The 487,587-nt window shown below is 37.1% G+C and overlaps 2 protein-coding genes, 2 long non-coding RNA genes and 2 pseudogenes across 14 annotated transcripts; 3 read left to right on the top strand and 3 right to left on the bottom strand.

Annotated features, from left to right (window-relative positions):
* Positions 1-1,117: 1,117 nt before the first annotated feature.
* Dpp4 (dipeptidyl peptidase 4) lies at positions 1,118-88,375 on the top strand. 2 transcript variants are annotated; one of them, XM_076928820.1, is made up of 26 exons: positions 1,118-1,301; positions 1,789-1,873; positions 27,816-27,911; positions 28,473-28,564; positions 29,766-29,840; positions 37,127-37,179; positions 37,287-37,359; positions 38,107-38,227; positions 42,183-42,343; positions 43,844-43,956; positions 53,093-53,228; positions 55,426-55,470; positions 57,420-57,527; positions 57,782-57,849; positions 58,812-58,865; positions 59,352-59,473; positions 60,995-61,042; positions 61,284-61,382; positions 63,853-63,922; positions 66,003-66,197; positions 69,679-69,733; positions 70,323-70,422; positions 73,181-73,245; positions 83,087-83,159; positions 83,425-83,498; positions 88,027-88,375. In XM_076928820.1, the coding sequence occupies exons 1-26, from the start codon at positions 1,296-1,298 to the stop codon at positions 88,090-88,092; spliced, it is 2,253 nt and encodes a 750-aa protein (XP_076784935.1). In that variant the 5' UTR covers positions 1,118-1,295; the 3' UTR covers positions 88,093-88,375. The 2 variants fall into 2 exon arrangements, with proteins under 2 accessions (XP_076784935.1, XP_034350536.1); XM_034494645.2 differs by lacking the exon at positions 88,027-88,375 and adding an exon at positions 85,041-87,687 and having other exon boundaries at positions 1,125-1,301.
* LOC143441144 (uncharacterized) lies at positions 10,652-13,683 on the bottom strand. Its single transcript, XR_013108369.1, has 4 exons — positions 13,519-13,683; positions 13,163-13,282; positions 12,246-12,295; positions 10,652-10,842 (listed from the first exon to the last, which is right to left on the bottom strand). It is a non-coding gene; the product is annotated as an uncharacterized LOC143441144 (long non-coding RNA).
* LOC143441321 (uncharacterized) lies at positions 43,968-51,887 on the bottom strand. Its single transcript, XR_013108617.1, has 3 exons — positions 47,835-51,887; positions 45,831-45,970; positions 43,968-44,156 (listed from the first exon to the last, which is right to left on the bottom strand). It is a non-coding gene; the product is annotated as an uncharacterized LOC143441321 (long non-coding RNA).
* A 2,674-nt stretch (positions 88,376-91,049) lies between the features above and the next one.
* On the bottom strand, positions 91,050-352,146 carry Slc4a10 (solute carrier family 4 member 10). 10 transcript variants are annotated; one of them, XM_034496618.2, is made up of 27 exons: positions 351,879-352,144; positions 245,586-245,667; positions 220,513-220,659; positions 207,495-207,633; positions 185,575-185,735; positions 179,742-179,930; positions 170,655-170,746; positions 169,647-169,736; positions 164,469-164,626; positions 160,889-160,976; positions 159,828-159,974; positions 154,327-154,427; positions 151,074-151,248; positions 150,377-150,510; positions 149,741-149,986; positions 137,526-137,631; positions 131,907-132,068; positions 130,058-130,171; positions 128,809-128,970; positions 121,907-122,158; positions 120,675-120,743; positions 114,795-114,968; positions 113,952-114,074; positions 104,619-104,686; positions 101,253-101,369; positions 100,441-100,479; positions 91,050-93,093 (listed from the first exon to the last, which is right to left on the bottom strand). In XM_034496618.2, the coding sequence occupies exons 1-26, from the start codon at positions 351,924-351,926 to the stop codon at positions 100,467-100,469; spliced, it is 3,357 nt and encodes a 1,118-aa protein (XP_034352509.1). In that variant the 5' UTR covers positions 351,927-352,144; the 3' UTR covers positions 91,050-93,093; positions 100,441-100,466. The 10 variants fall into 10 exon arrangements, with proteins under 10 accessions (XP_034352509.1, XP_034352513.1, XP_034352511.1 ...); XM_034496622.2 differs by having other exon boundaries at positions 91,076-93,093; positions 170,655-170,743; positions 351,879-352,145; XM_034496620.2 differs by lacking the exon at positions 351,879-352,144 and adding an exon at positions 253,124-253,473 and having other exon boundaries at positions 91,182-93,093.
* A 62,646-nt stretch (positions 352,147-414,792) lies between these two features.
* On the top strand, positions 414,793-415,188 carry LOC117704269 (activated RNA polymerase II transcriptional coactivator p15 pseudogene; annotated as a pseudogene).
* A 4,411-nt stretch (positions 415,189-419,599) lies between these two features.
* LOC117703134 (uncharacterized) lies at positions 419,600-420,215 on the top strand (annotated as a pseudogene).
* Positions 420,216-487,587: the final 67,372 nt, after the last annotated feature.

Raw genomic sequence — 487,587 nt, 5'->3', positions numbered from 1 at the left:
ATTCTGTGTGGGAAAAGAAGTGATGGGAGCCGGTATCTATGCCAACTCAAGTGGTAGCTAATATATTGACTAGCTGAATCATTAAGGATTTATTTAAAACACCATCAAAAGGCCAATACATGAAAACTCACACACTTGCACACTGTGGAAATAGCTGTATAAATGAAAGACTTATCCCAGAGAACAAGATGATCTGTTCTATAGATGCATTCAATGACCCTTGCTGTGGTTATTATTTTTGTTGAGAGCCCCGATGGCTGAAAGCACTGGGTAGCAATGAGCCTTCTGATACAATGTTTCCTATAGGTCTTTTTAGACTGGCTCTTTAGCTCTGGCTCAAGACTCTGTCTTGAATCAGGGAGGACGTGTGTGTGTGTGTGTGTGTGTGTGTGTGTGTGTGTGTGTGGTGTTTGTGCTTTAGTCTATCTGTGTGCCATGCCACAGATGATTTATAAAGAAATACACTTCCTTAAATTGTGGAGACATGAAAGACTAAAGTTCAGTGGCTTCAGTATTCTAGTAGTGTCCTGCACTCTTAATTTAAGCTCCATAGTGTTATGGGTGACTGAGATGGTGGAGTGACTTGATGTCCCTCCGCATAATCTTCCTCCCTGTGAAATAACACAATAATCGCGTAGAACAGTGCTTCCCTCTTAAGAAGTTACTTTTTTTTTTTCTTTCTTTTTTTGATGTGAAGAGATGCCCACAAAATAAGTGGAAATTCCCTGGGGAGGATTAATATGGATACTCAACCTGAAGTGTCATTCAAAAGTGAACAATCACCTTTCTCTTTCTTTGTCAGCCAGATAACATGGGACACTCAATCCCTTCTCTCAGCCTGACAGACCTCTCAGGGAAAGAGACAAGAGAACTAACTGGCAGTTAGTCTCTACAGTGAGCTGTGAATCTGCCAAACTCCATGCCCTCTTGGACCTCAGCTGCCTCGCTTATCCACGCAAGGGAGCAACAGTTAAACCTCAATATGCAATGTCCCTTTTGGCAAAGGGGGTTCGCTGTCCCCCGTGCCCGCCACTCACGGGGGTGGGGTGGGGGTGGGGGACCTGCGTGCCACTCCCTGACTCTCCTAGTGGTCCTTCTGTGCTGGGTTGGCTGACCCGCGCCCACACTGCGCACCGAAGCCCGCCTGGCGCTAACTAATGTTTAACTCGGGCCGAAACTTGGCGGCGAGCTCAGGGTGACTGCGTGCAGAGCAGCGGCGCGCAGGACGTCAGTCTCCGCGGTGACTTCTGTCTGCGCTCAAGCTTCAGAGTTCAGTTTCAAGGAGCCGCCCGACCATGAAGGTGAGTGCACCCCGCGTCGCAACTCCCTGGACCCGGGGTTGGGTTGTGGGTGGTGTTTCGACAGATTCTCCCCCAAACTGCCATAGCTTTCCTGGAGGCAACAAGGAGCTGCCATTAGGCGGAAGCCACGGGGCCACCCTAACAGGTGAAGGAACGTTTGTCCCATGCACTAGCTTAGATCTGTGGCATGTCTTACTGGGACCCAGGCACTGAGCCTTGGAAGTCGGGGACAGCCATCCGTGGAACGCACGCAGCACTCTCATTTGGCTTCAGACGGGTGGGTGGGAGGAGAGAAGCCAACAAGATCATAAGATCTTGCTCAGGGCCAAAATTCACGGGCTTCTGCTGGAGTGAGCCGCCAAACCCCGCCAGTCTACTCGTGCACCTGCAAACCCCTCTGCCTCTGAAAGGGCCTAGGTCCCAACCCTTTTTGCAGAGGGGGGACAAAGGCGTCCCTCTAATTGTTTGTAATCTGACCTGCTTGCAGACACCATGGAAGGTTCTTCTGGGACTGCTTGGTGTCGCTGCGCTTGTCACCATCATCACCGTGCCAGTGGTTCTGCTGAACAAAGGTAGAACTTTGCAACATCTTAAAAAGAGAGGGTGGTTGGAGATGGGGTCAGGTGGCATTGTGAACTCTCAAAATGGGCTCAGTTTATTGGGGGCCTTGTCCCCTGTGCTGGGCTATGGCTGAAGAGACTGATAAATCTGTAAATGTATTGCTGCTTCTGGGGGCTCCAGTGTTTAGGCCTTGAGGTTTCCTTGTTTTGTTGTGTATAACAAATACACACTTCCTGAAAGTGGGAGAGAGGCGCGGATTCTTTTTCATTAAATGCAATGGAAAGTATCTTAACTTCAAATTGATTTTAGAAGATTGTGATTGTAGAGCTTCCAAGGAAGTAAGGCAGCTTTTGAAGATTCAAAACATAGCAATGAGGCAATGAGAATGTCTTAAGTGGAGTGGGAAATGAGAAAGAAAGAAAACAAACAACAAACAAACAAATCCAGGAAATCCAGAGATTTCTCCTTCAGGCATGGTGAGAATTCACCAGTTGGAAGATTCAGTTGTAGAGAAGTAATTATTTGACCATTTTTGAAATATGATATCACTAAATTGCCTCTCTGCATAACACAGTGACCTAGAATCAGTCAGCTTCTACTGGGTTGTTTCCTTGAAAGTCACCAGCATGCGTTTTCAGCTTGCCGGAATGTTCCAGTTTAACCCCAGCTTTTGGTACAAAACAGAGAACGGAATGGCACTATTGGATGCAAGCAAATGAGAACAGCTAATCTGGGTCTTCCTCCACTCCTCTTCTCATGTGAACCACTATGAATTACACACTACTCATTGAGCACATTCTAAATCAGTCATCACCCGAACCAGTCTCTCCGGGTGGAGATGTAGTCAGATAGCCTTAGCCAAACATTGAGGCAACAACTGAGAATTAGCATATAGATCTATGAAAATCATTCAGTTTCATGATGGAGCCAAGGTACCAGAGGTTAATCACTGAACCCTCTGCTGCTGTTTAATTAAGACACCAGTGATTATTACTGCTTTAGGCAAACTTAGTTCTGTTGTTCAGGATCTAAGGAAGGTCAGAAGTTCAAGGCCATTCTTAGCTATGGAAGAAACTGAGGCCAGCCTGGAAGACACAAGAGCCCCTTTCTCGAAGTACATGGGGAAAAAAAGGAAAATTAAATAACATTAAAAAATCTGGGTGAGGAAAAGATAAGCCCTATCTAGACTCAAACAATCTCAAAGTATAGCCTAGATAGACTAGTTTTTCTCTACAAAGCCACAGAGACATCACAGATTCCCAGAAAAAAAAAAATTGTAACCACAGAACTTCCCTAAGGGAAGCTTGTGGGATCATAGCCTGTGAATAAACCCACTTGAGATAGACAAAGACTAAACTTGGGACCCAAGTCATAATCTTGTTTTCCAAGGGGCTTGCTCAAATTATTGTTAACTGTAAGGATTCTATTTTACTGCATAGAGCATGCAGACTCTGGAGGACTTATTCTGTCCTTTCTCAGAAATAGCACCTACTCTCTTTCTAAACAAACAAACAAACAAAAAAAAATCAAGGATGTTTCTCTTCATTGAACTTCCTGAGAGACTCCTCTCACTGACTCTTAAAATTTAACCTAGAGGAACTTGAGCTCACTGCTCTGAAGTCAAGAGGATCCCATAAGAAGTCTGGAAAAGCTTGAAGAGTTAGAAAACATCAGTGCCTTGTGTGGCAATATACACAATGATTATATTCTGTGTTCTGGGATTGTAAAGGTCTCAGAGCCAGAGAAGAATGTGGGTAGTGGGAGCAAGGAGTAGTCTTTAACCCATAGATGATGTGAAGTTATGGAAAATGATATACATTTAGATTTATATATTTTGCTTTGTGTGTGTGTGTGTGTGTGTGTGTGTGTGTGTGTGTGTGTGTGTGTGTATTTGCCTACTCCAGGCACTACTTGGAATATCTGGTGCCCATGGAAGTCAGAAGACAGTAGTAGTCCCCTGGAACTGGAGTTACAGATGCTTGTCAGCCATCCTGTGGGTGCTGGGAATTAAACTCTCATCCTCTCCAAGAGCAACAAGCACTCTTATCCACTACATACCGCGCCGCCTCCTTTAAAATACATGGATGGGAGAATTTTGAGCACACCTGGGCACTTGGGGTTTGTAGCGGGAAGGAGGGTAGACTGGAAGGAAAGTGGCCCCAAACAAGGTGCAGTTTCACAATTTGGAAGCTGGAAGCTACTCAGATGTGAATGGCTGTACTTTTGTGACTGGTTAATCTTAAAAAGGTGTTGGGGGAGGGTAGCAGAGACTGCCTCCTGAGAGCAGGTAGAAACTGAGAGCTGGTAGAAATCGGTTTCCTGGTAGCTTGCTTATACTTACATTGCTCTTTCTTTTTTACTTCTGAATTCTGTGTGTTTAGATAGGAAATGAAAGTTATCTTGCTTCATCTCTTACCTTATCGTAAGGGGAATAGAGGACAGCCTGGTCATGCAGCATTCCCACTATGTCAGCAATACCTTTCCAGGGCTGTGCCACACCAGAAGGGATTCTTACAAGGACCCTGCTTCATCCTGAGGAGATGAGGAGATGCTCCCCTGCCCAACCCCCGAGGCGCCCAAGGTTTAACATCAATCAGCTCAGGCAAGGAAGAAGTGGAAAGAGCTAGGTAAAGGACAGGAGACAGGAGAATTAAAGGGGAGGTGAAGAAAAGAGGAGAGGGGAGGTTTCACTGAAAACAAAAGAGACCTAGAATTAAAGTCTCTGCAAAGCAAAGAGTTGAAGAGCTAAAAGGGACCTGGAAGAAAAGAATAAGCCAAGTTCTTACCCTGAAAGGCTAGTTTTAAGGCGAGGTCAACAGTTTCCAAATGAAATGCTGATGTCAACAGAACCAGATGCAGTAAACACAAAACAGGACAGGGAGGCGTCTTCAGCATTGTCTTTTTTAGTTGTAAAGATAAAAAGCTTTTGGAAGCCAGAAGTCAGCTGAGAAGTTTGCCCTTCCCTAGCAAAAAAAATTAAAATCTCCCTGCTTGCTGTATGTGCAGAGTGTATGCTACCCTTTACACTTCCCCTTGCCTTGTTAGAGACAGGTTGCATTTCACTTCCCAGAGAACCATCAGTGAAACACATCAACACATGTTACCTGTCAGAAAAGCCAATGGCCAAATGGAGATGAAGCTTTCGCATTCAGTTTGTGTTTACTTTCTGGTATGATATTTGAAATACTTAGTGGTCAGATGGTTTTATTATTCGGCTTAATTATGGAATAGAAGAAGTATCCTTCTTCTTTTGTTCCTCGCTCCACGGTGAATTTCCTCAAGACCTTCCCTCTAGTTTATAAGAAACATGACTTCTCATCCACCCTCAGTACTAAAGAAACCCAAATATGAGGAGAAAGAATCACCAGGAAGAGGAAAGATAGCATCTGTAAAGTTTGCCTGAGAAAGTCTAGGATCCATTCCCAGTTGAAAGAACAGAGAGGAGCCTGAATGAAAGCTTTGTGTATGTCAGAGGACAGTTTCTCAATGGCTTGTCCTGTAAGAGCTCAGTTGACTCTTGTCAACCCCAGCTCATTGGCTCATTGGTCTTATTTGGGCCAGCAATTTGAGCTTTCTTTTCCCTCCCTATAACACTTAACTTTCTTTGCCTTGCAAATCTTTTCCTTGCCTCTCAAAAGGGACCAGAGACCAGAAAGGAAGGTTGTTTGCCTGGTTAATAGTCAAAGAGTAACAACCTAAAGGAACTGACTGGACTGGCTGGGTGCGCTCTCACTGATAAGTACTGAGGCCCCAGGGGAAGGTGGCTTGTGAATAACACAGAAGCAGCTTGCCTTGTGTGGGAGTACATGCCTCAAGGATGAAAGAATAGACTGCTAGTGTTTACTCTGTGCCTTGTATTGGGCTTAGGTATTCCTCATTTAATCCTTAAGACAACTTTTGGAAAAAGTACTATTGTCATTTCCGTCTGAGAAAAGGAACCGGTACTGTTGCAGAAGGAATTTCTCCAAAGCTTGAGGAAACAGACATTATCTCCTAGACAATGGGTGAGGAATTTGGGTGTAGATTACCTTGGGATTCTGTTCTGGTTTAGGATCTCTCCTGAGGTGGTCACCTAACCGGTTAACTGAAGGCAGAGGAGCCTGTGTAAGGTCATTCATCTAGTGTTTAGCTACAGACCTAAGTTTCCCTGATGTGAGCCTCTTAAGTCAGCAAGGCGGATGCAAGAAGGCCTGGTGCCTGCTATAATTTAGCTTCAGAAGTGGCCATCACAGCATTAATTCTGGTGTTTGGTATTAGCGGTACCGAACAACCCACTATAACACTGGGGGCTGAAAACACCAGAAGCTGCATATCACTGAACTATCTTGGAGGATGGATGCCAAAGAAACTGAGAAACTTTCTCAGTGTTCTATAGAGTAGGTATTCACACACAGAACGCATGACCCCAGCTGATTCTTGATACTGTTAAACACCACTGTCATTTTTTTCCCTAACTTGTGATCAAATGTACACTTATTAGCAAAATTGTTACAGCTTCTAATTTACATAGTTATAGCATAATGCCATGACTGCTAATCTCTATATTATAAATGTTTTAAGGAAACGAGCCTGTTCCAGAGACTTCTACTGCTATCTAATGCTATATGCTGGCAATAGCTTTGAAAATCTATGTTCCAGGCTTCCCTACCTCCTCCCCCTGTGTCATGCTGGAGAATCCTGGGGATTAGGTTGAAGGATTCATGAGTACTGGACACTTGCTGTAACCACTGGGCCACCCCTGGGCCACCCCTGGGCCACCCCTGGGCCACCCCAGGGCCACCCCTACGACACCCCCAGGCCAGTATCTATCTGTGTTTTTCAACGGTCTTATTGACAGTGGGAGTAGGCAAGAGCCAAGAGTCACAGTTCCACCTACAATAATCTGAGATGTTCCTTAGAAAGCCTCCACTCACTAAGGGGAAGCTGGGATTCTTGATTTCACCACAGAAAAGAATTTTAGGGCAACCCTAAGCCAGAATCTCAAGGTGATCCACATCCAGATTCCTCACCCACAGTCCAAAAGACAATGCCTGTAGTTCAAGCTGTGGAGACATTTGTTCAAGCTTTTTAGATATTTGTTCTAGAACAATGAAGAAGTAACTTTTTTTTTTCTCAAATGGACATAATAAGAACACTTTCTAGAGTTGTCTTAGGGATTATATAAAGAATGCATGAAAACTCTCAACCCAATCCAAGAAAAAGAGTTCTAGCTTATTACCAAGAGATTTTTAAATTAAAGGTTAATGGAAAGAGACAAACAGGGAAGAGAACAAGCACCTAAACGCCTAAACATAGGTATGAACTTCTCAAGAGAGAGTTGGACTTACATGTCCTGACAGTAGCCTTAAAATTTGATGTTGGTGCCTCCCCAAGTTACATCTCAAAGAGTCACTAAGGAACTCAGTGAGATCACAGGGCTGTTTCTGGATGCCCTGGACAGGATTAGAGCTGATAAGATAAAACCCAATACAAAAGGTTGCACAGGGAGTTAAAACCTTTATAAGCTCAGTTGAAAAAAAAAATCCAGAAATTTGTAGGTTCTCACAAAAGCTAAGGTCAGTTTGAAAGATGTATATGCTCAGGACTTGAACGTGGTTTGTGGCTATCTAAATTTTCTTATTTGAAAAGAGGTCTATGTAAAATGAATATGAGATACAGTCAAACTTTTTGGTAGCCTTTGTTAACTGTCTTTTTGACTCTCAGCTGGTGAGTCTTCAAGCAGAGTCTAGTATTGGGGCTGTGGAAGTGAGTGTGTGTGTGGGGGGGGGGATGGTTTTTTTTTCTTCTCATGTCTCTTTACTTGTCTCTGTTTTTCAGCTTCTGCCTCATTAAGTAGTATTAGTAGTAACAGCTCATTCCAATTTATCACCAACACAATACTTGCTTTGTTTCTGATACAAGTTATATTATTCCATCTAAACCTCACAGAATAGTAGATTTCAGAGAGATTCTTATATTTTTTTTTTAACTTATGGTCATTATGATATGGAAGCTCAAGGTCTTGCAAGTAAGTTGTAGATGTTGGGAGCCCAAATCCTTTGCCTTATAGCCTCCCCTGAGCCTGCCTGTTGGCTCTCAAAAATAACTGATTTGAAGAAGTGCTTGACTAGTTTTTCCAGTCAATGTTTAACCATTGCTTTATGGCTGAATGCTAATCTTTTCGCTGTTGTAAATCACTATCTTGTAAAGATTTCCACCTTTAATCTTCACAGTTCCAGCCTGACCTCTGTAAGAAGGTGGCCTTTCAATTTGAGAATAACCTGAAACCACAAAATTACCACTTCTGAGCCATTTGATTAGTTTCTAAGTATAGGGTTTCCAGTTTTACGTTGTAATTCAAAAGTATAGTTTCATGTGAAGCTTTCTGTAGCTTATAGACCCGAGTGAACAGACACACTGGTGTACGCATCTCTTTAATATTTGGTTCACTGTGTGAAAAAAAAATAGATCCGTGGGGATATATTATACAATTTACCCATTTTAGGCCTGAAAAAAAATGTGAGGCTGGACAAAAGCCTGAAGTCATCTTGTTTGTAGTTTTCTGGAAACTCTGGTGGCTCAGGATGTATAGAACAGAGTGTAATTGTGGGAATACAACGCATGCCTTCCCTGAGTTCACATTTCCCAATCTGAGTTAGATGGTCCTCTATTCATACCCACCTTACTTAAGCTCAGTACCATGTCTCATGGGTGAGTCTTACTTTTTTTTATTTGTTTATTCTTTTCTTCCATATAATATAATTACTCAGTCACGAGAGAATTAGCATCTCTTTAGAGACAAAGTTCCCAGAGTAACTACAGCATTATTTGTCAACTCACCCCCCCCCACTTTTTTTTTGATGTCAAGAATTATTGTGAGTGTGGAGACCTGAGGAACACGCACGAGGACCACCTCCCCTGGGCCTCAATGGTCTACTGCAGGCACATTAGAAGAAAGTGCAGAACTGTGGCAAAAGTAAAATGGAAGACAATGTATCCAGAAGGGAGCTGCTCTTTTAGTCCAAGTATAATTTTTAATAATTGGAGGGTTTAATTACAGTACAGCATGATATTAGGTACACTGAAAAGTATGTCTCTGACTCCTCCTATGTGGACAGCGTTTTTGGGGCAGGGGCTAGTTTGTACCAGTGGGAGGGGAGATGTCGGTGTCCTGGGGATGAAATAAATTTGTTTGCTTTAGTGAGTCGTATTTCAGAGGTAAGACAGTGAAACATGTGAGGAATGAGGGAGGAGAGTAGAGGATTCCTAGAGACACCACCCTCATAGCCCAAGTGGAGATGTCTGCTAATCTGCAGAGATGTCTCTGACCAGCTCCCTTCCCAGAGCCAGGCTCTGGGCTTCCTCTGCAATATTCTCCCTGCCCAGCTTTGTAATTCTCCTGTTCAGCAAGTATCGTTGTTGGAGCATATTGTAAATGGTGGCACTTTGTACTAAGGAATGGAAGATGATAGCTACGACCTCTGTCCTCAAATGGGTCACAATATTAAAGGAAACCTGAACATTAACCACAACAAGAGACCTAAGAGCTCTTCTTGTAAATGATCAAAGTGCTATGGGAGTATCCAAAAGCCAAAGTCAAGTACTATCCAGGGAAGTTTGTATAGAAACTAGCCGAGCATGAAAGATTAATGATTACTGGGCCTGAATATAATCCTTCTAGTTCCCCAGGCCCTATGCTGACTCCAGACATGCAGGTCACACTACTGTGTTCCATTCCCAGCAATTTACAGCCCCAGGATTTGGTATAGAGATCATATTCAATGAGATATTTTTTTTTGTCTGCAAGAAATTGGAGTACCTAGCCAGAATTGTTTAAAATGCAGAGTCTCTTCATTGTGTTATCACCAGCATCTTGTATAACTGGGAGTCTAGAAGTAAGGCAGCATTTTAGTTCCTTGGTGTCATGACCAGAGATCATTCTCAGGGCCCAAAGTCCTTTTGCCTTTCAGATCTGTCACCCTCACACTACATGGCAGTTTTCCCCAAGCGTGTCCTCTACAGTATCTCCCACATCCTTTATCATTGTTGAACATAACTCCTTCAGTTTAGAGCATCACACAGGGCTCTTTCAGGAAGGGAGAGGAGGCTGGTCCTATCTATGGCCTAGTGTATCAGAGGAAAACTATTTCTAGAAATCCCCTAACCTGGAGTGAACTTTCCTTAAATTGTATTGTCTAAAATGTTATCTCTTCTCTATTTCTAAATTAATTATTAGCAAGGAAAACAGATCATCATTATTGGACTAGACTAGGAATGAAGAGGAATATCCTTCTTTAGTGCTTAGAAGAGGGACCATTTATGTTGAATTGAGAATTCTGAAAGTCAGAAGAGAGAGAGGCTGTGCAGTTGCCATGTACCTTGCTATTGCTCCCTTTCTTTGTATTAAGGAGATGTAAATTCCCAGCAAAATACAAGATTCAATCTAGCTCTGCTCTTGTAAGTTACAAGAGAATTGGCTCTTATAACTCTCTTATGGTTTTCTTTCCTAACTCCCTGGGCCTACTGTAAGTCTATATTTTGATGTTTTTTTTTTTTTTCTCCAAGGGTACATTGACTCATCTTGGCCTCCAAAGAAACCATAAGCAGGAAAAAACTGAATTTATAACACTTTAGATACAAATTTGAGACAATAGAAGAAGTCAGAAACATTTAAAGAAAACTGCTATACAGTTCCTCATATGACTATACAGAAACTATCACATTTTATCCAATTTGCAGCCATAAACCATGACAAAAAGAGTCAATATAAACTGAGAAATTAATTTTTATATTTATTTTCTTTCTCTGTGTATGGATGTTTTACCTTTATGTGTATTTTTGTACTATGTGCATTCTGTGCTCAGAGAAGTCAGAAGAGGGCATCAGATCCCCTGGGACTGGAGTTAGAGACAGTTGGGAGCTGCCTTGTGGGTGCTGAGAGTAGAGCATGGTCCTCTGAACGAGCAGCCAGTGATTGCAACTGCATAGCTGTCAGCAGCCCCTAAAAGAGCAAATTTTTAAAAGAGATGGTAAAAATTAGATCGACAAAAATTACCAGAGGAAAAGTAAGACTCCAAATAATAAATGGCCACAAAAAAGCCCTATAAAATAAACAAATGAAAAGCAAATAAAATAACCTCATATCCCTAGAAACTGACAATTTAACATGGACAAAAGAATCTTGCTGATGTCTCAAATCCTTTAAGTTTTAAGTGTCTCTCTGTGTGGGGGATTAACAGACATAGCAATAATTTTGTCTAAATGGAAGTAGCTTGATCACACCAAAGAGAATATGTAGAACCTAAGAGTGGCCCCTTGTTCCTGATTCGTAACTCACTTGTGGTCTATTGTGTCAGTGGGGAAAACAGTTCTAGAAATCCCCTGATTTGCCTACTCCCTTAATGGAGGACTCCTTGCATAGCCCACCCCTCAAGCCTCTACTTGCTCATTCTCAGGTTAAGACCCTCTCTGGTATTTTAATGAGAAGCCAAAACCACGTGAAGATAACTCAGTTCTTACAAGTTTATCCATGTATTTATTCATGGTGGTGGACCAAGTCTCCAGTTCCTATCTAAGGCCAAGCCCTTCATTTCGACATGTATCCCATCCCTTCTGCTTATCCCAAGACAAAGTTTCAACTATTCCTTTGTCATTGTCTTGTTCATTTTTATTCAATTACAAACATGCTATAATCTCTCACATCCTCAAAAGAAAACCTCCCACCCCCTGACCCTTGACTACCAAACCCCATAGTTTTTTGTTAACACTATCTGATTTTTCACAGAGTAGGAAGTTAGAAATCCTAGTTACAGAGAGATGTCTGTCTGCTGTTGCTGACTTGGACAAGGAAGAGTCCAAGTAGTTAGGACGTGTGCATTCTCTAAAAGGGGAGAGGAACACTGGCTTGGCAGCAGTCAAGAAATAAAAATTCCAGTCTCACAATCCCAAAGAAATGAGCCTGATAACATTGTGATAGACTTGAGAGCAAATTTCTCCCCAGAGCTTCCAAATTCAAACCCAGTCCAGCCAAATTTTGATTCCACACCCATTGTACTCTGAGGAGAAGAGCCATCTGTGTTAAGCTGGACTTGGAGAACTACAGCATCTGAGCTAATAAGCTGGGATTGGATTGGGAGGTGGGGCTGGTTATTAATCCACTGAGATTGAGGTAATTTGTTAAATGGCGATAGAAAATAAATGCAGTGGTCATATTTGCACACAGGCAATTCATGTCCATCTCTCCTTAGAACCACTCAGAGGCTTCCCATTGCCTAAAATGAAAGCAGAGCTATTGGCCAGAGAAGCTGGCCATGAAGTCTGAGCCCCACTGGTCCCAGCTCCCTACTGTCGCTCTGTAGCTCCTCCCACTTGTTCCCTGAGTCTGTATGGTGCCCACTTGCTCACCTTCAGATCTTGTCTCAAATGTTTCTTACCCATCAGCCTCTCGAGTTCCCCTGGTAAAAACAGAAACAAAACGAACAATCCTCTTACCTCCCTGGCTGTTTTCCTTCATGGTACTCACTACCATCTAATTGGCACCGTTGCTGACTTCTTTGCTCCCCAGTCCCTCCTTTTGGGATATAAGCTTCCAGAGAACCAGATTTTCATGTTGTCCTCAGGTATATCTCTGTTGCCCAGAACACTGAATAGTTGAACAGTACTGTGTGTGGTAAATCCGTACTCATTGAGTTAAAGCAGAGTGAGCAAAAGAAAGATTCTTTTACTTTTAACACTTGTTTGTGTGTGTGTATGTGTGTGTGTGTGTGTGTGTGTCTGTGTGTGTGTGTGAATGTTTATGCTACAGCCTGTACATAGAAGGCAGAGGACAACAGGAGTTAGCCGGTTCTTTCTTTCTATAATATGTTCATAAATACAAGTTCAAATCATCCTATACTAGATCATCTAAAACTACTAGGTGTACAGTGCTCGTTGGTTTGACAAAGGCACATCTACTCTCTCGGTGTATTTATAGTCTGATGAAGAAAGAGACTTCAGATTTTGTGTTCAACTAATGATATAAAATGTCCCGATCAATTGGCCAAATATCAGGCACAGAACAAGAAGCCTAAGAGAAGATGAGGACGAAGAGGTTTGTTTGGGCTGAGCAGTATTGGACTGATGAAGAGGCAGGGGGAGGGTTGGTGAAAGAAAGGACTGAGGCTATCGATGCAGACTGTGTAGTTGTGAAGTTATTTTAGCACAATCGAACAGGCAGATGACTCAAAGAGGTAGCAAGGTCTGGAGAGCACTTCCTCATGGGTGACCTTTCTCATGCACACTTAGACAAGAAAGAGCTAAGTAGTGAAGAGAAACTGAAATACCTGAAAGACAGAGATGAGACGAAGACCAGACCATGTCCTTTGCAAGTCAGGGAACCAAGGATGTGAGGCACAGGATGGCCAGGAGTTGTCAGAGAGGAAGGCTCCCCATCCCTCTGAGCTCTAAGAAAAGGATTAAACAAACAGGAGGGTCAGACACACAACAGTGGTGAGCAAGGTACAAAATGAGTCACCGTGTGACTTTGGTGCAGAAGTTATAGAATTTTTAGTAGGTAATTTTATCTTCTTTAAAGTGTATTATCACAGGGCATGCATTATTTAGAATTTTGTAGTTTCAAAATCTTAGAAACTAAAACAAACAAACAAACAAACAAACAAACATTCTCATTGAGCCTTACCTGACTAGTTTTTGATGACAATCACATAGAAAAGAGAAGCAGCTATTTCAATTAGCTGCAGGCATTAGATTCACATCTCCATGAGGCCTAATGCAACCTCCACTAGTTCATGACATCTGTTCTCAGAGCATCTACCATGTGCAAAGGTTTAGGGAAGTTTTAAAGGAAGTCACATCCAACCACAGCCCTTGGAGCCGATTGCCTGTTCGGGTGTGGCTTGGGTGTTTATTAGTCATGGCACTTTGGTCACAACTATCTGTATCTTGGTCTGCTTATCTAGAGCATGAAGATAGTTTGGTCACAACTATCTGTATTGGGAGCTATTTAAATCTTCAACCCAAATATGACCGATCAATGAAAACACAACTCAGTAATTATGAATATATTCTGTAAGCCTAGATTGGACAGATTTCCCTCACTACTCTGTTCCCCAGGTAACCCTTATAACTTGAGGATTTTCCAGACCCTGCATCTGTCCTTCTACCTCCTGCTTCCCAGTCGTCCTCTCCTTCATCGTCTTCCTCCTCCATTGTCTTCCTCCAGTCCCCTTCCCACTCTCTTCCACCAGCCTTTATTTCTCCATCTCCCCTTCCTCCACCTCCCAATCACTGGCTCCAGCCTTGATTTTACAAATTAAGATGGGCAGAAGGTTCACCAGAATTCACCTATGTAATGACTCGTACCTCTTCTTCAGCCCTTCACAGGAAAGGTGAATTAGTATCAAAATACAAGGCCAGGGCTATCCACAACAAGGTGTGGCCTGGGTGTTTATTAGTCATGGCACTTTGGTCACAACTATTTGTCTCTTGGTCTGCTTATCTAGAGCATGAAGAAAGACTGATAGATAAGTGAGTTAATGAGACACTCGTGCCTAGAACTAGCCAGCTCACCAAAGGAATGTTAGAAGGCTTATAAATGTGGTTTTAGTTACATTTTCAAAATGTTTTTGTTTTTTTAACACTCTCAGAGGCTAGAGACATAATAACATTTACCATGTGCCCCATGGTGCTAAGAATTTTGCCTGGTAAATACTGAAAAAGGGACCATTTCTATGAGACATTTTCCAATGATTGTTTTTCCTTGTACCCTGGATTAGGAACATCTGTCCCAAAGAGCAACTTTGTTAATTATGCTTATAAATGTTTCTGGAAAGTTCTTCAGTGCGTCAATATTAGAGTTTTTCAGCTTTCTTAAATGATTATATCCTTCCAAATACCAGATGATCGTTCTCAGCTTGAACGCTAACACCCTTCATCAATGTCTCTCCACAATTATTTTCAGCTATTTGTCATCAGAGAAACTACCCCCTAGGCTGGAGTACTTTGATATGGTCTGTGGGTCATTTATCCCTATATTATCTCCATCACTGGGTCCATATCTCTTCATATTACACTGGCCCCCACTGTCAGGCAGCTTAGCAAGGCATCAACACACCCATTATATTAGTTTAGGCCTTTTGTTTTTATGTATTGTTTGTTCCCAAGAGAGTTCTGTCAAGGGGTGAGAGAGTAGCTATAATTAGAATAAAGGTTATTTTTGCTTCCAAAAGCAAGCCTGTGTTCGTTCCTCTGTAGCATCCTGAACTCTCCCTTGTAGCAGTTAACACGGCTGGCTCATAGTTCCACACCAATGACAGTGTTGTTTCATCTTGGCCCAAATACAGGACCCATTTGCCCTCTGCTGCTCTGTGGGATCAAGTTCTTATTGCTTTCTGGCCATCCACATGTCAATCTTAGTGTCTGCTTGTTAAACTTAATCTTGAGAATTGTGTGCTTTTTATTTAATTGCTCACAGTTTTTTTTTTTGTTGTTGTTGTTGTTGGTGGTGGTTTTTGTTTTTTTTGTTTTGGTTTGGTTTTTTTGTTTTTTTGTTTGTTTTGGGGGGGGGGTTCGAGACAGGGTTTCTCTGTGTAGTCCTGGCTGTCCTGGAACTTAGTCTGTAGACCAGGCTGGCCTCAAACTCAGAAATCCGCCTGTCTCTGCCTCCCAAGTGCTGGGATTAAAGGCGTGCACCACCAGCGCCCGGCAATTACTCACAGTTTTAAGAGATGTCTATGTACTTATTTAATACTCCACATTGACCACCTGCTTTTGTAAATAAAGTTTGATGGAAACATAACATTATTCATTCATTAAGTTATAAAGGCTGACTTTGAATAGCTACAACCAAGGCCAGACAACCTTTGAGTCACAAAACCCAAAATAATTTCCACTCAGTCACCCAAGAGAAATTATGCAATTCCAGATCTAATTGTTGCAATGTTACAACTGGTGTAGACGCTACTTCTAGGCAAGAAGAGTAAGTTTCTACTAAGGGTTCTTGACAACCTAGAATCATAATTGGTGTTTAGGCAGAGAGATTTAGTATAAAATGTCGGTTGTACAGATGAAGTAAGGAGGAGAAAGTCTAAGGAAATCCTGAGTGTAGGGAAGAACTGGGTCTAAGATTTGGGAGCACAGACACTCTGAACTCAAAATTCTGAGGCAAGTATTGAGCCTAACTGTTCCGGTTCTTCTGGAAAGCAAGCCAAGACAAATCAAATTGGTACTGTAAAGGAGACTGGCTGCTGGGTGGGTGTGACTATTGGCAAGGATCAGCAAGGACTAAGTGAGTACTTCCTGACACACGGTAGGCACTCAGTACACAGATGTTAGATGACAGGAGAGAGACAGATAATACCAAGCCAAGAAGCAGGAGCCATAAACACCAATCAAGGCTTCTTCCGGGTGCCTGGCCTTTCTCTAAGTTTTCCTATTAGTAGAAGCTAACAGGAGTCCTGTAGACACCTAGATCTTGGAAATACAGTGTAAATCTTCTCATCACTACAAAGCAAAGAAGGCTAAATCTGGAAGAGGACAACAATACATAAGACTGAGAAACTGGAGCAAGCTTAGAGAAATGGGCCTATTGGAGACAAGGGACAGGCTGGACCCGGATCTCTTACTGACTCTACTTAGAGCCTGTTTTGTTCTCTATCTCACTGCCTCTTGGAAGCCCTGCGTTGGTGTTTATGACTCTTGACTCTTGACTTGATATTATCTGTCTCTTTTCTGTTATCCAACATCTGTATATTAAGTGCCTACTGTGTGCCAGGTATTGTCCAAGTATAATGGTGTGATCAAGAATAAATGAAGTGAAACCCAATGAGTGCCCCCATTGCGATTTCCAGTCAACCAAGTGAGGCAGACAGCAAACAAGAGGGTAAGAGACACACATGGTGTTAGATACTGTTAGGGCTAAGGAATAGTAGGAAGGAACACCCAACCACATATGGCATCTTATTTTATCTAGACTCTAGTAAATATCCATTACGACTTTGTTTACTTCTCAAATTGAACATTTAAAATGTACAGAATGGTAACATTTTTATTTTTTTTAAGTGTTTGGTATCAAACATGGGGTCTTAGATAAACCAGGCACGTGATTTACCACTGAGCTAGATCCCCAGGGAGATGGCTACATTCCTTATAAAAGTTTGTTCATCCAACTCTCTGATCCTGGGGTAGATATTTAGAGCACTTGGTTCCATAATTTCAGAGGGCCTGGTTAAATGTCAACACCCCTATCAGATGCTGCTTGCTGCTCCTGGGATGGTTCCTTGGTTGAGAAGGAAGTCTACTGATTGTGTAACTATCTTCCAGCCTCTTGTATAACCAGAAAAACATCATTCTTTACTTATCCTTTCATTCCATTAACTATTGGGTTTCCTTTCCTTCTCCTTACTCTTGGCCTGTGTTATGGATTCCTCAACAAAGGAAGCCAATGATGAGCTTGCATATATCCTATGTGTTTTCTCAATGTCATGGACTCCGACTATCATACTATCATTAATTGGGATTATGTTACCCATTGTCAATATCTAATCCAGGTGTCTCCATGGCCTTGATGTCTTTTTTTATGCTTAAAGTTTTATGTCCTACTAAAAGAAGTGGGCAGAAGAGGCACACACAGAGATTACAAATTGGCAAACAAAACAAAACAAAACAAACAAACAAAAAAAACCAAACAAACCCCTTTAGGCTTCCTAGAAAGATAACTGGCCTCCTAAGTGAGAGGATGCTCTAGAGCCCTGCTTACTGTTTGGGGTATCTTTTCATGGCATTTAAAAGAAGGGGCTCACTACTAGGGATTAGGGAAAATGGTTTTATATTTTGATAGACAGATTTAGGTTATATAACTTTTTGACTGCTGAGCTTGCTTCTTCCTCTGTTTCTGATTTTAATCATGTGCACATCTAATCGTGGATAGGCAGAAGGTACTAATAGAGCCTTTTTTCTAAAAGTTCACTAAGAGGATATAATGTTTATTTCACATGCCCCAGACCAGTCAGATCTGAGGTCAGCTTTCTCAGTCCCATAAAGATATACAATAGCATAGAAACTGTCCATAAAAGGAGCACTGCTGATGGCTGTTTTAGACATAAAAATTTATTCCATTGTTTGGAGTGGGGTGTGCAACTCAGCATAGGTTCTAGAGTTGCTAGGTGCACTGCTTGAAGTAGGGTGGATATATATTTCAAACCAAATATGGTTGCAGGTTTCTTAGTTGTTCTTTATTATTGCATACCCGTTATGAACACAGGGGAATTTAATTGGTTGCTAATTTTTTGATGTTGAATTATTGGTGTCAGCATCACTGCTAGGTGTTCCAGAGACGACATTTTTGTTTGTTTCTTTTTTTAGTTTGTATCCTGACTTTCTATAGCATGCTTCAAGCAATACAATAACACATACTGTAGCATATCTATAGAGTTCCAAGATTTTGATTCTAGGTCTTGAATAAAGCACATTAGATATGTTACCTCATCTCATATTGAGAACTTTCCCTAGGCCTTACAATGCTATTATGTTAATTTTGTGGGTTAAACATTAAAGTCTTTAAGTATCTGTCTTAGCCATTTTGTGTTGCTATAACAAAACAGCAAAGATTGGGTAATTAGTAAAAAAAAATTAATTTTCTTATAGGTATAAAAGATGAGAAGTCTAGGACCATGGTACTAAGTAGAATTTAGTGTCTGATGAGGGACCTTGTGATGTCTCCTCAATAGCAGAAAGGCAGAAGGACAGACAGACATATTAATTTATTTAAACTCTTTTATACAGTCCTGGTCCCCCATGAAAACAGAGTACTCATGCCTCAATCTCTCTCCTGCAAGCCTGTCTCTTACTTCTTTATTTTTCTTTTATTAAAAAAATAGATTCCTTTTTTATACAATATATCCTGACTATAGTTTCTACTGTCTCTACTCCCCCCAGTTTTTCCCCACCTCCCCTTGTCTCCAGATCCACTCCCTTTTTGTCTCTTATTAGAAAAGAACAGGCTTCTAAGAGAAAACAAGCAAACATGAGAAAATAAAATATAAGATGAAACAAAACCCATCACCTCCAGGCAGGACAAGGCAAACCAACAAATAAAAAAGAGTCCTAAGAGGAGGCACAAGAATCTGAGAGCCACATGTTTAACATACACAGGAGTCCCATTAAAGTGTTAAGCTGAGCCTAGCCTCACAGAGAATTGAAGTGCCAGGGTAGTGGATATCTGAAAAGCCTGTCTTTTACCACTACAACAGAGAGCATGATTTTTTAAGGACAATCAGACTAAAGCATTCCACCCACCACCCTAAAATTTATGACCTTTTCACATACCAGATACATTCAGTACCTCTCTGTTAGTACCTGAAGATAATTCTAACACCCACTCATAAGTACCAACTGAAAAGCCCCATTTAAATCAGAAGTGAGCACAACTCAAGAGAATACACATCCTGAGGGAGGTTTTCTCCAGCTGTGAAACTGAAAACAAGTTTATCATGTGCTTTAAACTGCATTAGTGAAAGCTGTTCCTATTTCAAAAAAGAGAGAAGTGTAAAGAAGGAATAAGAGGTCTTTTGTGAGCCCCAAACCCAACAGGAAAAGCCTTATTAATTCTTTTGTGTCTTAAGAAAACATTTAACTCAAATGTTTTCCCGTCTTGGCCCAGTTCTAGAATCTCATGAGCAGACATGACCCCTTTGCTCTACTGAACTTTATCCATTTGGGGCTTTCTAGAACTTCACCAAGGTAGTAGTTCTCTGTATCAGCTCTACGGCTTGCTGAAATAACCTTGAGGCTAGGTGATAAGTAGTTACTATATCTCCAAAATGACCAGTGGCCACCTAGACACCCCTTGGCCCTACTAGAGCTGCACATAAGGCAACAGAAGAACACCACACCAGAATTTAGGGCATGTAGATTGAAGGCAACTCTGAGATTCAAGGCAGTGAATATGGAGTTTGCCCACACGTAGTGCTTTTATTTTGGTATGGTTCCTTGTCTTGACTTGCCCACATCTCTCTAACATGCATTTAAAGTCATTCTTCCAGTCTCTTTGTGAGTAATGCAATGGTTTGTAATCTCTGAACATTATGTGTTGAGATTTTAACTCTTAGTGTGGAAGTGTTAGAAATGGGCCTTAAAGCAGATGTGAGGTGATGAGGGCTCCACTCTTTAGAGTGGACTATTGTCGTGTTTGCAGAAGTGGGTACATTATAAAAGCATGTTACACCCAGCCTTGCCGTTTCATACAGATTTTGTTGCCATGTGATGCCTTTCTATAACTCAGCAGCAGCATTCCTACAAGACATGAACTAATGATCTTGGACTTTCCAGTGTACAGAATTATAAGCCAGATAAATTTTCACTGCTCATGTCTTACCTAGTCTGTGGTATTCATCTGGAGCACAATAAAACAGAGCAGAGCTCAGGTCTGTGCTCCTTATGTATTGACCTACATATCAAATAATTACTTGTCTATACGGATATGTTTTGTAAAGCCAAGGATATGTTTTGTAGAGTGCAGTATGGTGTGGCAGGAGGGGGTGCCTCAGAGGGCCCATGTTGAAGTAATCCTCCCTGTCGAGGTACCAGCCGTATACTAGACCTATACTGAGGTTGAGAAAGGAGTAGAGACAGAGAAAGCGGGAGAGGTAGGGGAAAGGAGAGAGAGAGAGAAAGAGAGAGAGAGAAAGAGAGAGAGGGGGAGAGGGAGGGGGAGAGAGAGGGGGAGGGGTGGGGAGAGAAAGGGGTGGGGGAGGAGCAGGGGGAGGGGGAGGGAGAGGGAGAGGGAGAGAGAGAGAGGTCAGAGAGAAAAAAGAGTCAGAGTGTTCAAAGAAGACAGACCAAACTATTCTATAGTAAGCCAGGCCTACCTGGCTGTTGCTAGGTAACTTTTGGGCAGAGCCTAGAAAGAATGCTAACATGCTAACACATATCCTTAGCATTATTTCCAAATATGCCATTTCATCTTTATGACCTAGTCAAACTGATTTTTTTCCAAGTATTTAAGTTCTGTTTGCCGTTTGATTGTCAACTCTGTCAGTATTTCATGTCTTTATTCTTACATTTTACTATAGGCAGTCGAGAGAACCAACAAAATCCTGTAATCAGTTTGTTCAGAAAATTCTTCTACCAAATTAAGATCATGGCTTCTATATTGTCCTTTCTAGAAAGCCTTAGAGCATAGACACCAAGTTCTTTGCCACTCTAAGAAAGGATGGCCTTTCCTCCAGTTTTCAAAAAAAATGGTCCTCATTTCTGTCTAGGACCTCATGAGCGGGATCTGCGCCATCTTTTTCTCTCCCTTCATTCTTGACATGATCACTTAGAATAATTTCAAAGACGACTGAACCTTTCTCTGAAGTCCTATTCCTTGGACCCTTTGCTAACGTTGGCTGCAGTGCTGCATTCACAGAAACAGTATGAAACACATTTCCACAGTCGCTTCCAAGCAGTTCCAGGTTCTATCCATTACCCACTTCCAATGCTGCTTAGCAACTCTTTACTTGTCCAGTACCACTTTCTGTACTGGCCATTTTCTGCTGCTATAACAAATTATCTAAGGCTGGGTGATTATAAGGGACAGAAAGTTATTTCTCACAGTTCTAGAACCCAGGAAAGCCAAGGTCAAGGAGCCAGCTGGTTCAGCATGACAGAAGAGATTGCTTCCCTGATGACATCTTCTGCCAGCAGCATCCTCACATGGTGGTCCATGGTGGGGGACACTCACTCCTCCCACACGTTTCACAAGGCACTAATTCATTCCTGAGAATGTGAGAATGGAACCTCCAGGACTTAGTCACCTCTCTCCAAGCCTGCACCTCTTAAAACTACTGCAATGGATTAGATCTGAACCTTAGCAAGGATTCAGTAGTTCCCCAAAGCAAGTCTGTGCTCACAGCTAGGTCCTTGGCTTTCAAAACCACCTGCAACTCCCTTTTTCTTATTTGGTGATTGAGCAGAGATAGGAGGTGACTGAGATCCAGCCTCAGGGACCCGGAAGCCTATGTGTTAATTGTTACTTCCTTCTTATTAAATATGTTTTCTTTGTCTGTCAAGGCTGCTATTTTACAAGAGTGAATTCTGAAGTAACACCTGTTTTATTTCTTTGTACTCATTGTAGAAAGAAAAATTAGTGTGGAACGTTGACTGTTTGCCATATGGCACCCACAAACTTCAACCAGATACCTCTTTTGCCTGTTTTTTTTTTTTTTTTTTTAAAACAACTTTATGCATTTGTGAGCCTTAAGAAACATGTTTCTTTTTAGAAATATTTTATTAGCTACTCAATTTCCAAAGCAGTTTATCTTTGGAAAGTAGAAATGTTACAAAGTGTTTAAGAGTTGAAAGATAAATGATGAATGAGTTGATGAAATATACTTTATGTAGACAGTGGCATTGGTCAAAATCAATACTACTCTGGAAGACTATATAGTCCCTCTTATCTGGATTTTATTATCTTGGGATTATGGTTGATCTACAAATTATTATGACCTTGAAGCTAGGATTTGTTATACCATAACCTTTGGTGAGAGTTCATTACCAGGCTGAACCATTTTGAATGCTGCTCTTCTGATGTTTATGACTGACAAGTGTCATTTTTACATGGTTCATCCTAGTTCTTTAAGCCAAGGAAATAAAGCAGAATACAGCTAATGTCTTCCCTAAGATTCTAAATTCAAGAGATTGCATTTGTTTATGAGCTGATGGGTACCATATGATGAACTGCTTTCCTTGGCTGGTACAATGCTTTGAACCAATAAGTCAAATGAACGGCATGTCCCAGGTCGCACCATGAAAACCACAGAAACAGCCAAGGACCTGCATCTGTTGCTGCAGCAGTGCCCTGTCAGGGAGCAAGGAGATGAGGAAGAAGAAGCACAAGCACAAACATGAGGGTGCCTTGTAAGAGTTGGACGGGTGTACCTTGGCAGCAAACTGTGAAGCTAATAAAGGTCAAAACCTGGACTTGGCACTCGAATCTCACAGAACTTGCTTATCTGGATGTTTCCAAACTGTCTTCCAATGTGTCCTGCTTATCAAATGGCAAGACAAAAAAAAAAAAAAAAACAAAAAAAACCACAGGGAACATTTGTTGTTCTACTTGTTCTAGTGTGGCCAGGCTCTGGGACTTTTTATGAACATATAGAAAGTGATTTGCATTCAATTTGCTGAGCACCGAAATGAACCTAACACAAGGCAAGGCAGGTTGTAGGCCCTGTGGGTGTTTAGGAGCATTGAGTCATCTTCTTTGATCTGCATGGAGATCCACAAGGAATATGAGGAGCTGAAGGGAGCTGGAGTAAGGCACAGATGAGGGGCTTAGCAAAGCTATGTGCTTGTAAGAGACCAGACTGAGCAGCACCAGAGGGGAGCTAAGAGGTAAGCGTTTAGTGGGGAAGGCAGCATGAAGGGAATAATAGCCCACTGGAGGATACAAGGTAACCTCAAGGGGGTTTGGACTCGATCATTAATTTTAATTAATCACCAATTAAAATTATTAGAATTTTAAATGAGAAAACCTGGGTAAACAAATGTCCATACAATATCGTTTAAGTAAAATAGAGCCCGGTGACCTATTAACTTGATTTATCCACATTCCTTCATACAAAACCAAGAGCCAATGGTCTATGCTCTACTATGATGTCTCTTCTATGATAGAACCATGTGTGCACGTATACAAATACATTTTCTTCCTTTTTATGGGTACATTCCGACTCTATGCCAGAAGAGAATAAGACTGTGAATGTCTATACTTAGTATATTTCAGTTTCTATAAATTTGTTGGGTGTGTTTTGTGCTGCTAGTAGACGAGTAGCTTTGGATTAGCTGAATTTATGTCCTCAGTAGTATTTACCAAATAAAACTTCCTTCTTAACTATTTGAGGTAGGACAGAATAGCTGGGTGGACTCAAACAATTGATAACATTAGTGAGCAAATCCAGTTGTGTTGTTCGTTCCTGCTGTAGGAGTTTCAAAAAAATACTTTCCGTAGCATAATACTTAGCTTCTTGTCTAAAGGAAACTCGAGTAGATTTTGCTCCTTTGCTTTCTTTCTGCTCATAAACATCATTATCTTAACAACTTACAGGGACACAGGAGACACTGAACTGAAAAACCATGGGCTTTGTACATCTCTCTACCTATCTAATGCACTGGGTTTAAACAACGTCTATGAGTTAACAAGGAGAAGGTAGCAATTTTGTCTATGGAGGCAGAAGGTTCAATAGACAGATATTATCAGGTTAGCTCAGAAGGAACTACGGTTAAAAACTTCGTTTGAAAGGACAGTTTCTATAAAAGAATCACTTTCTCATGGGCTTTGAAACAAGTAACAGGAAAGTGAAGTTTTACTGACACGCTTGTGTTGTGGCTGGGCTGTGGTGAGGTGTTTCCATGCACATGGAAACGTTTGCAAACTTGGAGAAAGACGTTAGGCTCTGTGTGATTAGTCTCTGGGGTCAGGGGAATGAGTAACTTAACAAAACTTCTGCCTCTCTTTCTCTCTCTTTCTCTCTCTCTCTGTCTCTCTGTCTCTCTCTCTGTCTCTCTGTCTCTCTCTCTCTCTCTGTCTCTGTCTCTCTCTCTCTCTCTCTCTCTCTCTCTCTCTCTCTGTGTGTGTGTGTGTGTGTGTTCTACTATCTCACTGAGCTGTGCCAACCAGAGTTGAGGCAAAACAAAAACAAAACTACAACCCTCCAGTCCTATTCTTTAAAAAGTACATGTCCTGGCTGAGAAGACTGCACAGTGAACATGGAGGTTGTTCTCACTGCAACGATGATTCCTTTTACAGAGACGCCTCCCTTGTGAAGGATAAGAGTGGGATTCGTGAGTCGACTGATTATATCTGCTTAGACAGAGTAATCAGCCCTTAATAATCCAGCATCACTAAGGTCTGTCAGATGGCTCTGGGCCAGAAGGCTGAAGATTTGATGCTAGAATGTTCAGTAGTATAGGGGCTTTTCAGGTGTTCAGCGGTCTCTATAAATTGGCTAAGTTTTAGAAGCTACGTTTAGTGCTTCCCATAGCTTCAGTTAACTCAGTCATTCTGGATTTCTGACGGGGTTGAAGACCCATAGTCTCATAGCCAATCCTGGCTATTTACTTTGAGAGAAAAGATCTGAGTATATAGTTTTCAGCTGACATTCACTCTAAAGCAAAAAAAAAAAAAAAAAAGCCAGGATCAAAAATTAAGTGTTTTAGTTAGAAGAGATGACAGAGGTTCTGGTTAGTCAACAAAATGATGGACTGGGTATTAGGACTATCTTGTACCTCACTGGTACAATTAGGAATAAGTATGCTCTAACTGTATTTTGAGAGAAAAGTTTTACTTTAACAGGAAGAGTGATATGTAGGAGGAGCTAAGTGGGAAGGAGTATTGAGAGGAAGAGATGGAGTAAGGAGAGAAGATGAAGGAGAGGAGAAGCTAGGTGATGAGAGAGAGAAAGAGAGAGGGGACATGGAGGCACATGTTCACAGGTCTCCACCAGTCAAAGATAGTTTTTATATCTAGGTTGCGTATTGGGTTATGCTTCTGATTGAGCATTACCAAACTTATAAATCCTTTGATTAACATTTTAAAAAATTATATAAAAGCAAAAAGGAAAGGGGGGGCATGGGACAGGGGTTTTCTAGGGAGGGGAAATGGGGAAAGGGGAAGGCATCTTAAATGTAAATAAAATATTAAATAAAAAATATTTTTAAAAAAAGAGTGGGATTCGTGGCTATGTGTATAAGAACAGGCATTTAGAAGGCAGTTTTCCCTCATGTCAGTTGAAGTAAACAACAATAGTATGTTACCCAATAGGGTCTGTGACCGTCTCAGCTATAGGATTTACCAGTATCAAACATGAATTCCTTCCTGTGGACTGGTTTTTGAATTAGACAGAATTTAGTTAACCCCCGTAACAAATAACTGTGCCACAGTGGTGAATTCAGGGACTACTGACAGCTCAAAATGCTAAGAATAAGGAATTTTTGGGTCTTCACTATTAAACACAACATCTGTGCCATCTCTTTGAAGGCCTAGGAAATATTGTGAAGAGACAGAAGATAGGGAGATGGGTTGCATAATATGGTGACACAGCTATTCTAAGATTGAACTCACCGTAACTTCAGCTGTCTACACAAGACTGGACCTGCCAACAGTCAGTTCATGGATGAGAAAAAAATTCATGGGGCCCTACCCACCCTGGCTACTGGCGGATTCTGAGAGAGAAGAATCATTATATTGAGCTGTGCATTCACTGGTTTACCCACCAGCCTCCAGCAGAGAGTTTCATACTCATGTTCACTCAGATGGCTCTCCTTAAGTTCAGTGGTTCACAAAACAAAAGACATGAACTTGGAATAAAAACTCATAGGGAAGAGTAGGAATTGACAGGGGTGGGTGCACTGCACACATATATAAAATTTTTAAGGAATACATTTAATTAAAAAAAAAGCTTTCAATGCAAGTCATAAGGTGATATGAAGAGCAAATTAGAGAGGGCAGAATGGAAGCCATTACAAAACAGTTGAGAGACAGAGAACAAAAGCAGGTGAAGTCTTTACAGGGAAACAGGAGAGATGAGGAGCAGAGATGGGAAAGGCAGTTCACATGGCAAGCTGAGACCACAACTAGGGGCAGTGGACATGAGCTGGGAAGAGAATGCTGTATCCAACACTGGGGGCCTGCTAGTGCCACAAAAAGGCTTCAAAATGCTCCTGAAAGTAAAATTTGAAAACAATATCAGCAGGCTGAACGGCATTTTGTTGGTGGTATGGAGGAGGGACAGCAACTGAGAACTTGAAGTCACAACATCTAGAAAACAAGTACCAACAAGTACTTGTTTTTATTTATATGGCAGTGGAAGAAAATAAAAGAGATTATAAAAAATGATTCCAGGGACCAGCAAGATGGTTCAGTGGGTAAAGGTGCTTACTACCAAGTCAGAAGACCTGTGGTTAGATCACAGATGCAGTGTAGAAGAAGGCAAGGAGGAAGACGACCAGTTCTTGCAAAATATACCCTTACTTCCACTCATATTTAATGACATGTGTGTGGTTTTTCTGAAGCAAACACACAAATATGCACACACACACACACACACACACACACACACACACACACACACACACAGTATAACAAAAACCATGTTTTTGTTGTGGTGGTTGTTATTGTTGTCGTTTGTCAAGGTAGACTTTTTCTGTGTAGCCCTGGCTGTTCTAGAACTTACTCTGTAGACTCAGAGATTTGCTTGCCTCTGTCTCCAGAGTGCTGGGATTAAAGACATGTGCCACCATTGCCCTGGTGGTGGTGTGGATTTTTAAAAAATTATTTGAATTTGGGTCCCTACTAGCAGAATATAGAGCTCCACTGATTCCACCAAGTACAAGAATAGTGATAGAAACCAAGATCTGAATATGCCAAAGGTCTCTGAAGAACAACAGAACTTAGGGTGTCCTGAACGCCTCAGCAAAAAGTGATATGGTCCTGCACCATCTCCTACAGTAGTCACTGGCCTCATGTACTTATGGACTTGAAATGAACATAGTTAAAATGAAATGAGCTTTAAGTCAAATTTAGGCACCAGATTTTAAAGAATTAGTACAAAAATGATTATGGAAAAACTCATTAATAACATTTAAATATTGGTTACAGGCTGAAATGATAATATTTTTGCATGTTGTGCTAAATGCAATATGCCATATAATTAAATTTTCTTTGTCTTCAACTATGGCTGCTAGAAAATGCACTGATTACATTTCTGTTAATATTGCTGCCCTAGATATTCTCAAGGAAACTTGCTTCTAAAACATTAAACACATAATCGATTTATACTTAAAGAAATTCTTACTCCACTGACCAACCTGAAATCTTCCAAGACATATTTTGCATTCTGTGAGCTTATTTTAACATTTATGAACATTATATTATTTTATCTAGAACTGAACTACTTTATCTTACTGAATATTTTCCTCTTTTTATTTTCCTATCAATAGATGAAGCGGCGGCTGATAGCCGCAGAACTTATTCACTAACTGACTATTTAAAGAATACCTTTTGGATCAAGTCCTACTCCTTGCGGTGGGTTTCAGGTAAGGCTCGTGTCTCGCCGGATGGGAATGTTATGTCTGCACTCAATCTAGAGAGCTTGGGTTACTATGGGCTTTGGTCAATGAGAAGATACAATCCTTACTTTTAAAACTGTGCAGTACCTGTTTTTGCTTAGAAGTGTAAAAGGGAGCCTGGTGGAGATGGTATGTACCTTTAATCCCAGCACTTAGGAGGCAGAGGCAGGCAGATCTCTGAGTTCCAAGTCAGTCTGGTCTACAGAATGAGTTCCAGGACAGGCAGGACTACACAGAGAAACCCTGACTTGGGGGACTGGGGGTAGAGGGGTAGTTAGTGTAAAGGAGAAAACAGGAGGAAACTGAAGTGTTTCTTTGCTATATACTGTAAAGAGTTAAATGTGAATTGCAAGTTTGGCATTAATGGTGGGCATATAGATAAGTTTAGTATGATGTTCTTTGTTTCTGTTGGCACATAATATGTTTATGTGCCCTGTGTGAACTTAATTTTTTTTTAAAAAATGTAGCTTATGCAAGTGTTTGATAGCAACTTTTAATATTGATATGGCCATTTTTTTTTCTCTTTAGATTTTGAATACCTCTACAAACAAGACAACAATATCTTGCTATTCAATGCTGAACATGGAAACAGTTCCATTCTCTTGGAGAACAGTACCCTCGTATGTTTAGTCACACACTTAGTTCACATATGGAATTCTGGGGACTGTTTTCATTTCTTTTCCAATCATGAGGACTCATTTCTCATCCTGTTGGACTCTGCAACCCACGGTCCAGTGGATCTTTCTCTCCTTCTTGAAACGCTGTCCAGCTCTCCACCTTGGCTACTTTTTAGTCTCCTTTGATGATTCCTCCTCTAGCTGTGTGTTTGAATGTAAGTGTTCCTCTGGCTTTATCTTCACTCAACTGGCTCCTTTCCACACTTGGGTAAACCACACACACACACTTCCATGGCTCTGGTGTTTGTCCTTCACGGCCTTGATTCTCATACATCCATTACCACTGATCTCTCAAGATCCAAACTTGACTTTCCAAGAGTCTACTGGCTCCTCTACAGCTCCCGTGGGCACGTGCAATGCAGCTCAGCATCCCAAACTCAACTAGAGATTTTTTTTTTCCTCTTCAGTGCCCTAGTGTCTCAAGCTATCACATTTTTCTGGCTCAATTCCTAGTCTTGGAAATGACCACTCGGATCTCCAAGTCACTCTACAGCCTTTCACTTTCCCTGTATTTAGCTATGCAGGTTTCTATTGACTTCCTTCCTCCTCTTCACAGATTTCCATCCTGTGTCTCTGTTTCTATTCTAGAGACCAGGCTGAGACAACATCCCCTCTCTTCCTTCTGGTTTCAGGCATATGTCACCAGGGTGTCTTGGGAAAACATAAATAATTAAACACAGTACTTTGACCTTCATGTACAAAAACAAAACAAAACCACCAACAACAAACAACAAAAACAACAACAAAAATCCTTAGTTCATGACCTGTTTGGGGGATTTAATGTCCTCCCATGTTCTACCATGTTGGCCTAGCTATGCTGTATTAGGGTTACAGGCAACCTTCAAACATTCTATATATGCACATTCTCTCCCATACTGGCTTTCCTCTCGTGCTCCTCCTCCTGTGGGCAGAGTTCTCTCTCTGTCCCTGAACCATGCCTCTTCGACTGATCCTTTCCTCTCTGGCTTTCTAACTGTCATGGATGCCCACCTTATACCACTATCATTTGTGTGGGTGACTGAGCTTTCTCTTAGTGACTAGACATCCCTAAGGCACAATCCATATGTGTAGGGTTCTCTCTACCCTGCGAATGATCAAGAATAGTTTGAACCATCCAGTTTTCTTTCTTCCACTTGACCAACAGGAAAATTTTGGAGTAACTGATTACTCAGTGTCACCCGATCAACAGTACATTCTCTTAGAATACAACTTTGTGAAGGTAAAGAAAATGCTTTCTTCTGTGATATTTTAAAATTCAGTGAATATGTTATTTTCTAACTGACTTCAAGTATATGCATACTTAAGGATAATATCTAGTAATGGCACCAACAGAAAAAATTTAGTCTATACCAAATATATGTTTCCTTTTATATGTGACAAATTTCCTGCATATATTCAAAGAAATACATTTGAATGATTTTCAGTACTAAAAGGCATAATTAATACATTGGAATAGTGATTACATAGCTTAATAAAATTTATCATGGGAGTTTATGATATAATTTTAAAGTAACTTTGTGTCTGACCTGTACATACAGGGTCCAGTCCTGTGTCTCTCTCTTCTCAGCCTATGTTTATAGTTTGACCTTCAATAAGTACTTGCTCTTAAGATGTTATCACCCTCATCTTCCAGAAGACCATCTGAACAAAGCCCAAGTCTACATCCCAACCTCATTCAAGCCAATCCTGATTGGAGCTTAGCTCTAATCACAAGGTTCTACTGAGATCATTCAGCGTCTTCCAGTCACCTGTGGAACATAGAATTCTCAGACATTTTTAAAAAGAGTTATCATCTAATTATATATCTTCTTCATGGTCACCAGGAGGCACTTTTTTTTTGAGTTTATAACAGCTGTCAACTATAGACACATTTTTATTTCAAATTTTGTCTGCCTTTCCAGTCTCCCCTCTACAATCTCCCATCTCATTCCCCCTCTCCTTTGCCTCTAAGATGGTGCTCCCCCACCCACTCACTCCCACCTCACCCCTCTACCATCCTCCTTCTCTGGAGCATCAAGCGTTTCCCCTCCCACTGATGCCAGATAAGACAATCCTCTGCTACATATGTATTGGGAGCCATGGACCAGTAGGCCCATGGTTGGTGGTTTAGTCCCTGGGAGCTCTGGACGGTCCAGTTAATTGATATTGTTGTTCTTCCTATAGGGTTGCAACCCCTTCAACTCCTTCAGTCTTTCCCCTAACTCTTCCATTGGGTCCCCTGACTCAGTCCAATGCTTGGTTGTGAGTATCTGCATCTGTCTTAGTTGGGTGCTGGCAGAACCTCTCAGAGGGCAGCCATACCAGGCTCTCATCTTGGCATCAGCAATAGTGTTAGGGTTTGGTGTCTGCAGATGGCATGGATCTAGACATTACCCCCCCCCCTTGGGATCCATCCTAACCATATAGAGAATTTTAAAGTGGATTGAAAGGACTGAAACCCTTTAGAGATACTCAGTATTGAACACAGAATACAAAGATGGTGATTGCTACTTTTGAATTTTTTTTTCTACTGGAATAAATAATGTTGAGTGAGCTTATCTCATAAACCAACCTAGCTGGACTCTGGCCAAACCAAACACTCCCTCCTTCCTTTGACTCCGTGGAATGGTGCCGCCCCATCATAGTGTTTACCTTGGATCCACCACGTGGTCTTTATTTTCACGTTCTGCTAAACCCATCAACTCTAAGCAAATTAGATATCTGTGTCACGTTTACACATCTCTTCTCAGTTATTGCAGTTGTGTGCATAACACAGAGCTTCTTATTACAATCCCCAAAAACATATTTAATTGAGAAAAAAATTAAAGTCCTGTTGCCCAGCTTTAATCTTGCCACCAATCAATTTGAGTTTCTGGGATTAACCTGCTATCAGAATTTTCTATTGGTCTAGATTATTCTAACAAACAACTGGGGGTGCAAACTGGTGGATGACAGTTACGAATGTTAAAAGCTAGTCATGTACGAAGGTAAAGCTGAAACAAGGTGAGAGAACCAGGTCAGTTCACTGTTCGCTCTTGATTGACAGGTCTGGTGTGGTGCAGTGTTAGGTGCAGCTCCCTGGCAGAGCCATGGACATCAGCACCAGGGGTGTATGTTGTCATCCTTGATATCATGTGCTTTCTAGACCCTTCTACTCACTCCAGGGAGTAGTCAACGTATTTCCTTTACATTCTAATTTAGGTTAAGTCACATCTATGGAAAACAATACCCTCCAGTGGCGTCTCTTACACAGAATGAGGCAGCATCACCTCACGGCACTGTAGAGCCGTTGTACACGGATCTCATTGTGGATCTCAGTCTGTGAGCTGACAGAGCACTCTGTCCCACACTCTCTGGTGGTTGATGATCACGTCTCTTCCCCTCCTCACTTCAGAGTGACATGGCTCTTTGGTTTTCTCAAGCATCACTCACACTCCCACCAAGAGCCAACACACTTGCTCTCTCTCTCTCTCTCTGCTGGAACCTTCTTTCCCAGCATCTTCTGATTTCTGTCTTTTTGCTTGTTTCCTGGCTTGTCTTGGATCATGTTAATATGGCTTCCCATCCTTCTGGCCATCCTACAACCTTCACATCATTCCGACACATCACCTTTTATTTTCTTCCTAACATTTATGCATTTTTGATATTTTTTGCTTATTCATTGCCTGCCATATTTCTTGAGAGTTTCCCTATGTTTTAGTCTCTACTGTACTGGACCACAGAGGTACATGCATGCTTTGTTGCAGAACATTAAATTATTAAGTAGCTGCAAACAGGGACTGTATCTTCTGTCTCTGTCTCTCTGTCTCTGTCTCTCTGTCTTTGTCTCTGTCTCTCTGTCTCTCTATATATAATATATACTATATATATGTAGATAGAAATACACACACACACACACACACACACACACACACACACACATATATATATATATATATATATATATATATATATATATATATGCTTCTGAGAGCATCTAATTTCAGGGCAATAGCATTAACACCTTCGAAAAATAGAAAAAGTTAGTTTTATTGCATCTTCTTCTCCCAGTGTCTTCAGATCCTCTTCAATCACATCTGCAATCACTATTGCTAAGTTGTAATGACTAGGCATCCTGCCATCGTAGATGCTCTCCTAGTATCTCTGCTCCCTGCCACACACTCTGGAGATGGGACTGTGTTCTCTGTCCCATGCTGATCATGCATGATGGTCTGGAAGTACTTCACATGTAAAACTGAAGTTAGGAAAGCAGCTTCTCTGACCTTGTAGAGTAGAGACTTTCATTTCTAGGCTGGGGGATGCCAGAGCTTATGATCTTAAGCATGGCCTTTCTTGTCTTTGCTTTTCAGCTTTTATTTAATAGCCCTTCCTTTCCAGTTCTTCATTGCACTCATGCACTAAGAACTCAGCCCTAGACCCTTCTTTCCCACAGCTTTCTATCCTGCTCTAGAGCTAATTCAGGACGGCACACTTGCCTTGCCTGTCTCCATCATAGCTCTTGGTACATTTGATTGTGCTTTCTGTGTTGTAGTCCATGTTCCCATGTGCTCTGTTTAGTTAACAGACCTTCAGTGGAAGCAGGTGGGGGCACCACTGTTTATAGACAAAGGCAGTTGATAAACCTAATTTATTTTATACCTCATGAGAGTTTTGTCACGATCCCAAGATGATCTCAGTCTTTCTTAGTATTTCTAGATTTTACCACACCTTTTGGCTTTGGAAAAATATTATGTTCAAGGTTGCCAAGAAACAAACATGGGGTGTGTTCAGCAATCCAGGATCCAGAAAAGGAATGTATGACATACGAGAAACGGGAATTTAATAAGTACTTGTTGACATGAGGGTGTAGGAGGCTGAGAAGTGGTAAGTAGGTAACTTTAGGAGTCCTGACTTCCCCTCAGCTGCACTACCAGACAGCCAATCTCCTCCTCATTGACAAAGCTTGAATTTTATTGTAGTTTGTTTTCTGAAACAGTACTGCATTGTTTGTACTAAACCCCAGCTATCGAGTAATAAGACTTGCTATGTTTTTAATCTTATTTAATTTTTTTTTTTACACTCCAGATTTTATCCCCTTCCTGGTCCACCCACTAACTGTTCCACATCCCACACCTCCTCCTCCTCTTCTCCATGAGGATGTCCGTACCCCCCACCCCACACGCTACCAGACCTCCCCACCTCCTGGGGCCTCCAGTCTCTTGAGGATTAGATACATCTTGTCTGACTGAACCTAGACACGGCAGTCCTCTGCTATATATGTTTTGGGGGGCCTCATATAAGCTGGTATATGCTACCTGGTTGGTGGTTCAGTGTTTGAGAGATCTCAGGGGTCCAGGTGAATTGGTCCTCCTACAGGGTTGCCTTCCACCTCTGCTTCTTCAAGCTTTTTCCTAATTCAACCACAGGGGTCAACAGCTTCTGTCCATTGGTTGGGTGTAAATATCTGCATCTGACTCTTCCAGCTGCTTGTTGGGTCTTTTGGAGGGCAGTCATGATAGGTCTTTTTTTTTTTTTTTTTTTTTTTTTTTTTTTTTTTTGTGAGCATTCCATAGCCTCAGTAACAGTGTCAGGCCTCCAGGCCTCTCCTAGAGCTGAATCCCACTTTAGGCCTGTGGCTTAGACCTCCTTTTCCACAGGCTCTTCTCCATTTTTTGTCCCTGTAGATCTTTCAGACAGGAACAATTATGGGTCAGAGTTCTTGACTGTGGGATGGCAATCCCCTGTCTCACTTGATGCCCTATCTTTCTGCTGGAGGTGGGCTTACAAGTTAAGTTCCTGCTCCCCACTGTAGGGCATTTCATCTAGGGTCCCTCCGTTTGAGTCCTGTGAGTCTCTCACCTCCCAGGTTTCTAGTACATTCTAGAGGGTCCCCCCACTTCCTACCTCCCACCACCCTCGAGGTTGCCTGTTTCCATTCTTTCTGCTGGCCCTTGGGGCTTCAGTCCTTTTCCCCTACCCAATACCTAATCAGGTTCCCCCTTTTCCCTTCCCCTTTCCCACACAGGTCCTTCCCTCCCCACTTCCAAGTGATTGTTTTCTTCTCCCTCCCACGTGGGATTGAGGTATCTTCACTTCGGCTCTTCGGCTTGTTAACCTTTGAGTTATATGGACTGTATCCTGGCTATTCTGTATTCTTTTTTTCAGCTAATATCCACTTATCAATGAGTGCATACCATGCATGTCATTTTGGGTCTGAGTTACCTCACTCAGAATGATATTTTCTAGTTCCATCCATTTGCCTGCGAAACTCAGGATGTCCTCATTCTTAATATTAAGTAGTATTCCATTGTGTAAATGAACCACATTTTCTATATCCATTCTTCTGTTTTAGGACATCTGGATTGTTTCCAGCTTCTAGCTATTACAAACAAGGCTGTTATGAACATAGTGGAACACATGCCCCTGTGGCATGGTAGGGCATCTTTTAGGTATACACTCAAGAGTAGTATATCTGGGTCTTCAAGTAGATCTATTTACAGTTTTCTGAGGAAACTCCAGATTGATTTCCAGAGTGGTTGTACCAGTTTGCAACCCTAGTAGCAATGGTCGAGTGTTCCTCTTTCTCCACATCCTCACCAACATGTTCTGTCACCTGAGCTTTTGATCTTAGCCATTCTGAATGGTGTAAGGTGGAATCTCAAGGTCATTTTAATTTGCATTTCCCTGATCGCTAAGGACTTTGAACATTTTCTTAAGTGCTTCTCAGCCATTGAGATTCCTCTATTGTGAATTCTCTCTTTAGTTCTATACTCCATTTTTCGATTGGGATGTTTGGTGTTTTGGTGGTTAGTGTCTTGAGTTTTTGTCTTGCTTTCTTACTTTCCCATGCAACTATTCGAGAATACAAATGTACACCCAATGAATATCAAAAGCTTTTTAAATTTTATTTACATGCACACATAGAAGCAGTTTTACACAACTGTAAGAGTGTGCTTATACACACCACAAATCTCCTCTGTTTTTTCTTAGTTCTCTAAAGTCTAGCATATTTCTCTCTGTATTTTCTATTAATTCATATGATTCTATAGAAATATATAGGGATCCTTTCCAGTTACTGCTTACTCTATTGAAATGGAATGTGATACCACAGAACTCCTCCTTCTAAGGCATTGCTCTAATGCATTTCAAAACCGGTAGATATTGTGTTTTGGGGCAGCCTTAGTTTGCTGAAAGTAAGCAAAACATTCCTAAATACTCCCTTGTTTTCCTTCCTGGGTCTTCTCTATAAACATCCTATATTGAGGATGGTACATCTGTGACAATGCAGGAGCCAACACTGACGCATTATTAACTCAAATCTACAGTTTTACACTGTGGTTGACAATGTGTAGAATATTCATTGAAGAACCCTCGAGAGTTCCTATTGTGGGAAGTCCCTTATGTTCTGTTTGTTCTTCCCTCCCTGCAGCCAAGCACCACTGACTGCACAGTTTTGCCTTTTCCAGGAAGCCATGTATTTATTTCAGTATATAACCTTTCTGATTGCTTGATAGTTTACTTTAAAAAAAAAAAACAACCACTCTGAATAGTATCCTATCGCATCCTCTATCATGATTTGGTAATCCATTTACCCATTATTAAAGGATGGTTTAGCTGCCTCCTTGTTTGGACAATCCAGAGTAAAGCTGTTGTAATCATTTGACTGTAGGTTTGAAATACTAAGGGATTTGCTGATCAAGTCATTTGGATATGGAATTTCCTTACTCTTACTCGTTGATGCCATGTGTTTATTAGCTATAGGACTATTTCAAGAAAATTTCCTTGTTTCTATGTTTTATGATTTATTGGAAAAGTATGTTTATAATGGTCTCAATCTTTTGATGATTGTAAGGTCTGTTGTGGTGTCTCAATTTTCATTTTGGATAGTAGTTTCTTATTTCTCTGTTATGTTAAGTAGGTAGCAGTTTTAAGTGTCTTATAGAACCAGCATTTAGCCATTCATTTTCACCACTATATGCTTTTATTTCATATTGGTTTTTACTGTATTCTTCTTTTTTTTCTCACTACCCTGGATTTAGTTTGATGTTCATTTTCAACTGCTCAGTTGCTTAGTATTGAAGACACACATATATTAATTTTTAAATATATTTCAGATAGCTTTAAAAATTCCAGCACTAGATATTTATATTAAGTAAGTATTCTTTCTCATCTCTACCACCAACAAACTAAGAAATATTCTAAATATCTTAGAAGCGATGTGGGTGAAAAGTGAAATTTTGAGTATTTTTTTCTAAACAGGTACCCTTGCTGTACTATGCAAGCAATAATATTGCTCAATATCTAAACTGACTCTTGGGCCCACAGTGATCCTATGAAATGTTCTTGAAGGAGGTGATGCAAAAGAAAATAAACTCTTTATGACCTTTTATTAGGTGATTTCAAATACCTTTTCAATTCAAAAATTCTAAGAATTCAAGGAATGATACTGTTTGTTGAAATTTGAAATTTATGCCATGCCTGTAATCTTGAGTGAATGGCCAGCCAATTGGAGTCCCAGAAGCCTGAGATGTCTGTTTTCTTTTGCAGCAATGGAGGCACTCCTACACAGCTTCATACATTGTTTACGACTTGCGTAAAAGGTCAGCGACTTCCCCATCAAGACCACTAGGCTTTTCAAATGTAATTTTAAAGGCTATCCCACACCAGGTTGTTATTTTGGAAATGTAGCCTCTTATCTTTTCTATAGACAGTTGATCACCGAAGAGAAGATTCCAAACAATACACAGTGGATTGCATGGTCACAAGAAGGTCATAAATTGGTAAGTACTTTTCTCCAGCTGTCAGAAAGGAAGTGTCAGACTGGCTGGAGTCTTTTCTAGGCAGATGATACTGACTCTAGTAGAAAGTGCACATTTTGAAAGCCCTTTCGTTCACTATATTAGTAATTAGGGTCATTGCTCCCAACAATATTTAATTAGCCTAGAAAGAATTATCAAAAGTGTCAAACATCGATTATTTTGTGGCTTATTCACTGGGGAAAGTGCTTCTTAAACTCTTAAGGTCTCTTTGTTTGCTGTGCTTGAATATTTTTGAGTCTCTCTTCAAAATCACTGAAGTTATACCTCTTTTTTTATGGTGCTGGAAGAATGATAGAAGCCCAAAAGAATTTAAATAACAAGATGGGATGTTTTTCTGCAGTTGCTCTACATTCCCCCAATAATGTCCCAGACAGGAAACACAAGCCTAGAGGAACCTGCGTAGATGGTCTGTAGACTAGGTCGTCACACACACACACACACACACACACACACACACACACACACACATTTCCCCCATAGTAACAGCTGAAAACTTCCTTGTTTCAACAACATATTAAAACCTTTTTATTATTATTTTGAGATGATTGATCATATACCTGTAATTTAAGAATGAGTTTCTTACTTAGGCAGATTATGGTTATCGTCTTCTTTGAATAGTATTTTAAGATCCCACTATAAAACACACACACACAAAAAACCACATTGTAACGTGATTACTGATATCAATATGTTTTTTGATCTTTTTAGGCATATGTCTGGAAGAATGATATTTACGTTAAAACTGAACCACGTTCACCTAGTCTTAGGGTCACAGCAACAGGAGAAGAAAATGTGATATATAACGGAATAAATGACTGGGTTTATGAAGGTAAAGGCTAAATCTTTAATCAGAAAGTCTATAGCTTTTAACTTCACTTCAACATAGCTGTGCCAAAAACTGGGGGAGTCAGTAAGACCCAAAATGAGTTGTGTACGTCAACATTTCATGAGATAGCTTTTAGACCTCACAGTGACATAGAACCCTTATCTGATCCTGGAGCAGCTTCTGCCGCCCCCCCCTCCCCCCACCTGGTGTCTCACAGTCCTCTGCTAGTCTTTGGTTTCCTATCACAAAGGGCCTTTCTGTGTGTGGCACTCCTCTAGGCTTACCAGGGCATGACAGCATCTAGATTAGCATCAGATATTCCTCCAAGGAGGCCTACTTAGCCCAGAAGTTGCCAAGGGAAGTGAAATCTTCCACAATATGAAAGAGAGAGAGAGAGAGAGAGAGAGAGAGAGAGAGAGAGAGAGAGAGAGAGAGAGAGAGAGAGAGATTGCCTACAGGCCTACAGTTGCCAAGTGGAAGGAAAGAAATTGCTTGTTTTAGAAAGAATATGTGTTCATTTGAACTAACCTGGGACAGACTGTGATTTCCTGTTTTTAACGAAAACAAAAAATGATTAGGAAAGTTTAGTCAGAATAAGTAGAAAACAATACTCAAAACCTTCAAAGGGAATATTCTGGCTTTTAGAATAAAGAGATTTAGGAGCTATTAGGAAAGCATTTTCCATGTGTTGGTTGCCAAGATAAAAGCCATTTTGAGGCCATTCCAAATAATTCACAAGGGTGCCTCATATTTGTTAGAAAAACTCATCCTTACTTCATCTTGTTATTTCTTAGCTTCCTGCTTAAATTTTAATTCTTAGGAGAGTCAAGTTAGTGTAATGGTAACACATGACAACAAGCAGAGATAATGTCAAGAGAAAGATGAGTTTCCATTTCCATAAGTGTTTGATTAAAACCAACAATGGAATGACAAGTTCATTAGGAGCTGGGCATCTTAGCATTGAGGGTCTTTCAGGGCCTTCAAGATGGAGCAGAAACAGCCTCCTCCCAGACCTGTGGCTCTTCCTGGAAACAGTTGGGTGTTACTACAATAAGAATTTTACCAACTCAGGCTATCTCCTCTACATAACTGTGACTGGAGGGATTTCATTTGTCATGTTCACATCTGTGTGACTGGATGCAGGAAATACCCTCATGGCTTTCAAAGGGCATTCATCTAAAGATGGGCTCAGCGCCTAGAGAGAAATAACTATATCGTTAATTAGAGGAAATATGCTCTGTCTAACAAATAGGTACAAATTGAAACATGGCCCCAACTATACCCCTTATCAGTGTTTGAAAGTAATTTTAAAAACGAAAACCCTTATCCTAATTATAGCATATATATATTTGATATGTGTGTGACATGATATATCATATATAATATATGTGATATGATATAACATATAAATTACATGCATGTAATATGGTATATCATATGTATGTGATATGGTATAGCATATATTATATATATATATCAATGTATATGATATAATATATAATTTATATGTACATACATACATACATACATACAGCCTTGAAAGTGTATTGTAGACAAGACTCAGTGAGTCAAAATTCTAAGAAATGAGATCTAGACTCAGCATTTGAGGGACGTCTATATGGAAAGTTTTGAGTTAATGTATGAAGGCCTGAGTTATAGTTCCTGGCTAAAACTTTTCACTTAATCTACTTCAGTTTTCCTCTCTGTAAAATGGTCTATGAATAGATTAACTTAGGGCTGTCTCTAAGGACCAAATTGAATGTGGTTTATAAATTATATGACATAAATATAACTTCACAATTCAGGGTTTTTTTATGTATTTATTTTATGTATATGAGTACACTGTAGTTGTCTTCAGACACACCAGGAGGGTGTCAGATCACTTTGCAGATGGTTATGAGCCACCATGTGGTTGCTGGGAATTGAATCAGGACCTTTGGAAGAACAGTCAGTGTTCTTCCCCACTGAGCCATCTCTCCAGACCCACAATTCAGGTTTAAAGCAGTCTAAGTGATAGCAGGCTGCCATACCAAGGGATGGGTGTTCTGAAATGAAATGGCTGAAAAAGAGGCAAGTGTGAGCCATGTAATGTAAGATGCCAAGCACACTCTCCAAACTGACAGGTTAATTCTTGATTCTACTAATTATTAGCCTTGTGACTTAAGGTGATATCTTTACATTCTTTTAGCCCTGTTCTGTTTGGGTTACCTATAAAATGGGTTATAATGAAGACTGCCTGGCATAATAAATGCCAACCATTACCAATTCCTGGCACATGGCACTCAACAAATATCAGCAACTCATAAAATTAAATGTTACATATCATTACTGCTATTATTCTTATTTCTGCAACCAGTATTGCTGTTATTAAAAATGTATTTTTGGAGAGGTGGAGAGATGGCTCAGTGGTTTTTTTTTTTTTTTTTTTTTTTTTTTTTGTGATGTTTGCAAAGCACCTGAATTCTATTCCCAGCATCCATACCAGCTCCCTCATAACTGTTTATAACTCTAGTTCTAAAAGGACCAACACCACTGGCCTCCTTGGCCACCTTCACTCAGGTATATACATACCCAAATACACACATATTCATAATTTAAAACAAAAGTAAATGTATTTTCCAGCCATTTTCAAAGAGCCTTTAGTGATCCAAAAACTGATTGGCATACATAGTTTCCTAATCTTAAAATTCCAGAGTCTGTGCTTTGGTTCTTATGCTGACACTATCAAATGAAATGTCAATTTGAGCTTTCTTCCATCTACCTACATGTTTATCAGTTTTCTATCATCATAAAAAACGCACAAGAAAACATTTTAAAGGAAGAAAGATTTATTTTAACTCATGGTTTCAGAGACTCAGTTCCGGCTCACTTAGCCACTTGGCCACATTGTTTTGTCTCTAGCAGCCCAGTACAGCTTGGAAGGACATCCTGTACAAGAGGTTTTTATTTCACAGATATAAGGAAGCAAAAAGAAAGGGCCTGAGGTCCCAATATCCCTTTCATGGTCACAATCCCAGTGACCCAAGTTCCTTTTAAGAAGATCCAAAACATTAACTCATCACCACTCCCTAGTCTCACCACAGGCTGGAGGCCAATACTTTAATTCCATGAGTCTCTGGAGTGAGTCCAGACCCACACCACCACAATCTGGATCTTAAGTCCCCCTTGACAAGACCGATCTGCGTATTTTAGAAGCCTGAGATCCAACATCCTGTGGACAGGGCCCCTGGTAATCATAGTGAGGAACTGCCTTTGTCAGAGCTTGAAAAGGAGTCCTTCAATATACTTGAAGGCCATCCCTGTCTCTCCATTGCGTCTACCTTTCATCCTCTTTCTCTATATATCAGGGGAGGGGTTTAAGTCAGGGAACTTTCAGTTTCTAGGCTGGGCAAAAGACATGTTTCCCTGTAAGGGTCTGAGGAATTCTCTCCATTTGAAATGCATTCTTTCCCCACCTTATTTGTGCCAGAATAGTAAACTTTGGGCACCATATTGGTTTGATAGCCTAGAGCTAGGCACCACCCACCAGTACCTCATGGACTGGGTGAAAACTCTGCCCAGTCAGGGAGAGCATGCTGGCATGTTGACTGTTTGAAAATTAGAAAGGAAAATCAGCCTCCTGTGCGAAATTTACTTTTAGTATGTTTTGAGGCATAAATTTAGAGGATTATAAGATAAAGAAAAAAATAGAGAGCTTATATCCAATATTGCATACTGAAATATCCTAAAATGGTCCAATGGGTGACTTATTTTTACAATCTAGATATAGCCTTGAAGATTTTATTTTTATTCATTTGTATTACTTCGATTTTGGAATCCCAGCAAATGTGAAGCGGTTCATTAGCTGAACTCTACTATAATTACTAAAGCTAATGAGAACAATATTTTCAATGCCAAAGCCAATTTATCAGCTCTCTTGTAGCAGAACAATTTATGTCTTTTTTTTTTTTTTTTCCAGAGGAAATCTTCGGTGCCTACTCGGCACTGTGGTGGTCTCCAAACAGCACTTTTCTAGCTTATGCCCAGTTCAATGACACAGGAGTGCCACTCATTGAATACTCCTTCTATTCTGATGAGTCACTGCAGTACCCCAAGACAGTGTGGATTCCATATCCAAAGGTCTGTGCTCCCCGCTCAGATTGTGATTCTTCGATTTGATGGGGGGTGGGGGGGAAGAGAATGGTTGCATTTAATCCTTTCTTGCTAATGAAAATATTGTCAGTCTCTCTTCAACAGCTTTCTGTGATTTCTCTTGCTGAAGTCAACAGCATCTGGGCAATTTTAAAGTATTTTTATTATCCCAGGAAAGAGTGTGATTTAAGGTTTTGTAATTTCTCCAAAAACTCTAAGAAATGACAAGCAGAAAAAGATGGTGAAAATGATTTTGAAAGAGGTAGGGGAGGGGTAGGAAATGCTTGAATGAAGGCAAAGGGAGGCTGTAATTGAATCAGAAGCTCAGCTCATTTGTAGAAGTTGGAATGAGCCCGAACTGAAGTTGAAAAGCCTGGTTATATATCAGATTGTATTACTAATTAACAGGATACAGTGCGTGACGAGTTTCAGTGGCTCTGTTACAGGTTTGGCACCGACGTGAGTTTTGCACGTCCTACATTTGAGATAGTCGTGTCGCATCCTGGGTTTCAAGATTGTTCCCTGCTATCCACGCTGTGTGTATTAAAATCAAGGATCTTTGTCAAGCAGTATAAGCCAGGAGAGGGCTTTAGAAGGGAGCCAGGAATTCTTCAGCACCATAACAAAAAACGGCCATAGCATCTTCGTTGTCGTCTACAGGAAAAGCCAACAACGTATTTCTGCCGTAAATGATTTGGAAAAAAAAGGAGTTTTTATTTTTACCAACTCACGTAATTTGCCTTATGAAGATCTGCCATTTTAGGAAGGGAGAGGAAGTTAAAAGGAAAAAAGATCCTAAATTAAATATGGAGATGTGTTTTCAGAGAATGTTATTTTTTGATGAGTGAAACTGAAGGGGAAAAAAAGCTCCATAAAACAGTCTCTAAAAATTGTATTATTTCTAACTAATCTGTCGATAGAAGATCCATGTATATGTTTTTAAAAGGCTTAGAGACTTCTGTCGTAATATTGACTGTTGAGCCCCACAACAGGTCAACCTGGACTTGACATGAAGATTACACCCAGCCATCAGCACTATTGGCTCTGGCCTCAGGCTTATCTTTCTGATGTAACAAGCCTTTGATGCTATACAAGTGATATTCACAGTGAAGCCACCAAAAACTTTTGTCCTATAGAATCAGAATATATTGGCAAATGCTTTTTAAAAAAGACGTTTGTCCTCTCCTGGCACAAAGCACACAGATTATGAGCAAGCAAACATGCATGATTTCAATATGAGTGTTTGGACCTTCACGTTTTATATATACACACACATGCACGCACAAATATTTTTTACCTGAACACGTAAAGGATTTTCTTTATGTTCATTTAATTTCTATTAGATTGTTTGACAGTGTCCAATTGTTATAATTCTATAGCCATAATTCAGACATTTTAATGCAGTTTAAATTTGTGTAATGATGAGACTGTTTTTTTTTTATTTTTTTTTAAAAACTCATTATCAATTCTGTGGTTTTTTTTCCCTAGGCAGGAGCTGTGAATCCAACTGTAAAGTTCTTTATTGTAAATACAGACTCTCTCAGCTCAGCCACAAGTACGGCTCCCATCCAAATCATTGCTCCTGAATCTGTGGCAACAGGGTAAGATGTTCCACCTGAATGCTTGGGTGTAGACCGTTTCTTGCTTGCTGGGTAGGGCATTTTAGACACAGATGGCAACATCAATCATAGCATCTTCTTGTATCATTTATTCATTTATTCAGTCTTTTGTCCGGGGACTTCCTGTTGATGCAGTTCTAATGATGGGCATGCACAGAGAATAGGGCAGCCGGGCATCATGTCTGGAGGAAACAGACAATAACCAGATAAAAAGACAAGTATCAGTCTAAATGCCAGGTGGTAAGAAATGTGAATAAGATTACAGGAAAAGGGTAAAAGTGGCTAGGGAGGGGGTTCCAGTGAGAACACCCAAAGCTAGAGGAAAACCTCTTCATGGGATGCCTTGTGGGGCTGCTACAGGCAGAGAAAATCCAGAATTCTATAGAAGGTATGTTCTGGAATCTTAAAATGAAATCAGTGAGGGAGAAAAGCGATAGTGCAGGCTAAGGACCATGCAGGCTTCTCTGAGTATGGCAATAAGCTGTCCACAGCATAATGTGTCCACCACAGTTGGTGGGCCCTGCTATGACCTGTTAGTCTGTAGCCAACACATTTTTATTGTAAAGCTCCTGGGTGCCTCTAGGAAAACAATGTCCAGATCTGAGACTAGCTTTAGACCTCAACAGTGGTTTAAAAACCATTTTTTACAAAGGACTGAATACCCTCATTTTGGATGAGCTGTACTTATTCTGTGCAGATCCAGAGAAATTCAGAGAAACTGTGGGTCACTTTTGGAAACCCCAGCAGTTGATTAACTCTCAAGATGTCACTTGCTTAAATAATCTCAGATGGTTGAAATCCTGCCTTGAGAGCACTGTAAGAGCGAGTAAAAAGTCAGAGCATGTGTAATTTTCTATATAGCTTTTTATGTCACTCTATTATTTATGCTGGTTTGTTTTAAGTAACAGCTATCATGTGCTGAGCATCCACTGAGTGCCAAACATGGGCTTTAACACATGATCGATCTCACTACTTATGTTATCTTAAGTAGCTGTCTTCCCAACTGCTACTATGACTCGTCTTTCGTACAGATAAGAGAATGCGGTCTAGAGGTTAAGAAAAAGACCTTAACCTTGGGAGGGCCTGTTCAGTTAGGCTCTCTCAATAGAAAGGGGGATTATGAGAAACTTTCTCTGTGACTAGAGCTGGTGCCCTCAGGGAGCCAGAGACGGCATCAGAGTAATGGTAAAGCATTATAATGGTAAAGCATTATAATGTTTTTCTTCTCAGTTGACACCATCAAGCTTGGTGCAAACTCTGTACTATGCTGAAATTCACTAGCTTGGTTAGAAAGAACTGTACTAATATGCTTATTCAGGCAAGGAATCTTACCAGTAAGAATTTTAAATTCATCAATTTGTTCATTAGGTTTTTTTTTCCCCCAAGATATAAAACTATACCCAAAAGTTTTAAAGCCTGTTGTTTCAACCCAGAAACCTCTTAAGTCAACACTGATTTACAAATTCAAGGTGTGTAAAAGGGGGTGGGTATGGACCCCTCTAGCATTTCTAATCAGGGAAGAGATACCAAACTTTCATATAAATGGCTAGGAGGATAAAGTGACCACATCAGGTTGGAGGTATTCCAAGTTGGTAGGCGTGATGGGTTTTCTATGGCCGGAGGGATCAAAGAAGTCTTCCTGCAGAATGTGCAACGAAAAGGGTGGCTTGGAGCAGGGAAGAGGAGAGGGAAGCATTAAGGTGGAGCATGGGAAAGGCTGCCCTGGGAAAGCCTGGACCTCTCAAACTGTAGCCAACAGCTGTCGATAGAGAGGTGCAGCCCAGAAAACAGTGCAAACTAGAACTACTGTAGACCTCAAAAGGGGTTACCAAGCTTTTTTTTTTTTTTTTAATGACCTGAAAGTCTTTATTTCCATGTGACAACAATACTATGCACGCTTCTGGAGAATAGATGGAAGATTGCTGCGTGTGTTGGGTCAGCCTCAGTCTTGCACCCACTCTTTCTCTTAAGTTCCTGAAAAAAAAGTAGAGAGGACCTGTGGAGGTCCTCAGAACTGTCAGAACTCCACTTCGAGTGAGCTGGGGAATCACAGAGAGAAAACAATCTGTTTCAATCCCACAGCAAGTTAACATGGGAAATAGGGATAAGGAGGACAGACACCTTTGCTTACTGAATGAAAATGAGGACATTGACATTTCCACGGCATGGCTGAGGAGAAGGATTTTAATTGTAGATAGGAGAAAGCTACAGGCATCAGGCGGGGTCCAGAATGAAGTGAAACAGTCTGAACATGGCCAGCAGACTGAACCGGCCATGAAAGGAGAGAGAAAAACGGGAGAGCGAGTGAGGAAGAAAGAGAGGAGGAGAGAGGAGTTGTGGACCAATAGGACAAGAGCTGAAGACCAAGAGATCTCCTGGCCTAGAAGCTGGGAGAAAGGAAGTGAAGCTCAGTGCTGCACTCCTTGAGTCCCCCATCCCCACCCCTACATAAGTTTAGGACAGGGGATGGGATTAGAAGTGTTGGGAGGAACTACAGGTACTAAGTGACACTTGGCACTTACTAGAATAAAATGATTGACTAGCTAGATTTAACATCGAGCGCTCTCTGTGGCCTGGGCTAGTGTGATCTGCCCTTGGTTTCTCACTCAGTTGGCAAAACGTTCTACGATATTGTTTTCCACATCACCTCACACATGACGAAAATGCATCTTCCCTGCCAAGAAAAGCTCCATTCAAAGCACAGTGGTAAAGTGCCACGCTCAGAAGAGGTACCCAAGTCTTAAGGACTTAGTGTTTGCTCTTTGTGAATTAGTCACCTTACTTCTTTGCTCTTCCATACTTCCTTAAGCTAAAGTTTTGGGGTGAGGGCTGCCTAATTGGCTGGCACTAGCTATTTAGAACATATTACCAAAGAGATGTCTGTCTTAGGAAATGCCACAGAGGAAGTGTTCCAGGGAGAATCTAAGATACAGCTGTGATCTCTGTTAGTACTGCTGAGATCGTAGCTTTTCTACCATGAGACCTTAGGTCCATCTGGGGAAAATATTCTTTCACTTGATGAGACAACATTTCAGGCTTTTAGTAAAAGACCCCCAGGACCAAGGCAGTCCTGACCAGGCATACTTAGTGAGTGTCTCACTGCCTTGCGCTTCCCATAATGACTCGCTAGATCCTTGAATTGACTACCAACAAGCTCAGCAACACTCTTCCAGACTCTTCCCAGGTCTCCTCACTCATTTTGTTTGTCCACTCCTTCCATAGAGCTTCCAGCAAGTGGAGTCCTGTTAGCGGCTGAGTCTGGTCTGTGCCTCCGTTAGGAATTGGAATGTGAATAAGATGAACCTCTCTACCACCCTCAGAGACTGAGTCTTGAGGCTGGTCAGGTTATTTAAGCTGCTGGTTTGCACTGACTGCTCCAAATGGGAATCGGAGAGCTCAAAATGTTTGAGAGGAAATACTATACAATAGAGATGTTATGGAATTCTTAACTTTTCTTTACAGTTGTGTTTCCAGGGCCAACTGAAGCAAGACAAGATCTGCCAGAGAGGGGACAGTAACTGGTGTCCAGCAGGGTGACTGAGACACAGTGTCTGATACTGTAGAATTATTGAGGTGGCCAAATGGATGGGTTGGTAGATGACTGGATGGGTAGATAAGAAAGTTGGGCTTTCCGTGTGTTTCTGTATTGTGTGTGGCACCAGAATGAATCTCCACAGCCAGCTTCAAGGATGGCTTTCAAAATCATCCTGTGTACCAAATCCTCTTTTCTCTCTCTGACTAGCTATCTGCAAATTCTGCAGGCTAGAACTACAGGACTGGAGGTGTCTCTAAGTGAGGTGACTCCTCCCAACATCCGGTGAACAGCCTCAGGGGCCCATCACACCCAACTGATGATTTACCCTGTGCTTGTTCTCCCGGACTTTAAGGGACACAGTAGATAAAGACTCCCTCTATCGCTCTGAACACCAGATGACCCTTGGTCTACACACTAGACTCATCAAAGCTTGAGATTGCCAGGCAAGAGGTAAACATCCCTTCAGCCAGCATGCAGGTGATGATGCCTATAAGAAAGCAGACAGATTAGGCTTGTGTGCTACACAATGCTGTTTCCCTCAACCCTCCTGCATCCCACCCCACCCATCCCTCTTCTCAGCAATCTGTCAGTGGACCCAGGAGGGTTGGCATCCCTATCAGAGCAAAGGGTGGCATGGAGCCCACGGCCAGCACTGGCAGTACGCCTGCTTCCTCTGGTGACTCACTGAATTAATCAGTCCCAGGCTGCAGTGGCTCTGGGTAGCATTTTTTTCCCCTTCGTTATTCCTTCCAGTTAGCAAAGCATAAACATCATTAATGTATGGTTGAAACATTTACACAAATTAAGGCAGCAATGTCGCCTAAAAGCCTTTTATGAAATGCTTCCTCTTTGCAAGGACAAGAAGTCACTTTGCAAGATTTGCCACGGCAAGATGTCCTATGAGTGTAGCCAGCTGACTTTCTTCATAAAATTTAGCTTATACATAGTTCTCAAGGAATAAGTAGATTTCATTGAGAAAGGAATTGTACACTTAAGGATCCATAAGAGTAGAATGAACTAGTAGGACTTTCCAGTGGGACAGGTAAATATTTACAGGAGAGGTAAAGAGGGACGGGGGAATCTGAAGCCATCTGCTTGATTTGAAGCCTGGCTCCAGAGGTTTCTGATTGGTTGGTCTTGGGAAAGTTACTTAACATCTCTACACTTGTGTTTCCTCATCTGCTGGACAGGAACCACAATGGTACCTGCCTCACAGAGTAGTCTTGAGTCTTATGGAAAGTAGCCAGTTTCTTGCAGAGTCAAGTTCATGTGGGTATAAACTCTCATAAATCCAGAAATTCACTGCTTTGACATGAAAACCAAGCAGGCTCTCCTGGTGGCTGATATATTTCTAAAGCTTTGAAGCCTTTGTTGGGTCCATCTGCCCAACTTAGGACATGAGATCCAGGTTCAGAAGGAGGCTTGGCTGTAGGTGTGGGAATCCCCCAGCATTTCCCACTCACTACAAGAGAGGAAGTTGTTCAGGAATTAGCCTCCTCCTCAGTCAGCAATGTTGTAGTTGTCCTACAAAAGATAGTTAGTTGGTAATCTTGCTGGTGGCATGTTCTTTTGATTTACAGTAGGGACTTAAACCTTTGAGTCAAGAGTTGAGGTAAGGCATCCATCCTTTTACATCTTTTTCATGACTCTAATGTGTCATCTTGGTATAATGTTGGCTCAGGGCTGTGATTAGAAGAAAGTATAGTTGTAAAAGTGTTTTAAAACAGACTGTCTTATTTATATCTTGGTGAAAGGCCTCCACTGAGCCCTCTTGGAGTGCAGAGTACATTCTGACCCGCTGACAGTGACTAAGGTATCCGACCCAGGTTCATTAAACTTTATCTAGAAACAGACAGGGAAAGTGGCCAGGTCACATAAGGACCAATGCACACGAGTTCCCTGGCTGCTCTCCCACATTCCATTACTCAGTGTTTTCAAACGGCAAACAGTGGCTTTATAGTGTGGATGGCCAAGCCTGAGGTACAACACAGCTTTCGTAGATAAAGCTACCTACCATGGGTGACATGGGACATGAAAGGGTTCTCTTCCTCTCATCTGCTTCTCTGCAACCAGAACACTTTTCAAAAGAGGAAGAGTGTTTCTGGTTGCCGGCATGCGTTTGTGAGCTAAAAAGCTTTCTCCCCATAACAGATGGGTTCACAAATCTCATCAGATTTTCCATAGGGTTTTCTTTTGGGTTTTTGAGACATGGTCTTATTTTGTGGCCTCGGCTGGCTTTGAACTTCCAACAATCTGCCTGCTTCAGCTTCCAAATAGTTTGTTGTGGTGGTGGTGTTTGTTTGCTGAACCTAGATGGACAAGAATGAGTGCATAGGACCAGGGCTAACAGAAGAGAATCCATGATTCAAATCTATCCTGACTGGCATTCATTATCATACCACTCACAGCTATACATGGTTTTACATTGAAAAAGGGACAAGAACCACAAAAAAATTCATGACATTGAATTGAACCTATATATTGAAACATAGCCGTTCTTATTAATGTCAGCATTGTTTCTAACTGCTTCTATACTGTGGTAATGTGACAGACAACATGTAGTCCACAAACAGTAAAAAAAAAAAAATACTATCTAGGTGTTCAACTAAAATGTTTCCTAATCTTTGGTGTAGAATATTAATTTTTGAAAAAATTCATTTTCCGGTGTCTTAGTTTTGATTTTTCCCAGTTCTTTGCAAGGGTACATTACCCATTCTGAGTAAGAGTTTACTCTTGTCTGCTCACTTGACTCTCCTGCTTTGCGTGAGGACAGAGAGCAGGAGGTGGAGAAGCACTCTCAGACACTGCACTTTGATGAGCTCCTGGATGCTAATAGCACTGATTTGTAGGTTATACCACAAACATGGGGATGCTTCAGCTAAGAACTAGAGTAAGGGCATTCCATAATAAAGGTCAAAGTGGAAGAAAAAGGTGAACTGGGAAAACTATTTTGGATGTTCAGGAGAACATGACGGCCAAGACAGCAGAGCATGAGGGACCCTGAAATGGGAAGGTAGCATCATGTGAGTTAACGTGGCGCCTGGTTGCTGCATAGGCCCTCTGCACCTGAAAACCCCCAGTGAAATAACAGAGACCCAAAGGCTTTCCAGCACAACAACATATGAGACATCCATGCCTTAAAAGGGGAATTGTGAAGCACTGAGTATTTGATCTTGGGTGCTCAATAATACCTTCTGTAGGACTCAGAGCCCAAGAAAGGAGGGGAGACAAATACAGATGGAAGTTTTGAGGAAGGATGGCAGTGTGTCCTAAGAACTCAGAGCACCAATTTTGCCTTTGTTGAGAGCTGCATTCCTAGAAAACATACCAAGCACCTGTTTTATAAACAAGACCCATGTTGCCCCTGCCTCACAGCTTCTGACAGCCAAGCCAGGAGAACAGGATGACCCCGGGAGAGGAGAGCTGCTGCCAGCAGAAGCCAAATAAGGGGAGTATTTAGAGTGGCCGGGTGGAAGCAACCGAGGCTGTGGGCCCAGAAGAAAAAAAAATAAGATGAAAGACCCACTGTGAACTTACTCCTGACAGAGGGGAGCCAGGCCTTGATCAGACACCAGAGAGAAGTGATGTATAAATAGTTACCAAAATCGCCCCCTCAGGAGGGGCAAAATGTCCAAGAAAAAAAGAACCACCCAGAAGAAAAAAATGTTAGGGAGGCTAGCAAAAGAGTAAGTTATAAATTGCACACATGTGGCTATAACTCACAATACAGTTCTAAAGTACTTTAAGGTATGTACTGGGGAGGACAGCCTGCTGGAACTGGTTCTATAAATTTGTGTTGAAATACTGCAGAGTATTCACAGGGGCCATCTTTTGACTCATGAGGATGGTGTTTTGGAGTCATAGTTCTTGGTTGTGAAAACTTGGTGGAGTCTACTTTTTCTCTCAATCTGAAGTGAAGTTGATAAAAGGGTCGAGTATAGTTTCTTCTTAATAGCAAGGACACATAGACCATAAAGACTAAAAATATTTACTATCCAGGCCCTCAACTAATGTTTCTTAATCTTTCCTTTGTCTTATTTTTGATTCTTCCCAGTTCTTTGCAAGGATATATTACTCATCCTGGGTAAGAGTTCACTCTCCTTCTGCTCACTTGACTCTCCTGCTTTGCAGTGAAGACAGAAGAGCTGGGCTCAGTTAGGGGCCCTGGCTCCTTCTCAGGAGGTGGAGAAGCACTCTCAGACACTGCACACTGATTGGCTCCTGAATGCTAGCGACACTGATTTAGCAGCAGAAACTTAGCAGGAAACACACTGACGGGAGTATGTTAAATTACTAGAAAATTATAGCATCTCTGCAAGTGTCCCTGACCTTACTAAATTACTCTCAGGCAGCAGAGAGGAGTTGGGAAAGTGTCACCCTTGACTCCCTGGTTCCAGGGATTAAGACAGGGACTTCACTGTCTTAAACATATGGTTTCAGTCACGTATGTTAAGCCACTTTAGTCTGCTGCTTTTTCTGTTAGATATACTTTAACGTCTTACAGAAATTAAGTTACATTTTAAGCTAAAGGGAGGAAAAAGTGTTATGTGATTAAATGGCGCTCCTAATGATGTAAAATTCTACTTCTCATTAGTCTTAGGGCTTTATTGTTGTGAAGAGACACCATGACCACAGCGACTCTTATAAAGAAAAACATTAAATTGGGGCTGGCTTACAGTTCAGACAGAGGTGTAGTCTGTTATCACCATGTTGGCAAGCATGGCAGCAAACAGGCACACATGGAACTGAGAGCTCTACATCTTGATCTGAAGGCAACAGAAGGAGACTGTGTACCACTCTGGGCATAGCATGAACATAGGAGACCGCAAAGCCCACCCTACAGTGACACACTTCCTCCAACACACCTAAGAGCGCCATTCCATCTGGGCCAAGCAATTCAAACACATGAGTCTATGGGGGGGGGGGCGTACATATTCAAACCATGGCAAACTAGATTCATCTTTACCAAGTAAAATGTTCATTTGCGACAAGATCTGAAAAAAACTCCTATTTCTTTTACATGTGTGTGTGTACTAGCATGTGTGTGGGCACTTATGTGCTTATGCTCGTGGAGACCTGAAGTTGACATGGGACATCTTTATGGATTGTTCTTTACTCTTATTTATTGAGCGGGGTTTCTGACTAAACCCTGAACTTACTAGTTCAATCATGTCTAGCTACAAGCTCCACCTGGGGATTCCCTGTGTCTCTCAAGTGCTGGTATTATATGTGGCTGCCTGGTTTGTACCTGGACTGTGGGAGTCGGAATTTTAATCTTTATACTTGTAAGGAATTTTCATCCTTTTTTTTTTTTTTTTTTTTTTTTTTTTTTTTTTTTTTTTTTTTTTTTTTTTGGTTTTTTGAGACAGGGTTTCTCTGTATAGCCTTGGCTGTCCTGGAACTCACTCGGTAGACCAGGCTGGCCTTGAACTCAGAAATCCGCCTGCCTCTGCCTCCCAAGTGCTGGGATTAAAGGCGTGCACCACCACTGCCTGGCAGGAATTTTCATCTTTATACCTTATCCACTGTGCCATCTCCCTGACCACATAATTTCTGAAACTCCTCCCTTTTCCTTGTCTCCAGGGATCACTACTTATGTGATGTGGTGTGGGTTACAGAAGAAAGAATTTCCTTGCAGTGGCTCAGGAGGATTCAGAACTATTCTGTGATGGCTATCTGTGACTATGATAAGGCCAACCAAACCTGGAACTGTCCATCGGTAAGATTTTAACAACACTGGGATTCTCTGCTATTCCAACAGCATGTGCCATGAGAGATCTTTGTCACCCGAGTGAGTGAAGGTTGAGATTTAGTAAATGTTTTAGTTTCTCTTCTCCCTGAGTCCATATCCAGCTCTGAAGCAGGAGGTCAGTCTTGCCTGTCAGATACTTGATATCCGATGGGGCTTCCATTTCTCTTTTGCACACTAGTCATGGTGTGGTAGGTGTGAATGTAATCATTTGGGAGGGGGAAAAGGAGTGACTAGAAACCCAGATGACAGATGTTGATGTCTATATTCAAAATCAGGATGAGGTTGCGAGCAAAATGAAGGTTACTTTAACGGGTAAAATATAAAAGATGAAAACTAGCTAGCTAAGCATGTGCATAACAAAACAAATATCAGGAAGGCACAGATCCATTACTAGATGTTAACCATGTCTAAGCATAAAACCAACTTAGAACCTAAACACAGAACCATCAGTCTGAGAGGGTGGCAGTGCTGAGGGGAACCGAGTGCTGATCCAATTGTGAGGTGCTGAGGTTCCCAGACAGGACACCTTGAAGTCCTTTGTGGCTGAGGATTTCAGCAAAACTGCCTTGAGAGTCAGAAGCCACAGGAGAGGCTGGAGGTGAAGTCTAAAAGATATATGTCACGACCACTCTGTGCCTCTTTTTTCTTTCTGGTCATGAACCCTGCATTATACACACCTACCTGCTAGCATCCCAAATGGGCACGGGGCAGAGAAGTGGAGGGATGCTCCGTATTTTCGACACACTCATTTGTTTATGCAAGAAACATTACATTGCTTAAAATGGCCCCACCTCGTTGCTAAGCTATGGGATTGTTTTTTAAAAATTAACTAAACAGCCTGCATTTTCTCAAAAAAAAAAATGTTTTTGTTCTGGTAGGGAGAGCAGTTGTAAAGATATTCCTTTAGACTTTCTCTGCAGTCAACATCTACAATATGGCAGGTACACTGAAGCCTGAGGCTCAGTGTGGTTAAAAAGTGTCTACGTCATAGGACATACCTGAACTCACACCAGGAAACTGGAAGCTCTTTGCTTTCTGCTTCCTGACTCATCAACAATATCAGGACATTGTGCCATGAGAGGCTTTAAGATAGATACAGAGGGTAATAACAGATACTCTGTTGGAGTCAGGTGAACAAGACCAGGAAATGGCTTGCAGGAAGATAGAGAGCCATCCAGGATAAGATGTCCTATGTGAACAGATAAGAAAGAAAGTTTCCTCTAAGCTGAGGATTGTCCGAGGACATCCATAGTGAGCAGCTTAGAGCACAGAGGGACTAAATGTGCTTACCACCTAAGCTGGAAGTGCGGAACTGGACGGGAAATGAAGCCAGTGATTGAAATTTGGGCTCATCGGCCATGATGAGGTGTTTGAATTTATCTTGTAAGGGATGGAAAGCTATTTCCGGATTCTAAAGTGAAGAGAGTTTAATGGGAATAGAGTTGGCCATTGCCAAATAAAATCAGCTAGGAGCTGAGCAAGGAGGATGATGGACCAGAGGAATAAATGATTAACTGAACATCCAACTAGGAGACCATGGCAGCAGCCCACTAGGAACATCCAGAAGATGTGAATGATGGGAGTGTCTGTAGGCAAGGAGAGAGGGCTGAAGAAATGGGGCTAAGAGAGGTTTGCATGAGAAGAGAGTGAGAAGAGCAGGAATATAGACTGAGCGACTAAGAAAAGGTCTGAGAACAGGCTGCTGGGCTACAGGAAAGCGAAGGACAACATTGAGTTCTGTGCATACCAGGTTTAAAATGCCAGTTGGAGTTTCAGGCCAGCACCAAGCTACAGAGATAAATGATCAAATGCAATCACATGAGAAATACTCACATAAACAGACTTACAGGATGAGAGATGGTTTTCATTTCTTTTGTCATACGTGTAATTTCATTTGTAGTGTATTGTGTGGGGCTAGGGATGTACCTGAGTTGCTAGATTGCTGGCTTAGCCTGCCTGAAGGCCTTGGTCCAATACTATGGAAACTTGGATATGATGGTGGACCCATGTAGCCCTAGTGCTTAGGAAACAGACACAGGATCAGAAGTTGAAGGTTTTGGTCATATTGGCAGTTTGAGATACATGAGATATCCATCTTTTAAAGAAAGGAAAATCAAAAGAGGATTTCACCATCTTCTCTGAAACATTGTTCTTTTCTCCCCAGGAGCAGCAGCATGTTGAAATGAGTACCACAGGCTGGGTTGGAAGAGTAAGTGCTCTGAGTTTTGGATTTCATGTATATCTCAACTGCTACTCAGAGCTGGTTAATGTGTGGCTGTCCTATACTAAGGCACTGTGTTGTCACTGATAGAAACGTGAGTCGGCCCATGTCTCAGTGTTAGCTGTGCTTCTTACAATAAATGCACTGTATACCCAAGAAGGCAAAAAGACAAGTCAAACACCAAAGTCATGAGCAGAATTGATGAGCAAAGCGTGTTCTCCAGGCAACTGGAGTTTCCAGTGAGTTGCAAGGCTGCCAGGATGCAGAACATACTTGTTTGACCTGTTGTTTGAGTTCTACACTTTGGAGGCAGAAAAAGGTTTTCAGTCCAGCCTGGATGGCAGCCCTCAGGAACAGTACCAATCCAATAATGTCCATTGCACACCTCTCTGGTGAAAACCACACATTGGTAGGCACTCTGAGGATGCTCTTTATCTGGGAAAGCAAGGTGACCCTCAGAGACTCACTCCTCTGCTCACTACCAACTGACACGTACAGCACCCGGGGCTCAAGTCTGAGACTGTGGAAGAAAGCACAGGGTTGCGGGGTGGGGGGCAGAGGGACTCCAGCCACCATGACACCTTACACGGAAGGTGAAAGCTGAACGACACCTAGCTTTTTAAAAAGGGGTGACTGAAGTGAAGCAAAGACTGTAACCATTTCACATCTCCTGGGTGAGAGAGGTGAGGCTTCAGTTCAGGAAGACGACGGCCCCTCTCTGCTGGGCTGGGAGCTGCCACAACATTCCCATGTCCTTTTCTTCCAGGCACTGATTGGGCAGAGGAGAGAGGTTTGCCAACAAGAAAAGTGGTTTCCTCCATGGCAAGAGACACGCTACACTTCCTCACGACTCTCTGAAAAAAATATGTTTTTTCCTCTCTGTATTTAACCAGACAGATGCCACTTTTCACACATTTCTACTAGGCACAACTCCATCCAGGGGAAACAGGGAAATGTATTAAAAAGATAAGGCTGTGAACATGGGTCTGGAGAGGGGAATGTGCCTGAGAACTCTGTAATGAGAACACAAAGTGTACTGCACGCCTCAGCTTGCTTCATAAATGAATTCACTTTGAATCACTAAATAGAAGAGGCAAGCATTTCCCTTCCTTCCCCAGACGGGAATGGATGAGAGAGGAAACACTCAGGGCGAAGTGAACCAACAATTTTAAAAGACCATCCCCTACCTGCTCGCAACATAACCAGGAAATAGAAATTAAAACGCAACATGGTCCTTCCAGGCTGGAAAGAGACCCTCTTCTATTTAAACATGATTTTCTGAGAGCTATTTTCTATTGAACTTTTTAAAATAAATAAATAAATAAATTTTTTGTTCTCCATTTCCACATGACCATTTTTTTTTAATTTGTTGATCATCTTTAGCAAAATGAAAAGGCTTAGGATAAAAATAACTGTATGAATACTTCCATGGGAAATCTATGGCAGAGATCCCTGATAGCACTTGGTCCAGGAGTGGTTAAACACTAAGTCTGACTTTCAAACTGAATTGTGTGAAAAAACGGGAATGAAAATTTCCACTTCCAACCTGAAACAGTAAGATAATTAGATGCCTTCTAGAAAGTGCACTTGCAATATCAAGGAAGTTCCTTCCAACAGAGAGAGTGTTAGGTTGTATGCCCATATGGTTGGGAGTCTCCATTATTCTTGCAAGGCACGTTCTGGAACAATGGAATCATGTCTGTGTGTCCAGTATCTGCTGTGAGCATCTTTATGTGCGTTCTCCCATTTACCCTGGCCAAAGTAGCCTGTGAGTTTGTTCTCTGCTCCACATTTTCTACTTAGGAAGGCGGTCATTTTGAGGTCTTTGTTTCACCTGACAAAGCAAAGGATGCAGGGATTGGAGAGGAGATCCAGAAACTGGGGTTAACCCTGAGGTGAGATTGACACTGACATTTCTTTGCTCTGTCATTGTCTAGTTCAGGCCTGCAGAACCCCACTTCACCTCTGATGGAGGCAGCTTCTACAAGATCACCAGCGACAAAGATGGCTACAAACACATCTGCCACATCCCGAAAGATAAGAAAGTGAGTGTGTTCATGCAGGAGATCCCAAGCTGACCTCCTTCCCTAGCTGCAATAGAAATCATTTCAGGCATTGAGCAGTGTGTATAAATAGACTAATTCAGATTCTTCAGTGGTATATGGGATGAAGCAGAATAGGACATTGATGGCCCCCAAAGCAATCTCAAGTTTATTTGACTTTCTGATATAAATGATTAAATCATCTGCTTAACTTTGCTAGGGGAGTCTAATATGTCTCATATTTAAAACCCCACCAGGAGTGTACATTTATTACAAAAGGAGCCTGGGAAGTCATTAGTATCAAAGCTCTGACCAGTGATTATCTGTGAGTATATTCTAATAACCAGTAAAGTAGGCTGTAAACCCGTGCATTATACTCAGGCCCTCTCACAGAAGCGCAGGAAAATCTCCCACAAAGAATCGTTGATTTGGAATATGTTCAACCCTTTTTTTCTTTTTAACATACGGAAGCCTTAATGATTTTCACATACGCTCAGCAGATTTGACACCATGCCACCGAGCAGTTCTACCTCTCGGGTTTACCTGCTTTGCACTGGAGGGGCTGCAGTCTTTGATGAATGTCCTGGGCTGCTGCGGGGGCTCTCTGCCTCCTGTTCACTTCAGACTGACGTGGGCTTTCTGAAAGACTGAGAAAGGCAATTTTATCTGCAGTGCCTTGACCTTCCTCTTTGGATTGTGGAAAGCTTTGCTTTAAGCGCCTACTAACAGCCTATGTGAGCTGTCAGCAAAAGGCATTTTTTTACTTTCCATTAGGATCTTGGGCTCTTCCTTCACTGGCCTCGTCACAGAGGAATTTTGCCATTGCCCAGAGTAGTTTCTGAAGACCTTACAGAAAGAGCTCAGCCACTTTCTGGAATATACAGTCCCTACTGCCATGCAGATTATGTAATAAAACAGAAAAGACAGAAATCAGGATTGGTACTTGGGGTGGGGGCGGGGTTCTCAGTTTCAAGCTAGCTGTCCAAGCATATTTTTCTTATAAAAGCTCTGTTTTGTGTTTTTTACTTACCATTTCAATTCAGGACGAATGCCCTGGATTCATACATTTCAGACAGTTTAAAGAAAGTCTCCTGGGTAGAGACGGTGGAGGGAGATAGCTTCTGGATGGGATGGATTCTGGATGGGATGGAGGGGCAGAACAGCAAGCATGAAGAGGGGCACACACTCATGCAGTACGACCGTGTGTGCCTGGGTTGGAGATCAGGGGATATATTTAACATTTTTGTAAAACATATTTAATATATATTGTCTTTGTTTTTTTCTCAGATACTACATTAGTAATGAATATAAAGAAATGCCAGGAGGAAGAAATCTTTATAAGTAAGAGTGCTGCTGGGACATTGACATCAGGGGTTTTCAGTGACAGATTATTCCTTGTCCTCGTGTCTCTCTCTCTCTCTCTCTCTCTCTCTCTCTCTCTCTCTCTCTCTCTCTCTCTCTCTTTCCCTCCCTCCCTCCCTCCCTCCCTCCCTCCCTCCCTCCCTCCCTGTCTGTCTGTCTGTCTTTCTGTCTTTCTGTTTTGTCCTAATTAATATTACACTGGAATTGTTCTAAGTACTTAAATTACTTCACTTATCGTTCATAGATAACCAAAACAATGATTTTATTAGGTGTTTACTGGCATCTCCTAATTATGGGAGACTGAGGTTATCATAAATTTAAACATGCATTTTATGGCGAAGAGAAAGCCCCTGGAGGGTTGCTATGGTGGTCTGAGTCCACTGAGACCGGAGCATGACATTAATCAGTTTCTTCCTCTCATATACATTTTGATGAAGTACTTAATCCCCACTGTTGGCTTTACAGAATCCAACTTACTGACCACACCAATGTGAAGTGTCTTAGTTGTGACCTGAATCCAGAAAGATGTCAGTATTATGCGGTGTCATTTAGTAAAGACGCAACATACTATCAGCTGCAATGTTGGGGTAAGTTTGCATTGATGCAAGGAAGAAGAAGAGCCAATGCCTGGCCTGTGAAAGCTCCCATCCCTACAGTCCCAGGGACAGGAGACCCTGAGGGTTTCCTCCAGGGACCTATTTTCAATTCTCTGTTCAGCCCTTTTCTCTTTGGCAACCTAGGAGCCCTTGAAGACACCTGAGTCCTTTTCTCCACTCATGACAGTGTGATGTGGACACTTTACTTTCTTCCCTGAGTTCGTTCTTTCATACCCACGTGTTCTAGGTTTTAAATAATTATTTTATGCATTTGTCCTTAAGTTAATAAAACACTGTGGAGGTACCTACTACCCAGAATCCTCACTGCCCTGTCCTCTGTTGATATTGCCGCTGTTAATTTTTATTCTAAGTCTAGAAGCCTGTGCAAAGGAAGCCACAGTGACATATTCAAGTCATACAGTAAGATCAAAGAGGCTTCTCTGAGTCCTCTTTTCCAATGCTGTACCAGGCTTCTTCTTAAAATGAGAAAACGAGTCTTGATATTCTAAAGAAGCAAAGGGGACTTCAAAGGACTTACCCTGTTCTTCGATCCCTGATGTATTTTGCTCTCTCTGATGCATTTCCTTAGTGTTCTTTAGTATGGCTGAGTGCTGCCATCATTTCTTGGGTATGTGCTTTATACTAGGAACTGTGCTAAAAGCTTAATATTTGTGATCTTATTTAAACCTTAATAAAACTCTCCAAAGTACATATTATCCTCACTTTGTATGAAAAGATATTGGCACCTAGACACACTGACCTAACCTATCCAGCAAGTCAGCCAGGATTCAAACCCATGTCTAGCCGTGCCTTCACTGTGGTTTTTTTTTTTTTTTTTTTTTTCAAGCAAATATAAAAATTAAATATATCATTTAAACGCATCAAAATTAAATAGATCACAAGATAGCTTTGCTATACGTTACCTTGCACTCCACAGCTACCACAGTTGGGATAAATAGTGAGGATATGGGCTGGTGAGAAAAACACGTTTCCATGCCAGAAAGAAACTGCTTATCCAAGTTAGGCACTGCAGATGTGTCTCCTGGCTCCCAGACTCTCCTGAGTAGGGGCCCGCGAGCGGACTTGCCTCCTCCAGGTGAAGCTGGTTCCAGAGTTCTGCCCACTCACCCTCCAAGAATCACAGTGCCTCAGTGGTAGTATGGTCAACATGTGGTCACAGAGAATGGGGAAGGTTAAGCTGTAATTTCAGCTCACTGATGAGGAAACTGGTCATGGAGATGTTAGCCTGTCCAGGATGTCCATGCGAGCAGAGGTCCATTTCCTACCCCCTTTTACTTGAGCCCTGTGCCTTTGTAGGACTGCATCCTTCACTTAATTGCAGTTATTTGTAAGAAAAAAAGTGGGGGTGGGGAGGAGAGAGCTAAGCTTCTTACTGCAGGAGTGCAGTAGCTGCTTTGTGTTATGTCAGACAGTAATTGCTGGTATGTCTGAAAGCTCACACATGCATGCTATCCTCATCTAAAACCTGTTTTTCTCTGGTTACATTCACAGGCCCTGGTCTGCCCCTCTACACTCTGCATCGCAGCACTGATCATAAAGGTATTTTGTCATACTCCCCCCCCCCACCGGCTTGTAGGAAAGCATGCACATGATGAATAGGACTAGCATGGGATTTTTCCCTTGGCATTAGTATCTTACCCAGGTGTTGGACACAAGCCTTCCTACCTGAAGTGTGCAAGCAAGCCCCACCTGCCACAGTACACGCTTGCTCACTGTTGTCTCATGTGACCTAACCTCTTTGTGCTGTTATGAATTATGGCTGTTTCATATATTTGTTTAGAGATACGAGTCCTGGAAGACAATTCAGCTTTGGATAAAATGCTACAGGATGTCCAAATGCCTTCAAAAAAAATGGACTTCATTGTTTTGAATGGAACAAGTAAGTTACAGGTCTTTTGGAATAGTGTTTTTCATGGAAACAATAATAAAATACAAATAGTGAGACAGTTTGGTCTGAGAATACGTGCTTTGTGTTGTGTGAATCTGATTTAAAAGTTTTTTTTTTTTTTCCATGAAACGTCCTATTACAACAACTACTACTTTTGCTTTGTGATTGTGTGTGTGTCTGTGTGTGTGTGTGTGTGTGTGTGTGTGTGTTAAAACAGGTCTCTACATAAAACGTATTTTGTCAAGAGTGTTTGGGGGAAATGCATTATAGCTGGGTCAGTTCATCAAGTTAGTAACTCTGTCCTACCAGTCAGCATTAATTGTAAAAACATAATGGCTAAGCTAAATTCCACCTGATATATTTTATCTCTGAACTGTAGAGTTAGAAAACACCTAAGATGATGATGTTAAAATTTTGAGGTTGTTTCTAAAATGTTTAAACTTCATGCTTTTTTGGGGGGGAGGGGGCAGGGGTTGTTATTTCCTAATGAGCTCAGGTGGGGTGTGTTGTAAGCATGGATTGCTCTCAGACACCACTAAGAACAATAGGTTTACTTGAGTTAGAAATGCTTGGTTTTTTTTTTTTTGTTTTGTTTTTAGTTTCTTTTTCCACTCAAGAATAATGACTTATGGGACCTCATGATTGATGGGTTTAGATTTTAAATTTAGCATAATGGGAAATATGGAGCTGGAGAGATGGCTCAACCATTGGGAGCTGATACAGCTCCTGCAGGGGCCCTGAGTTCCTTTCCCAGCACCCATACCTGGTGGTTTACAAACTATGTAACCCCACCTCCAAGAATTCCAATACCCTCTTCCGGATTCCCAGGGCATCTGCTCTTACTTGTGCAAACCCACACAGAGAGATACATATACACATAATCTAAACTAATATTACTTTTTAAAAGGAAATGAATAAAGTATTCAACCCTTGTCATTGTAAAGGGTAGGACAGGCCCTGGAAAGCAGGGCCCACTTTGGCAGAATAACTTAGCACGCTGCTCAAAGGGAATGTGTGTGTCACCAGGGTCCTCGCTAACAAACACCTTCAGACCCAGCAGGGGTGCCACTGCTCCCGTCCCTGAGACATCTTGAATGTAAAGTGCTCATTTTGACAGTCTGGTGCAGAGTTCTGCAGTGCATATGGAGACGCCATTCTATTTCAGCGGCACACAGTGGGAGTCCTTAGGTTTTAGGGCTGGGGAGGGCACGTGGTTAAAAGGAAATTTTCATAGAGCAAAGGAGGGGACCAACATAACAGGGGGGGGAGGGACCCACTAGGCTCTAGCCGATCTCACTACAGGAGACAGGGGTTGGCCTAAGGACTTGAGACCTTGGAACCTTCAAAACCCCTGTCCTCACAGAAAAACTGCTCATTTACAAAAAGATGGAGTTAAAACCCCTTCTAATCAACTAGTGCAGGCCAGAGAAGATGGAGACTGAATCGTGATGGGTGCATGCATTAAAAATATCAGTCTGGCGAATAGTTTGATATTTGATTAAAATTATAATAGAAAATTATATTTTATATATATATTTTTTCATCGAATGAAAAGTACAAAACAATTAGGAAACACAAATAGAAGATAAGCCCATCTATATAAATATTTGACTATTGAATCCTTGTTTTTTCTTTAACCAAAGTCATTACGAAAATCAATCAAGAGACAAAAGGGAAAGTAAATGTAAGAGATACCTCTAGAGATAAGGGTTTTTTTTTTTTTTGAGCCTATAGTTTATATCTTCCTGAGTATGTGAAACTCTCATTTAGGTTTATTAGACTTATTTATTCTGAGAGCAAAGAAGACTGACTCATTATTTTGAGTTTTTTTTTTTTTTTTTTTTTTTTTTTTTTATTAAACTGATGTTAAATCAAGCACAAGAATTTAAACGGATCCAAGGAAGAGCCCACAGAACAGGAAAGCAGTTTATTCCACAGAAGCCGACTTCATTCTGTGAAAAGCTGAGCTGAAAACAGGACTCTGCTTTGCGGTCTAGGATGGCAATAGGAATTATAAAATCGCTATTAAATCCAGATTTTTAAAAGAGAGTTACGGCCGACTGCAAACTCTAAACAGCTTCAAGGAAATTCGAGAAGAGGAAAACATTTGGGAGGAAAATTTAGAACATAAACAAGCTAGATAAGTGGATTGGGTGCCAAAGAACAGAAGCACAAAAACAAAACATTAGGAATCCTAAAATGCACTTGTATTTTAGAAGGCATCGATGGATTTCACGGCTGTATTAGGAACAGTTTAATTGTCTTACCACCACAGTAACTTGCATTTCTGAACCAAACAGCTGGGTTTTTAACGTCTTTAAAATGTGATCCTGAGCTGATCCTTCTCTTTCTCTCTCTAACTTAACAAATTGGTGAACTCTGAGGAATGGCGGAGAAATGAGGAATGAGGTCTCACTAATAACTATTTTTAACTCACCAATTAATCTTTCTGCTTGTTTAGGGTTTTGGTATCAAATGATCTTGCCTCCTCATTTTGATAAATCCAAGAAGTATCCTCTACTGTTAGAAGTGTAAGTATTCAGGGGAGAATAATTCAGATGCCGCAGTTTTCTGGGGGTACAGATTAGTGACATATAAAGCCAGTACTTCTCTTCTTTCCTGCAGCATTGATCACTATCCCCCTCCCATCTATTCCACCTACAAATCCCATCTGTGTTTTCTCTTAACTTAATAAGTGAGATCTACACTTCTCTCTGTCATAATCATACGCTTTGCTCTGCTTCCCTAGAGTTTAAGAGAGTCCCACTGGCCTTTTCTGGTTCTCATCCGCATCCTTTCTTCCTGACAAGCAAGAAAAGGGCACTTTTAATCTACCAAGTTTTCTGTCATGGACAGGGCCAAAAAATTTCATGTTACAAAAAAATATTTACTCATATATGAATGCATGAATATGTTCGCCTGTTTAAATTTAGAATGCTACAATATCTACTTTTAAATTAAAACAATGTGATATTTTGCTTAAATGAAAGTTCTTTTAACTTTCATCTCTAAAGAAGAGGCAAGAATGTGTTAGTAGAGGCATCCATGCAGGACTTGGTTGTTCACTGTGGGGTTGCAAGAGCCAATGAATAGGAAAAATAATGAACGAGAGGGAACTATTATTAGAGAAGATATGTATGTACCCAGAAGTCATGTAGACTGCGCAGAGAGGCCATTGAAATAAGAAGCAATGAGCTTATTGGGTTTATTTTTTGATACACAGGGGATTTGATAAAAGCTGTACATATGGCTATATGTGTGGTAGATTTTAGACTATAAAGGTTGCAAATACAGCAATGTTCAAATTCTTGCACCGATAAATAATATACTTATTTCAAGTTTATATTTCTTTGTCCTTGATGTTTTAAGTAATAGCATTTTTTTTTTTTTTTATATAGTATGGTCCTTTCTATCATGGTATAGAGTCTCAGAGTGAGCAACACTATGTAAGAGCCTTGAGGGAATGAAAAGCATGTGATGCTCTAGTCGAAGTCCTTAAGGAAATCCCAACCTAGGAAATAAATGTACAGACCGAGATGGAAAACTACACTAGGCATTATTGTTATTTTTATAAAACAATTTTCCCTATCCCTAGTATTTGATAATTTTTTTTTTATTTCTAAGATTGCACAGTACTTAAAACATAAAATGTGTTTGACAATAGTGTTTTCAAATACAAATCTTAGGGATGTATTTAAAGGAAACACACAGCCATAATGGTCCTGTTGCCAAATTAAAAGAATGCAATTGTCATCTCAGAGACTTACTACTGAATAAACTTACCATTATCTAGTTCTTTTTGAACTGGCAGGTTCAATTCAGCAGTTCTGGCCTAAACTACTCTCCAAGCTGACTGATTCAATTTGGCTTCTCTCCTCACTAAATTGCTCTGCTTGACCTCAAACTAACTCTGGAAATTTGTTTTAATCTTCTGGCTCCTTCTTTTCTCTGGCTCTTGCCTTCACCTGCAACTTGTCTCTGTAAAATTGTCCCAGTGAAAATCAATCTCTCTGTCTCTCTGTCTCTCTGTCTCTCTGTCTCTCTGTCTCTCTGTCTCTCTGTCTCTCTGTCTCTCTCTGTCTCTCTGTCTCTCTCTGTCTCTCTGTCTCTCTCTGTCTCTCTGTCTCTGTCTCTCTCTCTCTCTCTCTCTCTCTCTCTCTCTCCCACTCCTGCTCTCTCTCTTTACCTTTTCCCCAACCCCTCCTCCCCTCTCTGCTATTTTCCTGTGAGTTAGGTGTATATTATCTCTGATCATTTTGTCTGTCCCTCAATTAGACGCCGCTTTCAAACATGGCTGCTTCCTTCTACAAACAACCCTTGCTTTCATTGTAGGATTAAGCACATGTACTAAGGGCCTACCTGTATTCCAACTAGAGGGATTAATGGTGTGGTCTACGTTTCAGCCAGATCACACAGACATAGAAGATCTTTGGACGTGATCCTTGTCAGAGCAGCCTTGTTGCTGGATTAAAATTCCTCTATAAATGAACTTATTCTTGATAATTCAGTGCCTGCTATGATTTTAGGGCTCATGATTGAGAAGGATGCAAATACCTGGTCCATAGGAGAAAAATGGTAGTGTTCTTTATTTAAAGGTGGAACTTTTCACAGTTATGCAGGTCCCTGTAGTCAAAAAGTAGAGGCTTCTTTCAGACTGAACTGGGCCACTTACCTTGCAAGTACAGAAAACATCATAGTAGCTAGCTTTGACGGCAGAGGAAGTGGTTACCAAGGAGATAAGATCATGCATGCAATCAACAGAAGACTGGGAACGTTGGAAGTTGAAGATCAAATTGAAGCAGCCAGGTAAGCAACTCAGAGATGAACTCAGATATTGTTGACTTCTTTCTTTCTTTCTTTCTTTCTTTCTTTCTTTCTTTCTTTCTTTTTTCTTTCTTTCTTTCTTTCTTTCTTTCTTTCTTTCTCTCTTTCTGTCTGTCTGTCTCTCTGTCTGTCTCTTTCCTGTTTTCTTTTCTTCCTACCTTTTTTCCTTCATTCTTTCTCTTTCTTTCTAAAATAAGAATGATTTGAAGGTATTGGAGGGTGAATTTATAATTTCTCACCCGTGTTAGTTTTTAGTGCATATATATATTTCCATATGACTTGAGAAAGGGAGTTGGCATATACACTACTGTCATCCAAGAGTGGAGGGTGAGCTCCATGAAACCCGGAGATAAACTGAGGAAGGAGTGACTTTGTTATTGAGACTTCCGGGTACTTGGACAAGATGTCTGGCGGAAGAAACTTTCAAGAGGAAGGATTCATTTGGAATCCTGGTTTGAGAGATGTCAATCCGTTATTCTTGGCTCAGTTGGATAAGGACAAACCACAGTGTTTTCAGCCCTTTCTTCTGTGCACTTTGATGACAATTTTCACTTTAAAGTTGGCGGGAAAGCAACCAGCAATTATCATGCCAAGCACTGAATGCTAGGCAGTGCTGACTTTTCCTCTCTCAAATAAATTGGTCTTTCACCATGAAACCCAGCCTCTCACAAAGTCTTAGGGCATGGGACAAAGGTAGACAGGTCCTTTACTACAGTAAAACAATGACCTTTGGTCCAATTGTTAGTTAATTCCCTCTGCCTCCTCCTACCCGCATGTGATTCCTAGTGAGTAGGATTTGCTGCTGGTTACATCCATACAGGCACTCTGGCTCCCGAGCTCCCACCGTGACCACCCACTAACCTTTGCTGACAACATTCTAGCCAGCTTCTTCAAAGCATTTTTTTCTGAATTTCTATTCCACACAAATCCCAAATGTTTCTGAATTATGAAATCTAATGAGTCACAGCAATGACCCTATCTCTTGGTACCAATGATCAATGTCAGTGAGATTTTTGTTGCAAATATAAAATATAGGATTTAACAACTTAAAAGGAGAAATTACTTATTCTGCACCATGGTTTCAGAGATTTCAGTCCACGGTCCTTGGCTCTGTTGCTTCCAGGCCTATGGTGAGGTAGAAAATTATAGCAGCAAAACTTGTGATGAGCCTACTTGCCTCATGGGATAGTAGAGTGGGCTATTTATTTATTTATTTATTTATGCCCTCACTGATGGAAAGGTACTATTCACATTCAGGGTGGATCTTCTGTTAGTTGTTTACCCATAGATATATGCAAGGCTGCTCTTAGTAATGTTTAAGCCATTTCTCAGTACAATCAAATTGAAAATTAAATTTAACTATCACACTAGGTAAACATTTGGTTAAATAGTTGAGCCTTTCCCTTATAGTCAGAACTACATGGTGGAGAAGTTGAATGTATATTCAACCTTGTAGAGAGTGATAGCAATGAGGTTCAAGAATTGGCTCCTACTCCCTGGATAAGGGTGACTCTTCTATTTTTGGAAAGTTTTGGGGCACAACTGTCATGAATCACAATTATGAGAGCTTTGTTAAGTATGTACTGGCCATCTCATTCTGCCATTCCCACATACAAGTACAAACTGATGTGTTTTGGGTTAAAAGAGAGAATCATACCATGGTAAGCACATAGCTTAAAGCTGCAGAGCATCCCTGGGAGGAGGGGGTGGGATATTCTTATCATGTATTTCAAGTAAAGAAACAGAATTTGTTGGGGAGAACTAGGATTAGAATCCAGTCCATTCCAACTCTTCTGTTCAACTGGATCCAGCTGGTGAATTGAATACGTAACCTTTGGGTTCCTAAGCAATTTGTTAGGTGTTTAAAGAAATCTAATAAATCAGTGGTTTGAGACTGTGTTGTAAATTAGAGACTGAGGGATGCAGAATCATCAGTGGATGATCATTGTATGGAGAAAAAGAACTTTAAAGAGGAATAATAAATGAAAATAAAAGATGTTAGACAAGTTTCTCTAAGTGAATGAAGTTCCTTATGCCAAAGTTAATTACTGGCCATTTTTTTTTTTTAAATGTAAAAGGAATTTTAGATTAATGAAAGGATAAATTAAAGGTTTTGTTGTAAAAATAAGCTTTTATCCAGTAAGAATGGTCACCTTTTTATCAGAGGAAGCTACGGTTTCAGCAACCCCATGAATCTGAGTTCTAAAAGTGCTAAAATCACTGAGTTCAATATTTATAAAATACAGTCCCAGTTTAAGACAATAATGATATTCAGTACTACTTACACAATGGACACTGTTACAGCAACTAAAAGGAACTGAATACAGGGGCACAGACGACTCCCCAAATAACACTGAAAGAAAGAAGTCAGGTATGAGGTTCAAAATCAAGTACAAACTCAGGTCTATATTTATGGAATACAGAAAAAGAAACATTTTAATTTATTTTCACTTTTCAGACAGGAAAATGACCAGGAATGACCTTGTGATAGCATACATGTTTACTTTGTAAAGGTGTATCACCCTGTGCAATCTTGATTCAGATCCTCTCTGTATTTAAGGAGACTGACAAGGAGAAAAGTTGAAAAGAACTCTTAATTTGTTTTGGTACCACTTGTCTCCGCAGCCTTGGACACGTCTCACCAATTGAAAGCCAAGTCCACTGTCCATCAATGGAAAGACTTCCACACCTCCTACAACACCACAAAATTACACATTATATTTGCCAGACTTTCTTAAAAAAACAAACAAATAAAAAAACAAAACAAAACAAAACAAAAACAACTGGCTTATGATTTAAGGATAAGATTAAAAAAATAGGAACATAAAACAAAGTTCATTTTTTTTTTTACCTGCATTTCAACTCCTGACACAGTTGGGTGGCAAAGATGTTTCTTAATCCATCAAAGAAAATACATTTTCATTTAATGGTGCTGAGCTAGCTGATCAACACTCAGCCCAGGATGGGATTTAGACGTTTGTGTTTAAATTCTCAGGTAAGAGTACAGAGACAGTTCTAAACCTTCTCAGTTGTTCTCCATGCCCTTGTCTTTTTCTATTGCAGGGGGTAACCACTTTCAAACTGAAAAACATCTGGAGAGATTTAAATTCAATTATGTAAAGAAAAGTGCATCTGGGCTGCAAATTTTTATATAAAGCTGTGAAAAAAACTGCCAGGATTTGTTTTCTGTGAATCATGCAGACACACACACACACACACACACACACACACACACACACACACACACACAGAATTTTTATGGACTCAACCCTTCTTCATGTCTTTCTGATGTTAGCATGGTAGATACTGCTCTCAGGTGTTTTTGACTACTGGTTCGGTTGCTCTTAATTTGTAATAGAATGAAGGAGATAAAAAAGGGACAGGCTTTTCACATTTATGTGGTTAGCTTACTTCTCTATACAGAGTGGAAAACTGATTTGCAAACTTCTTTCATGTGTTTTAGGCAATTTGTAAAAATGGGATTTGTGGACAGCAAGCGAGTTGCCATTTGGGGCTGGGTGAGTAGCTGTCTTGACTCATGGATTTGTATGCACTCCTTAGTGAATGTAACAGAGTGGAGGTTAATTTATCTTTTGCATGTAAATCTTTGGAGATGGAAATCATGTCTGTCAGGTCATGTCTTGGGCCTCTGAGCAGCAGGTTTCCTAAACATCTACTGAGCTAGACATGTAACTCTGTTTATTGTGATGAGATACAGAGGCCAGAGCAAGAGTGGGGAGGGAGGAAGGAAGGTGGGTGGAGAAGGCAAAAAGAAAATGAAGAAGGCAAGAAAAAAATAGCTTATTAATCAGCAAAAGTTCTTTGCTTATTGTTTTTATTTATTATTTTCTTTAATTTTTCTATGGTCACTGGGGTCCACTAGTGTCCCATGCTTGTCCTCCTGTTGTCTATGAAAAGGGACCAGGACTCTGAAAGTGTATACTTTAGATACTGGCCAATTAAAGCCAATTTAAGCCTCGTATACCATGCTTTCTATCTCTAAAGAGGCACAGTATATAAAGATGTGAGAAATGTGGAAACCGCAACTCGCTTACCATATGTCCTTATTCCCTTACCTCCATAAAAATAACTGTTTCCATTCCCCAGTCATATGGAGGGTACGTAACCTCAATGGTCCTGGGATCGGGAAGTGGCGTGTTCAAGTGTGGAATAGCCGTGGCACCCGTGGCACGGTGGGAGTACTATGGTATGTAACTGCTGTTGTATGCACTGAGCTATTAAGTGTCGACCTTAACATTCTAGTGAGAACGCCATTCCTATTTTAGTTTTCTGTGTTTCTATGGAAAATAAAAGGCTGGGTTCTTTCTGCGGCTGTTTACAGAGTCGGATAAGATGTTCTCGTTTGTTCTGCTGTTACACAAGCCTTGTGCTGTTGTGTGTTATCTACACATTTAATTTCTCATCAACAAGTCCTGTTTCCAGAATTTTAAAACAGTGTCAGTGCTACATTTCTCAAATTAATGTTTCCTTATTGTTGATTACAGTTTGATTTGCGACTTCACATAGTAATAGAGAATAGAATAGAATAGAATAGAATAGAATAGAATAGAATAGAATAGAAGTGTCTACCTCTTTGCCTTTGAATGAAGGTCAAATATTAGTTAGGTGTTAGAGGAAGAGGAGACAGGAACAGTTGAGTTTCCAGGAGGATTTGCTTTCCTACCATATTCTAGTTCTAGAATATCGTCATCATCGTGAGATAGACCATACTGCATCATTTATCTGAGACGACAATGCCCAGGGCAAGACTAGGCAGAGGTGAACATCCAGGGTCAGGAAGGGGATGCAGTGTTTTCTCACGCCTTCTCTGAGCTCACTTAGGTTCTTTATGTAGCAGTGTAAGAACGGAATTGTTGATAAAGAGTATGCTTGTTAATATCTATACCCTGATAGATGGCAGCTCAAATCCTGCAAACATTTATCTTCGAAACTCTCGAAGTCAAGAGAAGCCAATGTGCAAAATCACCGTCTTTCCGCTGAAAACTTGGCAGGCGCAGATATAATTTAATTTGCACACAATGGAGTTGTTTTTCCTTGTGATACTTTTGTTTCTAATTAATTGTTTTGCTGGATGGTTTGCTTCTGGAGACCTCTGGTGGTCAATTAAATAATAAAATAGCCTTTGTGAGGTTGCAGACATGTAAGAGAAGTTTATTAAATGTATGTGGCCTAATACACAGCAACGGAAGAGAGCTTTGAATATATGTGTAATTTTAAGCAATTTTATTCAAAATTGAAAACAATGAATATGTAAGTGATGTTTGAAGACATTGCTCTAAAATTTCACAACTATAGTAGGTAGCTATGCTTATTTTTTAAAAAATATAGTTTTACAAAATTTCAGATCTTAATATACATGTAAACATGGTTAATATAGATTTTAAAAGTGGCATGTCCTGAGACAAGCAGATTGAGGGCTGTAGAATAGATGCTGAAAAAAAATTGTTATATTGCTCTCAAAGACTCTTTTTTCCCTATTAAATATATAAGCAATATTGTTAATATTTGATTTTTTAATTAAAAAAAATACATGAAAAGACCATTATCTTTTACTTTTAAGTGTCCTTTAAGATACTATATTTTTTTTATAGGAGTGTTCTGTAGATACATAAAATTACACATAGTCCATACTGGCTTTAAGTAAAATAATAGATATCACTAATTTAGGAGGAGGGGGTAGCAGTGGAAGACCAAACACTCTTCAACCATGTTTTTAATCTAAGCCTCAGTCACTGCAAAGCATCACAGTATTGACTTTAAGTAATAAAAGGTTTTAAAGAATTCATAGAATGGGTGTGGAGATGCTTGTCCAGTCCAGGGACAGCCAAGCATAGAGGCAACACATGGTTTTCATTCTCATTCACTGCAGTCTGGCCATTTAAGGAGGCAGCTTTTACAACATCACATAAAGCAAAAGAAATCAGACTCAGAAAGACAAATGTCACATATCTTCCTTCACATGTGAAACCTAGAATTGATATTAAAATATAAAGGACTGTAAGTCTGACATGAGAGTAGAAGGTTTTTCCAGACTGTCTGGGAAAACCAAGGAGACAAGCATGTAATATGAAGGGATCAGGAGGGGGATGGGCTGAAAGTAGGCACAGCAGCATGTCCTTGAATGGGATCTCTTTATTAAACTCACACTTTGTACAATGAACAAACACTAATAAGTTATAAAATAACAACAACAAAATTCCATCAGTGATATTTTAGAGTACTATATAATATAGGATTTCAGTTTTTTAAAATTGAGTAAAGTTATGTTTAATTACCCAAAATAACTAAACCAATTGTGCAACCTGTTATTCTACCATATTTATATATAAAAGAGCTTATGTCAGTTCAGCAGACAGATATTAATGTAATCTGTTCGCAGTGCTCAAGTGTTACAGCACAAAACTTGAGACCTCCCCATAACGTGAGGGAAAACAAATGTTTAACTTGAATTACGATGAAGCAGCTGTGTCAATATGGACTGTTAATTCTTTCTTTTCACCATAGTGGATCTCAACCTGCCCCAAAGCTAAGGTTTAAGTAAGTCACTTGTAATTGATCAATGTTAGGTATTCCCAAAAAAGACAGATTATTGTAGCATGAGGGATGTGTTTGTCTCTGTGCCACAACGAGACAACAGAGGCACTAGATGACGTCGCTTGAGTGGGCCTCTCTGCAGGTCAATTGCTGGTTGTGTTTTAGGTTGTCTAGTCTTTACATCCAGCGCCCTGATCCTGAGGGCTGAGTGTAGATGTGTCGATGCTACAGAGGAGTCCTCAGTCTGAGAGTGTGGCCTGGCCATCGGCATCTCTGGCCGCATTAGCAGGGGTTGGTGGAGGGGATACTTTCCTGAGTTAAGGCACAGGAAGATAGGTAAAGTGATGTGATAAATGTAAAAAATACTGTTATTAATGAAGTTGGACCTCTTTTCTCTTCTCCTATCCCAGACTCAGTGTACACAGAGCGTTACATGGGTCTCCCAACTCCAGAAGACAACCTTGACCATTACAGGGTAAGAGCTATGTCAATCTTATAATTGTGTATAAGGAACTTTGTAATTGTATCTATTTTAGAAAAAAATATTATTTCCAACAAAATTCTTGTTAAAAAGAAATAACACAGGTGGTTTAGAGATACTCCAATAGCTTCCCCTACTATATTTTGCATAATTACAGTCTTTATCATATGCTATATAGGTCACAATATGCATTCATTTGGAAATACAAAGCAACATCAGATAATTACTTTAATTATAAAAATTTCAGTTTAGAAAACATGTCAAATTCAACATATTCTTTTTAGGACCCGGAAGATTCTTTAAGCCTTTAGCAAGATATTAAAGTTTTTATGTTATTATAATAGTTAAAAGGTAAATGCATGTCTATAATTCTCTTACTCACAGCCAGCTATGTAGATTTTTAAGACAGGATTTGCATAAAGCAGGCGAGGTGGCAGGTGCGGTTGGGGAGTACCCTGAAGAGCCCTGTCCATGAATTACCAAATAGCTTTCAATAGTGGGAGAGGCAGTGGGCAGCTGGCTCTCCAGAGAAGCTGACACATTTGAAAGGTGACCTGACTGTCGCTGTACTTGCCATCGCTAGTGTGGAGGCCACAGCCAAGCCAGAACATGCTCTGCATCCTCCTGATGCAGCTGTAGGAACCAGCACCACGTTGACATTTTCAAAACTTTCCTGGGTCTGTTGGCACTATTAGTTGAGGAAAAAAAAAACCTTGTAAACTAAATTAAAGCTTTTCGATAACAACTAAAATCATCTCTGACATTTCCATTCTCCAAAGATGTCCAAAAACTCTCCGCAGGAGAATGAATTAAAAAGAGAGAAAAACAAGAATAATGTCAACACAGAATTTTCTCTGTTGTGACTCTTAATACATAGGCCTAAGAGTAATATTCCTCTGAGCAGTATATATACATTTTTGGAAGATGCCATCATTATTATAGAGGAATCTGAAACCATCTGATCAAAACACAATGAGTTTCAACTTTGCAAGATGTGTGTGTGTGTGTGTGTGTGTGTGTGTGTGTGTGTATGTGTGTGTGTATAATTTTACTTTTATTTGCTCTTTAACTAGCAAGCTTGCATGTGCAGGGGGGGCATGTTATATTAGTACCTGCATGTTTTTATGTTTCTGAGACATTATAGAAAAGTAACAACCTACAAATTAAGATGACACACTAGACATCTCTACCTTCAAAGAAGCCTCCTGATCAGGCTATTCCCATTTCTGTCAGAACTCTCCATTCTTCTCACCCTTTTTATTCCATATCCTATAATTTGCTTTAAGTATTGTTTATCCCATTTGTAACTACAATGGTCCTAGCAAATGCCCTAGCTCCCTGTATAATAGTGGCCCAGTGTGTCAACTTCTGCTGTGTTTTCTACAATACACTCTATTTTACACCTTGCTAGTGCTTTAACTACACATACAGACACACACACACACACACACACACACACACACACACACACAGACACACCAAAAGACAGACATACACATACACACATATACATACACAGACACATGCACACATACATACACACAAATATACACAGACACACACATATACACAGATAGACATACACACAGACACACATATATACACAGACACACACACATATATACACACACACAGACAGACAGACACACAGACACACACACACCCCCACACCCACACACAAACACACACACTGCCTTAATGGCACTTTCCTTTGTACCTGGCCTGGTTTAAATGTCAGATTCTGTATTTCTGTAGCTGTCATTTATGACATTGCTATGGGTCCCTTATATCTGGCCTGTCTTTTGCCCCCATTCCCATGTATTAGGAAGCTTCCACTGTCCTCTCTGAAGAACATCTCTCTCTCTTTCTCTCTCTCTCTCTCTCTCTCTCTCTCTCTCTCTCTCTCTCTCACAACACTGTTGCTTTCCTTATGACTCTTAAATCTCACTTTATTCCACCTTGAGTTAGCAATTACTCTGTACCAGATTACCACCCCCTCCCCTCACCTCCCCCCCCCCCCCCCCCCCCCCCCCCCCCCCCCCCCCCCCGCACTGTTACTCAACATCACTTGACTTCAGCACTTCCTTCATTGGGTGTCCTTCCAGGAAGCATCTTATCTTGACTTAATTATTTTAAAAAACTGGTTTTAAGGAAAATACTGTGATACAAGTTGTGTCTTTCCATCACTTTTCTCATTTTGATGCTTGATTTTTTTTTCTTAATTTTGCAACCTGAAAGATGGTTTTATTGGCTATATCCAAGCACGGAAACCCCCTGTAAACTCAGAGATATACTGCCCAGTATTCTAACGCCTGCCTCTGGAGAATGGTGAATGAGAAGCCGAAGCCTTCTGTGTCCAAACTCTGACACCAAAATTCATCGGGATGCTTGCCTTGCAACCTAAGAACGCATACCATCATTTCTGTTTTCTGAGTCGTCTCTCTCTATAAGCTATAGCATAGCAGTCTGAATCTGCCATTTCATGTTTTTTTTCCCAGCCTTTTCTATAGGGTCCTTTTTCTGACATCAATCCTCCCTTCTCTGGCTCTACCCCCCACAGTAGTGGCCATTCTCATTTCTCCCCTTAGGTGTTCCCTGTATGAGGTAGTCATGTAAATAGAAGTCACTTCCTCCTGCCAATGGCAACACACGCACACTGGGTGCACAAAGTCAGTCTTCCTCTTCGCTGCACAGATGGCACCCGAGGACTGTTTAATCCTTCCACGCCAGGAGTCGGGTTTTCTTGGCATGAAATGCCTTGCTGGCAATGGACACATTAAAACTGCCAGTACCATGGAGCTAAAGGTTCCCAATGTGTTACTCAGAGGAATTATCTGGGAGGGTAATAGCTAAGGTGGGCAGGAGAAAGTGAGGTGAATGCTTTAAGGGAATTGTCTCCACCGAGCTCCCTGTTGGTTGCTTCCTCTGAGCATTGAGGACTGAATCTGTGTGGGGATCTGAATCTGAGTGGAGCACTGAATCTAAGTGCCTATTTTTGGTGCACAGCAGGCTTTAGAATAAAGCTGCCCTCCTTTGTTTTTTAAATGAGCCTGTGCTTTTGTCTCTGGCAAGAATATATTCAAACATTCTATTTTCCTCCAAGGCCCCAGCTGCCCCTCTGGACCCATCATCTTCTACTTCTTTTCTTTCCCAGGTTTGAGCTCTCTCTCTCTCTCTCTCTCTCTCTCTCTCTCTCTCTCTCTCTCTTTCTCTCCCTCCCTCCCTCCCTCCCTCCCTCTCTCTCCTGTCCTATTCCTTGATAAGATAGAGAGCTAATTCAACAATTCCTGAAAGGTTTCTGTCACTCTTTACACTTCTGTGGGTCGAGAAAAAAATATTTTGAAAAAAAAATCCCATTTAGTCAGGACTCTCTTACTCTCTTAGCACATCCAGAGTTAAGAATGCACAAAATGTTTGGTTGTGCAGTAACCAAATAAGTAATTTTATATTCTGAGCTAAGAAGCCATTGACACATAGTTTGGAAGAGCATATAAATTTCAATACAACCTGATGAGATCATTCAGTACCAGGGGATAAAGACCTAGACTTTAGAGGAATCCAAATCTCCAAGAGAAAATACCTGTGAATTTGGGCCTTTTTACTACTGACAAAACAGATGCCACCAGATGAATTGTCAGTGTGTGCTTTGGTCAAAGCTAGTACACCATCTGTGAAGGCATTCACCTGTTTGGTGGACTTCCTCCCAGCGGGTATATTATTTCCTATACTTTAAAAGCAACTATGAAGATTTGGAGATCCTGAGACATAGGCTTAGACTCTACAGCAACCCACCAGTGACCCCATAAGACTTTTTGAAGATCACCACCCACTATGTACAAATGACAGAGCAAGAACTTTTTTAAAGACTACAAGAACCCCAAAGAGGAACCCCAGAAGAACCTGGTTCCAGAGAGGTGACAAGTCTGAGCTATAGAGCAATGTAATTCTATGGACAGATCTTCTCTACCTCCAGTCTACAAGCATAACAGACAGAAATGGGACAACCAAGGAGGCAACTCTGCAATCAGTAGCCACAAGCATGCCGCCGTGTAGCCACATCTTAAGGAGTGGGATACTGACCAATAGATGATCGATTTCTCAAAGCCCATCTGCAATCAGAGCTGCAAGACACTAACACATAAGAGCCTTTCATTCATTTATTCAAAGTGTCTGGCATTTGATTTGTTCAAAAGTTTATTCCTTATAGATAAGACAAAAGTAAAAACACTGGAGAGATAAACTTTTTAACTGGTAACAGAACATGACCTTGAACATCACACAGTATCCAATCTGTATGGGAAAGACTAGAGACTTCCAAACTGTGGTCATAGGACCTGGTAATCTATATCAGAAACCTGAAAGGAGTTCAAGGAAAAGGAGGAGCCAAAAATATAGGATTTCAACTCCCTGCCCACACCCAGGTTCACTCACCCATTCATTATTGTGTTAGTATAACTAGACTGTATTCTAAGAGCTTTACAGGAATTATCAGTTTCAAGTCTCCATGATTCTCACCATTGTACTGACAGGGAAACCGAGGCACTAAAATATCAAGTAACATGGATGTTGAGGGTTTGAAAAGGAAGAGGACACTGTATGAACTAGGAAAGAAGGAGAAGGGGCAGAGAAAGGGGGAGGATATAGGGAAGATCAGAGAGGGTCCCAACAGGTTACAATGGGGGGGGCAGCAGGGGAGAGAGAGACAGTGACAGAGAGAAGGGTTTTTCCTGGGATCTCTGAGACAGCTCTATTGAACTGAGGGATAGCTTTGGGAAGAGCAGACCAAATGGTGACCAATACATATGACAGGGCGTAGACTGGAGAAGGGATTGTGAATAAGCAGAGAAGTAGGAGACGGAGGGCAGGAGGAGTGGGGCCCCAGTCCTGAGCCTTGCTGCCAAGAGGAGAGGGCAGCCTGGAACACACAGAAGGGCTGATTTAACTTGTAGAGGAGATTTATTTTGCATTTTGCTCAAAATTTGATAGGCTTTTGGCAAGTGTATGAAACAGTCATGGATTTGGCAGTCTTCTGCTAGCAGATTTGAAACGTTCAATCCTTAAGAACTGCTGCATCGTTAGGTTATGCAAAACAGGGTGCAATTTTGTAAATATGCCATCTTGCACTGATTTGACATTTGTTCTATTATCCCAGAATATGCCAAAGGGAGAGAGACCTTCAGATTTAAGCCAAACCTTAACTTGTTTGTGGAGTGCTGATAAAATGTTGACTGCTGTGTGATCTTTAAAGCAGCCAGTGTTGCTTCTGAGGCCTGAGGTAGAGCCCCCTGTCTGGGGTGGATGGAAGCTCTTTCCTTGGCAGCTCATGGGTGCAGTTGTTGAGTAGATGTAAACAAGTGAAACATCTTATTTAGTTGGTTGGATTCAGTTTCTCTTAAATGTTTTCTGTGCCCTCTGCTTGGTATTAATGACGATTCTCCAAATGACACCTTTTTAATATTCTTCATGCAGCATTGATTTCAGGAGAAGAATCTATAGAGTGAGCTAGTAAGCCCAAGGCTAGAGCTTACTGAGTTGTTAAGTTGTTATCTCTCAGACCCAGCGGCGGTTTGGTCCTCTACAGGAGCCTGTGGGTGGTAATGAGTAGGTTGGCTGTGATATCAAATGATTATAGAATATATCGGTGAGGGACCTTGGTTTTGGAATTCAAACAGCCTGCATCGAAAGTTTCCATTACTTCTAGAAGTTTAAACTTGAGATCACATTCCTTCCCTGAACCCTAATTTCCTCCTTTACATAATGGGAGTAACCAGATATGCCTCCCAGAGTCACAGAAGTGATTGTAGGAGACCCCCACACCCGCCATGATGTAAGCTTCAAAAGCATGGCAGCTATCACCAGCCTTATCTTCAGGGAGCAAATTGTCCTGGTTCGTGGATGGCACAAAGGGTAGTGTGAAAATTGTCACACCTTCTGTTTCTCACAGCATTTCCCTACTCTCATCAGCTCCTTCCTTTATTTCAAAAATACAAAGATTTATTTGTTGGAAGGTAGCTGAGGAACCAGCATGATCCAACAAGCAGCTACAGATGGTTCTTCTTGGGGATTGAAGGAAAAGCTCCTCACAGAGACGCTGTGGAATCGGCATTGCCGCTGGACCAATCCTTTCCACTTCTCTCTGCCAGACTGTTGCTGGCAGCAGGGCTCTCCGGAAGTTTCTAGCCTCAGGAGAGTGCCAACTGCACCACCATTGCATCCCTGCCCATTTATCACTCCGAGCTTCCGTTTTTGTCATTGGTGATAGACTATCCGGCTTGTAACTTAGTCATCCATTTCATTTCTCTCATTCCTGTTGCCATGGATAGGCAATGGGGGATCATCTAATTTGGGTGAGTGAAAATAGTACAATTAATATCTTCCCAACCATTAATCATATATTGGAGAAATACATTCATTGCCTATACACTCGCTTTGCATGTTTCCTTCACGGCTTGAAGTGTGCCACACAGCGAGCAATAGCGTCTTACCAGAGAAGCCAGGACACATAGTCCAGTAATGAACTGCACACCGGTGGTTCCCGAGGCAAAGTGACATCACTGAATTTGGGGGAAGGTTGTTTCCTGCACGGAGAGCTCCTAAGAGGGTGTGCTTTTGGCAGCTGCCTGTCTCTCTTGTTGAAAAGTCCCTCGGGAGGCTTCTCCCAACAAGCAGGGAATCATGTACTGAAATGGCACACTTATCTTGCAACTGCAGGGGAAGCTTTTGTTTTATTTTTCTCTTGCTGCATTAAAGTATTTGTCTTTCTTTCTTTGTAGTGTAATATTGTTAATGTAAAACAATTTGCATCATGACACTTTTATCACAGTTTTCGTCTTTTTCTCAGTATGTTGCGTTTCTCACCATGTCTAGTTCATCACAGCTACAGTGTGTACATCACAACATTTATCTTAGGCTCAGGGTTTTACTTGTTTATAAAAATTGTCTTCTTTCAGCCTGTATTCACTCCATTTAAGAAAAAAAAGGCAGCCAGAAACTGTTTTGGTCCAAACTCCAGTAGTTATCACATTCCTTGCTAACTGTCCTGTGTATTTATATGTCTCTAACTATTACTCTATGTTTCAATGACATTTCTCCATCTCATGGCACTGGGAGGTGGTTGGAGCAGCTTTCCTGGTCGTGCTGCCAAGCCAGGCAGACCCATGGGGCTGCTAGAGGTGAGGCGAGGTGACACTGTTGTGCATCTGGGTCAGGGTGTTAAAGTCTGTTATTATCTGTGAGTAAAGGGTGGAATTGAACTTGTGAAGGAACATGGTGGCAGAAAGTCAGCACAGGCTGGGTGCTTGGCTGGTTAGAGGAGACCATTGGGAAGGGCCCTTAAGGGGCCTTGGCCCCGTAACTAAGAATGAGTCATAAGTCTTACCTTCCTGACTCTAGCCTTGTCTAGTGTATTACAATGCGTTTTAGGAGAGTTTGATTTGATATTTGGAGGGCCGGGAATACAGTTTTGTGCTATCACCTGGGGATGGGAAAGACATCCTTCCCAACCTTCAGGGTTGTTCAGACCAATCTCACATCTAGTTATCTCACCGTGAGAAGGCAATGCAGCTCAGAATCAGAGAATCCACTATTATAATGCACTTCAAGTTCCTGGACAGTTCATTAAAATTTTATTTCACAGGGTTCCTTTGCTGGAAGACAGTCACAAGCCCTCTGGAATTTTTAGAAGACATGACAGAGAAACAGAAAATGAAGGAGGTTTTCTCAGACTTGGTCTAGTTTTGACATATCCTAAGATGGATTGTGGTGCAACTTACTTCCTGAATCTGTCTCTTCATAGACAGAGCAGGGTTGGCATAGACCTACTTCACACAGGTGTGAGAATTTGATTCACTTTCACGGCTCCTTCAAGACAGTTAATTAGCACAGTGAAAGGCACAGAGGAAATGTTAGTACCTAGGATTACAACTACTGTGGTGTAGTACTTAGACGTGGGCATAATGACTTACTAAATTGCAGAATGAAACTATTTAATACTGCCTACTTTATTTCCACTTAATTATGCAAAAGTAGGATCAATTATAGTAGATAATGCTGGATAATTACACCTGCTCATTTAGTTGATAAATATTTAGCTCTGTATTAGATGTTATAATAAACATGTTATTGTTTAAGGATAATAAATAATATAAGCAAGTCACTTTTCTTATGAACTATTTAGTTGGATACAAATGAATGCTATTTGACTAGATGAAAAAAAATGAATGGATACACAAATAACATTGGCAGTTTTGTGATGGATAGGGGCATCCTTGCAAAGATGCCAGCTGCGTGGAATCGTACATAGATAGATGAATGTGGGACATTCCATCAAATGGGAAGTTTTTCTAAAATTAAACTAAAGAAGAACTTTTAATGAGTTACAATGCTTATTTGAAAAGTTTATGAATAAAAGTCTCAATTTGGGTCAGAAATTTAATATAATGAATTAGGACCTAGTCTGCCTAAACAGGATAGGTCATTTACCTTGAGCTAACCAGGACGATCTTAGGAGTCTTGGTTGATAGAAACTTTTGCATAACTGCACTGAATTTTGTAGAAAGCATGTCACTTTCCAGAAGCACTGCGGCACTGAGTTTCAAGTCAGCCTCAACACTTTAAACAATGCTTCCACCATGTCTCTTGACTCCTAAGTTCAATTATTCTTATTCCTATTTTGCAGAAATTGGGACTTAGAGTGCAGCATGTACAGCTCCAGTTGCAAAGCTCAGTAGTATTGAAACTAAAGACTAGACGTGAACACGAAACTGAAGCCCCCATACCTTTGTAGCCAGACCACTAGGACTCCCAGCAGAAATATTAAGTATGCCTTAACTCTGTAGATGGGGATGTCACTGAAATGAAGACCTTGACAAATGATGGGCTAGGTGGCTGCTTTTGAGTCTGTAGAGATGTCACTGTTTCTTCCTATCCAATGCACTCCAGGACAAGCAAAGCAGGCTCCAGCTTCCCAGGATCTATCTGGCATTTTCCCTTCACCTTAACATTGTAACTAGTCCTAAATTGAAATAATCTGACCTATGCTTTTAAAGATTTGTTTTCCATCCAAGACCTCTGACCCATATTGTAGAAGCCCCTAGGTCACTCAGACCAAAAGTACACCTGCTAACCCTTCATCCTGTCTCTCTGACTGGCTTGGAAATAGCATTTAACAGAAGTATTTTTCTCCAATATTAAAAAATGAGGATGTATCAAACACCCACTGATTTTCTGAGGGCACCCTTGATCTCCTTCACCCGTTCCCCTCCCATATGTTACACGTGCTTAGGTTTTAAACATCTGTTTACAGGGAGGTAGTGTTTGCTTTTCATTCAGAACCTAGCAATGTGGACCAAAGTTCACATGACATATTGCAGAGTATGTTTAGTTGCAAATGCTATGTACAGGCTCCTTGAAATGTAGCATGTATGGCACCATGTGACACATGGTTGCTATGGTAATACACTTTTTGGCTGAACTACAGCAGAAGCCCATGGAACATACATTGCTAATATGAGACTCTGCCCTGTGATAATACATAGGACACAGCAATCTGTGATCTGGGACTGTAAGGGTTTTGCATGCAGCCCAGGGGACAGGTGCCCTCTTCCTACATGTGCAGGGAAGATGTGGCATTCTTCCTTTCCAGTCCCGTCTCCCAGGCACAGGGCATGCTGTGCATTCTGCCATGCATGGAGACAGCATTTGCTTGAATATCGGTTTGCTATATTTTGTATCAAAGGGGGCCCCAGCTGAAAACATTTTATTTTGTAAACTGAAGTGAAAAATCAGTTATGGCAGATCCTTTTTTGAATAATGACATTCTTTTTCCCAATTTCAGAACTCAACAGTCATGAGCAGAGCTGAAAATTTTAAACAAGTTGAGTACCTCCTTATTCACGGAACGGCAGATGGTGAGCTTCAGTTAATTAGACTTTTTAGTATCACAGACAGGTTTGCAATTTCACTACTGACAAAACAAAAGCATGAGGGGCAAGACTGTTACATTTACTTCAATAAAACAGTGTTGCTTTCCACAACTCACTTGTCTTGGGCTAAATGGGATGCTGAGTCCTAGAACTTCAGTCACTTTCTTCTTGTGCCTCCCCCCTCCGTATCTGAAAACTCCAGAGGCTATTAGCTACTTGTTTACGGCTGTTTGTTCGCTCTTTCCCACAGATAATGTTCACTTTCAGCAGTCGGCTCAGATCTCCAAAGCCCTGGTGGATGCTGGCGTGGATTTCCAAGCAATGGTATATTAAGACTTTGTTGGGGGCGGGGGGGGGGAGGGACAAAGTATCTGGTGGGTCTAGTTTCCTCTTTGGGGGTTACTTTTTCCCAAGGAAGTCTCAGAAGACAGGAAGAGGAGAGAGGCCCCTTATCATTCCACTGTGAAGCTGAAGACGTGATATCCTTGAGTTGTACACAGAGTAAATATTAGACAGTTTGAGGTTGAGAAACACAGTATTACATATCCTGGGAGTGTCAAAACACCATTCTCCTATTCCTGTGATGGTTCAGTCTCTCCCTGTTTTGATTCGAAAGTAATCACTTATTCTGTAAATGTGTGGCAGAGTAATTCTAAAGTGAAACCAGCATGATAATAGCTGAAATGTAAACTCCATTCTGTTATTATGATTACTAGCCATCTTAGCAACAGTGGGGTATTAATAACCAGCATGCTTCACTTCTTGCAGTTGCTACATTATCTTTTGTTGAACAACTGCAGGCAGCAAACAATTAGACTTGCATATAAAGTCAGAAATGGCTGGGGCTGGTTTTGCCTGTATAGAAGAGGTTTGGGGTATTTAGTCTAACTCATCTTCTTCATTAGAATTCTTCATCAGATTAATATATATATATATGTATATATAATATATATTGGATATATATATACACACACACACACACACACATATATGCATCTTGCACTAATAATACAATAGTATAAAACACAACTTTCTTAACTGTTTTGGCTAGAAAACACTGCCCCCCCCCCACACACACACACTTCTAACACATAATTTGTTGTGTGCAGTTTCAATAGTGCCCACTATGTAGGAGTGGGTTTTCTATTTTGTACTGAGAAAACTGCCATATCTTTTGGGCCAGGTTCTCTGTGTTTTCCCTGCTTAAAGCAAAGTCAGATAGTACTTGAGGAGGCATGATTAAAGTTAACTTATGTCTCAGGAATATGTACCTGCCTGACAGAAATGTCAGGTATACAGAGTTTTTAATTTCCAGTATAAAATTTAAGTGTTGGTAAATAAAACATTTGACATTTGACTTCACTTATGTTACAGATATAAAACTTTAATATTGAAATTGATTTTTCTAGTTATTAGAAGCTTATATTGGAGATTTTCTCTTAAAACCTATTTATTTGAATAAATACTCAAGTGTAGAGAGATTTGACGCTTGCTAGCACCTATTAAAATAGTCTACCTGCTGGCATAAACATTCCCATTCAGAGGATAGTTTTTAAGTGACCTTTGAGTCACATTTAAAGGTTGATTTGGATATTTTAATTAGAATACACCTATGTTTAAAGTCTTATGCAGTAAGTCCAAATGCATAGTGGATTTTCTCAGTACCCCCCACCCCCCAAAGAGGACCAGAGACTTCTTCAGGACTGAGTATGTCTTGAAAAGCTCTGGGGAAGAACTAGACACCCTCTTTGATGACACTTCAGTTTATAAACAATTTCTGTTTTTACCCCATGCAAGAGCTCATTTGAATTTTTCCTTTTTAAAGACAGCTGGCCTCCTTATTTTGACCCCTCTCTCTCTCCCCAGTGGTACACGGACGAAGACCACGGGATCGCTAGCAACACAGCCCATCAGCACATCTATTCCCACATGAGCCATTTCCTCCAGCAGTGCTTCTCCTTGCACTAGCACGGCCCAGCTAGCCACAGCTTACTTAAGATCACCTTTGTTCTCCTTATCTCAAAGCTGCACTGTTAAGATGACGATCTTAATAAGGTGGCACTGAGAAATTTCAGGCTACTTTCCAGTTTTATACCTGCCGTCTTCACTAAGGATGCCTGTCTCCAGAACAGATTATTACCTTACAGCAATTTGGATTTTCCCCTCTGTTTTGTTTATCATTTAAAATCATTTCCACATCAGCTGCTGAAACAACAAATATAAATTAGTTTTGCAAGAGCTATGCATAGATTTCCTGAGCAGAATTTCAATTTTTCTCCTTACTAGACTAGTCCAAATCTTGTTCCCTTATTTAAGGGGGTGACAAGATGCGGGTAATGATGTCATTAGGGCAGCAACAAGAGAAGAGAGAACAGGGAATATGGCTAGAAACCCAGGTCCAGGCATACAAACCCAACCAGGCTACTGTCAGCTCGCCTCAAGAAGAGCTGTTCACTGCCAGACTGGCACAGTTTTCTGAGAAAGACTATTCAAACAGTCTCAGGAAATCATATATGCAAAGCACTGACTTCTAAGTAAAACCACAGCAGTTGAATAGACTCCAAAGAAATGCAAGGGAAGCTGCCAGCAATGTAAGGGCCCCAGGTGCCAGTTATGGCTATAGGTGCTACAAAAACACAGCAAGGGTGAGGGGAAAGCATTGTAAATGTGCTTTTAGAAATTACCCATGTCTCCTAGTGAGAAGAGGCAGCTTGGAACATATCGACTTGCCCTGTTAAAAGTTGAAAATATTTGTGTCACAAATTCTAACATGAAGGAATACTTGCGTCAGTTTTTCTTGACTTCATTTCTTTGAAAATTTTAATTAAAATAGTTTAACTTCATTAGCTTTTTTAATGGAAAATTAAATGAGAATGTTTTGTGTTATTATTCTATTGTACACACCAGAATTTTGCCTGGTCATTTAGTAAATATGCGTCTATTTTTCAGAGGTAATGGGTTCTATCTTGAATCGAACTTAAACTGCATTGACATATGGACACATTTGTTCAAAGGTTCTTGTTTAACTTGTTAGAAATCCAAGACTGTCTTGTAAACATGGAAAGAGTTCAGCTTCAAAAAAAAAAATTAGATACATAAAACTGTTTAAAGTTAAATGATTCATAAAAGTTTATCTAATACCTCCTGAAATTTCTATTCTCACACTTATCACATAGCTTTGGAAAAACCAATTAACGATAATTTGGTCATTTACATACTATGAAATTCATAGTATAATTTAACCTGGGGGGGGGCACGTGAGGGTCACGGCATGAGATGGGATACTATCAGCAGAGTCATTTTGGTAGACATGTCCTTCCAGGGTTTTGTGTTTTGTTTTGTCTCTGGCATAATGGAAAACATACATTCTGATACTGAACTTGATTTAGCAATGTTTGGATAACTTTAAAAAATACTGCATTTTGTTTCAATTATTTATAGCATGGCTGCAGTTTTTAAATGGACTTCACACATTTAAGTGTAGTTTCAGACCAATTTGCTAGATACAGTTATCATAGACAGGTGAGCCACAGCATAAATTCCAAAGGTGGCAGAAATGGAAACTACCCATCAGATAAGAATAAGATTAAATATTCATGAGCCCGATGCCATTTCCCAGACACTCCACTGATTCATTTCACTTAAGTAACTCTCGAGTCCTACCCTTCCACTGCAAGCATAGCTGCTACTTAAACCTGTAGGTTTCTGGCTCTAATCCTGGGTTTGAACACAGCTCTTTTTCCGCGTGCAGCAGCAGCATCTGCAAAGTTCTAGATCAAGGAACAGACATAACACATGTTCCCAACTGTGAAAACATAAAAGCAAATTAAATAGAAATGATCCTTTTTTGAATTCATTTATCTAAACCCTATCATACAATCATCTAGGTTTTTATTAATACATCTTTATGAAGCACCATACAATATTTATATAATAGCCAAACCATGCATTTTTCTGTTCCTTTTGTTTCTAAATACGTTGTTTCCGGAGCCTGAATTATTAAAAAGATCACAACACACATTTTTCAGGCAATGAGGGTTTCAAATGGTGATAATGTGAATAAATTCTTTTTTATTTGACTCTTTTAGGACAAGTTTTACTGTTCATTAAGAGTTGTAAATTAGATTAAGAACCTGATGCATAAGTTGTAGATAAACTTAATTTGAGATTAAGTTTGAAAAGCACAAGAGCTAGTTACATCATTAAAGTATATAGATCTGCCTCTTATGGGCATATGCAGCCTCTGGAAGTGCATGGATCAAGCTTACTCCTGAGCTCGCCGGAACCAGGGGCGCATGCACTAATGGAAGGGTGCCCCAATGCTTCAGGATCCGGGTGCCATTGCTTCACGATTCAGTCTGTGCCATTCTGGGCATTGTGGTTCTCAGAGTATTAGCCGTTACACCTCTTGGCACTTACTGCTTTTGCTCTAAGCTGGAGTGAGAATACTGATTCATAAGATTACTAGATTTGTACAATATTTAAGATTCAATAAATTCTAAGTGAAAAAACATACCAAAACACAAGCATGTTTTTTTTTCCTAAAATAAGATAATTTTGTTGTGCCAACTTTATGACAGTTATTTCAGCAGCATTTTCACATATATCCTGAGTGACCTGAAGCATGCATTTGGGATGTTTTGGGGGACACAGATGGCTGAGAATGAAACACAAGTGGGGGTTATAAAGCATGACATCCCTAGCTACCCCATAAGAAAATCTCAGAGGCTGGGTTAATAAGACCACCATGAAGCTCAGCATAGCCGATCATATCTCTGCATTCATATTTCTCCAGTAATATTATAATTTAAGCCCAGGAATTTGAATTAATAGAAAGATTTTTTTTTTACAGATATTGAAAAAGGTATGTCTTTCAAGGCATATAAGCCAATGGTTCTCAACCATCCTGATGCTGTGACCCTTCAATACAGTTCCTCTTGTGGTGGTGACCCCCAACCACAAAAGTATTTTCATTGCTACTTCGTAACTGTAATTTTGCTGCTTTGAATCATAATGTAAATATCTGTGTTTTCCAATAGTCCTAGGTGACCCTTGTGAAAGCATTGTAAGACCATCCAAAGGGGTTGTGACCTCTGTTATCAATGGGAGAGGAGGCCCTTGGTCCTGTGGAGGTTTGATGCTCCAGTGTAGGGGGATGCTGGAGCGGTGAGGTGGGAGAGAGTGGGTGGGTGGAGGAGTACCCTCCTGGAGGCAAAAGGGGAAGGGGAAAGGGTGGATGTAGGACGGGGGGTTTGTGGAGGGGTGACTGGAAAGTGGAATATCGTATGAGATGTAAATGAATGTAATGATTAATTTAAAAAAAGGACTGCTAATATAAACTATAAATGTCAACAAACTTAATAGTCTTTGCTTTGTATGACCTTTTTGAATTGATTCTCTAAGCATGTGAAGTTACTTAAAACACATGGATCATGATAGTGGAATTGTATGACCATTCAACAAACAAATCTTTATCTTCATCTCTCTGTATGTACAGAGACTGGTTCTAGATCCTCCTGTGGATATAGGCACCAAAATCCAATGATCCTCAAGTATCTCCTCTGAAATGAGTCTATAAAGAAATGGAAGCTTGTCCCCATCTATACTTCAGTTACCAGATTCTTATCATATATAGCAATGTAAATGCTGTATTGAAATAAATAATTATAAAGGGGAAACATAAATTCATGCCAAGTACAAACATAGTTGTTTCAGAAATACTTTTGATCAGGAAATGTTTGAATCCTCAGATGCAATGTACATGAAGACTAGGGACACTGGAGGTACATGAAGGTATTTCTTTAAGTTGCTTCTGTACAAAATCACAACTTTGTGAATTGTGAGCAACAAAGTGGACTTCCCTGTCTAGTTTTTGTTCTGCTGTCAATCACAGAGAAATGAGCAATGGGGAAAGTATAGTATATGAAGTACATACTCTATCTAATTATGGTTCTAAGCATCAAAGTGAATGCCCTATTAAAGATGAGCAGAAGCATCTCGCCTCCTGCTTGAGATACTGCTCTTCAGCTAAGTCAGACACATGGGACAAGATAGTCAACAGTTGTAATAAACATCGTATTATTTAAGGAACATTATCCAGCCTCTTCCAATTCAGCCTCACAGGGGCTTAAAAGAAGAAGTATAAACCATCCTACCTCAGAACTGTTGAATAGCTGAGATTTGCATATATGCAACATCCAGCATCTTCCTTTTCTTTTTCTTTCCTGCTAGCCACAGTATTTTGCAGTTTTCCCTACCTTGGTGGCTGCATATATTTCATAAATCGTTCCCATAAACTTTGATGTTTTCAAGTGCCCCATCTGTGTAGTGTCCAATACGCACTATTGGTGTTCTCGACTGTAATGGTCTAAAAACTCTTTTCATATCCCTTATTGATCTTAATAGACTGAACAAGAGGACTTTCTGGAGCATCTTAATTATGCTTCTGCAATAGCTTCTGCTTTTAGAGGCGTATAGAGTTAACAGGGAGGGTTAAGAGACCACCACTACCATCAAAGGGCTTAGAAACAAGCAGAGGAAAAGAGTTGCCTGGTAGAAGTCTATTATTCCCCACACTAAAGGATATAAACTCAGTCCACAGTAAGAAATGAGGACAACAGGACTGAAGAGAAGCAGAACATGTAAATATGCCCAGTGAAGAGTCAGAACTTATCTCTGATTGCTGACCATAATCACACTCTCAAAATACTTAACAGACTAAAAGCTTTCAGAAGGTTGCCACCTCAGTCTTGCTATATTTTCGCCATTCTGACTATGAGCTAGCTAGCCTCAAAATGTTGGCAGTCCTGTTAGCTCAGCCTCCCAAGTACTGATATTATAGATGTTTGCCATCCAGATTGTATCTAATTTTGTTTTCTTAACTGGATATACAAGATAGACATACTAAAACGTTAGAAATCAATCTGTCAATGATAGAAAAGCAACTCAGGAGAAAACTGGCTTTAGTGGGACAGAAACAGGAAAGATCAGGGCAGATAGGACCTCACTCCTAAGGACTGAGAGATGGTCTGAAAGTCATCATTGAAATGTCTTTCTCAGATTATATGTCTGAGTCACCTCCAGAATAAAAACAATCCTGACCTAAAGACCTGCTGGAGATCTTACCATTCCCGACTTCAGGTGGTACTACAGAGCTATAGTAATAAATACAGCATGGTATTGGCCTAGAAATAGGCACCTTGGTCAACAGAATCAAACTGAAGGTCCAGACATAAATCTACACACCTATGGACACCCGACGTTTGATAAAGAAGCCAGAGATACACACTGAAAATAAAAAAGAACATCTTCAACAATTGGTCCCTGTCAAACTAGATGTCTGCATGTAGAAGCCCGAATCACCCAAGATGTTTCAATACAATATGTGTACCATTAAGTAGGAGCAATTACAAGAGAACCTACTAGTCAGGAGAATTATTAACCAGCAAGAAGAGTTCTAAATATCGTCTTCATAACACTCTACTAGATTACTGCAGAAGAATTGCGGTCTCAATGTGACATTCTGAAGCAAACAGAAGGGATATATTTAGGGATTGCTTTTCCTATGCAGGTTGAAAATTGGGCATTCATGAGGTTCTAATAATACAGATCCTATATCATGGGGCTTTCACCACCACAGGGGCAATGCCGTTGTACCGTGTTCTATGGGGGAGGGGCGTGTACATCCTTACAAACTTCTCATTATTTTCTCCTCATGAGGTTAGAGTTGTTTGAATCCTCCTGAAATGCTTATGTCACAAATGTATCTCAACTGTGTGGATGTCTTAATTTAAATATTATGTTTAGATGATTAAAATGCTTGACCTGATTTAATGTCTACTATGAAGGAAAAATAAAGACAAGACACATTGTACACACTTTAAAATAAGCATGAAAATTAGGTAGGATAAATATTTATTTCCACATAACATTTTTTTAGTTTTGAAAAACACAATATCCTAGTCACATTTACACAGTTCTTAAACATTGCAATAAATTACATTCAAGATATTCGGTAATTTTGACCAGGAATCTGAAATTAGGAGTAAATATAGAATACTACATTTTCTTATATTTTATGTGATTTCAAAATATTAAGATAGAGATAGCATTAAAATTCACACAAGAACAAAATTACTATAAAAATACTCAGAAATACAGAATTTCATAGGCTGATTGCTTGTTTAAACCAGTGATCACGTGAAGTTTCACTGGTCATTTCAACAGAACAGATATTACTCTATAGAGACACTAGGAGAGTGCTTTTGGGATTGGCCTGATAAGTCATAGACAGTGTGAATGTTTAGATGGAGTGTCACTATTACAACATACACAAAGGTAGCACATTTGGAACAGACAGTTTCGCATTTTTCTTTACCATTTATAAATACAGACTTTACTAACTGCAAATTCTTCTCACAATTTTGGCTCATATTTCATTAAAAATGGCTCTGGGAAAAATTGTGAGGAAATTTTTTGTTCAAAAAATATCAAAATATTAAGGTTATGTAGGCTTTGTTGCCTCTCACCTTCATTAGCTAAATAGCAAAGAGGATTTTTCCAATTATGTGCATTTATATGGAGTACACAGAATTTATAAAACCCAGAAGGCTCTGGATTTTTCTAAACCTGGACATTGAAAGATTATTATAAGGTTGTCAATCACTGATAATTTTTAGGAACTAAGAACTCTGATTTTTTTTATTAAATTATATTTATCTAAAATTAAATGAAAATTTTATTTAGTAATATTCCAAAATCTATAACTTCCTTTCTGTTTCAATAAGCTTAGTAAAGTTGGACTGTTTCATATGAAGTGAAATATTTACATAACCTTCTCTAACAGAATCTGAAATTTTAGTTCAAAGACTATTTTTCCACAACATGCATTTAGTTAAAATGTGGAAAAGAGCTTGGCAAAAAAAAAAAAAAAAAAAAAATACAGTTGGAGACCTGTTGGTCTAACACGACAACGTGATACGAACCAAAACCTAGCAGCACATGACCATGATCAGCGGAACAGCTGTCAGGCTGGCATCTCATGTACAACGTTGCACCATGTGGCATTCCATAAGTATGTATGTCATAGGTATATTTGGGAAGCAACTCTTGTCGTTGGGAGAGAAATTCAGTAGAACATTTCTGGTAAAGATTTAAAATGAAAACCCTCACAAAACTCTTCAAATATCCCTAAAGTATTTAATACAAGCCTAGTACTTAGCTGTGTGGTTGCAACTTGAATTCTAAGTAAACACTACTTGACTCTTTGCAGTATGTCTTTTAAGAAGGTATGAACAGGTCTCTTTCCTCAGATGACTTGAAGTAACAGATATTAAGTATTAAATATATCATATTAAAGTTAAGGAAATACATAAATACAATTATTAAAAATGCTTTCAGAGTAACTTTTTGATTTGGGTCTTTCAAAACCAGTCACGAATGCTAAGCCATAAAAAATAAAAAGTAAGACTACCCTTCAAAATTCTTCTGAATAAAATTATCAGGCATCTTCAGGTTACTAAGGTAGGAAAATACAAACTAGGCAAATATGACTTATCTTTTAAAGAAAGCTTTGTTCTCATAATGCCGACAATGAGAATCCCGTGTTGGCGAATGTCTTACGGCAGTAACACTGGAGACTCTTGCGTTAGCTATTGGATCTGCTTACAAGGGTGTCGACCGGCTTAGAGCTGAACACAGAGATAGAAAGAAGAGTTGCACTACTTACAGTATGAAGGGGGATTTCGGATGGGAGACAGGAATTACAATTACATGATCAAAGCAGTTTTATTAATAATTGTGACACTCTTCTCATATATATATATATATGTAAAAAATAAATTGAAGATCAAGTCATAGACAAGTCTCCCTGTCAACGCCTTTCCCTGAGTCAGCTTTCTTCTCCTTTCGGCTTTCAATGCTAAGGAGAGAGACAAAAAGGGGGGAGATATTTACTACCACACTCCAGCTTGGTTACTATGAGATTTGTTTGTTTGTTTGTTTCCCAGATGTTAACCACCCACCAGGCCCAAAGGAATACAGGAGCTCTCAGGCATTGCTCTCTCGAGCTGCAATGCAGATAGATACACAGCAGCAATTAAATCCTCTGCACTCTGTGAGCTAGAAATCAAGAACTGCAGAGAGGGGGAAATTTAAAAAAAAAAAAAAAAAAACAGACACGGAGAAACAAAAAGGACACTTCCAAAGAGTTCTACAAGCATGCGAGATTAATACATGGTCCTCATCTGGGCAAACGAATATTTGAGAGTTGGTGAAATGTCAGCCATGCTCCACATTAAGGTAGACTAGAAAATGACAGAACAAGGTGCTGTGTGGGGTTGGGGTGGGGATTTCCTAGCTCTGCTAAAAATAGCTTTTCCTTTGTTCCTGGACTGGACCTTGCTCTCTGGTAAGGACAATGTTATCTTTCCATCTGAGAGAATGGCTCGATGTTCTCCACATACCTGTGTGGTGTTTACAGAAAAACCCTCAGACTACATATCAGAGAGATGTTTCATTCCCTTCTAGAATAAACTCACACCCGAAAAGCTTCTGTTTAATCTCATCTTCCAGTTAACTTCTCCAGTGACTGTGTCGATAACATGACTACCATTTTTGTTGAATTATCAAACTGTATCTATCTCTATGTGCTTCTACTCTCACAGGGAATTTTTCATGGAGAGTTCAAATATAGCCTTCAAACCAAAGAAGCTTGGTTTGAACTTGGACTTAAAAGGGCATGCTTCCAGGAGAGCAACACGCTCCTTCCCCCAGTACTTCTGGTGTCTGGCAAAGTCTCATGGCCTGGAGGTCTCTCTGTTCTCCTTCACATTCATGGCACAAAGAGCAACTACAGGCAGCCCCTGAGACCCTGAAATAGACGAATCGACACACTTTTTACTGTTAGCTTCAGCCCTTAATATACATTTATGAAATACTTGAAGGTAGTAGTACTCTTAGTTTTATGACTGTTCCCTGGGTGATAAAGGAACCAAGTTATGTTTTCTATGGCTTTTCCTGTGCATCTTTCTTAGTGGTCAATAACTTAAACACATTCTGAGAGTGTGTTTTGAAAATTGTTTTTTTCTCCAATTCAAGCTAGAAACAGCCCTTCTCAGTTGTCACCACCACCCGGCGCCATCAGGTAAGAAGTGCTGGAGCTTCTGCCATCTGTGGCACGCTGCCAGCTCTGAGAGCTGGTGTGAGCGGGTGTCTATGGCACCCGGGTGTGTGCCTGCTACACTTCTCAGCACATACTCCTTACAGGTCAGAGCGAAGCAACTTTCTTCCCTTTTCTTTTCTCCTTCCTTGAGAAGAGATGACAGTGTGCACATGATGTGTTGAGCGCCTTAATTCTGTATTTTTAACTTCTCTATCTGTATGACTCACTTTTCTCTACTTGATGTTCCTTTTATAAGACAAATGTCTGCTACTGTGCTTTCCAAATTAACTTGTCCTTGGACTTCACCTGTACTCGCCTCGTCTGTCAAACAGAGCCAATAAAACCCAGCAGAGTGGGGTGGAGATACAGGTACTCACTTTTGCCTCCCAAGGTGTGCAACCTACAACCAGTGACTTAATCTCTCCGAGACTGGGTTTTTTCAACACTAAATTGAGCATTAGACCATATGGCCTCTGAGTCTTCTTGTAGCTTACTTCCAGAATACTGATTTTGGCATTCCTGTTTCTAATGTACTGTCTTTTGTAAAATGGAATGTTGTATCCTATCTTAGGAGACGGAGGGGATAGATACAGTGGCCTCTACTCAAGTAAATTGCTTTGTGCACAATACTTTGAAACTTAGGTATCATATAACTTCTTGATAAATACATGATTTCTTAACGGCCACTGACATCATGTGTCACTAAGCAGTGAGGGGAGGGAAGGGGAAAGAGGAGAAGAAGGAAGAGGAAGAGGAGGAGAGAGAAAAAGAGAGAGACGTAGACATCAACTTGATCCATAGATAAACTTTTTCCTGATCTGCTTTATTATATTGGTGTTTATATTATAGAATAATGACTTTGTGTTATAACCATTAAATTTATAATGGTTTAATTTATAATCACTAAAATTAATTTGGGGAGGTAGAAGTATTATCAGCTCAAAGAACTCTATGAAAATATTTTCTGACTATATGATTCTCTCTCTCTGTGTGTGTGTGTTTCTTATTACATCTATTTTCTAGATGCTAATCAACTTTAAGCTTTCATTTAAACAAATATATATCACGTATGTGTCATTTCTTATTGTAATAAACATATGTTGTCAGACATTCTGGGAAGATATAGGAATACGCAATAGATAAAACTACCCTTGTTGGTCAGCTATGAAAACATACACACAATTAACATTATACAGATTGATCAGGTTGCATTTTATGTGTGAATATATATATATATATATATATATATATATATATATATATATCTCCATAGATTTAAAAGAGAGTGGGAAGAGATACACGAGGTTTGCAAAGAAGGATAGGGATGGGGAAATGATATAATTATATTATAATGTCAAAAAATAAAATAACTAAAAACATAAAGAGAAGAAAGTGACATTTCAAGAGTAAAGAAAAAGAACCACTGAGAAATCCACGGTGACGCTTCTTCCATGGCACTCAAATATTGTTCTGACAAGTATTTGCCAAGAAGTTGGGGAAAGGCTCAAGCCTAAGAAATCACAGCAAAGGAGACTCCCGAATAGGAGGAGGATGTAGGAAGTACAGAGGTGAGAGGTAAAAAGAAGCAGAAGCAGGAGCCTGGCCTGATAGGCCAGCCATGTTCCAGTGGATAAGCCTACACAAAAGGATTTTATTCACAGCATAAACAGGAGTCTATGGCTTAATAAACAAAAGAGGAGACACAGTTCAGGGTAGTGATCTGGGAGGGTATCAGAAAGGAGTTGGGGGAAGGTTGCGTATGAGCGTGATTAAAAGACATTGTATGACACCTCAAAGAGTTAATAAAAATATTTTTAACATCACTGAAAAATGCTTCTTTTCTCAGCACTGATAGGTGCCACTGCAAGAAATATACTTAGGGATCCATTTTATAAAGCATTGCAGTTATTCACTAATTGTGAACTAGATGCAGTTTTTGAGAGAACTGTTTCTATCAAACTGTATAGGAAGCTGTGGAGGCAACCTCAAGCTGGTGCCTACACGGAGCGGAGCCCCTACATTCTAGTGTCTTTGGTACGGGAAGATTCTCTGCAAGCTACCAAAGGAGAAACAGGAACACCAATCCGGCCAAAACTTTTTAATCTACAATGTTGTGCCTGCAAGATAGGCTAGGGAATGGTGGCCCAAAGCCTGGGGAAGTAACCAGCCAATATGGAACCTCTACTCAACACTGCTTGGGTGACCAAGAACCTGTGGCTAAATACCCTAGTGTCCTAGTCTAAAATGGAACACTGCTGTTCCAAAATAAGTCAAAGAAACAAACAAAGCAAATTAAAACAAAACTATGTTGCAATAAAATGACTCCTGATGACTGTGCTCATAGATCAGTACTTTGTTAAGCCATCTTCAGAAAAGCTATAACCAGCAGCAGATAGGAAAAGATACAGAGATCCACAATCAGACACTATGCAGAGAGAGACCTCTGGAACACTCAGTCCAAAATCCCTCTCCTCAGGGCTCTGGAAACCCTGCAGAAGAGGCAGAAAGGGTATAAGAACCAGAAGGGATGAAGGACACTAAGAAAACAAAGCCCTCTAAATAAATTATGACCAAAGCTCACATGCACTCACAGAGATGGAAGAACCATGTACAGGGCCTGTATGGGTCTGCACCAGGTCCTCTGAGTAAACATCATGGCTTCCAGGTTAGTGTTTGTAATGGGATTGCTGAGTGTGCAATCAAATGGAACTCTGATTCCTGTGCCTTCTCTGGGCTCCTTCCCTTATGTTTGTTTGTTTGTTTGTTTTTTACAATTCCAATGTGTTAGTTTTTGTTTTATCTTATTGAAATTAATTATTATAATATATAAGTATAAAAAGAAAACAAGGTGCTGGAGAGTTGGCTCTGCAGTTAAGAGCATTAGAGAACATGCTATTCTCGCAGAGTACCCAAGTTGAGTTGCCAGTACCCATGTAAATTGGCTCAGAATCACCTCTAACTCTAGTATGCCCTCTCTGACCTCCTTGGACACCTGTACTCATACCTACACACAGACACATATATATAATTTAAAATAAAATAGATTGAGCCAGGCATAATAGCACATACCTTTCAGCCCAGAACTCAAGAGTCAAAGGCAGATAGATCTCTCCAAGTTCTAGGCTAGCCTGGTCTACATATCAGTTCCAGGCCAGTGAGAACTACATAGTAAGACACTATATTGATGATAATGATGATGATGAGGAGGAGGAGGAAGAGGAGGAAGAGAAAGAGTAGGTAAAGGAGAAAGAAGAAGAGGAGGAGGAGCGGTAGGGGGAGGAGGAGGAGGAAAAAGATGATGAGGATTATAACAATAAATCTTTTAAAAACTCAAAACAAACAAAAATTGGAAGCAGTCTAAATGTGTAACAGTAGGAAACTAGAAAAATATGTCACAGCTAGATGGCATATAATTTTATAAAATTAAATATGGCTTGGAAAATATTAATCCATACTATTAATAAAAAAATATGAAATAACAAGTATTCCATGGTATCAACTTCACACATTTAAAATACATATAAGTAGAGGTAATGCTTTGAATTACTGACAGCAGTTGACACACGGGAATCACACACAAGCAACATAAAGCAAGGCTGAGCAGTCACAGGAGAGCCAGGCTACCTACTGCTAAACTGCTTAGAGCAAAGGTCCAGATTCTAATCACCGCCTGCTGAATGTTCAACAGTGGCAGCTTTTGCAGAATACAAATGGATGCACAGAGTACTTAGTGTGATTATAAACATATCTTACTGGATTTGTGATTTTAAAAATATTATTATTACACAGAATGCTTAGCAAATAGGAAAAGAATTCTCTTAATGCTTTTAGTTTAGGCCACGTAAGTCTTTGTCATATCAGGAGAAGCTGGGCCACTCTTTTGGAGTGACTGACTAGGAGCGTCTTATCACTTCTAACTTGCTTGAAAGAGTTCTTACAAGGGCGACATATAAACTATTTGTGATGCTTAGAGCCTGATCCAGTTTTTATCTTATGTTTTTCCTGGAATTTCAGTGTTGAGTTTAAATGTTAGTTCATAGAACGTCATAATTTACAGTTTATATTTCGTGTTGGTTACGCAGTAAGGCAGTCAAAATGTGACACTAAAATTTAAATCCATAAAATAAGAGGCTGTAGAGGAACGTCCAGCACGTCTGCATCACACTGCTCTACCAGGATCAAAGCAGGCATCCTCAAGATGAGCAGGAATCGCAGCTAGCTCCTAGCCTCTACTCCCAGTCAAACCACACATGATATTTCTAAAAACAAAATGTAAGCAGAACAAATGATAAGATACTGCTGTTCTAAATGTCATCTGCACAGGTAATTAAGCTTCTGAGATACACCATGGAAAGGAACAAAATGGAAAATAACTGGGGGAAGGGGTGGATCAAAGTCTGTGTGGAGCCAGCCTGGGTCACAAGAGATAGGGGTCTCAGGAACCTCATCTGTAGGTCTTTTTTGGTTTTGACAAGTGGGTTATCTGCCACCCAGCATATGTGCAGAGTTCCCTTGTCATATTTCACTGTCTTCAGCAGACGTTGGGACGGCAGTTGCCTTGGAAGGGTATCATTGCTATTAATATCGATGGGTTTAAAATTTCTCAAAGCCACTTCCTTTCTTTCAGTGTTTGTACTGTTGAGCAGTGGGAGACACTACCAACCAACAGATGTAAATGAGATCACATCAAAGAGTGAAGAAAAGTGCTCTGCAGAGCAGCACATTGAGGAACATCACAGGTTCAAGGCAAACCTGGGCTACACACACACACACACACACACACACACACACACTCACACACACATACAGAGATTTAACTTTCATTTTATAATTGAAGTTATATCAGAATAAATATGTGTTTTTTAAAAAGAAAACAAGAAATACATGACTACACTTCTATGAATAATGGTCTCCTTAGAACTAGACTTTTAAAACAACTAGGTTTTCAAGTAAATGGCACTATTTGACCTTAATATTGACTTTAAGAAGCACATACAGTATCATGTTATAAAACATTAGCTCAATACAAAGAAAAGCCAAGAAGAGTTTGGACTATGGGCCCCCATAGTTCACGATGAAAAGCATCTGTAAGTTTGTCTCAAATTCTCCACTTAGTTCCCATGCCTGGCATTTTATTTTGAGTTCACCAACCTAGATTTCATATTTTAAAATAAATGGAAGAAATGCTAATTTTTACTGTCCATGGGCTCAAATTGCTCTCTTCTTATTCTAATTTTCTTTTAAGAGTTCTGACAAAACACAAATGACTCCGAGGATGACTCTAAGGGGCTCTAACTAGGATTTTGAACAAAGAATGCTAAATCATGTTTTAGAATGAACATTACTGCTGCTCAATCCAAGTAAGGGAATACATGCTGGTTTTGAAGGCCTGTTCAAAGACATCATTCAAAAGTATTAGAAATAGCCTGTTAAGAAGCTTGTATCAGCCTCTTTTGGTCTAAGTTTTAAAGAAATTTAGAGAAAGCAGTCAGCGGGATTTATAGTCAAGCAATGGAAGAGGGAAATGAGGGAGAGAGGAAGGAAAGACCACCCCAGCTTCTGGGGTGACAATGGTTGCTGTCTTGTTTACTCTGCTTGCTACAGAGATGACATTGAAGCAGCATGCCATTTTGGGGTGACAAAAACTTGTAATAAGAGGCCCCTCTCCCCCAAGACTAATGTAGTCTATCTAGCCCATAGCTCCAACTGTGTTTCATGAAGTTTAAAAGTTTAGACATACCACAGCAACGTGAATGGAAGTGCCCAGTTTTGCAGTTTTCAAAATTAAAGGGACAAATTTTCCCAATCTAGCAATTTGCTACCATTACTTGCCGAGTATGGTTCTGTAAGATCTGTTGTTTTATATGTAATACACTTGCACATGTTAAGGGAAAAATGTTTCCTTATCTTTCAGAGCCCCTTAAAGAACTGTGTAAATATAAACCACCACATATATTAGTCTGGCATTGGATTGGAGTCCAAGTCTCCAGGCCTTTTGCCTCCCCAAAACTCACACAGATGACACAGGCTGACCAGGTTTCCAGAAGACACCACTTAACATAAGGAAATGCAACCAGGAAATAGGTTTGAGGGAAAAGATCTTACCTTTGGGGAATCAGCTTCTAGAGTGATTAAGAAGGGGAGCTTATGACAAAAGAATGTAATATAAAAATTAAGTAGAAAAGTTAATGTGAGGTTATAAAAATAAATAAATTAACTCATTATCATACCATCCCCAAATATCCACCACTTTCTTATGAGAAGCAAAACTAGTGTAACACAGGAATTTCCTCCTCTTCTGCTCAGCGTCTAAGATGGTTGCCTGGTGTGGTCCAAACTCATTTATATTTCAACTGAAATACAAGGATTTTCTTACTACTTAAAAACATTTCCTCTTTCAGCATGCACAGCTTCAGGACTGCTCACATGTCAACAGACAGATGAGAACGGATGGATGTTCAGGGTAAGGTTAGGGGAACCTGTCGGGAACTTGAAAATTGGGAACCGGAAATCAACTAAATGTAGAATGACCGTTACAAGTGCCAAATCATTGCCACAAAGGAATAGGAAGTGGAGAATGTGGTCTGGGACCTACAGTAGTCCTGGGAGTGTGTGATGAAGAGATCCATGAAACCACACAAAGAAAGAGTGGGTCAGAATGAATGTTCAAAACCATCATGCACTGGGGTCATTAATAGCTCCATTTCCCCCCCACTGTCGTTTTGGAGTGAGCTTTAATTTGAAAGGAAGACACTGAGAAGCATAATGCTTGTGAAAATTATCATTCTCCTTTTAGAAAAAATTTCTGAAATATTTTAACTTTAAATGATTAAAATCAATAATATCTACTGAATCAATCTGGTGAATTTATGCCACAAAACATTAACATTAATATAACATTATTTCAAAATTCCAACCTTTTAGAAAGAAAGCGTGACTCCTTTTCTTTCGAGTTGTCAGCAGTAACTAGAAGGTTCCCCCACATGGCAGTCTTTGACATTTCATCAGAAATATTGATCACAGATGGGTCATCTCTAGATAGGAGTTTACCCAAAATGAAATATGGGGCATTCAGTTAGGAAAGATGAATATAGGACAATTTTATAAGTATGTAAAATTTTTTTATCAAACTTTTAATAGTAAAGCACATAAAACAAAGTTTTCATCTTAAATATTTTAAAACGTACAATGAAAAGTTATAAAAGACATTTACAACTTACAGTCTACAGCTAGCATCTGTCTCCGAATTCTTTCATCTTATCAAGCTGAATTTTGTGTCTATTCAACAACTCTCCTCTTCCTCCTTTTCCTGGCCCCTGGCAACCTGCACTGCATGTTCTGTGCCTACTGTTTTGAGAATTTTAAGTGTCCCAGGGAAAATGGATCACACAATGGTGTGTGTGTGTGTGTGTGTGTGTGTGTGTGTGTGTGTGTGTGTGACTGGCTTACTTCATTTGGAAGTGTCCTTCTAGTTCAAGATATCTAAACATATGCCTAAATTTCTCTTCTTTTAAGGTTGAATAATATTCCATTTTGTTTATTATAATATCACATTTTCATAATTAAAATAGAGAGTTGTATAGATACAGCTTTGGCCTACAGTTCTCTTAATCCATCCCAGATCACAGCGATCAGTTCCCACGTGTCTACTGCTCAATCACTTGCTCCTATTCTTCACAGTGTGGCAGATTCCTCTTTTCATCTCCTCCAACCTCTGCAGCAGCTGCCACTGTCTCAGATGCCTACAATACTCTGTGCCTTCCTCTCTTTCTGGCCTCACCTCCTGTTATCTTATATCTGCTTACTGTTCTGTCCCTACATTCTAATAGCCCCCAGACTGTTCTCGAACAGTCTAGAGAAGCTCAGTGTTCCTAATGCTGAGATCCTTTAATATAGTTCATGTGGTGACCCACAACCATAAAATGATTTAATTGCTACTTCATGTAATTTTGTTACTGGTATGAATCATAATGTAAATATGTGATATGCAGGACATCTGATATCTAACATCAAAGGAGTAACAACCCACGTAAGGCAACTAACTCCCTCAATTTAAGAAAAGTATCTGAAAAATCTAAAGAAAATATTCTAATGTATAGATAGATTTGGGCTACTGTTTTCTTAATCCATCCCAGATCTCAGACTTTTGTTTCCAATGCTGTCCTAATTTCACCTGCTCAGGCATGTACATGCTTCGAGTATTTTAAATTGCCATTCTGCCCCTCCCCTCCAGTTGTTTGCTTTGTTTTTCCATCCTTCTTTTTGCCACTCACAACTCTGTATTAGCTGTTCATATTTTTGTGCTCTACTTCTATCTTTTATTTTACTTAGATATACTGTATGTGACCGCAGGAGTCTAGAACACTGGCTAACAGCTGCTTTCTCAAAAGTCAGCCAGAGCTGGACACATGATGGTGTGTACTCAGTAAATATTTGCTTGGATATGAATGCAGCCTACTTACTCAGTAAGTATTTGTGAGAGTGACTGCAGCCTGTGCCTTTGACAGAGCACCTCCCATGTAGATGGGGACATACAGTATTGGGTTCTATGTTGGTGTTTAGTGGTTTTTTTTAGTTTTGTTCTGTTTTCATGCTTTAAATTTACAACAATTATAGAAAACATTTATGATGCTTTAAAACTTCCCAAGAGTTAAAAACATAACCAAATGGCAGCATAAACTAATCACAGACCAAGTGACAACTTTTATTAACTAAGAAAATAAGCATAGTACATATAGTTAGTACATAGTATATACATTTTACTATGAAAAAAAAATCATATTAATAAAACTCCTGAGCTAGCCTCATGTCACCTCCATTGATGGCTATTCACAAGAGGACAAAAAAATCCACCAGTTACTGAAAAAAAAAAAAAAAAAAAAAAAAACCACCAGGACTCAGCCTTGTTCTGTCTGAAAATACATATTTATTTCCTCCAGCCTCTTGAAAATGGAACTTCCTAGAATCTCAGAATAGGAGATCAACCAATTTCCAAGAAAGTATTACATGAGAAACAAGTATCTCATGATATTAGGGGATCGTCTTATGGGGAAAAGGGTCTAGAAAATTCTGATTTAAGCAAAATTAAGCTTTAAGAGGGGTAGTACTATTTTTATTATCTTGCATGTAAAGATTATTTCTGAATTTCAAGCTAGCATTCAGTTTGGACCACTTTCAATTTAACTACTGAGTCCTTATGGAATGACATATCATAAAACTAGTTCTCGGAGAATTCACTTGAGAATATACTGACCCTCCTCAATAAAGGGTATTTTAAGTGTGTGTGTGTGTGTGTGTGTGTGTGTGTGTGTGTGTGTGTGTGTGAGAGAGAGAGAGAGAGAGAGAGAGAGAGAGAGAGAGAGAGAGAGAGAGAGAGGAGCTAAATTGCAGGTACTTTCAAGTCCCACGTGATTACATCTAACCGGGGAGGGTACAGTGTTGAAGTGAGACTCTGAGATCCAATAAATTCTTTGTCACTCTGTGTTTTAAATATCATGGCAAATTTCTCCCCCTACATGATTTCATATTTATTTATTTACTGGCATAGCCTAAGAATTTAGGACCATACCCTTGGTTATCAAATAGCACTTAAAATAGACTTTAGGAGAGAATTATTGAAACTAAACTTTTTGAAAGAGGAAGGAAGTTAGAGAATGAAGCAGTGAGAGGCAAGGAGCAGAAGAGAAAGGGAAGGAGGGGTTAATGAGGGGGAGGAGGGGCCAAATGTTTGTGGAAGTTTTCATTGAGACTAAGAAAACTTTGTTTTCATATCTTTGTATATAAAAGTAGTTTTCACAACTACATTAATATTTTCCCAAAAGACAGACATGACTGATTTCTTTAACTAAAAAATTGGGTTATCTTTTTGGAAGTGACTTTTGTTTAAAAACAAATTCTCAGAATAAAAGTATTTTCCCATGATCACCTTACAGATACTGGCCTCGCTTATGCTGAAAGTGAACAATGACCTGCCTTGTGGTCATTTCTGAGAACATGAAAGTGAGAAAGTGATCTTTAATATATTTTATAAAATTTGAGAGAGAGAGAGAGAGAGAGAGAGAGAGAGAGAGAGAGAGAGAGAGAACTCTCACGGCCCCATGATTCACTGCACATTGATTGCTGGCAGAACATACTGGAACCCAGAATTTATTTTTTGGTCTTTGGTTGTTGTTGTTTTAACACAACCTGAATAACTTCCATTTCCATGTGGTATGAAATTCTTAAGCTGAGTATAACCAGCACATTCTAGGACTCTACCTGTGGTGTTTTAAACATCTGTTTACCTGTAGTGTCCCTCCAGTGGGAGTTGTACTGTGCCCTCGTCCTCCATGGCGAGCATACTTTGTTCTTCCTGGAATGACAAATGTAACGTAGATAAAGTGAACCCAACGGGTCTCTATTTTACATTAAAGAAGAAACACAGATTAATGTTTTATTATCTCATTAACCTCAGGACCTTCCACTTTGTTTGCACTTATTAATGCTAGCACAGGTCCTTTCAATAAAGCCTCAGCGACTAAGAACACAGTAATTAAGGAAAGTCTCATAACATGAGGTAATTTAAATGCTAATGACAATCTCCTCCATGTCACTCAAGGCAAAACATGGTTCATTCCCAAGCACATTAAAGAAGCAGCCTGAATTGTACAGGATCGAGAGTATGGGTGATGCACTGAGACTTTGGGTTTATAAGTTGAATTTACATACCCCAAATCCTCTGCTAGGAAGGGGTGAGGGTCACATATTCAGAGCACTGATTCTCAAACTCTAGAGTTGTCTGCATGCAGTGCTAAAAATATCACAGGCCCTACCTCTAGAGGTTCTGATTCTGTAGGTCTGAAATAGAGAGGGCACACAAATGTATATTTCTCCTTCTTCACTACCTGTAGCACACATAGCCTCTCTCTGCTACCTCCACTCTGCTCCAGGCTTTCCTTTGAAGTAACCTTGTGGTTCTGCTACCTTCCACATGAGCCATTCTTCATAAGCTAATCTTCAACTTCACAGCCTCATAGATTTCTTTCTTGGGGCCTCATTTGCAGGGATTCCAACTCTGTGATACATTTCTTGGCCTTAGTAGTCTTCAGAAATCTTGGCAAAAGTTTTATTGGGTCTCTTATTCTTGCATCTCCCATGCTTATACAACTATGAAAACAGTGCTGCCAAGTCCTCCAACCAGTTCAAGATGAAGTTGTATCAGCTTTGCATACTGACCCTATGGAAACACTTACAGAGACCGTTGTTTCTGCGGCGCAATACCTTCAGTAGTATTCTCAGTTTAGACTATAGTCTTAAAAGTGAATTTCCATTTTCATAGGGTGGAGCCTACTATGGGTGGAGTGTCACCTTTAGGTTACCTTTTCTCTTGCCTCTGTACACAGCACAAGATTTTTTCTTAACAGTGCTAATCTCTAATGATTATACTCTCCATATCAGTCACAGCCTTGCATATAATTGTAAGCTCACACATTCCCCCCAAACTACACAATTTTCATAACTTTCTGTTCTACTAGCTGCTAGACTATAGACCTGGATGAGAGCAATAAATAATAACCATAACATAGTCTAAATACCACACAATTTTAACATTTTTTACCTCAAACAGTTCAGTTTATTACTTTCAAATTCAGATTTTCTGAAGTTCTCAGGACATAGGAAGGCTGAGTTCAACCATGTTCTTTGGAAGAATATGACATACGTTGTCTCTGGCCTAACTCAATGGAATCCTTGCTCCCCTCTGAGTCCCCAAAAGTTAGTTGGCTCTCCACTGTCCACATTTCTTTCAGCATTCTGGTCTTCTCAACTCCAAACCGATGAGCCAGTAAAGGCCTGTTTACACTATTAACATCTTTCTATTCCTATTCCAGATTCCTGCACTTTCTTCCCAGAAACCTGTTCTGTAGGCCAGCAGCTGTGTGGTCAGGCCTTACTCTTCTGTAACAAATCTCTGAGTTAGTTACTTTCCTCATGGTTGTGAACAGAAACCTGATGGGAATCAGGAATGACCAAGGGACACAGTCTAATACGGCAGGGAAGGCATGCTGGCAGGTGTGTGAGGGACCTGGCTGCACTCTGCTCTATCAGTATTAAGGAAGCTGAGAGCAGCAAGAAGTGGGACTTGACTCTAAACCCTCAAAGTTCACCACCAGTAAACATTTTGCTCTAGAAGTTTCACCTCCTAAAAGTTCCATAATCTTCTAGAAAAGTGCCATCATCTGGGGGCTAAGCATAGAAATACACAAGCTTATGGAAAACAATTTATACTCAATTTACAACAAGGAGACCATTAATTAAAATGACTCATTTAAGAATAAGAAGAGCTACTCTGCAGCTTGGAAGGAGGTGTTGCTTACAACTTAGTTTATCAAGGCAAATGAGCATCCTCACACCATGGAGTCTGAGTCAGAATGTAACTATCCATTCAGGTAGAAAACATTCCTTTTATTCTTTTTATATTGTTGTACATGGAGGGACATAAAGAGACCCTCAGTAATCCCAAAAGCTATGTATCTCAAACCAAGATGTAAACAAAGCATATAGCCACCGTTGGTTGTTCACAGAAGACAATACATAACCTCTCTTCTGGACAAACCAGAAAGATTTAATGAAGTCTAAAATGCAAAACAAATGGAAGAGAATGAACGTGTGATCAGCACTGGTGACACCTGGCAGCATCAGCAGCAACATCCACCACCACCACCACCACCACCACCACCACCACCACCACCACCACCACCACAGGCATTAGCAGCAAGGATTGGGGTTAAAGCTTTGTGGATAATGTTTTTCCTGATGCTTTTCTGCTTTTCTCTAAAACTGCTTCCAATAATTATTGGAACTCTGAGGCTCGCTAGTATGTGTGGGCTTTATACTAGTCATCATTCTATCCAAACAAAAACTCATCACCTCTAAAGATAGCATTTCCCAGCCATGCTTATCTGAAGTGAAGGTGGCTGAGCCATCACTGTTGCTGTCTTCAGTGCCAGAAGGGAGCTGGGTGGGCCTAGGCGTGGTGCTGGAGGGACAGCTGCACCCCAAGCGGCACTGTTGGGGAGGTAAAAATGGTGGCTTTTCATAGAAGAGCCATTAAGCCAGGCACAGTTTCCATTATCTTCACAGCCCAGGCTATCTTGTCATGCAAGAAGATATAGAGTTGAATGAAACTAATCAGATAACTACGATAACAGTGCTTAACATGGTTTCCATTTAGCACGTCATTGACACAGGACCCATCAATGGTCCAACAAGGATCCATCCAAACCCAAAGAAAGGGTCTGGCCAGCAAGACCTTAGAAATCTTTTACACTATAATTTTAAGACAATATTTTGATTAAGATGGTTACCAAAATGGTTTCCAGATACAAAATAAGGGGGAAACAAGTAATTCTGTTTCCAACAAAGAGCAGGAAAATTGACACATTATAAATGGAATCTACTCAATTGCACACACTGATGGAGTTGCATTATGTTCTAGGAAAATCTCAAAGATTAATAGACATTACTAATCAGTTCTCTTAATGAATGTATATTTACATGATCTACATGACACTTGGCCTGTAAGCTACTGAAACACAAAAATAAAAAAAAAAATGATATGACCCATACTCTCAAAGGAAATAAAAGATTAGCACAGAGAGTACAGAACTGTACTGTGAAGAGGAAACTTTAGGGAGGAAGATGAAAATGCAAGACAGGAATAAAAGATAGAACTAAGGTGTTTTCATGGCAGTGAGTGACTAGCTTCATTAAACCCAAAGGCCCATGCTGAGTTGACATGGGAATTATAACCCACTAGATTCTAGCGTTTGATAAACTGAATAATATTACATCCTCAGTCTGAACTTTATTTTGTGATAGCCGAAAATTAAAATTGTTATATTACAGTACCTGACTTGTGCTCTGTCTTTTACCTTCAGTAAAATAGGTAACTTCAGCTATATATCCACTTTGGGGACAAGGTCTGTATCTATTTGGTAGCCATTTTAAAAAATCTCAAACTATAAACAAGAGCAGAGTCAGTGCTCACAAAGATACTTAAGTTATTATAGGGAGCAAACACTTGGCGATGCTGCAATTTATGCTTTTTAAGGACTGGGAGGAGAGTCAGTGCTCATGTCCAACACTCTGTTTTATTGAGGAGGCAAATGAGACCTGCAGAACTTAGGAAGCAACTACCATTTCATTTTCTCAACGAATAGTTGCAGATAGTGCATATGTATAAAATTAAAAAATAATAAATGACCATGTTCATAGCAGACTTAATAAACAGAATCTGGAAACAATCCAGATGTCCCTCAACTGAAGGATACAGATAATGTGGTTCAATTACAAAATGGAATACTATTCAAACTATTCAGCTATTAAAAACGAGGACATCGTGAATTTGGCAGGCAAATAGATGAAACTAGAAAATACCATCCTAAGTGTGGTAACGTAGACTCAAAAGGACATGTATGGTAATTACTCACTGATAAGTGGATATTGGCTAAAAAGTACAGAAGTGTAACAAGTAGTAAGGCCCAAGTGAGGATGTTTCAATTCCAGTTAGAAGGGGGAAGGAAATAATCACAGGAGGCAAAGGAAGGGAGAGAGGGGGAAAGGGGAAAGGGGGGGCAGGATAAGGTATGTGGGGGGAGGATAGGAGAGAAGACCAGAGGGCCAAGAGAATAAATGGAGATAAGCAGCTTTAGGGGTGGGAGGTGGGGGGACCATCTAGAATGTACCAGAGACCCAGGAGATGAGAGACTCTAAGTACTCAATGGGGGTGACCTTAGCCAAAATGCTCAACATTGAGGAGAGGGTACTTGAAGAGTCCACCTCCAACAGATATACAGGGCTTCAAGCAGAGATAGATGGTTACTAACACATAGTCAAAATTTCTGACCCAGAACTGTTCTTTTCTAAAAGAACTGCAGGGACAAAAATGGAGACAAGACTGAAGGAAAGGCTGTCCAACAACTGGCCCAACTTGGAATCCATCTCATGGTGGGGAGTTTGCGCCAAGGCCTGACACTATTACTGATGCTATGATGTGCTTACAGATGGGAGCCTAGCATGGCTGTCTTCTGAGAGGCCCGATAAGCAGCAGACCAAGACAGACAGGCCCAATAAGCAGTTGACTGAGACAGATGCAGATACTTATGCCCAGCCATTGGACTAAAGTTGGGGACATCCATGTTTAAACTACAGGAAGAATTGAAGACGCTGAAGGTGACTCCATAGGAAGACCAGCTGTCTCAACTTACCCAGGGAGCTCCCAGAGACTGAGCCACCAACCAGGAGCATATACAGGCCAATCTGAGGCCCTGGCACAAATATAGCAGAGGTCTGCCTGGTCGGGCCTTAGTGGGAGATGATGCACTTAATCTGTGAGAGGCTTGAGGTCCCAGGGAAAGGAAGGTTTGGTGATGTGTAGCACTCGCAGAGGCAAGGGGGAGGAGGAATGGGATGAGGAACTGTGGGAGAGGGGACCGAGGTGGGGGGGGTCAGCAACTGGAATGTAAGTTAATTAATTAATTAATCGAAGTATTATATATGGTTTCCAAAAGATTAAAGAGTTGGTAGAATAAAACAATAAAACCTTAAAAGGTAAAAATAGAGCGGGACATACAGAATTCTGGAAGTTCACAGATGCATCAGAACTTGACTCAGCAACTTATTGAAGTGTGTGTGTGTGAGAGAGAGGGGGGGGGCTTGTGGTGGTAGTCAGAAGACAGTTTGCAGCACTTTGTTTTCTCATTCTACATGTGGGTGGACAGCTTGATGGGCAGCGCCTGTAACTGCTGACACCCCCCACTCTCTCTGGACCTGATTCAGCATTTTTAAGTCATCGCCTAAACTGCTCCAAGAGCAAAAATTCTGACACCATCATCTTGTATTAAGGACTTAGCTATACTAGAGAGACTGAGAGTCCGTGAATCTAATAAAAGGCTCATCTCCGATGTCAAAATCACCTGGAGATTTTCTGAAAACGGATTGCTGGCTCTACCATCAGCAGGCACTTGGACAAAACAGGCCTATGAATTTGCATTCTTAAAATACTGCAAGGTGCTGGCTGGAGCAGCAGAGCTCCTGGAGCCACAATTTGGGAAAGTGCTGCTTCAGGAGATAGAACATACTTACCCCACTCTATAACTGAATTATAAAAAAAAAACAAACTGCTTATCTGTGTCAGTAATGAGGACTTGTTTCCTAAACCTACAGCCAATTCTTACCTTTCTAAGAAGAAGAGCATTTGCTGTAATTTGTTTAATTGTGCTTATTTTTAGATTGTACTTTCTTGGAATTTTTCATGATCACAAGGCTCCACTTGCCTTCTTTTTGTTTGCTTCTATACTGTATGTGTTAGAGTGACCCCTTGGTAATGAAGAAGGTCTAGATACAAACACTTCTACAGAGTTGCATTCCCAGCCCCTATCTAATGACTCCACCCTTGCTTTCCACCCCAGAGAAAACGTTCTGCTGGGGTTGTCTGCATTTAGTGGCAGTCTTTCTGTCCTGTGTGCAATGTCCTGGAGGATGCTGAGGAAGGAAGGAAGGCATGTTGGTACTCTGAGCACATTTGGACATCCAGAATTGATTCTGCAGTCTTCCCTTTACACAGAGCAATGTGCAAAATGTCAGGGTTCCAATATTCATTTCTACCCTGATTATAATCCTTTCTTTCTAAAAACCGAAGCATATGCATATGCATATGCATGAAGTACATGAAAATTTGGAACAGAAGCTCTGCGACCTTGGACTGGCCTGTGTAGCTATTTATTCTGCTTAACTCATTATTGAATTTTAAGGTCAAATGAATGTTTTCTCAGAGCCATAAGTCCAGAAATGGGCTACTGATAGGAAAACCCTGGAGGATAAAGGTACAAACTTGTAACTATCATCAAAAGGACAAGAGGTGAGCTCACTTTAAATTCAAGTCTCGGGATGCTGAGACATTTCTGCCGTTTATCATCTTGCCAGATCACAATCAGAGTTCCTCAATTAATGTGAACATTTCGGAACAACTTGTCCATTATCCACTCTATGGCACACGCTCTTGGAGCACTAAGCATTGGTACAAGATGCTATAGAACAATCATATCTTTCATGGGAATTCATAGGCTCCAGAAAAGAAAATACCCACATTTGGGCCCTCAAGTAGAAAGTGAACCTTGGATTTGAGCTTTGGTGTCGTCCCCCGCATGTCCTCCTCCATGCCTCACCAATTCTACTTTTCCAGTGCTAACTCCAAACAGAACATAAGCGTCTCCACATGCCCTTTCCTTCCTCTTTCCACTTTGTTGGAGTAATGTCTTCTTTGCACTCCTTAGAATTATATTTTAATGTTTGAGTATAGGTTATTTTTTGAATGAAAGACTGGGTCTCCTATTTATTTCTATGCAATTAGGATCATGTGAAAGTATCTTTGTCATAATCTACCTAAGATTTTCAGGATCTCTAAACCATTCCCATAAATATATGGTATACTCAACTACAAAATTGCCCCCATAAGTCTTATTCTAGTCATATATCCTTGTTGAAAGTATAAGTTCTGGGAAATTTAGTGGTATTCAGTTGCTCTTAAAATCTTTACTTTCAAATTAAAAAAAAAAAACAGTAAATATAAGCAGAGCACAGTAAGGCAGAATGTGAAATGATGAAAAACTCTATACAAGATCTCAGTGAGGTTTAGTAAGTTTCCCAAATGCATCCATGACTCTCTCTCACACACACATGTATAAGTGCCAAATAAACATTGTCAGTACTTATGGGCAACAGAAATGGCTAATTCTATTAGCAATAATCATATCTCAGCTAAACCTTTTGGCTGGGTACCACTGTGCAAAGTTTCAGTGGCGAGTTCTAATACATTTGTGATCACTGTCAACTTGTTTTCTACAATGCCATGAACAAAAAGGAGAATCCTACAGTGTCTTTTTATAATACTAAAGAGGAATAATAAAGATAGCATGGGAGATTACACAGCATTTTCCTGCAGTGCTTTCCAAATACTAAGAGAAATGAAATTCTAAGAAGCTTTCACGCTGAGAATGGCCTCAGGAATATACTGTGTGAGAGATGGTAGTCTGTGGAAGAGGGTGCTTCTACCATAGTCTATATGTTCTACTTGTACCAGATACAGCAAAGATATTTGATAGGAAATAAAAGCAAGACAATAAAAAAAAAACCCAGAATGTGTCTATTACCAGATGAGTAAGCTTGGGCTATAATTACGTAGAAGATGGGGAAAAGTCATAGGCAATCGATTTTTTACTTCAAAATTACTTCCCTTCAAACTTTTAACCTTGGAAAAAAATTTCAGGTGTAATAAGTTTTAATACGCCATGTATGGATTGCTAAAGTGTTATTTTAAGAAGATGTCTATTGGCTTAGATGACTATAGTAAACATAAAAGTAAAAAAAATAATAGTTTCACAATATATTAACATTATTAGAAGCATGATTCTTTATATCCCTTATACAACATTTGGAAAATTGAAACATTCATATAAAAAAGATAGAGCATTGTGCTGCTGTTGTGCATGTGGACACCATGAAGAAAGGAACCATCAACCACATGCTGTTTTGTAGAATATTTTTAGCTAAAACTTCACCAGGATTTATGGTCCATTCTGGCCTATCTAAATGACTGAGCAAAGCCAAAACTCTTCATATATATAAATAAAGCTACCTGCAGAAGAAAAGAAATAAATATATGATCGAAAAATATCCTATAGAAATAGGCTGAATCCTTTTAGGAAACACCCATGAAAACAAAACTGAAAAAAAAAAAAAAAACAATGCACATTTCTAAAATGTTTCTTTCCTTTTCATTTATACACCAAAATTTTGGTTTTGTGTTTTGTGATCTCTGGGCTCAGTTACTCTGCTAACCAGTGTTGAATGCCTCATTATTTTCATTTAAATTCCTTGTGGGTTTTATGACTTTAATAATGGTATGATTAGTCTTTTAAAGACCCAGGTGGACATACGAGCTCTGTATATTTCATAAAACTAACATATCGTCTTTTTATCTTCTGAACAGAATAAGCTAAATCTTTGAAGATAACTAAAACCCACATCTCATCCTTTTCTCTTATGAACAGAATAGGCTATAGTCTTTGAAGATAACTAAAACTTAAAGCACACTCAAACACTTTTTGAAAGCTGGATCATTTTAGAAGCAAATCAGGTCAATTTTTTCCTCTGAAATATTTTGTCTGTCTTAAGGATAACAATTTTATTTTAATCTACTGATTGACATCTGTTAACATGCAAAACACGAATGGTGAGGTATCACTGCTTCCATTTCAAAATCAAAAAGTAATAGTTACATGACTGTAACTCAGAAAAAGTTACACATCAGTAATTTTCTCCCATCCATGGTCATGAACTCTGAAAAATAGCCTTATAATTTGGAGAATAACTAAATACTGACATTTGCATAATTTTTATATGGTTGACTTACTCAGGTAAGATCCCCCCCAGCTATATTTTTAAACATTAAACTTCCAAATCTTTCTTCCTGTTGTATTTAGTAATCACCATTTAATGAAAAATGCAAAAAGTTAGTTCCGCAAAGGCTACTATTGGTCTTCTCTCTTGAATAGTGTACTGATTTTATTCTGACTTACTTCTTTCTCGGCATCTTCAAGTTTCTTCTTTTTACTCTCAGGCATTAAATCATCGAGCCAGCTGAGTTCCCGTTTGGTAAACAAGAAGTCCATCAATTTTCTCACAAACACAAGTGCCAATACCTGAAGAAAACAGTAAAGTAGTTTAAAATACAAAGCAAAACAACAAAAAACAAAGAAAGAAGATGTAGATACAAATGAGTCTGTATTAGGGCTGATACAAAACTAAGAATTGAAAACGCACGTGTGTAAAGCATGGCCTGGTCTTTCATTCCCTTCTCAAAGCACCAGAGTAAAATGTAATATTTTATTCATTGAAGGCATTTGAAAGAAACTTTTTAAGCTATAAAATATATTTGATTATGCTTCCCTAAATATATAATTAAAAGCTTGAACCATGATAAGTGAACATTAGAAGATTCTTATTATGCTAATAGTTTTTGAATTATGTATAGTCATTCAAATTCATCATACTTTTCAATATATTTGAAATTTGCTTGAAACATTCGATTAAACTTAATTTTAACAATGGCCCTTATTTTTCATGTCTGTTAGTATACCTTAAGCTAATTTTTAAAAAAATATACAATTTCCAGCCTGCTTTCAACTATTACATTATGGATGGTCAAACAACAACAATAACAACAACAACATCAACAAAAACAAACAAACAAAAAACTTTAGATAAAACCAGAGGCATGCAAATACTTCTTTTAGTGCTCAAGTTTATACTAGCATTTCTAGTAACAAAGTGAGTCTAGGCCTCCCTACTCTTGCAGTTTTAGTTCATGTGTTTCCCCAAAATCAACAAAAAAAGAAAAACAGTTGAAGGATGTTTCATACCATCATAGGAAAGACAATGGCAGCTCTCGACACTTTGATTATCCATAGAAGGCCAAGACAACTCATCTGAATGACTGTGAAGAGATGGACTTTTCGGAGTGGCACGTGCCTTAGATAGATGAAATCTGGCTGGTGTTTGGCTGGCATCCAGAAGAGCTTTATTCTATCAAATAACTAAAAGATTAAACAGACGGTAGATTGCATATGACAACAAGACAACAGTAACTGTAGGCCAATTAGATATTTAGTATTTCCCAAAATATTAGGTTCAGATGACATAGTTGTGAAAATTGCATGATAGTTTGAGCTACTATTTATTGAATATTACGCTGTACTTTTCGAAATATTACAACAGGGTGTTGTTTGAAAGGGAAAGCCAATGCTACATTTTGCCACCTTGAGAACCAGTAACCTGACAGGCAAAACAAAATCACCCTCTTTCTATGTATAACATAATCTCTCCCTTTTGCCCCAAATATTAACCTTCTGGCCTCCCATGATTGGTGTGCTTCTTTCTGTCCTGGAAAGAGCTTTAGCTTTCCCAGGCTAAGTACTCCCAGACCCAGTCACGTCCTAAGTACTCCCATACTCGCTCATGTGCTAAGTACTACCAGGCTCCTTCTCTGTCAAAACCTCTTCCAAGCTCCAAACAAACACTGCAGCCTGGTACTGTGCCTTGAATTCCTTACTGAGCCCTGCCTGCAGTTTTGACTTTGCCACTTTGATCCCCAACAAAGATTTGATGCTGTCTTTAGAAACATATGTATCATTACCATAAACATTTGGCCTACCTATATTTTTGTTACCAAATTGTTTTATTATAATTTATTGAAGTTATTTTACTCGGGGACTGAAGAGATAGTTTACTAAGCAAAGCCCTTAGTGCAAGTCCGAGGGTCTGATTTCAGATCTCCAGCAACCAAGTAAAAGATAGACACAGTCAGTCTAGCAAATCTGTGAGCTCTAGTTTCACTAAGAGATCTTGTCTCAGAAAATAAGGCAGCACTTGACTGGGGAAGAGTCCCAAATGCTGAAGTATGACACACACATATGCATGTGAACCTGTGCATACATAGGCATATGCACCTGCACAAATGCATACATACATACAACACATATCAATGCAGCTACATACATGAATGCAAATTATCTTATTTGGATCAATTTAATATACAGCCTGATCCAATGTGATCAATGTATTATCTCTATTTCAATTTTGTCATAGTGGTAGATAAAATAACTATATTTATTTTATAAACTACATTTCCATAGAATTTTACTTCAACACATTTTATTGAATAACTAATTTTACTATACATTAGTTTTATTTTGTGTGAATCACTTGCTTAATCTTTAGGTCATTTTTTGTTGTTTACAATACTTCCAACAAGAAGTGATTATTTAGAAAACAACAGTCTTGGTCACTGCCAGTCACTACTCTGTCTCATGAAGTTCTTTATGATAAAATAATCTATGTTCAAAGAACAATATTTCTTAGTTACCATAAGAAAAGTGCCAGCTACTATCATCAAATATTTCAGAATTTACTATGCAGATAAACAAGTGTCCTGTGTCAGGGTTAGAGCATCCTGCTTTGTAAAAACCCAGTTTTATATGGGATAAGTGTGCTAGGACATCAAACAACACAAATCTATCTTGGTATTGGTGCTCTCTGCCTTATGTGTGGCAAACTGCTCTTCAGTTATCTAAATTATAATCATATGCTCATTACTCCATCCATCAATATTCATTCATAACTTCCCAAAGTTATTTTCTGAAAGTCTTTTTTTTTTTTTTTTCGAGACAGGGTTTCTCTGTGTATCTCTGATTGTCCTGGAACTCACTCTGTAGACCAGGCTGGCCTCGAACTCAGAAATCTGCCTGCCTCTGCCTCCCAAGTGCTGGGATTAAAGGCGTGCGCCACCACCGCCCAGCTTTCTGAAAGTCTTGACAGCACTAACTTCTATCTTCATTCCTGGCTCACTTCTCTCTCTCTCTCTCTCTCTCTCTCTCTCTCTCCATGCCTTTTCTACTTTATAAGTATCTCTAAATTTTAGGAGCCATTAAATAGATACAATTTGTGCACAGTGGAAGTAATGATAGGGAAGAAATAAAATCGTCTAACTTACAACTGAGTGTTTCTACAGAATTTCCCCACCTATCCTTCTGTGCAGGGAGTTGTGTGTTGCATAAGTGTGCTGCAGCGAGTGGGTGCTTCAATTGTTATTGTTTAAGTGGCACATTTGCTTCACTTTGGATCCCTGAAATGTTGGAATGAATATAGATGTGGTTATATATTTGAATACAGAAACAGCATTCATGAGAACATTGTGATCTGTTTTTTCTGCCATATTTCACAGTGAGAAGCCTACATAGTAAGTTCCTATATAGTGTCAAAAAGCCAGGTGCCATAAAGATTCCTCCAATGTGCTTGGTAACAAAGTAGCATGCTCCTTGAAATATCTAACATAGATGGCTAACATGCTTGCTTTGTTTATCATTTCTACAGGAATAACGGTTGTGATAAATATATTCTAAGATTTGTATTTGGCTTTCATCGTGTCCAAATAGCAACATGCAATATCTTCCCATTCTGTTAGCTTCAGTTCTCAATAGGAATTTCAACTGTTCACTTTAAATTTTTACCAGTTCTGTTTCTCAGTGTGAGACCTGTCAAAGTGTGCCTTGGCTTTCTCTTTTGTTATTGTGGTTAATACACATTAAACTTGACTTGAGAACTTTTGATGCTCTCGTAATTCCATTTGAAAGAATCACATCCTAAATAATTCTAAAACTTGACATTTTTGGTTTAATTCTAAACTATGTGGATAAAAATATCATTTGAGCAGAATTAGAAGAAAATCTGTTGTAATCTACCCACAATTATTTCATTTTGTTTTTAAAATTCCTGGTTATATTTATGTGAGCCTGAGGCTTAATAATAAATGCTTTCCACTTGTAGATGAAATCACTACTCATTGAAACTTTTGCCAAAGGCAAAAAAACTCAAAAACAAAACAAAATAAAAAAAAAACAGAACAAATAAATAAAAACTTTTACTAAACTAATTCTACTGAAATGCATTTTATATATGATACTTTACATGAACACATTAAATCTTTTTTGAGCAAAATTTTAAAACACAACAGTTCTCTATCATCTTCTCCCCTCCTAGAGGCATAGAGTCCCTACAGTTTGTATATTTCAGTGTCTACAACAGCTTCTTGTTGATATTTTGCCTCAGTTCTGACAACTAACACTATCCCTAGGTCTGGATGCTGCTTCTCTCAAAGTCAAAAGGCAGCTGGTCAATTTCTTCAGACACAGACTTGGTACTTCTTATTCTTCAGCCAGCATCTAATTCCTCTCTATTTTCTGATCAGCAGAAATATCAGCAGCTAGAATAGCCACACTATAGTAAACAATACACTTCCTATTATTTTTAGTTTAAAAAGATCTGTACAGTAAATAACTCAACATAGTTTCTTCTAAAGAGAATGAAGTGTTTTGGTTGAATGGTATTGTTATAAACAAAGCCAATTCAAAGGTACATTTAAGTAGAAATCTGTATTCATTTCTGAAGGTTGTATAACAAATTACTAAAGCATTTTGGTTTAATGAAATAAAAAATGCATTGTCCAGTTGTAGAGGTCAGAAGTCCAAAATCGAGATTTTGGCAGGACTCTGATCCTTCTGGCCAAGGAGAGAACATTTTTCACTTCTTTCAGCTTTTGACCGCTTCCTATATTCTTACCGTGTGGTAACAGAACTCCAATCTCTACCTCCATGCTAACAGGACTCTCTTAGCATGTCTTATGTCTGAGTCCTGTCAGATGTGATTTGAGTCTTAGGTGTTCCCAGCAGGCTCATGTTGAGAACACTTGATCTCCAGTGGTGGCACTACTTTGGGAAGTTATGAAACCTTTAGTATGTGGTGGTGGGTATCAAAAGGATCCTGGGAGCCAGGCCTTTCAAAGTTATATCCAGCCAATAGTTCAAGTACCACACTCTCTGATTTCTGGTTTGCTGCTTTGCGACCGACCATTACCAAATATTTCTACTGGTGGGACAGAACTATTCTACCAGAGCTTCCTGCTACGGTGGCCTGAAATCTCCTGAAACCATGAGCCAAATTAATTTTTCCACTCTTAAATTTTCAAGTATTTTAATTATAGAAATACAATAAAACTTCTTGGTTCATAAAGACTCTGGTTATTAATTTGGTGGGACATGACTTTGAGGGACCACTCATTGGTCAAACTGTAACAGCATCCTAAACGAAATCAGCAGAAAGAATATGCCAATAGCTCTCCAAAGATTCAGAGTGCACCCAGGAGGTTTATACATATTTCTACACATTCTTTGACTCTCTTCAATAAGCGAAGTTTGATTTCCTTCCTCTTGTACAAAATGGACTTGATGGCTTTGAGCCAACAGAAAAACCTGAAAGACTGACCACGTGTAATTTTGAAGAGTAAACCAAAAAGCATTCTCTCTACCTCTATCTCTGTCTGTCTCCCTTCCTGTCCCCCACCCTACAATACTTTTGTATTTCTCACTCCAAAGAAGAAGTCTCTAATGTGAGCATTTGTAAAAATAGGGGACTACTGATAAGAAAAGGAGAGGAGCCAGTAATGCCTCGTGTGCTCAGCCATGTTTTAAGGCATCTTGAAGATGATCTTACAACCCTATCAAATCTCCAGATGCTGGCAACCCTCGTCAATCAGGAGACACAGCTAAGCTTCCAGATTCATGACTTGAAAATATTGAGATAATAGATATTTCTTTATTTACCTACTAAATTACATAGTAACATCTTAGCCAGAAAAAATACAACTAACACAACACCTAAAATATTATTCAAATAATATTTAAATTATACTTTCCCTAACATTTAAATGTTCCTTGTGTTATGCCTGAATTATAGCTTAATTTTCAAAATAATTTTATTATGAAATTTTAATAGAAAATAAACAAACATCAAAGAAAAAGAAGAGTAGAGAGTATATTACCCTGTTGGCAAATTAGTTTTATGTTTCTACCTTGAGTGTTTGATCCAACCCCAGCTCAGAGCTTTGTAAACACACGGCAGGTTTTCCTTTCCTTTGTATTATAATCGTTTTGCCATGTTTCTTTTGTTATCATTTTTCAGCAAATGAATGTGTATGAATTTTCAGCAAATGTGCTTTTCTTCATTGATGTTGGATAATTGCCTGTTTCCAACATTTAACAGTATATGTTGCATGCAACAAGCACATTCTTTTGAAGAAATTATTTGTCTTTTGCATGAGGTATTTTTCTTTTGTTATGGGTAGGTCCCATAAACATGGCTTGCTAGAGTATCAAAAATAGCATTTGTGTATATTTTGAAATGAACTTAATTCATTTTCTAAAAGGTGATTAAACCAAAATTTTCAGTATTAATATATTTATGGTAAACAGTAGCTCAACTGGCAAAGTGCTTGCCATATAAGCATGAAGACCAAGGTCAGGTCCTCAGAGCTCACATAATAAAGCCTGTCGTGGTGGTACTTGATTCTGACTCTAAGGTAGTGAATTCCACTGGTATCCTCTGGACTCCACTCATACATGCATTCTCCCTTTAAGCACGCACACGTGGGCGCATGAGTGCGCACAGACACACAAACATACACACATGCACATAGTAATTTAAGATGACTCATGTTCGGGGGGTATTGCACATAAATGAGAGAATGTTCACTTAGCAGAGCTTCCTCTTCAGCATCTACAATTCTGGCCATTTTCATAAAATTTACATGTGGTTGGAAAGCCTGTCTTCAGGTAAGCCTTGCTGTCACGTGACTTGGCATCTATACTTTAAGTTACAGCAGACATATCTATAAGAGTAAAGTAATTTACCTGAATTCCCTTTAGAGATGAAGCACCCATATAAAGAAATACTCCATATAACACTGGCATTGGGATAAACTGTAAAAGAAAAAAAATTAGAAAAGTGCTGGGCATTATTTTCCAGCACATGGTCATTCAGTTTTGCAATTATCAGAGAGGGGAAAGGACAGTTGAAAGCATGCTGGGATCAAGTATGGTTCAGAATCAGAAGACATAACTTCAAACTGTACCTTTGCATGTTTATGTTTTAAGCACTAAGCAGTCACTTATGCTGCCTGCACCTTAGTTACTCAAATCGGGGAGATGATAATGATAGAGTAGCTATAAGAACTAACTTTACTCTAAAACTTGCGTGAGTCCTAAGAAACGGCACTGTGGGCTCTACTGAGTCACAGTAAGCATTGGCTAATAGCCAGTGTAAAGACAACTCACATTCTCTTTTAAATGGGTAAGATATTTGGATTAAAGGTAAGAAGTGAAATTTTACTTTTACAATTTGGTCTTTCATTGTGGCAAATATTTGTCACCAGGTGGATTGTTCAAAGTTTCCTTATTGGATTAGCTCATTTTATCCTCTATTCTAGTACTTATATAAGTTTTCAATGATTAAATACAAACTACTGTGTAAATTAAACAATTCGATTAATATTTAATATTTTCAGCAATCAAAATGAATGATAATATATAATGCAGCTAACATGCTTCCAGAATTATATGACAAAATGATCAGTCTTTACTGTTGTTCAAAATTAATTTAATAATTTTAAATATAGAAATTACCAATGCTGTGTTTGTGTGAGGCCTTCAAAATATAAAGCTCTCTGTGTGAGCATGGCATGGTCATTGTCCTGCTCTGTCTACACCACTGACTTACAATAATATTCAATCTACAGATTAATAATATTTAATATACAGATTGACAAAGCAATATAAACTTTAACTTGAACAGAATTGCAGTGAGTTCAGTCATTAGCTACTCAAAAAATGTGTCCTTTCCCGTGTCACGAAAATTACAAATCAAAATTGTTACTGCCAGAAAGCTTAACAAAATTATTCTTTCAAGTACTTCAGGATTCTGAAACACAGGACAAATTTTCATTTCTCATTGGTGAAGGAGAATTACGTAAACATTTTAAAAAATCATCTCATGCCATGTGATATTCACATAGTGATGTTTATATTAAAGTCATATCTTACACATATGAATTCTTTCTCTCACTCATAAGGGATGATTTTGTTACCTTCAGAATGCTGGTCATGAAAACAGATGAACCCATAAGAATAAAAATCATGAGCCCAGTCACCCTCTGTTCCCGAATGCCGAGAAATTTAGGTTGTTCTCCTGGGGCAGAGCACTCTGATTCCAGTTTGAGGCTGTTGACATGAGTGATGGAGAGGACTGTGGCAGCCACAAACCATGGCAGGCCCATAATGGAGCACACCCCGAGCATGACTGCCACCATTAACAGATCCAGGTGATAGCCACAACCTTTCTGATAGAGACACAAAAGAAAGAGAAAGCAATGGTGTCACCAACACAGCTACTGGGCTTGGCTGAGAATAGAAACCACTTCCTGACAATACTGAGAGGCCCTTCCTAGAAGATGTTCCACGGCTAAGTTCTAAGATACTGTTTTCAAGAGCCTGCTCTTGTTTCAGGGGTGACATTTTATTGGAAAATATAATATCACAGAGCCCAACTTCCCTTCTCTGATCTCACTTTTATCTTGGTGCCTGTGACCTTATTCTTATTTTGTTTTCTTCTCAACAGCCAGAGACTCCAGCTATCCCTTGAAATAACAGCATTTGTGTTTCTGCCTCCTCTGTCATTCCGCTCCACTATCACTATCCTGCACTCAATGCAGAAGGAAAATTAAGGAAATAAAGTGGGTGCCAGGGTGCTCAGAGACTGCTCTCTTGATTGGCTGATTGGGTAGATCTCTGAGGAGACAGCTCAAAGATGCTGAAGCACACTGCTATCCACAGAGGTGACAAAAATCTTGACTTATATTGTGACTTGGCTCTTACTTTTCTTTTTCAATACTACTTCATGACAGTCCATGCAATATGATGACTAAGAGTGTATGTTCTGGAAGTTCATTGCTGGATTCAAATGATAGCAAGCACAGGACCTGAGTGGCTCTGCACCAGGTCTTCTGTGTATATGTTATGGCTGTTAGCTTAGTGTTTTGGTAGGACTCCTAACAGTGGGAGCAGGTCTATCTTTGACTCATTCGCCTGCTTTTTGGAGCTCTTTTTGTTCTACTGGGTTGCCTTGTCCAGCCTCAATATAAGTGCTTTTGCCTTGTCTTATTGTATTTTGTTTTGTCCGTTTGGGTCTGTTGTCTCTTGGAAGCTTGCTCTTTTCTGAAGAGGAAATGGTGGTAGAGGATGGATCTGAGAGGAGTGGAGGGAAGAAAAAGTGTGGTCAGATATATTATATAAAAGAAGAATCTATATTCAATTTAAAAAAATGGAAATTTAAAGACAAAAATATAAGTGAAAGGTCAACAATGGCCTTAGGTCAATCATTTAATCTCTTGGATCTTTTCCTAGCTGAGAGAAGTTGATAATGCCAATTAAAGGTATCTCATTAGGTTGTGATAATTAAATTACTTAATTCAAAAATGATTGAGAGTAATGTGTGCTCTATCATAAATACTAAGTGCATGTTAGGCTCTACTATAATAAATTCAAGTTTATTAAGGACAGATAACATCAACTCATTTCTCAGTATTTTCTATAGTTTCTTAGTATACTTATTAACACACAAGAGACAATCAATAGATGTCACAGATTGATAGTGTTTTTTCTCTTTCTTTCTCTCCCTTTCCTTTTTTCTTTTTATACAGGTTCTCATTATGTAGCCTAATTGTCCTGCAATTCATCATATACACAAGCCTGGTCTTGAACTCATGGACAATCCTCTTACCTCTGCCTCCTGAGTAGAATGACTTTTTTAAAACAAGGAAACATATATTCTTGAAGCACATCTTAAAATCCAGTGTAATAGTTGTAATTATAGAATAAATAGAGCAGTTACATTTGGCCTGGTAGTGAGAATAAAATACCCAGGGAGACCTAGAAAATGAGATGCCATCCTGGCATCAATATAATCAAGAATGTGTAAGAAAAAGGCTTCAGCAAAACATCTTGTAAGCTATAGGTTAATAGCATAAAACTCAAGCCCTTACAGAGCTGTACCTGAAGCAGTTACAAGAGTGCTTTGTTCTAGGGAGAGCCAATCAGAATGTGAATTAGAATCTACCCAAATTCCTGCAAGGGGGTCGGGGGGGATTCAGGGCAATTGTGCCTCTGGAATTGTTTTAAAATTGTGGTACTAGCAAAAGTGAATTTGTATTTATGAGAAGTGCTGGGGGACAAATGACAAAGCCCCTCTCCCCTTTCAATATTGTCATTTAAGCACATCCTTACTTTCTAAGCATCTATATTCTCTAAATTTAATAATATGGGGAGAAGAAAGTCTTCCTCATACAATAGTTTCCTATAGCTATTATTGTTTTTTTAAATTATATATAAATGTAAGCAGTGGAATTTTGGATTTTTGGAAGTAGGCAAGATAATTGTTTTAGAGAGAACAATTCTCTCTTTAAAATGAATACAACATTTCCCTTAATTATCTGCACAATAAGAAAAATTTGACTTGAAAAACCAAAGGAGATAAAGCAGTTCTGACATTTCTATTCATTAATCAGCATCCTTCTTGCCTTTCTTTTAAAATGCTTTTTAAAACTTGTTAGCTGCAAACAAATTATTAGCTGATTAGGCATGCCAGCCAAAGGGAAGTATCCTTTGTCAGAGAGAGACCTCTGCACCTTGTAACATATTTCTGTAGGTTTTTTTTTTTCAAAATAAAGACAGAACTGTAGCTTTTATTCTCACATTCATCCTTGAATCATGGGAAATGGACATATGGGAGGAAGAGGGAGCATAGCAACAGGTGATGCTACACCAGACCCCACTAAAACCAACATGCAGCAAGACAAGAGGCCAGCCAAGAGGACCATCTGATACCCAGATGCCACTGCTGAAAAAAATCATTTCAAAGCTTGGCAGCAATTTCCTGCATCTGTCAAGTTAACCACATAAAAGACTATAGATTGACATGAGGAACCAGGCTGACAAAGAGGGCAAAAAAGAACATATCAAATGCCATAGTCATCAAGGAAGAGTGGTGCCAAACGAACGCTGAGAATGCATTCATTTGCTCCAGTGATCTGGGATTGTATTGCTGTTTATTAAAAATGATGTCAAAAGAAGCCTGAACTGTCTACAGAAACATGCAGAAAATCCCAGCACTGTATCTTAACAGAAACTTTCTTTTCTACAAAATAATGTCTCTCTTTATTTCCACGTTTACAGAGTATGCGCCAAACAAAACCAAGCTTTTGTTTTTAACGCCTTTAGAAAGAATTTAGTTAATTTTTGCCTACCCCTGCCTTAGGCAATTTTAAAGGGAAAACATAAATTCTAGAAAGACTATGGATTTGTTTGTGCGTCTATATGATATATAATAACTTTCCTGGTCAGATTTTTATTTTTGTGGCTGCTTTAATGTTTGCATGACACAAAGGCCAGTGGGGTGATTTGGAGTTTTGCTAATCTATGCTCCCTCGTTCTTGGGTATAGTAAGTTACTTAATCAATCAGTTGGGTAGTCTCTGTGGCTCAACACTTTATTGTGTATTTACTACTACAAAATTATAAAAACATTTTCTGGATGTCATGAAAAATATCACGTAAATGAAAACGACTAGTTCTGGCAACAAGGTGCCGAAAAATCAAAAGCTGTATAATCCTTTTAGAAGAGATCTAAGATGACATGAACTCTGAGATGACGAAGAGACAGTGTGCACTTGCATACATGTTGCATCGACTACCATGTGCTTGCACAGAAATGGAAGAACACTGTTCCACCCAAGGTGAAGAGGAACTGTCAATTAAGACATTAGTAAAGGCTGGAAGTGAAGTTAGCTTGTGATTTGGGGATATACTTAGGGAACATATTTTCATGAACATGAAATTCATGCCAAAGCTGGGAAACTCTGAAAGAATTTCAGTGTAGCAACAGGCGGGGAGAACAGCCATGGCACAAACTGCTATTCTTGATCAATAGTATTGTAAGAAGTACTATTTTTGTTTTTGTCAAAAGGGAAATCAGCAACAATAGAGTACATCATAGTGGAACATAAAGGAGAAAATGGCTATGAGCAAATAATAATAATAATAATAATAATAATAATAATAATAATAATGTTTTATTGTTGTTGAATTATAACTAGACTGGAGGGACCCTGTTTTAAGAACTGTCTAGCATGAGTGTAGAGTGCTCACAACGCTTTGGCCAAGGACAGACTGACTACTGTGGAGTACAAACAGTGTGATGAAGCCAGTCTGTTGTTCACTAAATCCATGCTGATTTAAAATTTATATTTAAAAAGTTAAATGCATGCTGATTTATTCGTGTAACAAAAGAGATAATGTAATATAGCCTGTGCTTATTTCAGGGCCCGGATATTAAAAGAGGTACTTCTTTTTTCCATGCTACCCATTCGAGTACTTTGAAGAAACACTTGAAGAATGTTCTACTGTATGCTAGTAACACCGTACTCGGTGTCAGGGAGGAAATGAATGTATTGATTTGGAACGTTGAAGCAGCTGTAAATGTCAAGGACATACTCATTTCTATGGAGACTGAGGAGCAAGAGCATTGTGATTCAGACCGAGTCACTGATAATGGAGGGCATGGTAACCACCTCAACAAGTCTTTACGTCTAGCCTTCTAAATACGATTCTGCTAATGGCTGGAAATAGCTCTACCTAGAGTAGTTTAACGACAGCCTGTAGGGGACAGTCGAGCTTCAGCAAGGTCAGTGGCATTTCTGCCTGTTATTACATAGGCCAAGCTACTCTTCAAAAGGCAAACAGTGACTTTATTTTTCCTAAATATCAGTCTTTAGTTCAATCTTAAGCATGAATATAATGAAATACAGTTATTTAAAATGATAATTCAAATTTATGTAGTTGGAATGGTCTTTAAGGTAATGGTCTTATGTGGGAAAAAGCAAGCAGTAGATACACCCTATAAATACTCGCTTTGAGCTGGGCATGCCACACTTAAGACTCTGAGTTGTATACACCCCTAGCACCAAAGAAAAGCTTCCTATGTTGTATGAAAAGGATAAGCAATGTCACTTTCAGATTAATGGAATACAGAACTTTCACTTTTCCCTTTAACTCTTCATATTCTCTGTTTTTAAAACTCATACAAAAACAGAAGGTAATTTTTTTTTTTTAAAAAAAAAGGAAAAACAAGATGTATTCATTAAAGATTCCTAGGTCGTAGAGTGTAGCAGGTAATACACTTTGTAGCACTGTGCTGTACTGACTACAGAGCTGTGCTGTTTCAATAATGTAGTTTCACTGTGCAGTCAGGCTGGCCTGGAACTCATGATGATCCTCCTGACTAAGTCTCCCAAATGCAGGAACTTCAAGAGTTAGTCACATTATCTGGAATTAAGAATTTTTGAAAATGTAAATTATATATTTTCAAAAATTAAACATTTTATTTAACAAAAACCACAGGCGAATTGAATTACTTTTAAAAGAAGTTTCATCTTAAATTTTTTTCAATATAATGAGGAATGCTCATTCTTTCTAATATGTACTGCAAACTCCTTAATATAATTTATTACACATAATTGTACATTCTTATAACTATGCTTATTGTTATATCAATGAAATAATTTACACAGACATTTTAATTATCCTAATATATTTATAAAATTGTACATAGCCCAAGAGTTGTTACTTTAGAAATAAAAGATGTGCAGAGGTAGCTGGCAATTTCTTCAGTATCAGAACAGAATAAGATTATTTATGTCCTATTTTACAAGTTTTGATTTTGATTTAAAAAAATAATTAAATATAATTACTTCATTTCCTGCCTCCCTCCCCTACTTCCTTTTTCAACTTCTGCCACATCTCCAACCTACTTCTTAAACTTAAGGCCTCTTCTTTACTATTGATAAATACGTCAAACACACATACACACACACACACACACACACACACACACACACGCACGCGCATGCACACACACACACGCACACACACACATACATGCACATACACATGAATATAATTCATTGATTCCATTTAGTGTTGCTTGTGTGTATATGACTTCAGAGCTGATCACTTGGTTCCTGCTAGTCAAGTAGGGCTCAGTCCTAGGAAGACTGGTTCTCCCTCTCTCAGCAGTCATTGGCTCCCTGTAGTTCCGGGTCTACTAAAGGGTCTGGTGAGGTTCCCCTCGTTCACGTTAGCTTGTCTCTTAGTGTTGTCCTTGCTGCGGTTCATAGGTATACATCTCCTATCTCACACACCTCCTGTTCCTCTGACTCTTTCAGTACTTCTGCATCTTCTTCCTGTATTGATTCTGATTATTTTTAACCATTCAATATTTTGTGAACTTAGTTAACATATATATATATATATACATATATATATAACATACATATATATATGTGTGTATGTTATTTATATACAAATAAATGATGGTGAAAATCTTTAATTACAGTTGCAAAACAGCAGGCCAGATTATATTAAATAAAATATTTTTACTAAATATCAACAATAATGCTCAAAGATGTCATTTATAAACTATAGTATTTATGGTCAAAGTTTCCCTTTGTTTTATGCATTACAAATAATAATTTTAAATGATACAATTCAGTGAAACATTGATGAAATATGTTCCCTTATAATAATAAACATACTTGCCATTAAATAAAGAACTAGAGCAATTCCAGACATAATTCAAGTTGGTAAGTATTTACTTACCAGAATTGAATATTCCATTAAATTAATGTTAAGCATGCTAAAGTTAGAACCAGTTTCCCTTTACAAGAAATATTTCAGACTCTAGAGAATAGACAAATGCTGCAATTAAATTTTCATATCACTTTAAGACAAAATGTCCTAGAAAACAATAAAAACTACAAACCTGAAAACAGTATTTTATACTGAACAAATGAAGTCATAATAAAGAGGAAACCTTTGGCCATCAATTACTATCAGCTGAATAAGAATTATTTATATTATAATGGCTGTTAAATACATACCTTTAGCTTGTGCTCTTTTCTGTTGATGATGACAGCTGTAATCTGCTGGTCCATGAAAATCAGAATGGTACAGAGTAAAGCTGGGATAATGGCGGCTATGATTGTCCACCATGGGTTTGGACCTAAAGGTGTAACAAACCAACCACGGTCGTCTCTGGTAGGCTGAGAAAAAAAATTAAGCATATATATCAGTAGCAAGATTGATGAATACCTAATCAAACTAAGTCATACAGATATAAATGTGGAATTCTTAATTATGAAATGATGGGCTGAGATTCAATAAATAATGAACTCATGGAGCATTTACACCATTGAAGACCCCATTCTATGTGTGTTATCTTTTAACCCATTTTCTCTTCACAGCACTGTAAGGATAAAATTGAGGCACAGAGTGCCATGATAAGTTGTCCTTAGGTTCCAGGACTAGTAATTAATTGAGGTTGAATTTTAACTCCAGCAGACTAATTAAAAAGTCATTCTCAATCAATACCTGTATTAAATAACATCAATACTTACTATTTACTGTAGGCAAATTTGTCTACATTTAAAATTGCACACTGCATACTATGCTAGGAACAAGACAGAACTTCCTTTTAGTTTAGAATCACAAGCAGACATATAAACAAAAGGTTTTGGTGTAATACAGTAACTTATTTTAGGTGTGTGCACAGGCTACTATATGAAAAAGTTAAACAAACAAACAAACAAAAATCTAGAAACTTAGTCACGTCAGAAGCCCAGCGAAAGGCTCTAGGCCGATGCTGGAAGTGAGTCCCAGAGGAATTCATTATGACAGCAAATGATCGACAATTAAGTCCCTAGCTTTGTTTGACAGATGAGAAAGCAGGCTGAGGCAGTAAGTTTGCTGGCAACAAGGGTTGTCCTGCCTTTAGAATGTGGTTGGTATACTCATCCCAAGCCTAGTTTTTATGTTTTCCAACCCCTTTCACTCGGCAGTTCTGCCTCACAGTAATGCATGTTCCTTAGCTTCAGAATGCTCCCTTTTTAGGCACGTTGTTGTATTGTGTGTATATATTCCAACTATAATAGATGACAGGAAACATTTAAGCAGTCTTCAAGTTTTATTTTTATGATCCTTTTTAATACTAGACAACCATTTATTTCTTAATCTCTTAGTGCTTGTTATTCATCCTCTCATGAAAATCTCTTGTACTGGGGTCACAGATATCATCTATCAGACACAGAGAAATAGAACAATAGATTGATGTTACACACTAAATAAATTCACCTTGAAGACACTTGGTACTTGTAGTTTTGGCGATGGGATCCCAATGGCATAGTCAATTAAAACCATACACAGAATTGTAAGGAAAACCGCAAAATCACTCACTATGGATCGAACCTAAAAATAATGAAAAGGTTTTTACTTTGAGGGAGCTATAAATAACTAGAAATATTCAGAAGCAATCTTGAATCTCCTTTATGACCGCTGTGACATAGTATTATGATGTTATGTTATATGCACATTATAAAGTGTTACCATTAGCTATGCTATGTTACAGTCTGAATACGTATTTATGTCTTTCATCCACGTTATTCAGAATAAAGATTTATTATAATGGTGGACATTTTCTTTGTAATATTTACTTAAAGTATCTATTATAGACCCAAGTAGGTGAAAATTTAGAACACAGAATAAAGTTGTCTGGCCTGTATCAGATGAATTTTAGGACTCTTTCGTACAAGTTATATTTTAACATTATGAATCCAAAGTACCATTAAAATGAAGTTACCTGTTTTTATTAAAGAAGCATGTTTTAATTACTTTACTAAGGTATGACAATTAGTAATACACACAACGGTGTGGGCAAATTTTTAAATTTCTTTGATTTAAAGTGAACTTTATATAAGCCAATTTTCAAACTGTTTCTTATTGTAGAAAGTCATTGTGCAGTGGTGCACAGTTCATCACACACATGTACAAGTCAGAGAAAAACCTCCTGAGATGCTGTTCCCCAGACAGTGTTTCTTGTTGGCATAGAACCTCATCAAGCAGCTCAGGCAAAGGCACACGGAGGCTGCACCTCTCTCCCACTGCAGTCTCAGCATCTCTGGGATTACAGGTGTGCACCGATACTCCCAGCTTTCTTTTCTTTAACACAAGTTCTGGGGCTCTGGGTTTAGAGTCTTAGGCTTGTAGGGCAAGCACTTCACAGACGGAACCATCTCCCAAGCCCAAGGACATTTTTGAGTAGTTATTCTTAAACAACTATCAACAATATTTGTTTTCTATTTGTATGCCTTTGCAACCTATGGACAAAGTCCTTTAGGTTCCAACATACAGAGAATAGTTCAGTATTGATCAAGTTAAGCTGAAAGGTAGAGGAGACAAATCTGTCATCTTTCGCAAAGAAGACAGTGACAGAAAAAGAAGCCGTTTCTGGAAGAAACTCTTATTTTTTTTTTCTTGTAATTGTTTTGAGATATGTCTCTCAATCTGAAAACATTTGTTTCCTTTGTGTGTGTGTGTGTGTGTGTGTGTGTGTGTGTGTGTGTGTGTGTGTGTTAAATCTCATCCTGGTCCTTTTCATGTGGAATCAGACCTCACAGATTTTACTTTGTAGTGTTAAATAGTGAACTCGTTTGATTCTCTGTTTACTTTCTCAAATATGCAGATACAAGCATGGTGGCCTAGGGAAAAGGACTGGTGCATTTAAAACAAGAAAAGAATATCGTGTTCTAGTGCACTTGCAAGGCTTCTCCATTTAGAAAGTGTTAACACTGGCTCCACTGAGATTCCTGTCAGGCTTGTATAGGCCCCACCGCTGCTTGTGAAGAAAATGACAATCACTAATATGGTGTGTGCTTTGACTTTCCAAAACTGTTCGAGGGAAGGGAAGTGTTGACCTTTCAGGTTGAAGGAAAACCAGAAGGGTTTGTGACACCTCTGGTATCTGTCACAAAGGGCTTCCTCCTCAGCCTTGATCCAGGGCCTCGTCTAGCTTGCCAGTTCCCTCATGACATTTCTATGGTTCATTTCATTCCACCAGTAACTCTCTCTTAACCTTGAGCAAGTAGGATTACTGAACAATTATATTTAGTTTATATTTGGATCAGAAATATTCTAACCCAAGTACCTTGGTTGGGAAATACCGGCTGGTCTTGAACTGCTTCAGGGTGGCTGACATGGTAACTGTGGAGAAGAACAGGATCACTGACCAGAAGAGAACGTCCGGCACGTACGGGTGGCCATGGCCACAGGCTCGCCCGACATACTCCCCGTGCAGTGATCTGCACTCCTGAGAGGAAGGGAAGCACAGCTGGTGAAGAATGTTCAGTCCATTTCTTTCAGAAAACTAACACCTGAACACCCGCCGCTGAGACCCCAAGACTGCCCACCCACGGTTCCCACAGGGAATGGATGTGATACTTGCTTTCAAGTTCTTCTTGGATAGGTTTTAAATCTGACATCAATTAAGTTCAAGATAACAGTTAGATTCTAAATGTGATAACGTTTGATAATATATTGTTTGTACTAACATCAGACACATGGCAAAGCACTTAAATATATCATTTTAGTTTATTTTCACACCAACACTATAGATAGATGTTTTCATTTATATTTGATATCAGAGAAAGCTGAGAGAGAAATGGAGAAACTAAGCACACTTTCCAGCCTCACCAATGTTATGTGGTAGAGCCGGGTACACGCACTGCTCTTGTGGTAGGAATTATAAATAGTACAGAACAATAATTATTTTAAAAAACTAGTTCAAAAATACCAAGAAGGCTATGAAAAGTAACAAAAAAAAATGATGGTACATAATTTAAAAAATGGAAATTTGAATCATATATGTAACTATTGAATTCAAATAACAAATGGTAAAAAATTACTACATGACCAAGGCAAATTTCATGTTTGCTCTGCATGCCCTTGGCATTTTTTTCTGCTTTTATGTTTGTTTGTTACAGTTTGATTTAAAAAAAAAAAAAAGAAAGAAATTTAATTACAGTCTCAGCCATTAGGTGGCAGCAAAGTCAAAAAGAACTTCAAGGGGGGAAAACGGCATTTTTATATAAGCATTAAATATTTTGAAAAGAAAAAAATACTTCTAAATCTTCTTAGAAAACTTTTGCATTCTAAAAATTATATTACTATCTTCAAAATAAATAGAAAATGTCAGCTTAAAGAAGCCATGGAGATCTTTATTTTTCTAGGTATTGTGACCCTGAACAAAGCTTGCTTTGTGGAATAGTACAAAGAAAATTTAGAGATGCAGTATTTTCACCGAAACAAACTTCAAGCCCCTAAGTTCACTATTGCATAAAACAAACTCCTCTGAAATATTTAAAATAAATAAGTGGCCACATTGTCATCTGAAAACAACCAACCAACTTCTCCTTGACCTAGGTACCCAATCTAAAGGCTCTTGAGAAATCCTATCAGGATAACTTACAGACCCCACACTGTCTTTATTGTTAGCTAAATTTCAATTATTCATATTAAGTTGGTTCAGAGCACAGAAACTTTGTTACTGAAGATCTACAGAATAAAGCTGTAGGCCTTATTTATAGCTTCAATTTTCTTTCTTAAAACTGCATAAATAAAATTTGAAAAACATCTTTGAAATTTTCAATCTCTTTGTGTGTGTGTGTGTGTGTGTGTGTGTGTGTGTGTGTGTGTGTGTGTGGGCATATGTAGAAGTGCTTGAAATAATTGCTAAGCAGGGTTATGTGCACCAGGATGTCTAAGCAGAGGAAGTGGGAGTCCTCACATCACATGTGATTTGTGAGCACCTGCAGTCTTTTGTGCATCCTTTGGATGTAGGTGGGTCAGATCCTCTACTCCGAAGAAGGCAGATGCTAGGAAAGATCATTGCACTGCCGAGCTATAACAACTGCCAATGCCAAAGCCTAGTTATCTCAACTCTAAGAAAATTGTAAAGTATTTTTTTCTTCTTCTTTTTCAGGGGATGGAAATTTTTTACCTGCAGAATTCAACATTTATTTTCAGTTTTATACTGTCTACATGTTCAATACACATACACTCATACATGAGGTGGGGAGGGATAGAAACAGAGTCAGAGACAAAGTCATAGAGAGACAGAATGACAGGAGAAGAAGTCCTTTGGATGTGCAAACCAAGTTCAAAGCCTTTCTTTAATTTTAGTCTAACATGGTTTACCATATGATAAGTACCCAGAAGACACTTAGTGACAAATACATTCTAATTACTCTTTGAAACATTCTATTTCAATAATTCTGTAAGTTGGTAAAAATTAGAATTGAAATTATTAGTATGTTTTGAAAATGGGAATTTAAAATTGTGAATGTCTTTTCATATATATATTGTATGCAATAAAAACATTGAAACAATTTCAAGCAACTGATAATCACTTTTTCTTTTTTTAAAAAGATTTTTGAAATTATAATGTGAGTATAATTATATAATAACAATAATTATTAAATAATTACATTTGCCCCAACACTCTCCTTCCTCCAGATGTTTCCGTATATCTTTCCTTGATTTGAGTTTTTGCTGACTATACTGTCTATATGTCTACAGAGACAGAAACCTAAGTCTGTTAGCTTGCCATAAAGTTAAATTAAATAGTAAATATGCGAAGTGAACATAGTTCAACATAATCATTTGGTGTTTATCAAACATTTAACACTTTGATTTTGATTTTTTACCCTTCCTGAGTTATCAAGGTATAAGTTAGTAATCATAAGATATATTAAGATGAAATAAAATAATGTGACATTCTAATTATATAATATGTCAATTAAATGTTACATCACTATTTTGTAAAACTAGTTATAGCAGTCATCAATATAGGGCTTTATTAATGATAAGCATTTGATAATAATTATGTTTATGTTGCAAAAACTGTATAAGATAAATTTATTAATTTGCATTGTCTCAGGAATCAGTTTTTTCTTATATAACATCAATTCTGGTAAGTGATATTATCTATTGAAAATTCTGCTGTTACTAATGAAAAATAATATGAAATTTCTTCCATAACATTAACCCATTTTAAATTAAAATAAATCACAAAATGTTAAGTTTGCTTTGCATCTAAACTATTTTTTGCAACCCACTAGTTGAACTAAAACTTCTATTGTTAAAAGGTGGGCAGGTAGGGAGGTGAGAGGCTCTGGTAGGAAGTGGAGAGAGGAAGACACTGTTAATGGATGTAACTAGAAAGTATCATCCTGCCTGAGTGAGGTAACTCAGATCCAAAAGGACATGCATGATATGTACTCACTAATAAGTGGATATTAGCATATATATATATATATATATATATATATATATATATATATATATCCCAATAAGATACAGTCCACAGAACTCAAAAGGTCAGCAAGCTGAAGGGCCCAAATGAGGATGCCTCAGTTCTACTTGGGATGGAGAAGATAGAAATCACAAGGGGGAGGGAGGGAAAGTGGAAAGGGGGAGGGGGAGAGAGAGGAACCTGATCTGGTATTCTTGAGGGAAAAGGACTGAACCCCTGAGGGCCAGCAGAAATAATGGAAACAGGCAACCCAGAAGGCAAGAAGTTGGGGGACCCTTCAGAATGCTCCAGACACCTGGGAGGTGAGAGACTCTCAGGACTCAAAAGCCGGGACCTTAGATAAAATGCTTGACAGTAGGGAGAGGAAACTTATAGAGCCCACCTTCAGTAGGAAGACAGGGCATCAAATAAGGGAGGGGGTTGCCACCCCACAGCCAAAACTCTGACTCATAGTTGTCCCTGTTTGAAAGAACTACAGAGATGGAAATTGAGAGGAGCCTGAGGAAAAGAAGGTCCAGTGACCGGCCCAAAGTGGGATGGTTCCAGATCAAGGGGAGGTTTCAAGGCCTGACACTATTACTGAGGCTATGGAGTGTTGATAAAAAGGGACCTATCATGATCGAACTCCGGAAGACCCAACAAGCAGCTGAAAGAGTCAGATGCAGATATTTGCACCCAACCAATGGACAGAAGCTGCTGACCCTGGGGAGGAAATATGGGATGAGGAACAGTTGGAGGGTGGACCAGGAGAGGAATAAAATCTGGAATGTAAATAAATAAATAAATAAATAAATAAATAAATAAAACAATTCTTAAGTAAAAAAAATTGAAAATAATTCACTTATGGCTAACATCATTAATTGTGTAATATCTGTCTTTTAGAAGATCATTATTCAGGATTGGCTAATATCTAGAATAAATTTTACTATTTTGGATCAAATGATTTAGAAAATACATAACACATGACTTATTTTGTTGAATAATTCAAGCTGGATTATTTTGCATTTGTGATCATGATGAAATAGAGATACATGACACAAAGTGAAGCTTTGCAGATTAATTACAATTTACAAACAGGAAGTCTAGAAACAATGTTCACTGCTGATACACCCACCATTACCCCACCATGACCCCACTATGACCCCAGATCTAAATTCTCAGTAAACCTTCATTGTTCTTTCTTGTTCACATCATTACTTCCTTTATCGATCACTTTAAATGGTTTTCTGGGCACAAGAACCCTGGTTGCATTACTTTTATAGGGAAATATAGGTGGAAAAGAATAAATGTTAACCACAACAAGAGTAGTTGAAGGTTTATTCTAATGAAATGGCAAGAGACTCTGCTGTTTTCAAGATGCCTAGATTTAAAAAGTAAAATTTGTAACCTACAAAATTTAATATTAATGTCTGCTCTCTCTCTGTCTCTGTCTCTCTCTGTCTCTGTCTCTCTCTCTGTCTCTCTGTCTCTCTGTCTCTCTCTCTCTCTCTCTCTCTCTGTCTCTCTGTGTGTGTGTGTCTCTCTCTCTGTATGTGTGACACAGAGAGACAGGAGAAAATAAAGGCCAAAAAATATAGGGCAAGATTAATTGTAAACCAAGAATAAGTAAATTGATTTTTAATTCTGAAAGAACAATATAGCAAAATACACCTCAGGAAGAGGAAAGAACCAAAATAATTTAATCAAAGGGTTAAATGTTTGGTAAACACCAAATGATTATGTTGAACTTTGTTTACCTCACAGGTTTACTATTTAATTCAACCTTATGGCATCCTATTATACTTAGATTTCTATCTCAGTGAACATATCTCAGTGGTAAAAGCTGTGGATAGTAATGTTTATAATTGGAAGGAAGAGAAAGAAGGTGGGGATACTCGGGGATTTTTATACTTATGAGGCAGAACACTTGTTTTTTCCCCAAATTTCATGTTTTCATAGGACAGGAAGGAGTGAAGCTTGTGAATACAGAGTCTAAGTGATGCTCACACATGAAGTAAGGGGTGAGAACACAGAAATGTTCCTATAAGAAAACATTTACAAATAAAGGCCTAAAAAAATAAAAAGGTACAGAATTTAACCACTATACATAAAAATGTGTGTCTAGCCCTTTCTTTTTTTGAGTAGACTATAGAATAAAAATGGAAGTTAGAAATCTGTTGAGAAACAAAGACAGTTTTTCCTTTTAGTTCATATTTAATGTTTTCAGTTGACTTGTCCCCTTCTTTGTGTAAACTTTCAGAGTGGCTCACATCTATGAAAAGCAAGGAATGAAAAGCCCTAGTTCTGGATGGATAAAACAAAGCTATCACTTGTGTAAGCTCGTATTTTCAAAATTCTCATCTTAGTTGCAATAACTGATTAAAAATGTTAATAAAGGTCTTTACAGTAGATGGCTCAAGATGTGAGGTTTTGTTTTTTTTTTTTTTTTTTTTTTTTTTGCCATGTTTTACTTACTGACACAGTTAGGTTCCCCCAAATTATGTCAGAGGCAGAAAGGTTGGACTCCCGCCATTCCTTCAGTGTGTCATTGCTGGGACTATGTGGCTCCATACAGTTACATCTGAAAAAGCAAGATAATTCCTTTTCTGAAAGAAGTGGATTATTAAAAATTGTATCCAAAACATATACCTGAGGATTCATTTTCCTTAGATAAAGCATTCATCCATCTATGGGCCAGTAGCTGGGTCATTTAAACCACTTTTGGAAGACTATTTCAGCAGATTGTTGGGATACGAGAGCTTTGCAGCATTTCTCAGAATGAGGGATCATTCCAACATCTACCTGCCTGTTAGATATAAGTCACCTGGAAAAATTATAAATATCCAGTGGATTGTAAGAAGATTATCTACCTTATTTCTATAATTTCATTAATTAAAAATGAAAGTGACATTTAATTCATGCTCTAAAGGTCACATATAGTTTGCCATACAATTCTCATTTAGCGCTTGATTGAAGTGAAAGGCCTAGATATCTAGAATAATACTTTCCTTGATGAGTGACAATTCTACTAAAGATCAAACCATTCATGTACATTTTTAGGACACACTTAGGAGGTTCTGGGATAGGTACTGAATTCACTCATGATCCTTTTACTTTGTCTGTTGGGAAGTGTTTTCCTATACACACTGCAAATGGCTCCAAGATAACCCCTATAGGCCACACAACTGTAAAGTGCACTAGACTGTTGCTTTAGCTATGTTAATAGTACTGTAGAACATGACAACTGCTGTGATAATTTCTATAGGAAAGTATCTCTCTGCCCAAGAAACACTCTTGCCTCTGTTTTTACTACAGGAACTTGCTTTGCTCATTACTGCGAGTCTTCCATTCCTCATGGAGTTATACATCCATTGTTATAAGAAATCCTAATTGAGATGAACTGTAAGAACAGCATGGTTTGGCTCTCACTAAAGGAAGGCACACTTTCTCCAGCTGAGCCTCAGTCAGGGAGAGTTTTGGCAAGATAGAGACATGTGTTTTAAGGGAATGGGTAATGGAAGCATTAGTTATCATGGGCAGCTAGTTCAGTGACCTCAGTGTAGCAGAGAACACTAGCCAAAAGGAACAAGGCACCAGGGTGATTCCTAAGTTCCTGACAAGTGATACACTGTGATAGGATGCAAGCTTTTGTGTCAGAAAGCTCAATCATCTGACTGTATAACCATGGGCAAATGACTTAGTAACTCTAAATCTGTTTCCTTTTATGGAAAATGGGACTGAAAATGCTTACCCATTAGAACCAATATGAAGAGATTAACATTACTCACACAGGGGTGTGTGTGTCCTCATCTCTCTCTCTCTCTCTCTCTCTCTCTCTCTCTCTCTCTCTCTCTCTCTTCCTGTATGTCTATATGTCTCTGTCTCTCTGTCCTCCTCTGTCTGTGATATTTAGTACACACTTGGCCCCCTTTGAAACTGTGGCTGTTCTCATCATGAGTATCATCATTTTCTAGTTCCTTCTTCAGTCGTTCATGATCTATAACAAACATTAAATTTTCACCCTAACATAACATGAAAGCATCATTGCTTTCTCTACCATGTGGGTTTTCTTCATTCAATTTCCAAGTAAACTTGTATGCCATCAGTTCTACTCATCCAGATCCACACTCACAGCTTCAATCAAGTGTGGCTTAAAAATATTCAGAGAAAAGGGACATCTTTGCTGAACTCATGTGGGTGTATTCCTTGCTGTCATATCCTAAAGAATTCAGGGTAACAACCATTTACATTGCACCACATATCATAAGACATCAAGATGATGTCTTACAAGAGAGTGTATGTTAAGTCCCATGAAAATACTACACTATTGTATAGGAGGGCTAGCATAGGCCAGCCAGACCAACAGAATTAGATTTGAATCCTTGCTTGCCCCTGAAAGTCTTGTTGTTTCAGCTGTAATATGCTGATTCTAGATAGAAGTTGGTGCTCTTTCGATCAGGATACCAAGAACAGCGGGAAGCGCCAGATAAAATCAAGTGATCTACATTTCCCTATGCCTTCCCAAGTTCAGTTTCCAGGACATGTCTCCTTTAAGATACCAACTCCATATGCCCTGCACTCTTGCCCATTATTATGACAGCTACCTATACCACCTTTACTTCTGCTGGTTGGTGTCTTGTTTCTCATAGTCCCATCTATACCTGGTGATGTGGCTTCTCCATTCACTTTGCTCACCGTGTGTGATTTCCTTGGGGCAGTGATCTCTGCTACCTGGAGTAGCTGCATTATGTTAGTGACGAGCATGAAGTGAAGAAAGGCATAAGGTGCTGCTGCAGTCGTGGTATTCTGCTTTTCTTTACATATCAACAATGACTTTCTGAATGTGTTAAGCTAGAAGCCTGATATAAAAGTGGGAAACTCAAAGGAGAGACGTGTTTTGAAGAACATTAGTTACTCGTGCCTCCATGGCAGGGCTCTGTGGCAAACCACTTTTCTAAAATCAATTCCAAGCTGGAAAAATAGTTTAGTCTAAAATATTTATTTTATAATGAAGACATCTTGAGTAGCCAAGAAAACCAGTGCTCTTTTTAGAGTTTACACATGAACTATCTGAACTCTCAGCAGTCAGGTCTCACAGTGTACATGCTTACATAGAAAGTTTAAGTTCTCTCTGAAACTCAGCATGCTGCCATCAGTAAAATGTCTGTCTAGCAGTGTGAGACCTGGGGTGAAGCCCTAGTACAGAACCAGGGTTTTTGAGAAAGGAAGTGATCTCTTGTCAAGCCCTGAAGGCTCAAAGGGGACTTCAGAATGCTGGGCACCCATGCTCTTAAATATGAACCAAGAATTAAATTAGCAAAAATTCATATCTTCCCTTGATATGAGCTGAATCCATATTGTTTTGAGCCAACCTAAAATCTAAAGCAAAGAAACAAAGTAACAACAACAACAAACCCAGAAATAACGCTCTGAGGGGATAAAGCCTGAGTGAAGAGCAAATTCTCTGATAAATTTCACACAAACTAACTTCTAGGGACTCCAGCTACACAGTAGAAGTATTAATAAAAGACATTGTTTGGTGTTATCATCACAATATTGGATTTTCCAGACAAGTTGATTATTCAAGGCAAGCATTCAGCTGGGTGATCGTAGACATTTAGTCAATCTATTTTACCATGTCTTCACTTATGAAATAGCTGTGACAGTCATCAAGTTTACAGGTTATGGTGAGAGCAAACTAATGAACATCAACAGAGCCCCAAGACAGGAAGCTATCACAAGTAAATTCAACTTAGGTATTCTGTATCCTCAATATGATCATTATTACTTTTGTGACTACCACATGCCCCTGGAAAAGAAAGTAAAAAAGTAAGGCAGATGAAAGGACCACACCTCTGCTACATGATTGTTTTTCTCTATATTGATACTAAAGCTCTGCAGCTATGAACATAATTCAGGAATACCAGTACCCTACCCTCCACTAGTTCTTTCACTATTCAATATGGCTCTCTCTCTCTCTCTCTCTCTCTCTCTCTCTCTCTCTCTCTCTCTCTCTCTCTCTGTGTGTGTGTGTGTGTGTGTGTGTGTATGTGTGTGTGTTTGTAGTATGGTCATTTCACAACATTATTCCTATCAATCCATGAGCATGGGAGGTTTCTTGTATCTTCTTCAATTACGTTCTTTGATGTCTTAAAGGTTTTGTTTTATATATGTTTCACTTCCTTAGTTAGATTTATTTAAAGATATTGTTATAGTTTCTGTGAATGAGATAATTTGCCTAATTTCTTTCTCTGTATGATTGTCGATAGTCTGCAGGTGAGTTACTGATTTTTACGTATTTACTTTGTACTCCACTACTTTGCTGAATTCATTGATCAACTGTAGAAGTTTGATGAAGCACATAGGTACTTTTACAGAGAGAATTGTGTCCTCTACACATAGGGGTAATTTGACTTCTTCTTTCTCTATTTGTTCCTCTTAATATCTCACTCATCTTGTTGTTCCAGATAATACTTAAACAATAAACTGAACAGGATGAGAAAGAGAAAAAGAGAGAGAGAGAGAGAGAGAGAGAGAGAGAGAGAGAGAACACTCTTCTCTATTGCAGAAGCACTTCTTCTCGATTGCAGTAGCAATGCTTTGAGTCTTTCTCCATTTAACACGATTTTGGCGGTGGGTTTGCCGTGTACTGGATTTATTATGTTGCAACTTGGCCCCTGTGTACCTAGATTCACTAGGATGTTTATCATACAAGGATGTTAGATTTTTGTCAAAAAGCCTTTTAATGCATCTAATGAGATGACGGTGTGATTTCTGAATAAATGAATTGAATGCCTTGTAGTAATGAATCAGTTGGTTTAAAATGCACTTTTCATAGAGCATGCTCTCTGCTTTCCTTTGATTTCCACAGAAAGCCAGTTCTTTGAGCAGTCCTGCTTATGAAAATGGCCATGTATGATTAGGTCAACAGAGTGGCCAAATGCTGTCTTGCAGCAGCACTTGCTTTGGTTTCAAGGCTAATGGAGGTGACCGGCCTTCCTTCTGCAAGTGCCTATGGCCGTCTTCTGGGAAGCATCATTTGGTAGAACTCCCTTCAGCATTATCCCTAATTTTAGTTCCTGGGCTATGGATGCTGTCCCTTTGCCTCAGCAGTTATTAATAGTGCTCTCCTTTGTGCATTAAATAGGAAGGGTTTGTGATTTCTTTGTTTCTTCAAGCATTTTTATTAACTAAATTAGCCCCCAAGAGTGCTCCATCGCAATTATATGTTAATACAGGATATAAAATTACAGAATCACATATACATATATATGTAGTAGCAGCTAAACACATTTATTTTTATTTAAATAGTATTCCAATTTAGAATAAATAAAGCCATACCACGGAATATTTTAAATAAAAATGTTTTTTCTCCTTCATGCACACACACACTTTCCACTTGATGTTTTCTACATGCTAACTAATAAATGTAAACTGTATAAGCAGGGCACCTTGTATTACCAAGAAAGGCATTTACAAATAGGAAAATATGCTGAGTTCACCAAATTTGGCCAGCTCAATAAATATCTTACAAGTGTCTTGTTCAGAGCAATTAGCATGTTAATTTCCATGGTTAAAAATTTTTTTCTTTCACTAACACAAGTTATTAGAAAAGCTTCTAACGATGACTAATGCTGCAGAGTAAGTAGCTGTGACGCTTCTAGCATCCAGAAATAGTGAGTGAATGAACAGTGCGTTGCATGGTACATGAACCAAAACAATTCGTGAACATTTCACAACACAAATGGCAGATACCTTGATTAAAAGCATCAAATCATGTCCACAGCATCAATAGTGGCATTATATTAGTTCTGTATGGAACCCGAGGCAATGTTTTTAATAGGAAAGACAAAGCTGAATGTTACAGAAAGATCACAACATCAATTAGAAAAAGCACTACATCAGAAAATGAGCTCTACCCCACTGTGCCTTGTTAGATATTGGTAAATTATAAATTGTTAACTTATTTCTAAAGCAAATATTATCTGCTTCAAAAAGTTGAGTAACCATAAAATTATAGAAAAACAAAAATTCAGAGGAACTTTAGAAAGTTTGTGGAGGCTTTTCTAGACTATAACTTCTCTGATTTGATGTTAGCTGGATTCTAGGTCAGGATATCAGCTTTTAGAAGCAGAAAATGCATTGTCTCAATATCAGTGTTAGGGTATTTTAATGTAAACTGAAACACCATTAAATTTCACTTTAAATACTTTGGAATACATTCTTAAATTTAGGTCAGCTCAGAAACAAAGAGAAATTGGGTCAGTACTTCATAGTCTGTAAACTCTCTAAGAATAGTTATTCAATCTCACCAAAATCTGGTTTATAACATGTGGCTATTTGGTTCATTTTTTAGGAGAGAATTCTCTTTTAAATGTTGAGTAATGATATAATTTTATGCCTTCTCACTGTCCTTGAAAAGAAACTATGGAAGATAATTTTATTTAGGGCATATGAATTGAACTATAGTTCCAGCAGAGTATAAGAGCTGACAGTGTACACAAAGAATAAATTGTTGACACACACTGTTAAGAAGATGCATTGGCATCTACAGAGCTCCCAGCGTTTCAGGAGGTAAACAGATGAAGATACATCAACTCTGTTCCTGAAACTTTTGTAGCTTACTAGAGGGACAGTAAGACTGAAACAGATCAATAATGAACTGTTTTTAATAGTAGTGTTCTGTTAATAGCACCTAGCATTAGAATAAGTTAGGTCAATACATGATCGAATACTAAACCCCAACTTCTTCAAAGGATAGAACAAAATAGATTAAAGGCCTAAATATTTTAGAACCTAAACCCATGAAAGTTGTGTTAGGAAGCAGAGAAGAGCTTTAGGACATCAGAATGAGTGAGGGGTTAGGGAGCATGACTCTAAAGCACAGAAAATAATAGCAAAATTAGGAAACCACAAGGCTTTGGCAAACCTCAGGAAACAGTAGAGGGAAGAAACAGCCAGCAGGACAGGACAAGTCATTTGAAAATCATATTCCTAACGAGGTATTAATAACCAAAATATAGTAATGATAAAATAATCCAACTTAGAAGTAGATGACAACTCTAAACTGTTTTTCCCGACCGCTCTGAGGAAGATATACAAATGTCTTCCAGCCAGTGTATGAACAAAATGCTCTGCGGAACAGGCAGGCACACATAAATTCAAACTAGGATGAGAAGTCACCTGACTATAGACAGCATGAGTATCATCAAAAGGATAAAAATGCTGGTCACAATGTGTAGAAAAAGGAACCCTCATATGATGGGAATGTAAATTAATACAATTATTATGGAAAAGCAAATGGAATTATCTCAAAGATTTAAAATCAGAACCATCATATGATCCATCAATAATGGTTTCATATGCAAAGAAAATAAAATTCTTCTGTCAAAGGCACAGCTGCATGCTCATGTTTATTGTATAGCTAGTCTTGAGAGGCATGGAGCAAAACCAATTTAAGTGCATAGCCACCGTATGAGCGTGGATGGTCACTGGGTTAAGTAAAAGAAGACAGGAACAAAAAGGAAACCAGAACATGATTTTAGTCATATGTGGGATTAAAACTGTTAATCTCATACAGGCTGAAAGCAGAATGTTGGTTACCAAAGTCTGAGGAAAAGAGAAGATCAGGGGATAGAGAAAAGCTTCATGAATAGTCATTAACCATTGTTATATAGGAGCAAGAAGTCACGCTGCTCTGCTGTGCAATGGAGTGACTGGAGATGATAATAACATACTGTTCTTTTTCAAAAAGCTAGAAATATCTGTTTGAATGTTTCCACCATAAAGAAACAGTAATGCGGAGTAGATAATTTTACACAGATCCGAACACTATACAATGTAGATATGTATTCAAACATTAAAAAGTATGTGTGTGAGTTTTAAAAAGAATTTAGTTCAAAATCAAGAACAGAATGGTAAGTGCTTAACAAGAATCAATAGTTAATATTTTAAATTGTTATTTTATTTGTGTATATAAGTATTTTGGCTGCATATATCTATCTACCTGCACTACGTGCATCCCTGGTGCTCATGGGAGTCAGAAGCAGATATTGAATCCCTTGGAATGGGAGATATATTTTTGGTTGTGAGCCATGTGGATGGTAGAAGAACAAGTGCTTTTAACCACTGAGCCAACTCTCCAATGACAGATGACTCATTTATTGATCGCTCATATGTTGATAAATATTTTATGGAATGTCTTCATATGTAATTGTTTCATTATAAGATGACACACAATACACGATTTAGAGGGAAAAAAATCTTATGCCAAAATTACATAACAGCTTTTAAAAGTAGCACTAATTAGATTCAGTGCATTGTTAAAAGTGAAGGACATGAAATTGGGAAAAGGAGGTGTTGGGGAGGCCTGGGGGAATTGTATGAGATAAAGTAGACTTTATATGAAAAGATATTTATATGACATATGTCAAGTTCTTTGCAGACATAGTGGCAGCAAAAGGGTACTCAACTGTCCTGGCCTTACCACTATAGAAATCAGTATAGTGGAGGTATACAGGGACTATTCAACCAAGCACATAAAAATAGAACAAAAATTATGTTGTTATTAATTCTTGATAGATACATTCAGTGCTACATAGAAAAAAGTGGTCATAAAAGTCAGAATACAGTTTTCTTAACCCTGTCTCATTCTTTATTTTTTGACTAGTGAGTTCTAATTAGTGAACAAACTATGAAACCTTTTTTTAAATCTTCTTCCTGTATTTCTAGTCAACATCTAGAGTTCTGTGGTAGACTGATGTCCTACTTCACCAACTTCCTCCAGAAGATTCCTTCACCAGTCAATATCCTGACTAAATTTTCAATCACAACTGATTTTTTGATCTCTATATATTAATTATATAGGTATATATATATAATTATATGTATTCATTTCATGTTAAGATTCTTATAGTATGTCAATTTATTCAAAAATTGTAGATTCAATTATTTTTTAAAAAATTGAATACTACGTTTCTGTTACTAGACTTTAAAAAATAAAATATCCAAGGCAGGCTAACTATAAACCCTGGCAGCTACTTAGGGGAGAAGTGGGGTCAGCCATGCCATTGAAGCAAGCAGAGAAGGCATAGAGGTCAGGCATGCGATGAGCAAGCAGTCACATGGCAGGGTGGACAGATTCGGAGAAAGAATAAGGAAGTTCAAAGTACCAGGGAAAGCATTCTTGGAACAGAGATACAAATAAAAGAAAAAGTTAAGTTATTAAGAGTAATTCAATAAAGCAGGCAGTCTTACAGAGCAATATTATCTTTAAAAATAATCAGACCATAAAATAAAATAATCTTCAGAGAAATAATGAAGCTAGAAAGGCAGATAACTGGAAAAAAAAAAAAGAAAACACATGTTATCTTACAAAGGAGCTGGTTTCAGGTCCAATCATTCACAAAAGGTTTGAACTCTAGTTTCAGGGCATCCAACACCATTTTATGGGGACCTAAGCACCGTTCAGTCTCTCTCTCTCTCTCTCTCTCTCTCCCCCCCCTCTCTCTCTTATATACAGAGAGAGAGGGGGAGGAGAGAGAGGGAGAGAGGGGGAGAGAGAGAGAGAGAGAGAGAGAGAGAGAGAGAGAGAGAGAGAGAGAGAGGAGAGGGAGGGAGGGAGGGAGGGAGAGAGAGAGAGAGAGAGAGAGAGAGAGAGAGAGAGAGAGACTTGAAATGGGATAACAATTATTTTGAATATGTTTAGTTGACCAAAGTGCATCAAGTCCATGACTTGATGATTTCTATAGCTTTGTGATAGGACTATGGAGAAGAAAATTGTATTTAAGTTTTAAACCTTAAAAGAGACTCAAACCTTGTTGAGAAACTAAGAGAAAGGACATTGAGTATAATACTAATTAGAAGCATTTATTCAAAACAAATCATGACCTTTTGTTATGTAAAGGAGCATAAAACAAGTATTTGAATGGACAAAAATGAGACAGTCGATAAAGGCAAGAGAAAAAAGTATCGGTCATCACTTAGTAGTCAGAACTCTCCTTTAGAACCTTGGGAAGTATTTTTTTAAATTTAACTTTAATCTACACATATATGAGAAATTCCAGTAACAGATCCTGAATTTTGCTTTAACTCATATATTTACAAAGAATAATGCATACTTTTTTAAATTAGTTTTTTAGGTTAGTATACAAAGTAATTGATTCAACTATGGAATTTTCATAATATGTGTCATACACTCTACACTCTCCTCATGTAGTCCCCCTGCCCCCAGCTGGCACCCTCGGGCTAAGAAAGGGACTCCCTTCCTTCCCCTTTTTCTTTCTCCTTTCTTGTCACATCTATGCTTTTTTTTTTTAACTTTCTTTTATTAGTCATCTGAAAACCTTATTATTATGTACTGAAGAAACGTTTCATCTGACACAAGCAGAACATTTTATTTTTGCCATTCCTTAAAAATCGATGCAACCAGGGAAAATGATTCCCTCAAACTCATTACTTATTGCTAATGTGACAAATTCAGTTTGATCATCTGCTGTAGAATATACTCAAAATGAAATAGATTATCTTGGCACTAGCTCTTGGCATAATAAAAGATAAGTGTGTATTTTGAAGTGTAAGGTCTACATATTACTGCATTGTGAGGTTAGGATGCTGAAAAGCTAGGAAAAATTTGCTGCTATTTTTATTTAAATCAAGGCTCACAGAGTTAACCAAATAGGGGTTACAGAGACTGCATAGGTCTGCAGAGGGTGTATAGGTCCGAGCACAGACTGATTCTTTTCCCTCACGACTTACCATTCTCGCGGGCTCGGTGTCCTCAGTGCATTATCCGTAGTCCCACAGAGTTCCAAGGCTCATTCCATCCCCTTAGACACCCGACTGGCCTAGGTTTACACTCTCCATTCATTTGCCACCGTCTAGTTTCTCAACTTTTGGCTAAATGGCTTTTTATTCTAACACCTCTCAATCTAATACTGTGTCTTAAGGTAATAGCAATCTTTTGAAAAGCCCACTCCTTCATTTTGTTGGATCTCCTTCTCTGCAGAGCCTTATACACCCTTACCTCTGGCCTTCTACAGCTGTCAGCACATTTGAATCAACTTTTATGCCTGAAATAGTCTTCATTACTCTAACTTTAAACTAGCTACATTATCCAGGGCTCAATCCTTACTTCTTAAGACTTTTCTCTCTTCAATGTCCAAAGCACACATGGCAGGAGAGAAAAAACTCCTTCAGGTTTTCCTTTCATTGCCACACATGCATCGTAGTATATGTAACCCAATCAATCATCAGTAAATTTTGTTTGTTTGTTTTTAGTTTCTTTTTTGTTTTTTATTTTAATTTTTATTGGATATTTTATTTACATTTCAGATGCCATCCCCTTTCTCCATTTCCCCTCCCTAGAAGCCCCCTATCCCATCCCCCCTCCTCCTTTTTGCTTTTATATACCATTTTAATTATATGCAAGTATTAAGGTCGGTTCTAGGTTGAGGAACTAGCAATACAATCGATGCAGCTAGGCAAGGAACAAGTAAGACGATAAACACAAGTGGTCAAAGAACAAGCAAGGCAATAAACAAAGTCCTGCGATCACTATTTCTAAGGGCTTATCAGGATGACTAAAATATCTGATCCAACTTTCCTGTCCTTAGCATGTGACTGTGTAACCTATGATTCTGATCAAATTACTGTTACTATCTGACTCTTCCTGATTGTCTGTGACATGCACCTATTTCCTCAATGCATTTATATTACCAATATCTATTTTATTTGGGGGAAGCTATTTTGCATATAAATCTTGAGTCTTCTTGTTTCCAAAATACAGGCACTTTATTTTAAGCTTTCTCCAAAATCAAAGAAAATGTTAAATACCAAGAACTACATTGTCTTAAAAATGCATCATTCTCTCACATTTTAAGAGTTACAACACTATACTATTATTATGTAATTTTGACATTGAATTTCAGGCAGTAAAGAAATATTTAAAATATTTGAGTTATATCTAAGGGATGTTGGAAGCTGGAACAAAAGTTACAAGCACCCGCTAAGGAGTGCATCCCTTCAAACATTTGTTCTGTGAAACTGCACACATAACTGGAACAAAGACTGCAAAATTAAATGACCATACCAACTAATGACCACATATATGCTCTACAGGTGCAGTGCCTGATTTCTAGTTTACCAAAATTAGAAAGATCCAACGCCTTCAGTCTTGAACTGCAAAATCTTCTTCAGCAACTAATACTTAAATATTTTTTACCACAAACCTCCAAAAGCAAAATTAGACTTAAGTTTTGCTAGTTTTCATCTGTTTTTAACCACAATTTCGAACATCAAGTAAATACAATTTAAACTCTTTAAGAGTTTCTTTTACTTAGTTTCTTTAAATCTGAACTTAAAAAGCATAGTAAAATGATACCATTTGGAAAACAGAACCAATCTGTATTTATATTGACTTGGTTAATTATGTGTTTATTTTATGAAACACTTGACAAACAGCTCTTTAGAAGGATGTTTTTGGCAGGGATAATGTGGTGAGAACACAAGAATCTGATGTGGGGCTGACTAGATGACTTAAAATTCTATTCGGCTCTAAAAGACCAGGATGTAGGCCATGGGTCAATTCAAGGCCCACTCTCTGATGAGTGAGGTTTTCATATTTCTTAAACAATAGCAATATTTGTGAAAAGAGGAGCCTGGAAGCCAGGAGCGGAAATCAGACTACTTACGAGTATTGTGTCAGCAGTTCCAAATCATTGTGCATATTGATTGGATAGGCTTCACTGAGCTCAAACAGCTTCTCCAGGGCTTCATAGATAAAGATGATGCAAATGAGAGAAGCAAAAGCTTCTTCAGTAAACCGGGTGATATAGCAGACAAGGGAACTTGCATCGGTGGCCACAAGTATGATGCATAGTGTTGCAGTCCAGAGCCCAATGCTGGCCCGTAAGGACAAGTACGACAGCCCATATTCTCTAGGAGAAATAGGAGAGTGTGGGAAGAAGGTCATTTGACAGGTTGATACCATTTAAACAAGAGGAAACAAGCCTAAATCAGGAAGTGAAAGTAAGCAACTTCATATCCCTTGGCTCTCTGAGTTCTGTAGAGAAAATCTAAGGGGACAAACTAATGGGGGTTTCCTCAGCGCTTAAAAATGAATCTTGGTTAGTATAAATATTACATGCACAGTATGTGGACAGATATTTTAACTTTTCCTGTATTCCCATAGAGACTAAAAATGACAAACTGGATGAATTCACTTGTCCCTGAAGACCTCCAACAGTGATGATGTTGGATGAAGGAAAAAAAAAAAAAAAAGCACAGCAATGAACAGGCATACAGTAGCTAAGAGTCTCAATACTTACTTGCAAAACTTAAACAAGATCTTTTCAAACACCAAAACAGGTCCTGTACTGCCTAATATGGTCAGAGGCTGTCCACCGAAAAGAGAATAGGCAATCCCGGTCATAGATGCTCCAAAGAGTGATTCGATCGCGCTCTGAAAAAAAAAATATGAATGGATCCATTACCGCAGATGCACAGGCAGCAGTTGTAACAGGTATAAACATTTCAGATATGTTGGTTCACCTGTCTATCCTCCACTGTGTTATCCCTAGAAACCTGAACAGAATATGGGAACAAGGCTGAGAAAATGGCCAGTGGGGGTGGGGCATCAAAAATTTGCTAACAGTAACTGGGAAGTATAATCTATACCTTCCTCCATTTTTTACTGCTTTACAAATATTTGAATATTTTCAGAATGAGTGTCTGAACAGAAGCATGACTCAGATTTTTAAAAAATGGACTCCACCTAAAACTGACCTAGAATTGTATATCAAGGGGCATGGCATCGGGCCATAGCCTTGCACAACACTCAAAATAAATATTTACAAGACATTCTGTTCTGAGATAACCAGCTCCACTAGCCATCCATGAAATTCATAGAAAGTTAATCTTCTGGACCACGAATCAAATCTCTCCAGAAATCCATAATCCAGTGCTCACTAACATAACAACAAATAAGAAGTCAGATTAAAGTTCAAAGAAAAGAATAATACATACTATGCGACCTTCAGTTGCTTCTCCCAACAGTCCTCCAAATGTGATGACAGGAGACATGCATGCACAGTAGAGAAACAGGAACGATGCTAGGCACTGCAGGCTGACAGCATCCCTGAAGTCACTCCAGAAGAATGGAGCCTTTCTTTTGATATCTAATATAAGTCCCCCAAAAATCCTAAGACATGGGGTGGGGGGGACACAAGAGTGAAACCCAAAGATAAAAAGCTTGTCAGTTAGGAGGTTCACTTGCCCTGCTGCCTGGTCACAGTAACATTTTCCATCAGCAGAGATGAGACCCACATTAGACTACCACGGTTCATTATGATGACCTATGGAAGCAGCTTCGCATTACTACACTACCCAAAGTATTGTTCCTAAAATCAGGCTTTCTCAAGCATTCACCAGGGATCCATCAATCAAATTTCAAATAATGAGAGATTCCAATCTCTGTGTCATTCCTTTATTAACAAAGGGCCTTCACTGTCAATCTTGGAAGTATTTTTGTTGTTTTTTAATATTTTGCATTTAATCAAGCATAGCCGAAAAAGGAGAGACAGAGAGACAACTGATCTTTGTGATGATACCCTTAAACATCACCCTAATGAAAAATAAAACTGTGCTTAATCATACCTCCAGTCACCTAGCCTCTCTACCAATAAAAAGGACCCTGTGAGAAGATAACTAAATGAACATGTGGATAACAACATTCAATAGAGACAGATAGACTCTGAGGTTGTTTTTAGTTTCAGGAAACTAAAGAGGTAACCTAATATAATCAAACTAGATAAATGTTATTTTGATCCACTACTGCTGACACATATTTCAACTCCTATTACATGATAATGATAACTTTTTCTGAAAATAATCCACTTACTCCAAATATGACAAAAGGAAACACCCTGAACTCTTCAGAGGGCTTTGTATTTGGGTCAGGAGTTTTCGATTGTAAATTGATGCTTAAGATCTGAGCATTAATGTTCTTTATCATGTTAGGAATGAAAACACTAATAAGTAGGTTTTCTCGTTATTTGAATATTTGATGACAGCATTCAGATTTAACATTTGATATTGAAAGTTCATTTCATTCTATGGAATAAAGACGTGATCTTAGTGAGACTACAATATGGCTCCTGCAGGAATGTTGATGGTTAAAAAATATTTTAACGCTGGACAGGGTGGCACATGCCGATAAGCCCAGCGCTCCAGGGGCAGGAGGCAGGATGTCAGTTTGAGGCCAATCTGAAATATACAGCAAGACCATGTCTCAAAAAAGTGATAAATCAAAAACTGTAAAGTTTCCAAATGCAAATGCTATGTTCAATATTCTTGGATCATAAAAATTAAACTTTTGTTATTTTGTGAAAAGTGTTCATTTTTAGTGTTATCTCGAAATGATTCTTTTCTTGTGAATCAAGTTCTATTTGACTGTGAAATTATGCTCAGAATAACTACTTTTTTTTCATCTATTTATTTTCTGTGTGTGTGTGTTTGTGGGGCTTGTCAGAGGACAATTTGAGAGAGTCAGTGCTCTCCTTCTGCCATGTGGGCTCTAGGGATAACTCATGTGACCAAGCTTGGCACTGAGCCATCTCACTAGCCCTTAATTCTGTTGATTGGATAGAGACATACTAGTTGTATATTAGTAACTAATGGTATATGAATGTAAAATCACTGTTTGTCTAGTGATCTCTTCAAGTAGAAATGATTGAGAAGAAATTTCCGAGACAATGGGACATTTGAAACTCAGAGATACTTCCAGAGAACACGTGGGATGCACACATATACAAACCTCCCATAAGGTCTTTCTAACTGCGTTTGGCAAAACATATGTGTGTAAATGCTGTATAGTTTCTATTTCTGAATAATATGTTACCTTGTCAAAGTCACAGTTCAAAGTTGATTCATTCCACTAAGCTAAGCATTTGTTTATGATTTATATCCTATTTCTAAAAACAATTTGAGATAGTTATAAACTATTAATTAGTAATTAATATTTATAGTTTTGATAGCATTTCATTAGCCCGCTGCTGTGTAATTAATCACTTATTCAAGCATACATCAGTTTGAATAGTTGTTAGATAGCTGTGTTGTAAATGTGCTTTTATCGGGAAAGATCTAAATCCGGAAGTGGGAGTTCATTACAGAAGAACAGTGCAAGAGCAGCCCGGATGTACACCAGCAATTCCAGGAGAGCAGATGAGTAATGGAAACTTCAAGTCATGTCAGCCACAGAGTCTGTGGAAGAACTCTGGAGAAGCGAAGATACCGGATATTGGTGACCTGGGAGGATTTAGGAAGCAGTAAGGAAAAGTGAACTCGAAAAAAAATCTAAGCTATGTGGCACGTTACACCTGAGAGGAAAAGAAAAAGTATATCCATCAAAAATAAAAAAAAGACAGTATTTGAAAGTATGAAAGCAAACGGAAGGAGTATAAAGTTTCCAGGAAGGGAAAAGGGAGACACCTGACCACTTAAAAATCAGTATGAAGCCAAGGAAGACGCTTAAAGGACATTTCTTCAGAGACAAACAGCAGTAAAGGGAAACACAGGAGAATCGAAATGCAGGGTTGTCAGGAACTGGGAAGTCAGCAGTGGGCACACTGCAAGCAGTACAGAAAATGGCCCAAGGGAGGGCCACCAATCGTACAAAGGCTTGGCAATTGTCTTTAATTATAGGGAGGCTGTCCACACAAGCTCCCTGAAGAGACATCCACCCAAGGGTTCTGATTTTCTCCTCACACATTGCTTGCAGAAAGACAAGCTGTCAAAAACCCATAAAAAAACATTTTATGAAATAAATTGAAGCTTTCATCTCTTCAAAGGTGTATGATTAGAAAAATAAATCATATAGCTCTTTCAAATCACAGGCATAGTAATAAAAAATACCATTATATACACCATACTAGCATTTAATGAGGTAAGGTCTACAGAACTTAATTCTTGGTATTTGGTTTTATTTCCATCTTGAACTTAAAGCTTTCAACAAGCTGTTTTGGATGCATCAACTGACAGTTATCTAAGACTCTGTGAATGTATTTTATGCCTCATAAAATGAAAGACTAGAATAAGATAGAATGGTGTGGCCACTGTTCTGTTTTAACAGTAGTGACAATCATTACTCACTTCAGAGAAATCAAATTAATTGGCATTTCACTCTCAAAAAGTAGATATTAAAAGTATAAAAAATTAGATCTTGAAACAATTTCTGACAAATAAGACAGCATTTAAGCCCCCCAACATGGCTGCCACTAACCTCCCAGTTCGCTCGAGTTCAGGTCCGCTGTGTCCTCCGTGTGGTTCAGCTTCGCCATGAGCTGCTGTTCCATTTGGTACAGCAGGAATCTTCCTCTTCTCCTGCAGAGAATTTTTGTTGGTGTATATTTGTTGCAATGCTGGGGATTAATTACAAAAACGACATTTTCCCGTTTTATATATGTGAGTTCAGACACACCAGAAGAAGGCATCAGGTCCCATTACAGATGGTTGTGAGCCACCATGTGGTTGCTGGGAACTGAACTCAGGACCTCTGGAAGAGGAGTCAGTGTTATTAACCACTGAGCCATCTCTCCAGCCCGACATTGTGTTTGTTTGTTTGTTTGTTTGTTTGTTTTGACATATGTAGAATGGTTAAGAGCACAGATTCTATGCTTAGTGACTGCTTAACCTTTGGAAATGCATCCAATCTTCTAAGGCTCTCATTCTTGCCTTATCACTGGGGATGACAACAGTACCTATTTTATAGTGTGGATGAACTAGATGCGTAATGGACATTCTTTTAAATCTTATCAGTCAAACCTAACAGTCTTGGGGGGCCCTAATTTGTGCCATACATTGATATAAATGCTATAGATACAAAGGTAAACAGAAAATATCAGTGTTCTTGGGCTGGAATATACACAGCTCACTAGAAAGGTGCTTGTCTGTTGTGTCCAAGGCCTAAATTCAATTTCTATCAGAAAAGAAAGAGGAGAAAATATATTCTCTACCATTTCACTATTTTTGAACATCATTCCCTCTATTTCTCCAGAGCACGTCTTCCTAGAAAGGGACAATTTATGCTCCAGTCTTCATGCCTCACGAACACAATACTATTACAAAAGGAAGTCTCTGCTTGAACCAATGGAAAATTAACTGAGGTTTGTGTATCATTTTCCTCAGATTTATTCCACTTACTTTTGCTAGTGACAGACATATCTGAGAGAAAATTAAATCATAAAGTCCTCCCTAAATCCCTTCTTTAGTCATCTTATATTTTATCAATGTATTTAAAAGTATTTAAAAGAATGAAACTTGTACTCGATTGTCATTCCAAACTAGAATTAGAATAAATATGAAGCACAGATTGATAAAATAGTTTATCTTATGTGCAATAGGACACTTAGAGAGACTGATACATGTTTCACACATGATGAAATGATTTTGTATTAAGCATGATATAGAAAAGTTCATGAGTTAGCATTTCTACAATTCCTACAGGTATATGGAAATATGAACTAGAGTAAGGATTAAAAATAAGACAGAAGATTTATTTCAACTGATGAAGGGCTTATTTTCACAGTAAATATAAAATAAGAGTAAATATAAAAGATTTAAGAGTGGCCATCATTACTTCCTTCCAATTACCTAGGGAAACAAGTCATAGCTCTCAGAAAACACGTGATAATATATGGTCTTTTGTGGAAATAATTCCCTTTGGATAATTTAAATTTTGCTTTATACATTTAAAAAGTTGCATGTTGATAAAATAGATGATAAATTATTAAGATATTAACCATTCTAAAACATATGTTTATTCAAGTAGAAAAGCATTGAAAAATTTAATGCTCATAATATCAATAAACATTCTAAAGAAATAGAATCTATTTTAAGTTCTGAAACAAACACATGTATTTGGAATGTTTTTATATGTAGAATACCCTTAAAGTAGACCAGTAGATACATAAGAATTGTAGAGCATATATTCTCATAGAAAATACAGAAAAAATAAATTTAAATATTTAATTCCACAGTAGATTAGAAAAAATGAGATTATGGAAAAGAAGAAAAATCTCCCCAGAGCACAAGGTATCTGAGAACTGGATGGGGAGGAAGGAGCAGCAATTATGAACTGAGTTTTTAAACAGGCTTTGTAGAAAGCACCATGGGGGAAAACGTGATGGAGGTGAGAGAATAAGGCATGCTAAATAACGTGAGGATGTCAAGGAAGCCAGTGCCAAGTCTTAAGGAGCAGAATGGTTGGAAGATTTGAACGACACCAGGACAAAGGAAAGTAGAAGAACTAGATGAACAGAAAAGGGGGATGTGATGTAGAGGCTTAAGCAGCTACTGGCTTTCTCTCCATCAAATGAGAAATGTTTACAAAGGCTTGAGGGTAGGAATAATATAACAGAACTTGGAATTAGTTTGACTATAAGGTTGAAAAGAGATTCTAGGGCATTGAATGAAACAACAAGTTAAGGACCTATTTCAGAACCCCAGGGGAAAGGTGGTGGAAAGTTGAATCAGGGTGGTCACAGTGAGAAATAGTATAATTACGGATACAGACAGAAGGCAAAGCCATCAGAATTCTCTGGAAGAATACGCATAAGGTATAAAATTTGAAATAATGGATTGTTGGGTCCAACCAATTACAAGAATATATTTAACTGTTAACTAAGATAGGAAGATTCAAAAATAATAGATTTTGGGAAAACTCAGAGATTCTTATATACTCCTAGAAATATATGTTGCTTAACTTAAAGTTATAATTATAAGAAAAGAGATATAAAGAAATGAAACTATATTCAATTTGGCTTAAACCATCAAATACTCAAGTAGACACAGAATAGGCAGATGAATAATGAGTTCAGTTTAGAAAATAAATTTGGAAAAAAGTTTAGCATTCTAAGATTGGATGATATTACCAAGAACATGAGCATAGATAGAGGGACATATGGATAGAGAGAACATGGTGATGGTCTAAGTGTTAGTCTTAACAAAAAAAAAATCAGAGAGAAGAAGAAGACTGGAAAACTGACCTATGAGACTGTAGAAACACCATGAGTCTGTGGTGTTTAGGAACTAAGCAAAGAGAATACACTCAGGATAAGGGCATTATCAATTCTATCAAATGTTGCCATCCATGTGTGAGTTGGAATATAGACAAATAAGTTGCCACAGTTTTTATCCTTGTGGATGGCACTGGTGGCAATAATTGGTTTATTGAAGTAAAGGGTGATGCCAACTGATAGAGGTATTTATAGAGAGGTGTAGGAAAGGTAGTGGAGGTATATATCACAGAGAAGTCCTTTATAACATTCTATTACACACGAAAGCAAAAATGTGTAACTGACTGACAATAGCAATGATATCAAAGCAGTTACTTTGTAAAATTTTATGGCAACCATATTTTATTACAGTGACAACACAGGAGGAAGGACCGATGCAATGATGAGAGAGAGTGTTTTCGCAGAGCAAAATCCTTGAGTAGATGCATAGAGCTGGGATCTGGTGCAAAACTGGAAAGCTTACGTTCATCACAAGCGATGTAGGAAAGACTGGTCTCAAATTTTTCATGAAACTGAGAAACAGTAAACATGTAGCAGCAAGGGTCACAGAGCGTATGCTGAAATGTTGAGAGACAGCAAGGGTGAGAAAAAAAAAAAAAAAAAAACGGCTGGACTTGGGAAGGATGTGATGGTCAATACGGAGCCTTAAGGGTTCACTTGAGCCATGTGGTCATTAAGTGATGGGAAGCTAGTCAATAAAACCACAGGCTTCCCTTCTGCTTTGGCAATGACAGTGTGCCAAACAGCAAAAAGTAGGATTCTTATAGAGCTATGGTTGTGACAGTCAAGCAACATACATGAAAATAGCAAAGATGAGAAAGGAACATGTAAGACAGTGTCTGCAGTGACTGACATGAGAGCACACAGGAGAAATTCAGGCACATTGCTTGAGATGACAGGTTGGGTTTTTTGTCTAAAAGGAAAATATATTAAAAATGCTGCCATCTGCACATTTCAGAAGAATAAGAATAAAACCCACAAAATTTGATGAGGGTAACATTATTTTCTTTAAATGAGTGTGAATTCAAGGTGATTAATATATGCTAATTCATAAACATAGCTCATATTATCTAGTATTTAAATATAGCATCGAGTTTAAAAATATTAATATTATAATGAAGTTTAGAGCATATCTAAATTCATTCTCATTGTATAATATCTTGCTATCTAATATAATAGCATTTATCTAAGTATCCATACAAATTTAATTAAAATAAAAAATAAATTTGTTAATTGCAGTAGCCATAACAGTAACTTGGTGATTAGAGACCATAACTATAGAATGCTTTCTTTACTGGACAATTTCTGTTGAACCATTCTGAAACAAAGCATCAATTCAGACAAATACTCATTGGCAAAACCTAGATAATATAATTCCTAATTCAGTGTTCTTTGTATTACCATTTCCTAATACCTGGAATGTGCTAATTCTTATTTTCTCTGAAAAAAATAAAAAATACAGATTTCATTCACCTTGCCTCAAAAACCAGAATATGTTAAAAAATTATTTAACATTTGAAGATTAATTGATGGTACAGCGAATTACAAACTTTTACTCTCAACATCTTAATATTTTCACTACATTTATCCAAATGCCATTAATAAAAGGCTTATTCACATTATTTAGAAAGCATCACATTGGCATTTCTAATATCATTAGTGCAGACATGTCTGAGTAGAGAAAGCCTTTACAATCACTCTCCATGCCACGGCTTTTGCTTTAGTAGTAAAGGAACTGAAGTTACATGGTTTCAGTTACACATCTACAAAATGGTAATTGTTAAGAGAGTAAATAGATTTTAAAAATGGTAAAATGACTTCAAAATAAAAACACAGACCTGAGATATTAATATTATACTTTTAAGCTGACAGAGGAGTTGGCATGACCATTTTTACATACCCATGGTTTATTAATATACTTGCCAGTTTGCCCACTTCTAACAGACCTGAAAATCTAAGGACAGGATTGGGTGGGTAGGCCCACTTCTCACTTTAGTCAGCACATCAGAGTGAGATAAGGCTGGATTTTGTGGGAACAAGGCCCAAAGACACTGACTGGAAGAATGTGGGAGAGAGATTTCAGAGGAAACACGAGGCAATATGAAGAGAGGGCTTTGCAGACATTTGGTCACCACTTTCAACAGTCATGCTCAAGATAAGAAAATGGCCTAAGCATTAACAATGAATGCTCTTTATTCTTTCTGTAATATAGGATAGGTAAAATACGCATTTGATTTTCATTTGCAGAATTTTTACAAAAATGTATATCATGCATAAAAGGATAAAAAAAATAAAAATCAGGATAAAAACTTCTCTTAGTTTTCACTGTGATTAGCAGTAATAGAGTTTTACAAAACATGATTAATCCTCCTTTGAGTTTTTTCAAATCCTTGTCAACTTTGAGAACAGTAAAAATAATGGGATTTATCTTAGGCCATATTTTATGCTGTTATAAAATTTAATATCTCTTGTGTTGGCACTGAAATATTTCCAGGCACATGAAACTTATTTAGTGGCTCATGATCAAAATGCCAAATTTCTCACTACATTAGATTGTATCAAGAACATTTTCCAAATTAATGTTTTAGTCTTATTGGAATAAATTAAATCATTTGATACTTTAGAGTACATTGCCTAATTTTAGGGACATGAATTTAAAGAAAAACAAACTGTTAGAATTGTGAAGAGTGTTTTCAAACATACCCACCTGGGAAGGGACATTTTTGGGAGGTTCTATTCTTATGCTTGGGTCCCATTCTCCAGGTGGAAGAACTGTAACCTGATCCAGAAACTCATCAATTCCTGACACCAAGTCATTGCGGTCTTTAGCTTTGTAAGCAACATCATGAAACACCTACAGAAAAAAAAAGCAGTGGTGACTTTTAATAAGCTATTAAAAAGATTGGTAGAGTTAATATAATAAAACCGGCCATCCTACCAAAAGTAATATATAGATTCAGTGTAATTGTCATCAAAACTACAGTTCTTCACAGACGTTGAAAGAAAAACTTTAGCATCATATGGGAAATACAAAAAAACCCAGATAGCCTAAATAATCCTGACTAATCAAAGAACTGTAGGAGATCTCATCATCCATCCTGATTTCAAGTTGTACTACAGAGTCATCATAATAAAAAACACCATGGTACTGGCATGAAAACAGACATGTTGATCAATGAAATGATGAAGAAGATATAAATCCACACACCTGTGGAGATGTGGGTTTTTTTTTTTAATATATAAAGAAGCTATAAATACACACTGGGGAAAAGATACCATCTTCAACCAATGGTGCTAGTCAAAGTGCATGGCTGCATGGAGAAGAATCCAAATAGATACATACTTATCACCATGCACTCAACTCCAAATGGACCAAAGACCTCAACACAAAACAAGATACACTGAACCTGACGGAAGAAAAAGTGGATAACAGCCTTGAACTCATTAGCACTGGAAAAGACTTTCTGAACAAAGAACCATTAGCACAAACACTAAGATAAAAGTTAATTAATGAGACTTCATGAAACTGAAAAGCTTCTATATGACAAAGGACACTGCCAGTCAGACAGAGTGGTAGCCTACAGAACTGGAAAAGATTTTCACCAACTCTGCATCTTATAGAAGGGAATTACCCAAAATATATAAAGAGCTAAAACAAACAAACAAACAAAACAAAACAAAAAACAAAAACTGGATATCAAAACTGGATAACCCAATTTAAAACTGAGTTTAAGCAAGAAAATATTCCTTAGGATCATGAACAAATACCTCATCAGTCATTAAGGTTGCAATCGATCTGCCAATTTCATGGTACTGTTGACCCTTTCCCAGGGGTCCCAGAAGGATGAACAGAAACCTGTAATTAAAGGGAAAAAATTCAAGGTAGAAATGTAACAATAACCTCCTTAGAACAGAACCGCCCCCCCATAGGAATCAGTCAAAATGAAGATTTTAATACAAAACTATTTTTTTTTACAGTTCATTATGATTTCAAAACGTTTTACAATTGAGACTTCAGTATAAGATTCTCATGGAATGGGAAGCCTGGGTTGTTTTTAACCCTAGGGTTTCTGTTTTTAGCTTCTTACATAGGCTATGAATTTGTGATCAGGAATTTTAAAGATTATAAGTCCTTAGAAGAGGATGATAGGAAAATTAAATTCCTCTGAATAGGAAGCAGAAAAGTTCACTAGTACATAAAATGAAGACCAAGAAGAAGAAAGGCAACATATACATATAGTATTATACATTAAGAGATAACACATTATTAACATCTAGTCACTGTACACACATTTTTATTGAACTTAAAACCTTCTAGGACTTAAAAATTAGTAAGGCAGAAGAAAAATGTATAACTTAGACATAAGAAAAAAGTTTGAAAATTAAAGTGTTCCATTTATGTTGCCATACTATTCTGTGGTGTTCATTTGTTAAATGGTTTCTATTAGTAAGAATAACTCTATCTGGTACAATTTGTAGTTAGTATAATTCTATGCTTTCTTTAGCTGTAAATAGTGTTATTATACATGTTTTATATGAAGCATCTATTAGACAACCTTAGAGGTCATATATGACATTAATTTTCTCTCGGTTATAATTGAACCCATCAAATTCTGCTCTCTCCATTAGCTGAAATACCCACAAAGGGGAGGGAGGACCTGGCAAGACCATATCCAGAGGTTAGGCATGGTCCCCAGTTGAGGGATAGGGCCACCTACCCATCTCCAAAAATTTAACCCAGAACTGGTCCTGTCTAAAGGAAATACAGGGACAAATACAGGGAAAGAGACTGAAGGAAAGGCCATCCAGAGACTGTCCTACCTGGGGATCCATCCCACATGCAGACACCAGACCCAGACACTATTGCAGATACCAAGAAGTGCTTGCTGACAGAAGTCTGATACAGCTGTCTCTTGAGAGGCTCTGCCAGATCCTGACCAATACAGATGTGGATGCTCACATCAAACAACAGACTGAGTACAGGGACCCCAATGGAGGAGTTAAAGGAAGGACTGAAGCAGCTGAAGGGGCCTTATCTGGCATCAATGGGAGGAGAGGCCTTTGGTCCTGTGAAGGCTTCATGCCCCAGTGTAGAGGAATACTAGGGTGGTGAGGCAGGAATGGGTAGGTGGGTGGAGGAAGCATCCTTGTAGAAGCAGGGTAAGTGGGGGAAACAATAGGGGGTATACAGAGGGGAAACTAGAAAAGGGGATAATGTTTGAAATGTAAATAAATAAAGTATCATAATAAAAAATAAATAAAAAAATAAAAATAAAATCTTCAATTAAAAAAAATCTGCTTTCTTTCAGTATGTGTGTGTGTGTGTTCTTGTGCCTGTGTGCCTGTGTGCATGTGTGTCCATGTGCATGTTTGTACATGTGTGCCTGTATGTAAATGTGTGTGTATGCATTTATGTGAGTGATTGTGTCCATGTTAGAGGTGTGTGTGCATGTGTGTCTATATGTGTATGTGCATGTGTGTGTTTCTTGTGTATGTGTGTATATGTGTGCATGTGTTCATATGAGTGTGCGCATATGTGTAATATATAAAAAACAAAAGGAGTTGAATGTGGTGTCAGAGGTTTTATCAATTATAATACTTCTGAAAAATTTCTAACCTGTGAGTATCTTGCTATTTTTAAAGTTTCTACTGCATGTGCTATTTATAAAGTCCTAAAACATATTTTCTGACATTTATTGTATGTTGCCTTTATAATCATGCCATGCCTTTTTAACCTCCTATGAAAGGATAACTGGGGTTCACAGATGGTTTTTTTTATTCTTTGTTCTTTATTCTAATCTTCTTTCATTTTTCACCATTCCTAATTAAATAGCCCCCTACACAGTGCTCCCCCTACACAGTGGCTCGAGAGTATCCCAAATTTTTCTTCTTTGTCTCTACACATACTTTGCTGAATCAGTATGAATGAGGTCACCTAAGTCTGAGACTTTTCAAAGTGAGGGTATATGACCTTATTATGGCTAGAGTCCAGTCCTGGGAATTTTTCTTTTCTTTGAAATACAGAAACCATGAGTGTGATAAACAGACCGCATTGACTCATATTTATCCATACACCTTTGTTAGTGGGGAAATGGGAGTATCCAAGTGACTGGAAATTTTATACTACCATAGTGTCTCTGCAATTATTAAACCTGACACATGAAATCAGAATCCCAGATTTCTAGAAACTCTTAATAGCCTGTCATTTACATGTAGAAATATATAACCTTAGTCACACAATTATATCCTCTTTTAATATACTCAGTTTATCTTCCCAGTTTTTAATTAAAAGTTGGCATGTATATCAGTAAGCTTGAAATGGGATAAATAGAAATTTACTTCTATAACCTTAATGACAACTAGGTGTCTCATGCAGACCAAGGCAAACGGGTGCTACAACTGAATGCCACTCTAGTCAACAGGGTCCGCGAATGTCAACAGAATAAGGCTTCTCCTGCTTCTGCTATTCCCTATGTCTTGGATAATTTATCCATAACCAAACTGTGGTATAATATGAGTTATGTTTTGAGTTATAGTCAAAGGTTCATAGAAGAAAATTATTTTCCAAACCCACTTGATGCAAACAGGCCTTGCTGTGGTTAGACAAAGTCAGGTGTGCATAAGAATCAGGTGAAATGGCAGCAGGAGAAAAGGAAAGACAATTCCCAGATAAAACAGTAAGAACTTAACATGACAAAGTCAATATTCTATTTTTTTCTTTTCTTGCAGTTTTATTCACAAGTACTCTTATATCTAGAAAACATGAATCAATAATATGAGAATTCAGCTTATTATTACCATAACTTATTAGTTTCAATGCATAATTAAATAAGAAAAAGTTCAGATAAACAAATGAATCTTGACCTTTTAACCAGAATCAAGCATTTTCATCATATGACTGACTACCAACGATTCTTCAGATCCTGGGAATTAAAGACCAACTGTCCTAGGGCTGAAGCATGAAACATTTGATCCCATATAAGCTATACCAAAGAAATGAAGGCCTAATCAAACAAAGCCAAGCCCTAGAAACCATAATCCTCTTGATTGGAACCACACACATATAAGATTCTCTTCCTTGAACACAGTTCAATATAATCTTTGAAAAACTATAAAGTTGACCTGTACAGATGAGGAGCAAGCCTAAAATGAAGCATGAATTCTTAGAACAATGAGGAAGGACAGACTTGTTTTTAGAGCACTCCTCATGCTTACAAGCAAGATACAGTAGGTTTATGGATAATACACTCAGTTCTAGTCAAGAATCTATCAGAAAATTGTATTAAAATATTACCATTGCCTAAAATAAATAATTCTGTAAACATGAGAAATGTTTGAATACTTTTACCTGCTTGGGATTGGAACTTCAGCTAGTCCTTGGAGCAAGACAGCTGGAGACAACCTGACAAAGGCAACCACTGTTCTGTCTAGAAACTCCAGTTCTCCTACCAAGATGTTTGAGGCCTCAGCACCCGGAGGAATCTTTTTCATAAAATGCAGATCAACCTGAGAGCATCACAAGTAAATATTTTAATCATAAAAAATTATGTCAATAAATTTAATCTTTTATAATAGATGAATTTCATACACTTCAACTAATATTCAGTGTATGTCTACTTTAAAATAAATATATTTTTATAGTATAGTATGGCTTTAGCATTTGTTTTTATTTAATTGTATTATGTTCTTCATATAGTACAGTTGGTCTGACAAATTCCTCAGTTAACGTAATTTTCCACACAACTGAAACATAACAGAATAGAGAAAAAAATAGGTTAAAAGCATTTAGAATTACTGCAGAGCTATAGGTGAATTTCTACTATGAAATGCCTGAGATTTAAATGAATGAAAATAAAATAAAAAGGACGACTAAAAGGAGGAAATGCTGAGACTAAAGAGTGATGTCTGAAAATGCATGGAGAATAGTCTTTAAATACAAATCGTTTTTATGCACAGAGCATCCATGAAGTTGAAGCAGTGACTTTAAAGTAAAACTTGAACGGCCTAATTCTGTGTTTAACTCATCTGAGTTGCTTTTTATGGGACACTGTTTTTAGGGGACTAGGAGTTTATCTGCCCTAGTAATTTTTATGACATTATGTTAATGAAATCGGGACCAAGGATCAAAGTGGGAATAAGCGAGTGAGCAAGAGAGAGAGAGAGACAGAGATAGATGATAGACAGACAGACAGCTAGATAGATAGATAGATAGATAGATAGATAGATAGATAGATAGATAGATAGATAGATAGATAGAGTGTTCTGTTGTGTATCAGTGAGGCCAAGATGTTTTTAGACCAGTTAATTCTTTTGAAGTCTTAAAAATTAGAAGCTAGTATTCCAAGAAGTTTTAAATTAATAAAATCTTTAAGTGTAGCTCTTATGGACATAAGTAACATTATACAGATCAAGCTGGTTATATTTAAGAATATATGTACATATATATGCTTTTAATAATAAAAAAAGAGAAAATGAATTTGAAATGCAGCAAGATGGAGTATAATGGAGGTCTTGGAGGGAGGAAGGAAATGGGAAATTATATATATTATTATCATAATATTTATTATATTATATATAATATATATTATAATCTCAGAAGAATTGAATTTCTAAAATTAAGGCATTAGTACAGCTATTTAAAGATATGTATTAAACTATATGTAAGATATGGCTGTTAATAAAACAGTACATGTAGTTGTATTTCATTAAAAGAATTAAATATAGTAGTTTATGTAGCTGTAATAGTAGAACAGTTGCCTAGCATGTAGCCAGCTCTAGATACCATTTCTAATACTGAAAAATAACACAACTTAAAAAATACATTATTCCATCAATAGTGTAGACGTATTTTTATCTTAAAGGAAAGAATCCTGTATGAAACTAAATTGTATGTAGATAAAATATTTCACAAATATTATAAGTTGCAAGCTCCATCATTTATACTCTTCAGATATACGAATATGAGTTCTTAAAATATGTGTGATGATATTACATTCCACGTACTTTGTTTTTTCCAGAATCTAACCTTTTATATCATAGATAAACAAAGTTGTAATCTTAAAATGTTTAAATTAGTAATGTTTACACTTTTGTTATAATTGCCTGTAAAATATTCCAGGAAACGGATAAAAGACTTTCTATATTCTGTGAGTGTTGGGATATTCATTGTTGTTGTAAATATGCATGTGTGTGGTAAATGCACGTTTACATGTGTGTAGATGTATGCCTGTGTGAATGCCAGAAGTTAATGTCATATATCTGGCTTCGTCCAGCTTGTAAAATGAAGGTCTCTCAAGCCAAGAGCTCACTGGTTCCTTTGGTCTACCTGCTCAGTTTGATTCAGGGATTTGTTGCCTCTGCTTCTTGAGCTTTAGGTTTACAGGGACTTGACCCATGCCTGGCATGTATGTGGGTGCTAGTGTTCTGAACACAACTCCTCATACTTGAGCAGTCCCTCTCACCATGGCTCTTATTACTGCCCAATCCGTAATAATGTTTTACAAAATGTGCTAACCTCAAAAGAAACAAATAATTTTATCAAGCATTAGAAAAATTATGACATAATGTTAATACAATTGAATAAAAGTTAAATTTAAATAGAGGCCTGGGAGATGGCTCAGGCATTTGCTGCCAAGTCCTTAGTCCTGAGTCTGAGCCCTAGAACCCAAATACTTTAAGAAGATAACTGACCCCTGCATCCTGTCCTCTGACCTTCACGTACACACTACAGCATACAAACGCCCCACACACAGGTGTAATAAAATTTTAATTTGAAAATAAAATTATATAATTTGTAATTAAAATAAAATTTATTGGTAATGCTTGAAGTATAAATTCCACCTAGAATACTTTGATGAAATTCATTTATTATTCAAAAACTGTTAGTCTTTGCTATTAAAATCTTTACCTCAGAGAAGGTGCAAATACAGAATTAACTGCTTTAAATTGATATCAGGTTGGATCAAGGATTGCATAGCATATGAAAGAATTTAATTTACAGAAAACCCTGTGACTATTATCAATGATTTTTAAAAGTATATTAAACCAAATATATAATTGATAATCTATTACCTAGAAAAGGCTATGCAGAATTTTAAGATCAGCAACTTTATCTTTACATTTTAAATATAATAAATTATACTCATGTATTTGTGGTCAATCATTATATCGCATTCATTATATTATTCTTGAATGAGATACGGATTTTGAGAAGGTGGTGGATTTTCGCTTTTATATTTTCAGATTAAATTTTACCTGGAATAGTCTTACAGTTTATAAAGAATATCAATTACCAATATCCCCACTTTTTATTAAAACAGAAAATTACATTTAAGAATCAAAAATTTGATCTTGTATAAATTTATAGCTACTTAAAGATTACTTGAGGGTCTAGGTTATAATGTTTTGCTTTTTTTTTTGTTTTTAAATCCTGCTAAAGCTGAGCACCAGTGAGAGGATGACCCAGGATGAGCTCTAGCTGGTGAAGAATACAGCCATTGCTGGAACCGTGCACAAGTTGGAAAAGGTGGAAAAATGCCACGCCATCGCTCTCTCTCCTGCCTTCCCAGACTGCACCAGGACCCCAACTGGCTCACCCAATGGGCAAAAGGGAAGGTGAGGGCCACAGAGAACGCTGCAGCTTACAGAGAAGAGCATCTGGGAGCAGAGAGAAAAATTTGCACAGGGAGTGGAGTGGCAAATAATAACTAGCCCCAGAAGCCCTATGTTTTTATTAATTTAACAATTTAAGTAGTAGATAGTTGTAGTAGAGCCAGACCAATGACTCCTTGCGTCCCAAGTAAAGCTGTTTGGGCAAACGGGTATCCTGTGCGACCACCAGACACATCGAATCTTCCACAGGTAGACGATCTATACCCAGTTTTGGTTTTTTTTTTTTTTATTTTTCCTTTTTTTTTTTTTTTTTAATTTTTACTTTTTGTTGTTTTTGTTTGTTTTCTTTGCGGGTTGCAAGGGCAGAGGTCATATATGGAGGGACAGGAAGATGAGTAGGATCAGGGTGCATGAGGTGAAATTCACAACGAATCAATAAAATTTTTGTAAACAACTTAGGTAGATGGGGCTGGAGAGATGGCTCAGAGGTTAAGAGCACTGACTGCTCTTCCAGAGGTCCTGAGTTCAATTCCCAGTAATCACATGGTGGCTCACAACCATCTGTAATAATATCTGATGCCCTCTTCTGGTGCGTCTGAAGACAGCTACAGTGTATTCATATAAAATAAATAAATAAATCTTTACAAAAGAAAAAGAAAAAAATCCTTTAATGGAGTCAAACTCTTGAAGTGAAAATAGAGAAATCATGGAAGTTTCTAGTGCTTTGTAGAACACCTTGAAAGAGTCAAGGTACATTTTGGGAGTTCTGGATTTATACCATATTTCTAGGCTTCTATGGGTCCCACTGTTATGCCAAGAAGGGAAAGATGCCTAATTCTAGCTACTTGGGACTTAAGATGCTGGTGAAAATAGTTCATCTCTAGGCAACAAGATGACAGAGGAGACCACAGTGGAGCTGCAACTGCCTGCCCAAGACACACTCTTAACGCCGAAAGAAAAGGACGTGGAAATTTGAGGATAAAGTTCAAATCTTAAGGCTATTAACAAAAGCCTGGCAATTAATAGAGGTTCTTTCTAGGCAAATAGTGTCCAACACTGGGATCTACAGCAGGCAGCATTTTTAAGTTCCACAGGATTCATTTATTTTTGCCTAGATGAGACAACTAAGGTTTCTTACTTCTAATGTGCTTCATACACAGCAGATAGATGTAAAAATGCAAAAGATGGTGGGGGGTAACTGTGGAAGACTTCTTAGGAGCTTCTGAGATAAAAGAGTCTCTGTTGACATACAACAGCCATTTTTACTATGTTTTTCCAGTGAATAAAACTATGAAGAAAATACAGAGGGATGCAGATGGCAGGTGCAAGCTTCTCCATTAAATGGCCCAGAAAATGAAAATGCAGCAATAAAGGAAAAATTAAAAGACAGAAAATTTATTTTCACATATATGTAGTTGTAATTGTTAGGGGCCTAGGGATGATACCACTGTTTTTAATTAGCAACCTTTATTTCTTTTTAATGACGATCAATTCATTTTGAAGGCCATGAAGATAGGTCAACAAAAACATCAAAATGAAATGGAAATATAGAATTCAATGTATAAAAGATTTTTTTAAGCTTAAAGGTAATTTATTCAAATAATGATCTACATAATTTAAAAATCAAAGTTCTTAGAAATGCCAAATATTCCATTGTTATAAGATAGTCAATTTTTTTAATGTCATCACTTTTAAGATATTGTTTTGAATTAAGAACAGCAGAAATTAAAATTTATGGCAGTTTGTGACAGATTTATTATAACTTGCAGATGAATGATGATGTAATGCTTTAAAAATATAACTCTTAGAGTGGCAGATGGAACACATTTAAACGGGTTTAATATTTGAATTACATGCCTTCATACAGTGAAATGAGCTTTGAACTACTGTAGAAGTATAGCCCGAGTACCCTCACCTCTCTCTCCTGCTGATGTGGAGGTCCTTTGTCAAGCCTTTGTTTCATCCCACATGGACTAGTATGCCCCTTTTGTTGGCCTCCCAGTCCCTGCACGCATAATTAACAGACTTAAGCTTGTACATCATGCTCCCAGAGACTCTTCCAGGCACCAGAGGGGAAAGCATGCACATAACTGGGTCTATCCTGGGTATATAGTCTCCCTGGGAAGCTAAAACAGGTCTAAGAAGCAGACTACCATTCATCCTTTCAGAATTTTGATTTAGAGTACTTCCTCAGGTTGAAGACCATTCCCAGTTTCTCCCACTATTGCTAGTGCTAAGGGCTTTATCAAAATAGTACTTCTTTATTCAGATAAAATTGCTAAACACACTTATTTTTGACCAATATTGAAACCTCTCTGTTGTATTTAATGGTTACTATGCCGCAGCTACTGTAATGCATATATAAAAAGTCTGGAATATATTAACCAAAATCCCTTCATTTTTGATAATATCATTTTCTTAGTATAAATTCAAACAAATTATAAATGAATTATAAATTCATTTAGATCATATACAGCTAGAAATAGCTTTCACCACAATAAGCTCTTTTATATGTTTTTATTCAAAATTCTGCTATTTTACCTACTTAGGGTTTTCTTTACTGACTCTCCCCAAATACAATAATGGTAGCGATTGATATCATATAGCTCGTTTTTCTACAAATAACAGGAAGATTATTTTGATGGAGGAAATCTAGTACATACTTTTAAACAACAAAGTAAGCTCCTTACAGTCTTCACTTGTTCTTTCTACTACAAGTGTTACTCCAAGTGGCTGAATCCAAGAGATGATTCTTAAAATTTACACATCTGTTTTCTCAGATGGTCAAAGTCCTGCATGTAGACTGAACTCTTGTCTCTAACAATTTCAAACTTCAGTAAGAAACTATGCAAATGTGCCTACAGTTAGCAAGTTTCTACAAGTGATTTAGCAGCTTTCTTAGACAGAAGAAAAGAGAGCTTACCTTGCTAAAGTCTACAGTGCTGTTTTCCCTGCTAACATCATTTTTATTCTCAGCACAGGCTGGAGCAGACTGAGGAGAAACAACCTGACCTGCTAAAAGAGATTGTTATTGCAGAATACAGATAGTTACTTATACTGGGTGAAATATGAACTTCAGTTTAACCAAACTAAGTAGAATTTTAAATAAGCTTATGATGTAAGCATGAACGTTCAATTAAATGGAACTATATCAATACAAAGTTTATCAGTTACAGATAGAAATGGGAGAAATCAATCAAGAACATTTAAGCCAATTATCAATTTAAAACACCAAATGGTTCATCTCTTTGAAGAAAAGATGCCTACAAAATTTACCCATTAATTTCTAAATATTAATCAAAACTAATTGTATATATTTTTAAAAAAACATAACTTTCAAGCTCTGACAGAAGAATTTTTGACAGTATATAAAAGGATGAATATTGGTAATGGCTCAGAATATTTTTCAGTTCTATTACATTTAAAAATCCAAATCACTATGTTCTTTAGCAATAACATTTAGAAATGGAGCTTATTAGAAACATATGTGATTTTGTGTCTATAACTATTCAGTTACATAAGTTCTGCTATTCATCTATTATGCAAGAAAAGGTCACTAAACTAGAGTTGCATTGGTTTTCCATGAGCATTATTGAAAATGTAATTATGATGTAGGTCTCTCCCTTGTATGAAAGGTGAGGTTAGTTAGAGAGATCACAGAGCTGGGAGTGTGACGATGACAAGAAGACATTAAGTTCCATCATATACTATGCAACAGCCTTTGCAAGCACAGACCATCTGAAATATGCCACAGTTAGCAACAAATTATAATTAACCCAGTTTGCTTAATTTCCTCAGCCCACCCTTGCCCATCTTTTTGCTTTTGTTGTGAAATGGGTAATGTCAATTCAATGTTGAAGCCATGACTGTATATATATATATATATATATATATATATATATACATTTTAAACTCAGTGGCTTCCAAACCCCTCTTTTACTTTCATGGATCTCAAAAGTGGGAACTACTCCCTATGCCTACCTTTTCTCTCTACATGCTGCCATCTCAGTTTTATTCAGATATTCAGCTTTATTCTCGTTTCCCCTCAATTACTGCCAGTTCTGAACTTCTCTAACTCTCTTAAATGGTTACGGATTTTTTTTTCTTCCATTTTCGCACTGATCATCAAAGATGACTAAATCAAAATTATTTATTTTACATACTCATGTAATTTTACTGCTTAGACTAGTGAGGCTGACAGTCAGAGATCATCTGTAAATAGACAACATTTTCTGGATTAAAATCACTTTGTCAAATATTAATATTCTTTTAGAATTTACATATTTTTCTGTTTCTATCAAAAACAGAAAAATAATATATTTTGTAAAGGTAAAGATCCAATGACTTTTTAAAATGTGTTTACCTCAAACTATGGACACAGATTCTCATTTTTGAATACATAATTCAAGGCAATAAATACCCTTCAAGGGAAGTCAGACAAACTTTACATTCTCCCATCTCTACCTGCAATGCACAGCTATAACTGAATTGTTCATCAGCAGCCATTCAATTTACCGATCTCAAAATAATAACTGTTATTTTTAAAAAGCCTTTACAGAATGCATTTGTGCTACTAACAGATGTCTTCAATCACCAGTTTCACAACATTTCTCCATAATTGCATGAGTTGGAACATTAGATATATTTAAAGCTAAATTTATTAGATGTTCTGTAAAATTAAGTGGTAAGACTCATGGAAAAAAATTGAACATATATATGTTTTTTTTATAATAATTTATGTCATGTAGTCAAAAATACATTAAATATTATTTACATAATGCTGTACAAAAACACATAGAAAAAGGGTCAACCCAATACAAAACCAACTTTGATGAGATTGAATCAGATAGCAAATATACTACACCTTATAACTTGAAAAATCTGGTTTTACTGCTCTTGATATATATCAGGAACAGCATTTAATAAGCTATATTCAGGTTATAAACTATAGTTAAATATTGGCACTTACATTTCATATGGTAAATATTTATGATCACTAATATGTTGCTATTTTGTGATAATTGTAATAAATATATTTGGAAATTTACTCTTTTATGCTACTCCTGTTTTAAGAATTAAAAATATAAAATATTACCTTATAAAATTGATAATCAGAAAGTTAATTAGGAACTACAATATTTGAATATCTTAAGTGATATTAATAATGACCTAGTTCTGAATATCAAATAAGAAGTACACTAGATGACAGGGAGAGCTATGTATTTCTAGAGTTCAGACAAGTCTAGAGAACTTGTACTATAGTACAGAGAGGAAAGCATGTATACTATAATACCACCATCCTCTGGATAGGTATAAAACCACAAGTATTTGTATCTTCTGTACTTTAGAATAATACATGAATATATTTTCACATCTAAAGTCCTTCAAAGTTTAAATAGCATTTAAAATCTGAATTTAGAATCATTTAGATGTGTTACTTCTAAAACTATACATTAACTTATTAAACTAAAACAATATAAATAAAGAGATTTGAAGGGCACTGAAAATTTGTAGGTATAATTTAAGAATTATGTTTAAAATGTTAGCTTATGTTATTTAGAGAAAATTACAATACTTTAAATAAAACATATTTTTTTGTTATATACACAAAGCTAAAATACATGCACTGTAATAGTCTATAGAACTACTAGATTCCTCAAACCATAGAATAGCTGTCATAATTTGTTGTCCATTATAACTCCTTGCTTAAAACCTTACTTAATTCAAGTGCCACCACTTGCAAGAAGGTGATGGCCTTAGATTCCAAAATGCACTGTATGAACTCAAAGACTGTTACATAAAACAAGTGGACAAATACAGGGAAGGATGTTTCTAATACAATTGCTTATTTCTATGATAAGAAATAATTGTCATTCATAAAATGACAACTTTTAGGTGCAGTGACTATTTTCTAACAGAATGGAAAAGAGTTTGCAAGGATATTTTCCTCTCCAGGGGAAAATAGTCAAAAGTTAGAAATAAATACTTACATATTTAGAAACTTTGCAAGTATACTATTAGTTTATAATAAATTTTATAATTACTTTAGCATGATGTTTGAAAACAAGTAGTTTTGCCATTTCTTTCTAATTCCTACACCATGAGCACTGATAATTGCTCAAAGTTCATGTAATAAAATGGCACTGTAAACTTAGATCACCTTAACTATATGTAAATCTTAAGGCATGAAAATGCCATGAAAAAAATATTAAACTGAGTAATCTTATTATATATCATGAAATTTATTCAAAACAGGATAAAAGTCTATAACTATTTAAATGTAAATATTTGAGAAATCTAACACATCCTTTCTATTTAACATTTAAGTTTATTTTATACTATTACTTTATCTGTTAAATATATGGTTCTTTATTATAACAAAAATTAATTTGTTTTATTATATATGAATTAAAGTGTAGAGTATATAGCATATATGTTAGCACTTGTTTGATTTTCTTTGAATCATATTTTAGTCTTTACATATAGCCCTTTCCTATATGTAAACTGTGTGACTGAGTGATATAAAATAGCAATTTTACATTCTTTATCTATCCTAAATCAAATGATTAGATAATTCATTTCCTACATTTATCATTATTTGCTACTGGTTAATCCGGTATAAATCACATGTAGTAGAAGGAAACTGGGATGAAGACATGGAGGTACAGTACTATTATCCTAGAGTCCAAGCTGGATTACACTACCTCAGAACCTTCAACGCATTTAGAGTACCCAAAGGGTAGGAGATGAGGGAGGTACAGAGATGAGATGAGCCTGTTAGAGACAGACACAAGACAGAGCAAAATGAAGAAATATAGAGATGAATGACAAAGTTACATATATGTGCAACAATACATTTTTTATGGAAATAGAGAATATGAAGAAAGAGATAAATTTTTAGAAAATTATGATTAGGTGAGCTACACTTCAAAAACAGAAAGAGTATTCATGCCATTAATTGTTGAAAGTTGGTATGCCTGAAGATTCTTAGTTTCAAATAAGAAAGTAAAACCTTAAACATGTTATCTTAAAAATGTTAGTTTTTAAAATGTAGTCAGTTTTCCATAGCTTAATGACAATTCAGCCTCTAAACAGATACATCAACTGTATTAATAATTAACATAATTTTAATTTTTCTTTAACAGTAGAAATGTTTGCATTTTTCATATATAGGAATCTCTTAATGTGCTTTCTCTCAAGCAACACGAAGAAGTAATATTCTAGCTTTCTCCTTCAAAGTAGATCATTATAAGGAATAAATACTACATGCCATCTTATTTATAATAACAGTGTTTTAAAAAGAAAATGAGTTTCTAAACACATAAAGACATCATGCATCTGGGAATAAAAGTGCAGCATTATAAAGAAAGGTAAATTTAAGGCAGTAAAACAGTTCAAAACCCACAAAGAAACACCATTAACAATACATCTGTGTATTCTGCTGGAAGGGCTTCAACATACCCAGGTCAGAATACTCAACGCATTTCCCATCCTAAAGCTAAGTGTTCTCCACTTAAGACTCTGAACAGTAAATCAGAGGAAACAGGTGCTAAATAAAAAGGCAACTGGAAATTACTGACTAGGAGGGAGAAAAGGCATGGAAGCAGGAGAAGAGTTAGAAATTAGTAGTAATGGATGGGGTGTGTGTGGAGATGAAGTAGCCTATGCTACAGAAGCAATGAGTCCCAAGAATTATCAAAAACATGTACTCAGGAAATTAACATCGTTTTACAACAGAATTGCAATACAAATCTCTCCATGTGTAAGTGAATGTGTGACAGAAATAATAAATAGAAGCATTAATGTATTTTGGTTTCTTGATCATCTAACACAAGTCACATTTGTGTTTGAAATGTGTTTCTAGATTCAAGAAATGACTTGAATAGTCTTGATTTTTTTTTTCATTTCAGTATTCTTTTCAGGGTTTTAATGTCAACGTAAATACTATTTTCTATTATTTTTTACCATTGTTTGCCAAATGTAACTGTCACTTTCTATTGAAACATCAGAATCAGTCATTTAATTCTCACAGTTTTGATGCTTAATGAAAAGTGAAAGTTAAACACAGCATGGTGGCATTAAAAATGCACGGTGAATCCATAGCATCCTGCATCTTAACCCTGAGGATAATGTGCAGAATACCAAAAAAATTTACATTTTTATGTAACATATACATATATACATCAGAGTATTTGTAGGTGAGATTGAAAAAAAATATTATAAATCAGTAAGGAAAAGTAACAGACAGAAAACGTGGGCCAGGAAAAGAAAGGGGAAAATACACTTTTTTTTTTAATGTAACGTATAAAACGAAGAAAACCTGCATTTGAAATGCAGTATCTGGATGGTTAACCCTTGAGAGAACAACCAAGGTAACACTCCCAAAAGCATTCAATTAAGAAAACAGAAATTTCATTCTAAATGTTTCTTAGACTTCTTTATGTAAATATCACTTCATTTTTGAGGACATTTCAAATTTTTGATCCTAAAACAAAAACACGTTAGACAGGGGGTACATAACTTGTTTCTATATCTTTGCTTCTTTTAAAGAAAACTTGTTCTATTGTCAAGTTTTTTTTTTTTTTTTTTTTAGAAAACCCTCTATCAATTTTAACTTTATAGTGTTAAAAAAGTAAAATGTTTTGCTCAAGAGTGTTTTTTAAATAAAAAGAATATTACATTTATGCCTTTGGATGATAGGAGTCCATTGCATCCCTTTTTACTATTGCACCATAAAAATTAAGTCTCTAATCCATGTTTTGAAACAGAATGTCAATTCTATATTTATGCTTTGAGTTCCAATTTCTTTGTTTATCTCAAGTTTGTCAGTTTATAGAGTCCATAAGTAGATTGAGAACCTTAGTAGTAAAGGTCTTTCACACTTTTTTCACTTGTGGGTAGGAGACTTACTTCTAAATTGCTGAAATCTATACATATTTTCAGACTTCTCAGAACACATAATTATGTAAAGTGTGTGAGGAAGCAAAACAGAGTCATGAGGAGGTGTTAGAAGCCTAGGCTTAGAAACCACCGCTGACAGAATGCCGCACAACAATACTTAATTGGATATATGAATCCTATTATAAGTGCTTCCAAGTTTCTATTACCCTAGCACATGCCCTGGAAAGATTTGTATGTGTTCATATAAAGGTTGACTGTACAGGTGGCAACAGAATTACTCAGAAATTTTTGAAAAACTAAGCTGTTTCACAGATAAAACAAAAGTACTCTGGAAACACTGTCTCTACATGCATCTGCATATAGATTTAAGTGATTCACAGCTGTAAGTCTGTCTTCTCTCCTTAAATGTAATGGAAGTTTCAAACATCAGCTGTGAGTATAGGCTGCACACGACCACACAGGGTCAAGTCAGTAAATTCCACACCTCTTTCCTTTCCCTAAAATGTATCAAAAATGTCAAATACAAACATTATTTTCAGAGAAAACTGAAGTAAAAAATATAGAAATTGCATCATGTATGATGATTAACTGTTTTAAGAAACACATTTTGGTCTATATGTTATTGTCTGAGTTCCAAAAAGTAATGAAATTGAGACAGTTTATTTGACCAAAAATTTTCCAAAATTCTTGAGAAATTAAAACATGGGTTATTTTAATAAGATTTTTAAGAATCAAGCAAAATTAAATCTCCCATAAAAATGACTAAATATCTAGATTGGTTTTCTTAACCTTGGCCAACAAAAAAGCATTAGCACCATGAAAGCAAGAATAACTTCACAGAAGAGCTTTCCCTTCTCTTCTATTCTCTGGCTCTAGGCAGCTGCCAGAGGTACCATTTATCCGCCCAGGGGTTTTTCTCTTAAAATCTATTAAAACTGTTCTCAAGTTTCCCTTTAAAAAATGAACCACTACATTTATATCTTGAATTATAAAATCTTCAATTTCACATTCATATGTATATGTTTTAAATAAAATTATAATTTTGAATATGAATTAATTTAAATATATATTTAAATTTATATTTATTATAGAAATTTATATTAAATTTAAATATATATTTGTCTCAACATTAGCGCCACATCTTTAGAATAGTCGGTAGGATCTACTAAGTGGATATAAGCCATGGCATGCATGTGACCCTTTCAATGAACATTTTATATATATATATATATCCATAAACATGGTTCTGTGTAATATCGATGCTTTATTCAAGGACAGCTTCTATGTTTCATTTTTGTGCCTTTAAATTATTAAAAATTACAAACAAAACTCTCAGCTGCCTTTGTTGGCTTTATAGTATGTAATAAATAGATAATACATTCTCATACAGACATATAATCAATATAAAAACATGAAGCAACAGCAGAAAAGATTACAGAATATCAAAGGGTAACAGAGTAGGGACCCAAGTAATAAGTAAATGAAAAGGGAGAACTCTGTATACAAAGTCACAGGGATTTTTAATTCAAGATTCACTTCTTTCCTAGTACCTAAATAGAAAACAAACACTTCAAACACAACTTATTAATTAGAAATATATCATTCATTACTATTCAACATTAAATCCTGAGACTTAATGTACTTAATAACTTTAAGATACTCTAAAACAATTAAAATATTCATTGAAGTATTTCTTTTGCTTGTGTACATTTGACTCAGTAGTATGAAAACTCCCTCACAATACAAAGTCTAAAGAAAACTTACCTTCATATATTTGTAAAGTATGTCTGAAACTTTTGAAAAGGGAAGAAAAATCACAGAAATATTCTGTTCTGTCAATTCATGTTACTGTGCTCAATTTGTGAAGGTCAGGTTTTCTAATAAATCATTTGAAAATATTTTCATCTTTTATTTAATTTTTAAAATCAATATCTTATTCCTAGGTTGATCATGAACATTCTATGTACTTGAGGTTGACCTTAACTGTCTGCAACTTCTACCTAAATTCTGGAATTAAAAGTATGACCGTATCACAATGTCCCATTTCCTTGGTGCTGCAGATAAAACAAGGAACACTGAGAATACTAGGCAACATTTTACTGACTGGGCTATATTCCAGCCAGTAATTTTCGTCTTTTGGAATTGAAAAGTACTTACAGCAGATACAAGACTAAGAAATTCATATTATCTTTATGGTAACTTCATTTTCCTTTATGAAGCTATGACAAAATTTGAAGCAACTTTTTAATGTAAATGGTGAAAGACATTCAAGGAGAAAGCAAAAAAGCAGGGTTACTAGACAATAATATTGCTCAAGTGTGCTGTTGTGTGAAGATGATGATGAGGCTCCCTGTACACTGAAATGCTGCAGTGTAAAGAGCACTGTGCTCAGGAGCTGGAGAGATGGCTCAGTGGTTAAGAACACTGACTGCTCTTCCAGAGGTGCTGAGTTCAATTCCCAGCAACCACATGATAGCTCACTACCATCTGTAATGGGAGACAGCATCCGTGTAATCATATACATAAAATTAAAAAAGTAAATCTCTGCTCAGGGGCAGAAAGGAGGCTTCAGATGGGCAGGGCCACATTAGCCACTGCTGCATCATTTTATTGTTGGTAATGAAATCTGTTGACCATGACCAAGATGGGAAAAACTTTTTCTACAAAAAATAGATGATTTAATTAAAGGCCACCACAACATAAACTATCTCATTACTCTTCTCAACTGTGAGAAAGAAGAGGCTTAGACTTTTGGGTCAAGGTACAAGATATGTTCCATTTAGGATTGATGTTTGGATCCGTAAGTTGGAATTAGAAATGGATTATTGTACTCTTTTTATGAGCCTTTCTAAAAACAATTTTTGATAAGATGTCTACAATTTGATGATAAAATAAGACCAATACACACACACACACACATATATATGTATACACACACACATATATATGTATACACACACACACACACATATATATATACACACACACAATGAAATAATTCTATTAAGACAATATTAATTTCAATAAACAGTTTCAAATAAAAGGTTTAAGTATTTAGAAAGAATGTAATACTTCATGGTCCTAATAGTAAATACAAGGGAGCACTTACCATTTTTATCCATGGAATTTGGTTCTGATTGTTTCTTGCCAATATCAGCAAAAGATCGGACGATAGGAATCCTGTTAGTGAGTTTTTTCTGATTCTGGTGGTGATGCTGCTTCATCAGTGCCTCATGGACCCTGTGGCGTACATCTTCATTCAGCTGGCCTGAGCTGACCTGCTGGTCAAGGACCATATCTGAAGACAGGAAAAAGATAAGGAGCACAGCTTTTCTGTTTAAAATGGAGACTCTGAGTATTAATCATATTAAAACAGGAAGCAATTCCTTTGACAAATTCAATGGAAGATGTTTTAAATAAAAGTTTATCTTTTATAGGACTGCTACAAGGAAATGTGAATTTTTATTATAAATCACTTAATTTTAACAATAACTTATTTTTCTAAACATATTCAATGTATTAAGCAAAAACTTATGTTATTTATCAAATGGATTCATATGATCATAATAAAGTTGCATTATAGTCTGTATCCCTGTCTCTGTCTGTCTTTGTCTCTCTGTGTCTATCTCTGTCTCTGTCTCTCTCTCTCTCTCTCTCTCTCTCACATACACACACACACCATTTCCATTATATAGAGCATAGGTTTTTTTTTTTTTTTTTTTTTTAAATTTGTGGAATCTTCTTACACTCAAAGTTTATAACAGTATCAACTAGTTACAAAGTTCGGTTTACACTTTTCAGTAACAGAAAATGCAAATCACCCTAACTAAACTGAGTCCCTCTTTGCAACCCAGGTGAACTTCAAACTTACATTACAAATTTCTCAACCACCCAAGAACACAAATTATAGATGTGCACGAGCCACACACTTGACATTATACATTATATTTTAAGGTGTTTTTTAATGACTTTCTGGTGAAGAATAATTTTTTTTTGATGTTCTAAGTGGTGCTAGGAGCTATCCAGCTCTCTATCCCCCACCATTTACAGAGTAAACAAGCATTTCAGTTGTTACAAATTCATCTCTTTCTCCAACAGTACCCTTAGAACTTTTTTGATAACAAAGAACTATAACTTTTAAATGTAGAAGGAAAGATTTCAGAAAATTAAACTGAGTACACCGATATTTGTCATTCATAGTATCAAGCGTGCCAGTCAATTAAATAACAGGTAAGGGCCATTGAAGTTTCTTAATAATATAATATCACTGCACCGAGCATCAGTATTACTAGTCTGCTTTCAGAATGTCAAACATTAACTTTGTTTTGGGGGAGTACAAATTATATAAGGCAGATCCCAGTGAACTGTCTCCTGATGACATATTCAGTACACTGCAGGCATCAGCATTAGCAAACTTCCCCCTTATAAAACTCAGTGTTCTGTTTGCACGAAAAGGAAATGGACGATGGAGATGAGCTTGGATCACTTGGTAACATTCTAGCTGTGTGACCTTGCAAAGCTAAGTGCAGTATTATCACTTGAATGGTGGGAATAACAATGTAAGCATTGTATTTGCAGCTGGAATAATAATCTAAGACCCTTAAAGCACTGATGAGCAAGCTGAGGCCAATCAGCAAGTAGCTTCCCAGTAGATGGTTTTCTTTGCAATTTTCATTAAGTAGATTTCTCTGAAATCTGTGAAGTCTTCAATATTCTGCAGTTTATAGTTATAACAGTATCAACTAGATATTAAGTTGGGTTTGTCAATAACAGAAAGTGCAAATCAACTTAGTTAAACTGACTCATATGACTGGCTTGCAGAGGAGAAAACTCAAAATGAGGCTGCTCTTCATTCCATTTCTCTGTGATGCTCTATGCTTCCTCTTGAGAAGGTGCACTTTGGGCACAGTCTCGTTTCCTTTATATAATGTGGCTGCCAGGAGTAACAGGAAATATCTTTGTTCTTATCCAGTAGGTAATAAATTAGCTTTTGTCACTTTCTTTTATAAGAGGTTCATTTTTCACCTGGCATCGAAAAATTCTACTTGTGACTGACATGAACCAATCACTGTCAGCAGAGATGGGATTCCTACAGCTTTTTGGACAGAACAAAAATTGAATTAATTAGCCTCAATTTTCCTGCCATGAGCCAGATAATAAATGATTTCTGTCACAACTTACCCAACTCTGCCTTTGAACTACATTAAAGCTTCCTAAAGATTACTGAAATTTGAGTTTGATACAATTTTTATACTATAAAAGCTTTTTCTTTTTTCATTTTCAGTCATGTGAAGTGTCCCAAATCACAGCTTAAAAGGCCTACAAGACTAGGCAGCGGGCCATAGTTAAAACAAGGAATATAATTTGCTCTGTCACTTTCTGTTCACAATGAGAAAGAGTTAAAAATGAGTATTTGGGAGTTGGCAACGATGCATGCAGAGTACTTAGAAGTCATCCATTGCATTGAACGATGAAATGTAAATTCATATTTCAGTTCTTTGGAGATCAGTAATTATGACATCTTTGAATTAAAAAAATAAAGGAACTGAAGAACTGTCATCCTATTATGCTACTTTGAAAATTTGCTGTGACCACAAATGTATATAAAGTATGTATTTACATAAAATAGACATTATAAGAAAGTTATTAAAACACTAATATAAGAAAATTTCAAGGAAGATACAGAAATAGGATATTAAGACTCCCCTATTCAGTATGCTAAACAGAACCTAAACTGATCATATAAAAACCATATATTTAATATTATTACTAAAATTCTCCTGAGCCACAATCACAGAAGCACTACAAATTCCCCTAATGTCTACCTTTATACTTACATAGAGATAAGACATGTATTTCAGACAAATACATAGAGAAAGTAAATAGGGTTTAAAAAGTACTCATCTGCACAGTAGCCACAGAAACACAGTCCACACATCTAAGGCACGAGCACATTACAGACTGCATTAGTGAACAAGGAAGGCTAATCTTCTTGTTTAAGAATAAAGCATACTGGTGTGAAGCTTAAGCACCGAAGGTACGGACATGACTCAGTCATCACCCACATTGTTCTCTTCACCACAATCACACTTATCAGTATTAACTAGAAACGTAGAAAGGAATAATGAGCCATGGTGGCTTTAGGCCCAAAGTCGAGCCTTCACAACTCAGCAGGCAATGGTGCCTAACATAGTGAGCTTGCCAAAGCCCTATGCCAAGATCTTGTTAAGAAAAGAAGCAAGAAGGAAAAAGATAAATAGAGCACATTGTTCTGACTTCAAGCACTCTACAAAGCCTATCAGTGCTGTGTAAAAAGGCTTGAAGACGGAAGAGTCATTTTTTTCATCATACTTAGGTAATTGCTTTAGTATAATCAACTCATCATGATCACAAACTATCCTAAGAAGCCATACGTTTTGCAAAAACTATATAAATCTCTGCCTTCTTCAAATTTCCCATGCAAATGCTCTAAAAACTCATGGCCTTAACTTTCAAAGAGAAGATGCAGGAGTAAAAAAATATGAAGTGATAGGTTCTTCTTGGCTGCCAACACTAACTGCATACAAAGCAGAACACTTAATCTTGTACACTAAGGGTTACCATAATATTAACCTGGTTTTATGGCTTTGTTTTGTTTTTAACAGGGTATCAGCATGCATCTCTGGCTGGCCTGGAACTTACTGTGTAGGCCAGGTTGGCCTCAAACTCACAGAAACCTGACTGCCTACACTTAGATTAAAGGTGGATGCCATCACCCCTGGCATGAACCTGATTTCAAATAATGCATTCTCATACCAGTCTTAAGTTTGTATTCTGTGAAACAGGCTATTAAATTTATTCTTCAGTAAAAAAGTTAAAGTGACAAAAGTTGCTTCAATGAGTTGTGAACTATGATTGATTATTTGTCCATGATACTAACTTTAGCTTGATTTTAATTTCTTTCTAACTTTCATTGACAGAATCAGGGTAAAGTATTCACACTTCAAAGAGAATATTTCCATTTTTAATCTCTATAATGCTGAGTTTTAAAGAGATTAGCACAGACCATAAATTGTCTACAATGTATATGAATGTAAGTAGGAAACACTTTCAACATAATTAATCTCTGCATTAGAATAAATCATGGTAAGAAATTTTATACCTAGAGATTTGTGGATTTGAAAAGGTTAAGTAATATTCTGAGGGATAGAGATTAGATTTATTGAGTTCCCTAAAACATGGGGAAATAGATATGTTTTAAATTAACTTCATCCAAAAGAAAATCCTACTTTAATTATACCAGAAATTCTTGACAGACCTGCCAGATACAAATGGGATTTTCTGCTACTAAATCTAACAAAATCTCTTTAAGGAATTATGAGAGTCTGTTAAAAAAAATATCAAAAATCTGATGAAAAAAAAACAAAACAGAAAAATAATGACATAAAATATTTTACCACTCCAAAACAATATCTGGCTCCTTTACAAAGAAATGTCCAGAAAGCACTAATTCTACAGATTTTATACATTCCAGAAATGTCAGCTTTGGAATCCTTAAGAACAAACAAATATTTTTTTTTTTTTTTTTTTTTTTAGAAAACAGGCACTAGCTATTACATATGTACCTAGCTTTTGATTTCCTAAAATAGAGAAATAATTGATGATTGGAAAAATTACTAGTCTTTAAAACATCATAATCATGAGCAAAACCGACTTTATGATTACAGGTTAATTCAAAGAAATTATTTTCTTATCTGCAAATATCACCTTTAAGACATTAGTTCTATACATCTGTTTTTAATAGGAGAAAATAGCCTCCATCTTACAGTTAAATACTGCTATAACAATAAGATAAAATGGTAGATAAGAACAAACTGCAAAGTTTAGAAGACTTAAATATATAAAGCATATATAGTTATCAAATATAATAAATTACATGATCATAACATGAATAAACAGAAAAGAAAATAAGGTATTTTAATGAAATTTTAATGAAGGCTGAAGTAAGTATCTTTTATATTAAACTCAAGTTGCAATTAATAAATCTTTTATTTACAACTAAAAAGGAAATGAGGCAAAAGTAGTCAACACAATTATGTCCAGAACCTGTAATTTCTGTATACTATTAGCTCTAAACTACTGTTATATCCTGAATGATACTGTACAAGCTGGTCTACACTGAAAATAGAACATTCAAGTGGGACTACTTTGAGTCAAACAAAAGACACAGACTGACCAGAGAATCACAAAGAAGAATAAAAAGCTATTTGGGGTATTGGGCCTACTGAACTATGTTCATTGAAAGAATAGATTCAGAAAGCATAATTGTGAAAAACTAGATTGAACACAGCTTGCTGTCCCTTAGTCTACTGAGCTGAGCAAAAGAAAGGCACCAGAGATAGGAAAATAGGCAATTAAATCTATAAAAAGTTAACTTACTAGACATTTCCTGCTCAGAGTAACTTCCTAATGAAAACATTAGAAATCACATTCTTTAAGAAAGGGAAATGAAATGATTAAAGGTGTGTTTTGGGGTCAGTGTTGTATGCCTGCGAAACTTGGCATAGAGCAACTACAAAACTTACTCTAACTAATCAATTATCAAAGCTAATTCAGTCACTTAATTCAGATAAACAAATTCCTTAGGGGAAATCTTTAACTATGTAAAGATTAGTTTCTATGTGTGTGGTCTAAATATGCTCATGAAAATAGTAAATATTCTTGGAGATTTGACTATTCTCCTGTTACAGATCATTATTTAGGAGTGAGATGAGGTTTATTTCATATTCAATTTATTTTATTTAAAATAAAGCGATAGAAGAAAATTATTTTAATGTTCCTTACACAGACCATGAGAACTTGTTTTTCACTGTTCATACATATATGGAATTGTCAGGAAAAAGAATAATAAAAGTCAAATGAACTTGTCAGTATTAAATAGACCAAGTTAACAAATGGCTTACCTGCAATTTCTTCTAAAGTGTTGGCATGCATGTCCAGTAGCACAGTTCCATTCAGAATGCAGCTTCTTAACTCAAACAAGCTATGTAATGAAAGCGTGGCCACGTAGGGTTTACTCCATCTTTCTCCTCCGTCTTCCACATCTTCTTCAAATTTCAACCACCTATATAAATAGATACTCTTGTAAATATATTAAGTACTCCAATGTTGAAGAATTATTCCATATCATAAAAAAGTTATAAAAAGAAAAGTCTCCAAATTGATACTTGTTTCCATGGGTTTGGGGAAATAAGAAAAAGGTAATCCATTTTACTCAGTTACTTTCTCTTTAAATTCTATTAAATAAGCATTTTTAGTGTAATAGATTAGTAAAAACAAAGATTTAGTTTTCATTAATTTATCTAGCCTTGCAGAAATGTTTTTAATGAAAATTTGCCAGTGGTCACTATTGTAGTACTAATTAAAAAAAAAAATTTTCCTTTGTGGAAAAACATTTGTAGCTGGATAAAAAAAATGGTGAAAGAATATTTAATTTTTTCTTTGTAGTTGAAACTCTTAAATTTCAGATTTTAGATGACAATTTCTCCAATACATCTTTAGGATACTTATGCAATTTGGCACTTATTTTGTAGGGAAAATTCTTGTTATTTTTGCATGGAAGAAAGCTATTCATGACAGTCAGTGGTAAGACCTGGATACACAAAAATTGGTCTTGGACATGATTCCATGGGTAGTCTGGCCAAGAATGAAACAAGAACTCTGAATCCAAGTGGAAACCACTGCCTTCTTAGTGTAAAGAAACACTCAGCAATGTGTGCAACCTTTTGTAATTAAGACAAATAGGAAAGATAAGGAAAGTCAATGATTTTACTACTCTGGCATCAACCATTCAATGATTTAGGGGCTTGATCTCTAGTCTTAACAGAGGACCTGTTTAATTCCAGCACTTTGATGAACTATAACCTAAATAGCCTTTCCTACTCTATTTCTCAAAACTCTGTCCTTATCACTTTTGGCCATATTTCCTCTTTCCAAATGGAAATACACACACACAGAGAGAGAGAGAGAGAGAGAGAGAGAGAGAGAGAGAGAGAGCCCCCTATCTGGTATTGCTGTTTATGTAATAAAAGACTCAACTTCAATGGAAGTAAACCCATGTGAGAAACTAGACAAAGAATCAAATGTATTAGCAGATAGTAACCAAGAGTTTGTTAGAAAGTACAGAGTCAAAATGAGTGTCAAGAAAGTCATGGATCTGTTCTAATGTTCAAGAAGCAAAATACTCTTCAGGGTATCATTATACACAGTGGGGAAAGTTATGCTTATAGAGATCTCACAAGGAATCAAAGCTCACATTTCATCACCAAATCAATCATTGACAATATCTCTTCAAAGAATGCTTTGTCAACATGGTTTTTCTATTTCCTTGTTTAATTGTATTTTTTTTTAATTCTATGATGTTGACCCTTGGTTTGCTTTGATGCTTATTGTAGCTGGCAGAGAAGGCTGTGGGAGTTATAGCAGAAGAAAGGGTTCCAAAATGCAGCCCACGATAGCCTTCCTTCCCGCTACTTCCCAAGTGCTGAAACTTTAGGTGTAGACAAACCCACCCAGCTAAAGAGTTCTTTCTATTAGTGTATGTGCATGTGTGTGTGTGTGTGTGTGTATGTATTGATATGCACAGAATCTCACATTTGGATTTGGTATTCACTGATGGGGCTAAACTGCCAGGCCTGTAAGTCTAAGGGATTCTCCCGTTTCTGCCTGTCCAGAGCTGGAATTATAGGCACATACTAGTCTGTCTAGCTTTTTATTTGAGTGTTGGGGATTGAACTCAGACGGTCTTAATGTTACTTGGCAAGTGCTTTACCAGCTGTGCTATATCCCAAACTCTTCTTTAATTTTTTTTATATGAGTGATTCTTAAAATTTTTTTGCCCTTTACAGATCCTTAATACCTCATACCCAACTGATGATTATTAGGGTTGGTTGTTTGGGGAGAATGGGACATTAGTAGTTGGTATCCTTTAAATTATATGAGTCCATGTGAATATAACTTATTCTAGTCCATGAGTTCATAGAATACATTATGTGTATCACTCCCAGGACTTGGCAGCACTTAACTGCCAAAATGTGACTACCCTGATCATTCTTTTTCTATGAGATAGGAACCAATAATTTCCAAGACAAAGACTGTTCTTGTACCAAAGTCTATAACAACAAACATATGGACCAGGTCAAGTAAAAATGAATATGATGATTTTTAGACACTTAATTATTATTTCTTGATATATATATATATATATATATATATATATATATATATATATATATATATATAGCAAGAAATATATATATTATATATATAGCAAGAAATAATATGTATTATATATATATGACATATACTATATAATCAGTGTGTGTGTGTGTGTGTGTACACATGCCCACACAAGTGAAAAGCCACAATCACACTAAGTGGTAAAATCACAAAAATTGCTTCCTTAGTAGTCTATGTGAGACAGATTCTATTAAAGAATGTCCCTTGACATAGTTGAGAATAAGAAATCTGAACTTTATTTGCAACATACACATAAACTAAAGTGTTACCAAGGTAAAGTCTATACAAATGCTCTTGGTGTTTTTCATATGAGTAAACATGAAACAAATCAGCATGTTAATAAATTGATGAGACCTCCTGGCCAACAGTCTTTTTAAATCCAACTTGCTTTAACTTCATTTTCTCTGCTTAGCACTGTAAATCTCCCCAGTTTCATTTTGGCCAATTTTCAGCCTGAAATTTATATGTTAATATAAACCTATAGCAGAAAATTCAAAGCAACAACAAAAATTGATATGTTTAATTTTCAACCATGACTAAAAACAATCTCATCATGAAAAATGCTCTGATCCCTTTCCTTTTTATACTATTTATATGTTTTTAAACTGTCAATTGTGCAAGATAAAAATGATTCTTAGTAACAAAACAGCTTTTATTAAATCTCATGTTATTTTGTATGCTACTCACATTTAATGTGGTTTTCAAACAATAGGAGAAAGAAGGAAGGGGAGAGAGGAGGAAGGAAGTAACAAAGAAAGGACTGGAGAAGAAAGAAGAGGGGGAAGGAGAAGAGGAAGACTATGACAACTTCAGCAATACATGGGCTGGCACAATTTTCATGTTAGATTTAAAGACATTGGATTATACGGAGGTTTAATAGTTTCTGTGGGAAAACGGATGTTTCTTCCACATAAAATATTGTGACTTATGGTTTTGGAAGCTGTAGTTTTTTTTTTCTATCACACATACAGTTTTTTAATTACTTGATTATAACTGTACTAATTAAACAATAAAAAGTTTATAAAGTATAACTCAAATTCATTTTTAAAATAGAGGTTGTTATTTCTATATAATATAATCAAACTCCATTTAAAACAATACTTAGTACTGAAAGAAGAGACTTAGGCTTTAAGCAAAAGCAAAAGGGTAGTGGGCTTGATTATGGCTGGTATAAAAGCTTTAATTACATTAATTGCTAGCACCATTGCTTCTGTAATTGCTTTGACACAAAAAGGTAAGACAACTACTTTTGTTAATCATTTAGCCAAAAAAAAAAAAAGGTTACTAATGTGTTGAGTATTCAAGAGGATTTAGATAGGCATTTGGAACATCAAATTGATGCTCTTTATCCTATTCAAATTATTGGAAGAAGGTTCAGAGTTTAAGAGTAAGGAACCATCTTGAGTGTCATGCAAAATATCAATCGAGTTGTGTTCTAAAATTTACAATGATAGTCATTATAATTAGGAAAAAGTTTAAAGACACTTGCAGGGTGTCTGGCATAAGTCTAACACCTTTCTGGATGTTTTAACTTTGCATAGTGAGATTATGAATTTAAAGAATGCTGCTCTGCTGAGCTTTGATGCTATAGATAATGCTGATAAAATTACCCATGGCTTGAGGTCTGTATTTCCATTTTTGTCAAGCTTCAAGAATAGCATATATAGCTTGATCAAGCTAGCCTCTTTGTCCTGGGAATACATTTATTCCTGCCCATTGTGTGAAAGCCTGGCTTTAACAACATCAACATGTTGACAGCCAAAGTACATGACTTGAAACTGAGTTATTAATTTAACAGGGTGGCAATCTAAAGACTGGTAAGATTCTGCACAGAGCCTTACCAACCTAAGACATAAGTGCACTGCTTTTGATAATGCAAATTTCATAACAGGTAAGGAAGGCATTCTTGTCAGAATGACCAAAGACATGCTCAGTTTTGTATATAAAAATAAAAAAGGGGGAAATGTGGAGAGCTTTGGGGGCTGCTTGCCAGGAATCTGACATGGGTCAAGGACAAGGAAATGGGCTACTTGGCAGGAATCTGACATTGGCCAAGGACAAGGAAATGGGCTTCAGGCAGGAATCTAAATCTTAGGCTAGAACAAAGAAGTAATTTCAGGCAGGAATCTGACCTTAGGCTAGAACAAAGAAGTAACTTCAGGCAGGAATCTAAATCTTAGGCTAAAACAAGGAAATAGGCTTCAGACATGAAAATGTCTTTGGGCTAGAAAAGGGAACTAGGCTCAGATATATTGGTCATCCTGATAAGCCCTTAGAAACAGTGATCATGGGAGTGATCACAGGCCTTTGTTTATTGTCTTGCTTGTTTTTTGACTATTTGTGTTTATTGTCTGGCTTGTTCTTTGATTATTTGCATCTATTGTATGGCTAGTTCCTCAACCTACAACTGACCTTTAATATTTGCATGCAATTAAAATGGTACAAAAGCAAAAAGGGGGAGGGGAGATGGGATGGGGGCTTTGGGGTGGGGAAATGGGTAAAGGGATGACATTTGAAATGTAAATAAACAAAATATCCAACAAAAATACTTATAGATACCAGTGAAAATAGGTGACTATGCTTGTATATTATTGGGTCATTTTTTAAAGTAAAATTTTTAATTAATGTTTTTTTATTCTTTTGAGATAATAAAGTTACATAATTTTCTCCTTCCCTTCTCTTTCTCTTACAATCCACAGTTCCCCCCCCCCTTTTTTTTATGGTGTGTAAGTGTGTATGCCTGTGTGTGTGCCTGTGTGTGTGACATGTTTGAGAATACTGGTAAAATATATGATTTGTGTGTTTTTATCCTTCCTGTGGATTCATGTCATTTCTGTCACAGAAAAGGTTCAGACCTGCTCCAGAATCACAGAATGAATCCCTGTGCCACATTTTTATATTCTCAACCTTCGCTTAGTCTCTGTGCTCTGACAATCACTAGACTGCTGTTGTGTCATTTCAAGAATACATAACAATGAAGTTGGAAAGTTTTTACACTTGGCTGGTTTTCACTTGAGACTCATCAACATTGTTGCATGTTTCAATACTTTATTCCATTTTTCTGCTGAGTAATATTCTTTGTATGGATGAATAAACAGTGTTTATTTAAGGGACTGTACTGTTCATATGGTTTTTGATTACAAACAAACCTTCTATGTAGAATTCATGTAGAAATTTAGGTGCAAACAAGAGTTTTCATTTATATGTAACAAAATGCCTAAGAGTACAACCGCTGTGTTAAATATTAAATATGAGCTTAATTGTATAAAAACTACCACAGTGTTTTACAGTGTTTTTCTAGCAATTACACTCACAGGTGGAAAGTATGAGAAGTCTAGTTGCTCTATATTTTTAACAGCATCTTTTATTTGCCAATGTTTTATGTTAACTGTTTTAGTGGTTATATAGTGACATGTCACTGAATATTTAATTTACCTTTCCCTAAGTATTAATGATGGTGAATATTTTTAAGCCATTTGCCACGCATCTGTCACACACACACACACACACACTCACAGAGAGAGAGAGAGAGAGAGAGAGAGAGAGAGAGAAATATATATGTATATATATTTCTGTGCGTGTGCATGTGAGATAGAGATAGAGATGGATATATTTTTGTGTTCGTGTGTGTGTGTGTGTGTGTGTGTGTGTGTCTATGTCCTCTATCTCCTACCATAACATTTACAGAAACCATGATTGACTCAAGCCATCCATGCATGTAATAGAACCTGGTGTGTTCTGAGACCTCCCGATTTTTATATTTTAATTTTTAAATGTAATCATTAAATATAAATTTGTAGCCGGGTGGTGGTGGCACATGCCTTTAATCCCAGCACTTGGGAGGCAGAGGCAGGCGGATTTCTGAGTTTGAGACCAGTCTGTTCTACAGAGTGCGTTCCAGGATAGCCAGGACTACACAGAGAAACCCTGTCTCGAAAAAAAAATAATAAATTTGTATGAATGTTTATATAATGCACACACATATATATGTATACTATTTTGCATATATATGCCATACAAATTCTTTGTGAAAAAATTTGTTGTGACTTCTACACATTTTTTTAATTTATTTTTATGTTTTTGAGCATCAATAGTTCCTTCTTTCATTTTATAACTTTTGCATATTTTCAAAAACCAGCTAGCCACACGTAAGTCTGTTTTTTAGTTCTTGATTATGATCCACATATCTATGTACTATATAAAATGACATTTTAAATACAAATCCACATGATACATTTTTTTCATTTATAATAAGTACTTCAAGTTGAGTGCTTGTTTCTGTTAGAAAAGAATGGAGTCTTGAAAGTTCTAAGCAGTTTAATAGCTAAAAATGATCAAATGTAAGATACATGCATGGATGGTTTGATGTACCTATAGGTTTTTTGAAAATTGTGGGAAAAGAAATAAGGTACTTTCCATAAAAGAAGGCTACAAGTTACAAATACCAAGTTACTAAGAATACCACACATTTTAAGATCCAGTGCTTTATGCCAACTCCAGAATTATGCCAAAAGCATTAAGATGCACTTAAGAGAATTTTTAAGAAGACTGTATTAAAAAAATAATACATATCATGTAAGTATTACTTTGTTTTTTGTGTTTCAATCCAATTTCATCATTTAAATATATAAATAAAGAGGTTTATAACATTGTACATCCTGTTAAACAACTTTTAGCCATGAGTATATGGTTAAGTTACAAAATGTTTCATTACAGTTAATGATCTACTGGGCCACAATTTGTTTCAGTTTTCAAATAAACTCTGTTGACATTTATTATAATAGTAAACCTAAGCAAATAAGTGTCTTAAATCATGAAGTCCATCTGATGGATAATACAAAAAATAAAATATATAATCCATAGGCCAAATAGATGAAATTTTGTATATGGTTACCCTCTGAGCAGATTGTTTTCATCCCCTCAGTCTGTCTGGATCTGTTTTGACCCATGATTAGCACATTGAATTCTCTTTTTACTAAATAACATTAAATAGGTGTTTCATGAATTCTTTGAGGATTAAGATGATGAAAATGTACCTTACTTGTATTAAAATACGTGGAGCAATTTTTTTTTTTTTGCCATTTAACAACAGATATTTTCTACAGAAACTAACACTGCATATATTATTTAACACTAACTCAGCTTAACATTTTTTAGGAAGTTTTACTCTTTGATTTTGTCAAATACAAAGAATCTCCATAGCTCCACAATTATGGTTTTGAAGAAGGCAAGATACCCCCCAGGTCAAGCTTCTGCTTTTAAGAGAGTTGAAACAGAACTAGGAAATATCTTCTGTAAAGCAATTCTTAAGGGAGAAAGAAACTATCAAACCCAATGTCTAATGGCTCTAATTATTTTTTTCTCTCAACACTTTCTTTGATTTTTGAGATTATAATATAATTGCCTCATTTTCCTATTGAAATTCGTGGTCTGTTTATTCTCCATATATATATATATATATATATATATCTTCTATATCTAAAACTTTGCTCAAGTTTTACTTGTCAAAAATAATAAAAATTTCATTTTTATTTTTACTATTAGAGTAGAAAGTTACTACTCCCACATAAATACTAACAAGAGAAAGAAGCAGTGAAAAGTATATGCCAATTATTTATTAGAATTAAATTGCATTTGAAAAATTGGATAGATTAATTAATTAACCCAAATTACTGTTAGATGAACAATGGCAAGAAAACCAAAGCCACTTGTGTCACTTTAAAACTCACTAAAATTTAAATCTCCAATAACTGCATTCTGTTTTCTGTGAAATATTGCATCTCAGTTAAAATGTACCTACCTTTCTCTTAAATGTTTATTTTGATTGTTCATCAAATGTCTCTATAAACTTCAAACAGCTGTGCCATGCTTAAGACTCTAAAAGTATAGCAATAAATATGAGTCCTAGCTAGCATTAACAGAAGATGCTAATAATTAACCAGATAATATCTTTTATTCTTTATGGATGAACAGAGCAACACATTCTGGTCATTTAGAGTGAGCACATTATTCAAGTCATTTTATTAGAGCATGTTGACATTCTATGTGCTTAACTCTGACAGAGTGAAAGATGTTCCTAATATTCCTTCTGCCACTTCTTAGCTCTCTGAGACTTGGAAATTTATATTTCTAAATCGAAGGATCATTATATGATCTACAAAGTGGAAAATTCTAAGAATGATGTGGTACTCAAGACAAAAAATAGATTTAAATTTCAATTCTCATTTCTATTATAAAGGTTGAAAGCAATGATTCTAATAGACAATAACCCTACAAGTGTACTAGTGTCATGCATACATTGGCAGTAACCAAGAGCTTTTGAATTAGAATTAAGACTTTCTCAAAAGGAGAAAAACTGTGCTTGGTACTGGAAACTTAGCCAACTAATCAGTACTAGTGGAGTGAAATCATAGCTCTTGGAGGGGAACCTACACCCACTATTTAGTAAACAACCACTTCTTACAAACAGTTGAAGCATTTGTCCTTAGATCCACAGATAAGTATAATTTTCATGCCTCATTTGAGGAAACTTTTCTTTGGAACAGAGGGAAGCCACTACAGAAAGTCACAACCACTCAAAATGCAAAGCTGTGGAGTCCAGTCCTAATGGATCCATCTACAAACACTCATGCACCTAAGGCTCAGGGAACATTGTTGGATAGAAGGGGGTAAGATCATAAAAGACAAAATCTGTGAGATTATGTCTACTAATGACATCAGAAACTATTCATACAGTCTTACTAACGTGACTAGCAAAACATGAACAGATGCCACCAATGAATATGCAACATGGAAGGGGGAAAGTCCATGAGGCCTCAAACCTACACAAAGAACTACAGGCAGCTAAGAAATGCTAAGAGAGAGAGAAATAACAGTAGTTTCCAAGTATAAATAAGTGGTTATCCAATAACAAATGGAATCCCTGAAAACATATATATATATATATATATATATATATATATATATATATATTCAGTGTATTGTATTTAAGAATATATGTGCATATGCATATACATGTGCAATAACATTAAATGGAGAAAAATGAGGTCCTGAATTTGAAAGAGAGCAAGGAGGTATATATAAAAAGGTTTAGAGCAGTGGTTCTTAACTTGATGTTTACATTATGATTCAAAACAGAAGCGTACAAAGTAGCAATGAAACAATTTTATGGTTGGGGGTCAACACAATGTGGGGAATTGTATTAAGAGTTTGCAGCATTAGGAAGGTGCAGAACCACTGATTTAGAGGGAGGAAAGTGAATGAAGAAATGTTATAATTATATTATAATCTTATAACTAAAACCCAATCTCACAAAGGAGTGCTTCTTGGCAGTAAATGAAAGAGATTTATTTCAAGTAATTCAGTAATTCACAGCACAGTTACCTCATCTACCAGTCCTCCCTTCATGCCAACCAGGAACATGTCTCCTGTAACCTAGAGAGGACAGAAGATTCTGCCACTTAAAAGGGATGTGTGCACTTTTATTCCATTATCAGAGTTATAAACATAAAAGAGCAAAAGTCATGCCACAGTCTTGTGGAGATGGTCTTATAATACTTTTCTGCTGCTAAATAAAGATGATCACATGTAATTTTGAAAACTCTGAGGTGGATAGCCCTGGTGCTGTTTGTATTTTGATGCTAATTCAGCTTCCCCAAGAGGGGCTGTCTGGGATAAGGAGTGAATCATGTACTCAGGACTTCATGTGACCTTTCTAGTGAATAAAGAAACCAATCACTGGGGGAGTATGTGGGACTTCTGGGTTGGACACAAGGATGGCTGAAAAATAGAGAAGAGCAGGCTGGAGGATGGGAGCATGGAGGCAAAAATGTAGGTAGTCGGAGACCCTGCTTTAGGTGGTAGATCCATCCACCTGAATCTGCTACTAGAAGATTTAAATTAGAATGGCTTATAAATTAGGATGTTAGTTGGTGTGCCTAACAATTGAGTAACCATTGATTCTGAACTAAGGTTGTGTGGTTTTCCTTCATGCAGTGGCTCAATTGGGTTTCAGAGAAAAAAGTACAGTGGCAAAGTGTGGGTTTGCAAGAAGTGCATCCCAAAAAGCCATGGAAATTTGAAAGCATGAGGCTGGTGTGGCAGTGACCTGTAGTGGGAATTTAGTAAGTCAGGTGTCAAGATTTCAGAGCTTCAGGAGAGAAAACTACGGAGATGGGCAAGAAATAATCTTAATAACTCAGGGCTGAAATCAACCAAGTAGAAACAGAAAAAACTATACAAAATATCAACCAAGCCAGGAGCTGGTTCTTTGAGAAAATCAACAAGATATATAAACCCTTAGCCAGACTAACAGAGGGCACAGAGACCAAATCAAAATTAATAAAATCAGAACTAAAAGGGAGACAGAACAACAGAAACTGAGGAAATTAAAAAATTTACCAGATCCTACTACAAAAGCCTATACTCAACAAAACTGGAAAAATCTGCATGAAATGGACAATTTTCTAAACAGATACCAGTTACCAAAGTTAAATCAGGCTCAGATAAACCATCTAAACAGTCCCATAACCTCGAAAGAAATAGAAGCAGTCATAAAAGTCTACCCACCAAAAAAGCCCAGGATCAGATGGTCTTAGTGCAGAATTCTATCAGATGTTCAAAGAAGATGTAATACCAATTCTCTTTCAATTATATTCCACAAAATAAAAACAGAAGGAACACTACATAATTCATTCTATGAAGCCACAATTACACTCAAACCCAAACCACACAAAGACCCAACAAAGAAAGAGAACTTCAGACCAATCTCTTTTTATGAATATCGATGCAAAAATTCTCAATAAAATTCTTACAAACTGAATCCAAGAACACATCAAACCAATCATCCATCATGATCAAATAGGCTTTCTCCCAGGAATGCAGGAATGATTCAATATGAGAAAATCTGTCAACGTAATCCACTATATAAACAAACTCAAAAGAAAAAGAAAAATATCATCATCTCACTTGATGCTGAGAAAGCATTTGACAAAATTCAACACCCCTTCATGGTAAAAGTCTTGCAAAGATCAGAAATCCAAGTCCTATACCTAAACATAGTAAAAAGCAATATATAGCATACCAGTAGCCAACATCAAACTAAATGGAGAGAAACTTGACGTATCCCACTAAAATCTGGGACTAGACAAGGCTGCCCACTCTCTCCCTACCTACTCAAGTAGAAGTCCTAGCCAGAGCAATTAGGCAACAAAAAGAGGTCAAAGGGATACAAATTGGAAAGGAAGAAGTCAAATTTCACTATCTGCAGTTGATATGATAGTGACTCCCAAAACTTCAGCCAAAGAGCTCGTAAACTTGATAAACAACTTCATTAAAGTGGCTGAACATAAAATCAACTCAATAGCCTTTCAAAAATCAAATCAGTAGCCTTTCTTTACTCAAAGGATAAACAGGCTGAGAAAGAAATTAGGGAAATGATACCCTCCACAATAGTCACAAATAATATAAAATACCTTGGTGTGAATCTAACCAAGCAAGTGATAGATCTGTATGACAAGAACTTCAAATCCCTTAAGAAAGAAGTCAAAGAAGGTCTCAGAAGATAGAAAGATTTTTCCATGCTCATGTGTTGGCAATGTTAATATAGTAAAAATGGCCATCTTGCTGAAAGCAATCTACAGATTCAATGCAATACTCATAAAAATTCCAACTCAATTCCTTAAGAGTTAGAAAGAGCAATTTGAAAATTCATTTGGAATAACAACAACAAAAAACAGGATAGTGAAAACTCTTCTCAACAATAAAAGAACTTCTGGAGAAATCACTATCCTCGATCTCAAGCTGTACTACAGAGCAATAGTGATAAAAACTTCATGGTATTGGTACAGAGACAGGCAGGAAGATCAATAGAATAGAATTGAAGACCCAGAAATGAAACCACACACTTATGGTCATTTGATCTTTGACAAAGGAGCTAAAACCATCCAGTGGGGAAAAAAAGACAGCATTTTCAACATATGGTGCTGTTTCAACTGGAGGTCAGCATGTTGAAGAAGGCAAATCAATCCATTGTTACCTCCTTGTACAAAGCTCAAGTCCAAGTGGATCAAGGACCTCTGTATAAAACCAGATACACTGAAACTAATCGAAGAGAAAGTGGGGAAAAGCCTCGAACACATGGGCACAGGAAAAAAGTTCCTGAACAGAACACCAATGGCTTATGCTCTAAGCTCAAGAATTGACAAATAGGACCTCATAAAATTGCAAAGCTTCTGTAAGGCAAAGGACACTGTCAATAGGACAAAATGGCAACCAACAAATTGGGAAAAGATCGTTACCAATCCTACATCTGATAGAGGGCTAATATTCAATGTATAAAAAAAACACAAGGAATTCAACTTCAGACCATCAAATAACCCTATTTAAAATGTGACACAGAGCTAAAGAAAGAATTCTCAACTGAGGAAACTTGAATGTTTGAAAAGCACCTGAAGAAATGTTCAACATCCTTAATCATCAGGGAAATGATAATCAAAACAACCCTGAGATTCCACCTTACACCAGTCAGAATGGCTAAGAAGGTAATAGCAGATGCTGGCAAGGATGTGGAGAAAGAGGAACACTCCTCCATTGTTGGTGGGATTATAAGCTGGTACAACCACTCTGGAAAGCAGTCTTTCCAGAGTAGTTCCTCTGAAAATTGGACATAGTATTACCTAAGGACCCAGCTACACCACTCCTGGGCATATACCCAAAAGATAACAAGGACACATGCTCCACTATGTTCACAGCCGCCTTATTTATAGTAGGCAGAAGCTGGAAATAAAACAGATGTCCTTCAACAGAGAAATGAATACAGAAAATGTGGTATATTTACACAATGGAATACTATTCTGCTATTAAAAACAAGGACTTCCTGAATTCTTAGGCAAATGGATGGAACTAGAAAATACAATCCTGAGTGAGGCAAACCAACCACAAAAGAACACACATGGTCTGCACTCATTGATAAGTGGATATTAGCCCCAAATCTCACAAAACCCAAGATACAACTCACAGACTACATGAAGCTCAAGAAGAAGGAAGACCAAAGTGTAGATTCTTCAGTCCTTCTTAGAAGGGGTAACAAAATACTCATGGGAGCAAGCAAGGAGACAAAATGTGAAGCAGAGACTGGAGGAGGGACTCTCTGGAGAATGCCCCACCTGCAGATCTATTCCATGTACAGTCACCAAATGCAAACACTGTTGTAGATGCCAAGAAGTGCATGCTGACAAGTGGATGATATACCTGTCTCCTGAGATGCTATGCCAGAGCCTGAGATATACAGAAACAGATGCTCACGGCTAACTATTGAACTGATCATGGGGCCCCAAACGGAGGAGTTATAAGAAGACTGAAGGATTTGAAGGGGCTGCGACCCCATAAGGAGAGATAGAATACCAACCAACCAGAGCTCCCAGGGTCTAAACCACCCTGGGAACACTCATGGAGGGACCCTTGGATCCAGCTGTATATGTAGTTGTGGATGGCCTTGTTGTTGGGCATCAGTGGGAGAGGAGGGCCTTGGTCTCGTGAAGCCTTGATGCCCCATTGTAGAGTAATTAGGGAGTGGAGAGACGGGAATGGGTAGGGGTACAACCTCATAGAAGTAAGAGGAGGGGGGATAGGATAAGGGGTTTCTTGGGGGGATGGTGAAAGGGGATAATATCTGAAATGTAAATCTATAAAATATCCAATAATTAAATAAAAAATCAGATAATAAAACTGGCTATTGCAGTCAAGCATTTGAGAATTTTTATCAACAATTTAATGGAACTTTAAAACAATATTTTCATAAGATAAAAAAGGGGAGGTATATCCCCGTACACAACAAATTTATTTAAATCATGTTCTTTTTATTTTAAATTTTTAAAAATATTTGGGTGCCCAGGGTCTTTCTGCTAAGTGTCTATGGTATCCTACAACTAGGCATAATTATGTCTAGGTGAAAAGAAATGATCCATTTCCTGGCATATGTCATGATCCCGATCAGGTATCTAATATTGGGAAGAGGACATGTTTGTGTTTTTTCTGCAGGATGCTGAAGGAGCATGGTGACTGCCAGAGAGATTTGTGAGACATGCTGGTACTGGGACAAGGAATGATGCTGACATGTGAGCTTGCTGAGTGCCCTGACAATGGTGACTGGTAAGCTGCATTGGACATATGTTCCTGACCCTCCTTTGCTTTCCTATATCTCAGATAGGACAAGCTGCCTTGCTTCAAGTTTTTAGACCTTGTGGGACAGAGAATCAAAAAAAGAAGTTATAATGACTCTTATTTTTCTTAAATTTGTCCAGTTATTTGGATTCAATCATATACTGGTCTAGAAATCAATCCAATATTGGAAATAACAGTCTTCATTAGGAAGACTGAATCTGGACATTTTCAGAGACATATTTGGAAGTTAGCTGAAGTTCAGTTCTCTATGATATTATGTTAGCAAGAAATAAAGTTGGGGACAGGATCTGGATTTCAAACAAGTATTAGTCCATGTAATAAGGCTCTTTTAATTGTCCAGTTAAAATTACTTTTGTTTCTTCTACAGTATTTATTGTAAGTTGCATTGATTATACACTTTTTAATTGTGTTAGTATGTTGAAAGCTGGCTTGTCTGTTATGGGGGGGTCTATCAACCAGCTGTTGTTTTATTGCCCTAAGTATTAAAGAACCTTGGTTTTCTGAAAAAAAGCTTACAAGTACTGAAAGAAGGGAATCGGGCTTTAAGTAGAAGCAAGAGGGCAGTGGGCTTGATTATTGCTAGTATAACAGTTTTAATTACATTAATGAAGCACCACTGCTTCTGCAATTGCTGTGACATAAGAAGGAAAGGCAGTTACTTTTGTTAATGATTTAGCAAAAAAATAAGTGTTACTAATATGTTGAGCATACAAGAGAATTTAAATTGGCACTTGGAACATCGGATTGATGCTCTTTATCCTATTCAAATTATTGGAAAGAAGTTCAGAGTTTTGGAGTAAGGAGCCATCTTGAGTGTCATGCCAAATTCCAATGGAGTTGTGTTACATCTAAAATTTTCAATGATAGTCATTATAATTAGGAAAAAGTTTAGACACTTGCAGGGTATTTGTCATAATTCTAACACCTCTCTGGATGTTTTAACTTTGCATAGTGAGATTATGAATTCAACGAATGCTGCTTTGCTGAGCTTTGATGCTGCAGATAATGCTGATAAAATTATCCATGGCTTGAGGTCTGTATTCCCATTTTTGTCAAGCTTCAAGAATGGTATACATAGCTTGATCAGGCTAGCCCTTTTTGTCCTGTGAATACTTTTATTCTTGTCCATCATGTGAAAGCTTGTGTTTAACAACATCAACATGTCGGTAGCCAGAGTACATGATTTGGAACTGGAAACAGACCCCCAGACAGAGTTATTAAATTAACAGGCTAGAAAGCCAAGGATTGGTAAGATTCTGCACAGAGGCTTACCAACCTAAGACATAAGTGCACTGCTTTTGATAATGCATATTTCATGACAGGTAAGGAAGGCATTCTTGTCAGAATGACCTAAGATAGGCTCAATCTTGTATATAAAATAAAAAAGGGGGCAATGTGGAGAGCTTTGGGGGCTGCTTGGCAGGAATCTGACATTGGCCAAGGACAAGGAAATGAGCTTCAGGCAGGAATCTAAATCTTAGGCTAGAACAAAGAAGTAATTACAGGCAGGAATCTAAATCTTAGGCTAGAACAAAGAAGTAGGCTTCAGGCATGAAAATGACTTGGGCTAGGATAGGGAAGTAGGCTCAGATATTTTGGTCATCCCGATAAGCCCTTAGAAACAGTCATCACGGGAGTGATCACCAAACTTTGTTTATTGTCTTGCTTGTTCTTTGACTATTTGTGTTTATTGTCTTGCTTTTTCCTTGACTATTTACATCTATTGTATTACTAGTTCCTCAACCTAGAACTAACCTTAACACTTGCATGTAATTAAAATGGTATAAAGGCAGAAAGGAGGAGAGGAAATGGGATGGGGTTTCAGGGGAGGAATTGGGAAAGGGGATGACATTGGAAATGTCAATAAATAAAATATCTAATAAAAATTTTGCATGGCTAATAGCGAAAAATATAAGTATATAAAGTGAAAAACAAGGTAAATAATATAAAATATAAACTAAAAGGAAAAATAATTTGTATTAAATTTGGTGGGGGTCAAAGATTCATAACTCTTAATAGTGATACCCCTTAAAGAAGGAAGTATAAATCAAGATAGAAAAATGATTTTGTCTACCATTTCATACTTTTTGAATTTTCCAATATTATTAGCAGGTTTTGGTTTTTGCCTTGTTGCTTATTTATTTGTTATGTTAACAAGAATTACCTAGAAATTTTTTTCCTTTAAATTAATTCATTATAGCCATGTGTGTTGATACACACCTTTAAACTCAGACTTTGGAGGGACAGTCAGGTGAATCTCTGAGTTTGAGGCCAGCTTGGCCTACAAAATGTATTCCATGACAGTCACAGAGAAACCCTGCCTCAAAAAATAAATTAGTTCAGTATTTTAATGTAGCTGAATATTTTACAATAAACTCTGTAATGTGGGAGGAGTTGGGAGAAGCGAAGAAAGGAAGGAGAAGGAGGAGGTGGAGCTAAGAGTCAGAGATGTTGGAGCCATGGAGGTCCACCTATGTACTGGGAGCAGTCATGGGTAACAACTTATATCATAAGGTTAGATATTGGAAACACCTCTAATTGTGTGAGCATCTTGTTAATTGAGCATTACCAAACATATAAAGCCTTTGGATAATCTTTAAGCATTAGAGTCTAATTTTTACTGGGTACCGCATAGATAACGGGATCATCTGGGCTCAGCCCAACCTTGTGGAGACAGCATAGGAGATTTGCAGAGTCAATCTCTTATGCCAGCATCTCGTGGGTGCCAGGGCTGGTGATTCTGGTTGGCTGTCTCTAGCTATGCCGCATGTGGCACAAAACATGGCGGCAGAGCTAAGCAGAGCCCGTCACTTAGACAGTCAGCCCAAGAAAACACTGTTTTAAATGTTAACTGTAACATTTTAAAATAAAATTATCTACATAGGCTACTCAAAAATATTCAATAAGCGAGACTGGTCTGAAGTTCTCTTTCTTTGTATGGGTTTTGTGATGTTTAGGCATCAGAGTAACTGTGAATGTGTTTCAGGCTTCCATGTGAGCTTCTAAACACAGACCTCTAACAACACAGAGTTCTGATGATAATGAATACCCACATGGTTATAAATCCATGCTTGGTCACCAATACCTGTTAGGAAAAAGGGAACACAACAATATGAATGATATTCGTAGGTTTCAATGTATAGCAGCTCTGTGGTTAAAATAAATCAGGCAACCTTGCATCCCTGGGATGAAGCCCACTTGGTTGTGGTAAATGATGGTTTTGATGTGTTCTTGGATTCGGTTTTTGAAAACTTTGTAGAGTATTTTTGCATTGATATTCATAAGGGAAATTGGACTGAAGTCTCCTTGTTTTGGATCCTTGTGTAGTTTAAGTATCAGAGTAAGTGTGGCTTCATAGAATGAATTAGGTAGTGTTCCTTCTGTTTCTATGGAATTGTTTGAGGTGTATTGGTATTAGTGCTTCTTTGAAGGTCTGGTAGAATTCAGCAGTAAAGCCATCTGGGCTTTCTCTTTTTCTCTTTCTTTCTTTTGGTTGGGGCTTTTAAATGACTTCTTCTAGTTCCTTGGGGGATATGGGCTTGTTTAAATAGTTTATCTGCTCTTGGTTTAACTTTGGTACATTGTATCTCTCAGGAAAATCATCCATCTCATTTAGATTTTCCAGTTTTATAGAGTATAGGTTTTTGTAGTAGGCTCTGGTGATTATTTTTAATTTTCTCAGTTTCTGTTGTTATGTTTCCCTGTTCATTTCTGATTTTGTTAATTTTGATACTGTCTCTGTGCCCTTTAGTTAGTTTGGCTAAGGGTTTATCTATATTGTTGATTTTCTCAAAGAACCAGCTCTTGGTTTTGTTAATTCTTTATATAGTTCTCTTTGTTTTTAACTGGTTGGTTTCAGCCATGAGTTTGACCCTTTCCCGCCTTCTACTCTTCTTAGGTGTATTTGCTTTTTTCTGTTCTAGAGTTTTCAGGTGTGCTGTAAAGTTGCTTGTATGGGATCTCTCCAATATCATCCTGAGTGAGGTAACTCAAGCCCAAAAGGACATGCATGGTATGCACTCTCTGATAAGTGGATATTAGACAAAGAGTACAGAATACCTAGGTTAGAACCTACAGACCATAAGAAGTGTAACAAGCAGAAATGCCCAAGTGATAAGGCTTCAATCTCACTTAGAAGGGGGAAAGAAATAATCATGGGAGGCAGAGAGAGGGAGGGACCTGGATAGGAGAGGAGAGGGTGAAAGTAAAAGGGGAACAGGATCAGATATGGGTGGAAGGGGACAGGAAAACAGCCTAGAGGGCCAAGAGAATGAATGAAAATAAGTAGTCTGGGGGACTGGAAAGTTGGGGAACCCTCTAGAAAGTACCAGAGACCCAGGAGATGAGACACTCTCAGGACTCATTGGGGGTGACCTTAGCCAGAATTCCCAACATTGGGGAGAGGGAACTCAAACAGTCCACCTCTAGTAGATAGACAAGGACTCAAGTGGAAGTACTAACTCACAGTCAAAATTCCTGACCTAGAATTCTTCCTGTCTAAAAGAACTGCAGGGACAAAAATGGAGAAGTGATAGATAGATAGATAGATAGATAGATAGATAGAAAGAAAGGAGGTCCAATGACCGGCCCAGCTTGGGATCCATCTCATGGGGGGGACACCAAATGTTGGCACTACTATGCTCTGATGTGCTTACAGACAGGAGCCTGGCATGGCTGTACTCTGAGAGCTCCTACCAGCAGTTGAGTGAGACAAAAGCAAATACACCCAATCGTTAGACTGAAGTACTCCTTTGGTGAATTAGAGGAAGGATTGAAACTAAAAGGGAGAATGAACCCATAGGAAGACCAATAGTCTCAACTAAACCAGATAGCAGGAATCCCAGAGACTGAGCCACCAACCAGGAGCATACATGGGCTGTTCCCAGGCCCCTGGCACATAAGTACCAGATGTCTGCCTGGTCTGGCCTCAGTGAGAGAAGATGTAAATAATCCTCTAGAGACATGAGGCCCCAGGGAAGGGGGAGGACTGATTGGGGAGAGTACAGTCTCAGAGATAAAGAGGAGGAATAGGATGAGGAACTATTGGTGGGAGGACTGAGGGGAGGCAACAACTGGAATGTAAATAAATAAACCAATTTTTTAAAAATATCCAATAAGCATTAAATGGACCAGTATTGCTCCTTTACCATTCATTCATCAATAACATGGTTAAACATTTAACACTAACTCTGTTAGATAGAATTAAGACAAACTACTACAGCCTTAAGTTTAATATTCAATTAAGTGTTATGGGTCTCAGAATTCTGTTTCACCATGAGGCCCCAAAGGAGTATCTCAACATCAAAAGCAATCTGACTAGAGCTGTCTTACTATGTGAAATACAAAGATTAACAAAATGGTAATCTCTGAATTGTATACTTCAGCACATCCTCTCCCTCTACTGAGCATACTAAGCCCTCTACTTTTGTGTTTGACTAACTCCCAACTCAATTATCAAGAGTCAGCTCAGAAGCATACAGCTCAGCTTTATGGAAATCTATTTTCATTTAAAAATCATGACTTTTTTGAGATATATATATATATTTCTCCTTATTCCCTTTTGTCTTAGTTACTATTCTATTGCTGTGAAAAAAAAAAAAAAAAAACATGACCAAGACCACTCTTATAGAAGAAAGCATTTAATTAGAGGCTAAACAAGAGTTTTAGAGGCTTAGTCCATGATCATCATGGTGGGAATCGGCAACATGCCACTAGAGCTGTAGCTGAGAGCATTATGTCCTGTTGCAGAGGCAACAAGCAGAGAGTGAACCACTAGGCCTGGTGTGAGCTTTTGAAAGCTCAAAACCCACCCACAGTGACACATCTCCTCCAATAAAGCCACACCTCTTAACCCCTTTCACACAGTTCCACTAACTGAGAACCTAACATACATGAGCCTATTGGGGAATAATTTTCATCCAAACTACCACACTTTTCCTCCCTCTGGAGCCTCTGAAATACCCTCTTTGTTCTCTGTCCAATTCATGGATTCTTTCATATTGTTGTTATATACATTATAATTAACATTATACAGACTGATCAGCTTGTACATATATATATATATATATATATATATATATATATATATTATATATATGAATATACTGTAGTGTGTGGGGTGGTATGATTCTGAGAGAGAGGAGAAGACAAGGGAAAAACTGGAAAGGAAAGAGGGGTGATAATAATATAAATACAAGACCCATGTATGAAAATCTCAAAATATATTAAATTAAAAGTAAAAAAAAAAAAAAAAAAAAAAGAATCAGATCAGAAATCACTTGTCCAGAAATCACTGACCCTTGTGGAAATTTTTCTTGCTATTGAGAATGTGGCCCTCAAATTAGAAGTCTTTGACATACCATCAAATGGAAGCTGGATTTAAAAACTGATCATTATAGCACTTTTTATTGGAGAAGAACCCTGGATTTTGATCAAGATTGGCTAAATAAAGTTGTTATATAGCAATTATGTAATTTAAATGATTGCATAAATTTATGTTGCTGATACAAAAATACAAAACTTAAGACTGTATGACTAATATATACTAAATCTACATTTTTAGATAGATCCCAGGTAAGTCATATTCATATAAAAATTTGAATCACAGTAGACCAAGGACAACCCTAGGTCATTACAATTACTCTACATACCGTAGTCATAGTAGTCATTATACAACATTTACGACTATGTGGTTTTGTCTAGACTATAGATTATTGAAGGCAAGATCTAATGATTTTGCTGCTGCTGTTTCTACGTATCATTTAATTGGTACTGCATAAATGATTATTAAATCAATGAATAAATGTAAATAAGCACAAATCAGTGAAAGGTAAAATTTAATTTACTTTATAGTAATTTATATTTATATGGCACAACTAAAATATTAATTATAAATGATAGAATATATTTGTAAAAGATATTTTTAAAACACCCAACTTAATGAATTCTTATGCTAGAAAAACAACATAAAATATTTTTATTCCTTACCAAACACTAAATTAAATTGAGAACTATAGCAAAATTCTCTTTCTGTTTTTTCTTTTTTCAAAAAAGCCCACAGTAAAATTACCACATGATAACACCAATCTGGGTATATGTCAGCAGCTGAAAAGATAGAAACAAATTACTTTTGATTTCCATTGTTTTGTTGCTGGTACACAAATCATGTTACTGTTTCTCTTTAAGGCTGCAGCTGTAGCTGGCTCTGCATCACTGTTTAATTACTGCCTTCAGATTTCATTCTGACCTATATACCATTATAGGATCTACCCAGGCCGGATGAGCAAATTCAGAAAGCTGAGAAAACCCTAGATGTTTGCAGAATCGATGCACTGGGACTCTATTCTTCTAATGACCTAGATAAAATAAAACTATTCTTTCACCCTTCAGCCCGAATTTTTACCTGGCTGTTTCTCTCCACTCGGCATCTTCCCCTTCCCGCCAGCAAATCTCATCCAGTTCTGTGAAAAGGTCGTGGGGAATGTGCTCCTCGTCATCATCCTCAGTTCCAAGAATAAACTGCACCCTCTGTGATGGGGTATCTGTAGAAATCATATAGAAGGACATCTGTTTATCATAGCTACAGGCTTTAGATGTCCCAGCCAATGCTTTGGCACAATGCCAATAACACATTCCTTGTGTTCTTCACCTGAGCATCCAACCAATCTTAGCATAATACTGTCTAATATAACTTTGAACCATATATATATATATATACCTGCGTAGGAAGAAAAATTATATAATAGATGACATGATTTATCTACAAAGAAAATATCCCATAATACCCAAAAAGAAAGAAAAGAACTAGAGACATATTATCGCCAGGTTACAGGGTATAAGTTTATACTCAGATCATTGTTATACACTATAATATATAATTTCACAATAAGAAAAACCACAATGACTCCAACATATTGAATAATGAGACATAAATTTATGGACACAAATGAAGGCATGTATAAAATCTCACAAAACAAATGATACAAACTAAATAAGTGTTAAAGCTCCATTTCCAAAGCCTTGGAACCCATGGTGAAAATAAGAAGGTAAGGAGGAAGAGAGCAAAGCCAAATTGATAAACCTGCATATAGAAGTCTTAAGATGGGATCAGCGGATCATTACATGAAACTACAGTAAACAAGAAATAACCAGTATGTGATTGCTTGAATTAGAAAAGACCATAAAAGAGGAATGAAAGACTGATCACCGCAAAGCTCATGAGGACTGGTGCAGAGGAAGCAAGCAGCTGAGCAAACCAACTAACTAGCCATTCCTCCTGGAAACAAAGGCTGCCTTACTCGAGGCAAAGTGAGGGGCAGCATTCTTTGATATAGTGGCTCATACAAGCCATTAAGGACACTTGTTTATCTCCTTCTGAAACCCCTATGAACAGCCACCATATGATAAAATACAAACATTACTGAGAGACACTAGGCGTTGGGAGACGGTGTTGCTGCCTGGTTCAAGAGAAAAGGCAAATATTACTGAATAAAACAAATATGATTGAGGCAATGTTTGATGACCATTTCAAGAGCAAAGAAAGGCATTACTGAGAAAACTAGGTATGCAAAGGCTGTGTCTGAATCAATAGGCCATATAAGACTGGATTCACAAGAGAGTTAAGAAAAAGGTTGATCCATCAGCGATGTTGGAACTAATACGGAACTTTAGTGGCTTTGCTGAGCCCTGTGGAGGGACATGATCTCTATGTAAGAAAGGCTTTGACAGACTAGCACCACAAAAATGGTGCAGAAGTTCTAAAGCATATGCCTAATGTTAACAAAAGAAAAGAGCAGACACAGCAGACTATCCAGCCTGCAAGGAAGAAAATGTGACAAGATCTGTGCTCAGTAGTTCTCAAGAACAATAACAGAAAGGCTAAACATTCCATTAGTGAGTTTTTGGAAGGCTTTAAACCCTGAGCAAAAAGTTGGTAGAAGAAAAGGTGAAGAGGTGAAGAGCTAATCCCCTAGCATACATAGTGGGAACTGTACTGAGGATGACATGTTTTGTTTGGCCTACAACCCTTTCAGAATCCAGCTGCAGCTGATGGGAAAACAAACACCACAGTGCTGATCAAACGTCTACTATAGTTAAGATCCTAGCAGCAGCCATGGAGGACTAAAGTGAGTCCTTGGATCCCAAGACAAGCCAAGAGCAGTAGCCAGCCCTCCCAAGACTTCATAGGGAAATGCTGAGGAGTACCCCAGAATGAAACTGTTTGCTCATGGGAAATGTCAATGAATATACCTGCTGTATTGTTCTTTTGTTTAACTATGTAATTATATAGGGGCTCCTAAACATTCCTTAACTGGCACTGTAATACTTATAATGGATGTCAGAGGCATTCGGGGGGTCTTTTCCATCCTTGGTAAAAAGTTGCCAATCTATAGTGTAAACCCTAAGCATCTTACATGTTTGTAAAAGCCTTTGGAAGAACAATAAAAACCACAGTGAAACAATGTATACAAAGGCATCTTGCAAGATCGAAAAGGGCATAAGATGTTGTTGAATGGAAACCCTATACCTCCCTCTGATTCTAGAAAAGTGAGGCGGGCTAGAAATAGAGACATTGGTGGCTCTTAACTAGTGAAGTTCTATTACAGTGGTTGTGTAGTGATTTAAATGAGAAATGTCTCCCATAGGCTCATATATTTGAAAACTTGGTCCCTGGTTGGTGGCACTATTTGGAGAGGTTATAAACTTTTAGGAGGTGGAGTCTTAATGGAAGAAGCACTTCACTGTAGGTGGGTTTTGAGAGTTTACAGCCTTGCCCACTCACTTCCAGACTGCACTGTGGGTTTTATTTGCCTTTGAGGATGTGAATGTTCAACCTCCTGCTCTGATCATCTGCTGCCACCTCACTCATACCATTATGAAGACAAGATACAATTTACTCTAGCAAGGCACTTTCAGCCATGGTGCTTTAACACAGCAAAAAAGTAACTAATGCAGGGTTGATAATTCAAAAATCGAAGAATGGAGACAGAAGACATTTTAACATTGGGAGAATGAACAGAGAAAAGGAATAATTTGGGAGCAAAAAAGGGAATTTTTAAAAAATTTGATGGACATTAGATAGTAGAATTGATGTTGAGCAAATACATAATGAGTGTCTTTCTCTTTATAGATCCCATTCTATACAGTAAATTAGAGAAATAGAAGAGAAAAATCTCTGCCTTCTTACAGTTTCCATCTAGTAGGAAAAATGGTATAATGGAATAAAGCAGAAGAGAATTCAGAAACAAGTGAGACATCAGAAATGCAGATGGCTGAATGGTCAATGGTTAGGGTATACATAGCTTCTAATTGTAAGACAGGGATCTAAAAAGGTAGATGTTACTTTTTATAATGATAACTAATCAAATAACCTCTCTCCACTTGTAATATAAACTGAATTTTCAGAAAAATGATTAGCTGTAAAAAGTCAATTTAGATAATTTCACCATTTAAATCATAACTAGAAATTTTATTAGCAAACTCATAACTAGATTATTTCCCGTGCTCTTCCTGTTTCCTTATCATTCATATACTAGTTAGACAGCTTCTTACAAACATTGGTTCTAAACCTCAGTGAACATATTCTTGTTTGTATACCCAATGATCATTCTGTATTTTTGGGCCCTTTCTGAAGAGTTGTCAAAAATATATTGATAAACATATTTCTTGTGTCAGCATAGCAAGTGTAACAGTACAGGTGAGTTGGTAATTTACCATTTTAATGTGTAATTTTATTGCTAAGAAGTATATACTTTACTGACTAGAGTAGTTGATGATTTAAGGAAGAGATCCACAAACAGTTTATTTACCATGATGAATCTCAGTATTACAGAAATTTTCATCTTCTTTCTCCTTGCCATGCATAAAAGTTGTCAATATTCAGATAATCCATCTTTTGATGTAATAAAATAATAAGATTGACAATTATTCTTCAAATTCATGTCTTCAGGCTCCCCCAGACTTAACAATATTTTTATTTTGGTTGAATCTTAACAGTTTCTCATATTATTTGAGTATAATACAACTGAACAAGAAAGATTACTTACTACTAATGTTAATTCATAATTATGGGTAATAAGGTGATACAATGAATTTTCAACTAAACCACCAAAAACTGACAGATATTTCTCACCAAGCAAGTTGTAAGAGAATATTAAGGATTTACAAACTGTGTCCCTGAAAATTTAGTTAAGAATTGCTGCTGAAGCAGATTGATGATTCAACCTTTAGAAAGAATTTGGATAGGCATTGCTAATAAAGTTAAGTTATGATGTTTTGTTAGTGGCTTTGATGTAGAAGTTCTTGGGGAACAATTTAAAATTCAGAAAGGCACACTCTTCATAGTTGAGAGAGGGATTTTCTAAGGTCTGGGAACAATAACAATAGCAGCCCAACTAGCACTAGCTGATTTGCCTTTCTTGTTAAAGCTGAGTTGATGATTAATTTCTTGTGCTCATTTTTACTCTTGGTTTCCTGATATGATTTAATAAAAAATTGTTAATGAGTAGGTGTGTGCCCAGAGGATTTAAAGTAGAAATGAGGAGGTTTTTTACATAAAATTTTAGATTTGTTATTCTTTTAAGATTTTCTTTTTAAGATTACCTTTTAAGATAAATAATAAAACAATTGATCCTTTCTTTGTAACTGCAAATTTTTAAGCTTGCCAGTAAGATACCTAGCTGAGAAAACTACATTGCTTGCTTATACTTTGTTAATCTATAACAAGTTACTTAAACACATATTTACCTTAATCCTTGGGTATAATTTGCTTTTTCATCTATTATACATAAATTGTTTAATCATGTAAAGGAATTGAGGAAAATGCTGTTTTTCACTTGTAATTATTGTAATTATTCACTTAAAAATATAATGTAATCACATTCTAATTTTTAAACTGTTTGAGAGGTTTTGCTGGGAGATATAAGCTATGGAAGGAAAATAAAGGTGTTAGAGCCTTGCTCGATCCACCAAGTGTGTGTGTGTGTGTGTGTGTGTGTGTGTGTGTGTGTGTGTGTGTGTGTGTATGTTCACCCCTTTTCACTGTTCCCAGAGAATTAAGTTTTGCTCCCTCAGATTAAATTCTGCTGAGTGATTAGCTGCCAATAGCATACATCCCCCTCAGTACATGATCTGTCGAAGTTGGCCTTTTGTAAATTATGGTGACATATTCTCTAAGAAAGAATGCACAATCTCAGTTTTTTTCTTTTACCTAAACCTAGAAAATGTGGCATCATTTTATAACAATTCAGTTTAGAAAGAACATCACTGCTACTTCGTTCCCATGGACTGGATTCATTTCATACCCTACAAATCTACGGGAATCAAAAACTGGTGGGAAGATGATAGAGTATTTGAAGTAAGCAAAGGTTGTTCAAGGTAGGGAAATTATAAAGCATCTTCTCTTTCTTCAACTTTAATAGGCTCTTACCTACACAAACTCTAGCTATAGAAAGGGAGACAACTTCACAGTCAAACCAAGTTCAGACTATACTTTCTGATTCTGTTACATGAGACTAGACTTTCTGATTCCTACGTTAGTCTTCCAGGCATTGGAATTATAGATGTTACCATTACATGTAGCTCAGGGTTCCCCCATATTCATGAAACATTAGTCTTTAAACTTTTTATATTTCATTGAATATAGTAGTTGCTTATACTAATTCTATAAAGTGAAAAGAGATAAAACTGATTTGAATGTATAAATTTCTGTGGGTCACATATATTCAAATTCTATCTCTTATATGAGTCATAGTATAGTCAATAAAGCACTGATATTAATTGGTGTTAAACAACGCAGATCACAAGAATACTACAAAAGATTCATATCTTTTTTAAGTGCTCATTATTCTCAGGAAGATTCAGCAATATGTCATATACAATATTACATGTTCAATATATTACAAGTTAGAAAAAGAAATTACATTTACATTACATTTTAGTTTTGAACATTGGACAGGTATTTTATTTTTAGAAATCAATAATACTGCTAAATATTACTAGCAAATATTTTTTTTGGAATCTGGTTGGTTGGTATTGTTGCCCTCCTCATGGGGCCACAAACCCTTTCAGCTCCTTCAGTCTTCTCTCTAATTCCTCCATTGGGAACCCCTTGATCAGTTCAATGGTTAGCTGTGAGCATCCACCTCTGAATATGTCAGACTCTGGCAGACTTCTAAGGAGACAGCTGTATCAGGCTCCTGTCAGCATGCACTTCCTGACATCCACATCAGCATATACCTTTGGTGAATGCACATGGGATGGATACTCAGGTGGAATGGTCTCCAGACGGCCCCTCCTTCAGTTTCTGTCCCAAACTTTGTCTCCATATTTGCTCCCTTAGAAGGAATATTTTGTTACTCCTAAGTAGGACCGAGGCACCCACACTTGTTCTTCCTTCTTCATGAGCTTCATGTGGTCTATGAAAAAGTTTGGGCTAACATCCAGTTATCAGTGAGTGCATACCATGTGTGTTCTTTTATGTTGTACTAGCAAATATTTTTAAACAATCTGTCAAACTACATTATAAGTAAGATGAGCAATGATTGAGTCAATGGCTAAATCTCATGATTCGCTACTTCAAAAGAAGATGCTAACTTAGTCAATAAAGCATGTTTCTAAAAAACAAGACTGACAAATTCCTTTTAAAAAGAAAAAAAAGGAAAGATAATGGTGTGCCACATGAATATCTTAACTACTTTATCTGAGATAAGGACCTGGTGCTATCTTATCCTTGAAGCATACTATCTCAGAGATAGTTATCTTATATTTTCAAACCTGATCTCACCAAGTACATTATTTCTAGTTGGTTTTCTACTTCTTGTTGCTTTAGAATAAACAATATAGTGAGTAACTATAAATATAACATAAATTGTAATTCCATGGTTATACTGAGAAATGAGGCCAAGACTTCCATGGGATATGTGTAAGTATGTGACACAGCTGGTTTTGTTTGTATAGAGGAGCCTGTTCAACCTTCCAGTTAGTTGCTTGTCATGCACCATACCTCACAGCAGGCATACCTTAAACTGCCACAATCCCAATAACTTTAAACCTTTTTCCTTTAGTATTTTTTATCCCAGCATACTATTTATCTACAATTTGGGTAGATTAATAATATGCATGTATCTACAGTTAAAAATTCAATTTGCTGAATACATGAGACTTGAACTTGAGAATTCTTCATGTTTCCCCTTATAAAGCATCAAAATGAGCCATACACATCCAAAGTACAAATCACAAAATAACAAAATAGAAATAAAAACCTCATATGATTGAATAAAGAGGATTTTCGAGTATAAAATAGTAGATCAGGTATTCAAAAGACTTGTCTAAGATACAATAAAAATAACAATAGCATAAAATATCAATATATAATCTATTTTATTAATAGAGCATTTACTTGGGTTCAAAATAACATATGCCTTCTTGTCTCTGCTTTTAATTCTAAAACATGAAAATGGGTATCATGTGCTATTCATCAAAGTCATTTCATGAATACCCAGCAATATTATAACATCTTTAAAAGAATTTAGATTAAGTTCCAATAGAAATTCTAACTGTATTGTACAATGCGTGTTAGTATCTGCTGAAACTATATACTTTAAAATAGCATACTATACATTATATAAATCATACTACTATCAGAAAAAGAAAAAAATCTCAATTGATATAAATATTTTTCCTTAAATGATTGGTATTTTTTTCATTTTTTGGTAGCCTCTCATGTCATAGGCTACTAAAATATAAACTGCAGCCACAAATATAGCATAAATAAGATATAAAATACAGTATAAATAAGATTAAAAATCTGTGTTTATATTGACTAAAACATGCAGTGAAAGTAAACAAGATAACACAGAGAAATCTGTCTAAAAAATAAGATTTTATCCTCTGAGTAGTCTTTCACGGAATCTGGAGACAAGTCATTAAGAGAATTAAAATAGGCAACCAAGGTACCCCTGGCCCCTTCATTGCTGTCTCTTCAAATGCATTCTTTGTCTTACTGTAGCTTGCCTGTAGGACCCCTCCTCCCATCCTACTTTCATTTCTTTGGGACTCAGTATCTTGCTAGAGACCCAATGTAGCTCTTTCCAAAGACCTCATCAGCCTTCTCTTCTAGTCCATCTCTATTCCTTTGTGTCAGCCACCAATATGAAGAAACACTTTCTGCAAGAGACACCCCACCCCCAAATGGTTGCACTGGACAGGGAGTCAAAAAAGCTCTCTACCAGGGACCCAACAGCCACCACATTTTTCTAGAATCCAGAGACTGGCAACAGAAAGCAAAGAAGGGAAAACACATCCACCTTACAGGAAAAAAGAACAGATAAATATACAAAGACACACCTTAAACATTCTAACTCCAGATGTCAGACAGCAGTGCAAAAACAAGAATGTAAAAAGCAAGACAATATCCCTCCATTAGAAGTCTTTTGAATACCTGATCTACTATTTTATACTTGAAAATCCTCTTTATTCAATCATATGAGGTTTTTATTTCTCAGTTATTTTGTGATTTGTACTTTGGATGTGTATGGCTCATTTTGATGCTTTATAAGGGGAAACATGAAGAATTCTCAAGTTCAAGTCTCATGGGCCTGAGAAGTTTAATATAGGTAAAATCACAAGACAAGGACTTCAAGACTGAAATTATGAATATGTTAAAGGACACCAAATAAATGCCTTAATGTATGAAATAATGAAAACAATTCAAGATACAAAAGTAGAACTTAACAATAAATAGAATCACTAAAGAAAATCCAAACTGAAATAAAACTAGACACAAAAATCTTAGAATTTCAAACATAAGAGGCAAGAGGCTTACTCTGAGGGAAGCCTCACAAACACATAAAAAGAAATAGAAGAGAAAAATCTCTGTTATTGAAAAAAAACATATAAGAAATGGATAGCTCAATCAAACATAATGTTAAATCTAAAAAAATCTGGGCACAAAGCATCTATATAGACATCTATACACAAATCTATAACATCATGAAAAATAAATAAACCTACAAACAATAGGGATAGAAGAAAAAGCCTGAGAAAAGCACATATATTTTTAACAAAATCCTAGAATAAAACCTCACCAATCTGAAGGAATTGCCTATCAAATTACAGTAATCACAGAAAGCACAAAGTAAACAGGACCAGAAAATATATTTCCTATGACATAAAACAATCAAATCACTAAATGTTCAGAACAAAGAAACAGTATTAAAAGCTGCAAGAGAAAAGCCATGCAACATATAAACATAGACCCTTTGGGATAATACATATTTTCTCAGTGGGGACAGAAAGCCAGAGGGCCTGGATGGATGAATGTTATATAAGCTTTGAGAAACCACAGATGCCAGACCAGAATACTACACTCAGCAAATCTATCAATCACAATCAACAGGGAAAGAAAATTCCACAAGAAAACCAATTTTATGCAACTTCTATCTAGTAATCCAACTCTACAGGAGGTGCTAAAAGGAAACTTTCAGTCAGAAGAGGTGAGGCACATACAAGAAGACACAAACAATAGATAACCTCTCCCAAAACTGTAAATCAAAAAATGGTGCAAAGCCACAATATAGCAAGAAAGTAACAGACATCAATACACACTACTTGCCAATAATTCTCTATACTAAAAGTTTTAATTCCCCAATGAAGAGACATAGACTAATAGACTGGATTTGAAAACAGGATCCATCTTTCTGCTGCATCCATGAAACACATTTCACTATCAAGGCTACATATCAACTCAGGATAAAAGAATGGAGAAAGATATTCTAAAGATATTCTAAGCAAATAGACCTAAAAAAAACAAGCAGGTGAGGCCATTCTAATATGTGATTAAATAGACTTCAAGCCAAAACTAATCAGAAGTGATAGAGGACATTATATACTTATAAAAAGTCCACCAAGAGAATAATTCAATTCTCATCATTTATGAACAAAACACAATAGCATCCAAATTCATAAAACAAACAAGCAAAACAACAAAGACCACTAGCACAGCTAAACTCACATGTTGACTCTCACATAGTGATAGGGAATTACTTCAATAACCCACTCACCAATAGACAGATCATTTAGACAAAAACTAAACAGAGAACTGCTATAGTTAAATACATCTTTCATAAATTAAATAGAACTTCAGACATCTAGTTCATCCAAACACCCAAGAATATAAATTCTTCTTAGCAGTTACTGGAATGCTCTCCAAAATTGACCACATTCTTGGACACAAAGCAAATCACTTATGAAATAACCCTTTCCGTCCTCTTTGACCAAGGATTAGAGTTGGATATTAACAACAATAGAAACAACAGCAAGTTTACAAACTCATGAAAACTGAACAATTCACAATTGAAAGAAAGGAAGATCAAGACAGAAATAAAGAACTTTTTAGAACTTTTTAGAACTGGATGAAAATGAAAACAACATACCCAAACCTATGGGGCATAATGAAGGCAGTTCTCAGATGCAAGTTCATAGCACTAATGTCTGCATAAAATTGGAGCGAGCTCATTAGAACTATAAGAAATAACACCCAAAAGAGAAATAATCAAAAAAACAAGCAAGAAATAAAACTGACAAATGAAATCAGTGAAAGAGACACAAACAGAACAAAAAACAAAAAAGCAAGTAAATAGTTAATTAAATAAAGAGTTGGTTCTTCAAAAACTCAACAGGAAAAACACTCCATTTAGGAAGACAGGCCATCACACCTTCATAGAAGAATAAGGATAGTGAACTTGCAAAGGCAGAGGGGATTTTGGGATTAGGTCAGATGGCTGATGAATTCAGCTAAGCCTAGAAAAGTCCTCTATCTAATTTTAAGGTCATGCTAATATATACAATATCTTTGTGTACTATATTTTAAATAACTAATAGGGTTTTTATATTTATTTCTACTGCTTATAAATTAGACAGTGTTGCGGCCCCAGCTGCCCCACACTTGGGCATCAAAAATGTTGAGAATTGCTCTAGCCCACGCTTGGGGGACCAAAATGTCTCGGATCGCTCTGTCAGTGTTTGAACCCGCGCTGCCAAAAGCCTTGGGGACTAACTTGTGAGCCCGCACTGCCCCAAGCAGCTCTGGTCTGTGGGTTGGGGTTCAGCAAGAGAGAAAGTGAGGACGGATGCGAGGAATGGAGACCAGACAGAGTGTGATTCAATCCCGTTTATTCTTCAGTCTCTCTTCCTAGTCCAAGTCCCAAGTCTTGAGTTCCTAGTCCCTAGTGCCTCCAAGTTCCAAGTTATTTCTTCCAAGTGCTAAGTGCCTAATGTCTACTACCTAATGCCTAATAAGTAACCAAGTTGTACTGTAAGTTGTACTCCAAGTTGTACTCTAAGTTGTACTCCAAGTTGTACTCTAAGTTGTACTCCTCCGAGTGTCTAATGTCTACTCCTACTCCAAGTGGTACTCTCTGAAGTGTCTGATTCTCAGTTCCTCCAAATTGTTCTGAACTCTCCTGTCTGCCTCTCGCCTTTTATATGTCTCACTTCTAAGCCACGCCTCTAAGTCACACTTTTAATCATGCCCTTAGGTCTTGTCTCTAAATCTGATCTCTAAGTCACACCCTTAAGTCACACACCCAAGGGAAGATCCTGGGTATCTAAAGCAAGATGTTATCAGAGTGTGCTCAGCTGTTGTAGGCTATTGTAATCAAATCTCTTATCAGGGTATATGGCTCAAGATGGCTGCAAGGATGATATCTGCCTTCTGTCGGCTCCCCACAAGCCAGTAGTAACTAACATAATTCTTGTCATATTTCTTGTAACATTCTTTGAGAGGCTGAAGTGGAAAAATCAATTTTTCTGAATTTCTCTCACTGTCATTCATATTTTCACTGACTATAAGTTCATGCTTCGAACTGGTCATTCTAAAATACTCGTTACTATTCCCACTTAAAGATAAAAGTTTAAAGTCTACAAAGTGAGCAAAGGATGATAGTCAACATAGTGAGGCACAAAACTGTGCAGCTTCCATTCATTACAGTAGAGAGAAGGATTAAATGTGATTACAGCTTCAGGAAAACTACTGTATTTGTTGATTATAATATCAGACATAAGGGGGAAAGGAATTTGGTAGTCAGTAAGCTGTCCGTTGAGCAAGCACAGAAACCGAAATTCAAATCCCTAGCAGCTCCATAGAGCTGGCAACACATGTCTGAAGCCTAGCACCTTAGGAAAGTAGAGAGAAGAGGGTCCCTGGTGCTTACTAGCCAGCCAGTCAACTGACTCAGCGAAGCTCCCTAGGAGGCCCTGACAAGAAAGAAAAAAGAAAGAAAGAAAGAAGGAAGGAAGGAAGGAAGGAAAGAAAGAAAGAAAGAAAGAAAGAAAGAAAGAAAGAAAGAGGAAGGGAGGGATGGATGGATGAAGGTGATAGCAACTAAGGAAAGTATCTGATGTCAACTTCTGGCCCCAACATATACACACATACATGTATATGTACCCATATGGATTCACATACAAACATGTACATACACACATAAAACTTAAAGTAATTAAAGTAATGTAACATCATTTGTTTTTATAAAAGATCTTTATATAGTCAAATATCCTCACTGCAACCACTATACAAGCAAACCAAATCACATTCCAATGTCTAGCTCTGGTGAACTGAAGCCAGTCGTCACTTCCTTGTGACACAAGCATAATCACCTTTAGCTATATAGAAGGCTTTTCCTTTTAGAACAGTTAGGATCTTAAAACCCATATTACATAATATGTAGCATCATGTCTGATAGTGTGGACCATATACTGGAGTGAGAGAATTCTTAAGAGTATTAAACATCAAATGCTTCTCCATGCTGACATAGAAATTTTAGCTTAAATTATTCCAGGTTTCACTGACCTGTATCCCACTATAATGATGTGAAATACCCATATTCCCAGCAGACAAACCTCCTGTTCCTTAGAATTTTTCTTGATTTATTCTACACATCTTTGGAAAGTATATTCTGAACAATTTTGAAGCACTTGCAATAATGTCTTATAATATATTCATTGAACTTCTTCCAAGCAAGAAAAATATTTAAGTCATTGGGATATTTCTTTGACGCTTTCCTTCAGCATAGAAATACCACATATCTTCACGATACAGAATATCAAATCTCAAATTGAGTATGATGACGTTTAGAAAATGACATAAATTTCAGCATGTGACTGAGTATTTAATTTGAGCCATTGTAGAATGAAATTAAAAGTAAAGGATTGGTCCGACTAAAGAAACAGACAAAATGATGTATGGGAAATTACATCACTTAGAGACTGCCCAGGAACCAATGTGGTCCCCAGTGATGTATACCTTAGGTTTACACATCAGTAAAGATACTCAAAGAATATCTTTATATTTATAAGAAGGGAGTAGGTGGCATCAAATCAGTGGTTGATGCATTGAGGGAATAATCTATTTAAAACATGCTTACCAAAAGAAGGTGACTCTCTTCCATCCTCTAGTCCCGAATCTCTCTCTCTGTCCCTCTTTCTGTGCTTATGACCACGATGCCTGTGACGACGATGGCTTTTTCTTCCACCCAGGGGAACATGAACACCAATAAATAATGTTCGATGACCTTCATTAAAAAAAATGCACAAAAACTCTCATTTAGTCCAGAAGGCAGGAAATGATGATTTATATGTTAAAAGAATCTCAGTTTAATTCAACTCAGTAAATTGTTTTTGAATGTTTATGGTGCATAAAGCTTAGGGTTTGATATTGTATTTTAGCATCGTAGTTTTAAAAATATACTTAGTTAAATGTACCACAGATGTAAAATCAAATACTATTAATGTTAGATTTTTTGCTGTATTTTTACAACTATCTTTATTAGTAACTCTCTTAATAATTTCTCTGTTATTACCACATTACAATTACAATTATACTCTTCATTAAAAATTCTGCCTTCTCCCTACACATAATTGTTTTATTTAACAAAATATCTACTACTATTTATAAATAAAAGATTACAATGAAGTCCCTACTCATGGTTGTTTTTTGTTTGTTTTTTGTCATTTTCTTTTTTTGTGCTTAATTTCATTCATATTATTGTCTTTGTTGATTAGTCTTTTATTTACTCATGAAAGTTGTCCATGTCATTGTTAATTCTTGCTACACACACGTGCGCGTGCGCAAACACACACACACACACACACACACTAGGCTCTAAAATATACACTTTGATGTCAGACTTCTCTCTTGAACTGACAATCTACATGTTGTCTTATCTACCAGACATATTCACCTAAAGAACCTTCTTAGAGGCATGTCAATTTCGACAAGTTTATAAAACTCATATTGTTCTTTTGCTTCAAGTATGAACTATCTAGCATCTATATTAGTGAATATACCACCTATTGTTTCATCTCTTACTGCCCTCAGTGACCAACCACTACTGTCTTGGATTGGACTCTCATTGACTTTCCTCACGATTATCAGAACATCTTTATGTTTACATGTAGGTCTACAGACCATCTTAAGGTAATTTTATAGAAAGTTTAAATTCTTGTTCTAGATGACATTAAAATAACCATTGTATCTATACTCTAACCTCAATATCCTAAAGATCTAAAATTTACTTTGAATATCAAATTAACTCATTGCATTTTACCTAAATTCTTTGATATTTATATACAAAGAAAAAGTTGCACATAAATATCTATAGTAACTTCAGTCACAGCTACACATGTCATTTAATAGTAAGTAATAAAGATATGTATTATTAGAAAATAAAATATAAGAAATTAAGAGGATATTTGTGATAAGCAAGTAAAGTACAGCTTTTAAAAGGTGCAATTGTATGACTGCCTTAGGAAAATATTAATATTTTAACCCTAAAAACTTTCACAAATCAATATAGTGCATATGCCATAATACCAATACCTGGGGCTGTTTGTATCTCTCCAAACTTCATATATTAAATATTCAGTCCTGATTGTGACTATTTAGGAAGCTGGGCATTCCATTCATCCATTAAGTTAAATAATGATATAAAGTAACCCAGATCCGATTAGTATTATGAAAAGAAGACATTAAGGACTCATCAAGTAAACACAGAGACAGAAAGAAGCGATTTTAGAATATAGCAAGAAACTACTGCCTAGAGGCCAAACATAGAGGCCTCACTTCCAACCTACCCATGCCATAGGCTCCCTGTCTCTAGAACTGTAAGAAAATTAAATACTGTTGTTTAACCCAGCCTGTGGCATCTTGTGATGGCATTCCTAACACAGGAAAAAAAAACCCTAACTGAAGCTTTTATTATATATTATTATATATTATTTTATTATATATTTTATTATTTATATATATATTATATATTTTTATATATTTTATTTTATATATTTATATTTATATTTATATTTATAATATATTTATATTTATACAATATATTTATAATATATATTTATATTTATTTTATGTATTTATATATTTATATATTTTATTATATATTATATATTATATATTCTTTTATATAATATTAAATTTCAGAAGAGATTTTGTTAAATTGTAAGATTTCTTAGATATTCAATGCATATTATTTAGGCTAACAGTGTTTCTTTTAAAGGAACAAATGAACTATAAAGTTTTAGTGGCTATGATTGTACTAAAATTGTGGGGGTTTAATTAAAAAAAACACATAAAAAGTATTTTTGAGACAAAATCAAAATACCTCCAAGTTCTAGGATTAGAGCCAAGATTGGCATTCTTCTAACCCTGAAAGAAATCTGATATAATGTTTATACATTAATAAGGAAGATTAATAGTATAAATCCGAGGTAATTATAGAGCAACCCTCTGAAAAACGTCAAGCTAAAAATAAGTTCTGCATTTGTTTTATTGTGTGTGTCCTGATTGAACCACTCAGGGAAGTGAAAAGTAGTAACTATTCCAACTAACTCACTTCAGGATGCTTAAACGTACAGCTTCTACTCTGCATGAAGTTTATAGGGAGACTTAAATAAAAGTAATTCACATCTGCATCTCATCTGTTTATCATTTTATTCATTGTGGCATTGCTCTGGGATGCAGTACGCTACAAAGCAGTAATTGAGTTTGGGTCAAATACTTCCTTATATTCAAATCTTGCCTCTGCCAAATATTTACACAAGCCTTGTGTTTTGTTGTTGTTGTTCTGAATTGTAAACATAGAGCAAACACAACTAACTTGGACTTCACTGTAGTAATTGCTTCTAATCCAAAAATCTAATGTTGAACTAAATGAAGAATATAAACATCTAGATTTAACTGACATATTTAGGAGATTTTCTACAACTGCACATCACATAACAGACAAACCGAGATGATGTATATGTAGTATCTACAAACATACAGGTAATATACAGTTAATATAATGGATAATATAAGAGAAAATGTTGAATACAGTATCTGTTACAGAGTAGACACTGACATCTGTCAGTTTGCTTTTCTGTTCACATTGCCAACCTCACAGGCTTCGTGGAACAAGAGGAGAGAACAAAATGTCTCAGGCACATGTCATTGTCTTCCTGCTTGCTTATATATTACCAACATTTCTATATTAACCATGACTTAAGAAAAAAATCTAATCATCTTAGAATGTATGTACTATAATACTATATCCACTTCATTTTGCATCTGACACATCATCTAACAAGAAAAAAAACTCAAGAAACTAACAATGGCCTTATTCTGTGATGAGCTGCAAATTATTGATCCTGATACACATCCAAAAGGATCAGACAGCAGGAAATGATCACTTTTAGGGCTGAAATCAATGAAATAGAAGCAAAGAGGAAAAACAAAGAATCTATGAGAGAAAGAATTGCTTCTTTGAGAAAACCAACATGATAGACAAACCCTTTGCCAATTAACTAAAAGGCAGAGAGAGAATATCCAAGATAACAAAATCAGAAGTGAAAAAGGGGACATAACAACAGACACTGAGGAAATCCAAAAAATTATTAAGTATTACTTCAAAAACCTGTACTCCACAAGATTGGAAAATGTAAAAGAAATGTACAGTTTTACCAATGGATACCATTTATGAAAGTTAAATCAATTTTATATCTATTCTTTCTTGTGAAGGTTATGAACAATATATTTTGTTGTTGTTTTAATACCCAGGTTCCACCTGCATGCTTTCTCATATAAACAACCAACTTTTCTTTTTATTATTGGATATTTTATTTACATTTCAGATACCATCCCCTTTCCCCAATTCTCATCTCTAGAAAACCCTTATCCCATGCCCCCTTTTCTTTTTGCTTTTTTACAATTTTTAAAAAAATGTTAATCAAAGGCTTTATAAGTTTGGTAATGCTCAATCAGAAGTGTAACCCAATACCCAACCTAGATATATCAACTATTTTTGACTGGTGGAGACACATGAACATCTGCCTCCATGTCTCCTCCTCTCTTTCTCTCTCTTTCTCTCTCTCATCACCTAGCTCCTCCTCTCCTTCTTCTCCTCCTCTCCTTACTTCTTCTCTTCCTCTCACCTTAGCTCCTCCTACATATCACCCTTACTGTTAAAATAAAACTTTTCTCTCAAAATACTATTAAAGCATAATTATACCAATTTGTACCAATGAGCAATTCCATTAAAATGATAGACAAGGCTGCCCACTCTCTTTCTATCTATTCAATATAATATTTGAAGATTTATCTTGAGCAATAAGACAACTAAAGGATATCAAGGGGATAAATATCACTATCTGCAGATGATATGATAGTGTATATAATTTTGTATACATACTATACAAAAATCTGACCAGGAAACTCCCACAGCTAATAAACACCTTTAGCAAAGTGTCTGCATACAAAATTAACTAAACTAAAAGACAAAAAAAAAAGAAACAAAAATATAAAACAAAAAACAAAAACAAGCTAACAACAACAAAAGAGTATCACTCCTTTTAACAAATAATAAATGAGGCTAAGGAAAAAAACTAGGGAAATAACACCTTTTACAATAGCCACAATTAATATAAAATATCTTTGTGTAACTCTAAACAAGCAAGTTAAAGATTTGTATGAGAAGAACTTCAAGTCTCTAAAAAATAATATCAGAAGGTGGGAAAATCTGCTATGCTCATGGATTGATAGGGTTAACATAGTGAAAATTGCTCTTACCAAAAGGAATCTATATATTCAATGTAATTCTCATTAAAACACCAACACGATTCTTTACTGACCTTGAAAGAACAATACCAACTTCATATGAAAGAACAAAAAACCCAGGATACAGGGAAAACTACTACAAAATAAAAGAACTGCTGGAGGTATCACCTTCCTTGATCTCAAACAGAGCAATAGTAATAAAAAATGCATGTTTTAAACATAAAATCAGGTTGATCAATGCAATAGAACCAAAGACCCACAAGCAAATCCACACACATATGCACACCTGATTTTTTATAAAGAAGCCAGAAATATACAATGAAAAAAAGAAAGCATCTTCAACAAATGATGCTGCTCTAACTGGATGTCTGCATACAGAAGAACGCAAATAGATCTGTATCTATCACCCTGTCCAAAACTCAAGTCCAAGTGAAGGAAAGAACTCAACATAAAATCAGATACCCTGATAAAAGAGGAAGCAGGAAACAGTCGTGAATGAATTGGTAGTGAAGACAATTTCCTGAACAGAACAACAGCTTAGAACTAAGATCAACAAGTAATAAATTGGACCTCATAAAAATGAAAAGCTTCTGTAAGGCAAAGGACACCATCAAAAGGACAAAACAGCAGTCTACAGAATGGGAAAGTATCTCCATCAACCCTACAACTGACTGAAGGCTGATATCCAAAATATATAAAGAACTCAAGAAACCAGAACTGAACAAACCAAATAATCCTATTTAAAGAATAGAGTACAGATCAAAAAAGAGAATTTCCAATAAAGAAACCTCTTTAGTAAAAAATATTTGTAACATCCTGTTTGTTTATCCATCCACCTCATTCCAAGAAATAACAATTCCATGAATAATATTTATAAATAAATGTTTAGGCCAATAGATTTAGCTCTATTCCCCAATCTAGCTCATATCTTAATTACCCATGTCATGTGGCTGGTTACCTGGTACTCAGTTTCAGACATTCCTCTTCGTTTATGTCTTGGGTAAATTACTAGCACCTGACTATGTTCCCAGAATTCCTTTCTCTCTACCAGATGTTCCACTTTCTATTCTTGCCTCAGCTCACTGGTCAGCCTTTTATTGACAGATGATGCTTCCATTTACCACAAGAGATTATCTCTACAAATCTCTAATGGCTGAGAAGCACTTAAAGAAATGTTCAACATACTTAACCATCAGGGAAAATCATATCAAAACAACTCTAAAATTTCATCTTATACCTGTCAGAATGGCTAAAATCAAAGACACAAGTGACAGCTCATGCTGGTAAGCATGTGGAGCAATGAGAACACTCCTTCATTGCTGGAGGGAGAGAAAACTTGTACAGTCATTTTGTAAATCCATACAGTGCTATCTCAGAATATTGGAAATTGATCTACCTCAAATCCCAACTACACCATTCCTGGCCATATACCCAAAGAACACTTCATCCTACCACAAGAACACTTGATCAACTTTGTTCACAATAGCTGTATTTATAAAATCCAGAAACTGGAAACAACTGAGATGTTCCCCAACCAAAGAATGCATAAAGAAAATGTGATACATTTACACAATGGAGTATTACTCAGCTACTTAGAAACAATGACATCATGGAATTTATAGCCAAAGGATGGAACTAGGAATGATAATCCTTAAGAGGAATAACCCAGACCCAGAAAGACAAACATGGTATGTGTTCACTTCTAAGTGGATATTAGTTATAAAGTAAAAGATAGGACAGTGGTTGTAGGTGTGAATGGGTACAGGAGGAATCAGGTGAGTGGAAGAGAGTACTGGGAGAGACAAATGCAATTAGTGATCATCTCTAGAATAAGCTAGAAACCTGGGGCAATGGAAACTCCCAGGAAGAGATGAAGGTAACCCTAGTTAAGACTCCCTAACAATAGGGAATATGGAGCCTGAACTGGCCATCGCCTCTAACCAGGCAAGAGTTCCAGTGGAGAGACTGGGACACTAACCCAGCTATAAAATCTTCACCCTACAATTTATTCTGCCTACAAGATGTGCTGGAGTAAAGATGACACAAAAATTGTGGGAGTACCCAACCAATGACTTATCGAGCTTGTGACCCATGCCATGAGGGTAAGCCTGCCCTTGACACTGCCCAGAGAGCCAGGAACCAGAGGCTGGATAGCCCAGAGACCCAAGATAAAACCAAAAACAAATAGAAAAAAAAGTCAATGAAATGATTCCTAATGACATTCTTCTATACCCAAAGATAGGCATCTAGTCAAATTATCAACAGAGAGACTTTATGATCAACTGATGGAAAGAGAAACAGAAACCCATAGCTAAACATTAGATGGAACTTGTAGAATCCCACAAAAAAAGGAGAGAGCATTGTAGGAGCTAGAAGGGTAGAAGATACCACATGAAAATCGACAGAATCAACAGACCTGAGCTCATAGTGACACACGAGACTGATGCACCATCCAAGGAGCCTGTATGGGACTGACCTGGGCCCTCCACACATATGTTATATAAGTGTATAGTGTGATCTTCTTGTGGGATTCCTAACACTGGTAGCAGGCTCTATCTCTGACTTTGTTGCCTGACTTTGGGATCCTGTGCCTCTACTGGGTTGTCTGGTCTATCCTTCATAGAAGAGGAGGTGTCTACACTTACTGCAACTTATCACACCAAGGCTGGTTAAGGTCCATTGAGGCTGGCACTTTTTTGAAGAGAAATTGAGGAGCAGTGGAAGAAGAAAAGAAAGAAGGAAGTAGGAGAAATGGGAAACAGGTGGGGGGAGGAGGAAGGGGAAATTCTTCTCAGAATTTAAAATTAGTAAAGTTAAAACAAATTACCAATAACTAGAAAAAATAAAAAGCTCCTATACAATATTATGAGACAAGGAATCTCCAAAGATGAAGTCGAGTTTGTTTTCTGTTCATCATCTACTGCTGGGTATGCAGCCACCCTTAAAAGTAATTTGTTGATTCTCTCGCCATCACTCCACCCACCTTGATCAGATCTGCTGACTATAACTATACAGGTGGTTCCCTTCCTGAATCCATCTTTCTTGCTTGCTGAGTCTTCTGGTGGATGCCCAGCTGTCCTGAGCAGGCTGCAATTCCCACCAAATTTCCATTATCCTCTATTTCTCCTCCCATGTTCAGCAGACCTTCTGATCTTGAACCATACAGCCCAAGGATACTTACCAGAGGCCTGCCACATCAGGATCATCAAGAATAGGCCCGATCCTGATACTTACTACAACAGGAACATCCAGGACTAAAGCCATCTAGATAGTGATAAAAAAGAAAAACTGCATAGCATTGGTACAGAGATAGGCAGGAAGAACAATGGAATAGAATTGAAGACCCAGAAATGAACCCACATACCTATGGTCACTTGATCTTTGACAAAGGAGCTAAAACTGTCCAGTGAAAAAAGGACAGCATTTTTAACAAATGGTGCTGGTTCAACTGGAGGACAACATGTAGAAGAATGCAAATTGATCCATTCTTATCTCATTGTACAAAGCTCAAGTCCAAGAGGATAAAGGACCTTCACATAATACCAGATACACAGAAACTACTAGAAGAGAAGGTGAGGAAGAAACTTGAATACTTGGGCACAGGGGAAAAGTTGCTGTTCAGAACACCAATGGCTTATGCTCTAAGATCAAGAATTGACAAATGGGACCTCATCAAATTCCAAAGCTTCTGTAAGGCAAAGGACACTGTCAATAAGACAAAACGGCAACCAACAGATTGGGAAAAGATCTTTACCAATCCCACATCTGATAGAGGGCTAATATCCAAGATATACAAAGAACTCAAGAAATTAGACTCCAGACAACCAAATAACCCTATTAAAAATGTGGTACAGAGCTACACAAAGAATTCTCAACTGAGGAAACTCAAATGGCCAAGAAGCACCTAAAGAAGTGTTCAACATCAGTCATCAGGGAAATGCAAATCAAAACAATACTGAGATTCCACCTCACACCAGTCAGAATGGCTAAGATCAAAATCTCAGGTGATAGCAGATGCTGGCAAGGACGTGGAGAAAGAGGAACACTCCTCCATTGTTGGTGGGATTGAAAGATGGTGCAACCACTCCGAAAAGCAGTTTGGCCGTTCCTCAGAAAATTGAAGATAGCATTGCCTGAGGAACCAGGTATACCACTCCTATACCACTCCTGGGCATATAGAAGATGTATAGAAGATGTTCCAACATATAACAAGAACATATTCTCCACTATGTTCATAGCAGCCTTATTTCTAATAGCCAGAAGCTGGAAAACAACCCAAATGTCCTTCAACAGAGGAATGGATAAAAAAAATGTGGTACATTTACACAATGGAGTATTACTCAGTTATTAAAAACAATGAATTCAAAAAATTCTTAGGTAAATGGATGGAACTAGAAAATAGCATCCTGAGTGAGGTAACACAATCACAAAAGTACACACATGGTATTCACTCACTGATAATTTGATATTAGCCCAGAAGATTGCAATACCCAAGATTCAACTCACAGACCACATGAAGTTCATGAAGAATAAGACAAAGTGTGGGTGCTTCTGTTCTTCTTAGAAGGAGTATCAAAATACTCAAGGGAACAAATATGGAGACAAAGTGTGAGACCGAAACTGAAGGAGGTGCCTTCTGGAGACCATTCCACTTGGGTATCCATCCCATGTGCAGTCACCAAAGGTAGACACTGATGTGGATGTCAGGAAGTGCATGCTGACAGGAGCCTGATAAGGCTGTCTCCTTAGAGGTCTGCCAGAGTCTGACATATTCAGAAGCGGATGCTCACAGCTAACCATTGAACTGATCAAGGGGTTCCCAATGGGGGAGTTAGAGAGAAGGAGCTGAAGGAGCTGAAAGGGTTTGTGGCCCCATGAGGATAGCAACAATATCAACCAACCAGAGCTCTCTGGGTCTAAACAAGCAGCCTGAAAGCACATAGGGAGGGACCCATGGCTCCAGCTGTATATGTAGGGGAGGATGGCTTTGTTGGACATAGGTAGGAGAGGAGATCCTTGGTCCCATGAATTCTGGACACCAAGTGTGGGGGAATTCGAGGATGGGGAGGTGGGAGTGGGGGGTAGTTGGGGGCACATCCTCATAGAAGCAGAAGGAGGTGGGATGGGATAGGAGGTTCCTGAGCAGGGGAGGAAATGGGGTAATTGGATAACATCTGAAATGTAAATAAAATATCCAATAAAAAAGAGAAATTAGGCATCATGTTTCTAGTTGACCTGATATAAAGAAAGAAATAGACAGCCAAAATTAAAGATACATTTTAAGCAAAGAAGAAGAAGAAGAAGAAGAAGAAGAAGAAGAAGAAGAAGAAGAAGAAGAAGAAGAAGAAGAAGAAGAAGAAGAAGAAGAAGGAAAGAAAGAAAAAAGAAAAAAAGAAAAAGAAGAAAGAAAAGAAACAGACCTCAGCAATAAAGATAGACATTACCTCAGAGTAAAGGACTAGTAAAATTTTTTCCAAGCAAACAGACCCAAGAAACAAGCTGGAGTAGCCATTCTAATACCTAATAAATTAGTCTTTCAATCAAAATTAATCAAAAGAGACAGAGAAAGACAATTCATACTCATCAAAGAAAAATTTACCAAGATGATATCTAAATTCTTAACATCTATGCCCCCAAACACAAGAGAACCCACACTTGTAAAAGAAACATTGCTAAACCTTAAATTGAACCCTACCCAATAATTGTGGGAGACTTCAACATTTCACAGGTTATCAACACAAGAACTAAAGAAAGAAATAATGAAACTAACAGATGTAAATCAAATGGACTTAACAGACATCTACAGAATACTTCACCCAAACACAAAAGAATATGCCCTTTTCTTGGCACCTCATGGACCCTTCTCCAAAATTGGCTATATAGTCTTTCATAAACCAAACCTCAGAGGTTTCATAAAGAAAGCTCTTATATCTTGATAGGATACAAGAAAATTGAAATAACACCTTGTAAAAATTGAAATAACATCTTATCAGACCACCATGGATTAAAGCTTGACTTTAACAACAGAAACACCTGAATGCATACATACTCATCAAAACTGAGTAACTCTCTGCTCAATGATCTCTGGGTTAGAGGAAAAAAAGAAATTAAAGACTTTCCTGAAGTCAATGAAAATGAAGGCAAACATACCCAAAATTATGGGACACAATGAAAGCAGTGCTAAGAGGCAGGTTTATAGCACTAAGTGCCTCCATAATGAAATTAGAAAGTTCTCATATTAGAGATTTGAAAGAACATCTAAAAGCTCTGGAAATAAAGAGGCAACATGCCAAAGAGGAGGAAAAGGCAGGAAATAATAAAAATAAGGCTGAAATGTTCCAATATTTCACATGAAATATACTCAAACTTTTCCACAAATAGAAACAAAAGGAATACTGCCAAACTCATTCTATGAGACCACAGTCACCCTGATACCTAAACCTCATAAGAACTAAACAAAGAAAGAGAGTTTCAAACCAATTTCTCTTATGAACATTGATGCAAAATACTCAATAAAATACTTCAAACTGAATCCAGGAATACAATTTAAAAAAAACAAACATCAATGTAATCCACCATATAAATAAACCAAAAGAAAAAAATCACATGGTCATCTTATTAGATGCTAAAAATCCTTCGGCAAGGGCAACACTCCTCCATTGCTGGTGAGAGTGCAAACTTGTACAACCACTTTGGAAATCAACTTGGCAATTTCTCAGAAAATTGGAAATAGTTCTACTTTAAGACCCAGCTATACTACTCCTGGACATATAATCAAAATATACACACTATAGCACAAGGACACTTGCTATGTTCATAACAGCTTTATTCATTAATAGCCAGAAACTAGAAACAATCTAGATGTCCCTCAACTAAATAATAGACAAAGAAAATGTAGTACATCCATACAGTAGAATACTATTCAGCCTTAAAAATCAAAGACATCATGAATTTTGAAGGCAAATTGGATGGAACTTGAGAAATATCATCCTGAGTGTGGTAATGTAGACCCAAAAGGACACACATGGTATGTACTCATTTGTACATGGATATTAGCCATAAAGTACAGGATACTCATGCTACACTCCATAGACGTAAAGAAGCTGAACAAGAAGGAAGGCTTGATTCTAACTTAAAAAGGGGAGTAAAATAGTCACAGGAGGTAGATTGAAGAAGAGGGACAGTGTTAGTGTTCAGGATCAGGTGTGGGGAGAGACAGGAGAGAAGGCCAGAGAGCCAGGATAATGAATAGAAATCTACAGCATAGAAATAGCATTGGGGGGTATTTGCATCTTGAGGACATGCCAGGGACATAAGGTGACCTTAGCTGACACTCACAGCAATAGGGATATGAAACCTGAAGAGGTCGCTTCCTGTAGCCAGGCAGGAACCCCACCCACAAATCTTTTGACGCCCAAATTCATCCTATAAAAGAAATGCAGGGACTGGGATGGAGTAGAGACTGAGGGGGGGGGGCAATCAATTACCAACCAAACTTCAGACCCTTCCCATGTTTAAGCACCAATCCCTGACATTAATGGTACTCTGTTATGCTTGCAGACAGAAGCCTAGCATAACTGTCCTCTGAGAGGCTCCACCGGAAGCTTACTCAGGCAGATGCACATACCTACAGCCAAACAGTGGATGGAGCTGAGGACTCTTATGGGAGAGTTGATGGAAGAGTTGAAGGCCCTGAAGTAGATAGGAACTCTACAGGAAGACCCACAGAGTCAACTAACCTGGACCCTTGGGGGCTCTCAGACACTGAACCACCAACCAAAGAGTATACACAGGCTAGACCTACTACCCTCACCCCTGTGGCATATATGTAACAGATGTGTAGCAGTCTTCATGTGGGTTCCCCAACAACTGAAGCAGGGGCTGTCCTTAAAGCTGTTGCCTGTATGTGGAATATGTTCCCCTAACTGGGCTGCCTTGTCTGGCCTCAGTGGTAAAGGATGCACCTATCCCTGCAGAGACTTAATGAACCAGGGTTGGAAAATATTTCGGGGGGGGGGGGAGGTATCACTGTCCTCTCAGAGGAGAAAGGGAGGGGAATAGCAGGACAGATTGTGTGAGGGGAGACCAGGAGCGGGGTCAGTGATCCGGATATAAAGTGAATTTTTTTTTAATGTTTTAAAAAGAAAAAAGCTTTTAAAAAGAGAGTAGTTTGTTTCCTTAATGAAATCCCCTAGGCTGAAACTAAATTTTCATTTGCAAATGGTTATCAATTGGTGACAGCTGGGTTAGAGATGGGGGCAAGTATCAACTTGTCAACTTATCCTTTCAGCTCTAGGGCACCTTGCAGAGTACAGCCATGCAGGACCTGTGCACCATGCTACTTCAGTCTCTACGAATTTTTTATGTACTTAGCATTTTAATTTAGAGGACCTTGTTTTCTTAGAGTCCTCTTATACTCATTCTGTCTCCTCTTCCAGACGTTTTCCTGAGCCCTGAGAAGAAGGATTTGATGGAGATATCACCATTCTGTTTGGGGCTGAGTGTACAAAGGTGTCTCACTCTCCATAAAGTCTGACTGTAGGTCTCTGCACTTCCTCCATGTGCTGTAGGAGGAAGCTTCTCTGGAAATGGCAGAGCAAGGCACTGATTTATGAGTACAGCAGAATGTCGTTTTATTGCTTCATCAAGACCTGACACTATTACTGATGTTATGGTGTGCTTACAGACAGGAGCCTAGCATGGCTGTTCTTCGGAGAGCCCCACAAGCAGCTGACTGAGACAGATGCAGATACTTACAAAGGACTGAAGTCTGGGACCCCTGTGGTTGAATAAGAGAAAGGTTGAAAGAGTTGAGGAGGAGGTCAATCCCATAGGAAGACCAGCAGTCTCAACTATCCTGGATCCCCAAGATCTCTCAGACACTGAACCACCAACCAGGCAGCATACACCAGCTGGTATGAGGCCCAACACATATACAACAGAGGACTACCTAGGCTGATCTCAGAAGAGAAGACAATCTTAATCCTGAAGAGACTTGAGAACCCAGGAAGTGAGAAGGAGGCCTGGCGGGGTTAGGGTGAGGACATCCTCTTGGAGATGGGGACGAGGAATGGGATGAGGAACTGTGGGAAGGCAAACCAGAAGGGGAATAACCATTGGACTACAAAAATGATTAAAAAATAATTTTTCCAAAAGAAGAAGGAGGAGAAGGAGGAGGAAAGAAGAGGAGGAGAAGGAGGAGGAAGAAGAGGAGGAGAAAGAGAAGAAGAAGGAGAAAGAGAAAGAAAAAGAAAAGATGGATAATCAGAAAAAAATGTAGCAGTTGGTTTAACTCTGGGCCCCTGCGCTAAGCCTCAGGTTCTTGATCACCCAAGCAATGTTGAATATGGGTTTTAGTTACTGGATTGAGCCTTAAGTTAAAGGAGATATTGGTTGGTTACTCCCACAAGTTGTGTACCCACATTATATTAACATATCTTGCAGACAGGATACCACTGTATATCAAAGGGTTTGTGGCTGTGTTGGTATTTGGATTTCACCTTTGGTATCATGCACAGTAAATTTTTGTAGAGCTCAGTCTCTCTATGTTGAATGAGTTGTGTGATATTGACTTCAACAATGGGGCCTTGCAGTTAGTTTGTGGCGAACAACCTGTCCTGACAAAAGCCTGGGTTATTTGAGGATTCTCATGGGACCATTTTAGCCAATTAGATGTAACCCAATCTCTATACTGAAAGCTTCATTTGGTAACAAGAAATGGCCAGGTGGGAGGCTCTCTATCCCCCATTATTTGGCAGTTTCATTTAGATTGCCAATGTACATATGTATGTGTATGTGTATGTATATGGATATGATGTATATGTATATATGTATATGTATATGATGTATGTGTATGATGTGTATGTGTATATATATGTATATATGTATGTATATATGAATGAAATTTCTGCTGTATTATGTTTCTATACTATCCCTCAAATGGCCATTAATTTCAGATGTCTCTCCTGATATTCTCTCCCTTGTCCCCTTCTTCCCCCTCTTCTCAATCCCATGATTCCAGCCCCCCTCAACTATTTTCTTTTCCTAAAGAGCTCTCTCTGCCACTCCCACTCCTAGTCCCCTAATCTATATCTAACCTGTATGGTTCTACAGCTAGTAACTTGTTATCATTGACTTAGTAGTAAATATCCACATATAAGCAAATATATAGCATATTTGTCATTCTCACTCTGGGTTACCTCACTCAGGAAGATTTTTCTTCTAGTTCCATGCAATTGCCTAAAAATTTCTTGCATTTTAATGGCTGAGTAAGACTGCATGTATAAATGTACCACAATATCTTTGCAGGCATAAATGTATCACAATTTCTTCATCTATTCTTCTGTTGAGAGACATCTAGATTATTTCAGATTTGTGTCTATTGTGAATAGAGGAGCAATGAGCATGCCTGAGATAGTGTCTTTGTCATAGGATGAATCCTTCTTTGTATATACAGCTATAGAATATTTTGTTGTTTTGTTTTGTTTTATTGATGCAGGTGTAAAATGAAATCTCAAAGTAGTTTTAATTTGCATTTTCCTGATGGATAACGATGTTAAACCTTTCTTTATTTTTCAGTCATTTGCTGTTCTTCTTGAAAATCCTGTTTAAACCAGTACCCCATTTTTAAATTGGGTTATTTGTTTTCTTGATATTTAGTTCTTTGAGTTGTTTTTATATTTCAAATATTAGCCCTCTATTTATGTGAAATTAATGAAATTCTTTTCAAGTTATGTAAGCTACTACTTTGTCTGATTGATGGATCCTTTGCCTTATAAAAGATTTTCAGTTTGATAAGGTCCTATTAATTTTTAATCTTAGAGTCTGTGCTAATACTATTCTGTTCAAAAAGTCATTTCTGTGCCAATGAACTCAAGATTATTTCCTATTCTTCTTTTATCAGGTACAGTATATCTGGTTTTATGCTGGCTTATTTAAAGTTGAGTTTGGGTACTGGGAACTGGGAGCTGGGGGGAGTGTTACCAGCCCCCGCTTCTCAGAGGTAAAGGAGAAATGAGTGGAAGGAACTGTGAGGGGAGACTGGGAGGAGAGGCATTCATATTGGGATGTAAAGTGAATAAATAAATTAATGAATGAATGAATGGAAAATAAGTAGTTGGCCAACAAAAAACAGACTTTATGTGTGTGCATGTATTATTTTGCTCATTTTTTGTTTTGTTGTGGGGTTTTTTGTTGTTTTTATCTTTGTTTTTGTTGTGAGAGAGAATGAAGTTGAGTGGGAAGGAGGATTTGGGAGGAGTTGGAGGAGGGGAAGAATATAATCAAAAATATTGTATGCAAAAAAGTTTTAATCAAAATATTCTTTTTCATAAAAACAAATAAACATATTATTTGCATAGCAAAATCAATCACCCACAGAATATAGGCTCAAAGCTAAAAATGTGATTATTCTACTCAACTCCTTGCAGAATTGTGACAAAGAGTGTTTTCTTCACAAAATCTTTGAAAAATTTATAAAATTCTTCTCTATTTGAGTCTTTGTTAGATGAAAGTTTAAAAACTAAAGAAGTTTACATATAATTCATAATGAGGTTTGAGAATACCAGGTATTAACAGAAAAGAATCATGAGCTGGGAAAAAAACTTTCCCCCCAAAAGTCAGAGTTTTCTTAATGCATATATCAGTAAAGAGAAAACATTTTTCTATAGAGCAAAACAAAGAACTCAATAAAAAACAATATTACTTCTGTGAACAAACCTTGTTTAATCTTGGTTTGACACTTAAATCTTGTTACTACATTTATGTTTCAGAGAGTCAAAATTGGAAACATTTTGATTATCCAACAACACTGGTACTGAGGCAGATCTCAATGTGGCAATGGCATCATCATCTCTAACGTTTACATTGCACAATGGAGAAAGATATGCATTTGGTAACTAAAGAAATACTAGTATTTAAAAACTAAACTTTCTTTAAGTCTGATCTGAAGGAGGTCAAACCATTTACTCAAAAAGAGAATTCTATTTTATTCTGTGAAATGACTATACCACATAGCTGGTACATAATTACTGGGTTGCTAACACCATTTAGAAATAGCAGTCATGGGAAACAGTCATATACATACATTAAGTTGAATAAGCAGGTGATCTTTAACACAATGGAGACTCTAAAAAAAACTCTGAAAACACAAAGTATCATTTTTTTTATAATGTATCAAAAACTCTAACCCAACAGAAAGTTTTTGCTGAGGGCAAGCAATGGGGACAAAAAGAGAATGTGATATGAATTCATGTGTGTATACAGTAAAACAATGTATTCAGACCACTACATGGTTGATTCTTGTGTTGCTTTGCTAAAGTAAAAAGAACATATTAAATGAGTACTGGTATCATTTATCTGCCCTTAGTCTACATTTAAATTCATTACCAAAGAAAAGCTGAGTTGCTGAATGTAGTAGGTAGAAAGTAGAAATCTTAAAAACCTCATGTTGCTTATAAAAAGAGACATAGCCAAAACCTCCATAAAACGGATCTTCCAGTGAAGGCACTAGGATACCAACCAAGCTACAAAACCTTTGACCTATAATTAATTTTGCCTACAAGATGTGCTATGGTAAAGGTGGCACAGAAATTGTGGGAGTGGCTAACCAATGATGGGTCCAAGTTAAGACCCATGGCATGAAAGAGAGCCCATCCCTGACACTGCCTGTAACACCCCAAGCCAGAGGCTGGATAACCCAGAGACACAAGATAGAACCAAACAAAAATGGGAAAATGTCAATAAAATGATTCCTAGTGATAGTCTGCTATACTCATAGATTGGCATCTAGCCCGACTGACTTCAGAGAGGCCTCATCCAGCAACTGATGGGAACAGATGCAGAGAACATCAGGCAGAGCTTGGGTAACCCCACAAAAGAGAGGAAGAGAAGGTTGTATGAGTCAGAGCAGTCAACGACACCACAGGAAAACCTATAAAGTCGACTAACCTGGGCTCACAGGGGTTCACAGAGAGTGAATTTACGACTAGGGAGCCCACATGGGGCTGACCTAGGCCCTCCACAAATGTTACAATTGTGTAGGTTGACCTCTTGTAAGACTCCTAACAGTGGGAGCAGGAGCTGTCTTTGACTCTGTTGCCTGTCTTTGAGACCCTTTCCCCCAACTGGGATGCCTTGTCTAGCCTTAGTAAAAGAGATGACGAGTCTTCTTACTGCAACTTGATGTCCTATGGCTGATTGATATTCATTGAGGTTGGTCAGTTTTCTAAAGAGAGATGGAGAAGGAGTAGATGGGGGAAGAAGGGAGATGGGAGGAAGGGACTGGGAGGAGAAAAGGGAGGGGAAACTGAGGTCAGGATATAAAATAAAAACAAAACAAGACAACAACAAACTACTTGGGTTTCAGGGAATGTTCAATGGGCAGACTGAGTTCCCCAGGCAACAGATTCTTAGACAGATACTTGTGTTCAGAGAGTTTGTTGAAAACTGTCAGCAATAACACTTGTGAGAAAATTAGGAAGCACAGCTTAATACAGCAGGAAGCCAAATCATGCTTCACTTGTAACAGCAGACCTCTAGTAATGCCATGGGTTAATCCTGAAGCAGGGGCAGTAAGTACATCAGAGTTTCCAGATTTTACAAAAGGTCAACTAATGTACTTCTCTGCAGCTTTTGTGCTTCACTGAACTCATATGCCACAGGATAGGTGCTTCTGTAGGTAACAGCTCCTTTCTGCTGGAAAGAATGACTACATGGCACACAGATGTGAACCATGGAAGGCAAAACTACTGACTAGTAAGGAAACCACTGACTCAGTTTTCTTTTATTACATTTATAAATACATTTCTTTAGTGTGTGTGTATGCATGACTGGGAGTGTGTGATATGTATATGCTACAGTTTTCCTATGGCGATCAGAGAACAACAGGAAATGGAATGGATCTCTCCTACCAGTTGGGTCTGGTGGCTCTATCTCCAATCATCTGTCTCGAAAGCAAGCACTTTTACCTCCAAATTCATCTCACTAGCCCATGCCTCAGGTTTTTAAAGAAACATATTAATGGGTCATCCTACTATCTACTACTAGATATTTACAGATTTAACAACTATGACATAATGAAAACATGCATACATTACATGAACATGCATAATACAGTTATCATTATTAAAGCATTCAGTAGTTACATAAAATTCAAATTTAACTGGGTAACCTATATGTAGTAGAAGGTAATTAGAATAAATTTTAAACTATTAATTATTTTTCCTTTGTCGTCTCACACTTTAGACTTACTAAATCCCCAACTGACATGGAAAACAAAAGTAAAAATTGGTTAAGTTCTATTGTATTGAGGTTTGCTTTAATCACAATTTAGGAGTTTTCTAACAATAGAGATTTGATATCCTTCATGAGGTATTGCCTCATGAAGCAGAAGAATGCCTAGAAAGAACGTGTTGGTGTTGCTAAGGAGGCTGGATGGCTGAAGAGACACAATGGGAGTGCACAAAGCAGATGACCAAGTGGAGTAAATCAGCAGGAATAGAAAAGGGGGCAGAGAAAAAGATGCTGCTAAGGAGAGAGGAGGGGGAGGGGAAAGGGGGTAGGATCAGGTGTGGGAGGAGACAGGAGAGGTCAGGAAATTGAACAGAGGTGTGTATCAATGGGGGATGGGGAACTGTGAGTAGCCACTAGAAAGTCCCAGATGCCAGGGAAGCAACAGGCTCCCAGGACCCAACTGGGGTGACATTAGCCAAAATACCCAACAAAGGGGAGGCAGAACCTGTAGAGAACACCTCCAGTAGATAGGCACAGACCCCAGTTGAGGGATGGGGCCACTAACCCATCTCAACAATTTTTAACCCAGAATGGTTCCTTCTAAAGGAAATGCAGGGGCAAAGAGTGGAGCAGAGACTGAAGGAAAGGCCACCCAGAGACGGTCCCACCTAGGGACACATCCTATCTACAGACACCAAACACAGACACTACAGCTGATGCCAAGAAGCACTTGCTGACAGGAGCCTGGTATAGCTGTCTTCTGGGAGGCTCTGCCAGCACCTGGCCAATAGATATGTATGCTTGCAGCCAATCATCAGACTGAGTATGATGACCCCAATGAAGGAGTTAGGGGAAGGACTGAAGGAGCTGAAGGGGATTGCAAGCCCATAGGAAGACCTATATCAACTAACCGGACCCAACAGGGCTCTCAGGGACTAAACCACCAACCGAAAAGTACAGAGGGGTACCCATGGCTCCAGCTGCCTATGTAGCAGAGGATGGCCTTATGTAGCATCAGTGAGAGGGGAGGCCCTTGGTCCTGTGGAGGCTCAATGCCCCATTGTAAGGGATGCTAAGGTGGTGAGGTGGCAATGGGTGGGGGAGTCGTGGAGCACCCTCATAGAAGCAGGAGGAGAGGAGATGAGAGGAGGAGGGGAGACTGCAGAGGGGAAACAGGGAAGGGGGACATTTGAAATATAAATAAATAAAATAACCAATAAAAATGAATTTAAAAAAAGATGTCACTAACATCAACCTAGAACTTAGACAGCATGATGTCCAAAAATAAGTAAAACTTCTAAATTGTATCATCTTGGTTTTAGATAATAGAAGAGATAATAACAGTATAAAACATGTGTGAAACAAACAAACAAAAAGAGATTTGGAAAGCAAGAAATCATACAGTTGTCACTCATGAGAATGTATAATACACATGAATAATGTAACTAATATAATATTTTACTCCAAGCTGTTGTTTTTGAGAAGGTGATTATTTTCCACTAAATATATTGTACCTGAGATTTCAAAGATATTTTTAAACACCTGGCATTTCTACTAGCTGCATGCAGAATGCTAAATTACGCTGATAGTTCTAGTAGCTAAGATACACACAAATCCTAGGAAGCAACAATTTTCAAATAAAAAATTTTTACTTGATAATTTTGTATTTATAAAATGTATTTGTCTCCAATATCAGTCCTAACTCTTTTCCATTTAAAGTATTTATTCTGTGCTGTCTGCACCACTAAATGTGCTCCTTAAAGTCACAGTATTTTCCATTACACGAAGGGAGTGGCTGCCATCTCCACAACTCCAGTGCTGCTTCCTTCATCTCTGGTACTCTCCCACTTATTGCTAGCTGCCTCATGCTGAATACCACCCGTGAAGAACCTAACCAGGTACATCCAGGTCTCGTAAACCCGTGTATACATTATAGACCCCTTAATAGCACAGGTGCCTGTCCATTGGCTGTGTTCTAGGATAGGAAAAATAACAGCTGATGCAAATAAGATTTGTTGTCTATTTTTAAAATTGAAAAAAAAATGTTTTTTAAAAAAATTAATGCAATGACATCTTTGTTCATATGGCCAATTTTCATCACAAATGACTTCACAAATGATATCACAAATAACTATAGTCATTACCTTCTAGGACAGTGGTTCTCAACTTGTGGGTCGCAATCCCTTTGGGAGGTCACATATCAGATGTTTAGATTAAGCTTCATAACAGTAGCAAAATTAGAGTTATGAAGTAGAAATAAGAATAATTTTATAGTTGGGGTCACCACATGAGAAACTGTTATTAAAGGGTCACAGGATTAGGAAGGTTAAAAACCACTGCTCTAGATAAAAATGCTTATTCACAGATGCCAGTGAAGAACAATCCAATTGTGTTCTACCAGTTGTAAATGTTATTTTATTAATAAAAATAATTAATAATTATAATTATTAATTATATTGTGTTATATAACATAATTGATATATATTAATATATTAATATATCATAGCAGAATTAATAATTATAAGTATTTAATCATTCTGTATTCCCTTATAATGTTTAGCCCAGAAAATGTGTGTAAAATATAGCTATAAAAATTACATTATTTTTTAATAATGTATTTCATATCTAGAAGGACAATTCAGTATTTTGTTGTAATTATTTGTGAATTATTAAGTGTTGATTGTCATGTGTGTGGCTTATTCACACAAATATTTAACTCCAAGATGGCTTTTTCATGAAATTGAACATATTTCTAGGCTCACTTCTTTTTTTGTTGGGTTGCTTAGTGCATTTTTTAGGGAAGAGAAGCATAACTTGTCAAGCATGATCAATGGACTCTCTAAAACCAAAAACCAACTTAGCAATACTATAAAATGAACCAAAGCAAAGGGAAACAGACAGATTAACATCATATGCTAGATCCAAACACATACTATTAACTCAGTAACTGTATTCTCCCAGTTTAAAATCAATAGCTACTTATGCAATTACATATAAAACCAAACACCTTTTTTTCCCTAAATTCATAATGATTATTTTGTAAATGTTAAATTTTCTCAGGTTGCTACTGACTGAATAAAATTGACTTCTTAAAATCTAGCTGGTCAGAGTCCCAAAGGAAGGACAATGGGCTGAGAAGAGAGGGCTGTTTGAGGGAAGCTTCCAGAAGACTAGAAAGACCATAATGAAGGAGAGGAAGAGAGAGAGAGTATGGTGGCCTATTGGGATCTCACCATGTCTAGTGGCTGGCTACACTAAAAGTCTGAGGGAACCTCAGAGAAGAGGGGGCAGAAAAACTGTAGAAGCCAGAGGGCCAGGGCACTGCTGAGAGACTATGTCTTCAGTATAAGACAGAAAATCTACACCCATGAAATCACAACGATATGGCAGCCTAATCAGGATATGAAGAAAAGTACAGCCAGTGAATAATGAACTCCATAGCCCCACCCCTGGATGAAAAGCCACAGGTAGTAAATGGCTACTGAAAGGAAAGTTATTTTTCCCCAGGAATAAGTCCCCTAAGTTATCAACTAATAGCAAGTGGTTAGCCCTAAAAATATACACATAGGAGCAACACAAAAGGGATTTGGCAGGTTTTATTTATATATGTATATGAATGTATATGTATAGCACTAATAATTAAAGAAAAAAATCTAATTGGGTTCTGCTGTCATATTCCCTTGGAATGGATGTCTCTACCTCCCTCTCCAACCTCTACCTGACTATTAGTGCATTTTACAGGAGATAAAAAGAAATAGGATACCTATCTAATGCCCTGCCCATACAAGCTCTTTCTTTTCTAATTTTATAAACTTAACTCCTCTTGCCCATATTAACAGCAAGATGAGGGAAGAACAATTCAACATTCTGAACTGATGGTTTCATTTTGTTTCAACCTCGAGATAGGAAACAAGATCAACAACAAAAACAATGTCAGTAGGAAAGATTAAATAGCCTGTCATCACACACTTGAGCTTTCTCGTTTTAACTTTTTTTAAGTGTACTTTAGGAGATGCAGTTTCCCTAGACATCAACATGGGATATCCAGGGAGCTTCTGTTGGTAGAATTGGATTTGTTCAGTGATGAGATGCATAGCACGAGGACTCAGAAAGACAGACACCTGAGATCTTTAGAGCGGGATTTTTAAAAACAATCCTCAGCTCTCTGTGCTTTGTCCTTTGTCATAGGGAATTTAAAATGATTTCTCTCATGGAAGTATGACAATTCAATGTTATTTAGTAATTTATTGTTATTTAAGAATTGAAATTTTATATTGTCTTGCTTTAAGTTGTAAAGTCCATTTTTCATCTAAGTTTTCCTGTTCTGCTTGGTTCTGGCTATACTTAAAATCAAACTGATTAATGTAATTATGCCCCAAACAACATGGGTTGTGAGAGATAAGCCTTATTTTTAAGACTAAAAACATTTCTGCACATGCTCTTTACATGATTAATGTTGAATAAACAAAGAATGCTAAGGTAAAAAATGTAATATGTTATTGCACAAACCTAAGAAAAATTATTATATATAAAACATTACAACTTTAATTTTTAAGGTTTTTTATTTATAATTTATATAATAAAATATGTGTGGTATAGCAAATCACTAGGCTCATCCAACAAGTGTGATCTTCTTGGACCTGGATATTATTTTTTGTGCACCATACAAAATACCTATTACAGCAATGTATATTATAAACAATATCTGTGTTGATAAAAGTGGTTTCCAAATGTTGTATCAACTATCATGCTATGAAATCATTGCAACTAAAATTAATATTCAAACACTATTAAACTAATTATGATTTAAAAGCTTATCTTTCAATGCTTAAGTTGAAACATTCTGTTTCTTCACACAATGAATAATTAGTTCTGTTTACCTATACTTAAGACCATCTAGGTTTTGCCCTACATTCAAATGACAAAAACATTGTGTATAACTCATATTTAAGAAATGAACAGTATTTTGAGAGAAAAGTTTTATTTTAACAGGAAGGGTGATATGTAGGAGGAGCTAAGGTGGGAGGAGTATGGGGAGGAAGAGGAGGAGTAAGGAGAAGAGGAGGAATAAGGAGAGGAGGAGGAGAAGGAGAGGAGGAGCTAGGTGATGAGAGAGAGAAAGAGAGAGGGGGGACAGACATGGAGGCGGATGTTCACATGTCTCTGCCAGTCAAGGATGGTTGATATATCTAGGTTGGGTATTAAGTTACATTTCTGATTGATACTGAACATTACCAAATTTATAAAAACCTTTGGTTAACATTTAAAAAAATTGTACAAAAGCAAAAAGGAGAGGGGGGCATGGAATGGGGGTTTTCTATGGAGGGGAAATGAGGAAAGGGGATGGCATCTGAAATGTAAATAAAATGTTCAATAAAAATGAATAAAAAAAGAAAAGCTAGAAAAAAGAGATGAACAAAATTCCTAATCAAAAACACAAAAGTTAATTCTGCATGAATATTAAATTGTGCTATTGTAACCAATGATTATTTTACTCCTACATATTTTGAAATATTGTATCCTGGTTTTCTAAAAATTATCATGATACCTACATTGCTTTTTGTGTGCTAACAATTGAGAGAATTAAGATGCAGAAAGTCAACTAAAGGCCCTATGCTAATGAAGGGACAGACTTGGCATTTCAACCAACTGTAGTCTGCTGTTAGTATGTGTATAATTAAACAGTAGACTGTACTATCTCAGCCACTGGATTAGCAGTCCTTCTCATTGAAGAGAAGACACAGAAATGGAGTTTCTTTGATACCTGAATAGAATACCAGCTGTCTTTGTCTTCCAGGGACAGCCTACTCTGATAACCAGCTCTTCTTTTCCTAACATATCACAGATATTGTATATCTACTTTTTTTCTTTTCAGTCTCTAATTAATTGTAATTCCTTAAAACAGGGATTATTGAAAATATGCCACCAATATTCTCTGGAATATTAAATGAACTGAACAAATATGTGTGTGAGCAAATATAGCTCACCATTTGTAGGTCTGCCTATTGGCATTCTAGATTGTACCAGAACAATCACATCTATGCTACAGCAGCACAGCGTCATCACTTTCATATCAACACTTTCAGTTCTCCACAGTTAAAAAATTTACAACTCTCTTTGAAATACTCATGGTAATTTATCAACTATCCCACCAAAATAATTACCCACCTTCTAAATCTTCTTTCTCAAAATGTGTCTTGAGAATAGAACGTGTTCCACCTCTATCCACAACAGCCTCTTCATCATTTCTCTATAGCATGAGAAGAAATAAAATTAAACAAATGTAAGTAAGCATAGCCTCTTAATTTCAAAAAGAAAGCCTTAACATTATCCACTATTTAGATATTTAGTCTGACAGATTAGCAATTGTTGGATAAAAAGAAGCTAAAGTAAATTTGGTCATATATTCAGAGTAGTAAGTTTTTTGATTTAACATTGACAAGGTCATACATTCCTATTGGCATTATTTGTTAGGGAGATGAAAAGATTAAAACAAATCTTGTGAATTTAGTAACACTCATTTTAGTCCCTGATAAAGAACTCCTATTAACAGGATCACATTTTACAACGAAATATGAAAATCATTAATATTGACATCACACATGTTATGGCAGAGTGAATTAATTCCACTTCTATTAAAATTGATCTAGTCCCTTGAAAGCAATTAGTAGACAATCATTAGATAAATGAAAACTCTATAATTACTTTGCTTCAGTGTGAGACACCTTACTGAGCAGGAATATAAATTATTATCATGTGATTAAGTCTTCATTTAGTTTCCATATATATTTTCCATTCTAGAATTACTGGATAGATGCTACATATATGAACATTGTACACATACTCAAATCATACTAAATAATTTGGTATCAGCAAAATAATGTATAAAGTATTTAAGATAATCAATTTGACCAGATAGGATGAAAAAGAATACAAAATACTGAATACAATGAAACTATTTCCAACTTCTATCTGCTCAAGAATATATACAAAAATTGATTTTAAAAAGACACTGAACATAATAGGAAAATGCTCAAAAGAATGAAGCTTCTGAGACCTAGTTCTAAGTCAACTGCAATACATGACTATTTAAAATGGAAAAAAATCTTAAAAAAAAAAAAACAGTGAGTGCGTTGTAAAAGAGAAGAACCTTTTCTTTCTATCTACCCAACAACTTTGAAACATCAAACATATGTAAGAACTTTCTTTAGTTGAAAAAGCAATCTTGAACTGAGTCCAATAAGCTGTTGTTATCCCTGAGCTGGAAACCTTAAAGGCTGTGAGGAAATTGGGACACATATGACAGAACTTAATAGCCAAAGACAAAGCAGGTATGTTTAGCATAACGACAACAAAATCAAAGCAGTAACAAGTGGTCTGATTTACTGAGACCTAGGATGCAGGCTGCTTGATCAAGGTGCTCTAAAAGGGATCAAAGGGACAGTCTACTAAATTCTAACTTGATGTATCTGAATGAGGAAGTTGCAGGCTAAGTATGGAATGTCTAATTAGTCCAAATGTCTAAGTAGGAACATCAAAACAGTGACTCCGTTTTTCTGAGATCTGGAGAGAAGATCAGGAGAGCTGATGTATGTCAGAGATATTCTGAAAATGAAGGGACTATCAAGTGAAGAAGCTCCTACTACGCAGCCTTGGGGGTTGGGTGACAGGTTGCTTCATTTTCTAGCTTAACAAGGGGACTAATATGAAAGAAATGAGCTGCAGATGAAACACCCAATCTATGTGTATCACATATTACATAGTAACTCATTAACACTTAAAATTTTATGTTTTATCGATTAATTTAAGTTGAAAGGCAAAAACATTTAAATGTACTTTGAGAATTATATCATCAGTGATATTATAATTCCTTTTATATAGATCATCAGAGATAACTACTTCTATGAACTTTAATTTGAGATGGCAAAGGCAAAGGATCCTAAGAGAAAAACATCAAAATATCTACTATTCCCCTTTAATAAAGTATTAAAGGCAGCTTAAAACCCTTTAAGAAGATCATAGCAGCAGAGCATATTTCCAATTGATTTTTCTGATTTGTTTACTAATTCCTTAGAATCGTTTTCAGAAAATTACGTGCTAGATTGGTAGAGGGGGTGAGTATTGTCTGATGAACTCGTTCCATGTGAGGAGGAGTGGTGCTAAGACAGCACAGAGACAACACAGCTAGGAACATACGTGGAGGAAAGTGTACTGAACACTATTTCATTTTGTAGCAAGTAAAGTTAAATTTTCTTGTGTTCATGAGGAGAACCAAATTATTTACATGTACAAATGCTTTGTAATTGCACCAAATAATCTCAACATTCATACAAATGTACTTGCCCTTAAAATAAAAGATTATAGATGTATTCCACCTAACAAGATCAAGTTTTGCGTGTTCTACATGTGCAAAATCTACAGTAAAGGATCATGGTTTTAGCCTGATGTCTGGTATCTTACTGATACATCTAGGTGATATCAAGAATGAAATATACATATGAACAAGAAAAAATAGAGAAAAATGAAGATAAAGAAAGTATTCATAGGATATTTGCATATTCTTTATTAAAATATTTAAAATGTTTCAATAAGAAGAAGCAGAGGGCTAATATCCAAAATATATAAAGAACTAAAGAAGATAACCTCCCAAAAACCAAACAACCCAATAAAAAATGGAGTATAGAACTAAACATAAGATTCATAACAGGGGAATCTCCAATGGCTGACATCATCATTAGGTGTAATCATTTGTAATTCATGAAAAAAAAAGTCTGAGTAGCTACTAAAAGCACAAGTTTTCTTCCAGAAATAAGTCTATAATCGTAAAACAAGTACTGGAAGTGTCTAGACCTCTATCTTGTCTAGTCCCTACCTTGTCTCTTTCCCAAGCAATATTAAATCACAAGGAATAAGAACAACTCAAAGGAATTTCTTAAAGTCTTTAATTGTATGTTTGCTATTGTTTTCCAAATAAAATTAAAGGCTCACCTTCTTCTGGTTTTATACTCACACTAAGATTACAAGCAGGTTTTACCTTTTATTTCCTATGGGTTCTGTAGATCAGATTTGGATTCTAACGCAGATAAGTTTACCTACTGTGCCATCTCTCCAACCTCCAAAGAAACTTTTACTTCTGCCATACTTGGTATAGAAGCTATATTTAAAAGAGTATTAGATTTTAACTCTTCAATACAGAAGACACTTTCTTATGTATAATACCAAAGTTACTCCAAGCTGTGATGCACAAATGAATTGATAAAGGATTTTTATTTATCTTTCCTGTTATTCTTGGGCAACCTAAAAACCTCTGATGTGTGAGGTAATATTAAACTTAGAGGTGATTAGATGGATTATTTTATTATTTCTAAGCATACAAAAGCCAAGCTAAGATAGCCAGTGGCTTCCATGATTAGAATAATAATTATTATATCAAATGTGTCTAAAACAAAGTTCTGTTTATCCAAATATTTGTCACAGTGACATGAGTAGTCACTGTACTAAATGATCTCACTACATTGCCCTTGGTTAGGAAATGTCAAAAACAAAGCCAAGGCTAAATCAGATTACTGCCAATAAAACAGAGCTACATTGGGGACAAGCAGGAGGTCTTTTAGGATATGAAATCTGGAACTTCTGAGTGCTTGTAGGGAGACTGAGTAATGCTCTCATGGGCAATTTTGATAAAGAATTTTATTAAAATCCTTCATTTTGTTTCTGCCCCCCTACTGGGTCAACTAACTACTAAATCTACTCAGGAATTTAATTTTCATTCCCAGAGTCTCAAAAGGGCCAGAGTTCTTAAAATGACTTCAAAACACAGGAGCTGCTCTTCTGTTCTTTATTTCGTTTTCCCCCAGAAATGAGGAGATCAGGTAAAAATAATCTGTTCTTAGTTTGAAAATCATAATTTAACGCTCAAGACTGTATGGTTCTATGCACTTTACTCTATGGTTCTAAGAAGCCTCTCCTGTGATGGATGGTTTCATTTACTCTGATAGGCTACAGCTGAGCTAGGATATTGTGAATTGCTCAAGTATATCATATTCTTTCTGCCTCCTACCTTTTACTGTGCATCTCCTCTCTGTAGACCACTCTCCTTCCTCAACATCTACACCTACACATATTTATTTAAATATGGATTTATAAGAAAACGGTGTTCAACAATTATCCCTTAGTCTGGCTTATTTCTCATAACGTGATCATCTCCAGCTCCATCAATTTTCATTGAAATGACCTGACTTTGTTCTTTAGGGCTGAGTAAATCAACACTGTTTATAGATACACCACATTTTGCCCATCAGTTCATCCATTAACAAACATCTAAACTAATCCCATCCATGCTATACATGCATTAAAATGCCATACTCAAAACCATTATCATGTACAGTGAATATATGCTAGGAATATGAAGAAACAAAATCAACTTGCCAAATACTAAAGAGTATTACTAATTTTCACATTACATGCCACAAACTATCACAACTGCTTTATGCACATAAACTCGTTTAATACTCACAATACTTTGAGGAATACCTTCCCTTAGTTACAAGTAAAAAAAAAAAGACTAGTGATCATACATTGGTTTATAATATAGCCAAGTTTGAACCACCAGAGTATGGCCAACTAGATATATATTTAACCAGAGTATATATGGCGTCTTACATTAGCTCAGCTATTACAAACCACAATCAATTTGTAACTCAGCCTGTATTGCTTTAATTGAAGGTTTTAATACAAGTTATCAAGCACTTTGGAGACACTACTGGGCAAAATGCCCAGTTTGGGAGTGGAAAATAGAGGATTTACATCTGTTCTATGTTCTACCCAACTCTCTGTTATTTTCAGCAAGCACGTTGATATAAAACAGAACAGAGTAACACCTACTGTCCATCAGTCAAAAGCGAACACCTGTTTCTGTTATAGCTTCTCCCAGTCCCCTTCCTCAGAGCCTAAGGTGACCAATTCTCCAGTGTTTTTCATGAGATCTCCATATTTTCAGGCAGGTGAAGTGGTGGACATATGTGATTCCAGCAATTGGGAGACCAGGTCAAAAGAGCAACAATTTTTCAACTAATCTGGGGACTGCCCTATACAGGGAGACCCAGTCTCAAAATGTTAAAACTCTTAGAATTCTCAATCTGATGTGTGCACTCACATACTTTTTGTTCCGAGTACAGCTCAGATCATCTAGTTACAGCCATATTCCCCTACACTTGCTGCTTCTTATTTCAAATGTTTAACCTCAAAATTAATAACTCTCTTCCATACGTCACATACAAATTGAATTATTCCTACCTCACCTGGAATTACAGCTATATCTCTAATTTAAACATGAGTCTCTGGGTTTCTGCCTTAGTTGCCTGACAGGAACTGGGTTGAACACACCTTAAAACCAATTTATGTTGGCTTATAAATATGGAATATTTTTTGATATAGCATCTTTCTGTATAGCTCAATCTGGCCTTGAATTCTCAGTCTTTTTGTTTACCAATAAAATTGTACTCTGCATATTTACTAATCTAGCTGTAAGTCTACCTTTTATTTCTCTAATATTATGAAATGTATGTGGGAGGAAAGAACAGTAATATGTAGCTCACACTAGAGTTAAATTGTAACAAACCACTTTTGAAGAGTCATCCCAAAATGTCTACATTAATGTCTATGCATTTTCTCATTTATGCCTTGACAGCAATAAACAGCTTTTCTATTTTGCTAAATACAATATCCTACAGATGATCTCATAATATTCTCTGAATTAAAGAATTACACAAACAATTATTTATGAACAACTTATCTTTAGAAAATTTTATGATGTATGACACGCATTGTAAAATAGTGCAGATACTGTAAAAAGATGATCTCTTGCTCCTAAGGAGATTAGCAATGAACGTTGCTGTTCAAAGTTCAAAACCATCTTGCTAAACAGGGAGAATGGTTGACATTCCATTTAAATGTCTGCAGCACTCTGGTTTTTACTTTTCGGTGCAATATATTTTGACATAGCAGCAGAGATATTTTTTTGATTTGCAACAGTAATAACAATTCTCAGACTTTTTTATATAGTAAAATTAATGATATTTAAGTGTTACTAAAGAACATGACCAAATACTTTATGGTTTGGTTCTTCTAAAAGGCCAAAAATACAGTAAAAATATAGCAAAATGCTGTAAAACCAAGGCCCAGAGTAATCCTGAAGCCATGCCAAGAAACAGAATGTACTCCTAGTAACTAATGCATGCAAATACTGGAAATAAATTCTAACAGATTAAACAGGTTTTGTAGCCACTAAAAGGTATATTCAAATCTTCCAAAATTAATCAAGCTTAAGAATATGGCAGTCTTCCCAACTAATAAGAATGTAAGCTGCTAAGTAGCCAAAATAACATATAAATTACATCCAATATCAGTAGGAAGAATGTTTTCAATGTGTTTTTAATTAAAAAAGAGAAACAGCTCATAACTGAATTTATTCACTGTTTCAGGCTTTGTCAAATGTATTCATTCTTAATACCACATTTTTCACACTCATGAGAAGTTAAGCAAGTCATAGTCATGCTACAGACCTGTGAAGACAACACTGTCCTCTTGAGAGGTGTTTTAACATTCATCTTCTTTTGATAACAAACTTACCAAACATTTGATAGTTCTCTACAACTGACTCAGAAGGATATGTCATTAAAATAAATTAAATGCAGTTCTTTCTTTAAAAATCTGAAGGTTAACCACATAATTTTGTTATGTTGAGAACACAAGTCTGAGGAAAGCATACCCTAAAGAAAAGTTAAATGAATTTAAACTTGAGAGGATTCATTTATATGCACAGAGAGAGAGAGAGAGAGAGAGAGAGAGAGAGAGAGAGAGAGAGAGAGAGAAAGAGAGAGAGAGAGAGAAATAGAGTTTCAATCCAAAGCAAATATATAAATACAATGTTTTACAGATTTTCTACAAGTTATTGTTTAGTGGAGTAAAATCTTTCAGCTTTAAAATGAAAGTAAGCAAATGTCAAATCTCTCTGGGTCAAAAAATCTTCAAGACACTTAGAAGTCACAAGCCTCCTTTATGTAAAACAAATTTGCAATCAGCTTTCAGATGTGATTAATGCCTTAGCAGAAGTGTATGTTAAAAGCTCCAAGAGCATCACAGTATCTGAGAAATTATTTTTAAATGGCTTTGAAAGATGTCCCAGAATGAAATATAGATTTCATGATTTAGCTTACACCCTGGACACGCATGCTTCCACTCACCAAACTTCCATGGCTGTGTGGTTCACAGCACAGTGCTGACACACTGATTACTGTGATTAAATCTCAGATAACAACCATATTGCATTACATATCTATAGGCAGATGATGATCAAGTATTATTTTCAGTTCAATTCATTTGTTATTTTTATCATTTCAAGTAAATCTAGATCTAATCAGGATTAATCTAGAAAGAAATTTAAAGAGCCATAAACATTGTTTCTAATCACACAAAGTATTATCCTCCTTTAATCCCCATCTCTAAGTAAAAACAAACTCATACATACTCGCAAACCCTTCTTAACTCATATTTTACCCATTACCATAATTATCACCTGTTCAAATATCAAAATGAAAATGAGTTAGCAAGTAATTATGTTGATTAACATTTTCCAAAGGACTATGATCTAGACAAAGCAACAACATTACATACCAATAGTATCATCACAATTCCCAAGTGCATACCTCTTGATTTAGAGATTGGAAATGCTCACAGGTTCCAGGCTGCATGACCTTTCTATTTCCAGAAATCCCTAAAAGATCACACATTTCCTGTCTTACAGGAAAATAAGTAAACAAGTAAGCTCAGCCATCCCTGTCTCTCGGCATCTACAGGGCTAGCGAGGAAAAGATCAGATAGCTGATCTGTTCATCAGGATCTATTTAAATCATCATCAAAATATTGGATCTCATGCACTGTTCATCATCTCCCCCGTGCAGTTACCAACACTGCATACTGAGAGATGCTGACACAGTGGTGTCTGCTGATGCTGTTAATGCTGTCTGAAACAGCCAGCTTACTGCTTGGAGCGGTTCTGCACCATCCGAGTCAGACACAGACTTCAGGTTCCCACTGCTGCTGCTACGCAGATCCACATCCTATGAGCGTTTCGTTTCCTATCAGTAGTTTTTAAAATAAGCAGTGTTCTATTTATTAAGTGCCCAATATGCCTGTTGAAAATACTGTGTTAAAACATCGTCTTAAGTATTTGGCAGGTTTTTATTCTCCATATAAAACTAAATCTGTAGCGTAATGATTTACAGATAAATTTGTACTTCCGTTTTTGAGAAAAATTCTTACCAAAGCAGCAGATTTAGAAAAATCTAAAAATGAAGAGTTGCTATTCATGAAATATTAGATAATTTTGATTAATGTAAACATGTACATGTTATTAACATTTACTTCCAGAAATCTTTATTATTTATACCTGAGAACAATATAATTAAAAATTAAAATTATCCAATTAAAAATATCTTCTATGTATTCATGTAATTCTTCTTATGAAGAGTTAAATGTGCAGAAGTTAATAAATGATAATTAAGTCCTAAAACTGGATGGCTGTTTAGGGAAGAAGACTGAGTAAAAGGTATTGCATTAACAGCATGAAATACCATTGTACCCTCCTCCTCAACACACTCAAAATGCCCTTGTTCACCACTGCACAGCTGCTTAGGAAACCTTGCAACTGGTACAGGAGCTTAGAAATAAAAGGCTCTGAATTACAGTTGTAAGTGTTTTTATCTTCATCGTGAGATGCAACAGTATATAAGGATAAAAAAAAAAAACACAGAGACTAAAACCAACATCAAATTAAGCAAATTAGGATACAGAGTATAGAACCTTACCTTAGGACAGCCCACATATTCAGTACAGGCAGAATCAATGATGCTACAACACTTTATTTATATACATGTGAATTAAACTTCTGAAATTTCACAATAGCTAAAATAATGCACAAATGTGCTTTAGACAAATGTATTGACAGACAAGTCACAATAAATCTTAATAAATTTGCCTTGGAGGCAGAGGAACAACAGGTGTAAAGATGAACAGGACATGTACTGTGGGAGATCTGAAGAAGCAGAGGTGGACATGGTCAAGATATGTGGCACACATTTGTGAAACTGTCAAAACAAATCCATTTAAAACACCATTTAAGAAAAAGAAATCTGGGGAGGTGAAACAGTTCAGTGTTGCTGCCAACACTACAAAGCAGAGTTTGATCTGCAGGGCCCATAAGGTGGAAGGAGAGAAACCCCCAGCAACTTGTCCTCTGCCCTTCACATCTATGCCATGCCATGTTCTCTCCAAACACCCACAGTAAATAAAATGGAAATAACTGCAGAGACCCATAACCAGATGTTATGCAAGAAGTGCGAGACTCTGGAACACTCGATCCTAAATGATATGTTTCTATCAAATCCTTCTCCTCGGGGCTCAGGCTGCTGAGGAATAGGCAGAAAGGGCATAAGAAGGGATGAAGGACACCAAGAAAACAAGGATCTCTAAGCCGACAGGATCAAAGAAAGCTCATATAAACTCAAAAAACCTGAGGCAGCCCCCAGAGCCTGCACCAGTCTGCACCAGGTCCATTGCATATAACTTTACAGTTTCTAATTCAGTGATTTTACAAACTCCAGACTACTGGAATGGGTGGGTCTCTCATCCTTGTGCCTTCTCTTGGGCTCTTTTCTTTCTGTTTGTTCTGTCCAACTCCAATGCATTAGCTTTTGTCATGACCTTTATTTTATTATTATTCCTTAGAAGTCTGATTTCTAATGAGAGACAGAAAACAACTGGATCTGGAGGGGAGGGGATATGAGGAGAACTGGAAAGAATAGAGAGAGAGAGGAAAATGTAATCAGAATATACTAAGTGAGAAAAATAACCTATCAACAATTAAAGAAAAAAATTTAAAAAGTAAAGCAAAAAGAAAGGAATAGTGGACTTTGGATATTGTTGTATTGTTATGAATTGATTAAAGATTCTTAACTCATTTTTCCACTTATCCCCATAAGGAAAGAGAATATTAGGTTCTTAGTAGTTTGATCCATACTCTTCTTTTAGGAAATTACTATTTTCAACAGCACAAATTTAGACAAGGACTCAATATTTTGACTGTGCACCTAAGGAAAAACAGCATAGGTACACAAGGGTGGTTCATTCGGCTACTACTTATCCTTTTAATCAAATATGCATTCATCTTTTGAGACTTATCATCAATAAAGCACTTCCTTGTATGCTCATTTTTCACACGTAGAAAATAGTGAACATTTGTTTGATCAGATACTAAATATGTGCCAGGGAGCTTGAACACCACAAAAAAAATTGACTCCACAGACATGGAGATAGTTAAATAAAATGAATGGAGATGTTAAGTGGGTTTCTTTTGTTTTGATGGAAGAATTAAAGAAGGATTGGAGCAAAGGCAGGGTATCCTCCCTAATCTGGGGATCAGAAAGGGTCTCTCCAGTAAAGTACTACTAAAGGCTAGATGATTCTGAGAAGTCAGAATTGAGAAGCAATAAATACAATATGGTTTTAGACTTTAAAGTGCAAAGTTAAGGGCGCAGCATGAGAAGCTTTGGTTGCCCAAGAGTTTGAACTTTGGCCTTAGGGGAACGAAGTTCATCTGTATAACCAGTCTTGTAGTTTTATATTGTCCTAGTTCCACTATGGACAAATCATTAAATAAATAAAACAAGGAAAATAGACAAGTTAGTACAATGTTACTTAACTTTATCATTACATAATTAAGGCTTAAACAAAGTGACATTAGATGCATGGATTGGTTAATAGAGATAGAATTGAGAAACTGATATGAAAAAAAGAGGGAGATGCTAGCCCCTGCCTACAACCTATTCCTTCTCTCTTGCCTGCTATCCCTACACTTGATCCTCTTCCTGAGTTCCCCATCTGATCCTCTCTTTTACCCAGTTCCCTCCTTCCAAATCCCTCCTATATGCAGAGATGGAAGAGCTGACCCAAGTTGAGACTCATCCCGTGGGCAAGAACAAATTTCTGACACTATTAATGATACTCTGTTATACCTACATCCAGGAGCCTAGCATAAATTCCTCTGACAGGCTTCACCCAGAAGCCAATGAAAACAAGGCCCACAGCCAAAGATTAAATGGAGTCTTGTTGAAGAGTTGGGGTGGGGGGTGGGGAAGATTGAAGGACTTGAAGAGGAAAGGAACTCCACAGAGAAGCTTGGGTAAGAAAGGGGGTAAATCTGGGAGGAGGAATTGGGTAAGTGAAGGTGAATGTGATCAAAAAGATTCTCCAAAAACAAAAACATCCTGAGTGAAATAATCCAGTCCCAAAAGAACATGCATGGTATGTACTCACTTATAAGTGGATGTTAGCCATAAAATACAGGTACCATCTTACACTCCACAGACCCAAGGAAGCTGAACAAGAAGGAAGGCCCAAGTGACGAAGATTCGATCTTACTTAGAAGGGGAATGAAATAGTTGTAAGGGGCAGGTGGAGGGAGGGAACTGGGAGGGAGAAGGGCTGGGGACAAAAATGGAGAATTCAGGATCAGGTGTGGGGAAGAACAGGAAAGATGGCTAGTTGTCCATGAGAATGAATGGAAATCTGCAACTGACAGGGGTGAGGAGGTAGGAGGCATCTCCAGGACAAGACAGAGACCTGGGATAAGGGAGGTACCCACGAGTCAATGGGGGTAACCTTAGCTTGGTGATGTAGAATCTGAAGAGGCAACCTCCCGTAGCCAGGCAAAACCCCATTGGAGCAAAAGAGACACCAAATGATCCACAAAACTTTCAATGAAAATGTATCATTTCTACAACTAATGAAGGCACAGGGAAGGGATCAAAGACTGAGGGAATGGCCCACCAATAACTGGCCCAACTTGAGACCCATCCCATGGGCAAGCACAGTCCCCAATACTATTAATGATACTCTGTTATGCTTGCAGACAGGAGCGTGATGTCCTCTGATAGGCTCCACTCAGCAACTGATTCACACAGATACAGATACCCACAGTTAAACAGTGGATAGAGCTTGGGGATTCTGATGGAAGAATAGGAGGAAGGATTGCAGGCCACAAAAAGGTTAGGAACACCACAGGAAAGACCAGCAGAGTCAACTAATCTGGACCCTTGGGGCTGTTAGAGTAGGAACCACCAACCAAAAAACATACACAGGCTGGACTTAGGCCTCCTCGCTCATATATAGCACATGCACAGCTTGACCATGATATGGGTGCTGAACAACTGGCATGGGAGGCTATCCCTAAAGCTGTTGCCTGTACCTGGGATATGTTCTTCTAGCTGGTCTGTCTTGTCTGGCCTTATTGGGAGAGGAAGTGCCTAACCTCACAGAAACTTGAAGTGCCAGGGTTGGGAACATACCCAGTGGGCCCTACATGTTCAGAAAAGGGAAGGAGAATGGGAGAAGTATTGTGGGAAGGGGTGACCAGGAGGGGGACAATGAGCAGGATGTAAAGTAAGTAAAAAAAATTAAATTAAAATGAACAAAAACCCCCACAAAAACAAAAGCAAATGAGGTCAGAGGTATTGTGGCTGGGTTGGTGTCCCACTCCCTCCACTTGAGGCCTTGTCTGGTTACAGAGGATGGCCATTCAGTCTCCATATCCCCCATCACTAGGAGTCTTTGCTACTGTCACCCTAGTAGATTCCAGCAATTTCCATTGCACTGGGTTTCTACCTCACTCCCCAAACGCCCCCCAATTCCAGTTGTCTCTCTCTCTCTTATTCCCATCCCCACCTGCCCCCAGTTCACTCACAAAATCCCTTTTATTTCCACTTCCCAGAAAGATCCTTGTGTCCCCACTTTAGTCTTCCTTGTTACTTAGTCTCTCTTGGTCTGCTGACTGTAGCATGATTATTTCTTTCTTTATAGTTAATTTCCACTTACACTGCCTGCAGGATGTGCTGGGACTGGAGCCTAACATAACCATCATAAGAGAGATTTAATCCAGCAATTGATGAGAGCAGATGAGAATCTCACAGCCAAATATTAGTCTGAACGCAGGGAGTCCTGTGGAGGAGGGAGAGGAAGGATTGGAGGAGCCAGAGAGATCAAGGAAACTTCAAGAACACTACCCAAAGAATCAACTGACCAGGACTCAAGTGGGCTCAAAGAGATCAGGGAGCCTGTATGCATCTGACCTAGGTGCTCTACATATGTTACAGTTGTGTAGCTCTGTGTTCTTGTGGTATTCTTAAGAGTGGGAGCAGGGGCAATCTTTGACCTTTTACTTCTGACTGGATTGCCTCATTCAGCCTTGATGTGAGAATATGTTCCTGGTCTTGTTGTAGTTTGTTATGCTATATTTAGTTGATGTTTCTGGAAGGCCTGCTCTTTTCTGAGGAGATGAAGTGGAAGGGATGAGTCTGAGGGAGGAGGGGATGTGGGAGGAAGAGATGGAGGGTGATAGGAGGGAGGGAAAATTAAAGTTGGGATATAATATATGAGAAAAGAATAAACTAAAGAAGAAAAAAACAAAACTAATAAAAGCCATAAAATATTTAACTTGAAGACTTGAGGAGGAATACTTGGTTTAAATTCCCTGTGTCTTCACTAATATGTATTTGTCGAATAAAACTATTAAATGAATACATGGGAAATAAACATAATTATGAACAGTTTATCATTTTCTTGAAGATACTAATAAATATATATTGCTAAAATTTCCACATTGATTTTCTGCCAACAAACTTGATTCTTGAAATAATATTCAAGACTTCTAGACATGCTTCATAATCTATTATCTAATGATAAAATATTTTCAGCCAAAATATAACTTATTTGTTGTGCATTTTTAGATCCATATAATAGTATCGATACATCACTAATTAAACTCTAAGATATTTGGAAACTTGAAATACAGGTCAGTGGTTAAGGTCATCACTGTGCATCTAGAGGACTTGATGTTATATGATGAATATGATGACTATAATTTTTAGAATTGCATTTGTACCCTTGTTTTTAAAAAAGTCTACAGAAAGTTTTTTGCCTGCCTTGTAAAATTTAGAGAGAAGAAAACCTTCACTAGACACTGAGTCTACTCATGACTTGATTCTGGTTTTCTTAGCCTCCAAAACTTCATCCTCCAGCACCTCAGTTTAGTCCCCAGTACCAATGCTATAGCTCCCAGAAATCCACTGCCCTCTCTGGCCTCATTGATCCCCACACACATGTGCACACATGTGAACACAACACAAACACATCAATCAATGACTTAAAATGAAAATTATCTTTATGTTTCTGTAGTTTTGGTAAAAAAAAAATATTTGTTCCTACAATGTATGACTCATAGCATTATGATAGCAGTATGATTTTCATAGAAAAGCAGTGTATCTATACACTTTTTCTGACAAATATTTCATAAAAGCAATGAAAAATAGACAAAACATTGCCAAAGAGAAAAACTAAAAAGAGTTGACTTGGTCCCTTAGTCCTGATACTACAAATTAGACCGAGTGATGGGTAAACAGAAGAAATGTATATCACCCAGTTCTGTAGAACTCCATTATCAGTTCATCCGTATGTTCAGTGTCTAGTGAAGGTTTTTTCCCACTAAAACTTTACATGGCAGGCACACTCAATTTCTGGGAATATTTTTAAACAAGGGAAAGAATGCAATTCTAAAACATATAGCCTTTGGTGAAGTATCGTCATACAGGTGGTTGAGTATTCAATATATTAAACTGAGGGAAGTAATAAATATCCAGACTCTTAATAAAGTGCAGAGCATAAATGATAGGGGAAATTGATTTATTGTTCTGTCAAACATCACAATATCTCAAATATTAAAAGTTGAGGATCCTTAAAATAGCAAATATTTTATAACTACTTCATTTTCATGGTTTTCCTTCAGCTAACAGGGGATATTAATTTCTTATTTAACATATGAGGTAATTAAAATTTAGAAAAATTGAGTCAGGGACAAAACTCTGAATGCCTGTATCTTTAGTTTCAGAGTTTCTGTAAATATAAAGTTATTACCTTAATATTTTCTTTTTGTAAAAATTATCTATATTTATAATAATTAAAATAACATTCCTGTAGAGTTACAAGATGGAAACAGTACACATTTCTATAAAGAAACACTTAAAAATTACTATTTTCTCAATGAAAGTTTATTTTCATCATTAACTACCTTTTATTTTTATGTAAAAAGAATAGATTTTCCATACCCACATTCATGTATGCACATATGCAACATGAAATAAAAAGATTTTTTTAACATAGGGCATTAAGTTAGAAGGTGTTTCGCTGAGGAATGGAGTCTGGGAGGAGTTGGAGGCTGAGGAAAGGTTGAATATGATTAAAATATATCATGTACATACATAAAATTCTCAAAAACTAAGGAAAACACATTTTAATTTTTTAATAAAATAAATTTGAAATAACTTTATTTTAGAGGATATCCTCTAAAATAGTACATTTTATTGTATTTACTTCTTTACATTTCATAGCATAATCAGGCACCTATACTAATGGAAACATCTAGTGGGCCCAATATGCTAACATTTTTAAAGTGCAAAACAAACAAACAAACAAACAAAAAAAAAAAAAAACGCCAAGCTTCCTTAAAATATTCAGTCTTGTTTAAGTTCTGATGAGGGAGTCTGTCTGAAGGTACTGCAGTTGGAACTGCTGTTCTCTGCCCAAGGCTCATGAGGGCTTCGTAGCCATCTGGTGTCACAATTTAGATGTGTCTGTGAACTGAGGATGAAAGTGCTGAGTTCATTAATGGACTATTAGGAAGTGAAGACTACTTAGACAGAGTGCTTAACCAGAGGTTTCTTTAAAGGTTGTAAGTGTGCCAATCCCTTCCCATCTGTCCTTTTGCTTCTTGACAACCAGACTATCAGTAGCCCCTGACACATGTTTCAGGCATTATGATGTTTCACCTACACTGTTGCACATCCAAAGCCATGGAGTTAGACAATAGTGGGCTGACACCTCTGGGATTATGAGCCAGAACTAGTTCTTTCTTTCCAGCATGTGACATGAAAGCAGGAAAGAAGGCTACTTGGGAGAGAAAGGAGAAACAGTAAGCAGGATGCAGGGAGAAATAAAAGAAGGCATCAGAAAGGCCACAAAACAAACTAATTCTATTAACATGCTTGTATTTAAAGGTCATGATAGATAAATAAATAAATAAATAAATAAATAAATAAATAAATAAATAAGTAAAAATAATTCTGTATGTTAATTTATAAATGGATGGATGGACATCAACATTTAACTGATTTTCTCATGTATCTGTTAGAGCAAAAAGCAAATCTGACTAATAGAGAAAAGCAATGGGAAAAGTTTTTTAAATGATAACTAAATTAAAGTATGCACAAAGTGCGATTCATGTAACTGCAGAATATTAGAAATAAAAGACTTCCAGGGCCAGTAAGATGATGGCTCAGCAGGTAAAAGTACTTTCTGCAGACACCTGAAGACTTCAGAACCATTTCTTCTAATGTAGGAAGAAGAAAACTTATTCCAAAAAGTTGTTCTCTGACCACGCCCACAACCATACCACAGCATGCTCCCTCACACACGTGCTCACGTACAAACACACACAATAATAAACTTAAATAAGACAGATAAAATAAAATGATATTACATGAGTTAATAAAGTATGTCATTGTGGTTTAGATCTGAACTGTTCCTCACACGTTCAAGTACTGAAGGTCTGGACCTCATACAGCAATGCCATGCCAGAGACAGAGCTTGAGGAAGTCGTTAGAGTGTCCCAGCCTTGAGGTCATCAGTAACTGTGTTCGTAATTTGATAGTTCAATGTGAGGGAGGTACGGAAACTTAAGAAAGAAGCCCTAACAGAACATTAGTGGGGGTCACCTTTTAGGGTTATATCTTGTTCCCTATACCATCCTTTCTCTCTAGGCTTCCTGGCCACTGGGTGGAAAACGGCTTTCTTTTTCATGTCTGTTCTGATGTTTTCCCTCACTACGTGCCAGAGGATCAATGGGGCCACGTGAGCAGGGACTAGGAGCATGTACAAAACACATCTTCCCTCTGTTTAAGTTGTTTGTCTCATGCATTTTGTCACAGCACTAGAAAGTTGATCAACGTAATCATAACGTATTCAGCGAAAACAAGTATTTCTATTTGTGGAGTAAAACCTCTGCTATGCGAAATATATGCTGAAAAAAACAAAGGACATATTGTAAACTATGGTCACCTAGTATTATTCACTTTGTAAATATGACTTAGAGAATTCATTATTTCTTACTGAAGAAGAAACTAAGTTTTGGTAGCAGTTGAGAGAACACCCCGTTTCTCACATGCTTCTCTTTCCACTGAAGAATGTGTCTTAAATTTCAGGCTTTCCAATACGTCAGTTTTATTTCCGCTCTAGTTTCATGATAAATATTTCAACATACTTTTAGTTTATCTTAACTTTTAAATGTAATCTTATAAGTCTCTGGTATCATTTACTATGTGTATGATTGAAGTTTTCACCTTTCATTCCTATTGAGCTAATGCTAACACAGATTGGTTTTTACAGATTACCTTTCAAGCCAGCTTTGGGTGACAAATGATAACCATGGTACAAAATAGTTTGGTTTTTTTTTTTTTACTCTTTGTCTTAATCATCATAGTATGGTCCAAAGTGGATTTTACAAGCTACCAAGATAAGAAACTGTCTTTATTTTCTATTGTACATGAAATATACAACAGTTGGTTTTGAAAACACAGGTCACTAAGTATCTGGGCATACCTCTGTGAGGTAGCCAGGCCTGCAGTTAGTAAAGTAAATTGAGGGTTATCCCCCAGTAATTGTCAAAGCCATGTAAAATACCCATATCCTCACTCTCCTTTATTTGTAAGCCAGGAGTAACTGTAAATTTGTTGTACTACGATATAGTGTACAACAAAAACAACTAGAAAAAAAGACCTAATGTGTACAAACTGATCATTCTAAATAAGATGCTAATTATGTAATAAATACTCACTGCTTCCCAATGATATGCATGGACTATAGCACAAATATCAGTTCCTATAAAGGATCTGTGCCTAAAAATACTTCAATCAGTCTCTTACACATGATGGCAATTTTTGAATATACTAACAACAAACTGCAAAAACAACTCCTGCCTTTTTAACTCGGGATTTTAAGAATCTAATTTCTGTAATACCATCATCATTCTACTGGTCCCCTTCCTAAAACTGTGTAGTGCATCAAACAAGAGAGAAGAGAAACGTTACAACTCTGTAGGTGATAGTGTTATTATATTTGACTATATTTTGCTTACCACTTTCAAAAGTACATGGTAGCTGTCTATACAAATAGGGAAACCAAAAGATCCAAAAGACTGAAAAATCAATCAAAAATTTGTGTGCAGAAATAACTATTGTTATTATCATCTGTTTATAATTTTAATTAATATTTACTTAAAATTACATTAAACTCTACTAAAAATTATATTATAAACATATCCTCAAGTCAGTATTTTCTACATTGTAACATTTAATGACTAATGGTATTGAATACAGGGTGTATTGTATCACCCTCTATTTTATTTTTTAATTTTATTTTTTAAATTTTATAAAAGAAAGAAGGAACCAGGAATATGTTTGGTAGAGGCATGGTATGGGATGCCTCTGCGAGGCCATGTTGAGAAATCCCTTTCCTGTTTCTCCTGAGTTCATTTAGAGCATGGGGGAAGGAGCTAAAGAGGGAGTAGAGACAGAGAGAGAGAGAGAGAGAGAGAGAGAGAGAGAGACAGAGACAGAGACAGACAGAGAGAGAGAGACAGACAGAGAGAGACAGACAGAGAGAGAGACAAAGAGAGTAGAGGGTAGAGGCCAGCAATGACCTGAGAGGGTGGGGAGGGGAATGGAGAAAGAACAGAGGGGAAGAGAGAAGGAGAGTAACAAAGTCCTCTATTTTAATTTTAATGTTATAAATAGCAATCCAATTAACATCTCCTGTACACTATGTCATATATTTTTTTCCTTGAAATAATTTCCTATAAACATACTTATCGGGTCAAAGGTCACTTACTTTAGCAATACTGGAGGCAATGTGAACACTTTGGAGGCTTTTAGACAAAATAATCAGATTTCTCTCTGAAACTGTGTTTTCCGGCAGGAATATCTTTTGCTTTCTTATTTGTCAAACTGGTTTATCATATATTTATGTAAAATAGTAGCTGCAGAGAGTTAATATAAATGGTTTTTAAAGAAAAGTTTATTTACTTTAAGACAAGCTTAAATTAGTAGCAAAGCAAACTAGAGTCATCTTTATTAGTGTTCAATGAACAATGAAATTTTAAGATAAGTAAACCTACAGATAAATTATGATTGCCCCTCCTTAGTGAATGAACTCAGCATTGTCAAGCAAAGCAATTTCCTTTTGAGTCAAAGTTAGCAAGCCATAGCAAAGTCAGCTGAGTATAACCCAGTGAAATGGAAGGTGCATACTTAGTCTTTATTTTTCCTCCATGACATTTATAGGATGAAATGACCTAGAAAGAGTGAGTCACTCACCCGGAGCAATGCTACTTTACTCATTGAAACAGAAAAAAAACGGCCTTAGGAAACCTTTCCAATGTTTGTCAGACAAACCTTCTGATATGAAACAATGTCATAAGGTTCCAAAATATCACACATACTTACAATATTTTTATGTGTAAATTTTTTTCACAAAGCACCATTCCAGTGCTAAGACTAGAAGAAAAAAATGGTTAAATTTCATTTGTTTTTTCTGTTAAAAAGTGATCCTTGGGATGGATTTTTCTGGTAGTCTGACTATATCACTGAAACACAATCTTGTTCAGAAGTCTTCAGAGGATGCCTGAAACCACAATTAGTACCAAAAACTGTGTGTGCTGGTTTGCTTTTCTTTGATACATATGTACTTCTGAAAAGGTTTAACTTAAAACTTAAGGATATTAAGAAATTAGTAATGATAAGTAATAATGTAATTACAGTAAATTCAATAATAACTGTCATATTAAATGGTCTCTATTTCTGAAATTTTTTATTTAATATTTTTGGACTACCCATAGCTAAAACATGAGAAGTGAATCCATAGATAAGAAAGAACTATTATAATTTAAATTGCACTGGTAAAATGTCATGTTATTTGTTCTTAAATGAAAGATAACAGTATTTTTAAATAGTATTTTTAACTAATAACACTACATCCTTGAGAACAGCCCTAGGTAAACCATTTCCCACAGACACTGCTATTGTTGATGCACACTCTAAAATGCCTACGGAGAATAGAAATTTAGCTATGGAAAAAAAGTTCTCTGACCAAGACTCGCAGTCAAGATCTCCAACTGACCAATTTAGCGGGATTCACCCAGCATTTCTCCAGAATGCTGTAAGCCCCTGGTTTGAGTATCTAGTGTATCTACCCGATGCCTGCTATTTACTCTTCTACTTTTGCTTTGCTACATTCTTAATGAATCCATTGATATAAAAAAGAAAGTATGTTATCACAGAGCATTCTCTAAACAGCTCAACTACTATAGTAAAATGCATTTAAAGTAATAGCTATGGAGAACTGAAAACAATTTTGCCCTTTATTAATCTGATATGCACAGGATCAAAAATAAGAAATATGTATGATTTAAAAAAAAAAAAAAAAAAACTTGCCAGGCAGTGGTGGTGCACGCCTTTAATCCCAGCACTTGGGAGGCAGAGGCAGGCGGATTTCTGAGTTTGAGGCCGGCCTGGTCTACAGAGTGAGTTCCAGGACAGCCAGGGCTACACAGAGAAACCCTGTCTCGAAAAAACAATAAATAAATAAATAAATAAATAAATAAATAAATAAAACTTACTGAAAAAGTAAAACTATTTGAAAACCTACCCTTTATTTATCAAAAGGACTCACGGTCCCATTGTTAAAAGCTCTGGCTCCAGAGGCAAACTGGTGAACTAAAATCCCACATATGAACCAAGGCTCTACATGCATTTTCTGTGCCTCAGTCTCTTCTTATATGAAATAACAACCTTAGTAGGGTTGCTGAAAACAATTACATGTAATTAATCCAAGTGAAATGGTCAATTCTGTGCCTGGCACAGAGTAACAGCTGGTCAGCGTTAGCTATCATCATCAAGTAGAAGTTGACTGGCTAGAATATCAAAGGAAAAGGGGAAAGCCAATAATATTAAATGAGCTTGTGAAAGAATCAGAGACGATATATGATTGATGTGTTCCAAAGTTCTGAGGATGGCAATGTCAGTATCTCAACCTAATGGAAGCATATGCCTAAGAAAAAATTCAGGTCTCTAGGCTTCAGAGTCAGACAAACATTAAGTAAGTTTTTAATTCACCAAATAAAAACCCTGAACAAGAGGCTTAATCTCCTCATACTAGTTTCTTCATTTTTAAACTATAGACAATACTGTTATCTACCTCAGAAGGCAACTTTGAGAGGTAAATTGAATATACACAAAACAATCATCACAGAATTTCATATATAAGCAGAAGAAATGATATTATTCTTAGCTCCAATATTGAGAAAACACAGTATCTGACTTAAACTGCAAAGTAAAAGGCAGGGGGGCTATGGCATAGTGAACAGAGACCAGGTCTTCCCTTTACCAGAGCAATGGCTACTCCTTCGTTCGTATTCTTCTCCACAGGGGTAGCATTTACCTCACAATCTGGGCAAAGGAATCATGGGATAAATACAGTCTTAATATCCACTACCTCATTACCAAGTCAGGTAACATTTAAAAAAAAAAAAAAAAACAACTTTATTTTCAACCTATCTAAAACCACTATCTCACTTCCTGGTCAAAAACTCCTTGTGAATGCCCTGCCCTATTTGATGGCCCCTGAGGCCAATTTTGATTAAACTTGTCGTTCCTATCAAATGTTGCACTTACTTTATGCTGAATACAAACCCAATAAAAACTATTCATAAATAATAATTCTGTATTTTCAGGCCATTATCATTGCTCCTTTTGTTACATTACTATCTTGGCTCATACAAAGGCACTGCCTTTATTAACATTTCACACATTCTCAAACTTTGTGAACTGCAGTTTTTATCAGTAAAATGCAGACAATAACAGCACCTATGTAATGACCTTTGAGAATTAGATAAATTAAACCTACAAAATACTTATTTAACATGATGGAAAGCTAGAAATACTTCCAAAATACTCTTTGCTACTTTTGATCCTATGACATATGGCGTTTCTCGCCCCACTATCATTGCCAAGGGTCAAGTCCTACCTATCCATCAAGTTCCGTAAATCACATCATTCTGGAACAGTCCATGATCTAATGTTTATAGTCTTACTCCTTCTTTTGTATAACTGCCTGAATTCTCTAACACATTTGCACTTTTCTAGGTTTGATCTTATCTGTCATTTTTTATTAAGATCTAAAGATAAAGACCTATATGCGATTTATTTTTCATCCTCCCTCACTGCACTTAATACAATACACTGGACTTTATGTCTACTTGAATATGTACAGAACCAGTGACAAACTAAACCCAAAGGCTGGAGACATGACTTAGTAAGTCTTCATGTAAAAAGCCAGGCTTGGACATGCACACCTCTAATCCCAGTACTAGAAATGAAACAGGTGTATCCCCTCTGTTTGCAGGTTACCCAGTTTAGGTAACTGGTAATACATTCAATACAGACTCTGTCTGAGAAAATCAAGTAGAGAATAATGAAAGAAGATATGTCACATGAACTTCTAATTCTGCACCCACACAAGACACACAGAGGCAGGCGCTCACACGCGCACACACAGAGACAGGCAGGTACTCACAGAGGTAGGCACGCACATAGAGGCACACACATGTACAGAGAATGAAAGAGAGAGAGAGACAAACAGACAGACAGACAGAGACAGACAGACAGACAGACAGACAGACACAGAGAAGCAAAGAGAGAGACAAAGGGGAACTTTTTACAAGGCACTGAAACATATCTTTCTATGTTTAGATGGTTATTTTAAAACTGTCATTCTTGTTGTACATTAAAAGGCATAATTCAAGGATAACCCAAGCAGAAAAACAAGGTAAACTTCATTTGGCCAGTTAATTAGCATCACAAAATAGCATACCATTGAATGCTTGTTCTCTTTAACGTCTATACCTAGAGAATGCAGGGTGCACTTATAAATGAGGTGATGAATGTAATTGATGGGTGCTTCCAAAGCACTTACACATAGTGCTTTGGTGTCTACACACATTTTAGTTACCAGGAAGACATTATTAAAATGGCCTAAAAATACAGCAAAAGACACTGAGAGCAAGTGTATAGATGGCAATAGTGTTTGTAACAGTAAAACACTAGAGCAACCTTTAAGTGTTAGAAATAAACGGAGAGAAATCTGCAGGGAGAACCCTTCCAGGAACCACAAGTGACAGTTGACACTAGTGAGATTTTGGATTGAAAACTAAATCAGGAGGATTTGTTCTAAAAATCATCTCCCATGAAACAAAGCACACAGGATGAAGATTGTGAAATTAAGAGTAACCAGAGCTGCTTTTCCCTCTGTGACTTCAAACAACCATACTGAGTATACAAGGACAAATCAGCAGTGTCAGTGAAACATCAGCAATAAGCTATGGTTTGCAAACAATATTCAAAACAAATGTTTCATACAAATGCACTAGAAGTTCATTTTCCTCTATGGTACAGGACAGAAAGCTTCAGAACCATGACTATGAAAGAAAAACCTTTTCTCTATTGAACTGACCTTAAAAGAGTCTCAATGTCTCTGTATTTTAAAGTCATAATATTTACACAGTCTCTATTTTACGGAGCTCCAAATATCATACTGCTATAACTTGGAGGACGAAAATTTAATTACTATATCATATTCACATAGACAAATATTTTTACTAGTTACAATTTCACATTTAATCTTTTGTGTATAGATAGAGTGATAACAAGGTAGTTAATTGAAGTTTAACCTAAGATCATAATGACATTGACTACAGGATCAAAGATACAAAAAACAATATTCAGGGTTAGCACATTGTGGTTTTAAATAATCTATCTCAATATCATTACCTTCAAGTATTATTTTAAGTTAAAGTAGTGATAGACAGAAATAAGTTAAGATTCCTTCCAACAACAATTTCTGCAGTTTTCGTTAACTAATGGTTACCCTTTAAAAGCAAACTTGGTTAAGGTTTTAAACCTTATTTTTAGTTAGGTAACCAAACAATGAATGCGCTGGGTTTTTTCTCAAAAAAAAAAAAAAAAAACTGAAATAAAAATTTATATTCTAAACATTATCCTTTAACAAAATATTTTCCTTTTTTATTTATTTATTCTTTAAGCGTTTCTACAATCCAGACTTTATCCTCCTCCTAGTCCACCCTCCAAATGTTCCACATCCCACACCTCCTCCCCCTGCCCCCCATCTCCAAGAGGAAACCCTCAACCCCATCCCTACCCCAACCCTCATCCCCACCCCACCGGACCTCCTCACTCCCTGGATCCTCAAATCTTTCCAGGGTTAGGTGCATCTTCTCTGACTGAGTTCAGACCCGGCACTCCTCTGCTGTATATGTGTTGGAGGTTTCTTAAATGTCCATGTTTCTCTAATAAAGCTTCAATATTACCAAGATGTTTTCTGTTATTTCTAATAGATTGCCTTTTTAAAGAGTATAATAAGTTGCTTTTTCAAAAGGAATATAGACAAAAAATAGATTAATGAAAAATAAAGTAGGTATGGGAACAAAAGAATACTAGACAGTTTTAAAATATAATACAGTTTCTAAACTTCATATGTTTGATAATTTTATGATGTTCCTGCATTAACACTATAGTGTTTGACCTTAGGAAATTTAAATAAATTTGGGGAAGACATCTTTGTGAATGAACAACAAAACAACCATGAATTGTACACTAAGGTTTATGGGACCTTATGCAATCTGAACCCTAGTGGCAATCTCTCATGATAACATCCAAATACAAATGCTTTATTAAGATGCCAAAGCTTTTATTTATTAGTTTTAAGTGGTTATGCCGGGCGGTGGTGGTGCACACCTTTAATCCCAGCACTTGGGAGGCAGAGGCAGGTGGATTTCTGAGTTCGAGGCCAGCCTGGTCTACAAAGTGAGTTCCAGGACAGCCAGGGCTACACAGAGAAACCCTGTCTCGAAAAACAAAAACAAAAAAAAGTTAAGTGGTTATATTATCATGTCATAGGTAATAAATAATATGATACCTTTCAAAAAGTTATCAAAAATTACTGGATAATGATAATAGTAATAAACAAAAAAAAAAAAGACCATCACCTAAAAATATTCAACTGTCTCTTGTGAGCCCTAGAAGACTTTTATTACTTTCATGAAGGCTCCAAGATCAGGTGTTTTTGTTGAGGTCTTTGATCCATGTTCATTGCTGTGTATTGACAGTAACTGATGTACAGAAATAACTAAAGTGCCCATGGTTATATAAAGAGGAAAAATATAGTGATATGTACATGTGATATGTATCAATTTAGACATATAGATAAAATAGAAACTAATATTTAGCCAGAATAAAAGAGGAAACAAACCCCTGTCATTGGAAGCAACCAAAATTAAATTTAAGGAAATCATCTTAAATAGAATAAAGTAAAAAAAATACTTTTTTGAAATAAATATGTGTGAAATATTTATAAGGTCAAAGGCTGGAGATGTGACTAAAGGGTAGGACACTTGTCTATCTTGTAGGTCTGATTTCAACCACTGGTCCCTTATATGCCAGATTCAGAGTAAAAGAAAATACAAAAATGCCTGAGGTGTAGGAGGAATAGTGAGATACTCATCAAAGGATACACACCTTCAGTTATAGATGGTTCCGTTCTGGAGCTCTAATGGTCAGTGTAGTAACCATAGTTGATCAATAGTATAAAAATGTGGTTAGAGAAAGTAACTGTAATGGCCCTATGTAAAGTGATGTAATAGGTGTGCTAATGAACCTGATTGTGTCAATCATTCATAATCCTATCAAAAATACACTCAAACTACATGGAATGTAGAAACTCAGAAATAAATTAGAAGAAAAAGCCAAGTGAAGTGCTGGCACAAACACACACACGGACACACACATGCACAATGAGGCAATTCTTTGCTGGAAGCATTTGCCTTTGAAACTTACAAATTTCTAGAGTAAGGGACAATCCAAATTACACTATAGGTCTGTACCCCTCTAAATATCATCATTTGGGAAATAATTGGGATGAAATTCACTTTAAGTTAATATCTAAAATCTGAAGTCATTTAAAATGAAAGAAAGTACTGGAATTCCAGGCTGATTTATTCACAACAACATTGACAACAAGCCACCAAGAGTGTCTTGTCCTTTCTGTTTGGCCCAGTGTGTTTTTGTTGAGGTCTTGATCCATTAGATGCTGAGTTTTGTGCAAGGAGATAAGTGCAGACCTATTTGCATTTCTTCTACATGCAGACATCCAGTTAGACCAAAACTATTTATTGAAGATTCAGATCTTTTTTTAATGTATATTTCTGGCTTCTTTATCAAAAATTAGATGTTCATAGGTATGTGGTGTGTGTGTGTGTGTGTGTGTGTGTGTGTGTGTGTGTGTGTGTGTCAGGAAATTTGTAGAAGAGAATTTTTTTCTTCTAACATGTGGATTCTGGGATTGGAACTCAGGTTGTCAGGCTTGGCAGCATATGATCTTACCCAGTGAACTGTCTTGTCAGCCCTTCTTTCCTTCCTTCCTTCCTTCATTCATTCATTCCTTTCCTTTTTAAGGAGTTTTTTTTTAATTTTTAATTATGTATAGGGAGTATGCATTGAGTACAAGTATCCACAGAAGTCAGAGGATGTCATACATCCCCTGGAACTTGAGTTAAAAGCATTTCTGGTGTGGATGCTGGAGTCCAAACTCCAGAACTTCTTCAAGAACAGGAAGCTTCTTAACTGCTCAACCAACTCTCGAGCCCCTTCTCTTCTTTTTAAAGTGAATTTAAATCTTGTTTCCTAAATGAAAATTCCCCTCCTATCTTGAATCCAAATTCCTAATCCTCCTCTTAAACCTTACTCATTGGCATCTATTCTGGAACACCTTTGTTTTCATGAATGTGACCTCTAAACACAGAAATTAATCACTCAAATATTTGTTTCATAATAGTCATGAGCATGTTTTATATCTTGCTTAAGCTATAATGTTCTCCTAAGAAAGGATATTCAATTTATATATGAAAGGTTCAATAAATGTTTGCTGAAAGATATGGAAGGTATGTCTACTCAGATTATAAATTTTCTAGAGAAACAAACCATATTTCTTGATATCTTAAAATATTTTAATTTACTGTGTAAGTGTTCAGTAATACTTATTTTTTCATAATAATTATATTAATTTAATATCCAGAAGAATATAGTCCAAAATTTTGTGACTAAAGTAAAAACATTCTCTTTTTTAAGGGATTAAATTGCTAGATTCAACATTTGAATGCATAGTTTATTCTCTCAGTGTGGAGTGAAACGTTCACTCAGGTCTGTTGAATACTTATAGAAATTAAAGCATAATTTTAAATATTATATCTGTATGCATAGTTGCTATACTCACATAAAAATCAAATTAATAGTCATGTGATATTATTTTATCATCATCTCTTTTCAAGTTTCTGTTTAAAGAAATTTATTCTCTGGAGTTAATCTTAGATCTTTCAGTATTCAATGCTACATGCTCTATCACAAAGGGAGATTTCATAAGCAAGATGATACAAGTGGACTTGAGAGCAGAACAGATGAAATGGGCATGCTCACACACTGATCTGAGAAAAGCTAAGAGGAATGTAAATGCGGATGAAATTTTAAGCAACGGCTGTCATTCTTTATTTTTTTCTCACACAGGAAACTATCTGTTCCTACATATGTTCCTTGTCTGCTGTCTGGCCCTTCCTCTCCACTACTCCATATAGGGATCCCAGATATATTCAGCCATGACTGTTAGCTACCCACTGACCTTGTGTCCTTTCTTTCAATGCAGGAGCCCCACTGACAGGCTGGAACATAGCAGTAATAAACATGATCAAAGAACTCAAGGAGGATATGAATAAATGCCAGCATGAACACAAACTATTGAAAAATAATGAAAATAATTCAATGAAGACAAGTTTAAAAAGAGACAGACTCTACAAAAAAAGAGACAAGATTAAATAAACCTTGAAATGAAAATTTCAGAAATTCAAACAAATCTCAAAATAAATCCCCGCCAATAAGATTGAACAAAGTGGAAGAAAAAGCAGCAGGTTTTACAAAGCATATAGTAAACAATTAAAGAAAATTCCAAATCCATAAAGAAAGGAAAGAAAACACAGGAACACTATAAAAAGAAGAAAGCCATAAATGACAGGAACAGAAAAAGAAGTGACAGAGGTCAAAAGCACAGAAAATATTTTCAACAAAATCCTAGAAGAAAGCTCCCTAATTTAAGGAAAGAAATATCTATCAAGGACCAAAAGGCATACAGAGAACTAAGTAGGAAAAACTAAAAGAGAAACTCTCCATGTTTTTAGTAACAACACTAAGCATGCAGAACAAAGAAAATATATGGAAAGCAACAAAAACAGAAAGATTAAAAATCACATTTAAAGACCTTCCCATCAGACTAACAGATGGTTTCTCAATGGAGACTATAAAAACCAGAAGTTTGGAAGTTTGAAGTTCTACTAGATATGAATGACCACGTGTGCTGATTCAGACTATTATACCCTCAAAAACTATCTGTCATACTCAAAAGGAAAAAAATTCCATGATAGAAACAGATTTAGGGATTTATAGCCACTAAACCAACTCTTGCATACTGGAAGATATAGGTAGGTCTGAAGAGAACATTCAATAAAATGTCCAAAAATTTCAAAAAGAGGTCTAAAAACATCATAGTGAATAAATAAATAATTCCAGAATACTTAATCAAAAGATGTTCAACAAAATAACACAAAAGCAACAAGATGATTATATACTAACATACATCATTCAATAATAACCCTTTACATGACCTCAACAGATCAATAAAGAGACACATACTAACAAACTGGATTTGAAAACACAGACAATCTTTTTGCTGTCTCTAAAACACATACCCTACAATCAAGGCTAGACAACATCTTATAGTAAAATGACAGCAAAAGGTATTAAAAGGAAATGAAACTAAAAAATAAGGATGTTTCTTGTATGCTATATAGAATATAACATGTTATATGCTGTACAGGATATAACATGTTAATATATAGCATTTATATAATATAATATAATATAATATAATATAATATAATATAATATAATATAATGTGTTAATATCTGATCAAACAGGATTCCTCCTAAAACTAGCTAGAAGAGATAGGAAAGATATTCAATACTCATTAAAATAAAATTCTAACAGAATATTATATCTTCAATATATATGCACCAAAGATAGGAATATACAATTTTACTCAAGACACACTTAGGTCTAAAACTACGGATTGAAACCAATATAGTAATGGTGGATAATTTTTTTTAATACTCCATTCTTGCCAATAAACAAGTCATTTGTAAAAAAAAAATAAACACAGCAAATCTTCAGTTAATGACATCATAAATTAAATGGTTCTAATATATACCTACAGAATAATGTGCCCAAACTCTGAAAAATACACATTTTTCTCAGCATCTCATGGAACTTTCTACAAAATTAAACATATATTAGTACATAAAGAACCTATTAACCAATATAAGAAAACTGAAATAACATTCTAAATTTCATCTAACTACAATACCATAATGGTGTATATCAACAGCAAAAAAGGCACAGAAAGTGCACAAACGCACAGAAACTAGGTAATAGCAGATTGAGAAAAAATCAAGAAGGAAATATTAAAATTCCAAGAATTGAATTAAAATAGAAACACAACATACAAAAATCTTTGGAACTCAATGAATGAATTTCTAAAAGGAAAGTTTATATCAGTAAATGCCTACATTAAAAAAATTATAGATTTCAAATAAATAATGTGAAGACTCTGGGGGAGGGGAAACAAGCAGATAACGTCCAAAATATACTAGACAGAAAGAGTTAACAAAAAGAAGGATAAAATTAATGAAAGAGAAACAAAAGAATAATACAAAGACACAAAGAGATAGTTCTTGGAAAAGATTAATTAGATTGACAAATCCTATTAATTAACCAAATTAACTAAAGAAGGTATAGAAACAAAATAATAGAAATTAGTGATGTAATTGAAAACTTTAGTACAAACACATGGAAATTCAGCAAACTGTAAGAACAACAATTTAAAAATCTATATTCCACCAAGCTGAAAGGCCTAAAAGAAATGAATAGATTTCTGGATATATATGACCAACTTAAGTTAAATCAAAATGAAGTAGTTTAAATTGGCCTATAACATCTAGTGACTTATAAATAGTAATTTAAAAATCACACAACAACAAAAACAACAAAAGAACAAAACAAAAAGAAAAAGAAAAAAGAAAAAAAAAGTCTAGGACTGGAAGCATTTAAGAAAGATTTCTACCAGACCTCCAAAAAGAATTAACGTCAACACTTCACTTCTAAAAATATTCCATAAAAGAGAAAAGGAAGGAAGATTTCTAAATTATTCTTACAAATGCATTACCACTCTAATATCAAGACCAAAGAGCCAACAAAAAAGGAAAGTATAGGTAATATCTCACATGAACACTTAAAGAACATCACAAAAAGATTATTCATCATCATATGCACCATGGCACAAGTGTGCATTTGCATATATACATTAAAATATTTCAATTATAAATTTAACTTCTTATATATTTCACCACAATGATAAAAATTTGGTGTGATTTCTACTTCTGCTAGCAACTACACCCTATTGTCATTTCTCCATAATTTTGGTTTTTTGTTTTTTTTCTTCGTTTCTCTGAATATTGGTTTCTTGGTTTGTTTGTTTGTTTGTTTGTTTGTTTGTTTGTTTTGTAACAGAATGAATAGCTATGAATGGTAGAACATACTATAACCTTAGCAGTTAGAAGTCTGAGGCAAAGGGCTGGAGAGATGGCTCAGTGGATAAGAACCCTGACCAGAAGTCCTGAGTTCAATTCTCAGCAACCACATGGTGGCTTACAACCATCTGTAAGGGGATCTGATGCCCTCTTCTGTTGTGCCTGGAGATAGTGACAGTGTACTCACATTCATAAAATAAATAAATTCTTGGAGAAGAAGAAGAAGAAGAAGAAGAAGAAGAAGAAGAAGAAGAAGAAGAGGAGGAGGAGGAGGAGGAGGAGGAGGAGGAGGAGGAGGAGGAGGAGGAGGAGGAGGAGGAGGAGGAGGAGGAGGAGGAGGAGGAGGAGGAGGAAGACAGCTGAGGTAGGAGAATCACAGGCCTGAGGCCTACCTGGGCTACTTAGTGAGATCCTGTCTCAAAAATTATAGATGCAACTTAAAAAAAAAAAAAACTAAAAAGTTCTAAGTAAAACATTCTGCTGCTTTGGTCTAATTACAGCACATAAGACTCACTAGACCTATTGTACTTTAAAGTATCCAAAAGCCAAAATGGTTAGAATTCTGAAACCAGAGAAATCTCCAAAGACATTTCAACCAACAAACAAAAGAAGATAAAACAAAGAATATTTCTAACTTCCAGGAATGTTAATGAAACCCTGCAAGCTTTTCTCCTCTTCTTTCCCCTTGACATTTTTGCCACAATAAATGCTATTATCCACTGTCTTGTCCTTTGAAATCCTCCCTTTGGCTGCTGCTTTAGCTGTTCCCTAAATACTTTCTCTGTGAATCCTTTCTGAAGAATAATTTGACACTTGGCCCTCTGCTTTTCTCTTTACATATAACCATGTTACATAGTTATTTATTGACTTTGTCAAAAACTCTTCCAGAGGATTGAGGAATACAATCGAGGAATACAGCCCTAGTTATTCCAAAATGAAAAACAAACATTTTTTTTCTAAATAGGAAATTTTAAAACCTTCTAAGCCTGAGCAATTTTCTGTTCTATTTGCTGTATGGCATCTCTTGTTTGAGCTTCAGTCAATCATATATTCTATGTTCATACAGAGAGACAGTGAATCTCGGCCAAGGAGCACATTAGACTCTAAAGTGTGTGTGTGTGTGTGTGTGTGTGTGTGTGTGTGTGTGTGTGTGTGTGTATGTGTGGTGTGTACCATACTTCAATAAAACACAGAAAGCTAAGAATGTCAACTCAAAGGAGAAATAGGAACGGGAATGGCATTATGAAGAATCAGTAGCCAAAGTATCTGGAGGCATATATCAGCATAATTCTATGATTTCTGTTTGTATGTTGGGTCTCTATTCTTAAAAAAAAAAAACACAAGGTTGAAAACAAGTGGAGAAAAAAAGACAAAAGAAAGGATGGGTGAGGAGAAGAGCTCCAAGATTTAAAATAAAAAGGTTACATATTAATAGAGGAAGTCGTCCTGCAGACTGAACAAGAATTCAAACAGTTACAAGCGTTCAATGAATTGAAGTTGTTTCTCGAGAAGCAGCTCTCAGGGGAAAGGCAATTGTTCAGTCAGCATAAGAACGCAAAGAGCATGGATACTAAATATTTAGCTAAGAAAATTTTAATCATAGATAAATTACTATGAAATTAATAAAAAGCCTACAGGAATAAAATTCAGAAGGCTTAAAACTAACAGGCGATTACACAAGCAAAGTCTCTTAGTATTCCAGGCTCAGCTTCTCATCTCTAAAATGAATATAAACCATGTATTCCGGTTTCAGAAGTCTGTGGACATCTGATGCTCGGTGGATTAATGCCACATGATGATTAAGTCTTTAACAGTACACGGCTGATGTAAAGTGTGACAATGAGGAATTATATGAGTCATAAGCACGAATGTTGGCAGCCAACTGCAGGGAAAGGAAGCCTGTGAGTCTTGATGTTTTCTAAGAGAGTTATAAATGGAATAAGGTGGATGGTAAGTGATAATGGGGCTCTGAAATAAGTGGTATTCATTTCAAACAATATGAATAAAGGGAAAGCTCATTTGATACTCTTTAAGAACATAGCTTTCTTTTTTTTAAGAAAGGGGGTACTTTAAAGACACAAAGTCAATACTTCTGGCTTCTTATTGAACTGAGAATAGTTGAAAATATTAAGTTTTGCCATCCTATTATTTACCCTTTAAAATATTAATTGCACATGTCTCTTCATGTATGTCTGTTTTGTTATCACTGTCGTTGGGAGTCTCATCTTCTCACTTCTTATCATGAAGGGCTTCAGGTAGGTTTCATTGGCTCAGATCTTTTATTTAAAATGCATGCCATACATGGCTATAAAGAATATCCCTTAGTCATTTCACAATGACTATGCATCCAAATATCGTATCATACACATAAAATACAAAAGTATTTGTTGAGTGCACCATGATAAAGCAGGGTTAAATAAATATTTCATGAACAGTGTTTTATCATATTACACTCCTGCTTTAAAATCACTATGGCTCTCTTGCCATCCTTATCAAACTCCATCAGACTCCCAAGGTCCTCCTTCCTCTAATCTGAGATCCCCTTTCAGCCTTGATTCCTGCATTCTTCAGCACTAACTCTCCATCCACTCTGAAGCCCTTACAACCTTTCTTTAGCTCATTTCTCTCCTGTGTCCAACACACACAATATAATTCCAATTCCTATGTCTCTGCTTCATTTTCTGTCTCTTGGAAATATCATATGCTGTTCATCTAGTAAAAATACTGTCTGAATAGCAAAAACATATCTATGTGTTCAGATTGTCCACTTAATTACTGTTAACTGAGTATAGATGACAGCAGTCCTACCCTTAAGAAGAGTACTTTACGTGGACAAAAATGTATAAATAAATCAAAAATTATTTATAGAGTCTCTGAGCATAAAGCTTGGTGTTCCATAAGAGCACAGAAGAGGCATTTAAGCCAGGTATACCTGGTGACTGAGAAACAGCTATTCAGTGGAAATGAACCTTCGTCAAAGTCTTTAAGGCAGAGAAACACAAACAGAAACACCATACGCAAAGGCATGAAATATCATAATGGGTTCCAAAAATGGAATCAGAGGAGGGTTTGTGGTGACTCTATATACACTTTAAGAAATGCAAGATATGAGGCCAAAAATACAAGCTAGGGAATGGAAACGGCTCAGCTGGCATGCTAAAGAGTTTTGATTTTGCTCCAAAAATAGGAAACTGGGAATTTTCTGTAGAAAAGTAAGTTCAAGAGATGAGACTCAGGAAGAAGATTCTAATACAAGAATGAACAAGGGCTATTCAAAATGAAGGCAGAGGCCACTTTGAAGGCAAAATCACTATACTTAAACATACAAGCACACACACACACACACACACACACAATGACCTGTACTGATTATGAAAAAGGCAAAGACATTACAGAGATTTATAAAGTATAAATAGTAATGAATTCATAGAAAGAAAAGAAAAAGAGAATTTCTAAAGATTCTCAGGGAAGCACAATATAGCCACTCCCAGAGGTGCCATTCACACAATACTACAGACATAAACATGGATTACAGCTGACTATGATTTCTGATTATAACTAAATGTTGTTTTCTGAAGTAATATAAAGTACATGTGGCCTGAGAAATTTTGAATTAAAGTCAGGTCCACTTCTAATATCAATATTTTCAACATGCACATTATACTGTCCAAAGCAGAGGAACAGTCCATTCCATTTGTAATGGTTAACATAAAATTTATACCACTACACTTGAGACATTAAATATCTTAATTCTTAAAATAAATGATCTCTTTAATTTGTAACATAGTTTTAAAGACCTGTGTGAGCTACAGTGTGAGTTGCACAGATAACAAAGATAAGCCAATGTACCAGTATCTCCATACTCAATACATCATAAGATGTGAAAGAGAAAATAAAGAAAAGGAAGGAGAAGATTGGCAGACATGCAAATCTCACTATAAGAGAGCAGCGTATAGGCATTGAAGAACTGAACCATTGTAAGTGGTATTTCAGCATCTGCAGCCATAAGCCACACCCATACTCTTCAACGGATATAAGCTTGACCGTTCTACCCAATATAACCTCTAATTACATTATAATCGTTACAAGAATCTCTTCAAGAAACAAATTTTCTAATGTGCCAGATGTCAAAAGTTCTTCATTTGGGGCAGATTATAATTTTCTTTTATAATCTGACAATAATTCTCTACCAAAATAAGCATACAAGAGATATCCACAAAGTACTATTTCTATAATTTCAAGTGACTTGTGAAACTCTTTAAATGTATATGCAGTGTTAGACACTCAAATTATAACCTAGATGTTTAGTATAAAAGGTGGTTCACCACCTTCTGAAATTAAAAAACAAAAAAACAAAAATTCTAATTTTAAATAAAAGTGTAAAAATACATTATTTCATTATGGCAACAACAACATAAAAGACAAAGAAGTGCAAAATCAAGACATACTATGCTAACCTTAAAAGAGAGCTTCAACTCTATGCTCAACACATTTTTCGTAAATTTTCAATAATAATTTTAAAATAATGATTTTTAAATTTAATCATAATATTCAGTACTTAAGATTTAAGTATTAATGTAAAAATAATTTATAAGAAAATATAAAGGGAAAAAGAAACAGTATAAAAGTCCATTATAAAAATATAATGCATTATAAAGAGTTTACAAAAAATTATATCCTTTTACAAAAGTTATGTCCTTTCATGTAAAAAGAAATTACAAAGAGGTTAAGAGCCCTGCTTAACACTAAATAGCTAACAAGTATAGTATATATTATTTATTTTTATGTCTTGGTTTAAAATAAAACTATCGACCCCGGATACCGCCAGACACATTCTGGGGGATCCATAGAACCCATAGCCAGCACTAGCACTCCCCTTCCGCCGCTCGCCCCTCTTCCGGTCTGAGGCCTGCTGGTGAGTGCACCCCGGATACCTCCAGACACGTTCTGGGGGCTCCACAGATCCCACAACCAGCTTTAGGTAGGAAAACCCACATACTACCCTGAGCTCATAGCTGGGTGCCCTGAGTGCTCAGAATCCAGCAGATACCCCCCCCCCCCGCCGGCTAGCACCCCCTTCTGCCCATCTCCCGGGTCTGAGGCCCGGACCAGATCTCTACCAGGTCTGCAGTTGTGTGGACCCCAGATTCTGCCTGAGACATACTGGAAGGTCCACTCAACCCAGAGCCACAGAGGAACAACTGAACTCAGAGTGTCAGACAACATATCCTGAGATATCCAAGAGGAGACACTGCACCCAGAACAGCAGACATCTAGCTGGACTGCTACCTTGGAGGCACCATATCCTGAGGCATCCTAGAGATACCACCGTAATCAGGGCAGCTGGAAAAAATCAAAGAGACATCTGGACCCCTAGAAGACCAAACACAAGCGAGACAACTGGAAAAACAGGCTTCAATCAGAGACAGAAGTACAGGTAGCACTAGATTTAACCAGATGGCAAAAGGCAGGCACAAGAACGTAAACAACAGAAACCAAAGTTACATGGCATCATCAGAACCCAGTTCCCCCATCATAGCAAGCCCTGAACACCCCATCACACCAGAAAAGCAGGATTCAGAATTAAAATCACTTCTCATGATGATGATAGAGGACTTTAAGAAAGACATAAATAACACTCTCAAAGAACAGATAGAAACCCTTAGAAAGGAAACACAAAAATCCCTTAAGGAATTGCAAGAAAATGCAACCAAACGGGAGAAGGAATTAAACAAAACCATGCAGGATCTAAAAACGGAAGTAGAAACAATAAAGAAATCACAAAGGGAGAATACCCTGGAGATAGAAAACTTAAAAAAATGATCAGGAGTCATAGACACAAGTATTACCAACAGAATACAAGAGATGGAAGAGAGAATCTCATGTGCAGAAGATACCATGGAAAACATTGACACAACTGTCAAAGAAAATGCAAAATACAAAAAGCTACTAACCCAAAATATACAAGAAATCCAAGACACAATGAGAAGGCCAAACCTAAGGATAATAGGAATAGATGAGGGGGAAGACTCCCAACTTAAAGGACCAGTAAATATCCTCAACAAAATTATAGAGGAAAACTTCCCTAACCTAAAGAAAGAGCTGTCCATAAATATACAAGAAGCCTACAGAACGCCAAATAGTTTAGACCAGAAAAGAAATACTTCCCGCCACATAATAGTCAAAACATCAAATGTACAAAACAAAGAAAAAATACTAAAAGCAGTAAGGGAAAAAGGCAAAGTAACATATAAAGGCAGACCTATAAGAATTACACCAGACTTCTCACCAGAGACCATAAAAGCCAGAAGATCCTGGACCGATATCATACAGACCCTAAAAGAACATAAATGTCAGCCCAGACTACTATACCCAGCAAAACTGTCAATCATTATTGATGGAGAAACCAAAATATTCCATGACAAATCCAAATTCACACAGTATCTCAACACAAACCCAGCACTTCAAAGGATAATTGGTGGAAAACTCTATCACAAGGAGGGAAACCACAACCTAGAAAAAGCAGGAAAGTAATCTTACAAAAACCGTAAAAGAAGGTAGCAACACAAACATATCTCCACTGCCAATAACAAAAATAACAGGAAACAACACTCATTTTTCCTTAATATCTCTTAATATCAATGGACTCAATTCTCCAGTAAAAAGACATAGACTATCAGACTGGATACGTAAACAGGACCCAACATTTTGCTGCATTCAGGAAACGCACCTCTGTGGAAAGGACAGACACTACCTCAGAGTAAAAGGTTGGAAAACAATCTTCCAAGCAAATGGTCCCAAGAAACAAGCTGGAGTAGCGATTCTAATATCAAATAAAATCAGTTTTCAACCAGAAGTAATCAAAAAAGATAAAGAAGGACACTTCATATTCATCAAAGGAAAAATGTACCAAGAGGAACTCGCAATTCTCAACATCTATGCCCCAAATGTAAGGGCACCCACACATATAAAAGACACTTTACTAAAACTTAAAGCATACATTGCACCCTACACAGTAATAGTGGGAGATTTCAACACCCCACTCTCAGCTATGGACAGATCATGGAAACAGAAACTAAATCGAGACACAATGAAACTAACAGAAGTTATGAACCAACTGGACTTAACTGACATCTATAGAACATTTCATCCTAAAAAAAAGAATATACCTTCTTCTCAGCACCTCATGGTACCTTCTCCAAAATAGACCATATAATTGGTCACAAAACAGGCCTCAACAGATACAAAAAGATTGAAATAATCCCTAGTACCTTATCAGACCACCATGGATTAAGACTTGTCTTTGACATGGACAAAAAAAAACAGAAAGCCCACATACACTTGGCAACTGAACAATGCTCTACTCAGTGATAACTTGGTCAAGGAAGAAATTAAGAAAGAAATTAAAGACTTTTTAGATTTAAATGAAAATGAGGACACATCATATCAAAATATGTGGGACTCATTGAAAGCAGTACTAAGAGGAAAAATCATAGCTCTAAGTGCTCACAAAAAGAAAGTGGAAAGAGCATACATTAACAACTTGACAGCAAACCTGAAAGCATTAGAACAAAAAGAAGTTAGTATACCCAAGAGGAGTAGACGGCAGGAAATAATCAAACTCAGGGCTGAAATCAACCAAGTCGAAACAAAAAGAACTATACAAAATATCAACAAAACCAGGAGCTGGTTCTTTGAGAAAAATCAACAAGATAGACAAACCCTTAGCCAGACTAACCAAAGGGTGCAGAGACAGCATTCAAATTAATAAAATCAGAACTGAAAAGGGAGACATAACAACAGAAACAGAGGAAATTAAAAAAATTATCAGATCCTACTACAAAGGCCTATACTCAACAAAATAGGAAAATCTGGAGGAAATGGACAATTTTCTAGATAGATACCAGGTACCAGAGTTAAACGAGGAGCAGATAAACCATCTAAACAGTCCCATAACGCCTAAAGAAATAGACACAGTCATTAAAAATCTTCCCACCAAAAAATGTCCGGGGCCAGATGGTTTCAGTGCAGAATTCTTTCAGACCTTCAAGGAAGACCTAATACCAATCCTCTTCAAGCTATTCCATCGAATAGAAACAGAAGGAACACTACCCAATTCATTCTATGAAGCTACCATTACACTCATACCTAAACCACAGAAAGACCCAACAAAGAAAGAGAACTACAGACCAATCTCTCTTATGAATATTGATGCAAAAATACTCAATAAAATTCTCGCAAACCGAATCCAACAACACATCAAAACAATTATCCATCAAGATCAAGTAGGCTTTATCCCAGGAATGCAGGGATGGTTCAATATTCGGAAATCCATCAATGTAATCCACTACATAAATAAACTCAAAGAGAAAAACCACATGGTCATCTCACTAGATGCTGAGAACGCATTTGACAAAATTCAACATCCCTTCATGTTAAAAGTCTTGGAAAGATCAGGAATTCAAGGCCCAAATCTAAACATAGTAAAAGCAATATACAGCAAGCCAGTAGCCAACATCAAACTAAATGGAGAGAAACTGGAAGCAATCCCACTAAGATCAGGGACTAGGCAAGGCTGCCCACTCTCACCTTACCTATTCAATATAGTACTGGAAGTCTTAGCTAGAGCAATTAGACAACAAAAGGAAGTCAAAGGGATATAGATAGGAAAGGAAGAAGTCAAAATTTCACTATCTGCAGATGATATGATAGTATACTTACGTGAACCTAAAACTTCCACCAGAGAACTCTTAAACCATATAAACAACTTTGGCAATGTGGCTGGATATAAAATCAACTCAAACAAATCAGTAGCCTTCCTCTATTCAAAGGATAAACAGGCAGAGAAAGAAATTAGGGAAATGACACCCTTCACAATAGCCACAAATAAAATAAATTATCTTGGAGTGAATCTAACAAAGCAAGTGAAAGATCTGTATGACAAGAACTTCAAGTCTCTGAAGAAAGAAATTGAAGAAGATCTCAGAAGATGGAAAGATCTCTCATGCTCCTGGATTGGCAGGATTAACTTAGTAAAAATGGCTATCCTGCCAAAAGCAATCTACAGATTCAATGCAATCCCCATCAAAATTCCAAATCAATTCTTCATAGAGATAGAAAGAGCAATTTACAAATTCATTTGGAATAACAAAAAACCTAGGATAGCGAGAACTATTCTCAACAATAAAAGAACCTCTGGGGGAATCACCATTCCGGATCTCAAACTGTACTACAGAGCAGTAGTGATAAAAACGGCATGGTATTGGTACAGAGACAGACAGGACAATCAATGGAATAGAATTGAAGACCCAGAAATGAACCCGCACACCTATGGTCACTTGATCTTTGACAAGGGAGCTAAATCCATCCAGTGGAAAAGGACAGCATTTTCAACAAGTGGTGCTGGCTCAACTGGAGGTCAACATGTAGAAGAATGCAAATTAATCCATTCTTATCCCCTTGCACAAAGCTCAACTCCAAGTGGATAAAGGACCTTCACATAAAGCCAGATACACTGAAACTATTAGAAGAGAAGTTGGGGAAGACCCTCAAATACCTAGGCACAGGGGAAAAGTTCCTGAACAGAACACCAATGGCTTATGCTCTAAGATCAAGAATTGACAAATGGGACCTCATCAAATTGCAAAGCTTCTGTAAGGCAAAGGACACTATCAACAAGACAAAAGGGCAACCAACTGATTGGGAAAAGATCATTATCAATCCTACATCCGATAGGGGGCTAATATTGAATATTTACAAAGAACTCAAGAAATTAGACGCCAAACAACAAAATAACCCCATTAAAAAATGGGGTACAGAGCTAAACAAAGAATTCTTAACTGAGGAAACTCGAATGGCCGAGAAGCACCTTAAGAAATGCTCAACATCCTTAGTCATCAGGGAAATGCAAATCAAAACAACACTGAGATACCACCTCACACCAGTCAGAATGGCTAAGATCAAAAACTCAGGTGATAGTAGATGCTGGTGAGGATGTGAAGAAAGAGGAACACTCCTGCATTGTTGGTGGGGTTGCAAGCTGGTACAACCACTTTGGAATTCAGTCTGGCGGTTCCTCAGAAAATTGGACATAGCACTACCTGAGGACCCAGCTATACCACTTCTGAGCATATACCCAGAAAATGCCCCAACAAATAACAAAGACATATGCTCCACTATGTTCATAGCAGCCTTATTTATAATAGCCAGAAGCTGGAAAGAACCCAGATGCCCTTCAACAGAGGAATGGATACAAAAAATGTGGTACATTTACACAATGGAATATTACTCAGCTATTAAAAATAATGAATTCGAGAAATTCTTAGGTAAATGGATGGAACTAGAAAATATCATCCTGAGTGAGGTAACCCAATCACAAAAGAACACACATGGTATTTACTCACTGATAAGCGGAGATTAGCCCCAAAATTTGAAACAACAAAGATTCAACTACCAGACGACATGAAGCTCATGAAGAAGAAAGAACAAGTGAGGATGCCTAGGTCTTTCTTAGAAGGAGTAACTAAATACCCAAGGGAGCAAATATGGACACAAAGTGTGGGATAGAATCTGCAGGGGGGAGTTGTAGGGAGACCATTCCATCTGGGTATTCACTCCATGGGCAGTCACCAAACATAGATGCTGATAGGGATGTCAGGATGGGAAAGCTGACAGCAGCCTGATAAGGCTGTCTCCTTAGAGGTCCCCCAGAGTCGGACATACCCAGAGACATATACCCACAGCTATCCATTAATCTGATCAAAGGTTCCCAATGGAGGAGTTAGAGAGTAAATTGAAGGAACCTTAAGGGCTGGTGGCCCCGTGAGGAGAGCAACAATACCAACCAGCCAGAGCTCCCCAGGGTCTAAACCACCAGCCTAGGAGCACATATGGAGAGACACATGACTCCAGCTGTATATGTAGGGGAGGATGGCCTTGTTGGGTGTAGGTGGGAGACAAGGTCATTGGTACCCTGAAGGCTGAGCACTGAGGGGGTGGAATCTGAGGGTGGGGAGGGGGGCTGGGGGTAGGTGGGTAAACACCTTCATAGAAGCAGGAGGAGGGGGGATGGGATAAGGGGTTCCTGGGTAGTGAAGGAAATATGGTAAGGGGATAAAATTTGAAATGTAAATATTATATCCAGTAAAAGAGGGGAAAAAATAGAAAAGCGGTTAGAACCAACATTCTCAATAAAATGTCAGCCCTCTTTAAAAAAAAAAAAACTATCTTGATACTAAAATTTGTTTTGAGAATTGTATATTGCAGAATGATCAGCCTTGGTGTATCTACTCAACAAGCAAGCTTGTTGAGCAGGGCAGACCTGCTCAAACCTCTGAGGTCCGGGAATTCCATCTGGAGGCAGCGAAGACACAGCATCAGAGGATTGTCAATTTGCTCTCCTTCCCCCCCCCACTCCTCTTCTAATATCTCAACACCCATAATCAGCTTGAAGAAGCTAATGAAGAGTCAGCACCCCTATTCCCTGGGCTTGGGGACTAAGGTGGTAAATGTTGGGCTGTCTCTCTAGGGAAAAGTAGTGGTTTTGTCAGAATAGAGAGGATTAGCTAGGGTTTATTGCCTAGCCATAACCTATTAGTAGAAATCTGTATAATTAATATCAAGATGAAGATATAAATTCTTAAATGGCACCAATTTACTTTTTTACAAATTTTAAGGTTTTCATTGGCATGAGCTTCTTAGTAATATAAGAGTGAGACGAATATTGTTACTCCCATAGGCATTGTACCAGTATAACACATTTAGGAATACAAAGCTTAGACCCAGTCCTTCTTTAACTTTTTTTTAACTGATTTGAGATGGTCAGCCTGTGAGTTAAGGGACTATAGCAAATTCATGACTTGGAGTTTATTATAAGGATGTTCTCTATGTTTTATTTAGAAATAGCTGAGTGGAGTTAACAGGCAACAGTCCAGATTACCTTACATGGATAGCTGGTTTTCAAAACATCAGAAATCCTTAGAATTGACATGACAAACATTTCAGTATTAATGTTCATTTTCATTAGAGACCTGTCTGCTCCGGACAGCTTCCTATATTGAATTCTAAGAAGAAATTGAGCATCCTTGGAGTTACTCCAGTTGTGATGAGACAGCCACTAGGCAAGAATTGCCACTTTCCTTCTACAGACAAATTACTGTCCAGAAAAGGACACACTTGCAGAATAGTCGACTGATTATATCTGCCTAGACAGAGTAATCAGCCCTTAATAATTCTGCAGCACTAAGGTCTGTCAGAAGATCCTGGGCCAGAAGGCAGAAGGACAGATGCTCCAACGTTTTGAAGTAGAGCGAGTGTCCAGGTGTTCAGAGGTCTCTATAAATTGGCTAAGTTTTAGAAACTATGATTTGTGCTTCCCACAATTATAGTTAACTCAGTCATTCTGGATTTCTGATGGGGTTGAAAACATATAGCTATTGACCTTAAGAGAAAAAATTTGAGTGGATGGTCGTCAGCTGACATCCATCCTAAAGTCAGGTTCAGAAGTACATGTTTTAGTTAGAATAGATGACAGAGGAGCTGGTTAGTCAACAAAAGGATGGACTGGGTATTAGGACTATCCTGTACCTCACTGGTACAAATTGGCATAATTATGCTCTAATTGTATTTTGAGAGAAAAGTTTCATTTTAACAGGAAGGGTGATGTGTAGGAGGAGCTAAGGTAGGAGGAGTACTGAGAGGAGGAAAAGGAGTAAGAAGAGGAGAAGAAGAAGGAGAGGAGAAGCTAGGTGATGAAAGAGAGAAAGAGGGGGGAGACAGGGAGGCAGATATTCATGTATTTCCATCAGTCAAAGATAGTTGTTATATCTAGGTCGGTCAGTGGGTTACACCTCTGATTGAACAATTCCAAACTTATAAAGCCTATGATTAACATTTTTTTAAAAAATGTATAAATGCAAAAAGGAAAAGGGGGCATGGGATAGGGGTTTCCTAAGGGGGGGTGGGAGGGGAATGGGGATAGGGGATGCCATCTGAAGTGTAAATAAAATATCTAATAAAAAAATAAATAAAACTATCTCCCAAAAAATATATAAATAAACAACAAAGCTAATATTTTTATTCTTAAATTTTTTATTTGAAAAAAAGCCACCAGGCAAGACATGAATCTGCAAGAACTTAGTATCATTCCTGTTTGACCTGCCACCAGGAACTCGATACTCTTGGCAGACACTGAGTGACCAGGCTTCAGGTCAGTCCTTCCTGTACCAAAAGGACGGTTAACATGATGAAGGTCATTTGTGCTCTCCTTGGAAAACAAAATCCGAAAATACAGTTAGAAAACTCCTGAGATTTCCAGGCCTCACAGGCACATTTAAGTCAGGGGCTGAGGAACAGTTGCTGCCCTATCACATAATGTAAATAAACATTGACCTTAAAGGCCACTGTCCCTCAAACTCATTATAGCTATGGTGGGCTGCTTGATTACAGATTCACAATTCTCATCCTGAAGTCAATCTTATTTTCTTAAAATTGTTGAAACGGAATGGATCTGCCGTTAGGAAGGTTCTGTTAAAATCTCATTAAATTGCTACAACTTGGAATGAGACACAGACACTGACAGTTGACCATTTAGAGAAGTGTCCCACGCACAGGTGTTTGACGTGGCTGATTGTTGAGAGGGTTTCCTATGTCAAAATGAACTTAGCAAGTCTGTCTTTCTAACCAAACTGTTAGCCCTTTCATACAATGATTTCTGCTTCATAGTCTGGTGCATCAACACAGACATGCACTGCTTGCATCAAATAGGCACAAATGCAAGTGTACATTGTGGAAGAGAGAGAAAATTATCTTCTTTCTGAATTAGGGTAAATATAAATGACTCTGTGTACAGTAATTTCTTCACCTAAATGCCATTTGTCAACATTATGAAAATCAAACACTCTCATCAAATTCCAATTGACCAACTGGGAGAGCTCCTATTTCATCAGCAGTGTTCTGTAAACTGCTCCCGAGATTCCATTAGCAGCAGGACCGCTTCTTCCCAGATACCATACCAAACCACCTAGCCATGATCTTCAAGAACCTGATAGTGAGGGATTTTATCCCATTACGTTTCAAGTAGGTAAAGGAATTTTCCAAACACTTTTTAAAAATTAATGCAGGTTTCCTTTTCGAAAGTGGCTACTAGTAGGGTAGGGGATGGCTCAGAAGGTCAACTTGCCTTCCATCGGAAAGGTCCACAAGAGTCCAACAACCAGAATCCAAATAACAAACAAACAAGCAAACTAGGACAATAGTGATAATTGTAGCACAATATACCCGCTGGTGTCACAAATGTCCCAGGACTCACCCACATCTTTCTCATTCGATTTAGATTTCTCATTAGATTTCTCTCCACCAGAACTGACTCAAAAAGTACTGTGGCACTATTAATTTCCCTTTGTATCTGGGGGGTCTCTGATATTTTAAAATAAATTTCCATTAGAACAAATAGCCTAACACCAACAGAGCTGAATCCCTGACACTAATTATGTAATTCAACACCTCAAGTCCTCTGTGGTATAGATCTCCCCATCTACAATATAATATCTGTTCTACCTTACTTCAAATATACTGCAAAATTACTAACCCATATAAAATGACACGGAGATATGTGAAAGGAAAGGAAATATAATGTTATTTTTTTCTTTTTTTAAAAAATGTTTATTTTATTTATTTACATTTCAAATGTTATACCCTTCCCCAGTTTCCTCTCTGCAAAGCCTTTATCCCTTTCCCCCTTACTCTGCTTCTATGAGGGTGATCCCCTACCCACCTACCCACTCTGGCCTCATCAGCCTAGCATTCCTCTACACTGGGGCACCAAGTCTTCACAGGACCAAGGGCCTCCCCATAGATTGATGTCACATAAGGCCCTTTGTTTATTTATTCTCTGGTTCTTTTGAAAAGTATATATGTTTTGCTTGTTTATATTTTTAACTAAGGAATATTTAAACTTTTTTCACAAACTGATATTTTTCACAAAACTGTCATTGAAGTTTAATTTTCTCATCATATTTAAATAAATAAACTATTTAAAAATTTCAAACTAAAAAAAAAAGTTAGATGAACCTATTTCTCGCAGTGAGTTTGAGACAGCAGAGACGCCACCATTTGCTCATCTGCAGGAAGCTCTCCCTAAGCCTTTCCCTAAGGAAGCACAATGACAAATTCCACATGGCCAGTGCAACAGGAGGCCAGTGTTGGCTTACTCCCTTCTCTTTTGTCACATCCTTGTCCTCACAAAAATCTTTCCTTGTCCCTCTAAGGAAACAGGCTGAGTTCCAAGTGCCCAGAAAGCAAGGGACCATAGGTAGCCTGCTTTGTTCCTATTTTTTAAATTGAAAATAAATTATTTTTCACAGAATATATTGTTTCCTCTGCCTCAACTCATCCATCGGCTCCTTGCATACCCATGTATATCCAAACCCTGTCTTTCTCTCTCTCATTAGAAAACAGTCATCTAATAATAAGATAAAATAAAAACAAAGAAACCATAACAAGACAAACAACCAAAAGTCAAAGAAAAAGCACAAGAAACACATGCAGACTTAAAGACACATACATGTGTACACACAGGAATCCTATTTTGTAAAAACATACTAGAAAATCATTCTATATAACCCAAAAATCTGTATAGATCTAATAGTCAATTCTGTCCTAACCTCCCTCCCCAGACTCAGCCCCTATAACCTTTCCCAACTTCATCAGTCACCACCAGCTAACCCATAGGACATAACTACCAGAATACCAGGTAAACTACCCTCAGACCTGCTATTTCTCTGGTCCCCCAAGATCCAATCCCCTAGTTTCATCCCCAGCTCTGCAGCAGAAGACCCACAGCAGCCTGCGCTGACCCCTCTGCTACCATCTCCTGTAGATCCCACAGATCTCCACCCCCCAGTTCACTCCTCTGTCCCAGGCCCCAATCCAAGCATGGACCTTATGCTAACCCAAAAGCCCCTCCACTCAGGGTATCAAGTAGGCTGAAGACAAATCCACAGCTCTCCTACAACTTCTGAGAGTCAGTCCCCATACCCCTCAGTTGCATCCCCAGCTCTGTAGCAGGAAACTCACTGAAATCTCACTTTCTTTATTGACCTCATCACCAACAGATTGCAGACTTTCTTCCCCAATCTTCCTTCCTCTAATTCATCCATGAGTCCCAGCTTCTAAAACCATCAGGCACGCTTGTGAACACACCAGCTGAGCAGGCCAGGAAAACAGAAAACACACAGCCTTCACACTCTCCAAAAATCCAGAGAAGAAACATAAAACAAGTATCAAAACACCCACCCCCCCAAAAGACAAACCCAGAAAGCAGAACCTAGAACTATCATCATCTCAAACTCAGATGCCTAGATGCTAGTGTGAAAACACAAGCCATAACATCCAGGGCAGTATATCTCCACAAAAGCCTACCTACTCTACCACAGCAGGCCCTGGATACGCCATTATAACTGAAACACAACAAAGAGAACTTAAAATCGACTGGATGAAGATGATAGAGGTTCTTAAGGAGGAAATGAATAAATCCTTTAAAGAAATCCAAGAAAACACAAATAACAATTGGAGAAAATAAACAAATCCTTAAAGAAACCACCCCCAAGGGAGCAGGATCAGGTGTAGGGTAGATCGGGGAGATGTACAGAGGGTCAGGAAATTGAACAGAGGTGTGTAGCAATGGAGGGTGGGGAACTGGGGATAGCCAACAGAAAGTACTAGACACCAGGAAAGCAAAAGGGTCCCAGTACTCAGTGGGGATGACACTAGTTGAAATGCCCAACAAAGGGGATAGAGAACCTATAGTGAATAGCCAGAGGTTGAGAAACGGGGCCTCCTACCTTTCTCAAAATTTTAACCCAGAATTGTTCCTATCTAAAGGAAATACAAGGACAAAAAGTAGAGCAGAGACTGAAGGTAAGTGCATCCAGAGACTGCCCCGCCTGGTAATCCATCCCATCTGCAGACAACAAAACCAGACACTATTGCTGATGCCAGTAAGTGCTTGCTGAAAGGAGCCTTATATGGATGTTGCCTGAGAGGCTCTGCCAGAGCACAGATGGGGATGATTGCAGCCAACCATGAGACTGAACACAATGACTCCAATGGAGAAGTTAAGAAAAGGACTGAAGGAGCTGAAGGGGTTTGCAACCGCATAGGAAGAACAACACTATCAACCAAACAGACTCCCCAGAGCTCCCAGGGACTAAACCACCAATTAAAGAATACATGTGGAATCCATGTGGAGGGACCCATGGCTCCAGCTGCAAATGTAGCAGATGATGTCCTTGTCTGGCATCAAAGGGAGGGGAGTCCCTTGGTCCTGTGAAGGCTTGATGCCCCAGTGTAGCGGAATGCTAGTGTGGTGGGGGTGGGGGGCGGGAGGGTAGGGGAACACCCTAGTGTAGGCAGGGGAAGGAGGGTCATATGGGGGATTTTCAGAGAGGAAAACAGAAAGGAGGATAAAATTTGAAATGTAAATAAACAAAATAATTAATAAAAATTAAAAAAAAAAAATTAGCAATGTAAAAAGAAGAAGGTCCTGTCTGCACCCTAGCACTCAGCAGATCCCTGGCTTCAGCTCTCCACCCAATAACACAGAACTCAGAGGAGGTGGGGCTTCCAGGAGCTCTAACCCCAGCAGTATCTTAGATAAAGAGACAGTAACATCCGCCCCAAACAGGGAGTAACTGGGACCCACTAGTACCCAGGAATTCACTCCTGGCCAGGGGCACTGGTTCCTTCTGGGTTGCCCAAGCACTGGGATGAAATAACAACATAACAACAGAAACTGAGGAAATTCAAAAAATCATCAGATCTACTACAAAAGCCTATACTCAACAAAATTGGAAAATCTAGATGAAATAAACAATTTTCTAAACAAATACCAGTTACCAAAGTTAAATCAGCCTCAGATAAACCATCTAAACAGTCCCATAACCTTGAAAGAAATAGAAGCAGTCATTAAAAGTCTCCCCACCAAAAAAAGCCCAGGACCAGATGGTTTTAGTGCAGAATTCTATCAGACCTTCAAGGACAACCTAATACCAATTCTTTTCAAACTATTCCACAAAATAGAAACAGAAGAAACACTAACCAATTCATTCTATGAAGCCACAATTACATGCATACCTAAACCACAGAAAGACCCAACAAAGAAAGAGAACTTCAGACCAATATGAATATATGAATATGAATATCAGTGCAAAAAATACTCAATAAAATTCTTGCAAACCAAATCCAAGAACACATCAAAACAATTATGCATTATGAACAAGTAGGCTTTATCCCAGGAATGTAGGGATGGTTCAATATACAGAAACCCATCAATGTAATCCACTATATAAACAAACTCAAAGAAAAAAAAAAACACATTATCATATCACTAGATGCTGAGAAAGCATTTGACAAAATTCAACATTCTGTCATGATAAAAGTATTGGAAAGATCAGGAATCCAAGGCCCATACCTAAACATAGTAAAAGTAATGTACAGCAAGCCAGTAGCCAACATCAAACTAAATGGAGAGAAACTGGAAGCAATCCCACTAAAATCAGAGACTAGACAAGGCTGCCCATGCTCTCCCTACCTATTCAATATAGTACTGCATGTCCTAGCCAGAGCAATTAAGCAACAAAAGGAGGTCAAAGGGATACAAATTGGAAAGGAAGAAGTCAAAATTTCACTATTCACAGATGATATGATAGTATACTTAAGTGACCCTAAAACTTCTACCAGAGAACTCCTAAACATGATAAACAACTTTACCAAAGTGACTGGATATAAAATTAACTCAAACAAATCAGTAGCCTTTCATAGAAGTACGAGGAGAGGGGTGGGATGAGGGGATTTGGGGGGAAATGGAGAGAGGATAACATTGAAAGGTAAATAAATAAAATGTCCAATAAAAAAAAAACAAATAATGGGTCTGGCAATTGTAGTCGAGCAGTGGAGACTTTTTATCAACAATTTATTACAGGGATTTTTTTTTATAATCCTCAAGGACAAGATATTATGGAAGAGGCCCATGGAACTTTAAAAAGATTGGTGAGACATACTGTTGCTGAGACAAATGATGATGTTGACCTGTGAGCTTGCTAGGTGCCCTGACAAGGGTCACTGGGGAGCTGTATTGGACATATGTTCGTGACCCACCTTTGCTTGACTATATCCCAGATGGGACAAGCTGCCTTGCCTCAAGTTTTTAGACCTTGTGGGATAGAGACTCAAAAAGAGAAATTATAATGTCTCTTGTATTCTTCTTAAAGGTGACCAGCTATTAGGACTCAATCATATACTGGTCTAGAAATTAATCCAGTATTGGAATAACAGTCTACTCTTGTAAGACTGGATCTGGACATTGTTCAGACATATTTGAACATATTTGGAAGTTACCTGTAGCTCATTATGATTTTATGATACCAAGAGATAAAGTTGGGACAGGATATGGATCTCAAACAAGGGTTAGTGCATGTTTTAAGGCTCTTTTAATTGTCAAGCTAAAATTGGTTTTGTCTCTTCTACAGTATTTATTGTAAGTTGCTGCATTGACTGTATAATTTTCAGTTGTGTTAGTGTGTTGAAACCTGGCATGTCTGTTACGGGGTCTATCAACCAGCTTTTGTCTTACTGCCCTGAGTATTAGAAAACCTTGATTTGCTTTAAAAAAAAAAAAAAACTTTAAAGTGCTAGAAGAAGTGAGTTAGGCTTTAAGCAAAAGCAAAAGGGTAGCAGGCTTGATTATTGCTGATATAACAGCTTTAATTTCATTAATTGCTAGCACCACTGCTTATGCAATAGCATTGACACAAGGAGTTAAGACAACTATTTTTGTTAACCATCTAACAAAAAAAATGTTACTAATGTATTGTGTATACAAAAGGATTTATATAGGTATCTGGAACAACAGATGATGCTCTATACCCTTTTCAAATTATCTGAAGGAAGTTCAGGGTTCAAGAGTTAGGAGCCATCCCAAGTGTCATGACAAATATCATTGGACTAGTGTTACTTTTGAAATTCACAATGCTCATCATTATAATTAGAAAAAAATTTAAAGACACCTGTAGGATATTTGGCATAATCCTAACACCTCTCTGGGTGTGTTAACTTTGCATAGTGAGATTATGAATTTAAGGAATGTTGCTCTGTTGAGCTTTGATGCTGCAGATAATGCTGATAAAAGTATCCATGGCCTGAGGTCAGTATTTCCATTTTGGTCAAACCTCAGGAATGGTACATATAGCTTAATCAGGCTAGCCCTTCTTGTCCAGGGAATACTTTTATTCCTGCCCATCGTGTGAAAGCTTGTCTCTAACTACATCAACAGGCTGGCAGCCAAAGTACATGACTTGAAACAGATAATGGACCCCCAGACAGAGCTATTAATTTAACAGGCTAGCAAGCCAAGGATGGGTAAAATTCTGCACAGAGCCTTACCAACCTAAGACAGAAGTGATTGCTTTTGATAATGCATATTCCATAACAAGTAAGAATGACATTCTTGTCAGAATGACCTAAGACAGGTTCAGTCTTGCTAATGAAATAAAAAAGGGGGAGAGGTGGAGAGCCTTTGGGGCTGCTTGGCAAGAAGCTGACATGGGCAAAGGACAAGGAAATGGGCTGCTTGGCAGGAATATGACATTGGCCAAGGACAAGAAAGTAGGTTTCAGGAAGAAATCTGACATTAGGCTAGAACAAAGAAGTAATTTCAGACAGGAATCTAAATTTTAGGCTAGAACAAGGAAGTAGGCTTCAGACGTGAAAAATGACCTTGGGCTAGGATAGGGAAGTAGGCTCAGATACTTTGGTCATCCTGATAAGCCTTTAGAAACAGTTATCACGGGAGTGTTCATGTAATTGGGTATAATGCCTTGCTTTTTCTTTGACTATTTGTGTTTATTGTCTTGCTTGTTCCTTGACTATTTGCATCTATTGTATTGCTAGACCCTCAACCTAGAACTGACCTTAATACATGCATGCAATCAAAATGGTATAAAACATAAAGAAAGAGGGGGTATAGGATAGGAGGTTCTAGGGAAGGGAAATGGGGAAAGAGGATGACATCTGCATTGTAAATAAATAAAATATCCAATTAAAAAAAGAACACCCCCCCAAAAAAACAAAAACTAACAATTGAGGAAATGAATAAAACTGTTCAAGGCAGTGGCATGAATAAGGAAAACATAAAGTGAGGAAATTGAGAATTGGGAAAGTGAATAATTTAGGAATTTGACCAAGAACTACAGAGACAAGCTTCACTAACAGAATAAGAGGTGGAGAGAGAATCTCAAGCACTAAACACATGGTACAAGAAATGAATACATCAGTCAAAAAATGGTAAATCTAAAAAATTCCTGACATTAAACATCCAGGAAATCTGGAAAACTATGAAAAGTCCAAATCTAAGAATAATAAGAATAGAGGAAGAAAAACAACCCCCACTCAAAGACCCAAAAACTATTTTCAACAAAACCATAGAAGAACATTTTTTAACCTAAAACAGATGCCAATAGAGTTACAAGGAACATACAGAACACCAAATGGGACCAGAAAAGAGGTTCCCTTCTCTATATAGTAATCAAAACACTAAATGTACGGAACAAAGAAAGAATATTAAGGGGGAAAGAACAAGTAACATATAACGGAAGACCAACTTGAATAACTCCTGACTTCTCAACAGAGACTTTAAAAAGTAGAAGGGCCTGAACAGGTGTGCTGCAGACCCTCAGAGATCATAGATATAAGAGATCACAGTGGCCGGGCAGTGGTGGTGCACGCCTTTAATCCCAGCACTTCGGAGGCAGAGGCAGGCAGATTTCTGAGTTCGAGGCTAGCCTGGTCTACAGCGTGAGTTCCAGGACAGCCAGGGCTACACAGAGAAACCCTGTCTCAGAGAGAGAGAGAGAGAGAGAGAGAGAGAGAGAGAGAGAGAGAGAGAGAGAGATCACAGTCCATAGACCCAGAATACTATACCCAGCAAAACTTTCAATCACCATTGATAGAGAAAATAAGATATTCTATGAAAAGCCCAGTTTAACCAATATCTATCTACAAATATACTCCTAAAGAAGGTGATAGAAAGAAAACTCCAATGTAAGGAGATTAACAACACCCATGAAACACAGGAACTAAATATTCTCACATCACCAAAATCAAAGGAAGGGAAATGTGTATAGACACACACAAACACACACACACACACACACACATTCTCTCTCATACTCTCTCACACACACATACACATAACCACCATGGCCACCAATAACAACATCAATGAAATAATGAGAGTGCAAACTTATATAGCCACTATAAAATCAATATGGTGGTTCATCAGAAAGTTGGGAATTGATGTACCTCAAGATCTAGCTATATCACTCTTTGCATATACCCAAAGGATGCTCTATTCTACCAAAAGGATATTTGCTCAATCATGTTTATTGTGGCTTTATTCATAATAGCCAGAAACTGTCCTTCAACAGAAATGGATAAAGAAAATCCAGTGCTTATACACAATGGAGTATTACTCAACTGTTTTTTAAAAGGATAACATAATGCAATTTGCAAGCAAATAGTTGAAACTAGAAAAAAATTCATCCTGAGTGAGGTAACCTAGACCCAGAAAGATAAATAGGGTATATATTCACTGATATATGGATATTGATTAAATAAATGATAAACAATCTACAATTCATAGGCACAGAGGGCTTAGGTAAAGAGGAGAGGTTAATGGTGTGCATAGACCTTCCCAAGAGAAGGAAATAAATATATTTTATGGGAGGATGCAGGGCAGGTAGGAACAGGAGCTAGGGATCAGTAGGGTGATGGACTGAAAGTAAAAAGTGCAGGGAGAGATGGCTCAGATTGTGGGGTGTTTGGGTGTGATGTGAAAGCCTAGTGCAATGAAATCCTTCTGGAACTTATGAAGGTGATCCTAATGAGAACTCATAGTAATGAGAGATACCGAGTTTCAACTTCCCATTGCTTATCCTCAGGTGAGGCTTCCACTGGTGGGACTGGGTTTCATCCAATTGAGTTGTTGGCCAAGGGTGTCCATGGAAATTCCCAAAGAACACAGACTTGCTAAAACAAAAGGTTGTTCTCTGCAAACTAACAGTTCGGCCCCATTAGGAGGGACAACAACCACAAAACTAATTGAACACAGAGAAGTCAAAGCTGATGCCAACATGGAGCCTTTGCCCCTACATTCCAGTCTCTTTGGTGTATGAAGACACTCTCCAGGTTGCTTAAAGGGAAACATGGATGCCAGCCCAGCCACAAAACCTTTGACTTACAATCTGTCTTCCCTATAAAATGTGCTAGGGCAGTGGTGGCAAGCAGTCAGCCGATGTCTGATTTTACTTAACACCCACTCCACAAGAGAGAACTCATGCCTAACACTGCTTGGATAACCAAGAACTGGAGACTAGAGAGCCCGGAGAACTAGGATAAAACCAACACTACTAGTCTAAACAACAACAAAAAAGTACTGAAAAAAAGGACTCCTAATGATACTCTGCTAAACTCATAGATCAATGCCTTATCCACTCATCATAATCAGAGAGCAACTGGGAACAGCTACAGAGCCCCACAACCATATGTTACTCAGGGAGAGACTCTCAATGTGATACCTACATCAAATCCCTTACCCCTGATCTCAGGGAACCCAGTGAAAGAAGAGTCACAAAGATTGTAAGAGCCAGAGGGGATGGAGGATACCAGGAGAACAAGCCCTTCTGAATCAACTAAGCATGGCCCACAGAGAATAAAGCAGCAAGCACAGGGCCTGTATGGGACTTATGCATATATATCATAGCTCTTAGCTCAGTATTTTTACATGAAAGAGAGAGAGAGCATGTGCATGTGTGTGAACAAGTAAGTTTTGTCTTCCCTGTTGTTCGGTGGTTCCACTTAGTTTATTTTATATATGTATAGGTTTATGAAGTGACTACTGTAGTAGCTTTCTATATGATACCCATATGCAGACATCTAACAGAATATTTCTTCAGTGGGAAGCCAAAAATCACCCATAAGAAAATTCCTGCAAATTTCTCTTTTAGAAGCTGCTGCATGGCTAAAAGCTGATTTTATGCAAAGAAATTAAATAGGCAAACCAGTGTGCTCATACTATTCCTCATTTTTCTCTCTATTTTTATTAGAAGACTGAGCAAGGATACCTAGAGAACTGTAGAAAATAAGCATTCTCTGTATTGTCATAACTTTATATTATTTGTATGGTATATTAACAGGCCAGCAAAAATGTGGCCATAATGGAGGCTTCTGCTTCTCACAACTAAGGCTCCAAAGGCCTTCTGCCCAATGAATAGGCACTCTCTCTATTTTCTTAAGTTGTACTCTAGATGCTCATAAATGATATGTAAATGATAGGCCATCTTAACATCATATGCCTTTAACCTGGCTGATTTAACCTGGCTGAGCATGAAAGAGTTCTGTCAAAGCTAAAAATGTGTCTGCAATGACAGAAGCAATGAAAAGATGGCATGCTTTAGCAATAAAATATTGTATGTTCTTCACTGAAGGGAAAACAAGCAAAGCTTGACATGGTGGCACTGGCTTAAAATTCCAACACTGGGATTCCAGAGACAGTTGGATCTCTATAGGATGCTAGCCATCTAGGCTAGCCTAGTTAGTGAACTTCAAACAAGATGAAGACCTTATTCAAGGGAAAGATGAATAACACTTAGGAACACCGTCTAAGATTGTCCTCTGGCCTACATATCTATAGGCACCTGTACATACATGTGCACCTGCATATATACATGAGCATGCACAAATGAATAAGTAAACCTATAAATACTACTATTGGAAATTCACTTGTGTATCTATCAGATACAGTACACTTGGACCTAATGAAACTGGTTTGTATAATATTCTTAATCAGCTGAAATGAAGGTAATACTCTGTGTGACTATTTCATAGATATGAACACTAAAATTTCAGGGTTACACAGTAAGCCAGGAAGAGTTTGGGTAAATTAGATTCTTTCAACATGTATTTGAGAATGATACTCCTAATTCCACTTGAGTTACCCTACTGTTTCACTGAAAGTGCTAATTAGAAGGGTAGTTTATTGATTAGTATACAATTTCGCCATCAGCTTCCTGACCAAACCAGTTTTCCAGTCTAATAATGCTGCTTTCACATGGCATAAGCATTGGCCTGAGACTCTGAAAGTACCAGAATGGTTTGACCTTTATTTGATAACCTAAAATAACTGTCCTCATTTCCACTATTGCACCATCTTAAAATGTTTTCTTTTACCTTGTACATCTGAGCACACACTTTTAAAATAGTGAAAGTACCTGCAATTAAATGAAAAAAATAACAAGAAAGATCAAAGCTCACTTACACTTAAGGAAGTATAAAATTAGATGTTTGGTACAATTTAGCATTGAGATTTAACACTAACAAAATTAGAGCAATCATTTGGAGTGTGAGGTTAATGTCTGTGGCACATCTTTCCAAATTACGAATGGCTTACAATCTTTCATGGGAAAACCTATATAGGAAAAGGTAGATACTGATGTATAAAACATTTGTTTCAAACATCCCCAAAACCAGATGCTCAAAATCAGTAACTCAAAGAAAGAAGCCAGGCTGAGAAAAAGTATGTCCTTTAACATGCATAAGAGGGACAATACATAAAATAAAATAAATATATTTTATATATGTATAACATATATAAAAGAATCTAAATGCAATCACCAAATCATTGTCACTTGTTACGTATTATTTTGCTTTTTTAAAAAAATTCATCACATTTTAAAAGTCACTCTTTAGCTATTTCCCAGGATTTTAAAAATAGATAAGGCCAGAGAACTGGTCATTTTAAAATTATAGTTTCCTTTGTAATTCATTCAAATCCCACATCATCTATAAAGAGATTAATGGAACCAGGAATGGTGGCTCATGGTTGTAATTGCAGGACTTGAAAGGCTGAGTTGGGAAAATTGTGGGAGTCTGAGGCCAGCCTCTACTACATAGTGAGTTCCAGGTCAGCCTGACTACACTGTGAGAGCCTGACTCAAGAGAAAGGTGGCCAGTCTTAAATAGTTTAGACTGTGTGACTCTACTTCTCAGGAGCCATCAATTCTTTAATGAACTGTTCTCAGTGCTTCCCATGTGTCCTGTATTTCCACTATCAGAGTTTGCCTACACCCATTCTCCTTTCCCTAAATTCTTTTCAATCATTAATGGTTAATTCAAAATGTCATTGATTTTCATGAAATATTCCCTAATAATCCTATAAAGAGAATGTAATCTTTTCCTACAACATATCAAAACATGTTACTGGCCCATTTGTCTTTGTCACTGTTCTTTTGCTGTAATGAGACACCATGACTAAGGCAACTCTTACAAATGAAAGCATTTAATTATGGGGCGGTGATTACAGGTTCAGAGGTTTAGTCCATTATCACCATGGCAGCAGGCTGCTGCTGGAGAAGTAGTTGAGAACTACATCCTGATCTACAACAAGGAGAGAGAGAGAGAGAGAGAGAGAGAGAGAGAGAGAGAGAGAGAGAGAGAGAGAGAGAGAGACTTAAAGAGACAGAGAGAGAGAGAGAGAAAAGAGAAAGACAGACAGACTCGGTGAGATAGAGCCTAAACCTGGCATGAACTTTTGAAATGTCATAGTCTATGCATAGTGACATACATCTCCCAACAAGGCTATACATCCTAACCCTTTAAATCTTTCAAAGAGTGTCACTTCCTGGTGACTGACTATTCATTCAAATATATGAACCTATATTCTCAAACCACCATTCTTATTCAAACCACCACACCACTCCTTAGTGTTAGGGTCCACACTAGCCCCACGTTGGGGCGACCAAAATATGTCGCGGCCCAAGCAAAATGTTGAGGCCTGGGCCGCCCCACGTTTGCCTGCTACTGTATCCCGGCCCAAGCTGCCGCTCCAGTCCACAGGTCTGGGTTCAGCAAGAGCGAGAGTGAGGACGGACTCGAAGAATGCAGACCAGACAGAGTGTAATTCAATCCAGTTTATTCTTCAGTCTAAGTCCTAAGTCTTGAGTTCCTAGTGCCTAGTCCCTAGCTCCTAGTCCCTCCAAGTTCCAAGTTATTTCTTCCAAGTTCTCTTCCAAGTGCCTGCTACCTGTCTTCTCTCTGCTGTGTCTCCCTAATGTCTGATGTGTCTGATTCTGATCTGTTCTGTCTCTGCCTTTTATGTCTCACTTCTAAGCCACGCCTTTTGGTCACACCTTTAATCATGCCCTTAGGTCTTGTCTCTAAATCTTATCTCTACACTTCTAAGTCATACTCTTAAATCACACACCTTTAATCTCACACACCTTTAATCTCACACACCTTTAATCTCAAGGTATCTAAACCAAGATTATCGGAGTGTGCTCAGCTGTTGTAGGCTATTGTAATCCAAGTCTCATGTCAGGGTATATGGCTCAAGATGGCTGCAAAGCTGATAGCCGCTTTCTGCTAAAAGTCGGCCCCCAACACCTTAGTAACCTATTGTCTTTCTTTCTTGATCCAGAAGGGTTTTATCTTCCCTCTTTCCCAACTGAAAATACATTAGGGTCAGAGAAAATGTTAGTAACTGTGTCCTCCCAATACCTGGCACTATAACTATAGTTTAAATTCTAAAAACTCTCTACATACTAGAATGCTATGAAAGGATTTACTATAGTGGATTTACTTTCAGAAAATTTCAATATACAATACATTAATGCTGAAATGTCAAATAGAGTAGTTGTTTATGTCAACAATTCAAATAAATGGACTGTCTTGGTATATTAATGCTGCTGCAACAAAATACTAGAGTCTTGCCATTTACAAACAAATGAAAGAATCATTTCTAACAATTCTGATAGAAGATTCCAGATCAAGGCATTAGCAGCATCAGTTGATTAGTTAGGGCCTGGTCTCTCTGCTTTCACCACAGTACCCTGCTGCCATGCCCTCTAGAAAACTAAATCCTTGTGTGGTGAAAAGTTAGAAAAAACGAGCTCGCTCCTGAAGACCCTCTCCTAAGAGCATGGGTGCCATCCACAGGGGTATGGATCTTATTCTGTAGATGACCCTGGAGGCCGCCTCCTTGTACTGAAGTCACACTACTGAAACATTTAGAGGATAGCCTTTACATTTATCAAAGTTATGTGGCCATTTTATCTTTGAGCACCAGTTCTGGAGAGAAAATAACGGAATGTTAAAAACCATTCTTGCATTCAAAGGACACTTCTCAAGGATCATGTGTGCAAGTCATATTAATACAAAATGCTCCTAAAGCAGGAAAAAGCACTTTACATGGGAAGATAGAAGAGGAAGCTTTGCAAAATACTGAAGTTTGATATCGACTCTAGAAGTTCTGATTTTCTTATAGTTAAGGAAAAAAATATGTGAAAAGAATATAGAAGTAGAGGTGTGCTCATAAGAAAAAACAATAATTTGCTAAGGAAAGGAAAGTGAGTTGTACCAAACTATAAAATACTTACAAAGAAAGAAAATCTTGTGTCCTTGGTTATACTGCGGGGACTCATGTGAGCATAAGAACAAACCAAGTTGTGATTGAAAGGGCAGGCCTGTAATCCCAACTACTTGGAAGTAGAGGAGAAGGGTGGTACATGTAAGGCTTACTTTGGCTACAGCATGAGTTCAAAGCCAGCCTGAATGGCCTAATGAGAACTTGTCTCAAAATAAGAAGTACCAGAGGCTAAGGAAATAAATCAGAGATGAGTTGCTTGCCTACTGTGCACAGGACCTTGTTTCAATGTCTACTATTGCAAAGAAAAGATCACAAGGATCACGGGATCAAGCAGTCAACAGCCATATAGCATTGTCACATTCCTTCTAAAGGCTGAACCACACCAAGTTGCCTTCCTACACCAGAAGATATTTCATACGTAATACACAAGAAAATTAACATTTCTTTCCATCATATTCAATTCCTAGCATACAGTAAATACTCATTAAATGTGAAAAAGGGGGAAGAACAGAGTGAAGCAGAAAAGGCAAGGAAGCCCAACAGAACTACCTCAAAACTATCTTTCAGATACAAAAACTGAGAATCAAGGAGACAGTGAGACTGCGAGTTAACTGTTTCACTTCAGACAATCCTTAAAAAGGGTATGTTTTCCCCTCACCATTAAAAACATATATTCAACTATGGCTTAATGATAACTGTCATTATTTCCACTAAGTCACACAGTTGGAGTTCAGGATTGTAATGTAAATTATGTCTTGACTCACCACACTTTTTAAAAAGTAGCAGTGACAATAAGCATCCTCATTAAGATAAAATACATCTTTCTGCCTATGCCACACGAATAGAAGGGTTAATTATATTTTAAAGTATTAACTATGTTTATATATCACATAATATCACCAATTTAATATTTATTTCAAAATATTGTTCATCAGTATAAAATCTAAATATAAATGTAATTGAAATAAATTTGAAAGAGAGCAAGAGGAGTTTAAAGGGTTTGAAAGGAATTAAGGGATAAATGTGGTAATTATATCATAATCTCGAAAGTAAAAATGTATATGTGACAGCGTTTGTATGGCAAATTAATTGCACCAAAAGTAACAATGACATATTTAATTGTCAAATTAATCCACTTAAACTCAAGAAGAAATCACTAATTTTAACACCTCTCTTTCTCCCCACCCCCCGTGTGTGTGTGTGTGTGTGTGTGTGTGTGTGTGTGTGTGTAGCTTAAATGAAACAGATCACATGATTTCTCAAATTTTTTAAATTTTTGGTTGTTAGCTTAGCCTTTATTGGCTGAGCCATCTCTCCAGCCCAACTTCTCAATATTTTTTATTAATTTATTTATTTACTTTACATCTGGATTCAACTTCCCATTCCTCCTCTCCTCCCAATCCCTCCCTCTCACTTCCCTCCTTCCTTCTATCCCTTCTCCCTTTCTCTTCAGAGAAGAAAAGCCTTCCCATGGATATCACCCTGCCTTGTCATATCAGCTGCAGTAGGACTAGGTGCATCTTCTCCTAGGAGGCCAGACGAGGCAGCCCAGCAAGAGTAAAGGGATGCAAAGGCAGGCAACAGAGTCAGAGAAAACCCCTGCTCCAGTTGTTAAAGATCCCACAAGAAATATTTATCAACAAAGGTCACAAATCCTAGGAGATTGTATAACTCCAACTTAGTAGTAAAAACATTGAATTTAGATTCTTTCCTTATAAAAATTGAAGACAGTAAGCTTAAAAGACTAAAAGCCAATGGTTTCGTCTGATATGCTGGAAACATTTGTGTCATACAGCTTGTGTCTAATATTTCAACAGTTACTCAGAAGCTAATTTTTTTCACAAGCACTGACAGAAGGCATGATTCAATGTGGACCAGATATAAACTATTCTTTCTAAAAGAGGGAAGAGACCATATACATAAATTCCTAGCATAAAAGCTTAAACCGCTAGAACTTGATTGTTTAATGATGAATCAGGCATCTTTTGGAACACTTAAGCTGAAATAAAACCAAAGATTAAAACAAAGAATTAGCACCCTCTGCACAAACTAAATTGGAGAACCAGGATGAGCATAATCAATCCACTTAGAAAAGTGTAAAAAAAAATTAAAAAAAAAGAAAGAAAGAAAGAAAGAAAGAAAGAAAGAAAGAAAGAAAGAAAGAAAGAAAAAAAACTCTAAAAAGCAAATTGTATATGTGTATTCTCTGGAAATAAAAGCGCTAAATTAAGTAATATAATTCAAAATATATTACAACATAAATATATTTGGAAACATGACTATTGCAATACATGTAAAACAACTTTAACCCACTAAAATTTATTCTAGAAGGAAAAGTTCTCAGATGTGGTAGAGACATAGGATTGGTACAATGCTACCACTTAGCACTTTAATTCTGTTCTCTACGAAATCGACAAGGGATCGTACATTCTCTGGTTCTGGTGAAGAGTGATTCACTACTTATTAAGCTGCCTGCTCCATTTGAGGATGAACCGTTCCTCTTACTCTTAGAATCTTGTTTGCCCTCTTGTAACACACAGCAACTCTGCATGTGAGCTTTACAGATAGTGACAGTTTTCATGTCCTCCTTGAACCTTCTCAAGGCTAAATTTTCTTAGTTCATTTACCCTTTGATTGGTAGTACATTCACATCTCCTTACCTTATCTCCATCACACCTCAGCACACTACTCTTAAGTGCCAAACTCCAAATACATAGTTAAACTCCACGAGGAGTCGGAAAATCCTGATGTCTTATATGCCAATTAGTATAGTGTATTCTAGTTTTATGGTCAAAATTATTATTAGTTAACATACATATTACAACCACATTTTACAGCCGGCATAACTCATATTGTCTTTGCTTCTACAAGTGTAATATTTGATGATATTTTTTTTTTAAATTAACTTTAGGTCAGTTTAAAGGCAAAAAAGAAAGCCATGCCTGGTATTATCAAATAATTAGGATGTAAAATTGGAGGATCTTGGACTGCCATTCCTAGATCACAGAATAAACACAAGGCCATCTTAGGTGAGACCCTGTCGCAAATTTAATAAAATAAATAAATAAAATAAGAGAAACAGAGTTTACTGAGCATATGCAAAGCTCTGTGGTCAACCCTCAGTACCGAGTGGAAAAAATAAGTATAAAAGAAATTTAGGCATATTAACACCTAAGTACCCTGTTGTTTGACCATTGTATCTATTATTCTCTCATCTTTTAATCAGTAAGAATTATTTTTACATCATTTATGTGCTTTATTTGACACCATTTGTCCTAGGGAATTCAGGCTTTAAAACAAACAGATAAAAACCCTAATCTACCCTAAACATATAAAAATCTGCTACTGTAGTCCAAAGACAAGCCCAAAAATATAGCAAAACTAGTTTAACTAGAGCAAAATCTCTTAAATATAAATATCTGTACATATTCTCAAGGTTACTACACAACTCATTCTGGAAGGTACATTCTGATGTGTTAAAGCACCCAAGACATCAGCTTATGGCTAAATATCACATGGGGCATTTGCCTGAGACAGTAGCAGGGCACCACCGTGTCTTTCTCTTGTGCCACTTGCGAATATTAAAGCAAAGCTTATGCTTTGTCAATGAAACAGAAGGGAAAGTTGTGTCTGATAAACTTCTTTAGCCATTGGTTGTAGTTAACTGCAAGTATTAGTTAAGCATCCCCAGTGGACCCTAAGGTAAAGATGTCAGTTTTGACCTGTTTCACCAGCACTAGAACAACCTGAAGCACAACAATAACATCCAATAATATTTTTGTTTGCTAAAATAATAGTAGATGATCTATCAATATGTCTCTCTTTTCCAGTGGGGTGGGGTGAGAAAAATAGCCATAAACACCCAGATTTTATCTTAAGACAGTGCTTACAAGTCTCAGACTTGTTTCATTAGCAAATGCAATCGCAAATGAAATGCTTCACCTGGATATAAAAGCACAAATTTCATGCCTATGTTCATCAATATAATATTACTATTAATATTATGGCCTTCAATAGTTTAATAATTTTTCTGATTTCAACCGTTTAATAAGTTAGTTTTTGTGTGAGGAGTGTTTATTCTTCATATCTTAAACTAAAAAGACTTTGCAGACCAGCTCAATAGTGTCAAAGTAAGCACGTCTATTTATAGAAGATAACATAAGCAATGTGTTTTATAATTAAATGGTTCATTGCATTTTAAAATGATTAGCATGAACAGAAATATATTTACATAAATTACATTGTTTCTCTCAAGCTATTATTAACTAGACCATGCGTTTCAATAGCTTATTGGGAAGGATAATGTATATTCAAGTAAATAAACAGCAAATCTTTAACTCCTTCCATAGTAAATGTTTCATATTCTTTATTTGTTATCTGAGAAATACTGCCTCATAAATTATTCATAATATCAAGCCAGATCTGTTACATCAGGTGTCAGAATAAATGAGGAGGTAGAAAACGCTGAGTTTATATGAAGTATTCATTAAACTTGGTGAACTCATTAAAGTATGTTAATTAGGTAATAGACAAAGGAACTTGGTATTTGGTAGAGACTGGGCACTGTTAATACCTTGCTTTGTGCTAATACCTTGGCTGTGGTTTTCCCCCTTAATGAGCACAAGGAAAAGCTGATTATTCGAAATGCAGAAAAAAATCGCATGTGTTACGTATTGGAAAAATTGCCCCAGGTGAAAAAAAAAAAAAAAAAAAAAAAAGGCAGAGCAAAGGAACCAGCACTCAAACAAAGAAGATATCATTGCAAAGCTTCTAAATTTTTCCTTGATATAATTTTATGTCATGCAAAATCTACAGGTTAGTTTTGATATTGTCAAAATGATTTTATTGTTAACAATGTTCGACTAATTCAGCTTCTTAATCTCAGTTCACATTGTTCAGTATCACTGATATATGATCCCTTTCCCTGTTTTATTATTTTGGAAAAGAGCTAACATTAAAATTCTTTAAACCTGAGGACTTTTCTGCTCACTTGAGGTAATTTTTTTTAAAAAGCAGTTTATTTCAATAAACTATTTTCCAATTAAAGAACAGCTTTTGAAAACCTATGTTAAGGAATCGAGAGAGAGAGAGAGAGAGAGAGAGAGAGAGAGAGAGAGAGAGAGAGAGAGAGACTGTACTGAAGAGCTGGCCTTCTGGACCCTCTGTAGTGTATGTAGCAGTGTCACAGTCATGGTGAATTACTGTGGCTCAGGGGTTATATGAAAGCCTCCTCAAGCCAAAGGTAGCTTCTTGAAAACCTAAGAAAATGCCTTTTTCTAGACATCAAATATCTTACTATTTCACCTTTTGGGAAAGTCATATCCTAAATATTCAGTTCTTAACTAAGTCCCAAAAGCCCCAAATGGTGGAATCCATATTGAAATATTCTTTTATTCCATATGAATTCACCTGGCAGCTTGTTTGTTGTATTCTCTTCTTTTTGTAAAAATAGTTGCTACTCAAAGCGTCATATAACTATACAATGAAATGACTTCACTAAGCTTAAAATGTAAGTGTCATGTTTAGATGACAAACCAGAACATCACAGCTAGCTCCATTAAAAACATGACTCAGTTCATGCCCATAGCTAAGGTTACTTTATCATCTGGCTTTGTCGTCATTACAATAAACAGCCTTTCTTCTGGTCACAATTCTGAAACAAATAGATTTGCTAAAATAAAATAATTTTTTATGAAAAGTTAAACTTCATGATTATTTATTTCATTTATTATCAATGCCAAGGGGGATCTATTTACAGCACACATCAAAAGCTGCTGCTGTTTTGAAATGATCCCATTCTTCAAAAATTACCCCAATTACACTCCCATAATTCTACTTACAGAAGTATATTCTTCAAAATTTAAAATAAATCACTTACTAATTATTATACAATATTTTTTCTAGAAATATATTTCAAAATTTAATAACATATTTATTAACATAAAAGAAAGATACAATTAAATAGAACGGAGGAGTCCTTTGAATTCTTATATTGCCTCTCAAAGATTCAAAAAATATTGAAAATAAATATGCATTCACTAAAAATAACAATGTATACATGTAAGGAAAGAATATAAAATTCTGATCAACTACAGAACTTCATCAACAAAGGCAAAATGATAGTATATAATTCTATAATGCTATAGCAACTGAATATATTTTAAAAATAGAACGACAAGGACTGGAGAGACAGTTCAGAAATGCTCAGATTGCTCTTTAAAAGGCCTGGAGTCCAGTTCCCTGCACCCAAGTTGGGCAGCTGTCTACGATTCCTGCTCAGGGAGATCCAAAACTCTCTGCTGACCTCCATGAGAACAAATCAACAACAACAACAAAAACAAAAACAATATTAAGTATTGTGTTTAAAAAATGAGAAAGACAAAGATGAGCTTAACCAACACAAACACAGGAAGTTTTTATTCAAAAAGGGAAAAACAAAGATGAGATTAAACACACACACACACACACAAACACACACCACACTAAGCTTGAACAATAATAAAAGTTTCCCACATATAAATATTATTCTCTTTAAAAATCCTTAATATTCTATTCATGGCACTTTTAGACACAATGAGAAGTCCTTAATTGGCTACAAACAAAAGAAAAAAAAAAGGGCATAGAGATATAGTTCATGAAGAAAAACAATACTGGACAAATATACAATACTAAAATTCAAATAAATGTTAACTAATCCAACAGATTTATCTTTCTCTTTAAAGTAGCATGTATCTTTTAAAACAACAATTTACAGTCTAACAAAGGAAACATATGTTTATTTTTCATAAATGAGCTGCAAGAAAACAAATCACTCACAATTAAGTCTATGTGTATATAGAATGTTTCCAAAAGATGCTAAACACACCTTAGCAAATTTTAGAAGACTATCTACATTGCTTTGACAATAGGATCTTTTTTATAATATGCACATCCTAATTTACTCATGGCATTTTTTAGAAGACAAACAGGTCCTAGAACTTGTGGCCCTTGCAAGTAGGCTTGCTTTCCTAGCTCAGAGGCCCCCAAACGGCTTGAGGCTATTCCTGAGTGGGAGAACTAACATAAAGAGGAGAGTCTTGAGAAGCACAAAGTCCTACCAGACCAGGGTTCAGTAGGGTCTGGAGCAAGAGAAAATCTTCCATGTGCAAGTGGGGACCACAAAGAGCCAGACTCCTCTCAGACCCACTAGGTTCCTGATTTATTTTATTTCATTTTATTTATATTTTTATTTAGTTATTTATTTATTTATTTTTGTGAAACAGAGGGCTTGGAGATACTCCTAATGAACCATTCCCTCGAACCCTACACTCTTGATTTTAACATCTTAAAATATGTACTATACATCTAGTTGATAAAATTTGGTGTGGCAATAGATATTATAGTCTCTAAATATGCAGAGGGGTGGCATTTACAGCAAATCACTGAACAGGATTCTATAAAAGCTCTAGATAGCCATTATGTCTGGTCACACATTCAAAAAATGTTTTCCATTAATTTAGTCCTTAGACATAAAATACTCAATATTATTTTTTATCAACATTAAGCTTTTACCAAGGTTGAAATATCAGTATTAATGACCAAGTGACTTTTAGGTATTTTAGGTACATTGATAGCCCAGACCAAAATACACTACTATGCTATTCATTCCTTCATATTAACTATTATCACAAGATATTCAAAGTAATTACATATTTTATTAGAAAAATACTACTGCATTAAAAAAAAATCAAATGAAAATATCTGTTACGGCCCGAGCTGCCCATGTTTGGGGGCCAAAATGTCACGGGCCACTCTGTCAGTATTGAAACCTGCACTGCCAAAGCCTTGGGGGCTCAACTCTTAGAGCCTGCACTGCCTCAAGCTGCTCCAGTCCTCGGGATGGGGTTCAGCAAGAGAGAGAGTGAGGAAGGACACGAGGAAGACCAGACAGAGTGTGATTCAGATCTGTTTATTCTCGTCTCTCTTCCTAGTCCAAGTCCCAAGTCTCGAGTTCCTAGTCCCTAGTTCCTAGTCCCTAGTGCCTCCAAGTTCTAAGTTTTTCCATATCCTTCTTCTGTCTGCCTCCTGCCTTTTATAAGTCTGACTTCTCAAGTCACACCTTTAAGTCTCCTCTCTAAGTCACACCTTTAAGTCACACACATCCAAGGGAAAATCCTGGATATATAAAACAAGATGTTGTTGTAGCCCGTACTGCCCGTTCTGGTCCGAGGGTCAGGGTCTAGCGAGAGAGAGAGAGAGAGAGAGAGAGAGAGAGAGAGAGAGAGAGAGAGAGGATAAAGGGGAAGAGACACGAAGAATGGAGACAAGACAGAGATTCTGATCAAGTCTCGTTTATTGAAGGGAATTCTGAGCTATTTATAGGCTTTTGCCACGTGCCTTGTAGGCGCGTGGATACCACGTGCCTTGCAGGTGTTGATATGACGTAAGCCTTACAGGCGTCTATAGCGTGGACAGCACATGCACCGCAATGCCTTGTAGGCGTGGATAGCACATGCGCCTTATAAGCATGTATGGCGTAGATAGCACGTGGACAGCACGTGAACTGCATGCCTTGCAGGCATGACTACCACGTGCACCTTGCAGCTGGGGCCAGTAAACAGCAAAACAAGCTATGTGGGATAAACAATATATTTATCAGAGTGTGCTTCAGCTGTTATAGGCTTTTGACAACCAAGTCTTTCATCAGGGTATATGGTTCCAGATGGCTGCAAAGTTGATCTAGCCGCTTTCTACTAAAGTCGGCTCCCAACAAGATGTTATCAGAGTGTGCTCAGCTGTTGTAGGCTGTTGAAAACAAATCTCTTGTCAGGGTATATGTCTCAAGATGGCTACAAGGATGATAGCCGCCTTCTGTAGGCTCCCCACAACTCAACAAAGGAATAGATACAGAAAATGTTGTACATTTATACAATGGAGTACTACTCAGCTATTAAAAACAATGACTTCATGAAATTCATAGGTAAGTAGATGAATCTAGAAAATATCATCCTGAGTGAGGTAACTCAGTCACAAAAGAACACACATGGTATGTACTCACTGATAAGTGGATATTAGGCAAAAAGCTCAGAAAACCCACAATACAACTCACAGACCACATGAAGCTCAATAAGAAGAAAGATCAAAGTGTGGATGCTTCAGTCCTACTTAGAAGGGGAAACAAAATAATTATGGGAGATAGAGGGTGGGAGGGATTTTGGAGGAAGAGAAAAGAGGAAGGGGAAAGGGGGGACAGAATCACATATGAAAGGAGATGGGGGTGATGTGCAGAGGGTCAGGAATTTGAACAGAGGTGTGTAGCAATGGGGGATGAGGAACTAGGAGTAGCCACCAGAAAGTCCCAGATGTCAGGAAAGCAAGAGGCTCCCAGGACCCAACGGGGATGACATTGGCTGAAATACCCCACAAAGGGGAGTAAGAACCTGTAGAGACTATATCCAGAGGTTAGGAACAGCTCCCTGGTTGAGAGATGGGGTCACTCACCCATCTCCAAAATTTTAACCCAGAATTGCTCCTATCTAAAGGAAATACGGGGACAAAGAGTGGAGCACTAGTCCCTGTTCGGGTGCCAAAAATGTTGGGGCCTAGGCTGCCCCACTTTGGGCAGCCAAAAATGTTGAGGCCTCTCCACTTTACGCTTGGTGGCCACTGTTGCCCGGCCCAAGCTGCCGCTCCGGTCTTCAGGTCAGGGTTCAGCAAGAGAGAGTTGAGGACGGACTCGAAGAATGGAGACCAGACAGAGTGTGTTTCAATCCCGTTTATTCTTCAGTCTCTCTTCCTAGTCCAAGTCCCAAGTCTTGAGTTCCTAGTTCCTAGTTCCTCGTTGTACTGAATCTTGTACTCAAATTGTTCTGTCTCTAGAGCCAAGCATCTTCTACCTAATGTCAAGTAATCTGTTGCTTTCTGTCTGCCTCACGCCTTTTATATGTCTCACTTCTAAGCCACGACTTTTGGTCACGCCTTTAATCATGTCCTTAGGTCTTGTCTCTAAATGTGATCTCTACACTTCTAAGTCACACTCTTAAATTACACACCTTTAATCTCACACACCTTTAATCTCACACACCCAAGGTATCTAAACCAAGATTATCGGAGTGTGCTCAGCTGTTGTAGGCTATTGTAATCCAAGTCTCATGTCAGGGTATATGGCTCAAGATGGCTGCAAAGCTGGTAGCCGCTTTCTGCCAAAAGTCGGCTCCCAACACATCCAGAGACTGCCCCACCTGGGGATCCATCCCATCTGCAGACACCAAACCCAGACACTATTGCTGATGCCAAGAAGTGTTGCTGACAAGAACCTGATATGTATGTCTCCTGAGAGGCTCTGCGAGAGCCTGACCAATACAGATGCGGATGCTCACAGCCAACCATTGGACTGAGCACAGGGACCCCAATGGAGAAATTAAGGGAAGGACAGAAGGAGTTTAAGGGGTTTACAACTCCACAGGAAGAACAACAATATCAACCAAACAGACCCGCCCCCCCCCCCCCAGTCCAGAGCTCCCAGGGACTGAACCACAAATCAAAGAGTACACATGGAGGGACCCATAGCTCCAGCTGCATATGTAGTAGAGGATGGCCTTGTTGGACATCAGTGGGAGGAGAGGCCCTTAGGCCTGTGAAGGCTTGATACCCCAGTGTAGGGGGATGCTAGGATGATAATCGGGAGTGTGTAGGCAGTGAGGAAGCATCCTCATAGAAGCAGAGGGAGGGAGGATGGGATGAGGGTTTGCAGAGAAGAAACCAGGAAAGGGGATAACATTTGAAATGTAAATAAACAAAATATCCAATACAATAATAAAGTTAAAAAATAAAAATGTCTCTAGCCATGTCAGCTATACACAGCCTATACATCTTGTTGGCTACAGAATCCTCAAAATCCATCATGCCATACTTTCATGTGACATAAATGAAGATTATTACAATCTGTTTATTGATAAAACTAACTCCTTTTTTAAAAGGTTGTCTTTCATCTCCTCAAACAAGGAACAAAAATTCATCCTTAACTGATCTGTGGATACTCCATACAAATATTTTTATAGAATTAAATATTGTATATAAGGTTTATATATTACAGAATGAAACACCAAGAGGGCAGCCCTGACAAGATTCATCTACCAGCATGCTGAAATGACCTGCTGTTCCAGCTCCCTGCCTGACTATGGCTTAACTGATGCTGTTTTCAGAGACTTGCTTCAAGAACAACTTCAGAAAGGGCTGCTAATCCCAATGACCACAGTTCATTCACCCTTTCAGACTGTTCCAGTCTAAACTTCAGTTAAGCCCTGAACTTTCTCAGCACACAAAGTTTGGGCAACAAATAATGCCAACAACCTATATTTTGACTTAACCATTTTTTCCAATTTTCTTTTGAGCCCCAAACAGAAATAGTTTGTCCTAATTCAGCAGAAAACAAATACAGGAACATCTTCCCAATCCCTTAAATTGGGATAGATGGTTTCAGTCATTTTTTAAATGATAGATATATTGTTATCTTAAAGGATAATTTACAAATAATTATGGTGTTAGAAAGGAAGAAACAAAATAGGGGGCTTACACTCAGGGATTTCTATCTTTCCTTTCTTCTTCGCTATCCTTCTTTCTTTCTTGGGTACTGGGAAAGCGGTTAATAGAAAAAAAGGCGGTATAGTAGTATTATAAGAAATTAGACTAATAGGAATAGGTTAGGGAAGAAACAAAATAGGGGGCTTACACTCAGGGATTTCTATCTTTCCTTTCCTCTTTGCTATCTTTCTTTCTTTCTTGGGTAGTGGGAAAGGGGTTAATAGAAAAAATGGCAGTATAGTAATATTATAAGAAATTAGACTAATAGAAATAGGTTATTAACTCTACTCTTAAAAATATTTTATAACCATAATCTTATATTGATAGTGATCTTTATATTTTGATTAAAAAATGATGTTATATTTTGTTACATTGATATGAAATTTTAGATATTGTTACAGGATTAAGGTTTTCATTGGTATAAATCTTTGTATATTGATACAAAATTTCAAATTAATTTTATTAGTCTTAGATAGGCATCAAGTCTATTTAAGAATACAAGGCTTAGATCAGTCCTTTTATTAGCTGCTATTACAAACTATCTAGAATAATTAAATAATACAAGTTAATAGATAGTCAAACTCATGATAATATTAGATTCTAATATAGTTAATTACAATAAAATGCTTTCAAGGTTATTCAAATAGTAGATAGTTAAAATAATCAATGCTTAAAAACTCAGTTCTGCTATATATAGGAAGAGATGGTCTTCAAAAGCATCAGAGATCCACAGAATATAACATTTAAGGTTATTTCATTATTAAAAGCTCTTTGAACAAAGAGAAATGTCTGCTCCTGACAGTGCCCCCATTCTATGTCAAAGAAAGTGATAAGTATCAATACCTTTATGTAGGGTTCCTTCAATTGTGACAACTAGCCACTGGACAAGAAATGCACTAATTTTATCTGCACACAGAATGTTGTCCAAAAAAAGACAAATGGAAACAAGATAGTTGACTGCTAAGCTCTCCCAGGAAAGGATAATCTAGTCCTTCATAATTCCTGCTTCACTTAAGGTCTTTCAGGTGTTCTGGGCCAAAAGGCTGAAGACAGACGCTCTAACATTATTAAAATTACTGGGGACTGTCCAAACAGTCAGCTGTTTCTGCCAATTGTTTCAATTTTAGAAGCTATATTCCTGTGCTTCCTACATACTCAAATATTTATTCCTTCTCAAATCTCTGATGAGATTAAAAGACTAGTTAGTTATAGTCTCACAATTAAACAAGTTATTTAACATTAAAGAAAATGTTCTAGATTTAAAAAGATAGTTTTCAGATGGTAATACAAATTAAAATCAACAATGATTGAGCTACAGAATTGTAAATTCATTAAATTAAGATAGAAGGGAAAATATTTTATCTAAATATCCAAATATAATAGACTAAATGATATAAATATATAGCATACCTTATAGTTTTCACAATTCTTATTGTATTCAATTTATATCTGAGAGAAAAGGAGTGTTTTATTAGACTAAAAAAAAATTGTTGAGGTTTGGTCTTGCTGTCTACTGTAATGCTAAGGATGGGCCCCTAAGACCTGGAGTATGCATGTAGACTCAAGTGACCCTAGCTCCAAATTATTTCTGATCAGTATATAAAGGTGCCAACAGCTAAAATCTGGGCAAAACAGACATAGGCGGGGTTTAGGTTTCCCGCGCTTGGGGTCAGAGGTGAACCACAAGGAAAGTAAGAAGATATAGGAGGAAGAAAGAGAAGCTGCCAGGGGTTAGGAGTTAAGAAAACAAGGCCCTGAGGGCTGGCCAATTGAAGTTAAAAGCAACTCAGATGAAACGTAGTAAGTAATAACTCAGGGTTATCTATAGGAAAGTAGAGTCTAATAACAGCGTGTAGGCATCTGCTCAGCTCTTGTGTTGTTGAAGATTTATTGTAAATATAAAGGTTATATGTGTATTCTATCCAGGAACTAATTGGTTTAAGGCAGGGTAAAAACCCCAGGTTGGGATTTAATAATTTCAACAACAAAGTAGAAAACAAATTTTATAAACTGTTACTAGAACCTCATGCAATCACAAAATACATAGACTCTGCAATCTATAAAAACATAAAGGTCTTGTATTATATCAAATAATGTTTGGGAAAAAACCACAGATTTTTACAAGATTACATCATCAGTACCTCTGGAAAAGATGAAACAAGTTTTAAAAATGCACAGAGAAATCAGATTTTTAATACTCCAACCTAGTAATAGCACACAGATCATGTAATTTTTTTACTCTAAAAGAGTATCCTACATCCCCCTAAGTACCATTCACTCAAGAGCAGTACTGGGAACTTCTAGCATAAAACTATCATTTTCATCTAATTTTCAAAAGTAATTACTCTGTTATCTAATGGGGCCTCCACAAGGACACACAGCTGGGCAGGTAAGACAATATGTTCTATCCAAACTGTCAGGTTCATGACTGTCTTTCTTCTCACTTGGAAACCAAAGAAAAACAGGTCGATGTTGACTCCCCTCATCTACCATTTCTCTTTTAGCAATATACAATTCAAAACAAAACTGATCTCTGTGCAGAAACAGAGAAATAACAGGGCCATCAGCTTGGAAACTACTACTGATCACTCATTTGCTGGTTCGATTCTTCGATAAAATGGGAAAAGCAGCAACAACCACAAAATCCTCTGGAATACTGTTTTCTTTTATCTTCAGGTAAACAATTGAATATTTTTAACACTTTATTTATTACTTATTATTTTTATGTGTATGAATGTTTTGCCAGCATGTATATCTGTGCAACAAGTATATATACGACACAAACACACACACACACATATATATTCAAGTGGCAAACTATGTAGAAATCTAATTATCCCCTAATTATTCCTGGTCAAAATTACCCAGGACTTACTAGTAAGTTAGTAAATTAAGAACATGTAGAAAGTACTGTAGTTGTTTTTAATGCCACTATTGTTATTATCTTGTTTTATAAACAGGTAACCTATTCTTAAAGGGAGTAATAATTTTTAGTCATGGGGATTATTGGCAGATGTATTTAAAAACTCATTAAGGGTAAAACTTTTAAATAAAAACTAATTATAAAAAATTATAACTTTAAGGAAATTGTAAGCCCCTCTGTGTGTCTTGCTCAAAACAACGAGTAAAAAAAAATATACTCCGGATCATTTTTTAAAATTAAATTCTTAAGCAATATGTTTTTACTGATTAAAAAAGATCTGTGAATCAATTTAAGAAAATCTACCCAAGGGATAAATAACAAAAGAATCTTAGTGGATTCTTTATTGCTTGACTTAGAGTTTCAAGAAATTTTAATTTGAAATGTGTACACATCACTTAGCTCAATAATATTTAGGTAAAAATAGTATATAGAAACTTAACAGTCAGGATTGGGTATTTAGCTCAGTGGTAGAGCACTTGCCTAGCAAGCACAAGGCCTTGGGTTCGGTCCTCAGCTCTGATGAAAGAGAGAGAGAGAGAGAGAGAGAGAGAGAGAGAGAGAACGCAACTTAACAGTCTATAGAGTTATGACAGTATTCACTTTAAAATAATGATTAGTGAATAGATCATATCTATAAAGCATATTTTCATGGAAGATTATGATTTTTACTCTTAAAAGAATAAGGGTTTATCAAGATGGCTTAGTGAGTTAGTGTTCTTGCTGCTGTGCCTAGTGACCTGGGTTGGTTTGCTGAGACTCACATGGTAAAAGGACAAAAAAAAAAAAAAAAACAGCTCCAATTGTTCTCTGATCCACACCCATGAACATGTGCATGCATTCATGAATACATACACACATATGTTTAAGTAACATAAATGTTACTTAAACATATTCTTAGTATCAGATATCATGGCCCCATGTTTGCATTATAAATACTACAAGGTTAACTAAAATTCCATTCCCTAAAGTAAATTATAATGTTACAGAGTAGTTATTTATAATGAAAACTATACTCTGTTCCTGACAGATTAAGTTCCATTACTTTTACTGCCTACCCAATTTTTTGATAAATATGTTAACTATGCAGTTTGAGTAATACAATTTATAACATAGGACTAGAACCAGTAAATGTCTACAAGTATAAATGAACTCCTCAGATATCAAGACGTAAGCATTACCAAAAAATGAAGTGGTATATTTTCAGAGGAAAATACTGGAAGAAAGTATCATATGGTAAAATTCCATAAAGTACACTCAAAAACACAACAACTCTCAGACTATACTGAAGATTTCTACATTTAATCCAGTCAAAAGAGAGACTTCCATTCACTCTGTTTCATCAACATTGTCATCAAACATTATTCTTATCATTCTTTCCTACGGAAGTAACGTTGCATTAGGAGAGCGACAAATTAAACTGAAAATCCATACTAGGCAGCAGTGAGAAAGGGAGATCATATGTTTAAAATTGTTAAGGCTACAGTTTTACAGCTCTAATTTGACGACATAGCTCACTCATATAGTCAAGCCTTGTGTCTAAATTAAATGCAAGAGAAAAGGGACCTCATTATATAACAAATGCACAATGTACTTTTGTCCCTCGCTTTTCAATCACTAGGACTGCATGCTGCTTTGGCAAAATATATGAAGATATGGGGAAAGGAGTAGATACAACATGCTGTACTGGTTCCCACTGAAGCTTCATTAACACACTATTGCAAATCAAACGTGCTCAAAATAAGAAGGCCCAGATCAAAATCAAGAGAAGTAAGGAGAGCAAATAATTTAGTTGCATCAAAATGCTAGAATGCCATGTAGCTCCATATTCTGGCATTATTTTTATTTTATTGCAATAAAAAATCACAGACCATCCACCCATTTAAAACACATGATCAAGTGCACATTCACGGGGCTGCACAACTATGAGCACAACTGACTTCCATCCACAGCAAAAGGAGGCCTATGAAAGCAAGAGACTAAGAAGTGACCGACTCGATGGCTTCATATCCTGTGACTCAACAAAGAGCAATGGTAATAGCTTTATTGTTTGTGGAGGGGACTATTTGACATCACTGCCAACCCACCAACAAATCACAGTGAGATTTTGCAGGCCCAGAATGGAACTTTGTTGTTGTTGTTGTTGTTTTTTTTTTTTTTTTTTCTTTTTTCTTGTTTTATGTTTGGTTGATTATTTTTTGACAACCTATGACATTTAGGAAAGTCATTATCCCCTGTATAGGTGAAATCTATTTCAATGTGTATATACATTATATCTTTTATTTATGTATTTAATAAATATACAGACACATCTAGAATAGTAGGGTTCTATATGGGTTTTTCAAGCACCTTAATTATCCCTTCCCATAGTCCTTCCTCTCCCCTCTCCTCCCCAATTGCGCCCCAGTAAATCTCCCTCCCATTACTCCTTTAATCCCTTCATTTCACATGTGTTCTATAGTCTTCCCTCCCATAAACTCTCTCTCCACCAATGGCCTCTTTTGAGTTTCCTAGTTTCCTGACTTCTATAGGACTCCAATTTAACCACAGAAACCTAGAGATTTGAAGCTATTGTGGGTACATAAGAGAGAGCATGTGGCATTTATCTTTTGGGGCCTGGCTTGACTTCTCCCACAATAACTATTCCCAATTCCATATATTTGCTTGAATTTTTCATAACTACGTATTTCTTTACAGAAGAGTAGAATTCCATTGTATGTGTACTACATTTTCATTGCTCATTAATCACTTGATGGACACTTAGGCAGATTTAATTGCCTAGCTATTGTGAATGGAGTAGCAATTAACATAGGTGACCAAATATATCTGTAATAGTTTATAGAATCTTTCAGGCATGTGCTTGGAGTGGTACTGGGTCATATTGACAATCTTCCTATTACTTTGACAGGATAGAGAATATGAAGTGAATGTGATGGGTTTCCATTCATTAGAGCCAGAATGTATTGACTGAAATAGAAATATACAAATAACTAGAATTGTGTACATCTGCTATAAGAACATATAAATAAGGACAGTATAGTGCAGTGAGGTAGATCGTATAAATAAAAAATATTGGAACCTCACAAATTAATCAGTGACTATGGAGTAGATTTTAAATGTCATGTGTAAAAAGAGGATTAGTGCTTATCAGAAACCTTGTAAACCTTGTATAACAGACTCTTTGCACATAGTATTATATTTAATTCCAATTACTCTATGAGTTGAATTGTGATATCTTTATTTTATGAATAAGAAATTTGTGATTAGATAAACTCAGTAGAGAGATAAAAGAAGAAATGAAGAACCACGATTTACACTCACAGACACTGGGATCCTGTAACAGCTCACAGTAGGCATGCATGCATATAATCCCAGCACACAAAAGGTTCACTTGTCACTCAGTGGGTGTTATAGTTTCACTTGTGTTGCTGTGATATATATGTGTGTGTGTGTGTGTGTGTGTGTGTGTGTGTGTGTGTGCATATATATATGTATATGTGTGTGTGTGTGTGTGTGTGTGTGTGTGTGTATGTGTATGTATATCCTGACCAAAAGCAGCACAGAGGAGGAAAGGGTTTAAAATTCCTGAGTGATAACCTCTAACTGCAGACAAGTCACAGCGATGTCACAACTGGCCACAATCCTAGCCACAATCCATTCACAGTAAACAGCAAATAGAAACAAATGCAGCACACCTGCTTGCTATCATTTTGTTTTCTTCTGTGTTTCTGACCTAGAGAACAATGCTGTCCAAAATGGAGTGGCAGGGGAGGGGGTGTCTTCCTACTTTACTTAACAATCAACAATCTCCTAAAAGCATACCCACAGGCTTACCTAATCAAGGCAATTCCTAACACTCTCTTGTCATTTGAGTGTTGTGGCACTTACCTTTAAATCCCAACAATCCAAAAATGGAGACAGGAGAACTGTGAGTTCAAGGCCAACCTGGCATAGTGAAACCCATCTCCAAAGAAAAAGGGGAAGGAAGGGGCAAAGAAGGAAGGGAAGGAGAGAGAGGGAGGAAAAGAGGGAAAGGAGAGAGAGAGAGAGAGAGAGAGAGAGAGAGAGAGAGAGAGAGAGAGAGAGAGAGAGAGAGAGAGACTAGATTCCTGGTATTCTGACTCCTAATCTTTTATTTCCATAGCACAGTACTCTACAATGCTTCAGACATAAACCAAGAATAGAACTTTTTTAAGAAAGAAAAGAACCAAGTAAGTAACTGATTATAGTTGTCTTTTAACGCTGATGAAGTAACATTCTCTACAATAAACCTTTAGCTACTTCTATCAGTTAATCCATGGTCTTTATTCACATTTCATTTGCAGTTTGTTTCTTTCTTTGTTTCTTTGTTTGTAATCCTGAAGAAAGTGAGTGAAATCCAAAAGTTAATTATCACCTGAAAAAAATCTCTTGGTATAATCCTTCACCTTTATTATTCTGTTCCTCTTTAGCTTCCTACAAAAATGACATAATTGAAACTGCCCCAGTTTTCTACTCTACTTGAGCTATTATTTATGATGCTAATTCTAGTTCTTACCAATAGCTTTTGCAAACATTTCTCTCTCCTATTTGCTACATTTTTTTCATCTAACTCCTTTCTCAGACTTCTTAAACCTTATTCATCCTTATAGAGATTAAAATTGCTCTACTCTGATATTTAACCTGGGAACTCCACAGATAGTTGGAATATACATTAATGTAATATAAAGTTAAAGTATCGCCAATATTTTTCTGACTCCCCCCCAAAAGAAAAAAGAGAGGAAAAAAGAGAGAAAGAAAGAAAGAAAGAAAGAAAGAAAGAAAGAAAGAAGGAAGGAAGGAAGGAAGGAAGGAAGGAAGGAAGGAAAATAGATTGTATTTCAAAGATAAGTAGGTTAGGAAATATTTTAAATGCTATGTATTCCCCTGATGACTAGATGCCTCCCTGCTATGCCTTATCAATTAGTGTCCCTTGCTAATCTCTGTGTCTATCTGGCCTTCTCCTTCATCCCTATCATAAGTCCACAATGTACAGAAGAACCATGACAAATGGGACTGGAAACATCCTGAAAAGTCCTTTCTCCTAAACTATCTCCCACTAATTCCTTCTCAATGTGACCATTAGTAAAATCACTACTTCCACTGAAGACAGGTGTTATGACCATATTAAACCCTGTTAAAGTCTAAATGGGACTATGGAACTCAAGAGAAAAAACAAAGGAAAACAATCATTTGGCAATAACAAAGATAATTATAAAGGTTTTTCCTTCTAGAAGCTAATAAGTGAGATCTCCAAAATGCTAACAAAATCATTTCCCTCATCTTGTTTATTGCATATAACAATTATAAAATATAAAAAGTAAAGGCACATTTCAGCCTAAATACTACTTTTTATAGAATTTATCATGAAACTGACATTCTAGTTCCAATGTACATGATGACTGCTGCCAAAGAGAAGATAGAATGTCAAATTGAACAACTTAGACAAGAACTTGCATTTTCAATCTTGTTCTAAACAACCTAATTGCTATAATATTTTATGACAATTATTTACTATATCATGTTTTAAAGGAATATTAGTAGCATCTGAATCATAATCAGGAGTGTCCTATAGGTTTCTTAGTGCTATAGTCTATTGCCACTGCTCTTGGTTGTCCTCCAGAATTTAATGATAAGACCTATTGCTGAAAATACACATACTTGAGTCATGGACATGGAGAAACCAGTCTAGTAATGACCTGGAAGCACCATCTCTACCAGCTATCTTTCCTAGTTTGGGAAGACAATATACTGGATAATAGAGAGTGGGGTATTAATAGCACTGTGGTAGCGAATGGCCTAGCAAAATAGAACTACTGATGTGAGTGCTATGGGAATAACCAGCTGCTTTCTGATAGGATTAAAGCCACTTCAAAAGACAGGCTTAATAATGGAGCCAAAAGCAAGGGTAGAATAGGCCCTTGGGGAGAACCTACTACAATTATTCTGCTAAGTGGACACCATATTAAGCCTTATGAGTACTTAACTTTTACACCGAGATTATTGCATCTCTCAACACTCATCAGAGAATGTCTTCATGCAGTAGATAACAACACAGAAACTCACAGCTAATGGACAAGTAGAGAATCAGAGACTGTCGAGTGTTCAACCCTAAATAGGACATGTATATAGCACTCCGTCATCCCAAGACTCAAGGATTATCATAGAAGAGAGGATTGAAAGACTTTAATATCCAAAGATTAATAAGCGACTATAGCAAAATAGTATTTTCAGGACAGATCAGGGCAGCTACACACATGGTTGTGACTGTATGCCCTAAACCTGATTGATATCAAGCCAAATAAAATTCCGCCATACACAAGCAGACGGTATTTGCTAGGAGGAGAATCAGTTTTCTTCAGGACTACAAGTCCTAACACGCTACTCATTCTTCAGCAGATGACCCTACACCCATGCACATACAGGTAGCACCAAATGGACTCAATGGGATTTTTTAAAGGGAATGAAATTGAGAGTGAATTTGATTCAATGTGACAGAAAAGTGATCAGGGAAATGTTGGGAGTGCAAAGGCTTATATGGGGGAAAGCAGAAAGATACAGAAATTTTCATTTTAAAAAATGTTATTCATATGGAATATATTTATTAAATTGAACAAAAAAAAAACCCTATTAACTCTGTCTTAAAGTACTACCCAAAATACGTCTACCTAAAGATTTATTAAGTTACTATCTATGTAGAAGAATATCTTTATGAACTGGAATTTTTAAAAGTTATTAACTGAAAAAAATGATGAATTACACTAAATCACACTAAAAAGCTCTTTTGAAAAATTAGTAAAATTAACCTGAAAATGTAACATATAATTAAGAAAGTATTTTCTATAAGCAAAAGTATATTTTTAAAGTTATATAAAATAATTAACAAGGAATCTTCAGGAAAAATAGCCAAAACACTTGGAATTATACTCAAAGAAAATATAGATTCAAAAACAGTCACATAACTGTTTTTCAATCTATTAGGTTAGGAAAAGTAATTGTTAATATCATCATTCTTGGGAAAAATATATGGTAGAAAAATAACTAAAAGACTACAAAAAATTGGCCCAGACAGTCGCAAGGTCAATTTTCTGAACACCTAGTAGAGATTTTTTATTCAATTAGGCATATCAGTATCTGCTCTAGAGAATACACAAACTTTTTCATGGAAGCACTATTTATAAAAATAAAAAAAAACAAAAACAACATATTTAAATGCTCATTAAGGAAATAAACATGCAGCAGAAAATAAGGTATATCAAACATAAACATGAATAAATTTCTAAAACGTATCACCTAAGTTAAAAAATGGTAGTATACTGTCATTTGGGAAACATTTACATTGTGTGTTATCTATGAGTGCTTGTGAGGTATGAAAACTTACTCACCAAATCCATAACAGTGATTAATTCAGGGGACTGGAGAGAAGGCCATATTCATGGTAATCATCAAGACATTTTAATCTCTATGATAAATAGGTATTGATATATGATATAGAAACATATATCTTAAATGTTAGAGGAAAATTCTTACTTTTAAAGATTATTTAATAATAATTATCAATTATTGAAGTTGCAGTAATAACAGTACTCTAATAAATATCACATTAACTTTTTCAATGTTCAAAACAAGTAATCACCTCACTTCTACATGAAACTGAAATCCATTAAACCAAAGTCTTAGCACACAGGAATATACACTGTGTATTTCCGGAAATATTTTAATAATTAGTAAGTTATTGAGTAAATGATACCATGAGACAGCCATCTTTGAAAAAGATGGTTTTATACCCAACTGGGGAAAACGTGGTAATTCATCTTTTAAGAGTCAACACATCTTAAAGAATTCTAGTACTAACTTTGCCACTAACTTGTTAGATCATGGTCAGATAACTGAGCCTGAATTTATCATAATTTTTCTGAAGATAACACCATGTGTCCTGATTATTTCAGAGAGTAGTTGCAGAAATACAGTCATGTATTTGTTTGCTACACTACTGGCAAAGAACTCTGACAGAGCTTTTACAAGCCAGTCGGCATGCTGCTAAGAAGAGCTAGCACTATGATGGTGCAGCAAGTACTGGTAATGAAATGGTGGTCCACACTCACTTCCTTCTCCCAACTTGCCTGAGCGATATGACAATTGAATGACAGTAAGATTTGTAATTTATAAAAACCAGAAAAATAAATGACTAATATTCAGTTTTTGAAAACTAAACCTATGGGAAAAATATTTTAAAGAGAAAAACTAAATATTTCAAAGTACATTTTTATTTTTATCTAAGAAAACCTGTCACTCTTTTACTTGGTAAGAAAATATAACCTCTCAAAAACACACTATTTAACCTTGCTGTACTTCCAGCATCTTACAGCAGTCTGTTACTAAAGAAAGGAATTTGTAAATTCTAACCTGGCTTTGAATTTAACTTCAAATTGAGGCAACCATTCCTACCACCTAAAACATAGGAATTATTTTATATTAAATGTCTAATAAAACATAACATAAAGAGTTACATTTTTTGCTAGGCTTACATGCATACAATGTGACTTGCATATTAGTTTGGACATGTCACCTTGATTATCATTTAATACTTCAAGTTCTTTGTGTTTAACCTCTTGCAATTTGGACATCAAAAAAAATACATCCCTTCACAATTGCTTTGGTAACTGAAACACTAGAAATTAATATGTTCAAGTGTGTACAGAATCATGGCACTATTGAACACAATGAGCATGCTACCTGTGGAGTTAGAAGAATATCTGACCAATGGCATAGTTTCAAAATTAAATATGACAAGTTTGATTTCTCCAGTATGAGACTGTTTTTTACAAATTCTGTTATAATTTGTCATTAAGAACATCTTTTATAATCATTCCAGAAAAAGAAAAGGTAGATTTTTCAAATGCCTTCTCTAAGATCTCTCAGAATAAAGGACATGACAGTCCCACAATAACAGTACCTATTATAAAGCTATGAATAAATGAAGAAACTTTTTAAAAGTATGTTGTCATAGAACTCTTCCTATCAAAGATAATGCAAATTGAAGAAACAATACAGATAAAACTCCATGTAAGGATGGATTTTAAGGAATATAAAATGTTTTTGTATCTCATTAGCTGAGCTTCCCATATGTACTTGTCTGTATATGAGAGATAAAATATTGGTTATGAAAAATTATTCTGAGTGAGATAACGCACATGAAAAAAGGCAAATGTGGTAACTGTTAGCATTTGAGCCTTTGGTAGGCATGCCACAATCTGTAGAACCACAAAGATAAGACATAGACTAAAATACTAGGGGAAAAGAAAGACCATCCAAAGAAGAGGAAATAGAATATATAGTTACGGGGTAGGGGGAAGATGAACAGGAGAATTAAACAGAGAGAGGGTGGGAAGAGAGAGATAAGGGAGGGGATAACATGAAGGGGCAGCTAACACCAAGGGCTATTACAGTGGTCATGTGGAAGCTGGCAGATCTCTGAGTTTAAGGACACCCTGGTCTACAGAGTGAGTTCCAGGAAAACCAGGGCTATACAGAGTAACCCTGTCTCAAAAAAAAAAAAAAAAAGAAAAAGAAAGAAAGAAAGAAAGAAAAGAAAAAAGAAAGAAAAAAAGAAAGAAAAGGAAAATCAAAAACAAAAAGATTTCTAATGGCATTCTGCTACACCCACAGATGAATGTTTTATTCAGCCATCATCAGAGAAGCTTCATCTCACAGGATATAGAAACTAATACAGAGCCTCACAACTGGACAATGTGCTGAGAAAGAGAAATATTGGAACACTTAGTCCTAAATTGGATGGCATCAGCAAACTCCTTCAGGGAGTTAAGTAGAAGAGGAGGTAGAAAAATTGTAAAAGCCAGAAGAAATGGGAGACACCAAGGAAACAGTGTCTTCTAGATACAACAGGACTAACACACAAATGAACTGACAGATACCTGCACAGATCCAAGACAGACAGGGTCCCACCACTGAGAGGGGAAGTAGACATAAGCCCCATCTCTAACCCAAAAGATATCTCTAATTTTCAACTGTTTGCAAAAGAAAAATTAGTTTTCTCCAATGGAGTCTCACTAAGTATCCAAACCACATGCCCAGCAGTCGATGGCCAGTGCAAAATGAGCTCACTGGTAGTTCTGGACATGTATTTGTCTCATAATGTTTTGTTTGAGGATTTTCTGTTTGTTTTGTTTGTTGTTTGTTTAACTTTACTGGTCTATTGCTTCGCAGTTTTAGATTTTGTGTTTATATGGTTTGTATGTGGAAGGGGGGCTGTCTAGAATTTTGTTGTTGTTTTTCTATTCTTTCTTTTACTCTTTGTTTTATTTTATTCAGGTTGGTTTGTTTTATTTTCCTGTTGTTTTTTTTTCTAAAGAGAGAGAGAGAAACTGCATGGAGCTGTCTGGGCGAGAAGGTGGGGAAAACTGCGAAAGAAAGGAGAGGGAAATCATATATTGAATAGACTGTATAGAAATAGTTTTCAATTTTAAAAATACTTCAAATTTAAAAATATCTTTGGTATGTGTTTCTGCTTCTTCAAAACATTGAAGTGTCTTCCATTTATCTGTGATGCATAAGTCAAACTAGAAAAAACAAGGTACAGAAAAAAAAATTGTGTTCTTTTATTTTTAAAACTGGAGTCAATTGTTCAAAGGCATTATCAAACAAATTTGAGGTACTCAGCATGAGGAATATCATAATAAAATCCAGCCAGTCTTAAATGAATTCACTCCTCAAGGTCTAAACAAAGTGCATTAAATTGACACTATGACTTACAGCCTGACTTGACTTGTATGGATCTTAAAGCTGATTCCAGTGCTCATGCTTCTGAGAACTTAATAAATATATCTACTTAGTTGAATATTACAAATAAACCAAAACATAGCACAAACTCACAAAAAAAAATTAACTCATACTAGAAGGTATAAATCTTTGGTGTAATAGCTGAATTCTGTACATGTTTCCTATATTTGTAAAACTTTAATTTTTTTTCAAGTACTTCCAAGCATAATTTATTTTAGGTTGGAGTATCGTATGTGAACTGAAGCACGCTGTCGCCTTTTTCCTGGTCTGTTTCCCCTCCTTCATCCTCACGTAGATGCTTACCAACATCAGGAGGACAGCATACATACAGCAAATCCTTAAAGGCGAACATGAATGATGATGACACTTCTAAACACACACACAAAGCATGTGATAAATGCTCACTGCTTATTACTTTGACTAGCTCTTGGACTTAAGTTACTTTACTTGGTTTCCAACAACATTCAATCAACATAAAATTCTTTGACAATATTGCTTTTTAAAACTCATACTTTCTTGAAAATATGATAGTCCAAACAATATAGGGTGTTTTCTTACACATACCTTATCCGATATAACTGAAGATGAACTCTTACATCACAATTCACATAACTTAAACTATTTTTAAAAATAAATAAAAAGTTAGAAAGTAAAAGTAATATCACTAGCCTATATTAAAATGGATGAAAACAAGTTGAAACTAATAAAAATCACATTTCTTCTTACAATGTACCCTTTTTAAATTTTTACCTCACTGTATTATAAGAAACAGTATTATAAGAAGTTGATAATATGGAAAAATATTACTATTTTATCTGTAATTCTTTGTTGTTGTTTGAGACAGGATCTATATATGTAGCCCAGGCTGTCCTGGAACTCACTCTATAGAGCAGGCTGGCCATGAATTCACAAAGATCTTCCTGCCTCTGTCCCTTGGGTGATGCTTTAAAGGTATGTGCCACCATGGCTAACACATAATTGTAAATCTTGATAAAGTTCCTACTAAACCACTTTATTCTTGGATTTTGAGACCATGTAAAAGCATATAAAATTAAGAGGAGAAAAATATTAGAAATTCCCCAAATTCTTCCCATATATAGATGCTAATTTAAGCATCATTCAACCTTTAAGAATGAAAGATAATTCCTTCCAATACACAATTGCTTCTAGTTATTTAGTATTACTTCAGAATTATTGTCTCTCACCACCTGCTATTGGAGACATTAGGTAAATGAAGATTCCATTTTACTGTGACTTTACTAAAAGCTCAATTATGATGTAAATAGTCTCCAGAATGATTTCAAAAATACATTCAATTTTGCTTCCTTTTTTTCAAAGAATAATAAATATTGAAGCCTCTTTTTTTAGCCAGATTCTTGTTCAATAATGTATTACCATAAAGGTAATTAATGAGTTAATTTATTAGAATTTCAAACTCATTAAATCGTATGAACCACTTTCATGCTGATGATTATTCAAAATTTCATTCAGGCAGGGATTTTTGCAACTAGTTTTCCATATATTCAGAAATGTTTTTTAAGAGAAATCTATTGGCAACCTATAACTTTTGAAAGGAGTGTCCTGTCTAGGGTAATTCCAGTTAAACGGTTTTGTGTGTGTGTGTCTGTCTGTCTGTCTGTCTGTCTGTTGGGAGCCAACTTTTAGCAGAAAGCGGCTATGAGCTTTGCAGCCATCTTGAGCCATATACCCTGACATGAGACTTGGATTACAATAGCCTACAACAGCTGAGCACACTCTGATAACATCTTGCTTTGGATACCCAGGACTTTCCTTGGGTGTGTGAGATTAAAGGTATGTGAGATTAAAGGTGTGTGAGATTAAAGGTGTGTGACTTAAGAGTGTGACCTAGAGATCAGATTTAGAGACAACACCTAAGGGCATGATTAAAGGTGTAACTTAGAGACATGGCTTAGAAGTGAGACATATAAAAGGCAGAGGCAGACGGCAGAGAGATATACTCTTTAGGGAGACTCTTTAGAGAGTACAGCTAGACTTAGGACTTGGACTAGGAAGAGAAACTGAAGAATAAACAGGATTGAATCACACTCTGTCTGGTCTCCATTCTTCTCATCCGTCCTCACTCTCTCTCTTGCTGAACCCCGACCCGCGGACTGGAGCGGCAGCTTGGGCCGGGATACAGTGGCCGCCAAGTGCGGAGTGGAGAGGGCCTCAACATTTTTGGCGCCCAAATGTGGGCTAGTGCGGTTCTCAACATCGGTTCTCAACATCTGTCTGTCTGTCTGTGTGCATGTATGAGTGTGAATTTATATAAATTCATATAAACTCTGTTTATATGAATATATATGTTTCCAAATAGGGTTTTCAAGAAACCTTAGTATTAGTTAAAAAGCCCAGTGCCCGGTGTGAGACTCCCTCATTTTAAGTTAGGTAGGAGATGCCCCAAAAGCTCTTCAAAACAATACAAACATTGCTCATTGCTCTTGGTTGCTTGCCTACAAGAACTTGCTGGTAAGATGCCCTGCTGAAGACACACACATTTTTGTCACAGGACATGGAGAAATCAAAATGATACTGACCAAGAAGCCTCCTCTCTGTTTTCTGGTTTTCATAGTAGTGGATGATGCTATGTGGGCACCTAGGACAAAAAGTTAACCATTTGTGAACCTCTCTCAAGCCACAGTGATGACTGGCATAGCACGTACGCCCACGAATGCAGTAGTGGCATCAATGTTACAGAAGTAACCATCCACTTTCTGCTTGGATTTAAGACCTGTTCCACAAGAAGAAGCATATTCCTGGGACTTAGAATCTGGCCAAGAACCCATAGTTGTAGAGCTCACAGGCTCCTGAGTAAACCTAATACTATTATCTTACTAAATGGGTTTAATATAATAGTTTCCTCTTAATTTTTATCTTTCTAACCATACACCAGTGCATCTCTCAAACCACAAGTTTCTTTTTGTAGAAAATATTGGTTAATGAAGAGACTCCAGCCCCAAATTACACTGTTAAGAGAGATAGGAAGGCTTAAGAAAACAGAAAAACTATAACAACATATTTTGAATCATAAAAATGAACTGATAAAATTATAGCCTACAAAAACTTTTTAAAAAATAAATCCTTTTAAAAGCAACATCCTAACCTGGAACAAAATGTATTTAGAAAATACTGTATAATTAGAATTTTTATTAGAGAATGTAGAGAAGTTCACCATTTCTTTTTTATGAAGATCTAGCAAATAACATGTTAACCTGTATTACCTAAATAGTTTTTACTGGTGACTCCAGTTCCTTACTGACTAGCGTTACTATTACAGCAACTTCTAATTAGTCAGGCTGTAATCTGATGCTATCTATCTTTCTGAAAGCATTTAAATAGATATTTAGAATAAGAACTAGCATATTCACCACACCATAATAAATGTGAAACCCATTGCTACCTACCTGTTATTAAAGGACTTGTTTCATATAGACTACTTCTAATCTCAGCTCATCAGAGCTACTTATTTTTCAAACCACACAATAAAAAAAAGAAGAAGAACTCTGAACTCTATTTCAAGCCATCATGCTTCCATGAAGTGACAACATTTACGGAAATTTAGCAATTTCACTTCTTTCAGGATTGTCCCCTTTCAGGATCTTCAAGTACATCGTTTGCTTGGTTGGATGGATAGATTTTTTTTTTTGGTTGTTTTTGTTGGGTTTTTTTTTTTTTGTCTGTAGTTTTTCTTTTTATTTATTCTTTTCTCACATATTACATCCCGACTGCAGTTTTCCCTCCTTCCCCTCCCCCAGTCTCTCCCACCTACAAACTCCCTTTTTCCCAGATCCACTTCCCCACAGTCTTTCTTTTTTCCAGAATCCATCCACTCCCTGACAACCTCCCCTCAGAAAAGGGCAGGCCTCCCAGGATTATCAACTAAATATGGTATAACTACAATAAGATCAGGCACATATTCTCGCATCAAGGCTGAAGAAACACCAGTCGGAGGAAAAGGGTCCCAGAGGTAGGAAAAGAACTCAGAAACAGCACTAACTCCCACTGTTAGGAATCCCACAAGAATGCATTGTTACAGAATCAGTATTTATATATATATATATATATATATATATATATATATATATATATATGAATACATACATATGTATACACACACATATGTGTATATATATATATATATATATATATATATATATATACACACACACACACATACATGAAGAGGACTAGGTCAGACCTTTACAGGCTCGCTGGCCTCTGTGAGCCCACATGAATTCTGGATGATCTGGATCTGTGGACCTTGTTTTCATGTATCTTTGATCCTTCTGGCTCCTCCCATCCTTTCTCTCCCCCTCCACAGGATCATCCAAGCTCAGTCTAATATTTGCCTGTGGACTCTGCATCTGCTCCCATCAGTTGCTGGATAAAGTTTCTCTGACAATGATTATGCTGGGTTCCAGTGCCAGTACATCCTGCTGGTGGGACTCAAACTATAGGTTGGAGGTTTTGTGGATGTGGAAATTCCACAGAATCTATGATGATGACACTAGTGAAGACTCCTAGTAATGGGGGATATAGAACCTGAACCAGCCATCGTCTTAAATATAATTATACTGTCACAAAATGTATAAAGTAGTTCAACTAGGAATAAGTATCTCTTCCTAAGGAGTTATATAAATGTGAAAAATACTTTACTACAACAAACATTAGATAAGAATTCATTTCTATGAAAAAATAATAAAGTTATGGAGGAAAGGCATACAGTGAAAATATCTATTAACTCCTCTTTTATCAATCTCACTTGAAAAACAAAATAGTTTTTAAAGAAAATCAGTGGTTTGAGATAATGTTGCCCTAGTTTCCTTTTTGTTGCTTATAAAGTACTCTGACAAAAGCAACTTTGGGGAAGAAAGGATTCGTTCCGTTTACAATTCCAGGTTATAGTTAATGGTTACTTGGAAGTCAAGACAGGAACTTGAAACAGCTTCTCACATCACAGCCACAGTCAAAAGCAGAAAGAAAAAGAATGTATGCATGTTTATTCATGTTCTGTCACCACTCTAGCCTTATACAGCCCAAGATCTCCTGCCCAGAGAATGGAGTCACTCATACAGACTGGATCTTCCCATCTCAATTAAGATAATCAACACAATGCCCCTACAGTCATGCCGTAAAGGAAACCTGAACTAGACAATACATTGAGATATATTCTCTTCCCAGATTATTCTAGATTCTGTTGACAATTAAAGCTATCACATGTGTAATCATAGTACTTTCTGCAACAACCAAGTTGTGAAGTCAGTCTAAATGACCATTAATGGACAAATGAATAATGTGAAATATTTACATACAATAGAGTACTTTAAAAAGCCATTAAAAAATAAAATAAGATGAGAGACTTTAGCTATCCTCCTTGCCTCTGCATCTGTAGAAAGGTTACATTACATATATGGTTGAATGATGACCTCTTTGTGACTACAATCTATAAAAAGTATCTAAAATATGTTATTATGGTCAATTCTGTTCATTAAAACCTGGAGATATATATGTCATATATATATGTCACATATATATGATAAAAAGTTGTTCATAATCTGTTTATAATAATCAGCACTAGTCCATAAACTTGTAAGAGATTTAAATTTAAAATTGTCAATATTAGGGGCCTGGAGAGATGGCTTAGCAGTTAAGAGCACTGGCTCCTCTTCCAGAGGTCCTGAGTTCAATTCACAGCACCACATGATGACTCACAACCATCTGTAATGAAACTTGATGCCATCTTTTGATGTATCCATAGATAGGAACAGTGTATTCACATACATAAAATAAATAAATAAATCTTTAAAAATTGCATTTAACATTTAAAAAATTGTCAGTATATAGACTTATTTTACTAAAGATTCTAAATTTTGCTTTATATAAAACTTTCATACAAGCTATATCTGTGTCATGATGCTAATTACTTCTGGCTTTATGAATAAGATGCTTCTTAAGTGATGTAAGCCATCCAAAGATTGGCATATTTTAGATATCTATAAATCTATACAAAATTACTTAATTATCAAAGTAATTTAACTCTTGTTGGTTATGGTTTTTTTTTAACCTTATAGCTCAGTGTTGTTTATTAGGTGACATTTGTGTTTATGCAAAGCTTTTGACAAAGGAACTAGATAATATTCCTAAGATGCTGGCACAGTACTCACAAGACAAGCAGAATAAACTTCAGAATAAATACACCTGTAAATGTAAATGCCTCTTTTTATTTCAGATGAAAGGATGAGAGGAGAGCTGTAACCAAGCTTTTTAAATACATGGCTTGGGCTGAGCCTAGAGCATTTCTACCTAACTCTCCCTAGGCGTAGGCCTGGAAACTTCTAGCCTCTGTACAGTCTAATCTCCAAGCCTGACTTTAAAGAGTTGAGCTTCCAGTTTCTGTCTGCTAAACTAGGCCTAGAATGTTTCAGCCTTTGAGACTTACTGCTGAATAAACTCACTCTTATTAGTTCTTTCTGAAGTCTGGCTAGCTGGTTCAACTCAGCTGCTCTGGCTCAGGTGCCTCTCCAAGCTGACTGATTCAAATTGGTTTCTCTCAACTTCTGACAGAATTTCTCTGCTGGGAAAGACTGCCTCTGAACACCAGGAACTGAACTGCTCTAACTGTTCTGAACTGAACTGTGCAGAACTGCACTCAAACTGAACTGCATGAAATTTAACTACTCTATGCTCTCCCTCAACATTCTTTAAGTAGCCTCTATTTTGTGTCCTCCTGAGAGTTGAATGCATCCTATCTGATTCATTCATTCTGCCAAATCCTTCTCTGATTCATCACTTTGTTTACCCCCAAATTAGAAGTCATTGTTTGGAATCAAAGGTGTGCACTAAAGGCATATCTGTATTCCAGCCAGAAGGATCAAAGGTATGTACCAAGTGTGTGTGTGTGTGTGTGTGTGTGTGTGTGTGTGTGTGTGTGTGTCTGTATTCTAGCCAGAGGGATTAAAGGTATGTAGCATGTCTGCATTCCTGCTGGATATGTAATCCCTTGCCAGAACAGCCATGTTGTCAGATTAAAATTCCTTTACATCTTCCCCCTTTTGGTTTAATAAAATTGTACACAGTTTAACTATTCCAACAGAATCCTACCATCTTAACAGTCCAAATGTGCTTGTAAAGATTTTTTGATGCAATAATCCTTATCCCATAATCTTAAGAGTCCAAATATCCTTAATGAAGAATCATTGTCCTGATCATCCATCCTTCAGCAAATGTCCACTTAAGCATCAAGGTTTTCCAGTCTGCCAATCTGAAAACTGATCTGTCCTTTTCCAGCCTGTTTGTTGAGTTGTCCCCATGCAGCGGGGATCAGCTGTCTATATCATCTGCATTGTTCTCTTTCTGTGCCCCTTCCTCCCTTCAGTAGACCTTTCATGTGGAAGGTTCTCTTACTCAGATTGGTTTTTATCAATTTTGATGGAACTCATAGTCTTTCATCACCTGTGGAAATGTAGACAAAACTTCTTCCCCATCACAAAACATTCCGTGACTTCCCCTGACTTTCATTCTGACATTAAAACATCTTTAAATTATACAGGTTGATCTAATTCAGCTTTTCCTGCAATCCAGTGCCTTTCAGCAGCTGTTGTTCCTGCCTCATTGACATTCAAAAATTTAAAGTTAAATAAGCATTATTCCACCTATTTCTGGGAGCTCTTATACGCCTGACCAAAGAGCCATTTCTTCTATGTCTCAGTTACTTAAGTAGGACACAAAGGGCTTACTGTTACTAACTTTTGACACCAGTCACTTACCTTTTGCCCCAGCATGGGATTAAATCCAATCCTTCAGAATGAGTCCTTTCCTAGCATCAACAGACAATGGAAAACAAACTCTCAGTTAATCAACAATATCTTCAGAAAATATTGTTCAGAGACAACAGAGGAAGTTGTAAAAACTGAAATCAAGTCTCTCTGGGCAGGGCAGTGCTTACCTGTAATCCCAGGATTTAGAAAACTGGAAAGAAAGGAGGTACTTTTGAATCTAGCTAAGCTTCATGATAAGACCCTGACTCAAACCAACAAGATGAAGCTGATTGTGTCAGTCCTTGCAAGAGTCATTAAAACCAAGAGATTCTGAAAAGTAGTTCTTATGCATGGTTATATGGCACCAAATGTGTTCTAACCTTGGTTCCTATATGCATTCTCTTCATTATATTGTTACAAACATAGACTTAGTCCATCTCAAGATTGGGGTGTTAAAAAAATGAGGAATTGTAACAGGGCTGGCAGAAATGAAGTATCTCTCAATCTAATTATCAAACTACTGAAATAATGGACCCCAAATAAATGGAAATTTTCCCAAGAATCTCATGCTGAGGGAAAGAAAAGGCCAGCTGGAGGAAAATCTTGTCTCTTGTCAGACCATCTTACAAGACTGAAACCCAAACAATGATGAGTCAGTTGAAGGCGGAACTACAACTTGAATGGTACTATTTTGATACCACTTCCTAGGCCCTCTATTTAAATTTCAATCTCATTGCAGGACCCTGAAGATTTAGTGTTTTCCCTGAAATCTCTTAGTGTTTTTTTTCCCCCCAGTGTGGCCACATTGACCAAATCAATTTTTCTGCTTTCTATTTAATAAATAAATAAATAAAACTTCAAAAGATGTTTGACATCATTAGCCATCAAGGAAAAGTAAATAAAAACAACTTTGAAATTCCATTTCATTCCAGTCTCAAGAACTCAAATATTTGTAGACATGATGGTAGATGACTTTAATCTCAGCACTTCTGAGACAAAAATAGGATCTCTGTAAGTTTGAGGCCATTCTGGTCTATGTAGGGAATTTAGGGCCAGTCATGGCTACAAAAGGAGACTATATTTCATAAGAACAAATAAACCAAAAAGAAAAGAATCCAAATAACAAGTGTTGGTGAGGATGTGAGGAAAGAGCAACCCATATTCACTGTTGGAAGTTCAAACTGGCTTAGCCACTGTAGAAATCAGCATGGAGATTCTTTACAAATGCAGAGACAGAACTACCACTCTAGCCAGATAGTCTACTCCTGTACAAACAGCCAAAGGACACTATATCCAACTACAGTGATGAATGCTCACTCATGTTCAATGATGCTCTTTTCATAACAACTAGAAAGTAGAATCAGCCTAAATGTTAATCACTTGAGGAGTGGATAATGTATACATAAAATTCAATTGTAAATATATATAATTAAAATTTATTCAGTTGTAAGGAATTGAAATTATAAAATTTGTAAGTAAATGGCTAAAACTAAACAAACTATATTGAGTTAGATAATCCAATCATGATTAAACCAATGTAGTATGTTCTCTTTTATATATGGATTCTAACTTAAAATTCCTAAATTTGTGTTTTCAACATGAACATGCAGAAGCCAGGAAACTAGAAAAAGGCTATTGGGAGGGAAATTTCTTAAGGAATGGAGAGAATGGAACAGGATACTATGAAAGTAGAAAAGAGGTAGAGAGCTTTAAGCAGGGAGGAGGTAAAGGAGAAAGGGACATACAATAGGAGAAGGTAAACCAAATTGAAAGTGGTAAGAAAAATCATATGAAAACCTCCTGTCTTGTAACCAAATTTAAAAACATAATTTACTTGCATACTGAATAATTTATAAATCATCCCTCCAAGAGCCAAGTAATATTGTCAAAATATAGAGCAAAAAAAAAAAAAAAAAAAAAAAAAAATGAAAGAGTCAGAATATAGGGGAAAGGCTGAGACATGTCATCTCCTGGGCAAGACACAGCCATTGTAATCATGAACTCACAAAGCTAAGAATATTTTCACTAGGTATACATAAGAATAGACCAATCAACAGTCAGGTATTGATGAAGTAGGAGCTCAGGGTTCTACTTCTCAGTACTGGACCACCTGTTACTGACAGATACAGAGAGAAGAGAGCCATTGTCATCAATTGTGCTTCCACCAGGGATCCCACCAGGCGCTATTGGATAGTTACAATTCAATGAACACATAGATTTCCCTAGTTAACCTAAATGGGGCAAAAACAAATGCAAAAATCATGTACCTGGGAAAAGGACTAACAGCAATTGTTCAGTGTTAGGCAAAAAGTCAACCACGACCACTGAACTATCCTCATTGCCCTTTTTTTTAAAAAAAAAAAAAAAAAGATAAGCCTTACAAAGCTGCCCAGCTGGTCTTGAACTCACTCTGTAGCAGAGGCAGGTTTTAAATTTGCAGTCTTCTCAGCCTCTCAAGAAGCTAGAATTACAGGCCTAGAACTTATATTTTAAAAATGGAAATAGAAGAAATAGGGAAATTATTATGATGCAGTAAATACTAGAACACTACAGGAAATATTCATTCACCATGAGGATGCTAAAGTCTGAATGAAGTACATTTGCATCTCTATTAGAGTTTTATTACAAAAAGAAACATTTTGTTTTGTTTTGTTGTTTGGTTTCCTTTGATTTGATTTGGTTTGGTTGTTTGGTTTAGTTTGTTTACTTGATAGTCCAAATTCCAAGAAACGCCTTCATAATAAGGATTAATGTTAGGTTTCAACCCTGAACTGAGATGCCTATTTAACATATCAAAGCGGACATGATGGCCAGGTCCTCCATGCATTCCACAGTCCCTACCTCTTATGGGTATGGCTGGCCTACTGGCCTCCTACCCTGAACTCTCCAGCCCAGGGAGCTGGTCGGCTCTTCCCAAAATAATCCAACCATTTTGGTTACAAGTCCTCTTTGTACCTCCTCTCTTCTTACCTTGCCCCCATCTTCAGTTCAAGGTCGTGTTCACTCTGGACTCTCCCAGAGGTCCCTGCCTTGGGCTATGCTCTCCCCTATAACAAACTTTCTCCTCCACCATGCCTAGGAGCAGTCCTTTCTTTTTCCTTTTTACTTATTTTATCCATTCAGTTAACAGCACCAAAACCAAGAGGCTTTTGTGTCAAGTGATACAAAAAAGAGAACATCACCTCCATGGTATTTATGAGCAAAAATTTACAGCTTAAATCTTATTATAAAGTTTTCAAACAAGTGCACAATAAGAAATAATCAGGTTTTGGGGGTTTTGGACACAAAGTTGGGAAAAAAGGGTTAGAGATCTAGGAAGAATAAGGTGAACTTGATGAAAACTCATTGCATAAAATTCCCCAAAAATCTAATAAAAATAATAGTAATATCTTTAAATGACTTGTATGTGTCAAAAGTGTGAAGGTTGCAATTAAAGAAGATTAAAGCAGTGTCATATGAGGTTTTCTGAAATGTGTATTAAATACATTTAATAGGATATTTAATAGGATAGGAAACTTGGTGATGTCTGTTTAAAAACTTTTTGGGGTGTGTGTGTGTGTGTGTGTGTGTGTGTGTGTGTGTGTGTAAGCCAATGTCAGATATCTTCTTAAGTTGCTCTCCACCTTTTTTGAGACAGGGTAACCATAGTTACTTGTCATTAGTCCAAAGAATCCTTAATATATATGTATTTCACTAACTCTCACAAATCTACAAGGCAGATACTATCAGTGCTACCATTTCTATTTTACAGATAAGAATAGTAACAAGTTAAACATGCATCTAACTTATCAAAGTTCGCATAACTTCTAATCAGAACAGCTAGAAATGTCCCAACTCCAACGATCTAGCTCCTCGTTGATGTGAGTAGTGTTGGTGTCTAACAGATTATTCGGGAAACATTTAAGAAATTCAATGCACTTGGCTGTGTGACAGGAGTACAACAGCACCTAAAACAGACAGCTTGAAGAGACTAAACCCCACTGAGGAACAGGATACAGCTCGATATGTGCATATTCAAATATAATTCTAATATATTACTAATGTAGATGTGATATTGCTAAATGATGCACAATAAATGGTAAATAAGAAACTTATTTACTGCCTACCTGATGGGACTTATGTTTTTAAAGCCTATGTTTTGGCTCTTGTCCTTGTACTTGAATATATACCAGAACAAAACTGTGAGACTATACTGCTGAAGAAACTACATTCTTAGATCATACGACATGGAACTAGATTTGATCTAAAAAATTGCCCTCTGGAGAGCATTCATCGTGCTGGAAGGTACTACACAGGCTACTGAGAAAGAAAAAGTCATCAGTAGACTTACCCACTTGTAAACCCTGCTAACTACAAAAGCATCAGACCTGACAAGGCATGCCAACTGGTACATTAGTGACATAAATTTTATGGAATAACTGATCGCTTTCTGATTTGATTAAAGGCCTACTATTTAAGACAAAATTTATGCCTGGGCCTGTAACCTGGCCAAGGACCCATGGATGGGGAAGTTACGAACCATACAAAGGAACTGACTGATTATTTACTAAATGGACATAATATCAAACTATTTCCTATAGAGTTGTCTCTGTGTCCGTATATTAGTGCAGCTCTCAATCCTCATCAGAGAGGCTTCATACTAGAGCAGGTTGAACTTAATATAGAGACTGACATCTGCTCAGAGTGCAGAAGATGAGTAATTGTGGTGCGCTAAGCCCTAAATGAGACATCTATACCACACACCTTACCTGTGTGACTCAGAGACTGTTGTGGAAGAGGAGCAGAGAGTTTCTAAGAGCTAGAAGTGAGAGAGCACTTTGCAGAAGTCCTCTCTAACCTGTGCTGCCCATGTACTTATGCAGTGGGGCTGCTGTCAGTTTCTCACCAGTGAGGTGGAACTTGGGATTACTTCTTCCCCTCATGCTGGCATTTTATGTGGCTTGAAAGAAAATTTGGGGTGGACATCAAAAAGTGTTTTAAAAGAAAATTATAACAACAGTTGTACTACTCTATAAATTTACTGAAAATCCTTGAATTGCACACGTAAAATGGGAAAATATGTATTATACACCAACAACATTCTTGAAAAATAAATGAATTAAAAGCAAGGTTTCTGGAGCTGGAAAGATGGCTCAGCAGTTAAGAACACTGACTGCTCTTCCAGAGGTCTTGAGTTCAATTCTCAGCAACCACATGGTGGCTCACAACATCTGTAATGGGATCTGATGGGTCTGAAGACAATGACAGTGTACTCACATATATAAAACAAACAAACAAACAAACAAGGTGTTACTGAAGACAGGTCTGGTAGCACATGCCTTTAGTTCCAGCACTCAGGAGACAGAGACAAGAGGATTTCTGAGTTCTAGGCCAGAATTAGTCTACAGAGTGACTTCCAGGACAGCTAGGACTACAAGAGAAACCCTGTCATGAAATACGAAAGGAAAAATAAGGAAAAGAAAATAAGAAAACAAACAAACAGAAAGCTACAATGTTTGTTTCAGTTACTGAAAACAGTAAATGTGATCACATGTATGCATAGATATGTCAGGTGTGCCAGGGCAGATTCCAAATACCTACATTTAATTATTAGAAAACATTCAAAATGTGCATCATGGCACATGTCTGCAAGCCCAGTATTCAGAAGGCTAAGGAAGGCAGGTCATAAGTTTCAGACCAGGCTGAGCTACACGTCAAGTCTCATGCCATCTTAGGCTACATAGCATAACCAAGAAAGAAAGGAGACAAGATTGAAGGTAAGAAGGAGAAGAAGGGCTGGAGAGATGACTCAGTGGTTAAGAGCACTGGCTGCTCTTCCAGAGGTCCTGAGTTCAATCCCGATAACCACATGGTGGTTTGCAACCATCTGTTATGAAATCTGACTCCTTCTTCTGGTGTACACACACACACACACACAATATTTTTTACAAAAGAAAGAGAGGGAGCAAAAAAAGAGGGAGGGGAAAAGAAGGAATTCTACATGTAGCAGCTGATGTTAGTTTCCTCTTTATTGGTTTAATATTAGAAATTATGATATCTAAATAGTAACATTTTAAGTTTTTAAGTTTTTACTGCATTTGTGTGTGTGATGTCATGATATGGAAATCAAAGGACAATAGATTTGCAATAGATTCTTTCATTCAACCTCCAGTTCAAGGAATTGAAATGTTGTCAGTCTTGGCAGCAAGTTCCCTTATTTGATAAGACATTTTCCTGGCCAGGTTTTAAGTTTTTACGTAACTTATGAAAAACTTTATTGACCATTGAGATGTGAGAGTAAAATAGACACCTGTAGCAAAACATCCTATGCTTTGTTATGTATGGAGCTATGCTCTCAACAAGAGATGTTGGGGCTCTAGTCCCCAACATCTGTGAGTGGGATCCTTGTTTGTAAATAAGGTCTTTTCAAATGTGCACAAGTCAAGATGGGATGACTAAGGTGGGCTCTCATCAAATATGTTGTTGTCCTTACAAAAAGAGAGAGGAGACAGTGGAGGATGCTGGACACACAAAGGAAGAAGTGAAGACTGGAGTTATAGCGTAGACCACTCTTGATGGCACCTTTATTTCAGTCTCCAGAACATGGGAGACTATTATGAAACAATAAACGCACATTGTTTTAAACTAGAAGATTGTTTTCCTTTTTATGAAAGGCCTAGGAAACTTATACTCATCTTGTAACATCTAAACAAAGAAAACAACCTCAGAGTGAAATAATTAGTGATTACCTGAATTATTTAAAAGGATATTTCCCCAGTTTAAAACTCTTTATTAGGCAAAGGAGACTACTTTTATATATTTAAGAAACCATACTAAAGAGAAAACCGTGTACAAAGAGAAAGGTTGTTCTCTTGAACATGTTTTTAATATTCAGTTCTTTTTGTAGCAATCTATGGAACAGGAATATGTTAGTTATTAAAATGAATAAACTCATGAATTATAAACATTTTAAGCAACAGAATATTTAAAAATATTTTTCACTCGATATACATTTCAAAATACCCATATTTTCAAACTAAATAAAATATCATTAGTAATAATATATTAGTTTCAAAGTAGTGTTAAACGATTTCCAAAAGTTTCTTCATACATATTTGTAGCAAAACCCTACTCCCATCCATAAATAACCCACATCTGTTCTCTGCTGATTCATATTTGCTTTTCTTTTGTTTCAACACTTACATATTTGAAAACAGACATACATTAGTTTATAAAAATTATCTTCAAGCATGAGATTTTGGAAAAACTTACTATGAAAATCAGAAAACAAAAAGAGGATGATTTTTAGAGTTTGATATACTATACTACAGTAATACCTATTTCATGAGGACAGACTAACAATTATCTTAAAAACTGAGGTGGAATGTTAGTTCTTTACATAATCTTTTCTTCTTATTATTAATTAATTATTTTATTCATTTACATCCCAAATGTTGCTCCTCTCCAGGACTCCCCTCCCCTTAAATTCTGAGGATGAGAAACTCATTGCTTTCCAACTAAGACCAGGAACAAGGCAAAGATGTCCCATCTGGTTCCTATTATTTTAACATTGTCATAACTACAATAATAATATCAAAATAAAAAATATAGATTTGGAAGGAATAAGTAAACATTGTCTTTAGAAAAAAACATTATCTTTATTTGTGCATAAGACAATTATAAAAATTATGTTAAAAAATCCTAAATAATCAGAAAAATTCTCCTGAAGATAAGTATAGCAAAGTGCAAGATACAAGATTAATACACAAAATTAATTATAGTCATATTTTCCAGCACTAAACAAGTGCAATTGAACTTTAAAAGATAATAACATTTATACTGACACCAAAAGTACTTAAATATAAATTTAACACAATATATACAAGGTCAAAGTAAGGAAGAAAAAAAGTTCTAGTAAAATAAATCAAATAACTAACTAAATGGAAAATGGAGAACATCAGTTCTTCTGAATCTTATCTTTAGATTCAATCTAATCACAAGCAAAAGAAAACAAACAAGTCACTTTGTAGATGTTAATAAACTGGTTCTCTGTTTCTGTAGAGAGGGAATAATCCACAAAAAACAGCACATCTTTGAAGAAGAGGAACAAATCTAGAGGACTTACTATGAAGCTCCCACAATATATAAAGTAGACTGAGAGAGCAGAGACCAGAAATAGACCCACAGACACAGAGGGCTTATTATGCCTTATCTCTGAGAGTAAGGCAATACAAGTAGATGAGTGACAGTATCTTTCAATAAAACTCTGGAATATCTAGATATCCATGTATCAAAACAATTAAATTTCAACATATATTTTGCATTGTTTGGAAAAATAACTCAAGATTAGCTGGAAATTTAAAAAATACAAAACTATAAGAAAAAAAAAAACACTAGAAAATAACATAGGAGAAAATCTAGATGACCCAGAGTTTGATAGTGACTATTTAGATAATAAAAGTCAAAGCATGTACAAGACCTGATCACGTTCAAACGATTGAAAATCCCAGCAGAGACACAGAAAGGCAGGAGCAAAATTCTTACCACAAACTAAGGAGTATCAATAAACATTCATAAACTGTAACAAAATACCCCATTCTGGTGGGCAATGCTGATAATAAAGGTGTCTATACACATGGACAGGAAAAGAATATATGAAAAACCTCTGCATTTTCTACTCAATGTTGCTGTGAACACAAACTGCTCCAAAGCAGTAAGACCTATTCAGAGTTAATATTGTGAAAAGTGCCCTATTATCAAAACTTACCTACGGGTTCAATGCAATTTCCATCAAAAATCTAATGGAAGTCTTCATAAATAAAGAAAACAAAAAAAATCATGAGATCCAAACCCCAAAACCTGAAGCAACCTTGAGCATAAAGTCCAATGCTAGAGGTGTCTCAGTATCTGCATTCAAATTGTACTATAGTCCATCATAGCAGAAACAGCATGGCACTGGCACAAGAGAAGGCATAAAGTCAACAGAACAGAGTAGAGGACCCAGAAATAAACCCATAGGGCTATATCCACCTACTCATTTACAAATGTCCAAAAAAAGTTCAGTGCAGAAAGAAAGCCAAAAACCAGCCTATTAACAAATAGCATTTAGAAAACTAAATAACCTTATGTAGAATGGAGTGAGACTGAAGTTAGAATGATGAAGTTACATCAGTATCTCTCTCCCTATGCCCCATCCCACATTAACTCAAGATGGATCAAAGACCTTAGGATTTTATAACTCAAAAAGGCTGAAGAAAAATATAGGAATGACACTTCAAGATACAGACATTAACAAGGGAAATCAATGCTATAGTAAGTTACTCCAAGAACTGACGAACAGGATTGCATGAATGGACAAGCTTCTTCACAGAAACAACAGAGTGATAGCCTACAGAATCAAGAAAATCCCTGCTAGTTATATATCTAACAACAGACTCCTATCAAGATAGGACACAAACAATAAACTAGCCCAAAAGCAACTCATCCAGTCCAATTAGTAAATGAACACCACAGACAGTTTTTAATAGATAAACATGAAAACATGTTTAACATCTCCAGTCATCAGGAAAATGCAAATCAAAACTACACTGAGATTCTATCTCACTCCAGTCAGGACAACTATCACAAAGAAAATAAACAGCAAATGTTGGCGAGGATTTAGGAGGAAAGGAGCCATTGTGACTACTGTTGAAAACACAGATTTGTAAAGCCACAATGGAAATAAATATAAAGATTAAAAACAGTTAAAAATATCACTACCATATTATGTGGGTATCTACTCATCACAATCTACTCAAAAGAATCAAAATCAGCATATCACAGAGATATTTGCATTCCCATGTTTACTGTAGCATTCTTCATAGTATCATGATGTAGAACAATCCAGTTGTCTATTAACGACAAAAATATGAGATATATAGAGAGAGGAGAGAAGGGAGGGAGAGAGGGAAGGAGGGAGGGAGGAAGGGAGGGAGGGAGGGGAAAGAGAGAGAGAAAGAGAAAGAAAGAGAGAGAATGAGAAATGAGAGTAGATGACACCTATTAGAGAAGGGGATGGGGATTGATGAGAGAGAAAGAGGGAAGAAGGAAGAATAAAGGTAAAATAAACATGAGCAAGTACATTATATATATTTCTATACAAATGAAGATTGCACAGTACAACGCATTGCTTAGCATGCTCTAATACACACACCATTTTTTAAGTGATATATGAGAAGGGTACATGGTATGTGGGTAAGTGGGATTATAAGTGAATTATTCCTTGTTTATAAAAAAAAATTAACATGCCCGAGGCAATTTTCATGACAAAAGTATTAAAGCCAGGTGTGGTGGCATATATTTGCAACTCCAGCCCTTCCAATGCTGAAGAAGTGAATTTCCCTGAGTTTGAGGCCAGTCTGGTTTGCAGAATAAGACTCTGAAACAAAAACAAAAACAAAACCCAAATCTTCAACTTACATTTCTTTTATCTAAAAATAAAACACAGGACTGGAATGCAGTTCAGTAGTAATGTGCTTGCTTACTTCAATGTGTGCGTTCCTAGGTTCACGTGTCAGCACATCAGGACATGAGTCTTAACCAGCACTTGCTGCAGAGACTGCTGCTGGCAGGACTCAGAAAGCAACATAGCCTTATGCCCTGTGAGCTATAAGAAGAGCTGGGTTGAAGGTGTGCTCACGTGTCTCCATTCACATTCAGAACATTGTACTACGCTCCTGTCTATGTAGGTACAGTTGAAGCAACCATCATCAAAACCTGAACTAAAAGGACATCATAAACAGATAACCAGACATTCTGATTCTGATTAGACTGACTCCTTGGCCCAGATTTTTTTCTTCCCTTTCTAAACTATCCTACTTTCTTAATCTGAACTCAAAACTTTTAACATAAACTTAAAACATGTAGATTTTAGATTCCCCCCATTCTCACCAACAGCACCCTGTGCAGCTATGTATTCCTATAGTCTACCTTTATAGAACAGATACTCAAGTAAGAATTAGGATTGATTTCATATACATGTCTTCCAATGTAGCAATGTGTAACAAGTTTGTTTTAAATTAAAATTATAATTTAGATTACAATTCAAATTAAATAAAAATGTTAGACAATCCAGGTTCTCTTTTTCTAACATTTTCCATTTCCTAAGATAATCTTATCTACTTTTTCACAAATAAAATAATAAACTAGACAGTTCTCTGCCCACAGGGAGCTAAATGAATGAGTTGATATCCCTCCACAGCTAACCGATATAATCAAACTACATTCAAAACGTGGCCTTATACCTGTGAGATAAATAAGTTGACAAACGTGACTGTTGCCAGCCCCAAGGACCTTAGTCTATTTAATTCCCAGGACCCGTGGTGACGGGAGAGAACTGACTCTTACAAGTTTTCCTCTGACTTTCACACATGTGCCGTGAAGTTATACTCTACATGCAAAGAAATAAAAAACCAAATATTTTAAAAAATTAAATGAAAAGGTGTATACCATAGCATTTCCATTTTTCAGTTGTGGACACTAAGACCTAAGTGTTCCAAGGTTACAGGAAATAAATTAGAAATGCCAGTCCTCAGTATAATATGTTCCTAAATCATACTGCCTTCTCTTTATATGCACGTACATACATGTCAATGTGTATCTATAAATATATACTTATATACATACCTATGCATAGGTATGTGTATACATATATAAACATATAAATGTATATGTACAAATATATATGTGTAAACACACATATAAAGAGCCCGGAAACTGATTGCAGTAAGCCTGATTTAAAAAAAAATCTAACACAAAAAATATTGATTTTTTTTTTAAACTAGTTTTCAAAGACCTATATTCTAGTCCTGACTTCCTTACAGTGAATGCAGCCTTCATCGTTTTTGTTTGGACTCCATATGCCTCGATTTCTTATTTATTACATAGCACAAATGACCTTTTTTTTTTTTTATTAAAGCAATTGGAGAAGTTAAAAACAACACTAAACAAGTGTAAAATAGGGCCAAAACTTCACCATTTTTCCTAATTTTTTTGGCTTTTTAAAAACATATTGCTAACATGGTTCTGCCTTACCATTAAACTGTACAACTATTCTATACTAGCCATTAACACCCAGGAAATGCAAAGTTTTAAATGTGGCCTTCAATTTTTTCTACCAAACATTGTAGATCCTCCTTTCTAGCCAAACTTGTATGTCCTTTCCTCTTTTAAGTCACAAACCGGTTGCCCACTAGCCCAGTAAAGCCCATCCATTTCTAAACCCTGCAGATAATCCTCATTTGGTTTTAAATCCTTTAACTGCTCTCACCAAGTGACAATCTATAAGCCACATCAAACTGACTTCAGCCTGCTTTTCTAGGACAAGTCCCAACCCCCATCCACTCCCCTGCCACAAAAGGGATTTTTCCCCTATATTTAATCTTTCCTAAACCTCCATCCTGTAATTCCTGTGCATCGTTCCTGTCGTCTCCTGGTATCATCAAGATTATTTCTTATACCACAGAAGCATAATTTATGTATCTACTCAAGTTTAAGAGGGTACACAAATCTTTTACTCATTTTTTTCAACACACACACACACACACACACACAATGGCTCTAGCTTTACGCAGGGCAGGCAGACTATCTGACACTCTTTCCCACCCTCCACCCCACCCCACTGTCCTTGCTCTTAATTTAGGATCAGTTCTTCTTGGTGACACTGGTGTTCTTCCCACCTCTCTGCTCCCTCCCTATCCAAACCTGGCGTCCTGGGGAGCACTGGGCATGCTCAGTAGTCACAGCTGATGCAGGAAGCAAACCGGGATCTATTTTTGCGGCATTAGAACCCGGCTGCAGCCGAAGGCCCTAAATCAGTGGCCCAGAAATTGTTCTATCCTTCTACCGTATCACTTAACTATGTATTCGAAAGATGAGTACGGATTTGGAAAAGGACAATTTACAGCGGTCCTAGTCTGCAAGGTGGGTCACAACCGAAGAGCTTAAAACAGCCTCTTACAATGGTTTGGTGCTGCGGAGATTTCTCCTGTTCTGAACCATGATCACGATGATAGAAGGCTAGGAACTAACGTTTGGTATCTTTGCTTCACTATGTAAATACTGACCTCTTCCCAACCCCTCACCCACCCCTCCCTTGAGCTGCCCCAGACTAAAAGAGATGCTGCCTTAAGTCCAAAGTCTGTGAGCCAGACAGAGGGATTGTGTGGAAGAAGACAGGCAAATCAATCACTCCAAATATTAAATCAAGCAGGCGGCTAACGGAACCAGCGATAAACAAATGGGCTAATGCCAAATGACAGTTCAGGAACCTTTCAGATGTGAATAGTATGCTTGTCTCCCAAAAGCGCATACCTTCCACGTACATGAACTGTGGTACACTTCCCTTTGAGAAAGATACTGACAGATCACACACACACACACACACACACACACACACACACACACACACACACGACCCATTTCCCCTGTTTATTGCTAAACCTAAATCTCTAAAGCTTCAACAACAGCAGATTCCCTCACCTCACTGCCTGAGGATGGAGCACAGGAAGAAATGTATTAAGGGCCAAATGGGGGGGCGGGGGGGGATGTCTTTTCAGGGGCTTGAGTCAGCACTGCAAATTTCAGAAACAGAAAGATAAGCAATGGCAGGCAGGGAGGAAGACACAAGCTGCCCCTGCTGATAAACCCTAGCCATTTCTTCAAACAGCAACAAACATGAGACATTTCATCACCATGCTGCATCCATATTGAGAAGGTGGAAAAAAAAAAAAAAAAAAGCATGTGCTCTGCTTTAAGCATTTCGGTCTCCGGAGATACGAGGAGACCCTGTCCATATGTTGTGGGAGCTATCCACCACCCCAAAAGTACACTCTGCCAGCACCTAGCAGCGTACCACTTGCCTAACAGGTTCGGCAGCAAAGTGGTTAATCTATTTGACAGCAGGTTGTCTCTTACCGTAGGCAGCAGCGGCTCCATTTGGGCTCCCTGGTCTTTAATCTCCATGTTCTGTAACACCTCTGGAAAAGGCACCTTGCTCTGCAGTGTCTTCGGTGTCTTCCACTCAGCCCGGCACTAGCTCTGCTTAGTATTCGGATCAGGTAGCTCTGAAGCAGGAGGCAACTGCACACTCCAACTCACCAGAGTCACATGGCTCCTACTCACTCGGGCTGCTGGCCAGGTTTTGCACTGATTGCCTTGGATCCTTGGGCCGGTAGAGAGATCCCCAAAGCCCTGAATCACTGCCCACACCTGGATACTTGTATAAAGTGCAGCCGGCAATGCTACAAATCCAAAGGGCATTGAGAATTTTGCCTGAGATGATAACTTCTTATACAAATGAGTTCATGCTGGCCTCTAACCAGCTCAGTCTGATTTTGACACCTTGAGACACTCACTGCATTCCAGAATCCTATAGGATATAACAGCTCAAATATGGTGATGTCAATGCAAAGTCTTAATAGGGGTTCTCTTACCAATTAGCATTTAGTATGATATTTGAGGTAATATGACTTCAAAATTAGAATGTCAGTGAGCTTGAACTATTCGCTAATTTTAAAATGTAAGTTATTCGTAAATTTGTAAAATAGAGATTTTCTATGTTTAAATTGTGAGAAACTGGCAAGCCATGCACTATTAAAAATTGTATTCAGATATTAAAGGTCAATATTAAATTAAAGGTCAATAAAAAGGTAGCAAATCTGATGAGTAGCCTAGACATATATTCCTTGCCTTACCTAGTTAAATAATTCCTGGAATGAGAGGAGTCAAAGAACATCATTAGAAAAAAGAAATTGGTGATGGTCTACATATACATTCTTTTAAATAATTATGGGATTAATGCGTACATATTTCTTGAAATTAATTATGGGATCTATCTCTGAATGTGGAGTCAAACCCAGAGCTTTGGATACGCTAGGCAAATATTCTACCTCTGAGCTGTATGTCCATCTCTTAGGTCTTTGAGAGATGGTCTCAGTAAGAAGCAAAGACTAGCCTTGAACAGGTTATCTTCCTGTCTCTTCGTCCTAAATGCTGAGAGTATAGGTGTGAGCCAGCACCGTTTCTGGTTGTATCTATTTTAAGTAATGAAATCCATCTATCCCCGGACCTCAGACTAAGAATATAAAAGTTAAAAGTATAAAAATAAAATTCTCTTGGGAATTAAAAAAGGATGGCTGAAAATTATGACTATAGTTTATCGTAAACTTTAAAAGCCTCCAGATTTTATCATCTTTAAATGGCAGGAATAATATAATATTAAAAATAATATTAATAATACACTAAAGTTTATATATATAAATATAAAATTATATATATAATTGTAGGTGAAATTATACATAACTTTTTCATCTTCAATACAAATCTTAAAATAAGTTTTTATTGCTTTATGGGAAACTACTAGTTTTTATACTGTAACGATAAGACTAACAGTTTTGTTCGTGGGACATTTAAAATATACAATGGAATTGAATCACAAGATATTTGACTAGGAATAAGTGGGCTCAACTTGATTTCCTACAACAAATTGATGAGTAAGCATTCCTACCCACACACATAACCGTAACAAACAATCAGAAGCAGTTTATGTAAATAACACAATAAAAACGTCCTTTGAACATTAATTTCTATCCAAGTAAGTAATCCTAAGTCACCCAATTTATATTTTTCCAAACTAATTTAAATAAAATTAAGAAAAGTCTGACTCTTAATTCCAAGTGAGGCAATAAAAACAAAATTGTATTTAAATTCCTATTAATCAGCATTTTTCTACAGTATGTATTAATAAACTCTGAACATGCTTTGTTGGAGCAACCATTACTTGGGTACTTACTCTACTAAAAGTACCAGTGTAATAGAATTCATCAGACCTACTGCTAACGCTCAAGGTCAACAAGGCTCAGCAGGAAATGGTGCTTGCCACCAAGCCTAATGAACTGATCTGCATTCCCAGAACACACATAGTAGTAGAAGGAGAGAACAAACTCCCACAGATATACACAAAATATAAATAATAATAATAATAATAATAATAATAATAATAATAATGTAACATAAGTTTCAAAAATATCTTTCTGGTCAAAAGCATCAAATACTTGTCTAGAAAAAGTGAAAAAAGGAAAGAGAAATTACCCTCATTTAACTTACTATATCGATTTCATAAACTGTCTTAAAGTTAATGGCCAAAGCCTGAGATGGTGGATCAATCAATACCCTAACCAATCTGCAGTGGAAGAGATAAGTATAAAACTAACAATAGTTGGAGAGAAAGTGCTCATCACTAGGTAATGAAATTTTTACTAAGAAAACAAAGAATTTTCGAGCTCAGTGTCACTGGTTTCAAAATTCTGGTGGTAAAGAGAAATAAAAGAGAAGAGAAATTCTAAAATGCATAAGGAAATCTGAAATACATGAGTAAATCTTATTTGTTCATTCTTGGTGGAAGCCAGATGAATTATCTTGGAGTTTCCTTTTTTGAAAACTGTTTCAAAGTGAATTCTGTATAATTCCTAATCCAAAGTATTTCCCCTTGGGCCTAGATCAGCAGTTCTCAACCTGTGGGTCATGACCCCATATCAGATATTTACATAACTTATTCATAACAGAAGCAAAATTACAGTCATGAAATAATTTTATGGTTGGGCCCTTCACAACATGAGAAACTGTATTAAATGATCACAGCATTAGGAAGGTTGAGAACTGACCTAGATGATTAAAAACAAGCTTTTCTTGTTTAAAACCCAGTCAGATTCTATTGAAACCTAACAGCCAGAATTGGAAACATCATATTAAGAACTGTATAACTCAGTTCATCAAAGGAAATAAATTAATGTTCTATACACCCTACAAGCAGGTGACAATAGTCTTATTCTCATTCTATTATATTTGAGTTACTGTGTTTACTAATGATATTTTTCCTGTCATATCCAGTAATATTAAAGTGTAAATTTCCTCTCTGAAGAATGAAATGAAAGCAGGGATCGGCTGGAGTCCAGCTTAGAAAGAGGCACTAGGGAAAGCACTGAACAATGAGGTAACTTCTTCATCTCTAGCTACCCTGTCCTAACCAATCCACTTGTTGGTAAGGAAAGGAAAGTAGCCTCCATGTGAGTTTCCTTCCATGATCTGTCCTGTGTCCCGAGACTCCTGCTGAGCTCAGTTTCATCTCATCTGTCAAGTGTACAAATCACACTGTATTCACTGTACTCTCAGTGAGTCTAATATTGATTGTATTTGAAGAAAACATTAGGTTCTAGAAATGACAATCAACACTGATATTGAAAAAAATATTTACTTTTCAGTGGTTTTTTTTTTTTTCAGTACTGGATTTTTAGCTTGGATCTTAACGTCTCTTGCTTTTTAATATAAAATATCTGAACATTAGGCTGGCAATGCGTTTAAAAATATTTTACATTAAATTTAAAAAATATTTTGCATATGATAGTGCATCACAGCCCTGTTTCTATCCTTTCTTTATGCTCTTTCCCAACAATTTGATATCTTTTGAGACCTGTACAAATGTTCTGAGCAATTTAAAACATATTATGTTGACTTGTAAGATGAATCAATCAAAGCACCTCATTGAATTTAACAGACTCAAAAGACGACAAAAATGTTGTCTTTTTCTTAAAAAATGTATTTATTTTCATTTATATGAATACACTGTAGCTGTCTTCAGACACACCAGAAGAGGGCATCGGATCCCATTACAGATGGTTGTGAGCCACCATGTGGTTGCTGGGAATTGATCTCAGGGCCTCTGGAAGAGCAGCCAGTGCTCTTAACTGCTGAGCCATCTCTCCAGCCCCAAAAATGTTTTCTTAAAAAAAAAAAAAAAAAAAAAAAAAAATAATCCTGATCACTATCGGAAAAGCTAAAAAAGCCTACTATAAAACATAAATGTGAACATAGTAATCCACAATTGGAAAATCACTACTTAAACTCACTGTACAGATGCTTTGGGGCCCTAACTTGGTAGTGATTTTAGCCAATCACCAGAAAAAGAATATGCAAACTGAGTAATGTATTCCAGAGTTGTGCTTTAGTATAAGCTAAAAGAGACGGTTTAAACCACATGTCTCTTAGATCATAGCTGGCTTCCCCAATCTTGAAATTTGAGCAATTTTAAGTTCTTAATTGTAAGGTGTTGTCTTAACTTATCCTAAAGGGAAATTCTTGCAGTCTACTTCCTCAGTTGATAGCGGGAAAACAGCATCTTAGTCCAAACTAGCTCAATTCAATAAAAACTAAAAGGCTGTGCACTAGAAACTACATTGAAACAAATAAGACATGGGCTCTGCTCATAAAAGGGCATGGTTTAGGCCTGTTGCTATGCATTATAATGCTAGATTCTATACCCAAGTGACTTATGTTTACAAGCTTTGTTGTGCAAACTTTGTTCCTCGATTTAATACTATTGGTTAAATAAAATTAGCTAAAGCTAATTACTGGAGGAATTAAAGGTAGGTGAGTGAGAAGTGATCTGGTTGGAGGAGAAAGATGGGAAGAGGAGGAAGCCATCTTGGAGGCAAATGTACAATGAGCACATGGCTAGGAGAAACAGCAAGTATCTGTGGTACACTGCTGGGGAGGAAACCAGGCCAGCAGGTAGAGGAGTAGACTAGGGATTACCCAAAAGTAATTGTCAAAACCAAATAAAATAACCATAGTCAGAGACTCAGATATTTGTAAGCTAGTCAGCAATAAGCTTAAATTGGTTGTATTATAATTATTTGACAATATAACTAAATAAAAATTATATGTGAAAAACAAGAGACCAAAGTCTAAAACTGAAGATAAAATGACTTTTAATGGCATTTTCTCATTCTTACTGTAAAGATTTAAACTCCTTTAGGCATTTCTTTTGTGGGAAGTTAAATTTTCCCTTCTTTGACATAAAAAACAAACAAACAAACAAACAAACAAAAAAACCAAAAATCATGTCTCAACTTACTACTTCTCCAATTATCAAACTTTTTTCTAATTATTACTGTCTTTGCTAAATGGTCCTGAATGTATTATTTTCATTCTTAACATTGTAATACTTATTACAAAGTTGATCTCATGGTAAAATAATCTTTCTACACCAAGTTAAAAAAATTACAACAAAATAATTGTTATTCAGAGTGTGCCCTGTACAAATTTTACTACACATTCTTAAATTATGATGAACAAAAAATTTGTTTACTATAGAGTTTGCACTGTCAAAGATGACAACTGTTACATTAACAAAGAAAAAAATATTAACTCAGCAATTTCTCTACTTAATCATTGGTAACCAAACTATTACTGAATAGCATCTTATATATTTTATATACAATATCCAGAGAAACTTTACATATTACATAATCTAATACCCTGAATATTTATCCTAATTTTACTGTAATTGTCAGAGAATTTCAAAATATGTTTTCTGATTACTTACTTATAAATGGGCTTCTTTTCTTATAAATAGAAAACTTCATCAGAAACTATAATTTGGACATACCATAAAATAATTTTAATATGGTATTTTATTAAAAATTTCAATAAAGACTTGTATATTTTGTGTTGCCTGCTTCTATAAAAGAAGGAAAAGGTAACTCTTCAATATTGTGTTGATCACAAAATGAGCTGTCCAGAATTTACTAGAGGACCATTAACTAGGAATATACTGCCTAACCAATGTGTTAGTATGGAAAGGAAATAAAACCTAAAGAATAATATTTAGCCAGGAAAATCAAGAATGATATAGAAACCAGAAAAGGCGTCATCTGTAATCTCACACACTGAAGACAGTCATTCTTAACATTTGGCATTTATTACCTACTTTTTGACTTTTCTAAAGGTAACGGAAATAGTTACTTTTTGTTTATTCCTTTCATTGCATTAAAAGCAAGTATTGACTTATAATAATGAAATGGAAGTCCTTATCTTAAAGACATAATACCTAAATAGACTCTGTGATTAAATCATTTATTACCTTTAAGGTGTATCCCTGCTACTTCACCCAGGCTGTGTCAAAACTGTCACTTTCTACTTTCAAATTCTATGCATTCATTTGAAGTAGCTACCTATCATTGTTTCTTGCTTTCTTCATCCTAAACCAAGGCTCAACTAACAGAAAAGAACACACATAAAAAGAGTACATTGGAAATAAATGTCTTACTCATTTCCAATTCTTCCTCTCTTCAATTCTAGAGAAGCCTTTGTCGTAGACATCTGAGATCGCCAGCGTTCCTTAACATAATACTATTTGGAACCTGTATCTAAATTTACTCTCCTGAAATTCAACTGGACTTGGATATTACATGATCTATGCCTAAGAATTAAACATAATGAATAAATAAAAAAAATAACGACACTTAAATAACTTCAAACTTGATTATAACAGAAAATATTATCTTGCTTCAGTATAAACATATCAGGTCATAATTTAACAAGGGAAAAATTGATTTTTTAAAAAATTTATTGTGAGAAAATTAATGTTTACTTAAGCATTCTAATATTTCTCAGGAACACAAGTATCTCATAAATGAAAACAAAGACTGGTGTGTTCATTTAATCAGCATTTACTGAATAATTCCTATGAGCACAATACTAATCAAGGCACTGGAAAAACTAGAAAAGTATTCCCCAAGGAGGCTACAGTATGGAAAGAATATGAATACTCAGATATAGCCAAGGACAGTGTGATTGTTGTATATGAATGAAGTAAAGAGGCCATCTGTTCCAGAGCCAAATGAAAGTAAGAGAATATCAAGGATAACACCTCAGAAAAAAATGACATCCGAATCAAGTTTAAGGCATAGGAATGGTTTCCCATAAATTCATGTATATGGCAAAGTAAAATGTTACTAATACAAAGTAAAACGTTACTAATACATGGTATAGACAATGCAAAACCATAGAAAGCATTACCATATTCAAAGCACATGCACAGACAAGCCAGCTGATACTCAATGTAAGACACAGGAGCAAGGTAAGTTGAGATTTATTTCTTGTTTTTAACTTACTTTTCTTTTGTTTCTAACTACTTAGGTCAAAACTAATTGTCTCTGAAGCAAGACTGAATAACTAATAGAGCCAAAAATATCTAAACTTGTTACAAGTATTATTTTTGCTGAATATTAAACTATAATCAGAAGCATAATTTATCAAATAATAATGAAATGGGGAAAAAGGAAATACACAGGGAAAGAGAAGAAGGAAAGATTAACACAAAGGAAGTTTGAAAAAGCCAAAAGAACTATACAAAATATCAACAAAACCAGGAGCTGGTTCTTTGAGAAAATCAACAAGATAGACAAACCCTTAGCCAAACTAACAAAAGGGTGCAGAGACAGTACTCAAATTAATAAAATCAGAACTGAAAAGGGAGACATAACAACAGAAACTGAGGAAATTTTAAAAAATTGTCAGATCCTACTACAAAGGACTATACTCAACAAAATTGGAAAATCTGGATGAAATGGACAATTTTCTAGACAGACACCAAGTATCAAAATTAAAACAGGAGCAGATAAACCATCTAAACAGTCCCATAACCCCTAAAGAAATAGAAGCAGTCATTAAAAGCCTCCCCACCAAAAGAAGTCCAGGCCTAGATGGTTTTAGTGCAGAATTCTATCAGACCTTCCAGAAAGACCTAATACCAATTCTCTTCAAACTATTCCACAGAATAGAAACAGAAGGAACAATACCCAATTCGTTCTATGAAGCTACAATTATGCTCATACCTAAACCTCACAAAGACCCAACAAAGAAAAAGAACCACAAACCAATCTCTCTAATTAATATTGATACAAGAATTTTCAATAAAATTCTTGCAAACTGAATCCAAGAACACATCAAAGCAATCATTCATCATGATCAAGTAGGCTTTATCCCAGGAATGCAGGGATGGTTCAATATTCAGAAATCTATCAATGTAATCCACTAAATAAAAAAACTCAAAGAAAAAAAGCACATGATCATCTCACTAGATGCTGAGAAAGCATTTGACAAAATTCAACATCCCTTCATGTTAAAAGTCTTGGAAAGATCAGGAATTCAAGGCCCATACCTAAACATAGTAAAAGCAATATACTGCAAGCCAGTAGCCAACATCAAACTAAATGGAGAGAAACTGGAAGCAATCCCACTAAAATCAGGGGCTAGGCAAGGCTGCCCACTCTCACCCTGCCTATTCAATATAGTACTGGAAGTCCTAGCTAGAGTGATTAGACAACAAAAGGAAGTCAAAGGTATACAAATAGGAAAGGAAGAAGTTAAAATTTCACTATTTGCAGATGATATGATAGTATACTTGAGTGACCCTAAAATTTCCATCAGAGAACTCCTAAACCTGATAAACAACTTCAGCAAAGTGGCTGGATATAAAATTAACTCAAATAAATCAGTAGCCTTCCTCTATTCAAAAGATAAACAGGCTGAGAAAGAAATTAGGGAAATGACACCCTTCACAATAGTTACAAACAATATAAAATACCTTGGAATGAATCTAACCAAGCAAGCAAAAGATCTGTATGACAAGAACTTCAAGTCTCTGAAGAAAGAAATCAAAGAAGATCTCAGAAGATGGAAATACCTCCCATGCTCCTGGATTGGCAGGATTAATTTAGTAAAAATGGCCATCTTGCCAAACGCAATCTATAGATTCAATGCAATCTCCATCAAAATTCCAAATCAATACTTATAGAGATAGAAAGAGCAATTTGAAATTCAATTGGAATAACAAAAAACCCAGGATAGTGAGAACTATTCTCAACAATAAAAGAACTTCTGGGGGAATCACCATCCCTAACCTCAAACTGTATTACAGGGCAATAGTAATAAAAACTGCATGATATTGGTACAGTGACAGGCAGAAAGATCAGTGGAATAGAATTGAAGACCCAGAAATGAACCCACACACCTATGGTCACTTAATCTTTGACAAAGGATCTAAAACCATCCAGTGGAAAAAGGACAGCATTTTCAGCAAATGGTGCTGGTTCAACTGGAGGTCAACATGTAGAACGATGCAAATCAATCGATTCTTATCTCCTTGTACAAAGCTCAAATCCAAGTGGATAAAAGACCTTAACTTAAAACCAGATACACTGAAACTAATAGAAGAGAAGGTGGGGAAGACACTCAAATACCTAGGCACAGGGGAAAAGTTTCTGAACAGAACATCAATGGCTTATGCTCTAAGATCAAGAATTGACAAATGGGACTTCATCAAATTGCAAAGCTTCTGTAAGGCAAAAGACACTGTCAATAAAACAAAACAGCAACCAACAGATTGGGAAAAGATCTTTACCAATCCTACATCCGATAGAGGGCTAATATCCAAGATATACAAAGAACTCAAGAAATTAGACTCCAGACAACCAAATAACCCTATTAAAAAAATGGAGTACAGAGCTAAGCAAAGAATTTTTTTTTCCTCAACAGAGGAAACTTGAATGGCTGAGAAGCACCTTAAGAAATGCTCAACATCCTTAGTCATCATGGAAATGCAAATCAAAACAACCCTGAGATACCACCTCACACAAGTCAGAATGGCTAAGATCAAAAACTCAGGTGATAGTAGATGCTGGCGAAGATGTGGAGAAAGAGGAACACTCCTCCATTGTTGGTGGGATTGCAAGCTGGTACAACCACTCTGGAAATCAGTCTGGCGGTTCCTCAGAAAACTAGACATAGCATTACCTGAGGATCCAGCTATACCACTCCTGGGCATATACCCAGAAGATGCTCCAACATATAATAAAGTACATATGCTCCACTATGTTCATAGCAGCCTTATTTATAATAGCCAGAAGCTGGAAAAAATCCAGATGTCCCTCAACAGAGGAATAGATACAAAAAATGTGGTGCATCTACACAATGGAGTACTACTCAGCTATTAAAAATAGCGAATTCAAGAAATTCTTAGGTAAATGGATGGAACTAGAAATTATCATCCTGAGTGAGTTAACCCAATCACAAAAGAACACACATGGTATTTACTCACTGATAAGCAGATGTTAGCCCAAAAGCTTGGAATATCAAAGATTCAACTCACAGACCACATGAAGATCATGAAGAAGGAAGACCAAGTGGGGATGCCTCAGTCCTACTTAGAAGGAGTAACAAAAATACTCAAGAGAGCAAATATGGAAACAAAAAGTGGGACAGAAACTGAAGGAGGGGCCATCTGGAGACCATTCCACCTGGGTATCCATCCCACCTAAGCTAGACACTGATGTGGATTCCTGGAAGTACATGCTGACAAGAACATGATATAGCTGTCTCCTTACAGGTCTGCCAGAAACTGACACATTCAGAGGACGATGCTCACAGCTAACCATTGATAAGATCAAGGGTTTCCCAATGGAGAAGTTAGAGAGAAGACTGAAGGAGCAGAAAGGGTTTGTGACCCCATGAGGAGAGCAACAATACCAATCAACCAGAGCTCCCCAGGGTCTAAACCACTAGCCTGGGAGCACATAGGGAGGGACCCATGACTCCAGCTGTATATGTAGGGGAGGATGGCCTTTTTGGGCATAGGTGGCAGAGGAGACTCTTGGTCCCATGAAGGATGAACACAGAGTGGGGGGAAATGTGAGGGTGGGAAGGGGGGAGTGGGGGCAGGGAGTAGGTGAGGGCACAGCCTCATAAAAGCGTGAGGAAGGGGGATGGGATAGGAGGTTTCTGGGTAGTTGGGGGAAGTGGAGTAAGGGAATAAAATCTGAAATGTAAATATAATACCCAATTAAAAAAATTTTTAAAAAAAGAAAGAAAAAGCCAGAAGAAAATATACTGTCTTATAAGATACATTATACAATTATATATTATAAAGTTATGGTAAAATACAACACACAGACATACACATACATACATACATATATAATAACACGTATATGTTTACATATATATATGTGTGTATATATATGTATATATGCATATACGTGCATATATATACACATATATATATACATATACATATACATATACATATACATATACATATACATATACATATACATATATATATATATACACCCATGTGGTATAACATATGTAGTGTACATATAATTTAAATGGAATTACACCACACATGTTTTAATGCTTACCTCAAAAGCCACAGAATAACAAAAACCACAATGCCATACATAGGAATTCTTCCAGGCTATTGTCACAGGAGTTCCAAGAGACTCCCAAAATAATATATGCCAATACCATTGCTCTTGGCTGCCTCCTAGAACTTGAAGGTAAGAGCCTACCCTGAAAACATGACACACTTTGAACACACAAGTTGTCATGCTAGCATGGGCAGAAGAAATCTCACAAGATCCCGTCTCTAGATGACAAGCTACAGACAATCAATCTACTGAGACAGGGAGATGAATCCCAAGTGGTTTGCTCGCCACACCTGTACACTAAATAGGTTCAACAGTGTGTGGGTGGGGGGCGTCTAATTTTAAAAATAAGGTTATAAATTTTACAAGAAATGGAGGGACAGAAGAGGACTGGGAGAGGAGAGAAAGAAGCAAGGAAATGATATAAACACCATACTCATGTATGACTTTTTCAAAAATAAATCATTTAAATATTGAAATGAGATTGAAAATAAAATTAATAAATTAATTGAAATCACTATAATGATTTTGAAATTTGATCTACAAAACACAGATGCTAACAGGCTCTCAAACTAAGGAAGAACATTTGCATTCACTGCCTTAGTGTTTAAATAGGTTCAAGAGAATGAAAAAATATATATGTAAATGAACTTGTATATTTTGTGTTGCCTGCTTCTATAAAAAAAGTAAAAGGTAACTTTTCAATATTGTATATATGTATATATAAATTATTTAAGGTATCTAACTCATTTAAAGGAATCACTAAAACTTATCCATAGTGAGCTTATATCTGAATTGATATGGATGCTTTTATGTAGGTTTCATATTCAAAGATTCTAATCTAGAAAGTTGGGATGAGAATAAATATTCTGTATTTACAAATTGAGATGTTTATATTAAGTGGTCGGTGTATCACTTATTGTAACTTGATTTTCATATGTTCTCTTACCCAAGACAGCATGTATCTTTTTAAAAGGAAATTATTTAAGCCTGTTGAGTCTGGCATAGTAGCACACTCCTTAAATCCCTGTACTCTGGAAGCAGAGGCAAGTGGATCTCTCTGAATTTGAAGCCAGTCTAGTCTACAAAGTGGGTAGTACAAGGACATCCAGAACTAAGTGGAGAGACCCTATCTCAAATAAAAAAAAGAAAGGAAGGAAGGAAGGAAAGAAAGAAAGAAAGAAAGAAAGAAAGAAAGAAAGAAAGAAAGAAAGAGAGAGAGAAAGGAAGGGAGAGAGAAAGAAAGAGAGAATTAGAGAATTAGAGAATTATTTGGTTTAAATATCACCTATTATTTAGCAAATGACAAACTATATATATATATATATATATATATATATATATATATATATATATATATCCTAAATGAACCTATATGCTATGCATTGTTTCACAAACAACAACAACGACAAAAATCCACCATGGTTTTAGTCTTTAGGATATATCCCATACCATACTAAATGTTTTATATAATTATTTAACTTACCCTTAATTTCAACCCTAAAAAATGTGGTTTTATATTGATATATATAAAAACTGAAATACATCCATTTGAAACAACTTGCTTCATGCAACTTGAAGCAGCCTAGTAAGCCTCCAAGAGAGGAGGCTACCTGCCTCAAAGAACATATATTTTACATTAGGCTATAACTGATCTTCAATTTGTTTAGGTTACCAAATAAGATGTTTATCCCAAATCTAATCAGCATAAAGAATTATGATGTGCACATCCACACTCAGCATTTATACAAACCCAGAAAGTGCTGTTTGTTTTTAATGAATGTGGCCAAACAAAAAACCACAGTATTTCTATAACAATGATGTATGCAGTGGTGCTTTATTTATAGCAAGGCTTCTTCAAACTTCATTCAGAGAAGAAACATGTGGTCCTGTTTCTTGACAGAAAATAATTGGAGTGATAATTCCTGTGTCAAGGTGAGAATTCCTGCAGTGTTAATGACCTGAGCTAGGTTGTTTGCCTTTGTTTAGTCAAACAAATAATATGCTTTCCTCCTGTCTTCTGTTTCTTCTATATATGTAGTAAATCATGTTCCCAACAAATTCTCATGTAGTGTCAAAGATAATCAAATATTTAATGTCAAAAATAATGAGTAATTTATCCAGTTGTCAATTTTCTAAAGATAAAACATTTACTAATTATTAAAATTTGTATAAAAGGCTTCTACTTTGTGTCACAAAAGATGCTAGGTGCTTAACTAAACTATGAAGCTGTAGTGACAACGATTTTGCAGGACAGAGTAGAGGATACAGTCCAGTAGTGGAGAGCTTGCCCAGCATGTGGGAAACCCCCGACCTTGATTCCAAGTACTTGAGAAAACAAAAGCAAAGACAAGAGTAGTGTAAAAGAAAGAAAGAAAGAAAGGAACTTTGTACTCATGTGTAATGTGATGTCCATGCCAACTTGCGTAAGTTTTTTGAACTCTTGACCTCTTGGTTTTGTAAAATTAATTAAAAAACAAGTTTAAACTGTTCTGAGAATTAAATCAGCTAATGCCAGTGAAGTACTTATAATATTTTCCAGTATATAGTAATTCCTCAACAAATAGAGGGAACCATCATTATTTCATTCAGTGAACTAGCGAGGGATGCCCAAATAAAGATGACAAGAGCAGAGTTGGAAGTGAGTTTGGGAAGGGAAAACATCTGAGTACAGATGTCTCTAGAGTTAGAACAATGCAATGAAGAGACCCCTGAGGAAACATCAACATTTAAACACATTCCGGACTTTTCACTGGCCACTCAGCATCCTGAATTTTTGTGTATGTTGAATAAAAATATATTACTATAAAATATTTCCCAATAAATCAAACCATTTCCAAACCTTTGGTAAGCTGTCTTACAATCTATTTTTATTGTTCTAGAAACCTGGTAATGCTCTATGCTTGTATTTTAGCTTTCCTTTAAAACACACACACACACACACACACACACACACACACACACACACACACATTCTTTAGGGCAAAAGTTCAGAGCTAGTAAACACTGCAGTATTTCTTCACTACAACAAAAATATCACACACATGTGACATAAAAATATTGATGACTTTTACTTTCAGGAATAATATTGACTTGATCAGTGTTATTGAAAACCAGTAGTTCAAGATAAAACAAAATGTGAACAAAAATGAGATTTGAAAGGCATTTGTTTTTTAGTATCTGTCAGATGGTACTTTTTAATTAACCTCATGATTCTCCCTATATATGAACATAGGAATCTAGTTTTTAATACCAGGACCATTACTTACTTGAAAGTCAGAAGACAAGTGCTGGTATTGTTCCTATTTCCATTTCAGCGATAGTAAAAGTTAGTAAAACTACTTCCAGAAGTTTCTAAAGATATACAGGCCTGAGTGTGGGCAATACCCAAGATGGGGCTCCTTGCCCTAAAAAAGGGGTAGAAGAGATAAAGGATTGATAAATGGTTGGTTGTCATAACCCAACATTGTATTGATCCACCTAACTTTGTTTCCAATACAAGCACTTGTAAAATTTTAATTTTACTTTTTATTGTATCATGTAAGAGCAATTTTCATCTCAATAAAGAGGAAGATCTAAAACTGGATGTGCTGTTCAAACGCGAGAAAGCTAAAGTCACACAAAGCAAGAGCTTCTGTAAGACTAATACTGTATTGTCTTCATCACTAGTTCCTTGTTTTAAAACTAAAATGGGTAAAAGAAGTATACTCTTCCTTAGTAATCCAGATCTATTGAAAGCATGCCTATTTCAACTATCACTGACTTTACTAGTATACTGACAACAATAAAATGTTTTCCTTTTCAGCAAATTAATATTTCAAAGCTTTTATATGTCAGATATTTGATAGTCGCTGTCCTGGTACCTAGAGGATACAGCAGGAAAATAAGACACTGAAAATACTGTTTTGGAAAAAAGAATGAAGCAGAGGACAAGCAGGTAAGGGAATAAGGCACACAGTCTATAAGACAGTGATGAGAGCATGAGTGCAACACAGAATGGAAGGGCTGGGAAAGCTGGAGTCTATTGCTGAATGGAGAACCAGAGAGTACCTCATTGGTGTGAAATCTCAGTAAAGTTCTGAAGGCAGTAACATGGTAGACATGACTCTATCTTCAAGAATCAATTTCCATACAGTGAGAACAGTGGAAAAACATGCAGGAAAGGATGAAGGCCCTGAGTGCCTGAGAAATTATGGGATTCTGGAAGATTCTCTTGGTACAGCCAACAGTATTTGCTGGGAAACAAAATGTGGGCTACAAGAGGAAGACAGGAGCCAAGGATGCTGTTAAGGGTTTTTGACTGAGCAAGGTTGGCATTTCTACTGCCCAACAATGCTGAGTTCTGAGGACTTTACTTATGTTAACCCACAAGAAAGCTGGTGGGGAAGTTCACAGGCACAGTTCAATACAGTGATAGGTGAATGTATGTGTGCATGTGCATTGGGTGGGGGTGGGGTTGCTTGCATGCACACCATAGCCATTCCAAAACCAATCACTGTCTCCTTCCACCACTGTCAGGCTTACACAGCAGAGGCTTTTACCTGCTCACCACCTTGACAGCCCTGGAGCAGAAATTTTAAGGACTAATACAAAAGACATTGGAGTTTTAGTAATTACACATCACAAGATTAAAAAAGAAGAACAAAAAAATAGTATAGAATTGAAACGAAATGTGGGATTAAAATGAATCAAATATTACTTGATGACAAAAGATATTTTAACTTGTCTTTATAAATTATTTTACTATATCCTGTTTACTATATCCCTTTGCCATCTTTCTGACAAGCAAGTTAGTTTGAGAATGAAGGAGTTACGTTAATTCATGTTTTTACAACAGTATAACAATATTCAACATGATTACAAGAAGATGTAAAAATGAGCAGCAATTTTTTCATCAAAATGGAAGGTAGGACATTCACTAGGGAAGTTTTAGTGATTTGATCAGCAATAAATAAAAGTTATTTCCTTTATTAAAATGCCTGATTACATAAGAAGTGCACAAATATTTTTAAACTGTATCATGGTATCAGTTCTCTCACCATGAAACTGTAATTCCTGTGGTCTGCTAGACATGGATCTGCTGGAGACAGGAAGCAAAGAATGCCATTCAGCTAAATGAATGAATGAATCATTATGGTAAACTAAATATAATTCCTAGAGTCAGGTCAGGACATCAGAGGTAACAACAATGTGGCTCTCTTCATAAGAGCATGGAAGATTTTTGCTGTTTTTTTCCCAACTCTGAATGAAGAAGATATTGATTTATGACCTTATTCAAAAGATTCCACCACAGACTATGATCTGTAACAGTATGGACTGAGTTTGTCATCTTCCTTGTTTTCTCACAACTATCTTGATGCTAAATGCTTAACAGAACTTTGGTAAACATTTTAAAGAATAAGTACAAGAATGAACATATATAAAAATTAAATGGGTGAATTAACAAGCATCACTTGAATTTATGATGCTACCTAAGTCATAGATAGAATCGTGTTTTATAAACTGCTTTGACAAAACAATCACCAAACATATACTGCATTTATACCAAACACTTTAAAGAACATATAACACATGTGGATGTTTTATATATTTTTATAATCTAACATATTATTACTTAATTGAATGCCTGGTAACAAATAGTTTAATTTGGATCTCTCTCTCTCTCTCTCTCTCTCTCTCTCTCTCTCTCTCCACTACTACTACTGAAAGGGGGAAGTCCTAGCAGTTTCTCTTCTTGAGAGTGAGACTATATTTTGAGAGCATCATCATGGGTAAATCTGTGAAAACTAGAAGGTATGCTGATTTGGAAGATTCAGTGTATGCCATTAAATAATATTTAATGAATTAATATTTACCATGACTATACCCTTTCAGAACAAGAAAAAGATATCTCTCATATTATAGGAGAGATTATATATATATATATATATATATATATATATATAATCAAATATATGACATTACTTATGACTGACAACAAAAGCTTTTAAAGCAGAATACTCAATATGTCATTTCCTTTTCTGGGTAACAAAGGCCAGATCATACTTCTATGTGATAGTAAAATTCTTACAAAAGATTTCTGTCAATCATGCAGAGGCAGGTTTTAGATGGGCACAAAAAGGAACTTCTTTGAACCGAGAGTTGAAGATTTGGGTTCTAGATACAAGATTCAAGTAGATTTCTCTTTGGAGAGTATCAAGTTCACCCTGCTACATAGTACCATATGGGAGCAATTTGCATGAAAAAAAAGTGACTTGGAGAATCCTTAGAAGAGTAACTGCATTTACCAGTGCATCTCTCTGCATGAGGCTAACTGGTAGAAAGCACAAAGCAGCACCAAGACAGATTAACAAAACATAAGGATTTCTTCAGTAGCCTCCACATTAACCAGGTGAACAAAAGAAAAAAATTAACCATACTAAATGTAAGATAGAAGCTTAGAGTCAGTGTTTGGCTTTTTTCTAGGAGTCTACTGCTATCTGTCTATCATGAGGATTCTTCCTTTCCTTCTGAAGAGTCCTCAGTCAACTCTTTGGCTAGAGATTGTTGGACCAAGGATGGGCACCTGACCTAACATGCGCCCATCTCTACTCTTCCCCTGGATCCATAAGCTTGATATGAAATACATTTGACTCTCATGCCTCAGTAGTAAAGGAAATTATTTTAAAAGACCATATCTCCACTAAGAAAAATGCCTGGAAGAGAATGATTTTAAGTCATAGGCCAAGCATGGTGGCACATGCTTGCAATCCCAGCACTAAGAAACCAGAGGTAAAAGGATTGTTGTAAATTTAAGAACAGCCTTATCTGTGTGGTGAGTACCAGCTAGTCAAGGCTACATAGTAAGACATGTTTCAAAGGATGGATGAATGGATGGATGGATGGATGGATGGACAAAGGAAGATAGATGATAGGTAGGTAGGTAGGTAGGTAGGTAGGTAGATAGATACATAGATAGATACATAGATAGATACATAGATACATAGATACATAGAGATAGATAGATAGATAGATAGATAGATAGATACATACATACATACATACATACATAGATAGATAGATACATAGATAGATACATAGATACATAGATACATAGATACATAGATAGATGGATACATAGATAGTTGGTAGAAGATAGAAAGAAAAGAAGAAAGAAAGAAAGGCAGACAGATAACAGAAAATAAAAAGAAATAAGATGAGTGACAAACTATTGAAATCTAGATATAATTCAGCACATTCTGTAGATTGATCATGAAAAGAAAGTTTCCCTGTAGCTTAAATTGTATTTCTGTTTCTTACAAGGTGAAAAATTCTTACCTAAGAAACATATTCAAAGAAGTATTGATTCATTTTATTGTCACAGACTGGCATGATCTAAAAACATACTAATTATATTATGATAGGGAACTAAAACTCAAAGAAGTGTCTTACTCTTCCAGTAAAAAAACACAGTAAGATAGCACTGCTGAATTTTAAATCCAGATGTCCAAAGTCAGCTCCACTTCAATGATCACTACCTTGTGGTAACATTACTATACTACAGGCATCTTGACTGGAGTAGTCAACAATTAATAGGAATTTTACAGAATGTTTTACCTAGCAAATGGACTAACAATATGTGTTTTTCTTTTAAATATGGATTTGTACTACACAGAATACATGACCTATAATCATTTTATCCACTTAACAAGTAGTTATTTTCATGAGAATTTTATGTAAAGATAAAATATTAGTCAATTTTCTGGCTGTTTTTCTGATTGATTTTTTAGACCACTTAGGAATTCTGTTAAAAAGCATAGTTCAGTGGTGAAGATTAATGCCAATGAATCTGGTCTGTAATCACAGTTGAAGAAACCAAATTTTGAATGTACTATGGGAGATCAATTAAAGTATATTATCCATCCTTTGTAACTAAAATGTTACAAATATTATTAAAACATGTTTTGAAAAAATATATTTTTAGTACAAAATAATTTTTTGTAACAAAGAAGGATTCACTTCTTAAACTCTCAAAAACGCAGTTTTCATATATCACACTAGCCACTTCAAATTGTCTACATATTTATCTTATTTCAAAGACAGATATATTTTTAAAATATGTAATATAGCCTTCATTTAAAACTAGACAATTCTCCCGGTCTGGGAACAAGCAATGAGCAGATCCCAGGTGGCAGGTCTGCCCCCAATCTCACAGAACCCAGAGGAAGCAGGCCTCCCAGGAGCTCTAACCTGGGCAGTATCTTAGGTAAGCAGACAGCAATGCCTGCCCCAAACAGGGAGTAACTGGGACCCACTAGGACCCAGGAAATCACTCCTGGCCAGGAGCACTGGTTCTTTCCTGTCTGCACCTGAGCACTGAGCAGATTTTGGGCCCCACCTCTTACCCCAGTAGTAACACCCACCCTACACAGTTCTGATACAACCAAAAATAATAGGAAAGACAGGCTCCAGTCAGAGAAGGGCAGGTAGCACTAAGGAGATCCAGATGGCAAAAGGCAAGCGCAAGAACATAAGCAACAGCAACCCAGGGTACTTGGCATCATTAGAACCTAGTCTCCCACACAAGAAAGTCCTGAATTCGCCATATCACTAGGAAAGCAAGATTCAGATTTAAAATCACTTCTAATGATAATGATAGAGGACTTCAAGAAGGACATAAATAACACTCTCAAAGAATTTGAGGAGAACACAGGTAAACACCTAAAAGAACTTAAAGAGAAAACATAAAACTCCCTTAAAGAATTACAAGAGAACACAACCAAACAGGTGAAAGAATTGAACAAAACCACCCAGAACATAAAAATGGAAGTAGAAACAATAAAGAAATCACAAAGGGAGACTACCCTGGAGATAGAAAACCTAGGAAAGAAATCAGGAGTCATAGACACAAGCATCACCATCAGAATACAAGAAATAGAAGAGAGAATCTCAAGTGCAGAAGATACCGTTGAAAATATTGACACAACTGTCAAAGAAAACACAAAATGCGAAAAGTTCTTAACACAAAATATCCAAGAAATCCAGGACACAATGAGAAGACCAAACCTAAAGATAATAGGTATAGATGAGAGTGAAGATTCCCAACTTTAAAGGGCCAATAAATATCTTCACCAAAATTATAGAAGAAAACTTCCCTAATCTAAAGAACGAGATGCCCATAAACATACAAGAAGCCTATAGAAAGCCAAATAGACTAGACCAGAAAAAAAAAAATACCTCCCATCATATTATAATCAAAAAACCAAGTGCACAAAACAAAGAAAGAATATGCAGTAAGGAAAAAAGGACAAGTAACATATAAAGGCAGACCTATCAGAATTACACCAGACTTCTCACCAAATACTATCAAAGCTAGAAGATGCTGGACTGATGTCATACAGACCCTAAGAGAACACAAATGCCAGGCTACTATACCCAGCAATACTTTCAATTACCATAGATGGAGAAACCAAGATATTCCATGACAAAAGCAAATTTACACAATATCTTTCCACAAACCCAGCATTACAAAGGATAATAGCAGGAAAGCTCTAATACAAGGAGGGAAACTATACCCTAAAAGAGCAAGAAAGTAATCCTCTTCCAACAAATCCAAAAGAAGATAGCCACACAAAGATAATTTCACTTCTAATAACAAAAATAACAGGAAGCAACGATCACTGTTCCTTAATATCTCTTAACATCAATGGACTCAATTCCTCAATTAAAAGACATAGGCTAATGGACTGGATACATAAATAGGACCCAACATTTTGCTGCATACAGGAAATCTACCTCAGTGACAAAGACAGATTCTATCTTAGAGTAAAAGGCTGGAAAACAATTTTTCAAGTAAATGGTCCTAAGAAACAAGCTGGAGTAGCCATTCTAAAACCTCCAGCCCGAGAACACAAAGGGAAGGACTCATGGCTCCACCTGTATAGGTAGTTGAGGGTGGCCTTGCCAGGCATCAGTGGAAGTGGACAGCCTTGGTACCTGAAAGTCTGGATTCCCTAGTGTTGGGGAATTTCAAGAGCAGGGAGGCAGGGATGGGAGGATGGTGGGAGCTCACCCTCATAATAATTGGAGGAAGGGGGATGGGATAAGGGGTTAAGCATCAGTGGAAATGGAGGGCCTTGGTGCCCCAAAGTTTGGATTCCCTAGTGTTGGGGAATTTCCGAGCAGGGAGGTGGAAATGGGAGGATGGTGGGAGCACACCCTCATAGAAACACCCAGAATTACATGGATTAGACATGGCAGAGGCAGGTTGCCAGAAGACTAGATTCCAGAATTCAAACAAAAAATTATCTTGATACTAAAATTTGTTTTGAGAATTGTATATTGCAGAATACACAGTCTTGGTGTATCTACTCATCAAGCAAGCTGAGCAGACCTGCTCGAACCTCTGATGTCCTGGAATGCCAGATGGATGCAGTGAAGACACAGCTTCAGAGGCTTATCAATTTACTCTTCCCCCAACCCCTCTTCTAATATCTCAACACCCAGCTTGAAGAAGTTAATGAAGAGTTGGTGCACCTATTCCCTGGGGTTGGTTAATACTGGGCTGTCTTTCTAGGGGAAAGTAATGGTTTTGTTGGAACAGGGAGGATTAGCTAGGATTTATTGCATAGCCACAATCTATCGGTAGAAATATGTATAATTGTTATTAAGATGAAGTTACAATTTCTTAAATGGTACAAAGTTTACTTTTATTTCAAATTTAAGGGTTTCATTAGTACGAGCTTCTTATTGATATAAAAGTGAGATGAATATTGTTACCTCATAGGCATTGTGCCTGTATAACACATTTAAAAATACAAGGCTGAGACCCAGTCCTTCTTTAACTTTTTTAACTGATTTGGGATGGTTAGCCTGTGAGTTAAGGGCCTACAGCAAATTCATGGCTTTGAGTTTATTGTTAGGGTGTTTTCTATATTTTCTTTAGAAATAGCTGAGAGGAGTTAACAGACAACAGTCCAGATTGCCTTACATGGATAGTTGGTTTTCAAAACATCAGAAGTCCACAGAATTGACATTACAAACATTTCTGTATTAATATTCATTTTGATTAGAGACCTGTCTGCTCCTGACAGCTTCCTGTCTTGGATTCTAAGAAGAAATTGAGCATCTTTGGAATTACTCCAGTTGTGGTGAAACAGCCACTAGGCAAGAATTGCCTCTTTCCATCTACAGACAAATTACTGTCCAGAAAAGGACACACTTGCAGAATAGTCAACTGATTATATCTGCCTAGACAGCCCTTAATAATTCTGCATCACTAATATCTGTCAGATGATTCTGGGCCAGAAGGCTGAAGATTTGATGCTCCAACATTCAGTAGTATAGGGGCTTTCCTGTTGTTCAGCGGTCTCTATAAATTGGCTAAGTTTTAGAAGCTATGCTTTGTGCTTCCCATAATTTCAGTTAACTCAGTCATTCTGGATTTCTGACGGGGTTGAAGACCTATAGTCTCATGTCAATCCTGGCTATTTACTTTGAGAAAAAAAGATTTGAGAGGATGGTTTTCAGCTGACATTCATTCTAAAGCCAAGAAAAAAAGCCAGGTTCAGAACTAAGTTTTTTAGTTACAAGAGATGACAGACATTCTGGTTAGTCAACAAAATGATGGACTGGATATTAGGTCTATCTTGTACCTTTCTGACACAAATTGGTATAGTTATGCTCTAATTGTATTTTGAGAGAAAAGTTTTATTTTTAACAGGAAAGGTGATATGTAGGAGGAGCTAGGGTGGGAGGAGTAAGGAAAGGAAGAGGAGGAGTAAGGAGAGGAGGAGAAGAAGGAGTAGCTAGGTGATAAGAGAGAGAAGCGGGGGGAGACATGGAGGCAGATGTTCATATGTCTCTACCAGTCAAAGATAGTTGATATATCTCAGTTGAGTATTGGGTTACACTTCTGATTGATATTGAGCATTACCAAACTTATAACACCTTGGGTTAACATTTAAAAAATTGTATAAAAGCAAAAAGAAGATGGGGGCATGAGATACGGGTTTTCTAAGGAGGGAAGATGGGGAAAGGAGATGGCATCTGAAATGTAAACAAAATATCCAATAAAAAAATAAACAATTCTTCTACTGTGTATCAAACAACATTCTATGAAAAGAAGACAAGATAAAATAAATAAGAAAAACACTTAGAATATAGTAAGTATAAATAATAATATTAATGAAAGATTTGATCCTGAATATTAAAAAAGTTCACACACAAACACACACACACACACACACACACACACAGAGCAGTATAGGAATTTAGAGGAAAGATTTGGTTGGAACTGACATAATCCATAGGAAAGATGGAAACTAGTCTTACTTAGCAAACAGAATAAGATTTCCGGAGGCAAAAATAGAAAAGCAAGTGATTTTAATTTAAGAAAATGGCATGAATGGAGAAGGAAAAGCAAGTGTATACATAAATAAAAAACTGAAAGTAGCTCCAGTTGTCTTAATAGAATACTAAGTGGGTAATTTTACTAGTGATTTTTAAAACCGTGCAGCTAAGTTAAATACTGAATTGCAAGTTTGACGTATTTGCAAGTAGATAGGTTTTTAATTTGTGTCCATAATTTTAAATTCAATCCAGTTTTTTACTTTTTTCAGAATTTAATTCCTTGAGATCTTTTGAATAGCTCCATTTTATCATATAGATACAAATTTAAAAGACCATCATCAGAAGGGTTTCTTAGACATTCTAAACCTGAATCTGAACCTAAATTTCAAGTTATGTTATTCTCCTTTTTATTAATCCATTTTATTATTTCTCCCTACCAAATATAAGCTTACTTCTACTTCCCACAGCTATAGGGTTAACAATAATCAAATGTTATTATACAATTGTTGCTTCTCAATAGTAGAATTTGTTTTCTTATCTGATCATTACTCTGTCTTTGAAAAAAAAATGGATTTTCTACTGCTGGAGAGATGACTCGGTTAAAGTGCTTGCCATGAAAGCCGAAGGAGCTAAGGTTAGATTCCCAGAACACATATGAAACAGGACATGATAGCACCATTAGCAATCCCAGCTCTGTGTAGGTGAACAGAAGCTTATGAGCCAGCTAATCTGAAATGCACAGTGGTGATGAGTGACCTGTTCTCAGACAGTCTGTAAGGCAAGGACTGTCAACCTGGTAGAGCCTTTTCTCTAACCTCTACATTTATCCCCTTTCTCCCTTCCCCTTGGACACCCCCTCCCCCCCCCATACACACATGTGCACACACACAAGCAGGCATGTACAGAAAGACCTTTTAAAAATAGCAATACAATAACACTTAATGACATTCTTCTGTACCCACAGAACAATGCCATGTTTAGACATCATCACAGAAGCTTTCTCTTGCACTAGATGGGAACTAATTTAGAGACCCACAAATGGATGATGCGGAGAGAGTGAGAGCTCTTGTAACACTCATTTTTAAAGAGGATGTCTTCATCAAATGCCTTCCCTCAGGCATGGCTCAGGGAGCTACGTGGAAGGGAAGGTGGAACGATTGTAAGAGCCAGAGGTGATGGATGATACCAAGGAGGAACTGTCTTCCAGATACAAGAGGACTAATGCACATATGAACCCACAAAGACTGTTAGCACACAGTACATACAAAGCCTGAATAGGTTCAAGACAAACAGGTTCTCAGTGCTGAGAGAAGAAAGGAAACATACCTACCCATTCCTACCAAGCAGCTATGTGCAATTGACACCTGCTGGAAAGAAAAAAAAAAAAAAAAAAAAAAAACGGTTGTCTCCAGTGGAATCTCAATGACTTTATTGACCACACTCCAGGGCAGACCCCATCCCCAAGACCAGGAGTAATTGCCCGACACAAAATTAACTTGATGGTACTTTTGAGGTCTTTTTATCTCATATTGATTTGTTTGGGTGAGCGTGTGTGTGTGTGTGTGTGTGTGTGTGTGTGTGTGTGTGTGTGTGTGTTTTATTGGTCCTTTGCATGTATACTTTGTCTTTTGTTTTATGTTTCTAAGAGGGGATTTGCATGTTTCTTGTGTTGTTGTGCTGTTGGTTTAGTAAAAACAGAGGGAAGGGCATGGAGTTAGGTAGATGGAGAGGCGGTGAGGATCTGCAGGATCTAGGAAGGTTGCCCTATGAGTTTACTAGTTGGGTTATTAGTGTCTCAACTCCATATTCATTTCAGATAGAGTCTTCTTCAGTGTTTCTATCTCCTGGCTGAGTTCCATTTTCAAATTCTGTATTGTCCTTGTCATTGTTTCTCCCAGACATTTATTCTCTTTGAGTTCTTTCTCCTTAATTTCACCGAGCTCTTTGTCATCTTAAATTCTTTGATGGAGTTTATGATTATTCTTTTAAATTCTGGGTCCTGTGGAAATTCTCATGGACAAATGTTTCTACCAGAATGGTGGGTTTGAGGCAGAAAGTACTGGCTTGATCTTTCATAATTCTGTTATTTTTACAATGAGATCTGGTAATGTAGACTTCTTTTTTTACTTCTGCATCTGTCATGGACAAAGCAGGTTGGGGAAAAAGATGTACAGGAATGTTGGTCCTAAATCTTAGACACTGCCTCAGTGGGATGAAGTCAGATAAACAAGGAGACTGAGCTGGTGAAGGATGTGCATCCTGGTCCAAGTCTGGAGTGTGGGAATAGGTCATCTGGGTAGAAGGTTGGATTAACAAGGGAGAGGCCTGTGAGCCAGAAGTGTGCAGGTGGGTCCTGAAGAAAACTGAGATGTTGGTTGCAGGTGTTCAGACTCAGCTGAGCTGGATGTGGGACTCTAGCTAAATCTGGTTGGTTGGAGAGAGGTTGTGGATGGGAGATAGGCTTACTCACTGGGTTTATTCCTGGAAAAGGATATACAGGATCTGGCTGGATGGAAAGGTTTTTAATATTTTTAATATAAACATTTTAATTTAAAAGTTTTTTTTCTAAATAAGTATTGAAAAAAATTAATGGTGGGCTTTTTTATTACAATAACAAATTATTATTAAACATTACTTAATTATGTCAACTGCTTATTATATTTTGGTGTATTATAAGCTATGATTCATTGGATAATATCTGTACTTAAATATAATAAGCACATAGTATCTAGAAGATAAGGACATACTACCTATGAGATGCTTCCTTAGGTCTCCAAGCTGCCGTTATACTGTCTCTCCTCCCACTTTCTCTTTTCTTATCTCAGGCCCCTCTCTCACCTCTTGCACTATACCAATGTGAAAAGGTTATAAAACTAACATCACTGTAGCCTTAGATGTCAAACTGATGGCCTGCCCCCACTCCAGCACTGCACTTTCATAAACAGGATTAACAGCAAGTGATGATTACTACAGCCACATCAGTTTAATAGCACAAAGCAGGTTTGCAGTAGGCAATGATTTAAAAGAATTGACTTAAATGAACTCATGGAGTGAACTGTACTTCCTTTCCATATCTTACTCACCAATAATCAATTATTTATTTTTAATTGTTTTTTTGAGTTTTGAGATTGTAACATAATTACATCATTTTCTTCTTTCTGTCCCTCCCACCAAGCCCTCACATGTACCCCTCCTTGCTCCCTTTCAAATTCATAGCCTCTCTTTCTCATTAATTATTGTTATTTACGTACATGTACAAGTTTGTATACAGATAGATGATGGACAGACAGACAAACAGTTTCCTAAATACAAAATTCAACCTGCTCAATCTGTATTGTAAGAGTTCATAATTTGCCGAAGAATGACACTTTGGACTTAAATAGTATATAAACACAAAGAGTGTTTTATTCTGCAGAAGTCCAGCATGCTGGGGTATCCCATTACCAAGACAAAGAAACCCCAAGTGACCTCACAGGCCCAATTTAAAGCACATTAAGGGAATCCCGGGGTAGGTGGGCTTTCTATCTCTAAGGAAATTCCATTACCAGAGTGTGGGAGCTGGCTGGAAACTGCTGACCCATTGTCCTTGCTTCAGGCACAGTGGTGGTGGGGGGGTAGTATCTGATGGCAGAGCAGTTTCTGACTAGCTGCCTGAAGCCTGGGTTTTTAAGGCTTAATCTCCTGAACTGCCAATTTGAAACCTGTCATGGAGTCAGCCTGCCTCATCAGTATAATATTTAAAAGTATATATGTTTTCAGTGCCAGTCATTTATTATCAGATAAGCAATTGGTGTGCACTTCCTTGAGGAAGACTATTTCCCCACTCTCAGGACTCCTTGGTTGACTGTAGTTCTTTGTGTAGGTTGAAGTCCTCTGGGCAGCCCCTCTCCACTCATCCACCTTAGCATGTCTATTGTTGCTGTCTTTGTTCAGGCCGTGCTTAGACAGTCACATCCGTGAGACTCTACAGATACAGGTTCTGAAATTCCTATGAGACACAGACTCACAGCAAACTCCCTGTTCTTAAACAAGACCTGAACAATTCTAAGACAGTTAACATCCGATGTAGAGGAAGAAATCGCACAGGGCGCTGCTCCTATATGGAAGACTAAGGCATTTCAAGGCTGAGAAGGAAGGATGGAATCAGCCACAGAGGCGGGCCCTCAGATTGGTTAAACAATAGCAAGTGGTCAGCTCTACCAGACAAGTGGGCAAGGCTGAACTGGCGTGTATTCTAATGCTTATTCATTTACATATATGTAAAAATGATGTTAAAGAAGAGGAGGCCATCAATTTGGGAGGGAGAGGGATTGTGAATCTGGAGAGGATAGAAAGATGGGGGTGGTTAATGTAATTATCTTTTAAGTAGATTTAAAATGTCTTGGAAATACTTGTAAGTGTCACTAACGATTTAGACGGAGCAATGGAAACCGTACAGTTGTTAAACTGCTGACTGCAGAGGCAACAAGATGAGAGTACCACCCATGTAAAAGCCAGGAGTCACATGTATTTATAATCCCAGAGCTAGGGAGAGAAACAAGTAATCTCAAGCACTCACTGCTGTCCAGATTAATGAATTGGAGACCCCCAGATTTCATTAGAGATCATGTCTAAAAAATTAGAGACTGGCTAAGACACTTCTACATGCAGATATAGCCACCACAAACACTCATGAATTCACACAACTGCACATTCATGTGCACACACCTACATGAACATATACACACACATAAGTAAAAACAATTTTTCCTTTTATTGAAAATACATTTGCCCAGTCTCAAATAGGTTATTCCAGTCTCATCCTCCCCCCACCCCTACCCCTAGCCCCACCCCCACTCTGAGGCAGAACATCTATGGTACCCTGTCCTGACTCCATCTCCAGTATATCCTGCAGATCCCTCCTTCCCAGCCTAACCCCCTCTTGCTTGTTGTTTTATCCTAGCACACAATACCAGCACCACCTGCTAAATCTAGGGCCATGACTGACAGAAAGCACTTAGGCTGACTGAAATCTTCACCTCTCCTTCTGTTCCTCCAGATCCAAGCCCCAGTCTTATCCCACCCCATTCCCAACCTCCTCTGTAGCAGAACATGTGCTGTGGTCTCCATTTCACAATGATCTTCTTCAACCATCCTTTCATCAACTCATCCCATTATCCAAACCTCCAAAACCAGCAGGCATTCCCTAGGAACACCAGATTCAAGCAGTCCCTGAGAACACACAGCAGGCCAGGAAAACAAGCTCCAAGACTCCAATCTCATTCAAATTCCAACAGAACACCTTCTGCAGCTCCCCTTCCCTCTCTGTCCATGTCTTCTGTGAATCCCACAGACCTTCCTCTTCTAAACTCCAGCCCCCTTGTCACTTTATACCAGCCACCCACCAATTCCAGCATGCACCCCTGCAAACCCACAGGCCACTTCTACCAAGGAATCAGGTAAGCTTGTCCTCTCCTGTTCCTCCAGACACAATCCCAGAGTCTTATGCCCAGCTCTACAGCAGACATTCTGGGGTGACATCTCTTCATTCTCTCCTCCCATTCTAAGGAAACTAAATAAGCAGATTTTGGTGGAACACTCTGCTTTCCTTCCTGTGTACCCACTTAGCCTATCCCAATTCCTAAGTGTCAGCTCCCAATACCCGGAAACACTTTGTAACTAGAACTCCCTGTGGTCATACCTATAAGGTCCACAGAAAATTTCCTATCCGGCAACACACAGCCATCATATTCTTCTAAATTCTTGAGAGGAAAGAGAGACCAAGAAACAAAATACCCACACAACAAAGACAAAAGCAGATATCGCATCTAGACTCCTAATTATGAGCTTTCCAGTGCCTAGACACCAGTGTAAAAACAATCGGGAACAGCCAGGACAATATGTCCCCACTAGAGCTCAGCAACACTACCAAAACAAACCTTGAATATTCCAATATGGCTGAAATACATGAAAAAAAAAAGCTTAAAATGGCCGTATAAAGATTATAGCTGTAAGAAAGAATCTCCAACATTGAAGATACCATAGAAGAATTGGACATATCAGCCAAAGCAATGTTTAAACTATGAAACTCCTAACACAAAATATCCAGAGAATCAAATCTGCTGGTAGAGGAAGCCTCTCTGATGTCTGGATAAGGCACTGATCTATGAGTATAGCAGAATATCATTAAGAGTCATTTTATTGATACATTTTTTTTTTTTTACCAGTAGTGTTTGGTTTTACCCTAGGTCTCTTGGCTATCTAGTCTCTGGTTCTTGATTAACCTAATGGTGTTGTGTATGGGTTCCTTCTTGAGGAGTGGTCCTTAGGTCAAATCAAACATTGATTGGTTACTTCCACAAGGTCTATGCCACCATTGCACTAGCATATTTTGCAGACAGGAGAGATTGTAGGTCACAGGTTTAGTGTCTGGTTTGATGTCCATGTTTCTCTTTTGGTAGCCTATAGAGTACCTTCCCACAAAGAAACTAGAAAATAGAGGTGATGTCTCCACATAAGCACCATGCTGACTTCCCCATTGTTCAGTGAATTGTATGGGTGTTGACCTTGGCAATAGGGCTTCACTGTAGGTTTTGAAGGGTAACATATTATCTTGGCAACATCCTTGGTTGTTTGGGAACTTCCATGAGACCCAGGACTCAGGAATAAAAACATAAAAACACTAAACTGGGAGCCATAATACATACACAGATGATGTGGTGCAGATTCACACAGGCCCTGTGCATGCTACCTGAGTCTCTAGGGGTATAGCAGAATGTGTCATTACAAGTTATTTTATAGCTATGTGTGAGTTGTTTTGTTTGGTTGTTTGGTTTTGTTTATTTGTTTGTTTTAGGATAGGAGTATTTGGTTTTACTCTTGGCCCCTGGACTATCTAGTGTATTCCTTAATTTTTCTCAACTCTACTTTTAATGATGGTTCTCAAACACTTTAACCTCCCTTCTAGTCTACCACCTAGCAGAGGTAGTGGAAAAGAAAGGTTATCAGGAAGTCAGTTTAGTTTACAGGTCAGCAGTGGCAGCTTGATCCACTTGCAAATACTTCACAGATAAAACAGCAGTTCAGTTCAGCAGTGTTAGGATAGCCGCAGTGGTGGTACAACGTATCAGAGACAGCTAGGCCTCAGCCAAATAAGCATGAGTCAGCTGGAGGAATCAGGACCACCAGGAACACCAGGAGAAGTTCTCAGCTGTACCGCTTCAGTGAAGCAGAGATCAAAAAGTGTTGCACAGCTAGTTATGCAAGCAAGCCAAGCCTCTGTCGCTGTCCATTGAGTCCTATTATTACTCTCTCCAAACATCACGTCTTGCTTCATCACCTGCCTATTGTCTGAGCAGGTGAATGTGTCTTAGCAAAATAACAATTGAGTCTGTATCAGCTGATATTACTCTGTCAATTGGCCTGAGTCCACAAAAGCAAGAAGCTGCCAGCACACCACCAGAAGTTTTCTGGTGCATTTCTCTCTATGAAGTCACAACAAATGGATCTCAACAACACATTCAAGGCAAACCAATACATGTGTGTTGTTAGCCAAGAATCCTTAATCAAACATCCTTTCACGTTCTTGCTTTAGCAAAACATCCTTTCACCTGTGTCCATTTCAGGAAAACACTCTTTCATGTATTTGGCCCAGCAAAACACCATCTGATACAACTGACTTTCCAAAGAAACCAGAAGTTTCCACTTCAATCTAGTCTCAGGTTCTTGGTCATTCAAGAAGTGTTCGATATAATCCTATCTTGTGGAGTGGACCTCAAATAAGATATTGGCTGATTATTCATTCCCACAAGCTTTGTGCAACCATTGAATCTGATTGGAGTAAGAAGAATTTCAAAGTAATGTTCTTTTCCCTTTTCTGATGTTGAAGGTTGTTGAGCATTTTAAAAAATATTTCTCAGCCATCTGAATTTCATCTTCTTAGAATTTTCTGTTTAGTATTACATCTCCATTTCTGTATGTACATTATTTGTTTTTTTATTTAAAATTCACATAACATATTCTGATCACAATTTCCCCTCACCCATCTCCTCCCTGATCCTCCCTGTGTCAGCTCTTAAAGGCAGTGGGATATGGGAGGATGGAGCCAATAAGTGAGGCAAGCTAAAGTCTCATGCAATAGCCAACTTTATGTACAGCAGTAGATAACTTAAACTCTGAGGGTTAAGTATACAATCATAAAGACAAACCACATGAGGCAGACATCCACACCAGCCACAAGTACCACACAAGCCACACATGGCAGACAAGCCACACAAGCCACACGTGGCAGACAAACCACAAGTGGCAAAATCAATTTTTCCATAGAGGAATACAAACAAATAACAATAGCCAGTTGTAATGAGCAATCTGAAGTAAACTGACTCTTATTTTCTGTACTTGGGAGGAGCAAGAAAATATTCCAAGAACAATTCTGTTTTGGAGAAACTGAGGTCACAAGACTTGTTTTCTCACAAGCACTCAGAAGTCTCCTCATATATCTCCAGTCTTGGACTATGTTCCAATACTTCCCAACCTTCTCACTCATCCAATTCAATGCCCTCTTTCTCTTTCAAAAACTAACAGGCAAACACAAACAAAATAATTTTTGAAAAAAGTAAAAAACACAATAAACACATAAAAAAAATCATGAAAACACAAAACTCAGAAGCCATAATATAGAAAGCAAAAAACCAGTAAGACAAAAAAAAAAAAAAAATACTCAAAGCAAAACAAGGCAGTAAAATCTACAAAAACACCATTGAATTTGTTTTGTGTTGCCCACCTACTGCTAGAGATGGGGCTGACCCATAAGTGTGGTTTATATGCCCCATGAGAATTCATTGGCAAAAACAAATTTCCTTTGCAAACAGTTATCAGTTGGAGATAGCTTCTTGATTGGGGATGGGAGCTCATGTCCACAATCCTCCTTTGGGCAGTGGGACTAGTCTAGTCTAAACCTGGTCTAAGCTTCAAATCTAATCAGATAGTGGTTATTTACTCCCATCATATTTGTGCCACTACTGTGACAGTATACCATCGAAGTAGGTCAGCATTGCAGACCTCAGAATGTGTAGTTGAGTTGGTGTTTACCTTTCTCCTCTGGTAGCATCAGAGTACCTCCCAGTACCATGAACACTAGTCAGTAGGGGTGAAGGCTGTAGGTAGGCACCAGCTCAACTTCTCCATGTTCACTGAGATATGTAACTGATGCTGTCATCTTCAGCAGTAATGCCTTAGAGAACAATCAACAGCCTTTGCAATAACAGTCTGAGTTATTTAGGGTTTTTTTTTGGGGGGGGGTCTCCTTTTGTCTAATTGGGTTGGGTTTGTTTGTTTGTTCATTTGTTTTGTTTTATTTTGTTGTTGTTTTTCCTTTTGGTGGGCTAGGACCATCAGTTTATTGAGTTTATATAAATAGGTGATGGGTTACAGGATCAGGGAGAAACTCAAAGCAGTTGCATCACTGAGAAGTCTTATCCCATATTAAGACTTAGAGTCTTTGATGCATTTAAAGTTGAGTTTGGTACAGGTGAGATCATCTAGTTTTGTTCTTCTACATGTTATTACCCAATTTGACCAGCATGATTTGTTGACGATGCTACCTTCTAATATGTATTCTTAACCGCTCTGTGAAAAATTAAGAGGCTGTAATAGTATGGGCTTATATATAGGTCCTTAAATGAAAATTGTGTTTATCACTGTGCTTGTTTTTATGGCAATACCAATAATTTTATTACTGAAGCTTTATAGTATAATTTGAAATTGGGGATGGTGATGCCTCTGTTAGTACGTTTGTTGCTCAGGGTTGTTTTTGCTGTTCTGAGCTCTTGGTGTTTTCAAATGAAATTTAAGATATTTTTTTCAATTTCTGAGAAAATTTTTCATTGGAATTCATATGTAGGTTAGGTTGAATTTAGAGACTGCATTTGGTAGAATGGCCATATTTACAATATTAATACTATCAATCTATGAGCATGAGAAATCTTTTCCATCTTCTTCAATTTCTTTTCTCAGTTTCTTAAATTTTGCATTGTAAAAGTCTTTCAATTATTTGTTTATACTTATTCCAAAATATTTTTGAAGCTTTTTAAAATGGGCTTGTGTTCCCTGATCTTTATTTTCCTATACTTGTTGTTGGCCTATAGGAGGGCCACTGATTCTTGTTAGTATTGTATACTACTACATTGATGAATGTATTTATCAACTGTGAGAGATTTCTGGTGGAGTTTATGATGTTTTATGCATAGAATCATTTAATCTACAAATAAAAATACTTTGACTTCTTCCTTTTCAATATTGTGGAATTCATATCTTCTGCACAATTTGTGTCTTCTTCCCTATCTTAATGCTCTAGCTAGGAGTTCAGATATTATGTGGAACAGGAATAGAAAAAAGTGGACATCTTTATCTTGTTTCTGTATTAGTGGAGATGTGCTTAGTGTTTATCCATTTAGAATGATGTTAGCAATGGGTTTGTTGTTTATTGCCTTTATCGTACTGGGTTATATCTGCTGAATCCCTATATTCTGTAAGACTTTTATCATGAAGCGATTTTGGATTTTATTCAAGGCCTTTTCTGTGTCTAAAGAGATGATTATGTGGCTTCTCTCTTTGAGTCTATTTTTGTGGTGGATTACACTTATAATTTGCATATGTTGAACCAATCCTGAATCTCTGGGATAAAGCCAACTTGATCTTGGTGGATAATCTTTTTGATGTGTTCTGAATTCAGTCGAAATGTATTTTACTGAATTTTTTTTTTGAGTCTGTGTGCATCAGAAAAATTGGCTTCTAATTTCCTTTTCTGTTTGGTTTCTTCTGGTTTTATTAGCAAGGTAACACTGCCTTGGTTGAAAGGCTAAATCAAAAATTTTAAAAGAACTCATATCTCATTAATAATGTAATGATACACCTAAAGGCTTTGGAAAAACAAAAGGAAATATTACACCAAACACTACATGGAAAGAAATCATCAAAATTAGTGCTGAGTATATGGGATGTCTTTATTAATCCCCTTCCCTCAAACCTCAGAAATCTATGAGAAGAGAAGGCAAAAAATTTGTAAGACCCAGAGATGGTAGACAGCTACCAGAAAAGGATATCCACTTCAAAAATAGATATTCAAAGAGAGAAGTCACATTATCATCTCTTTAGACAGAGCTGAGGTAGTATAAACTCATAGAGACTGTGTCAGCATTCATAATATCTGCACAAATTTATTCCAGACAGAATTTCAGCATAGAGAAGGGAAAGTGGACACAAAGTCTTGCCTCTTAACCAAAAAATTATCTACAACTGGATGCTGCCGGAAGGGAGGGAATCTAATTTCTCCAATGCAGCATTACTGTGTAGATCAATCACACTCCATGGTGGCCTCATGCTCAGAAATAGATGACCAACATGAACAGACTTCATGGTTTTTGTGTGGTTTTATTTTGTTTTTGTTGTTTGGTTGGTTGGTTGGTTGGTTGGTTAGATGGATGGTTGGTTTAATTTGGTTGTTGTTATGGTTTGGTGGGTTTTGTCTTAGGGCTTTTGATTTTATTTGTTTGGTTGGTTTTGCGTTTATATTGTTGGCCTTGGGTTTATTTCTCTCTGTCTTCTTGAGAGAGAAAGAACATAAAAGAAGCATCTGCAAGGATGTGAGAGCAAAGAATGGGATCAAAATACATTGTGTGGAACATTTAAAAATCATTTTAAATGCAATAAATTAGAGCTAAAATTAATAAATAAAACAAATTTTAGGATGCAAGGAATTAATGAAATAAAGTTAATTGTTTTAAAAAGATAAGCCTGGTTAATAATTTTTTTTTGTCAAATCAACCCCCAAAAAGACAAGTTCCATTAATAAAATCAGAAATAAAAAGGAAGATTCCTGGAAAAATGTCAAACTCCTTTTAAACACCAATATTACCTTAATAACTCAACTGGATGAAGACACACAATACAAGAAAACTACAGCCCAATCTTCTTGATGAGCACAGATGTAAAATATCCACTAGAATACTTACAAAGTGAATTCAAGCTCATATCAGAAAGATCATTCATCAAGATAAAGTTTATTTCACTCAAGAGATACAACACGTGTAAATCAATTAATGTTATGTTTTCATATAAATAGACTCAAAGACAAAAATTACATGATTATATCTTTTTCAAAAGCCCTTTGAAAATCAACATCCATTCATGAGAAAATGTCATGGAGAAGCCAGGGATGGAGGGAGCATACTTCAACACAATAAAGGCTATATCCAACAGACCTGCAGCCAAACCAACATCATGCTAAATGGAGAAAAACTCAATCCCCAACCTCAAGACAAGCAACAAGATAAGGGTATCCACTCTCTCCTCTCCTATTCAAAACAGTGCTTTAATCTACATAATAGCAATTAGACAAGATAGAAAATCAAGGGAATACAAATAAGAAAAGAAGCAGCCATAGTGTCCCTATTTGTAGATAATAGGATTCTATATATAAGAGACCATAAAGAATCCACCAGAAAACGTTTAGGGCTGATCTGTTTCAACAAACTGGCAAGATACATTCAAATCAGTAGCCTCCCTGCATAAAATTTCATTTTTTCCATTTTATTTATCATTTTGTATGTGCATGTGCCAGCAGACCTTATGTGTGTGGCATACATGCAGGTGCTCATGGAGCCAGAAGAGAGCATTAAACCACCTAGACCTGGAGTTACAGGTAGTTGAGAGCTACCGTGCAGGAGGCAGAAATGGAATTCAGGTCCTCTACAAGAGAAGTAAGCAATCTTAACCACCATAGTATCTCTATAGCCCCCAAAATGGTTATTTTTTTATATATAAACAAATAATAGATTCCTTTCTTATAATCTTTTTTTTTCTTTTTTTCTTTTTTTTTTAATGGAGCTTCTCAGAAAATTGGACATAGTATTACCTGAGGACCCAGCTATACCACACCTGGGCATATACCTAAAAGATTCTCCAACATATATAACAAGGACACATGCTCCACTATGTTTATAGCAGGCTTATTTATAATACCCAGAAGCTGGAAAGAACCCAGATGTCCTTCAACAGAGGAATGGATACAGAAAATGTACATTTACACAATAGAGTACTACTCAACTATTAAAAATAATGCGTTCATGAAATTCTTAGGTAAATGGATGCAACTAGAAAATATCATCCTGTATGAGGTAACCCACAAAAGAACAAACATGGTATGTACTCACTGATAAGTGGCTATTAGCCTGAAAGCTTGGAATACCCAATATACAACTCACAGACTACATGAAGCTCAAGAAGAAGGAAGACCAAAGTGTGGGTGCTTTGGTCCTTCTTAGAAGGGGAACAAAATACTCATGGGAGGAAATACAGAGACAAAGTGTGGAGCAGAGACTGAAGGAAAGGCCATCCAGAGACTGCCCCACCTGAAGTTCCATCCCATATACAGTCACCAAACCCAGACACTATTATGGATGTCAAGAAGTACTTGCTGACAGGAGCCTGATATAGCTGTCTCCTGAGAGGATCTGCCTTTCTTATAATCTAATGGAAGAATTATCAAACTGTAATAACTGGATTCTACACAAAATCTAAAAGAAGTGTTACCAGATGCAGTATGACATTTGAAAATTGAATGCATAAAGAACTACATGCATATATTTTTAATATGGAGATATTATACCAGATATGCCATATATGGCATATGATAGACACAGCAACTCTGAAGGCTGAGGAATGAAAATCACCATTTCAAGGCCAAAGTATGGAATTTAGTGAAAGCCTGATTTAAAAGTTTTTAAAAAGACACAAAGATGTTACCTAAGTACTACACTGCTTTCCTAATAGGTACAAGGCCCCAGGCTCATTCCCTGGGAAAGGTTTATTTCATCCTATAGAGTGTAGGGCCAGTGAAATCTGTTAAGTGGTATACTTATTCTGAAAGTAATTAGGTAATGTGAGTAGCATATATTTTAAAGGGTATGTTTTCTAAGATGAAAGTATTAATAGAAAAGCTAAGTAAAAAGGAGAGCTTAAGGGAGGATGCTTAAATCTCAATGAGAAGGGAAAATAAAATAGACATTGGGGATGGATGGAGGGTAGGAACCTGGGTGGGAGATGGGGTAGGGATGGGAACAGGAGGGATGAAGTGTGGGAAAGGAGAGAGAACTGGAATTGAGGGGGGTGGTCATCTCTACGACAAAATAGAAACTATGAAAATAGAAACTCCCAGGAATCTATAAGGGTAAACCGAACTAAGACTCAGTGATGGGGATATGGAGCCTAAAATCAGCCATCTCTTCTAACCAGGCAAGACTTCCAATGGAGGGATTGGAATAGCCACAAAACCTTACACCACAATTTGTCCTACCTACCAGATGTGGGGGGCAGGGTAAAAGATGAAGCAGAATTTGAGAACCAATGACTGGCCGAACTTGAGACCCATGCCATGAGAGGGAGACCACTCCTGACACTATTAATGATATTCTGCTATACGTGCAGACAGGGGCCTAGCATAACTGTCATCAGAGAGGCTTCACCAGCAAGAGATGGAAACTGATACAGAGACCCACAGCCAAACATTAAACGGATCTTAGGGAATCCTGTGGAAGAGGGAGTGGGAGAAAGGATTGAAGGAGCCAGAGGGGTCAAGGATACCACAAGAAAACATATGTAATTAACCAACCTGGGCCCACAGGGGCTCATAGAGACTGAACTGCCAATCAGAGAGCATGCAAGGGATGGACCTAGGCCCTCTGTACATATGTAGCAGCTGTGGTTCTTCATGTGAAACTCCTGAAGTGGGAGCACGGGCTCTCTCTGAAGCGTTGCCTGCCTTTGAAACTCTTTTCCGTAACTGGGCTGCCTAGTCCAGCCTCAACAGATGAAGGTGTCTTACTGCAACTTGATATGCCAAAGCTGATTGATATCCATGGGAGACCTCTCCTTTCTGAGGAGAAAGGGAGGAGAGGTGGATGGGGGTGGAGGGGGTGGGGAATGGGAGGAGAGGAGAGGAGAGGGGAAGCTGAGTTAGCAATGTAAATAAATAACTTAATGAGAGAGAGAGAGAGAGAGAGAGAGAGAGAGAGAGAGAGAAGAGAAGAGAAGAGAAGAGAAGAGAAGAGAAGAGAAGAGAAGAGAAGAGAAGAGAAGAGAAGAGAAGAGAAGAGAAGAGAAGAGAAGAGAAAAGAAGAAGAAAAGAAATAAAACATCTTATAAACCAATTCCAGGAGGGAAATGGGCAAGGTCAGCAGAAAGCTAAACAGTGTTGGCAAAGAGAACACAGAATACCTGAGGCACAGTTACCTTAGGACTGATGATAACCACAGCCCTTCAGAGGGAAAGGCCAGGTTCTTAGAAATGGAAACCTTAACTTCTAGGTCCAGGCCCCAATCCCAGACCAGACCTTGCCAAGCCTACCCCAGACAAGAATACAGAGCTAGCATTCCCTTTGTCCTCCCATCAGGTGGTCTGAGAAGGCCTTGGATCAGTCTGCTTCCCACAGGGTTTAGAAAAATTTAACAGCACTGAAAGATTTTTAAGCGTGTGATGATCTTACAATATTTCAAAGATGAAATACGTAATGAATCTTAGGTGTTTGCTTGCAGTGCTTGCCCATGCTTCATCCTGACTTCACTGGAGTTTTGGTTCAAAGCATAAAATACGCCATATTGCTATGCGTGTGTGTCACAATACAAAATGCTAAAAGAAAAACTGCTGGAAACACCTCGATTCAGAATCAGGACTATTGTGTGCTATAAATTTCAGTGGTTTTTACTACACAATTCTCTGCTCTTACAGAATAATACTTTAATTATGAAACTAAAGAGTCTTTTCCTACTATCATTCCTTACTACATATCAATTTATTATATCACTGGATACTACTATTCAGACGTTTGATTTGTTTTCCTTTTTTGGATTGTGTTTTCTTTTTTTTTTTCTTTTTTTTTTTTTTTTTTTTTTTGTTTGGGGGGCGCATTGTTTATTTTGTTTTCTGAGACAGTCTCACTATGTAGACCAGGATTGCCTGGCGCACAGTGAAGTGCCTACCTCTGCTTCCCAAGTACTGGATTAAAATGCATGCAATGCCATGTGCAGAAAAATGTTTGATTTTAAAAATAGGCTTTTGGCTTGTTGGCTTAAATTTCATTTTTAAAATCTATTAAATAAGTTTTGATTTTGAATTAAGACAAAATTACCAACATTTTCTTCAGTGGCCCTAAACATAGATCTGCCATTTTTGCTCTACATAATTATGTAAAGTGGCATCTTCAGTACTGACAATTATAAATTCAAGATACCAATCGATTTTGAAAAAGTTATAGGTCCTGTGATATGCAATATTCATTTAAGATTTAGTTCTTTATGTAAAAATAAACAGGTGCCAGTCCTTAAAAGTCTCCCCACCAAAAAAAGTCCAGGACCAGTAGGTTTTAATGCAGAATTGTATCAGACCTTCCAGGAAGACCTAATACCAATTCTCTTCAAACTCTCGCACAGAATAGAAACAGAAGGAACACTGCCCAATTCGTTCTATGAAGCTACAATTACGCTCATACCTAAACCTCACAAAGACCCAACAAAAAAAAGAGAACTTCAGACCAATCTCTCTTATGAATATTGATGTAAAAATACTCAATAAAATTCTCACAAACTGAATTCAAAACACATCAAAACAATCATCTATCATGATCAAGTAGGCTTTATACCAGGAATGCAAGGATAGTTCAATATTCGGAAATCCATCAATGTAATCCACTATATAAACAAACTCAAAGAAAAAAAACCACATGATCATTTCACTAGATGCTGAGAAAGCATTTGACAAAATTCAACATCCCTTCATGTTAAAAGTCTTGGAAAGATCAGGAATTCAAGGCCCATACCTAAACATAGTAAAAGCAATATACTGCAAGCCAGTAGCCAACATCAAACTAAATGGAGAGAAACTGGAAGCAATCCCACTAAAATCAGGGACTAGACAAGGCTGCCCATTCTCACCCTACCTATTCAATATAATACTGGAAGTCCTAGCTAGAGCGATTAGACAACAAAAGGAAGTCAAAGAGATACAAATAGGAAAGGAAGAAGTCAAAATTTTACTATTTGCAGATTATATGATAGTATACTTAAGTGACCCTAAAACTTCTACAAGAAAACTCCTAAAACTGATAAACAACTTCAGCAATGTAGCTGGATATAAAATCAACTCAAACAAATCAGTAGCCTTCCTCTACTCGAAAGATAAACAGGCTGAAAAAGAAATTAGGGAAATGACACCCTTCACAATAGTCACAAATAATATAAAATATCTTGAAGTGAATCTAACCAAGCAAGCAAAAGATCTGTATGACCAGAACTTCAAATCTCTGAAGAAAGAAATAGAAGATCTCAGAAGATGGAAAGATCTCCCATGCTCATGGATTAGCAGAATTAATTTAGTAAAAATGGCCATCTTGCCAAAAGCAATCTATAGATTCAATGCAATCTCCATCAAAATTCCAAATCAATACTTATAGAGATAGAAAGAGCAATTTGCAACTTCAATTGGAATAACAAAAAACCCAGGATAGTGAGAACTATTCTGAACAATAAAAGAACTTCTGGGGGAATCACCATCCCTGACCTCAAACTTGACTACAGAGCAACAGTGAGAAAAACTGCATGGTATTAGAACAGAGACAGGCAGGAAGATCAATGGAATAGAATTGAAGACCTAGAAATGAACCCACACACCTACGGCCACTTGATCTTTGACAAAGGATCTAAAACCATCCAGTGGAAAAAGGACAGCATTTTCAACAATTGGTGCTGGTTCAACTGGAGGTCAGCATGTAGAAGAATGCAAATCAATCCATTCTTATCCCCTTGTACAAAGTGGGATAAGATTTTCAAGTCCAAGTGGATAAAGGACCTTCACATAAAACCAGATACAATGAAACTAATAGAAGGTGGGGAAGACCCTCGAAACCTAGGCACAGGGAGAAAGTTCCTGAACAGAACACCAATGGCTTATGCTCTAAGATCAAGAATTGACAAATGGGACCTCATAAAATTGCAAAGCGTCTGTAAGGCAAAGGACATTGTCAATAAGACAAATCGGCAACCAACAGATTGGGAAAAGATCCTAACCAATCCTACATCCGATAGAGGGCTAATATCCAAGATATACAAAGAACTCAAGAAATTATACTCCAGACAACCAAATAACCCTGTTAAAAATGGAGTACAGAACTAAACTGATAATTCTCAACTGAGGAAACTCTAATAGCTGAGAAGCACCTTAAGAAATGCTCGACATCCTTAGTCATTAGGGAAATGCAAATCAAAACAACCCTGAGATTCCACCTCACACCAGTCAGAATGGCAAAGATCAAAAACTCAGGTGATAGTAGACGCTGGAGAGGATGTGGAGAAAGAGAAACACTCCTCCATTGTTTGTAGGATTGCAAGCTGGTACAACCACTTTGGAAATCAGTCTGGTGGTTCCTCGGAAAATTGGACATAGCATTACCTGAGGATCCAGCTATACCCAGAAGATGCTCTAACATATAACAAGGACATATGCTCCACTATGTTCATAGCAGCATAATTTATAATAGCCAGATACTGGAAAGAACTCAGATGTCCTTCAACAGAGGAATGGATACAAAAAATGTGGTACATTTACACAATGGAGTATTACTCAGCTATTAAAAATAATGAATTCAAGAAATTCTTAGGTAAATGGATGGAACTAGAAAATATCATCCTGAATGAGGTACCCAATCACAAAAGAACACACATGGTATTTACTCACTGATAAGTGGATATTAGCCTAAAAGCTTGAAATAGCCAAGATTCAACTCACAGACCACATGAAGCTCATGAAGAAGGAAGACCAAGTGTGGATAGATTAGATTAGATTGGTCCTATTAGAAGGAGTAACAGAATACTCAAGAGAGCAAATATGGAGACAAAGTGTAGGACAGAAACTGAAGGAGGGGCCATCTGGAGACCATTCCACCTGGGTATCCATCCCATGTGCAGTCACCAAAGGTAGACGCAGATGTGGATGTCAGGAAGAGCATGCTGATAGGAGCCTGTTATAGCTGTCTCCTTAGAGGTCTACCAGATTCTGACATATTCAGAGGCAGTTGCTCACAGCTAACCACTGATCTGATCAAGGGGTTCCCAATGGAGAAGTTAGAAGACCGAAGAAGCTGAAAGGGTTTGTGGCCCCATGAGGAAAGCAACAATACGAACCAACCAGAGCTCCCCAGGGTCTAAACCACCAGCCTGGGAGCACATAGGGAGGGACCCACCATGACTCTATCTATATATGTAGGTGAGGATGGCCTTGTCAGGCATAGGTGGGAGAGGAGATCCTTGGTCCCATGAAGGCTGAACACTGAGTCAGGTGAAATTCAAGGGTGGGGAGGAGGGAGTTGGGGGGGTAAGTGGGGGCACATCCTCATAGAAGCAGGAGGAAGGGGAATGGGATAGGAGGTTCCTGAGTGGTGGGGGGAATGGGGTAAGGAGATAAAATCTGAAATGTAAATATAATATTCAATAAAATAAATAAATAAAAATAAACAGGTGCATCAATCTCATTAGTATGCAAATGTGCTTCCATCTTTAATATTACAATTATACCAAAAAATTCTTCATACCAAAGAATGTTTTAATATGTTTATTTATGATCTATAATTACTGAATGTTTGGTATGCATATCTATTTATATATTGTATACTCAGAGACACATAAAAATATCTTGGGCAGAAAAGAGTCACAGTAAAAGAGGTTTAATAAGTCCTGAAGTCGGTCATTGTAATTTTATTTATATAGGTCATTGTAACTTTAGGCTTTTCCTAATTTGCTTTCTATTGCTACATTAAACACCATGGCCAAAAGCAACTTGGATTTTAAACCAAAAGCAAAAGGCTTTATTTGGCTTACATTTCTGCATCAAAAGTCCATCACTGAGGAAGCCACAGTAATAACTGAGGCAGGAGTCTGGAGGCAGGAACTGAAGCAGAGACAAAAGGAACACTACTCACAGTCTTGCTCTCCATGACTTTCCCAGCTATCTTAGTTATACAACTCAGGCCTACCTACACAAAAGTAGCCCCACTCACAGTGGGCTGAGCCCTTCCACATCAGTCATTAAACAGGAAAGTTCCCCCCACAGACTGTCCTACATGCCACTCTGAACAAGAAATTTTCTCAATTGAGATTCTTTCCTCTTACATGATTATATCTTGTGTCCGATTGAGCAAAAGTAGTCAATATAGGCACAATATTTGTATAAATAATATTTTATTAAAAATGCAATAATTTAATAGATATTGATATTAAACATTTGACAATAGAATTTAGATTTAATAAACATCATACATGTGCACATTATTGCATCATATATTATTTAGAAAGAATGTAAATGTACAGTATTTGAAATTTGTCTTTATATATTTCAGGCACACACCTTATTCTTGCTACTTTGCATTATTATTTCTCACTCCTATCAACAAATCTTATAAATGTCAAAACTTGACACTGGCTCTAGATCAATGGAAAGCTCTTGAAAACAATTATTCGAGGTCAATAAACTGCTTCAAAACTAAGGTCAGCCTTTGTACTATGGTAACTAAGTATGATCCATTTTCAAGATTAAACTATCTGTTGAGCTTAGGAGTACATAGTTATCTATTTATAAGTGGTCTATCTCATTTCTGTCTTTTATCAAGTTTTTTGCCCTCTATGAGCCAATGTCCTTTCTGTTACTGGAGTTCCACGTGCCTGCTTGGTTTGAGATTGACGTTTACCAGGCATATTAATTCAGACCTGACTCTAAGATTCCAATTATTTGCCCTCATATACATTAACTAAAACACCCAATGGTGTTTTATAGTTTTCTTAGATAAATTTATTTCTAAGAATTTTCTTCTTTGGGATGTTATGGCAGTTTTCTAAGTTTTTTAAATTGTTTATTGATAGTGCTAAAAATACGATTGGTATAGTGCATGTGTGTATGTGTGTTGAGCTACTGTAAAATGTGTTGGCTTGTATTATTAGCTCTACTAGTTGGGGACTTTTTGTAAATTTTTTAGTATTTTCTATACACGAGATCAATTTATCTCACAGGAGGGGCAGCTCTTAGCTTTGATAGAGTTTCTTTTTTCTTTGCCTAAATACCACAGTTGAAAGTTCTAGTACAACATTGACAGAATGGCAGAATCAGGAATCCTTTCATTCCTGATCTGGAAGGCTTTCATTCAGGCTTTAACTCATTAATATACATAAACTTCTTAAACTCTGGGTCATAACACCATGTGAGGTCACATAACTGAATGTGAAGATCATAAGAACTTGACTCAAGATCTTACAGTATCAAATATACAGCCAAGATTTAATTGTTCAAACTAAATTTAAAAAGCATGTCTATCTCTTTAGTATTCAATTTTGCTTTCATTTCTATTTATGATGATACAATTTTATATGTACTGAAGAATAGCTTTAAAATATTTTTGTAAAAAAAAAAAGAACATGACATTGGATGTGTGGCAAGATGAGGAGAATCTGAGAGGAACTGGGGGAAGGGAATAAATATGATCAGAATATACCACAAAATTATCAAAAGATATTTAAAACATTATGTATCTTTATGCTTTCTTTTCAGCATGTGCTTTGATTTGAATGCCTGCTTTATATGTCTATATGCCCAGAATAATATAGATATTTCTTAGACAGCTGCCCCAGCATCTCCCTACACAATCTGATGGCCCATGTGCTTCCTGTGCTCACCAACTTACTTGACATTAATTCTACCTTAGCGGTTCCCACCTCAGCACTCCCCATGTGCTCTTCCATGTCAATGAGTTCCCTGTCCTCAAGGAGGCCCTGACCATGATCATTGCCTGGACTCACAATTGCCAAGAAGTGAAAACAGACTAGATGTTCATAATTGAATGAACATATAGTATATGTGGTATATTTACACAATGGAATATTATTTAAACTATTAAGAAAAATAAAACTAGAAAATGAACAGGTAAATTGATAGAACTAAAGACATTCATTCTAGGAAAGGTAACTCAGACCTAGAAAGACAAATGTCACATTCATTCTCTCGTCTATGAATTTTGGCTTTGAATCCTCAGATGTCTGGTTTTTTTTTTTTTTTTTTTAAAACATCCATATGTGTCAGAAAATTACTAAGAGGCATGGAGAGGAGATATAATACACTGGTATAAAAAAACTTAAAAAAGGAATAGGTATATACATGTATTTATTGAGAGAAAGAGTTTAAATGGAGCTACCATATAACACACCAACATATACATATTTCAGTAGATAATCTAATGATATATCTCAAGGTTCTAGAAAAACAAAAGAAAGGCAAATGCAAGCACATCAGATAGTTAAAATACATCTATATCAATATGTCCATATAAGTATATCTTTGTTAATATCTATATTAATTATATGTACATATAGATACAAATATTTATATATATGTACAAATATGTGAGTACAGATTAATAAAACAGTATAACAATACATGCAATTCAACAAACAAAACATAGATTTTTTTTTTTTACTATAACAGGAAGGATTTTGTTGTCTTCTTTACTATCTGTTCCCATAGCAGGAGTTAATCATTTTGAGCAATAAAGATAGACACAGTTCAAAGGAAGATCAAAAAATAGGTTTTTGAGAAAATTAGCAAGATGGAGCAAGCACTAGCCAAACTAACAAAAAAAAGTTTTAAATTAATAAAACCAGAGCTGAAAAAGGAGATGTTACTATAAATCCCCAATAAAATCCAGAAGGCATCAGAGAATATGTTAAATACATAAATAAAAAAAGTTGCAGAATCTAGAAAAATTGGATACATTTCCTAAATTCCTATGACTGACTGACTGAAATTAAAGACAAAAGATATAAACAATTTAAAAGATCCATAAAAAAAATCCAGATTGCAGCAGTAATTTAACATCTTGACAAAATGAAAAAGCCCCAAACCAGATGGTTTTATTGGGGAATCCCATCAAGCTTTCAAAGGTGATCTAAAATACGCTTCTCAAACTGGAGTGCAAAATAGAAAAGGAGAAAACGATTCTTGAAAAAGTAAAGAAGGAACAATGAAGGAACAGAAAAGGAAAAGAAAAGGAGAAGAAAAACTAAACAGCAATCTCCCTGGCAAACACTGAGACAAAAATTCTTAATGAAATACTTGCAAGCCATATTCAATTATGGTTGTAAAGTTGGTTCTATATACATGAAACATTAATACCACATACTACATTGATAGAATTAAAACAAAAGCCATATAATCAACTCAATATATGTAGAAAATGGCAAAGTTCAATGTCCCTTCCTGATAAAAGCTCTGAAGAGTCTCAGAACAGATGGGACATACCTCAATATGATATCTAGATATAGATTCATATACATAGACACATACATATGTGTGATATATCTAATGTACAGTATCCATTAAGTACAAGTTAACCATGCTATAATCCACAGACCCAAAGAAACTAAAAAGGAGGACCCAAGGGAGGATACAGGAATCTCACTCAAAAGGCGAAATAAAAGAGACACTAGAAATGGGGGGAAGAAGTGGGAGAGGGGTAAGGAAGGGAACAAGGATGTAGACTCAGATGTGTTGGGGAATAGGGGGAGGGCTGGGAGAGAGAACAGAAATCTGTAGGGGGTGCGTCTCTAGGACTAGATAGAATCCTGGGAAGGGGGGAGGCTCCCAAAGTCTATGGGGGTGACCCTATCTGAGACTCCTAGTTGCAGGGAATAGGAAGAATAAAATGGCCACCTCCTGTAACCAGGCAGGATTTCCAGTGGAGGGAGAGGGGCATCAACCCACCCAGAAAATCTCTAACCCACAATTTTTCCTATCTACAAGATGTGCAGGGATAAAGGTAGAGCAGACCCATCCCATAGAAGAGCCAACCCCTTACACTATTAATGATACTCTGGTATGCTTGCAGACAGGAGACCAAGCTACACCACTCCTAGATATACAACCAAATGACTTTGCAGCCTGGAGACACCTGCACATCCATAGTTATTGCTTGCCTTTTGACGATACCTAGGAAATGAAACCAGCCTTCATGTTCATCAATAGATGAATGGATAATGCAAATGTGTCTGATGAACCCAAGGGGATAAATATAAAGAAAAATTGAGAAAATTTCAAAATACTGTATAGAATTAGAAAATATTATATTCAGATTAAAACAGACAAATATCTCATGCTTCCTTTCACATGCTAACCCTGGTTTCTAAATGTTAAAGTTGTATTTTTAGGCATTGACAGAGGACAAAAAAAAACTAGAAAGAGGCCTATGAGATGGGAAATAAAAGCTTTGAGTGAGTGTGGTAAGAAAGGTAATGAAACACATAATGTGGAAATGCAAAGAGGAACACCATGGGCAAAAGTATGCATGGAGATGGTGTGGAAGGGGGACAAAGGAGGTAGAAGGGAGGAGCAAGAGAAAGTGGACACAGGAAAGCCTGCTGTTTTGTACTTTTTTTTACAATGTCTTTGTACACATATATGTGTGTGCATTCATGCATACGTGTGTGTGTGCATGTGCGTGCATGTGTGTGTTTGTGTGTGTGTTTGTGTGTGTGTGCATGTGCATGCACGTGTGTGTGTGTGTGTGTGTGTGTGTGTGTGTGTGTGTGTGTGTGTGTGTGTAAGAGCAAGCACATGCATATGGGGAGGACAGTCGTGAGGGTCCAGTAATCAGACTTGATAGCAAACACCTCTAAGTGTTGAGTTCTCTTCAGTATGTATGCTTTTTCTTTTTCTTACTTTCTTTTTTTTTTTTTTCTGATTTTGTTTGTTTAAGTTCAGATAACTAGCAAAACTCAAGAATCTTTTTTTCTTCCAAAATGACCAAATTCCAATAACCAATTTCTAATTTCATTTCAATTCTATTGAAAACTGCAAAAAATCTACAAATCAGAAAAATCTACAAATACACAGAATTCATCTCTTAGTTTTGACGTTGATTGTAGAAGTAATATTTACTGTGTAGTGACAAATCTAGGCATAGAAGCATTTCTAAGCCCACGTACGTCAAGGTTCATTCTAGCTGTGCATCTCTTCTAAGAGTGTATTCTTCCTCCTCACAAACAGAATGGGAATGAGAAATACTCAGGGTCCAGTGTAGACAGAACGTTTTCCATGTTTCAAAGCAGTTTGCCTTTTGCCCCTTCAACAACTTGCAGACAGAAGTTAAGGTGGATATATTCCAGTTCGCCAAACTGCTGCTTGTCAAACTAACATTTATATCTTCTTTATTTATGCTCAAAGTACTTTTTGAGAAATTCCATTTGCACTTTCCAAAGTCATTTTACCTATCAATAGACCCCTGAATCTTAAATTTTGGATTAATATTTCATCTGTGACCTAGGCTTTAGTGCCACTCAGTGTTCACATCCTAGAACTGCAACAAATCAAAACACCAAAACCTGTCATAATTTAGACCTGTACTGCAGTCTCAGGATATTTACTTTCTTACAATGTAATGCCATTAGCTCAAATTCTCTGATCCCTGCCTGGTTTGCACTTCACAATGCACGTGTCGGAGATAAAAACTCATCATGCACTAGACACCTATTGGAGCTTCACTCGGGAGAAGTGAGTGCCAGTGATCTTTTTTTTGTTCTTTCTCAGATTGAATCATCTAGAACTGTGCCATGCTTCCAAATATAAACCGACTGAAATCAGAGGGGAGAGACATTATTTTCTCAAAATGAAAAATTCCAACCACTCAAAAGCAAGATCACAACTAAAAGGTCCAATATTTACAGAAAACAAAACATGACAATGGAAGCTAGTAAACAAATGATGAAATTACATGAATTATGAACAGTTGGCTTATATAATGTTAGACATTTTCACAAAAAGTTCCATGTCAGTGGAATGGCAATTTTTTCATTTGTGTAGGGAAAAGAAAAGATGAACTCTAGAAACTGTGTTATAAGGGAATGAATGTGGGGGGGGGGTACTGTAGAAAAAGAAAATACAGCAGAAACAATCACAAACAGAAGATAAACAAAAATGTGAAAAAATAAGAAACAAAAACATATAATTTGCTTAACAAATGAGTCCAGAAAAACTTCATAGAAAGTATAAATGAAATATCATTCAAGCTGACCTAAAAATTAGATACTAACCACTGGTCATTTTTAAAACAAAATAACTATCCACTGTGTACCATCAGCAATGAAAAGAGGATGAAAAGAGTGACTTTTTTCTCTTGCAAATATCTAACAGTGCTTTTAAAAATCTTAATATAAAAAAGGGTAATTTGAAGAAATTTTATACTTCCTTTGCTGTCAAAATTTTTAAAAGTAAAAGCAAAATCTTAACACGCTCACTGCCTAGAGAGCACCGTTGTCAGTGCTCGGTGTAATTGTTTGTATATATGGTTTACAGGTTAAGAACATTGTCTCGGGAGTCAGACAAGCCAACAAGTGTTAAGCATATAATTCACGACTGAGTAAAGCAGCTCTAAATCTCAGTTTCTTTATCTGAACAACAAGCATAATTACAGTTCTTAACTCTAAAGACAGTACTGTTCTTTTGGATTTTGAGCGGTTTCCATGGTTTGCGCCCTTGGTTCACTGTAGGTATTACACCATTCTTCCCAAGGGTCAGTTACCTTTCACTGTTGTTTACATTGAACTTTGACAAACAGAAGACTTGATTTTTTTATAGTAAATCTATCACTTTTCTTCATGATTTTTCCTTTGGTATTATGCTTAGAAAGGCAACAGATTTAAAGAAGGAGTAAAGATAGTACAACATTTTGAAGAAAAAAATATATTTGGCATGCGTAATGTGAATAAAATAAAAACCCAGCATTCCTCTTCTCATGCACCTCTACTAAGCATGCACCATTTTTAAAATCACTTCAACCTAAAACAATATGTACCACCTGAAAAACTTCCAATGATCACAGGTCATTCTGTCATCTAGTCTGTCTCAACCCTCATCTGTGACTTAAATAAACACATACACACACACGCACACACACACACAATGATAGTCAATACACAGTAACTGAAAAGTACTCTCTTTTTAAAGCAGTTATCCATATGACTGTGAAATATTTTTAAGCAATTACTCTACAAATCCAGGAATTCACCAGAATCATGCATTATCTGAGTGAATTAGGTTTTATGGATACAAGTTCTTTCACCCTATCATCATAAAAGCCATATTAAGACTTTCAAAGTTTAAACAAATCACTAATAAGTTATCAATGTTCTAGTCATTTGAATTGAGATATTTTTATCTAGCAGAGAACAGTATACACAAGCTTGACTAGCAAAATACAACCTGTTTCTTGATTGTGTCTCATATACTATCATTCATTCATTATTAAAGTTTGTCAGAATTAGTACTTAATCAATTAATACTTGTGAATTAAAAATATAAGTAGAAATCCAGTTGCCATTTTCTAACAATTTTTTTCAAATTTAGATTAATACTAACTCAGGATTAACTAGATAAATAATATAATATTTTTGGAAGGAGGGAATTGTGGTTTTGCGCGCTCTCTCTCTCTCTCTCTCTCTCTCTCTCTCTCTCTCTCTGTGTGTGTGTGTGTGTGTGTGTGTGTGTGTGTGTGTGTTTTATGATACTGGAGATTAAACCCAGGTTCTTGCACATGCCAGGCAAACACTGTACCACTAACATACACCCCTAGCCCACTACTTGAGTTTCATTTTTATATTTTAATATGTATATGTATCTATCTGTCTGTCTTTCTCTCTCTCTCTCTGTGTGTGTGTGTGTGTATACACATGCAAGTGCAGATGCTCAAAGAATCCAGTTAAGGGTATCAGATACTTGGACCTGAAGTTGCAGATGCTAATGAAGTTCCCAATGTGGGTGCTGGGAAATGAATTGAGGTTCTTTGCAAGACTAGCATAGTCTTTTAACTGCCGCATCATCTCTAGAACACCCAACTCAGCTTTAATAACTAAAATATTTTAATATCTAAGAAATTTTTAGTTTGAGTAAAAGTTCAGGGGCTAGGGAGATGGCTCCGTTTCTACCTGGCATGTATAAAGAGCTGAATTCATATCTTCATTATCCACAGGAAAACTGTAAAATTCAGGTGTGCATGTGCCTACAATCTCACTGCAGTGGATGGAGTGAAGAAAGATGGATCTCTTTAACTTAATACTCATCCAGACCTGCCAATCAGTAGACTCCAGACCCTGTCTCACAGTAAGGTGGAAAGAAATGGAGGAAGATACCCAGCACTGACCTCAAACCTCCAAATATACATGGACAACCACACAGACATTCACGTGCACCACATACACATACAAAAATTCAGCTCAGTGTTAGTTTTCATGATTTTCATTATTCATGAAGAAGTTCAAACAAAAAGTTGTTACTAATCATATAGGGGTCTTTTCCAAATAAGCCACATTGAAAACAGTAGAGATAACAGTATACATTTTTATTTTATTTTTTGAGATTATAATGAAATTACAATAGCATTCCATTCCCTCCCTCACAATACTCTCTTAATCTCCTTCCCTACAATCCTCCAAATTCATGGCCACTTCTTCATTAATTTTACTACATTCTTAATATGTATATGCATATACATTCCTGAATATGACCTGCTCAGTCTATATAATGTTAATTGTATGTATGTTTTTAAGGCTGATTAGTTGGCACTTGACAAAAGATTGGTGTGACCTCTGAGGAAGACTTCTAGCTTTCTCTTTGTTGTCTAGAGTTCCTGTTGTAGAGTTGGGGCCTCATGGGCTTTCCCCAAACACATTGATATTAAACCCACTGGTGTAAGGTCATGTTTCTCCAGTCATTTTCATGACATGTTAATGGATGTAGCTTTGATAGTATTAAGAGACACAGTCAGACAGCTAATACAATACTTATTATTACTTACAATTTCACAAATTCCCTGATCCTCTGGCTCTTAAAATCTTGTCCCTTTTTCCATACTGATCCCTAAGCCGCAGGTGTGAGAGTGCTCTGTAGATGTGTCCATTGGAACTGGGCTCCACAATGTGTTTTTAATTTTCTGTAGTGGTGTCCATCTGTTGCAAAGAGAAATTTTCTTGATGAGAGGTAAAATTATGTTCAAAATCTCACCATTCCTAATATGCATATATTAGAGATAATAAAAAATGTTTCTGATTTTCTCAAGGTCACATACAAGTAAGCAGTAGCATATCAATGATAAATGGTTTTTCTTAGTCTGCTGCCACATCTACCACAGTATATAATTTCTGCCATAAACATCTTAAAATATGTAGAAAGTCATAAGAATTGCTAATACTACTTTTCAGCACTGTCATATTTTGTCCACTGAGCCAAACATACCAGATGTCTTTAAATAAAAGATTTAGACAGCATAAAAATAAAGTGTTATTGTATATGAGCTTCTTAAAAATATAGCAATACATTAGAAATATCATAAGGTATTATGGAAGAAGGGAATGTTTAAAATATGAATGAAATATACTCAGAAACATAGAAAGTGGCCATAGATGCAGATAATAAGGTAGGAAAGCATGAAAAAGTATTGGAACATTTGGCATGATAAAATAAATTTATCTAACATAATGAGCTAGAATCATACATTCCCATTTGTCAAGATAAATGTGAACTGTTTTGTTTCCTAAAATTAATATGCCTCCATAAGTGTCTAACTCTATTAGATTCTTTAAAAAAAAAATACAATACTATTCATTAGTCACGTAGAGTGGTTAAGAGAGTAACAATTGTAAGTTGACTGATACACTAGCCAGTTGCTACCACATCTGAACATCAATACTAACAATTAGTGAGGATAGAATTTATAAGAACAGATCTGAAAGAATAGTTTCTGAGTTCACTGTGTGTCTGTTCTATCTATACACTTCTATCTAGTAACTACATATTTAAGCAAACAATATTCTCCTGTTTATGTTGTCTGTTTTATTTATTTATTTATTTACTTACTTACTTACTTATCTGAGAGAGGAGGCATGTGTACATATCTCAGTGTGCCTGTGAAGATCAAAAGATAAGCCAAAGAAATACATTCTCTTCTACCACATATGTCCCAGGGATTGAATTCAAATGGTGAGGTTTGATGGCAAATGCCTCCATCCACTGAACCATGTAAACAGCCCCTGTCTTCCTAGTCTTATCACAGATGATCATATAATAAAAGATAGAAAAGACAGATGAAGGCAAAGTAGTCTTACACAAAGCACATAGAAACAGAAATTAAAGAATGCATATAGATACAAATAAAAAATAAACCATTTGGGCACTTTTCATTCATTTTCTCTTTTCCTTCTCCTTTTCATTAATTTTTTAGTTTGTATACAAGTTAATGGTTTAATTGTGATATTTCATACATATACATATCACTATACTTTTCATATTTTCTCAAAGCTTAATTTTTAGTGCTAATTCATTTGAGAATTACTTTTCATTGCTTTTCCATTACTTTTCATTGTCTGCAGAAGGTATAAAACTTCCATAGCTTGGTATTAAAGATTTGAAGGTATTTATGGCCTAATCTTCTGTTCACCATATAAACTCCTTTAACTCCTTACTATTTTTGTACCAATTCTTGCCATTTTTCATAAGCACAAATTTTAAGCTAATCTGCTTTTCATTGCCGGGAATTAATTGAACTTAGGACCTCTAGAAGAGCAGTCAGTACTCTTAACCCCTGAGCCATCTCTCCAGCCCAATCAACAAACCATTTGTTTCAATTGCATTGTCTTCTCACTAATTAAACTCTCTGAGACTGATTGACCTTAAGATGCTGTAAATATTTTCTTACTTGAGTAGTAGCCTCTACTAGATATTGAGCTAATAAGAAAAAATAATAATCATCCTTATCTTTGAGTTCCTAATCCTAATCACACTGACCGATACAGTGTTACATTAGGTATGGTTGCTAAGTGCTTAGAGAATACACTAATATTCGATAAAGATTCAAATTCATTTTTCTTTCTTTCATTTTTGAAAAAATATTGATAGGATCTGTTTCCTTGCCTTTTTCCCCTGTCTTGAAAATTACCTCTTTCTCATTTTGTGTTTTATTGGGATGTATTAGCTATATATAATCCTAGATTTTATTATGAAAGTTTCACAGATACATAAAGATTATATTCATCCCTACTACCCTGTCGCTCCCACCCTGCACACACACACACACACACACACACACACACACACACACACACACACACACTTCTACTGATTCTGCTCTTCTTCCCAGCTAGTCCCTACTGTACTTCCGTTTTCACAGATTTGGTTTGGTTTTATTCTGTTTAACAACCTTCTACCTTTTATAGCAACATGAGTAAGAGGTTACTAACACAGCTATGGGAAATTTATCCATGGCTGTACTCCCAGCAGCCAATAACTGCCTTTAGATCCACAGAAACAAATGAGGGAATCAGAAGCCTTTCCCCTGGCATTAATTGTTGGCATTTAATCTAGGCTCTGCTCAACAGTTACTTGGCAACAGCCAGGTGTGCCTGACTCTCTATTAAAAAAAAAAAAAAAAAAAGGCTGCTTGCCCCCTCCCCCCCTCCCCCCCTCTCTCTTGCTCCCACTCCTTGCCCCCTCTCTCCCCATTCCTCTCCCCCCTCTCACATGCTCATGGCAGGCTTCTCTCTCTCTCTCTCTCTCTCTCTCTCTCTCTCTCTCTCTCTCTCTCTCTCTCTCTCTCTCTGCCTTTCTTGTCTCTCTTCTCTCAACTCCCTTCCCCATTCCCTAAATAAACTCTATATTCTATACTATACTGTTGTATGGCTGGTTCCTCAGGGGCGCAGGGGGAAAGGATACCTCAGAATGGGCCTGCAGAGGTACTGCCTTCCCCCACACCTGACTACACACCCACCAAACATATTTTTCTTTCCTTATCTTTTTATAAAACACAACATTAATAACCTATAAACCTTTGGAGAGAGACTAGATCTCCTGAACCCTACCTTACTCCCTTACTTCATAACTAAATGTTGATGGACCCAACCATGTGCAGATCATGTGTAGGCAATCACAGCAAAATGTTTTATAAGTCAATGGCCATGTCATGTCAGAAAGACAACATTCCATAATATTACATCCCTTCCTCCAGCTACTAAATTATTCCCATCCACCTCTTCCATGACACTCCCTGACCCTTAGAACAGATGATACAGATTTCTCTATTAGGACTGGGAATTCAACAATCTCTTATTCTCAGCACTTGGACAAGAATTTCATTCTTGTTCCAAAAACTCCTAACCTCAATAATAAATTTTTACTCTGTTCTACTTTAAAACATTAAAAGATGGTGTTCAGAAAAAGAGAAATAATTATTTGTCTTCCCCATGCTAAGTGCAACTAAAAAACATGACCATTATGCAAAGAAAATATCAAAAACTCAGAGATGAAATTTCAATATCCAAGGAGTAATAAGTAAAAACCTTAAATCATAATGTATCCAACAAACAAACAAACACTGACTCAAAGTCTTGATATCTTTTCTATTACTCTGATACTACACCATGACCAAGGCAAATTAAACATGAAAGAGTTCATTTGGCACTTTTTTACAGTTTCAGAGAGTGAGTCTATGACTATCATGACAGGGAGCATGATAGCAAGTAAGCATGGCACTGAAGTAGTAGCTGAGAGCTTACATCTTATCCAAAGGTTGAAGGCAGAGGAAGAAAAACTGGAAATCATGTGGGCTTTTGCAACATCAAAGCCCAACCTTACAACAAACCTCCTCTAACAAGGACACAACTACTAATCCTTCCCAAAATTTCCACCAGCTGAGGACCAAGCATCCAAATATATGAGGTGAGAAGACTCACTCCAAATCTAGGCCAAAACTTTTTGTAGCAGCCTATATTAAAGAACATGAAAAAAGGAAGCTTTGCTTCTTGCCTACAAGCACTTACTCTCACTGACTAGGTGAAATACCCAGCTTTATGCACTGAACAACTATCAGATTCTTCACCTTTCTGTCAGGAAACAGTCATTATTGGACTATCCATAGCATAGCCTTAAGTCACTTAAATAAATTCCTTTTTAATTTATATAGGTTAATTTTATAAGTTTGGCTTCTCTAGAGAATGCTAGCAAATACAATACCATAATTAAAACTCTGAAAACTAAAAGCAAAGAAATGATCTTACAAGCAGCCAAGATACCTTTAACAGAGGGGGAAAGGCAATTTAAATGACAGAGCTTCTAATAAAAAATCATAGAAGACAGGAGGAAGTACCACAATAAACAATTATAATGAAATAATAAGAATAACTCATGTTATAAATTGGATTCAATAAAGAGACAGGGATAATGAAGAAAACACAAACTGAAATAAAACTAGAAATAAAGGAAACAAAAATAATAAAAATACAGGAAATCCTCACCAAACAGAATGAATCACACAGAAGACAAAATATCAGGACTTGAAGACATGGTAGAAGAATTTTATAATTCAAAAAAATAGTTTTTAAAGTTTTTAACCATAGGAACAAAATATGCAAAAGTTTGGGATATCAAGAAAAGATGAATCTATAAACTAAAATCTCATAGAAGGAGGAAAGGATTTCTAGGTCAAATATATGGACAGTATTATAATACAATCATAAAAAAAACCTGATCAAGTCTAAGGATATGCCCATCCAGGTAAAAGAGGCACAAATGACACCAAGTAGACAAGACACACAAAGAAATACTTTGGGCTGCACTGTAGTAAAACACTAAATATACAGAAGAAAGAGTTTTGAAAGCTGCAAGAGAAAAAAAGTCAAGTAACATTTAAAAAGCAGGTCCATCAGAACAACATCTGTTTTTTTCAATTGAAATAAAAGAGCTTGGAGCAATGACCTTTAAGTTCAAAAAATACAAAAATAAATAAATAAAAGGTGCAAACCCAGCCTACTTTACCTGGCAAAAAATTATATCTCTATCATAGTTGAAAGGAAAGAAAACTTTTCCATGATTAAAAATTTTATGCTATGACCACCAAGCCAGCCTCACAGAGAATACTAGAAGAACTAGATGGAGTAGGATAAGAGGCAACAAAGAGGAAATAAGTGATGACAGGACAGTGATAATGCAACACAGAATTAAGAAAATAAATGGCATAAAATCATTTCTCAACAATAGTTATAAATATTAATGGACTCAATTGCAAGTACAGGATAGCCAATAAGACTAGAGCAAAAGATATATACTTTGCTCTCTACAAACATTCCTCACCTTCAAAGATACATAATACCTTAGAGTAAAAGTATTGAAAAAGAGAATTTCAAGCAAATGGGACTAGAAAACAATCAGTTGTCATTGTCTTAGTTATTTTTCCATTACTGATAAAACACTATGACCAAAGCAACTAATAAAAGAAACTGTCTTAATTTAGCTTATCATTTCAGAAGGTCCATGATGGTTGTGGTGGTTTAAATAAGAATAGCCCCCATAGGCCCATATATGTGAATACTTAGTGTAAATTTAACTATTACTTTAATTTCCTTGGTGGATAAGATGAGATGAGAGCCAAACATAAGCTGGATGACTGCATGGCTTCAATTGAGTCCAGAGTGTTTCTCTCTCTTTAGTAACTATCCTTAGGCCTAGGCATGGAAACTTCTAGGCTTCATACAATCTAATCTAAGCCTAGAATGTTTCAGCCTCTGAAACTTATACTGAATAAGCTCACCCTGTCTAGTTCTTTCTGAACTTGTCAGTTCTAGCTGGTTCAATTCAATTGTTCTGGCTCAAACTCTTCTCCACACTGTCTGATTCAAACTGGCTTCTCCTAGCTCCTCACTGAATTGTTCTCCTTCACCTCAAACTAACTCTAGCAATATGTTCTAACCTTCTAGCTCCTTCTCATTCTTCTGGCTCATCCTGTCTTCATCTGTGTCTGGCTTGTTATTTCTGAAACTTCTCTGAAACTCCACAAACTGAATGAGAGAATGTGTTGAGTGAGCTGGGAGTTAATGCAGTGGAACTGAGCTTATGGCAGTTCAGCTGGCGTCAGTTCAATTTGTGAAGTTTAGAAGTGGTTTTTACTGGGACAGTTTTACTGCTAAAACAAGCTAGACACAGGTGAAGACAGAATGAATCAGAAAATATGGGGCCACAAGATTAGAACATATTGCTAGACTTAGTTTGAGGTGAAGCAGAGCAATTCAGTGAGGAGCCAAGAGAAGCCAGTTTGAATCAATTGGCTTGGAGAAGGATTTGAGCCAGAATAGCTGAGTTGAATCAGCCAGCCAGAATTCAGAAAGAACTAGAAAAAGTGAATTTATTCTGAAGTAAATCTCTGAAATGGCAATTATATCTGACAAATAAAAGGCACTATTACATAAGGAGTCATTACAACCTATTTACATCTTGTACTGTCAAACTCTGCTCTCTGGCAGATAGTTTCCCACTCATTTTTTTTTCCATCATCCATGGCATTGAAAGTAACTTTGTCTTGCAAATATTGGTGAGTCATCCCATGGGAAGCAGGTACTATATAAGAAAAAGTATACTTGAGCTTAGTCTCCAGGGAGTGGCACTATTTGAAAGGATTGGACGAATTGGAAGATATAGCCTTATTGGAGGAAGTGTGTCATTGAAGGTGGGCTTTGACATACCAAAAACCCAAAGCCAGGCCCAGTGCCTGCCTCTCTTTTCCTCTGTCTGCCTATGAATCATAACATAGCTCTCAGCTACTTCTTCAGTGTGGCATCAATGTGCCATTATGCTCCCCTGTCATAATGATTTTTGTTTACTTATTTGTATTTGTTATTTTATTTATTTACATTTCAAATGTTATCCCCCTTTCCTGTTTCCCCTCCACAAACCCTCTATCCCCTCCTCCCTCTTCCTGCTTTTATGAAGTGCTCCCTCACCTACCCACTCCTGCCTCACCACCCTAGGCATTCCCCTACATTAGGGCATCAAACTTCCACAGGATCAAGGGCCTCCACTCCCATTTATGTCAGATAAAGCAATCCTCTGTTACATTTGCAGCTGGAGCCATGGGTTCCTCCATGTGTACTCTTTGGTTGGTGGTTTAGTCCCTGGGAGATCTGGGGTATCTGGTTGGTGATATTGTTGTTTTTCCTATAGAGTTGCAAACTCCTTCAGCTCCTTCAGCTCCTTCAGTCTTTCCCCTAACTCCTCCATTGGGGAGCCCGAGCTCAGCTGCAAGCATTCATGTCTGCATTGGTCAGGCTCTGGCAGAGTCTCTCAGAGTACAGCTATACCAGGCTCCTGCCAGCAAGCATTTCTTGGCTTTAGCAACAGAGTCTGGGTTTGGTGTCTGCAGATGGGATGGATCCCTAGGTGGGGCAGTCTCTGGGTGGTCTTTCCTTCAGCCTCTCTCTCTCTGCTCCACTCTTTGTCCTTGTATTTCCCTTTGAAGGAGCAAGTCTGGGTTAATATTTTTGAGGTAGGTGTGTGGCCCTATAAACCACTGAAACTGTAAAAAAAAAAAAAAAAAAAAACTCTCAATTAAATGCTTTCTTTTATAAGAATTGCCTTGGCCATGGTCTCTTCACAGTAAGAGAACACTGATTAAGACAATAGTGGAGTAAAGAAACAGTTCAAAGCTCACATCTTGATGCACAACCATGAGTCTGAAAGAGAGCATTGGGAATCACATGCTTTTGAAATCTCAAAAGCTCACCTACACTAACACACCTTCTCCAACAAGGATATACCTCATAATCATGCCCAAATAGTTCCACCAACTGGGGACTAAGTACACAAACATATGAACCTATAGGGACCATTCTCATTCAAATCATCACATTCTGTTCCCTTGCCCTCACAAGCTCATGTCCATATCATAATGCAAAATGTACTTAGTCCTACTTGAAGTTTTCATACTCTTTCAGACTCAACGAAATTTAAAAGTTCAAAATCTGTTCTAAAATAGAAGAGCATCTCCTAATTACAAAATCAAAACTCAAATTATACACTTCTAACACTATAGCATAGAATATAGACCACCACTCCCAAAAGGAAGAATTAAGGCATAGTGAAGAAATACAAGACCAAACCCCAGCACAACAGATTAAAATCCTGTACTAACATATCTGATTTCAGAGAGCTTAAATTGCTCCACCCTTCCAGCTTTGCTAATTCCCACATGTTTGTCACTTGTGCTTGTTTCATTCCCTGTCTTCAGTTCTTCTTGGAAAATGCTTCATGGCTCTGGCACCACTAATATCTTGGAGTTTCCAGTGCAATCCCAGGCTTCAACTTTATAGCATTACACAATGGCCTCTCAACGGCTCCATGTGAGACTCCTGTGCCAAATGCCTAGCCTTAAAGGCACTCATGTCCTTGGTTCTGTGAAGGATGGATGTGCAGTGTGGGAGAATTTGGGGGCAGGGAGGTGGGAGTGGGTGGGTAGGTGGGGGCACAGCCTCATAGAAGCAGGAAGGGGGGGAATAGGATAGGGGGTTTGTGGGTGGGTGGGGAAATGGAGAAAGGAGATAACATCTGAAATGTAAATAAAATATCCAATTTTAAAAAAGAAAAGTAAAAAATAAAAACAATGCCTGTCTTGATTTTGTTTGTTTGTTTGTTTGTTTGGGGGGAGGGGTTTCTCAAGACAGGGTTTCTCTGTATAGCCTTGGCTGTCCTGGAAGTCACTCTGTAAACCAGGCTGACCTCGAACTCAGAAATCTGCCTGCCTCTGCCTCTCAAATGCTGGGATTAAAGGTGTGCGCCACCACTGCCCAGCAAGAAACCCTGTCTTGAAAAACCATAAAAAGAAAACCAAAAAAAAAAAAAAAAAAAAAAAAAAAAAAAAAAACCAAAAAACCACACCTATGGAGGAAGATTCAACAACCCTTTAGTCATGGTTGTGGAGAGCAACCAATAGCTGTGGCAATAACTTGAGTTGTTTGGAGGATCCCATAGGGCCCCTTTGACCAACAAGTTGATTAAATGTAACACATTTCCAGTACTGAAAGCTTCATTGGGCAATGAGCTCCATCTCCACTGCTATTTGGCAGTTTCACTTAGACCACTTTCGTATATGTATATATTTAGACATCTTTAGACAGAAAAAACAAACAAACAAACAAACTTCCCAACTGAAACATTCCATGACTTTCATTCTGATGCTAAAACATCTTTAAAGTATATAGGTTGCTCAACTAATTCAACAGGTTTTTTTTCGGGGGGGAGGGAGGGTTAGCTGTTTTTTCTGTTGGGTTTTTTTGTTTGGTTTTGTTTTTGTTGTATAATCCAGGTGTCTTTCAGCAGATGTTATCCCTGCCTCCTTGGCATTCAAAAATTTAAATTAATAGGCATTATTAAGCATATTTCTGTGAGTTCTTATTCCCACTTTTTGTTTATTAAGCATCTCCTTTAAGATATGATTAGATCTTTGTATAACTGTTAAATTGTATGTAATATATTTTATGTTATAATATGCAAAAAGCTTCATTTTACTGAAAATGTATGTGGGGGCATTATCAGTCTAAATTTGTAAAGTTTCTCCATGATAAGCATCACTTCCAACAAATGTGCAATTATAAAATCAGCCTTTTCACAACTCAAAGCAGAAGACTATTGAAATCTTAAATACAGACCAATAGTATGACATACACATTTTAGTTTCAAAAATGCTGTCAAGTATAACAATCCATCTGCCAAATTTCATATCTTTGGGTACACTCAGAGTTATTTCCAGCAGGTAATGGTACCTATACAAAGAAAAAATAGGGCATTTTTAAAATATACTTTCTTTGACTTGTTACCAAGTAATAAAAGTTTTTCTTTTTAAACCTTTGTTGTTAATATGATTTTTAAATGATATTCTGAGGATTCTAGCAAATTTCCTACTAATAATTGGTCAATCTAAAAAAAATAATTGGTCAATCTCTTCATTTCCTTGTGCTAATGAACCAAGCAACTCCATATGAGATATATATAAGATCCATATAAGTGATATATAATGGATAGTTGCTGTTTTGACTACTCTGTTACACTTGTACAAATAATGATGTTAATTCTGTGGCATATATAGCTTGATCATGCTAGCCCTTTTTATTTCATTTTATTTATTTTAATATTTTATATTTATTAATTATAATTAATATATTAAATATTTATTAATACTTAATATTTTTATTTTTTATATTTTATTCCTGCCCATCGTGTTAAAGCTTATTTTTAACAACATCAACATTTTTGCAGCCAAAGTACATGGTTTGAACCCGAAAATGAACCCCCAGATAGTTATTAAATTAACAGTCTGGCAAGCCAAGGACAGGTAAGATTCTGTACAAAGCCTTACCAACCTAAGACATAAGTGCATTGCTTTTGATAATGCATATTCTACAACAGGTAAGGAAGGCATTCTTGTCAGAACAACCTAAGACAGGCTCAGTCTTGTTTATGAAATAAAAAAAGGGAGTCCGGAGCAAGCAAGCAAGCAAGTTAGTGGCTGTTAGACAGCAGGAGAGGAGCAATGCCTAAATCAAAGGAACTTGTTTCTTCAAGCTTTTCAGGCAGTGATTCTGACAGCGAAGTTGAAAAAAAGTTAAAGAGGAAAAAGCAAGTTGTTCCAGAGAAACCTGTGAAGAAGCAGAAGCATGGTGAGACTTCTAGAGCTCTGGCGTCCTCCAAGCAGAGCAGCAGAGATGATAACATGTTCCAGATTGGAAAGATGAGATATGTCAGTGTTCAGGACTTTAAAGGAAAAATTCTAATTGATATTAGAGAATATTGGATGGACTCAGAAGGTGAAATGAAACCAGGGAGAAAAGGTATTTCTATAAACATGGAACAGTGGAGCTAGCTGAAGGAACAGATCTCTGACATAGATGATGCAGTAAGAAAGCTGTAAAATCTGAGCCATATCAAACCTGTAATGTTGTAGTTGTTTTAATCTGTCTTTTTACATTGGCTTTTGTTTTCTAAATATTGTTTTCCACACTGTTGTATATTTGGATGGCAGAACAATTTGTAAGACAAATACTTTTTTTAATGTGCATTATTAAAATGTCCTAAGTGACTCTAATTGTCAACTTTATTAAAAAGGATTGCTTTGTGCCCCCTACCTAGTGTAAAATAAAGTGAGATCACTGGGCAGTGGTGGTGTGTGCCTTTAATCCCAGCTCTTGGGAGGCAGAGGCAGGCAGATTTCTGAGTTCAAGGCCAGCCTGATCTACAGAGTGAGTTCCAGGACAGCCAGGACTACACAGAGAAACCCTGTCTCGAAAAACCAAAAACCAAAAAACAACAACAAAAAAAAGTCAGATCATTACAATCTTTAAAAAAAAGAAAGAAAGAAAGAAAGAAAGAAAGAAAGAAAGAAAGAAAAGAAATAAAAAGGGGGGAGAGGTGGAGAGCCTTTGGGGCTGCTTGACAAGAAGCTGACATGGGCCAAGGACAAGGAAATGGGCTGCTTGGCAAGAATATGACATTGGCCAAGGACAAGGAAGTAGGCTTCAGGCAAGAATCTGACATTAGGCTAGAACAAAAAAGCAATTTCAGGCAGGAATCTAAATCTTAGGCTAGAACAAGGAAGTAGGCTTCAGACATGAAAATGACTTTGGTCTAGGACAGGGAAGTGGGCTCAGATATTTTGGTCATTCTAATAAGCCCCTAGAAACAGTGATCACAGTAGTGTTCACAGAACTTTGTTTATTGCTTTGCTTGTTCTTTGAATATTTGCATTTATTGTTTTGCTTGTTCCTTGACTATTTGCATCTACTGTGTTGCTAATCCCTCAACCTAGAACTGACCTTAACTGTTGCATGTAATCAAAATGGTATAAAAGCAAAAAGGAGGAAGGGGGATGGAATAGGGAGTATCTAGGGAGGGAAAATGGGGAAAGGGGATGACACCTGAAATGTAAATAAATAAAATATCCAATAAAAATGATGTTAACTCTGAATTATGAGGAATAAGTTCAGCAGTTTCTATAGGTAACACAACCCTCTCTGAATATTGTGAGTCAATAATTATACTAATAGGTTCAGAAAAATATAATAAAACTATAAGAATTGCATATAGCTCTGTTTTTTTTAAACAGAAGTATATGGGCTTTGAGTTATTTTACTAACATTTCCTGACTTATAACCTGACATTTCTGATTTATTTGCATCAGAATAAAATGTATGAGCTTCATAAATTGGTGTCCCTTTTACTATATGGGGAGAATACAATTCTTTTCATGAACTGAAGCTGCTTGTTTTGAGGATATTTGTTGTTAATTTCTGCCAAATAATTGCTATAAGCTCTTGGTCATTCTTCATTAATTACCAATAAGGTAATTTCAGCATTAATATAAGATACTAGATTGGGTCTGTGCATGATAATTGACAAAGTCTTTGTCTTCCTTTTACAATTAGATCAGAAACCTTTTCAATATAAGTTTTTAGTTTTTTACTCAATATATGTGTTAAGAAATATCTATTCTAAAATATCACCTTCTTTATGCATAGTCCAGTAGGAAAATGAGTAGAAGAAAAGATAACTAGAACAGTCAAGTTTGGGATCTAGGCAGTCCACATGTATGCCCCTCACTTTTTGCTCTACCAAATCAACTTGTTTTCTGCCTCAGCTGTTAATTGTCTAGGATTGTTTAAGTTCAAATCACATTGTAAACTTTGAAACAAACTACTTACCCTTTGAGTAGTTAATCTAATAGGATATCATAACCAGTTAATATTTCCCAATAGTTTTCAAAAGTCATTAAGAGTTTGTAACTGATCTCTTCTGATCTGTATTTTTTGTGGTTGGACCTTTTGTTGACTCAATTTAAATACTAGATAGTTGATAGAATCTAGTCGCTGTATTTTTTTTCATGAGCAATCTATAAACCCCCAACTAGGTAAAATCATTTTTGAGCATGGGCCTTTCAATCCCAGGATCACTGGTTCATGCCTCAGATGTAAAAGTAATTTTTACTTACCTGATGTAATTGTTGTCTCAGAAGCTTATTGATAAATAAACTCACACTTTCCAGTTCTTTCTAAACTCTGGCTGGCTGGCTCAGCTGTTCTAGCTCAAACTCCTCTACAAGCTGACTGATTTAATCTGATTTCTCTCAAATTTTCACTGAATTACTCTGTTTGGCTTCAAACTAACTCTGTCAATCTGTTCTAATCATCTGGCTCCTCATTCTCTGGCCAGTTTGTCTTCACCTATATCTAGCTTGTTCTCTCTGCAGACTGTCTCTTCAAAACCGTCCCTGTTTAAAAAAAAAAAAAAAAAAAGCCTCTAAATTCCATGAACTGAACTGCCAATCAAGCCAGTCTAGAGCACTCACTGCCTCTCAACTCACTGACTCAATCGAACTGACTGACTAGAGTTCTGCATAGACTCTCCTGAGTGTTGATATAAAGGCTCACACTACCATGCCCGGACCTAAGCCTTCTTTACCTAAACCTTGTTTTATACAAGGCTGGCCTTGAACTCAGAGATCTGCTTGTCTCTGTCACCTGAGATTACAAGAGTATCTGTATTCTAGCTAGATCACACAGACCCAGAAGATCTTTGAATGTGGTCCCTTGCCAGAGCAGCAATGTTGCTGGGTTAAAATTCCTCTACATTAGGGTTCCATACAACCCCTCAAATGTCCCTTCCTTGTATTCCCTCCCATGTCCCTCTTTGCATGCTCTGCCCATTTGATTCTTCCATTCCAGCCATGTCCATCCACAATTACCTATTCTATTCCCCCTTCCTAAAAGGTTCCATCCCTCCCCCAAGTAACTTTTCTATTCCTAACCTCTGTGGCTATATAGAACAGAGCTTGCTTATCAAAGACTTCATAGCTAACATCCATATATAAGTGAATACATACCATATTTGTCTTTCTGGTTCTGGGTTACTACACTCTGTATGATTTTTTTTCCTAATTCCAGCCATTTACCTGTGAATTTTATGATTTCATTTTTTAAAAGACTTAGTAATATTTATAGTATAAATGTATCACATTATCTTTATCTATTCATTCATTGACAGACATCTAGGCTGCTACCAATTTCTTGTATTATAAAAAGAACATGGTTGAGCAAGTGTCTCCATAGTAGAATAAAGCATTCTTTGGTTATCTGGTCAACAGTGAATTTTGAGATAGATTGATTCCCAACCTTTTAAGAAACCACCACACTAACTTGCATAATGGCTATACATGATTACACTCCTACCAACAATAAAGGAGTGGTTGTCATACTACACAGCCTCTCCAGCATGAACTGCCATTTGTATTATTTATCTCAGCCATTCTGTCTGGCATAAGATGGAATCTTAAGGGAGTTTTAATTTGCATTTCATTGATGGCTAAGGATGTTGGACATTTATTTGTTTCCTAGGCATTTAAGTTTCTTCTCTCAGCATTCTCTCTTTAGATTTGTACTCTGTTTTAATTGGGTGATTGTTTTCTTGATGTCCAGTTTTTTAAATTACTTATATGTTTTAGATATTAGCCCCAATAAGATGTGTAAGTTGGTAAAAAAAAAAAAAAAAAAAAATCTCTTCCCATTCTGTCACCTACTGCTTTGACCAAATGATAGTGTCAATTACCATATGAAAGCCTTTTAAGTTTCATGAGGTCTCATTTACTAATTGTTGATAGGCTCTTAGTGCCTATGCTAATAGTGTTCTGTTCAAAAGTCTTCTCCTAGGCATATTTAGTCTTATTGCTACATGCCAAGGCTTATTGATATCCATGGGAATCCTCCACTTTTCTGAAGAGAAATGGAGTGGATGAGGGTAGGAGGAGAAGGAGAGCAACTAGAAGGAGAGGAGGGAGGGGAAGCTGTGGTTGAAATATAAACTAATTTTTTATGTCTTTTTCTGTACCAATGAGTTCAGGCTATTCCCCACTTTCTCTTCTATCAGATTTAGTATATCTGGAATAATGCTAATCTTTGATCCATTTCAAGTTGAGTTTTGTACAGAGTAATAAGTATGGATCTATTTGGGTTTTTCTATGTGCAGCCACCCATTCTAACAGTCTATCACCCATTCATTAGCTGAAGATATTGTCTTTTTTCTAGTCTACATTTCTGGCTTCTCTACCAAAATCAGGTGTCCATAGCTGTGTGGACTTATGTCTAGGTTTTCATTGATCAATTCCACTTATCAGCATAACTGCTTTTATGCCAATTTCATATTACTTTTATTAATGTAGCTACATAGTACAATTTGAGGTTAGGATGGTGAGATCTCTCAGCAGTTCTTGATTATTCAGGATAATAAATATACCATTAAGTTACTAATATGAGATCTCTCAAATGTGTTGGCAGATAGGCACTTAATATTATGAACTTGGTTCCAAGTAGCCAAGGCCTGTGGAGCAACATACCTAAGTTTTATTGTGAGTACTGTGATATGTATCTTACCCATGATTCTCTGTTTGTGAAGAAGACAAACTGCAGTGGCCAGAAACACAAAAGGAATGTCAAAGACTATTACCAGAAATGGATGAAATGCAGGCCCATGGCCTGACAAAAAATAATGGCTGCATTTCAACAAGAAAAGATACCTCTAGCTCCATCATCTGCTCCTCCTCCTGTAGGGGCCATGATCCCACCTCCCCCTGGGCTCCTGGGTCCTCCTCCTCCTGGCATGATGCCTGCACCCCACATGGGAGGCCCTCCCATGATACCAATGCTGGGCCCTCCTCCTCCTGTGATAATGCCTGTGCACCTGCTCCTGGATGAGGCCACCCATGGGAGGCCACATACCTGGGCCTTCAATGGTGAGACCTCCTGCCTGCCCTATGACGGTGCCCACTTGGCCTGGCATGACTCAGCCAGACAGATATGAACAGAAGGGCTCTTTATCATTTTTTATTTCTTGTTCTGTTTCACCAGGAGATCTTGGTGCTGAGCCTGGGTGTTTACTAGCTGCAGGACAAGGACGTTTCCCTTCTTAATAGAAAAAATAGTTTTGGAGAGAGATGTGATACAAAAAAAAAAGTGTGGTTTTCATTTATATTGTGAAATGTGAGAATAAAATTGTCAGCTGTTACAGTTTTTTTAAAAAAAAAAAAATGCTAAGAATCAGCCTCATAGAAACACTTGCATTGTGTCCCATAGGTTTGGGTATGCTGTATTTTCATTTTTGTTCAATTCTAAAAATTTCTAATTTTTTTCTTAATTTCTGTCTTGATCCATTTTTTATTCAGCAGTGTGTTGTTCATTTTCAAGTGGGAACAAATCTTTTAAAATATAATAATGGCCATTAAAATGTATCAAAGTGTGTCTTAGTTTGCTTCTCTGTACTGTGATGAAACGGCATAACCAAAAGCAACTAGGGGCAAACAAACGTACTTGCCTTACAGGTTATAGTCAACCATTGAAGGAAAGTTGAGGTACAAACCTAGAGGCAGAAATTAAAAATAAGTACATAAAAGAATACTGCTCCCACACTCAGGTTTGACTACCTTTCTTATATAACACATGCTCACCTGCCCAAGGATGATACTGATCATAGGGCTGGGACCTTGTACATCCATCTGTAATTAAAAAAAAAAAAAAAGCCCTCCACACATGCTCACAGGCCAATCTAATAGAAGCAATTCTTCAATTAAGGCTCCCTCTCCAAGTTAACGACCAAGATTATCCATATACAGGGTAAAAGCACTTCTCAAGCAAGCTTGATGACCTGAGTTCAATTATCAGAACCCATGTAAACACAGAGAACCAATACCATAAAAGTTGTCCTCACACTTCCACACACATGCCATAGCATGCTCATGCCCACACATATATTATACCCACACCATACAGAAACAATAATGATAAATAAAATTTTAATTGTTCTGGAAACTTTTAGGAGATACATGGCTTACACTGAGGTATTTGTATGTGCTTCTGTAAGCTTTGTTTCATTTTCTAATTAGTGTGTTATATAAAGACAACTTCTAAGACATTAGGTTAGATTAAAAGAGACTCCAAAGATAATACATGGGTAAACTCCTCACACTCACTAGGCTTAGCAGGAGGATTTAAAGTTCAACATCAGCCTGGACTATATAAGAGTATCATGTTTCAAAAAAGGCAAAAAAGAAGGTGGGACAATAGTTCATGTCAGTGATCCAGCACATGTATAGCAAATATGAGTCCCTGAATTCAATACTGAGAGAGACAGGGAGAGGTCCCAACATTGTATATGACTACTCTATTGCCTCTCCTTCATATACCATAGTTAAGTTCTGTCAGAAAATCCATTATATTTGTTTTATATGTAAGTCAAACAACATGGCTTACATTTATTTCTGTAACTGTCTTGCTGTATTTTGTCACACCCTCTAATCAGATGTCTTCTACCAATCTTTCTCTTGTGTATGAAACTAGCAGAAGGCAATATTTTAAATTGCTTTCCAATCACAGTGCCTCAAGAGACTTAAAAACACATTAACCTCATGCAAGATAACATGATTTCATTTTACAGAAAAATAAAACATAATTACCATCCCAAAACCTTCCCTAAAGTTCAAAAATAAATCTATAAACATAAATTAAGGAAAATTTTAACCTTAAAGGAATAAACTCTTTATTTTAAAGTAAACATTTCAAAATCTCACTATAATTAAACTTTCTGTATGCCATAATATCGAAGCAAAACAAAAGGGTTGGCTGGGGACACTAGAATCACAGATCTGGCTTTTTCTTTAGTATCATAGGTATAGGCATATGTTACTTATTTAATTTAAAGTGCTTGTTCATATTTAGAAAAATAGACTCCTGCTTCAGAGAAAGAAAGCACTTTGAACAGTACTCTTAACAATGTCTTCCTTGTACTGTTACATATTCTTCTTGTAAGCTAAAATCAACAGCAGAAATGCCTCACTTATTTCAATAAGAGTGAAGACAATTTTAAAATTTATGTAGTAAAAACAATATGTGTGAGCCACCTGTTTGCTTTTTAACTAAATGGATTGGTATGGAATGACAGCTGCTGCAAAACCAACAACATTTCAAATACTATATATTACTTTGCCAAGAAGACTTAAGTTTTGGTATCATTTGCTTTATTACCATGGGGCACATTAATACAGAATCCTACAGAAAAAAACTGCAGTGAATATTTCTAGCCACTAAGTGTCACTGTTCATTTAAAATTTTTTAAACTATAATGCAGGGCATGGTGACTCAGTAGAATCTTTTGAATGGGGTCAATCTGGGAAGAAAAAGAAAGATTCAATTACATAACACAAACTCACAGTAAAGCACAGACTCTAGCATTAGTATAAAACTACATAGAGGAATTCCTAGAGATAGAGGTGTTGCTCTCACTGCAATACCAACTGATCAAATCAGACATTTGCAAGCTTAAATAAGGTTTGAGCTACACTAAGCCTCATAATCTGTTTTTACCAATATAAATGCCAAAATTGAATTGCCACTATAAAGTCTGCCAAGTTTCTTTGTATTGTACGTCAGTATGCTGTTTTCCTTGATAGTGCCATCAATAAACATGTCTGGGGATCAAACTGCTTATGATCAGATATGCTACATTTATTGTTTCAAGCTGAGTTGAAACTGTACAGAATGCCAATGCCAGAGAGGTTCAATCTAAGCATTTGAAAGGGAAAGTAAAGCGTACTTCCTATACACTGTACCTAAAGTCTTCAGATACTATGAAATTTTCCTCAGTGTTCATAAGCCACAGATGTCACTTCCTAGACACACATAAATTTTAAGACAAAATCATGACATTCTGTAGGCAATTTTTTTCTCCCTACGATAGGAACATGGAATTCCCTCAAATCTATAAGTAGAGGTCATTACATGCAGATGGGCTGAATGTGCACAAATAAGCTAAAGCAATGTGGTTTTTAGACAACCAAAAGAACTGGGGGAAAAAGTCTATATAAGATGTACTAACTAAAGGAACTTTTGGGAAAAGACAGAAATGAAAAACATAAGGTCAATAAATATTAACATACAACATAAAAGATAAAAGAAAGCACTAAAATTATAAAACATGAGAATGACACTTTAAAATAGTACATTCAGAACACTAATCAGATAAAAATTGAGCAGGAAAGGTTTGTAGCAGCAAGTGAAAACTTAAAAATATTTTAAGCATACATATTTTAAACAGTTCAAGATTCTTTAAAATGTTTAAATGTAGCAAGACATTGTTTCACATCTTTCCCAAATACTCTTGACATCTAATTTTCAAAGACATTAGCCCAAATACTCTAGGCTAAAGCAGAAAGATTTTTGTGAGCTCAAGGCCAGCCTACATTACAAAGAAAGTTCCAGACAAGCTAGGTCTACACAATGAGACCCTGTTTTTAAAAACAAGCAAACAAACAAACAAACAAATAATTTAAATGTTTCATGCCTAACATATCATTTTCCTAAAAAAAAAAAAATTCACAATTCTAACAGGAAGCAGGCAGGCTGACTACAGATTTTCACTTCTCCTTCTGCTCCTCCAGATTCAATCTCCAGACCCATCCACAGCTCTGCTGTAGAACACCTGTTGTAGTCTCCTTTTCCTCTCTGACCCCAGCCCCAATGGATCAGGAAGATCTCCAAATTTTCCATCTCCCAACTTATCCCATTATTCTAGCCTCCAACACCATTAAGCATTCCCTAGGAACATACCAGATGAGCAGGCCAGGAAAACAGGTTAGCTAACTGAAGACCTTCATCACTCCCTCTTCTCTTCCAAAGCCAATCATCCAATCTCATCCCTAGTTCTGCAACAGAGCACTTGTTGCAGCCTTCTTGCTCTTGTCACCTCCCATATCTCCTGTAGATTCCAGAGACCCTCATCTCCTAAACTACCTCCTCCTATCTCAACTCATTGCTTTACCTCAGCCACTAACTCCAGCAAGGCACTCCCCGGTAACCATTAGGCCACTCTTGCCAGGGAAGCAAGTAGGCAGACTAAAGATCTACCCTACTCCTTCTGTTCCTCCAGATCATCTGCAACTCTGTAACAGACATTCTGGGGTAACCTCACTTCAGGCCCTGCTCTCATTTCAAACAGACAAAATAAGCAATTCCTAGTAGAATACTCTGTTCTCCTCCTTCCTGAGAACTCTCTCAGACACCTAGCCTATTTCTATTCCTAAAGGTAAACTCTGAATACCTAGAAACACATTGTACCTGGAACACACCAGTAGTCACACCATATTAGGTCTACAGAAAATTTCCTACCAGGCATCACAGTCTCCTAAAATCCAGAGAAGAAACAGAAACCAAGGAACAAAATGCCTACTCAACAAAGAATATATATATATATATATATATATATATATATATATATATATGCCAGCTTAAAATAAAAATCACTAAGATCCAGGACAATATGTCTCTATGAGGGCCCAGAAACCTGACCACAGAAGTTCCTCAATATTCCAACATAACTGAAGCACAAAAAAAAGACCTTAAAATACTCTGTATAGATATGATAGAGGTCTTTAAAGGGTAAATAGATCCCTTAAAGAAATTCAGAAAGATACCAACAAAGAGCAGAAGAAAATTAATAAATTCATTAAAGAAATCCAGAAAAAAACACAGTGAGAGAAAAGGAACAGAACTCTTCAAGACTTGAAAATGAAAATAAGATTTAAAAAAAAAAGTGAGGAAGAAATAGAGAATCTCAAGTGTTGAAGATACAATAGAAGAAATGGATACATCAGTCAAAAAGAATGTTAAATCTAAAAAAACTCCTGACACAAAACATCCAGGAAATCTGGGACATTATGAGGAGACCAAATCTAGGAATAATATGAACAGGTAAAGGATAAAAAAACTCAGGTCAAAGACACAGAAAATATTTTTAACAAAATCATAGAAGAAAAATTTCTTAACCTAACAAAGGAGATGCATATCAAGGTGTAAGAAGCACATAGAACACCAAATAGATTAGACCTGGAAAGAATGTGCCCTCAACACATAATAATCAAGACACTAAGCATACAGGAGGGGGGGGATATTAAAAGCTTCAAGGGAAAAAAGAACAAGTAGCATATAAAGGCAAAACTATTAAAATTCCATACAATTTCTCAATGAAGACTCTAAAGACCAGAAGGACATGGATAGATTTGCTGCAGAACCTATTAGAACACAGATGTCATATAGTTTGATCAGGCTAGCCCTTCTTGTCCTGGGAATACTTTTATTCTTGCCCATTGTGTTAAAGCTTATCTTCAATGACATCAACATGTTGGCAGGCAGGTACATGGCTTGAACCTGAAAATAGACCCCCAGACAGAGTTATTAAATTAACAGGCTGGTAAGCCAAAGATGGGTAAGATTCTGCACAGAGCCTTACCAACATAAGACAGAAGTGCATTGCTTTTGATAATGCATATTTCATGATGGGTAAGGAATGCATTCTTGTCAGAATGACCTAAGACAAGCTCAGTCTTGTTAACAAAATAAAAATGGGAGAAATGGAAAGCCTTTGGGGCTGCTTGGCAAGAAGCTGACATGGGACAAGGACAAGGAAATGGGCTGCTTGGCAAGAATATGACATTGGCCAAGGACAAGGAAGTAGGCTTCAAGCAGGAATCTGACATTAGACTAGAACAAAGACATAATTTCAGGTAGAAATCTAAATCTTAGGCTAGAACAAAGAAGTAATCTCAGTCAGGAATCTAAATATTAGGCTAGAACAAAGAAGTAATTTCAGCTGGAAATCTAAATTTTAGGCTAGAACAAGGAAGTAGGCTTCAGACATGAAAATGAACTTGGGCTAGGATAGGGAAATAGGCTCAGATACTTTGGTCATCCTGATAAGCCTTTAGAAACAGTGGTGGTGGGGTTGTTCATGTACTTGGGTTTAATGCCTTGCTTTTTCTTTGACTATTTGTGTTTATTGTATAGCTTGTTCCTTGACTATTTGCATCTATTGTATTGCTAGACCCTCCACCTAGAACTGACCTTAATACATGCATGCAATCAAAATAGTATAAAAGAATAAACGAAGAGGGGGTATAAGATAGGGAGTTCTAGGGATGGGAAATAGGGAAAGGGGATGACATCTGTATTTTAAAGAAATAAAATATCCAATAAAAAATAAATTTAAAAAAAAGAAAGAAAGAACTAAAAAAGAAAAAAAAAAACACAGATGCCAAATCACACTACTATACCCAGCAAAACTTTCAATCAACATATATCAAGAAAATAAGAAAACCCATTGTATAACCAAATTTAAGGAATATCTATCTCCAAATTCAGTCCTATAGAAAGTGCTAGAAGAAAATCCCCAATGTCAAGAGGTTAACAACAACTATGAAAACATAGGGAATAAATAATCAAGACCATAAATTTCAAAATAAGGGAAGCACCCAGCCCCTATACTCATACACACACCGCCACCACCACAAACCACAACAAATAACAGGAATCAACAATCACTAGGTGTTGATATCTCTCAACAGAAATAGTCTCAGTTCCTCAGGAGAAAAACACAGGCTAACAGAATGAATGGAAAACTGGATCAATTAATGCTTCTGCATCTAAGAAACACACCTCAGCAACAAAGATAGACATTATTTTAGGGTAAAGAGTTGGAAATGCTATTCCATGTAAACAGACCTAAGAGACAAACTGGTGTACCATTTTATTATCTGACAAAATATACTTCAACCAAAACTGATCAGAAGAGATAGGATAACACACTACATATTCATTAAGGGAAAAATATACCAACATAACATTTTGATTTATAACATCTATGCCATAAATACAAGGGTACCCAAGTTTCTAAAGAAACACGAGTACAGCTTAAATCACTTGTTGACTATCACACACTGATAGTGAGAGAACCCAATACCTCACTTTTATCAATGTACAGGTCATCCAGAAAAAAAAGAGAGAGAAATGATGGAGTTAACAGATGTTATGACTCAATTGAACCTAACAGATATTTACAGAACATTTCATCCACACAAAAGAATATACCTTTTTCTCAGCACCTCATGGAATCTTTTCCAAAACTGACCACATAATTGGTCACAAAGTAAGTCTCAACGGATACAAGAAAACTAAAATAACTTCCTGAATCCTAACAGCAACCATGGATTAAAGCTGGATATTTACAAGAGAAACAACAGAAAGCTTACAAACTCATGAAAACTGAACAATCATCTACTGAATTAAAAAAAGACATAAATTAATAAAAAAATAAAAACTTTCTAGAATTGAATGAAAATGAATACTCAACATACCAAAAATTATGGGACACATAGTGGCATTTCTAAGGAGCAAGTTCATAACACTAAGTGCCTATAAAATAACTGGAGAGATCTCATAGTAACAACTTAATAGCACAACTGAAATTTTAGAACAAAAAGATGAAATCACATGAAAAAAATTAGATTACAAGAAATAATCAAACTCAGGACTGAAACTAATAAAATAGAAACATCAACAACAAAATCAATACAAAAAAAATCAGCAAAACAAAGAGTTGGTTCTTTGAGAAATCGATAACCATTAACCAAATTATTTTAAAAGGGAGAGGAGAAGCTAAACTGACAAAATTAGAAAAGAAAGTGGGCATGACTACAGATAATGAAGAAATCCAGAGAATCATTAAGAACATACTTCAAAAGCCTATAGTTACCAAATTGGAAAATCTAAAAGAAATGAATAAATTTCTTGATATTTACCACCTACAAAAATTAAATCACAATCAGATAAGCAATGTAAGCAGACCTATAATCCCTAGTGAAATAGAAGTAATCATCAAATATCTCCCAATTAAAAAAAGAATAAGGCCAAATGGTTTTAGTACAGAATTCTACCTTCAAAGAAGTATTAATGACAATACTCATCAAATTATTCAAAAAAAAAACAGAAACAGAAGGAACATTATCAAATTCATTTTATGAGGCCACAATTACCCTAATACCCATACCACATAAAGACTCAATCAAAAAAAATTATAGTCAGATTTCCCTTATGAACATAGATCCACAAATTCTCAATGACATACTTGCAAACCAAATCCAAGAATACATAAAAATGATAATCCACAATAATCATGTAGACTTCATTCCAAGGATGGAAAGATTGTTCAATAAACAAAAAACAATAAATGTAATCCACTATAAAAGCATACAGAAAGGAAAAAAAAAAACACATGATCATGTCATTAGATAAAGAAATAACCACTGACAAAATCCAACACTGCTTCATGAGAAAAGTCCTGTGAAAGATACAAAAGACAGACCTCAAAATAACAGAAGAAATTTTCTGCAATACCACAGTCAATGTCAACCTAAATGTAGATAAACTCAAAACATTTTCGATAAAATCAGGAACAAGACATGACTGTCCACTCTTTTCATACTTATTCAATATAGTAGTGGAATCTTAATTACAGTAATAAGACAACTGAAGGAGAATAACAGGATAAAAATTAGAAAAGAGAAAGTCAAATTATCTTTACTTGCTAATGAGATGATAGTATATATAATTAACTCTAGAAATTCCACTGCAGAACTCCTACAATTGATAAATACTTTCAGCAAAGTAGCAGGATACAAAATTTACTCACAGAAATCAATAGCCTCTTATATACAAATAGATCTAAGAAAGAAATCAAGGAAACAACACTTTTCACAATAACCTAAAATAATATAAAATATTTTGGGCAACTCTAACCAAGCAAGTGAAAAGATTTGTGTGATAGAAACTTCAAGTCTTTGAAGAAATAAATTGAAGAAGATATCAGAAAATGGAAAGATCCCTATATGCTCATGAGATTACTATAATAAAAGTGGCCATTATACCAAAAGTAACTACAAATTCAATGCAATCCCCATCAAAATTCCAACATAACTCTTCACAGATTGTGAAATAAAAATTATATTTCATATGAAACACACACACACACACAGAACAGCACACTAACACAATCCTGAGCAATAAAAGAACTACTAGAGATTTCAGCATTCTCAACTTCAATTTTCACTACAAAGCTACAGTAATTAAAAACCAGTGTTGTATTGGCATAAACACAGACATGTTGATCAATGTAATAGAACTGAAGACCCAGACATAAATCCACAGACCTATGGATACCTGATTTTTGATAAAGAAGCCAAAAATACATACCAAGAAAAAAGATAGCATTTCCAACAAATGGTGCTGGCTGGTCCAACTGGATGGATGCATGTATCAGAATAAAAATAGATCCATACCTATCACCCTGCACAAAACTCAACTCCAAGTAGATCAAAGACCTCAACATAAAACCAGATACACTGAAGCTGACAATAGAGAACCTCAGAACACCCTTAACCACATTGGCATAGGAGATAACTTTCTGAACAGAACACCATTAGCACAGACACTAAGATCATCAGTCAACAAATGGGAACTTATGAAACTGAAAAGCTTCTGTGAAACAAAGGACACCATCAATAGGACAAAATGGCAGCCTACAGAATGGAAAAAGATTTTTACCAACTCTACCTCTAATAGAAGACTAATATCTAAAATACATAAAATACATTTTAAAAACTCAAGAAACTTGTTTTTAAAAACCAAATAATCCATTTTAAAATGGGGTACAAATATAAATAGAAAAGTCTCAGAAAAAAATTGAATGGCTGAGAAATACTTAGAAAGCTGTTCAACATTCTTAGATATCAAGGAAATACAAAGACAAACTAATTGAGATATCTGTCAGAATGGCTAAGATCGATAATACAAGAGACAGTTCATGCTGGCAAGAATGTGGAACAAGAGAAACACTTTTCTATTGCTCATGGGAGTAAAAATTTGTTCAGCCACTATGGAAATTAGCATGGTGGTTCCTCAAAAAGACAGGACTCCATCTACCTCAAGATCTAGCTATTCCACTCTTAGGCATATACCCAAAGAATGCTTCATCCTACCACAGAAACACTTACTTAACCATGTTCATTGCTGCTTTATTCATAATAGCCAGAAACTGAAAACAATCTAGATGTTTCTCAACAGAAGAATGGATAAGAAAATATGGCACATCTACACAAAGGAATATTACTCAAGTCTTTAAAAAAAATCAACATCATGAAATTTGCAGGCAAATGAAAGGAACTAGAAAAAAACATTCTGAGTGAGGTAACCAAGACCAGAAAAAGAAATATAATATGTACAACTTATATCTAGATATTAGCCATTAAATAAATGACAACCAAGTTATAATCCACAAACCCAGAGAGGTTACATATAAAGGAATGGACTGGGGTTAAGCGAGACACGTGTCTCCCTGGTAATAGATCTTATGGGTGGACTGGGGCGGGGGGAGGAGAATGGGAGAATAAATTGGTAAGAGGAAAGGAAATGGGGTTGAAAGCGGGAATGTGGAGGAAAGACAGCTAGAATTGAAGGACATTTGAGGTGTGCTGTATAACCCAGTGCAGTAGAAACTTCCTAAATATATGAAAGCAATCCTAATAAAATTTTCAATGTGAGAGACAGAGTTCCAATTGGCCATCTCTTGATACCAAATGAAGCTTCTAGTACAGAGGCTGTGTTGTTGGCCAAAGGGGTCCCATGGAAACCTCCAAACAACCCACACTGTTTCCAAGACTATAGGTTGCTCTCCACAGCTTGTTCTCTCTGCAACCTGTCTCTGTAAAACTGTCCTGATGGAACTGCCCTACTACACCCCATACCACTTCCACTCACTCCCCCATTTCTCTTCTCCTCTCTCTTTTTCCTCTCTCTCTAACTTGCTGCTCGCTTAAGTTGCCTCTCTTTCCTGTGCTATTCTCTCAAAAGGCCAATGCAAGGAGATTGAAAACATACCCAAGAATGCTTGAGTAACCAAGAACCAGAACCTAGAAATCCCAGAGACCTAGAGTAAAATCAAATACTGCTGGTCAAAAAACTGGCAGTAAAATGATCCTAATGATAATCTGCTATGCTCATATATTATTCAGCCATCATCAGAGAAATTTCATCTTGCAGTGGATGCGAACAAATACAGCCATGTAGCCAAATATTATGAAGAGGGGGAGGGGGAGGGGGAGGGGGAGGGGGAGGGGGAGGGGGAGGGGGAGGGGGAGGGGGAGGGGGAGGGGGAGGGGGGAGGGGGAGGGGGAGGGGGAGGGGGGAGGGGGAGGGGGAGGGGAGGGGGAGGGGAGGGGAGGGGAGGGGGAGGGGGAGGGGGAGGGGAGGGGAGGGGGAGGGGGAGGGGGAGGGGAGGGGGAGGGGAGGGGGAGGGGGAGGGGAGGGGGAGGGGGAGGGGGAGGGGGAGGGGGAGAGGGAGGGGAGGGGGAGGGGGAGGGGAGGGGGAGGGAGCCAGAGGAGATGAAGAACAACAAACTTCTTAAATCAACTAAGAAAAGCCAGTATGAACTCACAGACTGAAGCAGCAAGCACAGGGCCTACAGTGGTCTACTAGATCGTCTATGCATATACTGTAGCTTTCGGTTTATTACTTTTATAGAACTCTGTAGTGTATAAAGCACTGGGTCTCTGATTCTTGTGCTTTCTCTTTGGCTCCTTTTTGTTGGTTTGCCTTGTTCAACTTTGATGTAGTCATTTTTGTTTTATCTTTATATTTTATTTTGTCATGTTTCATTGCCTTTTCTTTTCTAATGAGATACAGAAAGGGAGTGGATCTGAATGGGAAGAGAGATGGGGAGAAGCTGGAAGGAGTAACGGAAAGAGGGAATCTATAATCAGGATATATTAAAACAAAAGGAATGTATATGTGTATATGCATATGTATATTCTAAAACGGGAAAAGTTTGAAAAAAGAAAGATCCATGCATGGATTATGCTCCTCTTAGAAACTGTGAACTATTAAAGAAAAAAAGACAGACAGACAGACAAAAAGAAAGAAAGAAAGAAAGAGAGAAAGAAAGAAAGAAAGAAAGAAAGATTGTTCACAAAAAATTAAATAAAATTTTAAATCTACAAAAATTACAGCAACATCTCTACAGAAACAAACAAAAAACCTCAATGTCTAAAATATGTGACATAATATCACATATTTTATCAGAAGATTATTATGGGGTATCTATAATTATAAAGAGGATATACATTACATGGAAAATGAAAAATATTAAATATAAAGATAATGTTACCTAACTTTAACTTAGAAAATTAGAAGCATCCTATCTCCCTATTTGTTTAGTTGAGTCACCAGCAATAAGCTGAGTAAGCCGTCTGCCCTAGTCAAAGGTAGAAAGCTCATTCAGGAAAGAAGGGAGGGGGGATCATCAGATCTCAGCACACTCACTGTGAAAAAGAAGTATTACCACTGGATAAAACCCAGTCTTGGCAGGCAGTTCAAAAGGAACTAGTGGCCTATACTTCACAATCCATCCCTCAGCCACTGTCACATATTACTAACAGTGTAGGTTCGACACAGACAAAATACTGGCATGAAATCAAGACAATTATGGAACAAAGAAAACTGTAGCTCTGGAATGCACAAGAGTGTGAGGCAGATGGAACGCAGACAGGAAACAATTTCATTTCCTATTACTCCCTTCAACTGTACCACATCAACTTCTCTGTCATCCCTTCCTGACTTCAGAAAGACCTCAAACCCTGCTATATCACTTTTCAGGAATAAAGCAGCCTGATCTTTAGAAGCTTCTAAATTATGAGCTTACATATCCTGCTGTTATACAGGCTGTAGCCTCAAGACTTGAAGTTGTAAAGGAATGGGCTCTTTTCCTCCTGATCCAATATACAGTCCTGTTATATTTTCCTGAATTTTGTGGTAAGAAGGTAGGAACACTGGCTCTTTCTTATCTAATCCCCATTCTGTTTGGTTTTTTAAATAAATTATTTTGAAATAATAATGTAATTATATCCTTTCATCCTTTCTTTTGCTCCCTTCAAATCCTTCCAAGTACCCTTCCTCCTCGCTCTCTTTCAAACTCATGGCTTATCCTTATCATTAGTTGTTGTTACATTGTGTGTGTGTGTGTGTGTGTGTGTGTGTGCATATTCCAGAGTACATGAATAAATACAACCTACAGTCTGCATAATGTTAATATATATTATATATTGTTATATATATTATAGAATATATATCTCCATGGCCAACCATTTAGTATTGGATGAGCAGTTGGTACCTCATGAGCTACCTTCCCCACATCTACCTTAGCATGTCTACTGTTGTCATCTTTTTTCTGGTCTTGCACCCAGGCTGGTGAGACTTCATGGGCATAACTTCTTAACATTTCTCCTTCTTCTTCCTCCTCCTCCTCCTCTTCCTCCTCCTGCTGTTCCTCCTTCTCCTCCTGTTTGTTTTGTTTTTAAGACAGTTTCTTTGTATATCCCTAACTGTCTGTAGACCAGACCAGCATCAGACTCACAGAGATCCACCTGTCTTTGCCTCATGTGTGATAGGATTAAAAACACTTGCTACCACACCCATATAAGTACTTTTGTTTTTGTTTCCTGTTTGTTTGCTGGATTTTGAGACAGGGTTTCTCTGTATTGGTTACTTCCCTCCTTTGGTAGTGTTCACAGTGCCTTCTAGTCCTCAGAAAAAAAGAATTCAAGTCAGTTCCAGCTCAGGGGCCTCTGAGCCCTTTGTCTGAACCACATGGTGTCTTCAGAAGTATGGATTTACCTTCTACCTATGAGGAGCAACCAAGACAATAGCCTATAATGTTTGGGAAATCTTAGACAACCCTGACCAACATTCCAGAAGAGTGCTTTTTGTGCTTAGTGTTGAGTTTTTGTTAAATAGTCTTTGGCTCTTGGAAACAGTATTTTCACCCCAGACAAGAAATTTTCATTTAACCTATACATGTATATTTAAATATTGACTGACATGTATTGTAGGTATTTTATCTGGACAGTTAATAGTATAATTCCTTATGACTTTTTAGACATCCTTTCTGATATTTTACCTCCCTTTCTCCATCTTCTGTACATATCTCCCACCCGCTTCTTAATTAGAACACCCCATTTTCTCATTTCCCCATTTAGATAATTTGTACCCTGCAATTCTGCTCTCTGTTGCTCCCCCACACTCCTACAGTGATTCCTTTGTATGTTCCTGGTTTCTGCAGTTACTCCAGGATATATACTCATATTTGAAGATTTGGAGCTAGGGGCCTCAGATGAAATAAAATGTAATATTTGTCTTTCTGGCTCTGGATTACCTCATCCAATATGATTTTTCTAGTCATCCATTACCTGCAAAGTTCACTATTTCACTTTTCTTTACAGCTTAATAGTATTCTGTAGTGTACAGGTAGCACATTTTCATTATTTCTTCGTGAGGTGAAGAAAATGTATCTTGTTTCCATTTCCTAGCCATTGCAAACAGAGCAGAATGAACATGCCGACCAAGGATCTGTGGAGCAGTACGCTGACTCCTTTGGGCATCTACCAATAAGCGATATAAATGAGTCATATGATAGATTTATTTTTAACTTTTTGAGAATACTGCACACTGATTTCCAGAGTGGACGGGCAGTATGCAATCCCACCAACAGTGAGATGCTAGCATTTCTGATGGGAGTCAGTGGGTAAAATCTCAAAGTTGTTTTGATTTGTGTTCCTTTAATTGCTAGGAATGATGAACTTTTTTTGAGTTATTTCTTACCCATTTTTTTCATCTTTTGAAAAGTCTGTTCAGATACCAGGCCCATTGTTTGAATTGTTTCCTTGACTCATTGTTTAATGATGTTGTTTATATATAAATTCTGGATCTTAATCCTCTGTCAGATGTATAGCTGGCAAAGAGTCTTCCCATCCTGTGGGCTTTGAGAATATAAACAAGATTGATAGACTCTTGGCCCAACTAACAGAGAGAGAGAGAGAGAGAGAGAGAGAGAGAGAGAGAGAGAGAGAACCCAAGTTAACAAGAACAGAAATGAAAAGAAAAAATTACAAAAGACAATAAAAAAATCAGATACAATTGGGCAATATTTGCGCCTCTTTAATTTGGGAGACCTAAAGGAAATGGATAAAATCTAGATTCAGCCGAACCACCAAAACTGAACCAAGAAGTCAACACCCTAAACAGATTCGTAGCAAATGAGGAGATGGAAATAGTAATAAAAACCTTCCAACTAAACAGTGTCCAAGGCCAGATGGATTCTCAGCAGAATTCCACCAGACTTCCAAAGATCTATAACCAATCCTTCTTAAACTATTCAAAGAATAGAAACAAAAGGAGCACTCCCAAACTCCTTCTATAAAGTCAGTGTCACTCTCATAGCAAAGCCAGGTAAAGACACAAGAGAAAAAATAAAGCTACCTACCGATATTCCTAATGAACATAAATTCAATGATGCTGAATAAAATACTTGTAAACAGAATACAGACCTATGTCAAAAAAAAAGTATACACCACAAACACAGTGGCTTTATTACTGAAATACAGAATGGTTCAACATATAGAAGTCAATAAATGTAATAAGCTACATAAATGGACATAAAGACAACAATCACATCACCATCTCAATAGACGCAGAAAAGTTCTTGACAAAACCTAACATAACTTCATATAAAAAGTCCTAGAGAGAGTAGGATTAAAGGGAATTTACCTAATTCCCATTCTTATGCCACACTGCATACTGACTAACTCTCTGTGGCACATATTCTTTAAAAATGTTGGCTTCATTAAGAAAACATTGTTCTACAAGGCAGAAAAGCTGTCTCCAAATTTTCTTCCAATGGTCCTTCAATGTACACCCTAAAAATACCTATGTAAAACACATATGTAAATCACTCTATCAAATACACTCGCCTGGTAGCAAGCTCTCTTGAGATGGCTTCTGTCAAAAAGGCAAAGCAGGGCTACAATCCCACATGACCCTTGACAGTTGTTTGAAGAAGCTTAATGGGCTACAGGCTGCTCCCTGCTGCCCTTCATTCCTGTGCACACTCTCCAGTTCTACCTCTTCTTTCTCAAATACACTCCATTTACATCACCAAATCTATGTTAGAAGGACATGTCAACTCACATGATCTCACAAATCTTTATACTTAAACCTCCAAGTTGTTTCAAGGGTAGAAATATCCTCTATTTTTATACTTAAAAAAAAGAAAACTAATGTTTCTTCATTTTTCAGCTTTTTAGCTAAAATCAAATATAAAAACCAATGCCTGAGGTTGGGGAGACTGACTAAAATCCTTGCTGGAGAATCATCAGGACATGGTACATATTGCCTGCATGCACATAAAAGCCAGGTGTGGCTGTGTATATCTGTAACCCCATCAGTGAAATAGTCAGGGTCAAGAGGTTGCCAGGAAATCACTAGCCAGATAATCTAAACAAAATAGCAAGCTCTAGATACAGGAATAGACAAAATAGTATAAATAAATAAATAAATAAATAAATAAATAAATAAATAAATAAGTGGAGAATGTTAGAGACGCTCCACATCACATAAACACATAAACACACACACACAGAGAGAGAGAGAGAGAGAGAGAGAGAGAGAGAGAGAGAGAGAGAGAGATTAACAGATAACTTGAGGATTAAGGAAATAGTAGTATTGCAAACTGGTATATCCACTGTAGAAATTGGTGTGGTTGATTCTCAAAAGGTAAAAATATATCTATTATATGAACTAACTATGCCATGCTTTGGCATATGCCAAAAGAACTCAACATCTTACTTCACGGCCACATTCATTGCTCCTTTATTCATAATAACTATGGAAACAACCTAAACTGAGGAGAATCTACTACTGCTACTTCATTAAACTAGTATAATTTCTAACTACATCTAAATATTCTGCTTTATATACACAATTAAGTGCAATTCTCACCTCTCATCAAAAAAAAAAAAAAAAGAAAAGAAAAAAAAAAAAGAAAAAAAAAAAAAAAACGCTTCTTTTACAGCAGAAATAGTTAATTGCAGAAAGCCACAACTAGCCAAAATGCAGAGATCAGCGAACTGGCATGCTGAGCCTCAACTGATACAACTACAATACAGTCTCTACACTTAATGCCCAGAACACATCACAGAAGAAGCAGAAGAAAGATGATAAGATGAGGATTATAAGAGGACCAGGACATCTGCTGGGAAATAATGTCTTCTATATAGGACAGGAAAGCTGCATCCATAAAATCATAAAATCTTGTATAGGCAATATACAAGACCTGAAAAATGACAATGCCAGTTGGATGGGTGAAATCTCAGAAGGCCTCATTCCTAGATGAAGAACTACAGATAATTAGAGGAATAATTGGTCTACAAAGAATGAACACCCTAATAGGTTATGTAATCCCAAGTGATTAGTCCTAAAATCAATGTCACTTTACAATGAAAGTATAAAGAAATGTCTAAATGGAATCAAATTCCAGGGAAGCAAACTATCCCTAGAAAATGTTTCCTGAAATTGAAAATCTCACCCCAAGGGCAAAACCCCAAAGAATCGAAGCCTGAGACCTCTTTTCTTAAAGTTAAAATGCAGCTCCCATTTCTGGTCATATGAGCACAAGTAGGGCACAAGTACCAAACCCTGGAGTTTAGGGACCCAGCTCTGAGGTGACACATGGCCTCTTTCCACGTTTAAAACTCATTCCCAAAGAACTATAATCAATTCTAGAATACACCCCATCAAAAACTCAGAACTTCTACTGTCACATTTACGCACACATCTACTTGTCTCCTTCTGTGTATAGTCTAGTGTCTTTGTCCAGTCATTCCTAACTGCTTTTCCATCCTAAAACATTTCCTCACACTCAACTCACAGAGAATAACACAATGACTCCATTCTGTCATCTCCTCCTTGAAACAGTGCCAAAGAATTTCAGGTGCATAGCAAACATGATCTAAGAACAGTTTTCCTTTGGTCACCTCCTACCCCAAAAGTCAAAAATAGCTCATAAAAAAAATAGACTTTTTAAATTTTTGATACAGATCTATCTTACTTCAAAAAATATTGTGCTAGTCAAGACATGCAATGTTTTATGTGGATCCCTGCATGAAAACTTTGGATTTGTGTGTCTAACTTGGAGTAACTGTAGGATCCAGGAAACTAAAATGGGAAACAGTAGGAGAAAAAAAGAAACATCTTAAAGTAATGGGATAGCAGAACATAGTGATGCTAGAGGTGAAAGGGAATACTGGGCAGGTGGGATTAGTGGGGGGAGTGATGGAAGAGGAGCACAGAGGAGACAGTGAGGGAGGATATTTGAGAAAGCCATATGAATACCTATTATATTACAAGTTTGAGATGTGTATGCATGGGAATATGTGGTTACTTTGTAGTCTAGTGTCTTTGTCCAGTCATTCCTAGCTAGGGACTGCTTTTCCATCCTAAAACATTTCCTCACACTCAACTCATTGGAGATACCTATCCTACACAGTGGATAATGCTCCTTCTAAAAGCCATAGGCTGCCAAATAAAAAGTCTAATGCCAGGCATGTGATATCTCCTGTGGAGTTGCTACTGGGGAATGTTCCAGAGACCGTCCCCTAAAACAGTACAGGCTATTACCATTGCTATTGGTTGTTCACCATAACTCGAAAGTAAGACCTTGCTGCTGAAGATACTACATACTTCTGTAACAGAACATTGAGTAACTAAGGACTGACTAGGAAGCTCCTACCCTGATGACTAGTACTAGAAGGTACTAAATATGCTCCTGAGAGACATAGAGGTCAACAGTCTTGTCCAATTATGAACCCTAGAAGCTACAACTAAACCAACCTGGCAAGATACGTCCATCAGTGCAATAGTAAAATGAATGCTCTAAGAGTGACTAACCACGTTCTAATTAGACATAAGGCCCACTCCACAGTAGGAAACATATGTCTGGTACTAAGAATCTGACCAAAAACCAATGGCTGGGGAGTTCATGAATCCCAGTGGTGAAACTACTCCTATTATTTTACTACGTGGGCACAGTATCAAACAGCTCTCTAAAGGTACACATCTTTCCTCGTCAATCAGTACAGCTCTGCAGGCTTCATCAGAGAAGCTTCTTTGCACAGTGGAAAGTGGGTAATGCAGAGATTCACCAAAGGACAACTTTCGGAGAATACATGTCTATAGAGTGCTCAGCCATAGATGAGACATCTATAACACACTCTCACCCTAAGCCTCGAGGAACATGAAAGAAGGGGCAGAATTTTTAAAAACCAGATATTCAGGAAGACTGGAGCAAAATGATATTCCAAGACATAACAGGACTGGTGTACTCCTGAACTCACAGTAGCCATGGTTATCTAAACAAAATGAAGCCTTTCACTATTCCAGTATGAAAGGGAGAAGGGCGCACAAGCTCCCTAGGAGTGGGATAGTCAACTTTTAGGAGTGTGATCTCTGGTAGGTCAGCCTCTCTCAAGTGAATGACCCCACACCTATGCCTAGATAGGCATCACACATTAAAGTCAGTAGTGTATAAAAGAATAGAGGACATGATACATGGGTAGGGGTAGGGACATGGGGATGAGTTAGGGGCGATTTGGGGAGTGATTATGACTAAAATACATTAAGTACATGTATACAATTCTCAATGAATTGATTTAAAATATTATATTTTAAGATATGGATTATTGTAAATCTCCCAATTCTACATGAAAGAAGCCACAAACCCTCAACCCATACCTTCGGATTCATTCCTGTTGTATCAGTATTATAAAACTTGGAAAAGTCACCAGACAAGCAATATACAAAATTATTTTCATGATGTGTCTGATAATACATATAGTGAAAGAATTAAAAATCCTTTAAACTTTTCATAGATGGAGTCAAAAGTGCAGATCAGCTTGTTCTGCACTCTGGGTCCTAGGAAACTAGCTATCCACAAGACAAAGTAAATTAAAAAAAGAGTTTAGAGCTGGGAGTTCAGGACAGTGTGACCAAGCACTATGGATACCAGGAACTAAAAACTGACCATAAGATAGATTGAATAGGGTTTGAGCTGAGAGTTCAAGTTAGCGTGCCTGTGCATACTGGATACCAGGAACTTGGCTGATAGATGGCTGATTACATATAGGCTCTTAGAGAATAGCCTGTTCCTTGTACCCTGTCACAAACTGAATAATGGGCTGGGACTTTCCACAGGTGCTCTCCAATAGCCCTCCCTTACTCCCCTTGGGTTGTGGTTTCCCCCCTGAGTTGTGGTTTTGGGCTTTAAATTCTCTCTGTCTCCAAAGCCCAAGGGTCAGACCCCATTGCCCCTGCGTGGGCTACAGGTCTTGACCTCAGTATACTGATTAAAATATGCCTCTTGCTGATTACATCAAGTTTGGTGTCTTGCAGTTAATGGGTGGCCACGAATTCCCAAGGCTTGGGTGAGGTCATTCGTGGGGGCCTTACAATAGTAGCCACAGAATTGAAACAAATTAAGATCTTACCATTTTATGCCCATTCTGCCCCAGTTCTAAGTAAACAAAACATTAGTGTACTGGCTGGTTTTGTGTCAACTTGACACAAGCTAGAGTTATCCCAGAGAAAGGAACTTCATGTGAGAAAATGCCTCCATGAGATGCAGCTGTAAGGCATTTTCTCAATTAGTGATAAAGGCCAGAGGGCCCATTGTGGGTGGTACCATCCCTGGGCTGGTAGTCTTGGGTTCTATAAGAAAGCAAGCTGAAGCCTACTTCCTTGTTCTAGCCTAAGATTTAGATTCCTGCCTGAAATTACTTCTTTGTTCTAACCTAAAATTTAGAAACCTGCCTGAAATTACTTCTTTGAAGAACTGACCTTAATACTTGCATGTAATTAAAATGATATAAAAGCAAGAAGGAGGAGGGGGATGGGATAGGGAGTTTCTATGGAGGGAAAATGGGAAAAGGGGATGACATCTGTATTGTAAATAAATAAAATATCCAATAAAAAATAAAATAAAAATAAAAAACAAAAAGAAGGAAAGAAAGGAAGGAGGAGAGAGAGAGATTGAGAGAGAGAGAGAAAGCTGAAGCAAGCCAGTAACATGTATGGCCTCTGCATCAGCTCCTGTTTCCTGCCCTGTGTGAGTTCCAGTCCTGACCTCTTTCGGTGATGAACAGCAATGTGGAAGTGTAAGCTGAATAAACTCTTTCCTTCCCAACTTGCTTCTTGGTCATGATGTTTGTGCAGGAATTTAAATCCTGACTAAGACAACTAGGAAGCTGTGCTTTTTAAATGCTTAGGATACCTGAACTAGAAACTCTTTTGGAAAGATGGTATTGCTATAAAACTTAGTAAGTATGCATTTATTATGAAACCATAGTAATCAGGACTTTGTTTCCTGGATTGACATTTAGGTTTCTAAGAAGAAAACTCTTAGGAATACAGTCTCAATATGGAAAACACAAAGCTACATTTCTCATAAACACTGTGGTCCTATTTGGATATCATCTGAAACCTAATTCTGCTTCCTTAAGACCATTACCACAAACTAATTTAACATTCATCATTATACACTAACTTTTGTGGCAGGACCCCATGAAAAATATGTGCTGTCTGTACGGGAGATCTGCCGGCTAAAGCTAGAGCACACAACAACAGCAAAAAGGAGAGACGACCACTGTACTCTGAAATATTTGTCAAATACTAATCTCATTAAAATGTTTTTGTGCCATGCCTTTCCACCTCTCCATCACTGTGCTATCATTATTTTAAACAACAGACAACTAAACAGTATCCAAATTAGTCACTAAAAATAAGGCTAATCATAATAGTTTGTGGCTTCCTCCAAAATTCTGGAATCCAGATAAATAAAATGCCCTGTGAACATAAAATGCTAGAGATCTAATGCACCAGAAGACAGATGCAAAACCACTTTAAAAGACAAATAGAAGCCAGGACTGAAAGAATGGCTGATGTTTAATTAATTACATTACTATGTCTGTGTTAAATGTGTCCATCAAAGAGAAATTGGCCAATCAGACACAAATTTTAAAAGTCACTTCAGAACATTGTACATTATCAATGCTCATCCAAGCACTTGTCCACAGAAGAATTTAAGAAAAATGAAACCCACTGTAAAACCATTATTGGACTCAGTCTAATGTCCCTTGCTCTAACTTATGTCTCACAAAAATACCAACACTTTATTTCCCATCCAGGTATTCCTACAAAAAAATGAGTAAGTCCATAGATTTGAATATCCAACTTCTAATGCATTTCATGTTTCCTATTATAAATCAGTAATTTGACATTTGAATTAAGTTTAGATTTTCAAGTAACCAGCCTCCAATATCAAATTAATCAACTGAGATGGAGTTTTTCCATCTCTATTACAGACAGGGTCCTCTAAGAAAACTAACAAATGAATTTTATGAGCTTGGTTATTGTGAATTCACCTATAAAAAGTGGATTAAATGTAATGAAATAACAAAGCTGTGGAGTTGAGAAATTTATCCTCAGGTAATGAATATCAATCTGTGAACACTTTGAATGATAGCTTCCCATCACTCCCACATGACAGGGATCAATTACACTGCTGTTCATGAAGGTCTTAAACAACTAAAAGACATTCCATGATTGCTTAGTATCTTTCCTTTTTAAAACATGGAAAAACTAGTCCTTAGAAATTCAAACAAAGGCACTTTAAAAGACACAAAAATATTAATGATAATAAATGTTTTAAACATAGAGGCTTACAGTTCTGAAGTAATAGTGAGTTGTTTTTCTTTTTTCTAGATAGGAACAAATGTCATTAGTTCTGTATCTTTACCCATGGTAAACAGCATAACTATTTCCACAAACCTCAACATAGCTCACAATTACTGCTAACATAATCTTCTAAGCAGGTGGGTGGGCGATTGATACTGACATGAGATGAAGCCTATTTGTCATCTCCAGTTTAGATTTGCTTGTAACTGGCATTTCATATTCTTCTCATATATTAAGTGTCATTTTGACTAAAACTGCATGTTCTCTCAGATGCAGAGCTTAGTCTGCCTCCTTACCCCGTCTCTGTCTGTCTGTCGGCCAATCTGTCTGTCTGCCTGCCTGCCTTCGTCTCTGCCTCTCTCTCTTCATCTCTCTCTCTCTTTCTCTCTCTCTCTCTCTCTCTCTCTCTCTCTCTCTCTCTCTCTCTGTGTGTGTGTGTGTGTGTGTGTGTGTGTGTGTGTGTGTGTGTGTAAAATAGATAATGAAGAAGGACAGAACATGGGCAAAAAGTAAACGGGACATCAAAGCAGAAAAAAGAAGTCTATAAGGAAGGTTACAAAGAAGGAATGGAGTGGCAGAGGGTGGAAGAATGAGGGAGAATGGAAAGTCTAGTAAAATGCTTTCTTTAAAAATGACATATTGTGTAATACCTTGTTTGCTGATTTTAAAAATTGCCAAGTTTAAAACTTGACATTTGGGGCTAGGATTATAACTTAGTGGTAGAGTAATTGTCAAATAAGCACAAGGCCCTAAATGCAATATCCAGTACTAGAGAACAAAAGGTGTCATTTTGAGTCCCTCCATTTTTCTCTTCTTGTTGTCCCGTGTACAGATAATGCTCATAGCTGCCACCACAGCTCCTAAATCCTTCTCCTCTTCTTCCTGCTCATAAATCTGTACATAAAAACAAATTTCAAATAAATTGTAAAAAAAAAGTAAAGTTTAAACATTAAAAAAAACAAACAACAAACAAAAAACCTCAGCTTTAATTTTGAATTATTTGAATCTCCAAGTGCTGAGAACTTATCTTCTCACTCTTGCACCCTTTGTAAGACCTGTCTGTAGCCTTACTCCATCAGTCCTCCATCTCCTAGAGAAGTTCACACCAGTGGTCCAGCATGGCCACTGAAGGCACATAGCCAGCTGGCACAGAGCATGGAACAAAAACATAAGAGAGAAATAAAAGCTTAGCCAAAAGCAACAAGAGACAGCAACTCTGCTCTTCTAATTGTACCCAGTTTGCACGATAAAAATACATTATCTTACTAGCTGATAAAAACAAAATGTTATTTTAGTAGTAGTCTTAAAACATTGGAAAAGTTTCCAAAGTTTAAACTTGTTCTTTTGTCTACTCTGCATCTAAGAAAGAAACTAATAATAGGAATTGAACATAAGCTACCTGGTGAAAGACTAACACTAAAAACAAGGCGATTCCCCTCATTTTCAAAACTGCAAATCATAAGCAGAAAAAAGCCTTCATGAATGAACTCAAATGAAAGCATACTTTTTACTGGGATGAGGGCTAAGAATATGAGAAAGACTTAGTAGATACATCTAGTCCTAGTGAGGAATTGACTTGGGCAGGCCAAGGATAAAAAAAGAAGTCTAACCAAAGTTAAGAACTGTTGTAATAGTATGCAATCTCAATCAGCAGTTTCTACTCCACCTTTAATCATTCAGTTCCCAAATAAAAGACACAAAACTTTTATATTTATAAGCCCTAATCTGCACTAGAGCTGGCCAGATATCAACCTTCTAAGCTATTAGTATATTCTTCCCTATCAATAATCTAGAGTTATAACTTGCCATGTTCCATCTGGGCAGCTTGTCACTCCAATTGGCCAGCCCTCATGACCATGTTTTTATGACTCACCTACCTCATGATGTCTTCTCCTCTCTCCACCTTCTTCTCTTCTCATCTTTGTGGTCCTGCCTCAGACACCAAATCCAGGAACCAAAACCCCACCTACCTCTCTTCTGCTCAGCTTTAGGCCATCAGCATCTTTATTTTTAATAAAGTTTTAAATTAAGTTTTAAAAATAGTTTTAAATTAAGGGGCCAAGTTACATAGCATCACTTGATGTGTGTGAGGATTCTCTCTTCCTCCAGGCAACCAGGGCCAGTATTTAGCATGCAATACATAGCAGCAGACCAAACCTTAACAAAAAACATATATAAATTATTTAAAAATATAGTAACTCAATGAAATAAAAACAGAAAAGGAAGAGGATAATAATTTTCAGAAGAGGTTATGGTTTGGATCTTAATATGATCCCCAAAATTAATGTGTTAGCACCAATGAAATGGTTCAATGGCTCAGTTCAGGTTCAAGATGCTTGAGGCACAAGCCTGGCCATCTGAGTTTGATCCCTAAAAACCATGTAAAAGTGAAAGAAAAGAGCTGACTCCACAAATTGTCCTTTCACTTTCATGTGCACAGACACATATCATACACACAAACACATACTATATACAATAAAGAAAAAAGTTTATATGATAAAGCTTTGGTCCCCGAATGGTGCTATTAAAAGGTGGTAAATGTGTTAAGACACCTAAGAAGGAATTTAGGACATTGAAAGTCATAATATCCTTGAAGAGCGTATTATGATCCCTGCCCCTTTCTCCTTTTTGCTTCCTGGATGCTATGAGATAAGCAGCTATGCTGTACTACACCCATTGCCATGAAGTTTTACCTCACTATAGGACCAAAACAAACATGGATGAAAATAAATATTTGTTTCTTTTTAATTTTATATTTCAGATACCTTGTCACAACAACAGAAAACTATTCATACAGATGATAGGATGATATACCTGGAACCCCAAGAAATTCAGCAGATTATCTATATAATAACCCAATTGGGCATTAAGATATAAAATTAATTGACCAATCGAGCTTTCATATGTGAATTATAAGCAATTATAAGACCCCCCCCACAAACTTAAAAGAAACATGCAAAGCTATAAATATAAAACAGATATAAAAGACTATTTGATTACAGAAAAATAGATTTGAACAAGAAAGGTGTATGTCATTCCATGAGATTATCAAGTTTCTCAAAATTAATTCCAGTCTCAACAACAGCAATGACAAAAAAAACCTGAGTTAGTAGACCTATCTATGTTTATACTATAGTTTCAAGTAAGAGTAAACAGAAAGTTTAACCGAAAAGCTGCAGCAGAATAGTAGGGAATGGGTAGGAGTGGTGCCCTACATCATCAGATCTTAAAGATCTACACTCTTTCAATGGCCTAGACTCCAGTCAGGGAAGCAGGCAGGCTGACTGCAGATCTGTACCTCACCCTCTGCTCCTCCAAATTCAGTGCCCAGTCTCCTCCCCAGCTGCAGTCTCCTTCTTCCCCTACCCCCATCTCCAGTGGATCACACAATCTTCCACCACTAACTCCCCGCCTCCATGTTCATTGCTTTATCCCAGACCCTAACTCCAGCAGGCACACCCTGGGAATCCACAGGCCACTCTGACCAGAGAAACAGGTAGGCTAACTGTAGATCTTCACATTTTCCTCAGCCCCCTCAAATCCAATCCCCCAGTCTCATCCTCAGTTCTGTAGAACACATTCTGACGTAGGCTCCCCTCACTTTCTTCCCCATTCGCAGAGAACTAAACAGATTCTGGTGAAACCCCTGTTTTCCTCCCTTACATATACCCTCAGCACCTATACAGCCCATCCTTATTCATAAGTGTCAACTCCCAATACTCAGAAACACATCATCCCTGGAACCACCAGCAGCCACACCTATTGAGATAACAGAAGAATTTCCTACCAGGCAACACACAGCCGCCACACTCTCCCAAGAATCAGAGACGGGAACAGAAACCAAGGAAGAAAGCACCTATCCAATAAATATAGAACCAGACATTAACACCTAGAAGTACAATAGTCCCAATCCTAGATGCCTAGGTGTCAGCATAAAAACATAATCAGTAAAATGTAGGACAATATGTTGCCACCAGAGTTCTACAACCCTACCACAGAAGGCCCTGAATATTCTAACACAGCCGAAACACAAGAAAAGACTTTAAAATAGCCTTTATGAATATGGTAGAAGTTCTTTAAAAGTAAATGAATAAATCCCTTTTAAAATCTATGAAAACACAAACAGTGGAAAAAATAAGGAAAATTTTCAAGACCTGTAAGTAGAAGTAGAATCAATTTTTAAAAAAACAAACTAAGGTAAATATGTAAATGAAAAATCTAGGACCTCAAACAGGAACCTCAGAGGCAAGCCTCAAAACAGAATATAAGAAATGGAAGAACAAATCTCAAGCATTGAAGACACAGTAGAAGAAAAAGATACCTCAAAGAAAAATATTAAATTTAAAAAAGCTTAAAAATCCTGGCATAAAATATCCAGAAAATCTGGAACATTATGAAAACACCAAATCTACGAATAACAGGACTAGAAAAAGGAAAAGAAACTCAGGTCAAGGGCATAGAAAATATTTTCAACAAAATCATAAAAGAAAAATTTCCTAACATAATGAAGGAGATGAAGGTACATGAAACATACAGAACACCAGATAGATTGGATCATAAAAGAAAGTTCCATCATCATACAGTAAAACACCAAATAACAGAATATTAAAAATAAAGAATATGAGAAGCTGCAAGGGGAAAAAGAGCTAAGGAATATATAAAGACAGACTATTAGAATTATACATGACTTTTCAGACACTCTAAAAGCCAGAGGGCCTGAACAGATGTGCTCCAGACTTCAAGAGACCTCTCCCAGCAAAATGTTCAATCACAATAGATAGAGAAAAGAAAACATTCCACAAAACAAAATTAAAGCAGTATTTAACTACAAATCCAACCTTACCAAAAGTGCCAGGAGGAAAATTCCAACCTAAAGAAGTTAACTACACCCAAAAAACCCCAAAAGGAATAAATAAACCCAAACCAGCAAATCAAAAATAAAGTGCAGGGATACGTGCAAGCACACACATACACACACACACACACACACACACACACACACACACACACACACAGCTGCATCCAAGAAACACATCTCAACAAGGACAGACATTACTTCGGGATAAAAGGATGGAAAAAGATATTCCAGGCAAATGGACCTACAAAGCAACCTGGTGTAACCATTTTAATATCTGAAGTAGAAGTAGACTTCAATCTAAAACTAATCAAAAGAGACTGGGAAGAACACATACTGGGAAGAAAAATCTACAAAGATGATATTTCAATTCTTAACATCTATGCTCCAAACACAAGGACACCAAGTTTGTAATAGAAACACTACTACAGCTTATGTCACACATTGGCACTCACACACTGATAGTGGAGTAGGCAAGTATGCTGGCTGTGTGTACAAGGAACACACCAATGGACAGATCATCCAGACAAAAATAAACAGAAAAATGCTGAAGTTAAGAGATGCTATAACAGATAATAACAGATATTTACAGAACATTTTACCCAAGCTCAAAGTATATGCCGAATATATAGGAATATTACCTCATGCATGTATCAAAAGTTCATGCATCATAAAAATATATAAGTTGACTAGAGAAAAAATATTTAGTGAATGGAGTTAAGAAAATTAACTAACTACTTGAAAGAAAAAATGGATGAATATACCATAACATGTACAGGATAAATTCTTATTTATTAGATCATATCTAAATAGAAAAATTTAAACCACTTAAGTACAATGAAAAACTAAAGCTGATTATTCATCCTAGATGTGAAAAAGCCTTCCTAATTATGACATCAAATCCAGAAGTTATAGAACATTGATGTTTGACCTTATAAATATAAAGTAAATTTGCATTGCAAAATGTTTGCGTATGTGTATATAAATAGATATACTAGAAATAAAAGAGGAAATGACCAAAAGTCTAACAGAAAAACAAGAAGATAAATTAACATTTCACAGAAAAAATGTGTTAATAAAATCTTTAAACAAACTATAGAATAATCTACATATTTCACAATAGAAATGATAATTAAACTACACAGAGAAAGGGTTTTTTTCCAACCCATCACACGAGCAAAATTCCAACTTTGACCACTTACTTCACTGATAAAATAAATGTCACTCCCAAACATTTGGAGGTGAGTGTGATCCTTATTCAACAGTTGGTAATATACTTTTTAAAAGAAAAATTGAATGAAGAGGCGATTTAGCAGGGTCTATAACCTAGCTGTAACCTATCATTTGGTTGTTTTCAGCACAATGAAAAGGAGGGAAGGGAGCAGAAAAAAATAAAGGAGAAAGAAAGTGAGAGGAGGTGATGTGGGCTGTAGTGGGGAGCTAGAGGAGAGGAAATAGATGAGCAAGAGACAAGGAAAAGAAAATGGAAAAGGAAACAGAAAGGAGAGAGGAGAAGAGGGGAGAGAAAAGACAGGCAAATAAACAAGTAAATATATGTGCTTTATGGTCCACCAGTCCTACTTGTAGCAATCTTCTCTGAAAATATTTGTCAAGAAGTAAAGAATACTCTTGGTATAGACTCAGGATCTTTCACTGGAATCTATCCTGACTCATTTGCTGTCTTGCTGCAGCATCCTTGCTGGAGTTCACCTTTCACACCACAGCCTGAGAACTCTGCTACGACCTGGGAGCTTTCTTGCTACCACTGTCAGCCTTTCACCCTTGGCTCTCTATATTCCTTTGTGTCACCTGCCTACCAACTCAACTTACAACAGCACTCTACAAGGGACTTCACAGCCACCATACTTGCCTAGAGTGTAGACTGGGCAACAGCAGCTAACATCAGAACATTCACCCAAAAAAGACAAGACCAGATATCTATACAAGAAATACTTCAAACATTATAACTCCAGATGCCTAGATTGCAGCACAAAAGCACAAGCATAAACAACTATGGAAATATGTCTCTTCTAGAAGCTAGCAACCCCATTGTAAGAGACTTTAAGAATGCCAATTGAAAACACCAACTAAAATAAAAACAAAAATTAAAAATTTAGAATATCAGGCAAAAACCTTAGAGATATGTCTCATCAACAGATTAAAACACATGAAATAAAACACATGAAACAGAATTTCAGATGTTGAAACAAAACAGAAGAAAACAATACCTCAGTGTGTGTGTGTGTGTGTGTGTGTGTGTGTGTGTGTGTGTGTACTTTTGTTTTCTAAAAATCTCCAGACAGAAAACATTCACCAAGTGTGGAATATTAGGAAATGCTAACACATACAAGTAATAAGTATAAAGGAAGCCAGAGAAACCCATCAAGGGAACAAATTTTTTAATTTAACTCTATTTTTTAATTCATAGAAGAAAATGTCCCCAAAATAAGGTGATGCATAATAAGGGTCTAAAAGAATACAGATCACAAATTGAGTCCCAGGAAAAAAATTCCCACAACTCATAATAATCGAATCATCACATGTACATAAAAGAAAAAGGATATTAAAATATACAAGAGAAAAACACCAAGCAACATCTAAAAGCAGGCTATAAGACTGTGTTACTTCTCAATGGAGACATTGAAAGGCAGAAGAGTCTGCATGAATGCACCCTAAACTCTGAAGGACCTCAGATGGCCAACCCACATTACTATTCCCTAAAAAACTATAAATCACAATAGATAGAGAAAAACATTTCAACAATAAAAGCAGCCTTAATCAGTTTCTACCCACAAATCCAGCTCTACAGAAGGAACTATTAGAAAAACTCCAGCCTGAAGTGGTTAACCACACTCAAAATAAATAAGTAAATAAATAACCACAAGAAATAAATAATTCCAGAAGAATAAATAAAAAGAAGGTGAAAAATCTACACCATAACAAAATAACAGGAATCAATAAATACTGCTCATTGATAACTCATTGAAAGTATTGAACCAGTAGACTCAATTCCCCAATAAAAAGACGTAGGTTACTTAACTGGATTAGAAAACAGGCTCCATCTTTCTGCTCCATCCAAGAAGCACACATCACTATCAAGATTTGGTATCACCTCAGAATAAAAGGATGGAAAAAGTATTCCAAGAAAATGGACCAAAAATCAAGCAGGTATAGACATTTTGATATCTGAAAAAATTAAATTTTAAACCAAAACTAGTCAAAAGAGATAGTGACCACATATTCATCAAAAAAAAAAAAAAAAAAAAAAACATGAAGAGGATATTGAAGTTCTAAACATTTATATACCAAACACAAGGGCACCCAAGTTGATTTAAAAAAAAAAAAAAAAAACAGTACTACAGCTGAAAACAAAACCCACATACAGTGACAATGTTGACTTCAATACCCAACTCTCACCAATAGACAGGTCACCCAGACAAAAACTACAGAAGTTTTAGAGTTGAAAATAATTCATAAATCAAATGAACCTAGATATCTACAGAAAATTTTACTCAAAGAAGAATGCAATTTCTTCCCAGCATCTCATAGAACTTTCTTTAAATAGGACCACATAGTTGGATACAAAGCAAGTTTCATAAAATTAAAATACTACCCTGCACCCTATTTGACCATTGATTAAGACTAAATATCAACAACAGAAACAATCAAAAGTACAAACTCATAGAAACCCAACAACTCTCTACTGAATGAAAAGCAGGTCAAGACAGAAATCAAGAAGGAAATTAAAATATTTTTAGAATTGAATGAAAATGAAAACACAACATACCGAAACCTTTAGGACATAATGGTTCTCAGATGCAAGTTCATAGCACCAACTGTCTATGTTAAAAAACAAAAACAAAATCAAATAAGCAAAAAGCTCTGGAAAAATATCATTAACAACTTAGTGTCACACCTGATAGACAAAAATCAATGATTACTTCGTGAAAGGTATTAAGAAAATCAACTATTTTAATTTTTTTTAAAAAAAATAGATGAATATATCATACCATGAGAAGAATATATGCTTGTTGATTGGATCATGCCTAAATAAAAAGAATACAATGATTTAAGTACAAGGAAAACTGAGTACCTTTCATCTTATACCAGCTATAACTGACAGAGGATTAATATACAAGATATATGAAGAACTCAAAATACAAAGAGTCAAGAAAACTGGGCATAGTGGCATACACCAGTAATCCCAGCACTTGAGAGACAAAATTATTTGGATCTCTGTGAGTTCAAGGCCTGCCTAATTTACACAGTGAGTTCCAAAACAGCCAGGGCTACACAGAGAAACCCTGTGTCTCAGTCAGGATTTCCATCCCTATAGAGAGACACCATGATCAAGGCAACTCTCGTGAAGAACAAAAATTAATTGGGACTAGCTTACAGGTTCTGTGGTTCAGGCCATTATCATCAAGACAAGAAGTATCCAGGCAGGCATGGTGCTGGAGGAGCTGAGAGCTCTACATCTTGTTCCGAAGGCAAACAGGAGAAGACTGGCTTCCTCAGCTAAGAGGAGGCCCTCTTCCACAATGGGTGGAGCTTGAACATAGGAGGAAAACTCCAAAGCCTACCCACACAGTGACACACTTCCTCCAGTAAGGCGACACCTCCTAACAATACTATTCCCTATAGGCCAAGCATATTCAAACCACCACACCCTTTTCTCAAAAATAAAAGCAGCAAAAAATAGTCAAGAAAACAAATTACCCAATTTAAAAAACAAACAAACAAACAAAAAACATGCTATACTTCTAAACAGACTTCTCTGTAGAAGAAATAAAAATTTATAAGAAATATTTAGAAAATGTCTTCATCATCTTCAGCAATTAGTTAAATGAACATTTAAACAACTTTGAAATTTCATCTCCTGCAAGTCAGAATGGCTATGATCAACAAACAACTGAAAACAAATGTTGGCAAGCATGTAAGGAAAAGGAAACTCTCATTCACTGCTGGTGGGAGTGCAAACTAATGCAGCCACTCTAGAAATCAGTATAGAGAACCTTCAAAAAGCTAAAAGCAAATCTCCCACATGACCCAGATATACCGCTCTTCAGCATATGCCCAAAGGACTCAGCATCCTGCTCAGCAATGTTTACTGCTGCTATATTTACAATAGTAAAGAAATAGAAACAATCTAAAAATCTTTCAACAGATAAATGGATTAATCAAAGTGCAGTACATGCATGCAATGGACTACTATTCAACTGATAGAAAAATGAAACCATAAATTTTACAAACATGGTAATTAAATTAAGTCAGACAGATATTGTTCCATTTATATAAAAATCCATAGAAACAGAAAATCAATAGAAACTGAAAATCAATAGTTTCCAGGATATGTTGGCAAAGAGAAATAAGGAGTCACTGGTTAATGAGTAAAGGATTTTGGATGGAGGACGTAATAACTTTTTTTTGGAATGGAAGATTAGAGATAGTTGCATAATGTTGTTAATATGTAAATATCACTGACTTGAATGCTTTTGAATTTTATATTATTTAATTTCAGCTCTTGAGAGTTAGAAACTTGAATTATATGTTATTTATATTTGATCAAAATATATGCATATAAAGGTAAATAACCATGTTCTCTAATAACAAATCAGTAATAACAACTCTTTGTGTCAAGATTTTCAGGAAAAAGAAAATCGTCAATCAACTCACAAGAGCTCTCAGAATACTAAGCTTACTGTCAAAATGGCAAAGAAGTTAATAATCTATACACATTTTTGATGTCATTAGGCAGCTCTCCATTGCTATGCTATACCAAATATCTGAGATAATCTGATGCAAAAATAAAAAATTTATTTTACCTCACAGTTTTAATTTTAGGCCATGACCAACCTGACTCAGTGGTATAGACCCTATGGTAGCGCAATATGCCATATCAAAGCTTCAAGGCAAAGGAGACCCATTTATTTCATGTCTGGGAATCAAAAGAAAATGAGCAAGATATCATACAGTATAAACTTGTGCAAAAAAATCTTTTCATATAATAAAACATCACATGAAAAATTGAAAAGTAAAAATCTAGATTTCTTTTACATGGTCCCCCTTGAAGAACACCCAATTTTACTGAAAACACCCCAGTAGACTCCCACCTCTTAAAGGTTCCACCATCTCGCAGCAGCAGCAAGCTGGAGACCAAGTCCCCCCCCCCCTTTTTTTTTCATTCTACCTATTCAATATAGTACTGGAAGTCCTAGCCAGAGCAATTAGACAACAAAAGGAAGTGAAAGGGATACAAATAGGAAAGGAAGAAGTCAAAATTTCACTATTTGCAGATGATATGATAGTATTCTTAAGTGACCCCAAAACTTCCACCAGAGAACTCCTAAACCTGATAAATAACTTCAGCAAAGTGGCTGGATATAAAATCAACTCAAACAAATCAGTAGCCTTCCTCTACTCAAAGGATAAACAGGCTGAGAAAGAAATTAGGGAAATGACAGCCTTCACAATAGTCACAAATAACATAAAATACCTTGGTGTGAATCTAACCAAGCAAGTGAAAGATCTGTATGACAAGAACTTCAGGTCTCTGAAGAAAGAAATAGAAAAAGATCTCAGAAGATGGAAAGATCTCCCATGTTCATGGATTGGCAGGATTAATATAGTAAAAATGGCCATCTTGCCAAAAGCAATCTACAGATTCAATGCAATCCCCATCAAAATTCCAAATCAATTCTTCATAGAGATAGAAAGAACAATTTGCAAATTCATTTGGAATAACAAAAAAACCCAAGATATCAAGAACTATTCTCAACCATAAAAGAATTTCTGGAGAAATCGCCATCCCTGACCTCAAACTGGAGACCAAGTCATTAACACATGAACCTTTATGTAACACTTACACAAAGCATAGAACATGGCAACAGTAGTTAATATTCATAAAAGAGAATCAAAGGTAGACAAACAAGATTCATTACTCTCAAAGTAACAACTGAATATATAAATACCATTGAAAATTTTTAAAGAGATATATGATGGACAAGATGACTAAAGAAAATGTATAATGGTTTAGTTTTTGTTTTATACTTAAATTTTTTATTGGATATTTTATTTATTTACAATACAGATGTCATCTCCTTTCTCCATTTCCCATCCCTAGAACCCCCTATCCCACCCCCCCTCCGTTATGCTTTTATACAATTTTGATTACATGCATGTATTAAGGTCAGTTCTAGGTTGAGGGTCTAGCAATACAATAGATGCAAATAGTCAAGGAACAAGCAATACAATAAACACAAATAGTCAATGAAAAAGCAAGGCATTAAACCCAAATACATGAACACTCCCATGATCACTGTTTCTAAGGACTTATCAGGATGACCAAAGTATCTGAGCCTACTGATCTGTCCTAGCCCAAGGTCATTTTCATATCTGAAGCCTATTTACATGTTCTAGCCTAAAATTTAGATTCCTGTCTGAAATTACTTCTTTGTTCTAGCCTAATATTTAGGTTCTTGCCTAAGATTACTTCCTTGTACTAGCCTAAGATTTAGATTCCTACCTGAAATTACTTTTTTTTTCTAGCCTAATGTCAGATTCCTGCCTGAAGCCTACTTCTTTGTCCTTGGCCAATGTCATATTCCTACCAAGCAGTCCACTTCCTTGTCCCTGTCCCATGTCAGCTTCTTGCCAAGCAGCCCCAAAGGCTCTCCACCTCTCCCCCTTTTTTATTTCATTAACAAGACTAAGCCTGTCTCAGGTTATTCTGACAAGAATGTCTTCATCACCCATCATGAAATATGCATTATCAAATGCAATGCACTTCTGTCTTAGGTTGGTAAGGCTCTGTGCAGAATCTTACCTGTCCTTGGCTTGTAAGCATGTTAATTTAATAACTTTGTCTGAGGGTCCATTTTCAGGTTCAAGCCATGTACTTGACTGCCAACATGTTGATGTTATTGAAGAAAAGCTTTAACACAATGAGCAGGAATAAAAGTATTCTCAGGACAAAAAGGGCTAGCATGATCAAGCTATATATGCCGTTTTTGAAGCTTGACCAAAATAGAAATACTGATCTCAGGCCATGGGCAATTTTATCTGCAGTATCCTCCGCATCATTGTTCAGCAGAGCAGCATTCTTGAAATTCATAAGCTCTCTATGTATTGCTAAAACATCACAAGAAGTGTTAAAATTATGCCAAATTCACTGCTCGTGTCACTAAACTTCTTCCTAATTATAATAACTACCACTGTAAATTGTAGAACTAACATTATCCAATGGTATTTGGCATGACACTCAAGATGGCTCCTTACCATTAAATTCTGAACCTCCTTCTAGTAATTTGAATAGGGTAAAGAGCATCAGTATGTTCTTCCAAATGCCTATCTAAATTCTCTGGTATATTCAACACATTAGTAACAATTTTTGCTGAATGATTTACAAAAGTAGTTGTCTTAACTTCTTGTGTTACAGCAATTGCAGAAGCAGTGGTGCTAGCAATTAATGTAATTAAAGTTGTTATACCAGCAATAATCAAGCCCACTACCATCTTGCTTCTTCTTAAAGTCTGACTCATTTCTTCCACTACTTGCAAGCTATTTTTAGAATACCAAGGTTCACTGATACTCAGGGATCTAAAACAAAAGCTGGTTGATAGACCTCCATAATGGACATGCTGGATTTCAAAACACAAACACAATTAGAAGGTGCACAATCGATGCAACTTACATTAAATACTGTAGAAGAAACAAAAGTATTTTTAACTTGACAATTAAAAGAACCTTAATACATGTGCTAACACCTGTTTGAAATCTAGATCCTGCCCCAACTTTATCTCTTGATAACATAACATCATATATACTTAAATTTTTTGAGGTTGACATTTCCCTCCCAGGGTACACTCCTGAATCTAATAGTAGAATGTAAATATATGGTCAAGAATTTTTCAAATTCTTAAGGCATATCCACAAGTTCAATTTAAGGATTCAAATGTACTTTATTCCAAGCCTGCCTGCAAAGTATTCATTGACAGATGTGGCTGGTGGTACATTTCCATTTTTAACAAAAGTTAGTTTCTTATCTTGAAAATTGAGTCTTTCTCTATATTTTATGTTAGTACATCACTAAAATTCTGTTTTCATAACAGCTACTATTCACAGATGTCTATTTTTGTTTTATATTAAAGTAAAAACTGAGTTTTAGAACCACAATAGCACATTTTAAAATATTCATTTAAAGGGGGATCATTGGAGGCAAAGGAGTTAGCTTTTGGAAAATGTTTACTTTTTTTGTTTATTTTTAAGAATCGTACTAAAATTATTCAAAATCATTTATTTATTGTTAGGTTCAGAAAGCTTGCATCTGGTGATGATACAGGTATTATGCCAATGACTATGCTCTTGGATTAGCACTGCTAATAATAATTATGTACACAGATGTTACAAAGAATAACCTCACATTATTCTAGTGATGCTTATTTTTATGTAACCACAAAATTGGGAAATTTTTCAAGCAAACAATGACATCTACATTTTAAACTCAAATAAGTCTCTGACTCAACTCCTCAAAGTTGAAATCTACCCTTTATGATTACATTTCCTTCTGAAGTCAATAACTACTTCAAATGTAAGAAGAATTATGCCCAATGTCCTACTTTGCTTTCTGCTGTTGAGATAAATCACTGACCAAAACAAATTTAGGGAAAAAAAAGTTTATTTCATCATACAAGTTATAGTTCATAGTTGAGGGAAGTCAGGGAAGGAACTTAAAGCAGTAGCTTGGAAGCAGGAACTGAATCAGATACCTCAGAGGAACTCTGTTTCAAGGCTTGCTGGCCTGGCTTGCTTAGTTTGCCCTCTTGTAGAACCTAGGACCACCTGCCTAGGGATGGTACTTCCCACAGTGGAATGGGCACTCCAACATCAATCATTAATCCACGAAATATCCCACAAATATACCCACAGGCCAATCTGATGAAGACAATTCCTCACACAAGATTCCCTCTTTTCAAGGGACTCCAGTTAGTGTCAAGTTGGCAGAAACTAGCCAGTACACCAAATCACTTCTCAGAGTACCCAGTGGAGAGAAAGAAATATACCATAAGCTGTATGTATAAATTAGACAGTGAAAATAATGATTAGTATTCATCAATTCATCCTTTCCTTAAAATAAGATTTGTTACATATATACTGCTTGTCAAATACCAGGCAAAGTATACACACACACACACACACACACACCCCACAAATCTACTATATTCTCAAGGAGATCTTAGCATGCCTCTTTTAATATTATTTATTAACCAATTTAAAATTGTTTTGTTATATCATCTCTAATGGTTATAACTTGACATTTCTGAAATTATATTTTGGCCCTGTCTTTCTATCACACAATATAACAAAACTGTTACCAAAACTTGCTTGCACTAGGCTCAAAACACATTCCAAGCCAAACCATTTTTAATTGAAATACTTTGTTTCATACGATATATTTTGATCATGATTTTCCCCTTCTCAAATTCCTCCCAGATGCTCCATACCTCCCCCATCCACTCAACTCCATGCACCACCACCACCCTCCAAAAGCAAGAAACAGACCTACTACACTCCTTTAATCTAAGAGCTTTCTGTTTATTGTAAACAAGATTAAATAAAGTCTACTGTAAGTCAAGAAGCAGATCAAGCAACCAGTTGACAGGGAGCCAACAGAGGAAAAAAATATAGTGAGAGGAAGTCAGGAAGATGAATAGAGACACAGGAAGTAGAAAGGAGGGACATTCAGTTAGAAGGAGTTTTAAGACAGTGTAAAGAGAATGGATTTTCCTTTGTGGACATTGGCTGTGGCTGGGTGCTTTCTCTGTTTCTCTGAGTTCACAGGCTCTTACTTACCCCAGCATCAGGCTCCCAAGTCTTTATTGGTAAAATCAAATGTTTAAGATTTTGTTTAAAACAAAACAAAAACAAATAAACAAACAAAAAACAGTGGGGCGGGGGAGGTGTTATGGTGTCCTGCAGGCTGTGGTCCAGCTAATCCAACAATGGCTGTTTACCAATGCAAAGTCTAAGAATACAGTAGTTGTTCAGTTCAAAAGGCTGAATCAACTTGTCTTCAGTATATGCTGGAATCCTGAAGAAGCCATTACTGGCTCTAAAGCCAGTAAAGGAATAAACTTGTCAGAAAGTGTTGTAAATCTGGTCCCCAAAATTGCATGATAATTTGAGAATTTGCATGTCCACAAGTAAGAGACTGTGGGAACCCTGCCCCCAGTTGCTTTTCATAGGTAAATAAGTTGCTGGAGGCCAATGGCTGGGCAGGAAGACAGAGGTGGGACTTTAGTTTTCCTGGGCAAGGGACCAAGATAGAAAGGAAGTAGATAACCACCATGCTTGAGAAGGAAGAGGCCTGAGAAGTGCTGAAGACAGAGATAGTTGTTATGTAGGTGCCTGGGGAACGTCACCAAGGGGGCTACAGGTCTGAGTCCAGAGCAGCAAAGATGAAACATAGATTTTAGTAAGTAATAACTTGAGAATATCAGAGAAGGGTACATCAGCCACGTGAAGGTTAGGAAGTGGCCCAACTATTGAACTGTTTAAGATATATCAAAGTATAATGGCTCTCTCTCTCTCGCTCTCTCTCTCTCTGTGTGTGTGTGTGTGTGTGTGTGTGTGAGAGAGAGAGAGAGAGAGAGAGAGAGAGAGAGAGAGAGAGAAGGAATGAGGAATGCGAGCAGCTGCCTGCATCAATTTGAGTAGCTCTAATTAGGTACAACTACAAGGAAGAGTAAGGAAAGGCAGGCAAAGAATTTCCTTTGTCCACTCCCTCATATACCCTGCCACCAAAAGGGATGGCCCAGTTTTAAGGTGACTCTTTCCACCTCAAAAGATTTGGATTTAAAATGTGTCTTCCAACTTGAAGTGATTTAATTGAGAAAAATCCCTCATAGTTATACCCAAACGCTTGAGTTATAGTTAATTCAAGTTGTAGTCAAGTTGGCAACTAAGAATAGCCATTATATCTACAAAGTCTATTATCTATTTTCTAGTGCTCCAAAAATCTTGATCTTCTTCTTGCTGTTCCTTAGCATGCATACTCCTGCCTAAAGATTTTTCCATGTGCTAATTTTCCTGCCTATAAATACTCAACTCCAGATATTTTCATAACTTTCTTTCATTTCTTTCAGGTCTTCCTCTAGTTAAGCCCTATAAGAGACATTCTCTGACTATAAAAATTAAAAAGCAATTATTTTCTTCCTCTTGCTTTCTTTTCTTTCTTGTTATATGAAATACTATTTACTTATTATCATATCCCCAACTAGAATATCAGTTCATGAAAGCTAACTTTAAGTTCCTGACTATATCCAGTGCCCCTAAAAACAGTGCTTGGCACACAGTAAATATTGGGTACTTAATATTGAACTAATTACCTCTTTTGCCCTTCCTTTTATCCTACTGACTCTGCTTCTTATTGTGTGGAATAAAAAACTCTGAGAAAGTAACTACTTTCAATAATTGATCACTATTCAATAATGAATATCTCTCTGGGTCAAGTCACCCAGGAGGTAGGTACCCAACTAAAAGGCTTGGATACAACACCAATTTCTGGACCCCTGTCTCTTACAGCCAGACGACTAGAGTCACACAGCATAAAATATGAAACCTTGTATTCAATGAATCACTTTTGCAATTGTATTCAGGTGAAGTTTAGATAACAAAGTAGCCAATTTTTTTTATTCCTCTCTCGTGTAAAGATAATAAAGTATATCTTTCAATTTGGTTCTATTGTCTTCTTCCCACTAAGATCATATTGTTCAAGTCAATTATTGAAAGAACAAATAGAACTCCAAGAAAAGTCCTTTCTTCTTTCCAGTAAAATATTTTTTTCATATCACTCTTAATCTAATCATATTTCTAACCTCATACCAACCACATCTTAGTTTTATAAGAGATAATTTTCTAACCTGTACATTCATATGCTAACATATGTTATAGACTACTTTTCTAAATTTTCCATTTTACTAAAAAATTATATTGAATACCTCACCTAAGTGTAAAAAAAATTATTATTCAATTTAAGACAAAAATATTAAGATGATTTTGGGAATAATTAATTGAAGTATAATAGTCTTACAAAAATCCCTCAAATAATATTACTTATAAGACTATTACTAACCTATTTATGTAATTACTCACTATATGCAAAACGTGAGATTCAACTGATAATCATTTTTAAGTGCCTATTAATGGTATGGTATCATGCAGAGTTCTTGGGTCACAAATATACATTTCTTAGTACAGAAAGCTTTTGTGTCTGACAAAATTTATCCTTTCTGATTGTAGTGGTTTGAACAGAAAAAGTCCCCAATAATCTTGGGCATTTGTACACGTGGTCTCAGTTAGTGGCACTGTTTGAGGGAGTTGAATGTTACATCATTGCTGGGGGAAGTATGTCACTAGCTTTTAAAGATTAAGACATTACCTTACTGTCAGTTTGTGCTCTCTCTCTCTCTCTCTCTCTCTCTCTCTCTCTCTCTCTCTCTCTCTCCCTCCCTACCTCCCTCTCCCTCTCTCTCCCTCCCTCCCTCCGTTCTTCTCTCTGCTTCATCTGCTTCATGATGGTGGTTGGCATATGAGCTCTCAGTTTCCTGTACCTGCTGCCATGGATCCTCTCTCCCCTAGAACCATAAGCCAAAGAAACTCTCTGTCCCATCAGTTGGTCATAGTGTTTTATCACAATGACAGAAAAGTAATTAATAGACTAATATTTTGTTGTGTGCTTCTTAAAATAATTATACCGTCACTATATAGCTTATAAGCAGGAATTACTAAAAACTATCCAGACATTTTTACTATGGAGCATTTGATTTCAGGTGCATAGTAAGTATTAAATATATGATGAAATTATAATGTTTAGAAAGAGAATTCAAGTGAATGTGCTATGGGATCAGTGCAAGTTTAGTCAAGAAAAATACATTTTCTCTGGGCAGTGGTGGTGCACGCCTTTAATCCCAGCACTTGGGAGGGAGAGACAGGCGGATTTCTGAGTTTGAGGCCAGCCTGGTCTACAGAGTGAGTTCCAGGACAGCCAGGGTGACACAGAAACCCCACCTCGAAAAAAACAAAAAAAAAAAATTTCTTCTTTAACTTGCTCAACAAATTGTATTTTTTAATTTTCTTTTTCTATAGCTGTGTCACATAAATTTTTAAGTTTTTAACCTTATTTTTATTTTATGTGTATGGATGTTTTGTGTGCCTGTATATCTGTGCACCGTATGTGTATAGTGCCCGTGGAAACCAGAACAGAACATCAGGTTCCCAGACAGTTGTTCACCCCCATGTGGATGCTAGAAATCAAACTTAGGTCTTCTGGAAGAGCAGCCAGTGCTCTTAACTGCTGAGATATCTCTCCAGCTTTCACATAATATTTATTAAAAGACAGTAGTACTAAAATAGAGTGCATACTTTGGCAATACTATTTATATAGAGTTAATCAGAAAGGTAAAAACACTTAACTGAAGACCTCATAAATCTCTTTGACATTCATTCCCATTGTTAAAAAGGCAAAATACTTTTATTCATAAATGGGACAATACTCTTAATTTTACTCTGAGAAGCAATATTTTTTCTTTATAAATATTACTTTTAAAAAGTTAACTTCACTAGCTTTAAGATGATTTCCCTAAGCCAGTTTTAATATGCCCTATAATACAGCCACAATACATTATATTACCATCTGCACTAAATGCTGTCCTCCCACTCTGCTGTGTTATTCTTACACCTAATCCTCCTTGTAACCCTTACACCTCCCACACTATCTAGCCTAACTTCATAATTGTCAAAAAGGAAATGATCGTTTCATCTCACATACCATCATTTTCATCAAATTTTCTCATTTCGGTGATGTGGCCTTTAATTTCAGCCAGCTGACTGCCAAAGACATGTCTTCTCATACCATCAGTGGGATGGCATTGATAATCTCTCCCAAACAGATGATTGCTATGTTTTGCTTTGATTCTTAGACATACTGAACACATAGATAGCATTCCAGGGAGGATATTAGACATACTCATGTGTCCATGATATTTTTATCTTCTGCAATGACACTGCAAAGACAAAATATCAAAAAATCTACAAAATATCAAAACCTCAGATGGGAAATATACTAATAGAAAGAAAGGTGTTGGGCTCAAGTGTTGCAACCAATGAATGGAACCAGAAGCAAAACTCTTCAAGATCACAGACTATACCACAACAGTGGGCAAAAGGTTCAACACTTCTTCAATGTTAGAGCAGGCAGCTATGTATACAGATACAGTATTGCAGATATAATAATATAGTACTGAACAGCAATTCACTCCGGCAATATCCTATTGATACTGAATAATTGACATAAACTTCACATGCTAAGCACAATTTATTAAATTCATATCATTGTTATGTAATATTAACAATAGAAGTATAACTAATTAACATAGCTTTCCTATCAATATGCTTAAGGTCATGGATAAACCTAGACCCATAAACAAAACCTATTGTAAAGATTTAGAAGAAATTCATGAGATCTAATTTGATTCCTAAATTTCCTTTCCATCCAAAATACTATCGTAATACAAATTTATAACAAAAGGTGGTGAAAATAGAGAAAGATAAACTATTATTATATTTTAGAGGGAGCAGAAATCTACTATGTCTAAGAAAGTAGAAATAAGAGCCACTGCAAAGCCCTCTACGTGCATAGTGTTCAAAAAAAAAGCAATTTTCTTTTTTTTAAATTGGATATTTTATTTACATTTCAGATGCCATCCCCTTTCCCCATTTCCCCTCCTTAGAAAACCCCTATCCCATGCCCCCTTTTCCTTTTTGCTTTTATACAATTTTTTTAAATGTTAATCAAAGGTTTTATAAGTTTGGTAATGCTCAATCAGAAGTTTAACCCAATACCCAACCTAGATATATCAACTATCTTTGACTGGTGGAGACACGCGAACATCTGCCTCCATGCCCCACCCTCTTTTTCTCTCTCTTTCTCTCTCTCATCACCTAGCTTCTCCTCTCCTTCTTCTCCTCTCCTTACTCCTCTTCCCCTCGGTACTCCTTCCCCCTTAGCTCCTCCTACATATCACCCTTCCTGTTAAAATAAAACTTTTCTCTCAAAATACAATTAGAGCATAATTATGCCTATTTGTACCAGCGAGGTACAAGATAGTCCTAATACCCAGTCCATCCTTTTGTTGACTAACCAGAACCTCTGTCTTCTCTCCTAACTAAAACACTTAGTTTTGAACCTGGCTTTTTTTCTTGGCTTTAGAGTGAATGTCAGCTGAAAACCATCCACTCAGATCTTTTCTCTCAAAGTAAATAGCCAGGATTGGCTATGAGACTATAAGTGCTTCCCATAATTTCAGTTAATTCAGTCATTCTGGATTTCTGACGGGGTTGAAAACAGCAATTTTCTAAAGGATTCAACATTGTTCATAAAGGGATTCAGAAAGGAATATATTTTTGAATATTTACAGAACTTTTACTATCATTTGGATGTCATGCCTGGTTGAATCTACAGAATCAATGTCCCTCAAAATGTTTCTATAACTATGAATGTGTATTTTATAAGTTTTTTAATTTTTCTATCTTCATTTTTATAATATTTTTAAAAATTATTATCAGCAGTTTGCCTATCGTTTGAATGCCTGAATTTCAAAAATAATATCATGGAATAATAAAATAATAATAATATAAAATAATAATAATAAAATAATAATAAATAATAATAAATAATAATAATAATATCATGGAATTTCAGGACCTGTGACAGTTGGTTTTTTACTGTCAACTTGTAAGATGGCCTGTGGTCATATCTGTAAATAATAGTTATAATAACATTAATTTATGTGAGAAGATCCAAACCAGTTGGTTGCCACTATTCCCTAAATCAGGAATCCTGGACTATATATGAGTGGTTAACGTAAACTGAATAATAAGTATGTATATGTTCTTTGACGTTTACAGTTATGGATGTGATGGACCAGCTGCTTCAATCCTTGAATGCTATGCTTTCCCTGCTATGAAGAACCATAACTTGAAATTGTGCATTAAAATAAATTCTTTCTCTCCTAAGTTGTTTTTCCCAGGGTATTTTGTCACAGCAACATGGAAGGAAAGTAGGACCGTGCTCATATTTATTTTCCTCTTTATAATTACATAGTAGTCATATGCAAAGAGAGAGAAGAAATTAGATATCGTGATGGCAAAGATCAAACTGTCCCCAATAACTCAACACCCCTAATCTTCTGGAAGTAGTCTAATGATAGCATCGTCCCTTTCCTACTCCTGACTTTATTCAGGGATTTCTTTCTGTCTCTCCTTTCCATCCTTTTTTGTCTCCTACATAATATCAAGGAGTTGAAAGTGTGAAGACAAGAGACGGAGAAAGCTGAAAGCAAAAGAACTCACAAAAGTAGCCAAACATCTGGTTACATTACATTACATTGTCCAACTAGTTACTTAATATGTCAGTATTGAATTTGTAATGCTGTTTCAATATGAGCATAAATAGGAATGTAAAATAGCCTTACCTTACAGTGTATGACATTCTTCTCCTCATGCTTTGCCCAACATCTTTGCTCCTTTCAATTTCTAGCTCTTGCCGCATTGCTGGTACCTACCATGAGATGACTGCAGGACTACTAAAGGTACTGTCATCCAATATCAACTTCCAAGTTGCCAGAGAAGTGTCATTTTCCCATTCTGTCATATTCACGCATGAGCTTAAGCAGCAGCACCTGTGCCCTTAAGCTCGGTGAACCAAGTATTTTTGGAATCTTCTTTAGCTACTACATTGAAGTTGTTTTTTTCCATAACTCCGTTAGGTCAAATCAAAGGAATCAATGATTAAGAAAGTACACTATTCTCTCTTTGTTCACCAACTCAAAGTCATGATTTATTTAGGGAAAAAATATTGAGTAGCAAAATGGCTTCTGTTACCCTCCAATCCAACTTTTAGGAACTGCTGAAACACGCCTAAATCCTAGCTAAAGTTCTAACCACATATATTGTTCTTCCTTCAGCCCTACTTCTTGAAATCTATTCTGAAGAATACAGTTCACTGGGAGAGGGGCTTGAAATCTAAAGGCAGAAATAGGCATAAAAATATATTAAAAACACACTGTTCAAAGTAAAAGTATTTTCAGTGTATCACATTTCCAAATGTAGGCTCCATCAGAGTGTAAATTATTCCTATGGTAAGTAGGAGCCTGTAAATAAACTTTAAATAAGTCATTTTACAACATTGTGAGTCTGGAAGACATGTGGCATTCTGGACATACTAATGGAAGAGATTGATTCTCCATTATGTTCCTACAAACTGCCATTCACGTTAATACTTTGCCCCAAACCAAAGTAGACCTGATAGGCCAATGCTCAGAAAGAGAACTGGAGTCCTGGCAAGAACTGTAATTTTTGCTTTAGGAACTCATGTAAAAGATCATCTGGAAAGTTTAGGGGCCCAAAAATATTTCATAGAAAGCTAAGAAGACAGAAACCAATGAAATTTTAGTCATTTTTCAAAATTTCATTCTTCAAAAACATCGGGTTACATATGAGAACAGATACTGCTTATTTAGTATCTACAAACCATTAAATTAGACATGCTAGCTGGGTGGTGGTGGCACATGCCTTTAATGCCAGCACTCAGGAGGCAGAGACAGGTGAATCTGAGTTTGAGGCCAGCCTGGTCTACATAAATAGTTCCAGGACAGCTGAGACTATGCAAAGAAATCCTGTCTTAGAAAACAAACAAACAAAAATTAGACATGTTAAATATATGGGCCAGCTCATGAAGAGGAAAATCATGCCTGGTCTTTGGAAACCTAACCAACTACCTTGGCTAGTGAAGGTATAGATCTTGGAGGAGAACCTAAATCCAGTATAGTCCCTAACTACATTCTAAAGATTTATTACTTTATGCAATGATGAGTGTAGTCTTCACCCTTTATCAAAACTTCTCTTTGCAAAAGATGGTGACCATTACAGAAAACTATAACCAATCAAAATTCAGAGTTGTGGAGCCCAGTCCAAACTTATACATCTGTAATATAGCTCCTGCATATAAGGCTCAGAAATCATTGTAAATATGGGGGCAGAAAGATTCTGAGAGCCAGAGGACAGGAAATTTGGTGTGAGACTATGTCTCCTAGAAGTGTTAGAGAAGCTAAACCCATGAAGTCTCATCAACATGGCTGCCTAAATAAGACTTGAATGAAGATGACACCAATAGACATGCTAAGGTGGAAGGCAGAAAGGTCATGAGGCCTCAACCCTAAACAAAGAATTAAAGGAAACTAAAGAATAATGAAAGCAGAAGAAATAGTCTTCCCCAGAGAAGAGCATACCAACTGGTTATCCAATACCAAATGGTCAGCCCTGAAAACACACAAATAACATTATACAAATTTAATAGGTTGCATTTATATATTTTGGAATATATGTGACAATATTTTTTTTAAAGCAATGAAGTTGAGAGAAAGCAACAGGGAGATGTGCATGAGGACTGAAGAGAGAAAAGGGGAAATCTCAAATTTTTATATACGCCTTTAATCCCAGCACTTGGGAGGCAGAGGCAGGCGGATTTCTGAGTTCGAGGCCAGCCTGGTCTACAGAGTGAGTTCCAGGCCAGCCAAGGCTACACAGAGAAACCCTGTCTCGAAAAACAAAAAAACAAACAAAAAAAAAAGAAAGAAAAAAGAAAAAAGAAATGCACCACCGAGATTCTACAGAACACTTTCAATCCATCAAAACCTGCCTCTCCCACAGAGAACTAACTTTCAAGAAATCAGGTTTGGTGCTGGAATGTAGTTTATTGGTAGAGCATATACATAAAATGCAGAATCTCCTGCAGTCAATGTTCAATATCGTTAAAAAACAAAAAAGAAAAGACACCAAAAAAAGAAGAGAAGGGACAGAGAGAGAGACAGGGGAAGAAGGAAGGAAAGGAGGGAGGGAGGGAGGGAGGGAGGGAGGGAGGGAGGGAGGGAGGGGAATTGCGGGGAATAGAAAAATCAAGTTTGGATATAGTGTATGATTAGCATGGCTAAGACCCTGGGTTACATCCATAAATTCCCAACTCCAAAAATAAATTAAAAGTAAGGGTGAAAGTCACAGTTTCCCACATATGGGGAGTGTGGGAGATAGAGATTTAGAAACTCAAAAATTTTAGCCTTGGGGCTGGAGAGATGGCTCAGTAGTTAAGTAAACTGGTTGCTCTTCCAGAGTTAGCTAGGTTCAATTCCCAGTACCCTCATAGCAGTTCAGAACTGTCTGTAAGTCCAGTTTCAGGGAACTGACACCCTCACACAGGCATGCAGGCAGGCAAAACATCAACGTACATAAAATATTGTTAATATATTTTTTAAAATTTGCCTATGTGATATTTAATCTTGATTGTCAATTTGAATGGATTAAAAAGTACCTCTTGTTTAATTAATAAAGTGCATCTGTTTCTAAAAGATTAACTAATAGAGTAGTAAATATCTGCTTTCAGTGTTAGTTGTATGGCGCCATACTTTGGAAGACCAGTCAGAATACAAAGGAAAAAAGAGAAATTCAGATAGTCTAGGAATAACCTCTTGCTGCTTCCTGGCTGCTATGATGTGAACTGTTCTACTCCACCTCACTCTCCTTGACCGAATGGACTGAAACCATGAATATTTGTTCTCTATGTTGTTTCTTTGATATATTTTGCTATGGAAAAAAAGTCTAACACAACCTGAGATGGCTGGAACTTCCCAAGCCTACCTCATAGTTTAGTTTCTTCCTCATCCCAATGTAGTTTTCTCTTTTTGCCTTTAAAGGAAATTGATCTTTATTGAACATCTTGCACCTCAAATTATATTTCAGTGCCAATTCTTCAGAGAACACAACCTAATAAAGTTGGTACTGGGAATGTTCTCAAAAAATGAACAACAAGATGAGGCTTTGGAGCATTGCCTGATCATGAAAATCCCATGGCACATAAGTAGATGAAGCAACAAACAGACTTTATGCAACTGGAGACACGTGTTAAAATGCTCCTTGGTAGTAAACAGGAGGATGCACTGGTAGAAGAAAATGTACTAGTATAGAGGAAATAGTGACTATGTGGTGATGGAATTATTTCTAAACCCCACTGATGCTCTGAAGTAGAAAATGAGAAAAGTGTAATTGGAAACTGAAGGTCAGGTGTGAGAAATGGCTAACCACATTGGATGAATACAAAAAAAATATTTTAAAAATAATTTTATAAAAGCTAGGGAGATGGCTCTGCAAGAAGTCAGGGTGTATACCTTGATAAAGCACACTAATGACAGTGTGAGATATAGTCTGAGAAAATTTCAAGTCTGAAATACTAAGATTCATGTGTTTGAACGCTACTATATTTTCAGTGATACAGTAGTGAGGGGTGTAACCAAGTAAAAAGACAAACTGGAAAATTGTCTACTTTCTGCTAGAAAGAGAAAACTGTTAAACTTCAGGTTCTGGAGGCAGCATATTCAGTTTTTAAGTACTGCATGAGTCTATATATTGGATGATAACTTTGAGAAAAGACCACTATAATAAATACAAGCCAAGCAACCCATTGCTTGGTTCATACTATTCAGATCATCCCACAATTTTATAAATGTCAGTAATAGGAAAAGATGCCATAAAAGCTTCCAATAGACTCAAGTAGAAAAGTATATATATAGATAGATAGATAGATAGATAGATAGATAGATAGATAGATAGATAGATATAGATATAGATATAGATGTATATAGATATATACATTAAAATAAGACATCTTTGTTATTGGATCCTGATAGAAATAAAATCTCTTGTTTCGGAATAACAAGTATTCATGTGACTAAATGTTCATTCATAAACTGAGTACTGTCGGAAGCACAAAATCTTAAGGTCATTTATCACAGTAACAAGTCACCTTAAAACAGAAGAGTAAATCCAGTGCACAAGAAAAGTTGCATAATCAAACAAAATAAATTATTAGATACATGCATTTGGGATGCCAAAAAAATTTAAAAATATATACTAGAATTTAAAAATCAGGACATGTATGTTAAATTAAGTAACAGTATCCTTCTATGCAAATAGACACAGATTTACAATCCATTTGAAGATTTTTTAATGCCCATAAAAAAATCAGATGGCTCATCAATTAAAAGCTAGGCTCACAACCAAAATGTCATCATACTTTCAAAAATCAAGCTTTATAAATTCATAATTTCGTATTTTGACATATTTACTCATCCTTTTCTAACCCCTCCCATGACCACTGCATCATCCCTTCTGGCTCAGCTTGAGTTTTCCTCTTGTTTTTGTCTTCATTAAGTCTAGTTTGGGTTGCCCAACTAGTCTTGGGAGTAGGGCCTGCTCTGGAGTGTGGGAACCAATTGAGGATCACATCATTAAAACATAAAGACTGACTCCTTTGCCCAGCAATCATCAAATGCCAGCAGCTCCTCAGCTAGTGATGAACTGTGTCTCCACCTACTCCTTTCTATTCTGAGAATTTCTCTGGCTTGATCTTGCACAGGTCTAATGCATGTTGTCACAATCCCTGTGAGTTCTTACCCCTGTTTCCAGAAAACACTGCATCTGGCTCTTATAACATTTCTGTCCCTTTTTCCGCAAAGATCCCTGTGCTCTGGAAGAGAGGCATGACATGGGGTTGAGCACTCCAGTCTCATTCTCTGCACATTAACCCATTGAAGGTCTCAGTGTTAATTGTCATTTACTCCAAACTTCTCTGATTATGACAGATAGATCCCCTGATATATATGTATATATCAATTAGTCATTAGTAGTCATTTTAATGCTATGTTAACTTATTAGAATAATATTGTGTTCTTGCCTTGGGCCTATCAGCTATTGAGTCACGGGTTTTTGGTTGCTTTAACAATGGAAGGAATAGCTTCTATCTTATGATCAGGACTCACATCTAATCATAATGTACTTGATTACTCCCAAAAACGTTCATGCCACTGTTGCAGCAGTAAGCATATCTTATCAGGCCAGTCACTGCAGTTTGAAGGGGTCACTGTTGGGTAAGACTCATGACTACTCACAGGACAAGCGCCTCTGGCAGCTTGCAGAGCACCTTCTGGCACCACGAAAGCTTGGAAGTGGGATGCAGCTCCCAGGTGAATACCAGCTTGATGTATCCATATTCTGTACTAAAAGCTATCTGTAACTCCAGCTCAGAGGGATCCACACCCTCTTCTGACATCCTTGGACACTGCACACATGTACACAACAACAGATAAAACACTCATACACATAAAATAATTTTTAACGCATTTGGGACACCCATATAACCAGTGCCATTCTTGCACCTGTGGGCATATCTTGTCATTACAGTCATTTTTGTAGCATACTAAACCTACCTTTTTAAATGTCTTTAGGTTCACAATCACAAAATGTATGTGTTTAATGTGTTTAGTTAATAAAATCAAGGGGGAAAGATTCATTTATCTAAAAATTTTAAACTGTCTACAAAATAACGAGTAAAAACAAAATCAAAGTATTAAAACTTTAGAAAGTAACAAAGACGATATGTATTCATATATAATTTACCAAAATCATACTATAAATTCATATGTAACTTACAACAAAATTCTAGAAAGTCTTAGCAGTCAAACTTCCACATAAACAAATGCAGAAAGTGTTCTAGAACAAGCCGTTGTCTTCCCCAAGCTGACCCCAAAACAACAGCTTCTTAGAGAAGTCTATGAAAACTGTAATGGAATTGGAACTAATGAGATAAAGATGATTTTGTTTAAGAAACATTTCTTTGTTTAATAAATGTTTAACAGAGAAAAATTCTATGTGCCACTCTTGAAGACCCTCTAACACAGACAGACTTGTTTTTAGAAAGTACGAATAACAGAGCTAGAGAGCAGCTGAAGGGCAGAGCACTTTATGTAGCATTCACAAAGCCCTGGGCTTGGTCTCTAGCACTGCAAAAAAATAAAAGTATAAATCAAAATTTTAAAAAGAAAAGGGAATATAGTACAATACTTTCATATTATTAAAAAGTAGACAAATGACCACACGTGCATTTTCACATGACAATAACCTTAGAGTGAATAAGAAGCCATCTAAATGGTTAAGCATGCTGGAGAGAACATTGGATAAATGATGTAGATTTTTGTACTGAGTGCCATTGTTAGCCATGTGACCATATATTCTATTCAAACTAATTTTTTTTAATTTTATTATGTAGCCCTTGACTGGACTAAAACTTCTATGTAGCCTAGGTTGGCCCAGAAACTCACAAAGAACTGCTTGCCTCCATCTCCAAGTGCCAGTTAATGCCGCCATACCTCACATCAAAATAAAATTTTCACATAAGTTCCTTGTATACCCATCTTTCAAAAGAAAAAATTGCATGAAAGTCTACCTTTTCAGTTATTTTGAAGCATGTTTCTTACATACCTTTTTGAAAAGCATGTCAAATTGTAAAAAACATTCAGTAGCGATTTTTCAAGGATTATATTCTATGAGAATTTTGTCAAATTTTCTTAGGATAAGGCAATATCAATTACAATCTTAAAATTAATAAGCTATGCTTGATCCATAGGAAGCAGCACTATTAGGAGGTGTGGCCTTGTTAGAATACATATGGCCTTGTTGGAGGAAGTGTGTCATTATTGTATAGGCAAGCCTTGAGGTCTCCTAGTGCTCCAGCTCTGCCCAGTGCAGAAGAGTCATTCTCCTCCTGACTGCCTGGGGAAAAAAGTCTCCTTCTGGCTGCCTTCAGATCAAGATGTGGAACTCTTGGACTCTTCTGCAGCACCACGTCTACCTGCACGGCTGCCATGCTTCCTATCATGGTGATAATGCACTAAACCTCTGAAATGGTAAGCCAACCCAATTAAATGTTTTCTTTTATAAGAGTTGCCTTGGTCATGGTGCCTCTTCATAGCAATAAAACCCTAAGACAGAAGATGAAATAAAAATGTTTCCTTCACTTGTTCATTAGACTAAATTCATAATCATTTTTAAAACTGATTCTTGGCCATGCTTATGGGCACTCCCACAGCTTGCTTTGCACCAAGGGTGGCCTTGTAGTCAGCCCTGTTTCTATATTAGGCAACTTAACTTTCACACAAGGATATCAGTCCTACTCCAAATTCAACTGTCTGTGAAAGCATATGGGTACTTATTTAATTGGCAACATAAACTAGCAGCACTCCAGGTAGTTGTCAGCAAATACAATCTTGAACTTATGCTGTCCAATACCAATCAAAATCTTGGCCAAGATAAATAATATTTAGGAAAGATTGATTGATAGAATGGACATTTGCTATTTTTGGCAGATCAGTATCCAAATGCCCATTCTCTACTAGAGAAATTTCAAGATAACGGGAGGTGTAACTCTGATTTTCCTAGAAACACTAAAGAAAGAAAAAAAAACTCCTCTATACTCTAGACACTGGAAGTGTACCTGTGATCTGGGCTTGATCATTTAGATGAACTGTTATTCTGAGATTTTATATTATGGGACAGTTAAGAAAAGATAAAAAGACAATTAAGGATTCTTTTTCACAGTAGTAGTGGCAGAAGTGAAAATCTGTAGAATGTAAGCAAGAGTAGCTCAGTGTCCTTTGCAGATTGTTCCTATAAAAAACAATCCTTTCTCAGTATTTCTTCCTTTGATTCAAATCTATTTATTAACACTGGTTTTCCAAGATTATCCTGTGATCAATCTTCTCAACACACACACAAACACACATGTTGTAAGAGAATTACCCTTTTGATATTGAAAAACATTCTCAACTTAGCTCCAAAGTGTGAATTAAAAATAATAAAGCTAGAAGAGAAGAGTCGGAGAAGTATGCCATTGCTATGATTTGCATATGATTCAAATTCAAATTTATCTTCTCATTGTTCATTGTGTTTGGGAAGCTTGATCAAGCTTCCAAGGTGGTCGTTAAGAGCTGGGGCTCAATGAAAGATCCTTAACTTAACTAGAGTCCTCCACTCAGTAGGGGTTTTTAAAACCCTGTTATCTCTCTGGCTTTCTCTCTGACCTTAGAGTATTTTGATCCTAAATATATTCTGACCATTGTGATGTGATCCACCATGAAGCCTTCACCATTAAACTGTTGTCACCGTCTAACTATAATTGTGTCCTAACTTTCACAATTATAAACCAAACAAATCTCTTCTCCTTATAAAGTTATGCATTTTGGTGTATTTTATTATACTTATAGACATAGATATAACCTCATAAAAGATAATAGCAGTTACAAAATGCAAATGTTTATGAAAATGGGAAACATAGTGTGATGGTATTTGTCAATTTGACAAAACAGAATCATCTGGGAAGGGAGTTGTAATGAAAAAAATGTCTGTCCTAGGTTTGCCTGTGGGCGTCTGTGGGGAATTTCCTTGATTACCTCAATTAAAGTGAGAAGCCTCAGTAAGGTGTGTGGCACCATTCCTTAATTCCCTGGAGGGATTCTAGACTTATAGAGAAAGTAAGCTAAGTACTAAGCATACATGCATTTGTTAATCTCTGTTTCTGTGTGGGATGTGACTAGCTCCCTAAGTTCCTGCCATTATGATTCCCTGAAATGATGGACTATAACTTGACGTTATGAGGTAAAAATAAACCCTTTCTCTCTTAAGCTGCTTTGGTCAGGTATTTTATCACAGTAACAGAAAAAGAAACTAAGACACATGTGGAATACAAAATATCATGACCACTAGAAGCAATCAGAGAGGTGACAGGAAAGTTAATGAAATCTAAGGAGCATAATATATGATAAATTTTTATGCTGTTATTTTAGCAGAACAAAAGTCTGACAGATATTCAGTCAATACAGTAATTCAGAGGAGGAAAATAATGGTCACCCTTCTATTCACAAGTTTGTACTATTACTGAAGTTATGACTAAAATCTGTAATCTCTAAAGGTAGGTATGAGTTAAATTTTTAAGGGCATTTCCAGAAACTCAAACACTTCATTAAAAAATTACAAGTTTGGCAAGATACTAATGAAATAGGAATGTGTCAAAGATGCATAGCAAGTTTAATATAAGGATAAAAGGCACACATCAAATGTATTTATGGCACTAAGACTTTTTTTCAATTCAGCAAGATTTTCTGATTCCAAAATTTAGTAGCTGAACTGAAAAGAAGGATTAGCACTTCTAAAAATCAAATTGAAAGTATAAGTAGAAGAAATAGCTCAAAACACAAAGCAAAAAATAGAGAAAGAAATGTGCCTCTGCCTCTATACACAAAGGTAAATTACTCTAGGACTTGCTCCCCTACTGTAAACAGTGAGAAAAGGGGCAAACAAAACACTTAAAGGAACTAATTTTAAATGTTAGCCCACAGACACTGCAGGGGATTGATCCTTAGAGAAAGGAAACAGAGCAATCTCTAGATGCATATCTGTGAAGCACCAGGAGACAGAAACAAGCCAGAGCCTAGCTGCTGAGTTGAAGGAACAGAAATTAGAATTCAAAACTTTTGAGATGAGTAGAAGTTATAGAATAAAATGATATCGGATGGAAAAGGAAAGGGAAGAGGAAATAGGGAGCCCACACCTAGACAGCCAGGAACCGGAGACTAGATAGCCCAAAGACCTAGGGGAGAACCAAACAGGACTGGCAAAGAGAAGTGGGGCGGGCGGGGGGGGGGGGCAAGAAATCAATGAAATGATCCTGAAGATATTCTGCTATAGTCATAGATTGGTGCCGTGTCCAGTTGTCATCAGAGAGTCTTCCTCGACAACAGATGGAAGAGTGCAGAGAGTGCAGAGTGCAGACCTACAGCCAGACACTATACAGAGAGTCTAGACAGGAAATATCCAACAGGTCTTTCCCCTCACAGCTCGGGGAATCCTGTGGAAGATGGAAAGACTACAGGAGTCAGAAGAGATGGAGGACATCGGGAGAACATGGCCCACTGAATCAACTAAGCAGGAGTCACATGGGCTCACAAAGAATGAAGAGGCAAGCACTGAAAAGCTTGCATGGTCCTGCACCAGGTCCTCTGCTTATATGTTACATCTGTTAGCTTGGCATTTTTGTGGGACTCCTAACAGTGGAAGCTGACGTGTCTCTGTGTCTGCTTCTGGGACTCTTTCTCCCATAAAGAGTGCCTTGTCCAGACTCAATATGAGAGCTTTTCCTTTGTCTCATTGTGTCCTGCTTGGTCATGTTTGGTTGTTGTCTCTTGGAGGCCTGTTCTTCTTTGAAGGGAAACTGAGGCAGAGTGAATCTAGGGGGACAGAGGAGGTGATAAGAGGCTGAAAGGAAGGGAGAAAGGGGAAATTATGGTCAGGATAATTTGTAGGAGTGAAAAATCTACTCTCAATTAAAGAAAATATAAAAGAAACCAAAAAGATAGGCCCAGTTATTTAATTATAAGATGCTAGAAGTAAATATAAGAAACGCATAAAATTTGGACTTGTAAGAATTCTATGATTTTTCTACAAAAGAGATAATTAATGAAACAGGTAATAATGCAGGTCTGTTAACCTTCACACATAGCTAAACATGAAATTAATATAAGAGAAATTAATATAAGAGTTTCAAGAAGCTCTAATAGAATCCTCTCATCTTGTAGCTAAATGCTAATCCCTGTGCCAAAGACGGGAAACTCCACAAAGCCAGGCAAAAATAAGAGCATGCTCAGTGCTTTCCACATTAACACTAAATAGAGTGAAGAGATTTTGTTGAAAGATGAATGTTCTTGTTCAAAACATTCAGGTAAGATACTGGATGGGTATGAATAGTAATAAAGCTAAACTAGCCCAAGAATAAAAGCTAATCAAAGGCCAGTCCCATAAAGATTCAAACCAAGGCCTACAGGCACTTAAAGACTGTGGAGAGAAGGAGAATTAGTCTTCACCAGAGATGAGGCTCCTACATGATTATTCACTTCCAAGTGGTCTTTCCTAAAAACATATGCATACAAACAACAGGTTCAGTGGATTACATTTATATTTACTTGCATGAATGCATATGTATGTGTGTATATATATGTGTGTGTATGTATATGTATGTATGTGACAATCATAGTTAAAGAATTAGAAGCCATGAATTTGAAAGAGAGAGGGGAAGGGGGATGACATGAGGTGTTTGGAGAGAAGATGAAGAGGAAATGATAGAATTATACTTAATTAAAAATATTTAAATGATAAAATCAATGCTCTCTCAGCTTCAATTAATGCCTATACAACTACTTTTGTGCTAAAATTCAATACATTTAAAATAATATTACTCAAGATATAAAAGGCACAAAGTCTGACAACTAAAAAATTACTATAAGTCTGGTTTCTCCTTGGTAAAGTTCCCCCAAATTTTTATTTTTCCCAACAGATTACAACTTTTTTCAAGATTTATTTTTTAATTATATTTGTATATTTATATACTCCTAAACACTGGGTCATCTCTCCAGTCCCTGATTACAACTTTTTTGTACAGAATATACATTATTATAAAATCTGTCCCCATGGAACTGGAGAGATGGCTTAGTGGTTAAGAGCACTTCCTGTTCTTGCAAAGGACCGTAGTTCAGTCCACAGTGCACACACATGGAGGCTGTAGTTACCTATAACTCCAGTTCTAGGAGATTCTGACCTCTGGAGGCACTGCATGTACACTGCACAGACATACACCCAGGCAAAATACATAAAACAAAAATAAGTGATTTTTGAAAGTTTGGGGGGGTCAATTAATCTGTTCCTATCATCTTAGCAAGCAAGAGATGCTTACTGGTACCATAGCAGCAGGAATGTCATGATTTAATAGGATTTCTAACTGGATCTGTGACCTGCTCCATAGAAGGGAGTTCATGCCTCCTACCATGGACCTGGTCAAATGGCTAGCGAGGTCATAGCCACTGGACATATTGTCATTTAAATATTTATGTTTATATCCATGGACTAGTGCAAAGAAGCTTCTCTCTTTGCTGTAAAGGCCAGTTAACGAGACGCTCATAGCTGGCCAAGGTGCTGTGAGAACAAGTGACTGCTGAGTGCAGTTTTATTAAATAGAACGCCCATATGCTCAGATTAAATAGAACACCCATATCACCCACTCCAAGACTCAAGGAATATTTCAGGAGGCTGAAATAATGTAAAACCCAAACAATCAAGAGAGCAATGAAACATTGTTCTATTAGCAGGACATGGCAAAGGCACTCATAAACTCACAACAGCTGCAGTTATCTGCATAAATACCTGCACAAAAATGAGCTGGCAAACATTTGGTCATAAATGAAGCTAAAGTTCATGGATCCCTTCCTGCTCCCCGACCATCACCAATGGCAGTTGAGAGCTCTGGAGGAGGAGATACCATTGCCTCACTGATCTAGCCACTAGTGAGTTATTCATACTCTAATAGATTGCTTCATACCTATACCCATGCCCTGGTTAAACTCAGTGGGTCACAACACAAAACTAAGATGTATATTTAGTGGAAGGAAGAAGGAAGGAAAGAAGGGAGGAAGGTAGGGAGAGAGGGAGGAAGGAAGGAAGGAGTGGGCACAGGAGGAGGATAAGAGAGGGTGGAGGCTTTTTGATTGAATTTAAGGTCTACTCTATGAGGTAAATCCATACCAGACTTTGCTTAAATACCTAGAACCCAAAACTAATAGGTCAGGGGCCCTGGAGAATACCTTATTAGTATTTGTTTTAGTTAGGATTTTATTGCTGTGAAGAGACACCATGACCAAAGCAACCCTTACATAAGAAAATATTTAATTGTGGATGGCTTGAGGTTTCATAGGTTCAGTTCATTATCATCATGGCAGTAAGCATGGCAGCATCCAGGTAGACATGGTGCTAGAGAAGAAACTGAGAGTTCTGCATCTTGATCCAACTGCAGCCAGGAGATACTGTCTATCTCACACTGAGCAGAGCTTGAGCATCTATATTACCTCAAAGTCCTGCCTTCACAGTGACACACTTCCTCTAAGAAGGCCACACCTCCTCCAATAAGGCCACACCTCCCAATAGTGCCACTTCCTATGGGCCAAGCCTATTCAAACCAAAAGTATTAAAGCCACTTCAGTATTATTCTGCTAAGGAAACAGAAATAAAATGACTCCTAATGATATATTGCTATACTCATAGGTCAGTGCCTCGCTCAGCCTTCATCAGAAAGCTTTCTTTTTGCAGAAGATAGAAATTAACACAGAGACAATTAACAATTGGACAATATACAAAAGTGAAAAACTTTGGAGCACTCAGTCCTAAATGGGATGACTTCATCAAAACTCTCCTCTCAAGGATCAGGGAGCTATGCAAAAGAAGAGGTGGAGATAGTATGAGAACCAGGGATGATGGATGACTTCAAGGAACACTGTCTTCCAGACATAACAGCAATGACGGACAAATGAACTGGCAGAATGCACAGACTGCGCAGGTTCAAGCCAAATGGGGTCCTACAACTAAGAAGGGGGAATGGACATAGGCTCCCACTCCTAACCAAGAAGCTACTTGGAATTGATACCCCCTGAAAAAGAAAAGATTTTCAATGTAGTGTCACTGGGTGTATCAACAACTCTCTTATGCCCAGAAGTGTTTGGCCAAGGCAAAATAAACTCCATGATTTGTTTGGAGGTTTTATTGGGAGGGGAGATACTTTGTTTTGGCATTTTTGTTTTATTGTTCTTTTGCTCGTTTGTTCTGATTTTTGTACTTGTTTTATTGTGTGTGTATGCATTTTACATGGAAAAAACACAAAGTTGGATGGAAGTAGGGAGATTCTAGGAGATGTTAGGGGATGAGAGAAAAGATAGTCAAAATATATCATATGAGAAATTATAAGTAAAATTTAAAAATATATAAAGTGGAGTGGAGGGATGAGTGTAAGTGAATTTTATAAAATAAAATTTGTCAAAATAATTTTATATAAATATTTTTAATCTGTCAACTACAAAATATGGGCAAAAGAAGGCAGGATGTAAATACAAAAAGCAAATAAAATCGCAGTAAGATATTAACTCACAACCACTGGCATATCTACTGTTAAGAAACAATATAAAACCAGAAAACAAAAGTGTTGAGTAGAACGTGAACTGGAACCTTTACCTTTCTGAACACCTTCCATATTAATTTTCATAGTTAACACTACATAAGGGGTCCCCTCCATCCCTCCCCAGCATTCTAACCAGCATTTTTGTTGGTGGTAATTCTTTCCAAATTTCATACAATGAATTTTGATAATATTCACACACACACACACACACACACACACACACACACACACACACACACACTACTCCTCCCAGGTCCACCCTCTCTACCCTCACTTCTCTAACACCAGACTTAGAGGTTTTGTTTTTTTCTTTCCATGAAGTTCAGTGTTTTACCCACCTATTCTTAGAAAGGAGGCCTGTCATAGAGTGTGGTTTAGCATACCAGAGGTCACGCCATTAATGAAAACTGACTCTTGCTCTTCTAACAACTATCAAATACTAACAGCTCCTTAGCTAATGGTGGGATTTCATACCAGTCTCTATCCCTTAATGCTGGCACTTCATCTGGTTTGAACTTGCACGAAGTCTTCTGTATCATTTTGAGTTCACATGTACAACTTCCATGTTGTGTCTGGAAAATACTGTCTTTGGTGAGCTTTTTAATACTTTTTTTTTTTTTTTTTTTTTTTTTTTTTGTTTTTCGAAACAGGGTTTCTCTGTGTAGCCCTGGCTGTCCTGGAACTCACTCTGTAGACCAGGCTGGCCTCAAACTCAGAAATCCGCCTGCCTCTGCCTCCCAAGTGCTGGGATTAAAGGCGTGCGCCACCACCACCCGGCTAATGATACATATTCTGAATGAGCTAAAATTGAGTCTAGATATAGTTTTATTTTGCACTTCCCTAATAGCTAAAACTGTTAAACGTTTTACATGTATCTATTGGCCATCTGTAGTTAGTCCTTTGAGAATTATGTATTCATTTTGTTTGCCCATTCATTAACTGGATAATTTGGGTGGGGGCTTGCTTTATTTTTTTTATTTCTTTATATACTCTAGATATTAATCCCTGTCATATATAAAATTGGTTATGATTCTTCTCTCATTCTAAAGGCTTTTTCTTCAGTACAATGTTTTCTTTTCTGTGAAAAAGCTCTTTAATTTCATGCAATCCCATTTGTCAATTCTTGGAATTATTTCCTGAACTACTGGAGTCCTTTTCAAAAATTCCTTGCCAATGCCTATACTTAAAGTGTATTCCTTATGTTTTCTGCTAACAGTGTCTAAATTTCAGCTTACATTAAGATTTTTGACCCATTTTTGAATTGATGTTTATACAGGATGAGAGAAGAAGAGCTACAATAAGATCTGTCTATTACCATTCCTAGAATATACCTAAGGGATCTAAGCCAGCACACTACACAGGCTTGCTCCTCCGTGTAGACTGAGACATTAGTCACAACACACAAATTGAAGAATCACTAAATTTCCACCAACAGGTGAATGAATAAAGATAATGTAATATTTATAGACAATGGAGTTTTACTCAAACATAAAAAATAAGATAGTGTTGTTTGCAGAAAAATTGGTAGACATAAAGATCATCATATTAAGCAAAAATGCCATACCCAAAAAGACAAATATCTTGTTTTCTGTCACATATAGACCCTTAGGTATTATATACATACTTGCACATACACACACACATTCATGAAAACAGAAAGAGAGCTAAAACAAGATCATGGGGTTAGGAACGAGTCACAGCAGTGAATATCATCAGAGTACTTAAGATATTTGATCAAAAATATCATGAATTTCATCATTTTCTATAATGAATATATACTAATAAAACATTCCTAAAATGCAAAAATGTGAATCTTTATGTTCTATTGTAAAAATGTACTATTGTTAAAATGGTTCAGTTGTTATAGAAAACAACTTAGTGGCCAGTCAAAATGCTAAAAGTCATGTGATTCAGCCACTTCATTTCTGAGTATACATCTGTCTTAGGGTTTCCATTACGGTGAAGAGACACCATGATCAAGGCAACTCTTATAAAAGACAACATTTAATTGGGGTTGGCTTATAATTTCAGAGGTTCAGTCCATTATCATCAAGGCAGGAAACATAACAGCATCCAGGCAGGCATGGTGCAGGAGGACTTGAGAGTTCTACATCTTCATCCAAAGGAAACCAGGAGCAGACTGTTTCCAGGCAACTAGAAGGAAGGGCTCAAAGTCTATCCCACACTTCCTCCAACAAGGTCACACCTCCTAATAGTGCCACTCCCTGGGCCTCGCATATTCAAACTACCACAACATCCAAATAAAGAGAAATAAAAAATCTCAAAAAGACTTGTGTGCATTCATGCCTATGGCAGCACTATTCACAATAACCAAGAAATGGAAGTCTTTCTGTGCTGGGACTAGACCTGAAGGAAACAGGTATGGTCTCTACAAAATGCTCTGCAAACAACCATATCATTAAACCAAGACCACAAGTGCATCCAGATGAATGTGGCTGAAGTTAACAAAGCTACAGGCAGGTTTGATGGTCAGTTTAAAACCTATTCAGGATAAGTGAGTCAGCTGATTCTACTCTCTGATTGGCTAACACTCTTCTGGAATTGTCTGAAAGAACTTTTTTTGCGGGGGGGGTTCTTTTTTTGTTTTGTTTTTTGGGGGGTTTGGTTTTTGTTTTATTTTTTATTTTTTTATTGGATATTTTATTTACATTTCAGATGTTATCCCCTTACCCCATCTCCCGCCAAGGTATTTTATATTATTTGTGACTATTTTGAAGGGTGTTACTTTCTTAATTTCTTTCTCAGCCTATTTTTCTTTCGAGTTGAGGAAGGCTACTGATTTGTTTGAGTTGATTTTATAACCAGCCACTTTGCTGAAGTTGTTTATCAGGTTTAGGAGTTTTCTGGTGGAAGTTTTGGGGTCACTTAAGTATACTATCATGTCAGCTGTAAATAGTGAAATTTTGACTACTTGTATCCCTTTGACTTCTTTTTTTGTCTAATTTCTTTAGCGAGGACTTCCAGTACTATATTGAATAGGTAGGGAGAGAGTGGGAAGCCTTGTCTAGTCCCTGATTTTATTGGGATTGCTTCAAGTTTCTCTCCATTTAGCTTGATGTTGGCTAATGGTTTGTTGTATATTGCTTTTACTATGCTTAGGTATGGACCTTGAATTTCTGATCTTTCCAAGATTTTTTGCATGAATGGATGTTGAATTTTATCAAATGTTTTCTCAACATCTAGTGAGATGATCATGTGGGTTTTTTCTTTGAGTTTGTTTATATAGTGGATTACATTGATGGATTTCCTTATATTGAACCATCCCTGCATTCCTGGGATAAAGCCTACTTGATAATGATGGATAATTGTTTTGATGTGTTCTTGAATTCAGTTTGCAAGAATTTTATTGAGTCTTTTTGCATCGATATTCATAAGGGAGATTGGTCTAAAGTTCTCTTTCTTTGTTGGGTCTTTGTGAGGTTTAGCTATGAGCGTGATTGTGGTTTCATAGAAAGACTTGACTAGTGTTCCTTCTGTTTCTATTCTGTGGAATAGTTTGAAGAGAATTAGTATTAGGTCTTCCTTGAATGTCTGATAGAATTCTGCACTAAAACCATCTGGCCCTGGTCCTTTTTTGGTGGAGAGACTTTTAATGACTGCTGCTATTTCTTTAGAGGTTATGGGACTGTTTAGATGGTTTATCTGCTCCTCATTTAACTTTGGTGCCTGGTATCTGTCTAGAAAATTGTCCATTTCATCCAGGTTTTCCAGTTTTGTTGAGTATAGGCCTTTGTAGTAGGATCTGACGATTTTTTTAATTTCCTCGCTTTCTGTTGTTATGGCTCCCTTTTCAGTTCTGATTTTATTAATTTGGATACTGACACTGTGCTCTCTGGTTAGTCTGGCTAAGGGTTTATCTATTTTGTTGATTTTCTCAAAGAACCAGCTCTTGGTTTTGTTGATACTTTGTATAGTTCTTTATGTTTCTACTTTGTTGATTTCAGCTCTGAGTTTGATTATTTCCTGCCGTCTATTCCTCTTGCGTGTATTTGCTTCTTTTTGTTCTAGAGCTTTCAGGTATGTTGTCACATTGCTAGTATATGCTCTCTCCAGTTTCTTTTTGTAAACACTTAGATCTATAAGGTTTCCCCTTAGCACTGCTTTCATTGTGTCCCATAAGTTTTGGTATGATGAGCCTTCATTTCATTAAATTCTAAAAAGTCTTTAATTTCTTTATTTCTTCCTTGACCAAGTCATCTTTGAGTAGAGCATTGTTCAGTTTCCACGTGTATGTGGGCTTTCCATTGTTTTTGTTATTATTGAAAACCAGCCTTAGTCCATGGTGATCTGATAGTATGCAAGGGATTATGTCAATCTTTTTGTATCTGTTGAGGCCTACTTTGTGACCAATTATATGGTCTATTTTGGAGATGGTACGGTGAGGTGCTGAGAAAAAGGTATACTCTTTTGTTTTGGGATGAAATGTTCTATAGATATCTGTTAAATCCATTTGGTTCATAACTTCCATTAATTCTACTGTGGCTCTATTTAGTTTCTGTTTCCATGATCTGTCCATTGCTGAGAGTGGGGTTTTGAAATCCCCCACTATTATTGTGTGAGGTGCAATACATGCTTTGAGTTTTAGTAAAGTTTCTTTTATGAATGTGGGTGCCTTTGCATTTGGAGCATAGATGTTCAGAACTAAGAGTTCATCTTGGTAGATTTTTCCTTTGACAAGTATGAAGTGTCCTTCCTTATCTTTTTGGTAACTTTTGGTTGAAAATTAATTTTATTTGAAATTAGAATGGCTACTCCAGCTTGTTTCTTAGGACCATTTGCTTGGAAAATTGTTTTCCAGTCATTTATTCTGAGGTGGTGTCTATCTTTGCCACTGAGGTGAATTTTCTGTATGCAGCAAAATTCTGGGTCCTGTTTACGTATCCAGTCTGTTAGTCTATGTCTTTTTATTGGGGAATTGAGTCCATTGATGTTAAGAGATATTAAGGAAAAGTGACTGTTTCTTCCTGTTATTTTAGTTATTAGAGGTGGAATTATGTTTGTGTAGCTATCTTCTTTTGGGTTTCTTAGAAGATTATTCCTTGCTTTTTCTGTTATAGTTTCTCTCCTTGTGTTGGAGTTTTCCATCTATTATGCTTTGTAGGGCTGGATTTGTAGGAAGATATTGTGTAAATTTGGTTTTGTCATGGAATATCTTGGTTTCTCCACCAATAGTGATTGAGAGTTTTGTGGGGTACAGTAGTCTGGGCTGGCATTTGTGTTCTCTTAGGGACTGTATGATATCAGTCCAGGATCTTCTGGCTTTTATAGTCTCTGGTGAGAAGTCTGGAGTAATTCTTATAGGTCTGCCTTTATTTGTTACTTGACCTTTTTCCCTTATGCTTTTAGTATTTTTTTTGTTTTGTTTTGTGCATTTGATGTTTTGATTATTATATGACAGGAGGTATTTCTTTTCTGGTCTAGTATATTTGGCGTTCTGTAGGCTTCTTGTATGTTCATCAGCATCTCTTTCTTTAGGTTGGGAAAGTTTCCTTCTATAATTTTGTTGAAGGGCTGAAGAGATGGCTCAGCCATGAAAGGCTAGTCTCACAACCAAAAATATAATTTTGTTGAAGATATTTACCGGCCCTTTAAGTTGGGAATCTTCACTCTCATCTATACCTATTATCTTTAGGTTTGGTCTTCTCATTGTTTCCTGGATGTTTTGGGTTAGGAGCTTCTTGCATTTTGCATTTTCTTTGACAGTTGTGTTAATGTTTTCTATGGTATCTTCTACACATGAGATTCTCTCTTTTATATCATGTATTCTGTTGGTGATGCTTGCATCTATGACTCCTGATTTTTTTCCTAGGTTTTCCATCTCCAGGGTAGTCTCCCTTTGAGATTTCTTTATTGTTTCTTTCCATTTTTAGATCCTGGATGGTTTTGTTTAATTCCTTTATCTGTTTGTTTGTGCATTCTTGCAATTCTTTAAGGGATTTTTGTGTTTCCTCTTTAAGGGATCCTACCTGTTTACCTGTGTTCTCCAGTATTTCTTTAAGGGTGTTTTATTTCCATCTTAAAGTCCTCTATCATCCTCATGAGAAGTGATTTTAAATCTGAATCCAGCTTTTCCAGTGTGATGGGGTGTCCAGGACTTGCTATGGCAGGAGAACTGGGTTCTGATGATGCCAAGTAACTTTGGTTTCTGTTGCTTATATTCTTGTGCTTGCCTTTTGCCATCTGGTTAACTCTAGTGTTACCTGCACTCACTGTCTCTGACTGGAGACTGTCTTTCCAGTTATCTTACTTGTGTCAGAACTCCTTGGAGTCCAGATGTCTCTCCTGTGATCCTGTGATCCTGTGATCCTGTGATCCTGTGATCCTGTGATCCTGTGATCCTGTGATCCTGTGATCCTGAGCTCCTGGGTGGAAGAGCTCCTGGGACTCAGGCTGTCTCTGGGATCCTGAAATCCTGCTGCTCTGAGTGCAGTGGTTCCTCAGATGCTCTGAGTGCAGTGGTTCCTCAGCTGCTCTGCTGCTCCAGGAAGGTTCAGGATATGGTTGCTTCACAGGAGCAGACCTGTTAGGTGTCTGCCACAGGCAAAAGGACCAAGGGAGGGGTCTGAAAGAACTTTTGACCAATGGAAATCAGGGAATGAGAGAGGGGTTGGGGAATAGAAGCAATTCCACATATCCACCAATGGACAAATGGATAAAGGGGAATATACATAAAAGGGAATTGTATTCAGCTTTTTAGTGTATATTGATCATAAAACATGAGCCGTTTCCTTATGATACTTGCATACACTGATAACCTGGACTTTGATCATTTTCATCCCTCTGTTACTCTCTTGTCTCTACCCCACTTTCATGTGCCCCTTCCTCTAATTCAAGATTCCATATATGATAGAAAACATAAAATACCTATCTATGTAGAAATGGTATATTTTATTTAATATAGTTAAATGGTTTATTTTACTCCACCTTTACATACTTTCCTTCAAATGACAAAGTTTCATCTTTATAGCAATATATATGTGTGCCTCTGTGTGTGTGTGTGTGTGTGTGTGTGTGTAAAACATTTGTCAGACCAAAGAAAAATTACTACAGAGGGAAACCTAAGTTTCAGTAAGAGAATGAACTGTAAAATCACAGGCATGTGACAAAATATAAAAGGCATTTACACTTTGTTTGAAATAGTACATTACCAAATAGACTAGGATAGGTTAGGTATATATGAAATGAGCCAGGGAGAAACTACTAAAGAGAAAAAAAATAAATACAATAAAAAATCAACAGATAAATTAAGATAAAGTAAAACATATTCAACTAACCAAAAACCTGTCAGGGCTTCAGACAGCTGAGGAACAAAGAGGAGGCAAAAAAAAATCCAGTACTAGTCATAATAGCTAAGGATTAAAACAAGTATAAGTGTCTGTGATAGATGAACGGGTAAAGAAAGCGTTAACTGTGAATAAATAATGAAGACAACTGAGATGCTACACAACTGTAATCCCAGCACTCAGGAAGCTGAGGCAAGAGGATCATAAATAAATAAAATAAATTCAAGGCCACCCTACACATAGTAAGTTTGAGGTCAGCCTATGATGAATACTTTGACCCTATTTCAAAACCATGGACAAAGTCTGGGGGCATAGCTAAGTAGTAGAGCACTTACATATCATATGCAAGACCCTTAGTTCAACCCCTAGTACCACAAAACAGAACAGAATACAATAAACATAAAAACATATTAACATAAACTTCCCATAAACATGGTACACAGAGAAAAAAAGACTAAAAGTAATGTAATCATATGTTAAACATTGTCATATATAATAGAATGTCACCTAACCATAAAGAAAATAAAATCATGTCAGTTGCAGCACAATGAATGGAATTGAAAGACATTATGTAAAATAAGCCAGAAGCAAAAAAGCAAATACCACATGTTCTCTCGAATATGTAAAAGGATTTTTAAAACTC

The sequence above is a fragment of the Arvicanthis niloticus genome, chromosome 2 (genome assembly GCF_011762505.2).
Source record: "Arvicanthis niloticus isolate mArvNil1 chromosome 2, mArvNil1.pat.X, whole genome shotgun sequence".
In the NCBI taxonomy this organism is placed as follows: domain Eukaryota; kingdom Metazoa; phylum Chordata; class Mammalia; order Rodentia; family Muridae; genus Arvicanthis; species Arvicanthis niloticus.
The sequence above is the reverse complement of the archived record's forward strand: the minus strand, read 5'-3'. Positions and strand labels throughout refer to the sequence as shown.

Coding starts and splice junctions, on each gene's coding strand:
- Dpp4 (XM_034494645.2), top strand. Junction 1,874..27,815: donor AGTGGTTCTGCTGAACAAAG/GTAGAACTTTGC, acceptor TCCTATCAATAG/ATGAAGCGGCGGCTGATAGC. Junction 57,528..57,781: donor ACATCCCGAAAGATAAGAAA/GTGAGTGTGTTC, acceptor AAACCCCACCAG/GAGTGTACATTTATTACAAA.
- Slc4a10 (XM_034496615.2), bottom strand. CDS start 253,207: ATGTGTGATCTTTTAGGGATTTCTGGAAATAGAAAGGTCATGCAGCCT. Junction 159,975..160,888: donor CAACCTTAATGACTGATGAG/GTATTTGTTCAT, acceptor TTTTTTCTGTAG/GTGTTTCATGATGTTGCTTA. Junction 101,370..104,618: donor CCACTGGAGGGACACTACAG/GTAAACAGATGT, acceptor ACTCCTATCTAG/AGATGACCCATCTGTGATCA.